This window comes from Eschscholzia californica, unplaced genomic scaffold, assembly GCF_041429995.1.
Source record: "Eschscholzia californica isolate CP2 unplaced genomic scaffold, dmEscCali1.0.p SCAF_2, whole genome shotgun sequence".
Lineage (NCBI taxonomy): Eukaryota > Viridiplantae > Streptophyta > Magnoliopsida > Ranunculales > Papaveraceae > Eschscholzia > Eschscholzia californica.
Genome location: NW_028238309.1, coordinates 66076114 through 66638050, shown reverse-complemented (window position 1 = coordinate 66638050; position 561937 = coordinate 66076114). Strand labels below are relative to the sequence as shown.

The following is a 561937-nucleotide window of genomic DNA, read 5'->3' as shown; positions in this document are numbered from 1 at the left end:
TGCATGAACTAAGAACAAAATTTAACATTTCAAATTTGAATTAGTACCCGTAATCAAGTAACATCATTTGACAATGAAATTTAGAAAGAACTATGAGAACCGAAGCTTAATTACCGTAGAGAAGCTTCACATTCCGCTCATAGAATATGAAAATGGAAGAGAAAGGAAACATTCACCAAATCTTGATAATGTCGAGTCTATCAAACTTTTTCTCTTCATTTTTGAGTGTTTCGTCTCAGCGATCTTGATATACAAGTAATATATATGGATATTCCCTAATCCAACAGAGATCGTAATTCAAGCAAACGACCTAAACAAAAATATCTATAAAAAAAAGTGATAATCGAAGTCTAGATTCTATTAGAGTTCAGAGAATTCAAAATTTCCTTCTCACCTCCATGAGAATTGGACTCAAATAGACATTTGACTTCTAGAAATTCATTGTCGGCAGAGAGAGAGATATAGACAAAAGAGAGAGTTTTACAATCCATTCACGAAACATTATGATAATTGAATCCTAAACATTTACATTTTATCATGTGTCCTGACGATATATGACACAAATTTGGGAAATCCTATTGATTATTTACTTTCTATGAGTGGATCATATCGACATAAAATAAAAAGTATGCCTAAATAATGATATATGACACAAACATTATGATAATTGAATCCTAAACATTTACATTCTCTTTCCTCAATGTCAATATAGAGACACTCTAATTGTTGTTGGTCTCTAATGGAGATCTCTAAAGTGTCTATACTTAATACACATGTCCTTCTTCAATTCAATAGATAAAAACTAGTTGAAAAGCAAGATTTTCTATTGGTTGAAATTTAAAAGTAACACTTAGAGAGTCTCAAGTAGACACTCTCATTTTAGAGTTTCTCTCTCTAGACACTCTATAATAAATGTGTCCGCCTCATATTAGAGTGTCTAATAAAGCGTTCCATTGGAGATGATTTTTTAACAAAAACTCCAAAAAGTCTATGTGGCACTCTAAGTGTTCGAGATTGAGTGTCCCATTGGAGATGCTAAATGTCAATATAGAGACACTCTAATTTTTGTTGGTTTCCAATAGAAATCTCTAAAGTGCCAATACTTAATACACATGTCCTTCTCCAATTCAATAGATAAAAAATAGTTGAAAAGCAAGATTTTCTATTGGTTGAAATTTAAATGTAACACTTAGAGAGTCTCAAGTAGACACTCTCATTTTAGAGTTTCTCTCTCTAGACACTCTATATTAAATGTGTCCACCTCATATTAGAGTGTCTAATAAAGTGTTCCATTGGAGATGATTTTTTAACAAAAACTCCAAAAAGTCTATGTGGCACTCTAAGTGTTAGAGATTGAGTGTCCCATTGGAGATGCTCTTAGAGATTGAGCGTCCCATTGGAGATGCTCTAAGGGTTCACATTCAGTGGAGACTTAAAAGGTTTTGAGATGTAAATAGAGTGCATTTATTTTGTCAGTCACCTTCAATTTATTTTGTCCTAGTCAGTTTTGACCAGTTCTGTTTTGTTATATAGACTAGGTATAACCTGTGCCTCCGGCACGGGAGCTTCCGCTAAGTATTTTATACATTATAAAGTCGTCGATCACCAATTATCAAAACGAATGACCTTTTGTCTGCAAAAATAGATCTTTCATTATCACAAATATTTCATCTCCACTTAACAGGAACGAATCAAATCATATGTTTTAGAATGTAAATCTCTAAAAGCAAACTATAGAAAAAAAAAACAAATTAAAATTTACTGAAAACTTATAATTGGTTGCAACCGTTATACATTTTGCAAAAAGTAATTTGTAATAAAGTCCTTACCAAACCAACTCTTTTAACTTCTTTCTTTAACATTTTTTTGACGTTGACAATGATTTTCACATTTTTAATAAGACGTAGATGATACGCCTTCATTTTTTTATTTGATCTCCTGTTGTCTAAAACATTTTTGACAATGACATGATTTTCATCTTTTCAAACATAAAGCAAATAACAAATTTGAGTACTTTGGTAAGTCCGTATGGATTAATTGAGGATCTTTTTTCGAAGAATTAGAGTTCACACAACAAAAAATTTCTGAAATGCATAACAAAATCAACGACATTATAATCAATTTAGGTTAAACTAACTTCGACAGAAATATGAAAGGATCAAGTAAACTTGGAACGAAAGAAAATTAACTTGAACATACGCATGACCTTTGTAATTGATGAAACAGTAATAACAAAGAGAATTTCCATACAGTGTCAGCAAAAGTAATTGAATTGGGTTTTGCTAGAATCACCATGGATCTCCGAAAATTGAAATAACTGGACTAACCTGAAAATCAAGCAAAAATAAAAACATTTTTGACAATGACATGATTTTCATCTTTTCAAACATAAAGCAAATAACAAATTTGAGTACTTTGGTAAGTCCGTATGGATTAATTGAGGATCTTTTTTCGAAGAATTAGAGTTCACACAACAAAAAATTTCTGAAATGCATAACAAAATCAACGACATTATAATCAATTTAGGTAAACTAACTTCGACAGAAATATGAAAGGATCAAGTAAACTTGGAACCAAAGAAAATTAACGCGAACATACGCATGACCTTTGTAATGGATGAAACAGTAATAACAAAGAGAATTTCCATACAGTGTCAGCAAAAGTAATTGAATTGGGTTTTGCTAGAATCACCATGGATCTCCGAAAATTGAAATAACTGGACTAACCTGAAAATCAAGCAAAAATAAAAACAATTAGAACAGAATTAATTAAGAAATTAAACAAAAGTTAAGAAAACCCAGACTTTCTTACCAAAACCCCAATCTTTTATTGTTGAGAACCAAGCACAAACCCTAGATTAAATGAAAAAGAAGAGATACTAAAAAAAGTCTTTGATTCTTTATAACCAAAAAGCAATACAAAAAGAAAAAGATGAATGAAACAATTAGAGAACTAAGTCATGAAATTTTTTAGAAAGAGACAAAGGAGTAGAAACATCGAGAGAATAGCAGAAATTACCAACAATGAACAATTTGTATCCACGAAATCAAAAATTTGCAACCAAAGATTAACTTGAGCATACGGATGACCTTTGTGATGGATGAAACAATAATAGTAAAGAGAATTTTCATACAATACCAGCAAAAGTAATTGAATTCGGTTTTGTTGGAATCACCATGGAATCTCTGAAAATTGAAATAATTGGGTCAACCTAAAAATCAAGCAAACATGAAAAATTCAAACACATTCAATTATGTAATTAAAGAAAATCAAGAAAACCCAGACTTTCTTATCAAAATCTCAATCTTTTGTTGATGATAACCAATCACAAACCCTAGATTAAGTTGAAAAGAATAGATAACCGAAAAGTTTTTTATTCTTTATCACAAAAAAACAATACAAAAAAGAAAAAATGAATAAACCAATTAGAGGAATAAGTCAGGAAAATTTTTAGAAACAGAGAAAGGAGTAGAAACGGCAAGAGAATAACAGACAATGAACAATCTGTATCCACGAAATGAAACTGGTTGGAACCAAGGAGAATTATCTTGAACATTGGGATGACCTTTGTGATGGATGAAACAATAATAACAAAGAAAATTTCCATACAATACCAGCAAAAGTAATTGAATTCGGTTTTGCTAGATTCACCATGAAATAATTGGACCAACCTGAAAGTCTAGCAAAAATGAAAAATTAGAACACACTCAATTAAAGAATTAGGGTTATTTCCCTAATAGCCCCCAACTTTGTGACAAGCTTCCCGCTTGGCCCCCTAAATTAGCAAAAATACCCATATGGCCCCCTATTTCCGTTAACTTTAACTTTCCGTTACTCTCTCTCCTCCGTCTCTTTTTCCTCTGTGCCAAGTCACGCCACATCATCTGTTACGCCACCTCATCATCTTCTCCGGCGAAGGTCGCCGACGGACCAATTTTCCGGCCGGCGACCTCCAAATTTTTTTTTTTTTTATCTCTCCTCCTCTCTCTCAAAAAAATCTCCTTTAAGGTCTGCTCGGGCAGACCTTCCTCCGACGAAGGGAAAGCCCCTTCGCCGGAGTTTAGAGAGAGAGAGAGGAGAATTTTTTTTTTTTTAGAGAGAGAGGGGGAGAGATGAAATAAAAAAAATTAAATTTGGAGGTCGCCGGCAAAATTGGTCGGCCGGCGACCTTCGCCGGAGAAGATGATGAGGTGGCGTAACAGATGATGTGGCGTGACTTGGCAGAGAGAGAAAAAGAGATGGAGGAGAGAGAGTAACAGAAAGTTAAAGTTAACGAAAATAGGGGGTCATATGGGTATTTTTGCTAATTTAGGGGGCCAAGCGGGAAGCGGGTCACAAAGTTGGGGGCTATTAGGGAAATAACCCAAAAAATTAAAGAAAACCCAAACTTTCTTAAAAACCCCAATCTTTTGTTGATGAGAACCAATCACAAACTCTAGAGTAAGTGAATAAGAAGAGATACCCGAAAAGTTTTTTATTCTTTATAATAAAAAAACAATATAAAAAAAACATGAAAAAGTTTTAGAAAGAGAATAAATCATGAAAGTTTTATTCTTTAGAGAATAAGTCATGAAAAGTTTTAGAAAGAGAGAAAGGATTAGAAACGACAATAGATTTTAATGGAAGAAAAGAAAAGTTCCAGACATTAAAAAAACAATGAACATAAACGTTATGTGAGTTATAAAGAGAGGGTATTAATTCTTTAATTGGTGTGAAATTAACTTGGGGGCTTTCTTTTAATCATAAATGTTGGATTAACGTTTTAGTGAAGGGGAGATAGATCCATGATGGATCATGAAAATGTCTCATCTGAGTCGTTTGATTTAGCCGAGTTAGTTCTTTTCGAGTCTTTATTATAATAAAATGGTTGGTTTTCTTGATTAGGTGTCTTTTCCAGAGTTAGGTGTGAAAACGGATAAAAATGAGAAAAAGATACATGAAGGGTATTTTGGTCATTTGGAGTCGAGGATAGTCTGGTAATTTTGCCAAGATCTGTGCATGAGTGAAAAGTAGAGTCCGAGACGAGGCCGTAGGAGAAAACGGAAGTCAATTCGGGGTCCGGACGAGGGAATTATGTAAAGTCAAAGTTGAGTCAACAAGTGGGACACTTTCGGGTAAATTTCTGGCTGGTGGGATTAAACTCAATGACGTGGCAATATCTGGAGGTTGTTGCATCAAAATTCAGTAGACCCGCTGAGCATTAAAATGGTTTCCAATAGCAGATGATTCAGTATAGCCCGTCACACCATTACTTTCATAGTCCCACGCAACGTTTAAATCTTGGGCATCCACATCCGCGCATCATTCATCCAACGGTGCATGATTCTACCGCAAGCTAGCTTCCGTACTCCCGTCACACCCTAGCAGCTGAGTTAAGACCCTAACGGTTACTAGTCACGTGGTGTCCCTTTTCTACATATAAGTCCCTAATTTATCCTTTAGACCCTCCTTTGTGCCACTCAAATTTCAGCCTATAACTAATTGACAAGTGGCCATCTTTTCACCACAACTCCCACTAAAAATTCCAAATTTGCCCCCAATTGTACTAGTTGATTCCCTAGCCAATGTTTATCCATTTCTTGAGTGGAAAGCAACCCTAACTGTTGGGTTTTACACCCTTCTACTAGTGTTTATAGCGGAATTAAGACATCTAATGTCTACACTAGTATTCCCAGGATCACATGCATAAACCTATGATAATCATTAATTAAAACTAGAAAGATAAATACCTTGTTCGCTAGTTTTCCCTCGAACCTTTTCAATTGCTTATGAGAAGACCAAGAGCTTCAAGTGTAGCTCCTCTACTTGGGACACGACCAAACAATTTGATCTCCCACCTTGTTGTATATCTAGCACACCAAAGGTGGTTGGAAGAAGAACTCCTTTCTTCTTGACTAGATAGATAGTTAATGGGAATTAGCTCACTTTCTCCTCTCTACTTGATGTGGTAGAGTAAGAAAGCTTAGAGAGAAATTCCACACCTTATTCTCTGCCCTAAGAGTGTTTATATAGAACCCTAATAAGAATCCACCTCCTTTTAGGTTTCCTAAAACACCCTTTAGAATAAGATTTAGGGAAATAGTCGAAAATAGCAACTATTGATATTTTCTCAATTACCTAAGGAGGAGGTTCCCAAACACCACGAAAATTGGCAGATATAATGTTTATTATATCAGCAACTAACCCTCCAAAATTCAGCCCAATCCGAGTCCTAGAAGTACCCGAATCGGTCTAGGCCCAAAAACCCTGTTTTTGGCCTTTTTGTACTATCTTTACCTAATTCCTTTTTAGGCCTATGAGATATGTTTATGGGACACTCCCATGATTATATCTCACTCCCACTAGTCATATCCTAGATCAATTTGTCACTCTTATGTGTAACCCGTTGTAGGATCCGATCGAAGTTAGCCGCGAATTACTTCGTAATTCGACGATCGTAGTTGGTCTCTAGCTACAACTCTACGATCCCTAAATCAATCGGACTTGATGATATTCCACATCAATTGTCCTATCCGACAAATTGTTCGCATTGTCACCTTGGTCGAAGGACATCTCCTTCAACTCCTTCACTAACTTCCTATTTTAACCATCTTTCTCCCATTTTCTTCCAATTAACTCCTAAAACCCTAGCCATTAACCCATCTATAAATAAATCTCTACCTCTTTCATTTCTCTCGAGACTTAAAATCCCTCTCAAAGGCTTCCTTCTCTAATTTCTAAGCCACTTCTCCTTCTATCTTCTAACCCTAAAAACCCATCTTCTTCTACTTTCTCTACCACCTTCATCTCTTCTTTCTAATTTCTTTCTACTTCTAATTTCTTCTTCTAAACTTCTAATTTCTTCTTCTAACCTTCTAATTTCTCCATAACTTCTTCTCTAAAATCTCTTCTTCTTCTATCTCTTTTCTAAATTTCTCCTCTTTCATCTTCTAAAAAGTTATGATTTGGAGTTTTGGGTAATATTCTTGGAATATTTGGAGCTAATATTGGACATAAAAATGGAGGCAAATGGAGCAATGGATCTAGATCTCATTTGGTGATTTCTTTTCATTTATCTTTTGTAATTCCATTTACTTTATAAATTCAATGAATATTACTTTAGATTCCATGAGTAGCTAATCTTGTATCTAGGGTGTAGAGGAAACTCATACTTGGGTTTATTTTGAGATATGTTATTAATTAATGAATCCTTATATTGAGCTTCAATGCCTATTGATTGTCATTTCATGTTGATTCTATGATCTTTTTATCATTCATGTATTATAATTAGATATTTCATGTTTTTATTGAGTTATTAGATGAGATATGCCTTTTAGATAATGAATGATAATCTAGAAATTTGGTTTTATATGATAGTCAATCAAACATTATTGATTTTGAATCGTGTTATTAAAGAATATCATCCGAAACTTAATTAGTTCATTAATCTAGGTTTTGAGTTATACAGAAAAAGAGTGATTTTTTGATTGGATGCTTGTCTTAAGTAGTCCATTTATGTGGTGAAATCGAAAACCGTAGATTCTTCTTCTTCCTTGATTTCATCCTTATTAGTCTATTAGTATTGTTTTCTTTCTTTAAGTAGTTTCCAAATCAAACCGAAAATTTGAAAGGGGGTTTTAATTCAAGATTTAGGTAAAATAGCTTGTCCTTTGGAACGATACTCGATCTTACTTTAAATACTATAGCTTGACCCCTACACTTGTGGAAAGACCTATTTTTGGGCCTATCAATCCACAGGTTAATATTAGATCTGAATCTAGATGTGAACCCATCTATTATATAAAAAGATTAGAGTTATGCACGTAGTATTTGCTTTGTTAATCTTAAAAATAGACGGTCAAGATTTATCATGGGATAACGGACGGCTAAATTTATCTTTGGTTTGTCCTGGTCAGCCCTCGCCATCCTATTTTATATAATAGAACCCGTGCCTCCTGCACGAAAAAATCAAATGTAAGTATGGATAGAGTATTTAACCCAATGTTTTTAAGATGATATTGATCATTATTGTTTTTGGTACATCCTCCTTTTTCTCCTTACAACTTCTTATTCTTTTTTATTTTTAATTATTTTTTTCATATATCACATACACTTATTTTGACAGAAGAACAGAAAGTTTAGAGTCATTTCATATTTTCAAGGATGCAAAGGATTTACGTGATGTGATTGTTCCTTGTTGCCTCTGACTTGTGGCCAAACAATAATCATCTTAAAGACTCATATGTGCTCAATCAACTTTGGAGGTCGTAAAATGAAAATATGTGCTTTTTGTCTAATGATGTATAAGCCTATAACATTAACAATACATAATGTTACAACGCTAGTAGAGGCAAATAAATGTGTTCCTATAAACGATCTAGTGGTTTACATTGTCCACTGGTTGAAAAAATTTTCATGTTACCTGAATTTGTGGAGTTTTAATTTCATTTCATGATCTATCCAAACTACATGAGAACCTATGAAATATATTCGAGTAACAAATGTTGGCTACCTGACACGTACTTAACCGATATATATATATATATATATATATATATGAAATTTCTCTTGTTCCACTCTGCAGCTTCGTCGACCTTACGGTCTGCACTAAATGAGTTCTTTGCCTTCAAGAATGGTTTGCATTCTCCATTATGGATTTGAAAATATACAAGATAAAAAAATTCCCATGAACATAATTCTGAAGACAAAACAACTACTTAATTTACAACAATAGGAAACAATATTGATTTGAAACAAAATTTCTGGTACTTCATGCACAAACCAAATGAATAAATAAAAGAACCAAGTTTTAAAGACTTAAGTAGCAGTACTGTTCTTTCTTATTCAAACAAATTGAGAAACTTAATGTATTTAACAGGTAAATTGCATTCCATTGATGAGGACAATAATGTTCTTCCTTTGGCCCTTTTGATTCTTAGTGACAATGACCGTATTCTAGTCAATATTTCTATACATGGTTCTTGTAAACATAAGTTCCCTATACCGATTAAATGAAGGACATGATTGAGAATAACTTAAAGTCAAGGTTGATGGGAGGCTCAAGTTATCAACTATTTCAAAAAGTTGTTTAACACTATACATCATTCCAGTATTTACAATTTCTCAATTCCCAATTACTCAAGTGAAAATAATTGAATGGAGGGTTGCCATTTAAAGTTCACGAGAAGTTCCCAAAGTGAAAGTTGGGCCTGAGTAAAAAAGTGAAGGGCGGGCCTTTAGAGGCGCCCTTAGAAATATAATGTTAAATTGTAACCGGGGTACTTGTTCCTATTGTCTTATGAAGATTTTGGATAAGACAATTAGCATGCCTCAGTATATGTTGATTTTGGATGGGTCTATATGCGATCCTCCCTTTTGCGTTAGATGTCCCACCATGTGGTCCATTGAGTTTAGTCGATGATGTTTGACCATTCTCTAGGCACCCACACTATGGACAGTATCTGATTAGGCAAGCAGAGTCTCAAAATGACCCAGTCTTAGAGTTGTCATCGTCCAGTCCGGTTGAGTTTCAAACCAAAACAGTTCGAGAGTATTTTGGATTTTTTTTCATTCTCGAAAACGACCTTACTAAACAAGTTACTTTTAAACCACTCGAAATCAACTAAAAATAGATGATACATATATATATTTCAAAGGTTGTAACACTTCGAAATCATCCAAACACTATAGTAAAGGACTTAAATCACCAAAAAAAAATGGATTTATCGAACTGATCTTCGAAAAAAATTGTAAATTTTGAAGCCTCTTTTAGCCGTCCTCAAATAACGTACTACAAATAATATCTTTCAAAAAAATAAACAAATAATCACAATAAAAATATTAGATGAATAAATCAAAATTGCTACAAATAAAATGGGAGAAAAGGGAAGTGAGGAGAGAATGGGCTACTCGGAACAAAAAAGAATAGGGAGCGCCTATAGTCACTTGATACCAAAAATTACGATTTCTATTTCACACCCCCAAGGACTAGGCAATATGTGGGTACTCGAAGTAGACCTAGTCTTTGTTGGATTTAAACAGCACGGGCCCAAACAAATCCAAGATTCACAAAAAGTGTCAACAATGAAAGCAAACCTATAAATTACGAGGCGCCTATGGAGGCCTCAAAAAATGAGCAGCACCCCCTAAATGATATGCTAGTCGAGTGTTTACTTTTTAGGTCGGTTTTTTTTTTGTTGAACACCTTTTGGGTCGTAGTACAACCTAAATACTAAAATGGTCCAACCAAGCAATCTAAAGATTAAATCATTGTATATAGGGTCGGCCCAAGTCTATGAGAGACTTGAAGCCGAAACTAACAATGTGGCCCTTAATGTACTAACACAAAATTACTTTTTCTTACTTATCGAAACGACGTTCTTCGGATTCTTTTAATTTCTCTTATTATTGTTATTCTTTTATTTGTTTTACCACGCAATGATCATTGCAAATGCATTTTTGGAATGCTACATTTTAATTAACAATGCTAAAATTTTGATCGAAAACAGAAAAATTAAATCTAAAATATATAGTTATCAAGTAATGTTCTTAATTAAAGACAAGACTATACCAATATAATAAACAAACAATGTGTGATACTAAAAAAACTAGTGTAACACTAACACCGTAATAGTTATCAACTTTTTTTCCCCTATAAGAGAGGTTTTTAAAGAAACAACATATATTATAAGAAAGTGATAAGATACTAATGAGCTATTCAACAAAATTCCTAATGCTAAAACTCAACTCAAAGAGTGAATGACAAAAAGAAAATCCAAAGGAAGAAAACAAAAAAGAGAAAGAAGGTAGAGCAGAGTGAGGGGCGGATCCACGGGGGTGCGCGGTGATCCGCCGGAAAAAAAATATCAGTAGTAGTAATTCTTTTTTCTATATATATATGTATACATATATGAATATATATTGTCTGATACAGTATAATGACACCAAGAAGCCATTGGAACAATAGGTATGTTGGAGGTTCTTACCTGTAGCGCACGAGTTCGAATCCCTCTACGAACAGTTTAAGTACTCTTTTTGATATATATGTGTTTGTTCCTATATATATATACAACTAGCTTAGTGGTTGTGGAATTGAGTTGTGGACGAGTGGGAGCTCAGGGTTTTGAGTTCGAGTCCCACTATATAACATATAACCAATTTGAAGTATTTTAACTTTTTAACTCGAAAATATTCAATTCAACTCTTAAATTACTTAAAATTCAATTCAACTACTCTAAACCCTATAAAATTCAACTTATCTACCATAAATTCTACAAGCTTTAATTCATCTTTCATAAATCCTACAAGCTTCAATTCGTCTACCATAAATCTTATAAAATTCAATTTATATACCTTCTATTTTCGACATGTTTGAGTTCATCTAGAGGTTTTATCCTTTTCGACAAAAGTAAGTTGATGCGCCTTGCTGAATTTTATCTCTCAGATTCCAATAGTCTTGACACTATTTTACTTAGTTCTCAGCTTGATGATTACATTTACGCAATGAGGCAGAATGATGATTTCTCAAATTTAGGTGGGATTGAATCTCTTGCTAGAACATTGGTGGAAACTAAGAGAGATAAAGTATATCATTTAGTTTATTTGTTCATCACTTTAGCACTAACTTTGCCGGTTGCATATGTCTTCGTCGAGAGAGTTTTTTATGCTAATTAAAACACGTTTAAGAAACAAGACGAGTGATCCGTTGCTGAGTGTTAATTTAGTAGTCTTTATTGAAAGCGAGTTTCTAGTGAAATTGACAATGAGTCGATGATACGAACATTTCAAAATATATACTCTCATATTGGCCAATTGTGTTTGTAATCGTTGATGTATTAATATAATTAATAAATATAAATATTTTGTTAATTATCGTGTTTGAAAATAAAAATTTTGTTTAAATATATAAATTCGCACCCCCTAAATAAAAATCTTTGATCCGTCCCTGGGCAGAGTGAGAGACAAGTTTACAAGAAAAAATAGATATGAGAGAGGAGAGAGAAGTCAGAACTCATGAAGATAGGAAATAGAAAAGTGAGAGAAATGGAATCGCGGGAGGAAAGATAGGGAGTGAGGGGAAGACTCATAATAAGGAGTGAGAAGTCAGAACTCATGAAAATAGGATATAGAAAAGAGAGAGAAAAATGGAATCGTGGGAGGATAGATAGGGAAAGAGGGGAAGACTCATATATTATAAAAAGGCTAAAAAAGTTTATTTCCCAAATGGCCCCTAACTTTGTGATCAGCTTCCTGTCTAGCTCCCCTACTTTGGCAATAATTCTCGTATGGCCTCTTTTTTCCGTTATCTTTAACTTTCCGTTACTCTCTCTCATCCATCTCATTTTATCTCTCTGCCACATCATTACAGGACGCCACATCATCGTCTTCACCGGCAGGGGTCGCGCCCTATCAAATTTCCGGTCGGCGACCTTTAAATTTTTTTCTCTCTCTGTCTAAAAAAAAAATTCTTAAAATTCTCTCCTCTCTCTCTCTCTAAACTCCAGCGAAGGGGGTGTCCCTTCGCAGGAGGTCTGTTCATCACGAACAAACCCTGGTCTGATCTGTTCGTGATTAACAGACCTCCGACGAATTTCCCTTCACCGAAGTTTAGAGAGATGAGAGAATACAAAAAAAAAATTAGAGAGAAGAGAGAGGAAAAAAAAAATTTGAAGCTCGCCGGTCGAAAATTTGGCCAGCCAGCGACCCCTGCCGGTGAAGACGATGATGTGGTATGCTGAAATGATGTGGCAGAGAGAGAAAGTGGGATGGAGGAGAGAGAGTAACGAAAAGTTAAAGATAACGGAAAAAGTGAGTCATACGAGAATTATTGCTAAAGTAGGGGGTCAGGCAGGAAGCTGGTCAAAATTAGGGACCATTTGAGAAATAACTTTTATAAAAAAAAAACAAGAATTAAATGTAGAAATTACATATTGGAGTCCAAACCACTTCTAATGTATAATAAGGAGTGTTATCTGCAGCAAAATAAAATTAAAAAAAAAAAATCATTTAACTTTTTGGGTGAAAAAATATTTTAATAGTAAATTAAATGGACAGAAAATAAAAGAAGAGTTTAAACAGTAACGATCTATCAAATAATCTTGTCTGATTCCTCATCAAAAAAAATAATCTTATCTGTATTTTGATAGACTTCTCTGTATTAGCTAGTGAGCAATGAGAAGATAAATTACAACTTTTGAAAAGTACCTAAACCAAGTGGTATGAGGCTGTATATATAGTGTAGTGGGAAGTGAGGTTGCAAAAGGGCATTGAGGTGCCTACAGACGGCACCTTTGTAGCTAGCCGAACAACCTTCTTTTACTTCATCCTTTAAGTATTACTTCCTTGCCAAAGTCAAATAGTGATTGACCATAGTTCGACAAAAAAAAAATAGTGATTGACCATAATTATCCTCGTGTACCCACTTGTAAGTGACTGTAGAGAATATTATCTTCTTTGGAAATAATTATTGGTGGGAGAGGATAATATCAAAATGATCCAAGACACTTAATATATGGGCATGCATACTTATCAATATTTTTATGGGCAGCCACATATTATATACCATTTAGTTTGTCTTATAAATGAAAAACCCAAACTCTTTTCTCTGCTCAACCACAACAAAGAAAATGTTCAACAAAAAAAAAAAAAAAACCACAACAAAGAAAATTAGTTTCAACAAAAAAAAAAACACAACAAAGAAAACAACTGTTTTTCTCTTAAGGACCTCCCATTACTACCTCTCTTGTTTGTCTTTTCCATAATAAGACAGACTAATGGATCCTTCCCTTATTTGCTTTCTTTAAAATGCCAACACAAAAAAATACCAACCAACAACAAAAAATGCCAAGAACTATTTATAAGGGAGTGCTTCTAGATTCATAAGGGTCCGTTTGATACGTGTGCAAATGTAGTAAGAAAATCGTTTTCTTAAGAAAATTAGTTTTTCGCCGTTTGATTGGCCACTATAAGAAAGAAAATCGATTTTTTAAGAAAAAAAGTGGCAAATAGTCTAATATTTTTCTCACCCTCTCCTCCATAAAATTCTAAAGGCACCTCCATTTTTAGGAAAGATGATGACCGAAATTCTAAAAGCACCTCCAAAAAGTAACAATGGACTAAATTGTAGAGGCACCACCATAAAATTCTAAAGGCACTTCCATTTTATGGGAAGATGATGGCCGAAATTCTAAAGGCACTTCCAAAAAGTAACATTGCACTAAATTCTAGAGTCACCTCCAAAATTCTGAACGCACTCCCATTTTTAGGGTAGATGATGACCAAAATTCTAAAGGCACTTCCACTTGACCCTTAAATTTATGAAACTCGCTCTCAAAATCCTAATTTTAAAGGCACTCCCCTCGTTTTCCTACAGTCCTATCAAACATCAAAAAACTCAATTCACATGTGAAAGCAAATGACTTTCTTACTCATGATTTCTTACTAATCATTTCTCACGTATAAAACGGACCATAAGTGAAAGAAGGCTAAGAAAAAGGGTGAAATGTTTTATTGATGGACTACAACTTCTAATTGGTTTTTCATTATATTTTTGTTATATTTCTTTGAGTTAATTCCTATATGGCCCCCTACTTTGTGACCAGCTTCCTTTATGGCCCCATTTTTTTCGTAAATTCAAATATGGCCCCCTATTTTCAGGTAAATGTCATTACTACCCTTCTTAATAATAAATTTAAAACATTAAAAAAAATATATTTCCACCTCACCCCTCTCTCTCTCCACCTCATCTCTCCCTACACCTCACCCCTCTTTCTCTCTCTCTCTCCAATTCACCTCTCTCTCTCTCCAACTCACCTCTCTCTCTCCAACTCACCTCTCTCTCCAACTCACCCCTTTCTTCTCCGGCAAGGTGGCTGGCCGGAAAATTTTCCGGCCGGCCACCTTCAAACCTAAAAAAAAGAAAAAAAATCTCTCTCCTCTCTTTCTCTAAATTTTTTTTTTTTAAAAAAAAAATCTCTCAACTCTCTCTCTCTAAAACTCCGGCGAAGGGGGTTTCCCTTCGCCGGAGCACGGCAGACCTTTAAAGGTCTGTTCACGGCTCCGGCAAAGGGGGTTTCCCTTCGCCGGAGTTTTTAGAGAGAGAGAGAGATGAGAGGAAAAATTTCTTTTTTTTTTTTTTGGAGGTCGCCGGCCGGAAAATTTTCCGGCCGGCGACTATATTCGGAGAAGATGAAGGTGAGTTGGAGAGAGAGAGAGGAGTGAGTTGTGAAGAGAGAGAGGTGAATTGGAGAGAGAGAGAGGGGTGAGTTGTAGAGAGAGATGAGGTGGAGAGAGAGAGGGGTGAGGTGGAAATAAGTTTTTTTAAATGTTTTAAATTTAGAATTAAGAAGGGTAGTATTGACATTTACTTGAAAATAGGGGGTCATATTTGAATTTACGAAAAAAAAAGGGGGTCATAAAGGAAGCTGGTCACAAAGTAGGGGGCCATATAGGAATTAACTCTATTTCTTTCTACTTCTAATTGATTTTTTGTATTTACGACCTACTTGGAATAAGATTCTAAGGGCAAAATTTTTTATGGAGGGAGAATTTTGGGGGGGTATTTCATCTCAAATTTCATGACCAATGTGTCGGGCTATCTTAAAGATCCACTCTATAGTTACTTTTGACAAAATCTTGATTGGCATATTAGATATGAAAATAGTGACAACCTATTTAATGATTTGTGGTTTTAGAGTATAGCTGAAGGTATTGCCTACGCAGACATTGGTTGGGGAATTTCAAAACAATTGGAGATGTGATAGATTCGATAACCAGAAGTTGGAATGACATTTTAGTTCATTTAGAATTTGACTCTTAATGTAACAAGAGCTATTGTTTTGTTGTTCCGAGTTTCGAGATGTATTTTCTTCGTCATCAGAATTAATCTCGTTCTTCTTCATCAGAATTTTTTACTAAACTAATAACTCAATTATTATAATATAATTAGGAGTCTGGCACTATTTTGAATAAATGGCGAATTGAGGTTTAAAGATTATGGAAGTCTAAACTGTATTATATGTACATAGTATTCTATTAAAAAAAAAAAGTTAACCTAAAATAGATTGACTGGAGTGAGTTAACTAATATGGCTCCATTATTTCCTTTCGCTCACGTGCCAACTTAATGGGATATTCTTTGTTCCTTCACGATTTGAGGGCACGGACCCCAAAAAAGATGCTTATCTTTTTCAAAAATTAATTTATAGTATCCCCAAGGTCTAACTTTGGTCTTTCAACAACAAAAAACAAAAAGAAAAAAAAAAAGTCTAGTGTATTTTAATAAACTAGTAGTATTTGCCAAACTAAAAGCTACTCATATACAAAGTGGGTCCTGTGAAAACATTCTTAAACTAAAAAGGGTCTTTTGAGCACCACAAAACTGAGGTAACAAATAGAGAAACTAATAAACCACGGACTCAGTGTATCACATGCAGATAGAGACATTCCAAGACATTTCAGAATTATAAAATGTTTAAGGCATTCAAATTCCAGACATTTGAAAATACTAAAAAGTTCGAAGCAATCAAATCTACACATTTACAAATTCTCGAATGTCTGTGGCATTCCATTATTGACAAAATGTTCGCCGGCTTTTCTAGACTTCATAGTTTGATAGATTTTGTGAATGCTTTGGGACAAATTTGGAATCCAAAATGTCTTTACAAAAACAAGAGACAATTTGGAGTTTCCTTAACAAAAAAGAAAAACGACAATTTGGAGTTCATAATGTGATTAAACAACAATAATGATACTATTAAAATAACAAATAACTACCAAATGTCCATCAATACCCGCAAATATTTACAGATATCTACGAAAGTCGAAAAATATATATTTGAAATGTTCAAACAAATATATTATTTAATGTGATTAAACAATAATAATGTTAAACTAATAAATGTCTACCAAATGTCCATCAATGTCCACAAATATTCACATATGGTCTATAAAGTCGAAAATATATTTTCCAAATGTTAGTATAAATATATTATTTTACGTGATTAAACAATAATAATAATATTAAAATAATCCACCAAATATCCATCAATGTTTGCAAATATTCATAGATGTCTACGAAAGTCGAAAAATATATTTTTGATTGGTACAGATATAATATGCATTACACATTTTGTCAATGGATTCAAGATCTTGAAATTTCCCCTAGACATCTTGTCTATGGATCAAATGTCTTGAAATGTCTATAAAGACATTTTGTCTACAAACTCAATGCCTTGAATATCTATGAAGACATGTTGTCAATAATAAATCACCCGAAATGTCTTGGAATGTCTATGAGACATTTTGTCTATAAAACTCTGTGAAAGTCCCAAACCACTACCCCTTTAGTCTTTTTTAAGAATATGGATATGCGTCTACTCTCAGTGTTCGTTACAAAGAACATTTGTTGATGATTAATTTAATTTGATTACGTATTTTTCTACCATACATCAAATACCTGTTTTTGTTACGGGTGTCAATAAGTTGATTTTATGGCAAAGAAATCTATCATATCATCAAAGTCCCAATAAAAATTGGCCAATTGTTCAGCTAATTCTAGGTTTTATTTTCTCCAATCGGAGTTGGGCAGACATCTCTATGATTATTTTTCGTAACAATATTAAAATGCTCTACGCTATTTGTAAGCCTGCTTCAATTTTTTAGTATTGTGGCGCAGTAGTGTTGTTGCCCCAGACTCGTCACCACTCACCAGAATTTATCCCATCTTTTTTCATCAAAAATTTGGATTTGAAACTGAAATTCAATTACTCCTAAACAACTAGGAGGTGAAAATCTAAAATAAAAAGAAAAGCGATGGAGAAGTTTAGAGAATGTGGAACCCTAAGCTCTTCTGTATTGTAAAAGATATTGGTTTTATTTAGATATAGACAAAAAACCTACTAATATAGATTGACTAGGTCCACTAGGGAGACTTAATTTCTTAATCTTTTCTAAATTATGGCCAGAAAAATGTTACCACAATAAGTCTAGGGAGTAGGGAGCCCGTCATTTTGGGACTCCCTAGGACCCGTCCCACACGAATGAACTGAAAGACAAAAATCAAATCACTTTGTAGAATCTTCTTAAATGATGTGTACAGTATTTTGAAACATACATTTTTTTGTAGTATTATTTTATTACCATAGTGTTGTTTAATTATCTTTTATTATATAATTATGTCTATTTCATATTTTAGTTCAACAAAGGTAATAAGAAAACGTATAATTCTTTTTCTCCAAAGACAATTTTTTTACTAAAAATTGAAATTTCATGCAAATTAAATTTTTCATGATTTTTTTTGTTCGAACCCATTATTCCTTCAAAAAGGGTTTCGGAAAACTGAGAAAACTGTCTACACGAAACAAAAGATCTTTAGAAAATTTTGGTTATCGAAAAACAAAAACAATGTTTTGGGAAACACAATTTTCATGAAGTCTCGGTTAAAGGAAAATGAAGGAGTTTCTCGGAGAAAAGGTTTGCGAGAAGAAGTTGTTTTTGGAGGAAAAACGATTTATAAGGAGAACGGTTTTCGAAAAATAAATAGTCTTCGGAAAAATACTTTCGGAGATATAAATCGATTTGAAAGAACTAATCGTAAAAATTGTTTTCCAGAAAAAAATGTTTCTCAAGGGAAAAAAAATTAATTTCAGAGATAAATTTTTTTGGAGAATAACATGATTTCTCTAAAAAAAACAACTGTCACGAAAAACAATTTTAAAGGAAATCCGATTTTCTGGAAGAAATGAATTTATGTGAAAAATATTGATCTTCAAGAACAAAATTGTTTTTGGAAAAGAAAATATCTATAGAAAAAACTTATTTATACAAAATTAGGGTTCAAAGGGAAATAAATATTAGAGAAAATGTTGTTTTGGAGAAAACAATTTCGAAAAAAGAAAAAAGAAAGAAAGTAAAAAATTATGGGAGCATAAACTACCTTATACTGCATAATAGAGGTATTGTTACGCAAATTTAAAAAAGAAATTATTGGTCTTTTTTCTTCTTGATTAAAAAAAGGGTATGTGGGGGTATATAGCCCGAAATAATGTTCAAAAAGGGCTTAGGGGTCAATCTTCTAAAAAAATGGATTTTTAGTCCCTTTGTTCTTGGGATTAAAAACCCTTAATATATATTACATAATTCCTTCCATGTCCCAGTCGTCTTTCGCGGGATTTTAATATGTGGGGCCGGACAAAAATTTCAAAAGGTTTAATGTACCTTGATTTTAGGATAAATTTAGGAAAAATGGATAGATTCTCACGAAATTTTCTCTCTCATCTATAATCTGTTTAGAAACAAAATCCAAACTTTTCCAAACCAATTTTTTCTCTCTTCATTACAAGTTTAATATGGACATTTATTAGCCAAAAATATGGAGATTTATTAGTTAAAAATGGATAGAAATAAATCATAATTTCTCTCTCCTCTAAACAGATTTGGAAATCAAATTTTCTCTTTCCTATTATTCGAATCAATCAGAAACTACATGTATCATGTTCTCATTTTGACAAACAACGTACGGGAGATGTTTGCATAATTTACTATAAATTATGGTAATTTATGATAAAGTACATGTACTGTTAATTCTGTTATGAGGAACCGTACGAAAAAAAACCACGTTTCATAAATCCGTATGGATTGAAAACCATATCTGAAGAAAAAGTGCGAATATCATTAAGCTTAAACTACATATCTAAAGATATCTGATATGATGATTGATTGCAACAATAAGTATACTCGATTTATAGGAATCAGTAATGAAGGATTATCTCATCAATATCGAAATCATTAAATAAATTTTTAGAGAGAGAAATACAATAATAACATACTCGATTTGAAACAGAATCATTAAAGCAAAATTTTGTTTACCTGGTTAACAATTAAGAAACTGATTTTGAAAAGCTCTAATGAATATGAAACAATTTCTTTGTTTTAATGGAAGATTTTCAGTAGATTAAGATGTAGGGAGAGAGAATCAACTACCATAAACTGAAACAGAATCACAAAAACTTATAAATTGATTTATGTTTTACCTGATTAACAATGATGAAGATGATTTCAGCAACTCAAATGAATATGAAACAAGATCTCTGATTTAATGGAGGATTTTCATTCGAATAAGATGTAGAGAGTGAGAAAACAAGAAGGTTTCGGTTACAAAAGTTTTTTATTTTCAGAAGATCACGGTTTCTTAATATAAAAACGTGATTGGAGAGAGAAACAGAGAGATAAAAATCAAAAATATATTTGGTGAATTTGAGCTTAAATCTGTTTTTATATTTAAGGAAGGTTAGTTTAGGTATTAATATTTTATAGTTATTCTAAAGATTTGTGTTTTCTCTCTAGATGACCCAAATGGACTAGATATCTATTTGTATTAATATTTCGGTTTTTATACCCTTTATGGGTTTAGAGATGATTAAAAGTGTTATTAGGGGTTGTTTTTTGACCATATACCTAAAAATTCTTAAAAAAAATCGTTGGACCTTTTGTTTTTTTGGTAAGAGAAAATCATTAGACTTGTATTTAATCTAAAAATAATAATTGGTGGGTATTTAACATAAAAAAAAGGAAAAAGAAGATTGACCATGGTTATTTGACTATGTTTTTGTTTTTTTCTTTTCCAGAGGTCAGCAGGGGTTAAAAGGAGTATATTTCTTGGTCTTTTCTATAACTTGGTAAGACCCTACTACTACCTCCTGACTTTTCAAATACTAAAATATTCTGATGGATCAGTGGGCCCATAGAAGAATATTATACCGTTGGTTAATTCATTTTTCTATAAAATCCCAACAAACGGATAATTACAACTATCCAGCTCACAGCTAGTCACATGCTCCACTGTTGACTGTCCTTTCCTGCTCATTTCTCTCTCTTATTCATATTAAGTGAAAAAGTAGGATTGTTTGTTTTCAATTACCGTTTTTTAGTTAATGATTTATTTTCACTAGAAGACAAAAGTTAATATCAAAATTTTTCAAAGTTTGACTTTGATCGAGACCGTTCATTTAGCATTTTGACCAGATTCTTTGTACATTTAACATTTCCTTTTTTTTTATGAAGAAATTTTTTTTTGTTGAAAGCAAGGATGAGGATATTTCATTAAAAAAAGTTGGTAAGGTTTACCCATCATTTAATATAAATTTCTTTTTGAGTTGACTTCGCAGTTCAACAAAAAAAAAAAAGTTGACTTCGCGCCTAGGAAATTCCTTCAAAAGTTGTCCAAGCACCCTCTCTCTAATTGTTCTCTCTTGATTATCTTATTCTTCAAATTCGTTTTTAATTTTGAAATCTGTTTCTGAGATCTACCTCGTTTAAAGATCACTCGATCAAGATTATACAGAAAATGATTGTTCTCTTCAAACATCAATCTTGCGTGCAAAGTGTTAGATCGGGATTACCCACCCTTCAAGGACCTCAAGAAACCTAAAAGATCTCAAGATAGATCTATCTTCCTCTCAACTTTCAGTCTCTTTGGATCAAGATTATACCTTATAGCAAATATCCAACACATTTCATAAAAGGGAATGCTGAAATCACAAAAAAAAAAATTGACAAAACAAGGTATCCAGGCTCCAGCTGATGTGGTTTGAAAATTTCAATAAATTTAGACCGTTGATAGATGAATATCACAACCACCACATCAACTGGGTAATTTTTTTTGAGATTCTAGCACTTACGTTCATCAAATTATATCAAAAGATAAAGAACAAAAGTTTCTAAGACATATGAAGACAAGTGCCAGATGGGTGTCATACGAGATCATTCAGATTGACCAATCTGAGACCTCTCTTCGTCTCTCAAGCTGACCTGTCTGTGACCTACCTTACTGGATTTCGTCGAAAATGTACTATTTCTCTTTTAAGGGAAGCATTTGGTTTGAATAATGATTACTCTTCGATATGTTTCTCGTATTTTCTCTTGATCGTGTTTTCGCATCGTCCAGACAGACTCGTAACCTCTTATAATACTGCTACATACAAATAGTGGCATAAGGATTCTAGCCATCCTCCAAAATATTACTGTATGTGATTAATTAACATCCACAATTGATAATACATAGTAGTCAACTCTCATTACACTTAATTAACTAACTAAACATGTGTATTTTCCGAAAAGTAATTTTGTTGAGTAGCAATAGAAGCTGAATTTTTATCTTTAAAAGTTAGATTATGTAGTTTTTTTTTTTTGTTGAAATGTTAGATTATGTAGTTGAATTACCTTACGAGTCACATAAAAAAAATCAATGTTACGATCCACAACAAAAAAAAGAAGTTGCAATAGGGTTAATGGTCGGTCCTATGTAATTGAATATTCAGGAATAAAGAATACAAAAAGTTTTTCTTTTTGATAATAAAAAAGAATAAAAAAAGTTACGAGTCACTTCTAAAAAACGGATCTTATTTCGCTTTATTTTTTTCTTTCATTCTTTCTCGTGGGACTTTCTCTCTCTCTCTATATTTTTTCTTTCTCTCTCTCCCCCTCCTTCTTTCTCCTCCCACTACCTCTGTTCGGTTGAATGATAGAATATTTCTGTTAGCAAGAACCAGAGAGGTTGTTACTAATCTGTTGCAACGATTTTTTAGGGTTTCTACTATCTCTTTTTGTATATATATACATGGGTCGTAGTCTGATTATTTCACTCTCATCTTCTACACCTCTCTCTCTCTCTCTCTCTCTCTCTCTAGCAAGATGGTTAGTTTTTTTTTGCTGAAAACTTGTGTATTGATTTTCTGCTTCTCACTTTTCAACAATTTTTCCTTTTCAGAATAAATGTAAAGAACTTAAGATTTTGTTCAACAAAGTTTTATCACTATCATTGTTTGTTTTATATCAGTCATTTTTCTAGCAAGAAGATTTCTGAGGGGATCTAACACTCGGGTAAATCGCCGTTGGGTTTGATTCCAGAATTTTTTTTTGGGGGGTTTTCTGATTTCTCACTGGTTTTCATGGTTTCTGACCTTTCATTATTGTTTTATTTTTAAAATGAAGTTTTGGCCATTTGAGATGAAGTTGGTGTTTTAGATCTATTTTAAAATGTCTGCTGTAGTTTTTAAATTAATATTTCTAACTTTTTTTTTTCTTTGAAATGTAGGCGAGGCGTGTCACTGTGGTTGCAATGTTTGAAGTTCTCTTCGTCTTCTTTCTACCTGTCTGTGTCTACTCATTCTTGCACCTCATCCCTTGGAACAAGATATTTACAGATGCCAAGGAAGGTAACCCTTCTAGATATACGTTTCCTTTTATTGATAGCGTTCTTGCTTGGGTCATAGGGATAGTTAACCTTTGCTTTGTGGGTTGGACTCATGGTCAGCCTGGTGGAGTCAGAAAAGGATTGTCTCGAATTGGATCTTTTGGTGTGTTTGTGATTTGGTTCTTTAACTACATGATTACTTGTTTGATGTCGAGACATGCCATCTTAATAATGGCGGCCACAACACTAAATGGTGCCTTAGTATGCTTCATAGGGATTTTTTTTGATAGGGATGGATCGGGAATTATTAGTAGTAGTATTATGAGTTCGGCAGTGACCTTTACGTTGGCCACATTCCCAAAATTTTCATTGGGGCAATTCATTTTGGGCGTTTTTGTTTTCGTTCTCACTTTGGTCTACCAAATCACGTCGCTGGATGATAATAGTAGGATCAGAAGTGCTTTTTTCACAATGCTTGGGGCCATAAAATCATTTTTTAGTGTGGTAAATGAGAGAGAAGACAATGAACCGCCTCAGGTCAGGGAGGACGCTCGTGTTGTGGGGCAACCAAGTGGGTTCCAAAGTGGGGTAACGAGTAGGACTTCTAGCACTACTCACCTAGGAAGTGGGACATCTAGTCGGTCATCATCCCACACTAATTTTGTCTCTGTCACCGATTCTCCAGTGGAACCACCTGCCTAACAAGTAAGATTGAAGATGGATTGGGGGTCAGTTGTATTTCTGTTGTTTTGTTGGTGATGGTAGGTTAAGGGTTTGTTTTTTTTAATTGAAGGTTCTCTGTAATGAAGTATCATCTATAGACTGTCCACGTTTAATGTGTAATGAAGTAAGATCTGGACGCGTGTCCCAGTTTAATAAAGATTTAGTTTTGTTAAGAGTTATTTCTTTTGTAGCCCTTTAATTTGGACCAACTTCCTTTTTGACCTCCCGTTTTTCTTAAATTCAAAAGTAGCCCCTTTTTTCCAACTTTATTAAATTTCTGTTATGGGTACTAATTCTTTTTTTTTTTCCCCAAAAATTACATCCCATACATGTTATTAACAAAATAAATAAAAACTGATGACCACATTAACACATCCTTCAGTAAAAAAAAAAAAAAATAGTCATAAACAGATGCACATTAACACATTTCACTTTCTCTCTCTATTTGAATTTCAGACCCTTCTCTCTTCCTCTCTATTGAATTTCAGATTTCTCTCTCTTCCAGTGTCTCCACCTTATTTGAATCATAATCATCATAATCCACATAAAATATGATTAACCAGTTTTCCTTATTGTAGATTTCCTAGTAAGTTATTGCATATCCAAGACAATTAAACAATCGCATCAAAATTTTATCCCCCAATTATATTAGTTTAGGTTTAATCTATGCATGCAAAACATCTTTGGGTATTGGGGATTTTCCCCAAAGATTAATAATGCAAAACATCAATGTTTCTTCTTCCAAAAATAGAATTTGTTCAAGTCTCAAGACATATCACAGCCTTCATTTGGACCCAGGAAACAAATTTGTTCAAGATCTTAAAATTCCTATTTCTTCTTTGTTGAATTTCTTACTTTAATAAATATAAGATACTTTTAAGTTGAAGAGTTCAGAAGTAATTAGAGAAAAACATTACATACATAATATTTCAAGCTAGTTTTGGTAATTTTAAACTAAAATCTCTTTTTTTCCCCAATTATTTTGATATTGTTTTATGATTGAAAGTTTTGATGACTGAATTTTTTTTGGGGATTTGAGGGGAATTGAAGAAAATATTACGGGCAACGGCAAGATTACACAATTAGGAGTGAAGTAGCTAAGAACTTCTTCATACGTCAATCAATAGAATAGCGTGATATTTCAAACAACTATTTACCGAAAACTAAAACCTGTGATGTTATCAATACAACAACTCATTCAACTTATTGTACCAAAATTAAATACTCTGTGTTTATGAGAAATCTTTCTCCACATACTAAATATCATTGCAAAATAGCCACGTTACTAAAGCCTAACCAGCCGTCACTTATGACAGAATCCGTGACGTTGGTGTCAAAGTTATAAATTGAAATTTTGTCTCATGAATAATTTAACTGTTTTTTTTTGGTTTTGTATCAACCCTTTTTTCCCTTCATTTTGGCAACTATTGATTCAACAATGCAAGAAAATAGAGAGAAACACTTTTATTGTCTAAGGGGAATCTGAGCTTCCGTTTTGAGTTTTCAAAATTTAAAATCCAGTTAGGACAAAAACTTACTACAGTTTCTCCTGATTTTTTGTTCTCTTTGATGTGGGTGATTTTTTCATCATGTTTATAGAGAAGAAGATTGTGATTTTCTCGCTAATTATCATTTCTTTATCGTTAGGGTTTCGCTACACCATTAGTTAAAGCAACCAATATGTGGATAACCGAATTTTTTATGTAGACAAAAATATTGGGTGAAAAATAATCATTTATTTTTAATGGAGTGACAACTAAATCCCTCTTCCTTATTGAAGAATGCTTCTAACCCTAACAAATTCTAGACAGAAAACTCAAAGACACCAATTCATTCTCTTAATTTATTACAGAAAACAAAATGTATATCATCATCATCATCATCATCATCATCATCATCATCAATTACATGAATACACCTCATCAATTGTCTGATTTTGAGTAATCGATATATCTCCTAACATATCTGATCCAAGTAGTAACTTGACCAGCAATAAATTTGTGACGAAGAAATAGTGTAAGTTTCAAGTAAACCAAATCTAGGCAGAAGAACGATAAACTACATATGCGCGGCACCAAATTTACAGACGAGTGCTACAAGAATAATGGTAAAAGAACACGTCAAATGAGTTAGGTTATTGGGTGTTTAGTGTGAATAAAATAGTAACTTTTGAATTTAATGTTTTGGTCTATGAAGTAGGGTTTTAAAATTGATGTCTAGGTTTTGAAGATCCACCAATCAGTTATCCAAATCAAACAAGGTAGCGCGCAACTTTTTGGTCCGTCAAGTAGCTAATCAAATTAAAAATGGTACGTGTTATATTTTTTTGACCCTATGGTATTTCAGTTAGTTCTAGGTATCTTAGAAATATTGTCTGGTTAATCTTCAACACTTCCAAACTTAACTAAGTTCACCACATGAACCCAACAATGTTTTGAATTTAATGTTTTGGCCGTCGACTTTCGTCGGAGAAGATGATTAGGTGGCGAGAAGATGAGGTGGCAGAGAGAAGAAATGAGGTGGAGGAGAGAGAGTAACAGACAGTCAACGGTGACTGAAAATTGGGGACCATATGAATATTTTTGCTAAAGTAGGGGGCTAGGCAGGAAGCTGTTCACAAAGTTGGGGGCCATTTGAGAAATAACTCATTAATTTAATACATTAAATTCAAGATATTCTCTTCTTGTAAAAGTCTTAACGGACTTGTAATGCTAATAATGTACACAAATAGTACATGGTCCATGGTTACTACGATATAACAAAAATAACAATTTTATTTTGATTAGGACCTAACAACAAGAACAGTCATGACCAAAGCGAGGACTACAGAAAAATAAATAAATTAGTACAAATTTGCCTTTTAAATCTTTATATTGTATGATATATTAGGGTAATGCACCGTTGGTTCCCGATCAAATATAACATGACTATTACAATTGACACCAACACCTTCATCACCACCATATTGTGGTCATCATCACAGCGGCCGCCACTAAAGCCATCACCATTGCCATTATTGGTAAAAAAACATTCACCAAAACTAGTGTTGCTTCCACAATGTGGACGTTCTTTCAACAGATAAACCATCGGTTTCAGGCAAAAACAAGACAACAAACATAATCAACCCGGAAAATGAAAAAATTGCACAATAAATTCTGAATTTGAGATAGTCGATCAGGAAAGGGAAGATGAAAGTTATGATTGTGCTTGCTATCAAATTAGCTGACGCATTTTGACTTCATTGGATTGCCACAGGTATTTCCAGGGTTCGAAGTATCTCATTAGGTACTAATCAAACTGAACCCCACGACCACACGTGGCATGAAATGTAGATGCACGTAGCTAGTATCATAGAGTTGGCGTACTCTTTGGCTGAGATTAGAGTTGAAGAGTTTGAGATTAAGCTTGGATTTCCATAATTATGAATTTGAAACCTTAGAACTACATAGAAATTGGGCAAACTTATCTGTCTTTCTCTCTCTATAACCACATTCATCTTCTTCACTACACTAGGGTTGTAAATACAAAACCCTTAAATCTAAACCATCTTCTTCTTCCTTAAATCATGGCCGCTTGTGTTTTACTCATATTCATACTCTAGTCCTAACTGAAGTCCCATGTAACCAGATGCAATATACAAACTACCAGATGTATAAAATCTTTTGTCTGAGGGTATTTTAGACATTTTGGACAAAGAACTAAAAATCTATAGATCTTTATGGTGGACCATAGACCGCCCTAACTTTTGGACTTCCAAGCCATGACCACTTTTATAATAACATATATAATATAGTGCTAATATGTGACTATAGGAGTAGTCCTTCAAGACTCACCTCCCTTCTTGCACCTATAGTTTTGTTATTTTAACAACCCTAGCTTGTGTTTATGCACATTTCTACCTCCAAAATCATTTAATTTGTAAAGTTCCCCTTAAATGTTTAATGTCTTGTTCGTGGTTTTTATGTTATAATATGAACAATGTGTGATAGTACAAGAAGTTCTTACACTATTTCGACACTAGCTCTGTACTAATATATAAATGGATTAAGCTCTGTAAAACTAGGGTTTCAGAGAGAAAAGGAAATAGGGTTTCGAAGAGATGAAGAGGAAGTGAAGAATCAGGCTTAGGGCAAAATAATCTCCTTTATATACTTGGGTCAATCTTGACCAAAGTCTTCGGTCAAGTCTATGAAGTTGTCTTGACCAGGTCCATCTTGACTTCAGGTCCATCTCTGGTCAGTCAATTCATATTGACTATTAATCTGAAATCAAGAAACATATATAACAAATAAAGTTAGTTACAACTAATCATGAATTAGTTGTCTAACTAACTACTTTTCTGTTTTCTGTTTTTAATTCTCTTCTTCTCTTGTATCCACAACTTGTATAAATACTAGCTTGTAAGAAGAAGATGATTGATTGAATAAAAGATAAACATTAGAGTTCTTAGAGTTTTCTTACAAGCTCAAAAGTGGTTAGTGCAAAGAAACATGAATGAATAATAAAGCATCCACAACCTTAAAGTTCAACCTTCTTAGCCAAATAGAATGAATGATAATATGGAAAACATCGTATCTTTTAGGAGGTCCATTTATAACAATATGTCTTTGAACTTGTTTCACCCTTCTCTGCAATTTTAGATACCTAGTTTGAGAGATTCCGATTAGAATTGTCTTTATGTTTGGTACATCGCTGATAGAAATCTGAACCGAAAATGAGTTCCAGTCAAGAACATAGCTAAACGGTGGAACGTAATTATCGGAAATTAGAACAGGAACGCATTCTGCATAAATTGTTCAACAATTCTTGGACTAGCAACTTCATATCCACTGGGACAAAGACAATACTTGCTATTCTTCATCATTTTATCGTAAGACACTCCGTCTGGGAGATTTTCGTAGACTTGAACATCTTGATCTTTGTTCTTCCATTGTTCAAGAAGTAGAAATCTTATATAACCATGTAAACCACCCGCAAAAAATGCAAGAACATAACGACGAGATGGGGAAGGACCGCCTAAAAGACCTGTAATTTCTCCTGTTCTTAGATGAATTTCAGGAAAAGATACATCTTTTGAAGGTTTGAACCCTTCGGAAGTGTTTGCATTGCATAAAACCCGAATAGATTTATCAAATAGTTTTGGAACATAAGCCGATGTTCGAGGTCCCTGTGAATTATTGCAAAAAAAAAAAACATGAGTCGTGATGTAAAAGACAGATGACAAAAAATGAGTTTTTGAAGTTCAATTTAGTTACCCAATCATAGCAAGAAAGCATGAAATGATCAGCACCAAGGCTTCGATTCCAATACGGGTATTTAGCCGCGAGGATATCTACGTAGTCAAGAATAGTCCGACCGATGGCATCGATTTTATGGGAATTAGGCTCGTACAGATATTGAACTAGTTTAACAACACTAAATGGAAGAAAAAAAGACATGAGCTTGGTTAGGATCTCTAGTTCTAAATTTAGTTTCCAAATTTAGTTTCCATCTCCATTTGATGAATAAACATTCCTTCTATTGAATATATACTTTTACATGGACCCTCGTGGAATATCGGTGGCTCTCCTTCTTCGTAAACGAATATCTTAAACCTCTTCTCCATCTCAAGATAACTCCTACATTTTTAACAAACATTTCGAATTTAAATTTCCCTATAGCAAAATCATTATTAAGAACATTTAACATGAATCTAGTCTTATTCGAGATGAACAAGAACGAATTTTACCAATGAAACGAGTTTGCATTTCTATAAATGGGTCCTTGAGGAACATAATCTTGATCATCAACTAGGGTGAGTGTTTTATTTTCATTCCTCTTAGTAGCTTCTTTTATTAAAGCTCTAGCTCTAGCAAGACCAACTTCAATCCTCTGTTTTTTCACCTCCGTTGTTGAGTTCCTCCTAGTACTGTGATCTTCATCAACACTTGAAACCTATATGAAAAGAATCAAGTAAAATTTAGTTGGAAATTTCATATTCTTTCTAAAAATGGTGATAACCCAAATTTGCATTCATAAAGATTTGATGAAAAACAATGCTTACTGTTGGATTGGTTACTTTTTTTGCATTCAACTCTGAAATTTTCAGAACCCCATTTGAGCTAGTAGTGTTAGTGTTGGTGTGAGTGTGAGAAGAGAGAGAAAACCAGCTAGTGGATGAATTAGTATTAGTATTCTGAGATGATCTTAGAGAGAAAATTACAATTGAAACTACTAAGAATGGGATTAAGAGTAAGAAAAACAGAACAGAATGTGAAGATGGAGAAGAGTCAGAGGAAGTAGAGGTGGGCATGCAATATATTTTCATCTCTCTCTCTCTCTCTCTCTCTCTCTCTAGATGTTGGGTAGTGATATGTGATAGGAGAAAGTTAAGTAGAAACAATCCCAATAAAAAGAGAAAGAAAGAGAGAAGAAAGGGTGATTATAGAAATGAAAAGATGCATTGCTTCAAGGGAAGTTATTCTTTGCTGCAGAAGAAGGGGTTTCTTCAATATCTGTCAGCACCAAAAGTGTTCATCCCTTTCTACAATATCAAAGAAAATTAATTGCTTTAGTTCTTCCTAGTACAACTGAATACACTCTCTTTCTCTCACTCACATGCAGTTAGAGCTGGTATGGGTTAAGAGGACATGTCAAATTTTGTCATTCTTATGATTTCACGGTACAACTTTATTTGATAAGAGGCATGTAGTTTTAGTTAAGGTGCACAAAATTGATCCTCAGACATTTCTCAACTGAATTTACTACGATTTTTCATTACTCCTGGTAGATCTTAATAAATCTTACAAATGTAAATATTTATGAGTACTCTAGTCGTTATATTAGCTTAAAATAAAAGAGAAAAAACCTTCATGTGTGTGGGATAAATGTCTAACCACTAAGCTATCTCGTACTTGTTGTCTTAACAGAAAATCGATTTGTGTTGGTAACAGAAAATCGAACATGAAATCGATATGCATGTTTCCCTCTCTCTCGATTGGTCATAGTTACCATAAAATCACGAATGAAGCTTTCAATAGTAGTTGGTTTGAAGTTTTCAATAAAAAATTCGTTTCTGAAATTTTCATCTCATAGTTTCGTAGACAAAGATTCGTTGAAGAAGAAGAAGATTTGCGGAAGAAGAAGTATTAGAAGAAGAAATCTTAAGAAGAAGAAGACAAAACTCCAAGGAGGAGAAGAACAAATCGTAAAACAAAAAGTTATTTATTTTTTAAAGAGGGAGAGAGTGAGATTTAGTGGGTAAGATTATTTTGGGAATGAAAAAAAAAGACAATGACCTGAATAACAATTATCAACATTAATTTAATTTTATCTACTATTACACGTAATATTTCGGTAACTTCTGCCAAATATTTTCAACAAAAATAAATAAATGTCTAGACTTTTTCTAGTTATTATGATAATTTTTTTGCCAAACAATCATTTTTGTAGTTAGATGGGGCTATACGATAAGACGTGAAAGAAGAAAGCCTAGAGCAAATGTGTTTGACGACATCTGAACCAATAACCAAAGGTAAAAAGAAATACATATACCGGTTAAGTTAATGGACGATTTTAAAGTGCTCATAAAGGCGGTGCCTGTAGATGGATGCTGAAATCGGGTCATTGGGTTGGGTGGCGCGGTGGTCAGTGAAACCGGGTCGATTGACCCAAAATACATACCGAGAAATTGCCAACATCAGGGGCATTAAATTGGATGAAAACCTTTCGAAATTTTCACTTCAAATACATCTTATAAATTCAGGATATTCTCTTCAATTCTCTCCAAACCAGTTTTCTAGATCTTCAATTATTCCGGAGGAGGGGTTCTTTTTCCGGAATTTCCTCTTGTTATTTATATATTTTTCTTTTAATCTATAGTAATTTGTTTGGAAGTAGATATTCGATTTTCTTTTTTAGATTTAAGAGATTTTAAAGAAAAGAAGAGATTTAAAAGAGTTTAAAGAAAACAAGAAAGAAGGGGAGGGAACTAGAAGGTATTTTCCACATCCAAATTTCATTTTTTTCCTCATGGATATGGGTTTCTGTATCTCGATGATAAGAAGAAAATATCAATGGAGGAAGAAAGATTATACCTAAACTACAAGAAAATAAAGTTATGAAATCACTCAACCTTCATCTTTGAAATCAAGTATAATAATTGTCTCAGAGAAACTTGGTGGTGCTCTTGATGAAACCGTATCTCTATTTAGCCCATCCTGATTACATATAATTAAGTATTATAATACACGATCTTTAGGGTTTTCCTCGTGATCTTTAAGATCTTTTATTTGTGACCTTTAGGGTCTCCATCGTGATCTTTAAGTTTCTTTTATTTGTGACCTTTAGAGTCTTTTTATTTTATTTTGTAATTTTGTGTTTCATTTCCCTTCATGTTGTCTTTACTTTTATAGGTTTTATTTTGTTATTTACTTGAGTATATCCATGTTGTAGTACTCAAAGGAGTCAAGATCATCAAAACCATGGAATTTGTTAGAATGTATTCCTTCTATGAATGAAATTCTTGTTTATTTAAAAAAAATAAATAAATCAAGATATTCTACTTATAACACTAATAATGTACACAAATAAAAGATGGTCCATGATTATAAATATCATAACAAAAAATCGCTTTTTCTTTAAATTAAGAGCGAGTAACATGAACAACCATAAGCAACACATATCTAAACTATTAAAAAAAAAAACTAAGTACGATTTCACCCCTTCCTTTTAAAACCTTATATTACGGTAATACAATGTTGGTTCCTGCTCCAAATATAACATCATAATCACCGTTGCCACCAACACCTCCTTCACGACCATCGTGGTCATGTTTACCGCTGCCGCAACCAACACCACAACCACCCCCATTACTTGTAAAAAATATTCTCCAAAACCAATGTTGCTTCCACACTTTGGACGTTTCTTCAGCAGATAAACCATCATTTTCAGGCAAGAAGAAAACAACAAACAAAATCAACACGACAAATGAAAAAATTACACAATAAATGCTGAATTTGAGACTGTTGCTCATGGATAGGAAGACGAAAGACATGATCGTGTTTGCTAGCAAATTAGCTGACGCATTTTGACTCCATTGGATTGCCAAAGGTATTTTAAGGGTTCGGAATATCTCATTAGGTACTAACCAAACTGAACCCCACGACCATACGTAGCATGCAATATATATGCACGTAGCTAGTATTATAGAGTTGCCATGCTCTTTGATTGAGATTAGAGCTAAGATTCCAATGATTATCTGAAAAATGATATTTTATCATTTGTTAGTTAACTAAAGTAATCATAAAATTTAAAATGCAGGGAAGTTATAGACCTGGCAGAAAAACATACCTGGCAGACAAACATCAAAATTGCTCCAATTCTGAGCTTGAACGTAGTCGGCCGTCTGTCCCCAAAGAGAACAAAAACGAAAGTAGCAATAACATTGACTCCTCCTACAAGAACACCAACCATTAGAGAGGCATTGGAATCAAAACCAATTGCCTCGAAGGCTGAAGGACTATAAAACAATATCACATTGACTCCAGTTAGTTGTTGGAGAAGTGCAACCAGTAAAGCCATCATAAGAGGTCGTGGGTGCATCGTTGATTCTTTCTCATTAGCATGAGACTGTACCAAATTAAAGAATTTATTGTCAACTTCGTAAATATTCTTGATCCCATGAATTAACGAGAGTATGTCTCTAGCTTTTCCTGATTCACCCATCTCTATCATGTAAATGGGGGTACACGGGAGTCGATAATATCCGATTGACATAATAGAAGCAGGGATGACGACTAAAAAGAAACTCCAATGCGACCCAATATTGTAGTTAACAAGATGTCCAAGAAAGATTCCCATTGCTATCATCAATTCGAAGCTGAGTATGAGAAAATGATGACAACTACTAGGAGCCATCTCACACATATACCTTGGCAATTCAAATGCAAAAAGAAAAGCTAGATAAATCAGACATCGTCCCATATGTAAAGGAAAATCATAGATGTGCCTACTCATATAAAACTTGGTGGAGTCCCAATCGCAGAAGATACCAAATAGAATTAACGTAACACATAACGCTTTATGATCTTTTTTCATTTTTTTGATGGTTGAACAGTGGACTAGACCTATGTAGGTGATCATAATACTTATGGGTAACCACACATTGACGAAGTGCTTCATTTCTTTCATTTGTTCGACATTTTTCAGAAAGACGTTAGGAACTGAAGAAAGACCACCATCTATAACAGCCACATACCCGATGACCAGAGCACCACAAATACCCATCACCCAAGTTATAATCACATACCGGGTTAAGTACCGCCACAACGGTATGAAAATAGTCATTTCACCATCATCCCTCATTTTCATTGAGAAAAATGTCCTTTCATCGCGATATCTCATTCTTATTGTTCTTTTCTCACTACAAAACATCAACAACAACAAACAACACTAAACCCCATTTTAATCAACAAAACACAAAACAGTAGACTAATGAAAATTAAAATTAAAAAGGAAAGGAGGTAAATGAGGTCTGCTTCTTACCTCGAATAGATTATAGTACTCAAAGGAGAGAGAGAGAGAGAGAGAGAGAGAGAGAGAGAGAGAGAGAGAGAGATGTGAACAAACCTAATACTTTGTGTAATCAAGGTTTAATTTGATCAAGGGAAAAACTCCAAATTTCTATAGATGAAAAATTAGTTTGTTCCTAAATACAGGGAAACCAACCCACTAACTCCAAATTAATAGGAAATTGGTGTATGTTATTGGAGACTTAGTCACTTGCTAAGACTTATTTAACCCTTCCCAACTAGACAGTGTCTCATCCTAGGTTAATTTGTTGCATTAGCCGGTTGCACTAAAATTCAATGTTGAATGATACATTGTGTATACCTCACCCAAACTAAATGACCTCATAAAAGGGGGCGACCATACGAGTAGTCCTATGGTTTGAAAAGGATGTCACAGTGTATAAATTTTATAATAACCTATAGTGCTAATACACAACTATACCAGTAGTCCTTCAACACAACTCCCTTCTTGCACCTATAGTTTTGTTATTTTAACAACCATAGCTTCTGCTTATGCACATTTCTACCTCCAAAATCATTTAATTTATAAAGTTTCCCTTACATGTTTAATGCCTTGTTCGATTTTTATGTTATAATATGAACAATGTATGATAGTACAAGAAGTTCTTACACTATTTCGACACTAGCTCTGTACTAATATATAAATGGATTAAGCTCAAAAGTGGTTAGTGCAAAGAAACATGAATGAATAATCAAGCATCTACAACCTTGAAGTTCAACCTTCTTAGCCAAATAGAATGAATGATCATATGGAAAACGTCGTATCTTTTAGGAGGTCCATTTATAACAAAATGTCTTTGAACTTGTTTCACCCTTCTCTGCAATTTTAGATACCTAGTTTGAGAGATTCCCATTAGAATTCTCTTTATGTTTGGTATATCACTGATAGAAATCTGAACCGAAAATGAATTCCAGTCAAGAACATCGCTAAACGGTGGGACGTAATTATCGGAAATTAGAACGGGAACGCATTCTGCATAAATTGCTTCAACAATTCTTGGACTAGCAACTTCATATCCACTAGGACAAAGACAATACTTGGTATTCTTCATCATTTTATCGTAAGACACTCCGTCTGGGAGATTTTCGTACACTTGAACATCTTGATCTTTGTTCTTCCATTGCCGAAGAAGTAGAAATCTTATATAACCATGTAAACCACCCGCAAAGAATGCAAGAACATAACGACGAGATGGGGAAGGACCACCTAAAAGACCTGTAATTTCTCCTGTTCTTAGATGAATTTCAGGAAAAGATACATCTTTTGAAGGTTTGAACCCTTCGGAAGTGTTTGCATTGCATAAAACCCGAATAGATTTGTCAAATAGTTTTGGAACATAAGCCGATGTTCGTGGTCCCTGTGAATTATTGCAAAAAACATTAGTCTTGAGGTAAAAGACAGGTGACAAAAAATGGGTTTTTGAGGTTCAATTTAGTTACCCAATCATGGCAAGAAAGCATGAAATGATCAGCACCAAGGCTTCGATTCCAATACGGGTATTTAGCCGCGAGGATATCTACGTAGTCAAGAATAGTCCGACCGATGGCATCGATTTCATGTGAATTAGGCTCATAAAGATATTGAACTAGTTTAACAACACTAAATGGAAGAAAGAAGACATGAGCTTGGTTAGGATCTCTAGTTCTAAATTTAGTTTCCATCTCCATTTGATGAATAAGCATTCCTTCTGTTGAATATATACTTTTACATGGACCATCGTGGAATATCGGTGGCTCTCCTTCTTCGTAAACGAATATCTTAAACCTCTTCTCCATCTCAAGATAACTCCTGCATTTTTAACAAAACATTTCGAATTTAAATTTCCCTATAGCAAGATCATTGTTAAGAACATATAACATGAATCTAGTCTTATTTGAGATTAACAAGAACGAATTTTACCGATGAAACGAGTTTGCATTTCTATAAATGGGTCCTTGAGGAACATAATCTTGATCATCAACTTGGGTGAGTGTTTTATTTTCATTCCTCTTAGTAGCTTCTTTTATTAAAGCTCTAGCTCTAGCAAGACCAACTTCAATCCTCTGTTTTTTCACCTCCATTGTTGAGTTCCCACTAGTACTGTAATCTCCATCAACACTTGAAACCTATCATTAAAAGAATTAAGTAAAATTAGTTGGGAGTTTCATATTCTTTCTTAAAATGGTGATGACCCAAATTTATATTCATAAAGATTTGATGAAAAACAATGCTTACTGTTGGATTGGTTACTTTTTTTGCATTTAAATCTGAAATTTTCAAAACCCCATTTGAGCTAGTAGTGTTAGTGTGAGTGAAAATTACTATTGAAACTACTAAGAATGGGATTAAAAGTAAGAAAAACAGAACAGAATGTGAAGATGAAGAAGAGGCGGAGGAATTAGAGGTGGGCATGCAGTATCTTTTCATCTCTCTCTCTCTCCCTCTAGATTTTGGGTAGTGATATGTGATAGGAGAAAGTTAACTAGAAACAATCCCAATAAAAAGAGAAAGAAAGAAAGAAGAAAGGGTGATTATAGAAATGAAAAGATGCATTGCTTCAAGGGAGGTTATTCTTTGCTGAAGAAGAAGGGGTTTCTTCAATATCTGTCAGCACCAAAAGTGTTCATCCCTTTCTACAATATCAAAGAAAATTAATTGCTTTAGTTCTTCCTAGTAGTCATCACACTTCAAATTTTAAATGAATTCATTAATGATTACTTAATAAGTACAACTGAATACACTCTCTTTCTCTCACTCACATTTTGAGCTGGTATGGGTTAAGAGGACATGCCAAATTTTTAGGCTTAGGTTGGGACGACCCCAAGTCTTAACCGTTATCGATATTGTTCTCGTTTCAGACACTTAAGACCCAAGTCCACAGGTGCGTGGTTTTGTTCTTGGCGATCGCTTCACAAGCCCACCCGAAAGACTTCGACACTTACTATGCTTGAGCGTTCATCTATAGCCTAGGCTCCAGACATTCTCGCGTGCGATGTGCGACTATCACAATATCCTACCTTCAGATAAGAGTTGCTCTGGTCGTTGACACCACTTGTGACGTCCCTAAGCCTTAGCAGTTTGATATTGTAACACCTCAGGCTCAGACCTGCATGTACAGAGTTTTGTTTACGGAGAAGTCCCCACAAAACCACCCAAAAAACTTTGACCTTGATTAAGTTTGAATGTTCACCTATAGTCTAGACTTCAGACAATCTCGAGAGCAGTTTTCGCTCTCTTTTCGTTGGGGTGAAATTGGGTTGTATCAATTTATTATTATCTCATGTGATAGTAGAGATGTTCATTTAATTTCATCAATTAAAGAAGCCGACCTATTTAAGTTTCTTTTAGTAGACTGGCACACTTGAATTTGGACAAGTTTAGTCCATGATAGTTACCCTCCCTTGGTTTACTGCCTAGCTAGATCTAGTACCATAAGTTTTTGTTCCCCTTGTTTTTCTATGCCATTCTATTTTTTGCTACATTACTATTAGGTATGGTTCTCAAAATAAATATTTGGTTACCATCATTAACCAGACACAAAATTAAATAAAAAGATTAGATGATCATTTTTTTAACTCTCTTCTTTTTAACATTAATCTTCTTATTAATCGTATTTTTCATCGTAATTCCAGCAAAAGAACAATTATAGCCATCATAGTTTTTCAAACATAAATAACAAACAATTTAGTAGACTTTGCAACCCAAAAAAAAACGATTTAGTAGTACTATCTATTTGTCCTTGATTAATTATGAAAGCATTGAAGGTTAGTGAGAGAAATTAATTTGGTAATTCTGATTTGGTGCATGCCGTGACGGAGCCGGAAAGTGTACTTTACCTCTTTTTCATAACTTAAAGGGCACTGATTCTGATTTTAACGGTTGAATATCTCTCTATGTTTCTTCAATCAACCATTTCCACCACTCATTTTTTTCCCTGGTCATTTTGTCTACTCACCACCCTATGTATGTGATGGTAAGAAAGTACAACAATGATAGAATGCCTGGCCATTCTCCAACGAGAGTCCCGGCGGAGTGACGTGGCCGATATTTAGAAAGAGAACGGCCAGCCACGTCATCCTATCGGGATTCACTCGGGAGAGTGGCCAGGCACAATGTCATCTTCCAAAGAGTGCGTATGTAGGTGCACCCCGAAATTTCTCTAGGGGTCCAGCAAAAGTGTTTAACCATGTTAATTCTCGACACTTTTAAGTGCGGCCCCTCAGACCAATTAGATTATGAAGTATTAGGGTTCTCGAGAATCTTGAACAGTTTCAAGATTTTGGATGGACTACTAGGTGAAGTTAAATATAGCTCAGAAATCTATCGTCGAAATATTTTGGTTGGATTACTAGGTGAAGTTAGATATAGCTCAGAAATCTGTCGTCGAAGAGTGTTGTTTGGGGTTAGATCTGTTTCTAATAGGAGTTGTTTCATAACTAGACAGGAAATGTTATGAGCATCAAAGAACCATTTTCAATGTAGAAAGAGAAAGAAGAACAAACGAAGAAGAAAAGAAGAAGAGGGGGTGCTCGGGGGCGCCTCTTGGGTCGTACGAAGTGCACCTATAGATGGAGGCCCCAAGAGAATTTTGGGGTGCGCCAATATGCGCACCCAAGAAGTAAATGATGATGATGACTACGCGATGATGTCGAGTGATGGTAATTAAGCATAACCGATGGTGATACCTCCAAGTACATATGGCTCGCGATGGAACCATTCTGAGGCAAGGTAATGCACAAATAAGGCTTCAGGTACCCGTGGTCCACGATTACGCATACTAGGGCAGGAATGTTAAGATCAAGTTTCAGGAACTTGTGTCGTGCCAGTTGCTACGTATCTGGACAAACGGGTAGAGTAGCGGGCTTTAACACTAAAATTTCAACCAATGGGAAAGAGGCAAATCCACATGGTTACATCAGTAAAAATAACTATGTATGAGGTAGAACAAGCACTTGAACATGAGAAAGCTTGAGAGAGTTAAAGCCCCAAGCAAGCTCTAAGTACTTGTTCCTTGCGATGGAACCGTTCTAAGGCAAGGTAATGTCGAGATCGGGCTGCAGGTACCCGTGGTCCACGGTGGATACGTACTGGGGCAGGAATTTTGAGTTTGGAAAACTTGTTCGTGCAGCAACTCGTGCTAAGGGTCTTGACCCACAGATGGAGTAATGGGCTTTACGGTCCCTGGGCAAGCGGCAAGCCCACACAATTACGCCATACAAAAATGTACTGAGGCAGAACAAGTATGAGGGTTTTGGTAGTGCCTAAACAAAAACATTGAATGTAGTTTTACATCTAAGGGGTATGAGAAAACTTTAGGGCACCCACCAGCTATTTGTCTATGGTACTTAATAACTAAGCACTTGAATACAACTTTCTTGTTTCTTGAACAATTCTCAAGTCTCAAAAGCAAAGCAATTCCACCACCACTTTAAACCCTACTCCTTTTGTCAATCTCAAAACAACATTTTGGGTCCCATAACTCTCTACCAAAGCTTCTTTTATTTGGTTTCTAGTCCTGTCTTTCTTCCTTTTTCTTCAATTTATCTACAAAAAAAGAACTTAAACCCATTTAAACTCCATTAGTCATTCCTTGCTTCATTCATTTTTCTTCCCAATAACTTCTCCTAAGATGCTTTCCCTTCCTCCCCCACCCCAAAAAGAAACTGAATCAAATCCATTAAATCAAATTAACAAATCCAGACAAATTATGAATCATCATCTTCAACCTCCACATTCAGACCCCACTGTCAGAAAATCAAGAAAGCAAGCCCTCCTTCGGGCTCGTCGAACGAACCCTGCCGTCTGGTGTTGCGGTTTTATCTCTATAATTTTCAGCATTCTACTAATCATCACCGGAGTTGCTATCTTGATTGTCTTCCTTGTCATTAAACCAAAACAACCTTTATTCGACGCGACTGCTGCAAGTCTTAACACTGTGTACCTTGATTCACCGGAGTATTTTAATGGTGATTTTACCTTTCTTGCAAATTTCTCAAACCCAAACCAGAAAATTGATATAAGATTTGAGTATCTAGATATAGAGCTTTACTTTCGTGACAGGCTTATAGCAACTCAAGCTCTTCAACCTTTTACTCAGAGAAGAGGAGAAACAAGACTGGAATCTGTTCACATGATATCAAGTTTGGTTTACCTACCACTGAATCTATCGGCGGAGCTGCAAAAACAAGTTCTAACTGATAGAGTAAGGTATAATATCAGAGGAACCTTTCGAGTGAGAGCTAGTCTTGGGCTAGCCCATTTCTCGTACTGGCTTTACGGTCGGTGTCAGGTAGACATGACTAGTCCACCAAGTGGTGTTCTTGTTGCTCGGAGTTGCAGAATAAAGAGGTGAGACTAGCGACTATCCGGTTCCTGTGACCTTTCACAAAATGCATGAATATTGTAGTAGGGTTTTTAAATCCTAGTAATTACCAAAAGTTGGATCACAAAGACACACAGGATTCCTAAATCCTAACTTACTTCTACTGTCTTGATTCTAGATGTCCTCTACTTCATTAAGATTGTTGTAATGATACAACAACCTTTCATATGCAAATCCTCATGAAATTATATACAAGAAAATTTCAGAGGATGCTGTGTTCTCCAATCTCCACTTATTCTTCCGCACTTTCAAGATGATAGTTTGAGTAGTTGCGTTAGGACCTCGGAAACTCGAGCCACACCTGAGACCAGAGCCAGCATAATGACTCAGGAGTCCCTCACCCTCGGGCAAAAAATCAGCTAATTACTTCTTTTTTTAATGTAGTTACTCATAAACCCCAGTACGTAGATGATACACTTAATCTCGTTACACTAGGTTGATTCCATTTCAACTCTCGAATTTATATTTGTTTCTCTTCAGAAGTCACAAAATCTACCTCTATGTTGCCATTCAAGTTTTTAATGGACTTAACAGCACCAGATTCTCCTAGGTTGAAGCTCCCTTGCCATTGTTTACATGGTCTATGTTGACGAGTGTCTTTAATATGTGTCAATCTCAAACACAAACTACGACCCGAAAAACCATTTGTGGGCAATGGGTGGAATTTATCCTAGTCTAATATGGGCAGCATACAAATACCCCAAAGAGTCTTGAATGTGATCGTTATATCAGTTTACTTTGACAAGACTTACAACTATAGTTCCATTACAAAGACGACATAATTACTAATATATTCTTCAATAAAGATCATACGTCAAACCCAGTATAGGAAAATAAAGCAAGAACACAACAAAACATATATCAAATCGAGTTCGATAAATTCATACGATTTATTAACATATAACTCATTTACGAATTCAGATATCAAATGTTCATTATGCGTCATATTTTTAAGCCGCTTAAAGCAATAATTTAGATATGATCACATTAAAGATTCAACCATAAGTAAAGAAAAACAAGAACACAAACAAAAAGAGTTACCTCTCATAATCTTATCCTTAAATCCTATCATCTTTCTCATTTGTCATTAACTTCAGCTGGCGTCTTCGCTACGATTGATAATGCGTGTAATCCATTCTGTAGTTCCTCTTGTAAAAGCTCATAAACAAGTCTATGTCGTTTCACCAAACTCTTCCCATCAAACTCATCTGACACAACCTTAACATTAAAATGAGTTTCACCATTGGCATTTCCTCGAACACCTGCATGACCAGCATGTTGATATGAAATATCTTCAATTTCTAGGTCAATAGGATTCAACTTCTTCTCTAATATCTCTTTAATTCTCTCTCCTCTGCTACCCAACAAATTCAACCCACTTTCAACATCTTCCATTTTCTCCAACTTCAAACTCTCATCATTAAAATTTGAATACCCAGATTGAGTTTCACCCTCAATTTGATTTTGAACATCTAAAGATTCAACCTTTAAGGGTTTACCACCATTTTCGACTTCCATTGATAACTGTAAAGCTTTCCTCTGCATCAATTTCAACATATTTAAAAACCCATTGTTCCTTGAAGGAGTAAGACTTTGCTGAATACCAAGTAAAGTAACAAAATCAGGTGAAACCTTCAAAATTTCAGATACAGGTTGACCAGAAAGACCTTGAACAAGTAAAGCAGCAAGTCCTCTAGTAAGAGATGAATCAGAATCAGCTTCAAAAAAAACATTTTTTTTATTTGAATCATCAAGATAAGCTCTTACCCAAACTCGAGAAACACAACCCTCAACTTTGTTTTCATTTGTTTTGAATTGCTCATCAAGAGGAGTAAGTTTTCGACCATAGAATAAGAGTTGTTCGTACTTAGCTTTTGAATCTTGTACTGATTGGAAAAGGGTTATGATTTCTTGGAGATTTTTTGGGAGATCTTCAATGGGTTGAAGTGAAGATGAAGGAACAGAGGAGGAAGGTGGAGAAGAAGAATGGGTTTTGGTGGGAAATCTTTGAATGGAAATTGAGAAATTAGAAGAGGGTTTTGGTGGAAATTGAGGGGAGTGGAATATAATTTTGAAGATTGGAGATTTGGGTTGGAGAAGAAATGGGATTTTGGGGGAAAGTAATCGAAATGAAGGAGATATAGACATGACTGAAATTAGGTACTACTTGGATGATAGACAGAGAAAGTGTGGGAGAGATATAGAGCTTGCCCTTATGAGTCGGGAACTTGGGGAGAACGAAAGACCTTTGGCCCTTTGCCATGTGGATCGAGCCTTTTTTTTCCATGGACTCTAGAAAAGGCCAGCGTTTTGGGGAAAGCTAAATAGTTTCCGGAGTGTGAAATTTTAAATGGAATATGAAGAATTTTAGAGATTTTCCGGGGAAATAAATTTTAAGGGGAAATAAAAAAAAAACACTCCACCTCACCTCAATCTATCTCCACCTCACCTCACTCTCTCTCCACCTCACCTCACTCTCTCTCCACCTCACCATACCCTATCTCCACCTCACCTCACTCTCTCTCCACCTCACCATGAAGAGGAAAAAAAAAATTCACTCTCTTTCTCTCTAGAAACTCCGGCGAAGGGGTTTCCATTCGCCGGAGTCCCGGTCTGTTGAAGATATTTTCAAAATACAAAATATTTTTGAAAATATTTTTCAAAATACAAAATTTTGATTAGAATTCATTAGATATTTTCTTTTCGTTTTTTTTTTGTTTTTTCGAATTCTACTATATCATTTCTTATCAATAACGACTAAAAGTCGTAAACAATCTGACCTTCACGTCGACTTTTACTTTTTTTTAACAAATCTTTCGTTATGATATCTCTTCTTTCGATCACCAACTCCAACCACCACCATCATTTGTCTTTCTCCCTCTCACTCTCCCTCACAGTCTCTCTCTCTCTCTCTCTTCGTCGCGCTCTCACACACAGTCTCACTGTGTTTCTCTCTCATTCTAGCTCTAACTCTTTCTCTCGTTGTGTGTGTCTCTCTCCCTCACAATGTCTCTCTTTCTCACTGAACCCTAAACCTCGAGGAAGCGGTTGTCGGAGCTAGTGGTTGGAGATAAGGGAGAAAAAAGAAGTCATGTTACTCAGGAAACTTGACAGAATTTACAATTTTCATGTTGTACTCCTGAAAATTGTTCTTCTTCAAAATGACAGTTTTTTTTATGTTACACGACGGCACCTGAGTTATTTTGGGAGAGAGCTTTGCCTTTGGTAAAAGTTCCATTTTCCTGAAAGCCTGTGGCGTGGTTAAAATACGGAATATTAAAATCTTAAACTTGATTTGAACATAACATTTAGAACAAACAAAAAGATTGTAGTCTAAAATAAGACATGAAATGAAAAGTTAAACCAAGATTATTATATAATCAAGATAAAAGAAATATCAATAATAATAGGACGGAATTCAGAATTCCTGTTTGAAGTTTTTCTCGCTACATGTATTGTCATAATGTGTAAACTCACCTCGAAAAGAAAAGAAAAACAAATAAAGATAACATCAGATGATAATAGTTCTAATAGTTCATACTTCGATATTGAAACATTAAAAACTTCAGTCGAAGTTATAACTAATTTAGAACGGATGATCAACAATATAGGAACTGATAGTACGTTTACCCGTTTCTTCCCTTCTTTCGGAGAATCATCCAACTCTTAAATAAGAATGAATAATTTCGGCCCTTAAAACCTGATAAAGATGAGGTAGGAGTACAAAAGTTAGTGGAGTTCTTCAAATTTAATCGCCCATAAAAATATGGTTGTAATGGAAGAGGAACTGTAAACTTACAGAATAAAGAATCACCACGTTTATATCTAGGCTATGACTAGTTGATCATCGTCGTCTGTGCCAAAATAACGATCACCGAACTCACCCATACCCGGGATGACACGATAATCTTCATTCAAACCGATATCAATCTCAGATGTTACTATTTTGATTCTTGGAAAGCTTTTGCAAACTACATGAACTCCTTGAGGTGCCTAGAATAGACAAGAACTAGTTTCAAATTATAGATCTAAACAACTAGAACAAAAATGCATAATCTCGTGGAAGTTGGTTTGATTATTCGAATAAAATCATATGGAGGAGTAGATTTTACTTACAGATATAAGATTAAGAAATATGATGTTGGCTTCTGGTACACCCTTTTGTATAAGTAATGAAATAGCTTGAACAGCAGAATTCCCTGTCGAAAAGAATAACATAAACAACATTAACAGTGATTCAATTATTTTAACCAAACAACGACAACGGTTTCAAACGAATCTTGACGTTGCTAACAGATCGTCTAAACCGTTAGGTCCATGATGAGATAAAACATTACCAGTGCCTAGAATAGGATCCAAAAGCAGTACATGCCTATCCGAGATGTCGTTAGGTAATTTCTCGTAGATAAGCTGCAAATAGTATCAAAATCAATTAGAAAAGTAATATGAAAACCGAGGTAAAGAAGAAAATGAAATTTCAGTAGGTTCAAACCTGCTGACCGTTATCACCCTCTCTGTGGATAAGAATTTTTCCTATTTTGATTCCTTTACAACATGCTCGTAGTGCATTTTCCATACTTTCTCCACTGGTGTCAGTAAGAAAAACATATTTAATGAAATTTTCTTTAAGAAAATGAACCAGTATCAAGATAGCCAAGCGTGGTGCCCTTGATTCAAATAATAGTGATAGAATGAAACAGACATTGAAATTACCTTCTAATTACAGAGACACCGCATAATCTTTTGCAGAAATCCACTCCAGTATAAACAGAACCTGCATTTCCCAAAAGAGTAAAAGTCGATTAGATTCTCAGAGATGCTTTATGTTTTTGATTACCACAACTGAACAGACTAATATTACTAACTATTTAATTCTTTCACTATTTGAAAACAATCCCATGATTCATACACAACAGACTGAAAAGTGAAAACTAGTCAAGTCCTCTAGACAAGGGTAACTTTTACTCGATTCATGTTCTATAAGTAGTTAGCCTCACAAAGAGCATAATTTTCAAAATATTAACAACCAATGTCCACCGAGTATCAGCTGTTCAGAGACTATCATAGATAGTAATTTATATAAATTGAAAAAAGTAACATAATTACGATTGGTACTCAAGGACAAATGAAGATTTTTCAGTCTTACCGGTTGGAGTCTTTACTTGCTTCTCTGTAAATGGAAGATGACCAAGTCCATGTTCAACAACCTATTGATAAGAAGAATTCTTGATCAGTAAAACATAAGAAAGAATTTGAATCCTATAACATAATATTGTTAAATTAAACAAACAATTAGTACAAAGACAAAAGATACCAGACGAATCAAACGATCGGCATAGAAAACAAAGTCATGCTTTGTTGTCTGAGCATCACGTATGAGAGTATGCATTCCTCGTATCTGAAAATAGGAGAGCAGGAAAGTTATATATGGAAATTGAAGTTGCAAGTAAGCCAAATAATATTTGAAGCCTAACAAGTAAGCAATACTAGTAGATTAATTTGATTAGATCGATAGATATAGGTGAAACCTGAAAAGTTGATTGGATGACGTAAAGGTTTGGATATATTTTACACAGATCGTGTTGACCAAGTTTTGTACGAATATGTTGAACAATTAAATCAATTGCTACATGATTATCTCCTCCTCGGGGAATGATAATATCTGCATATTTCTTTGTAGGAAGTATGAAATCATCAAAAGCTGGCTTCACGAATTTTGAGTACTGCATCACAGAATATAACAAAATGAGCATTGCCTTTGTCGAATGAGAATAGCAAACTCCAAAGTTTCGTGATTTAATCAAGAAAAATATAATAGGAATAATAATGCAATAATAATTTTAAAGCAATTCAATGATTCGCTTTCAATCATATACTTATGGCACATCTCAATTTCATGTATTTATATACCAGTTACCGACACATGTTTCAAAAATCTAACTTTTACGACTTCGTGAAGCTACAAGTTCATTGAAAATGCATTAGAAATTTCCTGCTTCTATAAATGAAGTATAGAAAGAACTTGCTATTAAAGTATGATAACCTGGTCAAGAACGTGTCCGATATCTCTACCCTTCTCCGATGTATCACGTCTTATCCTCCTAGCCAAACGTACATCAGCATCTGCACTGATAGTTTCCGCCATGAAAGCCATAAGAGTAATAATACTATCATAAAATACGGTGAAGTTTCCAAGTGTAAAGACCCATGTGAAAAAGAACATATGGCTGGTTCATGGGGAAGAATAACAAGTACCTGTATCGACAAAAATCTTCATGTTCATCAAGTTTCGTACACGAGAATCATGGAAAAGTAATATTCCTTCCAAAATTATCACATCAGAAGGATTTACCTGACAAGCATTAAGATAACGAAGGTGTCAAGACTTCAAAGACATTAACAAACATATGAAAGAAAACTGAGATATCGGGTCTAGTTTGTTGGAAATCGCCGGCTAAAAGTACGGCTGTGATATTTTGTATATAAGATGCTCTACTATAAAGCATACTCTTAGTAAGTAAGCAAGACATACCCTTCTGGATGGCAATATATTGTTTTTATAACTCTTGAAATCATACTTCGGAATATCAACTGCCTTTCCATTCATCAAACTCTCCATTGACCGCAGTAGCTTTTCGGTATCAAATGCATCTATTAATCACAAATAGAAACCAGTTTAAAAGTAGCCCAACCAAAATGAATTTAAAAAGAATGGAAATAATAGTGAATAATAATAAAACAAACAGAAAAGACTAAAGAATCTGATGACAACACCATGTGAGCTAGACATAGGAGCACATAAAGCATGAATCCGTTACAAGTTTTTGCACTAAAAGACTCGAAAGCAAGCTTACTGCATACTAAAAAAATAAGTTGAGCGGATAAGATCAGCGAATTTATGTTTTATTTCCAACTTCTCATTCTCTGATGGTTGATCCTAGCGGTTAGTTTTAATTCTTACAATCTATTGTAGATGCTCGTTCCTTTACATATGTGTATATGTGTATATATAAGTCTGTTGTGTTTCACTTGCAGCTCAGGGTGGTTTACCACATGAGATAAAAGACATCATAAAATGAGCTAATACTGCTCTCTTCTAATTGTTGATGAGTGAAACTACAATGACTATACCTTGTAATTAAAGCTAATGTTGGATAATTTTTTGATAAAATAGGATTCTTTACATATAAAATAGATATCATACACGGGCTACTCCTATCTTGTGGTTAACAGGAAATAGTTTCTGCAATGTACACCAACACTAAAGAAGACACTATCAACAACGTCCCTCGTATTTAACAAAAGAGAGGTCAATACCGGGATGGTCAAAGTTGTACTCATGAACTAGCTTTATTTCCTCTTCACTCAGAATGTGATAAAAGGAATCCTGCAATTTTCATGGGGATTAGATACTGTTCTAACATAGAGAATACATTTCAAAAAATTGTACAACATATACGATAGAGCCACGAAGTATGCTTCCTTTTGGCTAATGCAGCAGATCGACGAGTCTTTGAGACTGAAAATGTTTAGATAATGGACACAAATAAAGGTAAGTGGTAGACATTCGAGTATGGATTATGGACGACATTGTTAACCTTCTTTCAAGATTGGAAGAGGAATGGAGAGGTACCTTCTACAAAAACATTAACCCGAGAGAGTGAAGCACTTGATGTGTTTATAAGATAGTATTTTACCTTCTCCCATATAGGACAACTTTTACCACTATAAATGTGAAGATTTAATGCAAAGACGGAGCAGATCTTACCTGGTTTACAAGCACAACACGTTGGTCGCTAAGCTGGTCAATAATCATATCACAAACGGTAGTCTTCCCAGATGCTGCACCACCAGCAACTCCTGCACAAAAAGCACCTAGAAGCATCAATTTCTGGAAAGAATGGAATAGGAACATAGGTGGCAATATACCCATAGTCAAGTGATATGCCAGTCTCATGACCAGAGAGGAAAAGACCCACTAGTCCCTATGGACATTCACTCCCACCAGGGACCATCAAGCCATCTCATCACACAAATGTTTCGCATGATTAGAGCCGGTTCTGTCACACACTGAACCTTGGTTATCAAGATAGTGGAACGTTCTTTGTTCTGATTTAATTGATTAATTCATGGTTTGCAATGTATACCGGATACCCGTATGTTCTTTGATACCAAAGTAACCAAACATACATAACCATATATTTATCTACTGGAGGTGCCCCACCCACCTAGGTCTTCTAGTTTTAGAATCATTTGCCTCACCTGCTTTTGGCTCAAAAGGAAAGACCTTACTAGAACCCATTACCCACTTATCTGTGAGACCAATCTTCATGTCCTCACCTAACATCATTCTTTCTAGTTATAGCATCACAATTCGTCTCCTAAATCAATTCAAATCCCACCCAAACAAACCTACTACACTTCATGTTACCAATATACAACCAACCACTCTACTTTTATGAGCATTTCCATCCACATAAATAAACGGATCCATGTACTATTTCGACCCATTTTAAGCCAATGTAAAACTACTTTACTAATCTTGCATATCCTTGACAATTTCAATAAATCTAGAGCTCTAATTTTTATTAACAAGTAACAACCACATTAAAGGTATATATCAAGTATTGCTTGAATTATGAAAAAGCAGAATCTGGTACTTACCTATTACAAAAGGTTGCTTCTGCACATATCCAGCTTCTGATGTTGTAGGCTGCTCACCCTGTGAATTTCTTGGATCCACCCCATTCGAGTGAAATCCCGAAAAATGTACCCCGGATGAAGCCTCTAACATACTAACAACATCTTGCGAGGCCATGTATGTTTAGACCTACGTCATGAATAAATATTTCAAACCGCGTTAAAATGGATGAATCTATTGTACCTTATTTTTTTTAGAAAGAGTAAGATTCGAACACTGATCTCCCAAGTGTAGAGACATTAATGTTAGTTACCCACCCAAGCAAAGTGGGCATTACTGAATCGGATGATAGTGATTAGTTAATACACAATTTTCAAATGAAAAATTCTAGGGAACAAGAAAAATCAGGCAAACTCTAGGCAGAACCCCTATTTGGATTGTCGTGATTCGTGCTTTCATTTCCATTGAAAATCGAATCAGGACAGGCCACACAGGATTTCTGCCGAGTTTTTTCTTGTTCTTTAACACTACTCTTTCCAAGCTCCTAACAATTTCAACACTATAACTAGAAAATAAATACTTCACTAGTGTGATTTTCAGATTGAATTACAAACTTATAATAATAACAACAACATTTCGACTTGAGAAATAATCAAAACATAAAAGTATAAATCAGTTGTTAGTATTTTGTCTGAAACTCACTCAAATCAAGCACAACAAATCATCAACAAAAACTGAATCGCATGAAAAATCCAAACTTTAGTTCCAAAATGACAAAATCAAACAAAGACATTGATTTTAAATCACACGACAACAACAAGATCAACAATAAACAATAAACGTAAAACGAGATTCATATATAATTGAAAAATCGAAAATCAAATCGAGATGAAAATCAAATGCTATTCACAATATCATGAATGCTTGAAGATTAATACTACTACACATAAAGATCGTGAATGAAAACAACAACAACAACAATGTTAATTTGTGAATACTGTAAATTTACCTGATTGCAATTGAAAATATCTCTCAATAATTGGAAAGATTCAGATGTAAAGAGAGAAAGCGGAAGATTTAGATCTTTTTTTTCACTTTTTTGTGTTCTGCTGCTGCTGCTCCGATTATTATTATAAGAAATTTCGAGATTTGGGAGAGAGAGAGAGAGACGGTTCTCTGAAAGAGTGTTAATTACGAACATACCTGCTGATTTTATACACAGATTTTACTGAAGGAGAAGCAAAAAAAAAAAAAAAAAGCAGTCATTTTCGTTTTACTATAGCACCCCCTAAATTTATTTACTGCCTGCTTCTGTTAAAAAGGTTTAATTCTCATTTACACCTCTAATGTGACCAACTTGTCATTTTGGTTCTATAGATTGTCCGACATAGCGGCTAGTCAAAGTGGATTAGGGGCTCACAGTTGAATCTTCTGACTAAAAGTTATGTTAGGAGATAGTTAACTCTGTCTCTCTCGTTATTCCCTTCATCTTTCTTCATTTTCGCTCCCTCTTCTATATTCTCTTGGTACACACAAACTCCGATCACTCCCTCTTCTATCTTCTCTTGGGACACACAAACTCCGATTATTTATAGGCTAAATTACATTAGATAAATATTGGTGGCAAACTGCTTCCACCGAGACTCAATCTTAAATTATTACATTATTTATAGCCTGAGTTTAGGAGATATAGTTAACTATATCTATTTATCAAACTTTACCCTTTTCTATTATTTCTCTCTCCTCTTTGCTCTCTCGTTATTCCTTTCATCTTTCTTTGTATACGCTCCCTCTTCTATCTTTCTCTTTGTACACACAAACTCCGACAAAGGATGAGACCTTCAAGTTGGACCTAATCTCATGGAAGCGCAACCCCCTCTCGTCTAAGGAACCAACTGGAGAAGAGAAAGGAGAGAACAATCAATGATAAACCAAATTGACATTTTTCTACATATTGGTTAGTTAGGAGGGTTAAAAAGGTGAAATGAAAATTTTATGTGGCTCGAAACAATGAGGGTGAGGAGCAAAAAGGGAATTAGCCTCTATCCTAATTCCCATCTTTACTTCTACGTAAGTGTTGAGAGTTGAGATCATGGATCCACCTCAGCACCATATCAGCAATGGTCCCACCAAATGTACTGATGACTATGCACGAATTGAATTGGGGTGTACCTTTTGCGGTCCTCTCGAAACTGTAGTTGGTGACTTGGTTTTCGACTGCTGTGCGGTGGCAAAGTGACGTTACTATCTGACACTATTCACCGACAAAAAATAGATATTAATGAAAAACATTTCCATAATACCCAAATTAGACAAATTTCTTTTAGTATTCACTATAGGGTATACCATCATTTTCTTACTTATTTCCCTATTCGAACCAAGGTTCTTGAAAAGGGTAGAGGGGAGCCATCAAATTAAAGTGTCTTTTAACTCTACTTATTGTGGGATCTCCCCACATAACTCAAGAAGCACCAGAGCTGAGGAACAAGGTTGCAGGGTTCGGGAATTTGTTCTTACTAAGTTTGAGTGTACATTTGTAATTCAATATTCTCGCGAACGATGTGGGACTATTATAATTTTTCATTTTCAACGAAAAGTTGTCATCAGTTCAGATACCACTCTAGATATTCGAAGCGTTAATAATAAACGATAGTCTCTGTTTATTTTTTTACAACCGAGGCCACCCACCAATAAATAGTTATGTTCGTGGTGGAAGCTCTACAAACCCACCGAAAATGTTTTACCACTCGTCCACTGCTAGTCCAAATCCTAGACATATTTGGGGCGAGCCGTGGGACTATAGTAAATGGTCTTTGGCTGATTTGAAATCTTACTGTTTTCTATTCAAAAGCTAATTGAAGTTGGCAAGTGGTATTGGGAGGGAGAGAACAACAAGAAATACTACAGAAGGAATGATGGGTTGCAAATGTTCTCCACTCAACAAATCCATGAATTCCTTTTTTTTTTTTTTTTTTTTTTTTTTTTGTTGAAAAATCCATGAATTCCTTTAACTAATGGAATTTCTAAATTTGTCAAAATTTGGATGTCTAGGTAATGATAGTTAATAGAAATGAATTAATCTAGAGACTTTTTTTTTGTTGAAAGAAATTAATCTACCTATTTTTTCTTTTCACAAAGCAACTTATCTGTAAAATACGTCAATTATTTGGTCTGGACTCTGGAGTACATTTTTGATATTTTTTTCATTTTTAGGTACTACCTATTAGACAATGACAAGTGGGAAGCCTATTGGTACCGTACCAATAAACCCTAAATCCTTGGATAAAAATTTGCTTTTCCATTTTCTCCCAGAAGATTGTTTTTTTTTGTGGCCCAACATATTTAAGAAAATCCTTCTCTTGTAAATTGTTCAACCAGCGTTACTTTTTTTTTTTCCGTTCTTTCAACAATTTTTTTTATTTCTCTTTGAGTATCAAAACACCCATTCTTTTGTTTTCTAACTACTCAAGACCTATCCTATTACCCCCAAATGTAACCGATCAACCCACATACAATTGTATGTGGTGATTATTAATAAATAATTATTTCTCCGTGGATGTAGGTCTTGAGTATTCGACCGAACCACGTTATGTAACGTATTCTATTACCCCCCCCCCGCAAGTTGGAGCACGTAAATTTTGAAGTGTCCGACTTGGAGAGAGAAAAAGAAAATACTTCTTGATTCGTCGTATCCGTCTTCTTGCAACTCTTGGATTATGGATTCATTGGAAGATGATTGAACGATGATTAAGTCACAACCAAAAGGTTGGTAGTTGCGGTCAAAAAGTTGAACGAAAATCAATGACAACGAAACTACATGTATTTTTCTCATGTATGTAAAGTTGGTCATTGTATGAAGAAAATGTCAACAACTAAAAGGTTGTGATGATCAATATCTTGTCGTATAAAAACGTCAAGTACGAACTTTAGGAGTGACAACAAAATTATGTTGTTTTGTTTAAAATCGACAAGAAATCATTGTCGGAATACCAAAAAATATTGGATAAGGAACAACCAAAACGATGGTCGACATGAAATTCATTGCCAAAAAAGGAGCAAGATCGCGGATATAATTCCGGAAAAAATAGAGATATTCTATTCGTGAAAGAGATACTCTATTCGTTGAAGATATACTCTATTAGGTGAAAGGAATTTCCAAAAATTTAACTTGGAAATAAATAAAGATTATCATAGACAAAGTATGATATTGAAAATATTACGGGTGAATCCGTGATTAAAAATCAAAATAGAAATATTCTATTTGTCGTAGGAATAGTCCAACATATAATTGGTAAGAAAGAGAATAATCATTAGAAATATATGATTATGAAAATTTTCGCGGGTTGAATTCCGGAAGTAAAATCCAAAATAGAAATTCTTTCTCCGTTGAAGAGAAAACCCAATATTTTGGTAGAGAAATAAAATCGTCATAAACAAAGTATGACTTTGGAAATGTCACGGGTTTACCCGGAAAGAAAAGTCAAAATAGAGTAAATTAATCTATTTTAGTGTCACAAATAGAAGAGAAAGTGACAAAAAAAATTGTGTCACAACTAGAAAAAGTTGGATATAGGTGACATTAGAAGTCTGTCACAAAATAATTTTCCAACAGTGAAACTGTGGCAAAAGTTTGTCACACAAAACTGTGGCAAAAAACAGTATATGGTTGCGACAAATTGTGGAAATAACTAATTCGTCGCAAAATTGTAACATTAGTGACAGCAGAAAATAGTGTCACTTTGGATGACAAACAGTGACAACAAACAAACTGTCACTTGGTCTGATAATGTCGCCGTCACAAAATAATGTGGGGAAAAAAACTGTTGCAAATACTTAATTTGGGTTTAGGAACTTCTGAATTAGGTTTTATCAAAATTGAGAAATTTCTCAAAATTTGGATTTACCAAATCAGAAGTTGATAATAAAAATCATCTGTGATTTGTAAGAGACTGCAAATCCAGAGTTGGTAGAATCCATATCAAACCAAACTCGGCCAAGAAGCGGTGATGAATTTGGTTTGTAGAGAAAGTTCGACTAAGCTAGGGTTCCGGCGAACAAGATATTCCGGTCATCTATGGTTAGCAAAACGGTTTGAAGTTGTTGTCGGACGAAGGATTGAGACCGACTAGGTAAGAGTGTTCACAAAAATCGTTTTCGGAATGGCAGAAATGGCCGATTAAGGCTCATGCTTCGCAGCCGACAGAGAACTCTAGAGAAAGAGAGTGACCGGCGGTAGTGGTTTAAACCGAGAATAATTCAAACCGAGTCTTCACCAAATACATAGGAAAATCGTTGGTGGTTAGTAGAGTAATGTCCAAATCGAAGAAAGCAATCGATTGGTGACTAAAATCTCGCCGAAAAATACTAAGGTTAGCAAGAGTAATAGGGCGGTGGCTTGGTTGGTACCTTCCATTGCAAACCCTAATTTGGTTAAAGGTTAGAATCTCCCATGAAAATAAAGGAAGAAAATGTTTGTTAGGGTTTGTCTTTTTAATTTGGGTGGGCTAAAACAACCAGTGAAAATGGGCCCTCAATTAATTTCTAATAGGTACCCGGTATGCAAAGTATGAAAGGGATATTTAGAGTCAAATGATGTTGACTCTGGTCACGAGGTCCATTGACTTCGGGTTATTTGGTTCCAGATTGAAAAAGAACGGAATAAAGTAGATATCAGTGGTCGGTTAGAACGGAAATAGACCCAGATCTGGTCTGTTTTGGTTCCAGGGTATTTTTTTCAATTTCATACCTATTTTAGGTTAAAAAAACGAAAAAAAACAAAGAAATAACCGAAAAAATCGAGAATAAAAGTGAAACATACCTTTGTTGAAGAAGAAATCGTTGATGCTACTTTGATGAACTTTAATAAACTCCAATAAATCAAATAAAAAATATCTTCTTTCCTATTCTCGTATGAAAAATATCTTTTTCATTCACTTGATTTTTTTTTTTCGTCTTAAAGGTGAAGCATAATCACAAGAATAATCTTGGAAAAGTTTAACAAATCGACAAAGCGATCGAATAATAATTTAATCACAACTAAAAAAAGTTGGAATTTTGACACAACAATATATAAATTGTTGGGAAAAGCGGAAGCTTAAACACGAACAAATAACCTGCTCATGATACCATGTTAAATTTACGATTATATAAATAATCGGAGATATGAACATGAAGTAAAAGACACGATAATTTAACGTGGTTCGGTCGAATACTCAAGACCTACATCCACGGAGAAATAATTATTTATTAATAATCACCACATACAATTGTATGTGGGTTGATCGGTTACATTGGTCAGACATAACTCGATGAGTTTGAATCCTAGAACCCTCTCCTATTTATAGATGACTTAGGGTTTAGGGTTTCCTAGTTTCTGATTACTAAACTAGGAAAGAATACAAAATCTATCTAATATTACCATTAGATAGTTACAAGAGATATTCTGAATATATTATACTAATATTACATATCTTCACATATCTTCTAATATCTTCACGTATCTTCAAATATATTTTGAATTCTTCTTGATCGTCGGATCTCGTCTTCTCGATCCGTCACGTACATACACGTGTTACACACGTATATTATTTCTGCAACTTATCTTGACCGCCGGATCTCCTATTTTCAATCCTCCTTATGTAACGTATCCTATTACTTTGAGTATCAAAACACCCATTCTTTTGTTTTCTAACTACTTTTAAAGTAACGATCGAAATGACTGTTAGGTAATTGTTTTTTAGCTCTTTATTTTTTATATACAAATATTGCATGATTCACATTCCTTTGAAATGAAACTATGCATTTAATCTTATCAATCAAGTTACACAGACTATCATTGATATCGACTTAGCCTTGGTCGAACTTGACCAGTTCAACATTTTCAAAAAATTAGCTGATACCGGTCCGACACCAAACCTCGAGTCCACCTTGGCTCATCCACCAACAACTTGGGTTGTGTTTGATAGAAAAGTAGGGAAAGAAAAAAAATAATCTTTCTTCAGAAAAATGATTCTTTCTAATCCCTTTCCATTGTTTCTACGGTTTGGTTGGTTACATGAAATTTTCCTTTCCGTCAAAATCCCATCTTGGTTACTTGGTTTGAATCAGTTGACTTGGAGAAGTTCATGACTCCTCTTCATACACCATCAAAACTACTGTAGGTAACATAAAACCCCACATGAAATTGGAATAAAACTATGATTATAATGGAGACAACATGAAGGGAATAATGGGTTTGCAACATTTCAATTTTGATGTCTAGCTCCTCTTCTTTGAGAAGTTGTAGAAGTGATAATTTCTATTTCCTTTATGTAGTGATAGTTTCTTCAAATTAGCTTATTTATAATAACAATCATAATAATCTCGTCATGTTCTCAAAATCCACAACTAAATTTATTTTGTTCATGTTACCTGCAAGTTTATTAGACTAATTTTAGAATTCAAATAATGAAAGACAAGTACATGTAGATAAGGAGGAGATCACCAACTCCGAAATAAGATACATGTCTGAGAAGAGAAGAAAGAAAGAGAGAGAAAGAGAATGGTATAGCGAGTTTAAGATTAAGGATAGTCGAGATGGTTCCATTAAAGAGGAATGTTAGTTCAACAAACCAGATCGCAGTTTGAAACCTTGTGTCCTCATGAAGATGAACAGTTATGAAAGAGATCTACCATGATTTTCATCTTCTGATTTTTCCTGTTCTTTATAAACTAATATTGAGCTTCATTTTAAAAGAATTTCAGAGAGAGAAAGTAACTTCACAATTTGATTTCATCCCTAGAATTTAGAGAACAAGTGAAGCATGAAATCACTGTTTTAGGAGTCACGAGAATGGCTTCAATTTCTTGGATTATAGCTAATAGCAAGAGAGGAAGAGATAGTTGTTTTAAAGTGAGAGAAGTTGATATATGATATATCTGAACAAAATGGAAGAACGAGGCTTTTGTGGAGAGATTCTCTCTCAGACAAACATATTCTCATGGGGGAGGTGGGTAACAGTTTCTCTTAAATTTAGGGAAAATAGAGAAAAAAAAGTCACGTGAGTCAAATTTTTCCTTTCTCAAAAATGTCTCTCAAACGCATAGAAAATTTTAAAATTGTAGAAACTGTTTCTATTTTCCCAAAAAAATGGTCAATCAAACACACCCTTTATCGCGCCTAGCCCATGTAATGTTCCTATCGGGCCCATCACATGTTGACACCACTAGTGCTGCCCTAGCATTGTCTCTTAAACTACAAGAGCATGTCAACTCATCACATGTGAAAGAAGAGGCTCAGGCTAGGGCATCTCTCTCTATAACCTGGCAGGCTCCTTGCTCAGAGTGGACGCGTCCTTATTGTGCAAGTACCGTGCAGAACTGCAGATAGACCATTATAGAGACAACAAGCACAGAGATAATGAACCTCCAGCCTGGTTGATAATGAGTAAAGGTAGTTGTTGATGTGTTTGCTTCAACTTTTTCTATTCATTCCAATGTTCTAATCTACCTTCATGCTTTGTTAGTGTTAATGCCTAATTTATCTATAAAAAGAGGGGCACCATGGTTCGGGCGGGCCCATAAAGAGTCGTAATCTTATAGAAATGTGCAATAATTATTTAATCAATAGCAAATATAGATTAGAATACTTTAATTGTAAAAGTTAAAAATTTATGCGTAAAGCATAGAAACAAATATCTGCAGCACCTACAAAGAGAATGTTGATCTGGTGGTCGAATCTTGTACAAAGGCGGCTTGATACAAATTATACATTTTTCATTGTGAAAATTGAAAATTTTGTAGACATGTGTCTTTATTAATCGATAGCAAACACAAAAACTATACATTTTCATTGTGAAAATAAAAAATTTCTGCATTAAATAGAAAGCAGATATATCCAACACCTACTAAGAGAATGCCCATCTAGTGGTCCAGACTTGTACTAAAGTGGTTGGGTAAAGAGTTGAATGTTTGGCACATTGTTTTGAGATTCTTTAGCTAGCTAGTTCGTTGTCTGAAAATATCGACATCTAACTATTTAAGGATTTTGTGAAGTTCCTCTTAGTTGAATGATAACAAATGTGTCTTTCATTTTCCGGAGAAACACCAACCTTCAAACTCTTACAGTTTCACAAAAATATATTTATTAATCCTATCATACAAACTGCGGCGAATAACTCAAATTGTTTTACATAGTTAAGTTGTTTCGAAATTTAAATTCTTTCAACGGACCATAGTTTGGCCTGCCCATCCCGACTCCACCGGCCTACAATAGCTCTTGTTTTATTATTCGCTTCCTTGTTTACCGATACTGTGGAATAATTTGTGTGGTGTGAGTTGTTTTTGGTGCATAATTCACAGAGAATGGAGTCCACTAAAGAAGGAATCGAGGACTTGGGTCTTGGAGGTATTAGACAAGTTCACGTGCATCTGATATCCCTCAAATAGTTTAAGATATAGTATAGTACTACCCCCCTTTTATATTCTAATTTATATCATGAAACTTTCAAAGCTTTTGATAGATGTGATGATACACCCAACCAAATGTCTGCCACCAAACCCAAATCTAAACAAAAATATTTCATTTGTTTAACATATGAATATGATTGCCCTTTCATTCTACTCAACTAAGAAAGAGTTCCTTTAGGCCCTCCTACACTTTGTTTCCAACTTTTTTTTTTTATATCATAACCAAGTCGTAGTAGCACGATCTGGATGTACTTTTGTAGCTTTATATATTTCATGATTTAACTAGCACGATCTCGATCATAACCAATTAGTAATTTCTAATGTGATGTGGCTACACGCAACCTTCTAGGCATAGTCAGTAACAACTTTTGTCGTGTCTTGGTAAGATGAGTAATATTTGGCTACGACACTGAACTGCGTTATTGTTGTTTTGTTGTTGTGTCGGTGCGTCATTTTTTTTTCGGTATTTAAAGGGCTCTAGTCACAACATTAGTGGTTCATTGCGGACAATTTTCAGGTCATTGTGGGTTATTTCAAGTCATCATTATCAGTCGTGAATCAGACTCCGACTCTATAATAACTTGTCCGAGTGCACCAAGAGTCCAAGACAAACGGAAAGTAGAAAGAAAATAGAAAAAGAAAGTGCCTGCCTACAAACGGATTGGGTTCACTAAATTTGACAAGGGAAGTTCTAAAGAGTTTCACATGTTTGCTATGGGCGCCTCCCCACATCCAAACCTCGGGGGGGTGGGGGAGTGTGGGAAAAACGCCACAAAAATAACCGGGTTGTTTAGGGCGGACGACGACATTGTGAGTTCCTAATAGTGGTTTAAAGACTTCCACTCAACAATCAATCCTTTTCACGTGGAAGATGGGAAGTTGTTTTCCCATAAGCAAAGAGTAAACTAGTTTGCTTCAAATTCAATAATTCATTCCTATGAAGTTTCTTCTTTTTGTTTCTATCACTTAACTAGGTATTGTTGTTTACTTTGTAAGCCAAGAAAGCCACTTCCACACACATTCTTTAATATGACTTTAAAAACTATAATTAATGGTACAATTTACTTCGAAGAGTTAGGCTCAATTGGCTTTAACATGATAGCATACCAAGCATAGTGTTTTAGAGATAGGTCAGGACATTATTACCTTAAGTACGTGTGGAAAGGGCGGACCGAGCTACAGATTCAATCTTCGCTACTGAGACGAGGCATTAATATTATCTCACGTTGTGTGCTCACTCGGCAAGCATATATACAATTAGTGCAAACTTTTATAAACTCGTGCTAAAACATAAAAAAATAAAATCGATCGATTCTATTTTAGGAAAAAAATATCCTAGGGTTTCCCATAACATGATCTAATGGTTGTTGTAACAAAACAAACAAAATAGACATGAAAGGAGCTGGAGCCGTTTTGTTAGTTTAGACACCCTCCTCCTTCTGTTTCGGATGAGAAAGGAGACATAGTCTCTCTCTCTCTTTCTCTTTCTTCTTCAACCAAATTCCACATATTTTCTCCAAACTCTCCTCATCCACCAATTCCAACTTTCTTTCTCCCACTTGATTTTTTTCCCCAATCCTCTTCTGATTTTCACAGGAAAATCATTGTAGAAGTTTTGTTTCTTTGGCATTTCTCAACCATTTCGTGAATCCTCTGCCATCTACTTTGATTATATTTACAAAATCTTCTCATAAGGTACTTAATTAACCTCAATTCTATCATTTTAGCTTGTCTTTATACATAAATCTGTTGGTCTTCTAGATTTGAACAATGGGTCGAGAACGAATTCGATTTTAAGATGAGTTCTTGCTTGTTCTTCATGAAAACAAACACATTGGTTGTCAAGTTCCATTAATGGTGATCACATAAAAGCTAGCTTTTGAACATATTACAAATCACAAAATGTGGTGGGGGCACATTCACAAAGACTAGTGAGCTCCCCATAATTTGGATTGTTGGTTTAATTCTTTTTATCAACTCTGAGGTCGTCATAGTTTAAGAATCTCAATTTGATCCAATTCGAAAACAAAAATGAATACAAATTACATGTATCGAAATCAATCGATGGCGGATACACATCCGAATGGTGAGAAACAAAACGACGACATGGCAAATAAAACAGCTCAATCGACCGTTACGTGTGTCTACGAGACCAATCTTGTGGGAATGTGTAGGAGAGTAACTATAATTTGGTCCAAGAATTTGATCAATCTTTCTCTAAGTATCAATGTAAGTAGCCATGGTAATGAGAATCCCCACACTTGGAAAATTGATTTTAAGCCTTGGCATTTTTGGACAACAAAAGGGCTAAAGTCATTTGAATTGGAAGGACAAAGGGTAGATGTTTATTGGGATCTTCGGTCGGCGAAATTCCCTAGTGGGCCCGAACCTTCTTCCGACTATTATGTCGCTATGGTTTCCGACGAAGAAGTAGTACTACTATTAGGAGATTTGAAGAAAAAAGCATATAAAAGAACCAAGTCTAGACCTTCATTAATAGATGCTACTTTGATATACAAGAAAGAAAACATATTTGGGAAAAGATGTTTCACAACAAGAGCTAAGTTTGATCAAAACAACAAGAGAGAACATGACATAGTGGTCGAAAATTCGATATCGGGTCCTCGAGATCCTGAAATGTGGATAAGTGTAGATGGGATAGTAGTAATTCATGTTACAAATTTACAATGGAAATTTAGAGGAAATGAAACAGTGGTAGTAAATAAGACACCAGTACAAGTGTTTTGGGATGTTCATGATTGGTTATTTGGTAGCACTACTGGTTCAACTCATGGGATGTTTATATTTAGACCAGGTGCACCACAATATAAACCTATTAGTGGTGATAGTGAAACTGGTGAAAGTAGTAATGATATTAATGAATATCAAACTGTAGAAAGTTGGGCACTAACTCAAGATTTCAGTCTCTTTTTATATGCATGGAAGATCGAATGACATCAAACGCGTTTTGGCAATCAGTGAAACTCAACTTCTGTTGGGTCGTAATATGTATGTCTCTTTACTGTAGAAATCAAAATCTAATCCTTTGTTTAACCCATATTGCCGCTTCAAAAAAGAAGACGAGTTTCTGAATAATGAAGCTCGTATCTGTTGGGTGGTAATATGTCTGTTTCTTTAGTATAAAAATCAGGATCTGATTGTTGGCTGTGGAGATTTTCTTAGACCATATTGCCGGTTAAAAAAAAAAAGACAAATTTTATCGAGATACGTGTGTAATACATCTATGTACGTGGTGGATCGAGATGACGAGATCTGACCAAGAAGAATTCAAGATATTTGAAGATCCAAGATATTGTGCCTGTGTATCTAACTGCATATATTAGAATCTCAATTGTTGGCTGTGAAAATTTGTGATTCTTTATTGAACACTTCAAAAAAGGAGAAAGTTTATAAAATTTCAATTTTAGGTCATTCCATTTCATTGTAATGCAAAATGTTGATTTGGTGCAATATATGTTTATTCTTCATGAATTTGTAGCATTTGATTCACTACTTAGCACTTCACTTATTGGACGATTTGGGTCAAACCCGCCACCTCCAAAGGATGCAACTGCAATGTAACTGAAAAACGCTTAAGCGACCTGACTTTTGAGGCCGACAACGGCAGGAAAGGTGACGTGCGGGCACCAATCAAGTGAGAAACAGCCGGACCAATGGAGGCCAGACACATCACCTTTCGACCCGTTATCGGCCTTGAAAGTCGGGCCATTTCGCACAGTGAATGCTATTTTGGTGAGCCAGTTTAACCGCGGTGCCCTTAGGCTTTCCTTATCTCATTTTCATCTTTAACCCGCATTGTCCAAGGTCCAAATTAGGAACCGGAGACCCGTCTCCAATTTCCCGCTCAATTTGGTTCTCAACGGGCGATTCGGCTCTCTCAAAGAAATTCCAATTTTCGCGGGAAAATCTCATCTTCCAAATCTCAATCCAACTTCGATCATACGCTCTTCTCTCATCTTCCTGGTATGATTTTCTAATCTACTTTTTTAATTTTCCTGCCAATTTTATGTTCTTTTTCATAATTTACTAAACCCTAAATCTTTAACAAAATGAACAAAGAAAAGAATCCAACTTTCTAGCTTTCATTGATGTTTGTATTTTAGGGTTACAAAATAGGGTTTCATTAGATGTTGTGGTGATTATCCACCGTTTGGGGCCTATTTTTACATCCCTAAGATAAATTCCAAAATGGAGGACCAAACGGATTCAAGTAAAAATCATTCAGATTCAATTTTATTAGAATTTTCCCGAAAGAGATCTCGATATGGGGTCTCTTCGAATTCCAATATTGTATTCCTTATTTTGCTATTAGTCCGTCACTAAACCCTAAATATATTTCGAAAAGAACAAACTTTTCAGACTTCGAAAAATCGAGATTGAAAATTTGAATCCTGTTCAATGTGTTTTCCACTTTGCCCCTTTTATAATGTTGAGAAAATTTTTAACCTATTTATATTTCCTAACTAAAATTTTTCCATTTTTGTTTACCATAAGGGTTTGTTTGCTTGATGATTACTTATATGTTGAAGCATTTTCTTTGTCTAAATGATTGTTTTTGGGGACTTAAAGACCTACTCGGATCGATCAAGTTAGGACCTTGTCTAAGTTTCTGTTGCTTTTACTCGATTTCAGAGAAGCTCATGATCTGTCTACAAACGCGCTTTGCCAACCCAACACGGTCAAACAGGTCGTGGCATGGCTAGGCACTGGCAATACCAACCTGCCAAGTCACAACCCATTTGGCCACGGCGCGTGGTTCTTTAGGCACAGTGACCATGGCACAAACCAGCTGACCATGGCACGTGGTCTGTTGTACACAGACCTCATGGGGATAAACCGCCATAACCACAGCCTGTTGTGAACTACCAAGTCCATATAACAATGCTAAAAGCTACAGCTTTTGAGGGTTATCGTTCAACTGCAAGAGGCGTTTGCGCAAATGGTTCTCCCTCGTGGCTATACCCGAAGCAAGCCTTCAAGCAGTAGCTTCAAAATGCCTTTAGTTTCCGAATATGCCAAATGGTGTTTTCTGTTGGTTTGACTCTCAACGAAGTAGTCATCAGATGCCTTATCCCTAATAGATTTCGTCGTCGATAAGGAGAACAAATCTCAAAGCAACAGATTCCATTACTGACATTCCGGTTATTCCTTGGTAATTCTGAGCTATCAACTTCATAGTATTATGTGTAGTACTCATGGACCACATTCGTGGACCACTTTTACATTGCATTTGATGTGTACATACTGTTATTAAGGAGAACGTTAAAAATAGAAAAGCATTAACTGAGATAAACAATTCCACAGGAACACAAAAGATTCTTATGGTTCGGTCATAAAACCTACTCCAAGCCAACACCGCCGTGATGATTTTCACTGTGTGTGAAGAACAAGATTACAAAAATTTCTCAAGAGTTTCTGAATATAACACTAACACTCTGCACCTTCACAAAGTTTCAAAACCGAAAAAACATATTTTTTTGTTTTCCTGTGTGATTGCTTATTTCGGTTATTGATTTTCTGCTTTTATTGTTCTTTGTAATAACAAATACCATGTCATTGTTAAGTTTGTGGTCATCCAACTCAAAACCAATTGGCGATGAGTGGCGATGAATCCATGTTTTGGCACGTGTCCCGTAGGCCCGTAAAACGACCCTTTTCATGTCAATGGTCCGCACGGCCCGTTTGTAAACAGGCCATACCGTGTCTCTAATATCCTTATAAAAATGACATGAATGTGTGAACAATATTGAGCTATTGCATTTAGTTAGAGTACTAGAAACATATGTAGGTAGTATGGGTTTCTTTTCACTTTCATGGGGACTCCATATTTCTTTTTTGGGAAAAAACTTATTATGATTTGGTTGATTCTTATTTGGCCCAATTTTAGTATTTGTTGGAACTTGGAATGAAGGCTGTTTGAGTTTCTCTTTTGTAGCTGGAAAGTCACTTTCTCCTTCTCTCTCTCTCTATGTATCTTTCTAGGGCAGTAGTCAGAGACAGCACATGACATGTGCTTGGTGTATGGATGGGGACCATGTGAACTCTGATAACAAAACTAGAATAGATAGTGAGACCTATGAAGGTAGAATCTCATTCATTAAGACCCAAAAAGATCTACCCATTTCTTATCAATCTCAATCTTGGGTGTTTTAACATACATTGTTCTATGAGATTTTGTATGATTCAGAAAGGACGACGATACAGGGACTCTCTCGCGTACTCCCTCAGTCCCTTGTATACCGTCCCTAATAAGACAAGAAGTATTTTAGTCTTTTTGCGGGAGTGTACAAAGAGGGTCATATATCATTTTCCATTCAGAAATATATTTAGCGAAAAATATTACGTTCGACATAGAAGAGTTGTCTTAAGACCTGACTCTAGTAGAGAGTCAAAAGAGCCAACGTAAATGAAACAAGTACCTAACAACTTACTCAGATCTAGATTTGAGATTTATAAGTATATAATTAAAAACAACTTACTGGCTTAATATCTTATATCCACCTTCTCTTTAATTTGACATTATGGTTTTTATAATTGTTTGTTTGTAGATTTCGAGGCAGAATAACCTAGCACAAGGGGGTGGCATGATTAGAATGGAGATAGATATGGGTCTTATAATTGCACCAATTACCAACCTTCTCAATTATAGTACATACATTCACTCTCACTGCTTTGAACACTTGCCCTTATAGATCCCAAGACATCCTCTATTGGTTGTTTTCAGTTGTCTGAGTCTAACTCGTTTTTATGTCTGACTTGAATGAACTCAAAATCAGTCTGAGTCACTCATTCAAACGAGTCGGATGAACGATTAAGGTGATGTTTCTTTAACTCAGATATGACTTGTTTGAATGGTCTGCCTCTGACTGATTTAAGAATGTTTATTATTTTGTCTGATTCGTCTAAATGACTAACTTGGTCCGACTGTGAGTCAGTTTCAGTCAGACAAAAGAAGTCAGAATTGAGACACCGTGTACAGAACTATTGCACCGTTGACGCGACATAAGACAGAAAAACAAACACCACCTAAGACAAAAAAAAACATTGTGAAATCAATATGAGTCAGTCAGTCAGTCAAACTATTCAGACGAGTCAGATCTGGATTAAGCTAGTTTCAGAGTGAATAACTGCAGGAGAAGAATTAAAAATATTAACTTGAGGATTAGTACCTTAACAATTAGTTATTACAATTTAGAGGAACCATTTATAAGGGGAAAATAAAGCTTCCCAGATTTTGAATGGACCTTTCTTTATAGCAATACACACTATTTGATTACATCTAATATGTAAATTACATTGAATCGTCAGAAAACGAAAAGGAACAGTTTGAAGATCCTTGTAGGGCCAAACCTCGAGCTTTCGATGTTGTTATTGACGAATTATTTGTTGTAGAACTTGACTTGGAACAGTCATTGTTATCTAATCTTGTAACTTCAACATGTCTGATTTCTTTAAGCATGGCAACTACATCTTTCATCATAGGACGATCGTCCGCTTTATTGTTTATACATAATATAGAGACGGCTAGCGTTTGAAGCATTTCGTGTATCTGTGAATCTGGTCGTCCTTGAAGTTTCGAATCTAGTATGTCGACTGGGTCTTTCTTGTTGTGTAAGTGATCTCGAACCCATTGAACCATGTGTGCACCTCCCGGCAATGTTGGGTCTAATGGGTGTCTTCCTGTCAAGACCTCAAGTAATACTACTCCGAAACTGTAAACATCACTCTTCTCCGTAATGCGATGCATTGACGCGTGCTCTGCAAAATTATCACCATAACCATTAATAACTTGACCTATATATATCTATGTATATGTATAGGACAAAAAGTAGAAAAGATGATTAACTGTCAATTGTGATGGGATCCTGTGCATTAGTGCTGGTGCGGGCGCACCTTAGTTGACTGATTTGACTTTACGGAAGAAGTCAACTACTTAATAGAATCCCTTGAAATTCAAATTGTAGTAAAAAGAATACGATGGTAAAAACATTTACCTGGTGCCATGTAGCCATAAGATCCAGCAAGCTGAGGTTTAGGGCTCAAATTGGAAGAAGAATCATCACTGGAAGCATCAGAATTAACTGGCCTAGCTAAGCCAAAATCAGCTAAATAAGGTTCAAAAGTAGGACCCATTAAAACATTCATGGCTTTGACATCTCCATGTAAAAGTGCAGGTATACAGTCATGGTGCAAGTAAGCTAGAGCATGAGCAACCCCCAAGACCGCGTCGTATCGACCTTCCCAATCCACCGTGCTCTTCCCACCTCCATGAAGAAGTGCACTTAAACTTCCATTAGGGAGATAATCATACAACAACAACTTCATATTCTTGTTTGAACACCAACCTAATAATCGAACAATATTTCGATGTCTAATTGTTCCTAATGTTTGAATTTCAGATCTGAATGCTCCTGACTCATCAGATGACCACATCTTTTTCACAGCAAGTGTCTCTCCGTTCGGAATCGGCACTCTATAAACTACTCCGGAGCTTCCAGTTCCTATCACATTCGAAGATGTTAGATTCCGTACGACATCATCTACTGAGAATTCAAGTTTTTGGTACAATGTCATATCCCACGTGCCATCATCGTTCGCCATATTGCGTCGGGCTATTCTTGCACTGATTAACATGTAAACTGCAAATAGTACTAGAACTATACTTCCACTGATAAGTACAGCCATGGCGAATTTCAATGCTGATCTGGAACGTCGAGTAGGACCTACATTGACAGCTGGACCGTTAACTCCACCGGAGATGTATAGTGCTTGGTTTCCGGTTAGATCACTCAACGGGAGCTTCTTGAAGAATGGGGTGTTTGGTAATTGACCAGAGAAGCCATTAAAGGAGATGTTCAGAGTTACAAGATATTGAAGATTGGCTAGAACGTTTATATTCCCATTAAGCTGATTATGAGAGATATCAAGGATGCCCAGTTTCTCAAGATTGGTGAATTGAGATGGAATTGAACCAGAAAGTTGATTACAACTGAGATTGAGAGAAATGGCTAGTGATGGCATCGAACCTAATTCAATTGGTATCTCACCTGAGAAACTATTATCTCCAAGATCTAGTAACTGTAATTTACTACAAGAAACGAATTCAGCTGGAATTTTACCCGAAAACCTGTTCTTCCCCAGATTAAGCTTAGTTAAGCCAACCAAAGATCCAATACTTGAAGTCAATGAACCAGTAAATCTGTTATCTGAAATGTCAACAAGTTGTAAACTTTTCGGTAATGTTTCAGGAACAGAACCAGTTAAACCATTCGAATGAAGATCAAGAAACTGAAGATTGTCACATCCTGAGATTGATGGTGGAATTTCTCCAACAAACTTGTTTTCACTCAAGTCTAAGAAATCCAAATGCTTCAAGTTCCCAATCTCAGCTGGAATAGTACCAGCTAGTCTGTTCTTGTTCAACCGAAACCGATACAAGTTTGTGCAGTTTCCGACCTCTGAAGGTACAAAACCCGATAAATCATTCGATAAAAGAAGCAACTTGGTGAGATTTTTCAACTCGAAGATTTGTTTTGGGATTGAACCAATCAAGTTATTGTAAGATAGATCAAGAGCTTGAAGATTCTCACAGTTTGCTAGTCCATCGGGTATATTCCCCGATAGTCTATTCTGCCAAGCAAAGAACAGAGTCAAGCTCTTTAACCTTCCAATGTCAATTGGAATCTCCCCGGATATATCGTTGTTATCGACTTCAAGATGAGTAAGACCAGTACAATTAGTAAGTTCTGTGGGTATAGTACCAGATAATTGATTGATACTCAACTGAAGTTCTTCAAGTTTAAGAAGATTTCCAAAACTTCTTGGTATACTTCCTGTTAAAACATTCTCTGATAAATCGATAACTGTTAACTCAGTACAGGTTCCGAGTTCGAATGGTATAATACCCACCAAGCTATTCTGCCATAACAACAAACTCTGAAGTTTCTTCAACTCTCCAATACTTTTCGGAATCGACCCAGATATCGAATTCTGATATAAATACAAGTTCTGTAATTCAGTACAGTTTCCAATCTCCTCTGGTATAGGACCTGATAACAGAGATGTATAAATTGCTATTGTTTGAATATTCTTCAATGAACCTATTGAAGAAGGTAAACTTCCACTGATTCCAGTTTCTGCAAGTCCTAATATTTTCAGACTGCTGCAATTACCAATCTCCCAAGGTAACTCACCTTTTAAATTTTGATTCCCACCCGCTCGAAAGATTTCGAGTTTACTTAACTTTCCGATACTCTTTGGGATTTCGCCACTTAGTTGATTATCAAAGAGTGTTAGATAGACAAGACTAGAAAGATTTCCAATCTCTAAAGGAATATCGCCTTCGAGGAAATTCGAATTGAGTGAGAGACTTTGAAGCTTTGTTAACTTGCAAATCTCATTTGGTATCTCACCAGATATAGAATTGCTACTAAGATCTAAGTAACTCAGTTCTTGATAATCTCCAAATTCCTTAGGAATTGGTCCTGTTATATTGGAAGATGAGAGGATAAAAGTCTTTAAAGACTTCAAAGATTGTAAATTTGAAGGCAATGGGCCTTGCAAATCCAATGATTTCAAAGTTACTTGAGTTACTTCTCCATTTGAATTGCAAGTGATACCAAACCAAGAACAAGAATTTGAGTCTAATGAATTCCATGTTTTTAATGCATCTGTGGAACTATTTAGATTGTTTTTCCATGATAGAAGAGCTTGGCCTTGCTCATCAATACATAAACAAGAGTTGAAGAAGAAGAGAGAAGTTAGAGAGAGGAACAAAGAGATAGAGATGATATTAGGAGGAGGAGGGAGAACAGGTTTTTTTGGGTTTGCAAGCATTGTTGAAGTGAGAGAGGGAGAGAAGAGATGGGTTGTGTTGGGATTGTAGAGGGAAGAACCCCATGTTTTGTTTATAGAAGAAAAGCAGAAGATCTGGATCCAATACCATCTTCTTTTCCAAAATTATTAAATTTTATTTTTTCCATTGTTTAATTATAGAGATGGGTTTTTCCTATAGTATATTGAAATGGGTTTTTGTTGGCTTCTTTGTTTGTTTATGTTAATGGATGAGGCATATGTGAGTGAGTGCTTCATTTTAGTGTGCATTTTTTGAGGTTAATTTTCTTATAATATATTGAAAAATATCAAAGAACAAGAAAAACTAAGCAGATTCTAAGTAGAAATTTTATGTGTATTGTCGTAATTCGTGCTTTTAATGATTCTAGTTCACTAAACAATGAATCACGACAAATTATATATGATTTCTGTTTAGAGTCTGTCGAGTTTTTTTTTTCCTCTGACATTACTTTTTTTTGTGTTTACTATTGAGTAGAATGTCTTATCTCTCTCTCCTCCTAGTTTTTGGTTCTTTTTTTTTTTTGTTTTATGTTTTAATTTTTCTATTGGGATTTGAGACAAAATTTCATTTAGTTATACTCATGAAATTGGAACCAAAAAACAAAGGGAAATACCATGCTATACTTTTTAGGATTCAAATAAGAAAAAGAAATGAATGATACATCCTTCACCTCACAAAATACAAATACTCTTTTGTCTATTCGACTATGACTCTTCTATCAAATAAGAAACACCCTCATAATCAAAGATGAAAATAACTAGCAATTCAATTTGGAGGGGACCTTTTGGCTTGTCTTAAACTTCTCCTTTAGCCTGCCCATCTTAATCCAAGTTCTTCTTTTAAGTCTAGTGTGTAAGAATTTTTGTAAATGCCAGGGCAAGCTAAAGTCAAAGCCCACTAGGGAGTGTATCTGAAATCAATGGCTTTGATTTGAGGGTAAACTCTCTCTAGATTTGCGTATAAGATCCCGAGAATATCTTAACCTTAGTTTCATTTTCTCTCCCAAGTCTGTCTACATTTTGGTGATTATGTCATTGTTGAAGATATTGTATGCCAATTCAGACCCAAATACTATGTAACATTCTAAGGGGCCGCAACTCCATACAAGAGGTACCATACTACCGTATTGCTTCAACTCTTTGGCTCTCTAATGATATAAAACTCGAGCACAATAAACTTTTCCGTATCATTTAATATCATTGTAATCTTCCTCATGAAGCAAAAGACATGGAAATACTTTCTTGCCCAACCCTAAACTACAAATGGGTTTTTGTTAAAAGAATAAAAAAGTAATAAGTGAAAAGTAAATAGGTTTTGGTTAAATAAGAAAAAGAAAGAAAAAGGTGTGAAGTACACAAAGAGTTTATTATCTATTAAGTGAAAGTTAAGGTCTGAATTTTAGAGAAAAATAAAGTGAGAGTGAAGCTGGAAGTCAGGAATCTGATTTTGGGTAAGTAGGAGGAAAATGGGTCTTTAAAGAGGATTATTTTTTCTTGAGTCATTTTTTATAGAGATCTAATTTAGTGTTACTATATTGTTGAAGGAGAAATTTGGATGGGAAACTTAAGTGTGTGGGGAGTAGAATACAAATGCAAATGAAATCTTTGAAGATAAAATATGTTCATTGTTTCCTACTCAGCCTCTTCGTCAAGGGGTGAGAAAAAAACCTGCGAATCTGATGATCTATTTGTTCACTCAGACTGATAAACTGTGTAGGTCGAGCTACGGTGTCACTTGGATACAAATACAACTTATTCAAAGAGTTTCTTTTCAACATTTATACAGAAATTCTATATAGTAAGTTTTTTCGCCGTCGAATCATGTTATGAGCTTGGGCCAAGTTAAGACATGCTTCCGGCCAAATAAAATTTTTGCTTCAAGATTTAGAAATGTAAAATAAAATTAGAGGGGAATTGCAGATCTGGTCCTCTTGTCCGACAGATCTTTACTATCAATGAGAAGATAGTGTGAGTGGAAGAGACATTTTTGCAGTAATTTAAAATATTAAGTACTTCTAATCAACTTGATAAAATTAATTAATTAATTAATTAAATCGAAATCGAGATCGACCCACCCTCGTGCTGTCACGATTAAGACGTACTAACGTCACATGATTAATTTTTTAATTTATAATTAGGAGAGATGAAGAAGAGATAGAAAAAGTACAAATACACATCTTATTTTCACTTAATTATAGTTACCTATTAGTTATTTAAATTGATTTGGATCATGGAAAGAACTTGAATTCTTCCCATGTGTAAACCTGCACTTTTGTTTATTTATTAATTAATTAACATGTTATTTTCTAGATCTTAAGAAGTAATATTCAATAATTTACCAAGAATGCTTAAAAGGGATTAAAGGAATGTCGAAAATGTGAAGTTGTTTCGAGGTGAAATTATTTTTTACTACTTTCGAAAAGATTGAAATACTAAAAAAGTTATCATGTTTTTCACTCTGAAAAATAACAAAAATGTATATGTAAATAGTTGCTTAATCTTTTTTTTTTTTTTTTTGTGAAAATAGACAAAATCAAAGGTTTAAAAATTCTTTCAACAAAAAAAAAAAAGGTTTAAAAGTTTGTTTTCTAGTTGGTACCTATATTTCAGTGTAACCATTTCCACCACACAAATACTACAAAATATACACCACTATTACTAAAGGATTAGCCTTTTCTCTACTGTTTCTTATGTGTTTTCTTTTCTTTTTATTTTTGTTTTTTCCCTCTTGGGGGTTTGTTCAAGTTGGTTGATTCCTCTAATTTGATTTAGGTTATTTTTCTCTAAGTTTATGATCTTGGGTTAATTGAGAAAAATATAAATGAGGAGAACCAAAACACATTTTTCTTTTCTCTTTCAATCCACTTTTCCAACTTCAAAATATAAGACTTAAACTTATTTCTTTTAAAAGTCAATTTCTACCACCACTTTAAATTAACCGACTACATTTCTCTCCTCAATTTTTTTTATAACAAGAATTTGTAGGAGTAATGATTTACAGTTCAGTTCGAGTGCAGCGAGAAATGAGATAAGAAAATATTAGCTAATGAGCCTGATTTCTGACAGTTATCTAGTTAGAGATAGCAGGTCTAAAGTGTTGGAATCGGAGCCGATTTTGGATCGGTTAAAGTCGTCAAACTCAGAAACGAAGCACTCCATTGCGTTCGTCTCGTCGAGCTCTTAAGTTTAGACTCAAGAATCACTCAAATCCGATTCCGGATGAATGAGATATTCAAGTTTGAAGTTTGATCGATTTTTTGGTTAATTTAGGGACTAAATCGCAATAAGGAAAAGTTGGTTTGGGGGCCATTTACGCAAAGAGAACACGTCCAGAGCGAACGGCACGCGTTCACTCCGCGCAAATGCACCAGATCCAACGGATCACATTAAGCCCGTGTCGGGCACGAGGTGGGATCATCCCGAAACCCCATCCAACGGTGGATCTCCTTCAATTTCGGTATAGTTTCGGTACAAGTCCATTAGATCTAACGGAGGGCGTTTTCTCCGTGCTTTTGAGCGAGATCTGATGGTCCAAATCTCAACCGACACGAACTGTAGGGAATGAAGTGATGCGTCACTTTATTTCTCAACAGATGCGTCCCTAAAACCCAACAGAAGTGTCCCTTATGAATGCATCTATTCGAAACCTATTTATAGGACCCAAATCAACTCCAAATTTCAATCCGTTTTTTCCAGAGTGTCAAGCATTGTTAGAAGATCATATTAGAGTATCTAAGAGAAATATTTAGCAGAGTTTTCAAGGAGTTTCATAAGCAAGAAGTTTGGTCCATTTGCATAAGTCAGAGGTTAGTATACTTTCAAGTTCGACTGCTTTCGGATTCGAAGTACCATTGAATCGAAAGGATCGAAAGGTTAATCGTTGTATCCTGGGAGACAAACGCCGGTAACTGTTTGGTACTATACAGGGCGTCAATTGTCTTAAGGAAAGAGGAATACCTCGCCTCGATTAAAAAATTATTCTTCTTCTTATCCTCCGAGTTTTCTTTTTCTTTTTAGCCTATCTGATTTCTTAATCAAAGACATTCTGATTTTCCGAATCAGAAGTTTGTTGATTTTTTAAAGTAATAAATCAGTAAACACAGAAGGATACAATTCCTCTTTCCGATCTTAAAGCGATAGTGAGATTCGACTACGAATCATCTGTTCTGGATAACAGACATTATCGGTTAGAAATACGAAAGATATTGAGTTGTTTTATTCCTTAGTTTTTCTCCATTAATCTGGAAAGAAAGTGTTTTTGATTAATTTACAAATAAAATCAAAGTAGTAACCAGTTTCACTAGTGATTCGGTTATAGACTCGCTGAGTCAATTCGTTGAATCGGTACACCGAAACCAACATAAAGACTATTGTTAAATTTTTAACTGAGTTCAAAATTACTCTTCCTATGACACTAATTACTCTATATTAATTTCTATTAAATATGGATTAACTTTTGGAGTGTTATTTTGTTTATGAAAAGATAATCTTTTAGAAACAATTATTATGATCATGGAAGAAAAAATAGTGTAAATGAAAAGGAAGAGCATATGGGGCCAAATATGTTAGCAGCAAAGAGACAACAATAACATAAAAAGGAAGAGGCTAAGAGAAAGACTCAATCCAAATTTCTAAAATACAAACATAATTGATGAACCTTCCTAATGGTCCCTATAAACCCACATCTCCCCTTTGGCTCCCAGAAAAGGCACCTCTAAATTATTATCTTGTAAATCTTATCTAATGGGTCTCTCTTCGGAACAACCGAATCTGATTCGTAGAGAAGAAAAATAAACACCACGTAAATATGAACAGTAATAGAAAATAATAATTGTTACAACTGTTTCTTTTTAACTAAATAACAACTATAGAAAAAATGCCAGAAGAAACGAAAAAGAAAAATAAAATAAGTTGATTATGACGTTAAATTTGTAAACAACGAAAAATTTCAAACATAAGATTACAATAACCATATTGAGTTAAGCTTTCATTTTACCTATAAAGATAGGTTTTCTCCATTTTTGTTTACTTAGGAACTGTGTATAAAACAAGTCAAATAACTTATTAACCATTTGGTCCTACTCTCAATGACCTAATCAAATAATTGGATTAGACAGATGAGATTCAGACCCTATTCAACAAATTGATGTTTTGTGAATGGTAATAGTTTGATTAGATGTAACGCCAAATACATTTTTAAGAACAATGTCGATTACTTCTAACAATAGTTAATAGGCGTTTTAGTCTTTTGACAACCCAAAGAAATTCACAATCTCAAATTTTCTTTAGTTATTTTTTTAACTCATCCAAGTAAGGTCTTTGCTTCACTTAAGTTCTTTAACTCAAATTTCCTTTGGTTCTTGAGGTTAATGGGATATTATTAAAATTTTAATTACTCGGCTTTTATGGTCGTACTTAGTGGGTGATAAACGTCACTAATTAAGATGTTAATTGCATCAAGGAAGGAACATGGTGTTGGATTATCTTAATCTTTTTCCTTAATTTCAGGATTAGAGTTCCAAAAAGCTTTGGTCTTTTTATTATCAAAACCATTATAAAATTTGATAATGGAGGTGAAATGAGAAAGGTACTCTTGACAAATCCAATTATATTATTAAGTTCTTTACCAACTCCATGCAACATGTCTTGTTATAATTTTCATGCTTAACAATGACATGGTATACTTTTAACGTGAAGACCCAGACATTATATTCTCGGTTGCTGATTGCCCTTCTCTTATGAGATTATTCTCACATGTCTCCTCACGTGTCATGTTTTTTTTTTAACTTAACACGTGTTTTTTTCTTTCTGAGTGACGTAGACACGAGTTTTTTTTTTATTATTTTTGAGTGACATAGAGCACGTGTGGCCTAGCTCTAACACCGGGTTAAGTTTGTAATCATCCACCTCAAAATCAATTGGTAATGATAGAGAAGACCTAGACACTATATTCTTGGTTGATAGATCGCCCTTCTCCTGTATGAGAGTATTCTCGCATGATATGCTTTGAGTTGAACTTTACATTAGATGTATAGATACATCAGTACATCAACTTTATTCTATACATTTATAATACATGGTATAAACTATGATCATCATTGCTTAAGATTGAAGTTATTCATAGTCAAAATAGTATGGAAGGCGAGGAAGATTTAAATTTGGATTCCAAGTCCTAAAGCCATGATATTTGGTGGGAAAATTTCACCTTTCTTTTGTTTTAAAAGTGGCATCTAGAGTAGAGCTAAAAGCATAGTCAATCTTGATTATCGGCCTGCTTTCCCTTATTCACATGGGAATACCTAAACTAAACCACAGGGCTAAGCTTTCTTAAAAGCCCTAATATTTCTACTTTCTTATTGTTTTAAGCATTTTTTGTTTCCAACTTCTTGGTGTATGATTCCTAACCCTAATAGTTTAATGGATGGTACCGAAAAATCTCAATTTCGGGTTGGTCTCAGTTAAGAAGACTTTTTGTCTTTGGTTATCTACGTAAACTTGTGCAAACATGTACAAACAATGTGCAAATTTGTCTAAACATTAGCGGTGCAAATTCGGGCTAACCTCAACGTTTGAAGCTGAAACCTAACAAAAACTTAATACTCTACTTCTTTCCGGAAAAAGAAAGTATTGCTTATGGAAATTTGCCCGATTTTAAGTACGAAATTCTAAAAGCTGGTCAAGAAGAAAGATGATACTAAAGCACAACTTGTTCAAAAAGAACTAAAACAGAAAATTAGATACTGCAAATCCATCTTTTTAATTTATAAATCTAGTACTAATCAAGATGAACTTTTTCTAAGAATCATTAGCCTCTCATGTAAAGATGTCATCTTTTAATGAAGAATATCGACTACTTCTCTAAATGGAAACTTATACAAATTGAGAAGTAGACAAATAAGTTGCTCACCTCATGGTCGGGCCGGCACCACGTAAAGGATGAATCGAAGCCCAGCCCATTAATTTGTTCAGGCCAGATCACTTAAGCTAGTTTTGGGCTTTGGTAGAGTAAAGGGTGAGTGGAAGCCCAACCAATTAATTTGTTCGGGACGGATCACTTAAGCCCATTTCGGGCTTTGGGTGTGTAAAGGATGGGTGGGAAGCCCAGTCCATTAATTTGTTCGGGTAACATTACTTAAGCCCATTTGGGCTTTACTAAAGGATGAGTATAACCGAGCCCATTAATTTGTTCCGGCCGGATTGCTTAAGCCCATTTCGGGCTTTGGGTGTGTAAAGGATGGGTGGGAAGCCCAGTCCATTAATTTGTTCGGGTAACATTACTTAAGCCCATTTGGGCTTTACTAAAGGATGAGTATAACCCAGCCCATTAATTTGTTCCGGCCGGATTGCTTAAGCCCACTTCGGGCTTTGGGCGCAGAGGGGCTGTGTCGGACTCTGGAGCATGGGCCAGGTAGTGGATCATTCTCCAACCCCTAATGAAACTTAACCATCACCGGATTATACAATGTGGGCTCTGATTTAAAACCCAAAGAAAACTAAAAGACTTGTTCATTTTACAAAATAATCGAAACAAGCAAAAGAATAATCAGTTTTTGCCCGAAAAACGGTCAAAAGCTGCCACTTCATTAAGGTACAAATTCTAAGAAAAATATCACTATAGCTAAGCTGAGAGCATCTCAAAACTTAACGATGCTCTTAGATTTGTCCGAGCAACAGTTGAACTAAAGAGTAAGAAATTGAAATTAACAATGTCACCTGCCAAAACATTTCAGTATTGAAGAGGTAAGAGTAGAAGTAAGGAACTTGAGTCCAGCTGATCCTCCAGGGAAGTAGGATATTGCGTAGTATGAAAGTGCAAGTACCTAGAAGAAAGTCCGGTTACCATTAATTCACTGTTAGGAATGCTTAAATAATGTGGACGGAAAGGATTAATATATACCTGTAATACGGAAAATAATACGGAGAGAATGTAGCTATGGAGCACCATTGACACATAGATCGTACCAACCATACTGCCAATGAACCCGAGAGTAAAAGGAAGTCTCTGCAAAAGAATGAAAGTGCAATCATTTTCGTCTCGACGTTTCAGAACAAAACAGCTAAGAAGAAAATAAGTTTATAAGGTTGCGTACTTCTCTAGTTGACATGTGCATGAGTTGATTCTTTGGTCCTTTAAGAGCGAAGAAAGATCCGATAATGAAGCCACAACCAAGTGTGAAACAGATAGCGAACTTTTGAGGCATCAACACCATAACAGGAAGGAACATAGTGAAAGCAAGAAAAATAAAGAACATTCCACTAGCCAGGAGCAACCCAAAGTACATGATAGATTTTCCTGACGGTACATTACTAGTAGCATAGTTAAAACTCCCAGGCAAACCCCTAACTCCTTTGGAGACCCTAAAGACATCAAAAGATAACATTCATAAAAAGGAAGCTACCGAAAAATATAGAAGTTTATACACCAGCCCCATAAAAAAAATCAAGTTAAGTATCTTTTCTACTAATATGAAGCAAATCCTGAAGTGGGTAAGTTTTGCTCAAGCTCTATCAGTAGAATAATTAAGAATCTTCATAGACGAAAAGCGGTTTATCTAACTCTGGTGAAACTTTTGTGTTTCTTTATTACTACAAGCACGTTATTTCGATTTTGGACTGTTAAAACGTGCTCAGTCCTTCGACTCGATTCGCAACAGAGAACCTGTGCTTATCGAAGAACAAACAACCGTGGAGATTGTGGTCATCTTCTCATCCCTGCTCTTGGTCTATTTCACATACAAATAAACGACATTACATTCATAACCAACAACTAGTCTTATGACATAGAACTCACATTACAATAAGAACATACATTAAATTGGAGGTAAACTCAAAAAGGCATTAGTCACGCACTCACATTATGCACGACATTGAAATTTATATGAACTTTGTCCTACCAGCCACATTGGACAATCACTCTGAATCGTCGAGGAAGTGTGTGCGGAGTTAAAAAATGGGCAACCATCCCTTTAATTTCTAGCGAGACATCAATGTGATGCAATTATCGTCTCCAATCTAGGGTTTAAGAACTAAGTGAACTTTAAGCACTACATCTACCAATATTGATTCTTTTTCTCCTCCCACTACAACTTACAAATACGTATAATAACTCCCCCATACAAAAACCTCTTCTACACACTCTAAACCCTAACTTTTCGAAGAACCTACACCAACAAGACATTATAGTTCTAATGTGTAAACAAACACACAGAAAAACGTTACAATCACTCAAAAGCATTCATAAACCCTAATTTCACGTACCCAAATCCAAAATTTCAAACACACCTAAATTGTAAATCAGAACAGAGAAGTATCAAGCACAAAATCCAGCAATAAGTTCATAAATTGTATAATCTAGAAACCCCAAAATTCGGATAAATTCAGAAACTTCAGCCTCTAAAACTAGTTCAAATTAGCCCTAGAATTCATCATAAAATGAACAAGAGAGAGAGAGGGGGGGGGGGGGGGGAGAAATCTTACACGCCGAAGGTGCCAGTAACCTTATTGTTGGCAGTTTTAACAGCAGCTTCGAGATCGAAACCCAGACCAGAGTTTTCTTCGGATTCTTTAGAAGCTGCGTAAGAATTCCAATCGGCAAGTAAAGATGGCGAAGAAGAAGAAGTACCTTCATCTTCTCTAACCGAACCACCCATGAACCACGCCTGTGCTGCGTTCTTCATGATTTACAATTCCGATAACGATTAGGGTTTCAACAAATTACAGACGAAAGTAAACCGGCGAAATTTAACCACCGGAGAAGACGATCATTTGGCTTCTGATGAAATCTGATGATCAGAGTGTCCAAGAGATCTGATCAAATCTCCAATATTTCATAGGCGTTAAAACGGCTTCCGGTCGTACTGTTACATAACTATTACTATAAAACGGCCAATCTGAACTCTGGAAAAAAACGGTCAAATGGTATTGAACTTATTCCATCCTGTAACCCCTAGAAGGGTTGTACATTTAGTATCTCAACCGATCAACCGAATCCAGTAAAGGAGTTTAGGCGATTTGGTTTTCGACACGAAAATTATCCGGATTAGTTCGGATACTAAAAGGTCATGACCGAAAGATTCCGTTCGGTGTATGGATGTATTTGATTAAAAATGTGAACCAAACCTTTCAGATGTAGTTTGATTCATTAAGCGAACCGAACCAAACACACCACGAAAGGATTGACTGGAATTGAAATATCCATCAACTGAATGTTTTAGATTTGTTGGTGGATAGGATTCAAAAGTGGATTAGTGAACCTTTGTGTAAAATGATTAATTTCCATATCTTTTTGGTTTTTCATCGATAATTAAAGAAATGAAGTCCAAGTCCCATTTGAATCAACTAGCCTTAATTATAACTACGACAGGAAATACTTGTGACATTAATGAACAAGTTTTGTGCTAGCTCGAGAAATTTGAAGAACTCGCTGCATTATCGTACACAGTTCATATCATAACTTAAGATGACTTTCGTGGTACAAAATAAGGGTAGATAGCAAAGAATGATTGGGTTGCTGTCAAAATTAACAAAACAATAGCTGCAAGAAGAGACATAAATGTCCAAGGACTACTAAAATAATCGCGTATCAAATTCGACCACCAAAGATGCCATTTAGTAGTATAATAGTCCTTGTAAAAGTCGTTTACGCCTTTCATTTGTTTTAACAAATGACAATCTTCTATATCATAAACGATCTCCCGACATAGCTTATTAATGAGATTAGCAACATCTTCATTGCTACCCAAAGCATGATTTATAATCCCATTGTTGTGTAAAATCTTAACATCTTTGGCCGAGTTTACTAAGCTGTCGAAGAACATGAAGTGATTTGTGAAATAAGGCTCTGCTTCTAAATCCGATTGTTCATAAGCCATGAAGTTTAAATACACTGGGACAGAATTGTCGTCGAAGTATATAGGAGGAATCTCTAAGACTCCTATAGAATAGTCTATATCAAGTAAGCCATTGTTTTCTTTCTTCAAGAACTTAATTCCAACTTCTTTTAGATCACTAGCAGAATGAATCAATTGTCTTTCTTGAACCGAACGGATACTTGGAGTTCCTTGACGAGGTTTCTTCCAACGTGATATCGGGTTCTTGTTCTTGATTGGGGTAATGAAGCTTGTCCAAACTACATCAAGCAAGTGTTCGTATTCAGTTTGTGGGTTCACTAAATCTAACATACTTTTCTCATTTCTTGGTATAAGTGGATCGAAAAATTTGAGAGTTAACTCAATTAGAGAGCGTTCATCTTTTGAGCAAATAGTAAGGTTGAATAGTTCTTGGAGAACAAAAAGTGGAAGTTGGTTCTGTAACATTAACAAATCGCGTTGAAATGTTCGAAGCATCCATCGGGTTGTGAATATCGGCTCATCTACATTTTCCTGTCGAATTAACTAGTCAAGTATTACCTAAATTTTGCAACAAAAATTCAAACAAGAGAAATGATTCGAGAGTCTCAAATTCGTACCTCATCTTCGTAAAAATACCTATGGTAGAGGCGAAGGATCTCTACAACAAAGCAACCGTCGATAACCATCATTCTTACAAAATCATCGCTACTCATATCGAACGTTTGTGAATATGACTCTCTTGTTTTCCTCTCTAAAGCTTTCATGGCACTTTCCAGGTTTTCCAACTTAACATCTCTACATACATCTTTTTGTTTTAGATTCAAATTCGACGATTCAACAACCACTTCGACCTCGCTCGCATCTTCAACATGGCCGGTAGTAGAACTAGTGGTACTAGTACTAGGGCCATTAATTGCTACTTGGCCCGGCGTATAGCCCAAGACGCGATAGAGAAAACGAAGCTTGTGCACTTCCATGGCTTGTAAACTAGGATCACCATAATGAAAAGGACCAATTGATATGGTTTTAGGAATGTAAGCAGATCTATAAACATGAAGCATGTTTTTTGGGACTCTATAAATACTCCATGACTTCCCTGAATCCAAGTCTGGTCCTTCTTTGAGACAATCTTTGATGTTTATTACCCATTCTGCAGGGGTTTTATCACCTTGTATTTCCGAATCTATTTTCGTTCTTACTCGCCCATAATTCAATTTTTTCCCTCTTCCTTTTCGCCCCATTTTTGTTCCCTCTATTGGGTTCTGCAGAATTTGTGAAATTGCTTTGTTTGATTCTATAGAATGTCTATAATTATAATATACTTATAAGGGATGCAGGTTCATGGAGGTCATGTTATGAAAATTTTAATGAAGACTACCCAAGATGTCATAGAGGTCACGTCCTAATAATGTGGAGTGGAATTCTATGGTAGGTGGGGAGGTTTTATTGTGCCCCTCCTTGTTATAAGTCAAACTCTTGATTCGAATATGAAGTTTTATTAAATCATATAACAACGATCACAATATGCAAGTTTTTCGATTTTCAAATATGAAGTGAACTAAATCTAAAAAAACGTTGAAATACTATCATTTACGTTTGAAGTTTGTGGTCTGAAAATTTATCTTAGATGATGCTTGTGTTTTTCTCCTTGTTTGAATACATTTTTCTGATTCGTTTGGATTTGAATCATCTAACTCAAACAAACCTAAAATCAACCACTTAGACGAAATCATGTATGACGAGGTAGAAAATTCAGAGTGAAATCTAGTTTAAGGTCTGCAAGACTTGGAAAAAACACAAATACTACCTTCGATAAGTTTACTACTTAAATAGTTCATGAAGATTTCAGAATGACCAATTGAACTATCTTCTTTAATACGATTAAATTCTTAAAAGACAAACACCATCCGAATATAAAAATAAATGAAATAGAATGAATCACCATCAAAATATTTGATTTCCCTTTGAATATTATCATCAAATTGACAGCTAATAAGAAAGGAATTTAATGAATGAATGGTCATTGGTCTGACAAGAAACCTTCTTCCCATCATCTCTATTTCATAAGTGTTAGATAATCAATACTTCTTGTTTTTTTCTTTTGGAGTTATTTCCTATTTGGCCCCCTACTTTGTGACCAGCTTCCTTTTTGGCCCCCTACTTCATAAATCAAATTTAACCCCCTATTTTCATGTAAATGCCGTAACCACCCTTCCTAATTTCAAAATAAAATATTAAAAAAAAATTGTTTCCACCTCACCTCACCTCTCTTTCTCCACCTCTCTCTCTCTCTCTGTCTTCTCCGACGAAGGTCGCCGGCCGGAAAATTTTCCGGCCGGCGACCTTCAAAAAAAAAACTCTCATCTCTCTTTAAATCCGGCGAAGGAAAACCCCTTCGCCGGAGATCTGTTAAACCAAACCTTCAGATCTGTTGAACCAGACCTTCAAATCTGGTTCAACAGATCTTCGACGCAGGGAAACTCCTTCGACGGAATATTTAGAGAGAGAGAAAGATGAGAATTTTTTTCAAGGTCGTCGCCCGGAAAATTTTCCGACTGGCGACCTTCGTCGGAGAAGGCAAAGTGAGGTGGAGAGAGAGCCAGAGAGGTTAGGTGGAGAGAGAGAGGTGTGAGGTGGAAATAATTTTTTAAAAATATTTTATTTTTAGATTAGGAAGGGTAGTTAGACCATTTACATGAAAATAAGGGACAAAATTTGAATTTATGAAAAATAGGAGGTCAAAAAAGAAATTAGTCACAAAGTAGCGGGCCAAATAAAAAATAACTCTTTTTTTTGTTGCAAGAATCAATACTTCTTGTTACTTCTTTATGATTTGTTAATCTCATTTATAGTTTGCATATTTATAGTACATGAATTGTTTTATGTAGTTTGAAAACATATTATGGGTTTTTTAAAGAAATAAATTTTATTTGAACAAATTAAACTTTATACATTAGGCCAGCGCTTTGGGGAAAGCTAAAAAGTTTCTGGGGTATGAAATTTTAAAGGGAATATGTAGAAATTTAGAAATTTTCCGGGGAAATAAAAAAAAACACTCCACCTCACCTCACTCTCTCTCCACCTCACCTCACTCTCTCTCTCTCCACCTCACCTCACTCTCTCTCCACCTCGCCTCTTCCGGTCTGTTGAAGAACAGGCCATTTCCGGTCTGTTCTTCAACAGACCGGAACTCCGGCGAAGGGAAACCCCTTCGCCAGAGTTTCTAGAGAGAGAGAGAGAGTGAAATTTTTTTTTTTTATGGTCGCCGGCCGGAAAATTTTTCCGGCCGGCAGCCTAATCGGAGAAGATAGAGGTGAGGTGGAGAGAGAGTGAGGTGAGGTGGAGAGAGAGTGAGGTGAGGTGGAGAGAGAGAGGTGAGGTGGAGAAGTATTTTGCTTGCCCTCTAAATAAAATTGTCAAACAAAATTGACCAATTTTTTATCAAATCTTCACACCCCGGAAACTATTTAGCTTTCCCCAAAGCGTTGGCCTATACATTACTACTTTCATGGATTATGTGGTTCCCCTTGTATTGCTAAAGGCGCACCGTTTGACTTGGAAGAGGCGCCTCTAAAATGATTGGGTACCTATGGAAGTACCTGGGCTTTGGGTCAATGTTGGTCGGTCTGTGTATAGAAATCAACAATGATACAAGTAATTTTTGGTGACTCAATCCTAATAAGACAAGAGATATTTTAGTCTTTTCTCTCAAGAGATTGACCAAAATGCCCCTTGATTTATTCACTACGTGGGCAAAGACGTCACTCAGGAAATCATCAAGGAGATACTTTTATCATTTTTGTACAGAATTCCCATGTAGCATCGAAAGCCATTGAGTTTCAAGAACCAACCCTTACTTGTGCTAACTTGTTGAAACCGCATGAAGAAAAGAAGACAAAGGAACTCAAAGAGATATATAAATTCAACCGAGAACAAGTAAATTTTACTCATCGAGACAGTTGTTTTTTTTTATTTCAAAGATGTAATTAATGTGAGATAACGGATAGTTCTAAAATAGTTTATTAGAAAATCCCCAACTACAATTCTTTAGAAAGTTCGAATTTCAAATCTGTCAGATCTGTAGCTTCATATTCAAATGTATGTTAAGAGTAAAATACAAGATTTAGTTACACCCCCAAAATAAAAATAACCTATACACCCATGCAATCTTTTTAATAATGCAAGAAACAAATGTTAGTTTTTATATTTTTGATTCATATCCAATGGGGTAAAAGTTAAAATATACTATTCTCCTTAGTTTTTTTTTTTATGAGAATACTATTCTCCTTAGTTGAGTATTTTCTAGTAAAACAATTTAATTTGTTGAAATTTCTAGTAGAACAACTTGATGGAGTGGTGGAACTTACTCCGAGCAATCCGTTTAAATCTCTTTGTTCCAAGAAAAAAATTGTAAATGGAATTTCAAGTAAATTTAAATTTGTTGTATGACGAACATAATTACATCTATCATCTATGATTCGATGAATTTACATATTGATGTTTCTGTACAAAAAACTTTCTCTAAAATCTTGAAGTCTATAATCTTCCAAATTCCTCCCTGCTGATGTACAAACATATATCTTTTTCGAATGAGAGATGTCACAAGGACTTCCTTCGAAAATTTCTACGCCCATCATACGATGTGGTAACACGAAAGTTTCTATAACAAACTCGAAACAAAATCTTAAAGTACAATAATCTTTCAATTTCCTTCCCGCCTATGTCCAACTTGCGAACGAGATTTACCTCTTAGGACTTTTGAGAACTTATGAGGTCTATTTTGGTTCGATAACGGAATGTACAAGTCTGTGACTAGAAAAAAGCAAATTTCGAAATTCATTATTTCCAAAGAAAAACAATTTAGAAAATTCATAGTGTAATTTTTCTCATAATATAAACAGAAGAAGCCATATGTAAGAATTGACCCCAATATGAGAAGGAATCCTTTCCTTTAGCAACATTAACTGCATGTTCAAACAATTGAAGTCAAATCAAAACACAGCTGTACTCTAAATTTAAAAAGGGTCCTCTTTTTTTACCCCCCATCTCCCACTTACTTTTCCGTTGAGGGACAAAAAGTTTTAAAAAAACTGAATTCCTCTGTTTTCAATGCCCTAATTTAACAAACTAGACCCTATAAATACATCAATCCATCATCCTTTTATGTACTTCCTAACTTCACTGATTACTTAGAATTAGGTTTCTTCTTATAGTTAGTAATATTCCATTTTAGTTTCAGATTACTCTGATCCCAATTACTCCATTAAAGAGATCATTTAACAGGGGATCAGAGGAGAAGACAGTTTTTGTTTCATCTTCTCCATTAAAACCCACAAACTGATTTTTAGTTTTTTTTTTCTCTCAAGAAATGAAGATTTGGAGTTTACCCTTTTCTTTAGTTTTGATCTTAATCTTCTCTCTGTGTCAAAAATCCACTTATGCTGAGACAAAGGTAAGCATTTCTTAAGCTTTCTTGATTGAAACTTTTGTAGTACTTCAATGGTGTTGATTTTCTTTTAATTTTAGGGTTTTGAAGAAAAGTCTAGTATGAATATGATATGGGTTTTCATTTTTGTTAAATGGGTAGATCTCAATTTTTGGTTTTTGGCAGTCTTATGTTGTGTATATGGGTGGATTATCACATGGGCCAGATGTTACTTCGGTCGATCTTGAAAGAGTAACAGAGTCTCAATATCAATTCTTAGGTTCATTCTTAGGAAGGTGAGGAATTTGTTCTTCTTTCTACATTAATGATATTAAAACTCAATCCCTTTGCTTCTTTTACTTAATTTTGCCATATCCAAACTACAGCAATGAGAAGGCCAAAGAAGCAATGTTTTACTCGTATTCGAGATCGATTAATGGGTTTGCTGCAAACCTTGATGAGGAAGAAGCAAAACAAATTTCAAGTAAGATATCATTCCAATTAACTCAATTTTCCTCTGTCCTCCCCTGTTTTCCTCTGTTTTCCTCTGATTTCCCCTGTTTTCCTCTGTTTTCCTCTGTTTTATGCTTTGATAGTAAGCTGTAGTAATAATTATCTTGTTTTGCTTCAAATGCAGAGGATCCAAAGGTGTTGTCTGTGTTCTTAAACCAAGGAAGGCAATTACATACAACTCGTTCATGGAATTTTCTAGGACTAGAATCCGAAACTGGCTCAGTTATACCTAAATCAATATGGGAGAAGGCAAGGTTCGGTGAAGATACAATCATTGGAAACCTTGACACTGGTTAGTTCATCTATTTTACTCTTTTTTTCGCTTTTATTTTTATTTTTATTTTCGGTAGAAAGTGTGTGTGCTTCTTTATTACCAGATCTTAGATTTTCAATATCAAATACTATATTGAATGAGGCTTCAATCCTAACCGGAACCCATGACATAATACAAAAGGACCTTCGTGTAAATCTAATACTATAATAACCCGAATTAAATTACACCATAAGCTAGCATTTAAGTATTTTATCAGGCGTGCGATCTTAAGACGATAATAGAGATTATTAATTTTTTATAATTTGTCTACCTATATCTCCACCATGTTACTATTTTAACTAAAAGTTGACTTTCTTTTCCTCCCACTTTATGTAACAATTAAGTTGTCTACAATATTGAATTTAGATAATGCTCATCCTTTTCATTTGCACTTAAACTTTGGGTACTTTGATTTTGACTAACCCCATTTCCTATAAATCAAATTCTTTTTATGAGATCTATAAATCCAATTAAAAAACCAAAAAGATGAATCTATTTTTCTATGACAAAGTAAACATTATTGTATTATATTACACCATATTGAATGAATTTATAGGTTTCGATGTTGTTTTTTATTTGTTGAAAGCGGTTTCATTGTTGTTGATAAGCAAAGATTGCATTTACTCCATGAACTTGAATTTCTTTACTAGTTCGACAATTTTCTATTAAACTATATCACCATCTTTCATGTTAACATCAGACTCATTTTTTGAATAATACAAATATATATATGTTAATGGTGGATGAGCTTGATTCTCGTCTACTTTGAAAAAAGAAACTCACACATATCTAATTTGACCTGCCATATGTTTTCTGCAATCAAGCATGCTTTCTTTTGTTGTAGAATAGATTTTTTGGTTCATTTTCGACTTTATAATCAAAAAAGTGTCACCAACAAAAGCACTTGCAAAGGATACTTAAAATGTTGTTGCAAACCTTTTGGTACCATACAAAAGTGGCACTCTTTATTTTTTTTTCTTCTATTGTCATGATTGACATAATTTTTTAATTGAGTTTTCGTAATTTAATAAACAGGGGTTTGGCCTGAATCAGAAAGCTTCAATGATGAAGGAATGGGTCCAATCCCATCAAGATGGAAAGGAATTTGTCAAAATGACACTAAACTTGGAGTTCCATGCAACAGGTTAATACATATTTTACTGGTCTACTCTTATATATGTTGTGAACACAAATTTCAAATCATCGTGTTGAGAAACATGATTTAGCAAGTAAAATACAGGGCCGTGTTTGGCCCACAAAAAATTAAACTTACTTTGTTTATCCTGGTAATATCTCTTGCTGTAACTCTTAGAGAGATTTATCCTTTACCTAGTGAGTCTATTTCCCACAAACAACTTAAACTTACTTAAAATTTACTATTATTCACTTACTTAAAGGAATTTGATTCCCTTATATACTCAAACTTACTAAAAATCTTTAGTTTTCACAAATCATCACAACTAATTAAGCTCTTTAGATTCCAAAAAAAAAAAGGAACCAATTAAGCTCCTTCCTTTTATTTCTTCTCCATTTTCTCTAAACTTAATTTGTTTCTAAATTATAAATATTCTTACCTAATAAACTTAACTCCCTAAATTACTCTTTTAAATAAAAAAAAAAGATTGAAGTTTGTACTATATATATATTTTTTTAGTTTTCTGATTCAATAGTCTCTCAAACGAATATTGTCATTTCAAATGCGGTTAAAGATACAATGTTACTTGATAAATATATAACTTATTTTCTTTTTATAGTCAAATTATTTTGAATTTGATTTGTTATTTTGATTTTAAAATACAATTTGTACGTTTGATTATATAAGAGAATCAAATTATTTTAAATTTGATTTATTATTTTGATTTTACAATACAATTTTTTACATTTGATTATATAAGGGGTCCGAACTAAAATTTGGCACTGGGCCCCTGAATCTTCAGCCACGGCCCTAGTAAAATAATGTAGTATTTACGGGAACTGCAAATGATTTTTCTGATACTTAAGAATTCGAGGATTTCCATTAATCAAATGTCAAATATTTTATTAATTTAACCTTACCTAGTCATAAGCAATAAATCCTAGAAATTAATGTGAAAATTCATCTAAGATGTAAGCTACCTTTGTATAATATATTTTCAAAACATTGCATTAATTATATTGATTTAATCGAAAATTAAGTTTATGACACTACATCTTGAAGTTTGAGATGGCCAGAATTTCGGGATCCCTAATCAAACTGCAAAATCTTTCACATGTCTCATAATATATATTTGACTATAGTTTTATTTTGGTTGAAAGTATTGACTATTGTTAATGAAATGTCAATCTTGATATTATTACTGGAATAATTGTTAATGGATATTGTATAGAGTAACAATCACATTGTAGTCCCTTCAAGAGAAAGAAAGTAGTAATACTTTTAAATCACCTCCCATTAGACAAATCATGCCAACTACTACTAATTGTCTTAAATACATAAGTGTAGTGTTACCATATCGAGCAACTTTTACACATTCATGTTGAAATAACAAGTTCAACACAGAATTAGTCTGAATATACAGTTTTATGTTGGTATTGGTCTAAAAGTACAGATCATTTGAGAAAAACATAATACATAGTAGACGCACTTTATTTCAACTGTTGTGCTTGACTCAAAAAGTTTGCCCATCCTAGCCTGACGACTAACATAGTCGCCCAGTATGGGTCAAGCCTTTAAGAGAGTGAAGATTTTTGGCCCATCTTGAACGACCACGGTAGTCATCACGCTTAAGGGGCACAACTAAATTTTTTGGATTAAATATCAATTTTGTTTGTTTGTTAGGACCACCCACCAAATAAATATACACCATCATGAAAGCACCACAAATTGCAACTTGGCCCACAAATAGTATAATATTTACATAATGGTCCAATTTTCAGAAAACTTATTGGAGCAAGATACTTCGTTAACGGCTACGCGGCTGTTGCTGGTTCATCGAACACGTCAGCTTATTCAGCACGTGACGAAGATGGGCACGGGACCCACACACTGTCAACCGCGGCTGGTAATTTTGTACCCGGTGCTAGTGTATTCGGGTTTGGTAAAGGAACCGCTAAAGGCGGGTCACCTAAAGCCCGAGTGGCTGCCTATAAAGTTTGTTGGAAACCCATTAATGAGAATTCTTGTTTTGATGCTGATATTATCGCTGCCTTTGATGCTGCCATACATGATGGTGTTGATGTTCTTTCTGTCTCTCTTGGTGGACAACCGTCCGATTTTTTCACGGATGGAATCTCGATTGGCGCATTTCATGCCGTTAGGAACGGTATTGTTGTCGTTAATTCTGCTGGTAATTCTGGACCTTTCGATGGTACAGTTTCTAATCTTTCTCCGTGGATGTTTACTGTTGGTGCTAATACGATGGATCGGGAGTTCCCTATTTATGTTGCACTTGGCAACAGGAAACATCTTAAGGTTTGTTTTTTTATTTGGATTGTAGAACTGGGCCTATCTTGTGCACACCAAAGTATATCATCTGAAATAACCTCACTGTTGTTGAGTCTCCGACTAAAACAAGTCAGATTCAGACGATTCAGATTAGAGAAAAAAAAATTAGATTCTTCGAATAATCAATTATTAATTTTAACTTTTTCATACAGGGTCAAAGTCTGTCAGCAAAAATCCTGCCATCCCAGAAATTCTACCCTCTCATTAGTGGGGAAGGTGCTAAAGCTCAAAATTCAACCACCAAGGATGCTATGTTGTGTATAGATGGATCACTTGATCCAGAGAAGGTGAAGGGGAAGATATTGGCTTGTGTTAGAGGAATTTCAGGCAGAATTGAGAAAGGAGGGGTTGCTCTCCGGGCAGGTGCAGTTGCCATGATTCTAACAAATGATATTGACACTGGAAATGAACTTCTTGCTGATCCACACCTTCTTCCTGCTGCCCATGTCAATTACTCTGATGGCCTTTCCCTCTACTCTTATCTCAACTCAACCAAGTAAGTAGTAATTAGTCTCTCTCTCTCTCCCTCTCTCTCTCTCTCTCTCTCTCTCTCTCTCTCTCTCTCTCTCTCTCTCTCTCTCTCTCTCTCTCTCTCTCTCTCTCTCTCTCTCTCTCTCTCTCTCTCTCTCTCTCTCTCTCTCTCTCTCTCTCTCTCTCTCTCTCTCTCTCTCTCTCTCTCTCTCTCTCTCTCTCTCTCTCTCTCTCTCTCTCTCTCTCTCTCTCTCTCTCTCTCTCTCTCTCTCTCTCTCTCTCTCTCTCTCTCTCTCTCTCTCTCTCTCTCTCTCTCTCTCTCTCTCTCTCTCTCGTTTGTAGACATCTAACTCAAAACCAATGAACAACGAGTATAAGATGGTCCAGAAATTATATTATTGGTTACGATAGTATCTTTTGTCACTATTATCACGTATAGTATTCTTTCAACCTAATCTTGTGTACAAGTAGCAACGAGTATAAGATGGTCCAGAAATTATATTATTGGTTACGATAGTATCTTTTGTCACTATTATCACGTATAGTATTCTTTCAACCTAATCTTGTGTACAAGTATCTTGTGTACAAGTAGTAATTAGTCTCCCTCTCTCTCTCTCTCTCTCTCTCTCTCTCTCTCTCTCTCTCTCTCTCTCTCTCTCTCTCTCTCTCTCTCTCTCTCTCTCTCTCTCTCTCTCTCTCTCTCTCTCTCTCTCTCTCTCTCTCTCTCTCTCTCTCTCTCTCTCTCTCTCTCTCTCTCTCTCTCTCTCTCTCTCTCTCTCTCTCTCTCTCTCTCTCTCTCTCTCTCTCTCTCTCTCTCTCTCTCTCTCTCTCTCTCTCTCGTTTGTAGACATCTAACTCAAAACCAATGAACAACGAGTATAAGATGGTCCAGAAATTATATTATTGGTTACGATAGTATCTTTTGTCACTATTATCACGTATAGTATTCTTTCAACCTAATCTTGTGTACAAGTATCATGTGTATTCGTTGGCCTATTACATGTTGGTTTAGCTCTGATACCATGCTAGTGTGTAGACGTTCAAATCAAAGTCAATTGGCAATGTTGGCCAGGCTCTGATATCATGTGTATTCGTTGGCCTATCACATGTTGGTCTAGCTCTGATATCGTATTCTTGATTATGGAAGTACCTTTGTCCATACTCACACACATACACACACACACACACAGTCTTCTCTATCTCATGTATGATATGTAATTACAGGACACCAATGGCTTACATGACACATGCAAGAACTGTATTGAATGTTAAGCCATCACCATTTGTGGCTGCTTTCTCATCTAGAGGACCTAACATCATCACTCCTGAGATCCTTAAGCCTGATGTTAGTGCACCAGGAGTAAGCATAATTGCTGCATTCACTCAAGCAATTGGCCCAGCTGGTGAAACCGACAAACGTCGTTCTCTCTTTAACACGGAGTCCGGAACTTCCATGTCATGTCCTCACATTGCAGGTGTAGCTGGGCTTCTAAAAACTCTCTACCCACACTGGAGCCCGTCCGCTATTAAATCTGCTATTATGACTACCGGTAAGATACCTACTAATATTTGAGCTTTTCGTATTATTGTTTCCTTGATATTGGTTGGTTATATGAAGGCATACCCTTGTTTTGCTCGGACTGCAGCGAGGACTCAAGATAACATGGACGTGGCTATGCGAAACTCGTCGTTGGGCCAAGCCACCCCATTCGGGTATGGTGCAGGACAAGTAAGGCCCAATGCAGCAATGGACCCGGGCTTGGTCTACGACTTAACAACTAATGACTACTTGGACTTCCTTTGTGGACTTGATTATGACGATACCCAACTCAAAATGTTTTCAGGAACTTCATATCAATGCCCACTTTCATATAGTCTAACTGATTTTAACTACCCTTCCATCACAATCCCGAACCTCACCGGCTCGGCTACTATCAGTCGAACTGTCAAGAATGTCGGTTCTCCCGGTACTTACATTGCTAAGATACATGCCCCACTAGGAATTACAATATCCGTAGAGCCGAAGACGTTAACATTCGAGAAGATAGGAGAAGAGAAGACTTTCAAGTTGACTCTAAAAGCTAAATGGGCAGATGCAGCAAGTGATTATGTATTTGGGAAGCTAACGTGGAGCGATGGGGAGCATTTTGTGAGAAGTCCTATTGTGGTAAAGGCAGCTAGAAGGTTTAGTTAAGCTCTGGACGATCTTCATTAACACATATTATTCTCAATTCATGAATACTAGCAAATTATTGAAGGAAATGCAAACTCAAGGCTTTCTAACTTAGATTATTGTTAGTTTTTTTTTTCTTCTCGTCGATAATTTGCATCTTGGCAAAGAATCGTGAAGTCTTAGTCTGATTATGTTGTTAGACATTGTTGTTGCAGCTTTTGTTATTGAGTTTATAAAACATGATATTGCTCTACGGTACCTCTTTTAGTATCTCATATATCGCTTGGAGAAATTTCCAGAATCTTGGTTGTAAGTGCAAGTTCAAGCTTAGGAAGTATAGAGGCTTTGTAGTATCATATAACCCTGTTAGGTGATGAACACATATTACATCATGAATTGGATAAGCTCGATGACTACCATCTCAAAAGCATCTTGAGACCTAAGGGTCATCTATAGGCCCATTTATTCCTACTAATATTCTATTTACTCGTGTTGAATGTATAGGAAGGAATGGATTAAATGTCTAGATGGATTTGACGTTTAGTGGCAAAAAAAAAAATTTGGGGAGTCTGTCAGACAACCGACCGACCATCTCAGGCATCCGAGGAAGAGCTGAGAAGGATCATCTACTGTTGAGAATTGAATAGCTCAACTCTCAACTATTAATCACGCTCTGATCGGACGGTCATGATTCATCGACAAGACTTAGGTTTCTGTCTCCTTAGAAATCAAGGATGCAGATGTACGATCCTATAGAACAGATCCTGTTCAAGTAAGGTCGTGACATTAGTTGCTATCCGTTCGGTTATAATGCAGAGAGATGGAGTCTAGCTCGGCAATGTGGTGCTAAAGGTTTAGATATGAAAGTCTGACGGTGCAAAAAAAAGAGAGAAAAAATATATCAGAGCCAGGTTTCGATCCTGGGACCTGTGGGTTATGGGCCCACCACGCTTCCGCTGCGCCACTCTGATTGTTGTTGCAATTATTGAAAAGGTCTTACTTACAGCCTTAATTGTTGGTACTGGTCTTACTTACTGCCTTGATTGTTGGTACTGCAATAAACTCCAACAAGATTCTACCCCCCAACCCCAAGCATAAGTCTCTCGGTCTAAGTGGGACTAATCTCATCCGATATATCGTGTGTGACCTTGTTTGAGGCCCAGGTACGTTTATTTTTGTTAGTTCGAGTGGTTACTGAGTTGGTTTCCACCCTCTAAGTATTGGGTTCGACTTGCAACAAAAAAAAAGTATTGGGTTCTAGTCACAAATACTATATTAACTCTCTAAAGAAAAGTATAATATAACCATGAGAACAAAATTTCGTAAAAAAAGTAAAATATAACCATGAGAACAAAATTTCATGCAAGGCTTGCGCGTGGGTGGGAAAAAACTAGGTAGAATGTCAATAGTTGCTAGGGGTTGAATCGTTAGGCTATGGGAATGGCAAAAATCGTTTTGGTACTACTTTTTTTTTCGGTTGAATAGTTTGTTTTTAGAGATGCACTTCAATTACTGTCTACATGAGATTTGTTTGCCTTGGTTCTCCCTGGTCCTTTGATGCCTTAGTACAAAATTTCCAACTTTGATTGGTCACACCGAGCTTTTCAACTCCTTGAGAAGAGAAACAAAAACAAACACTCTGAAATCTAAGTCAGTCACCGAGTCATCTTTTCGATTGACTTCGAAAATATCGAAAAACAACTTAATTCATGTCAATCATATCTAGAACTGAGTTAGAGATGAATACAATGTCTTTCATTGAATTATAAACGTATTGATTTGAATAAGCATTGAGATTATTAATGGAAAGACATTAGTTTGAGAATAAGTTAAAATGCCATTTTTCTAGACTTCAGTGCTCAACCCCCAAACAGATATCCAGCAGCTTGATCTTCGTTGCCTTCTGCAATTCGAAGAGCTTGTATTACAGCTTCCCTTCCAAACCCTAGTTCAACAAGTTTTGCAACTTTGGCTTCAAACCCTGGTGCCTGCAAAATAATTATCCATTCTTTAGCAAATCTAATCTCACAAGTCAACATTGCCCGACAAATGAACTGGTCAACAAGATTAAGCCGACCAATTAGCGTAAAAAATTTACCTGGGTAATGTCGCCTTGTGAAGTTCCTGTTTTCAAAAAAGAGAAAATAAGTTTATCGTGTTTAATGAGAATATATGGGAATTGGCAGATGTAAGTTTAAAAGTTGCAACCACTATATCAAAAATTAAGACTCGGAAGCTAACCAGAAGTTTGTCCACGAGCGGGCAAGTTATCTTTGGTCTCTTTGGCTCCTGACGTACCCTGTAAACAAAATAGATTGATGTCAAAATTACAAAAGATGGCATAAAAATGCTAAAACTTGGGGTGATAACAAATTTGGATAAAATAGTAAGGGGTTAAATCTAGAATGCCAGCATAAGAGCAATTTTATATCGAAAGCTTATAGATCTAAAGACTCCAGACCCTCCATTTTAATAGTTCACATAAGATTCGTATAACCACTGTCTAACATTTAACGAACCCCTCTAATTCCATTGCCCTAAGGTTTAAGTTCACATGGTTATTGGAGTTTGTTTCTTCTCATTGTATGAATCTGAGTTGTCCCGACTCAGATGGACTCGAAAGCAGTCCAAATCAGCCATTTTGATGAGTAAGATATCACGAGTCAAACAAAAAAAAACATTCTGCAATCTGACTCGAGCCAATTAAGACCTCGAGTCACTTAATTGTATTGTGTTAGAGATCTGACTAGAAAAAAAATTACCATATTTATAGTAATAGTAATTATAGTATATGCCTTGGAGAGTATACAGTTGAGTTGTGTACTTACTGGAACCACTCCTGAATCTGAAGCTTGCTTGGAGAACCTCTGATCATCAAGATAATGTGATGGGATGTCCTTCTCTGCAAAAGCACATGAAGGATAAAAAGACGAATAAGAAACGGTACAAACTCAAAGACACCATTGGAAGTATCGGATGAGTTTGTTTAGCGAATAAAACAATGATTTGCAGTAAGACTGAATGAAACCTTGCAGAAATGGAACTGAAACTTCTCCACCACCGACTCTCAATACATTATCCTTCAAATCTATCGAACACTGTAAAAATTGGTTTATTAAAAATTAGAATAATTGTTTAGCAAAAAGTAAAGGATTCAAGGACAAGAAGACCAATTTGTTTACCTGATGCTTCCTCAGCATATCAAGCCCAAAGAGGAATTCCATATTGGAAGCATCGAGTACCATGAATGAGCAGGGGTAAAATACATCCCCAATCTACCACAAGCAAGAAATGTTTTAATATGAAATTCAATCTTAGCAAATATTTGTTTTGGAAAACCAAGATTCTAAAAATGTTATGCCACTAGGCGAGCCATAAAAGATTACCTTTATCGGTGCTACATGTATCCGACCTAGTATTTCTGTCTGACCAACTCCATGAGCAATACCCTTATACCTTTGGTCTAAGAGTCTCAACAACCTAAAAGCAAAGCCAAGTCAATCTCAGTGAAACTTCCCAAGGCAAGTTTAAGTCAAATTAATATCAAGGGAACCTTGTGAGATTCAAGTGAAAGCAGTTCAATAGGATGATTCTTGATGCTGTTCAAGTAAAACCGTCAGCTAGAAGTTTTTTGGGCCAATAGTTGTATTGTCAATGTCTGTTCATGTTGTTTTACGAAGAAAGCTACTGCAAGAAAACGTCTTTTAAATATATGAAAGAACCATACCCACAACGCTCAGCACAACTTTTAGATATTATTGTTGATTGTGCTCCACTGTCGACAAATGCCTAGAACAGAAGAAGACAAAAAAAAATGCTTAGCAATGAAAAACATTCACATTTGAAGCAATTTGTATTAGATTGACGGTTTTCATAAAAAGTTTACAAACATATAATTCTCATCCAGCTGGAATAACAAACATATAAATGTCACACTATGCAAATGTAAGAGCACTGTACTACTATAGAACTAAGTTCTCGTCATCCATTTAATACCAACATACATGCTCTTACAGGAATTGACTTCCTCGACAAAAGCAGGTCAGGTTTCATCTCTAAGTGGCTATGACTGTACACCCATTTAACTTTGCAAGTGTCAAAGCTTTATGCCTACTTGTGCTGCCTAATAACTGTGAATTATATTCATACCCACGAGACTAATGGAGTTTCAACAAATTAAACTATTGCAGTAACTTGTACCTTTAAAGGCACGCCATTGACTTCCATGTCCACGTACAACATAATCTGAAAGGTAAAAATAGAAAACAAAGTTAAGAAGGAAAAGATTATGAAAGTAAAAAATAAGACAAAAAAGATAAGAATAACAACAGAACGAATATAAGGAAAGAAAAGAAACAAATAAAAAGTATACAAAAGGTGAAGGCACGTACCACCCTTGCAAAAGCTTCAGGGTTATGCTCTAGCGCAGCTTCCCAGTTCTCATCAATTCCTTTCTGCATTTCAAAAATATATGCATTAGGTATCGTTGAACAGAGAATAGTAAGATTTGTTCTATATTGAAACTTGACATATGAAGGTCAAGTTTAGCACCAAGAAGGTGAAAGGATTACTAGGAAAGTCAAAAATAGAAGATTTCATTTCCTTTAAGTCAGTTCTATTCTGATTCAAAAAGCACTAAAATGCAAAAATTAAAGCATTTTGGACCAAGTTTATAGGACCCGCGGTCCAAGTTCAGAACTTGTTTTATTGACCAACTGGGTTCAATCAACACAGACTGTCGGTCGTTAATCGAGAATGTCCGGATACCACCAGCCACCGTATCGACCACAAAGGAAAGCAGTTTGTTTATCAAAATTCATGTCAATCAGATCAATAACAAAAAACATCACTGACCTGACGTATGGCCGCTTCAATTTTCTTCTGTGCTTCCACATCAAAAGGATCGGCTTGCAGCAGTGCCTACAGTTGAGTGTTGATTAATTAACTATCTGGTGTGATGGCATATAACTATGATACAATTTACAACTAATCAAAATCCGATTAAACAAGAGTATTTGGTAAGCTTGACTGCAACAAGGACAAGGCAGCATCAACAACAAATCAGAAGTCATTTTGGGGTATGGCATAAGTTTCCTACCAACTCCTCTGCTTGTTGACGTTGCAATTCCGATCTTTGTCGATGGCGAACACGCATGACGTCCTGCAGTTTATTGAGATCATTCCCAAGAATAACTTGCGCAAATTCAGGATCCCTCTGTACGCCAAACAAATAACATTGTGTCAGAGAACTCAACTAAAGACAAGTCCTTGAAACTAAAAAGAAATAAACAAACCAATGCTCAAATATTAAGATAAACTTTCTCATACGGGGCAGTGGGACACAAATCCTATAGAATCTTGCTTTAAATTAATGTTCCAAATAGGCATAAGGATTTTGTTGCCAGATGTTTTTGTTAGACCTAGGTTTTCTAGTACGTCGTGACACATTAAAAATTGTCACACATATCGTGTGGCAATGGCAAAACTTGAGCTAATAACAAGTTGTAGCAATCAAAATGTTACAACTGATTTTCGTTACATTTAGCTCTCTTTGGCCTAGTAGTAGATAAACCATATGCTACAAAAACCAACTAATCTTAACATAAAACTAATTTCATGATTATCTCTATCCACACCCGGGCATGGGTTCCAAGACATAATGATATTCAGATAGCAGCACTTTCTCGAGTCATATAACATAACATGATTCCCAATTAACAAATGTTTCAAACTTTCTTCTAAGTTACCAGCGAGGCCACACATACTAGTTAAAGCCAAGCATGGGCATCGAACACATAAACCTTCCAAAAATCAAATAGCTTGTGAAAATACCTGAAGCAATTGTCCCATCAAATTCGAATCACCTCGAACATGCTGTTGGAATGCTGCAGGATTCACACAGGAACCATCCGGATTGAATCCCAAATCAGTGTTAGATGCTCCACTAGAATCAAACAACCGGAAAATCATGAGACAAAACCCAATCAATTTCAGATAGATAAGCACAGTTCAGAGTCCTGGATCTAATGAAGACTTGCACAATCAAAGTAAAGTAGTGGAACTGTTAGTACTTACCTAGAGGCTGAATTAGTTGCCATCATCATTAAATCTCCATCTCTAACACCCAAAGCACTCAATTTGCTAGAATTCCTCACCTCATTCCCATTAAAAAGCAACTGTTGCTGTTGAAGTGAAACCCTAGTCTACATAGATAAAATTCAAACATTGGTTCAAAGTCGTAACAAGTTCCCAATTGAAATTGAACATACAAATAACAAAAAACCCTAATTCTGTAATTCATCTCACCTCAACTTCAAGCAGTGCTTTTACGTTTTCCACCTAATTATCAAACAAACATGTTAGTATCAGCTAAAGGAACCCTAGAAACTAAACCAATTACAAACCCTAGACCAAGAGATAAATCAGAAAAGAATACGAGTTAAAAGAGAATTGGGGTTTGAGAAATTTACAGATTCTTCTGGATCGACTTCTAAAGTGATGAACTGTTCATCAGCTGTCATTACAGTAATCTTCATCTTTTTCAACCCTTGAAACAAATTCTTCCAAGTAACTAACTCAGAATCAGAAAAGAAAAAAAACCCAGATCTTTAAAATTCCCTCTGAGAAATCTTGGATCTTCTCAACTTCCAAATTTTACTTCTCATCCAGGTCTCTTCAATTTATAAACTACTGACTTTTTAGATCAACTTTATGGTCAAAATTGGTCAACTTAACCTCTCCCATAACGTTGATGTTTTTCCATTCAAACTGGAAAGGTATATTTCCATTTGGATGGGTATATAGGGGCACCATTTTTTCTTTTTGCTGTTGGGGCTCCATTTGAGTCATTGACTCTGGATTGACTGACCCCGTCTCTAGGCGCTTCATCGTCGGACTGGGTTGTCCGAGACGGCAAGCAAACTCTCACCACTCGAAATCAACCTAAACTAGTTGATAAACATTTTTTAAAGGGTTTGAACCCTTTGAAAATCTTTCGACCACTAGATTAAAGGATAAAATCATCAATGGTAGTTTTAGAACCGTTCTTTAAAAAGAATGGAGGTTTTTGAAGTCTTTGTTCAACCACTTTCCTCAAAGAACAGACTACAAATAACATCGTTCAAAAAACACGAAAATATATAGGGGTTTGATGAAGATTTTTTTCGAACATTCAAAATGAAAAAGAGAAAGTCAAGAAGCCGACTACAGGAAAAACTGGTGAAAAAGCAGGCCCCCTTTAGAATCATTGATTCAATTTTGACCTCCAATTTCACCAAATGAAACTTTAGACCTATGTGTCTCCTAAGGTTGAATTTAACCCCACTTGATTTTCGGTCACTCTCTGTGGGATACTGATGGGAGGTAAATAAAACAGGGTCGGTGTTACGGGGAAATAAAGAAATTTTTCGGGGTTTGAAGTTTTGGGTGGAAACAAAAAAAATTAGAACTTATTGTTTCTCCCAAACAACCAAATCCTTATACTTTTCAGCTTCTTCTTCCTTTCACCTACCAGTCTACCACCACCATCTCCGCGCGACATCTTTTTTTTTCTCCTCTCCATATCTGTCGAAGGGGATGACCCCCTTAGCCGGAGCTCTGGTTTTGTCTGGAAACCAAACCAAACGAGATCTCGTTTGTTCTTCAAACCAGATTCCGTCTGGTTCGCAAACCATACGAGTCTGGTTTGTTTGAAGAAATCAGATCCCTTCTCTGGTTTGAACGAGACAGTTTTCTTCAAAACAGACGAGACTGGTTTCTTCAGACCAGACGAGACTGGTTTCTTCAGACCAGACGAGACTGGTTTCTTCAGACCAGACGAGACTGGTTTGCAACCAGACGAGCTCCGGCGAGGGGCTCCTCCCCCTTCGCCGGAGACAGAGAGAAGAAAGAGAGAAAAAGAGAAGAAAGAGAAACAGAAGAAAGAGAAACAGAAGAGAGAGATGAAGAAGAGAAAGAGAGGAGAGAGGGAGAGACAAAAGAGAGAGAGAAAGAAAGGGGAGAGATAGAAGATGATGAAGTCGTCGGTCGTCGCCGACAACATCCGACCGGCGACTTATAAGGTGCGTTTGGTTTGAGTTTTTTTGGTTTTCCACCGTCTTCCCCGGAAACTTTTCTACTTTCCCAAAACGGTGACCATAAAACAGTGGAGATACGAAGGAATAGGAAATTTAGAAGCGTAAAACTGGAAAATGAAAAATAAATTGGGGGCCAAAATTTATACTCAGACACATACGGGAATCAATTTGATTGTTCTTCACAAATCGGGGCCTATTGAATTAGCGGGAATCAATTTGATTGTTCTTCACAAATTGGGGCCTAAAATTGAATTAGCCGGAATCAATTTGATTGTTCTTCACAAATTGGGGCCTCAAAATTGAATTAGCTCAGAGAGAAAAAGGATACAGTCAGACATTAACAGAATTCTTGAAGGGTAAAGTTGTAGTTGTCAAAAATAAAAACAGTGGAAGAGAAGTCGCTTATCTATTGGAAGAGAACCCAACAACCATCACAAAAAATTCCACCAAGGTTTTTATTTTCCCGGGAAAAGTAATTCCTACTGATTTTAACGGCCACAATTTCCTATGAAACTGTTTCATAGGAAACCATGATGATATCTCCAATTTCTTCTCCATCAATTATGAAGACATTACAACTAAGTTCAACTTCTTCTTTGTTGTTTCTTTATCCTAATCAAAGGGTTTTCTCAAATGGGTATTTGAACTTCTCCAAGAAATGGAAGAATTCCATGTGTTTAAGTGTAAAAGAAACTAGAATTAAAGATGGGAATTTGAGAGTTAATGGGAAAGATGTGATAACAAATGTGCCTGATAATGTACTTGTAACTCCATGGATGGATGGTTCAGTTTTTGTAGGTGCAAGTTCTAAAGAAAAGAACAGTCGACATGTTTTCAAGCTTGGAGTTCTTCAGTAAGTTGCTTCTTTTAATCTAAACTTTTAAGGATCAAATTGTTTAGGTTTTTATTGATGAAATATATAGTTCTTCGTCGTCCTACCTTTAAGATAATCATGACTAATTGTAATATCCGACATCGCTTGGGTAGCGTTTTGAGACTGGGCTATAGGTGCGAGTCCAAATTTAGTAATTGTTGAGTCCTTATGGATGAGGTCGTCGAGTATCACGAAAGAACAAAAGCCTCTACCCATTGGGTTTGACCTAAGTGGCAAAAGCAAAGACAATACTCCACCGGGTCAGAGCCGTTGATGGCTTGACTCGGCTCATCTGAGAGTGGTGAATGCAATATATCCAATATCATGCAGGGAGCGTCCGGAGATTGGCCATAGGTGTAAGCTCAAACATGGTAAGTATCGAGGCCTTTTAGCCAGAGTCGTGGAGTTATTAGTCAAGAACAATACCCCGTACGTACCTATTGAGTTTGGGTCTGGTTGACAAAAGCGATTAATATTGGAGCTTGGGTCGTTACAACTACAAAGCTGCTTGATGAAGTATGAAAATTATTCGTTTCGAATTTGTAACGTGGGAATTATTCGGTGCAGGGATATTAGATTACTTTGTTTGTTTAGATTTAAGCTATGGTGGATGATACCAAGAGTAGGGAATTCAGGGAGTGATGTTCCTGTTGAAACACAAATGTTGTTACTGGAAGGTGGGATAGAAGATGAAGCTGCTTCCAATGGAAGTACAACCTATGTTCTCTTTTTGCCTGTTTTAGACGGTGATTTCCGTAGCAGTTTACAGGGTAACTCGGCAAAAGAACTAGAGTTTTGTGTTGAAAGTGGTAAGCTATATATTCTGAACTACTAATCCAAGAATTTATACTTAATCTGTTTATCGCCTTGTGTTGATGACTTTAATGTCCGGATAACTAGCAGATACTATCATACTACGTCGGTCTCACGATCTAATATGAAACAGAAGTTTCATGTGCAAGGCACTTAGTCAGAGGAAGACCTTTAAAACCTAGGTTATAGCATAACACCTTGTTTTAATATCGACTGTGCCTTGTAGGTAGGTTTGGCGCCTATCTAAGGCAAGTCCGTGCCAAGAAGAACATTGTACCATGTCGAACTAGGTAGTGGGTCTGAAAGAGGCCAAAATCAAGGACTATACGGCTGGTATTTAGATGGGTGTTATATTAGGGTCATTTTCTTTTTCAAGCTTTCGTGGATAGCACTTCTTCAATGTCTAATAATCTAATTGCATGAGTTTTATATTCTGGTAGGTGATCCAGCTATAGTTACATCCCAGTCTGAAAAGGCAGTTTTCGTCAATTATGGGAATAACCCGTTTGAGCTAATGAAGGAATCAATGAAGTAGGTCCGCTCCTAGAACGAATTTTAAGTTTTTCAAATATAATTGAAAATGTTATAGGTACTCTAAATACTAAACTGTGGCTTTACGTTTTAATTAGTTGAGTGGATATCTGACGATATACAGGATATTGGAGAAGCACCTAGGAACCTTTGCCCTTCGTGAAAGTAAAACGGCAAGTCGATTTTCTCTTCATATCATGTATATCTTTACTTAGCAATGTTTTCTAAAACATTATGCTTCATTTTTCTCTTAAACCAGTTGCCTGGAATGTTAGATTGGTTTGGTTGGTGCACTTGGGATGCTTTTTATACTGAGGTTAACCCTCAAGGAATCAAAGATGGTTTGAAAAGGTAATGTACAAAGCCACAGCTTAAGTGCTTAAACCGATATTATTCGAGCTGGTTTTCATTCGGTCACTAATTTGCAGCTTATCTGAGGGAGGAACTCCAGCGAGATTCTTAATAATCGACGATGGATGGCAAGATATTGATAATGAGTTTCAGAAAGAAGGGGAACCGATAGTTGAAGGTTCTCAGTAAGTTTTTCCACCACCTATCTTTTTCATTAAAGGGTATGTGTTCTTAATCAATATTAATACGATGCAAATTACAGATTTGGAGGCAGATTAGTGAGTATTAAAGAAAATAGTAAATTTCGTACGGAAGCGAATGAAGCTCTGAGGAAGACAGCTAGGGATCTAAAGGATTTCATTTCGGATATTAAAACGACATTTGGCTTGAAGTATGGTTTCTCAACTCGGGCTCTAACTATAGTTTTATGTTAGAAGACTGAGCAGAGTGACCAAGGTAACCTCAAATTTGGCGCTCACATTTTTTCGACTAAAATTTCAGATATGTTTATGTATGGCATGCACTAATGGGATACTGGGGAGGAGTTCATCCAAACAAGCCAGAAACGAAGAAATACAATTCAAAGCTTATTTACCCGGTACAGTCCCCCGGAAATTTGGCAAATATGAGAGACATATCGATGGATTGCATGGAAACCTACGGAGTTGGTGTAATTGATCCAGCTAAAGTCGTTCAATTTTTTAACGACCAGCACAGCTATCTTGTGTCTCAAGATGTTGACGGAGTAAAGGTCGATGTACAAAATATACTTGAAACTGTTGCTAGTGGTTATGGAGGTAGAGTTTCGCTTACTCGAAGATTTCAACAAGCTCTTGAGAAGTCCATAGCTTCTAACTTTGAAGATAACAGCATAATCTGCTGTATGGGCCAAAGCACTGACTCTGTTTATCAGTAAGGAAACTTATTCAACTTTGATGATGCTGTTCATTTTTTTCTATTTCAGATCTGAATTCTGACTTGCGATTTAAATTGACTCCGAGTCAGATTTCAGAATATTTGTTTTTTTCCGTCTGACTAGTTTGCCTGACTCGTCTGAATGACTAAGCAAACTGATTTTTGGTTCATTTGAGTCCATTAAAAAGACTGAATTGAGAGCCCATTGCCTTAAATAACTTAAAATTACAACTGTGCTCCTTACCAGAATAAGTCAGACTCGAACAAATTAGATTCAGACACTCGAAAGCAGAAGCCGCCTCAGGCTCTCAGTCTCTCTGTAATTTCATAATGTGCTACTCGCGTCACTCGTCTAAATTTGTTTTTTTTTTTTTTTGGATTGTTCGGCGTGCCTCAAACCCTTGACCCCTAAGGTGGAAGATTATACCCCTAAATTTGTTAAGAAAAACTGATTAAATTTTTACATTTCAGTTCGAAACAGAGCGCAATCACAAGAGCCTCTGATGATTACTGGCCAAAAGATCCAAAAACACAAACATTACACATAGCTGCTGTGGCTTTTAACAGTATCTTTCTTGGTGAAGTAGTGATTCCAGATTGGGATATGTTCTATGTGAGTTCAAGATTTGACTACCCATTTTGTGCTTTTAGTTCCATAGCTCTTGACCTTCATATATCATCTGAAGAGTTTGCCAAAAAAAAATTTCAGAGCAAACACTATGCAGCTGAGTTTCATGCGGTTGCTCGAGCTGTGGGAGGTTGTGGAGTTTATATAAGGTAAGATTCGAGTATCTTGGACAACAGTGAAGTAGTAAACCAAAAGCACTTGCGCCAAAGATACGTAAATTGGACGAGGTGATAATAGAGAACATAACCTCAAACAAGGAACTATATAGCTCCCGGCCGGTTAGAGATATAGTTGAAGATTGAGAATCCTCAACGTCCCATGGACTTTTAGACCATCAAAATGTGTCTAGAAATGTGTTTTTTTCTCTGTCCGTCTGCCAGTTTGTTTCTTCGTGTAAGCGTTTGTAAATGTATATGCATTTACTCTATGTAATATATAGTATCTTCATTTTGAATACAGTGACAAACCTGGCCGCCATGACTTTACGATACTTAAGAAGCTTGTACTTCCCGATGGTTCAGTTCTCAGAGCTAAATACCCCGGGAGGCCAACGCGAGACTGTCTATTCACCGACCCAGTTATGGATGGAAAGAGGTATTTTCCTCGCACTTTAGAGGTTATAGTTGATCATTATAATTCCATTTCTAATTTCTTTCACTTCCAAAACGTCGAAAAATTTGTTTGAAGTTCAAAGATTACTACTTGGTTAATCTGCTTAGTGGTTTGTTTGCTGCAGTCTTTTGAAGATTTGGAACCATAATAATTGTTCTGGAGTTTTGGCTGTTTTCAATTGCCAAGGAGCTGGAAGCTGGCCTTGTATCGATAGTAGTACTGTTCAGAGACGTGATTCGAGTATTGAGCTATCAGGGCAAATCAGTCCTAATGAGATCGAGTTTTTCGAAGAGATTTCTGGGGATTCATGGACAGGAGATTGTGCAGTCTATTCCTTCCAAACAGGTATAGTTCCCTCCAGCCTAGCCGACTGGGTGCACCTCCCATATGAGAGGTATGAGTGATGGGTTGTGGCGAGACGCCTCTGGCCTAGCCCACTGCACCCACCTCCCATATGAGAGGTGTATCCGCACAGATAGCCAGCTCTCTGTATTTGGTGGTCTTTGGCCTCTCAAAACTCCAAACAAACTCCTCGAGGTGAGACTTTCACTCACATTTATAAATTGACCAGAAGCCCCTAACTGCGATCAATGTCGGATTATCCTCATAATCTCCCTCTCGCACATCAGTTCTTACCATCGAGGACTATTGGGTTGAGAATTCCTTTATCCTAGCTCTGATACTGTTGTTGGACAGACGTGGGCCTCTCTCACCCAAATAGCTAACTTAACCTCCATTATAGCAGCTCCACCGCCATCACCGCACGACCACCATACCGTCTAGACTGTCTATTCTTAAGTCTTAACCTTTCCTATTATCTCATTACAACTTACAGGAACTCTGACAAGAGTGCCAAAGCAAGCAACTTTGAGTGTGTCAATGAAGGTCTTGGAATGCAATGTTTTCACCATATCTCCCATCAAGGTAACTTATCTGAATCGTTTTATCACTCCCAACAACTGAATTCTCATGCATAAATCCTTGAAACCTATAAGAAAATACCATCTTTGGGTTTACAGGTTTTTCATGACAAGTTCAAATTTGCTCCAATCGGGTTAATAAACATGTACAATTCCGGAGGAGCCGTAAAGGAAATAAAATCCTTGGATAGAAAAATAACCATCGAAGGAAATGGTTCGGGTCGTTTCGGAGCATATTCATACCAAAAACCAAGACTCTGTACCATTAATACAAAAGAAGTAGATTTCGAGTTCAACGACGAAGATCATTTCCTGACATTCACAATTCCCATGGAAATCAATTCATGGGAAATTGCTATTCATTTCTGAGACAACTTTTTTTTGGTTTCCTCATAAGACTCGCTTGTATACTTGACAACTGATCAATCATTTATCATTAGGTCCCTAATCACTTGGAAAAAAACTGAATTATATCAAAAGGTAAAAGAATAAGTTAGAGTCTGCCCACAAAACTTCTAATTCAAAATCCTTCGGGCAATAGGCCCACTGGGCTATCAGTCCTGATTCTTTTCCAAACTAGCCCATTACACATACAAGTTCACAAATCCCTTATAACCACCAGAAATTGTTAACCTCAACCCCTTCCATGTGTTTATGAGTAAATATGAAGCTAGAGGAGGTTGGGGCCAGTAACTCATTTTGCTATATCTCCCTTCACTTACAAGTTTGAAACAAAAGCACAACAAAAAACAACGATGATAGTCTATTCTCAAAGGCCAAAAGAATACTGAACACCAAGTTCAAATCTGAAGTGGACACCAGATTTCACCCAACAATCACGATAGTGAAAAAAAGGGTGAAGTGCAACTGTTCACCTCAGATTTTGGCCGATTCCCACTTTTCCGAGTAGACTATCATTTCGCAATAAAAAAAGATGTACGATAACAAGAAAAATAAGATATCATATATATACGAAGATTACAATTCTATTTGACATAAGTACCCTCTTTTTTGAAGACAATATTACAATGGGGCCACAACAGGAAAGCATATCATCTTTTTTACTCTTTTAAGGTACCATTGAAACAAAGGTAAAATGGCAAAAAAGTGATCAAAATGAAGAAGTGGTGTTTGATAAAATATGATCAACTTTTAATGGTAAACCATTTTGAAATTCAACGTACGGATATGCCATTGATTGGTCAACGCCTTCAGGTTTCCATCTACATCAAAAGATGTTCCATGTGTTAGTAAAAAGTCCTTTATTTCACATCAATTTACAGAAAGGTACACATTTCATAATCACAAATAATGTTTCACGTTTTTTGATTTCCTTTACTTTACTTGGGTAAGATTCCATCATATAGGTAAGTTTTGCTAAAGAAAAAATATGACAAACAAACAAACAAACTCATTAACTTTGTTAGACAATGTCGGAGTGGGATTATAAGTCTGGTTTAATAACTTCATCAACCGACAAATAAAAATATCTAAGAAAGTGTTACGCTGAAAGTTATCATTATGTCGAGCAGTATAGATTCAACCTTTGACAAATGAATCTTCTATTTTGTAAATTGGATAGTATGAAACCAAGATTTCAAGACTCAACACTCTAGCCTAGATTTCAAATTTAGAGCATACTTCAAGGTTTATTTAAGATGGTATCACATTGTTTAGGAGATAGTTTGAAGCCTAGCTAGGCTACATAAGTGTGTGCAAGCTTCAACTTAGCAACTCTAGATGTCATTTGGGTGTACTCGTTGAGTTTTATACAGAAACAAAATTGTGTACTCCTTGAGTTTAGGTCGAGTTTGAGTCTAGCGAGTAGCCAAAAGCGATGGAATATCGATAACTGTTGAGACTTGGGTTTTCGCCGTATAAATAAAGCAGGGCCCTGTATATCATATTTCTCAAAAAAAAAAATTGTATAAGTGATTAAATTACCTGAAATTCAGTACTAGATGATGGAGAAAAAATGAAGTTTCTACTTTGGCAAGTTCAGATCCAGGGCAAAATCTAGGTCCTCCGCCAAATGGGGTAAATTTCTTACATGTTTGGCTCTGATTCTGAAATCAATAATAAAAAGATTATAAAAACACTTCAATAAATTAATATAGTACAATTATTTAATAAACATTTAAATGTTATGGGCCATAATAAATTTAATCTTTTGGGTCCAACAAAATGAGATTAGTTCTTATTAATCAAACTAATAAACACATTCTAAATTTCATTAAAAGGGTCATTAGAAGTAATTAAATAGGGTTAATAGAATAATTTACCTCCCATCTCCAAGGATGAAATTGAAGACAGTTTGTTTCATGGAGAGACGAGTCTAAATGAACTGCACTAAATACTGGTAGGACTTTCCAACCGGCTGGAATTACATAATCTGTGATCAAATAAGATTAATTAGTGTGTAATTAGTAAATTAATTAGCTCATGCATGCATGATCCTATGAAGATTATTGTATTATAAAATGAGAAAAGAAAGAGAAAAAACCTTTAAATTTGATATCTTTGAGAGCCTTTCGGTGGACAAATTTGACAATGTTCCCACATCTTAGAGTTTCATTAATAACCTAAAATAATTTCATGAAGAATCATAATAAAAGTAAAGCACAACCCCATTATTCATGACAGCCTTGAAAGTTACTTAAAAGATAACCCCATGAGAAAAAAGTTAGAGATGTGAGAGAAAGATACCAAGATAGAGTGAGAGAGAGAGAGACTAACATACATTTTGAGTAAATTCCATTTTCTTATAGTCTTCCCAATTCAAGTACTCATCTTTCTCCTTGAGTAACCTTATGCTTTCATGCTCCAACTGTTAAAAGAAAGGTGACACATGAGCTTAGAGTTAGAAAGTATGTGTGGGTCAAAGAAATAAGTAATGCTGTAAAAACTAGGTCAGACTCTGGATAGAAATCTTATGCAGCTTGTGTGATTCGTGCACGATTATTCTGACACTGCAAGCCGCGTATAATTCTTGCTGCCAGAGTCTACCTAGTTTTTCTTGTTTGATATATAGCATTTTTGAGATAGAGATGTAGAAAGATGACCTTTAACTGTTCTAAAGCAGTAGGTGACTGGCCAAGAAAGTGAACAGCCATAGCCATCAAAAGAGAAGTAGTTTCATACCCACCCAATAAAGAATCAAGAACAAAACTAACTTTCTCATCTTCACTCAAACTATTCACAGATAAAAGCATCTCCAAAAAATCACCCATCTTTTTGTTATTTTCACCTCCATTACTACTATTATTACTTTTCTTTCTCTCTTCTACCATTGCTTTCACAGTTGATGATATCCTTATCCTTGCCTAAAAAACATAACACCCATTCAAATTTGGTCATAACAAAAACAGTAAACAAAGGACAGAGAGAGAAAAGAAAAATGTTAGCGGAAAAAAAAAACTAGACGGACTCTAGGCAGATATTTTATGCGACATGCTTCCGATGATTCTGATCCACCGAACCCCGAATCACCGTAACCACAGCATAAGATTTTTGTATAGAGTCTACTACTTTTTCTTGTTCCCTAGCATGAGAGAGAGAGAGAGAGAAAGAGAGAGAGAGAGAATTACTTGAACAGCTTTTGCATATGGAGTGCCAGGAATATACATAGGAAAAGATATAAGTCCCTTCATGAAAGTCAAGAAATGTTCAAGAATATATGTAGTTTGAGGATCTTCTGGTGTTAACCCTAGGATTTGCTTTACTATCACATTGAATGTGAACTACGAACAAAACAAACAAACACAACAAACAAAAACCCATCATCAAAAAACTAGTCAAAATCTTGAAGAATTCAAAAACCCATTTTTCTCTCTTTCTACCTTTCTAGCTTCTTCACAAAAGAAGACTTGTTGCTTTCCTTTCCAAGAACCCAAGATTTGAATTGCAGTTCTTTCAATATCATTTAAGTACCCGGGCTTAGATTTTGTGTTGCCAACTAATGTCAGAGCCATGTTCCTTAACCTTTTGTGTGTGTTCCCAACTACAACAAGCATTGAGGATTTCCCAAGAATTCCATGAATGGGTTTTGGGTAACTACATTGGAACAATTTGTCTTCATTTTGAAGTATGAAGTAGTTTAGATCTTCATCACAAGATACAATTGTTGGTGAGCAAAATAAATGAGATTTAAACACTTTCCCATACCTATATATAAAACCAAGATCAAGTCAATGAATGTTAACAAACAACATTATGATTCAAAATCTATGTTTTAAGTAGTAATTCATACCTAGAAATGTGGGTTTGGAGGAAGTAGCCAATGGAGTTAGAAGGATGAGGTTTCAAGAATGTTAGGGTTTCACCAAGTAAAGGCCAACCAAAGGTACCATTTGGAGTGAGACCAAGATTCAAGAACAAGGGTAAGTAATGGTTTATGATAGTAAAGATTATGATGATGGTGATGAGAAGTGGAAGAAGAAAGAAACAAAGACCTCCAACCATGGGGATGTATTATGGAGTAGTTCTTTTACTTGAATGTGATGAGTTCAAAGGTGAGACACAAAGCCTTTGGGGTTGACAGATTTTGCTTGCTTGAAATGAAAATTATGATGAGAAGCAAAGGCTAGACTCAAATTCCCATATAGAGAGAGTGAGAGGGTTGTCTAGCTTCTATTTATTAACACAAACAATTGAGAAGAGAGGAGATAGGAAGGCAGGCTTTTGACAGATTATTTACTGTTGGTGAAAGTAACTTTTTCAGAAGCTTAGGAAATGAAATCAACCTATTAGTCTAGGGATCTAGATCCCTACTAGAGTGGAGATAATATATATTCATATATGTTGGACAATTATATTATATACTAATAAAATCATGAAATCCGGATCAGGTGTCATTTTCTAGGGTTTTAATTAGTTTCTTTTTTTTTTTGATGAAATGTTTCTTTCTTTTGTTAGGATTGATATATAGATGTCCAACTAAAAGCACCAGTTAGAAATGCGTCAGGAGATTGACCAAGGTCAATCTCTTTTGACCACAAACATTTGTTGCCACCCGCTGAAATTGTTGTATCCGAATGGACTCATCAGAAAACTTAAGTAAAGGTTTGGACTCGGGTTAGTCCGAGCCCTTGCTTTGGGATTTGAATTCGGGCAAGTCCGAACCCTTGCTTTGGGGGGTTCGGATTGGTCAATTTAAGCCCATGCTTAAGTTCTCGGACTAACCAATCTGAAGCCTGTGAACTGGTCTAAGACCAGTCTGTGATTAGGATTCTCGAGAGTATTTTTAATAGTGGTTTGGATCAATTTTCTTTATCTCTCCTTAACGTTTCACCATAGATCAAGGTTGGTTTGAAATCTAAGTTCTTCCCATAACAATTTTACTTTCTTTCTCTCTCTAAGATAAAGTTGTTTGTCTCTCTAACTCTTCATTGTTGATTGGTGATGATGGGTTTAAAAACAAGGTTATTCCATGACTCGAACAAGGAAAAGAGATGAAAAGAAGAAAAAGAATAACAAGAACGAGTAAAAAAAAACAGTTGGGTGGGTGCCTCCCTAATAGGCACCCAGTCTGTACCGGGTGCCTACAACGGTCGGGGGCCAATGCCACTTTTAGCGGGTGTTATTAGCCCCTCTGATGTCCAATCACACCATTCAGGTAATGTATTTGTGTTATGCATACAGACTCAGGTAAGACTATTGTAAATAAAAAAAAATTATAGTTTTATCTGTGTATATATGTTTTTCTATAGCAAGAGTTATCTTTGTTCGATAAGGAATATATCTAAAAAATTCAGGCGAATACATATTGAAAAATTAGTAGTGCAGTAGTGCTAGGGACACAAAAAGTTCCGGACAGATTTTAGATAGAAATCTGATGTGACTTCCCATGATTAGTGCTTCAAATAATTCATACTCGCTTCTGCTCTAGTCATGGGAATCCACATAGGATACTGCCTAGAGTCTACTCAAACTTTCTTGTTGCAAACTTTTCTTGAAGAATCATTTATGTATACAAATACAAAATTTCACAATTAGAATAGATCATGAGAGTTTCTTGACATTTTTTTTAACTTGTGACCTCATTCTTTTAATATTGGGAGAGAAAGCACTATATATATATATATATATATATATAGTTTTTTTTTTTTTTTTTTGTTAAGAGGGAGAGAAAGCACTAAGATAGTGTGTGTGGTTACTACATATTACAAACTAAAAGAAGAGGAGGTTTTGGATAAAAACTTAAAATCTCAAGTCTAGCATCTCTTCTAATATAAAAACAAGTAAAATACTTTGAACTTTGAAGTCTGTTCCACGAACCTTCCTATTCCAATCCAAAGAAATGTGGCTCGGGACCCATACGACTCTTTTGAATGTAAACAAACGAAGTCAATCACTGTATCTTAAGATCTCTACATACTGACATTTTGATCCTTCTTAAATCCTTCACCTCAGCAAAAGTCAAATTTCATTTAGTGGTATGACAATTTGCCTTCCTGCATTTAGCAATGTTTTTTTTTTTTATTTGTTGAACTATGCATTTAGCAATGTTTCAACCCTAATATGAATGGAAGAACCTAACATTATTTAAGCACAAAATTATGCGATTCCTCTGATAAGAAAAGCCCACCAAACAAAATATTTTCAAGCTCTATTTATTAACCTTCTTGTAATTCTTAAGTTCCATCCCCATCAACTATTTGATTACTGAAACTAAGTGAAATGTGGGATTTTGAATCATGGTCAATCTATTCATTCGGCTATTTAGAGCAACTCCAGCCCCAGTCGGGAGGAGGCCATAAATTCAAATTTATGACCTCCGCCCGGTGCTCCAGGCCCAGTCGTCTGGGGCGGAGGCTGGAGCCGCTCCTTCAGTCGACCCTAACATTAGGAGCGACTGAAGGAGTCCCCATGTGACCGTTGGCGTCACCAATGGTTACATTGGGGACAGTCCCCAGCCGTTGGATTTGCTCCAACGGCTGAAAATGGGTCCAACCCCTAACCATTATTCATCTCCCACTCTTCATCTCTATTTCTTTCTCTCATTCTTGCAAATTTCCTTCTCTCCATTTCATTTCTATCTCTCTTTCTTTCAATTTTTTGGTCTTTTCATTTGTTCACCCATGGATCCATTAGACATCAACGAATTCGACAACTAAAGTTATATGGAAATGTTGTCGTCCCCTAATTCTACTTACCCGTCGGCTCAATTAGGAGTTTATGATTATGAAGTATGTGAGGATTCTTGCGTGCAAGAAAGGGCGACTTCAACAAAGATAACTAAACGGGAACCGTATAAGCTGGATGAAGATATTTTACTTGCTAATTGTTATTTGAAAATCACATTTGATGCGGTTGTCGGAAATAGTCAAAAATATAAAGTATTTTGGCAAAAAATATCGGATGAATATAATGCGAGTGCAAAGTTTCAACGCACACTTAGAAGTTGTAAATCTCGTTTCAGTGAGATAAGCTCGGAATATCAAAGTTTTATATCAACTTTGAGGATAATAAATAAAGTTCCAAAAAGCGGAGAAAACGATTATGACCAGGTAATTATTTCAGACTTTTTAATTTCTTTTTTTTTATCTTTTCACTTCATAATATATACTTAATATATATTTTGTTTATTTCAGTTACAAAGAGCACTTGAAATGTATAAAAAAAAGAATCACAAGGAAAAGGGTTTAGGTTCCAACAAGTAGATGGCAGACATGCCAGGAGAGTCGACATCCGGCAAAAGATATTCTAATACCAATCCATCGGAGGAAAGACCAATTGGCCGTAAATAAGCCAAAGCAAATGCAAGAGTTGGCGAACCATCCACACATTCTACTGCTTCAAAAACTCCCAATGAGGGATATTAGGAAAAAAGAGATAAAGAATCCCAACGAAGATCGATAACTTTGACGGAAGCTGTACGGGTTCAACAAGAGACCATACGGGTGCAACAAGATTTTCTACAAGCAGATAAGGAACACAAGAACCGACAATATGGGATCGACTTAATGAAGATTGATGTTAGGTCTCTTGACGAACATGCTCAACGAATGCTTTTAGCGGCGCGAGACGCTTGGTTCAACGATCTACCACGAGACCCAAGAAACCCCTTCTAGTTATTTTTAATTAATTTTTCTAGTGTTGTTTAGTCGTATTTAAGTAGTTTTAAATTTTTAATCAATTATTAGTTGTAATCGATGTTTTTTTAATTGAACTTTATTAAGTAAATTGGGAAATTTCTAATTCAAATTTTCGGCCTCAAGAGAGGCTGGGGTTGGAGCTGAATTTTAGAGCCTGAGCTGAGGCCAAAAATTTTGAGTGAAAAAGTAGTTTTTTCGGCCTAAGACAGGCTGGGGTTGGAGATGCTCTTACCTAATATAAGTATCACACGAGATACTCTGTCCGGCCCGTCTCCAAGATTAATTCCGGTCAAGAGACATGACCAGGCGAGATTTAGTGCGAACATTCTCTCTCTAAATCTGGTCTGACCACTTCACCCGTTTGGGATTTACCCAGGAGCCTCCTGGCCTCCTATATAAAGTTACTTATGAGATTGTTTTTGCAGGTACCACTCACTAGGTCAAAAGGGTAATAGTGATTTTGACTTAAGGTGGGCAATTGGATATCCAAGAATAGACTAAAGGGGCTGGCATTTGATACACAAGTTCTTGATTAAAGTTAGGGCTTCTTTCTTTAAGGTTGGCTTTTGTTATAGTTGATTATTCTCTGCGTATGTTTGCTGTCTTTTTCATTTTTATTATTTAAAAAGAGACAGAAATAAAAGGGATACTCATTTGTGAGCCGCACGAGTTCTTCTGCTTTTTTTGAATTAATTATTATCTTATTTTAATGATTAACCCTTCATTAAATCAAATATTATTATACTAATCAACGTTAGATTCTTTTTAGAAGTTTCTTCGTCTATACGTTCTCATCAGAATTCTGACACCCTTACTCACTAATCCATCTCTGATTAAATGAATAATTTAGTGTTCAACAAAAAAAATGAATTATTTAAAAAGAAATCCCATAGTATTATGTTTCACAATAACGATCACGTCACGTGCCATATATATTTACAAAATTCAATCCCCGTATTTACGTAAAGATTATGAGATAATTTTATACCAGTTGTGGAAAAGATTCCGAATTCAATATATTTGTGGGGTAGGGTGGGGGAAGTACTCGGTACATTTTAGAACGATAATTGTTCAATATTGCCTTGTACCCAACGTCACAATCACAAACCAAAAATACAAACTATCAAAGTTAAAAACTTTTGGGTAAGAGAAAATTCCACATCAAACAAATACTATCAAATTATAAATGTTGTAACAAATCTCATCTCTGGATGAAGAATCCATTTCTTTATTTTCTAGTCATACAACTCAACATAATAATCTTTATACCATTTTAGTATTATTATTTTTCTGTGATAATTAAATAGGGTCAAAACTCCACTACCTTTAAGATTCATCATAGTTTTGGAGGCTTATTTTATACATACATATATGTCATTCAATTGCAACAACCCACTAATTGTATAAAGTATTATACAATTGTAAAGGCATTAAACAATTTTGTTATATTTATTATATGAATAATCCTCTTAGACAAAGGAGATATTAGAGTGCAAAAAATGCTATAAGTAAATAAAACATTTATTTAATCCTTGAAATTTTTATTTATCTGGGTAAAAGAACAGTCCAGATTGCAGTCAAATCTTCAAAAAAATGTTATCTAATGAAAGTGAGTCAGAATGACAAAAATTAAGTAAAAGTTTTATTTACTTGTATCATTCCCCGATTAATAATTGTTTTGATATTGTACTACAAAATTCCATTCACCTCATCGTCAAATTATTCAAGGGTAACTATACAATTACAAAAAAAAAAACAAATCTCCGTTGAAGTGGTAAGAGACTAAGTCTTCCACCTTAGAGGTTATGAGTTTGAGGCATACTGACGATTTCAAAAAAAAACAACTACAAAAGAGGAAGTTTTAGTGACAGGATTTATAGAATTCTGTATTTATTTATAGAATTTTGTAATCTTCATTTTATCACTAAGTAAAGGAATTTTGAATCTAGTTTAAACTTTAAAGAGAGAAAAGGTTAATTGTTTAATATAGCTCTTTTTAGATTATTTTTTTTTCTTATAGAGCATATTAATGGTCATGGAAAATGATAGATGTTTCATAGTGGAAAGACATAAAATTTATTGTCTGGTAGAAAAACCCCTACCTTTTTCATAGTGGGTTGTTCTTATGGCTTATCACATCAACATTCCAAAGATATAGACTTTGGAGAAACAGTGAGTTCAAAAGTTGCTCATTTTCTTTTTGCACCATAGGTGATAGGGTACAGAAATCTCTTACCTACCAAACACAAAAACAAGATGGAGAATCAATATGTTTAGCTTTTGTAGAGAGGTAAAATTCAATCAAGAGAGAGTTGATCTGAAAATTTCCCCCATCACTATTTGTGTTCATTAGTTTAGTGACATATTCTGTCCTATGTTGGATTGGATTATCGGAACCTTTTGGATTTTGTTGGCATTGTGGATTATATTGTATCTTAGTTTGTATAACTCTAACAATATACAAATGTATAAAGTAAGAAGTCAATAAGAACTATTGCAGCATCACAAGAGTATGAACGGATTAAATTGCTAGAAAAAACTTATATTTGTTGTCGATAGAGCATAGACGATAAACCCAATTTAAAATAGAGACAAAAATCTTATTCCTAGCAAGAAGTCAATAAGAGCAACCGCGCCCAACATCATAAGAGTATTAAGGGATTAAATTGTTAGAAAAATCATATATTTGTTGTGAAAAGGTTATAAAGCCATGTTCTTATAAAGACAAATATCTCGTCTCTAACAATATACAAAGTAAGAAGTCCATAGGAGCGATCGCAACATCGATCGGTAGAGTATCAAACCAAAAGCATGGAGTTTCAACAAAAAAAAAACATGGAATTTTTGTAGCGGCTTAAATTTCGTTACAAATAAAAGAGGGCGTCACAAACTGTTTGGTTGGAAGCCGTCACAATAGTCATCGTCGCTAATATTATTTGTGACGACTTAGCCCATTATAATTTCTAAGGATACATTTTGGCAGCTCCCCGCCGTCATAATAAGATTTGTTGCCGCAAGATTTTTCTTGCGCCAAATTAGAAGATCATTTGTGACATCTTGTACTGTCTCAGGTTGTCGCCAATAATAATTTTTGTTTTTCTTAATATTAAGAAAGAGAGAAAATCATTTACTACTGCTACATGTTGCAGTTGTTGTTGCTACAAATGCCACAGATATTGTGGAAGGAGCAAAGAGCCAATTTAAAATAGAGATAAAAATCTCACACGTCACTTGGTAGAATATCTCTAAAAAATGAAGAAAATGAACAAACGTAGTGTGATCCGACCTACATAACGAATTGATTCAAATAACACCGATTGAATGAAAATACTTTTGCACTTAAAATTTTTCTTAACATAGCAAATCGACATCTATACGAGAGCAGGTATAACTTGGATTTCTCTTGTGAAGAAGAAAATCCTAAGGCTATAATGATATATGTGACCATAAGTTGGCTATTGACAAAATATTTCACATTTAGGGTTAAAATGATTTTCTTTTCTTTTACATGTGTTATTTTTCTATCCTTTTGGAATATTTGTTTTTTGCTTAATTTGAAAATCAAACGGCTCTAACACAGGTACAAAGTGAAAGTAGAGAGGGGAGATAGAGTGAAAGCACAAAATACTTTGATCTCCATATTTGTTTAGCATTTCGTGAATCTGCGACTAGTTTCCATCGAGGAAGGGAAAAGAAAATGACAAAGAGTAAAATGTAAGAAATTTTACTATTAAAACTGATGTGGCGGTTGTGATTTTCATCTCTCAACGGCCTAGATTTGGTTAAAGTTTGAAACCACACCCGCCACATCAACTGGGAACCTTTTTTTGTCAAAATCTTTTGTAACTTTATCATTTCCCTAAAATACTAAAGTGTGATACAGAGGGGCTATTCTTGAATTTGTCAGAAATTGAGGGGTTAAATTGAAATTATCAAGTACTTGGAAATTGAGACGTGACTGTAAATATGAGAGATGTTGTAAGTGATAGGTCTGATAGGGTACGTAGAAACCATATACTAATAAATATCTTTATTTAATTATGAGTACGTACACACACTCATAAGTCTAGGAGTACATGTTTCTCTCTCTCTCTCTAGTCTCTCTCTAGATTAATGAGCTTCTCGTCCATCGAGATGGCACGAGGAGATGTCAGTTGGACCCTCACTCACCTCTTGCTTGTTTTGACTCCTCTTCCATCTCTTTCTTTATGGAGTATCATCTACCATCTTCTCCCTTTGTCATATTCTCATTTTTCTCTCTCTCTCTCTCTATAGATTTATTCTGTCTTTTACTTACTCAATGACTAACTAGTAAGTACTACTACATTTAGATCTACTCATTAATTACATCGCATATCTTCATGTTAGGAAAAGTAACCTAATTAACTTGTTCAGGAATATGAAGATAAACGATGCGAAAGTAAAAGTAGAGACACCAAGATTATTTAACGTGGCAAAAAACCCCTTCAAACTAGAAGGTAAAAAACCACGGGACCTAGTCCAGAAATCTTCCACTATAATTAATAATGGGTTACACAACTCTTCACCAAACCTATGGTGGATAAACTGAACAAAAACAAAGAAATAAAATCTCTTACTCCTTAGGATTTGAACAAATCCTAGATTACTAAAGGTTGAAGAAGATAACCACAAACTAAATTGCTTCACAAGATTAATAATCTTCTTTTCTTCAAACCAATATTCTGCTCTTTCAATCTCTCTTGAAAGAACCACTTCAGAAATCTCTCTTTCTCTGACTTCTCTTTGTTCTGGAAGTTGTTGTGTATAATCTCTTCCCTTTCATTCCCTATTTATAATAATAAATAAGGAGGTTTACCAATAGAAATAGGAATTCCTTTTTAGGCTTGAAAAAATAGAAACTTCTATTTTTTCCCCAAACAAGGAATAAGGGAAATCCTATTCCAACTAGGAGTCCTTTAATTATAAGGAGGGACCCCAACAAACTCCCCCTCCCGACTTATGAAGAGGGACCTACCATCCCCAAACCTGCAACACTGCTACATAGCTCATGTTTGCCTTTGGGTAATGGTTTTGTCATCATATCTGAACCATTGTCGTCAGTATGGATTTTCTCGATCTTCAACACCTTTTCTTCAAGAACATCTTGGATCCACTGGTATCTCACATTTATATGCTTGGACTTGGAATGGAAACTAGAATTCTTACTGAGGTGGATGGCACTTTGACTGTCGCAATGAATAATATAATTATCTTGTTTCATACCAAGTTCTTCTAACAGTCTCTTCATCCATAACATCTCCTTGCAACATTCTGTAATGGCAATATATTCTGCCTCTGTAGTAGATAAAGCTACACACTTTTGTAATTTAGATTGCCATGACACTGCTCCCCCTGAAAGTGTAAATAAGTAGCCTGATGTGGACCTTTTAGAGTCTACATCTCCTGCCATGTCTGCATCTGTGTAACCGACTAATACTGGCTTATCATTACCAAAACATATACGAGCTTTAGACGTACCTCTAAGATACTTCAGAATCCACTTCACTGCTAACCAATGCTCTTTGCCTGGATTAGCAAGAAATCTGCTTACTACTCCAACTGCAAATGCAATGTCCGGTCTTGTACACACCATTGCATACATCAAGCTTCCTACAGCTGAAGCATAAGGAATTTTCTCCATTTCTTCTTTCTCACTTCTAGTTGATGGACACTGATCGCGAGTCAACTTGAAGTGACTGGCTAATGGACAACTCACTGGTTTTGTCTTGTCCATATTGAACCTTTCTAGAACCTTCTCAATGTATCTTTCTTGTGATAGCCAAAGTTTTCCAGCTTTCCTATCACGAGAGATATGCATGCCAAGAATTTGTTTTGCTGGACCCAAGTCTTTCATATCGAAATACTTGTTTAGTTCCTTCTTTAACCTGCTAATTTTATTAGCATCCTGACCAACAATCAACATATCATCAACATAAAGTAGAAGTATAATCAAATCTCCATCAGGAAATTTATGAACGAAAACACAATGATCTGAAGTCGTCTTGTGATACCCTTGATCCTTCATGAATGATTCAAACTTTTTGTACCACTGTCTTGGTGCTTGTTTCAGCCCATATAAACTCTTCTCTAACTTACAAACCAAGTGTTCCTTACCTTTAACTTCAAACCCTGTTGGTTGTTCCATATACACATCTTCCTCCAAGTCACCATGAAGGAAAGCGGTCTTGACATCTAGTTGTTCAATTTCTAGGTTCATACTTGCAGCCAATCCCAATACTAACCGTATCGAGGACATCTTCACCACCGGAGAGAAAATCTCATCAAAATCAATACCCTTCTTCTGCCCAAATCCTTTCACCACTAGGCGTGCCTTATACCGTGGTTGTGAATTTCTTTCTTCGGTTTTGATTTTGAAAACCCACTTATTTTTAAGAATTTTCTTATTCTTAGGTTTTTCAACCAACTTAAAAGTGTTGTTCTTATGCAATGATTCAATCTCATCTTGCATAGCTTTCAACCACTCCTTTTTGTGTTCATCATCTAGGGCTTCTTCATAACACTGTGGTTCTCCACTATCTGTAACCATCACATACTCGTGTGGAGGATACTTGGTAGATGGTACTCTATCTCTAGTCGATCTTCTCAATTCAGCTGGTGGTTCATGTTGAACTTCCATTCCTTGCTCAACATCATCACCCATAGGAACATCTTCATGAGCTTCATCTTCATGATTTTGTTCTTCACCTGCATTATCATGCATAACCTTAGAAGAGATATGTGGATCTAGATCAATGAGATCATTACTATGATTCTCATGCTTCTCAACTTTCCCGAAGTCCTCAATAGTTTGATTTTCAAGAAAGACCACATCTCTACTTCTAATAATCTTCTTATCGACTGGATCCCATAACCTGTATCCGAATTTCTCATCTGCATACCCTAAAAAGATGCATTGCTTGGCTTTATCATCAAGCTTTGCTCTTTGATCTTTAGGTATATGCACAAAAGCCCTGCAACCAAACACCCTTAAGTGTTCATAACTGACTTCTTTCCCAGCCCACACTCTCTCAGCTACATCTCCATCTAATGGTGCTGAAGGTGATAAATTAATCAGATAACATGCAGTACGCATTGCTTCACCCCAGAAGCTTTTAGGCAGCTTTGCTTCTGAGAGCATACATCTGATCCTCTCCACAATCGTGCGGTTCATGCGTTCTGCTACACCATTTTGTTGTGGAGTTTTGGGAACTGTCTGTTCATGTCGAATACCATGGGTTTTGCAATACTCTTCAAACGACCCGATGTATTCTCCTCCATTGTCAGTGCGAATGCACTTCAATGATTTTCCTGTCTCCCGTTCTACCATGTTGTGGAAATTCTTGAAAACTGCAAGTACTTGATCTTTGGTCTTTATGGCATATGCCCAAACTTTCCTGGAAGCATCATCTATAAAAGTAACAAAATACAAAGCACCACCAAGTGTTTTGACCTTTAAAGGTCCACAAACGTCAGAATAAACAAGCTCCAAAACACTGGATTTTCTTTCAGATGCATTCCTTTGAAAGGAAACTCTATGTTGCTTTCCTATCAAACAATGAGAACAAGTGTTTAAATTTATACCTTTTACGTTCGGTAAGTCTTGTCGTTTAGCAAGGATTTGAAGTCCTTTCTCGCTCATGTGCCCGAGTCTTCTATGCCAAAGATCGGTGGAAGAATCTTTTTCAACTGCATTCAATTCTCCTTTACACAGTTTTACTTGAGTCCTGTATAAAGTACAACACTTCTTCCCTCTTGCTATCACCATTGACCCTTTTGTGAGCTTCCACTTTCCATCACCAAAGTGACTGTGGTACCCTTCATCATCTAATACTCCGGTAGAGATTAGGTTATATCGAAGATCTGGTATATGCCTCACATTCTTAAGAATCAATGTACTCCCTGTGCTCGTCTCAATTTTCACTTCTCCAATTCCTACGATTTTTGAGAAACCTAAGTTTCCCATCCTGACTTTGCCAAGGTCACCAGTTCTGTAAGATCTAAAGAAATCCTTACATGGAGTAGCATGATACGAAGCACCTGAGTCAACCAACCATGTTGTTTCTGGTTCTGACTCAGTCATACTTAAGCAAGTGTCTCCACAACCTGAGAGTAAGATAATGTCATCACTTGAGGCAACTGCCGCAACATTATCTTGTTTTTCATCATCCTTTTTATTTTCCTTCTTTGGTTTCCTGCAATCACTCTTGTAATGACCCATTTTTCCACAACCAAAACATCTAACTTCTTTCTTTGATTTTGATCTCCCCCTTGACTTATCACGGTTATGAGGTTTTCTACTTTTACCTCTCCCCCGTCTTTCTGTAACAAGTGCCTCTGAATGAGACTCGTCTGACGATGATTTCCTTCTTGTTTCTTCATTCAACAAACTACCTGTTACGTGATTCATACGCATTATGCCATCAGGAGCAGAATTGCTAAGAGACACCACCAATGTCTCCCAACTATCTGGTAAAGAATTTAGAAGAAGTAAGGCCTGCAACTCATCATCCAAAACTAACTTCATTGTAGAAAGCTGGTTTACTAGACTTTTCATCTCATTCAAGTGTTGAGCAATTGAGGTTCCTTCTTTATATTGTAATTTTCCTAGCTTTCTGAACAAGTAAGCCTTTTTGGCAGCTGTCTTCTGATCATACAATTCTTCTAATTTCCTCCATAGACTATAAGCGGAAGTCTCGGTCGATACATGATGAAAAACACTGGGTTCTACCCATTGTCGAATAAATCCAACAACCTTACGATCTAATACCTTCCAGTCTTCTTCATCTATCTTCATCGGTTTTGTACCGTGATTTTCAATGGGTGCAGCTAGGTCTTTGCAGTATAACAAATCTTCCATTTTTGCTTTCCACATCAAGTAGTTTTCTCCATCTAAACTAATCATGCGATTAGTATTCACTTCCATATTTCTGAACAATAAATCCAACCTTAGCTCTGGTACCACTTGTTAGGAAAAGTAACCTAATTAACTTGTTCAGGAATATGAAGATAAACGATGCGAAAGTAAAAGTAGAGACACCAAGATTATTTAACGTGGCAAAAAACCCCTCCAAACTAGAAGGTAAAAAACCACGGGACCTAGTCCAGAAATCTTCCACTATAATTAATAATGGGTTACACAACTCTTCACCAAACCTATGGTGGATAAACTGAACAAAAAACAAAGAAATAAAATCTCTTACTCCTTAGGATTTGAACAAATCCTAGATTACTAAAGGTTGAAGAAGATAACCACAAACTAAATTGCTTCACAAGATTAATAATCTTCTTTTCTTCAAACCAATATTCTGCTCTTTCAATCTCTCTTGAAAGAACCACTTCAGAAATCTCTCTTTCTCTGACTTCTCTTTGTTCTGGAAGTTGTTGTGTATAATCTCTTCCCTTTCATTCCCTATTTATAATAATAAATAAGGAGGTTTACCAATAGAAATAGGAATTCCTTTTTAGGCTTGAAAAAATAGAAACTTCTATTTTTTCCCCAAACAAGGAATAAGGGAAATCCTATTCCAACTAGGAGTCCTTTAATTATAAGGAGGGACCCCAACACTTCATACCCATTCATGCATTCCCTAATAATATATCCTTTAAAGTGTGTAGTAGTAATTAAAATATGAGGATTAATTGGTTTGAATTCAAAGTTAAAGTCATGATCTGTGCTTTGTCCTTTTCCTTAATAAAAATATTTGTTTGGGTTGATCACAGAAAGGCTACAAGAAGAAGTTGATCTCACAAAAAGAAGTGATGTCTTTAATTAGTTGGATACATGTGGTTTGAGTATAAAGTCACAATTTTATATTGGGACATTTCAGTGCCAAACCACCATTATATTATAAGAGCTTAATACATATATCATGTACAGGGGCGGAGCTACATGGAGATTAACACTGGCTGCAGTCAGGGTTCGTTTTCGAATATCTATATTAGAACGTATTGTTTGTCAAAAAAACAGTCAGGGTTAGTTGTCGAATATGTCGATTCCATGGCACTAGTTGTCAAAGAAAGTGGGTTGGCTAAGTTGGTCATTGCTTTGGTTGTGTGCGTCCTACGTCCCAAGTTCGAATCCCCATAGTCCCATTATTTTTTCTCTATTTTTCTTTTCTTTTTACCTTGGCTAGCCAGGCCTAGGTTAGGATCCTGGCTCCGCCCTTGGTCATGTAGCGATGGAATTGGGTATTACTTGAATCCTTCAAAATTTCCTTGTCAAATGTTGATAATTTAAAGTTAACTTGGGAAGTCTTTGTGTAACAATTATTTCTTAAAATGTTTGTTTGTCCTAACTTTTTAACTATATATGAAGTATATTAATTTAGTCTCTCGTTATCTATCATACTGGCTTCCGTCTCGAAATTAGGCAAAACAATTTGACTTAATGAAACCACTTTGTACGAAAAGTGTTTTTTTTTGTTGAACTTACTATGAAAGGAAAAAAGAAAACTAAAAAGAAACTAAACAACATCCTTAATAAAGGTCGAGGTTTCAAATATTCTTGCGTTGATGCTTCCTTCCCCATTTAGCTAACGCATCCGTTTTTACGTTGATCTCGAAATGTAGGAGAATTTGATGTTAGTAAATTCGCTTTTCAAGTGGAGGATTTCGACTAAGTGCTTCCTCGATTGCCATTGAGTGGAGTAGCTTGATCTTCCAAATAAGAAATAACGTTGAGGTTGTCACTCTCTATATGGACGTGATGAAGCTGAAGATTTATGGTCCATAGGAGAGCCGATTTAATTGCTAAACATTCGCATTTGTCCGCATTTTGACTTCTAACTGCAACTGCGAGCGATGATATAAAATATGAAGAGTTAGTAACTTATAAATCCAAAAGAAGTTATTAGGAAAGATATTTTTAGTTGAATAATAGATAAACTTCTAATGCAAATCTTTCCTTCATCTTTCCTTCATCTAGGACTCTCTCTCTCACCCACATCCCTCATCTCCAAAAATTGAATGAAATTAGTTTGGTAGTTTTGACATAATGATCAAAGATACTAGTTTGGTAGATAAAAATACATGCATCGACATTTGAAAAACCTATAAATCTAGTAATATACTACAGTATATATCAACTTTCCAGAGCTATATATTGCATAGGGGGTTCTGCGTTGTTTCAGACTTTCAGTCCCTCCAACGTGGGTGCAAATTACCATATACTATCATTTAGGAGGTACGCAGTTTTAGGAACATAACTCATCACCATTTTACTCCTCTGTCTTCTTACTAGATTTTAAGTATACTAGATAGTCACTCCTACAACCATCATCACCATTTTTACCTACCTACCTACTAGGTCTACTCACGTGTCTCTCTTCTCCTTCTTAAAACTACAGTATTCTTCCTCGTGTCCAAAAGAGCCCGGGCTAAAAGCACCTATTAAAACACTGTTAGCACCCAACCTCTACTCACTCACACCCTGTATGGAACAAACCACGCACCCAAGTGCTCTTGTGTGTTTTTTCTTCTTTTTTGTGTCTTCTTCTCCTTCTTCCTTGTATCATAATCATCATGCCAAGGAATTACCATGGAACATTGATGAAAATCTAAAATAAAAAAAAATCTATTTAAACACTATTTAATTAGATCTAATATTAAACAATGTATCTTAATAAGTTATAACTTGTCATACTTGTATTAGCAACAAATTGAGAGTAATTGTCTTGAGACAAAGTTAGAGTAAGATCTCTTGAAAACACCCTCGACCAGACCAGTCTTGAGACCTAAAGCACTGGCTCGGACTGGACCTTTTGAGACCTCGGATTAGTCACGCCCGAGCCTTTGGTTTGGCTCTCGCACAGTTCGATCTATGTTTGGGACCGATAGGTATTGGGTGATTGGGTCATAGTCAATCTCCTCTACCGGCTGCTAACAACCATTTTATTGTGTGCTTTTAGCCAGATATTGTCTAAAAACATTTGTTCATACTCGACTATTATGTTTGCCCAATTTTAAAATTATCATAAGAACTAGTAGAGTTTGTAAATTCAAGTCTAATGGCCAGCTTAAAATTTTCAAATATGCTAGAGACTTAGAAGTATAAGAGATGTTCACAACATAAAGATTTACTACTCGCTGGCTCAAAGTCGACCTGAACGTTTTAGTAGTACTCCTCACTGATGAGTATGTCTTTTCAGTAATTAAGGATTGGGTATACAATAGGATGGAAGGGTTTCTTCGAAAAATTGATCCATATATTATTCTAGCAACAACGATTGGCATAATACTATATATCAAGGACAATAGGTTGACGAGATGCAACCATATATGAGATAAATTTTATATATTTTTGCCTCGATTCAATTAGATTACTCTACAAACACTATCTTATTTATATACTGGTTTCTAATACAATTTAATTGCAGTTTCATCTTCCTACAGAAAATTACAAAGATACTTAGACAACAAGATTTAGAGTATGACCACATATTGTGTCACAAGCAAAGGTACGATTGTGGTACAGTACAGTACTAATGTATACAAGAAGGGACTACTATATGGTCACCAATATTCATTTCCAAACACGAGTGCATGTGACCTTCTACACCATTGAAAGTGCATGGAGTTCCAAACTCTAAATAGAAATAAGAAATTGATGGAACGGACTTGATAGTCATATCCAAAAGTATTGATGGACCATAGCCTATAGTCCCCACAATCCCAGCCTAGTCTACAAATTGTCTAAATTTTTAACCCTTTATTTGTTATGTGGTTTATCAGTAAATGTTAAAATCAATAGGAAGATCGATTTGAATTGGCAAATTGGTTATCTATATATCGGAATTGTGGCACTTTTGTGTAGTTTTTCATACATGATATTTTGGTATTGGCCTCTGCATTTACAGTGATATTCTAATCAGTGGCGGATCTAGAAAATTTTCTTTTTTGGGGTACTTTTAGTTAGAACGAAAATCGTCCAAATTTTTTAATGTAATGTGAAAGCGAGTAATTTCTGTACATTATCGTTACATTCGAATCCAATTCAGCCACTATCGTCTTGTGAGTTATTTTGATTTGAAATCAATATAAATAAGTAATCTGTAGAGGAGTGTGAGTCCGCCCCTAATTCCAACTAATAGATTTTCTTTGTGACTCTTGTTTGAATATAAATAAATACAGAAAACTATGGTGAGATATATGTGTAGAGTCCAAGTATTTGACCAAGTGCGTTACCTGTACTGATATAAATCCCCCCGTTAGTATTATTGGCGCCTCATTTCGACATAAGTCTCACAGAGCAATGATGTGCGGGCGAGGATAGAATTGCCCTAGGGAATCCGAAGCGCACGTGCAAACATGTGGTCCTCGAGAGAAGAAATGATGACGTGAGAAAGGTGGGGACAAATTAGTGTAAAAAAACTGTACACCCGCGCGTGTGATAAGAAAAGTCAGTTCGGCGTAAAGCTATTTTTGGTCTTCGTATCTTTTTTTTTTTTAGGTCTAAAGATTCTCGCTCTATATCCTCTCCTGTGGCTTCTACAGGGAACCCTAGTTGGTGTACAGGGAACCCTAGTTGGTGTACAGGGAACCCTAGTTGGTATACAGGGACACCAACTTGGTTGGTATACAGCGACGCCTACTTTAATCCAACCGTTACGTCACTCCTTTTGTAACCATAACACTTCATATAGTATTATTGTTTCAAGAATCTAGCTACTACTTTAAAAATGATAGTACATTTAACTTGGGACTCTTAAGAATCTCTTTTTATCTAGGATATAAGTTTTGTTCTCTTGATTTAGATAAAAATGTTGTTGATATCATTCATGTATACGAGATAGGTGGTGTTGGAGACTTGCCTCTACCTATTGATCATATAGGGAATCAAAATGGAAAGGCTGAATTTCCAAGTGCCCCTTTAGACAAAGTAGGCGTTCATATAAACTCCACCTACTCTCCTATCTTCTTCTTCTCTTTGTGTCTCTTGTGACATTGTAAGTCTTTAGGTTTTGCATGTGAAGGACAGAAGGGGAGAAATGTGCTCATCTTTTGAAGTTAACCCCCCTATCAATTGATGATGACGTTTGAGTTTGATTCTTCCACTATTTTATAGTATACTTTAAAAAGTCATTTGACCTCTATCTACTATAATACTTTTATATTTTCTAGTTGTTTTCTCTTACTGGGTTTGAAAGGTCGTCCATTACAAGATTAATTACTTAATTGTGATCATTAGAGATACCATGTTTTGCAATTTATTCGTTTTTTTCTCTTATTTTCTTTCGGTTCGTTCGTGGGTCTTAGAGGGATAATGAGGGTTTTCAAAGCAGATCAGAACGCAGAGACTTCCTTACTCTTATAATATACATTTGATCATTTACGATTCCAAACATGGTGTGTTAAAAGCTAGAAAAGTCAAACACCAAAGCAATTGTATTACTTAATTCAATATTTTTAACTATTTTTTAGGGTTATGAAATGTTATCTTCTTAATGTACTTTTACTCTGAAATTGTCCATGGTGATCACCTCTCACTAGCGACTATTTATTTTATGAAATGTTATATAATGACATAAAACCAACTAGGTATTTGTTGCACACCTGTTTGTTTTTATAAACATCACATAAAGATGGTTCAACTTATATTTCGATATTACATTTTGTACTATCTGACCGTGAATTTGATTTGTGTCTATGGCCCAGAGGAGCCAGTTTTGATAGATTAAAACTTCAGATATGCATGATAAATAACTATATATAGTGCTCCTAATTCAATTTGAAAAGAACTTAAATTTAGACCAATTAGATTAATAAAAAAAAAGGAGACTTTGATGACTTAAACAATAATATGAAACTACCCCATGCAGATGAATAATAATAGAATTGTCCCAGTACTACTCCTAAAGATTAAGGTGATGTTTTGAACAATTCATGACTACCCTGTCAAGTCACATTATCATCATCAACATAGGGATTTTGTGTGGTTTGAATTGATAGAGAAAACAACAAATAAATAAATAAATGATGGGGTGGGGAGGGAAAAACAAGTATGACTGATTTGAAAGGGATGGGTGTGGGAAAATGTGGTTTAGAAATAGTTGAAAGAGGAAGTCTCAGATTCAGCCTTTAATTAGTGAAAATCTTGTTTCCTACCAGTTTAACATCAGTAGGGTAATTTTGTTGGTCAACTAGATGATGCTATCACATGGTTTTCTTAGTACTCTTCTTTCTCTCTCTTTCCTCCTTTCATGTACTACATGGAAACTCCAAACAAACAAACAAACATGAAAATATAGTAAGCATTTATGGTTATGATTTCTTCCAAAGTTGATGCCTCCACCCACTCTTATGCTTTCTCTCTTCTTTTCTCTATTATTTTAAGATTGTAGTTGGGGATTGTCTTTCTGCGGGCGAAGAGATGTACATGTTACTACTGAACTAAAATGAGTTTTACCATCTCTTCTCTATATTTTGTTAGTTGATTTTCTTTGTTTCAACTTTTGACAAGAGAAATTTGTCGGCACTCCCTCTCTGAGTACCAATCACGTATCGAAAGATGCACGTCATTGGTCTGCGACTAATAAACACAGGAAAAGGATCGTCTCCCCTATCTCTAATTATTCTCTCGTACTCTGCCTAGCTTTCGTCGTCTATCACATTAGTGGAAAAGGACGAGTTATATATGAAATAAATAAAGATATGAATTAAAAAAAACGACCAATATAACATGAGCTGGAAAGTAGAATGCAGAACGAACCACCAACAACATCGTCTGTTTTAGGGGCCAAAAGGTCAATTGGATAAGATCAGGAGCCAAATGGTCAGCTTGGTTAGAAGTGGGAGGCATTTTAGAATCAACCTAAACATTAAATCTCAAATGTGGAAACCCAAATGAGCTTGCATATTGCGAGGTGGAGGTGCCTGTATAAGATAGCCTGATATTATGGATTTCACAGGCAAACAGAAACCGTAGGCCTTGCACTTACAAAAAGGCTTATACGCGCTCCAATTCTGAAACATTGTGGTGTTATCTTTGATTGGGTCCCTTTAAAATTCACTCCTTTCCTACTAAGTCTTGCACATATTCTAAAACTACCTTTGGAGTTGGCAGGTCCCTAAAGGGGAGATTTATATAGGGGCCCCCATCCCACAAGCCCTCATTATCATGACTAAGGACATCCCGACATTGATAAAAGTACCTCTTTCGGCATGGACTCTTACAGAACCTTTGCCCTAAGGGCGGATTAACTCGTTGCCCTCAAAATTTTATAACACGTGAGGCATCTATATCCACCACCAAATCCCAATCTCTAAGGAAACGTAAACTGAAAGGAGATTCTATAGGCGCCCAAAAACTAGCCACCCCTTTCAACGGAAACCACCTATTTTTAGCTTGGGCCTCTTTTAGCAATATTCGGGTGACCTATAGGTACATAGGAACTTCCCTCGACTGAATCATCTTGAATTTAGGCTTAGACACTTTCTTGGTGTCTAGAGAACATCGAAGGACGATTTATAGGAAGATTTTATAGGCACCTCTAAAATTGTCAATCCTATACTTTATTCTTTCATACTCCGCCTAGCTATCGTCGTCTATGACATTAGTGGAAAAGGAGAGTTATATATGAAATAAATAAAAGTATGTATAAAAAAGACCAATATAACATGAGCTGGAAAGTAGAATGCGAGAATGCGGAAAGAACCACTAACAACATCGTTTATTTTATGGGCAAAAAGGTCAATTGGATAAGATCAGGAGCCAAATGGTAAGCTTGGTTAGAAGTGGGAGGCATTATATAATCAACCTAAACATTAAATCTCAAATGTGGAAAATCAAACGAGCTTGCATATTGCGAGGTAGAGGTGTCTGTATAATACAGCCTGATATTGTAGATCTTCCGGGCCTCCAGAAATCGTAGGCCTTCCACTCACAGAAAAGCTTATACTATTATGAAACTTTGTGGTGTCATCTTTGACTGTGTGCCTTTAAAATCCGCTCCTTTCCTACTAAGTACTAAGTCTTGCACATTTTAAAACACCTTTGGAGTTGGCAGGTCCCAAAGGGGAGAGATATATAGGCGCCCCTATAACAGAAGCCTTTATAATCATGACTAAGGACATCCCAACATTGATAAAAGTATCTCTTTCGGCATGGACTCTTACCAAACCTTCGCGTTAAGGGCAGATTTACTCGTTACCCTCAAAATTTTATTACAGGCGAGGCATCTATATCCACCACCAAATCTCAATCTCTAAGGTAACGTAATATGAAGGGAGTTTGTATAGGCGCCCTAAATTAGCCGCCCCTTTCAACGTGAACCGCCTATAGATCCATAGGAACTTCCCTTAACTAAATCAATCTTGGAGGGATGATTTATAGGAAGGTTTTATAGGCACCTCTAAAACGGTCAAGCCTAAACTTCCCATGTTTTGACAAGTTTTTAGGCAGCTATAAGAGAGGTCCTGGGAGTTTTGTTTTTTGTTTTTTTTCCTTTGGCAGTCCAATATTTGAACTTTGAAACCCTAGCTATAGATTAGTCAAAGTGCTCCATCATTTAAATTTTTTTGATTTTTTGTGACTAGGTTTTGTGTAAGAGAGACAGGAAATTGTTGTTTTTGGAGTGAGTGGTGCTTGTTTTTCAAAACTCTCTATCATTCTTCTTCAAGAATTGACATGAAAAGGTTTAATATTTTCTTGTAAGGAGATGATTTAAAATACATCGTCCACTTGTGTATTTAATTGACAAAGGTGAGTGAGTGAGTGAGTGAAGAATCATGATGATGAATTCAATTGATGAGTTAGTAGTGTGTGTCTCTGACCTTTTCTCCATGTTCATTTATAAACTCTCTTTTAATTACTATATGGTTAACCTTAAACCCATCTTTTCTTGTCCTTTCATTAACATGCTTATTTAATTTTGTAGTAACCTTTTTGCACGTTATGTTCTTTAATCCTCAATTTTCCATCATAGGAAAGGCTCAAACAATTCATTAATCCTAACTAATTTAAGTGTGGGGTCGATGAACTGAAATTACAAATGCAAAACGGGAGAGATCACGGGCGTCTGATATTTATGTAATAGTCTTGCATCGTTTGGGGAAATGTTAAGGGGTCTAATTTAGGGGTATTTACTCAAGCTTAGTTAAGTGCTAGAGTTTTTTAGACGGACACATAGAATTTCATCATAAAAGTTTGTGCCTACAGTATTGTGGATGATCAGAAAGTTAGATCGACATCTGATAAGTCGTATATTATCATAATTCAAATACCTACAAAATAGGTAATTAAAAGAAAATTTGTGTTTAGAAACCAATTAATGTTCAAATCTTGCAGATTAAAAAAAAAAAGATGGAAAGAATAGCATTCATTACCATCATAGGATTCTATTTGGTTTGGACTCATCACTTAGAATTATTGAGAAAATTGAAAACTAACATTTGAAATAAAAATACAAGGGCTATAAGAAAAGGTATGCTTAAATGTTACCAAGTTAAGTTACCAATATCTGTTTTTTTTGTTTTAAGTAAAGACAGTAAATCTTGATAGTACAAAACTGAGAAGACAACCATTTACTAGTCAACACTTTTATTCATATGTCCATCTCCACGGGCCCAAACACACAGACAAATGCAGAATTGATTTGTAGAGACCTTGAAAAATTTATTGTTAGGTGATATAGTAAATGTTTTCTACTGCTATTTGAAGTAACAAATACGGGTGCCTCTAAAGTTAACCCTCTTTTTTTTACTCAAGTCTGACTACACTCTTTGCACTTCTCGTGGGCTTCAGACCGAGTAGTATAAGGCCCCCACACCAGGCAGTCTGGTGATGCTCGGATTGGCGTTAGCCCATGTTGCTCGAGTTCAAGACAGATCAGGTCTAGTCCGAGTGCCCTTGGATTTGTTTTACTCTATACGGCGCAAAGAGAGAAAGCGGATTTGAGTAAGCTCCCAAAGTCTCCCAATCTTCCAAAAAAAAAATATATAGAAGCTCCCAATAACTTATGAAGTTTATATACTCATATGCATTTGGTATAGTTTTTTGTTCGACGGTAAAATATCTAGTGCCCCCAATCCCAAGTCATATATTGGAGGAAAAAAATACTTTAGAGCAAAGGTTAGTGGAATATCTTTGTAGAATCCAGATGTCATTGTCTTGTCTAATAGGCTCCACATCTCCACATTAATTGGTTGTTAATGACAATTTCACTACAATTACAGAAAGATGACAAGTTTTCGTCATTTGGTGGTGCGCTTTCTATTTGAGAAACAAATTTATCTACTATTTTTGCAATTCGAAATATCATTCAGTTGTATACTTTTGTTATAAAAATAGGTAAGATCTTTTGCTTACTCTTCCCTAAATATATAATTACTATTATGGAAAGTAGATCTTAAACTTGTTTTGGACTAATATCTTTTGATGGAAAAATAGAAGTTGATGTAGATTGCTACTTCTACTTTATTACACTTCCTTTCTCCCACGTAAAAAAAAAAGAAAACAGTTACATTATCTTTATTTTGTGGATAACACAAATTTTAACATTTATTTTTTACTTACATATATGAATACGATTTTCTTTTCCACTCACTTAGCACTCTTATGATTTACATTATTTAAAGTGATATCCAAGTGAATCACATAAAAACTAAAAGCAAATGCGAAATTATTCATTTCATTTATATGATACATTTTTTAATTTTACGGTAGACTAAAACCTTACCAGACATGTTTACATCAAATTTCATTTTCTAGTACGATATGTGCAGGACAACTCATGGGAACAAGTTTCTCTAAATTTTCAAATATTTGTTCTTAATCGATATTAAATGTGGTTCTTGTGAATCTCTCATTTTAGATATTTGATGCCATTTATACACAAAAGAAATTTTCTTTTTTACTCTATTTATATTTTGTAAAATGACTAAATTATGCTATATCGATTAAGAGAGAAAATTCGATCGTCTACGTCACATTTCTACAAATTATTTACTTCCATTTTCTATTGACCCACTCCCATATTAGTTCCTTAGGGAAATAATAAACCAATTGAAGAAGATGAAGAGAAAATAAAAAATAAAAAATAAAAAAATAGTTTGTCACTCACTCTCTCTTCCTCTTGGATCTCGACAACAAAAACAAATAAACCCAAATTGCAGCAAACTCATTATTTCTTCTCCCACCCCCTTCCTTCTTCACTTTCAGTAATTAGGGTTTTGGGAGAGACTTTCTTTCTCTGTTGATTCTTCCTCTGATTTCATCCGATCCGATCTATACCCTTCTTCTTCTTCACTTTCCCACCCACCATAATTCAACACCCCTAATCTTCTTCTCTCACTCACTACTTTTTAGTAGGGATCTTCTTGGTTTTCAATGGCTTCCGCTGGAAATCCAAATCAAGGTCAATTCGACATGCAAAAGCTCTTCAAACCCTCTAATAATCCTCCATCATCTTCTTCACCAAACCCTAACAATCCCATTCCATACAACCCTCCTCAATCTTCTTACCCACCACCGCCTTCTTCTTATCCTTCTCCTACTTTCTCCTACCCTCCCCAAACTTCTCCTTATCATCCCCACTATCTTCCTTACCCTCCTCAAGATCAACAACAACAAATCCCTAACTTGCAGCATCAACAGCTGCAACAGCAGCAGCAGAGACCCATTTCATATCCTACTCCACCACCCACTTTACATTCTCCTTCTCAACTCTCATCTCCAAACCCTAACCCTAGTGCTAAATTGATGGCTTTGTTAACAAATCCTCCATCTAATGTTGAATTGCCATCATCTACTATGCCTCCTACTTCTTTACCATCTTCTTCATCTTCTGGGGTGTCTGATTATATGATCTCAATGAACCCTCCAATTATCCCATCAGCACCACCAGTGAATATGGTTATGTCACCTTCAACTCCGGCGAGGTTGCCCAGTACTAAACCACCAAAGGGGCGTCATTTGACTGGAAATCATGTTGTTTATGATGTTGATGTTAGGTTTCCAGGTGAATTTCAACCTCAACTTGAAGTCACTCCCATCACCAAATATATTTCAGATCCTGGGCTTGTTGTTGGTCGGCAGATTGCAGTTAACAGAGCATATATCTGTTATGGGTTGAAGCTTGGTGCAATTAGGGTTCTTAACATTAACACTGCTTCAAGAGCTTTGCTTCGAGGGCATACCCAGGTTTGCTATCCAGCTCGATTTCATTACTATTTGTGTTGTTTTAATCTAAACTGTCATTGCACAGCAAATAATATGGTTGTTTGATTTGTTTTCTAATTGTGAATCTGAAGAACTGAAATTCGGTTTTCGAGCCTCAGTTATATGTTTAGTTTAGCTCATGAACTCATATAACGAATGATGTGATCTATGCTTAAGCTAGATTGTTATAAGTTACAATCGATAGGTTTAAGTCTAATCCAAGCATTACTGTGTTATTAGCGAAAATTTAGTTATATTCTAGTGGTCTCCTTTCGAACTTGGGGAAGTTCTCTCATTAGATACTCTACCCCAGAAGCATATTTGCTCTCAATTAGGAAAGCAAATGAAAGCCTGTATCTTAGTATGCAGCAACGAGCAAATGATCAAGAGTCATACTGAAGAAGATATCTTTTCAAATGCATTTACTGAAGTTTTCTCTCTCTCACTTGGTTTTATCCCCTGATATTCCCTTTCAACCAATAGAAACTGTCTTGAATACCATGTTGCGGAGTTTTATTTCTTACCCCGCTTTGCTGATCAACTTTACTGTATCTTTGTAGCGGGTGACGGACATGGCTTTCTTTGCTGAGGATGTGCATCTTTTGGCAAGGTGCTGCCTCAATTATTATTTTCCCTTTTTGTTGTAGCTTTTCTGTTTACGGTTCTTCAAAAGATATTTCTGTTTCTGTGCAGTGCGAGCATAGATGGAAGGATTTTTGTATGGAAAATCAATGAAGGTCTAGATGAGGAAGATAAGCCACAGATTACGGGGAAAATTATTATTGCCATTCAGATAAATGGAGGGGGGGAATCAGTACATCCAAGAGTTTGCTGGCACCCCCATAAACAAGTACTATTATTCTTTTAATATAACAATTGATGTGTCACTAGGATAGGCATTTCCGGACATTCATTAATCATTACTTATTTGTATTAATTTTTCGTAGTAGCCGCATAAAGATTTAGGCAGATCTCTTGAGTTGTATTCTTAATTTGTTTGACAGGAAGTTTTGGCTGTTGGAATTGGCAAATATGTTCTGAAAATAGATACAACCAGAGTTGGAAGAGGTGAAAAGTTTACAGCAGAGGAACCTCTTAAATGTCCCGTGGAAAAGCTGCTCGATGGTATTCAACTGGTCGGAAAGCATGATGCAGAAGTCACCGACTTGTCGATGTGTCAGTGGATGACCACTCGCTTAGCTTCAGCATCAGCAGATGGCACGGTTTGTATTTCATTACTTTTCTATCGCTCTTGTTACCTTTTCTGTTCTGGGTGATTCTTTCATATGTACAAAGGACTTATGTTTGTTCGATAATACTTTTGATGCCCTGTATTTGTTATTTCCGTATGTGAAACAGGTAAAGATATGGGAAGATCGTAAGGCTCAACCACTTGCTGTATTGAGGCCTCATGGTGGTGAATCTGTGAACTCGGTTACATTCTTGACCTCACCTCATCGACCTGATCACATTATTCTTATAACAGCTGTATGTTGAAATCACCCTTCTGTCTCGTTGATATATTTTATGATTATTCTCTTTGAGGTCATTAGACAACTTTCTGTATGTGTTGCCTAAATAAGTAAAATTTTAAATCATTAATCTACAAAGCAGAATTGAATTTCTCTTGATTGTGGGTTTCAGGGGCCACTGAGCCGGGAAGTGAAGATATGGTCTTCAGCTAGTGAAGAAGGATGGCTTCTCCTTGGTGATGCTGAATCGTGGCAATGTACTCAGACCCTAGACTTGAAGAGTTCCGCTGAAGCCCGGGTGGAAGATGCTTTCTTTATTCAAGTTATTGCATTGCCCCGTGCAGGGCTTCTTTTACTTGCCAATGCCAAGAAAAATGCAATATATGCGGTCCACATTGAATATGGGCCGTATCCGGCAGCAACCCGTATGGATTACATTGCGGAATTTACTGTCACGATTCCAATTCTTAGTCTTACCGGAACGAGTGACACCTTACCTGATGGGAATCATGTTGTTCAGGTTTATTGTGTCCAGACACAGGCTATCCAACAATATGCGTTGGACTTATCCCAGTGTCTACCACCACCGCTAGAGAATATGGGATTAGAGAAGACAGATTCCAGTGTTTCTCGTACATTTGAAACTTCTAATTTAGATGGGGGTGCTGCTATTGACCCATCTCAAGGAAGTCCTCACCCTGAGATGCCTGTAGGAAATGCAGCCACAAAACTAGCTACCTCTGGAATTTCTGACGTTTCTAGGGTGCATGAGTTGACTACTTCAGGAATGGAGTCCAAGCAGTTCGGTTTTTCACCAGCAACTTCTGTTGCTGAAAGTGTTGTATCGGAATCTCCCCCTCCTCTTCCTTTGAGCCCAAAGTTGTCTGGAAAACTATCTGGTTTCAGAAGCCCGTCAAATAGCTTTGAGCCCGCTTCTCCACGTACTGATCGTGGTGTTAACCCAATAGGTGATTACTCTGTTGATAGGAGAACGGACACTGTTGCTCTGAACAAGGCAGACGTTCCTTCCTTAGAGAACATTTCTAGCATGGGAGGAAATAAAGCTGCACAAGCTGAAAACTCTGCTCCAAGTCCTCCTATTCATCTGGTAACTCCATCTGATTTTCGAGCTAGGAATGTTTCATCCTCGGAGACTCCTCAGTTTACTCAGGGTCTGAAAGCAGGAGAGACAAAGATGGAAGAGTTGGTTGTCAGGAACGGCGTAGAGAATGTGCAGGGGGAGGTTAAAGTTGTGGGTGAGACTGCATCAAATCAACACAAGGAAGTTGATCGTGAGAATGAATTGTACACACGTAGTGGAGAGAGAAAGGAGAAATCCTTCTACTCCCAAGCTTCAGATCTTAATGTTGAGATGGCCAGAGAGTGTTGTGCACTGACCCCTGAAACTCTTAATGTGGAGTCTCGGCAAGCTAATGCCGCTGGTATTGACGATCTTCCAACTGTTGAGGAAAATGCCCGAGATTCATCCAGAGATTTGCCTGGAAATGTTTCGGAATCAGGTGCACTTACATCAGCTTCACAGTCTTCTGCTTTGCCAACTAAAGGGAAGAAATCGAAGGTGAAAACCTCTGAAGTCTCTGGTACATCATCTCCTCCTAGTCCTTTCAACTCCACTGATTCTTCAAATGAACCTGGAAGCAGTTCCAATATTCCCTCTACTGTTATTGCTTCCTCTGATATTCTGGCTATGCAAAATACTCTCAATCAGGTAAGGTTAACTGTTAATGTGTGTTTTGGTGTTACTGACTTGTATGTGTATATTTGCGCCTTTATGACACTTTCCCGGGACACAATCTTATATCCTTCTTATGCAGCTAATGGGCATGCATAAAGAAATGCAGAAACAGATGGCAGTCATCGTGGCTGCACCTATTAACAAAGAATGCAAAAGAATAGAGTCGTCTCTAGGAAAGATCATAGAGAGAAGCAATAAGGCCAATGCTGATGCTTTGTGGGCACGGATCCAAGAAGAGAATGCAAAACATGAGAAGTTAGAACGAGATAATATGCAGCAAATAACAAACGTGATCACCAACTGTTTGAACAAGGACTTGCCCGCCATCCTAGAGCGAACATTAAAGAAGGAACTACCTTCAGTAGGACAATCCTTGTCTCGTCTAATTACTCCGGCAGTGGAAAAATCAGTTTCTTCAGCTATTGCTGAATCGTTCCAGGTATGGGTTCTGGAGATTTATCTGTTTCTAGGTTTTTCATCTAAGTTCGTTTCTGACTCCATATCATGCTCATATACTGCAGAGAGCAGTTGGAGACAAGGCGGTGAATCAACTAGAGAAGTCAGTTACTTCTAAACTTGATGCTACTGTTGCTCGACAAATTCAAGCACAGTTCCAAACTTCTGGCAGACAAGCTATCCAGGTACGTAACGCAAGTTCTTGCCAAGGTTCTTGTCGACCTTTAAGTCGAACTTCTATTTTTTACTACGTGTTCATTTTCTGTTCAATATTTGCTGATATAGCTGTGATCCATTTAGAAGATCAAGTAGTTACCCCATTCTAATATCAATCAAACAAAGATAATATAACGAGCATTTTCTGGTTCCATCTGTTCCCCTTGAAATCTGTACTCTTACATGATCTGTCTAACAAAATGAAAGTGCTTTGTGACTGTTTCTTTTGGTTGGTTCAGTCATTAATTAGACAATGTTGTATGGATCTCTTTGCAGGATTCACTAAGATCAAGTTTGGAAGCTTCAGTTGTTCCTGCATTTGAGATGTCATGTAAAGCCATGTTTGAGCAAGTTGATGCTGCATTTCAGAAAGGGATGGTCGAACATTTATCTGCTGCTCAGAAACAGTACGAGTCCACACATTCTCCTTTGGCACTTGCTTTAAGGGTATGTGCCTACTATATTAAAAGCTGGCTTTCTTTTGATGTCTATCATTTCTCCCGGTTTTTGTTATTTCTACATATTAACTTCGATTGTTATGTTTGAAGTACTTTTGTTTAACTTAATGTGTCAATACATAATATTGAGACAAGTTTTGATTTTCGTTTCTGACTCTATTCTAATTTTGCAGGATGCAATTAATTCAGCATCTTCAATGACTCAAACTCTTAATGGAGAATTAGCGGATGGACAACGCAAGCTACTGGCTCTTGCTGCTGCAGGAGCGACCTCAAAAGCAGCAAATCCCTTGGTTTCACAATCAAGCAATGGCCCTTTGGGCATCCTTCAAGAGATGGTTCTTTTTCTCTCTCTACTCTCGGTTGCCAACTTCTCTCTTTCGAGAGATACCCGGATTCTGAATATGATTAGAATTTTGTTCTACAGTTTTGATTACTGATTCTTGTATATTTAACAGGTTGAGGCGCCACTAGATCCAACCAAAGAACTAACGAGATTGATTTCGGAACGCAAATTCGAAGAAGCATTTCACTTGGCTCTTCAAAGAAGTGACGTCTCAATCGTGTCGTGGTTGTGCTCTCAGGTCTTTATTTCCCTCTCTCTCTAACTCCTGACGATAAATAAATAACAGACTCTCCGATCCTCCCACAAATTATTTTTCTTATCTAAAATCGAATTGTATAGTTGGGGTTCCTAGGATTGATTCATTCATTTGTTTTTCCAACTTCCCTAACTTTTCTTCTCTGGGTATTTTAGGTTGATTTACAGGGAATATTGGGGATGGTTCCTCTCCCATTGAGTCAAGGTGTCTTGTTGGCTCTTCTACAACAATTGGCCTGTGATATAAGCAAGGAGACTAGTCGAAAATTGAAATGGATGACAGACGTGGCTAATGCAATTAACCCAGGAGACCCGATGATCGCTATGCATGTAAGACCCATCTTCGAACAGGTTTATCAGATACTGGGCCACCATCGGGCTTTACCGACTACCTCTGCATCTGAAGCATCGAGCATCCGTCTCATCACGCATGTCATCAACTCAATGTTAATGAGCTGTAAATGATTCTTCTCTCCTATATAGAATTTGTGCAGGATTATGCTAGAAACTTTTGGTTTGTTATCTTTCATAGTGAAAAACTAGTCCCCCCCCCCCAAAAAAAAATCTAAGGTTCAACTGTTGTGTGGTGAATATTTGGTCTTGTGAATTAGGTTTAGTCCCAGTTGAGTTCTTGCTTTTAAGGTTGTTTGGTTTGTGTTTTTTGTTCTTGAATTTTTACTTTGTACGATTTTATTTCGGGTTTCTTCCTTTGAACTTGGGGTTTTAGAGTATTTCTTTCATTTTTTAATGTTTGAGTTGTAGTTTGTAGTGTTTGTGGAGAACCTGAAAATGTAGAAAGTCTTTCAAATAGAATTCATGTTTGGTATCAATCTTTTTGTACTACTACTTCTTCGGTTTAGGTGATGGAACCTATAATTCTCTCTTTGAGAAGGTGAGATGCTCGGACGAGATAGTGAGAAAAATTCCTAATAGCTTTTAGGTTAAAAGATATAGTAATATGTAAAGTTTTGCTTCTGTTAGAGTAGTAAAATATGTCTATTGAGACTAGGATTCCTATTGAACTATACTAGTCCTGGTTATGAATCTTGGGGCAGTCCGAAGACACTCGGATTTGGCTGAATCCCTGTTCAAGCTCATCACGGATTAACCCCAGTCTGAGTGCCCTCCTACTGCCCTAATATGTTGGCCCTAAGAGGGAGGGAGGTCTGAAAGTAAAAAAAAGGGGGGCTATGTCTAATAGAGAAGAAAAGGAACTTTGAGTACTAAAATGTATGTCTATTGACTATGGTCTCTACATATGAGGAATGGACCTCCACATATCAATTATCATAAAGAAGAAAGGTAACCTTGACAATGTGCTACCCATAATTTATTCCAATTGGACTATTTTAATGAAAAAATGAATTAAAATGAACACTTCATGATATGGGAAAGGTGAGCCATCTAATTGTGGGACCATAAAAGTCTATTGGCTCCTTCCTTACTTTTTTTTTTTGATGAGATATCTCATTTCTTACTTGACTTGAGAAGGACTACTTTGCAAGTGCATTCCCTACCACCACAAAAAGAAGATGTGCTATCCATCTATTATTATTTTTAATACATATAGATATATTCAGACTTAAATTTCTTCTTATTGATTAAGAACTACGAGATATTTTTGAAGCATCGTAATAGTACTAGATGAGTAACCAACTTTATAATTTGTATCAGAGACATATCATAAGAATTAACCTAACACTGAAGTTACAAGGTGAGACATATTCACAATTACTTTTTCTCAATGATATTCACAACTACTTGAAGGAGGCTATATCTTAATTTTGTCTATTTATGTTAAATGAAGATGGTGAATTCTAACCCTATGGATGAAACTTCATAATTGTGACTAAATGAGAGGAATGATTTTTTGAATCAAGAATAAGAAATTAAATAATTGTCAACAAAAAAAAAAAATGTCATTTCATATCAATAAAAAAAAGAAGATGTCATTTCATAGTAGGATAAATCTTTGATATATACAAAACTCTAGTCAGGATTAATCAGATTAAGAATCTTAAATTTCATTACGTCCTAACATAATTCTTAGGGTTAATTCCCATTTGGTCCCATATTTTGACCTACATGTTCATTTGACCTCCATATTTTAACACTAGACTGTTTGACCTCTCTAACATATGGTTTTGTTAAGAGTATGATGAAATTACTTTTTCACTTCCTATTTTACCATTACCGAGATTAATGGTTATTTTCCCTTGTTAAGAGTAATTATTATCTATAATGAAAAAGGAGAGAGAAAGCAAAAAAGACAGAGAAAGAGAAAGAGGAAGGAAATGAGAGAAAAATAGTTCAATCATATGTAGATGAGAAAGACAGTGGAGATGATGAAAGCAATTGACAATCTATAGATAAGATAAAAATGTAGAAACAAATTTTTGGGAAATTAGGTTTTTGTGAAGTGGTTGATGAAATAGTAAAACATTTATGTTAGCCGAACAATTTTAGAGGAGGTTGAAATAGGAAGAAATGGGATGAAGAAACTAACCACACAGGAGAAATGTATTAAGGAATGTCGGACTTCTAGACGTACCATTTACTGCAATGAAATAGTGAGTAGAGAAAAGGCGAAGAAAAAGAAATTGTACAATTGGAAAAGGGAATGGTAGTTTGAGTTGAAACAAGCCAATGACAAGAGAAAATGAAATTAGAAATGGAATGACAATGTTGGGTGGACAAGAAAGAGTTAGTTTTCAGAGTAGAAGGTAAAAACACGATGAAAGTAAAGGGGCCGTGTGACCCCTTTCTTGTTGAGGTGGCAACTAGCCCCCTATGTGCAGAGGGAAGGGGTCCGTCGACCCCCTCCACGAAGAAGAACGAGAGGTGGTAGACCGACTTCTCTTGACTTGCAGTCCAAAGAAATGGGTAACCAATCCTCTCCCATCTCTCTTCTATTATCAAAATAAATAATAATTACTCTCAACTAATGAGAGAAAACAAGCATTTGATAACAGTAAAAGTAAAATAGGAAGTGAAAAATTAATTTTACCATATCCCTACCAGAACCTTTTGTTAGGGGCCAACTAGTCTACTGTTCAAAATATGAGAGGCCAAATGAACAAGTTGGTCAAAATACGAGGACCAAATGAGAATGATGACGGTGAATGGGTGTCAATTCACATTCTATAATTTACAATAGAGCCAATTTAAAAAGAGGAAAAGAAAGAGGACCTAAACTAAAAACTCCGGAAGCTTTAAACAAACAGAAAAGAAATGATTTCTTCTACAAATTCCGAGCTTGAAGGAGACGGTTCAAACCAAACACTCCCTTCCTTCATTCCCATCCTTTGACCTTCATTTTTTTCTTTCATCTCGGAGCTGATCAATGATGAAGACACTCACAGTTGTATTTCATAATGTTTATTTTTATCTAACGCATTATATTTAATTCGTCTGAATCGATAAGTTGATATTTTATCTGAATAAAACGAACTCAGACGAGTCGAATTCAGACGGATCAAATCAAACAAGTCGAACTCAAACGAATCAGAGGAGTTGAATTCAAACGCGTAGAACTCAAACTACTCGAGAACTCAAACGACTTAAATAAAGACGGGTCAGATCAGACAAATGGACTCAAATGAGTCAAACCCAACCGAGTCATACTCAGACAATCGGACGAGTCAAATTCAAACCAATTAGGGAAAAAAAACAAACACCACCATCTTTGTATGACCTACCTAACCTAACCTAAAAGGAGACTCAATTAAATTTCTACCAGCATTGATCAGTCTCCCACCTCCTTGTTCCTTTCCCCCTAAATATAGAATCCCCAAAACCAATTTTATTGATTCCAACAAGATTTAAAGTCAAATCATAACGAGCTCTAGCCGTTGGATCAGACAAAGTTTCATAAGCGTTGTGCATCTCGATAAATTCACGACTGTTGGATCTAGATACATCAGGATGAATCCTCTTGGCTAAACTCCTGTAAGCGGATTTAATCTCAGCAGGGGAAGCTGTTTCTTTAATTTGAAGAATCTCATACAAATTTGTTGTTGATTTTTTGATATTGATTCTGGGAAGGGTTTCTGTAAAAGCAGATTGGATTTTGAATTTGGTTGGATTTCGACTTGGGTAAGATGCTGATCTTTGGAAATTGATTGATTTTGGGGAAGAAGATAAGAATTGGTGGTCTGGGGAGAGTTGAAATGTTCTGGTGGGGAGGATTTGGGTTCCTGACATCGGAGAACTGGTGAATTTTAGAGAGCGATAGAGAGAATTTTGGATTAGAGAGAGAGAAACAGAGGAGGTTTTTTTCAGTGTGGTTGAGAAGACAAGAAAAACAGAGGAAAAAGAATGAAGATTTATAAAGAGAGGAAGTGTCAGGATATTTAGGAGAGAGAAAGTGAGGCAATTGGTGGGATTTCTTTTGTGATAATTTTAGTTGGCTCCAATTTTTAATTATATGATTTCTAGAAAAGGCACCCCAAGCGCCCTTACCCCACTTGCTGTCCTAATTTCTTCTTCTTCTTCGTGTCGTCTATCCTCCCTCTGATTTCTTCGTCTTCGCATAAGAGAACATATGGGTTGAGTTGTCGACGTACCTTCTTCTACTTTTATAGTTTTATTACTTCGACACTTTTTTCTTCTCTCTTTAACACCTTTTCTTCGAACATTATTTTTCAAATTTTCAGTTTACCTTCTTTGAATGAAATTGTGAATTTGAATCTTTAATGTCTTAGAAATGAAGAAAAAATTCTAGACAGTAAGCTCAAATCAAGAGATTATGGGTTCATTCAATTGAAGCTCCTTCACAAATCTGTGAATAGTTAGGAGAATTTGATTGTTTCTTGGCGTTGAAGTGGACAAAGAACTGTAGATGTTGTCTCACCTCATTGGTCGCGAAGCAAGAATAAATCAAAGCAGTCTGCGACCCTCAGACTGGTTCGAGGCCAAGGCCTTGCTTTTAGCTTTGGGATTAGGCAGTCCAAAAATAGATACCTATAGTCTATAGATGTTGCCTGTTGGAGGTCAAACGAGAGATTGACTAGAGTCAATTCTTTTTTATGGGCCACGACTAGCAGTTCAAGGGGGCGCCTTTAGCCACTCCCTTTTACTGTTAGTAGGTATCCCAAACTCCAACCAAACACCAACCATGTACTATGCCGTAAACAAATATCCCAATTTTGGCACGTGCAAATATTTCTAGAAGGAAAAAATTAGCATCAGGGCAGATATGTTGGCACGTGCGAGAACTTCTAGAAGCCTAGAGTTTGGACCCATGAAAGAGCTTTTTCATAAAGCGGGTAATCGGGTGTTAATTATGTCGGGCAGGGTCCACATTTTGTTGTCTGAGAAGTTGGGAAATGGGTAAGCACACACTAGTAGCCGTAGGGAAGGAAGACCTCAAAAGTCTTTCTAGAAACCATTTTCTCTCTCTCTCTACCTTTCTCTTTCTTTCACTTTCTCTCACTAATGTAATGGTATCCCACTAACCTCTCCTTAATTAACAATCAATTACTACAAGTTTAGTCATCCAAACAGAAACTCTAGTACTAATATTTTATTAGATGTGGCGTTTTCAAGTTTAACCCCTACATATAAAATGGTATTAGTTGAGCCACATCACGTGATATCTCACATAGATTATTTTGTTCAATAGATGATGGTGTCTTCACCTATGTATTTAGACGGATAAACCACTAAAAACATTTCCTTAGGATTAACAAAAAAGTCGTCGTTCTAAATTTTGTTTCTAATAATAATAATAATAGTAATAAATTTTGTCAGTAAGATGAGCCGTGAGTGAGTGTAATTATCTTTTCTATTTGTCTTGCACTTTCTGAATTCTCTCTTTCTAATAAGTTAAGGTGTTAAAACTATTTCTCTTTATCCAATTCAGAATTGTTTTATTAACTGAAAAAATTATACATTGGATACAAATACTTATTTCAAGATCTTAAGATAAAAACATGCAAAACAACTAAAATTACACATAGAATTAATTCAGATTTCAAATTCAGTGCTGGAGAAAAAAAAACACCTAAATATTTTTTTGGTTACATTAGTGAACTACCATAGGTTGTGAATCTACATGCTCCACCAATACCAACCAAGTTAAATTATCTAAAATTAACATGACAAACAAAAAAGAAAATTTAGTAAAAACACTTCAATTACTCATTTGAATTGGTTTTAGATGAATTTGAATTATAGGGGCAACCCGGCAACCAAGTGAGGCCTATATCTTAAGGGTTTAAAGATTTGGTTCTCTATTAAAATTGAAATGTGACCAATAATGTTGAAGTCTATAAATTTAAAAAAAATAGTATATAATACTTCAATGAAATTCTTATTTTATTTTTCATAACTATGCATAATACATCATTTAGGGGAGTAGACACCTCAACCAAATTACTCAAGCTTGAAGTATAAATAGTGGGATACATCGAAAAGAATCAAACTAATAATCTATGGGAAAGTAAACTCATGACTAAGCGTATATCATTTTTCCATATTTAATGGAAGTTATTTGGTCATTCCAGCCCTAATTACAACATTTCACTAATTTTAGGATAATCTCTTATTTTCTTATTCTAATGTCAACTTCATGGAGTCATTGCAAACAAAATTTAACAAAACCCTAAAATTAATGTCACTAGTTTAGTGGAGATCAACTTCTAATAGTTTTAATAATAATAATAATAGTAATAATAAAGATGTTTATTATTATTAAGGAAACAAATTCCTCGTCAAAAAATGTCATTTTGTGTTGTTGTTACTCATACATCTATTTCAAAACGATTGAGAGGAATAAAAGAAAAAAGAAAGAGGCAGAAAAGAAGGGTTAGTTTGTTTTTATACTGCATTTGCCTAACCCGAAAATGTAAGGTGGTGTATGGAGAGTGGATGAGTGTCATTTGCCTAACCCAAAGGGTCGGTTTGTTTCTTTCTCTCTATAAGGAGTCATACTCCACTTTTTCTTTACTCTCACACGTACGAACCCTTTTTATGTATAGATGGATAACCACTTATTATTCTATATGTCAATTCTATCTTGCTATGTACTTATTGTCAATTGTAATCTATATCCAATTCACCAAACCTTAACAAAAGGTAAAGGCGATAAACGATGGACTAATTGTTGACTAAAGGAGATAATACGAGACCAAAATTTGACTCTTATTTATTCAAAAAGAAATTCTATTCATCCCTTTATTTTGGTCTCTTACTCGGCCCTCCGCTGATGTGGTCACATATCACTTGAGCGTAAAGCAATTGGAGAGAGAATAGTGAGAAAATATACTGCAGTGATATGTCACCACATGAGCGGAGGGCTGGGAGAGGGACTAAAATGGAAGGATGAATATAATTTTGTTATTTAAAAAAACTTTGCCTTATTTGAATAATGACTTGGAGCTGGGTGAGATAATTCTTCTCCAGGCGCTTCCATTTCAATTTCATGCTACTCCAGAGGCCTCTATAGGAATTTGGGTGAAGCCTTTAGGTTTTTTGCGTGCCTTTTACTAGCTAAGTTAGCTGCTTCTTGCATTTATATCGGCACCCCATTTGGCTGTGGGGAGACCACTCTAGTTTTTTTTTTTTTGTTGAACGAGACCACTCTAGTTAGTAGGCTATGAATGACGGATGGAAATGTCTTAAACGCTGTATTCTTTGTAACTAGATCATTTTCTCCCATTTGAAACTAGGCCAGTGATTTAGGGAAATAAGCGAAATTTCCGGGGCAATAAATTTTGGGTGGAAGCAAAAACTTTTTGTTTCCTTCAAACACTTATTTTTTTCAGCTTCTTCCCTCTTTTTCCTCTTCCACTTTCACCACCATCTCCAGCGACCATCCGGCGAACCACCATTTCCGGCAACATTTTTTTTATCTCCTCTCCATCTCCGACGAAGGGGAGGAGCCACTTCGCCGGAGCTCTGGTTTCCAGACGAGTCTGATTTGCTCCGGCGAAGGGGTTGCTCCCCTTCGCCGGAGACGGAAGAAAGAGAGAAAAAGAGAAGAGAGAAGAAAGAGAGAAGAAAGGGTGAAGAGAGAGAGGCAGAAGAGAGAGAAGAAAGAGAGAAGAGAGGGTGAAGAGAGAGAGAGGCAGAAGAGAGGGATGAAGATGATGAAGTCGCCGGCGACCTTTTGCCGGCGACTTATGAGGTGTGTTTGGTTTTAGTTTTTTGAGTTTTCCACCGTCTTTCTCGAAAATTTTCCCGCTTTCCTCAAAACATTGGCCTTGAAACTATTCTCACATAACAATCTAGCTTTTTGAATGGGAGACTTGGAACAACTACATTTTGGTCATTCATAGATAAATAGAAAGATGTTGTTCTCTCTATTATAATCATGTGGCTATGTTCTAAGTATGTGGATAAACTGTTTTCAAGACTAGACTAGGAGAACATGCATTGGGATCTATGCAGAAAGATTTAGGTCTAGATATGTTTGTTTATACAAATTTTAGGGAGATGTTTGTACATACAATAGTGTAATACACGTAGGTGTGGAGTCATGCTTGGAGCTGGTGATCAATAAATTTATGAGATGTGGATACTGGAGTTACCTATCTGCTTGCATTGGGTGAGTTAACTAGTGTTCTTATCGGAGAACTCGGCCCGAGTTTGAGCTCCATAAGCTTGGTAATAAGTCAATTTTCTCTATCTTCGATTAATATATCTCTTGAAGTTTGTTTCTCTTACGAACCTAATTTTTCTCTTTCTCTCTCTCTCTCTATCTTGCGCATTTTTAACTCCTTTGTTTATGTCTGTCAATCTTATTTTTTTTAAAATCGACTACGGTCTACGTTAGTCGTTACAAGAAAATTGATATAAGCACGATAACAGCTTAAGCTAAACTAATAATTAAAGACGCTTAAAATCTAACAACATGGAGCCTAAAGTTCGACAAACTTATTACAATACTATTTTTTACCCTTGCATGTTAGAGATAAAATTTCAAATTATTCTAACATCTAATTGAAAGAATGAAATTCCTAAAAGAGAGAAGTGAAGGAAAATTCCACCAAGGATCAATTTTTCTATTTACGAAAGAAAAACAAAACAAAATAACCAACACTTTTTTTTTGGTTAAAGAATAACCAACACTTTCTTGAAAATGAAAAGAAGCAAAATTACCACGTAGACTCTGAGTTGGATTTGATGCTAACTCCCACCTACACATATCCACCAAAGGACCAGGTCGTATTCGTCAACGTAGATTCCACGTCATTCCAACGTGGAAATAATCTCGCCACATCAGATTTGGAATCTTACGTCATTCCGCCTCGATTTCATTAAACATAGTACTCCGAGTGAGTAACTAATACTCCGTTCATCTAGCCGTTGGATTTCAAAAAGTCAATGAGTTTAGTTTGACTCACGGCAAATGATTTGGGGGTGAGTTTACCCATTTCTCATTTAAAGTGAACTATTGTTACCTCGTAAAACGCGTATCGGATCTACCATACCCCTCGTGCTTCAACCAGTTTAGCTGTCAAAAGATATTTTCCCCAAAATACTTGTAAGATACTCATTTGGATCATCAACTTTGATGATTCAAAACTTCATACAAGCTTCTTCTATACATGAGCAAATGATAGTCATTTCAGACTAATATCAGATAAATAATTCTGACCGGACGTATTGCTTAAATGAATTGAAAATCAATCGAAATCAGGCTCTCTTGGACACGAGCGTATGATTGTCATCTCAGATACCAGATAAATGTTCATGGCTCGGTGTATTACTCGAGTAAATTGAAAATCAACTGGAGTGAGACTCCCTTAGATACAAGAACATATGATAGTCGTCTCAGATCATATGAGATGAATGCTCATGACTCGATGTATTACTCACATTGATTGAAAATCAATCAGAATCAGACTCCCTTGCATACAGGAGCATGTGAAATTCATTTCAGAGTATATCAGATAAATCATAAATAATTTTGACTCAATATATTGCTCTAATGGATTGGAAATCAACCAGAGTACCCAGACTCTCTCAGATAGAGAAGCTTACGATAGTCATCTCGGATTACATCAGATAAATGCTCATGACTCGATGTATTACTCAAATAAATTGAAAATCAATCAGAGTTAGACTCCCTTAGAAATAAGAGCATATGTTAGTCATCTCACATTAAATCAGATCAATGTTCTTAACTCTATGTATGACTCAAATGCTTTTAAAAATCAATCAGAGTCAACTATCTAGACGAATCGGGACAGCCATTATATTTAGGTTTTAAGATGAATTCGACTCGAATCTGATTTGAGTCGGAGTAATAAAGCGAACAAACTTTATCGATTGTATTTTAGATTATCAAGACGAGGAATAATTAAAAGCAATGCCTCACAGCAAATTAACCAAACACATGGATGGTCAATCACACCCCATAACCCCATATCATCATTAAAGACAAAAGAAGGAGTAGTTTATTTCATGGTTATCATAAAATCTAGTACACCGAATCATATTCTTCCCGCCATAATTGATTGATTCCCAATTTCAATGGCTTTCCCCTGTTTTTCAGGACAAGTTGATCATCAAATACTCTCTCCCTATATAAACACCTCTTCACTCTTTCACCAATTCAATCTAATTCTAGGGGTTTCCTATTCTTGATTGATTGAATTTCTCATTCTAATTATTCCTATTGAGTTATAGAAATTAGGGTTTTTTTTTAGGGAAAAATGACAGTTGGAGCAGGAATTTCAATCTCTGATGGGAAATTAATGGTGTTGGGTAATTCCATATTGTCTGAAGTTCATGACAATATTGATATAACTCCAGCTAGTGGTGATGGTTTGATTAATGGTGCTTTTATTGGTGTTAGATCTAATCAACGCAGATCTCGATGTATTTTCCCTATTGGAAAGCTTGAGTAAGTAAATTTAGATATCTTGTTTTTGACTTGTTCTTTAGTATAATCTTTCAATTTTGAGATTTGGGTAAGTTTTTTTTGGGGTTGATTTGATGATTATAGAGTTGAAATTACAGGGAATTGCGTTTCATGTGTGTTTTTCGGTTTAAGTTATGGTGGATGACACAAAGAATGGGTTCTTGGGGAAAAGATATTCCATTCGAAACCCAATTTTTGATTGTCGAAGGACGAGATGGGTCTCATTTCGATGATAATGGTGAAGAAAAACCAGTAGTTTATACTGTTTTTTTGCCTATACTCGAAGGAGCATTTCGAGCTGTTCTTCAAGGAAACTCGAATAATGAACTTGAGATTTGTTTGGAAAGTGGTAACGAATAGAAACCCTTAAACTGTTTGATATAAGTTATTTTCTTATCGAACTTTTTTTGTTGAGGATTGAGTTTGTGTTGATTTAATGGTGGAAAATATTTTTATATTTTAGGTGATCCCGATGTCGATGAATTTGAAGGTAGTCATTTGGTTTTTGTTGCTGCTGGATCAGACCCATTCGATGTCATTACTAATGCAGTGAAGTGAGTAGTTTAATCTATTTCTATTTCGGCCAAAATTGTACGTACGTTTTTCGTGTCTGAGAATAGTCTGACATGGAAAAAGAGAAGGCTCTTGCTTGCCTACCTAGATAATATCTAGGGCAGCTCCATTTACTGACAAATGGCTATGCATTAGATGCTACAAACCTGAGAATATTATGCTAGAGCTAGGCACACACGTGATGTGGGTCGGACGTACTTCACACAACAAAAAGATCTGTGATACGCTCAAAAGAGATCCACTGGCGAGGTGCGTGTAAGATTAGTTCTACATGGGCAAATGGAAAACTCTTGAGGCTTCTTTACTCATTCATTGCCAATTGGTTTTCAGTTTGATATCTGCAAACGTAAAACTGCGTCCTTCAGAAGAAAAACAAAATAGTTTTACCGTCACTTAGTAGCTTAAAACAATTACCATAACCAAATCTCATTTTTATGTTATTTTTTCAGAGCAGTAGAGAGGCACTTGCAGACGTTCTCACACCGCGAAAAGAAGAAGGTAACGTTGTTCTTCGAAGAGTATTTCTGTATGAGATTTTACTTGTTATATCGATTATTCATGTGTCTATGCTTTAAATGATCCTAGATGCCCGATATGTTGAACTGGTTTGGTTGGTGTACTTGGGATGCTTTTTACACCGACGTTACTTCAGAGGGAGTCAAACAAGGACTAGAAAGGTAAATTTGTTCAGCTGGAGTACGCCTTAGACATCCCCGAATCGAATTTAACAGACTTATTGAAATCTTTGTTTTCTGCAGCTTTGAGAAAGGAGGAATTTCTCCTAAGTTTGTTATAATCGACGATGGATGGCAATCGGTTAGTATGGATAATTCAGGAGTTGCATATGAAGCTCAAAATGCAGCCAAGTGAGCACTGAACTTAGATATCATCTTACTTTCGCTTTCTACCTTTCTTTTATTCGGCTAACGTTGTCTTCTTCGGTTTTCAGTTTTGCTAATAGATTAACAGATATAAAGGAAAACCAGAAGTTTCAGAAAAATGGGAAAGAAGAACACAGGGAAGAAGAACCAGCCATGGGTATCTCCCACATTGTTACCGAAATCAAAGACAAGCATTCATTAAAGTAACACCACATTATCCTTAATCTTGATTTTCTTAATCCTCGTTCATAATAGATTCTTCGATCTTACACTTAAGATTCTTGAAAACTTGACAGATATGTTTATGTATGGCACGCAATAACTGGGTATTGGGGCGGAGTTAGGCCCGATACAACTGAAACAAAACAATATGATTCTAAGATTGCATACCCAATTTCATCACCCGGGGTTCAATCCAACGAATCTTGTGACGCTTTAAACAGCATTGCTAAAAACGGGCTTGGACTCGTTAACCCAGAGAAAGTTTTCAACTTTTACGATAATCTCCATTCTTATCTTGCATCTGCTGGCATTGATGGAGTCAAAGTAGATGTTCAAAACATCCTCGAGACTTTAGGAGCCGGCCATGGTGGAAGAGTTAAACTAGCTAGGAGATATCATCAAGCATTAGAAGCTTCCATAGCTAGAAATTTCCCGGATAACGGAATCATATCTTGTATGAGTCACAACACAGACGGTTTATACAGGTAACTAAGCTCTCTTAACTTCGATATCGTAAATTATATCCATAAAAAATGTTGAATAAATCTCGAGAACTCGTATTATGTTTGCTTTGTGTTATATAGTGCCAAGAAAACAGCCGTTATAAGAGCTTCGGATGATTTTTGGCCGAGAGATCCTGCCTCCCATACAATTCATATTGCATCTGTTGCATATAACACAATTTTCCTCGGGGAGTTTATGCAACCAGATTGGGATATGTTTCATGTGAGTCCCAAGTTGAAGTTTTTATGCTTTTCTTCAATAACCTACGAAAACGTTCTTAGAATTTGTTCCATGCTTATAAAAATATGATGTTCTCAGAGCCTTCATCCCATGGCTGAATACCATGGAGCAGCTCGTGCAGTTGGAGGATGCGCTATTTATGTAAGGTATAATTCTCATTCCTTTCTAATAGTTGTGAAGAAAACGAAAGTTGTAAGAAACTTAATTTCTTATGTCTGAACTCATCTTATTGAAGTGATAAGCCCGGACAACATGATTTTAATTTATTGAAGAAGCTCGTTCTTCCCGACGGATCCATATTGAGAGCCAAGCTTCCAGGAAGACCAACCCGAGATTGCCTATTTTCAGACCCGACCCGGGATGGGAAAAGGTAAAGTCCAGCCCTTTCTGAAAGGTTTTTTTGAGAAAGTAAGATTTGAACCCTGGTCTCCTCAATAGAGAGAGTAGAGACGACATGTTACCACCCAACCAAAGTGTGTTGACTCTCTAATGTTGGTTCTAGAGTCAGCTTTTATTTCCTCAGTATTGGTATAGGGTTAAAAACGAAAGACGATGTATACTAATGGTTGATGAATCCTTCAAACAATGCAGTCTTTTGAAGATATGGAATTTGAATGATTTCTCTGGAGTATTGGGGGTATTCAATTGTCAAGGAGCTGGATGGTGCAAAGTTGAAAAGAAGAATATGATCCATGACAAACTACCTGGTACAATAACTGGCATTATCCGATCCAAGGATGTCGATTATCTTCCCAAAATTGCTGACGAAAAGTGGAACGGCGATTCCGTTATATATTCTCATCTTGGTGGTATGTTTTGCTAATATGTCCACTGTTCTTTCGATAAACTAACATTTCCCGCTTCTTCTATACGCGTTAACTTTTTTTGTTGTTGCAGGTGAACTGGTCTATCTTTCGAAAAATGCATCTATACCTATCACACTAAAGCCACGCGAATATGAAGTATTTATAGTTAGTCCTGTTACAGTACTACCTAACCAAACCTCGTTTGCTCCAATTGGACTTATAGAAATGTTCAACTCCGGAGGAGCCGTCAAAGATGTGAAGTATGAGCTGGATCAAAGTGGCATTGTTAGTATGAAAGTTCGAGGTAGTGGAGTGTTCGGAGCTTATTCTTCGGCTAAGCCCAAGAAGATAATGGTTGATACAGAGGAAGTAGAAGTCAATTATAAAGAGGGGTCTGGTTTAATAACTATCATTTTGCAAGTTCCTAAAGAAGAGTTGTATTTGTGGAACATAACCATAGAACTATAAATTAGGTTAACGAAATTTAGTCGGCGAAGAGCTCCCATGGATTCGTCGATAATCTTGGAGGTAGAAATTTATGTCTCACTTGTTATAAGGTCACCTAAAGTAATGTAATGAGATATTTTCACGTACTGAGCGAAACCCTTGTTATTGAATAAAACTTCTTAAACTCAAATGATCAATATTCAAAATGATTTGATGATATTTTTTTACTTGTACTACAAAGATGATTTATGTGGCTAGATTCCTTCTGGGTTCACATGCCTAAAACACCCCTTGATTGATGTGGTTTGAAATCATTATTTCCACTTGGGTAATCAGAAAACACAATGGGTATTCATCCAAAACTTTTTTAAAGATACTTTTGATTTGTCTTGTATTGAATTCATCTTTATTTCTTTTGAAAAGATTGGGGGTGTTCTTGATGACCCCTTCTATTACACAGAAGTTTAGAAAGAGAAAGAACAATGAAATAAGTAAAAAAGCAGAACTCCTCTGTTTTTTTTTACAGCTATTATTACTCCATTGACAGACTTGATCATGAAGTGATTTTACCTCCACAAAAAGTATAGATTTGATGGATCTTTGTACCTTGACAGATAATTGTAGAGAGAAGAATGGAAAAAATTTAAAGCTTTCTTATCCCATTCTGATCAACAATTCTTACTTGGGTAATTCAATTTTTCAACTTTCTTTCACCCATTTAACTCTTTGTATGAGATTACCTTGTGGGTTTTTCCTATAAACTCTAACCTTGGTGAGACTATCTTTTCAACATTTTGAGTGTGGGTTTTAGAGTGAGTGAGAATGGCTTTGAAGTTCTTAAGAGTTGACAAACTTTTTAAGGGTTTTAACAATGGTGGTTGGGAATGGAAAAAGAAACTTATTTTCTTGTTAATTTTGAGTGAGTTTTTCATTGTGTTAGAGTGGATCAGTATGTACTGTCATTTTTACAATACCCAAGCTCATGAGAGGATCATACCAAATCAGGTCTTATTATAAACCCTAGTTTCTTTGATGTTTACTAGTACTTTTTTTAAATGTTTTTTCATCATTTGGGTATATTTTTGTTCAAATGGGGTTTGTTCATTTAATCAAGAAAAACTCACTTAATCATGAAATACCAATTTGCCATTATGAATGCTTCATTTGTCACAATCTTTATTGTTTGATTGTTGTTTTAAACTTAACATTGTGTGAGAATAGTCCCACATTAAAGAAATATTGTTTTTTTGCACTTAATGTTTCATTGTTAATTAGTTTTGAGTTCCATGACGACAAAAGTAACAAATATTAATGCTAAAGATGTTGTAAAGACTCTTTAGAGTAATGGGTTTAGTACTTAATCTTTAAGTTAAGTTGCTAAACTAACGTTAATCTCCATTAACAAGTAGGTTAGAAAACTTCATTAATATATTTCTTTCTTTCATGGCAGAAGGAAGAAGCTATCTTACAATGTGGGAAACTAGAAGCAAAATTTTTAACACAAAATGGGTTTAAATGTACTCTGAAAAAAGTTTGTTCAGTGGAAGAGAATACTGAAACTCTTCGTGGGCATGGTGATAAATATATGGAAGCCAAGTCCCAATGCTTTATAAAGGTAAACAAAATCGTTTCATATTACTTTCGGCTTTTACGAGTTTTTGCTTTTGCTTATTTATTTACTATCTCTAAGTAACTTTCATGTAACATGATCTTGTTTAAGTGAACAAAGTAGACTAGCCCAACTCTCAATATGAGCCGAAACAAATGATAAATTTTTATGTTGATTCGTTATTTCCGATTATGAAGATACTGAAATTTGTTTTTCTATTTGACTCTAACTAGGATATATCTATGAGCCCACTTCGAACTAGCAAAGAGCCAGGTAGTAAATGCTTCATGTGTTGTGTGAAGAAGTTTAGTCCCATTCTTGTTGGTTTTATGATGACCTCCATTCTAAGTTACCTTTTGCAAAGATTGTGGGCAAAACCAAACCAAAAGCTAGCTCAACAAGGAAACTTGGGTCGACGTCGTCCACTGCAAAATGGGAACCAAACTTCTTCAATTTCGGAAAGGCCTAGTGGAAGATGGAAAAGAATACTACTTTATATATTGATTATAGTAAGAGTGTATGTGTCGATAATGGTGTTTCGTCGGCTAAGAGCAAGATATGGTTGATACAGAAGGAGTGGAACTCAATTACAAGGAAGGGTCTGGTTTAACGACTATCACTTTGCTAATTCCCGAAGAAGAGAGTTTGTGTTTGTAGAAATTTATGTCTCACTTGTTGTAAGGTCATCTAAATTAATGTAATGAGATATGTTTTAAGCTGGCAGACCCTTGTGATTGAATACTTCTTAAATCTAAATGATCCACAATCCATCTTAGAAATGATGTGATGATATTTTTTTTCCTTTCTTGCACTACAAAGATGGTTTATGTGGCTGATTTCTTCTAGGTTTACTTGCCTAAAACACCCTTGATTGATGTGGCTTGGAACCACTTTTGTGAAACAAAAAACAGCAAGTTTTATTCATCACTGGAAGTCTATTAACCAAATATTTCTGATTGGTTCGGGATTTCTACTAGGGTTTTGTCTTCAAACTAAATAGGTGAAACTAGGCCGTGACTTTTGGGTATAAAGAATAATCTCCGGCAAATTCTCTATAGAATCCATGTTTTTTTTATACATTTTCGGGCATATTGTTTTTAGTCCAATAATTAACCAAACATTACCCTTTAATCTTCATCTTCTCTGTTACCTGCACCACCACCATTCTGACCATCATTGCCACCTCTTCTCTCTAGGTTGGTTTCTCTCTCACACTCGATCTCACGATTTCCCCTTTCTCACACAACTCTGATGACGGGTAGTGTTCCCTTCGTCAGGATCCCCTTCTTCTGAGACGAAGGTGACTATGAGGAAAAGAAACCCTCCTCGAGGGTTTCGTGGTTTGTTAGCCACAAAACAAATTTGTGGCCAGAAAGCCATGAAGTGTTTCATATAGACTAGCCACGAGATTTTGTTGTGACTGACCCGACCACGAAACCCTCGAGGAGAGTTTCGCCAGATGCCCTTCTCGATGTCTGATTCCGACAAAGAGAATACTTTCCTTCGTCGGAACTGTGAGAGAAAGAGAGGGAGGGAGAGAGAATGTTTGATCAAGTCGATTTTTGGGCTAAAAAGAGTAAGTCAAAATTTGTTGACTAAGTTCTTTACGTCCCAAAGAGATTTTTCTTTTGTCTGTAAAGGGGCGGCCTGAAACTATTGTCTATGAAATCAAATGGGGAACAATGAGATTCTCGATTTGGTATCTCTTTTTCGGTTTTTCCACATCCTCACTTGTAAATTTCTCTCTCATCTCATTGTGAATCTCTCTCTCTCTCTCTCTCTCTCTCATCTCATTGTGAATATCATCTCCCTCCCACTCGTCTCATTGTGAATATATCCCTCCCTTCCTTTCAGACCCCTTGATCTCCTCAGCTCCCCGGCCACATAAATCTCATTTTCTCTATATCTTGCTGCAATGTGTTCTCCTGATCTTTCACTTTCTCGTGATTCTTGTAATAGACTTCTTGTATGTTCCAAGTAATAAATACCGATGATGAATCTAACCAAAATACTTGAGATAAACATTCAATTTAACATGTTCTAGATGTCACGGTCACTACTAACATCTAGGAAAACATATTTCTTTAGAAACAAAAAGATTCGAAGCCTGATCTCTTCAATAGAGTCATACCTGTTACCACTCAACCAACTCAACCAAAGTGAGCTTCACAGAATTCAAACATTTAAGCTACACTGAAAGATGTTACCTCCCACATATTAATAAGATTCAATTTAGCTATTTGTACACAAACCAACCCTGAAGTAACTTGACAAGATCACAAGATAATTAGCGTCCTGCTCGACCACGTCCTCGCCCACGCCCACGACCTCGCCCACGCCCAACCGCTTTCCCTAAAAAAATAGCCCATTCATTCTTAGTGAAGCAGAAAAGGGAAAATGAACTGAAAGGGTTTAACCGACTTTATAAACTAAGGCAGTGTCAGTTTTTTCTCTAAATGAAATTTGGCTCGAGGGTCAAGTTGGCTCGAGTCATATTTTAGAGTGTTTGTTTTTGTTTGAATGGCCTTAATGGCTGACCTGAGCTACTTTGGGGCATTTGTGTAAGACGGTTCAGATTCATAGGAAAAACAAACACCAACAAAGTACAAGAAATGGACAATTACCAGCAGCGGCTTTTTTGGGCTTGATCCTTGGGGTCTCCTCAACCAGCAACGTCTCGAGGTTTAAGCTGTCGGGAAGAATGTAATAGCGAATATTGTTGCCTCTTACACTCAAGTGATCGAGGGTTACAGGGTTTTTACCCTTCACTGTCAGTTTCACTGTTTTCAAATGTGTGTTCATACTTATATCAACACCTGCCATGAAAGAATCAACCAAATCATCAGCGATTATGTATCATTAAAAGAGAAACACATGAAGAGATGGAAAAGAAGAAAGCAGTTAAGATGGTGGGTAACTGGGTATAAGTTAGGATTGAACTCTTCTGTCAAATGTCTGAGTAACACGGGTGGGAATGGAAATTTATCGTTACCCGGGGTTCAATTACAGTATCAGAACCCTGAATTATTTTTTTGAAACTTTGAATGAATATCAGAACCCCGGAGTACAAACTTATGGACATACTTCAACACAATTATATGCCCTTATCAAAATTTTGTCTCCAGAACAATCTTTAACTTATTTACTAAAATCTTTTTGCTACAAACCTTCGTCATTATTCTTCTAGTTCCACTATGTTGAAATAGTTTAGGAGAAATTGGTCTAATCAGTTCATTAAACAGCTACACAATTTCAAAACAATCTGAAAAATCTGAAAGAGTAGGTTCTTTCAAGTGATCCTACAATCACCCAATGCCCAAAAAATGTGTTCGGATGAATATGCTTTAGGCCAAGTTAAGACACTGACAGAGTTTCAATGTTGTGAAGAAGTTACCTTCTCATACTATTTTAGATATATGATATATCGCTCTTATATTCACTTCTAACTATTAAATTTTAGGTTCTGGCAGTGATATCCAATACAAATTAGTTAAGATCTAAAACTTATCAACGGTGTGAACCAGTTATAAGTTCAAAACCCATTACTTCGACATTCAAGCAGAAACATACTTAGTTAACTCTCTAACATAACTAAGGGTGAGCAAAAGTAAGTCGAACCAAACCAACCAACCAAAGACCGAAAGCTTTTCCAGCCAAACCAAACTAAGTCACATTGATTCGGTTTGACTTTGTCTTGAGCATTTGGGAATCCCCTCCCCATTTTAAGACAATACAATCAAGTAAAGTAAGGTGGGTTTCATATGCAACTGTAGTAAACCAGAAACTACAGTAAGTAGGCCTTCAATTTGCGGGTGGGTAGATTAACAGTCAGCATCAAACATTAGAAGATAAAAACAACAAAGGAAGTTCTCATGCATCTCAACTAGACAAGACAGGCGAGTGTAACTTGAGCTTCCACTTTAGAAACCCTAATTTTGGATCAAACCTAAGTATGTGCAGAAACCCAGAATTAGGGTTTTATTTTCAAGCTAGGACGTAATCAAGCATCATTTCATGAAAATAGATAGCCAAAAATCATGAGAAAGGAATATGACCAAACAAACGTAAAAATGACTAACTAAAACCCTAAATACTGAAACACATATAGACCTAGAAATTGTAATAAACTAAGAAAACTATTTACTATTCAGTAGACAGAGAGAAAGAGAGAGGAACCTATGATTGTGCCATGAACGACAGTTCCATTTTTAAGCTCAATCGACACAGTCTCGTTGTTCAACTTCATCAAAAACCTAACACAGATCCGAAGAAACAAATTAGGGTTTCGCATTTTGAGTTACAAAAGAAGAAGAAACAGAGAGATCGAAAGAGAGAGAGATGTACCTGACGAGCTTCATCTTGGAAGGAGGAGGAGGTAGAGAGAGAAACTACTACTAGCTAGGGCTTCAAGCAAAGCCAGTCGAAGAGCGGGAGGCGTCACTTTTTATTTTGAACCCCTAATATACCTATACTTAACACAGTCTATAACTGAGACTGCTCCATTTTTTGGGCCTTCACAAAGGCCCAATTAGATAATCCAGAGCCCAGTAAAGAACAACATATGGGCCTAGACATGGTTAGGGCCGATCCCGTCACTTGATGGGGCTTGCCCTAGATAGTGTCGGGAAGCCCGATCAGATTTAAGCAGCAATTTTTTTTTTGAGAAAATGACTATGATCTACGTTAATCGTTACAAGGCATTGATACATCATGAAGATGTGATAAGCACGATAACTGTCTAATTTAAACCATAATAACTGAGGCCTAAAGCCCGAGTGTAAATTCAATCGTATCAGATTTTCATACTGTTTGTGTTTTACGGGCTTATGATGGTTATGATGGTTGATACAAGTTGGTTCCAGCCTATTTTGATCCAGACGAATTAGATTTAGACAACGAGAAAAAAAAAGACTTGCACCCACCTTAAACTTCTATTTTGTTCGTTTAAACTCAATTGATCTCTCTGGTTATGGGTGTTTTTTAGGGGATATAAACTTTTCGAGCTTGTCTAACTGAAGTTTATGAACCGATTGATCCTATGTAGTGTAACAAGCTAAAAGACCTGATTCCTAAGTGGCTTATCCTCTTTACGAATCTAAGTTTGAAACAAGCTATCATTAACATTAAGGAATGAAAATAACACACCAAGTCTAGTACGTGTTCTCTACTTTCTTATTATAGTTTGTTTTTGAATCTCAAAGGTTAGGACTCGGTCCTGGTATTTCATATTTTTCTTTCTGTTGAACATCTTAGTTGGTCTCTCTTCAAAGTAAACACTAGAGAGATAAAATCTCCACCATGCCACACTCCATCTTGAAAAAGACCCAACATTGGGTAAATGTCCTAGTGTCACGGCCTTTTTGTCCCGTTATGCTCAAGAATATGGACGTGACACTAGGCAGGATGGCAAACTATTATAAAGAAAAAACAATTGGAATTGAATTTTATTCACATAAAATAGACATATCTCTTTTTAGGGTCTCAATGAAATATGTTTGAAACATTCTACTATAGAAAAATGTTAAATAGGTTGAAAAAAGAGGGTCGACCACAACCCAAAGCTAATATGGGCAACACTCATTGGGAGGGTCATTTATCTCTTTAAGTGATCCAACCAATGAGGTCAGCCACCCACATCAGCATTGGGTGCGGTTGCCCCCTTTTATTTTAAAGGGAAGTTTTATAAAGCCTCCTCAATTTTGTTAAAAGGCCTCCCCATGAACCATTTTACTTGCTAAATTATAACTGAGGGGAGGCCTTTTAACAAAAATGAGGGGGCCCTATAAAATCTCCCTATTTTAAATTGGGTCGAGCGCCTAAACCACCATGGGCTAGTAAGAACTCTGACCAGACTTTCGATCTCATTTTCTTTTTTACACGTATCTAGTTTAGTAGATCCTCACGGTTTAGCCTGTTCCGAAATTCGAGTAGTCCATTCTCTTTGCCACTTAATCATTTTGGACCATTCGGGTCATGTATCGGACTCTCGGGCTAGCTTCTCACACATGAAAAAAGAGATAGGAGAAATGGGTTTGTCACGCCCATCTCACACCCTATAAATAAGAGAAGATGAGATGAGAGAAGAAAATGATGGTGACTTAAAAAACGCAAAAAGGGAAACAAATTCTGTTCACAGTGAGATTGCGCTTTACGTTCCTTGTGAAAACAAGAGAAGAAGAAGAAAAGGAACAACAACAACATCATTCACAACAATAACACCTCATAACCCCCCCAAACAAATCACAATCAGGTCAGTCAATTCTTCCCATTTTTATAATTATCACAATCTTTGATCTGTTTTCTGTTAATTTTATATTTTAACAAATTGAATTTGAATTGATGTTTATTCGTTTGATTTCTCTCTGTTTTTAAAGAGATTTTAGGTTTTCTGATCACTGATCTGATTCTAACTTCTCTCGCCACCTCTTGCTGTTTCATTTGTATGTGAATTTCTTACTTACTTTTGAAAGTTCATGATTTTTCAAATTGAGCATGCATGAAGCTATTTTTCGAATCTGGAGGAATTTCATGAAGAATTTTATGCGTTTTTTCAAAATGTTCTCTACTTTTAAACGATTCCGTGAATCAGATTCGATTCAACATTTCATCTTATCAATTTGATCTTATCTTAATTTTTTACTGTTTTGATAGAAATTGATGGAGCGAGAGAATAGGAAGAAAAGAGGAAGAGAAGAAAATCATCAAAAGAAGAAAGATTCAGGAAAACCTAATAACATCGCAAAAAAACAAGAACTTATCTACCTTGATCAAAATCATGAACCTGATTTCTCCACAACAACGAAGAAGAAGACGACGACGTCAGATTCATCATCGTCCTCGTCATCATCAATTCGGCCATTAGGAGTCTTCGATTTTCCATGGAATCCGATCAGTGAACCAGACGAACTAAAATTCGACGATGAATTTTCTTACTTGTTCGCCGATACAAGTTCGCCGCCGGTTAACTGTGGTTTAAGTTTTCCGGTTGAGGTATTGACTGAGAATAATAATAGTACTACTCCGGAAGTAGAAGATCAGTTTCCTCGAGATTACAAAGATGAGAAGTTATCTGAAGATGATGAAATCGACGGTGTAGATTGTATTTGGAGTTCTGTGCTGAATCAGCCTCTCTTTCCTGGACCTACACATCAGAAACACTATCCAGTTGGGTAACTGAAATTTTCTATTCTAGAAATTCTATTTGGCACCCAAATAATAACCAAGTCCCGCCATAACCCCACTATGGTGAATCGGTGATTGGGCTTGGCAACTTTTGTAGTGCCTATATAACATTTGTCTTTTCATGTTCTCATAGTTTTATATTCTATACTTCTTTTATTTTTATCGGTTGCATTCTATATTCGTTATACCCACCCATATCGTGTATATGGTTTACTTAACGATAATGAATGCCTATACGAAGTTCGTAAAACTTAGGTATGTGCTCATGCAAACATAAGTCTAGCTCATGATGTAAATAAATGGGCCCCTTACTTCTATCTATGTAAGGCTTCATGTGAGGCCCTTTCGCCCTGGGGGCCCGAAGCGAGGCTTTGCCCGCTTGCACCCCAGGGCCGGCCCTGAGCATGTCCAACCTCAGCCCGGAGGTCCAACCTAAGGGCCGGCTGAACGCCCTAATAGTCATGTATATAGATTAATTGTGAGAGTTCAAAGTTTAGAACTTTTCTACTCTGAATATAAAACTATGACTACGAATGTACAAGATATCCAGGATGATGACTAGCTTCTTTGAAGAAGTCATTACATTGACTAGCATGGACACATCGACAGATAAATTAAATACATAAGAGACTGACATGAAGTAGATAACTACCTGCCTAGAGGCTAGAGGTTAAAGAAAGAACCTTCATTCCTTCAACATACCATGATCATATAGCTCAAGATCTACCTTCATCGTTTAACATGTATATGTACAACATAAGGTTAATGTCACTATATACACATAAAACCGCTCCCTGTTATAAAGAGATACACAATCCTTGAGCTACAAGCCTACAAGTCCATGCACGAGAATGCTGTCTGTCTGCTGGAACATGATTTTTTTTTTTTGTTGAAATTGCTGGAACTTGATTTGAAATATGGATCCATTTACATCAATATCCATGAATTATGCAACCAAAAAAAATAGTAGTACATGCCTATTACTACCCTACTAGTTTATTTTGGAGTCACGTTAAAGCCATCATGTACTTTTTCCTTTAAATTTTTTCTTTTACCAATGAATCATGGGCATCCTTCAACAAAAAAAAAAAAAAAATGAATCATGGGCATCAACTGTAAAGCTTACTAACTTTTCTATGTATAAAAGGACTATTTGTTTTAGATCAAATTACATTAATTACCAAAATACTGAATAACCAACTTTAGTAAGTTATATTATGAAAATCAAAATCACTTTTCTTTCCTCTTCTTTTATTAGGCTTCTATATTTTCTGTACTATTACTCTGAATAACTGTGATAGAGAAACCGACATTTCTGGTGTGAGTTTGTCGTGAATCCCCATCCAACAGTTTGGATTCACCCCGCTTCTATCAACGGAAAGAAAGTGGCCTCAATGGCCAACAGTTGGATGTAGATTCACGCAAGTTCACACCAAAAAAATCGGTACACCCGTCTTTTTCCTACTCTGTGAATAACTTCTACTCTTATTGTCCATGATATGTTTCTAAACACTGCTAGTGATAAAACCAACAAAATTTGGAAACTAATTTGAAATTAATGGATGCAAACTTTTCATTTGCGAGAAATTAATCAGTGACATCGATTTTTGCTTCCCTCCTAAATGTCCCTGGTCTTTCCATGGATATATCAATTTTCATTTCTAGAGTAATAGTATTTTATATTTTTTGGTTGAAATCATTTCTAGAGTAGTTAGGTATTTGTCCTTGTTGTACAGAGAGAATAGTTGCATTAATATATCTTTATATTAAATAATCCCAAATTATTTTTATTAACGAACCACTCCATAACTACTGGAGTATATTTTTTTATCGAGCCGTTAAGGTTGTACACAATGTGATTATCATTTCCAAGTCGACATAGTTTGAGTTCTAAATAAAGGTTTGAAAGAAGTCTGTTTGAGGCCCTTAGACACGCTCTACCCCTTCCAAAAGCGTTTGATTGTACATTCAGACAATCAAATAGACTTTATATACATATATGTGTAGTTGTTTATTTGATGTATGGATATATATGTGTCATGTGTGTGTATTTGATGTATTATTCACATATATGTGTACTTTTTTTTTTTGGTGAAATACATATATATGTACTTGATATATTAATCAACATTATCTTTAATTAAGCGAAAAAAGCAAAAATTTGCTTGCATTATGAGTTAAGAGGAGGCAACAACAATCCTAAATGATCTGTCATTATTGCATTTATAACGTTTGCCAAAAGGGCATGACCCACCACCATGTGGCCATGCCAATATTCTACTCCTTTTCTTGCTAGCCAATAAATGTTGTTTATTCTAAGTCCATTCATATTTTTATTGTCTTATCTCAACTCACTTTCTTTTTTAAGTTGAAATGGTATCTCACTTTATGATCATCAACAAAACTTTAATTAGGATGCATCATTATCTCATCAAAAAAAAAAAAAAAAGGGATGCATCACCAAATTTATTTCGAAAATTATATTTGATCTCAAAATCTTCTTTAATGATGACCAGGTATTGGAACGATAAGTTTGGAATAGAAAATGAACACACCAGATCTATTTTTAAATCGTATTTAGACATAATTTTCAAGACATACAACATCAACAATATTTTTCTTTCCGTACTCTGTCCATGTGTAGCTATAGGTGTAATAGACTAGTTAGTAGTTAGATTTATACATATATACCACTGTCATTAGACTTGTCATTATAATCATAAACACAATAAAAATTGATGTTTTATTTTCTATTAGCTTAACCTTACAATCGGGATTACTGATTTGCATCAACTATTTTGGTAATTTAAGTATCCATTGAATCTCTTAGTGTCAAACCCACTTGTTTGGGTTAGTGGACACAACCGACCGGAAGCTCTTGTTGGATGAAACATCAAGCTTGCTTATTTGGTTATTTTCAAGACCAAATACAACATTATGGAAATATAATCATCTGTTGGTCGGTCTTACCGTTGAATCTCAACCGAGTGACATAACTAGATAAATTCAGATAAAGAATGTGTTTTTACTTTCTTTCTCGACGTGACCTTGGGAGAACTTGGCCGACGATTTTTTTTTTTTTTTTTTTTTTTTATAGACAATCATCGGTCTAGTTCAACAAAAAAAAAAAAAAAGACAATCATGGGTCTGGCATGGTTCTTTATTTCCAATAGGTGAAAGCTGGCAGCATCCAATTGGCTAATGCGCTCTTCAAAGTTCCCGTGAATAGATGCCGAGGAATCGGGCTATGGTCCCGATTCATGCAAATGATTACATGGCAAACCAGCTGTCCATAAGCAATAATATTACGCCACATCGGCAACATAAAAACGTGGAATTCTATATATTTTTTAAAATAATAATGAACTCTATATTATGATTATATTTTTTGTCTTCCTCACCGACTACTTTCTCTCTCTCTAAAATAAATTCGAACCAACGAGACGAAGAAAAAGAAAAAAAACTGGTTTTCTCTCTCAAAACCAGACTACGATAAGCGGTTTTTCATCCACGAATTCCTCTCTTCTTCTTGTTCCTCAAGAAGACATTATTAATCGATTTTTGTGAAAATAAGTGGTTTTTTTATGTAAAGGCGGTATTTTTTTTTTAGGTTTTCGATATCTTGAATCTGAAGAAGTTGCAGATTTGAACGCACGCGTGGCTTTTATAGGGAAATGTGCTTTAATTGATATCTAACCGTTTGAAAGAAAAGCGGTTTTTGATTGAAGAAGAAGAATGAAGCTTAGATGGAGAAATCCGGTTTTGTTCTTGTTGTTTTTAACTGTTCTTGCTCCGATTGTTCTTTATACTGATAAACTTGGAAGTTTCTCGAGTTCTTCCTGTAAGTTTCTGATAATGACCTAAGAAATTTTAGGTTTTGTATATTTTTTCAGTAATTTGATCTTTTTTTTTTGGTGATTTTTCAGATAAGAACGAGTTTATTGATGATATTTCCACACGAGTAAGTAAATTTTGAAAAAAAATAGTTCGTATTTTGATCAGTGATTTTGGATATTAATCTTGTTGTGATGATTATTTTCAGAGCTTTGGAGTTGAGATTAGGAAATTAAATTTACTACCAGAGGTAATCTCTTTAATCAATTGAAGTTTCTAATTTAGGTTAAGGAATTAGGTTTAGATCTGATTTTGTTCTTTTATTTGGTTTAGGAATTACCAAAGACATTGAAAGAACCAATTGGAATCATTTCTACAGACAGTTCAAGCAATCTTGGTTTGAATTCTGGCGAAATTAGGGAATCTGTTGATAGTAAGTGACATTTCTTGAATTGAAAGAAACCCTATTTCTAGAAGATTAAATTTGGAAAAGTGGTGGTTGAGTATGGAAATGATAAAATTGTTTCTTTTGTTTTCAGAATTTGAATCTGTGAAGTCAACAGAGCTTAAAACAAGAGCACTATCTGCCACAGATAATGAAAATGAATCAGAAAAGGAAAATCCCATTAAGCAAGTGACTGAGGAGTTAGGCGAAAAGGAAATCGGGGATGAAAATCAAGATGCTGATAAGCAAGAGAAAGGGCAGATTATCTCTGGGAAGATGGTAATCTTTTGTTATTTTCATTTTGATTTGCACAATTAGTTGACCTTGAAATTTTCTGTCATGTATGGTTATTTTAGGTAGTAGGTATGGAATTCTATTATTGGGTTACTCTCAAATGGATTGCTAAGAATCATAAGTAATTGAAAGTTTAAATATGGAAAGCGAAATTTTAAAGAATTTTGTTTGTATTTCTTATGATAGGAAACCAGAACTGATCAACAATCAGCACAATCTGGTAAAATGGGTTCAGAAGAACTTCCCAAGAATAAGATTGAGAATCCAAGAGAAAGAACAGTCATCGCTGATTCTCGAGTTCGACATCTTAAAGATCAGCTGATTAGAGCAAAAGTCTATCTTGGTCTAGGAGCTACTCGAAATAATCCTCATTATATCAAGGAGCTCCGGTTGAGGACAAGAGAGGTTCAGAAAGTACTCGGAGATGCAACTAAGGATTCTGATTTGCCAAGAAGGTAAGTCATGTTAGGGTTTATGCTTATATTCAGATATCCCATTTCGATTTCTCAAAGTTGGCGAGGCTATGTTCTATTGTTTTATCCTGAAATCTTCGAAATTGTCGTCAAGGGTATTCGCCACCTTACTGGTTCTTATCTTCTCATAATGCAGTGCCAATGACAAATTAAAGGCAATGGAGCAAACTTTGGCGAAGGGGAAGCAAATTCAAGATGATTGTGCCGCCGTTATAAAGAAGCTTCGAGCTATGCTCCATTCCACAGAGGAACAGCTCAGAGTGCACAAGAAGCAGACTATGTACTTGACACAACTCGCAGCGAAAACCCTTCCGAAAGGTCTTCACTGCCTTCCGCTACGTCTCTCAACAGAATACTACTCGTTGAATTCTAGTCAGCAACAGTTCCCGAATCAAGAAAACCTAGAGGACCCTGGATTATACCATTATGCATTGTTCTCAGATAATATATTGGCTGCTGCAGTTGTCGTAAACTCGACTATTTCTCAGGCCAAGGTATAGCTTGTCGTTTACCCAAAAAAACAAACTCCATGTTGAGTTGTATTATCTTCAATATGTGAGGCTCTATTTTGACATCTTATGTTTTTTTTCTGCAGGAACCAAGAAAGCATGTATTCCATATTGTTACTGATAGGCTTAACTATGCCTCGATGAGAATGTGGTTTCTTGCTAATCCGCCAGGGAAAGCTACCATCCAAGTTCAGAACATCGAAGATTTCACCTGGCTGAATTCAAGTTACAGTCCTGTACTCAAACAGCTTGGTTCTCCTTCCATGATCGATTATTATTTCAAGGCTCATCGTGCAAACTCTGACTCAAACCTTAAATTCCGAAACCCAAAGTATCTCTCCATATTAAACCATCTTCGATTTTATCTACCAGAGATCTTCCCAAAGCTCAATAAAGTGCTTTTCGTAGACGATGATATTGTAGTGCAGAAGGATCTAACTGGTCTTTGGGCAATCGATCTAAAGGGTAACGTTAATGGTGCAGTTGAGACTTGTGGAGAAAGCTTCCATCGTTTCGATCGGTATCTTAACTTTTCTAATCCTCTTATTTCGAAAAACTTTGATCCTCGTGCTTGTGGGTGGGCGTATGGAATGAACATTTTCGATTTAGACGAATGGAAGAAGCAACACATAACAGAAGTGTACCACAAATGGCAGGAGCTGGTAAGTAATATGTTTGTTATCAAATCATGTGTTTCTTATCGACAATGTTTTTATGGGGAGTACTTGTGTCAATTAGTGTGTCAACACTCTACCCAAAATACTAATAATTTTTTGTTTTTGATGAACAGAATCACGATCGACAACTATGGAAATTGGGAACTTTGCCGCCTGGCCTGATAACATTTTGGAAAAGCACATTTCCGCTCAATCGATCATGGCATGTACTAGGACTTGGCTATAGCCCAAATGTCAACCAGAAGGAAATCGAACGGGCAGCTGTTATTCACTATAACGGAAATATGAAACCGTGGCTTGAGATAGGAATGCCCAAATATCGAAATTACTGGGCTCGATTCATCAATTATAATCAAGTTTACCTTCAAGACTGCAACATCAATCCATGATAAAGTGTATTACTCGTCGAAAGCTCTTTAGGTTTCTTCCTCGACATAAAAGTTCTCAATGTAGCATATATTTTTGCAGGTCTATATACACCACTTGCTTCTCAGGTTATTTCTAAATCGAAAGCTTATGTTATTAGATTCTTTCTTTTCCCGAATATTAGTAGCTAGTAAATTCCATTGTTATTTTCTTCGTTGAAATGACACGCCATTTTTTAGATAAATTTGTACATGTTTTCAGGGACTCTGAATTCAGTATTCGGAATGTACACGTCTAAGTAGTTCTTCTCCTAGTCTCTGTCATATTCATGTAATGTGTAATTAGTTTTGGCTGCAAATTTTTAAGCAGTTCCGCCTTTTCCGTTTCAGTGTTTTCCATCCATCTTAACATGAGTTTAATGATATCATGGTTGCAATTACGCTCTTGTTTCTTCTGTTATTGTCTTTGTTCTTTTATTTTTATAGTTAGTCGACTTAACCTCTGGGTGTTCGGTTTCTCCTTTCAACCTGTAGTTGTGTTTTTGGAATTATAATGTTGTATACAAAGCAATTGAGGAAAAAAAAGTGTAGTTGTTGTTTTTTTTACCTTCTCAATGTGACTCAAATGGACTCAAAATCAGTGGTTAGATAAATTAAGAATTCTGATAAAAACGAATATTTTGAAATCTGACTTGGGGCAATTCAGTTTCAAGTCGGTCTCCATATCAAATTTAACTTTTATTTTATTTTTCTTTGTTTGAATACTAGTCGTCTCAATCTGAATTGTCTGCGTCAAATGTGCTAAAATTTACCCAAATGACCAATTGAGAGATGCAACAAATTAGAGAAATAGTTTGACTCAATTTAGATCTGATATGGGGAAAAAGGAAGCAAACACTATAGTACAGATGAACGTCTGAGTTATGGGGGCTCACATGACATGATGTTATCTACTTTCTTGAAACAAGGGGCTATGCCACAATTATGTCTAACACCATATCTCCTGGGACCATTGTACCACCACCATCCACATTTCTTTATTGGGATATGAATTAGTTTGTGCATATAAATCGTTTTAGAAGTCTTCTTTTCTTTTAGTTGAAAAAAAAACACAAACACACACATGTTACAGTATTGATGTACACGTTTTCTAAACATGTCGAATTTAATACCGAGATGTTATCATTATTATTATTTCTTAAGCCTTTTGTAATCCAGAACGAAAGACGGTTGGAGTCGCGGGCCAAGAACGATACTTTTACCTACTAAATATTCGCTTAAAGTAGATAGGGTTTGACCTGTTGGATTGAGATAGTAAGTTTGTGAGAATGTTGAGGTAGGAACTTTGCTAGAGAAGTGATTCTCTTGGACCCAAACACAAGATAAAAGAAGTTTCAAATCACCTGCAACTTTTTGGTATAGTGGTTGGAAACCACTAAAATTTGGAGGTGTAGATTCAATTCTCAGCGAAAACAGAAGTTCATTATTTATTCAACTTGGATTAAATAAAATAAAGATAAAAGATAAAAAAAATAAACAGGGTTTAGGTCAGCATAGAATGGCCTCAAGGGTCAGGTGCCTATGGGCTCGTCGAAATGGGGTGAATACGTCACATATCGAGCTTTTCTATCACTTTTGGGTCTGATGGACAGAAACCACTTCCAATGCTCATTGAATTAGTGTTTACGGATCGAAAGTTCAAAAAAATAGTTTCGGGGCATCCAAAGTTATAAGAAATTAGTGTTCGGGACATCACACAATTTTGGGGAAAGAAAGAGTTAACTAACGTTAACATTTGCAAGACGCCGTTAATTTTTGAATCCTAAAGTTAGCCCACTCGTCAAACTCAATAAAAAACATTTTCGTACTCCAAAATAAATAAATAGGCCTTATGTCCAAAAGTTGGGTGTCAACTGTCAAGGGCTTCATTGCACTGGGCCACTGGGGTGGATATGTGGCATACTGGGCTTTCCTCTCGTTTCTGGGCCGGATGGACAAAAACCATTTCACATTTCCATTTAATTTTCCTTTTCCGAACGGGTTAAATAAATGAATATTCAGTCACAACTTCTTCCCTCCATCAATCGAAAGCCCTAAAAAGTTCGATCCGATGCTGACAGAGATGAAGAAGAAAAATCACCCGGGAAAAGCAAAGTTTTCGAAATTTTCTCAAACACCCACTTCACTGGCGATCCATCGTCTCATTATGGTATATAATATTATAATCCTTCACATTTTACTTCATACTTCACGAAAAATCCAATCTTTTTTTAAAAGATTGGTCTTTTCCATTTCCTTCACTGTTAATGAAATTTACTAGGGTTTTTGGCATGTTTAATCTCTATCTTTAATGGTGATAATAGTGTTTCTTTAACCTAGATAAACCCTTTTTTTCATTTTTGAACTGCATGAAACACATTAGTAATTTCCATCAGTTTCTTATGTTCATTTTTACAGCATTATTATGAAGACCCATAAATTTCTAGCTTAATAAGTTTGAATCATTAATGGGTGATTCTTTGATCTTAATTTGCATGATTTTTGTTCTAATGACAAATCTCAGTTATACCCACAGTGTTAAAAGTCATCTTTGTGTCAAATCGATTAACACTTTCTGATACGTTTCAGGGGAGCAAACGCTATGTTGAAGAAGAATCCCAAGGTAAAGAACCTCGTATTGAAGAATGGGAAAATTATAGTATACCTAGTGTTGTTCCTGATACTCCTCATAGTTGTGTTAATAATAAATTGGATTCCGTTCCTAAGGAAAAAAATGGATTCTTGAATTCGCCGAGTACATCGAATTGGGATTCCTTGGCCGATTGGACAGAGGAAGGGGTTTGTATTATATGTACCAAAGGGGGTGAAGTTATTACTTGTAGTTTTGATGGATGTGTAGTTAGAGTTCATGCCTCTTGCTTGTCTGGTCCAGCTGATTTCGATGATAATGGGAACTTCTACTGTCCTATTTGTTCGTATAAACGAGCAATGTCTGAGTTAGATATAGTGGAGAATGAAAAAGTTTTGGCGAAAGAGAAGGTTCGATCGGCTAGGGAATGTTTTTCTCGTTTTATTGGTGGTCATAACAAGAAAGAGTCATCAGAGAGGAACCGTGAAAAAGAAGCGAATCAATCACAACAAAATGTAAGTAGAAGCGGTTCTTTTGGTTTTAGTCAGGAGAGTCGGAAAGAGCAAGGAAGGGATAAGGACTGTTCAACTGAGTTAGCGAAAGATCAACAAGAAGCAACCGAGAAAAGAAATTCAGCGAACGGTACGTCTCCAGTGGATGAAAGAAGTGATGATTCTTTGACCCTAATTGAAGAGATTGAGACAGATACGAGTGAGAGGAATCAAAACCGAAGAAAGGGTAAACGAAAAATGCAAACAGAAGAGACTGAGGTTCAAGAAAGAATATCATCAAGTGGGAAAAGCAAGACTGTGGCTGTAGATACTGAAAATACGACTCAAAGTAAAGACTTACAGCTAAAGTCTATCTATCCGTGTTGTAAAATATGTTCAAAGGAGATGGAAGCTGCTCCTAGCAAGTCAATGAAGTCTGGTAAGAATGCACCGGTGAGTGAGAGAAGTGATGATCTTTTGACCCAAGTGGAAGAAATCGAGACAGATACGAGTGAAGAGACTCAAAACCGAAGAAAGGGTAAAAAAAAACAGCAAGAAGATGTTATGGAGGTTCAAGAAGGAACATTATCAAGTAGAAAAAGCAACATTGTGGCAGTAGAGGAGATGAAAGCTGCTCCTAGCAAGTCAACGAAGCCCGATAAGAATACTCATCGCTCGTAAGTACATATTACTTTAGGAAACTCTGAACTACTTTTTTATTGACATGGTTTATCTTGGTGGAAATGATCAATCAAAACGATACCTTTAGGATATTTAGTTTTTTGATTACTTGTTTTCTGATTTGTGTTTCTTGAAATCCGATAGAACTTGAAACGATTATATTCTTGTTTTCTCGATGGGCGTTATTATCTTGTCGTGCTGTTGAATGACATCTTTGGTCAGATAACAGTTTGGATGCGACATTATGTGTCAGATGATATGTGTCAAAATTTCTTATGCTTGAACAGTGTCCAACATCTCTCCAATGGGATGGCTAATGACGATTTCCTTCTCATATCGTTACCTTTTGTCCTGATGAGAGAATGTGGTGCTATTAGTCCTGATGGTAATTGTAGTCAGATTTTGACATTGTTCAGTGTTTTCTCTACTTCTTTCGCTAAATAGCTAAACAACTACCTAACATGGAGTCATGGACCCATTCTTCTGTTTCTGGATGGGTATCGACTGTGGATCAGTGATCCTGACCAACACATTACCTAATAAATCATTTTAAGGAAAGGTTGTAGGTACAAACCTTCTTCCTTGTTACTAGTATAGGTGGTACTAGTAAATGGGGTTACCACAGAAATGTCAATTTATGTATCATAATGTAATGTTTCTTCTCTTTTCTTTCAGAAACTAATTATCCTTAAGTTATGGTTCTGATTGTACTTCATTACTTATTTTCTGATTTGCAGATCGAATCCTGCACTTCCTAATGCAAGGCGTAAGAAGCTTCCATGGACTGTTAAAGAGGAGAAAATGCTAAAGGTACCGACGCCTTTTTTGAATATTTCCTTCACATTATTCGACGTATATGCTGAAATTTTGAGAAGTAAATAACATAGTTTAAATAGACTATATAAGTTGTTTTGTGTTGTATGCTTTAGCCTCAATTCACATTCTTCAAGATTAGAACTTCTTTGAGTGCTAGTGGGATATGTGTTCTATACTCTTGCGTATTAGTTGTTTGCTTTACGATTTTATATCCTTGATGTTATAGTATACTAATTATTTGTTTCCTTGAAAAACGGTTTAGGAAGGAGTAAAGCAATTTTCAAGAAAAATCAATAAGAATATGCCATGGAAGAGTATATTGGAATATGGTTCTGATGTTTTTAGTGGTAGTCGAACTCCTGCTGATCTTAAGGATAAGTGGAGGAACATGACTAAAGAAGGATCAAGAGCAAGATGATTTGTCGGTCCGACTGAAGTTTGAACTTTTTGTGCATCGCCATCTAAACAATGATCACAATGGCAAAGGGAAACGGTGAGGATGGCAATGGAATCCAAGCAAAGCTATGATTGTTTTGTCGAAAGAAGCTCTTTTTGAAGATGGTTGTGTTATGTTTAGAACAGTAAATAGGCTAGAGCCTTAACATCACGTTATGGGCTAGTGCTGTGTACATTTTTTGTTGTAAATATTATATACCCGCGTAATGGATCTCGATGAAAGTGGAAATTTCAATGCAAGTATCCTGCTGATTTTGGATATATGGAAGTTGCTTTCCTATTCTCTGTTATTTCTAGGTATAGTTTTCATCTATTTTCTATGTTATCTGACTGAAATAAACTCTAAATCAGCCCCAATCAATCATTCAGACGAGTCAAACCTCTTGACTCAGGCAACATATCTGTCTGATTTCAATTCAGACATTGAGTCAGATTCTGTATCTGGCTCAGGGAAAGGCAAAGACTACCATAGATTAGCTTTATTTAGAAATATAAGGATCCAAGTACACAAAATGATATGTAATGTTTCAAATAGCAAGTTCTATTGTCTTCCCTTGTGTAACTTAACCAGTTCATGTCAACAATGAAAGAAATGGACTCATATGATGTAACATCCTTGTTGGTTCAGTTCGACATGAAACCTTCTACTATAGATCACTCTCTCCAGACAGGAAGGATTCCTTGAGCGGCTAAACGCTTCTCAACCCAAAAAACCACATGTTTCGCTGTGATTTTCTTCTCGTCGATAAGAAACGGCTCAACAGTGCTTACACCTGATCCATAGGAAGACAGAGCAAATCCCTTTGGCCCTGTACATGAAACAAAACTAAGTCAACATATAAAAATTCTTCGTATTATAGAACGAGGGTAGCGTTGTTTTTTCATCCTTTTCTGAATGTCAGTCTTCTGAATCAGTCATTCAGATGCATCGGACATCACAAGTCAGAAAGAACAATCTGATTCTGACTTGGGAAAAAACACATACACTACCCAGATTTTTTTCTTTTTACCCATATGGCATGTATACCTGTAAGAACTCCATCGGGGAAGAAAGCCCAAAATGAATGAGAGATACCGTTACTCAGAAACGAACCTTCCAACTGTTATATGTTCCAAAACCAAAGACAAAAACCAAAAAGAGAAGATCTGATTCAGTGAAAATCAATTACAAGAAAAAGCTATTAATGGAGGATACTTGGGTTTATGGCATTATAATTAACTTACCCTATTATCATTGAAGGAAAGCTCAATATCTGAGATACCATCTTGAGCTTCAAGAATAGATTTGAGTGAAGGAATCACATCTTCTTCCATAAGTTCAGGCAAAGCTTTCGCTGGAGCTTTCCCTGCAGCTTTCGGTTTTGCTGGTGTTTCTACTCCTTTTGAATCCTTTGTTTTAGCAGTAACTAGAATCATGACAGACAAAACCAGATTAATCTCTACGAAAAGATACAAACATGAAACAGAGAAATGGGGATTATTAGATGGTAAATTACCCGTCGAAGTAGACGATTCTTGTGTAGCAGAACACACGGTGGTATATCCTCGTAAAGTTATGAACCTGTTTAGTTTTCGTTCATCATCTCTTGTTGATAGAATTGATGTAAAAACAGGAAAACTTGAAACTTTGGTGGAAGAACAAGTCATGTTAATAGAAGGAGTAGCCATTTTTATGCAGCAAGTATCGTCGAACTATAGAAGAGAATTTCGATAGAAATGTTAGATATGAGAAGAAAATGAGGAGGATTAGTTAGATGAGTTAAGAGTTGGAGTGGCTGAAAATATATTCTTCTTTTGAAGTTTAGGAGAAGAAGAAGATTTATGAAAGAGTGGTGGAAAACAAAATGGCTTTACTCATAGACTTTTGTCATCCTCTAGTTATTTTTGTTTCTACTAGTTTCTCTTTTGGATCACCCTCTCCTTGTTTTGAATTTTTTTCACTGTTTCCTAAATTTGATTTTCTTTTGGAAAAATCTTTTCCACTCCTTTGAATCGGGAGATCATGAAAGCCCAAATTGGACAATGAGATCGAGGTCCAAATTGCGCTTCCCCGTCTCTCTTTATACATTTTGTTGGATGAGAACTATCAGACTATGTTTGGCGTGCGATAATAAAATGAAATTATCTCAAAATGGTGATTAAAACACGAGAATACATCAAAAGCAACATTGTTAGTAGAATCATATATTCTTCCATGCTATAACATTTACTTACTTGTTTGGAAAGGCGTTCGTCTTAAAAATCCATCTATTTATAGACTGTCTTAATTACATGAGATAAATTTTGATGAGAAATTGCTTACACCAAAACCACTTACTAAAAGGAGGTGAACGGTTTTTTTTACCAGATATGTGTGAATAAGAGATACCGTTACTCAGAAACGAACCTTCCAACTTGTTTAGAAAGGGCTTTCGACGTCCTAAAAGTCCATATATCTATTTCTAGATTGCCTTAATTACATGAGATAAATCTTGACGATAAACTGCTTACACCAAAACATCTGTACTAAGAGGAGGTGGACGCCTTTTTTCTTTTTATCATTGTGAGCACCCCCATTGTAATTTGTAAGGTGTACACAGTGGGGACTTGGGTCGCAGTTGGGCCAAAGCCCATAAAGGTGATAGGAGTAGAGAAATTCAGATGATCCTATGAAACACCAAATCATAGTTGGTTTCTTTCTATAGTTAGGTTGAAAATTCTGTTCCGAGAAGAAAGGACTGGCGGGAACTTAACAAAGACGGTTTCTTCTCTCTCTCTCTCCTCTCTTCCGAAGAATTTTCTCTCCCCCCCAAATTTCACTTTCTCTCTCTCTATCCCTCTGAACACCCAAATCGAAAATGAATTCTCTACTTCTCATTTTCTGTTCCATTATGGAAACCTAATCACTCATTATAATCATCCCTCTCTCAATCTCATTCCCTTTTTTACTCTCTTCTGCTATCCTCAACCCTCTTTACCCCTCCCTCAGATCTCTCAAATCCACGAGCTTATTCACATTTCATTCAAAAAAAGGTTCGTTCATGATTTCTCTCCTTCTCAATCCTCAGTTTTTTTTTGTTTTTCCGTCGTTAGGTTGAAGTTTGGATCTGGTATAGAATTTTTATTCCTCTTTTTCGAAACCCTAGTCGAGATTGTTTGGTTTCAACATTTTAAATGTAATTAATGTTTGAATTACTATACGTTTCCACAATTATACTTTTCCTAATGACTTTTCTCCTTTCTTTTCAACCAAGAGAATTAAAAGTTTTGTACTTTTATTGTGACAAGTTGTTCTATGGGAAATTCCTTGGAAACTTCATTTTCTGTCTTTTACCTCCAATTTTCCGATTTATGGTCTTCCTTATTGCAATCAAATAGTTACTTGATAGGTAGTCAGTCATTATCAGATTTTTTTTTCGGGTATGGGTCAGTGGCGAAAAACCATATATCGATTATATATATCGAATGTTTATGCATATTGTTTTGGAGGCGATACACGATATATAGAGGAAGTGTATCTCGATACCAGCTTTATACCTAGTGTTGTTAAAAGCTTTTTTTGGCTTATATTTTTGAATCTGGATATTTTGATGAACTGCTGGGTGATGCAAAAGTGGATGCCGATTCTTTTCGTACGAAATTAAGATGCTTCGCTTTCTATTGTAGGACCCTTTTTTTTACGGACACTTGGGAATGATCTTGCAGTGATGCAATGCTTGATAAATGGTAATGGGTTACTTTTTGCAATTGTATTATAGATGGAGCACAAATCTGAGATGGTTAGAACCCACTCTCACATAGAAGTAAGTAATTTATCATTTCTATATGTTGAGTTCTGGTATTGCATTTTTTTGATCATTCATTTACTGCTCCTGCGGAAGTAGCAAACCCGAGTTGCTGAATCATGTAGGACCAGGAAATTTATTCTTACTAGGTCCGTAATGCTCTAGGAATTTGAATGTGAACCTCTCTCATATTGGTTTATAATTGTGAGTTTTGCTTGCGCAGATGGTAGCACTTGAAGAAAGATCAGTACTTCAGTTTGATGACGACAACCTCTCTAGTCCCGTGTCAGTAGATAGAACGACAGATTCGTTAGATGTCTTGCACCCTAAATCTGTTGCAAGTTCTAAACAAGGTGGCAGTGTTAAGTGCATGGGTACTACAGTTTTTAGGAGTCTAAAGGTTGTACTTTTCTCCACCAAACTAAATCTACTCATGCCCTTTGGTCCTCTAGCAATCTTGATACACTATTTGACAGGCAGTCATGTGAGTTGCTCTAACCTCTAAAGTGATATGTTATGTCTTTGTTATTAGCTACTGATTTTCTCAAGCGGATTACAGGGATGGGTATTTTTTCTTTGCTTGTTGGGTATAACACCTTTGGCTGAGCGCCTGGGTTTTGCTACAGAGTAAGTGTCATTTAATCTTCCTGGTCTCTTTTAGTAACGGCTTAATCTTAGGGAATAGTTGTTAAAGTAATCTCCTTTATAAGAGGACCTGATAAACCATGGGTTTCTTTTTCATGTAGGCAGCTAGCGTTCTTCACCGGGGCTACGAGTAAATCTTGACACCCAACTCTTTGTTTTTTTCTTTTCCATGCTTCCTTCGTCATATTCTTGTGATTTTTTTTGCTGGTTTCCAACTCAAGATGATTTGTACCATTTCATGTTCAAATTGCAGTATAATTCTTTTTCTCTTCCCCATGTGATTAATGTGAAAGTAAGGTTGTTTAATGATCAGTACGAGCAAATCGTGTTCTTTAGGTTAGTCTGTCAGGCACTCATTTCATGGTCAATAGACCAGTCTGATACAGGATAATATACCAAGGGATACAGGATATCATCATTCTCCTTGATCAACATTTTTGTTACCAGTAGTAGAAGCTTTTCAAAACGTTTTTAACAACATATAGTAATCTTTCGTTTTTGTTTTATGATTTAAAATTGCTCGAAAATGAATGTCCTTACAGTTGAGAAATTCTTATGTTTATCCCCTACATTAATTTATAGACTTTATATTATCAACTTACTTATGTGCATCTGCAACATTTATTATATATTATAGAATATGTTGATTAGTCTACTTTCCATCACTTTGTAATGGGCTGAACTGGAACCTGCAGTTGGGGGTCTTCTTAATGCTACTTTTGGTAACGCAACCGAGTTGATAATATCAATATATGCACTTAAAAATGGAATGGTGCGCATTGTTCAGCAATCACTTCTAGGCTCAATTTTGTCAAACATGCTACTGGTGCTTGGTTGTGCATTCTTTAGTGGTGGCATCGTTTTCTTTAAGAAGGAACAGGTTTTTAACAAGGTAGGAGCAACCTTACTTTGAATAAACATTTCTTCTCTTTAATCATGTATCCTTGGTTATACTGTTAATCAATTTTGGAATTGGTGTACCTTCATGGCAGACAGCTGCTACAGTGAACTCAGGTCTGCTCCTTATGGCGACTATGGGTATACTGTTTCCCGCTGTTCTTCACTCTACACACACTGAGCTCCACGATGGCAAGTCAGAGTTAGCCCTTTCAAGGTTTAGCAGCTGCGTTATGCTTGTGGCATACGGAGCCTATCTTGTTTTTCAGCTCAAAAGTCACGCGAGGTTATACGAGGTCGGTCTCCTTAGTATTTCTTAATTTTTTATGTTTCCTCTGGATGAAAATGATAGACTTTTACTGTTTTACACTTAACTTCGTAGTACTGCACTGTTTTTCAGCCTTTTATGAGTTTTCTATTGCGACTGTTAGTTCATTGTCTTATTAGTTCGGTCTCTCTCTCTCTCTCTCTCTCTTAGGCAGAGGATCCTACTGAAGTGGGCTCAGATGACGATGAATCTCCTGAGATTTCTAAGTGGGAATCAGTTATATGGCTTGCTATTTTTACTGCCTGGATCGCAGTCCTGTCAGAATACTTAGTTGATGCCTTACAGGTATATAGCGTCTTTTCTTGTTTTCCAGATACCAGGGCATGTAAGTTTGTAGCTGTTACACGTTATCCTGATACCGTCAACTACTTTTTTTTTACTTCGATTTACACGTTTATCCTTAAACAGTGGGAATGAAAAGTTGATGGTTTTGGGTTTTATGTGGTCGTCTAAATTGGACCTAGACATAGTTGTCCTTAATACCGAGTGATCTGGTTTACTTTTCTTACTCCTGAATAAGGGCTTCAAGCTTTTTGCTCTTTATTTACTCTTTGTCGCTAAAATTGTTGTCTTTTAACTTGGCCTCCACCTTGTATTAACTTTTACGAGTAATGATTTTTACTGTGTTTTATTGTGGATACTTTTCTAGGGAGCATCAGTAGCATGGAAAATGCCAATTGCATTTATTAGTGTCATATTGCTTCCAATCGTGGGAAATGCAGCAGAGCATGCAAGTGCTATTATCTTTGCAATGAAAGACAAGCTTGTAAGTTCTTGAAATAAAAGAATTTCTAGACCTTTATTTGTCTTCCCATTACCCATCATTAGTGATACTTTATTCCCTAAGTATATCTTTTCACGATCTAAACATTTGTTAACTTGTTTAAAAAACTCATATGTAGGATATTTCTCTGGGAGTTGCTATAGGGTCTTCAACGCAGATATCTATGTTTGCGGTACGTAAGAGGTTTAGCGGGTTTGACATTGTTGAACAACTTTTTTTTCAAGCAATTGAAGCTATTGTGTTCTCTCATTCGCATTTATGCCTTCCGAGATACTTGTTTCCTACTTGCCTGTTTTATTATGCGAGTCTCAACTCTTATTTGCCATTTCCTGAAGTAGCTCTTCTTTTACAGACCAAGAACCGCTGACTAACTTGCAGTTAACTCTATTATGATTCTTGGTCGATGTCAATCAAGGCATAATGCTTACTTCCTTCCTTGATGAATTTTTTTTTTACTTTCTTCATGCCTTCGCGGAATCTACCATTTGACTTTCTGATCTTCATTTACACAGAGATATGAAGAGTTCTTCGATTTTTTTTTGTTACTCTTCTACAGTCCACGTTTTTCATGATTAAGTGGTACTACTTATTATATTCATATTTTGACCTTCTGTGACTGCAGATTCCCTTTTGTGTGATCGTTGGTTGGATCATGGGCCGCCCAATGGATTTGAATTTTCAGCTTTTTGAGACAACCGTACTTTTTATAACGGTTTTAGTCGTAGCTTTCTTGCTGCAGGTTTGTCCTTCCCTAAACTATCTTGAGTCTTTTACATGAATTTCCATGGTTCATACTACATAAATCGAAAGGCAACTCTTCCAAGAACAGTTTTCTCCTTCAACCTCTCTATATCATTCTTATTCGGTTTTTGGGTATTTCTTCTCACGTTCTTCACTGTTCATATGCAGGATGGAACATCAAACTACTTTAAAGGACTAATGCTCATTCTTTGTTATCTCATAGTTGCTGCGAGTTTCTATGTACATGTAGATCCTACAACTATCGGTAAGTTCTTTATCAAAATTAAATCCAAACCTCATAAAACACTTGCATTTTGAGAGTTCCTTTCATTCTATCGTCTTATTTTATGTTTTCGGTAATCGTGTTTGCAGCGGATAAGCCTATGAAAACGTAAGCTTCAAGGAAGAGCAAGATAGATATAGATGAGATATTGCTTTCCAAATATTTCTACCACATTTTCCCCGCTGTATAGGATTTCAGACAAAATTTCCTCGTTCGTTGCTCCCCGCTTTAAGCATATAAGTTGGGTTTTGCCATGACGCCATACTACGAAAATCTACTCATTGTTTGACACGAAAAAGGTTCACTTTTGCCCTTATTATGTAAATTCTCAGAGGTACGAAAACCAAAAGAAATTCATCCATAAACAAGAATATGAGAAGATCAAGTTTTCTTGTTCATTTTTTTCCATATGTAAAACTATCGCCATTGGCGTAAGCTTTAGGACTATACATGATTACGGAAAAGTATGACTTCTTTTTTCCCATTTTGTGTAAAAGCTAGGTCAACTCTTTAGTTGGTCACTTACTCGACTTGCTACTCTATTTTTGATATTTTCGACATGACAAACTACGAAGATGAATATTAGGAGTCTCAAATGGTCAAGTAGACGGGTCATATGGGTAGTCGATGTAGCACCATTATAAAGCTAAATCATGACAAAAGTATTGAGTTGATAAAGAAGAGTGAGTTGAGGATGATTCAACTATCCATTACTATTACAACAAAATATAGATATTGGTCATGGATAAAATGTATATATCAATTGACCCTCATAACTTGTGGCTTTTTGAGAACTTCAATAGCCAATTTTACTAAGTCTTCCTTCTTATAACTTCAACCCCATTTTAGTCAAAGTAAACAATCCATATATGTAGAGAGAGAGAGAGAGAGAGAGAGAGAGAGAGAGAGAGAGAGAGATGTTGAATAGAAGAGAGAAAAAATGGGTAGGATTTTGGAGTCTATGGGTGGTGGTGATGGACATGTTGGGATGAAGAGCAACTCAGGAAGCATATATTTGTTGTTCATGATGATTTTAGCATCACTGTCAATGTTATCACTGATCATTTTTGTATGTGGAAATGATCCTGGTCAGTCCACTAAAAATGGTCGTCGAACAGATGGTGGTGGTGGTTGTGGTTCTGCTGCAGCATGTGGTGGTGGCGGGTGTGGAGGCTGTGGTGGTGATTAAGCAGTTGTGTGGGTTGGGGTTGGAGGGTTCTTGAAGAAGAACGGTTCATATCTATCAATACTTGCTCATTATAGCTTTTTATTTATAGGTATAATTTCACACATTCTTGTTCTATTTTTTAATCTTTGTCTAATTTATTGGGCTAATTAGAAGTTAATTTCATGTAATATCATATCATATATAAAAATAGCATGACAGTATATTATAATATAAAATTTTTTGCAACTAGAACATACAAAAGAAAAATCATAATCTTGAAGTAAACTATGTGAAAGCTTAAGATTCTGCGTAGTTTTCTATAATGAAGCAGTACCAATAGAACTCACACACACACTATATTCCACCTCGAGCCTATTTTGATTGAATTCTGCAGAACATCGAAAGTGCTATTTCGATTGAATTATGATTGTGACTCGAGCCTAGTATCTAGCAATCAAACATTCTACTAATTTTTCACTTGCTTTGTGCATATCTCGAGAAAATAGTAACTGGGTCGGCATAAAACCTCCATGGGGCCAATAGAATTTAGGCACAATAAATATCACCTCAAACAATAGTCCAAGTAAATATGGGCTTATACAGTTCAACAAGAAAAAGTAGATATGGGCTTATAGGCCTAAGGGTCTTGGGGCTTGTGGGCCTATGGGTCTTGGGGCTTGTGGGCCTATGGGCTTATCCATCTCTCTCTCTATATATATACATGATTTAGTGAGAGCTAGAAACAAAATGAAGTACATCAATAATTGTTGGTTTCTTTTCTTCCTCTTCACCATTATCTTCATCTCCCCATCTTCTTCTTCATCACCATCTACTAATCCTTCTCTTGTTAGTAAACCCAAAAACAAAATCAAACCCACAAAATTAATAGATTCAATCTGCAAAAAAACCAAGAACTACAACTTCTGCATAGATGCTTTATATACAGATAATAGAGCTTCAAATGCAGATCAACTTGTTCTTACTTATATCTCTTTTGGTTTAGCTTATCTAAATGCCACAAATACCCAATCTTATATCAAACACTTAATTTCAAACAACAAGAACAAGTTAACTAATAGCACTAGTGAAGATCTAAAAAGATGTAATCTTGATTATGGGAAGGCGAAATCGGTACTTATAGAAGCATATAACAACTTGAATTCGGAAACATATTTCGGGCTTGGGAGGTTGGCTGGTGTTGCTGCTAATGCTGCTAAAGATTGTCAAGATAAGTTGGATCAAAGTACAATTACTAGTTCTCCATTGACAAGAAGGAATGAAGATTTGAGTAGGCTTTGTGAGATTTCAGCTATTGCTTCTAGTTCTTTTAGTAGTAGTTAACTAGTTCCTTATAACTTTCTAGTGATCTTGTTTTTTTATTTACGTATGTTTTATTGTGTTCACTTCTCAATTTCTTTCAAACTACTGAAATTTGTATCCTACTGTTTAGAGTATTGTGTATCTATAGACACTTAAAAGGATTTCTCTAGTAACGACGAGTGAACCAACATGACTAGTCCATCAAAAAAAAAAGAAAGAAAAATAAGAAGACATGACTAGTCCATGTTGAGAACTAGACGGGCCTCGCCACTGAAATTTTGTTAAGTACTCCTCTAGAAGGAGGAAAGTGGGGAAGAGGAGGGGGAAAGGTACAGATATGTCCTGTGAACTGTGATTCTAAATAAAGAAGATGAGGCCCAGAATACCCTAGCTGTGAAGAGGATTGATTGTTTTCACAAGGGGACAAGTGAGGTAGGACATAAACTTAGGAACATGTCCAAAATCCGTGACTATATGGATGTAATACTCAATTATAAACTTAAAGTTTATGTCTCTTTTTCGATCTGGTGATAGTCCCACATTGAACAATGTATACACCTGCATTGTAGGTGTAAATTCACGCTTAGTAAGTGTTAAGGCCTTTCGACCGATATCTGCTCCTACAAATTAAATCTTGTTGTCATTAGGCTTTTGTGTAACTAGCAAAATGGAGTCTATATTGTTAATGTTGTAGGAGAGATCACAAATGTGTTGTTTATTCTAATTCCTCTTTGTCAAGTCTAATAACTATGAAAATGATGTTCTGCAGCTAACATATATCATCAGGACATTACCATCACGAAACAACAATTTCACTCAGGTTTATGCGTCACCCGCCGTAGTGTAGGTTTAAGGACGTCATGCATAATCAGCTTTCCTTTTACACGTGAGACTTTTGCCCAATAATGAGCCTTCCTTAAAAAATTCCAATAGGTCACCCGTCTAAATTTAGAGAAATGCTAAGCGTTTAAAGATTTTGACAAAATCCTTGATTTGCTGAGTTACTCAGGTAAAAGAATAGTCCAAATCGTAGCTAAACTTTGAAAATTTTTGTCTTGTAGAGAAAGTAAGTCAGCAAGTCAAAGATTTTATCAAAATCCTTTGTGCAGATAAAACTCCCGCTAAATTTAGAGGCAAATCAAGTAAGTATATAATAAGTGAATTGCTTTGACATGTTATAATGAGTCTTTGAACTCTAAATATTTTGGGTTGAAAATAAAATATGGTCAGGGGTAATCGTGGTAAGAAAATGTCAGCTCACTTACGTCTGACGGAATAAAAGACGCAAAAATGAAAAATTTGACCGAATTGGAAGCTGGTCATCTTTAGGGGGCCATTTTGGCGAATTCGTCATCTCTGGGTGTCCAAAATGGAATTAACCCATACATGAATTGTGTTTAGTTTCCCTTATTTTTAGGGGAGTTAAAAGTTATACTGGAATAAGGTTGAGGAAAATGCAATCTAAATGTTTGTAGCTCGATCTACTTCTGAAATCTAATTTTGGTGAAGCTGGATCTCATTAAGATTTAGGGGCTAAGGCATAGGGATCTAGATTGTGGGTTCATCAGGAAAGTCTTGTAAATAATGTGAAGATTCAATGAAACTGTTTAATGTGAACCATTGAAATTGAGATCTGACCCCATTGATATGGGTCATTTGACCAACTTATGGCTTGTGAAGAGGAAAACTAGTAATGGAGTACCCTTTTGAGTTTTTCTTTTTATCCTCTCTTACAACATGTAGAAAAACAATGTGCAGAAATTTTTGAGGAATTCAAGTGTCTCTGTTTCCCCAATCTCTGAAGTTGTCTCCTCTGAGTCGGATTGTTCTAAGTATAAAATAGCTCAATGCAATTAGGTATTTACAGTTCAATTTGGGCTCACAGTCTCAAATATGCAAATGTTTTAAAATACTTTCAATGCTTATTACGCATTGAGGCAGGCGCTTCAAGGCGAAGAGGTCACCTAATGCCTCAAGGTGTACTATTTGAACTTAAAACTAAGCGGCAGTGCATTTGAAGTCTCATGTTATTTTTGAGTTGTTGGTCAACTCAAACATTTCAACTCCAAAGTTGTTAACATAAGTTTGATAGGTATAAGTTCCGAGCTCAAACTCAAGACGGTTTTAAACTGTAACACATTTGAGTTCACACTTTACCCTAACCAACCACATTTAATTGAAGACAGGGGGGAAGAGCTACTACCTCAACATAGTGACTATATATGGAGGTGGTGGTGGTGGTGGTGGTGGTGGGTGAGAGAGAAGATGAAGACATGGGTGATTGTGAAAGGTTAAGGAGAAGATTAAGATGATGATGGTGATGTATTTACTACCCTGCACGAATACTGAAAATCCCAAACAACATCTGAGGTAGTAAGGTAATTTGTTTTTTCGTTGTCCAAGTCTGACTCATCCATCTAAATAATCCGAGACCCAAAATCGATCCAAATTAGCCATTCAAGAGATTCAGACTCCACGAATGACCGGACAATTACAAATGTTTAGAGAAATCTGACTCTAGTCAATTAGGACATTGGGTCAGATTTCATATCTGACTTAAAACAAACAAACAAACACCATCTACTAAAAGCTTAAATATCTCATAATTGGAACACCATCATTAAAACTTAACTCTAACTGTGTTTTTTTCTTGATAATATTTAACATTTCACCAAAATATATCCATTTCCAACAGTGTCAGAACATATACTGAAATCAAAATTGAATACTGGACTGAAACTTACAGCCTAGTAAGGACATGATCTGCAACTTTGGGCATAAGAAGCCCCAACGAAAACCAAGAATAAAAAACCAATAGTCAGGCTGGCAGGCACGCATAGAGGTCTTTGTAGATTTTATGTCGGTAAGTTTCTTCTTCTTCTTCTTCTAATTCTTAGCTTCGTTTGGATCACGTTGTCTACTTGTTGCTTCAAGTAAATTCCAGAATTTAGTGGAACTAAACTACTAACACAAGTCACTGCTTCAAAACGGTCTGAGATTACCGTTAGCTTATGAACCGGATCTTTTTTCTGTTTAGGATCATATAAAATTATGTCCTCATAATCTTTCTCCAATAATACATTGCCGTTTTTGAAACACTTTATCGGGTTCAGTGATGAACTTGATGGAATAACATTATGTTCAGTAATAATGAAGAATCTAGTCCAACAAGACTCCTCCTCGGTCACACCCCCGTGCTTCTTCTTCTTCATAACCCATACTTCAGTTTGAAGCTTGGAAGTAGTATCAAATATACAAAGACAATCATCACCTAAAACACCAATTTGTACGCGTCTGTCGGAGAATTTCTCACTAAAATGTTTTGGTATGGGCACTTCCGTGAATGTCTCGCCTACTATATTAAAACAAAGTATAGCATTATAGGTGGTGGTGGTGGTGGATGTCGACCGTCTCCCTACAAATGGAGCTGTTGTTTTCCAATAAAGAGCTCCATTAATAAGGACACCAGGTTCTAAACCAATGATTTTGTAAGGAATATTGTCCATGGATTTCCACGAATTAGAGCGTAAAGAGTAAAGCATGACATAACTAAAATCATTGGCCTCCCGTCTTAGAATACCCAAAATCTTGTAATCATGTAGCTTGGAATCATAACCGAAACCGAACCAACCCTTTGTAGTTTTCATATCTTTCAGTTTCTCATCCTTATTTTCATTCAAATATGGGGTCTTGGGTAGTGATTTCAATTCATCAGTAGATGGGTTCCAAAGGTAAATTTTATTACCTAAGAATGAAACTAAACCATAACACGACCCTAAAAACATAAATTTTGGTAGTAGAGGGATGAAAGAAGAGTAATCATCTATTGGAATAGATAAATTAGATGCTAATGAATTATAATCTATGGTGTATAATCTATTAGAGTGTGTGATAATTAGCATAAATTTGTCTTGTTCAATAGCATGATCACAATGAAGTTTAACAAAATAAGGGTTTGAGAAGAGAGAGCACCACATCTTGGAAACTGACCTAAATCGGTAGATGGATTTTACTGGCAACATAGATAAGATGGTAATTACAATTTCTTCCGGGAGGCCCAGAAGCGGCCGCGGCGGCGTTGAACATAGTTGTAGTTTCATCATCATCATCATCTCCATACTCTCTCTCTCTCTCTCTCTCTCTAGATACTACGATCAGATCGAAAGATTTTGATTAAATTATGAGTGAAGGATACCTCCTATGTTGTCAATATATAGATAATAGTAGTGTGTGTGCCTTCTATTTTTGTTTTTGGGTAAGGCCAAAAGGGTGTAGGATTACCAATTGGTTTCTATTTTTATTCTTATTTTTTTTGAAACTAATAGGTTTCTATTTTTTTTTTTTTGGAATCAAACTTCATTCTTATTCGGTTCTTGGGTATTTCTTCTCGTGTTCTTCATTGTTCATATGCAGGATGGAACATCAAACTTCTTTAAAGGACTAATGCTCATTCTTTGTTATCTCATAGTTGCTGCAAGTTTCTATGTACATGTAGATCCTACAACTATCGGTAAGTTCTTTATCAAAATTAAATCCAAACCTCATTAAACACTTGCATTTCGAGAGTTCCTTTCATTCTATCGTCTTATTTTATGTTTTCGGAAATCGTGTTTGCAGCGGATAAGCCTATGAAAACGTAAGCTTCAAGGAAGAGCACGATAGATATAGATGAGATATTGCTTTCCAAATATTTCTACCACATTTTCCCCGCTGTATAGGATTTCAGCGGAAATGTAATCATGTATAAAAAAAAAAAAATTGTTTTTAGAGAGAGAGAGAGAATAAAAAAAAAAAAAAAAAAATTTGAAGGTCGCCGGCCGGAAGTTTGGCCGGCCGACGACCCTGCCGGAGAAGATGATGATGTGGCGTGGTCAAATGATGTGGGTGAAATACACCTTTTAAGGGAGTTTTTTTCACCCATTCAAAGAGGGGGCCCTTTAACCAAGCTAAGTCAAAGGTTTTTTACTAAGTCAACGAAACCATGGGGAGGCCTTTTAACAAAAACGGGGAGGCCTTTTAAAATCTCCCTGTATAGATATAGGACTGTACATGATTACGAAAAAGTATGACTTTTCTTCCCCCATCCGTTTTGTGTACGGAAATGCTACTATTACGAACAGATATTATGGAACTTTTCTACGGAATGACGTGGCACTTTACGTTTGAAATTTTGACTCAATCTGGGCCGTTAACAGATGAACGGCCCAGATTCAGTTTTTTCTCTCTCCCTCTAGTATTCCTTTTCTCTCTCTAAAACTCCATTAAAACACCTCACCTTGAAGTTTGGATTGGCTTCCTAAAACTCATTAAACAAATCAAAATTATACAATTCCTTCTCTTCCAATCTTAAATACATTCCTACTACTAATTTTTATCTCTACTAACTTAGATGAGTGAATTATGAGATCTACTAAAACAACTTGAAACAATCTTGATTTGAACCTAAACAGACCAATTCTAAAGATGTGTTATGGGTTTCAATAGGAAAACCTTTAAATCAGTAACAAAAAAACTCTAGAACTTAAAATCAATAGAAAAGAAATCCTAAAATCATTAGCACAAAACCCTAATTTGTTTAAGTATAAATAGCATAAAGCCTAAAATCAGTCGACAAGATCATAATTTCACTACAAAATCTCTTTAAGTAGAGAGAGTTTTAGGGAAAAATCACTAGAAAACTTGAATCTCCCATTTTTTCCTCTCTCCCGTACTCTCAAAAGTGGCTGAAACTTGAAAGAATAGATGGGTGACGTGGGAGCATCAAAATTGAAAATGGACAATTACTAAATGAACGGCGGGGATCTAGTCAAATTTTCCAACTTGAGTTGACACGTCATTCCGTCATTTTCTTTCCTAACTGTAGCACGCCCTTTTTGTGTAAAAGCTAAGTCAACTCTTTAGTTGGTCACTTTCGCGACTTGCTACTTTTTTTTTGTTTTTTGATATTTTCAATATGACAAACTACGAAGATGAATATTAGGAGTCTTAGATGGTAAAGTAGACGGGTCATATGGGTATTCGATGCAGCACCATTATAAAGCGAAATCATGACAAAAGTATTGAGTTGAGGATGATTCAACTATCCATTTCTAATACAACAAAATAGAGATATTGGTCATGGACAAAATGTATATATCAATTGACCCTCATAACTTGTGGCTTTTTGAGAACTTCAATAGCCAATTTTACTAAGTCTTCCTTCTTATAACTTCAACCCCATTTTAGTCAAAGTAAATCATTCTTATATATATATATATATATATATATATATATATATATATATATATAGAGAGAGAGAGAGAGAGAGAGAGAGATGTAGAATAGAAGAGAGAAAAGATGGGTAGGATTTTGGAGTCTATGGGTGGTGGTGGTGGATATGCTAGGATGAAGAGCAACTCAGGAAGCGTGTTTTTGTTGTTCATGATGATTTTAGCATCACTATCAATGGTATCACTTATCATTTTTGTATGTGGAAATGCTCCTGATCAGTCCACTAAGAATGGTCATCGAACTGATGGTGGTGGTGGTTGTGGTTCTGCTGCAGCATGTGGCGGCGGCGGTTGTGGAGGCTGTGGTGGGTGATTAAGCAGTTGTGGTGGAGGTTGAACTATTCAAATCTATCAATACTTCATTTTTTTACTCAAAAATTTATAGCTTCCTTGTTTTTTTTTTTTTGCATAAATCAGCAGGCTAAGAGAGCCTTTTTTTTTTGCATAAATCAGCAGGCTAAGAGAGCCTGACCCTCTAGTTATAAAATTTAACTTATTCTTGATCTATTTAGTCAAATTCTTTTGGGTTAATTTGAAGTTATCTCATTTAATATCAGATACATAAATAACTGCCCCTTTAAGTAAGATATGAGAGGCCCCCATCTTACTTAAAGTGAATGGGCTCCACCTATTATATTACTGAAGTCTTCAGTCTTTTCCCTTCATCTTATCTTACTTAAGCTTATCCAATACGGGAAACTCAACCACAAATCTGTTATATGGATGAAGTTCGCTTTCTTACTCTCAACCACTAGTTAGAAGGAATTCCCTCGACTTCGTTTATGCTCGGTCAAGTCAGGCGGGCTAAGATTCCATTCGAAGTAACGTAACATGATAGTGAAATATATAATTATAAAATTTGCAACGAGATACATACGACAAAAAACCATAATCTCGAAATAGACGATGCAAAAGCAAAGAATTCTGCATACTTATAATAGAGTAGTATCAGTAGCACCATGCAAAACATCAAAAGTATTATATTTGTGTCTGACTTAGGCCCAAACACTGTGTCTAGCAATCAAACGTTCTTTCGTGCATATCTCAAGCAAATAGTAACTCGATTGGTCGGGCATAAAAGCCTCTGATCTATACTGCGGGGTCCATGTGGAACTTAGTATTCTGGTACAATATACTTTTTTTTGTAGGAAGTTTCATAACATTAAATCACAAGAGTATCATTACAATACATATTAGACAGAAAATGAGGTACATATTTACACAATTTTGACCTATTTTTCCTCCTTGTCCATTTCGTTCTAGCACAATATACTTCACCTCAAAATTCAAACAATAGTCCATGTAAGCATGGGCTTATGGGCCTATGGGCTTATCTGTATATATAGAGAGAGTGAGAGCTTGTATGATGAGTTAGAAACAAAATGAAGTCCATCAATAATTGTTCGTTTCTTTTCTTTCTCTTCACCATTATCTTCATCTCCCCATCTTCATCACTATCTACTAATCCTTCTCCTGTTACTAAATCCAAAAACAAAATCAAACCCACAAAATTAATAGATTCAATCTGCCAAAAGACCAAGAACTACAACTTTTGTATAGATGCCCTATACACAGATAACAGAGCTCCAGATGCAGACCAACTTGTTCTTACTTATATCTCTTTTGGTTTAGCTTATCTCAATGCCACAAACACCAAATCCTATATCAAACACATACTTACAAACAAAAACAACTTCAACAATGGTGGAAATAGTACTAATGAAGATCTAAAAAGATGTAATCTTGATCAGGGCCGGCCCTGACTATTTGGTGGCCCGAAGCGGACACAACAAATGTGGCCCTCTAACTTACACATGCATATAAATCGAGTGGAGGCGCAACTGGGTTAACCCGGACTGCAACCTGCTTCTGCCGACCTATGTTTTCTTGAAATGTATTCCATTTATACAAAAATTTGGTAGGTAATATTCAGCCTATGACAAGGGTTCGAGTCCCTTTGGACACTTTTAAATTTTATCTTCAACTGCTTCTCTTTTAAATGATTTTTTTTTGTTGAAAGTACTTCTCTTTCAAATGATGGTTTTAGTTTTTGTTTGAACCGCAACTAACATTGAATTATTTCAACAACAAAAAACTAACATTGAATTTGTAAGAAAAGTTTTTCGAATTCAAATTTAAGTACCAAAATAGATATAGGGTTGATTTTACAAAAAAAAAAAACAGTACCTCTATATTCCGTTAAGTAGGATCTGGCAATAGGTTTTGAGTGTGTGATTCGAAGACTTCTTTCCAAGATTTTGAGTTGCATAGACATTCAAGAATTATGATACTAGTTGAATAGGAGAAACCAAAACTCTCAAGAGTATCACATTAATATGTAACTTAGGTACTATGAGCAGCAAAAGCCTTGTATTGATTCTTCGGTTTCTCGATAAAATTAAATATGATAATAGTGGTTGGAATGTGGGATGAGAAAATTAAGATTTAAATGATCCAATTGTAATTTCATCACAAAAATAGATAGATTCGTTATATAAGTCCATTTTTTAGTTGATAAATACCATTTAAGGATTTAAAATTAATCACAATGAATTAAAGTAAGTTAAGAAATCAACTATTAGATTGAAATTTATTCTCTTCCCCTCTAAACAAAAAGAAATATTTTTCTTTTGCCTAAATTAGGTATGGAAATATCTTTTCTTTATATTCATCCAAACTATGATAACAAACACATAATTGTATGTACTTAAATAGATTTAAAGAAAATTGGGGACTTGGAGAAGGAATGAAGACAGAGAGATGGGAAATGGAGTTGTGGAGAAGGAATGAAGAGAGAGAGAGAGAGGTGTGGCCCACATGTTGACAAAAAAAATAGGGAGCAAGTCCTCGTAAATGGTAATGTAATAAGGGTGGGCCAACATGTTGAGAAAATAAATGAGGGAGCAAAAGGGCCCAGTTGCACACGGTAGCTATTGTTAGAAACTGGGTCAGAAATAAAAATTAAGAAAATTTTATAGACGCCCCCCAATAAATTGTGGCCCCCAAAATTTGGTGGCCCAAAGCGAGGCTTTGCTCGCTTTGGGCCAGGGCCGGCTCTGATCTTGATTATGGGAAGGCGAAATCGGCACTTATAGAAGCATATAACAACTTGAATTCGGAGACGTATTTCGGGCTTGGGACGTTGTCTGGAGTTGCTGCTAATGCTGCTAAAGATTGTCAAGATAAGTTGGATCAAAGTACAATTAGTAATTCTCCATTGACAAGAAGGAATGAGGATTTGAGTAGGCTTTGTGAGATTTCAGCTATTGCTTCTAGTTCTTTTAGTAGTAGTTAATTTGTTTATTGGTTATTAAATATAAATCTTCTAATCTATGCATATTTTTTCTAACTTGTTGGCAATCTTGTTTTAGATTTTATTTATTGTTTTCGTATGATTTTTGGTGTTATCTTCTCAATTTCTTTCAAAACTACTGAAATTTGTATCTGACTGCTTACAGTAAGAAATATACTAGGGAACTGAAAAACTAGGCAGAAATCTTACGTGGCTTGTTGATATTTGAGCTTTTGATGATTCTGATACACTGAACTATGAATCACGACAAGCCACAAATGATTTCTGCCAAGTTTTCTTGTTCCCTAGCATTACTCCTTGAGAACTAGACGGGCCTCGCCCGAATTGTATTGTATAAAAGCATCTTTACCGGCGTGCCGAGGCAATCCCGTGTAAGGAAGAAAGTGGAGAAGAGTAGGAGAGGGAAAGGTACAGAGTTGTCCTCTGAACTGTGATTCTAAATAAAGAAGATGAGGCCAAGAATCCCCTAGCTGTAAGGTTGATTTATTGTTTTCAGAAGGAGACAAGTGAGGTAGGTCATTAACTTAGAACAATGTCCAAAATCCGTGACCATATATGGATGTAACAGTCGATTATTAAACTTAAAGTTTATGTCTCTTTTTCGTGTTGGTGCCTGTTGATAGTCCCACATTGGACAATGTGATACACCTGTATTGCAGATGTAAATTCACGCTTAACAAGTGTTAAGGCCTTTCGACCGACTCTCAATACCTACAAATTAAATCTTGTACTCATTAAGCTTTTGTATAACATAGCAAAAATGGAGTCTATATTAAATGTTGAAGCAGATATCAAAAATGTGTTGTGTATTCTAAATCCTCTTTGTCAAGTCTGATAACCATGAAAATGATGTTCTGTAGCCAGTGGCGGATGCATACGGGGACTAGAGGGGTCTATAGACCCCCCTCAACTTATATAAATAAAAATATCATATTTAATTTAAAAAAGAAAATTAAAAAAGAAGAATGAAATAGAATAAGTATTTATACGTTGCTCCCATTACTAAATGTTGTTGTTGGCTCAACGGTAAGGTGCGAGCCTCATTGACGTTAGGTCATGATTTCGAGTCTACTTATATACTTCTTCCGTCTCAAAATGAAAGTTCATTATCGAAACTCACCCGATTTATTTTCGTTTTGTGTGTTCCCATATTATCCCTATTAAATAAGAATGCTAGCATTCATTGTAATTCAATCTAGTGAATTTTATTGGACAAAAATAGTGCATGCATTATCTTTCCTAATAAATGCACTTGATATTGATAGAATTAAGGAGGGACATGTTTGTCAAAATATTGGATATTATAAGATATATATGGTATGAGACTTTCATTTTGAGACAACCCAAAAAAGAATAATGGACTTTCATTTTGAGACGGAGGGATTACATTTTTTTTTAACTTCAATTGTGTTTGAAACCACTTAAATAGAAATTCCATGCAACTTGGTCCTTGGTTCGTTGGTTAGGATCGGATCTCCTTTTTCGTGTTATTGAGGGGAGGAGGTCGTGGGATCAATTCCCCTCAATCATTCTTTTTTGTGTTATTTTAGGCTTTTTTTTTTAGATATTTTGCTATAATTTTCCTAACAAATTTCTAACTTCAAAAAGTATTATTCATGAAGTCAACAATTGGATGATAGTATGCTTGTATACATAGATGATGTATCTATAGAGATTGGTAAAGAGATAGTTACGAAAACTTCAAGCAATTAAAACTTGTAAAAATCAATTATGAATATATGAATTATAAAAGTAGGAAATCTTTGTAAAATATTAAGTTTTTGAATATCTTAGTATCTATTATTGTTGGCTATTAACTTTATCATTAAATTTTTTATTATGTACTTAAGTTTGTATGGTTGTAATTTTTAGATTGGACATAGTAAATTTTTTGACCCCCTCAAAATAAATTTTGCATATACCACTGTCTGTAGTTAACCTACATCATCGGGACATTACCATCATGAAACAACAATTTAACTCAAGTTTATGCGTCATCCGCCGTAGTGTAGGTTTAAGGAGGTCATGCATAATCAACTTTCCTTTTACACGTGGTACTTTTTCTTAATATTAAGCATTGCTTAAAAAATTCCAATAGGTCACCCGTCTAAATTTAGAGAAATGCTGAGCGTATTAAAGAATTTGACAAAATCCTTGATTTGTTGAGTCACATAGGTAAAAGAATAGTTCAAGTCGTAATTAAATTTTAAATTTTTTTGTCTTGTAGTGAAAGTGAGTTAGCAAGTCAAAGATTTTATCAAAATCCTTTGTGCACATAACACTCCCGCTCAATTTATAGACAAATCAATTATATAGAGTTTGAAAGCAATTGTATGACCATTCCTATGATATATCAGCATCATATGAATACAACATACTAATATTTGTATCTCTACAGAAAGGGAGTGTTTCGATGACAACATCCTTGACTTAATGACTCATTTTCACTAAAAGACAAAGTTTTTTCAAAGTTTGACTTTGATTTGGGCTGTTCTTTTACCCGTGTGACTCATCGAGTGAAGGATTTTGTCAAAAATTCTTTGTGCACTTAGCATTTCTCCTACAGAAAATAGTCTTGTTCTGTCTTTCTAGTGGATCTGATATAGCCCCATAGGGCTTGGCCCGCCTCTAATACGAAAAAGTGTAGCCTTAAATGGTGAGAAAACACTGACATTCCAATTGCTACCAAATCGTGTGCTCCAAACCATTCTGAATTTTTTTCACCCAAATAAACAGTTTTCATCTGTCTGATCTGAATTGGATGCACTTAGGTGCTGTTTTTTTAATGTCTGAAACTGAATTGGCTGAATCTGAATTGGCTGAAATATTTTGTAAGTTAGACTAGGTTTTTGCCGCGTCCTACGGACGTGACAGATCCTTCTTGGCTATCGCCGTAACATTCTCAAATTCTTCCTACAAATTAAAAACTTCGATAATTTTGGAGAAGAGAGAATTGCAAAGAATAGAGAGAGAAATAATCCTATGGATATTGTAACTTATTTAGTGAAAAGATTCCAGCAACAAACTTTTTTAATGACACTATTACCCTTCTCTTTTGAGTTTATTTACATAAAGAGAGATTTATACCAGTCGTCGGATGTAATCTCTATCAAGCTCCCAACAGAGATGGACGTCCAGACTTATCTAAAATAACTGAGCTTTTTTATATTAGATGTTTGTTTTTTAGATCTGAAATGTTAGGTCTGAATTAGAATTTGGACAATTATACCCAATATAATATTTTAGACAAACAAAACCTAAACCCTAATATCTCCCTCCTTATAGAAATAAAAAGAAAACCAAAACCTAAACCTAATCTCCATATCTCTACCGTCTCTATGTCTCCCTCTCTATAGCAGAAGAAAATCTGGTGATGGAGGTCCGGTGGCAGGTCGCTCTCTCTCAGGCCCCCTCTCTCTTTCTCTCAGTGTCTCGCTCTCTCTCTGTCCGAGTTCCCTTTTCTCTATCTCTTGGTCCGAATTCCTCTCTCTCCCTCTTAATCCTTTTCTTCCAAGAGAACGGTGAAGTGAAACCCTCGCCAGATCCGGCGAGGGTTGTCTCTCTTTCCTAGTCCTTCTATCCCTAGTAGATCGACGAAGATGGGTTCCTACTCTCTCTCAGTCCCTCGCTCTTTAGCAGATCGATGATCTCTTTTAACCAATCTTCTTTAAAGCATCCGGTGAGGGTTGAAACACGATGACCCTCGCCAGATTTGGTGGTTAGTTATGGTATTTTGTGGTTCTGGTTTTTTTGGTGGTGTTTGAGGTGGTGATTTTCTGATGGTGGTGGTGCTCTTTGTGTTGAGGCAGTGGTGAAATTTTAAATGTAAAAAGATTATTTTAATTTAAAGGGGCTATAACTGTCATTTTACACTTTTCAGCAGTTGGATCCTTATTTCAGACTTGTTTTGAAGTCTGAAATATTTGGTCTCTATTTCAGTCAATTCAGACAAAGTTCCAATTCAGACCAGATTTTCAGTTTTTTTTTTTTAAATTAAAAAACAAACATGAAAAAAATAGCACCTTACTGTACCATCCCATTCTTCAAGGTGATAAGGGTCAAGTGGTTCCATTAGAATGATAGGAATAAACTTTTATAACCTTTCTTTTCATGTTATTTCGCCTTGTTTATTAGGTGAATCCTAGATAGAACTCTATTACTGATGATTTTTATTCTTTGCTGTTGTTAAAAGGATTCATAAATATTATGAGATTCTCTCACATTACCTCATCTTAATGAGGTTCTCTCAACTTATTTTAAAGGATGAGAGTTGTCAAAGTGTATTGTTATCGTACTCAGTCATCTTATCTTTTTTTTTTTTTGTGTTCTCTTTACATCTACCTTAAAGCTTGTATCAATGTTTATGTAAAGATTATCCAATCTAGGAAATAAGCATATTTTGGTTCACCATAAGTGCATCTAAGTAAGGCGAGTACCAATTTCCATGATGGCTGAGTACGATAATAATACACCATAAGTGCATCTTTTCTTTTTTGTGTTCTCTTTACATCTAAGTAGGGTGAGTACCAATCTAGGAAAGAAGCATATATCAGTGTACCGTACAGAAAGGGAGCGGCCAAAAGGCACCCGACGGGATTGTTATTTGTGCAGGTGCCTGTTAGCACCATTAAAAATACTCTTAGGAACTCTACTCTCAGGAACTCTACTCACAGACTTGTTTCAGACCAGTCCAAGAGGTTTTGGACAGGACAGTTCGAAACCCAAAGCAAGGGCTCGAACTGGACCAGTTCGAAAGCTCTCAGACTGATCCGCTTGGGGTCAAAGGAGATTGACCTTAGTCAATCTCATCTCCTTGTGCTAATTACAAATTTTCAGGTGCTTTTAATCGTTCCCGTTCAAAAATTAGTGAATTGGGGGCAACTGGTAATCCTCTTTAAGGACACCCTTCTAAGTGTTAAAAGACACTCCTTTGAAAGAGTTTTTATTAACAAAGATTTTATTGGTTTCTTCTATATTCTTTATTTTACGAAATCCTTATTCATAATTTTTTGGAAAATGGTAGATAACTCAGCAATTTCAACAATTTCAATCCACTTGGTTGACAAGTACCATTGGACAACAAAATGAACAACCTAAATTTTATCTAAGTTTTCATTTTATTTTTTGAATTGTGGCTCAGCTGTACTTGTTAACCAAGTGGGTTGAAATTATTGGGCTATCTACCATTCCATAAGATTTTACACCATATATTTTAAAAAATTTGTAACACTTTTTTAGTTAATAATTTTAAAAATAATAAGTTTACAAAATCTTTATTTTATGAAGCCTTTTTTTAAAAAAATTTATTTATAAAGTCATTATTGACAAATATTTTTTATTTAAAAAAATTATATATGTTTTTAGATTTTATAAAATCTTTATTAGAAAAGATAATTTAAAACATCTATATATATTATTAGATTTTATATTAGATATTTTTAAATATTAAGTTAATTTTATAATTTTGTATTGTTAAATAATTAAAAAAATATTTATTTTAACAAAAAATAAAAGTTTAATTAAATTTTTAATAATAATAACCATCATCATTAACAACATCGACGTCACGTGGGACAACCGTCACCGTCATCTCTCCTGCTTCTCTATCACCCATATGTGGCCCGGAGCATTCGCAATCCGTCAGCTAGTTCTTCATCTAACTTGAAAAACTTGCAGCCCGTCAAGTTCTTCATCCGACATGTAGTTAATTCGGATCCATTGTAATCCATCTACAAACATTTATTCTCTTGCTCATTCTAGTTTTACCATTGTTCTGATGAGTTGCAACCCGTCAAGTTCTTCATCGGACCCGTCAAGTTCTCCAAATCAATTTTACATTGTTCTGATGAGTTGCAACCCGTCAAGTTCTTCATTGGACCCGTCAAGTTCTCAAAACCAATTTTTTTTTATTTTATAAAGCCTTTTCTTTTTTTTAAGAATTTTATTTTACAAATCTTTATTTTATAAAATTTTATTTATAAAGTCACTATTGACAAATATTTTTTATATAAAAAAATTATAGTTGTTATTAGATTTTATAAAATCTTTATTAACAAAGATAATTTAAAACATCTATATATATCATTAGATTTTATATTAGATATTTTAAATTTGTAACTTAATTTTATAATTTTGTATTGTTAAATAATAAAAAAATATTTATTTTAACTAAAAACAAAAGTTTAATTAAATTTGTAATACTAGTAATTAGAAAATTTAAGTTATGTATAGCCTAGTTTATGTACAAAGATAAAATAATAGTCTTTTCACTTTACCATAATAATACAAGGTCTTAACAAATAAGAAATTTGTAAGTTAATTTTATAATAATTTGTTTATAAAGCAAATAATTTGTTGAATCCTTAATTGCAAAATACATATGTTTTAATTCTACAAAATTATTTAATAGACATAATCTTTTCTTTTGTTAAATTATTAGACAAAAAAAAAAATTCTTTTATTGGTGTTAACTAGCAAATATTATATTGAGAATCTCAAAAAAAAAACATTACTCCAAATTGAGCCAGAGAAATAATAAATATAAAATAGATAGAATTTTTAAAAAAAGATCACTAATTTGACTCTAATACAATCTATTTTATAATTTCTTTTTAAAAAAAGATTACTAATTTAACTCTAATACAACCTATTTTATAATTTCTTTTTAAAAATGATTACTAATTTGACTCTGACACACTCTATTTTAGATTTTTTTTTAAAAGAATTACTAATTTAACTCTAACGCATTTTTTTCTATATAACCTTAACATTGCACAAAAACTATTATGGGAAAATCATTGAAGAAATTAGTTGGATTAGACAAAACTATGTGGAAGGGGAGTATCTCTCGTTTACTTTTAAGAAAACATACATTCTTTATATGTGAAGAAAAAAAAAAACACATAATTAGACTCAAAGAAATAAGCTATTAATTATGGAATTAGACTTAGAAATATGTTATGGAATTTTAGTCACATGTATGAGAGAAGGAGAGAGAGAGTATTAAGGACAATATTTATTTATGAACAATTAGTTATGGTAATAGAAATTTGATCTCCAAGATTTTTAGAAAAAAAAATCTGATATATTTGATTTTTGCTTGTGGTGTTGGTTTAGCAATTTAGGACAATATTTAATTAGTTTTATTTAGTTACTTTTGTCTAATAGTTTTTTTGAATAAAATAGAGTTGTGTATAGCATGGAGGAGAAATACCATTATACTTGATTTTTTTTTTGTTGTTGGTTAGTAATTTAGGACAATATTTTAATTAGTTTTATTAGTTATTTTTGTCTAATAGTTGTCTTTAGTAAAATCAGAGTTGCCTATAATAACATTCAAAATAAAGATAAAAAATTTTACCATTAAAAAAGCAGTTCTGAAACGATTAAAATGTCTCAAACATTAAGAATTTACCAGATGATTTGTTGACCGAAACTTGAATGATGTTGTCAGCCTCTTCTTCTTCTTCGTTAAATTCATTTTTGTGAAGAATGATTTCAATTTAGGTTCGCCCTTTTCCATGGGTTATAAACACATGTCCCTGTTTCAATTTTATGAAGAATGATTTAAAGTGTGTCACTGCGGCATGCATTATACAAGACTGTGATTGGCGAGTTTGTGGTTGGGCAACATTGAAATGTAAATCCATAGTTGGGCACCACTGAAATGCAAAAAAAAAACTTATTATTGCTATTGTGATGCAGGCGCATAACATGTGGGCCCACGTCCACGCGTGCCCACATCCTATTCGGCCATAATAGTAGTCCTAGTTAGTATAGGATTAGGAAGTTACTTTAAATTGGTATTTCTTTATTTTAAAGTTTCTATGTTTTAAGTATTTTATTATTTAGGAATCCTAGTTTGAGTCTATCAAGGAAAGTCTTATATCCTATAAAAGGAGGTCTAGTCTATTTTATTATTCATATTGAAGATAGAACCAAATCAAAGTTTATAGTTTATTAAGTTTATTCAGTTATTTTACCGTTCTTCGTTTACTTTATTTATCGTTTTTATATTTCCGCTGCGTCTACATCATATTGTATTCCAATTTATTCTCATAATTGTGTATGTTATATATGACTTTCAACTTAAATTAAGTTTGGCAGATGAACATACTCATTTTGCTGCCAACAAAATGAGTAGTTTTCAACTTAAATTAAGTTTAGAGTTAATTCCTATATGGCCCCCTACTTTGTGACCAGCTTCCTTTATGACCCCAAAATTTCTGTAAATTCAAATATGACCCCCTATTTTCATGGAAATGCCATAACTACCCCTCCCATTAATATATTTTCAAAATAAAATTAAAACAAAAACCTAAAATCCACCTCACTTCCCTCTCCACCACTCATCCCTCTCCACGTCACCTCTCTCTCCAACTCATCACTCTCTCTGTCCAACTCACCACTCTCTTCTCTGATAAAGGTCGCGAGCTTCAAACTTAAAACAATTTTTTTTTCTCTCACCTCTCTCTCTCTAAAAACTCCGGCGAAGGGGGTTTCCCTTCGCCAGAATTCTGGTATGTTGAAGAACATCATATAACAGATCCTAAACATGCAAAGGCCTATAAATACTTCACCTTATCGGTTAGGGTTTCGGTTGGCTTTCCAATTCAAATCTACAATTTCTTTTTTTTTGGTACAACGATTGAATGAAAAAATAAATGGATGGAGATGAAACTATGGAAGATCACACCGTTGTACATATCTGATGTCACAGTTAGTTCTTTAATATAATAGTGGAAAAAATTTATGCAATTAACTATGTTTTTCTAAGAAGTTGTGATGTATGACAAGAAAGAAGAAAGACAACTAATGAAGAAAATATATAATAGTAGTGTAGTAAAGTAGATAACCATAGGCATCACACCTTTGGGTGTATTTGTATCACACAAATACAAATAGCTTCGATAGCGGCTGGGAAACTCTTTGTGTGTCCTCAAACATCAAGATTATATAGACATAAAACCAACCTTGACATATCATACAACTTTTACTTCTACAATTTTAAGCTTCTAAGCTAATAGGCCACTAAAAAGGCATGATAAAAGGCATTAGAGACAGTTGCACCGTCCTAATTAATACTTAAAAACTAGTGGAATTTATATAAGGGGAATTTAGTGATGCCCACTCACCACTAATATCAATTATCGATACTCCTTTTTTTAATTGGATATTAGTGAAAGTCTATCTTTTGTACTTAAAAGTACAAAAATACCCTTATTTGTATTATTTTTTTCATCTTTTTTTTCAATCTCTCAAACTTCTTTGATGTTATTCTTTGCCGAGGAATATTCATTTTTCATACCTATTTTTTTTTCTCTTATCCATCTTTTTGTACTCAACCAACAATACTTATCAAAAAATTAAAATTAATAGATCATAAAGAATGCAAATTGAAATTGTGAAATTGAACGAAAACTTAAAAAGTTAAAAGAGAATGTATTAATAATTTAACTTACAAATTAGATAGAAAAATGTATGAAAGACCAAAAAGTTATAAGAAGACCGAAACTAGAGTGTTATGTTGGTCGTAGCAAAATGAGAGAGAGAAAAAAAAAATATAATAAATTTAGGGTTACTTTCGTACTTTCAAGTGTAAAAAAAGGTGTTTTCCTAATATCCAATTAAAATAAAAGAGTATCACTAATTGGACAGTAAGGGGGTATCCCTAAATTCCCTTTACATAAAGATAGTGTGCAATGCTTAAAAAATTCCAATAGGTCATCTTGTGTAATTTTAGGCTCTAGTACATAGTAGTAGTTTGAAGAACCAACAATTAGTAGCGTAGTTGATAGTGCCATTTATTCCGTAGCCCTACAGAAAAAGTCGTCGTCTGCCTTTGTAGCAGGTCTGATATAGGCCCATAGGGCTTGACCCTGTTCTAGCCTTCTAGCCTCTAGGTGTGAGTGTACTAAAAGTGTAGCCTTAAATGGGGAGGAAGTAGTCTAATTCCAACTGCCACCAACCAACACCATAATCCTGAGCTTCAAACCTTTCTGAACCCAAATAAATAGATTTCATCAGTCTGACCTGAACTGGATGCAGCTACTCTCAGTTTCAGTACTACCCCATTCTTCATGGAACAACCCATCCCACAAAAGTAACTCTCTCTCTAACTTTCTTTCCCTTCTAGACTTCAATTTTGTTTTTCTAACATAATAAAGTTTTCTCCTTTACCAGATGTTTGCTTTGGTTCGATTGATTTTAAGAACCCTCAACTAGCAGCTTTTGGGTATGACCCCATTAAATTGAAGGTTTTCTCCTTCATCCCCTTCTTCTCAAACTTTTTTCATTCTTCTGAATTTTACTATATATTGAGTTGAACTATTCATGGTACTTATTGTTTTAAACTATAGAATCAATCTGTTATTATTGATTCATCATGGGTTGTTTTTTATATTGAAGTATTAGTGAACACCCACAAGCTGTTTGATTTATTTACCGACTGAAAAAGTGAAAATTTGAACATTCTCTAGTCATGGGTTAATCAATAATACTGCTGTTTATGCATTTTATGAGAGAATCGATGAGTTGCTTCTGCGACATTGATGATGGGTTATATGTCGTCTCTGGTCCCAAAGATGTTTAAATCTGTAACTCAAATGATCTCATGAATGTGTTATGTGAGAAGATGTATATAGAGGAGTCCAACTTAGTTCCTTTTGAGTTGGGTCTTAGCCTTCTCTCGGAATATCGATTAAAAAGAAAAGTTCTTAATGTCGGTGTTGTGTCTTGGGCTTTCCTTACCCTTTAGTGGTCTTGGCCTCTTTTACCCGTAAAACTAGCTCATGAAGTGAGGCTTTATGTCACACTTATAAAGTGACCACCACCTTCTCCCAAAACCAATGTGGGACTAACTCTAACAATCTTTCATTTCACACATTGACCCGGTAGAAGACTGTCTTCCTTCTCCATGATGGACCTAAAGACTTCAGTGAACGTGGGCTCTGATATCTTTTGTGGGCTGAGTCTTGGGCATTCCTTGCCCCAAGTGGTCTCGACCTCTCTCACCCAAAGACCAGCTCAACAGGTGAGGCTTTCCCTCACAACCAATGTCTGGTGCACAGTGGAGCTAACTCTAACACTTAACTGGCTCAGTGTATGTCTGATGCCACAGTTAGTTCCTTATCTATAATGGGTGGCAAAAAATTATGCAGTTAACTATGTTTTTCTGAAAAGCTGGTTAGGTGAAGATTTATCTGTATGATTCTGACTGAAGATTAAGGTTAATACATCTTAATTTCATCACTACACTTAGAATCGTGAGTACAAATTATATATCTTCTTAAATCATACCATGTCTGGAAATCAAAAGGTTTCTACAACAAGCAAGAATTTACAGAAAAGACTCAAAATTTATGATGCATGGAAGATTTGTTTGAAATGGTGATAAATCGTGCATTGCTTCTTTGACCCATGGAGGCCCTGCTTTAAGTGTCGTCCTAAATCTTTGGTAAATTATGTGACTGTTTTTCAAGCCTTCTGGATTGAAGTCTCTAACGAGGAGTTTGACTTAAATGCAGTTTTGGCATGAACATCCTCAACCTAAAAGACCCACAAAATCAAGAATCTTGCTTTGTGCTGCTGGAGTTGATAAGCCAAATCCAACAGTTCAGAAACAAGGAACGTATCCCCAAAATGTGGATCTCCCACCTATATTGCCAAAGAAAAAGAAGAAACCATACCCGATCCCCCTAAAGAAGATCCAACAAGCTGCAAGGGCTGACAAGAAACTTGCTCAAGCGGGAATAGAAAAACCTCTTGAGCCACCAAAGAACGGATTACTTGTCCCTGAGTTAGTTCCTATTGCTTATAAGGTACTGGGAGCATGGAGGGTCCTCATAGAAGGCCTTGCTCAGCTTATACATGTTGTTCCTATCTATGGTTGCAGGTGACTAATAATAGCACTTTTAACTAATTCAATGTTACAAATTGAATCTTTACTTAATCAGTTTATCGTAGTTATTAGCAAGTTAATTGCACAAAGTTAAAACTTAGATACTTTATTTGCAGCATTTGCTCAGAAGTTCATGTTGGCAAGGTCGGTCATAAGATCCAGGATTGTCGAGGAGCAGGCAATGTGCACCGCAAAAGCTATCACTTGTGGGTCAAGGGTACAATCAACGATATCCTTCTTCCTGTGGAATCATACCACCAATATGACCCATTTGGCAGGCGCATTAAGCACGAGACTCGATTCAACTACGATAGAATTCCAGCAGTTGTGGAGTTATGCATTCAAGCAGGTGTAGATATACCTGAATACCCTTCAAGAAGAAGAACAAAACCCATCCGGATCATTGGGAAGAAAGTGATCGATCTGGGTGGATTTGTGGAGGAGCCAAAACCGTATCGGTCAGGAGATTCATCTTATCCACTCCTACAACTCGATACTTACATGGCTCACATTGGAAAATTTTCAGCTCCAAAAGCACATGACGTTCCAAGGATCGCCCAAAAGACTCTTAAAGCATACGAGCTTGTGAGGACTGGTGTGAGGACCTTGATGAGAAAGTACACGGTAAAAGCATGTGGTTATTGCTCTGAGGTTCATGTAGGTCCTTGGGGGCATAACGCGAAGTTGTGTGGTGAATTCAAGCATCAGTGGAGAGACGGAAAGCACGGGTGGCAGGATGCAGTAATCGATGAAGTGGTCCCCCCAAACTACGTATGGCATGTCCGAGACCCAACAGGACCTCCTCTGAGAGGTGCACTGAAGAGGTTTTATGGAAAGGCACCAGCAGTGGTCGAGGTATGTATGCAGGCTGGTGCTGTAGTGCCGGATGTATATAAGCCCATGATGCGGCTCGACATTGTAATCCCAGACAGTGACGAAGCATCATTAGTTGCATAGAAGCAAATCGAACTTGGCTATGGTTGTAATCGAGTTTCTCCCATATACAAGATATATATGTCCTATGTAGCTTATGAACTTACTTTATGTACATATTCTCCCTCTCTCTCTCTCTCTCTCTCTCTCTCTTATATATATATATATATATATATATATATATATGAATCGTATTTGGTCATTGATAGTTCGAACTTAGATTGAGACTCAAATAGCTTTCTGACATGCAATTTCCCCAAAAAGGTAGATCTGACTTGAACATTTACGTATTAGAAATCGAAAAAAGTTAATGAGTAAGACAAAACTATATAAATATATGTTTCTTGCTATAGAAAGTAATAGTTTAATGTTGAGAACATATTCACAGATAATGGTTGAAATAAGTAGTCGTTGTCGCCAGTTAAAAAGTTATTTCTTCAGATAATGGAAATAAATGGCGAAAACTTCACTTTCTTTAATTCTTTTAATTCTCACATTATAGATATCATTCATCATATCTCAAATTACCATTTTAATTTACATACTATATATCAAATTATTGATTTTTATTTGTAATATTCCTAAGTTATCCTTTCATCTAAAATCTCCCCTTTCCAACTTACCTAATTTTCCTTATACTCTCCTTGTTTTAAATATTCTAACGATAGTAAATATTCAAACTACTAGTAAGCAAAATTACCTACCATATAGTAATGTATAGTACACTATATATATATATGGTGTGAAGTATGTCAATAGTTTAACCTTGTTTGACCAAGACTTGCATATACTACCATCACTTTTGTCACCATCGTTAGGTATGTTTCCTCTACCAATAACTACATACCTACACATCAAAATCTTCATCCATGTGATTGACCTAACATAACATGTCTAAGAAATTTTAATTGTATAGATAATTGAATATCTCCATCATCTTTACATACATTTAATCATACAATAATATTATTAGAACAGGTTGAAATTTAGTTGAAGAATTTTGTTCGTCTATTGAATTTCGGTCGGAACATATGGTTATGTCGAAGATGTTATTTTGTTCGACTATTATTCCAATTGAGTCTCAATCAGAGTATGTGGTCGGGTCACAATCCCAACTAAGGCAGGATATAAAGAGATGTATGTCTAAATCCTTTCTGGCACCTACCTATCTGACTTAGATTGAGGCCATCATTTTCTAATTATAATTCACTTTTTTGACCTAATTGATTGATGGGTAATGAGATGTATTAATTGAGTCAACAATACTCTACCAACTCTCTTTCCCTCTATTTATGTGTGCATGAGAGGAGTGTATGAACAAGAAAGATATTTGTTGCTAGGAGTCCCTTTCAACTTTTCCTGGATTGCTTATTAAACTTTAAAAGTTCTCTAGGTAAGTAAGTGTTTATAATTTTACTTTTTAATCACTTTATGTTTTAGTTTTACTATATATGTCTTCAGATACACCTTCTTTAGTTTTCTCCCTAAATAATCTGGTCGTTTAAAATCAGAAAGTATTGGAGGAAGGTTCAAAATATGAACCCTAATAGCACAGTAAGTCCAGTGTTAAAACAAACTTTTTGAGACGAACAAAATAACAAATACTTAGAGCCAACTGATTAAAGATTAGAATATAGTTTCGAAAACAGATAACTCTATTATAATATAATAGCATAATAGCTTCTTATTATGAAAAATACTACTATATTATAGTTTCTTTGAAAAACAAAAACTGACCATGTGAACATGCCTATGATTCTACGAAACTAGTATTGTATTATATACAAGAAACCATATTAAAAGTCATATTCCTTACATCATATTCCTCCAACAACTCTGCTAAATGACCCGACTTTCAGCCGACTATGGCTCGAAAAAGTTACGTGGTCGGCTTAGAGCGGTCAGGTTGTTTCTCACTCTTCACGGCTTGACCAATCGGGATCGCCCACGTCTCTTTTTGGGTCGCGGTTGGCCTCGAGTGTTGGGTCATCTAGCCCTTTTCTTCCTCCAATGATCTTGTTTCTTATTGCAACAGCCAATCCTTTAATTGAGGAAATTGTAGCAAACTTGGAAACTGATTCCTCCCCATGTGTTTCCATTGAAATAATATTTTAGAATAAGATCAAGGAAAGACAAAGGTCAATTAAGGAATCTTAACTTTTTGTAGGAAAAGAAATATCACATAGTGTGGGGTCAATAGGTTCAAAATTCATACAAAATGACAACTTTTTCTTGTTTTTAAGCTTTCTACAACTTGATAGGATGAGATGTCTACTCTCATCTACCCACTGCCTTTCTTGACTAGAAAGAACCACTACCCATGCTTCCTTACCAACCTAGTTCAACCATATCCACATCTCATTACTCTAAAAGTTATATCTATCTTAAATATCAATATAAATCGCCTTTTTCGATTATCTCATCTCAGTTTGTCGTAAGAGAATGTACAAGTACGAGAGAAAGCCTCATTTCTTGAGCTAGTATTTAGAACGAGATAGGACCGTGACCACCCAACATTACTGGTATAGTCGATGTGAGAGCAACAGATAGTCAATTTATACGCGTGAGAGAAAACTTCATTTACTGAGCTAGCTTAGAGAGAAAGAGGCCCAAGACTACCCAACATCATAATATCGCTCTTCCTTGTATGTAAAACTATGTAATATCGGGTCATGGATTATTTTAGCTATAAAGACAGGGCACTTCCAAAAAACCTTTCAAAACCAAACTTTATTTGACTCATGAACACACAATACCTATCTAGTGAAAGTATATATATCTATATAAACATTAACTTGAAACATTAGACTATGACATAAAACTGTAATTTCCTTCTCTTTCATGACACTGATATCACATTTCCTTTCATAACTTAGCATCAACACCAAATACATCTTAGTAAGTGAATTATTGCTCTTTAGTCCTTACTAGTATTAATAAGATGAAGATGGTATGATATAAACTAAGTGGTAGAACTTCTCATCCTCTCATCTTCATTCTGAAGTTCTCATAGTTCTAAAACTCTTTATCTTGATCTAAGAAGACATAGAAATTAATGGAAGTACTCAAATCCCAAGAGCTTGCTGTTTCATGTGACGATGATGGGAGACCCAAAAGAACAGGTAAATCAATACCGACTATACCCCCAATGAAACAGTACTACTTGTTCATAGATTGAGTTTTTTTTTTGTGTGTGTTGTTTTTGTAAGTAATTTGAATTCTGAGTTTGTAATCAGGAACCTTGTGGACATGTGCGGCTCATATAATAACCGCGGTTATTGGATCCGGTGTTCTTTCGCTTGCTTGGAGTACTGCACAATTGGGATGGATTGCAGGGCCCATTTCGATGATTTGTTTTGCCATTGTTACCTTAGTTTCTGCTTCACTTTTATCAGACTGTTACAGGTCTCCTCATCCTGTTACCGGAACACGAAATTATACCTATATGGATGCTGTTAAAGTTAATCTAGGTACTTTTAGAAACAACTGTTCTTATTATGTCATATTAGTAACCATTAGTCTTCATCATTTGTTAATGGGGTCGACGGGTAGTGATATTTCAGGTGAAAAACAGACATGGGCATGTGGGTTTCTTCAGTACTTGAGTATGTATGGAACTGGTGTGGCTTATGTAATTGCAACTTCCACTAGTATGAGGTACTTTTCTTTCAATGGAAACCTTATTTTGATTGATGGACAAATGCTCTATCAATCCCAACTTGATTAAGTTCATTGTTTTTGATTATTCGCTGTTTTTGGTATACAGTGCGATTCATAGGTCAAATTGTTTTCACAAGAAAGGCCATGAAGCTCCATGTGAATATGGAGATACAGTATATATGCTTGTATTTGGAGCTATTCAAATTGTCTTATCTCAAATACCAAATCTCCATGACATAGAATGGCTCTCCATTCTTGCAGCTCTCATGTCCTTCGCTTATTCTTCTATCGGCTTTGGACTTGGCATGACTACAGTAATTAGTATGTACAAATCATTGCTATATCCATTTGGAATCTACATAGTTATGGGTATTTATATTCGAAAGCTTCCAGATGAGAAGATCTTGGATCAAGATTTTAACTTTTGGGCCTTTCTGAAATTGCAGAAAACGGAACGATTAAGGGGAGTCTTGGGGGAGTTCCCGAATCTACGCCAGCTCAAAAAACATGGACAGTTTTTCAAGCACTTGGAGATATTGCTTTCGCTTACCCATACTCCTTAATTCTTCTCGAAATACAAGTAAGGACTAAAAAGAATGTCGGTTTTTTATGAATAAATGAGCTAACTTGAATTAAACGAACAATTTATGATAATGAAGGATACACTAAAGTCACAACCGGCGGAGAACAAAACCATGAAGAAAGCATCACTGGCGTCGATAATTATTACAACCTTCTTCTACCTTTGTTGTGGATGCTTTGGGTATGCTGCTTTCGGTAACCACACACCAGGAAATCTTTTGACAGGATTTGGATTCTATGAGCCATATTGGCTTATCGACTTCGCTAATGCTTGCATCATTGTTCATCTAGTAGGAGGGTATCAGGTACTAGTTATATTTCATACACTTACGAGTACTGACTGAGTGACTGTTGGGTTTGTTTACCTTTCTCGAAGTCTTTCCCTTGTATCATGGAGTATTCATAGTCTGAGGGGACGAAGGGACTAATGGGCTAGTAAAAAACAGAGCTGAAAAGGGCTACTGTGCCGTGCAGGCCCTATCGGCTGCCCCAGCCCGACCCTTGGAACTTAGTAGACTCGGTGCTAACAGAGGGTAGGGAGAACTACGCAGTCCTCATATTGGAACGGGCCTAGTGTAGTAGTTTACTCGTAGTTCAAGGCCCGTTTCATTACATTAATGGAGCGGACGAGGAGTGGGAGGTGGGCCCACTCATATTGGGCTTTTCAGAAGGAAAAAAGGAAAAAGGGGAGGGGATACTACTGTGTGCTCGAACGGGCCTTTTGTAGTGTAGTAGTTTAGTCATAGTTCAGGCCTGTTTCATTATATTAATGGAGCGGACGAGGAGTGGGAGGTGTGCCCACTCATATCAGGCTTTCCAGAAGAAAAAAGGAAAAAATCGTTATACAAAATAGAACGATGGCTTCGGATTGCCAATAAGGAGTTCTAATGTTTGTATTTTTTTTCTTCTTGGTTTTCAAATAGGTATACAGTCAACCGATCTTTGCATTTATCGAACAATGGCTAGAGAGGAAATTCCCCAACAGCGGTTTCATAAACAAATTCTACACCGTCCGAGTTCCTCTGCTGCCATCTCTAAACTTGAATCTTCTTCGACTAAGCTCTAGAACTATATTTGTCATATCAACAACATTAATCGCGTACTTACTCCCCTATTTCAATGCTGTCTTGGGCGTAATAGGTGCATTGAACTTTTGGCCATTGGCGATATATTATCCCGTCGAGATGTATTTTGTGCAGAGCAAGATAAAAACTTGGAGTAAGAAGTGGATTATTCTTCAAACTTTCAGTCTTGTCTGTTTGATTGTTAGCATACTCGCCTTAGCTGGATCAATCCAGGGTCTTATTCGTGGCAATACAGAATAAATCACTCAGATTCTTTGAATTTCGGGTGAAAGATGAGTTTACATGCTTATGGTGTAGTTATAATCAATTTTCATGGATGAAATTGTATGTAAGTTGGTGTATAAGTAAATTTGGTTTTGAGTAATTTTCACTATGGAATCAGGGCACGAATGGAACTTCCCGGAATGCTTGGTGCCATTAGGACACTGGGTTATAGGCCTTTTGGGTGGGCTCGTAGAGCATTTGCCCGACATAAAATTCGCCACACAATGGGGTTGGGCCTAGGTCACAAAAGTAGGGAAAATATCAATAACTGTAAATGGTTGGGTCTTTTCAATAAATAAATAGATAGGGAAATATCTGGCACATTGTATTTCATTTCTTGGCAATAAAGTAGGAATTACATGTAAATGAATCAACTAAACAAATATACAAAAAGAATATGAAATAACAAGAATCATTTATCGATTTTTCAGCATTTTCCCACTATTTATCATACATAGAAGTAAGTTGAAGGATCAGATGTGTTTTGTGTATCTCTAGAAAGAATCGACCGAGCTTCAACAACCGAACGAGGAGGTTCAATATCTTTATCTTGCAGTGCATTTCCTTGCAATCTCTGCATTTGGGAAGCAAAAGTATCATCCAGTATCTGCAAAACCACACATAAATTTATTCTTTCAGAAATGGTTTTTGGGTAATTTTCTTTCGATAAGAATCTAATAGCACAAGTACTTACTCCAAGAGCATAATATGAGCCGTTGTACCAAGTCCGGTTTTCTTTTCTGCTTTCAAGAAATTTCAACACAATCTATAACAAAACAAAACCACATTATGTTTGGAACTAGGATTTGATCGAAGAACTTCAGAGGGGGATATTCAAGATCTGAATTATGTCTTACCTGACCCATCCTATCCCAAAATCCACGACATATTGCTACAAAAATTCGACTAGAAAAGACATCATGTAAGTTCGATATAGAGTCTATGAGCTGTGAACATAGAATTTGCATCCTCTCACGGATCTCAGCTTCTCCATCTACTTCCTTTGTTTCTTCTAAGATTTTCTTAAGACGGGTGTTTCGGTTTCCCTGCATCTGAAAGAGAATCCATATTTTAGCTTCATTTTTAGATATTTCTTTTTGAGGGAAGAATTGGGTTCTACAAGTTTGTTTCTACTTCTTCTTTTTGCATTTTACACGTTTTCGTGAAGACTATTGCAAGAAAAGAAGACGAAAAGGAATTAAAGGGAAACAGGACTACGAGCTTGGCGGTTTGGTGCTTACATTTGTTAGAAGCTTCTCGACAGTCGCTTGCATGTAAGTTTTGTACTTTGTTCTCAATAAAACTGTAATGCCATTCATCTGCTCCCCAAATACTAACTTCTTGTCTTCAATGACAGGCAAGTAGGATGCCCAAGGTTTCAGTATATCTTCAACTCGACAGTGTAAAACATCAAGAATCCTTTTGATGGTATTGAGGAACGTCCCAAGCTGCATTATATTGGTAATTCCATCAGGCATTGAACATAAATAGAATGACGGGTCAAGCAAAAGTCTGCGGGCCGGTCATCACTCTGAAAAGGCACAAAATTCTTACTTGATTTGGAACAGAATAGAGAGTTGTGGACTGCCTTCTTGTAAGTTTTTGGACATGCATGCCGAGCTTCTTGTGGATACTGTCACTCAATGGAGTTAATATATCACTATACTGCTTTTCTAATGCTTTCATGACTGCTCGTTCTACGTTAGCAACAGCCTATAAAAGCAGCGATATTCAAGCATTAGACAAAAATAGGACAGCATTGACCAGACACAATGACGGTGTAGTTAAAAATGAAAGTTTTGAAGGTCTTACACTTTCCAAAATCAAAGAGTACTGAGGCCATCTGTTGATCACTACTTCATATTCATTTAGAAAGTCCTTAATTTTCTCATACATGTCCTCGACAAAAGGTGAAGTGGAGTTGTTCATAGTTATTCCACAACGTGAGATCTGCAGAAGGAATACTGATCAGGACAAGAGAATTGTTGGTGTATGTGTGTGTGTGTGAAGGATAGAAAGAGAGAACACCTTCTCTTGTTTACAGAGATCGAGCAAGTCAAGTTGTTTATCTTCTATCCAAACCATTATATAATTGTGGAATAGATCCCTTGAATTTACACCACTAATCACCTGCCTGAAATATCAAGATTTTTCAGTTTTTTAGTGAAATCCACAGCAACTTCAACGTGAAAAATTCAGCAGCAAACTCTAACAATCGAAGTTAAGTTTTCTAAATGAACCTGATATTCCATGACTCAAGATCTCTCTCAAAATCTGCTGTTGCTATCAGAAGTTCTGTTACATGTTGTAAGGGGCTAGATGGAGGCCAAGCAGCAAGAAAACCTTTGAGCCTTTTACACAACTCAGTGCTGTAAACTGAGGCAGCTATATTCGAAAGGTCTATTGAACTGCAAGAATCACATTAATGTCAGAGTCCACAATTTTATCTATTATAAAAGAAGTTCACTTATCAGCTCAAGAATCACATTCATGTAGAGTTTTTTTCTTTCAATGCCAGATCTAAAATCTGACTTTGAGATCTTAATTGGCTCGAGTAAGACTTTAGAATGTTTGTTTCTATATGACTCTAGATGTCTGACTCGTCCAAATGACTGATTCGGGATCATTTTGGGTCTACTTGAGTTAGAGGATTAAGATTCAAACGAGTGAGGTGAGTCAGATTGTAACTATGAGAAGACAAAAAACACCACCTTAATCTTAACCACCATTAAAGAAAAGAGAGAGGGTAAGATAGTGTGTCTGAATTTGACTTAACAAAATCTAACTCATATGTATATAATTCGTCTGAATCTGAATCGTCTGACTCAAATGGACCAAAATCAACCCAGACAACCATTCAGACAAGTCAAACATCAAGAGTTAGACAAAAACAAACATTCTAAAATTGAAATCAAGTCAATTCAAAATTCAAGTCAAATTTCATATCCATTGTTTTTAGATATAAACACTAACTAAGCTGATCGAACAATTTTATCTATTATCCAAAAGTTCACTTATCAGCTTAAGAACTTCGAGTTGGGGGGTCCTGAGCAATCATGTCAGTAGTGAGACTTAGATGGAATACCTTGGAAGTATGTGCAGGTTGTGAATTTTGATGTCTGCTCGGATCTCACTGCTAATATTAATGCACAAGTTTTTCATCTTGAGGTAAGCGGTCGATATGGCCATGGAGTCCATAAGCAAACCATCAGTGTTGCTTGACATAAACTCATCAGTCTCTACCATGTGCCTTCGACATCTCTTTGTTGCTGCTGTCTGCAAACAAATGGCAAGTAATTAGTTCCTTCATGTTAAAAATACTGCCACAAGAACGGAAACTAAGACTCCTAATACCTTATCTACAGGAAACAGAAAGAAGGACAATATACCTTCTCCAATACCAATTATGTACCCTAACCTCATACCATTTTCGGCGGTTCATATGCTCTGTGGTCAAGAACCAGATACTTATCACAACTTGATGACCCATTTGTATCTTATGACGAGGGACTAATTAAAGACTAAATGTCGATTTCGAGTTAATTTATAAAATCTCTTTTATGTGCAATAACTATATTCATAAAACTTGCCTGCAGATAGTTCCTCAATATTGTTTGTGCTTCTTGAGCAAGTATGTCATGAATAAGTGTATATACTTGCACGGCTGGAACTAAGGCTGGGGCTGCAGAATCTGGAATAGGACCAAACAAGTCCGATAAGCCTGTTGGAGAGAGCTCATCAAGTGATTTGTAGTTCTCAAAAACCTTCGCCAATAGATTCTCAACTCGAGTTTCACAGTCCACTAAAATGCTTTTCTGCCAAAGAACAAGGCTTAATCAGAGTCATATATTACATGCCTTTATACTTGGTTACCAGAGAGAATTAATTACGGAGCAATAATTTGTCGAATTCTGCACTTTTTAACACCATATTTTTCTTCTGATTATATTTCTTAGGGTCCTTAACTGAATATTGATACAAGGGACTAACTAATCTTACCTCTTGTCTGGTTAGATTTTTCTCACTCCTCGCCTTTAATACTGGTAAGAGTAACTCGTAGATAACCTCTAAGCAATGCTTTGTTGGTGTAGCGACATCCATGACATATGAGAGGTACCTAGAATACAGCTCCAAACAAAATGAGACATTAAGACAAGACTTATATCCACAGAAGAGTATCAACCAGCATATGCATCAGAGAATATTTTAAGCATGCTAATGATTGATATAGGGTTTGTTTCATCAAGAATTACCTCAGCTTAGTATATGAATCTGAAACTCCATAGTAGTCCGAAAATTCAGTCAATAACCATTTCCAGGGTCCATCTAGTCGCAAGTTCCTACTATGGAAATGCTGAGCACGCATAGCCGATTCTAAAACCAAATCGTACGCAAGAGTTTCCACGACTGATCCACTCTATAATTCAAAAAACATGTTACAACTTAAATACCCAATCAATAACCTAGAAGTGTGAAGTAAAAGATAATAAGGGGAAAAACCTTTATAGGATTGGCCTCATCAGAAGATATCGAACTACTGATGGAAAGTTGAACCTTCCCTACACATTCATGACCGTCATGGAAGATTGGCCACCACCGAACTCTATCGTTCTGCTTAAATCATCACAAATGAAACAAGAATCATAAAAGAACTAAATAGTAATGACGGAACAGATGTCATAAGGGCAGGGAAGAATACTTACAGGATTATCAGTTAAAGCTGAAACTTGAATTGTAGCTCGCCCGTGGGTGGCTTTGTTAAAATCTTGAACCTCCAGCAAAAGAGCATCCCCTTGGTTCTCTGGGTAACTGAAAGACATGGTAAAGTAAGATATGTTTCGTCTAGTAAAGCATGTAAAGGTGGCATCTCCAAGACTTGAGTCATTTACGTTTCTAAGTTGCACCTTTATTATTTGTACACTGGTGAGTTCCCATAATAATGAACACTCTAAGTGTCAACCGGATTTTAGATGATCTTTTGGATATATTTCTCCTTCGTTCCTCAATTGCTAGAAATTACTGTATAGGGCATATAATTATTCTTTGCGATTCATGTTGAGGTTTACCATTTTACGATATTTTAACACTATTATAATGTACATTTCAAAAAAAAAAGCACTATTATAATGTAGCCCTATTTTTCTTATGAAGAAAGGGTATCACATGTATTATCTATTGTCATCAAAGCAATATAAGTGAAACATTGATATCAAAGAACAACGCCGAAGATGCTAGAAGTGTGACTACTTACAAGACATGATAATCACCAGTTCCAGGCTGCAAGCAAACGGAAGAAACTGGCTCCACCTCAGTTTCTTCTGTTGCACTTCTCAGTTGAAATAAGCATGACAGTGTTTCTGCAAAAGTATACTGAGATATGAAATCCATATATCTGATCTCTATACAATGAATAACACAATAAGTGAGGAAAACCCGACTCTCAAGTAGGATGATGCACATAAAGAGCTCTAAACCCCAATACTCAATGTAAAATGAGCTACCGCCTCACTTATGACAGTTCTAGCCACTAAAAGTTCAACATGACCCAAATATTCTGAGGAAGTCATTTCAGCTTGTTTCAAGCAGTTTCTAGACCTATCCTCCTGAGCTTTGGACTCACTTGTGAACTGCAACTACAATCTATAATATAATATTAGAGTGGAGACCTTCGCATTTCGCAGAAAATGGGGCCAGCTTTATTGAATTCATGCCAGTTTTGACCAGTGCTGACATGTGGCGGACATACTCGGCCCCAACTTGCATATAGACAGAACCACGTTGTGAGTATGTGAACTTTAGTCTTCTCCTTGGTATTAGGCGAACTTTTTTCACTGCAATATTCACAAATTACAACCATCAGAGAAAACAATGTCAGTTATGGTTTACGACCCAAATAACCCACGGAGTTCCTTTTTATATGTATTTACATTCATAATTACCTTCCACTCTAATTTTACCAACAACTCTCTTTGGCTTTGAAGTGCACTTTGCTTCTCCAGCGTCAGCAGAAGTTCCTTCTTTTGGGTATACATCTCGTGGTTGCAGTAAGAATTTGTGTAACCTATTACCATAGGATAAAAGATATATGTAAAATATACGTAGGGTGAAATAATAAATGATAACACTAAAATGATTTTTTTTTTGAAATAGTAAGATTCGAGCACTGGTCTTTCTGATGGAGAAACACATATTACCACCCAATCGGACACAGAGAGATATATAACATACCCAAAAGAACTTCGAAGAACCAGACACTCATCACGCAGAAATTCAGGTGCTTCTGTGCAACCTCTTGCCCATGCACGTAAGCATAATCGAATGCATGCATCATAAGCTACCATAGTTTGCCAAGCATTTTGACCACTGCTAGAAAAAAAATTGACAAGCATCCATGGGTTTTTAGGTAGAAAAGAAGCCACCCGAAAAGAAATAGCATAGGCAGAAAAGCAATTCAAAATGTATTTCCTCAACTAATAATATAGTACCTAGTATTGTAGTAAGGTGGTTGACAAAGTGAGCTGGTTTGCCAATAAGGGATGTATTGATCTGCTTCACCACAGATGGTACTGCAATTCCCACATAAAGGAAAACAGAAGTCCATTAAAATCCTATGTGCAAGCAAAAATGAAATAGTAGTTTCAAAAAACATGATAAATATACCGAAGTGTAAAAGTATCATAGGTCACGTACGATTCATTTGGTTGCTCGGTCTCTATTGTGTGATCCGTAAAGACTTCCTTGTATCCAATACTACTCCTTGGTTCACTTGAAACATGGATCTCCTTGCTTGTTTGCTCCATACCTATTCCACCATTGGGATTGGAATCGGTATCTGTCCATTGCTCATTCTCTCCATCGAAATTATCTTCTTCCCCTTCTCCAACAAATATAGGAGGTGCGCTTGGAGTTCCCAAGTCTGCTAAACCTTTCGGCGTAAGACCCTGCACTCAAACAACAAACAATTACATCTTTGCTTATGAATTCATTTGATACTAAACAAGACGGGTGTCTTAGTCATAATACTTGAGGTGTAAGAATCTTGACTTGTTTTTGAGATTGATCTTTGCAAGTTGGAGTTGATTTGAGCTTGTTATGTGAATCCATACCAAAATACCCATTCTTCGTGTAACTTCTTATAGTCTCAGGAACTTCGATGCGAAGATTGTCCTTTAACCCTCTATTGACAGAAGATCCTTTTCGACTGTCTGAAGTATTACTCGACTCTTCTTCAATGTTTCTTTTAGGCTTTACATCAAATAGTTCTCGCTCAAATCGTCTTACTATACTTGGTCTTTCGGAGAAATCGGTATCACTAGATCCCAAACCTTCCTCCTCAAATACATCAGAGAAATTGTCATCCATGTCGTATGAAACTGAAGCTGTGCTCTCTTCATCATCATCCTCATCTAGACCTAGATTTACTGTACTATGAGTTCCTAGCAAGCCAGAATGGAACTTCAATGGTGGTAAAACTTGTGGAGAAAGTAGATTTCTGCTACTATAACAGGAAGGGGATCTTGGAACATGATCAAGACTCAATTTTTCTGTCAATGGAGATCTAATTTGTCTATCTGAATCTGATCCCTGAAGAATTCATACAAAAAAGGTAACTATTAAATACCCATTACACGAATTAGGTAAGGGTATGATTTGATTACTAATTTAACATCAAATAGGATTCTTCTTTAGGAGAAATGGCAAAAACCCAAACAGATCAAAGACTCAAATCTGTAATCTCGGAATAGAAAAACGTAAATGGGAATTTGAAAAATCTAGGTAGACCCATAAAAGAAAATCAAGTTTGAAGATCATAAACAGTTTGTATTAGATCAAAGTTTAGAAAAATGCAGATTTGAGTAAGTAGCAATTAAGGAAAGAAAAGAAGAAAGGAATGAAGAAAAATGGGGAAGAGTTAAGAGTACCTGTTTGATCCATTTGATAGCTGTTTCATCCAAACCATCAGTGAACATTTTGATTTGTGTGCTAGAGAGAGAAAGAGAGAGAAAATAGAGAGAGTGAAGATCAAGTGGAAGAAGGTATTTCTCTCTCTATGTTGTTGCAGAGTGGTTTTTGAGCTGAGACAGAGAAAGAGGGGACTGCCTGGAGCGGAAGTGTTGTCCAGATAGAGGTATACACACAACGGCTAGTTTTTGAATTTCTCATTTCTTTATAGATTTGAATGGTTGGGTGAAACGCTCATAATAAATAATTAAAGGAAACTTTTCTTTGCCACCTTCTTTTCCCTGTGGCACATGTGAATTGAAGAATGTCACGGGAGAGTACCTAAATGGCCTATTTTTCGTCGTTTTCGTCACAAGATCGTTAACTTCAGATTTTCTATTTCAAAGTTATCGTTTTTCTATTTTCCCAAAGCGCGACTTTCTAATGTGCTTCCCAAAACTCATTTAATGATGCAACGTGCTTTGACAACGCGTGTCTCCCCTTTCGTGTGAAATGACAACTTCAGAAGTCGTGTGCTGACGCTGACAACACAAAAGGGTAATTTTAGAATTGAAAATATGAAGTTAATGGATTTATGGTGGAAAAGAAAAATATTGAGCTATCTGGGTATTTTCAATAAACTAATGAGATAAGCAGGAAGCTAATCAGGAACGATTTGAAAAAGAACCCTATTTGATAATACCAACCGAGAAAATTATGTCACCTGTCTAATACCAATTACATATTTACATTGTCTTTCATCTTGGCACTACGCGTACCTCCTAGCCTACCCTAGTTCTATATGGCAGAAGGTTTTTTTTTCTTGTAAAGTTTTTCTTTTATCTCAGTTAAAAGGATTCGTTATACCATCTGATTCGACATTTAGTCGCTCAATATCTACTTACCTAAAAAATATTATACTACCATAGCTAGACAATTCTTGTGGTCGACCAAAGTAGGCCAAGTATCTACTCTATAAGATACTAGGAGGGTGTTTGATTTTTTAACACTTACAAGTGCTACCACTTACTAAGTGATAATCACTTAGTAAGTGATATCAAATGTAAGTGCTATGACGTTTGTTTTCCATCGGTTCTAAGTGCTTGATTTTAATTTTTATATTAATTCTAAATATTATAAAAATGAAAAATTGTCTGTTTTAACCTTAGTATATTTACACATTAGCATTTTATACTAATTCATAATAAGTTCGTTAGTTTAGAGAAAAGAAAATTACAGTTTACGAATGTTATGTCAAAAATATTAATCGTAAATAATTAAGAATTATGAAGGTGAAAGAACTTAGTTGTATCATGGAGTTTGGGTGTTCCATGATTAGTGAAGGAAGAGATGTTAAAAAAAAATTAGGAAGAAAACTTAGGTGAATGATGAGTGAAGATAGAGAAGAGTCATAGCGAAAGTCATAAAAAGATTTTGTATTTATCAATTGTTTAAGATTTTCTTTTTAATTAAAATTATATTGATAATTACAATATTAGGAGAAGGATAGAATTGTCCTTTTTAGCACTTACAAAGTAAGTGCAGAATAATAAGCTCCAACTTGGAGCTTACTATTTTGCACTTACTTCGCCACCACTTAGAAGTGATTTTCACTTATTAAGTGAAAAAACAAACGACCTAAAATTGCCGGCCCGCACTTAATAAGTGAAAATCACTTAGTAAGTGCAAAAATCAAACACCCTCTAGGTCCCTCGTCAACAAGTCAACCATATGCGACTAGGGTCAACTAGCTTTTTCGTGTTTGATAACAAATTATGTTTAAGTTTACCTTCTTTATGAAATTAGGTGGCTTTAAAAGAAAACTTGTTAGTTTTTTGCGGGAGCTCACTGGTTGTGAAGCCCAAAGCCCCAAAGGATATGTGGTTTTGTTATTGGTGAAAGCTCGACGAGGTCACTTAAAATACATCGTCACTTATTAAATTTGAGCGTACACTTATAGTTTAGGCTCTAGACTCTCTGATGAACGATGTGGGACTATCACAATCCTTCATTCTCCGCGTAGAACTGTTTTCAGATCCGATATCATTTGTATCGCCCCAAGTCACGAGATCTTTTGGGGACTTGTGGAGCCTTTGCCACCAACAAAACCCTATTTTAAATATGAATGGATCATGTACTTGACAAAATGCAAGTGCTTCATCAAAAAGACAAAAACAAAATCTATTTTGCCCCACGATCACTATGCTTTCAAGAGAATGAGTAAATGAACCTCATGTTGTCATCCACTTCCCGCTCTTCTTCTCGTTTCTTCAGCTTCATCTGTTCCTTTCGCCGTTTCAATAACCATACTTATATTCCTTCCTCATTTCACTCACAACCCAAACAAGATTTCATCGGGTTGGAAGAATTGGAAAGAACCCTCAATTCAAATGGCGCAGATTTTAACCCATACTTCATTTCTATCAATACATTCATTTACAACTCTAATTCAAAGATATCAAGTCTGGGTCGAGATCGAAAAGTTAATGAAGCAAGGAATGTGTTCGATGCAATGCCTCAAAGAGACAATGTGTCATACGCTTCTATGATTACTGTTTATTTAAAGAATGGAGATTTGGTCAATGCTGAAAAACTCTTTCGTATAGTACCAACTAGTAATGTTGTGATTAATTCTGCCATGATTGATGCTTATGCTAAAGCTAGTCGAATTGATGAAGCTAGACGTATTTTTGATGAAATGCCAGAGAGAAATGTGATATCTTGGACAAGTTTGATGTCTGGTTATTTGAGAATTGGACAAATCGATGAAGCTCGTAAGCTTTTTGATCGAATGCCCGAGAGAAATATTGTTTCTTGGACAACAATGGTGCTAGGATATGCTAGAAATGGTTTGATTTCAGAATCGAGGGAACTATTCGATCAAATGCCATTTAAAAACATTGTTGCTTGGACTTCTATGATTAAGTCCTATGTTGAAAACGAACAGATTGATGAAGCTCGAAAACTATTCCATGAGATGCCATTTAGGAACTTGTATTCTTGGAATATAATGCTTTCTGGTTATTTAGACAACAAGAGAGTCAATGAAGCTATTGAACTTTTTGGATTAATGTCTGAGAAAAATGAAGTAACCTGGACTGCTATGGTTAGTGGTCTAGCACGAAACGGGATGACCCATATTGCTCGAGCTTATTTCGATGAGATGCCAAAAAAAGATGTAGCTGCTTGGAACGCGATGATCACGGCATATGCTGATGATGGTCTCATGAATGAGGCAGGTGAGCTTTTCGATTCAATGCCGAAGAAAAACACGGTAACTTGGAATACAATTATTGATGGTTACTCTAGAAATGGCCCTGAATATGAAGCCTTGAAACACCTCGCTCTCATGCTTCGTTCTGGGTATAGGCCGAATTCGAGTACTATTACTAGTGTAGTGACTGCTTGTGACAATGTACTAGAAGTTATCCAAATTCATGCTCTTATAATATTTTTTGGGTTTGAATCTGAAACTTTGATATCAAATGCGATTATAACTATGTATTCTAGAATTGGGGATATTGATTCTGCACGGGGTGTTTTTGAGGGTTTAGAGACTAAGGATGTTGTGTCATGGACATCAATGATATTGGCTTACTCAATCCATGGCCACGGGGAAAAAGTGTTGCAAGTATTTGCTCGTATGCTTAGGTCTGGAACGAACCCTGACCACATTACTTTTGTGGGTATCTTGTCAGCGTGTAGTCATACAGGTCTTCTTCAAAAAGGTAGAAGACTATTTGATTCAATGAGCAGAGCTTATGGCCTAGAACCCAAACCCGAGCATTATTCTTGCCTCATTGACCTTTTGGGCAGAGCGGGTCATGTCGACGAGGCAGTGAAGGTAATGAATCAAATCCCACCAAGCGAGCGTGATGGGACTGTGCTCGGAACATTGCTTGGTGCATGCAAATTACACGGAAATGTTGATGTTGCTTATGAAATATGGGAAGAACTAATAAAGCTAGAACCAACTAGTTCTGGTGGGTATGTGCTTTTGGCTAATTTATATGCAGCAAGAGGCAAATGGGACGATTTTGCACGAATAAGGAAGAAAATGAAGGAGATGAAGGTAAAGAAAGTAGCTGGTTTTAGTCAAATAGAAGTCAGGAAGAAAAGTCATGTCTTCTATGTGGGAGATAGATCACATCCAGAGGTAAACGAAATATATTCTATGTTAAAAGAGAAGCTTTTACCACAGATGAAAGATGTAGGTTATTTTTATGGATACCCTCCTATCCTTGTATAATTTCGACTTGGTATATACAGTTATTTGTGATTACAGAGAAGGGAAAGCAAATGAATAACTACAGTTTCTTCACGGATTATATATCGTGGTTCATGAAAGCAAACAAATGTATATTTTGGGGGGATGACAACAAATGACTAAAGGATCATCCATCTGCAATACCACAAACAACCATCTTGTTCGTTTGTAATTTTGTGATGCTTTTGTTCCAGTTTTCATATCGATTTTGTCTATAAAGGGAAATTTGATTAGCAGAAAGCGTAGGAAACTGGGTAAGCTGGATACTGGGAAAAAGTGCAGGAAAAGGGTTTGATGGGAGATGAAGAAGATAAGTGGATAGGGAGGTCAAGCAGATAAGCTTGTTTCTTGATAATGGATGAAAAAGTGTCTTGAATATGAGTAGATATGAAAACCAAAGGGAAGTATGACCAAAGAAACGGTTTATGCTCCGGGGATCAAAATATTGTCCCAGACCAAACACGTTATGTTTGCCTTAGTCTTTATTCTCAAGTACAGGAGAATTTTTAGTCTTTCGCTTTTGAGGGAGGGTTCGAGGAGACGGAGTGCTAGAGTTAATGGATATTATGTTGAAGCTCTTGAGAAATTTCTGTAATTTTTGTTCTTAATCCATAGTGAAACTGTGTTACTACTCGTTTTACGACAAAATTACGTGTTCCTTTGTGGTTCTCAATTGTTGTTTTTCTGCTTTTATTGTGATTCGACAAAACATTAATATTGTGATTAAGATTAACCAACTTAATATGTGCCTAGCATTGATTGATTCACCTAACTGAACTTGGATTACATGTGAAGCTAATGTTTTAGCTACCTCAATAGGTCCAAAGGAGAAACAAGTAGGGTTTTATTGTTGGATTAGAGGATGCTATATCTCAATCACTACCAAACTATGCAGACATTCTCTCTCTCTATGAATGTGTGCTTTATCCAATTTCCCTAGTTTGACAGAGTCTTAATAGCATTTTCCTCTTTTGTTGGGTAGTCAAAAGGATAAGCACACAATAAGATTTTTCCTCTTTTTGTCAAAAGATGAATGAATACAATTGGATCGAGAAAAGATGTAAGAATTTTCCCACATTGAGAATGACACTCCTACGACTAAGAATATAATCTGTCGGTCATCTCCACTCACTACCGATTAATTTTGAAGGTTCATCGGATACTAACAAGAACAAGCAAAACTTCATACACAAATTATTTTTTGGAAAATGCATGAATAAAGAAAATAGAATAAAAATAATACAAAGAGCAATGGTATTTGATGGAATGTAATGAGGTTGGGAGAAATAGGTGTTGATAATTTCTAATTATGTCTTTAAGTAAATGAATTTATCTTCCTTGAGAATATGTGTTTATTATTTTTGTTAGGTTTGATGGTTGATGTTTTAATCATTGAATTCTATTTTTATTCTTGTTAGGTAATTAGTGAGACACTTAGAAAAATTCACAAATTTTAATTATTTCCGCTAATGATAGGGTCGAATTTAAAGCGGACAATACCGTGCTTATAAAGATTGAGTAACAAATTTATTAAACAAAAAAAAAATTAAAACTCAAAGAAGGGAAGACTAGAATATTTAAATGGAAATGCTCAATTCCAAAATCCAAACTATCATTTTCCTTTCTTTAAATATTTTAATGTGGAAAACGACCACTTAGACTAGTAGTATGTAGATAGGTTAACTACCGCGAACATATACAAATAATAAAACTAAGCTGATAATTACAGTGGATAGCTTCAAATACTCCCCAATCTGAATCTTGTATCATTTAAATAGAAAAAAAAAAGAATTCAAGAGCAGACGACGAATAAATATTAAGTTCACGTTTTTCTTTTCATCACCGTTTTAAATAAACAGATTTAAGCTTTTACGAAACTTAATAGAAGTCCACGGACTAAAACTTACTTTTTTTAGCTCGTCTATTTCGATAAAATGATAAAGCTTAAATACAAATATACATTTTTCATTGCTACAAGTACAAATTGAGTCTTTTCCTATGGATCCAAATTATTTAGTCCAAGAGAGTGAAGTCTCCTAGTAGATGGGACCAACTCCCCAAAATGTAGTCATGATAAAAAGAACTAGGAAAATTCAAAATAACGGTCCTATTTTCACTTTTACTTTTTCTTTCTTTTCCTTCTTCATCACTCCTTTTTCTTTTTCTTCTTGTTTATAGTGATGGTGGGCCTACTGGCGTTGTGGTCCCGGCCCAGTAGTTTGTGTGTGGATTGTGTATTCCTCGGGCAAATACTCGGCCTCTTGACCAAGTCTTTGTTTCCCCCACAACAGGTTTACTTACATATATGAAAGTTAGTATGGTAATTACATTAGGGTTATTTTCCAAATGGCCCCCAACTTTGTGACCAGCTTCCTCCCTGGCCCCCTACTTTAGCAATAACTCTCGTATGGTCCCCTTTCTCCGTTATCTTTAACATTCTGTTATTCTCTCTCTTCCATCTCATTTTCTCTCTCTGCCACATCATTTGAGCACGCCACATCATCGTCTTCACCGGCAGGTCGCCCGGCCGGGCAAATTTCCAGTCGGCGACCTTCAAACTTTTTTTTTTCTCTTTCTTCTCTCTCTCTAAAAAAAAATTTAAAATTCTCTCCTCTCTCTCTCTCTAAACACTCCGGCGAAGGGAAACCCTTCGCCGGAGTTCGATCTGTTCAAGAACAGACGAAGAACAGATCCGAGAGAGAGAGAGAAGAGAGAATTTTAAAAGAAAATTTTTTTTTAGAGAGACAAAGAAGAGAGAGAGAAAAAAGTTTGAAGGTCGCCGACCGGAAATTTGGCCGGCCGGCGACCTGCCGGTGAAAACGTTTTCGGCCGACGACCTGCCGGTGAAGACGATGATGTGGCGTGCTCAAATGATGCGGCAGAGACAGAAAATGAGATGGAGTAGAGAGAGTAACGGAATGTTAAAGATAACGGGAAAAAGGAAGCCATACGGAATTTATTGTTAAAGTAGGGGGCCATACGAGAATTTTTGTTGAGAGATTACATTATTACTTAGGCGGCATAAAGCCTACCATGAAAGTGGTACAGAACCGTCATTTATCAGTATATAGATTCTTCTCACGTGCGAAAATTATGGTCGAATATCAAATATTCAGAAGGTATGGACATCTGTCGAAGATAGATTTGTAGAGACTTACTAATATAGTTAAAGTGTTTGCAATTCTCCCGTCAAATAAACAAATAACTAAATTCTACGGGTAGTAATAGTGTTGTTTGTATAAGTGTCAACATAATGTATAAAGATGTTACAAGAACCACAATTTTAATAAAATAACGGGTCATTTTCCACATAACTTTGAAGGTTGTAATCATACGATTTCATTATTTATTTATTTACTTTTGTTTTTCAACCCGTCACCTATCACAATAATGATTATGTACTAGTCGCTAATGTGTGAGTTTTTACTTACTAACAACCGTAGTTTCTTATAGCAATTCTACTGTGTTTGGATTCTATAATCAAGTCATAATCAATCACAGTTCTTTGTAGTGACAACAATTATGTTTTTCATACTTGTTTTAATGGATATTCGACCTCAAATGGAGCATAGATTCCAAATACCTTCTTTTTTTTTTTAAGTGAAATCGACTTAATCCTTTATCTCATCCTCATCCTACCAATTAGTCTCCCATTTTCTTCCTCATTTATTTATTTATTTTTGCTAAATTTCTTCCTCGTTTATGGATAACTTCTTATTATAATACTTTAAATAATCTTATTAATTGGATTAGTGAGTCTTTATTCATCAATTTAAGGAACAAAATTAGGGTTAGAAGAATATAATGATGTCACATTAGTACTTGGTAGACTGACACCAAAGTCCAAACAAACCAACACTAATTCATGAAAAGGGTCAGGTCTCCCTTCTGCCATCATCATCTGCTCTCACTTACCAGAGCCGGCCCTGGCCCAAAGCGAGCAAAGCCTCGCTTTGGGCCACCAATTTTGGAGGCCTCCTCACCCTACATGCTGTTTTCAGAAAATCATTTATAGGCACCTCTGTTTTAAGTAAATGGGCCACCAAGGCACCAACCCAATAGAAAAGAAACGGACAATAGCAACGCGGACACGGTAACATCATTTTCAACTTTTGACTCTTCTCTCTAATTGATTTTAAAGGAAGTGTTAAATGCACTCACCATTTTTATTATATGAACTCACATCTCCATTGGTTTGAAGAGGAAATACCTATGATGTGAGTGTATATTACAAAAATGGTGAATGCATTTAAAACTTCCCTAATTTTAAACCTTTCTTTACCATAACTTTAAGAATGGAAAAGTGATTATTATTTTCACAACTTGAAATTCTAAGATAATCTTCGATCTTTTTCAAACTTTAGATTTTTTTAATATCTAAATCACTATAACCAAAACTCTAGTTAAACCGAAATCGAAGATATAATGGAACCCTCCTCCAAGAGATCCACTGAAACCCAAGTTTGAGGTTTCACTAATAGAACCTTCAAACTAGGTTTATGTAAACATCAAGCTCGAAGATTTCCTCTCTCACTAATTCGAAGAGAGAGAGAGAACACAGTAAGGATCGAGTAAAACTCTCTTCGAACCCGAGCCAATTTTCAATTAATTCAATTAGATTGCTCGAATCATACTATTTAGTTATTAGCACAAGTTTAATGTTTGAAACCGACATTAAGTGTAAGGAAAATGTAGATGTTTCAATATACGAATTTTTTTTTTATAGAGAAGCACATGTGGGCCACATTCTTTAAACTCGCTTCGGGCCTCCGAAATCTCAGGGCCGGCCCTGTCACTTACCACCTTGATTTGAATTGAAACCCTTCTTTTAGGACACCCACCACCCCAAAATAAAGGACATGATTCCTAGTCCATCTCACACTAGACATTATGTTCTTCCCTTCTTTTGGTGGTTTAATCCTCTCATGGGAGTGGACTAATTATGATGTTTACACTTCCCACACACCATACACTAATTAGCAATTTATGGGGAATCCACTTTACAAATTACAACATAAGATGGTGAAAATGGCATGGGTCTACAACCAGCCTATGGAAGTAGGGTCGGGTTGTAGTCGAATTGCCCTTTTGCCCACTACTATCTCTGTCCAATTCAACTATATGGTCCTGCTCCCGCCCAACTATGCCCGATCTTGTGGCGTGGACCACTCCAAGACGGGGGAATGAACATTGGCCCTATAATTTTAGACGAACGTGTCTGACTTGAGAATTCATAATGTTAGTTTTTATGTCTGATTCGTCTGAATGACCAAATCAAGTTTCTTTCGAGTATATTTGAGACAGAACGCAAAATAAGTCTTAGCCAACTGCATTACGAGAAATAATCTAAAGAGAAATGTTTTCTTGTCCGAAAAAAAGAGTCGACCATAACTTGATAGCTGATGTGATCGGCTCCCATTGACCCAGACGTTTTTCTCTCCACTTGGTCAGGACTTAAAATGGGAGTTACTCACAAGTTTTCAAACTGTTGTCGGACCCATCTTCGGGCCAAACAACATTTTTGTAATCTAAAACCACTATTGTACTCTAAATTTTGAATTAAAAACACTCCATACTATTATACAAACGATACTTTGGGTGGCTTAGTCTCCAACCACAAGTCCCCATATTAAACCCCAAGAAAAGAATAGTATTATTCGATTGAAAATTTATTGATCATATGTATAGGAGACAAACAAGAAAAAGCATAGAGATGTGGAATCATTTCTCTTGTTTAAAACCCACATTTTTCTTCATTCAACCTAACCAAAAAAGAAAAAGAGAGAGAGAGAGACAAAGGAGGAAAGGAACAAAATGATGAAAAAAGTAAAAGAAGAGTAAATAGTAAAAAGAAAGAAAGAAAAGAGGCAGGCAGTGAAAACTGCAAGGGAAGAAGATCATAAATACTAGTTGAAGAAGAATAAAGCAAACCCTCTGTTGTAACTTAGTGAGAGAAACAAACCAACCAACCCCACAGTTTTTTGTCTCTCTTTCTCTCTCTCTTTGATTTCTTTGCCTAAACCTAAATCAGAGCCAGAGAAAGAGTTGAATACAGATATCTTACTACTACCCATTACTCAGAAGATAAAAAGAAGAAACATTTGATGAAAATTACATCTAGAGAGAGAAAAACAGAGTTTAAATAGAGAAACAGAGATTAGAGATTAGAGAGAGAGAAACAGAGTTTAGAGATTAGAGAGAGAGAAACAGAGTTTAGAGAGCCATGGGAGTAGGGTGCAAGTTGAGAAAAGCAGTAAAGAAGATCAGATTACCTTGTAGTTCTTTCTATGGCTGCCATGCTCATGATGATGATCAAACCCTAGATGACAAGAATGTATGTCCCCATTAACTTCTTCTTCTCTTTATCTTTGAATCAATTCCCCCAATTTGGGTTTTTTTTACTTGTTCTTCATACTGTTTGAAGAAATTCTTTCTTGGGTTTGTGATTTTCAGGTTTTCTTTCTTCCCCACTTACTAAAAACATAAATTTTGCAAAAAAATTCTTTCATCTGGACCTAATTCTTCTTCCAGATTCTCAGAGCTTTTCAATGGCTTCAGTTTCAGGGAGAAAAAAAATTCTCTGATTTCTATGGATAAGAATTACCTAAAAAACTGAACCTTTTTTGTTTTAATGGACTTAATGTTGTGTTCAAAGTAGAAACCCTAGTTTTGATTCTTGACTTAAAAAAGAAAGGACACTCCTTTTCTTTCAATTTCTATTTTTGAAGAACTCTGTTTTTTGGGGAAGCTTTCAAACAAAAATTTACTTCAATTGTTTAAACACTCATAACAGGATAATATTTCAGAATCAAAAATCAAAGTCAATTTGTTTTTGGGTATTTTTTTTTCAGATCTTGAGTTCTGGTTCAACTGGAAATCAAAGGAATATATCATCATCATCATCAGTAGCAGAAACAGCAGCAGAAGAGATACAATCAAGTGGAGGAGGCATGAAGGTCAAAAACCCTATTTTTTTTTTTATTATTTGTTCTTCCCCAATTTTCCTCTTTAAATTATTACTTTTTGTTAATAATCTAAACTACCCTTCAAATTAAAGAACTGAAACAAAACAAAGAAAACCCTACTGATTAAATTTGGAATTTTCTGTTTTTTTTTCATAGTGGAAACAGAGTACTAAAAACTGCTACAATCTTTATTGTACAAAAAGTTAGACCTTACCCCACCTTACTAGTGATTGATATAAATACATGTGAGATCCACCACTGTGATGGTTCGGTAATGCCTGTCCCACCACCACCACCATCACTATCCCCACCACCACCACCACCACCACCACTGCCACCATTGCTTTTGGTTGCTAATTGGGTGACTTTATTGGTACAACACTATCATTTCTAGCCAAATGGGGGCCGGGCCGAAACAGGTCGACGAAAACGCCCTGTTGGTGCCATTAGACCCGATAGGGCGCGTTTAGGCACTCTGACCCGACAGGGCACTTTGGGGCCCTCAGACCCGACTAGGCTCGTTAGAGCCCTCGGACTAACCTCAACCCATTGGAGTCATCCTACGCGAATTAAGAAGAATTTTGCTATGTAGGAGAGCAATATCAAAGGAGTGAACTTTATTCTTATAATAATGTGACTATCTCTCTCCTAGGACAATATCCCCATAATAGATTCAAAGATCACTCCTATACAGGCTGGATACTCATGCCTATTCTCAAATCTCCAAAACCATCCAAGGGTTTGAGTTTGAACATGAATGATACTAAAGTATCTTTCTTGGAAAAATCCTGTCTTTTAGTACTCATCCAATTTTCTCCCTAGATTACTTTCTTGAAGATCTCAAAACCCTAAAAAGAAGAAAATAAACTAATGAAAACACAACGTCCAAGAATCTAGGTTAAACTAATATTGCAGTTTGAAATATGCTACTAATATGAAGTTTGTTTATTGCAGAGCTTGTGTCCTATATGTTTGGAGCAGTTGAGTTACAGTAATGGAAGCAGTCCAGGCCAAGCCATATTTACAGCTCAGTGTTCTCATTCCTTCCATTTCACTTGCATTTCTTCTAATGTCAGACATGGAAGTGTTACCTGTCCGATTTGTCGAGCTCACTGGTCTCAGCTTCCTCGAAATCTTTATACCCTTTCTTCATGTCAACAACTACTTCCTGATACTTGCACCAGTAATCAGATTCAGACTGATGATCCTATTCTTCGTATTCTTGACGAGTCAATTGCTACTTTTAGGGTTCATAGACGGTCTTCCCTTAGGTCCGCTCGTTACGACGATGACGACCCTGTGGAGCCGGAGCAGAATATGACACCGCCTGATCATCCTAGGCTCCATCTTACTATTGTTCCTTCTGTTCCAGTCGGCCATGCTCTTCCTCACTCCAACTTCTCTCCATGTACACACCCATCTCTGCAGACCACGGCAGTAGCACCAACCACATCATACCATTCTTGTGAGCTTTCAGTTCCACCACAACATCACTTCGGCAATTCTTATTCATCACTATCACCAGAAAATGTTACACCCACAAGCAGAAGCACAAGTAGCAGTCCGTATCATCTTCATCATCAACAACATATCTGCTACTCTAGTACTAGAGCTTATCTATCAGTAAAACTAGCTCACCAACAAGCAACAGATATTGTTTTAGTTGCTAGCCCTAATGGACCTCATCTAAGGCTACTCAAGCAATCTATGGCACTCGTCGTTTTCTCACTTCGTTCAGTTGATCGCCTGGCCATTGTTACTTATTCATCTGCTGCTACAAGGGCTTTTCCGCTTAGGCGTATGACAGCTCACGGGAAGCGTAATGCCTTACAGGTTATCGATCGTCTCTTCTACATGGGAGAAGCAGACCCAGAAGCCGGACTTAAGAAAGGGATAAAGATTCTGGAAGATCGTATTCATAGCAATCCTCAATCATGTATACTTCATCTCTCAGATGCACCAACAAGATCCTACATCGACCATGATATGGACGTTCCGGTCCCGATTCATCGGTTTCATGTTGGGTTTGGTTTCGGCACATCTTACGGATTTGTTATGCATGAATTCGAAGAGTTCTTAACAAGATTGCTTGGAGGAGTAATCAGAGAGACTCAGTTGAGAATTGGGGAAGATGGAGGGGTAGCAAGGTTGGGAGAACTAAGGGGAGGAGAAGAAAGGAGAATTCCATTAGAGTTGGGTGACAGTGAATTGGTTCATGTTGGTTATAGCTATATCGAAGGCGGTGTCGAAGAATATATAAAAACAGGAGAAATCGTGGTCAGTATGGGGGATAAGAGAGAAGTAGACGATGGTGGAGATATTGGAAGAAGAGATATCATACCTGCAAGGACAAGCGATGCCGAGATTTGGAATTACCATGATCCTTACATGACTAGAAGATGGGCTAAGCACTTACATGGACACAGGCTATGACTTGCCCTAAAAATCAAGATATAGTCCTGCTATTCAATATGCATTCATTGTTTGAGCTTCTGAGAAGACAGGTATATCAAAAGTTTATCGGCACATGCCAGCTATGCTGAAGAGTACTACTCGAATACTCCCAACTTTAGTTGCGAGGTTCTCGTTATTGATTGTTATTCGTGTGTAAAGTAGTTCCAATAGTGTTATGTTTTGTCTTGTAATTTTACAGGTTTCACATACTGTTTGGTTTATCAGAGAGAATATGGAGTTAGCTGCATAGATCAAAGTTCCTAATTTTGTTCATCTTAAAGGATTCTATTTAGCCCTTTGATCTATCTGTTTTGTTTCTCTTTGTCTCTTCCTTCACTTTGTCTCCTCCTTCACTTTGTCTCCAATGGGCCCAAATTCGTCATTCAAACGTGTCAGACATCAAAAGTCAAAAGAAGACAAGCGCTCTGAAATTTGACTCAAGTCATTTAAGAGCTTGAGTCAAATTTCGGATTTGACTTGGAAAGAAACAAAAACTACCCAAGTTTCAGAAACTTTTTAATGAACCATTAAAGAACACAGAAATATGGAATGATATAATATCATAAACAAAGTATAGTAATTTCTACATACATTTGAGCATCAAGTTCCTAGTATACAGTTCTCCTCGATACTAAACGACCCAATAGGATAAAGTTAAGTGATGCGAAACACAGATTATAAATCAAAATTCAATTAAATTGAACCAAGAAACACTAGCCTTGACACATCGCTAGGCAGCTGGACATTAGGTGCTATCGAACCCGAATACTCTGAAAACACCTGCAACAAGAAATACAAAAGAAATTACAGTAAAATCTTAAAGAATAAGTTGATGTTCATACAAATTGTAGGTTTTCTAGGATTTTTGGTGCAGTCTTGAATTTTATTACAGCAAAAAGGGTCCCTACCTTCATCACTCTGGTACTTGTTCTTGTCATCTCCAGCATAAGCAAGTAAGTTATATTTGGGATTCCACTCAACACTATTCATTGCAGCTCGACAAGGAATCTGATGCACTGTTCTGCCGGTCTGGACATTGGACTGTATAAAACAGCATCAAGAGTGTCAAATGTGCTATAAATCTTTAAAATTAAAGTACATAAAGATCATGGTTCAAGCCAGAATACAACAGCAGGTTCAGTTGAAGCCAGAATGCAAGGCAGGCTCCGTGGCAGGTCACTCGTACCAAAGTACCCGCTTCACATCCTGCTTCTGCAGGGCTGGCTTGACCACTCGACTTCCCAGAATAATGTAAGAAGACACTCAACAAAAGAATTGAAAACTTACAATATCAATAAATAAGTCTTCACTGGCTGAAGCAATATACTCTCCAGTGTGGTTGAAGCTTATAGTTCTAACAGGCCATCTGAAAAGAAATAGAAAAGATCACTCCATGGTTCGTCCGCAGAAGTCCCTAGTTTGACAGAAACTAGGGTGGAGCAGCCCTAGAGGATATAATTAAAGCATACAAAAATGCATAGAACTTACTCAAGCTTTGTGAAAGTTCGCACACATAGCATCTCAGAGAGATCCCAGAGGCTGACTAAAGAATCAGCACTTCCGACAGCAAAATATCTGTCATGATTGGAATTAAGTAGCAAACATAAATTACAATAATTTTCAGCTAGGGACTCCATCTGATGATGGGCAAAGGGACACATGAATGATAATATTATATATATATATATATATATATATGGAAAAGTGAACGGGGAACACAAGAAAATGGCTTTTGAATACCTTCCTAGAGGATCAATCGCAATGCAATAACAACCTGCTGTATGAGCCATAAGGGTGTGGAGTGCTTTTAGAGATGGGTAAGCTAGTACTTCGACAGTACCTAGGCAAGATCACCAGATACTAGTTAGTTCCCAAGAAATAAGCCCTAGACAAGAACAATTTTTTAACTATTAATACAATTTTGTTATAGCGTGGGCCTCAGTGAAATGGAACTTCATGGAGAAAGGAAATCAAATAAGAACGTGATTGCGTAATAACAGAAGCATGTTTTCCACATTCCATCCTCACCGAGTCCTGTTGTAAGAAAGAATATCTCTCCTGTTGTACTCCAAGCAATTTCATTTACCTGATAACAAAAGACAGGATAGGAATGGAGCTGTTACGAAACTAAAATGAATTACGGACTTGATAAAATAACTAGCATAGTAATTGAATGTGAGAAACCCAATGAAATTAAGTTTGAATGAGATACTAAAGATGCGTGTAAGAAACTAGCACATATTTCAGGAAGACAAGAGACAGCAACAACGGACTACTAAACTAGGAGAGAGAAGGAAACATTTAGCTGATAAAAGCCTAAAAACTGCTCAGAACCTTCAGGTTATTGCAATATTTCAGAGCAGTAGTACCTCGTAACCAAACTTGCGCTTGTGGATTGGTTTAAACTTGCGAACATCCAATATTGTCAGCTCATCATCCTGAAACAAATCAAGCAAATAAATAGTTTAAAACCCTCAGATGCTTTCAAATATGCGACAATGAAACTTGACTTAATCTAGTCGAAAGGAAAAAAACATACTCTATTTCCAACAGCTATGTGTGTCCCATCGGGTTTGTACGTGATATTTATGTTTTCCCCGCTGAGCTCAACCTGCTGAGAGCATTTACCACCTGCAAGAATCAAATGTTAACAAACATCATATATGTTTTACAATAAACTATGAAGTGAGGAATCTCGTAATGGTTTGTAACGATTTTTTTTTCCTCTGTCATTTTTATTAAATGGTTTACCTTTTCCTTCAACCCTTGTCCCATACAATTATAGAATTAAGATCAAAGAATGAACTATGTTCTATCTTTGAAGCCTAAGAGATTACTAAAGAATGTCAAAACTATAAAATTTACTTACTTCGAGCATCCCAAAGACGAACAGTCTTATCACCCGATGCAGTCGCAATTAAATCAGCGTGTTTAGGATCCCAGCACAGCTGATCCACACTATCAGTGTGCCCTTTCAACTCAATATCTTTAACCTTACTCTGCAAAAAAAAATCCCCAAATGATAAAAATGGTTTCTTTTTGAAATGACAAAATAGTTTATCATGACATGAATTTCTCTCCAAATTATATACAACCCAGATATCAAGTAACAAAAATACTTAAATTACTATGTTCAATCCCAAAGTAGAATGTTATAAACCCTAAACCCTAAAGAATGAAAGGAGGAGGCTGAGAAAGTTACATGATGTCCGTGAGGCTCAATTTGCCAGATTCGAGCAGTTTGATCGACAGAACCAGATGCAAGCTTCGTTCCCGTACAATTCCAAGCTACTGAATGTACCTTTTTTTTGTAAATGAAAAAAGAGGGGTTTTGATTATATCAGTAGGGGGATTTGGGAATCTATAATTAGGGGTTTTTGAGTATGAAGAGAAGAAATTACCTTCTTCTTGTGACCAGGGTATTCTCTGCTATGAAGGTTTTTGAATGGTGCTACTATCGTCGTCGTCGTCGTCTCTTCCATCTCTCTCTCTACGAATCAGAGTGAGCTGAGAGCACTACTTTGTAACCAGTTAGCTGCTGAAAAGCATATACCACCACGTTACGGGCTTGGGTTGCGAAGTGTCACGGACCGTTTGGTCGATCAGACATAATACGCTCCAAAGACACGAATCCGCGGGCGGATCTCAACGTCCATGCGACACTATGCACTCTCTCCTAGTATATAACTAGCCTTCTCGTACATCTTAGAACATTTGTGACCTTCTAGTCATCTTGATCTTGTTAATCTCGCGGCATGGCACCTTAGTGTCCCAACATACGAGTTACGCTTATGCTGTTTTGCACGATGCTCCTCTGAATCATATACTCTCGCCCACCGTAAAGGATACCGACAATAATGCCAAACACACCAAGCCACATACATGAAGCTTAACATCCCGTCCTAAACTTCAACACCATATACATATCTAGGGTTAACATCCTGGCATTGGGCATATGAGCATCCTTCTTATCATAAGCTATATTAGCTCTCATATGCCTCACATAACACATCAAGGTTTGCGCCTCTTGAATAGTTCAATCTTCTCAATGGTAGAAGCTAGCATGCAAAAAAACCTGACTCGACACTAGTACATGTAGCCTTTATTTCGAAGCGAGACAACAACACACTATCTCCAGGTGTTGTCCTAAGTCGTGTCCTATAATAAAGGAACTTGTGTAATATGTCTCTTTTGCATATGCTAGTTCAGCTCTGGTAGTTGCGCTTCAAAATATTGCTCACTTTTGTTCGCACTTGCTAAGATGGACGAACACCCCATCTACGAGGTCAGGATATATGTTGGTATATGAGGAAGGAAGACCGCCCCCTCCTATATATGCGAAGTTCTTGTTTAACATATTTCTACAAGGAAACATCAATCTTTAAACTAGGCGATACTTGTACGTGTGTAAATGACACTTCTCTGTTCCACCTTGAATGCAACAAACGCCTTCCGTCGCGTGGCAAACAAGAGCTTCTGGACCCTTATGCCCCTGTCTTGGTCCTCCGATCTATATGCTCATACTTGTCATCCTATCACACATCACGCCATATATTTCTCCAAAAACATGGTTCATAAAATTCGTTTTTCAACCCTACCTATTTAAAAGGGATGTATAACACTTTTCTAGCTTAAGTTTATTTCTTTATGCAAAATATCTTGGAAGATTCGTTTAAATAATTTTTGAAACCTTTCTTCTAAGTGGGAAGTTAATCTCAATTATAATGAACTTTAATGTGTCGACACTTGTTTGCTGAAGCGGTTAAAAGTGTTGACTTTGAGTTATCAAAGGTATGAATAATAATAAAAGTTTGTCGGTTTTAAGCCTTTTTGGTATGTTGTTGGGCTCTAGACCTCTTTCATTCCTAGTTTAACTTAGACAGTTATCGTGCTTATCACATCTTGATGATGTATCAATGTCATGTAATGACTAACCTAAATCGTAGTTCATATAAAAAAATGCACTTTAATGTATTTTTGTATCTGGTTGATTCTAAGAACGTGTTTGTAAAATGATCGATTGAAATAATAAGATCAGACCATTTCTCGGGTAACAAAATTGATCGCTTCAAACCGAGTTTGGTCAAGCAATAGAATTAAACCACAGGCAAAAAGAATTTAACTTACAGAACTGCTAAAAAAATATAGTCCTCACTATTGATAATCATATACAGTGAAGTCTTCATACAACAGTGATCCATCTTCCTTGTAGTGAAGAAGGTGATAACAATTATCGCAGAAATAACATGGATTTTCCTGTGCCCATTTATCATCGGCCGTCACTTTTGTAGCTCGGTAAATCTTGCAGACTGAGCACTTCTGGTGTATTCTTTTCAGTTGGAATTTGAGAATAGGATAAGCTGCCCGGTTTTGAACATCGTCTGGATGAATCAGTCTCATATCTCTAAACACTATTATGTGCTTGCAGTCTCCCTGATAAAGAAAACATTTCATAAGTTTAGCAGAAACAACATAACCTGCAATTCAAATCAAGTTTGAAAATGAAGAATTAACATGATTCAACAAGATTATGAATCGGTTAGGTATTTGCATTCGGAAAGTATATTGCGCCCAAACTAGATCCGCGACATTGGGCCCGAAGAATAAACACTGATCCAATGTATCCTCTCATGAGAAAAACAAACTGTTTGATTGCTAGATACACATATAGTGTTCTTGCCCAAGTTGGGCATCTGGTTCAAGCACAATACAATAGTTGTTTGCATTTACAACGAAAGCACATAATTTAGTTCATGGTCTAAGCCAATCTCTAAATAACAGTAAACTAGTTGTGTAACGGCACATGGTTGTTACATAATCAATGGTAAAAATGGACGTTATAACTGTTCCGGAGAAGAACGAAAGAGTCCAAAAGAGAGGTAAAAGCATGCATTGGAAATAGTTGTAACTGTCGATCACTCCTTTTTTATTACTCAAAATAGGAAAATAGCCGTGAAAGAAAGTCCTTCAAAATGAAGTACTAAGATCATCAGATGCTTTCGCACTAAAAGTTTAAGAAATGAAGCAAGGTCAAACAGCGCCATAATATAACATTTGGATCCCTCGGGACGAGATTTGCGTATAGGAAAATGTTTTCATTGAAACAGTGAAACTGGCAGAATGTTTACGTACCTGATGACAATAGAGATACCCAGAACCAAGTCGAAATTTCAAGTCACAAAATCGAATCTTGTGCATGTCAACTGCTTTGAATTGAGGCAACCGAGTAACTTTGATGTCCCCAAATAATGCCTTTTGTTTCTGTTGTAGTTCACCAGAAAGAATATATTCCCATTTTTCAAGTGCTTCTTTCTCTGAGTTCTTAAGCCAGTCGAAAATAGGTTCGCTGTAATTTATGGAAGAAGGGTCTCTCAAATCATTGCAGAACATATTCTAGACAAAGGAAATCGGCATCAAATTAGATGTTAGAACATTCATTAAATCAAAAGAACAGAATAAATGGATAATGAAGAGGCAACATTACTTCAATGAGAAAATATCCAGAAGGATCAGATTGCTCTGCTTTTTGCATTAGATTGTCTGTCAAACAATATATTTGATCCCTCAATTCAGTAAGAGTTTGCCTTCCTAAAACCAATAATTCCTGTGTCTGAAAACAGTTTGAAGAAATATAAAACCATAAATAAGCATGAGGCAAAGGTCCATACAGAAGATCGATCAAGTTCAATGGAATAGTAAATGAATAAAAGATAAACGAGTACCTTCACCGAATGTTGTGTATTGTGGTAAATCTCAACACAAAGAACAGCTTCGGATTGAGATACTGGTACATGTTCACGAATACTAGATGGTTTTACCTACAAAGTTATGTTGAAAAAAGAAAATCAATGTTAAGGTGGTGTTCTATTTTCTCATTATCTGAATCCGACTCGTCAGAATTTGAATTCTTTGAATCAAATGAACCCAAAAACAATCCAATCCGAATAAGCCATTTAGACGGGTACAACAAACACAAACATTTTGAAATCTGACATGAGTCAATTCACACCTCGAGTCAGATTTTAGACCTAACTTAGAGCAAAAAAATGCTACAGAAGAAATAATCAACAAAATACTAAAGAAAAAATCTAGGCAATACTTGCTAAGTACTGATGTATACCTTTGTCGAAGAAGTTGTAAACCTAAGCGTTTTCATCCTCTCGGTATTCTCAGACGATGGAATTATTGTTCCTTCACTAACGTTGCAACTCCCACTGAATAGAATAAAATATTTCATACTTAAATATAGGAAATAATATTTCATAATTAGACTGGGTAATTACATGGAAAAATTACATACTTGAATGAATGTAATTTAGCTGATAACTTGTCCTCATCCTGCTTTTGCTTGATTTTTGCAAGTTCCTCCACATGTGCAGTATAACTTCTCTGATAATAGAAACATGCAACAGAAAACTCAGAAAGGGGGTGAAAGGAAGGAAGAAAGAAAGAGATAAAAACATTTTCTTATCTCACTATCAACCATTTAAAGGAAGGTAAAAGTAGAGTGAGGGTAAAGAAAAGAATATGTACTTCGAGTTCCACAGCACGTGTATTCCTGTCAAAGGTTCTCCCCCTCTTCTTCCTCTTCTTTACGTTTGTTATACCCGGTTTGACAGAAGAATCATGGTCTACTTCAGTAAGACAACCATTTTGTGATTCACAAGACTCTAACATGTTAGTTTCCTTTTGAGAGCTTTCTAAGTGACCAGATCCATTGCTTGAAATTCCATGATCACCTACTTCAACTACAGAATCATTTGATGGAAGCTTATTGGACCCCAATTTGCTTATATGTTTTCTTGAGCTTTCTAAACGTGCCGTTTTATTACTTGGAAATCCATGGCCTCCCTCATCTTCACTCCTGGTAAATAATTTAGTCGGTCAAAACAATAAGAAAAAAACTAGATTTCAATTTTCATGCTCATGCTGTAACAGGAGCCCTCATGCTAAAAGAAGATATTCATATCGAAAGGTAAGGAATTAAAGGAAAATAAAGGTAAAGGTGATGCTTTTGCCTGAGTTGAAGAAAAGAAGGAAAGATACAACAATTTTGGATGGGAAATTCTTAAAATAAAGTCAGACTTTAATTTAATATCGAAAGGTAAAGGAATTAAAGGAAAATTTTCACTCACACTCTTTTAGAGAGTTCTTCAGAAACTTGTAAGGCATTTTCAGGGTTCCCGTTGTCCTGCAAGTAAATGATAGATATTTTCAGGAAACAAGTTAATAAAGTAGTAAGTTTACTTCTCACGAGGGATTCAAGACACACCTGAAATGCTTCATTTAAAGCTTTTTCTACCAGCTCTTCCTCAGATAGAATTTTTAGCTCGTCAACACTGAAAAGTAAATGAAGTAATAATGCGATTAAATTTTGGAAAACAAAACAAAGTGTTAACCTAAGTTGCCCCATGCATACCCAGTTACGGGCCAAGGGAGATGTTTGTTGTTTGTACTGGATATAGTTTGATGCTTCACTTGGTAAGCCATGAAAATGGAAAAATTCACTGTTTGTGCATTAGCAAAAGTATATAGAAAAATTGTATTGCACACTTTTTATACATAAATCACATACAAGAACACGAACCAAATCTTTTAGCATTTGTTGAATTTTAAGGCACTCGACTGAATCACTGGTGGTGCTGAAGGAAAAGGTTGGCCTCTTTCTTTTAGTAAGAATATTTACATCCCTATGGTGATGGGTAACCATAGGATTTTAAGCAGATGCTACTCTGCTAAAGTAGCATTATTTCTCACAGAGAAGATTGAACCCCTTCAACAATTTCTTCCACTACGATTAGTTTGCCCTTGAAAATGGTATTGTTTCTCTCATTCCAAAATCCAAACTCCCTATACGAGTGCATGAGGAATTAGAATCCGCATATGCTTACCAATTATGGGCTTGTGACTAGCACGAACATGCTGACCTTTAGTTTTGTAACAAACAGGATCAGGGTTAATTCTGCACTTCGACTGACCTTCTTGATAAACTAAGCAGTTGAGGCAGAATAAGACAGGTTGAACGCCACCAATCCTAGCAGAGTAACCCGGCTGAGTTTTCACTAAACCTTATATATAATAATCTTTGTATACGACTATACGTAGGCTACAAACTCTTAAGTCTTAAACTCCGATAACTTCCTAGATACATTCATAAAAACTAGAACAGGATCGGCTCGGGTATATCTGATTCCAACCCACGAGTTACTCGAATGAATTGGACACAAGAATTCCTAGTTTCATACATAATAACTAACATGAGGGGTTCGGCATGGGACATGATTCTTCTCCAATCCACGAGTTACCCGGTGGATCGGCCGATCCCAACTACTTAGATGATAGATGAAATTATTAAACAAAAACATATACAAAAATTTCAGAAAAAATAACTCAAAAGTTGTCTTACAAGAGATCGTCTTCGCATATTTGAGATGAATCTGCACACGCCTCTACTCTCAAACTCTGTATTGACACCGACACCAGATAGTTAAGTATAAAATTTAGCAAGAATAGAGATAGATTCATGTAGAGCTTTTTTCTTTCTATTGCTCTATGCAAGATCTAAAATTTGAATTTGAGATCTTAATTGGCTCGAGTAAGATTTCAGAATGTTTGTTTGTATCTGACTCTTGATGTCTGACTCGTCCAAATAACTGATTTTTGATCAATTTGAGTTAGAGTATTAAGATTCAAATGAGTGAGGCGAGTCAGATTCTAACTATAAGAAGAAAAGAAACACCACCTGAACCATAACCACCATTAAAGAGGGAGAGAGACGGTAAAATAGGTGTGTTTGAATCTGACTTAACTAAATCTAACTCATCTGTGTCTGAATCTAAATTGTCTGACTAAAATGGACCAAAATCAACCCATACAAGCGTTCAAACAAGTCAGACATCAAGAGTCAGACAAAAACAAACATTCAAAAATTTGAATCAAGTCAATTCAGAATACAAATCAGATTTTAGAATGTTTTTTTCTATCTGACTCTTGATGTTTGACTCATCCAAATGACTGATTTGGGACGAATTTGGGTCTATTTGAGTTAGAGGATTAAGATTCTAACGAGTGAGGCGAGTCAGATTCTAGCTATAAGAAGACAAGAAACACCACCTCAACCATAACCACCATTAAAGAGAGAGACGGTAAGATAGTGTATCTGAATCTGAATTAACTAAATCTAACTCGTATGTAACTGATTCGTCTGAATCTGAAATGTCTTACTTAAGCGGAACAAATCAACCCAGACAGCCATTCAAACAAGTCAGACATCAAAAGTCGGACAAAAACAAACATTATAAACTTTGAATCAAGTCAATTCAGAATTTGAGTCAGATTTCCTACCCAATGTTTCTTTTATTTATACATATAACGACTAACTAAGTTGATCAAACCTGTAGTTGTTTAAGTACAGCATCTTCAAATTTACCAACTTCAGTAATAGGACTAATGAGATCAAGAACGAAGATAGGCCCACCACGAGCAACAGTGTTACAAACAACTTCTTCTTCGTCATCAATTGAAGAATCTACCAACTCCATTATCAAATTGCTTACTTGAAAGTAACCTAAATGTATGAAATTTATATCAAATCAGATAAATAAGACTAACAGATCTCGAATTCTTTTCTCTATCAGAACCTAAGGGGCAACAAAATATAAAGGGCTGTATAAGAAGAACTACTAACCTATCTAGTATGAGTTTTATCAGCTCGGGATCAATTTTTTCTTAATAAAATCCTAAGAGACGATAGAAGTACCAAAATTTGAACTTATAGAAGCAGAAAAAACCCTAGTCTTCAAGCTTTCAACTTCAGAAACCTAATTAGAAGCTTCAAAGATGAGTTTTATCAACTATTATATCAACTGATAAAACTAACTAAAATATCATCATTAATCATCAACCTGAGTGACATAAAAAAACAGATTGAAACTAAATGTAGTAGAAAAAAACAGATGAAACAACTAAATATCAACTCAAAGATGACCTAGAAATCGATCTTTTTGGAAGCCCTAAATCAAAACCCTAAATTGAGCAGCAGAGAGAAACAAAAACCTGGGGTGGTTAAAGGAAGCCCTAAATTGAGGAGAGAGAGGGAGGGAGAGAGTTACCTGGTGGTGGTGTAAAGAGAAAGAAATAAGATGAGAGGGTTGAGACATGGGTGGCGCCGAGAAATGGGCGGGAAGAAGAGGGAAGGAGCTATTTGGGTGAAGGTGTATTTTTAACAGAAAAAAGGTAACACCTTTTTTTTATATGTAATTTAAACCGTTCGATCATTTTCAATGTGAATCAGAACCATCAAATTTTGAACAATTAATTTTCCTCTTTTTTAAATAACCTAGTCCCTCTTGGCTTCGCCGGTAAATCTCATTTTACGTGAAAGAAGAACACATAAAATTTCTTTTGTTGAGAGAGACAAAGCATGATGTAGAGAAAGAATTTGGAGAGAAAATGAGAGAATTTCAGTTTTAAGTCTTGGGGGTAGAGAGAGAAATTAAGAAGATATGGGAGAATGGTTATCTTTGAGAGAATTTCAATTTCATCCGTCAGATGTGTTCCCAACCAAACTTAGTTGTTTTAATATAGTAATAGATTGGAAATTCAAAGTCTAAGTTATTGGGAGGTGCAAAAAAAATACATTCTTGATAATAAGATGAGAGAGAGAGACAAACGTTTCAAAATTCCTTCTGTTTAAGCTTATTAGGATGGAAAATTGTACGTTTTCACTTATATCTAACTTTTCTTCTGGGATTCAATTTTAAATCACTTCTTTTTTTCAAATTTGTCCTTCTAAATTTTAAAAAATTAACGTTTTTATTCCTCACATTGTTAACTCGTTGCTTGCAGCTTTGCTAATAGCTACAACTCAGATAGAACGATAAACCAGGGAAAATGTCTATACACTAAAAATTAAACTTGTTTCTAATTGGAACACGATTTGCTACTTATAAGCGAGTAGTTTAGTCTATTCCAAAAAGTTGACTTTTTCATTATAAACATTTTCTTTTCCACACAACACTAGTTTTTATGAGAATCAAACTCAAATCGTATACAAAAACTTGTATACATAGTACAAACAAAACATCTTTTTCTAGTCGCAAAATTACAATACACAATATGAGGTAATGGTATTCATTTTTTGCCAGTTTGACGATAAGCATCTATGAAATAATTTACAACTTTAGCAATATTTTATAAGAGTTTGTTTTTTGGACACTTGTTGCAGACAAAAAAAAAGTTGTCGAAGAGATGAAAAGAAGATTAGCTAATCTATATACTGAATTCCCATTAACCTAATGAATATATTTTTTGAATTTACAGAAGAATTGACCGACCATAAAGCTAGTTTTATTAAATAATTTAATAATCAAAATTTTTGGCAAGCAGATCCACTCATATTTAATTGCCCTTAATTAATGTAGAAATCACTAGTCACATATCATAGAGCACGTCACAAAATAATAAAGTCAAAGGAATGAGATCTTTACCAAATTTGCCACATAACTTAATATACAAATCAAATTATATTTATTTGAAACAAGACAAGTGCAACTTCTTAGGCCCAGGTGTTGCATTTGTAGAGCTCTCTCCTTGTAACAAAACAAAACAAATTCTTCAAAAAAATACAAAATAAAATAAAATAAGCTAAATATAAATGAAGTTTAAAATAAATAGACAAATAAAAAGACTATTCAAAATGGAAAAAAATAATAATACAAAAAGAGTTGGAATTGGACATGGTTTGAAAATTACGTGGTGAATGCAGCGGCGACCATGGAAGTGTGTTTGAGAGAGAAAATCCCCATTCAACCCATAAATTACAACTTATAGAGGAACCCAACCATCCACCCTCAACCATCAACCCATTTCTCTCTCTACTTTTCTTCCCCTTAAATCACAAATAGTTTTAGTTAGTCACCTTTCTTTCTTTCTTTCTTTCTCATACTTGCATGGAGATCCAATAAAGTTGTGAAAAATACAGGTGACCCTCTCTCTAATTTTTCATATACCCTTTAATCTTCAAGTTTGGCTTTTTTTATTTTAATTTGATTTTTCTCTTACCCTTTGATGTGTTTTTTAATGGGGAGCTTAAAGATTTACCTTTTATGGGTATTAAATTGTTGTATTAGATTGATTTAGTGCCTGTTTATAGCACTTGGATTCCATTAGGAATCATTGATACACCAACCCTTTTAGTTTGATATGTATTAACAAACTCATATATCATGAAGATTTTGAGGGGTTTGCTCTTTAAAATTCATTCAGATCTCTCTTGAATTGGGTGCTTGAAATCCAATGTTGTTAGATTATTGTCTGGCTCTCATTACATGATCTATATGCATCCTTTAACATGAAGCTATTAGTTACGATTTTCGAAGTTTAAGAATTTCGGTTTATTATAGATATTTTGGAACTTCATATACCTTGAGATTTAAACCGTGATCAATGGGGGGGTAGAGTATTAAATTTCATAAATCCAAATCTTTAAATATATAACAGCCAGGAATCCAGGGTGTTCATCTGTTTCATATCAAACTACGATTTGGTTATCGGTTTTGATTTGCCGGAATAGAGATATCAAATGCCGAAAATAGTTACTTTAAGTAGGTTATTGCTGGTTTCATAGGTCAAATGTTATACCTGAGTAGCCCATGGTATCTTATTCCCATGCTTTTCTTCTACAAAAACAATGATCCGAAGATTTCTTAGCATAGGAATTTCAATGGATTTTGGAATGGAGTATATATTGATAATCTGATCTACGCCATTATTATTTTTTGCCAAACTTTGGTTATATCTTCATCGTCCTATCTAATTTTCACTGCAGGTCCACACTTTGTCGTTTTTCTTGATTTGTTCTTACACTATTGAGCTGAAATGGGAGGCGTAATAGGAAAGGCCGAATCACCTAGAAGCGGTTGGGTACCCGAAACAAAACTTGAGGCTAAGATGGTTGAAGCAATGCAAAGGAGAGCAGCTGAAGGAACTTCTATGAGATCATTTAACAGTGTAATTTTGAAATTTCCTAAAATCGACGAGAGCTTGCGAAATTGCAAGGCAATATTTGAACAATTTGGTATGTCATTTTCTCTTCTTTATTTAGATTTAATCTGTTAAGTGACATGCTTAAAAAACATAGCTTCGATCATCAACTAATTTGAACTTAGATTTATAGTAAATGTTGAATGTTGTTAGTACGAATTCTCCCCGTTCTGCCGGTTGGGGGTTCTTTTTGTTTTTCTTTGCAGATGAGGATGCAAATGGTGCAATAGATCCACAAGAACTAAAGCATTGTTTCGACAAACTTGAGGTCACTCTCTCGGAGGAAGAAATTAGCGATCTATTCGAGGCTTGTGATATTAATGAGAATATGGGAATGAAGTTCAATGAGTTCATTGTTCTCCTCTGCCTCGTCTATCTTCTCAAGGATGATCCAACTGCCATTCATGCTGTATCCTTTTTATAATACCTTCTTCGTTTTTATTATTTTTAGGTCTTTACCTTCATGATGATAGTCTTGTCATTTCCCGTAAAACCTATGACAAATAAGAATCTTGGAGTCTAATGAGTTTCCATGACCATGATACTAGAAATCACGGATGGGGTTACCGGATCTTGAGGCAACATTTGAAACGTTGGTGAATGCATTTGTGTTTCTGGACGAGAACAAGGATGGGTGTGTCAGTAAGAGTGAGATGGTCCACGCCATAAATGAAACAACTTCGGGTGAACGTTCTTCAGGACGAATAGCCCTGAAAAGATTTGGTTAGTTCTCTCTCTCTCTCTCTCTCTCTCTCTGTCTTAGTTCATCATCACATGTGCTGATCAGCATAAGGCCCCTTAGACATCTTCACCACGAATTGTTGTTTATGACTATTGTAAATTAGCTACTGGACTACCACCCTGATCTTGGAAGTAAAGGCTCTGAGTATTGAGTAATTGAGTTGCAACTCCCGGTATCTTCACAACAATCCAGCCTGAGATACATCGTCAGTTCCTTGAGAATAATTCATTATAATATAAACTTCGCATCAGCCGTCCTGTCTAACTCGATCTATTAAACTGCTATGTGTGGATATCCGCCTTATTTAGCGAGTGATCTGAATAAACTAACCCAGGTTTTTGTTTTTTTCGGTTGATTTTCCACTTTTACCATAACTTTGGTATCTTATTCTTGCAGAAGAGATGGACTGGGACAGAAACGGGACAGTTACCTTCAAAGAGTTTCTTTTTGCCTTTACTCGTTGGGTTGGAATTGATGAGATGGAAGATGAAGAAGATGCAGAAGAAAAGGTCTGAAGTTACAAACTTGATTGTTTCAATTTTCAAATACCATCTTTAGGAAACTCAGTCCTACTACTACAGAAATCCGAGAAGAGACAAATTCACAGTTTAGGTTTCCATCTAAGGTTGTTTTTGGCTATTATAATAATAATAATTAAGTAGAGACATGATTTTCGAATTTTTATCCGTTAAGTATCCCTCTTGGATTTGAATGTTTACATTGTATATACCCATGTGAGCTTTGAGTTTGATGCCGTTCTAATAATATATATATGTAGCTTCTTCATGTTATGTCAGTGAGATTTGTCGTTCCCGACGAATATTGTGATAGTTCCAAATCGCCAAGAGAGGATTCAGAGCTTAAGTTATAGGTGCAAGTATCAAAGCCTTCTGGTTGGGCCCATAGAGTCTTCTTCAAGAACAAGTGTATACGTGTACCACTTGGAGTTCAAGTCGTATTTATAGAGTTGTTGTTAGATTCAAAGTGATTGATCAGAATGGGTCAAAAGTCAGGAGTTCGCCTGAGATTAGCTTGTAGTGTATAGAAGATCCAAAATCCAATACCAGAACCAATATTTTCCAATTACTATTTCCGAAAGGTTTCTTCAGGACAATTAAAATTCAATATACGAGTTACAAGAATATGTAGAGAGAGAGAGAGAGAGAGAGAGAGTTGGAACTGACATTATAAACACTTTATAGTACAGAGACAAGCTTTCATGAAGAATGTTGTCTCCGATGGTTCACCCGCTTTAGAATGCTGAGTTTGATACGCTGACTTAACGCTTCCAACTTCTCGAACTTTTCAGTTTTGGGCTTCTTCTGCTCTATTGGTGCCTTCTTCTTTTTCTTCTCCTTTGGCGGGTGATCTAGTTTTCGTTGTATCTTTCTGAGGGGGGTTGCAAGTACCTTTAGGGCCATCTGCGATTGGAGGAAGAATAGATACCCATAAGAAAGGAAAACAAAGAAAAAAGAGTTCTCGAATACGTATTGGACAATGCTAGGTTGACACAAGTTCTCCAGACATATTATTCAACACGGGGGTCATCTGACCACGTGTGTATCTTCAGATCTTGAAAACAATTAAAACAGTAGTTGGATGATCCGTGCCAACCCAGTTTTATTGTTTGAATCTTAAATCTGCATATGATGACATCCATTATCGGTAGAAATCAAAGAAGTGAAAGGCAAAAAGGAATTCACCTGACGCTTGCTATGCACAGTCTTGCAATCAGTAGAAGGTGTTTCGTCGTCGCTATCGCCTAAAGTGGAGCATCTTCCCCAGCTCTCCCGATTTGAGCTAGAAAATGAGCAGCATTCCTCATTGTGACCAACATTTCCGTTTTCCTGCAAAATCAACAACCAAGAGAACACACTAAAAACTATTTTAAAGAACGAAACTATTTCTTTCAGCAAGAATGGACTGTCCAGGGAGGAACCTAAGAATAAATACAGATTAATTAGGTTACCTGTAAACGTGGTGGATCACCATTAACATTCTTCTCCGAATTAGTGGTACTATCTTGCCCAAGCAAGGAATCCTGTAAGAGAAAAAGAAAAGATTTTGATAAATAAACAGGTAGGCATTTTAGAAAAGCAAGCGACGCTAAGGAACTTACAAAGAAATTTTTGTAAGTGGTACAATTTCAGAGAAAGAAACTCCTACAGATTTTATAAGGGGAATGCTGGGTGGAGCCGAGGAAGAGCTTGCAACATCAGTATGGACAGAACGAATGCCAGAGATAATCTCGTAGAGGATGCTCTAAAGAAAAAGAGGTGCATTTTTATTAGTTGATAAACACCATTACTACTCTACCGTTAGTAAGGACTAGTGATACATAATCAACAGTCTCAGATCCATTTTTAGGTGTTTTGAGCATGTTTTCAGGGTAGATAACCAAAACCACAAAACAAACTCCATTGCTGAAGCAGGCAATGGAAAGACCCGATATTAGATTTTTAAAATTTCTAAAATGAGATGACATAAAATGAATTACCTCATCTATGCCACTACCAACCTTCAGGTCCCCCAAATCGTAATATTTCTCAAGTTTGGTCGAGATTGCAGACGGAACTTGAGGGGGGTGAAGAACATTGTAGAAAAATATTGAGACCGAATCATAATAAAATTGTGGGCGGGAAGAGTTGTGATCACCTTCGAATTTAACAATATTTTTGTCTCCCTGCGAAAGATAAAAATCAGAAATGAAGTTCATGCTGTAAATAACCAAACGAGATGTAATTTTTTTTTTATATACAAAATGCGGATAATTCAGAAGGATCCAATTCATTGGTATAAGTGGGTCACAGTAGAAAACACTCTTTTCGGGAATGAACAGGTACCGCATAGGACTTGAAGATGAGGTCAGAGTGGTGGGATGGAACGAATCTATCTTCAGTCGCATGCCCAAATAAAGATGGAATAAACGTTTTAGGGGCAACCTGTAGGTGCAACAGAACATTGATATATTAATAAAATTATATAGGATAACTGAAATATGCAAACTTTTTATGTAGAAAACTTGAACTTCAGTCAGCAGATTAGGGCAACGGAACCAGATAAGAAACAAAGTGTAACCTCCTTACCAAAAAAGTAGGTTGATATAACACAGTAAACAAAACTAAGCTGTTGGTGCAGAAAGCGAAGACATAAAACTGAACAACGTCATATTAACAAACCTGCATGCAATTTAGATTCATGATGTCAAACTTAGCCCTCTTCTGGATAACTCGACGCATGTATTGAACAGCCATTTTTACCTGAAACACAAAATGTCGTGTGAATGAGTGATGAAGAGATTGGGACATCTTGCTTAGGTGAAAAACAACAGCGTGAAATACATAATCTCGAGAAAATGAAAAAGACTGCCATGGCCAAGCATAGACTGCTCTTGGATATAAAAGAATGTGCTACCTATTTACAAACATAATGAAACATACAAATCAAACAAAAATAAGTAATAAGTTTGAGAGAGAGAGAGAGAGATCATACTGTGAATTTAGGAAGACGGATTTTGTACACGTCCACAAGTTCCATCATAAGATCAAATAAGTTAGAGAAGGCACTATCCAACACCATTCCAGCTATGGAGGGGTCTTCTGCTCCATAAAGAAGACTACATTACATATATAGGCAGAAGTAAGCAAAAAAACATCATACACCATTTTACTAACAACAATATTGTATCTTCTCAATGTAAGATCTGGTTAGTTTCTTAACATTCTAAAACTCTCCAAAAGCTTTAGATTATGAGCCAGTTTGGGCCTTTTATACACTTGAAATACTATAATACCGAGTGACAAAACTCTATCAAGTCTCAAGTACATCAAGAAATCTTAAAAGCAATATTAAGAGAATTAACGAAATTAATAAACTATTCTAGGATTTCAGGAAGTCTAAATTATTCTAGGATTGCGAAGATTAAATACCTTGTGACAGCACCCATTGATCGTCCCCAAAGACCTATGCATGAAACTTGTTTGTTGCCTCTTAGATGAGACACCACAACTTTCAGGTCGTCTTTCTGTGAGATAGATGAGCAGTAACACTTAACCCTTTCAGATTTTAAATGTCCATAATAAGGTTTAATAAAAAGAAAAACATCAATATACCTCATGCCAACCGAGGCTGACATATTCCCCATCAGATAGTCCTGATCCTGAAAAGTCGAGAGTGAACAAAGTAATATTTGAAGGGAGAAGGATTACGGCGGGCTCATTTGCATCTGCCCTACATCCACTGCATCAATCAACAAAAAAATGAACTGTAGTTGAAGCTTTCGTGAGAAAAATGAATTTTATTTAGCAGAATGAAATTAACACCATTTGGGTTCACCACCGTTGTGCCATTTAAAAGAGGGCAATAGGGGTCAGGTACAGGAAACCAAACCGTTACAGTAACTATCTCTTTTACTGACTATTTTGCTCCTCCTCTTACACTTCTTATGTTTAGATTTCTACAACTAAGTAGTAGAAAAAGTTTAGCTTGAGACCTTGAGGGGGTTCCGGAACATGTTTTGGAGGGGGTTAACGAAAGTCTGTAGGATTTTTGATGTTCCAACACCCAAGTTATCAATAGTAACTTTTAGACGTTTCTTTGATTTTTATTTGCTTTTGTTTGGCTAAACTATTTTAAAACGAGAGATCTCCTTACAGCTACTAAATAAATGTGGCTCAATAAGGTACATACTGTATTACATGCATAAACCCATTAAGTACCTGTTTCCATGGCAATAAATAACACAAGGAAGAGGCTCTTCAGGGAGAGGTGAAGGAACATAATGACTGCACCGTAGTGTATGACCCCTACTATTTGTCAGCTGTTAGTATTGAATGACAGAAAAGATTGAAGTTAGGACCCATTTAAAGGGAGTACCAAAACTAGAAATAATAAAACAAACAGAGAAGCCATGTGAACTGATCTTCGTACTTGCCTCCACGTCTTGTCTTTTGTACTTCCTGCCTGCAAGAGTAAAATCTGCTTCCCAAAGGTACTGGTCCGGATTGTAATCCGCCCTGCATATCCAGAACATTAAGTGGCAATGCAAACCAAATTAGGATAGATTAACATGTCGTTAAAATCTCACTCAAAGTGGTAGGTTTGCTACAGCATGCTAAGTTGCTAAAGTTACGAGGTAAGATCCATGTACTGAGTACCCCAAGGATTGCATGTATGTGTATCTCAAGTGTTTGTTTCCTATTTAATAGAATTTTCAATTTAAGAAGGATAACCGGTAAGATTTCGTGGAAGTTTTCTCGCGACCAAATGCGGGATAGTTTGAGGGCTCAGGAATTTGCGCAAGTAAAATAGCTTTTAGTATAATAATTAAAGTTTGAATTTTCCATGGTTTACCACAAACGGAACAAATAAGATTTTATTTTTTCTTTTCTGCGTTTCCTACTCTTCTATGTTATTCTCCTCTTAGAGATGAGATGAAAACCCAGAAATACTTTCAGATTATAGAAATTCGATCATTCCTCCCAATTGAAGGGTTGGCAGTCCTTGTCTACGTAGCCCAAAACTTAAAACTAGATGATCACTAAGGAGCATATATGAACACAATAGTTGGATTCCTTGACACAAATGGGAAAGTTTCAAGCTGCACAAGCTTAGCAAAAATAAAGAAAATGGGTATCCAACATCGTCTCTAATTCACTAACATACCCAATAAATTTTGATCATTTGCAGCGGAACCCAATAACGAGCATTCCATTTAGAACTAAACTATAATCAAAACACTTTCAAGAACTACAAGAACATAACGTTTCTGATGGAAAACACATTTCAATAAATAGACATACTAGTGGATTAAGTAATTGAACAAATACAAACTAGTAAAGTAATAAAAAGCTCGAAGATTACCTTGGAGGGCGAATGACAAAATTGATGAATTGCTCAATCATCTTCCTCGAAAATTCACTGCCTTACCATTTCAAGTTACTAATACCTCTCCAAACTCAACTAATAACAACTTTACGAACACAAGCTCAACTGAAAGTTTTTCGAGAACTCAGAAACTAACGCTTCTAGTCTTCTACTATAGCAACAAAGGAGAGAAGTCTCCAAGAAACTTGAAAGTGGAAACTTGCTTATCCACTATTTTCGGTTCCCACTTTCTCCGAATTCCAACAGTATAGCAACCCAATAACAATTCTATTCACCATTCCCAGATCTGAAAGACTAAAACTTCATACCAACTAACGAAAAATCAGAAATCAACAGAGAAAACTTATATTTTGAGCCTACTAATCTCAAAATATCCTTCTAAATCCTATGAGATAATATTTCCAGATTAGGTTTTTCAGCTAACCCTAAAACCTGATACTATTTCTAAAACTTGAACTTTGATCAAGAAGCACTTCAAGCCAGATCCAAAACACACAAATTTACTAACTAAACAACTAAAACCCTCAAATTCCAGCTGAAAATTTATAATCTTCACATCAATTTGCTTGTTAGATCTCAAAAACTAACATGAAAGTTCCATGAAACCTCAGAAACTCAATCAGAAACCCCTGAAAAATGATGAATACTAACAATTTCAGAGAAAAATAAAAAAAACTGAGATAAATTAACAACAAAGAAATGAATGATGAACTAACAATTCAATAATAAGCTGAGTTAGAAGTTAGAAGCTAGAAAAAGAAAGACAATAAAAAAAACTGCATGAGAGAATTGGAGAGGGATAAAGTAAGTAACTGATTGAACAAAATTAGGGTTTCTACATTCTTACTAACTGGTAGAGAGAGAGAGAGAGAGAGGGAGAGCTCAACTGAAGAAGAGAGAGAGAAAACTCCACTGAAGAAGAAAGAGAGAGAGAGAGAGAGAGAGAAAGACTGAATGGATCTTAGCATTTACATTAGCAGCCGGGGAAAGTAACGATAAGAGTGTAAGTAGAGTGTAAATATTAACTTAACCAGTTAGTTAGGCGATTAGACCCATTTTCCAAAAATATTGAGAAAATTACCTTTAAATTAACAGAGTAAAAGTGATGGAGCGGAAAACTTCGAAAAAAATTAGATATTCGTCTAAAACTTTTAAAACTAAAAGATCTTCAGATCGTATCTTAAGATTTGTTGAACGAAAACTAACAAAGATGAAACTAAGTACGAGTACTTTATTTTATTGATCAAACTTCATATATTTAAACAACTACTACATCCCTTGATATAGTATTAGGGGTTTCTTAAACTTAATCATACTGTAATCAGTAACTTCTAAATAAATAAAATATACTTTAGTAAGTTTCCTAAAGATATAAAACTGTTAAAAAAAGTAATTCTCGACTAACAAAATTTTTATACTATTAAAATGACTACATATTAAGATATTTCAAGATTCTGAAAATCTTTGATTATTTGAGATATTGCTTGGGCAAATGGTATTTGTCTTTTGGAACTTGTAACACAAATGATAATAATGTTAGGACAAGGGAGGGTGCGTAAGAGGAACAATTTTTGACCAAGTTAATCTCATAAATTGTGATTAAGTAAGAAGTGGATTTCCATAGCTTAAACAAGTGGTCCACACCACATCTAACAAATGACCACTTTTATGTTTTTTATTTATTTTTCGAAACTTTATGATTTAATGAGACCGAGTTTGAACTAATCCTGGATAGAATATCATATTTGATTATACAATTATTCTTCGTCTAATAATCCAACTGTATTATAAGCTCGATTCAGGTGTTGCCATTAGAATTCGAGTTCACAATTTTAATGTGTTTTTTGGAATATTTCTAGTTTCACAATTTTGAAGCCATTATAATAGTAACAAGAAGACTCACTATACTTCATCATATTTTAAGACATTGATTTCTATATGTACTAAAGGCAATTATGGTGGTTCATAAAGTAACTCCACACATTAGTTCTCTCACTGTGAATATGCAGTACTTCTCCACTTTCAAACTTATCCTAATAAAGAAAACACATTTATTTGATTCCTTTACTATGAAAGATAATAAAATCATGTACTAGTGGTCCCTAAATTAAAAGGGCATTGAGTAAACGTCCTAATCTCTTCAATAAGTGTACTTGGACTATTATTTGAAACCTCAACTTATTTTATTTTTGTCACCCTAGAGTTGCTCATTGAGTGTGAGTTAGTGACCATTAACAAATAAAAAAGAATCAATAACGACATTCTGCCCAACTCAAAAGCCTAGCGTTGGCCAAAGTCTGATATGAAAGCCGAAATTAGATGATTTTCGTTTCCTAGTAGGTGAAATGAGAGCCCAACCATACTATATATATATATATATATATATTTCGACTTAGAAATTCAAAGAACATCAATTTTTTTTTTTTTTTTGTTGCAAAGAAGAGCATCAACTTAATAACCAATAGTAATAGTCCTTTAATAATAGTGACAATGATGGTCACTAATGAAAACACTTAAAAGAGGACCAAAACCACATGGGAACATGACTCTTAACTTCATTCCTTTCTCCACTAAAAAAAAAAAAAAAAAAAAAAAAAAAAGAGGTCTATATGTGCCCTATTCCCCAATATAATAAGCACAATTTTTGTTGTGTGATGATTATCTTAATAATTTGGACTAAGAATAACTATTTGAAAACCTTAAAACTATAATACAATAGTCTATGGTCATTACTGTACAAGTAGACACATTTTCTAGTATATTATTTTTTTTCTATTTTATTTAAAGTAACCGTTAAGCGATTAAATTAATCTTATACCCGTCTACGGTCACAACTAAAAATAATAATTTCGTTTCTACCCCCAATTTGTTGTCAACAATTGACACCCCGGATCTGTCATATGTAACATTTGAAGTCCGATTTTGGTAGAACCCAGCCTGTTCGGTAGATAGCACCAATGGGGCACCCACAAGAGCATTTGGTGACCTTTTTTTTTTCGTTACTCCAACTATGTCATTGAGGTGTTTTTTTTATTATCTGAACTTAAATCGAATGAGACGAAAGGAAACATTCTGAGACCTGACTCGAGTCAATAAAGACGCGGAGTGAGAGTTCAAAAAATAAGTATTTGAGTCTAAGATGCTAGTCATTCTCTATTTCTCTCCTCACCCCCAATTCTTTGGAATCTTACCCAACAAAACCAGCAAGAATACTAAACTTTATCTGATTTGGGTTCTGTGGACAAGAATGAACTCACAACTTCAAATACCTAATCTCCTAACAATACTATAAATTTCACCCATCCATCCTGAAATATATCTAATGGCTTTACCTTCACCACCACCTCCACCCACTACTTCTTTATCTACTTCCAGACTATATCTTGAATCATCTTCCATCCTGAAACCCACTGTTATCAGTAGTAATTCAACTAAAATTCCTCAATCAATCTCCTTACTACGCCACCAAAGGCTCCAATCTTATAGTGAAGTTGCCCAATTACATGCCCAACTAGTGGTTTCTGGTCTTTTCGATGCCATTCCGACAACCTCAGGGAAGCTCGTTTACTCTTATCTGTCTCTATCCTGCTTTAATCAAGCTTCCACTGTTTTCAGAAAAATAGCTTCCCCGGACGCATTCGCCTATAACACCATGATCAGAGGGCTAACTGAAGATAACTCACCTCATCAATCGATCTTACTTTACAAGAGAATGTTGTTAGAAGGCTTAATCCCTGATAATTATACGTATACTTATGTCCTAAAAGCATGTTCGAAGATTGAAAACGCAGTCTTTGAAGGTAAACAAGTTCATTGTCAAGTGATTAAAACGAAGAGAAAAAGAAGAATACCGGCTGATGAAACTCATATAAACAGTTCTCTGATACATATGTATTCGTTGGATCAGAGTCAGCTCCAATCTGCAGAACTTGTTCTCAGAGAATTTGAAGAAGATAACAATAATATTATTAACAATTCTATGATTTCCGGGTATTTTAGACATGGGTTTGTCGAAGATGCTAAAAGACTTTTCGATAAGATGGTAACCAAAGATGAAGTAACTTGGAGTTCAATGGTATCAGGCTACACAAAAAGTAATATGTATGTTGAAGCTTTGAGTGCTTTTCGAGAGATGATAATGAGTTCTGATATAACACCAAATGAATCGACTGTGGTTAGTGCGGTTACCGCTTGTGCTCGGTTAGGAGCATTAGATAAAGGTAGAAAGATACATGTATATGTCGATAAGAGTAGACTTAAGTCGAGTCTTACTATTAAGACTGCTCTCATAGACATGTATGCAAAATGTGGCAGTATAGATGATAGTTATGAAATCTTTAAGAAAATGCAGAGAAAAGATGTAGTTACTTGGGGAGCTATGATTTCTGGTTTTGCTATTCATGGGCAAGTTCAAAAGTGTTTCGAACTGTTCGATGAGATGGTGAACCATGGAATTCGACCAAACTCTATTGTCTTCGTTGGTATATTATCTGCTTGTTCTCATGTTGGATATGTCGAAGAAGGATACTACTATTTCAATCAAATGGTGAGAAGATTTAAGATCAGACCTTCGATTGAGCACTATGGATGTATGGTAGACCTTCTAGGTAGAGCTGGTCGATTAGCAGAAGCCGAAGAACTAATTATATCAATGCCGAATGAACCAAATGCAATTACTTGGGGTTCGTTACTGGCTTCTTGTAGAACTCACAGAGACTTAGAGAGAGGAAAGCGTGCATTTAAACGTTTGGTTCAGCTCGAACCTAAGTCTGGGGATCGATATAAGCTTGGAGGACAAATGTTTGCTGCATCAGGAGAAATGCAGAAAGCAATTGAAGTAAGGAAGATGATAAAGGAGAGAGAAATGAATACTACCTGTGGGTCTAGCTTCATTGAAGTAGACGGATTTGTTCATGAATTCATAGTGGGGGATACTAATCATACAGAAGCTAAAGAGATCTATATGGTGTTGGAAGATATCCACAGGAAACTAGAGAAATAGTAACTTGCTCCATATATGGCGGAGAGGCAACATCTCGGTATTGGTGGAAGGGTTATGTTGCAGAGGCAGGGCCCTCCCAGGCCTAATGTAGCCAAAGTGTATGTGACAGGCCCCAATGATCATACTGGCTGACCTAGAGACCAGCCAGGGATGGAACTTCTAATACTAACAACAAAGTACAGATCAAAGTCAAGTTGAAGGTCAGAGCTATGCTGCACTCTATTACTCCTCCATGGGGCCTTCAGCTCTATTGTCATGACCCATTTCTCCTAAATATTGGCACTAGATTTGGAGTGAAGCTCGACTTGAACCCACTAAAGGGGATTGACTAGGAACTAATGAGGGTGGTTCAACTGAGAGCATTGGACTTGGTTGGAAGGGCTTAAACCAAGACGCCCCATTTACTCACCAAAGCTTGGGTTAAAGCCATTCCTCCTAATATTCATTGCTTAAATCTGGGGATCAAATTATAAATCTGGGTTCGCAACTGAGAGTAAGCTGATCAATAAATGATCCCGTCCAAGAACAGAAGAAAAAGGAGGTTAGCGAATGAGAAATGATGTACACTTGTAGGCAGAACCAAACTATGGAAGTTTACGACCTTTGAGATAAACTAATTAAATAATTATAACTCAAATGAACAAAAGGAGAAAGTAAAATATCTAAAAGGGATTTTTTTCACAACAAACTGCAATCTTCTTAATATAAGAACCATATCTGCTTATTACGGAACATGGGGACTAAGAGCTACAATGAAATGTTTTTATTCAACGATACTTACAATATGGTATTAAAGAATATAAATATATAATGCAATAAACTATAGTATGTTTAAGATCGGGTACCACTTAAAAGACTACCCTTCTCCTCCTAAAGTACCGACCTCAGGATGTTTTTGTGTTCTGTCACCACGAGCTGATGAAGTTGCGTCTGGACTTCTGACTTATCTGCTTCTTTGTTAAGCACCATGTCTCGGAGAAAGTACTCATCTGTATTGAAAGAAACATATGAATGAATGGAGTAAAAGAATGTGGGCTTTAATTTAGCTTAGTTGATGAGGAAGTTCTCGTGACAGAACTCGGAAGTCGGCGCGTTAATCACATAAGTAGATCAGATGGGGAAGTGAAACAGCTTACATTGCTTAGAATCTTAGCACCAAACCACGCGGATTCGCTACCGTATGGAGGAGGCAAAACTCTTACTCCTTTAGACACGGATGGTGGAAGAAGTGCTTGAAGCTCCTTCTCTAGTCTCTCTGAGAAGATGCAGGTTAAAGACCAAAGTTAGGATATCCTATTCAATCATTCGATACATCTTGTTGTCCCTCCCTCTCTCTCTTTAAACACGGCATACCTGGCAATCCTGGCAGACATGCAGTTCCACCTGACAAGATGACAGTCTTGAACCATCCATCATCTGCTGTTAGTCCTGCAGCTTGACAATTATTCATACAGAGTGCTACTGCATGATGCAATTCTGTTGTTTGCCTGTAAAATTGATAGAGAACATTATATATTTGGATTACCCATTAAGAAGATTGGAGGGTTGAAACTACTCAACCATGCCGTCTGTAGTTCAAAACTCTTTAACAATATAAATCAGCTTGAAATTTCATATATCTGGGCTAATGCATGACCATCATTGGGTTCCGCATGGAAATCTAATGCCACGTTGGCAGCAACCTGGCCGAGTAGCAGTAAGGCATAACAGGGACATTGCAGTTAGGGATTACGTCTTTAAGAGATCAACAAGTAATTTGAATTCTAGTCCGATTAAGAATCTCTAACGGGAATTTTTAGCTGCCTCTTGATTGCCAATATATAGGCTTATTATCATGTATTTTAATAAATTTGAGCCAATGAAAACCGAAGTTGCTGAATTTTTTATGCTTACTTATCATGATTGCTTAGTTATTAAATCTACCAACTTTACTATTTGACTTGCAGGTTATCAACGATTTTGGAGCACAATAGAAATCAAGAATGAGAACTCACACTCCTGCTATATGGGGCTGGAATAGGACTTCTCCTGTCTGAAAACGTTCTTTCGAGAAAGTGAACCAACCCTCTCCTCTGACTTCAAATGATGCTTGTGTACCTTTTTTCAATTCGGCTTCATAATCAGCAGCAACATAACATAGGTTCTGTAAGACAATCCAGGCACCACAATATTACTAAATCACATTTACTTCTACTTAAAAAGTAGACGAAAAAATTGTGGGGAAACAAAAGCTCTCCCGAAGAAAAAGTTTGACCCGACATTTTACTAAATGTTAATTCTGCATAGACCCTTTCGACTATTACATATATTAAATATTTGTTGGTATCATCTTTGTTTCCCAAGCAATTTCCTTTGCCTAACCAAATAAATTTCAAGTAATTTATGGATAATGCAAACATGCAGGTCTGACTTGGAAGAGTTATGAGAATTACCATAATTTTGTTTCAACTTTCAAGTATGAGTAACAAATTTATGAGCCTGTATGAAATAACTTGGGAGTAAACCAACCTCTTTCAATGTTCGGACAGTATATAGTGACCTAAATCCCATATTTCGGAGTTGCATCTGCTCCTTCAGGAATTCTGTAAGTTTTACAGCTCCAAGTCCGATTACTTCTACTCCCGCCTCTCGCATCACTTTACCTCGCAAAACTATTTAAAATCGTAGTGAATATCTTTAAATTGAAGGGTTATTTGAAATAATAATGAACATAAAAAAGGAACCACTATTGTAGGTTTAGGTGATCTTTGTCTATTTCAAAATTCAGAGCTGAAATCTGACTCGGGAATGTTAGTCGTTTGCCTGACTCGTCTGAATGGCTGTTTCCGGGTGATTTTGAATCGTCGTGCATAAAATATGTCCGGCTTACGAGCCCATTGTCTAAAATGATTTGAAATGACTATTGTACCCTTGACTATTGCACTCTATTGTCTAAAATGATGTAAAAATGACTATTGTAACCAAATCTCTTAATGAAGCTTAAGGCCTATTGCTGAAACCTAGTATTCCAAATCCTTCCCACAAATATCCTAGAACTGAAAATAAGGAGAAAATTACTGAATAACTCACTTGGAACAACAGATGTGACATTGAAACCGATATTTACAACAATTCCCGAGGTCCTCCTCGAAGCATATAAAGCTAAAATTGCCTATTCATACAGAAATTAAGAAAAAAAAGTTATTCAGTCCGTTTACATAACACCATTGGCAGGAAAGCAGATAAGGTTAATAGAACCTACTTGATTAATGGCACAAACAGCAGGAACATTCATGTCAAATAATACCGAGTAGATGGTTTCTTTAAGTTGTTTTCTAGCTGCTTTAGCAGATTCAGTATCTAGAGAAGAGCAAAATACGAAAGATTAGTTTGGCACTTCGGCTTAAAACTCAACCTTGATACATGTTTCATTACTGATCCTTGAAAGTAAAAAATGATCAAATGTGTAACTGAACCAGAACCCATTTGCTTATTTAACAACAATTTGTATTATCTCCCATATATCTCGTGATGAATATTACCCTCACGAAATTCATGGATTATCTGGAGTCCAAAAATCAAGTATAAAGTGGTATTCTTTTAAGGTAGAAACGTCGAACAACTGAGTTTCGTTTACATCATGATTACCAATAGGAAGATATATTTGATTATTATTTTCCAGTGCAGTGGTTATAGGATCTAAATTTCAAAACTCTACTTCATTTTGATACAGGTAGACACGTATAAGAGAAAATCGGCTAACCTTGAGAATGACAGAGAGGAAGGGACACTATAATTGGCTGTCTTGATGGTTTCACCTGCATCCTGTGGAAGGGACAGTTCGAAGCTAAATTTGGATGATAAAGTAAACAAGCCTCAAACACAAAAACTGCACTTTACAGACAGCATATGTGACATCGTGACTAAATATAAAATAAAAAGTTCAGAACAGAAAGTAAGAGTTTTAGGGGTCAAATATCCACACCTGCTATAAATTGTTGCAAAAAAATGTCGAAGCCTAGAATACATAGGAGACTCAATGTTACCAAATTCCTGTGTGTCGAAAAGATTTTAAAACAGTTGCAATGTCAAATTGAAACAAAAAACAAAGTAAAACACAAAATGATGAATTATCTGCAGTGGAATGTTCACTTATTTTGTAAAGATTCGAGTCAAGACACAACTGTCGAAGAAAGCTTACCAAAAATGTCGCCGAAAGCCCCGAGGGAGAAGCATATTTGCTCCACCCGAACTTACAATAGCCAGAACCACCTTTACATTACACAAAAGATTGAGATAAAAATTGGTTATGGGATTTATAAGAAACTTCAGAGGGGCAAAGATCAACTGGCATTAACATAACATCGCAATGCTATATCAGAAAATTAATGAAATTAGGTCAGGATAAAATAATTGTGGAGCGGGAAATTCTTCACTCAGATAATGTTAAAAAGAAGCAAAGTTGCGTAAACTTACCGTCAATAATAACAGAACCTGTTTGTTGTGCACGTTGGCTATAAATATGCATGAAAGATAATTGGGGAGACTGGTTATAGAATGTCCTGAATCATAATAAACGTAAACATTTAGAATCTTAGATGATATGCAGCAAAATGAAAAAAAAAAACAAAAGTATAAAGAAAAATTAAACAAAATAAGCAAGTACGACAATCATCAAGTGTTATGATTTCATTTTAGTTGTGTCTAATTCTTCCAAGTCTTAAGTGGAGTAAACACTTCCTCACAAGCTTAACGAAAACTATTATATCGACGTTATTTCATCAGAAAAACTACAATAGACCCCAGCCAACCCCTGCTGTAAGTTGATTAAGTGATAAAATAGAAAATAAAGTAAGCAAAGTACACAAGCTTTAGTGAGTACTCATACCACAGATATGAAACTAAATTCAAGATAACTCGTTCCCGTCCTTCAAAAACATACAAATGACTCCAAACTGTAAAATTTATTACTCTTCTATGGGTAACTAGTAGAACTCTCAAAATCAGTCATTCGAAGATGTCAAAGAAGCAAACATTCAAAAAGTCTGGCTCCAGTAAATTCAGACCTCGAGTCAGATTTCATTGCTGACTTAGAAAAAATCAACCTCAATCAGTCATTCAGAGATGTCAAACAAACAAAATTCAAAAAGTCTGACTCCAATAAATTCAGACCTAGAGTTAGATTGCATAGCTGACTTATAAAAAAGAATACCTTAGTTGTGCAATTTTTTGTGGGAACCCATAAGTATTTTCCTCAATAATGAAGAAACTTAAGTTCAAGATAAACTCAATTAAATTCTCAATTAGTTTAATTACCAGAATGAACAGTAATAGTAGTAAAATGATTGAAATTTAGGGTGAGAAGAAGAAGAACTTAACTGAAGAGGGTAACCAGATCTCAAGTGTTTCTCAGCAAAAACAATAGTATCCCATAAAGAAGAATCAACAGGATTATATTGAAGAAAGAAAACCCATAAACGATTATCAGAAACAAGATATCTCCATGATTTACAAACTAAACTTAGCTTAGCAGCTTCTTTAGGTCCCATAAATTTAAGAATTTGAATGAATATATCAAAGGGTATCTCATCAAATACTCCCATTGATGATGATGATGATGACCAAGATGAAGATTCACCATTAACAGACTCCAAATTCCTGTTTCTCTCATACCCATAAACAGAATTAGGTTGAATTGATCTACTCAACACTGATTCCCACACCTTTCTCAGTAACATAGCCATTTCCAAATGATCTCAAATTCTTTATAGTACTATTTTTGAAATTGGGGACTTGGCTTATACTAATTTAGGGTTTTGATTGAAAATTGAAGAGTGTTGGAATTGGATTTTTGATTGATTGAGTTTACCTGAGAATTTGGGGGGGTTGAATTTGAGCCAATGGGTAGATAAAAGTTGCACGTTTTGTTGGTGGGAACACGTTGACACTCTCGTAGCCTCAAGATCTTTCCCTCCCATTTATTAATCATTGGTTATCTTCACGTGGGAAATACTTGTGTGTATATATGGGTGAAGAGAAACACTTTAGTGACACTCTCACTTATAAATGCTAGAAAAACAAGAAAAATCTCCAAGATTGTGGGTAGGAATCTAGGTGGCTTCTCGTGATTGGCACTTCACTGGATTAGAATGATCGAAAACGCGAACTACGAATAGGCACATCGGATTTTTAATCAGAACTTACTTCGTTTTTTTTGTTCTCTAGCAATCGCATTACTTCTAAATTCAATGTTGACGTAACATGCGTGCTTGAGGTAGTGCATGTTTTAAATGACTAGACTCGAACTGTAGAATGGTTTTATTTGACCCTTTGAATGAGTGATGAATGTGGGCCTATTTGCATCGAATAATTTAGATTCAGATGAGTCAAATTCAAGTAATGAAGAAAAAATAGTGTTAGTGTTAGATGTTCCTTCGAAATAGTGTGCACATTATATTTATGTACGTCAAAGTTTCACACCAGATAATTCATATGTGTTCGAAGTAGTGGTTGTTTTTATTGACTAGATTCAAATAGTAGAATGTTTTTGTTTGACCTTTTGAACGACATATGAATGTGGGTCAGTTTGAATCAGATAAATTAGATTTAGGCGAGTCAGACAAGTCAAATTCAACTAATGAGGAAAAAAATATCACTAATGTTAGGAACTTAGGTGTTAAATCCATATAGTGTTCACATTAAATTTATGTGCAGGAGAGTTTGTCTGGAGTGTCATAGGAAGTGTTATTGTAGTGTTAATATATATAGAGAATATTTATCATTTCTGTTTGATTCCTGTTCTAAAAGAAAGAAAAATAATTGGATCACTTTTTCGCATTCGTCTATTCAAATGGTGTTAGTTCAAGGACTACTTTCCGTGTTTGTGTTGAGAGATGTCGTATGAGTTTCACCAAGCTTGGAAAACAAATTTTGAATTGAATATTGTTTGGTGGGTTTTGAAAAAATTCCTAACTCTTTTATTTATATTTAGTATGATGATAATGAATTGAAAAAAAGATGCAGCAAAGCAATTCATGTGGTTAGCTTGTCAGTATGATATCCTTCACTTCATTTATAAACAACACGATAAATTGAACAATCCCATGCTATATGGCAAAAAAGACTCTAGAGGCATCAAAATAGATTATTGTACATCCCTTCTTGTCAAATAACTTTAGAGTAGAAATATCTATAAAGTTTAACAAGAAATTTACGAAAAATGAAACAATCTTCACAATATATATGAGAACAAGTAGAACGAAAGAGACATACTAAAGTATGAATTAGGACAAAGGAAATATGACTTTTTTCTGTTCTTCTTGCATAACTTTGAAGTAAACTTAATGATGCAAGCTACCAAAGAATCCCTACTTGTTTGGCAATGGTCGTCGACACTTTCTTCTTCTTCCTTGAATCTCTATGATTATCAGAAGCTCTATAATCTTATATATGAAGCATCTCCATCTCATTACCTTCGGAGTTCGGATGGCCTTATTATTTCGAACTTGGAAAGATATGATATGAATTGAACTTGATCTATATAGAAATTTTATACCCATCAACAATATATAAGGTACCCTTTTTTCGCTTTTAAGTGAGTAGAGAGACTGATAGTTGATATCTTCCTTCATTCCTTCTTATTATCTTGAGGATGAGGTATCTATGAATCCTCCTCAATTTGTCGGAGTACAGATTCTTCATCTACTTGAAGTTGTTGCATCGCCTTTTCAAAATCCGCCACCATTTCCGATTCAAATACAGAGTGATCACCACTACTACTAGTACCATATCTCTTTCTCTCCCTCGGAACTATTGGCACTGAAAAACTCCCAAATTTCGGAGTTACGTAAGCTTCTGAAGAGTAATAGGAGTTGTTTACTTGTTCTTCCCCCACTTTATCATCAACCCATTGCTTAAGACTTCCAATCTTTGGGAACTCAATCGTGGGCGACGAAGATGATGATACACTAAGTGATGCTAGTTCTTTTCCCTTTGTTTTCCTTTTTGATCCCTTTTCGTTCATATACTCTTTACTACTTTGAACTCTAAATTCGTCGTCTATCGTTTCAATTTCTGCATTAATGGACCGATTGACTGATTCAAGAGTAGTATATCTCGGGTTTTCTTCATTATCCTTACTGATTTCAACTTCTGCTAGTAAGCGATACTTGTCATCCTTCTCCTCAATTATTCCAACGTTATCGACTTTCTGAACACTATCTATTGTCATATCAGAAGTAGTGTCACAGCTTGTAATGCTCATGGATATGACTGAAATATCGGAATTTATATCTACCTCGCGTGCTTGAATCCGCCTCTTTCTTTCAACCATTTCCTCATACTCCTGTAATGTGTGGAAATGATAACTTCTTGATCTTGAAACACCCATGTTGCTATTGTTCTTGTCAGTCGTATTCGACCGGTGGTCTTTTTGTTCGAAGAAGCTATCTTCTGTTGACGAAGACAAGTCATGCTCAACAACCCAATGAAAGCTTTTAGATTTTCTTCTAGTCAATTGATAATCAAGTTCTTGATTTTCTCTTGGTGATGAGACTAGTTGAATGTCTTGTTCATCTAAGCCATCCATTAACTCCCATGAGTTAATAATCTCGGCCGAACTTGACGACACAAGAGATGGTCTAACGACATCTTCAAAGGAGGACTCTGAATTAGGATGAAACCCACTTTGGTGTTTCTTTTCAGCCGTGTTTTTCTTACTAGAACTAGTACAGCGAATAAGAGTAAGAAATTGGCGATGATCGTTACCATTTTTAGGCACGAACAATTCCTCTAGTACTGGTAAACCGTTATCCTTTTGTCGAAAACTCTGATTCAACTCTTCTTGGTAACTCCTAGATCTTGTTATGATTTTCGACGAGATACACCCCATTCCTATCTTCTAGCTGCACAATATGAATTGAACTAGAGAATTTTCGATATATAAGAGAGACCCAAGTGTTATAAATGAGCAAGTTTGATGAGGGAAAACATAATATTCAAATCGTTTGAAATTTCGATTCGGGTGGAGAGATTGATTATCTTGTTATGGTTCATGAAAGAACTTTGTACAGAGTGATGAACTCCAAACCAAATCAAATAAGTAAACAAGGAAGATTAGTTTTGATAACCCTTTACTAATATAATCAAAACTTTAGTACCAAGAACTTAAAATTCATTGAAAGTGATTCAATTAAACAAGGGTTTACCTATATGATTGAAAATGGTGATCTCCAACTCCCATCTAACTTCTTGAATTCCTCTTTGACTTAAAAACATTAAGAGAGAGATTGATGGAGTGGGTGTGAATGGGATAGGCGATTTAGGTCTTTTGGAATTGATTTAGAATACTATTATTATGGAGTACTATAGAGTTGGTAAGAAGATCAAATCATATTAAAAATCTTGTTTGTTTCTTAATTGGGTTGTTGAATTTTACTTAAAATAATTCTATGAAATTATGAGGGTAGTGGTGGAATTAGCAGTTAGCCCCGACAATTAGGACTCTATGTTTGAGGCGGGGCCACCACCAACGGCGGGAAAGGCAAAATGGCGCCACCCCTATCCGTCGGTCCCCAATCCCCATTTATAGAGTTATTTATAATATATTGTTAGTTCCTCATTTGAGAAAGAATCTACTATCAATTTCAAAATTTACAATGGATAATAATTGTAAAGTTGAACTCGTATCCTTACGGATATATAGCATGTTAAAAATAATAGAAACTAAAGCAAAGATAGAATTCTCATTTGATTTCAATCGAATTACAAGATAGCTCTTGAGCTATTTATAGAGTTCCTCAAATGTTAGTGATAGAGAGATATAGAAAAATAACAGAATTAGTTATTCTCAACTACCTAAACAGATAATTCTGTTTGTATTACAAAGGCACCAACCAGGGACTTTTATAGGCACCACACACATTACATCTTTATCTTTACCTTCTTATACCTCGATGACACTATCTTCTCTACTCTTGCACCAACCAGGGACTTCTATGAACTCCATTTACTATGGAGAGAAACCCTAGACTGGTTATGTTAATATACACTGTCCCATATTGGAATTACAACTAGACATATTGGTGCAGATGGATGGTGCTAAGTGCTAACAGACTTGCCTTCTTTGCTTCTTTCCATCAAATATTATGGAGATATATGAATATTTCCTTACCCATGAATCTCAAGGGATTAAGGAAACTTGGTAGAAATTTCCTTCTAATTATGATGGTCATTATATTATAATAATCCTATCTCCAAACAACCCATTGACAAAAACTAATGGAGCACAGAGAAAACCCAGGTTTCTCTCTTTCTCTCTGTTTCTCTCTCTTTCTTATTCTTCTTTATTCATCTAACAATTGATAATGTTGATTTGCAGATGATGTAGATGAAGAAATAAATGACAACCCAATAGAGGCAGTGAGGCAGACAGTACCCATCACAGATGATCCTACATTGCCTGTCTTAACATTTCGAACTTGGATAATAGGTCCTATTACGTGCTCTTTATTGGCATTTATAACACAATTCTTGAGTTTCCGCCAGAATCCCATCGGCCTAGACCCTTCATGTGTCACGATTTTCACCCTCGTAATTGGAAAGCTACTAGCAGCAATACTTCCTGCAAAAACCATAAGAATACCAATCATAAATTGGTCCTTTTCGACAAACCCGGGTCCTTTCAATATTAAAGAACATGTTGTCTTGAATATACTTGCAAGTTCGGGACTGTCTAACCCATTTGCGCTAAGTATCATTACGATAGCCAAGGCCTTCTATCACAAAGACATTAGCTTTTGGGCATCATTTTTGTTAATTCAAACCACTCTGGTAAGTGCTTTGACTTTTATTCGTAACACTATTTTCTAATAACTTTTTTTTTCGTAGGTATGGGATTCAATTGTTATGAATTGTTTTCTTTTGTTGATCTACATTGTTTTAATAAATCAAAGTTTTGTTTTAGTTTTGAATCACTAAACTTCTGTACCTCAATGTGAGGTAACACTCATTTATTTATTAGGAGAACTTGACTCTAACAGAACTTATACTACTGAAAATATGAATATGTTCTACCAGATGGTTGGTTATGGATTTGCTGGAATATTCACCAAGTTCCTCGTCTATTCCCCTTATATGTGGTGGCCTTTAACTCTTCTTGATGTCTCTCTTTACAGGTCCCTCTCTCTATCTCACACTAACTTTTATTCTCTCTTTCATTCTCTCCTATCTAATGTAAAGGACATTTTCTTAATGTAGGTTGTTGCACGAAGCGGATACTCCGAGGGTTAAAAGACAACTAAAAGGAAGACAATTTTTCATGATAGTAGCAGTCTCAAGCTTTGCCTACCATATCATCCCAAACTATTTCTTCCCTTCTATTGGGACCATTTCACTTGTCTGTTTGATTTGGAAAAATTCGGTTTTCGCCCAACAAATTGGTTCCGGTCTTCATGGTCTTGGCATTGGATCCTTCTCACTAGATTGGAATGTCATAACTGGTTTCTTAACAAATCCCTTAGTTATTCCAATGTTTTCGGTTGTAAATACAATGGTTGGTTTCATATTAATAGCATATATAATCGTCCCTATCTCATATTTGTCTAATGTCTACAACGCCAAGAGGTATCCATTCTTCTCCAGTGGTCTTTATGATGCAAAGGGTCAAGAATACAATGTCTCCCGTGTTGTTAATGACAATTTAACCCTTGATAAAGAAGCTTATGATAATTACTCAATCATTTATATGAGTATCTACCTCGTATATTCTTTTGGGTTTAGTTTCGCAGCTGAAACAGCTTCTTTGACTTATTTCATTCTGTATCATGGTAAAGAGAGTTGGGTCATATTCAAGAAGGCATTAAAAGGCAAAGACCAATTCAATGATGTCCACAATAGGCTAATGAACAAGTCATACAAACCCATTCCACAATGGTGGTTTTACATGATTCTAATTCCCATGATTTCTCTTGCTATATTTAACTCAATGTACTTGGGTACCGATTTTCAAATCCCGTACTGGGGAGTTCTATTGGGGTACTTTATGCCTTTTGCTCTAACCCTACCTACCAGTGTTATCGAAGCTACTACTGGCCAAGTACGTATTTCATCTAGTTATTTACAGTACTTCTTAATATCTTGTTTGTAGTTATTGATAAAGAAAGCTACTTGGTTATAATATTTGCAGGGAGGCTTGGATATTTATAGTGTTTCCGAGTTAGTAATGGGTTCACTATATCCTGGTTACCCTATTGCGAACTTGGCTTTTAGAAGTTATAGCTGGTGCACCTCAACTACAATTTCGACCATAATTTCTGAACTTAAGATTGGCCATTACATGAAGATTCCTCCGAGGTCATTATTCTTCGCTCAACTTGTAGGCTCTTTCATCTCATATTCGATGAGCCTCTGTTGTTTATGGTGGCTATTGGGAAATGTCAAGAACGTTTGTGACGTAGACAAGCTTCCAATGGGAAGTCCATGGACATGTCCAAGTGAGCACAGAATGTTTAGTAAAACCATGATATGGGGAGGAGTTGGCCCTGCCAATGTTTTTGCACCTTACGGCCAATACAAGAATATTTATTACTTCTTTTTAATCGGAGTTTTCGCAACTCTTTTAGCATGGATACTCGGGCAGAAGTTTCCTAACAAGAAGTGGATTAGGCTTATTAATGTACCTGTAATTTTCTCAGCTGTATCAGGCTCACCTCCAACGGCTGCAATACATTTTTGGTCTTGGTTTTCGATGGCTGTCCTTTTCAAGTGCATTTTGTATAGGAAAAACAAAGGTTGGGTTAAGTATAACTATGATTTATGTAATGGAATTTCACTAGGGGCTGCAATTGTGGCTCTTCTAACATCTATTACACTTGGTGCGGAAGGTATTTATGGATTGAATTGGTGGGGATTAGATATGGATGATCATTGTCCTCTTGCTACTTGCCCTACTGCCCCCGGCGTTACTGTCGATGGTTGCCCCGTTCTTCATTAGTTGTACTGTTTATTAAATAAATTTCATACAGATGTCCCATTTGATATTAATGTCCCCTCTCAATTTTGTGATGACAGTTAGTAACGGGTTACTTACAATGGCCAATGTGAGCGTTATAAAGTACCTATTTGTAGCGATTGAGCACGAAAAGCCCATTACAAACAGGTTATACTTGTGATGGCTAGTCCCTCAAAGCCTTTATGAAAGAGATTTATTTCCAGCTTTGATTTGTAACAGCTTTGATTAAAACACCTACTTAGTACAACATGCATTAGCATTAAAACACCTACGTAGCACAGAAGACGATACTACTTCGGGAAGGAGGTGTTTGAAACCCGATCCACATGCACATCAAGGAAAATGATATTCCGGTCGAGCATCACAACAGTCTTTCCTGAATCGGTTGCAGCACCTTGGGTTACACGAACTAAACTCAGTCTGAGTGCCCTCAGACTATCCAGTCTGTGGGGCACAAAGAGGGAAGCGTTTCAACAGTAATTCAGGGGTGCCTATACGCACTCTCTAGAAAAACCCCCAACCAAATTGGGTCCAAGATGGTTGTCTACATTGGTGTCAACTAGGTTGGGTGCCCCAAAACAGTTAAGATGAGCTTTGGGGGTTGTGGAAGGTTAGGAAGAAAGTTTCATTGAACATTATTTTCTTTATCAAAAATGTTAGGGAACAAAAAAGAATAAGCCGACCTCTAAGCAGAAATCTTACGTGGAATATCGTGATTCGTGTTTTAGATGATTCTGATCCACTAAACAACGAATCGCTACAAACCACGTAGAATTTTCCCTTAGATTTTGTCTGGTTTTTCTTGTTCTTTAGCATCACTCGTTATTTATCTTTTATATTGTTTTCTTATTGGCGAAGAGGTAGAATTGACATCTCTCCTGTTCTCTTAGAGATCTCACCTCTAATTTAGGGTAGAATTGGTATCTATCCTAAATTAATGTTTTTTTTAATTGTCAGTGTCCCTCGAATCCTTAACCTCTAATGTGGAAGACCAAACCTCTTACCACTACAATCAAGGGTTGTTGGCTAAATTAATATTTTGTCGCCCTGTGTAATCCTATATTCTTCGAACAAATTATTGAGAAGTTTGAAAAGTGCTCCCAAAAAGCTTTATTGACGCCCCTAGGCAAAAGAGTGTGTTACCCTAGAACATTTTATTTTGTTCACGAAAAGAAAGAAGAAGCTCTCCGTAGGGGAAACCATAAGATGGGTTACCCATCCAAATGGTTGAGGCTTGTCTCGGACTCGCCCGTGCCATTAAACAGAAGTAGGGTGGGTTGATATCGCTCGTGTAAGGACAGGGCAGGAAAGCTAACAAGCCGGCCCAGCCGCCCAATCCGTCTATATAGTAAAAATCTTTTAGAAGTTGTCATGCCGATAGCCATAGGCCAAGCTGGCCCAACGTGGCCATTACTCTATTGGCCAGGTCAGGCCGCGCCACGCGCAGAGCTCAAGTGATATCGCCCTGCCGTGGGGTGGCTCAGTCGGGGGCTCAGGACGGTCCAACCCAAGTGACACCACTGCTTGTGTCCATATAAACAGTTTGCAACCCACAAGAACATAAACAGTTTGGAAGTTGGAGAGAGAGAGAGAGAGAGGTGGTTGGTGTGGAAGGATGATGAGAATGTTGCAACAGTTGCTAAAAAAGAAGAAACTTGGAACTCATATCTCAATATTCAACATAACTTCTCCTGTTTACCAATCGCCATGGACATTGCCCAGAAACACTGAAGCTCAACTTGGGTGGGAATCTCTTTCAAGGTAGGTGCTTTATACTTCAATCTCCCAAATCACTCCATTCCAATGAAACCCATAACCCCATTGAATGTGGGTTATCTCCATTTTTTTTTGCTTAATCCCATCACACCCAAACCATATAATCTCTGCAAAATTTCATTTTCTCTGTTATGAGATTAGAAATTGAGGCGCTTGATAGATATTTAGACACCCATTAGGCTAGAGTATCTTTAATGATCATGACACTTATGTTGATTCCTCCTAAAAACTAGTATCAGAGGAGAAATTAACAAAATATGCTTTGAGGCACATAAGAGAATTCCGATTATGCTCGCAAACTGTTCGAAGAAATGCCATATTGTAATGAAAGAAGCAATACTGCAATACCAACATGAATCTTCCGCCAACAACTGGTTGACCAGTTGGTAGTGCATCTACTCCGCAATTCGGAGGTTCCAGGTTGGATCCAGTGGAAGTGCAAATCCAGGATTTATTGAACTTGGGTATAAATAAAGTAGTTAGATGGGCTGTAGGTTAGTAATTTAGTTAGGCTTTAGGCGCGCGGGTTTAATTTCGGCATTTATCGAGCTTACCATATCGTATTTGATGTATCAATGTTGATTCTTATTTAGGTCTATTTTTGTAGCATCTTTACCATTTCTCATCAAATAATGAGAACATTTAATTCATTCACTCTTTAGCATGAATAGAAATTTTTGAATTTTGTGTTTTTCTTAGTTGAAACTCGGGATCCACCTCAGAGGAAGTCGCATTTGAATTTGCACGAATTTATTTTCACTAGTTTATATGTGAAATTATCATTTAGGCAGTATTTTTTTGTCTAAGTCATTTTGTTCGAGGTACAATAAACGTTTTAGGTTATTTCAGATAATATATTCTTGATTCATACTTAAGTTATGTCCGACTCAAATGGACCAGAAAATCAACCCGAGTCAGCCATCAAGATGACTTAGATGCACGAGCCAGACAAAAATAAACAAACCCGAGTCAGAAGATTCAGACCATTCAGATCTGAGCTTAGAAACACAAACACCACATTAGTCAAATAACCACATATATTTTCTTTTGTGTTACTTTTAGATAAATAATTTCTACAGATTATATAATAAGTAATTTGGATGTAACTTCCATATGCAGGTGCAGAAATTGTCTGTCACAGTCTTCATTTGGAATTGAAACTGCGCCAAGCTCATTTTCACGAAATATCATTTCCGCTTCACAATTTTCTACACACATTGTACGTTCAGACTCTAGAAGTTGTGAGGCTGTGGGAGCGAGGTCTTCTGGGGAATCACCATTTTCTGTAATTGCTTCCTTTCATTCTTGGCTTAGTCCAAGATCAAGTTTCTATCAGTACCATGAAGTTAGATTGAAGCATCAGTACACGAGATCTATGAGCGATGCATCAGTTTCACTGGATACTAACAGTGATGTGGTTAGATTTTGTTTTGATAAGTCACAGCCCGACACAAATGGTGCACGAGCTAGTGGGAAGAAAATGCCCAAACGACTGAAGATGTCGAAAAAGGCAAAAGTTAACGAGCTCAGGTTGTATCGCCTCAAGGCCAAAAAGAAGATAACATCCCCAAATCCAGAAGTTAGGATTAGGTATAAACTTGAAAAGGTCTGTAACTTTACTATTGTTTTCCCTTTTCCTGTTTAGTCCTTTCATTCGTTGCTCCTACTAGATTTACTAACTATCATCACGGCCATGAAAGAATATGACTTTGGTCCCCCAAATTAGTAAATTATGACCTTTCACTATTTCTTATCGAAACTCACGCTTATTCGATACTTGGGCTCTAAATCTACGATGAAATTTAACATGATGGGTTAACATTACCTCTCCATCTCAGGCAAAAAGAAAGGAAGAATGGCTTATTGAAAAGCTGAGGAAATTTGAGGTTCCTAAGCTTCCGGCTGAAACATATGACCCTGAAATTCTGACTGATGAGGAAAAATTCTACCTAAAGCGAACTGGTGAGAAAAAGAAGAATTACGTCCCTGTTGGGAGGCGTGGAGTCTTTGGAGGTGTAGTTCTCAATATGCATCTACACTGGAAGAAGCACGAGACTGTAAAAGTTATCTGCAAGCCTTGCAAACCTGGACAGGTTCACGAATATGCAGATGAGCTTTCACGGCTGAGTAGAGGCATTGTTATTGACATAAAATCTAACAACACTATAATATTTTATCGTGGAAAAAATTATGTGCAACCAGCGGTTATGTCACCGCCAGATACTCTGTCCAAGAACAAGGTAAATATTATGTGGTCTGATCTTGTCTTGTGTGTGGCTTTCGTTGGTATTATACGGGTCGATGTTGATCTCAAGCCCCTTAGAGTTTCTTTGATCACTTTCTCAAACTGCTGTTTCAGGCTTTGGAGAAATATAGATTTGAGCAATCACTCGAACACACGAGTGTGTTCATTGAGAAATTGGAGAAAGAGTTAGATGAGTACCATAAGCATGTCGCTCGATACAAAAAGAACAAAGAGGCTATCCAAGAAGATTCCAGCAAAACATATCATGGTACTTCTCTCCTAGAAAATTGGTCGATTTTATATTTCTTATAACTTGTTTTTAAAACCTGAGCCAAATTTCTCAACATAAAATGGAGTTTTTAGTCGGAAATGTTCACTATGAAATCAAAATTTCTCTTCATTTTTCCCTGATAGGTGGAGATCGAATGGAATCAACGGATTGAAAAGCTATCCTTCACGAGGGAAACAAACGGGCAGACGTCGAGTTCTGGCTGAGGGCCACATTGTTGTTGCTTTTTTAGATGTCTCCAGTGGATGCCATCTTCATGACTCATGAGGGTATCAGAGGTAACAAAAGAAGTTGAGGAAAAAGCATCATTCTCTTATTAACTGAATCTATATATGGGGCAAAAGCTCAAAATCACTACATCATCAGGATCGTCAATATACAGCTCAAAATCACTGCATCATCAAGAAGAAGCATCTTTTTCTTATGAAGCCTCGAAGATAAACTCACTAATTGACAACATTTATATGGGCACAAAGGCAGTTAATAATGTTGGTCTTCAATATCCAGCGAAATCTGTACCTTCCGAGTTCAAATTGAAGGAAGTAGAACCACCCAAGAAGAACACCTGGATTACTTAAAAGTTTTCAGGACTGTCATCTAATTGTTTCTCATCTTCAATATCCACCTCCAAGATTTCCTGAGTATATAAAATACAACCCATTTATCATTCTATTTGATTTCTTGACAAAGAACAGTGAATAGAAGAAGATTGTTGAAGAAAAGACAGATACTTACAGGAATTCTCTGCTTGAGATAATTACCAAGTCTGGCTAAAACCATCGAACGCTCATGCCAGAATCGTCCTCGAAGACTTATCTTCACAAATGGTCCGTCTACTTCAGATAGCTCTACTTCTCCTGAAGAAACATACATACTTGAATTATACTTACAAGTCTATACGATAAGAACACATGAAGAAGTCGAGTGGATGATATTATTTACCTGTCATGCCAATTGATCTGTCAAAGATATGTCCGAACTGTAAAAAAAATGGAGGAAATAAGTTAAACATTCATCAACCATTGGTCCAAGTACTCTATATATTCATCACTTATTCGTTTGTCAATGTGGGTTGGTAAGAAATCATAAAAGAAGATGGTAAAGGACTAACTTGCCTCGTCTAGAGCATCAACTAGGACTTGCTTTACATTATCCTCTGTTAAATCGAGAGGTTGTCGAAGAGACGCAGAGATTTTCATACCAGAAACAGCATTACTTTTAATTCTTATTGCTTTGAACTTGTTATTAGTACTGAAAAAGAAGATACTAGAGGGTAGATGAGGAGATGGAGTTCTTGATGGAATTATTGTTGCAGAGAAGAAGGAAGTAGTCCTCAGTGCCATAACCCTTCTCTCTCCAAAACTTGCTAACTTGTTTTATGGCTTGGATTCATTTTTCAGTTGGATAGTCTTATCTTTTTGATAAAAGTAGAGTTGGCAAGAGAGGAAGGCAACCCAGTCTTGTGGGTTGATCAAGGTCAAGGACAGTTTTATAGGCGCCCCTTTCCATACGCAATCTCAAAGTTGGGCTCTATAGCACACCTACAACAATAAAAATGGGGTTGCCCTCCAAGATCAAGTTGAAGTATCCAGCTCAATACAAAAAATGTTATTTGCCCCCAAAATGAGCCGATCAAAGCGTGAAACTGATGTGGCCGGCTCCAACTCGTTTGGACGACTCTCATTTGTCCGGATGTCCCGACCAGTGGAAGTCAACCACATCAGCTCTCGAGCTGTGGTTGGCCCCTTTGGCCAAATAGGTCTAAACTCAACCACCTCGCCTAAAACTGGACGCTTTTCTGGTCGAACTAAGCTGAGACACATCGGTTTGGATGGGGGCTATAGAACTTCCCTCCCCGTTCATAGACTACCCGTCTTCACACCACAAAGATGTATTATATCAATTTTTAGAAACAATTGTTAATTTGTTTTATTAACTTTTTTAATTATTAGAAGATGTTAAATAACAATTTTTTTCGTCTAAAATTGGTGAGAATCCACATTTGTATGTGATGGGTGGTCCTAGTCAATTACGAACGACAATCAAATATCTACACTTTGTACGTTGATAAACGATTACGTACTAAACTTAAAGTACTAAGTAACTTTTTAATATTCGGATTAATCAATTACCACTAATCTTTTCAAAATCAAACACCAGAACCATTTTTAAAAATCTCTCTCTCTCTCTCTCTCTCTCTCTCTCTCTCTCTCTATGTGTATCTATAAATCTTTTGACTGATAAAAGTTGTTGAATGGGGCCAGGGAAGAAGAAAAAAAAAGACAAACACTTTCAAACGTCTCTCTAAAGATCTCTTTTTTCTTTCTCATAACTTTCTTTATTTATTATAGCATAGAAAAATAAGTCATCATCCCTTTCATCATTTCTTTTTTTCTATTCTTTCTTTTGTCTCTTGTTTAACAACCCTAAATTTTTCCATGAGTAGAATCGAATCGATGATTAATGAGGACTTTTTGGGCATTGGATTGATTAACGGAAAAAGAGATACCGTGCAATAATAATTAGGAGCTTGGTATCCTATGTTCTTTTTTTTTTTGTGGATGGAGTTGTGTGTACTCAGAATAGTCGGACGAATAACTAACTGAATGAATAATTAACTTTTCAGAGATTAATATCAAAAGAATTTTAGTCGAACGTTGAGAAAGTATAGTTGTAGAAAAGATTAACTCCTATAGGATGAGCCTAGTCCGAGCCTCTTTTGGGTCTTGCATATAGCCAACTTACTTACCCCAACTCTGGATTAAGTCTTGCACCATAAGTAGTGTTCGCAGCTATAGGTCCATCATGACCGTTTAAATGGTGCAGCCCGCCATGGCGGGTCTGGGACCGGGACCCCCATGGCCGACCCTCGGACTCAATCCATTTCCTGAGGCTACAGATCCATTTTGCCGATTTTTGTTGCCGACATTGGTCCATTGACCTGAGGTTGTTCACCCTGGAAACTTCACACGGTTATAAGTCCGACAGGGCATGGGAGGCACTCGGTCCTCCAATTTTCACGGGCTGCTGGGGGTGCATCAGACGCCACACCACATGCGGTGCTCTTCCGACCATTGGACACGCCTCTCACCCGTGGCGTGCCACCTCGGGTCCTCCGGCACAATCCTAAGTCATGAACCTCAAACTTTATATGCATAAACTTAAAAGGAAGTAGAAGAATTGCATAATTTCAAATTTATATTTGTTTCTTTCTCTGTGCTATATTTACAGTAACTGAAAATACATGTGGGAACATTTTCAACAACATCCTCTAACTAATTATATTTTGAGCTCTCACTCAAACATATGACTGATAAAAGTTTACAAAGTACCAAAAGAGAAATCCTTAGTCCACTCGATGACGATCGAATCTTCATTATCTTAAGTTCTTGGATTAGTTCTTTTCAGATTCTTCAATGAGTACAGTTTCTTTCAAAGAAAACCCATCAAGGATATCACTTTCTGAATCCATTTGAAGCTCTTTAAACATGGCCATTACTTGAATCATTGTGGGTCTTCTGAAAGCTCTATCATCTAGACATTCAAAAGCTATCTTTAGATATTGATGCAGTTCACTTTCTCTTTCTTCTTTTGCTTCTATTGGAGATTGATGATCCTCGTGACTAGAACTAGTACTGCTCATTGACAACAACTCTTGTTCAATAATCTCACTACTTCTCTTCTCTCTTTGGAGTTGCTTTGCCCATCCCACAAGATTATTATCATCACCAAACACCGAAGGATCAATCGGTTTCTTACCCGATAGAAGCTCAAGCAATATGACTCCGTAACTGTATACATCTCCTTTTGTCGTGCACCTAAAGCTCTGATAATATTCGGGTGGGACGTAACCCGGAGTTCCGGCAAGTGTGCTTACGCTAAGGTGAGTATCGAGAGCGTTCATTAGTCTTGCCATACCGAAATCAGAAACCCTAGCTTCTAAGTTCTCGTCGAGAAGAACATTGCTAGATTTCATGTCCCTGTGGATAATGTGAGGAATGCAGCTATGGTGAAGGAATGCTAGTCCTCTTGCTGCTCCAATTGCTATTTTCTTTCTTGCTACCCAATCTAGTTTGCTTTTCCATTCTTTTTCTCCTTTGTCCTTATTCCTCTCATGAAGAACAGATTCTAAGCTTCCCCATTTCATATACTCATAAACAAGGAGTCTTTCTTCACCAATTCTGCAATAACCGAGCAATGGGACGAGGTTTCGATGCTTGATTTTTCCAATGGTTTCCATTTCTGCAGTGAATTCTCTCTCTCCTTGGCCTGTAACATGAATTAGTTTCTTAATTGCAACCGTCGAACCATCTCTCAATTGAGCTTTATAAACATCTCCAAACCCACCAGACCCAATCAAGCTATCGGGACTAAAACCATTAGTAGCTTCGAGGAGATGACCGAACGTTAGTTTCCTCAAAGGCTTCTCAAATGTAGCAATGTTGATGCTTAAAGGTTCGAGAACCCCGGAAAGTTTCCAACTACTACTACCCGAAGTTGGAAGACTTTCAATGTATTTATCTCTCTTCTCTTCCTTACTCTGAGAGATTTTCATCCTATACAAAACCAACATTAACGAAAGGATAATAAAGAGAGAAATTATAATTCCGATAATCACCCCCTCACCGGAGGAGGCCAACGACGATCGTTTCTTACCCGAACCCGAATTATAACGCCCCGATCCACCGGAGGAGTTAGAACCACATGATGGAAGGGGAACTCCACAAAGGCCTGAATTGTTCTCATATCTAGATGAAGGGAAGGTTGTCAATTGGCCAGCAGAAGGAATCGGACCGGTGAGATTGTTGTTCGACACATCAAGATCAGTGAGAAAAGATAGAGACCCTAAAGACCCAGGCAAAAACCCTTGAAGTGTATTATGAGAAAGATCAAGAACACCAACTTGTTTCAACCCACCAAATGTCTCAGGGATGAGACCTGACAGAGAATTGTGCCCTAAATTCAAGACTTGAAGATATGTCATGGACCCCAAATCACTAGGAATTGTCCCTGCTAAGCTATTATAAGACAAATCTAAGTAAATCATACTTCCATTATTTGTAAATGAGTAAACTGTCAAACCTGCATAGATTCTGATAGAGGGACATGAGGAATGAAGAAGTATGGGTAGTTTTTCGAATCTATCTTTTCTTATACCTTCAAATTCAATCAATCCTCCTGCTCCTCTACAAGAACTTCCACCTTCATTTCTCACAAATGCAAATTGCTTCCCTGAAACTAAACCAGGAGTTACTAGTCCAGCTTGATCAGCTAGCTCTAATGGAATTGTCCCTGTCAGCGAGTTACTATTCAAATCCAACCATATCAAACTCTGACATTTACCTAACTCAGATGGTATCTTCCCTGTCAAAAGATTATTCCCTAATTGAAGAATTGCTAATTTCTTCAAGTTCCCAACTCCTTTTGGGATTTCTCCACTGATCTTGTTCCCTGAGAGTGACACCCATATCAAGTTTGTACAAGTTGATAAAGACTCTGGAATCATTCCAGTTATGAGATTGTTGTTGAGAATCAAAGTTTCCAAGTTCCCACCTTTTTCACAGATTGAACTTGGGATTTCACCAGAGATACTATTAGCCCAAATAACCAAATCAGAAAGATTGGGTAGTTCCCAAACTTGGGTAGGAATTGAACCTCTTAGGTTATTGAAGCTAAGATCAAGTGTTCTTAGATTCTTGCAGTTACCCAACTCAGATGGTACTTCCCCAGACAACAAGTTATTAGGTAAGAGAATTCTCTCCAAAGAAGAAGAAGAAGAACAGAAGATTGAAGGAACAAGTCCATTGAAATTATTAGAGCTAAGATCAAGAACTTGAAGTTGATTTAAGTTGATTAATAAGGATTTAGGGATTAAACCAGTTATGTTGTTAAAAGGAACAAGAAGATACCTTAGAGAAGAAATGGTACTAACTACTGAATCAAGGAAATCACCAGAGAGTTGATTGTTTCCAAGGTTGAGACTTTGAAGAGAAGAACAAGAAGTAAAAGTAGAAGGTAGACCTCCAGTGAGTGTATTACTAGAAAGATCAAGATCTTTCAGAGACCCACAAGTAAACCCTAGATCAGAAGGGATAAACCCAGAGAAATTATTATGAGATAAAGATAAATATTGAAGATTTTTTAGATTACCCAATACCCAAGTTGGGATTTTGAAGTTAATGGAGTTATGAGAGAGGTCTAATCTCTTGAGTTGAGTCAAGTTTGAAAAACCCATTGGGAATCCATTACTAAAGAAGAAGGAGTTATGAGAGAGATCAAGGTGGGTTAGGTTTTTAGGGTATTCAAATTGAGATAAATCCCATGACAGATTGTTATGAGATAGGTCAAGAACAGAGAGACTCATCTTGCAAGAAGAAGATATAGATGGAAGAAACTTGCCTGAAAGTTTATTATCTGATAAATTCAAAAGATTCAGATTTTGACAGTTTGTGAGAGTATAGTTGAAGATGAAGTTATCAGAAATTCGATTTCGAGAAAGATCAAGCTCTCTCAGAGAAGATGATGAAGATGAACCCAAACCCAAACCCAAACCCAAACCCAAACCCAAACCCAGTTTTGGGATTGAATTGTGAGAGAGATTGAGGGAAGTTAAGTGATGACAAGAAGTTAAGATTGAATCAGAGATGGGGGTAGAGAAATTATTAGAAGATAAATCAATGGTTTCTAATGAACAGGGGAAAGTAGAAGAATGGAGGGAAAGATTACCAGAGAAGATATTCCCGCGTAAATGGAGTTGAGTTAGGTTAGATAAAGATGGGATTAAAAGAAGATCAAGTCGGAAATCATGGCTGATTAGACCTGCATCAGTAAGATTCAACCCAATGACGACATACCCATTTCCTGATTCCTCTGTTTTATCTGAAGAAGAAGAAGAAGAAGAACAGAGTACTCCCCTCCATGAACAAGGACTAGAAGAAGAAGAAGAAGAAGACCAAGTGGTTAAGAATCCTTTAGGGTCGTCTGTGATTGAAGAACGCTTGAAATCGATTAAACCCACTGCAACTTCATCAAGATCAGCTGAATCTCCAACACTAACTAAATACAGAATCATCAATAATAAGAAGATTAACAAGTTCATATTTTTTATCTTCAAGCTTTTGAATTTAAAGCATTTTAGTACTTCCCCTGCGATGAGTAGTTATCTTCTTCTCCTCCTCCTTCTCTGTTTGATCATATGTACAAATTAGTAATCTATATGAACACAGAGAGAGAGAGGAGATTTGGGTGGCGAATGTTTTTATCGGAATGAAGAATACTCCGACAATTTTCGCAGCTCCGGACGATTGTAGAGACTCGAGATAGTAGAGAGAGAAAGAAAGGAAGTGTTTTAGAGAGAGAGAGGAGATTTGGGTGTTGGAGAGATTAGTGGAAAGTAAATGAAATTAGGGTGGAGGGTGGTTTCCACCAAGAAAATATAAAATTTGAAAGAAGAGAAACAATCTAGAGAAAGTTTTGATATGGTGGTATACTATATGATTATGAAACTATAGTCTATAAATAAATTTAGTATTTTATATAAATAGTATAAGGCATTGTCTTCTTGTCTTTTGTCGAAAAATAAAAGGAACACAAGTTCTAGTGTCTTATGTCTTGTGAAGTTATTTTGATAGAATCGTATTATTAGTCGAACTGATTTTTAATTTATTACTATTTGAACTATGGTTACTGAGAGGAGTGGTTGACTTGTTAAAAATAAAATTGAAATGCATTTGTTTCATAGGATTACAACTTGGTTTAATTGTGGTATATTATTTTTAGTGTAATGCCGACGTTTATAAACATAACAAACTAAATTCTACTAAAATTGTATGGAAAATCATATCATTGTTCAATTCTCCTTTTTTGAATAAAAGATACTGTTTATAATTATAGTTTCTCTACCTGTAATTTTAGCTTCATTCAAGGTTCATTATTACACGGCCCACCTTAACCCTACCGAAAATCTACATTACGTCTACATAAGCAAAACAAAAAAGCTCCACCTGTTAAGACCGACTTGTTTAGTCCACATAAGCAAACGAAAGAGTCCCACCAGCAAAGACTGACTTGTTTAAATAGACGAGTTAGTTGACAAATCAATCCATCTAAAGCAAACTATTATCGAACTAATCCAAATTAGAGAAAAAAAAAATTAACTCAAGTTGAAGTAGTATGGTGGAAGTGCATCCATTTCATCACCTCTTCAATAAAATCAAAAAAAGTCATTGAAGAGTGAAATAGGGGATTAATGTTAGGTGAAAGTTGATCAAAAAAATCAATCCCATTAACGTAAAGCATCCGCACATTTTCTCTCTCTATATTCTAGAGAGAGAGAGAGAGAGAGGGGAGACCAATTTCTCAATTTAAGAGTCGAGTCAAACAAGGACTTTGAGGCAGGCAGGCCTTTGTTTATTCCCTATCAAATTTCCCTTTTCCTTTTTCTCTTTATTCTTTCTCTTTTCTTTTTTCCACCCTTTACTCATTTTCTCTCTGTGATCCCCGTGCCCTAATATATATATTTCCTCGTTCCTATTCATCAAATTCCAAAGTGAACAAAGATCAAGAAAAGCCCATAAAAAACTGTGGGACTCATTGCCCTAAAACTACCACTCGAAATTGATGATTTATTTTAATTCCATGTTACTTTTGTCTATTTTCTTTTCCTATATGAGAGTGAAGAGTATTTTGATAGGTAATTCCATTTCAGCCTTCAATTCAAGTTGTGACCAAGGGATCATTTTAGACCTCTAGATTGTCTTTTTTTTTTTTTTGTAAACGTTCTTGGTGGGGAAAGTTAACTTTGTATAGGAGGGTTTAAGGAAGAAAATGATTCGTTTCCGACCTCTTCCCGTATCTTGAAAGAGAAATAAATTGAAAAATTGGAAAAACGAAACACATCAAGTTAACTTTCTTCATACAGAACGGTTAACTAACTGACTAAGGAGGCCAACGAAGTTTGTTGGTCGTGTTTTGAAGGGACAAAATAATCGACTCCTCACATTTAGGACAAATAATCGACTCCTCAAGAGTCCCATTTGACCATTCTCTCTTGGGGATGGAAATGCAAATCTAAATACTAAAAAAAATATTAGTTTTCATAGTACAATACCAAGTGCTATACAATGTTAATTTTTTTCAACATAACTTCCGTTCACAAAGAATTTGTTTGAACTAATACACTGTTTTTTTTTATATTTAGAGTGGTAGCGGTACCATATCTGCACACGTCCGTGGTATCTCGGACTTACTTATAGATCTATTAACTAATTAGACTTTTTATATTTAACACAAGAAAATTAATTTTAAAAACAATGTAACAACGTATAAACAAAAAAAATATACTCCATTGCACGGTTGGATGCATTAATAATCTAATAAATCTCTCAGGAAACATAATCTCACTAGTTATGGTGGAGTTGTTCTCTCCACAGTAGACAATTTATGTTGTGATTTGAAATTTCACATAAATTAATTATGAAGTCAGTCACTTTCTATCTTTTTTTTTTTGAGTAATTATAGTAATTTATGATAAATTGTAAATTTACAAAAATAAGAAATACAAATATCAAAATAACCATGATTATGTAACTAGAAATTTCTAACATAACTCTAATTAGTTGAAGAAGGTATTCACTCGCTATTCAAAAAAGAATTCGAGCAAGGCGGTTAAAATATTAGGATACGACAATTATACTACGCCGAAATTTCGTGATATTTAATTTATGGGAACTAGAATTTTGACAGTTTTGTCAAAACTGATGTAAAAAGAAATATACTAGTAGGATTTTTGTGACACAAAGTTGAGGCTAAGGGGGGGGTATTGGATTGGGACTTTCGCGGACATTTGAGAGTCCGCGAAAGTCCGAGGCATTCAAATCCAGACATTTAAGAGTCCACGAAAGTCTGAGGCATTCAAATCCAGACATTTGAGAGTCCACGAAAGTCTGAGGCATTCAAATCCAGACATTTGAGAGTCTATGAAAGTCCGAGGCATTCGATTTGTCTTCCAAAATGTCTCAGACTTTGGTGGACTCCATAGTTTGATGGATTTGTGAAGGATTTGGGACAAATTTGGAAGCCAAAATGTCTTTCAAAAAACAAGAGACATTTGAAGTCCATCATGTGATCAAATAACAATAATAATATTAAAATAATAAATGTCTACCAAATGTCCATCAATGTCCACAAATATTCACAGATGTCTATGAAAGTCGAAAAATATATTTTTGAAATGTTAGTATAAATATATTATTTCATGTAATTAAAAAATAATAATAATATTAAAATAATAAATATCTATCAAATGTCCATCAATGTCCACAAAATTCACAGATGTCTACGAAAGTCGAAAAATATATGTTTGAAATGTTAGTATAAATATATTATTTCATGTGATTAAACAATAATAATAATATTAAAATAATAAATGTCTACGAAATGTCCATCAATGTCCACAAATATTCACAGATGTCTACGAAAGTCGAAAAATAAATTTTTGAAATGTTAATATAAATATATTATTTCATGTAATTAAAAAATAATAATAATATTAAAATAATAAATATCTATCAAATGTCCACAAATATTCACAGATGTCTACGAAAGTTGAAAAATATATTTTTGAAATGTTAGTATAAATATATTATTTCATGTGATTAAACAATAATAACAATATTAAAATAATAAATGTCTATCAAATGTCCATCAATGTCCACAAATATTCACAGATGTCTACAAAAGTCGAAAAATATATTTTTGATTAGCACAAATATAATATGCATTACACATTTTGTCAATGGACTCAAGATCTTAAAATGTCCCCCAGGACATTTTGTTTATGGATCAAATGTCTTGAAATGTCTATAAAGACATTTTGTCTACAAACTCTCAATGTCTTGAAAATGTCTATGGACACATGTTGTCTATAATAAGTCATCCGAAATGTCTTGAAATGTCTACGGGACAATTTGTCTATGAAAGTCTGTGAAAGTCTCGATCCACTACCCCCCCCTAAATTTGTTATCAAGAGTTTGTAACAAATCAATAAGATAATTAATAATTCAAATCAATGAAGTAGGAAACAAGTAAAATGGGCCCTCGAAAATTATAACGTAGGGAGAACCATGTGTTTGTTTGACGTCGACATTATACACGTACACACACATTCAATATTGTGATTGCGGAATTGTTGACCAATTCGTTTGGTTGAAAACAAATTTGAAAAAAAGAATTGATCTGATGACGACCCTATGTATTAAGTTTGAATTTATTATATTTTCTCATTTTCGTGTAAAATTGGGTCAGAGTTGGCTTCCCCATTCTATTATCTTATGTAATCACAATTAGTATGACTAACCAGTATAAAAGATTGACATGAAAAGACTTAATATAATGATTCTTTTAATTGTGTAAGATATATAGTGTGCTTTATAAACGAAAAAAGAACTTGGTGAAAGGAGAGAAACCCACCAAGACCTAACTAAAGGGCTGAAAGGGTCTGGCTTGGGTGGGCTTTGGATTATTTTTTTTTTGTTGCAATGGGTGGGCTTTGGATGGATAATAGAAAAACTTATGATATTCGTCTTCAAAACCAAAATCAAATTCAAATTAACGATAAAAAATGTAAAAAATTCCAGACCGTCACATGGAAATCCTAGATCCAACTACCCATATATCTTCAACTAACATTTTAGTGAGATAATTGTACTTTCGGACCAAGTGCACATGGTAGATATTTTTTAGAAGCGCCCATGGACGAGTCTAGATTATCATGTGTGGGTGGGGCGGTGGGCATGGAAATTTTGGAGGAACCACTTTCCAAGATAAAAATGTTATATGATCCGGTTTTTGAAGCTGACCACGGACTGAAAGATGATATGTCCGACCGCAATTGATCAAACCGCGAGGAAAGTGATACGGCATGACCAATTGGGACCGACCACGTTACCTTTCAGTCCGTTGTCGACCCAAATAATCAGGCCATTTAGCACTGCTCTTTCCGAAGACTAGATATGGAACTGTCCGGCCTTATTCCCAAACTCAATGAGGGCCCAAGGCCTCAAAAAAAAAAACCTTGAGCCTTGAGGTACTAGAAATAGAGACAAGAAAAGAGGTTAACTAACTCATAGAGTTGAGGTCCTTGAAGAGATTGAATGAAATGAGGTGATGATTTTGTCTTGTTATTAACTGATTGGGTAGTAGTATACCTCATCCACTCGAGTTGAGGTTCATTTATTAAGAGAGAAGAAAGTACTGGTTGCCCACTAACCCTATCAAAAGGCACATAATTCAATGAATCCTCCTGCCCTGTTAGGACTAAAATAAAGAAGAAGAAGAAGAAACCCTTCCCCTCCCCTCCCCAAGTATCATTTCACAGTTTTGGTTTACTTGGTAAGCTTCTACTCTTCTCATAATTGCTATTTCTCTCATTTTTAATTCAAATTCCTCTGTTTTTATGTCTATAATCTTATTCCTGGATTTAATTTTCTTAATTTGGAACTTAATTGGGTTCTTTTTCATCTTATAATTGGACGAGGAATTCATGATTTTGATGAACTACTATTACCTATGTATTTCTTACTTTTTATGCAGTAGATCATGTTTTATCACCATTAAGGAGGTGTTTGTTTATCATGGTTTGATTCTGACTCGTCTAAATTTGAATAGACAAACCCAAAATAGTCATTTAGACGAATAAGACATCGATTTAGACTTTAGATATAACTTAGGAAAGTAACATTAGCTAAGTGAGATCATTTCTTTAATCAAACTATCCTTTTAAGAGATCCCAACATTCGTCAACCTTCGTGTTCTTCTTGGGTTAAATTCCAATGAAATAACTTCACTTAGAACAACGACCAAAGACCCAAATTCGACCATACTTCATGGCAATTAGGAGGAGGTCTATCGAAAAATGTGATCTTATTTTGATCTCATATTCACTAGACTTCATGACACGCGCACACACACACTCATGCCTTTTACAGTATATATTTTACATTCACTTTCTTGTAACTTAGAACACATAAATGGAAGTTCCATTAAACCTCTATATTTGCCTGCAGGAAGTGTGTATATATTCTTATGGGTACCTTAGCGACTGCTGAAATTTGTGACACAAATGGAACACTTGTAATGAGTGGTGAGCTGCGTGTTCTACTACCCGTTTTCCAAATTTATGGACAACGTCGAGCATTCTCTGGCCCAATAGTCACGGTTAAAGTATTTGAAGACAATGTATTGGTTAGAGAACTACTAGAGACAAGAGGAGAAGGAAGAGTTTTGGTCATTGATGGTGGAGGAAGCATGAGATGTGCCATGGTAGGAGGAAACTTGGCTCAATTGGGCCAAAACATGGGTTGGGCCGGAATTGTTGTCAATGGTTGCATTAGAGATGTTGATGAGATTAATGGATGTGATATTGGTGTTAGAGCATTAGGTTCTAATCCTTTGAAATCAAACAAAAAGGGTGTTGGTGAAAGACATGGGCCGATATTCATTGGAGGAGCTCTCATTCGAGAAGGTGAGTGGCTCTATGCAGATAGTGATGGAATTCTCGTTTCAAAAACAGAATTGTCAATTTGATCTAAATTCGAATTGATTTTACTCATAAGAAATTTCATCTAGATTGAAGCCTTAATCTATTGTAATTGGAAGGTTTTATCCGTATCTACGAATAAAAGAGAAGTAGAAAAGGGGATAAAGAGATTCTCTACTCTCTCATTTCTCTTGCCTCTTCATTTTTCTAGGTTCCCTGCCTTTTTGTCTTATGAGGTGGTTGAGTTGATGATGAATGAAGGAAATTCATGACTACTTGGCAAACATTTTAAATGAATAGGAAGTTTTTTTAATGCAAGTACTCGTGACAAGGATCCAAGTATCCGACTCGTTATTAACGGGTGAATAACACGACATCGACATTTGTCTACTATGATGCAGGTTGTGTTACAAAGCGAACCGTGACGTAATATAAACCCGTAAAACAACATAGGCACACACATAAAAAATAGTAATACAATTTTATTTTTCTGAAAATGAATAAGGTGTGCTCAATGCCTCCACACGACACAAGACATGGGTTCTCAGTTCAACCATTATGATAAAGGTCATCAAAACATGGGTTCTCACTTCCAAAAAAAAAAAAAAAAAAACATTGGTTCTCTCCTGAGGACGGGGTTAAACCACTTTTAGAGCCTCTTTATTCTTTAATGGGACTGACATTAATAACAGTGTGATGTGAGAACCGGGTTGGGATGTCGAGTAGCCCTCAAACTTGTTTATTTCATCAGTAGGTCGGTTGGGTTGACTTGCTTTCAGTTTTTGAATGTCTGTGCTCTAGCAGACTCGAGCGCCCATGACAAGTTTTGGATTCTCATAGTTTTTTTTCCCGCACTAACCAACTACTAGCCAATCGTTTTGCGTCAACCAATTAAAGAAAGAGTAATGCTAGAAGAGGATACATGTCAAAGTCTACTTCACACGTACACTTCTATTTTTTTAGTCAACTTTCTCTCTTTTGATGACCTTTATAACTCTCGCTAGACGGTTGATTCTTATTTAGTTCAATTCTTAACCAACTACTAATTTTAGCCAATCGTTTTGCGTCAACCAATTAAACAAAGAGTAATGCTAGAAGAGGATACATGTCAGAGTCTAATTCATACGTGCACTTCTATTTTTTTTAGTTTTGGTGTAAGTCTATTCTTAACCAAATAAGTCTTCCTCGGCTAAAAGGGTTCTTGTTGGTTTTTTTTAATCTGTGGAAGGTAACTTAAAATTGACTATAAAACAATTTTTTTTTCCCATAATAGCAAGGATATTGTTATTCAAATGTTGTATATTCCTTAGACATTCAAAAGAATTAGACATACAAGCATTTAGATAGAGGTAGATAGCAGGCTGGTCCCTGTACTATCAGGCTTTAATGCCATCGGTCAGACGACTCAACACCTGTAGTCTTTTTTTTTTGACAGTCAGGTTTTGAAATTTGACTAGATATCAACTTTTAAAGTTGTTGTTTCTGTTCGACTTACCTAATTAGTTAAGATTTTTTTTTTGTTGAAAAAATCAAATAGTTAAGATTGACTGCTAAGATTTCGACAATTGGATTTTAGTACACGTAATAAAAACTGCGAAATTAACAGATTCAAATAAAACCACATAATTTTAAAAAAATACTTAATAATTAGTGTGATAGATCTCAACCCTAAAAGATCACCATAAACACAGAGCCTATAAAAGACCCCCAAATCGTCCTTAAAAGAACACAAGCTAAATACAAAGGGAAAGATTTCGGGATAGATGAAAGTTCCTAAGTTCAAGGATCTTCCATCAATATCCTGCCGTTGTGATAGATCTTCTGGGAAAAGTTTCCTCCCTTAGACGCGTGGAGTCTAGGCTTACTTAAACACTTCAAGATCTGTAGCCGACTGAGATCTTTAGGGTATCTCAGGATTAAGTCGGTAGGTTGCGATCGAGTGCGCTTCTGCCTTCCAGTTCTGGGTGTAAGGCATCGACCAAACCTACGTGGACCTCCCTCATTCCTTTGGACACCTCAGGGTTGATCTATTCATGCCGAGTGCATAACAGTGCTGGTTTCCTCTAGCCGACCACCCAGTTAGGGGAGTGTGTAGCAGATCGTCAAGAATTCAGCGGTCCTGCTGCCTTAAGCCGGGTCGACCCGTTGGACTTCAGGTCTGATTAGGGGTGAGCAAAAACCGAACCAATTGGCCGAACCAAACCAAGTCGAACCGCACCGACCGATTTTTGGGCCGAACCGATCACCGTTCGACTCGGTTCGGCCGAAAAACCGAACAATCCAAATTCGGCTTGGTTTGGCCTCGACTTGAGTTTCTAGAACCCGCCCAAACCGAACCGACCGAACCCTAAGGAAAAATGAAATAATAATTTTGTAAAGTTAGAAAGTGCTAAACTAAAAAGTAAAAAAATTAGAAAACCCCTAATCGAATCTTCCATACTACTATCCGTCCTCCTCCCTAGTTGTTGTTGTCGGCTTCATCAACCACCTATTCAACTTGATCGAAAGGTTTTAAAGGTAAGTCTTCACTGATTTTCTATTTACCACAACCTATTCTTAGTTAATAACTTAAAATTATAGATTTGTATTCGTACTTCTATTTATTTATTTATTTATTTTTGTAATCGTGGAAAAGTACGATGAATTTTTAATTTTTATTTTTAGCATATGTAATGGTGGAAAAGTATGATGAGTTCTTAAATTTTATTTTCGATGTATGCAATGAAATGAATGACATTAGTTTACAATTTTCTCTAAATTGTGATCGGTTAAACCGATCAATCGAACTCAACCGAGCCGAACCAAACCGAGTCGAACCATGTCGGCCGGCCGAATGATCGGCTCGACTTCGGCCGACGATTTAGTCAAACCGTGACTTATTGGTTCGGCTTCGGCTCGAGCCAAAACCGAAAAAAACCGACCGTTGCTCACCCCTAGGTCTGATCTTGACTCTTAGACGTTAGTCAACGTCTGGACATTTTATGCATCATCAACTTTAACTTTGAGTTGCACTAGAATACTTTTTAACTCCGGATCCGTGGGGGAACGTTCCCCCACAGACCCTTATCTAGGACCGCCTTGGCTGCCCTCCCACGTAATTGCACGAGATCAAGAAGAAGTCTCTACGGGACCCGTTGGATCTCTATCAGATAGGGAATCTAGTAAAATCCTATAATTCTCCTCCAATATATACCTGCGTGTTAATAAAGATTAATAAATGATAATTAACAAATAATTAAAGTTAAATAAATACAAAAGTTAATTAGCAATAAGTATAAAACAATCTTTATCGGTTTATTTTGAGCATTTTTTCAATCATATTTCATTAAATTTGAAAAGCTTAATACTCGAGTGCCCGTGTCCAACCAGTCCGAGTCCGACTCATCTGGTGAGCATGAGTGGGTTTTGAATACAAGGGATTTGCAGAAAGCATGTTCTGAGTAACCCACCAAAAACCTAGGGGAGATTTTATAGGACCCCCTCCTTTTTGTTAAAAGACCTCCCCTCAGTGATAATTTAGCAAGTAAAATGGTTTGTGGGGAGGCCTTTTAACAAAATTGAGAGGCCTTATAAAACTTCCCTAAACCTAGCTAGGATCTGGTAGTTTCTATTTTACCAGTCCAGGTACAAGTATGTTTCCTAGACCTAATCAGATATAGTTAGGTTTAATAGAGAGTATATAAATAGGAGGGAGAGATACTAATTGAATCATAAGAAATACTACTACAAAATATTGTCTCTCTCGACTAAAACACAAAAACAAGAAAAACTAGCTAGTTACTATCTATGTCCAACCAAAACCCAATGGACAGAATTGATGAAGATGGTGGTTCAACCATGTCCTCTACTGGATCCTGTTGCATTGATCGTGATGAAGTTAACAGCCATCCTTTTCCTTCTCCTCCTCGACCCGAAGTCTTTCCGACTGGGAGAGGGTTTGAACCGAAGATGTTGCTTTCGTTTCCAAGGGATGATGATAAAGCCAACAAGTACCTCAAAGAAGCTATTCGGAATAATACAGTCTATCACCACGTCCATGACGATTCGCACTACATATTTCCTCTTCCATTAACTGTTCTGGTGAGTCTTTCTTCCCTTTCTTATTCTAATTCTTCAATATATATGTACCCTATACTATATACTACAGATATATATAGATATTTAAAACAATTTACCAACCCTATTTTCCCCTTTATATGTTATTTGATACTAATAGTATTATGACATTTTTGTACGACTAAATTGCAGAGTTATTCTTGGCGATGTGCTCGTTGCCAAAAGCCATACATAATTAGCGAGGATGTAGAATCTCCGGACCAAGTGATTATGGGAACTTATGCTTTAATGGAAGACATAATATTTAGTTGCACCATATGTGATCTAAAACACTATCTTCGTCCTTACATAAATTGCACTCCCCTGTAGAAGATACGCGACAACAAACGTCATGAGCCTTCATTGGGCCTATTATTTGTTTTCTTACCTCAACAAAAAAAAAAAAGAACGTTTATTATTTTTTGTTTTCTTTAGGTTATCTTATTGTTGGTCAAATGGCCATAGTCGTTCTTTTCGTGGATTTTGGTTGATTTTGGATGAGCCACATATAGAGATTGGTACATCTTCACTAAATATTAAAGTATTTGTGGAATTTATTTGAATTTGTTTTAGAATTTTTTTTAATACGTTAACTGAATATCTGAAATCTAATTGTCTAAATCATCCAACTTAACTATTAGGCCGAAGTCAAGCAGAACACCAATCTATTTTTTTTTTTTTTTGTTGAAGAAGCAGAAACAACAATCTAGAATTTGATTTTGAGTCAAATTCCGAACGTGGCTGAAAAAAAAACACCAAGTAAAGGTGTTTGAGTCGTCCCACCGATGACATTAAAGCCCGATAGTACCCAAACGAGCCCGCTTCCCATCCTTGCCTGTATTTCCAATTTATTTGAATGTATAATGAATAGTATAATATATGAATGGACAAACCTTGCTACAAAAAAAAAAAATTGTTCTGTAGCCACTTCTAACATGATATTTTCTATCAAAAGTAGACCTACCCCAAATCTAAATAGAAGTCAACAGTCTATGAAGAATTTAAAAGTCAAAGAAGAAAGAAAAACGGACTAGAAAATGGAGATAGTTTTGATTTCGTATGGTCTGAAATAGGTTTTGACACGTAGCCTCTTCTAACTCGATCCAATAGATGGAACTATATAATAGTTTTTATATATCAATTTCTTTACCCATAATTCAGACGAACTTTGTGATAATTTCGTCTCAGACAAAAAAATAACTGAAGGTTTTATTGTCAGGAGGAATGTGTTGACACTTTTTTTTTTTAATTTGTTGGCCGTCCGTCAAGTTTCCCTTTTTTTCTCTCTCTCTCTCTCTCTCTCTCTCTCTCTCTCTCTCCCCTCTCTCTCTCTCTCATTCAATGTCTTGTTTCTATCTTCTTTATCTCTCACAATCGCCTTCTTCTTGTTATGATGTACATTGATAGTTACTTTTAGATCGATTCTTCATTTTTCATGCTTCAAAATTTGATATATCATGCTTAGATTAAATTCTTTGATTACCTATTCTTATTAGTCGAATTGTTTTCCTCTTAGGTTCCAAACACAATGATTTTAATAATTTCTTTGTCTTCGTGATGTTATAACGTTAAGTCCCTCCTTGAAACTCTTATATTGTCATATTAGGGCCTCGACTAAAACTACGCACCGGCCCTCAAAATATCAGTCACGCCATTGGCTTGTCTTAGATATTTGTTGGCTTTGTCGTTAGGAAAGCAACATCTTCAGTTAAAACCCTTTCCCGGTGGGAAAGAATGAATCTGTTGCATCAAAATACTGGTGGGCCGAGTAACATTGGGTAGTGTGAACAAAATTGACGAAGATAGTGATTGGGCCATGTCAGATTGGAGATATAACAAGACGTTTAGGGCTTTAGGTGGGTTTTATTAAGATCTGGACCGTTGGTAAAACCAGCGGCCCAGATCCTTCCTAATGACCAAGAAGGGCGTAAAGATAATCAAGAACTAGATTATAATAAAACTTCCTATTACAAATGTCAGTTATAACCGTTAATTTAAGTAGTAACTATCAGCTCCAGTACCCAGCCATCCTTCTATATAACCTAACCTCTCTCATTAACCTGATTACCCCATTAATCACACAATAACCCATTTCATAATCTTTAGACAGAGAGAGAAACAAGAAAGAGACAGAAACAAAATATGGAGACTGATCCCTCCTCCCCCCTAACAACCAATGAGCCCCCACTCAGGAGCTCCACCACCACCACCACCACCACTGTTTCTCCTCCTCCTACAACCATTCCTATTTCCACTGCAACTCCAACAACTCTTACAACTCCCATTTCCATTATCAAGATTGACTCCTCCATCACCATTGCCAACACCAACACCACCACCCAAGAAAATAAACCCACCACCACTGTTTCTCCTCCTCCTCCTACAACCATTCCTATTTCTTCCACTGCAACTCCAACAACTCTTACAACTCCCATTTCCATTATCAAGATTGACTCCACCACCATTGCCAACACCACCACCCAAGAAAATAACCCCGACACCACCACCACCATTGCCAACACCACCACCCAAGAAAATAACCCCAACACCACCACCACCATTGCCAACACCACCACCCAAGAAAATAACCCCAACACCACCACCACCATTGCCAACACCACCACCCAAGAAAATAACCCCAACACCACCACCACCATTGCCAACACCACCACCCAAGAAAATAACCCCAACACCACCACCACCATTGCCAACACCACCACCCAAGAAAATAACCCCAACACCACCACCACCACCATTCAACCTCCAATATTTACAACTTGCACCACCACAATTACCATTCCACCTCCAATATTCACACCTTCCACCACCACCACCACCACCATTCAACCTCCAATATTTACAACTTGCACCACCACAATTACCATTCCACCTCCAATATTCACACCTTCCACCACCACCACCACCACCAAAATAATGCCTCAAGATCGAAGGTTTGGTTTAGTGTATTGCAGGCGCCCTCGCAACCCGCACCCCATCCCAAACACCACCACCACATACACCCCACCACCACCATCCACCAACCCACCACCACCACCACCACCCACCACCAACACCTGCAACAAGAAAAGAGGTATAGATACCTCTCATTGGTCCTTCCAGACCACCAAGAGGTTATGCACCTACAACAAGAAAATTCAGAAATCGAACCACAAGACAAGTGTAGAGAATCCTGATCCGGCAAATCCTCGTCCCGCCTCAACCAGTGAGGAAATTACAAGGGTCACCATCCATGGTCCCCCAAAATTGGTGTCGTTTACTTTCTTCTGTCCTGGATGTTCAAGGAGACAGCAGCTCGAAAAGAACGTGGGTAACCCGCAGACCCACGCCACTTTGATATGCTCCTGCAAGGCCTACGAATTTAAAATGGGAGAAGAGGTGATCTGAATCTTTGGTCAGAAATTATATCATCTTCCAGTTGGGCGGTCGGTCAGATTCCTTCATGGTGGAATACCTCCTGTTTCATGAGATGGTCTACTTTTTTTTTTTCTTATGCTTTCAGTTCATGGAGTTTGGGTTTAATTCACTTTTGCTACAGAAACAATGTATTACATTCAAATTTCAATGAAAGAGTTTGTTTTCTGCGTTATTTTTCTCTCAAGTTGTCCTGTATTCAAAGCATTTTTAATGACTCCAAGACCAGATATCTGATATTTTAAGTGCAGTATTGTTGCTCACAAGAACACTAACAAAAAAAAAAAAAAAAAAAAAACCTAGGTCGTAAGAATCATATAGGGAGCTGCCTAATGCAACATAAATATCTAATTACCTGTTGATAAGCCATTACTGCATCTCCACTCTGAACACCGTTAGCTTGAGTAGCACCAAGTTTGTTCCACAGAGAATAATCACGTGGTTTGAGACTCAAAGCAGTCTGAAAGGATGATATAGCTTTGTGAAAAATCCCTGGTCAAGTTGTATAGGACACCAACAACTACAGAGGAATTTCTCTAGGCTGAAGATAAGGAGGAATTTGAGAGAGACTGACATCGTTCCCAACCCCGTCAAAACCTCCCTGATCTCTGCTGAAAGCATCGAGAAATTGCCGACCCTATCGCACAAAAACGAAAAATTCATCAAGAAAGTAAGTCGAAACAAGTAAGCTTCGAAACTGCAATAGATAGTAAGGGATGGTAAACCTGAGCATCAGAATGATGATGAGGTTGGGGTTGGGGTTGTTGATCACACTCTGAAACTGGGAGCATTGTTGCTTCATTCCCAGGGTAGAAAGAAGGATCAGCTGGATTTTTACGCATTACTGGTAGTTCCCTCGCACCTGACTGTTCATTTATTAAAAAAAAAAACTACACGCTAAGGTGGTGTCTTTTGTTGCTTCATACAATATAAATAATGGTAGTGAATCAGTGGAAGGGCTTTCGCTAATAATAAGCTAAAACGGGTGCTGCAACTCAGATGCCCATGTATCTGCCCCACGAGAGTGCTGAGGCTTAGATGCCCACGTATCAGGCCAGCTAGCGCGCTGAAAGACCACAAGAATTAGAAAGAGGAATGAGCGACTGAAAGACCTAACTGGAATTTCATGGAGATACAGACTAGATAGTGTAAATGTACCTCATTAGCGAACTGATCACCTCAAGAGTTGGACCAAGCGATGTATTTCTGTTCGTTTGCCCAAGCACGGCCTCACTATGGTTACTTTACTCAATAATCGATAGTATGCACTCTGTTCTAGTACAATATTGCCTGGAACGTAGTTTGCTCTGTAAGTGGTACGGGTACCGATACGCGACACCCTACCCATGTGACTATGTGGTACGTTAGGGATAGACCAGGGTCTGGTATGTTTTGGACTCTTTATACTACACAATAAATACTCCATGTGATGCATTTAGAACTGATGGTTTATGATTATTAGATCATTTGAAGCCCCTATATTACAAACCTAAGGATAAAGCAGATGAAATCATTGAAAGATGTTATTTAAGGTTTACCATCCAAAGTGGGTTGAAGCGGAGATCGAGCGCCGGACTGGTAAATCTGCTCAAAATCGGAAAGATTTGATGGCATCTTTTTGGGCTGAAGATAAGGAGGAGGAACATGAGAGCAACTAACATCGTTCCAAGAAGCGTCAAAACCTGAAAAGTAAAATAAGTTACTTTTTTTGCATATTTAAATAGAAAGGTAAAAAAGTTAGTTTGGTAACATGAAACTTTCCGACTTCATTTAAGTTAAAATTTGACTTTCTTTTAAAGTTCAGATTTCTAGCTTTTGACTTTAAAGTTAAGTAACTTTTGTTCAATATATGCATGAATGTTACTTTATCAAATGTTTTTTGTTTATCTCCGCTCACCACCACAACTAAACTTTCACCACACCAATGTACCTTCACCATCACCACCACCACAACAACCACTGCACCTCCAATACCACCATATCTCAACCACCACCACCACACCTTAACCACCACCTTCGTACCTCCACCACCACTACCACCATACCTCCATCACTACCACCACCACCACCACCACTGTATCTCAACCACCACCATAATTGTACCTCCTCCAACACCGTACCTGACAAAAAGAGGGGAAGTCTCTCAGGGATTACGCCTTCACCAAGTACTCCATTTAATTTTACATGTGAGGAGTAGAACTTCGTAATAGCAAGCAGGAGCGGCCACTCATCACTCAATTTCACTCGAGTGACTACGCCTATACAGTGGCATAGCGAGGAGGCACCCACTCTTACAGACAAGATTAGGAGAGAGGGGGGTTTACCTATTCATGTAGTTCTTCTTGAGTCATTCCCCAACCTTTTCTCATCTTAGCGTAAGCAACCGTCCGTTGAATATTCATATCTCAACCACCACCACCAGCACCACCATACCTCCACCACCACTATTTGATACCTCCATTGTACGTCCACCACCACCCCCACCACCCCCATACATCCACTACAACCACCGCACCATCATACCTCTACCACCACCACATATCCACCACCACCATCCTCCACCAACATACCTCAATTACCACCACACCTCAATCTCATCACAACCACCACCCGCTTCCATCACCATACCTACAAAGCTCCACCACCACAACCAACACCACCACACCTCTTCCACAATAGCAATTGTGAAAATCATATATAAAATCAAGTATCTTTATGAGAAAGATAAAAATAAAATAGAAAAGTAAATTACATTACCAAACTAACTTTTTGCATTTTTTTACTTACAGAGTTATAGGTAACATTTTTGCCAAATATACTTATGATAATTGTTGACTTTTTCGAAGCAAAAGTACTTCTATTACAAGCAAAATTACTTACACTTTTGGTTGCCAAACGACACCTAAATCTTGCTATAAAATAGGTAACAAAGGTTAACTTGCTTTTCCTGCTTCATTGAATGTACATAGGTCTATTTTATCTTTCGGCGCTTTCAAAATTTAAATAAAAGAAGACATAAATTACGGGACAATATCTCAATGTGCATAAAGTGTCAATGAATTCCATAGCATGAATGAGAAGAAAAAATGTTACGAAACGACCTAGTGATTTAGGTTTTCCCCATTGATTTAGCATATTATATAATTTAATATTAATCCTCCATCCTGAAGTTTAAGCAAAGATATCCACAATTTTTGTTAATGTATGTAATTTCTAATCTATGTTCTTTTAAGTATTACTAGACTTGATCACTTGAATTTGATTTTGTCGCTATACTAGCAAGTAACAACTGTGTCATTAGATAAGCTCCCAAAGCACTCTACTCTACAAGTGATAGTTTAAACCTAGTCCCTTCCTAGGTCTAAACCCGCTAGCATTTAGACGGTAGACCCCGTACTCCAAGTTGTTCTAGACTCTTAAGTATTTTTCATACCTCGAAGACCAGAAATCTGATATTTCAAGTGTCGTATTATTGCTAACAAGAACACTAACTGAAAAAGAGCCTAAGTCGTAAGAATCATATATGGATGCTGTCAAATGCACTTATCGGCTTCTAGTAGGCGTTACCCTTCAACATACTACTACAATTGAGACCCTTAAACTTACCACAGGTCCCAAGTTGTCATCGCAACATAAATATCTAACTACCTGTTGATAAGCAATCATTGTATCTGCACTTTGAACACTGTTAGTTTGAGTAGCACCACGTTTGAGACTCAACGCAGTCTGGGACAATGACATAGCTTTGTCCAAATTTCTTGTCAAGTGGTATAGGACACCGAGAACTATGTGAAGATGGGCATTTTCAGGAGACACAGTAGCAGCTTCACTGAATGATGAAACAACCCGCAAACATAAAGACAGTAACTTTTCTATTCTTAATACATCAAAAAAGCACCGGACTTGATACTGACTGAAAGGTGATCGGAATCTGCTCTTTGGCCCTAGAGAGACGAAGTCGTCTGAATCTGACTCATCAAAATTTGAATCGTCTGACTCCAATGGACCCAGAAATCAACAAAACTAGCAGTTCAGACGACTCACACATCAGTGAGTGATACAAAAAGAAACATACTGACACGAATCAATCCAGACCTGCAAGCAGTCAGATTTCATATCTGACTTAGAGATAAGACTACCTAACCAGGAGATAGTAGCCCTAAAAACAAAATTACACAGTATTTGTCTAACAATCTGAGAAAGAAGAATAAGCTTGATTGACACAACTAATGGATGTGAAATTGAAGTATTAGAGACAGTTGAACTATCAAAATCACAACATATATATATATATATATATAGAGAGAGAGAGAGAGAGAGAGAGAGAGAGAGAGTGGTTACCAGGGTTTTGGAAGAAGAAGTACCAAAGAGGGTATTTGAAAGTTGAAGAAGAAGAAGAAGCCCCTGGTACTGGACAAGCAGCCCAAATATCTCATCGCCATCGCTCTTCTTCTTCTTCTTCGAGTCAATCGAATCAGGACTTTTTTTTTTAGTCTGAAGCAATTTACTAATAAAACTGAAAGCTTACAAATAGTACCTTAACGTTACATAACTAGGAGGGAATCTGTAAATAAATTTAACCACAAAGGACTATATGGTAATTTCTCCCTAAGAAGGGACCAATACTTGAGCTGCTAGGTTCGGGGGGTTAAGATGGGGAATCGGGCCGAACGACCAGCCTGCGAGCAGAAAAAGACTCGGGTCGGGCGGTACGGGCAAGTGGCAGTAATGACCATTATGGAAGTCGCATCGGCCCGGCGGGTATAATGTTTATCTTCGTCCGCCAAAACCCGTGTTTACTCGTCATAAACGAGTGAATAACACGACATTTGTCTACTATGATGCAGGTTGTGTTACAAAGCGAACCCTGACATAATACAAACCCGTAAACCTACATAGGCACACACATAAAAAATAGTAATACAATTTAATTTCTCTGAAAATGAATAAGGTGGGCCCAATGCCTCCACACGACACAAGGCACAATCGTATTATGGCAAGGCGTGCATATCCCAAACGATATAAAATTTGAAAGCTCAACCATTATAAATAAAAGGTCATCAAAACATGCGTTCTCTCGTGAGGATGGGAGTTAAACCACTTTTAGGGTCTCTTTATTGTTTAATGGACTGACATTAATAACAGTGTGATGTGAGAAAATATACCGGGTTGGGATGTCGAGTAGCACCTCAGACTTGTTTATTTCATCAGTAGGTCGGTTGGGTTGACTTTCTTTCAGGTTTCGAATATCTGTGCTCTAGCGGACTCGAGCGCCCATGACAGGTTTCAGTTTCTCATAGTTTTTTCCCGCACTAACCAACTACTAATTTTAGCCAATCGTTTTGCGTCAACCAATTAAACAAAGAGTAATGCTAGAAGAGGATACATGTCAAAGTCTACTTCACACGTACACTTCTATTTTTTTAGTCAACTTTCTCTCTTTTGATGAACTTTATAACTCTCGTTAGACAGTTGATTCTTATTTAGTTCTATTCTTAACCAAATAAGTATTCCTCGGTTAAAAGGGTTCGTGCTGTTTTTTTTTTTAATCTGTGGAAGATAACTTAAAATTGACTATAAAACAAATTTTTTTCCGATAATAGCAAGGATACTGCTATTCAAATATTGTATATTCCTTAAACATTCAAAAGAATTAGACACACAAGCATTTAGATAGAGGTAGATAGCGGGCTTGTCCCTTTACGCCTGTACTATCAGGCTCTAATGCCATCGGTCAGACGACTCAACACCCTTAGTCTGTTTCTTTTTACAGTCAGGTTTTGAGATTTGACTAGATATCAACTTTTAAAGTTGTTGTTTCTGTTCGACTTACCTAAATAGTTAAGATTTTTTTGTTGAAAAAACCAAATTGTTAAGTGAGACGACTAAGATTTCGACAATTGGATTTTAGTAGACGTAATAAAAACTGCTAAATTAACAGATTCAAATAAATCCACATAATTTAAAAAGATACTCCACTTAATAATTAGCCTAATTGTGCTCATCTTCATATTTAGTTCCTCCAAAATCAAGAAAACAAAAATACCACTATGACTTCTTAACAAAAAAAAAGTACGCCTACAGTCATGTGGCCAACAATAAAAACCTAAAACATGAGTTCCCATTATATTTAGTAAAAGTATATATATATATATATATATTTCCATTGCCCATGTAGCTTATCTTCTATAATGGAGTACAACTTATGTGGACTTCAAAATGTTGTTTTAGATGGCATATGGTGCAACTAGATGTTATGTCTTCCATTAAATCACATGTTCTCATAATTACTTGCTCTCCAGATTTTACTTCCTTGCTAACTATGTATGGCTTCTTGCAACGAGCACACTGCATAGAGTATCTCTGCAAAAGAAAAATGTTATATCAATATCAAAGTTGCAACATAAAAGGTTAATTAATTAGGTTGTAATTTTTTTAAACTATAGTGTCGGAGGAGCTCCTGTGTTTTTCCTGCAAGCTCGTTTTCTCGTCCTCCAAACTCATGTTTTCGTCCTCCAAGCTCCTGTTCATCGATTCCCAAGGGTAAAAACCTGCAAAGGGTTCGAAAACCGCTCCGACGCTCAAGATAGTCAGGGTGCTCTTTGCAGTAAAAGATGAATATTGATAGATCCTTTTGGGGGCGAGTTATGAGAACTCTGTGTTTCTGGTGATCTTTTAGGGTTGAGAGATCGCGTCAGATCGTGTCCTTTGAAAAACGATATGGGAGCCTTTTATAGGCTTCAGTGATTGCCATGGAGAGAAACTTTCCCTTTGTATTTATCTCGGATTCGGGATAGATGAAAATTCCTAAGTTCAAGGATCTTCCATCAATATCCTGTCATTGTGATAGATCTTCTGGGAGAAGTTTCCTCCCTTAGACGCGTGGAGTCCAAGCTTACTTAAACACTTTAAGATTTGTAGCCGACTAGGATTTTTAGGGTATTTCGGGATTAAGTCGGTAGGTTGCGATCGAGTGCGCTTCTGCCTTCCCAATTCTGGGTGTAAGGCATCGACTGAACCTACGTGGACCCCCCTCATTCCTTTGGAGACCCCAGGGTTGATCTATTCATGCCAAGGGCATAACAGTGTTGTTTTTCTCTAGCCAACCTCCCAGTTAGGGGAGTGTGTAGCGATCGTCAAGAATTCAGCGATCCTGCTGCCTTAAGCCGGGTTGACCCGTTGGACTTCAGATGTGATCTTGACTCTTAGACGTTAGTCAACGTCTGGACATTTTATGCATCATCAATTTTAACTTAGAGCACACTAGAATACTTTTGAACTCCAGATCCGTGGGGGAGCGTGCCCCCCAGACCCCTATTTAGACTACCCAGGCTGCCCTCCCACGTAGTTGCGCGAGATCAAGAAGAAGTCTCCACGGGACCTTTGGATCTATCAGATAGGGAATCTAGTAAGATCCTATAATTCCCCTCCAATATATACCTGTCTGTTAATAAAGATTTATAAATAATAATTAACAAATACTTAAAGTTAAATAAATACAAAAGTTAATTAGCAATAAGTGTAAAACAATCTTTATGGGTTTATTTTGAGCACTTTTTCAATCATATTTCATTAAATTTGAAAAGCTTAATACTCGAGCGCCCGTGTCCAACGAGTCCGACTCATCTGGTGAGCATGAGTGTGTTTTGAATATAAGGGATTTGCAAAAAACATGTTCGAGTCTGCCCTAGGGTCGTGCAGTGGGCAGTGCGGGCAGGGCGCCCGCACTGGGCCCCTCACTGCACGAGGCCCACACGCGTTAGAATTTTAATAAGTGGGAGCTATTAATTCGGTAAAAGTTTGTTTTGCACTCCAGTTTCTCTGCTACCTTTCCGAATTTTGGGGTGAATTTGTTTCTCTCACTACTTTTTTTAGCATCTAACGTCACAAATCTCTCTCTTCCATGCTTATTACGTACTTTACACGTTAGGTAATAAATGTTAACACTTATTTCTCTCTAAATCTTACTTTCCATTAACTTTCCATTAACTTTCATTTCTTTCTTTCTTTTGACTTGCTCTCTTTCTAAATATTGAATTTTTTCGGTCTATAAAAATCTCTAATTATTTTCTCTAAAGCGGAAAAAAGTTTAGAATTTATATTACTATATAAAAATAGTTTTTGTTTGATTTTCACATTCAATTGTCTGTTCCAACATATAGGCTCTTGCATAACTGTTATTTCATGTATTCGTCTTTTGAAATTTCAGTGTGACATTTCGATTCTTTCTCTCTTTTTACTACAATTTTTTTCACTTCGATCTTGCAGGTACATTTAATCAGTTAGTCTATTTATAATACATCAATCAATTATTTATAATACTCGAGCGCCCGTGTCCAACAAGTCCGACTCATCTGGTGAGCATGAGTGGTTTTGAATATAAGGGATTTGCAAAAAGCATGTTCGAGTCTGCCCCGAATAACCTAATAGTCAGTATTGATTAGTTGCCAATTATTTGATGAGAGATGCTAGAATCACAAAAGATTTTGACAAAAAAAACTTCCCAACTGACGTGTCGGTTGTGATTTTCATCTCTCAACGGCATAGATTTGGTCAAAGTTTGACCAACTGAAGCTGAAATGATACAGAAGCGATTAACTTTAATCTGACTTGATTTTGTACATTTTTGTTTGTATGAAGATCAGATTGGTTAAGTTGATTGACTCTATTGAAAAGTACTTAAGGGGGCCAAGTGTGAAATTGGTCATAAATTAGAGTGTTAGGTAATAGCCTTTGGAAAAAAGAAAAAAGTAACCGACCGAAAACCTAGCTAGGATCTGGTAGTTTCTATTTTACCAGTCCAGGTACAAGTATGTTTCCTAAACCTAATCATATATAGTTAGGTTTAATAGAGAGTATATAAATAGGAGGGAGAGATACTAATTGAATCATAAGAAATACTACTACAAAATATTGTCTCTCTCGACTAAAACACAAAAAGAAGAAAAACTAGCTAGTTACCATCTATGTCCAACCCAAACCCAATGGACAGAATTGATGAAGATGGTGGTTCAACCATGTCCTCTACTGGATCCTGTTGCATTGATCATGATGAAGTTAACAGCCATCCTTTTCCTTCTCCTCCTCCTCGACCCGAAGTCTTTCCGACTGGGAGAGGGTTTGAACCGAAGATGTTGCTTTCGTTTCCAAGGGATGATGATAAAGCCAACAAGTACCTCAAAGAAGCTATTCGGAATAATACAGTCTATCACCACGTCCATGACGATTCGCACTACATATTTCCTCTTCCATTAACTGTTCTGGTGAGTCTTTCTTCCCTTTCTTATTCTAATTCTTCAATATATATGTACCCTATACTATATACTACAGATATATATAGATATTTAAAACAATTTACCAACCCTATTTTCCCCTTTATATGTTATTTGATACTAATAGTATTATGACATTTTTGTACGACTAAATTGCAGAGTTATTCTTGGCGATGTGCTCGTTGCCAAAAGCCATACATAATTAGCGAGGATGTAGAATCTCCGGACCAAGTGATTATGGGAACTTATGCTTTAATGGAAGACATAATATTTAGTTGCACCATATGTGATCTAAAACACTATCTTCGTCCTTACATAAATTGCACTCCCCTGTAGAAGATACGCGACAACAAACGTCATGAGCCTTCATTGGGCCTATTATTTGTTTTCTTACCTCAACAAAAAAAAAAAAGAACGTTTATTATTTTTTGTTTTCTTTAGGTTATCTTATTGTTGGTCAAATGGCCATAGTCGTTCTTTTCGTGGATTTTGGTTGATTTTGGATGAGCCACATATAGAGATTGGTACATCTTCACTAAATATTAAAGTATTTGTGGAATTTATTTGAATCTGTTTTAGAATTTTTTTTAATACGTTAACTGAATATCTGAAATCTAATTGTCTAAATCATCCAACTTAACTATTAGGCCTAAGTCAAGCAGAACACCAATCTATTTTTTTTTTTTTTTGTTGAAGAAGCAGAAACAACAATCTAGAATTTGATTTTGAGTCAAATTCCGAACGTGGCTGAAAAAAAAACACCAAGTAAAGGTGTTTGAGTCGTCCCACCGATGACATTAAAGCCCGATAGTACCCAAACGAGCCCGCTTCCCATCCTTGCCTGTATTTCCAATTTATTTGAATGTATAATGAATAGTATAATATATGAATGGACAAACCTTGCTACAAAAAAAAAAAATTGTTCTGTAGCCACTTCTAACATGATATTTTCTATCAAAAGTAGACCTACCCCAAATCTAAATAGAAGTCAACAGTCTATGAAGAATTTAAAAGTCAAAGAAGAAAGAAAAACGGACTAGAAAATGGAGATAGTTTTGATTTCGTATGGTCTGAAATAGGTTTTGACACGTAGCCTCTTCTAACTCGATCCAATAGATGGAACTATATAATAGTTTTTATATATCAATTTCTTTACCCATAATTCAGACGAACTTTGTGATAATTTCGTCTCAGACAAAAAAATAACTGAAGGTTTTATTGTCAGGAGGAATGTGTTGACACTTTTTTTTTTTAATTTGTTGGCCGTCCGTCAAGTTTCCCTTTTTTTCTCTCTCTCTCTCTCTCTCTCTCTCTCTCTCTCCCCTCTCTCTCTCTCTCATTCAATGTCTTGTTTCTATCTTCTTTATCTCTCACAATCGCCTTCTTCTTGTTATGATGTACATTGATAGTTACTTTTAGATCGATTCTTCATTTTTCATGCTTCAAAATTTGATATATCATGCTTAGATTAAATTCTTTGATTACCTATTCTTATTAGTCGAATTGTTTTCCTCTTAGGTTCCAAACACAATGATTTTAATAATTTCTTTGTCTTCGTGATGTTATAACGTTAAGTCCCTCCTTGAAACTCTTATATTGTCATATTAGGGCCTCGACTAAAACTACGCACCGGCCCTCAAAATATCAGTCACGCCATTGGCTTGTCTTAGATATTTGTTGGCTTTGTCGTTAGGAAAGCAACATCTTCAGTTAAAACCCTTTCCCGGTGGGAAAGAATGAATCTGTTGCATCAAAATACTGGTGGGCCGAGTAACATTGGGTAGTGTGAACAAAATTGACGAAGATAGTGATTGGGCCATGTCAGATTGGAGATATAACAAGACGTTTAGGGCTTTAGGTGGGTTTTATTAAGATCTGGACCGTTGGTAAAACCAGCGGCCCAGATCCTTCCTAATGACCAAGAAGGGCGTAAAGATAATCAAGAACTAGATTATAATAAAACTTCCTATTACAAATGTCAGTTATAACCGTTAATTTAAGTAGTAACTATCAGCTCCAGTACCCAGCCATCCTTCTATATAACCTAACCTCTCTCATTAACCTGATTACCCCATTAATCACACAATAACCCATTTCATAATCTTTAGACAGAGAGAGAAACAAGAAAGAGACAGAAACAAAATATGGAGACTGATCCCTCCTCCCCCCTAACAACCAATGAGCCCCCACTCAGGAGCTCCACCACCACCACCACCACCACTGTTTCTCCTCCTCCTACAACCATTCCTATTTCCACTGCAACTCCAACAACTCTTACAACTCCCATTTCCATTATCAAGATTGACTCCTCCATCACCATTGCCAACACCAACACCACCACCCAAGAAAATAAACCCACCACCACTGTTTCTCCTCCTCCTCCTACAACCATTCCTATTTCTTCCACTGCAACTCCAACAACTCTTACAACTCCCATTTCCATTATCAAGATTGACTCCACCACCATTGCCAACACCACCACCCAAGAAAATAACCCCGACACCACCACCACCATTGCCAACACCACCACCCAAGAAAATAACCCCAACACCACCACCACCATTGCCAACACCACCACCCAAGAAAATAACCCCAACACCACCACCACCATTGCCAACACCACCACCCAAGAAAATAACCCCAACACCACCACCACCATTGCCAACACCACCACCCAAGAAAATAACCCCAACACCACCACCACCATTGCCAACACCACCACCCAAGAAAATAACCCCAACACCACCACCACCACCATTCAACCTCCAATATTTACAACTTGCACCACCACAATTACCATTCCACCTCCAATATTCACACCTTCCACCACCACCACCACCACCAAAATAATGCCTCAAGATCGAAGGTTTGGTTTAGTGTATTGCAGGCGCCCTCGCAACCCGCACCCCATCCCAAACACCACCACCACATACACCCCACCACCACCATCCACCAACCCACCACCACCACCACCACCCACCACCAACACCTGCAACAAGAAAAGAGGTATAGATACCTCTCATTGGTCCTTCCAGACCACCAAGAGGTTATGCACCTACAACAAGAAAATTCAGAAATCGAACCACAAGACAAGTGTAGAGAATCCTGATCCGGCAAATCCTCGTCCCGCCTCAACCAGTGAGGAAATTACAAGGGTCACCATCCATGGTCCCCCAAAATTGGTGTCGTTTACTTTCTTCTGTCCTGGATGTTCAAGGAGACAGCAGCTCGAAAAGAACGTGGGTAACCCGCAGACCCACGCCACTTTGATATGCTCCTGCAAGGCCTACGAATTTAAAATGGGAGAAGAGGTGATCTGAATCTTTGGTCAGAAATTATATCATCTTCCAGTTGGGCGGTCGGTCAGATTCCTTCATGGTGGAATACCTCCTGTTTCATGAGATGGTCTACTTTTTTTTTTTCTTATGCTTTCAGTTCATGGAGTTTGGGTTTAATTCACTTTTGCTACAGAAACAATGTATTACATTCAAATTTCAATGAAAGAGTTTGTTTTCTGCGTTATTTTTCTCTCAAGTTGTCCTGTATTCAAAGCATTTTTAATGACTCCAAGACCAGATATCTGATATTTTAAGTGCAGTATTGTTGCTCACAAGAACACTAACAAAAAAAAAAAAAAAAAAAAGCCTAGGTCGTAAGAATCATATAGGGAGCTGCCTAATGCAACATAAATATCTAATTACCTGTTGATAAGCCATTACTGCATCTCCACTCTGAACACCGTTAGCTTGAGTAGCACCAAGTTTGTTCCACAGAGAATAATCACGTGGTTTGAGACTCAAAGCAGTCTGAAAGGATGATATAGCTTTGTGAAAAATCCCTGGTCAAGTTGTATAGGACACCAACAACTACAGAGGAATTTCTCTAGGCTGAAGATAAGGAGGAATTTGAGAGAGACTGACATCGTTCCCAACCCCGTCAAAACCTCCCTGATCTCTGCTGAAAGCATCGAGAAATTGCCGACCCTATCGCACAAAAACGAAAAATTCATCAAGAAAGTAAGTCGAAACAAGTAAGCTTCGAAACTGCAATAGATAGTAAGGGATGGTAAACCTGAGCATCAGAATGATGATGAGGTTGGGGTTGGGGTTGTTGATCACACTCTGAAACTGGGAGCATTGTTGCTTCATTCCCAGGGTAGAAAGAAGGATCAGCTGGATTTTTACGCATTACTGGTAGTTCCCTCGCACCTGACTGTTCATTTATTAAAAAAAAAACTACACGCTAAGGTGGTGTCGTTTGTTGCTTCATACAATATAAATAATGGTAGTGAATCAGTGGAAGGGCTTTCGCTAATAATAACAGTATTTTACCAGATATCCTCATATTGTAATCGTGCCCATAACTACAAAAAGTTTTAAACCAATTGATGATTTATGATTATTAGATACTTTGAAGCCCCTATATTACAAAGCTAAGGATAAAGCAGTTGAAAGCATTGAAAGATGTTATTTAAAGTTTACCATCCAAAGTGGATTGAAGCGGAGATCGAGCGTTGGACTGGTAAATTTGCTCAACATCGGAAAGATATGATGGCATTTCTTTGGGCTGAAGACAAGGAGGAGGAACTTGAGAGCGACTAACATCGTTCCAAGACGCGTCAAAACCTCCCTGGTCTCCACTGAAAGGCATTGAGATTGCCGACCCTGAGGCACGAAAACAAACAATTGATCAAGAAAGTCAAAAAATCAAGTAAAACTGCAAGAAATAGTAAGGGGTAGTAAACCTGAGCATAATAATGAGGATGAGATTGGGTTATTGATCAAACTCTGAACCTGGGAGTGTTGTTGCTTTATTCCCGGGGTAGAAAGAAGGATCAGCTGGATTTGTACATGTTACTGGTAGTTCCCTCGCACGTGACTGTTCACTTATAGAAAACTACACGCTAAGGTGGTCTTGTTTCTTTCCTATTGTCTCTGAATCTGACTCATTTATAAAAAATACAATATACGAATATGAAGAGCTTAAAGTAAATAATTAAATTTTACTAACAAATGGTTGCAATTTATAAGCTAAAACGGGTCACTTAGCTACAATATTGAGGAAATGACAGGTTTAATTACAGTGTTTCCATGAATTGACCTAGTGATTTCGGTTTTTCCCATTGATTTAGAATATTATATAATATAATAATAATCCTCCATCCTAAAGTTTAAGCAAAAAGCTACCCAAAAGTTCTGTTTATGCAAGTAATTTCTAATCTATGTTCCTTTAAGTATTACTGGACTTGACTTTGTTTCTGTCGCTATACTAGCAAGTAGCAACTATTGCATTAGATAAGCTCCCAAAGCACTCTCTACTCTACAAGCGATAGTTTACATGTTAATATTGTGGGTACCAACAATATAACTAAAAGACTGACGAGGGAACAAACCTGGTTGGCGAAACTGATGCCCGTTTTTGCCCATTGACGAAAGTAGTTGGGCTTTAAATCTAGAGCCTGTGGACAGAGAGAAACATATTTTAATACATAGACCTCTGCTAAAAAACTAGGATAATAAACTGGAAAGTTGTAGGAAGCAGAAACGCAAAAAGCCGATCTAGTTAGATGGCTCCATGCTTTATCGCTGCATTATCAGTCTAGCCCCCCCATTCCCCAGATAATTTTGGATAAAAAAAAAATTGAAGCATAAATCTTTCAACAGGCTGATTTCTCATTAACTTGTTGCAACTTGGCCCAAAACCTAGTCCCTTCCTAGGTCTAAACCCACCAGCATTTTGACGGTAGACCCTGTACCCCAAGTTGTCCTAGACTCTTAAGTAATTTTCATACCTCCAAGACCAGAAATCTGATATTTCAAGTGTCTTATTATTGCTGAAACTCAGATGCCCACGAAGCAGCCCCGCGAGAGTGCTGAAACTCAGATGTCCACGTATCATCTCCACGAGGGTGCTGCAACTCAGATGCCCACGTATCAGCCCCACGAGAGTGCTGAAACTTAGATGCCCACGAATCAGCTCCACGAGAGTGCTGAACCTCAGATGCCCACGAATCAGCCCCACGATGCGTCTAGCTTAGTCACCTGATTGATAATAATCCACAATTCCCACGAATCAGCCCTACGAGATTGCTGAAACTCGGATACCCAAGAGTCAGCCCTACAGGAGTGCTGAAACTCAGATGCCCACGAATCAGCCCCGCGAGAGTGCTGAAACTCAGATGCCCACGTATCATCCCCACGAGGGTGCTGCAACTCAGATGCCCATGTATCAGCCCCACGAGAGTGCTGAGGCTTAGATGCCCACGTATCAGGCCAGCTAGCGCGCTGAAAGACCACAAAAATTAAAAAGAGGAATGAGCGACTGAAAGACCTAACTGGAATTTCATGGAGATACAGACTAGATAGTATAAATGTACCTCATTAGCGAACTGATCACCTCAAGAGTTGGACCAAGCGATGTATTTCTGTTCGTTTGCCCAAGCACGGCCTCACTATGGTTACTTTACTCAATAATCGATAGTATGCACTCTGTTCTAGTACAATATTGCCTGGAACGTAGTTTGCTCTGTAAGTGGTACGGGTACCGATACGCGACACCCTACCATGTGACTATGTGGTACGTTAGGGATAGACCAGGGTCTGGTATGTTTTGGACTCTTTATACTACACAATAAATACTCCATGTGATGCATTTAGAACTGATGGTTTATGATTATTAGATCATTTGAAGCCCCTATATTACAAACCTAAGGATAAAGCAGATGAAATCATTGAAAGATGTTATTTAAGGTTTACCATCCAAAGTGGGTTGAAGCGGAGATCGAGCGCCGGACTGGTAAATCTGCTCAAAATCGGAAAGATTTGATGGCATCTTTTTGGGCTGAAGATAAGGAGAAGGAACATGAGAGCAACTAACATCGTTCCAAGAAGCGTCAAAACCTGAAAAGTAAAATAAGTTACTTTTTTTGCATATTTAAATAGAAAGGTAAAAAAGTTAGTTTGGTAACATGAAACTTTCCGACTTCATTTAAGTTAAAATTTGACTTTCTTTTAAAGTTCAGATTTCTAGCTTTTGACTTTAAAGTTAAGTAACTTTTGTTCAATATATGCATGAATGTTACTTTATCAAATGTTTTTTGTTTATCTCCGCTCACCACCACAACTAAACTTTCACCACACCAATGTACCTTCACCATCACCACCACCACAACAACCACTGCACCTCCACTACCACCATATCTCAACCACCACCACCACACCTTAACCACCACCTTCGTACCTCCACCACCACTACCACCATACCTCCATCACTACCACCACCACCACCACCACTGTATCTCAACCACCACCATAATTGTACCTCCTCCAACACCGTACCTGACAAAAAGAGGGGAAGTCTCTCAGGGATTACGCCTTCACCAAGTACTCCATTTAATTTTACATGTGAGGAGTAGAACTTCGTAATAGCAAGCAGGAGCGGCCACTCATCACTCAATTTCACTCGAGTGACTACGCTTATACAGTGGCATAGCGAGGAGGCACCCACTCTTACAGACAAGATTAGGAGAGAGGGGGGTTTACCTATTCATGTAGTTCTTCTTGAGTCATTCCCCAACCTTTTCTCATCTTAGCGTAAGCAACCGTCCGTTGAATATTCATATCTCAACCACCACCACCAGCACCACCATACCTCCACCACCACTATTTGATACCTCCATTGTACGTCCACCACCACCCCCACCACCCCCATACATCCACTACAACCACCGCACCATCATACCTCTACCACCACCACATATCCACCACCACCATCCTCCACCAACATACCTCAATTACCACCACACCTCAATCTCATCACAACCACCACCCGCTTCCATCACCATACCTTCAAAGCTCCACCACCACAACCAACATCACCACACCTCTTCCACAATAGCAATTGTGAAAATCATATATAAAATCAAGTATCTTTATGAGAAAGATAAAAATAAAATAGAAAAGTAAATTACATTACCAAACTAACTTTTTGCATTTTTTTACTTACAGAGTTATAGGTAACATTTTTGCCAAATATACTTATGATAATTGTTGACTTTTTCGAAGCAAAAGTACTTCTATTACAAGCAAAATTACTTACACTTTTGGTTGCCAAACGACACCTAAATCTTGCTATAAAATAGGTAACAAAGGTTAACTTGCTTTTCCTGCTTCATTGAATGTACATAGGTCTATTTTATCTTTCGGCGCTTTCAAAATTTAAATAAAAGAAGACATAAATTACGGGACAATATCTCAATGTGCATAAAGTGTCAATGAATTCCATAGCATGAATGAGAAGAAAAAATGTTACGAAACGACCTAGTGATTTAGGTTTTCCCCATTGATTTAGCATATTATATAATTTAATATTAATCCTCCATCCTGAAGTTTAAGCAAAGATATCCACAATTTTTGTTAATGTATGTAATTTCTAATCTATGTTCTTTTAAGTATTACTAGACTTGATCACTTGAATTTGATTTTGTCGCTATACTAGCAAGTAACAACTGTGTCATTAGATAAGCTCCCAAAGCACTCTACTCTACAAGTGATAGTTTAAACCTAGTCCCTTCCTAGGTCTAAACCCGCTAGCATTTAGACGGTAGACCCCGTACTCCAAGTTGTTCTAGACTCTTAAGTATTTTTCATACCTCGAAGACCAGAAATCTGATATTTCAAGTGTCGTATTATTGCTAACAAGAACACTAACTGAAAAAGAGCCTAAGTCGTAAGAATCATATATGGATGCTGTCAAATGCACTTATCGGCTTCTAGTAGGCGTTACCCTTCAACATACTACTACAATTGAGACCCTTAAACTTACCACAGGTCCCAAGTTGTCATCGCAACATAAATATCTAACTACCTGTTGATAAGCAATCATTGTATCTGCACTTTGAACACTGTTAGTTTGAGTAGCACCACGTTTGAGACTCAACGCAGTCTGGGACAATGACATAGCTTTGTCCAAATTTCTTGTCAAGTGGTATAGGACACCGAGAACTATGTGAAGATGGGCATTTTCAGGAGACACAGTAGCAGCTTCACTGAATGATGAAACAACCCGCAAACATAAAGACAGTAACTTTTCTATTCTTAATACATCAAAAAAGCACCGGACTTGATACTGACTGAAAGGTGATCGGAATCTGCTCTTTGGCCCTAGAGAGACGAAGTCGTCTGAATCTGACTCATCAAAATTTGAATCGTCTGACTCCAATGGACCCAGAAATCAACAAAACTAGCAGTTCAGACGACTCACACATCAGTGAGTGATACAAAAAGAAACATACTGACACGAATCAATCCAGACCTGCAAGCAGTCAGATTTCATATCTGACTTAGAGATAAGACTACCTAACCAGGAGATAGTAGCCCTAAAAACAAAATTACACAGTATTTGTCTAACAATCTGAGAAAGAAGAATAAGCTTGATTGACACAACTAATGGATGTGAAATTGAAGTATTAGAGACAGTTGAACTATCAAAATCACAACATATATATATATATATATATAGAGAGAGAGAGAGAGAGAGAGAGAGAGAGAGAGTGGTTACCAGGGTTTTGGAAGAAGAAGTACCAAAGAGGGTATTTGAAAGTTGAAGAAGAAGAAGAAGCCCCTGGTACTGGACAAGCAGCCCAAATATCTCATCGCCATCGCTCTTCTTCTTCTTCTTCGAGTCAATCGAATCAGGACTTTTTTTTTTAGTCTGAAGCAATTTACTAATAAAACTGAAAGCTTACAAATAGTACCTTAACGTTACATAACTAGGAGGGAATCTGTAAATAAATTTAACCACAAAGGACTATATGGTAATTTCTCCCTAAGAAGGGACCAATACTTGAGCTGCTAGGTTCGGGGGGTTAAGATGGGGAATCGGGCCGAACGACCAGCCTGCGAGCAGAAAAAGACTCGGGTCGGGCGGTACGGGCAAGTGGCAGTAATGACCATTATGGAAGTCGCATCGGCCCGGCGGGTATAATGTTTATCTTCGTCCGCCAAAACCCGTGTTTACTCGTCATAAACGAGTGAATAACACGACATTTGTCTACTATGATGCAGGTTGTGTTACAAAGCGAACCCTGACATAATACAAACCCGTAAACCTACATAGGCACACACATAAAAAATAGTAATACAATTTAATTTCTCTGAAAATGAATAAGGTGGGCCCAATGCCTCCACACGACACAAGGCACAATCGTATTATGGCAAGGCGTGCATATCCCAAACGATATAAAATTTGAAAGCTCAACCATTATAAATAAAAGGTCATCAAAACATGCGTTCTCTCCTGAGCATGGGGGTTAAACCACTTTTAGGGTCTCTTTATTGTTTAATGGACTGACATTAATAATAGTGTGACGTGAGAAAATATACCGGGTTGGGATGTCGAGTAGCACCTCAGACTTGTTTATTTCATCAGTAGGTCGGTTGGGTTGACTTGCTTTCAGGTTTCGAATGTCTGTGCTCTAGCGGACTCGAGCGCCCATGACAGGTTTCAGATTCTCATAGTTTTTTTTCCCGCACTAACCAACTACTAATTTTAGCCAATCGTTTTGCGTCAACCAATTAAACAAAGAGTAATGCTAGAAGAGGATACATGTCAAAGTCTACTTCACACGTACGCTTTTATTTTTTCTTTCGTCTTCTCGATGTCAGTTGTAACGTCAAATCTTTATATTGAAGCAACATTGTGTGCAAGTCAAAACATCTACCGATCATGATTTCTCATTATTAAGGTGGTCTTTGTTTATCTATTGATTCTAGCTCGTCACATTTAAAAAGTCTTGAAGTCAACTAGTCACGCAACACGATTCCAACCATAACAAACATTTTGAAATTTAGCTTTAGTCAATTCAGACTTCAGATATAAATTACGAAAAAAAAACATGAACTAAGTTAGATTGTTTTTTTTTTTAATCAAACAGTCCTTTTAAGAAATCTCAACATTCATCAACCTTCATGTTCTTAATCCACATTAGTATAATTTATTAACCTAAAATGAATAATGATTCAGAATGATAGTATGAAGTTAGGGCAGATAACCTAGTAGACCCTTAGAGCTCTAATATTATTGGGCTCAGGAGAATCAAGAAAGCTGTTACAGATTTCAGAAATATATGTATAAGATCATAACTTTACGATCAAGTTGGGATTTTGCCTTTCAACCAAAAAAAGAATTTTTGCTACCACCATTCCCCACTGGTCGGTCTAAATGGCAAAGAAAAGCATGCATTCTAATCGACAATCAACCCACAGAAAAAGCAAAGAAATGGTGACAATTTACGGACATGCCTTAAAGAATAAGAATCGGAAAACAATATGCGGTCCGGCGAAATTGGCTTCTTTTAAATTTTATTGTCCCTGCTGTTGGAGGACACACTACCTCCAAAAGGAAAACCAAGAAGAAAAAAACGATACGTTAATATGTCAAAGGAAGATTCTGATACCAAATGTAAATTAAATTATAACTAGATGAGGAATTATATACCTTCAACCATCGTTAATTAAGTCAGTACACTATAACAAAATGAAACAGATACTGGATAATTATATGATTCTAATTATTATTCTTTAAATATCCTTTAGAGAAAGAAATAAAATACCTTAAATTGTACACAATAAATTAGTATAAAAAATACTCAACAAAATCAAAGGAAGTTTCTGATACCAAATGTAGGAAAAATAAAATCCTAGCAAGATGGGGGATTACATACCTTCAACCATTGTTGATTAAGTCAGTAAACTATAACAAAAGAAAATACATATTGGATAACAGTAATTTTTAATAATAATTTTAAATAAAGAAATAAAAGACATTAAATTAATAAATTAGTATCACAAATATCCATTCTAAATTCTCCTCGTTATCTAAGAAAATCATGATTTAAATAAATCTATATCTAATTGATAACTATTGATTAAGACTAATCAAATAATATCGGAAATTTTTGATACTATTGTAAATTTAATTGATAACTCCCTTCTCACATCTTCATCTACTTCTTCATACAATGGTTCCAAACTATTGATTAAGACCAATCAACTAGACCAGTTGTTTAAGTTCCAAACTCGAAGATCTCAAGATAAGTTGACAATAGTTTTCCTGTAGAGTGGAGTTACCATTTTCTGTTTAATGTTTGATCACATTCTTTTATTGAGTTCTACTTTTTTCTTAGTGATTGATGGCACGTTAAAATGCATGCTTTTCTTGGTTGTTTTCACTAATCAGTGCCCAAGATTGATTCTTTTTCGGTGATTCTTAAAAAGAATCAAAGCATGGGTAGGGGCTTGGCGCGTAATAAATACTCAATAGATTAAAAAAATTTAGGGATTTTGACATGTTTATTAAAAAGGATAAAATAAAAAGGGGATTTTAATTTTAGAATTCATTTTTGAAAAAAAAAAAATTATATCCTCAACAAACCTTGAAATGTTTATTATGGTCTAATAGGTTTCACGTGTCAGTCATAGTAATTGATACTTATGCTCTTGGTGGCTCTAAAGACACCGGGCCTAAAGGCTGTTAGCGGGCGGCAATTTCGTTGACTTGGATCAATGACTATTGACTCGAGTTCTCTATAAACACCCGATCAACTAACTTGGGTGAAGTTCGTCACTGTTTTCTTCTTTTATCTTTTTTGTTTATAACAAAATTCATTTTTCTTCCAAAACAAAATCCTAGATTGTGAACTACTACCGACATTCTCCGGTAACCACATCGACACCTACTGACGGACACTCAAATAAACGGAAGTTACGGGATCATCAATTCGGGTGAGATATTCATCATTCAATTGTGTTATATCATCTTTGTAAAAGAAGTGAATGTCCACTATCATCGATATTCTTAGGTCCCGGATCAGCTGATCCATTTGGTCAATTGTCTCAAAAATTTTGAATTTCCCCAAATGTTTTTTTTCCTTTTTCGTTTTGTTATTCAGTGTTAACCCCCGTTTATAAGGAAATTTCCAGGTTTTCCTATAGGAGAAACTGAGCCTCAATTCCTCGTTCTTGCGAAAATCACCGTCTCTCTGTCCCAATTTATCCAACCAACGATCACACAAGGTTGTTATATTCTTCCCACATGAGCTACCTAAGATTTGTCTCACACGGATTTGAGAAGGCCAAATCTTTTTTTTTAGAGTTTTAACTGTACCAGAACCTAGGGTTTGATTTCGACCAAAATGTAGGGTTTTCAATTTATCGAAATTGGGGTTTTGTAACAACTATTTGCACCAATATTTTTGATTGTGTGTTTGATCTTGAAATAAACGTGAGATTTAACGTAATTACCTTGGATTTCAATGATCTTAATTGAATTTATTTGGTGCATAGTCGAAATCGGTGGATCCAGGTCGAACTCACAAAGACAAACGACATAAATCCATCGTACCCAACACAGGGAAGCTATTGGAGTGTTTGTGTCGATTCCCTTAAAAGGAATTCGACATGAAGTCACCGATTTGTTCCTCTCAATCTCTGATTTTATCATCCCAGTTTTTTTAAGTAATTCTCAGTTTTTTGTCCTTTTTCGTCATTTTAGAGTATTCCCGAATACGCATTAGCTGTGGGTAGATAAGATAAATACCCATTTTTCCTGTGGAAAAGAAGACCCTTATGAACATATAATCCCTTAATGGAGAGCAACATATTTGGTCTTCCAACAAAATTTAAGCTTACATTAAGAAAGCAAGTTATCTTTTAGATTGTAATTTAGAAAACTAAGCAAAATTTAGTCCTGTGATAACAGAAATACAACGAATTTATTTTCTGAATCTCGCGTCTAAGAAATTCAGAGATCTAACAAGGACTTCCTATCACTACAGAGGACAACACACGAAACCTTTATTGACCATCTTCTCTAGTGGTTCTTCGTGCTTCTTGATCTGACCAACTTTCCTCGACTGCACCAAAACCCAACTCATAAATTGGAGAACTGGGTTTCAAGCATTTACCCTCAATCATCTCTGTCAAAACTTTATAAGCTTGATCCCGATGTCCAATTCCACAAAACATTGATATCAAAATATTTTAGGTGTTCACATTTGTCTCAACTTCATTCTCTTTCATTTATTTCTTCAACTTAAAGAACTATATCAGTTGATTTTGAATTTGCAAACATTCTCATTTGTACATTATAAGCCACTGTATTTAGCTTATAATTCATCTCCTTCATTTTACCAACCATTCTATGAGCCCCATTAACATTTTTCAACTTCAAAATAGATCAAAATACTGGATTGAGAGACGATGCATTTGGATTACACTCTTCCTTCACCATTTGATTTAAAACTTTAGTTGCTTCAACAAGATTACCATTTCTACAATGAGATTCTTATTAAGAAATTGTATCAGGTAGACGTGATAATCTCTTCATATAATTACCAGAGAAGAGAAAAAGTACAGAGAAGTACATGAAAAGAAGAAACCAAGAAACTAAATACCAAAGAAAAAAAATCTATACAAGAAAAAGAAAAATGACACAAAATCCATAACAAATGGATGATTATTAGCAGACCTGTAACAAATTCTAACTGAAATTATCGCGAAGGGATTATACAAAAGGAAGGGGGAGTTAAAATCGAGTGAAGAAAAAGAAGAGGGAAGGCGCTCGGTTAAATTTAAGGCAAAATTTGAGAAATAAAACATTCTAGATATTCCTAAATAGGAGGGTAAAACTGGAACAAGAAAAATAAAAAATAGAAAAAGGGTCAGTTTCGCGATTTGAAAAATATCTGGAGCATTTGTACAATTTACTAGTTTTTTTTTGAATCCAAGGGATACATATCCATTAATAGTGATAAGATCACAATGATACAAGGATGATAATAGTTATTTATCTCTTTCGGATACGTCATGCTATTTACATACCTGTAAATGCAAATGCCTCCTTAAGGGGGAGAAATTGGACTAGACACAGACACTATTGGGATCCTAAAGATCCGAGAAAAGAGACCCTAAAGATCTGACAAAAGGATCCTAAAGATCCGACAAAAATAACTGAAAAAAACTAAAATAACCATCGCCGGTAAACCTTCAATGCCGCCGGAAAACCGCCTTTTTTCACCGACAAGACCGCCACCATCACCGGAACACCGCCGCCACCAAAGAAAACCAGTCGCCTCTTCATCAACATCGACGCCTCCACTTCTCCAACAACACATTCATATTGTCTTCAAATATGGACCAAAATATTCACAAACGAACCACCATAAACACACTAAACCCACCACCACCATTGTTGTTAAACACCACAAACCCCCCATTAACAGACTTTGTAAAAACCTAATTTCTTCCATGATAAAGATCAAAATTGAATGAAATTACCTGACCAGGATGAAAGAAAACAATGTTTCTTTACCCAATAACAGATCCAGATTATCGGAACCGCTCTCTCTCTCTTAGAGAGAGAAAGTGGAATTGGGAAGGAATGGGATTTTGATGATCTTTTTTGCTTTGGTGTGTCTCTTCTCCATAAATTATTTCAAATTGCTTGAGTTTATGATTGCCTTCTGTTTCTTCTTAGCCATCAATATTTCAAATGGTGTCTTGATTTCCAATCTTCATCATTAAACTTTCCATCCTCTCTTGATTTCCAAACTTCACATCACTTCCCATTCTCTCTTGATTTTCCATTCTCTCTTGATTTTCCACCATGTATGTATATATAGAGAGAGTGTATAGATTGGGGGGGATTGATATTCAAAACCGCCATCCTATTTTATTGGAGTTCGGATTTGTTTGGGGTAGAGAGAAAGTAGTTAACCTTATGAGGTTCTCTAATGGCCAGGAACAGAGGAAAATAGAAAGAAGAAAGTTATCCTTTAACTTCAATTTCATCATCATCAGATCTGGGTTGAAAGAACAAGGGATCGCTAACAAAGAAGAAGGAATTGATTCGTTGAGACTTGCTGAATTAATTATGTCTTCCGATGATGACGACGGTTTTTTTTCTATGAAGGTGGCGGTTTTCCGGCGATGACGACGGTTTTCCGGCGACAATGACGGTTTTCCGGCGAAAGCGAAGGGGGTTTAAATTAGTATTTTCTTTAATTTAGTATTGTTAATATTTTGTCGGATCTTTAGGATTCTTTTGTCAGATCTTTAGGGTCTCTTTTCTCGGATCTTTAGGATCCCAATAGTGTCAGTGTCTAGTCCAATTTCTCCCCCTTTATGAGGCATTTGCATTTACAGGTTTGTAAATAGCATGACGCATCCGACAGAGAGAAATAATTTTATTATCCTTGTATCATTGTGATTTTATCACTATTAATGGATATGTTTCCCTTGGATTCAAAAAAGAAAAAAACAGATCCAGATTATCCAAAGTTTTCACAAAATTGAATTAAAGTTCGTTCATGAAGAAATCTCCTGAAATTTTTTCTTGCCGTAATCTTAAACAGAGGCAACTCAAGAATGAAAGTTATTTTGTTAGAACCAGAAGGTAGATCTGATTGAGGAGAAGAGAATGAAGTGTGTTTGAAATTTAGGTTTAGGGTTGAAGAGGAAGAGAAATATAATTAAGGGAGATAGAGGGAGATATAGAGGAAACCCTCGCCAGATCCGGCGAGGGTTATACTTCACATAGACGGAGGAGAGAATGAGAATCAAAATCAAGCGACGCAACCACCAAAACGGAAATCGCTCCGCCACAGAGAATGGGATTTTTACAATTTACTCGTTGAATCCCTAGCATTTGGACAAATTTCCGGACAATAACCGAACCCATCAACGGAAACGTTGGAAGAGTGGGTACGGAGGGTATTGTCCACCCACTACTCATAAGGACGAAGTAGGTGAGTCTTATAATTGGGCACGCGAAACAAAACCATGGCCGCTTCTAGTTAGAGAGAGAGATAAAGATAACGGAGAAGAGAGAGAGAGAGAGAGTTATTAACAAAAAAAAAGAGAGAGAGAGAGAGTTTTGTCTTAAATCCCAAATTGGTTTCATTTCCTTCATCACTTCCTCAAAAACCGATTCGATTGAATCGAACAAGAAGAAGAAGAAAGAGAGAGAGAGATGGCGATGAGAGATTTGGTTTCAGGAGGAGCTGCTTGTGCAGTACCAGGATCTTCTTCTTCTACTTCTAATCCAATTGGTCAGCTTGCTAATACTCTCTTTGGTGGTTCTTCTTCTTCTAAAACTCCGGTAAAAAACCTCTCTCTCTCTCTTTCTCTCTCTTTATTTTGATAGTTCTTCAATTTCATATCGATTAGTTATGTCAATCGCTCTTGCTTCGTAGTAGACAGTTCTATAATTCTTCACTGTTAGACAATTGCTTCGTAATTCTGTTCTTCAGTTTTTAGGGCTACTATCTATCTCCTGTTAGGTAGAGTTTTTTTTTTTGTAAGAATCTGACTTACATGTCTGAATTGACTCGAGTAAGATTTCATAAAGTTTGTTATTGTCTCACTCAGTGATGTCTGACAGTCTGAGTTGTCTGAACGGCTCGTTTTGGTTGATTTTTGTGTTTATATGAGTTAGACAGTTCGAATTTAGATGAGGCAGATTCAGACAATAAGAAAAAAAATGAGGTTTTTCATTTGATTCAGTTGTAACAAATTTGGACCTGTATTATTAACGGAATTCAATTGTTTATTGATTTCATAAATGAACAGCCAGGTGCGAGGGAATTACCAGTAACGCGTACAAATCCAGCTGATCCTTCTTTCTACCCTGGAAATGAAGCAACAACCCTCCCAGGTTCAGAGTTTGATCAACAACCCCAATTTCATCCTCATTCTGATGCTCAGGTTTACTATTCAATATCCCTTACTATCTCTCTCGCCGTTTTGAAGCTTACTTGTTTTTACTTACTTGATCAAATTTTCGTTATCGTGCCTCAGGGTCGCCAATTTCTCGATGCCTTCAGCAGAGATCAGGGAGGTTTTGACGCGGCTTGGAACGACTCCAGTCGCTCTCAAGTTCCCCCTCCTCCTTATCTTCAGCCTAGAGAAATGCCATCAAATGTTCCCAATTTTGAGCAGATTTACGAGTCCGGCGCTCGCTCTCAGATTCAACCCACTTTGGATGGTAAACCTCAAATAACATGTTTTGATGTTTTGCCTTCAAATGCTTTGTACTTGCATCCAACTTTTTGTGAAAAGTTTGTTAATGGGTTGACTTGCATCCAGCTTTTTGTGATTTGTTTTTGTGCTTGAGTGGGCATGAATTCCTCTACTTGTACTCCAAAAATGTTGTATATGGTGTAACAACCTGTGGCGCGTGTTGCATAATTTGCATATGATGTTCTTAGTGAAGGGCTTCATGTACTGATTTTAGTTTTCAGTTATTATATTTATATATTTTTTTTTCTTTATGTCTCCATTCTCATTGTAGGACCACCACAGAGAGTATTGTCAAATTTCTTGCACTCTTTTGTTGGAAGTAGCCATGCCGGTGTTCCTTTTCGTCCTGTCCAGCTTCCAGTTTTGGGATTGTCTGAAGGTGATAAACAATGTATACGTGATCGTAGTAGCATTATGGCCCGCCACTTCTTTGCAGATAAAGGCGAAGAGTTTATCAATGCACAGGTTTGACATAGATAATAGAACTAGCAGAAGTAAAAGAGTAGTTGTCAAAACACCATATTTTTTCTACGTCAGGGTAGTAGTTTTTCTTTTTTGTCGTTCTTTCCTTATATGCTGGAGTTAAATAAACATCTCTATACGTCGCGCAAGCAGAACTTGATTAGTCATAACTAAGAATATTCTAGCTATCTAATCAATCTTGAACAGACCAACTTGGACCTCCTTACCTATACTGTCAAAAGTGTGGGCGAGAACCTACAAAGCTCTATCTTATGTTTTGGCGCAGCTCCTATCTGATTTCTCACCTTTTTAAGTGACCTAGTAAAAGATTCCGCCTCGTCTTCTCTCCTAACAAACTTATTTTGCAGTTTTCAACCGTCTTTCTTGGTTTTGAAATTGGCTGATTTTGACCTGATCAATAATGATACACACGTTTTTTTTCTTATCGAACTCGTTTGCTAAGTATTGACTTAGTTCCTTTAATACCACTTCAAGGCTGAGAGAGTTTACATCATAAATTGATATAAGTTGAGTTTGCTCAAATTTCTAGGTGGGTGAGTCTTTATTATAGTTTTGTCCTTACCTACTAGTATTTTTTCAACTCTATTTTGAGTTTTGGGCTAGACTAGACTTTCAACTCAGACCGAGTCAGTAGAGAAAGTTAAGTTTGATATGTTCGTTGAGTTATATTCATTGAATTTTGGTTGCTATAGGTGTCATGGGGGCCTGTTTCCAACTTGCAACTCCATGCTATTCCCTTCAGATACTAGCAGTTTACTATACAAAGTCATACTCTTGCTTATACTAGGAAATAGTTAACAATTGCTATTTTCTCAGGTAAATGCACTATTGCATTCTTTAGAAATAGATAATGATCTGCGTGCAAAAGGGTATATGCCAGCTGGAATGCATGAAATGGAAAAATATTGGAATGATAGTCAAGGTAATCTGGGAGCTGGAGTTCCTCAAGCTGGAGATGGGTGGGCAGGTGAATTTAACCAACAGATGGTGTTACGTGGTAATCCGGAATCTTGGGCCCATTCATTTGCACAAGAGCATGGGCCTAATGGTTGGGCCTCTGAATTTGCACAGGTTAGGAAGCATAGTAGCAATTAGCACCTATTTCGTATATTATTTTTTCTGTTAGATCTTATGATCCTATTAACTTCGCCCACTCATATTGAATAAACCCTATTAGGTTGTTAAATGTGAACTTATTTTTCACCTATTTTGACATAGACTTAAAGCATAAAGCGGTTTCAATTTATGGAAACACTGAATTGAACCTGTCATTTCTTAAATATATTAGTTACAAGAGCCGTTGTAGATTATGAATCATTGCAACTATTTGTAAGTTAAATTTAATTATCTATTTTAAGCTCTACATCTTCGTATATAATTTTGTATACATTACAATTTCATAAATTTGCAGCAGCAATCTCAGATGATCCCCATGGGTCAAATGCAAGGTGCTAATAATTTCGCGGCGATGGAGCAGACCCGTATGCTTGCACATACACTAGCTCAAAATAATGACCCAAAGTTTCAGGTTTGTTTTTGGTGTCATTACTCTGAATTTCAATATAAAGATTTACTTAACAAATTGTTATGACTATACGCACTATGGGGTAGAGGTACTACCAAAGGAAGTATACTAGAACAGAGTTACCAAATACTCTATCTCCCCCTTGTGTACCATGTATAGGATTCCCTGTACCCTTTGTGGGTAGGTTATCAATCAGGTACTCCAAATTCAGCGTACCGGTATCTCTAGCCTTATCAACCTAATTCTTTGTGAAAACTGTAAGTTAAACTATTTGAGTTGTTAACTACAGGATTTTTTGGTTGACTAGTTTTGATTTTAAGTTTAATAGATATAAAATGGCTGGAGTAGGTGTATCTATTCTAAATGCATCATAAAGAGTATTTATTCCATTGTAAAAAAGCACGAAACACTCTGAAATAGGGTACATACGAGGTATACCCCTAAGATACCGCATACTCATAGTCTCACATGGTAGGGTATTGCGTATCTGTAATATTGTACTAGAACTAAGGGCATACTATTGGTTATCGAGTAAAGTACGCATAGTGAGGATACTTCTTTCCATTTGATTTATCTGCAAGGATGTAGCCAGCATGTATTATGATTGAAGTGCTCACTCACTGATATTTTGTTTTCTTGTTTTTGTTAGAACTCAAAGTTCTTTCAATTTGTGTCAAAAATGAGTCGCGGTGAGCTTATTATCGATGATAATCAAGTCAAGCCAGTGGGAGCATCTACATCAGGTGATTGGGCAAACGAATTTCAACAGAAATACAATGCTGGCTCCAACTCCTGGGCTGATCAGTTCGCTAGTGAGGTACATTTATTTATACTATCTAGTCAGTATTTACATGAAATTCCAGTTAGGTCTCAAACAAGTTTGAGACTGTCATGGTCTTATACTTCATTTAATTATTAGACATTCTTTTAATCTGCGTCATGCAAAAATAATGTCGTGCTTTTTGTTGTTCAATTAGTTTTTTTGCTAATTTTTCCCCTTAGCCGCTCATTTATCTTTCTAATTCTTGTGGTCTTTCAGCACGCCCATGGGCCTGAGACGTGGGCATCTGAGTTTCAGCACTCTCGTGGGGCTGATTCGTGGGCATCTGAGTTTCAGCACTCTCGTGGAGCTGATTCATGGGCGACTCAGTTTGCCAATGAACAAGGGCAACGTGGCGCTGATGACGAGTGGGTCAATGAGTTCTCCAAGCTGCATGTTCAGGACTGGGCAGATGAATTTGGGAAGCAAGTTGCTGAAGGAGCACTGGAGACGGATTCATCGGAGTGGGCAACTGCGTATGATGAGTAAGGCTTTTGATATTCATGAGAAAGTTTCTTGACATATATGTAGAGTGGACCACCACAAGTTCTTATTTCTACCTCAGGCTATTACTACTACTATCAGGTGCTTCTTTTTTGTTTTACGGGGAAGACTATGAGAAAACAAACTTTTGGTTACCAAATACATACCATATTTCATATCAGTTGATTCTATTCTTATAATCAGGCGAAAGCTTTATAATTCAATTACAGGGTGACATTACGCTGCAGTATATTCGTGTATAGTTTTCAAATATTCATGCCTATTTATGTATCAATATGGAAGTAAGCGCTGAAGCTCCATGTTGTTGTTATTTTTGTCTACACAATAAACCCTACATTACTTGAAACTTCAAATGCAACCACAACTAATAGGACAGCTCTAAGATGATAGATTGGTGGTTGTTTTCTTTCATGAGGAAGGAATCCTTAAGGAAGCCACCTAAATCCCTTCAATTCTCGAATCATATTATATCAATTGTCATCTCCCAATTTGAATAAAAGTTCTCATTGACCAACTACCTAACATGGAAGTGATGCAGTAATGTTACGGAAAAAGCTGAGACAAATTCTGCTCTCACCTTTCTTTTATGCCGCTATTAAGTTTTACTTCAGGTTCCTACTTTACTTCATTTAGATTGCTTCAATGATAAGCATGATACAACGTCAATATTAAGAAACTTATGTTTTAAACAGTTCTATCTTTTACATGATTACGTTGTGACCCTGAAGCTCTACCTCTTGCTAAGAGAATCCGAAGCTGGTGTATGACTCCCCTCTTTGTCCAGGGGCAGAGTTTCATATTTACTTGTTTCTTGGTTGGATATAGGTACTTAAAGGAGCAAACAACCAAGTCAAATGCTTCGAGAGGAGTTTATGCCTTTTCTGACACGAACCCTTATGTTGGTCATCCTAATCCTATGGAAGCAGGGCAAGAACTTTTCCGCAAAGGGAACCTAAGCGAAGCTGTGCTTGCTTTAGAGGCTGAAGTTTTAAAGAACCCTGAGAACGCTGAAGGTTGGAGGCTGCTTGGAATAACACATGCAGAAAATGACGACGATCAGCAGGTTGTACTATTTTTTGGATTTTAAATTTCGAACACTATTTAGCCTCAGTCCATTCTATCCTTTTTTTGGGGGTGCTTCCTTGTTGCATAATCAGGTTCTCCTTCAATCTGTAGGCTCTACAGAATGAAATTGTTTGGTTAAGAGACATAGAAACTTTGCACTTTGCAGATAATTAGGACATTGGCCTGTTAGGTGCATCACATGAAATTTTCTTTTCCTTATATACTGTCGATATAATATATTTGTAGCGTTAGTCTATTTATAAATAAAAAAAAATTCCTGATTACTTGTCAAGCATTCTCAAATGCAGCATGTTGCTTGATGGTCTATGTAAATGTAATCGGATTTCAATTCCTCCATTGGATTTCTGAAATGCTTGGTTCTTAATCTAATAAGCACCAGAGCCAGAACCCCCTTCGGTTCAGTTAGTGCAGAGAGACAAGTCTTTCTCATCTTCAAAAGATCAGATATAGACAGACATAGACCATTTAGTAAGTAACTTCGTTTAGGTTTCCCTCTTCTATACCCATCTAAGTTAAACATAAGTATTTTTGCAGGCTATTGCATCGATGATGCGTGCACACGAGGCTGATCCAACAAATCTGGAAGTGCTTCTTGCTCTTGGTGTGAGTCACACAAACGGTTAGTAGCGTTACACCTATAAGATTTACAGCATAAGTGTACAAACAGTCCTAAGTATTTCTAAAATTGTTTCGCCAAATCGGAAGCATACCAAGTTGACTGGCATATTTTTCCTTCAGAAACATCTCTCTGATTTTCTCTTTGGAGGAGTTGCATGCTACAATTCGTCTCTATGGTTCTCTATGTTGTATACATTGAATAGTATGATTAATAATTGGAAAGTCTTTGCAGAGCTGGAGCAAGCTGCAGCTTTGAAATATTTATACAGTTGGCTTCAGCATCACCCTAAGTATGGAGGTCTTGCCCCTCCACTGCAGTCCGATTCTCCATATATTGCAGATGTAAGATTCGATTTTCGGAAAATGTCTGAAATACGGCTCTTAGTTATTATTCTTCAGAGTAGAAATTCATTTTTAGGGTCTTTACTCTCAGGATTTTCCTATGATCTATAGGGCCACAGAGAAGATTCCGATCACTTCAGTCAGTATCAGGTCGAATGCTCTGATTTATTAAGGAATTGAAGAAGTTACTGTCTTTATGTTTGCAGGTTGTTTCATCATTCAATGAAGCTGCTACTATGTCTCCTGAAGATGCCGATGTTCACATAGTTCTTGGTGTCCTATACAACTTGACCAGAGATTTTGACAAAGCTATATCAGCGTTCCAGATTGCTTTAGGTCTCAAACCACGTGATTATTCTCTCTGGAACAAACTGGGTGCTACTCAAGCTAACAGTGTTCAGAGTGCAGATGCAATAATGGCTTATCAACAGGTAGTTTGATATTTATATTGCGGTGACACCCCGTGAGGTGTGGTTTAAGGGTCTCAGTTGTAGTATATTGAAGGATAAAGTGTAAAGCCTACTAGAAGCCGAAAGTGCATTAGACATCATCGCCGTATGATTCTTACGACTTGGACTCTTTTTGTTAGTGTTCTTGTGAGCAATAATACTACACTTGAAATATCTGATTTCTGGTGTTGGAGGTATGATAAATACTTAGACTCTAGGACAACTTGGATACGGGGTCTACCATCTAAATGCTGGCGGGTTTAGACCTAGGAATGGACTAGGTTTTGGGTCAAGTTGCAACAAGTTAATGAGAAATCAGCGTGTGGAAAGATTTCTGCTTCAGTTTGTTATTTATCTAAGATTATCTAGGGATTGGGGGGGGTTTGATGCCGAGGCGTACGTATTTGAACCCGAGGGTAAAACATGTGCAACTGAAGTCACTTATTGTTTTTGAGTTGTTGGACAACATAAAAACATTAACATTTTTGTTTATTAAACACTTCGACTTCATATTATATGATAGAAAAGTAGAAAAACTATTAAATTTTTGTACATAGTTAATTTAATTCCGTGCGAACAAATAGTTCACGCCTTATACGCCTCGAGGTGCTGCCTCGCCTTGTGAGAGCAAACCGCCTTGAGGCATAAAAACGTGTTTTACAACATTGAATGCAGCAAAAACGCATGGAGCCATCTAACGAGATAGGCTTTACGAGTTTCTGCTTCCTACAGCATTCCAGTTTATTATGTTAGTTTTTAGCAAAGATCTATTTATTAAAATATGTTTCTTTCTGTCCGCAGGCTCTAGATTTGAAGCCCAACTATGTTCGTGCATGGGCAAATATGGGCATCAGTTTCGCCAACCAGGTTTGTTCCCTCGTCAGTCTTTCAGTTATATTGTTGGTACCCGCTACGTTAACATGTAAACTATCGCTCCTAGAGTAGAGTGATTTTGGGATCTTATCTAATTAAGTAGTTGCTACTATATCGATACAAACAAAGTCAAGTTCAGTAATACTTAAAAGGAACAGATATCAGAAACTAGACACGTGAACACAACTTTTGGGTATCTTTTTGCTTAAACTTTAGGTTGGAGGATTAATATTACATTATATAATATTCTAAATCAACAGGCAAAACCTAAATCACTAGGTCATTTCTTAGCAATTCTTCTTCTAATTCATGCCGTATAGAATTTACTGACAATTTATGCACAGTGAGATGTCCTACAATTTATGTACATTTTTCATGAAACCCCAAAAGCAAGTTAACCTTTGTTACCTATTCGGGGAAATACTTTTCTAGCTACTGTATCTGATATACCCAGAAGGCCAGAATTAGTTTGAGGTTTTTAACTGATTGACATGCAAACATTTTCAGGGTAGGTACGAGGAATCCATTCGATACTATGTTCGAGCACTGGCAATGAACCCCAAAGCAGATAACGCTTGGGAATATTTGAGAATTTCACTTAGGTAAGTTTCTGATACATTTCTATATGTACTTCTTATAATAGTACTTTTCATGTAAATAATGTAATTAGGGAGTTTCATGTGACATAAGTATCACAAAGTAATCTTTATTTATCAGCAGCTGTTCTCGGAAAGATATGCTTGGAGCTTGTGACTCGAGGAATCTCGAAATTCTCCAGAAAGAATTTCCGCTTTGAAATTATATTTCCTAACGAGAAGCATCGGTTGTTGACTACAATGGGGACATCGAGAACGGTGGATATATACGGGCTTCTGTGAGACTCGGACCTCTCTCTTCGTACGCGTGTGGCAGCAGGGCCATAATAAATGAGCATTTGGGACCATCACAGACGTCGAGAATTTCACAGCTCAGGTGTAATTGAAGAATGACAATATCATAGTATACAAAAAAAAAATAACAATAAAAATGATAGTATTTTTTACATTTTTGTTGGGAAAATGACTGTTACCAAACCAAACCAATAAACGGCAATTTGATCTGGTTGATTGCTCTTAATTTTTTGAACATGGATGTCGCAGTAGTTTCTTTTGGGACCGAATTAATCAGGCGAAATCGAGTACTATAGTATATCATAGCTCCACGGACACAGCTGTGCCCGTGCGACGTGCCTGGCTGAGTTAAATTAAACTTAGATGGACCACCTTTTCTTTTTTATTGTTCAAAAATGGACCACCTTATTGGACCCTACCAAATTTTATGAGTGATCTTTTAGGTTATGTAATAGGGAGTGTTATAATTACAAATGCTTTTTTGGTCCGTGAAAGAGACAAATTTTGTTGCAGAATAATTGTAAAGTTGAATATTCTTATTAGATCATATTTGATTCCACCCTGAGAGAAAAATGTATCAGGATCTTCTTGTCTTATAGAGATTCTTTTTCTTCATCTAAAGATTGTTATTTTTGTTAATAAAGAATACCCTTTCCTGGGTTTCTTTTTCTGCCAAAAAAGAAAAAGAGATTCTTCATATGAAGAATAAGTAGTTGTGGATCCCTGAATCCATATCGAATGGAATATGTTATGCAGGCATGCTTACGAGTAACTCGTAGAGTTGTTAAGTAGGTTTTCACTCCCTTCTAAGAAAAGTAGCCGATCCACGTGGTGGTGTTGGTGCCTGATGGGATCGATGTTGGTGGTTATGTTGTTACAGATGGTATCCGAGTCGAAAACTGTAATAACCTTGAGAGGTGTTTGCATTCTTATTGGTTGAAATGTTGTAACTAGAAAACCGTGTGATTTTGTAACATCTGGGACTATAACAACCCATCGTATATAGATAAAAGGTTCCACTTGAAATGCGGAGACTTAAGAGCATGAGTTGTGTATAGACAAAAGATTCCACTTGAACTGTGAAGTGTCAGTCGATCCAACCTATCCAGTTCTATTTGTTGTTTCGACATAGAACAACCCGTCGTATATTATTCCTTTGGAATATCTATATATTTAATATATATGAGAATTAATATACAAGGAGGGATAATAAGTTGACTTGGTATATGTTTTTTTTTGTTGCAATTGACTTGGTATATGTTGAAAATAATAACATAACCATTAAGGGCAAAGTTATGTACTCATGTGAAAAGGTAAAGGAGAGAAAAAGTATGAACACTTTCACTATTTTGGGTTTTCTCTCTCTAAATCATTTGGTGTAGATTCTCTCTGTAGTTAGAATAGATCAGATCATTTAGAGGGGAATGGGTGATTGGGGAGGAGGAGAGTGATTGTGGGAATCGAGGAGGGGAGGTGGTACTATCCACCACCACCTTACCATGTGACCAAAAATGAATAATGAAGGCATATGATATATACTCCTCCTTTCTACTACTACTATTACTATTACTTGTGTTGGTGCTGCTGCTGTTTTCCCCTTTACTTCTTCCACACGGCCCCCCTACTAACTCCAATACCTTTTTTTTCTCATCTATCAAGGTTTTTACTTCTCCCCACCACCACCCCTCTCCTTCTCCATCCCTTTCACTCCCCATCATCTCTCTCTTTCATTGTCTCTGATACTCTTCTGATATGCCCATGCACTCCTCCTAATCTAGTTTACCTCTTCTCTCACATATAACAATCACAAGGCAAGGGAGTCTCTCTTTCTCTCTCTCTCTCTCTCTCTCTCTCTCTCTTCAGCAGATGAAGTATAGTGTGGGGGTGGTGGGAATGGGCCCCAGGGGACGTGTGAGGGAAGCAATACTAATCTATGGGATTCCTTGCATTCCACAACGTGCACATTTCATTCCATCCCATCCGCTCTTTACCTTCCTTTCTCCAGCGCTTTGGGAAAAGCAAAATAGTTTTCGGAGTGTGAAGACTTGGTCAAAAATTTGCCAATTTTGTTTGACAATTTTATTTAGGGGAAAGCAAAATAACTTCTCCACCTCAGCTCTCTCTCTCTCCACCTCACTTCTCTCTCTCTGCCACCTCATCGTCTTCACCGGTGAAGGTCGCCGGCCGGCCAATTTCCGGCCGGCGACCTTCGACCCTAAAACAAAAAAAAAATTCCTTCTCCTCTCTCTAGATCAGATCTAGAGAGAGAGGAGAAGGAAAAAAAAAAAATTTATGGTTGAAGGTCGCCGGTCGGAAATTGGCCGGCCGGCGACCTTCACCGGTGAAGACGATGAGGTGGCGAATACATGAGGTGTTAAAAAATATTCCCCATAAAATATGTTTTCCCAGAAAATTTTCAAAATTCTACATATTCCCTTTAAAATTTCACACCCCGGAAACTATTTAGCTTTCCCCAAAGCGCTGGCCTATTATATACAACCCTGATTCTATCTCCCACAAGAGTCCCGACGGGTTGACGTGTCGGGACAGGACTTAGAGAGAGAAAAAAAATCACTTTTTTCTTTAGATCTTGGCCCGACATGTCAGCCTGTCGGGACTCAGTCAGGATTCGTGTCGGGTATAATGTCATTATTCTTATATATATAAAAACCTGACGGTATAATCTATTTTTTAGGCATATGCAATTCTATAACTTCAACCGACGCACAATCAGTCCTATTCATAATCTGAAGGTAGAATCTTAACCATTGAAGATAAAGTTGGAAAGTATAATCTCAACTCTTGGAGATAAGTTGATGATCATGATGTCTACTTTTTTTAATCATTTTTTTGAGTCAAACTCGCTTTAAACTATAACATTTTGAGTTTAAAATCAACCCAAATCAATTTTCAGACACATCAGATATTATGAATAAGACAAGAACAGATAATTGGAAATCTTGCTTTAAGTATATCCAAGTCCCAAAAAAAAAGACCTAAAATTGATATCTCCAAAATTCTACAACAGTTCTATAGAATATCTGTAAGATACTGGAAAATAGTGAAATATTTGCCCTATAGAGATGGGGATAAGTTTGAGATGTGTAATCTTAGCCATTGAAGACGAGAGTATATTGTAAACTTTTTTTTTTTTTTTGTTGAACTAGTATATTGTAAACTTGATACTTTTCTCCTTACTAAAATAGTAAACATACCCTTTTGATGACTCCCTGTGTGACTTCCTTGCCTACATGGTCAATAAGACAAAGGGTATTTTAGTCTCTCTTTTTTTCTGGGTTGAAAGACTAAAATGGCAGTGAGTCACCAAAGAAGTACTCATATCATTCTTGATACAATATATGATAGAAAAGTCGAAAATCAACTTAAATCATTTTAGACGCTCACTATGGGAAAGTCAACTTTTCTCTTTCTGAAATGAATAGTTACTCTAAGATGGTCGAAAATACTGGCTGTCTATGTTGGTCCTAGATTTTCTGCTCTTATATAATTTTCGTACACACTATGTGGACATTTGTGTTGGACAATTTTTTTTAGAGAAGGTAAAATAGATTCATTAAAGAGAAGAACCAAGTCACAACTATGGTGGAAACCAAGATGGTTAACCAACCGAGACACCAACACAACAACAAACTACGGGAAATTACATTAGGCCTAGAACATGTGCAAGACATCCCAAATCCTAATGTATAGGCTAAAAGGAGTTGTACTACTCCAATCTTGATTACAAGCCCGAAAATGAATCAAACTTTTCACTTGTGTGGTTATATTTTCCATGGAAGCCTCTTTGTCGTAATCTTTCTCCATTAATCGGTTGTTTCGCTCTACCCAAGTGGCCCATACAATGGCAGGAGGTATGCACATACGGATGAAAGATTTCCTATCTATTACCTTCTTCGGATTCCACTCTGTCAAAACCTGAGAGATAGATTGATTGCTATTAGAGGGATTAATCGACTCCCAAATTTTAGAAGTGATGGACAATAAAGACCTCTTTATGGATACTAGTACTGGATGGGTTGGACAGATACCTCCTTGTAGATACCACTACTATATGCCATAGAGGAAGCTATAATCCCCTATCATAAGCTATTGGATATATAGTATGGTACCTAGCTCCATCCATAAACAAAAGGATAAAATACTTTGCTATCTATCTATTAGTCAGGGTAAATTTGTACAGTTTGTACACTGCTACTTAAAATTTGAAGGTCACTTATATTCATTGAAGTATGCACACAACGCTCGTTCAGATTATTATACATGTATCTTCTTTTACTACAATTTTTCATTACACATCATCAACTTAATGAAAATTGGTTTGGTCGTATTAGTTAATGTTAGAGAATTCCTAAACAAGTCGAAAATGTTGTTGTGCCCCGCTTACTAACTACATGATTACTTACATTTAGGTGTACCCATAGATTTTCTTATGGCCTAAAACAATTTCCATCCCCCACTGTATGTCCAGGTCTAAAAAGTCACCTGGTCAATTATAAAGAAAATGTATAAATTCTTTAGAGTGGAGTTAGTTTTTCCAATACCAAGTCTAAAATTTGATTAGTTCAAAAAAAAAAAAAAGTCTAAAATTTGATTTGTATCTAAATGGTGCTTGTAACCCATATCAAGTTAACGTTCGGGTTTATTTGAGTCATACGTAAAGAAGTCCAAAGAATAACACAGATACGAAAAAGTCAGACTCAAGCGAGTTATATTCAGATGGTAAAAAAAATAAACACCATTATATTATCGTGGTCCATAATATCCAAGCTAGACATTTTTTTTGTTGGGATATCTCATTCCTATGGTTCATGTACAAGTATTTACCACCTCAGTAATGATAGATGGATAGAAAAGTCAAAGACGAAAACACCTTAAAATGCATGAAGTGGCTCAGATGATCATCAGGTCAACGTCTCACTATTGAAAAATATTAAGGAACAAGAAAAACTAGGTAGACTTTAGGTAGAATTACTTGGCCTCCTGTAAGCTCTCATATTCCAGTGTATATTGGCAAAAATCTTATGTGGCTCTGCCTAGAGTGTACTTAGTTTTTCTTGTTCTCTAGCATCACTCCTCGGTATTAGGCAACGAAGCTCGTGGCCTGTCGACTGCCTAGTGTGGGTTTGAGTTCGGCTTCTTTTTTGGTCTCTCTATCATTTTTGGACCACCTATCTCTGTTTGAAAGGAAAGGTATATACTGGAATGTAAGAGTAGCACATATGTACTGTACATTATACCTAGCTAGAGCTACCTAGAAGCTAGAGAGACTTGTAGAACTTGTGGTGGGGGTTTGATGAACATGCAGCTGCAGGAGCTGGTAATTGGGGGGAATGGGGGGGGGGGGGGGGGGGGGGGGGGGGGGGGGGGGGGATTAATGAAATGATCTGATATATACCCACTCTTAACTAAACACTGTTTGTACACCAGTACTGAGTTAAAGTGATTGATTATCAGTTTAAATCACTGAATATCATAGACAATTCATCAACATATATATATATATATATAAAGAGAGAGAGAGAGAGATGCTTGTTCCATCTCTTTATTCTATCTTTCTGTAAATGGATGGGTAGAAATATCATCACAAACACACACAGAGAGTACTATATGTATAATTTGGTAGGTGATGATGGGATTTGATCATTATATATATATAGAGATGTCATCATCAATTTCAGAATTCTTGAAACTTTGCACGCAACCTTCAATTTACAGAAATTTATTTTTCAGATTCCTCATCCGGCCCTTTTCACAAACTTATTCATATATGATAGATATACATATTTCTTGTTGAGAGAATCCCACCGCCGAAACCCTATGACATATGCAACCATTATATATGATTGCTCATGCACAACTATGTTGTTTTTATTCCATGCATGATATAAATCAAAGACCTCGTCATTTTGTCACGGCCCAAACCTTATCAATTATCGATATTATATATACGTCTCTATTTTTTATCACTCGTATGCTAAAGTTTATAGGGCATAAATTAATTTTGGTTCATGAGAATATTCCATGAACCTACTTAAAGGAATTTCGTGGCGTGTATAGCTTAGTTTCCTAATGCCAGAGGGCTATTTTTAGTTATTGCATGTTTGTAGATTGGACAAGTAAAATGATGAACTAAAATAAGGTAGAACACCATAAGCGATGTATACCCCAAACGAAGTATTATTATATAGCAACGAAAGAATCTTAATATGATGGAGAGGTAATTGGTTTCATTAATCTTCCTCGAACGGTTTGAAGGAAATAGAAGCTATGTATTTGTAGATGATTAATTAAGAACAATTTATAAGTAATTTGTTATTTTCATGATTAATAAAAATGCTAATGTACTTACATCTCAATTATTGTACACAATCTACGGTACGAAAATGTCACAACGACCGAAAAATGACTTGAATTTTAGTCGAACAGTTGCATTGACGCCATTTTCTCTGTGTTTGATGTAAGGGATGATTGTGAGTCGTTAGATCATGATTCACACCGACTTCATGCCAACTTTTTCGACTGTCCTATCATCATTGTTTTGGAGTATCACGGGAGGGATAAAGTTGATAGTTGATGGAAGTATTATAACTCTGAGTTAATTCCTATATGGCCCCCTACTTTGTGACCAGCTTCCTTTATGGCCCCCTTTTTTTCGTAAATTCAAATATGGCCCCCTATTTTCAAGTAAATGTTCTAATTGTCCTTCCTATTTATAATTTTTCAAAATAAAATTAAATACATTCCACCTCATTTCCACCTCACCTCTATCTCCACCTCACATGTCTCTCCACCTCACCTCTCTCTCTCCACCTTTCTTTCTCTCTCTCTCCACCTTTCTTTCTCTCTCTCCACCTTTCTTTCTCTCTCTCTCCACTTCTCTTTCTCTCTGTCTCCACCTTTCTTTCTCTGTCTCTCTCTTTCAACCAATCCCACTTCGTCTTCCCCGGCAAGGTCGCCAGCCGGAAAATTTTCCGGCCGGCGACCTTAAAAAAAAAAAAAAAAAACTCTCATCTCTCTCTCTCTCTCAAAAGATTCCGGCGAAGGGATTACCCTTCGCCGGAATCTGTTGAACCAGACCGGTCTGGTTTAACAACAGACCTTCAAGGGTCTGTTCGAAGGGTTATCCTTCGCCGGAATCTTTTGAGAGAGAGAGAGAGATGAGAGTTTTTTTTTTTTAAGGTCGCCGGCCGGAAAATTTTCCGGCCGGCGACCTTGCCGGAGAAGACGAAGTGGGAGAGGTTGAAAGAGAGAGACAGAGAAAGAAAGGTGGAGACAGAGAGAAAGAGAAGTGGAGAGAGAGAGAAAGAAAGGTGGAGAGAGAGAGAAAGAGAAGTGGAGAGAGAGAGAGCAAGAAAGGTGGAGAGAGAGAGAAAGAAAGGTGGAGAGAGAGAAAGAAAGGTGGAGAGAGAGAGGTGAGGTGGAGAGACATGTGAGGTGGAGATAGAGGTGAGGTGGAATGTATTTAATTTTATTTTGAAAAATTATAAATAGGAAGGACAATTAGGACATTTACTTGAAAATAGGGGGCCATATTTGAATTTACGAAAAAAAGGGGGCCATAAAGGAAGCTGGTCACAAAGTAGGGGGCCATATAGGAATTAACTCTATAACTTTTATGGCATGTAAATATGTAGCATATATTGTATATACTGGATTGACATATGTATATATATATATATATATATATATATAATGACCCATTTAAGTATGGTGTAAGTGTTGGAAATTAGTAATTTGTAATTTCCTATGTAACTCTTTGTATTGGGAGAAATATTTAGGTGGAGTCTTCTCTAAAGTAGAAATATCTAGAGAAGAATAATCTAGAGAAGTTTGACTAAAAAGATTAGTCTAAAAATTATATTAACTCTCTGTAAGTCCCAATGTGGAAATTTCTAGTCTTTACTAGTATGATCTATCTTTAGTATAAATAGAGGTAAGATGTGGGTATGAACACATGAAGCATAGGAAGCACAAGAGAAGTAAATTAGAGATTGAATTGAAGAACTTATAAAGTAAGTTGTAAGAGTTGAAGGAGCTCTGTACGGGCTTCTAGCCCGTACATCTCCAAATTTTAATATAGTTAAATATATTACTATATGTCTAAATTTATTATAAATCTTATCTAGATATTTCCTCCCAAATATCGTCCCCTACAAGTGGTATTAGAGCCGATGGTTCAATTTTGAGTCCTACACAAATATTCATCCAAGGTTAATTGGAAATTGAAAAATGGGTGTTGGTGTATCTCCATATTAGAAAGGAAGAAAGAAGAAGAAAAATACAACGGAAAAAAGGCGATGAATTCCTCACTACTGGCAAACAAAAAAAACTTAATGTACGGTATTCCCACAAAGAAGAAAAAAGAAACAAAGAGAGAGCAAGAAAAAAAGTGACTACCCAAAGAAAGGGTTTGTCCACCTGGTGGTGTGAATGAGAGAATCTCTTAAGAAAGAGAGACAGAAAAATTAACAAAAAATATCAACCAAAAGAAGACCCAAAAAGCAGGGTTGAGTTATAGCAATTAAATTCAGAACCTCTGAATCCAAGTGATCAAGTTCAATAGGTTGTGAAGAGCCTCTGAATCTAAAATTGATCAAGCTCGTATCAACAAAAAAAAAAGTTAAGCATCTGCACGAAAATACGACCAAAGTTGTCGTTTGAGCACACCAGGTAAGGAAACGAAAAGTGGGATATTAATTCTTTTTATGAAGATTATGGAGAAAAAAATAGTGATTCTTATTTCCTTCAAGGATGTCCTAAGTAAGATATTACAAAAGTCTCATTGCTCATTTAAAAATATGCTTCCAGCTACAGCGAGCAAATGCAAACATATTGCGAAGTTGTTGAGTTAATAGTTTTGGCCTGAATTGAAATCAGAAGGAGAAAACCATCATCCAAAGAAGATTAATGCAGGAAATGGTGCTACAAGAATTTTCAAAAATTCAAGGACTCGATAAAAATTACAAATTAAGAAGGGGTGTTGGAAATTAGTAATTTGTAATTTCCTATGTAACTCTTTGTATTGGGAGAAATATTTAGATGGAGTCTTCTCTAAAGTAGAAATATCTAGAGAAGAATAATCTAGAGAAGTTTGACTAAAAAGATTAGTCTAAAAATTATATTAACTCTTTGTAAGTCCCGATGTGGAAATTTCTAGTCTTTACTAGTATGCTCTATCTTTAGTATAATTAGAGGTAAGATGTGGGTATGAACACATGAAGCATAGGAAGCACAAGAGAAGCAAATTAGAGATTGAATTGAAGAACTTATAAAGTAAGTTGTAAGAGTTGAAGGAGCTCTGTACGGGCTTCTAGCCCGTACATCTCCAAATTTTAATATAGTTAAATATATTACTATATGTCTAAATTTATTATAAATCTTATCTAGATATTTCCTCCCAAATATCGTCCCCTAAGAGGGTAGTAAACCAATGATTAGGTATAAAAGGAAAAGCATCACTATGGTAGATCCAAGATTAATACCCAAATCACATCATGTATGATTATAGATATTCCAATCATGCATTCATGCATCATCAATTCATATCCATCATGATTCTTCATGAATAGCCCAAAAGAGTATTGAACTTAGCATTTCGGCTAATCAATAGAGTATATACTTGAAGAAAGGAAGCTTTTATACCCTTTTTTGTTTGCAACTTACTTGTTCATGCATTAACTAGGGTAGCTAGGTATGGTGTGTGTGGGTCATTGAGTAAACCCTAGAGGATGGTAATTTCAACACTTCAAATGCAGATTCCTTTTTGTTCTATCTTTATGGGTATGCCCTAGATAGAGATGTTAAAATAAAAAAGCAAAAAACTAGTAGAGTACCCACCATCAAGTAAGCTAGGTAGGTTTCGTGTTTCAATTATACATCAACCATCTTGTCCATGTCAGCCGCCGGTGAAAGCATGTACCACCTTCTTACCTACTTCATTACACCATTAGATATCATATCCATCCATGATCTCATTTGTCTTTCCTTTACTTTTTGTCCAATTTTTTTTTTCATGTAAATAATAGAAGTTACTTTTTTTTTTTTTTTTTTTTGTTGAAATTATAATAGAAGTTACTTGGTAATGGGATGGAACATAGTCTCCAAAGGGATGCGGTTGGCTCCTATTAGTCCGGACATGTGAAGAGAAGAAACATACTGACCAAGGAGAGTTAACCTCGTTAGCCAACCTATTAGTCCGGACATGTGAAGAGAAGAAACATACTGACCAAGGAGAGTTAACCTCGTTAGCCAACCTATTAGTCCGGACATGTGAAGAGAAGAAACATACTGACCAAGGAGAGTTAACCTCGTTAGCTTATCAGATGTAGTTGACCTCTATTTTAGGCCCAAATAAAAGTTGATAACTTTTTCTTATAACTTTTAACAAAATATACAAGTAAAAGGTTCGTGGTAGACCTTAAAGAGTATTTCTAATAATGGTTGTTTGTTCTCACATGTGCGCGTCATGAAAAGAATTCGGAACAAAACTAATTCGAAGACTCAGATGTTAGTACCCCCGTCTTTTAGGGTTAGTAGATAGTTATTAGATCCAAAAATAGTTAATTGTGATGATAATTTTCTACATGTAGGTCATTGTACGTTAAAGTAAAATTATCTCATAGTAATTTCTGAAACCTGTAATGTTGAAAAAACCTAACTATTTACAGAAGAATGTTGGGATTTGATCAAATTAAATTATTTCAGTAGATTCTTTCGTGTAGTGTACAAAGTAAACTTATATGTATCGTCTTTTTCAAAAGTCAACTTTGTGATTTGTTATACAAATGAAAGAACCCGATACAATTTACATATAAAGGTTAGCCAACATTATGCTACATTAGAAAATACTAGTAGGGTTTGGAAGGACTACTAGTATTTTAAATGTGTCTTTCTATTGGCCAAATATTGGAATCTTGTCAAAAAAAAATATATAGGGCATAAAATACAAGTAGCTAGGTTTGCATGTACCCACTAAATGTGTAGTTATGTATGGTAATTTACTTGAAACTCCAAATCAGAAAAAGGAATCAAGGGAAGTCATTAAGATTCCAGACAAATATTGAACTTCCAAAAAATGAATGATTTCTTCATGAGGTCAAGCTCGATCTGGTTGGGAGATTTCATGGTTTTGTTTAGGTGAGGTGAGGGGACAACTAGCCACAAATTAGGGCAGTAAATGGTCTACTGTCAAAAAGACAACAATAAGCATATAAAGGTTTAGTGGTACAGAAAACAAGAAGGAATAGCTTAGCATCTCTCTCTTTCTCTTTCTACCCATCCATCTATATCTTCTTCTTGGAAGCACAAAGAGATATAACAGGAGACAAAAGGGAATTTTACCACCCTGATCATAAAAAACCAGGAGACAAGGGATTGTTAATACTAATTTTTTACTACAAATTAACATATATGCTTTTCTGCAATTTGCAGGAGGAAACAAATTAAGGGTTTTGTGTTTATACTTTTGATTTATTATTATATTAATTTGGATTGGATTAGGGGACCAATATTAATATCCACTAATATAGATTATAGATGAATATACCCACTCGAAAGAGATCTCAAGCTAGTAAAGCAAAACCAACAAGGAAAAGAATAGAAAAGAAAATTATTGGAAAGTGAAAGCATCCATTATACCATTTGCTAATAAATAAAAAGAATATTTGTGCGACTCTTTTTGTATATCCAGTCTTCTTACATGATAGGACTATGGAGCGGATTGAATCTGTAGGTGACTTGTTTGTAATTCTTATGTAAGAAGTTACAGAAAAGTTATCGATATGTACCATGACACCCATGTAAAGGGATCAACTCATCAACAATAGAAAGAAAAAGTCACTAAAGAATGCAAACTAAGAAGTTGTTTTTTCTAACTAATAGTATACCTACCTATAAATGTTTTTTTACTTAGGTTGTGGAAATGGTTAAGCTAGTCACAACCCTCTCCTTTTGGAGGAAGTACTAGTAGCATCATGGTTTTTAGGGCAGTTGTGCCTCCACTATGATTAGTTTGACGATTAGTCTGTGTTTATCACATCTACTGATGTATTTGTCATTGATGTATTACTTTCAATATATTTTTCGTAGATGTTGATAGAATGATATTTATGTACCATTAATCTAGTACACTAGTATTTTACAATTACTACTTTAGATGAAGTCATTATATTTATAAACAGGAATGGAAAGATTCGGATCAATTAAGCACTAAATAATAGAGAAATACTCAAACTAATAACCAACAAAAAGAGAGAAATACTCAAACTAATAACCAACAAAAAGGAAGAGATGATTTGTTTTTTTCAATTACAAATTGTGGGGATTACATTTCACAATATTATATATGTAAAGATAGAAAGAGTGAACTAGGGAGAATAATGTAGGTGAAGCATCTAAGCTTAGAAACAATAAAAGATTGTTAATTGGGGATTTAAATTTAGAAATTTGGTAATATGGGTGATGATGCATGGACTCATAGTCAGCAGTAGCAAGCACAAAAGTGACCCTTTATGGAGAATATGGGAATGAAGAAGAGAATTGTGAAGATGATGCTCATTATACCATTACCACAATAAAGATAAAGACATGGGTGATGAAGACCGACTAGAGTTCGAATCTTATATAAAAAGACACTAGTGATGAAGACACTGGTGAAGAAGACCGACACCGGTGATGAAGACACTGGTGAAGAAAACCGACCAGAGTTCGAATCTTACTGTTTCGAAGCAGAAACACAAATACTAGAGGCCTAATGGATATACCAACAATAGTACATGCAAGAAAATGATGTATATATTTGGTATAGTATGAGTAACTAGGCATTAGCCATAGATGAAGATCAATGAACACTTTCAAATGATATAATTAATTAATATAAGTAATGTTTATATGATTCCCACTCCTCCATGGGCCATGACCATTAAGTGTACCTAACTAATTATAATTAATTAAACACTTAATCTTACTTACCCCATACTTGCTAATCCTCTCATGAAGATGATGATGATGATGACAATAATCCTTTGGTAGCTAGCTAGCTAGGGTTAGCATGAAATGATCATGCATGCATGCATTGATCATACTTAATTAGCACCAAGAAGAAAGGGTAAAGAGAGATTTTCTTTGCCAACCTAAAAAGAAAGAATCATTGATAATTTGAAGTTGATATCCTTCAGATGGATAATGGAGTCTGAGAAGAAGTTTAGCTTGAGACAAAGCAAATGAACTCAGTGGTATATTTGTAAATCCTGAGCTTGTTAACTTCTCAACCCAACTTGAAAAATTCTCATGTCTTTCTCTTCTATCATCTCCTTCCCCTGAAACAATGTCTATGATTTCTCTCCCAAACCAAACTTGCTCCACCAACAACCTCTCTCGGCTCGTCGGAGGGAGTGTCGCTTCCAAAGAATCAAACAGAGCATTATAATGATCTAGGGCTTCAACAAATCTGTTCAAAAAAATTGGGTGGTTGTTGTTTGATTCTCTCTCTGCCACTGTTACTACCTTAGGGTTCATACCTTTGATGGTTCTAAGAAAGAGTCTGACTAGTCTTGATCCACCACCATGAGAAATAGAAGAATTTTCCGAGTAATCGTCGTCTTTTAAGAGTTTATGTAGATAAAGCACACAATTAACAGCTAGGGTTTCATCAGGAAGGATTGAAACAGTTGAAGGTAGGTTTTGAAGAGATAAGTAATTAGAAGAAGGATCATCATTAAGATGAAAGAGAATAGGGTTAAATTGGAATCTAAGGCCAAGAGTTTGAGCAAATTTCTCAAGACGGTTACCTGTTCTTTGAAGGGTTTCTAGGTTATGACCAGTACCTGTGATTCTTATCATGGGTGGGTTTAATGGGTCTGAACGTTCAGCTATAGCTTGCATTAATGGTGGCCATTGAACACCTTGCATGGTATCAAAGTCTAGTATGTGAATTGATTGGTGACCTTGAATTGCTTCTAAGATTGCTTGGTTTGCTGTGAGATGGCTAAACCTAATAAAAGGGGTGATTTGGTTGAGAGAAAGGTAAGATGATTGAAGACTTTCCTCTGTCAACTCAAGATATCGATCAACGGCCGAAAGCGAAGAAACACCACCACCACCACCTCCACCACTAGTAGAAGCAAGGGTAGGAGGAGAAATATTAATATTCCACCGGGTGGCGCGTCGAGGCGATAAATCCACAGAAGCTAAAGTACTAGTTGTAGTAGTAGTAGTAGAGAGGAAGTTTGGGTAGTGACTATTGATCCTCAAGGAAAGAGCTTTGGAGAATTGATGAACTAACCTATCAATGGAGTCACCATAAGGGGAAGAAGTGGTAGAGAGGAAAGATACAAGGCGGTGAGCACCGGAGAAGTCGGCTTGAGCTACAAGCTCAGCACAGTTGATCACTAATTGACGCATCTGGCCGGAAGGGTGGGGGAGGAGTGATGGTGGCGGTGGTGGTGCTGGAGGTCGGCTGGTTAGCTGATATAGTTGTTGTTGTTGGTGGTGGTGGTGGAGGTGGTGTCTGTGGTGATCTAATGGTGTGTAACCTTGTGTATGACCTAATTGATCTTCTTCTTCCTCTTCTTCTTCATCATCTTCTTCATGATGAGAACCACTAAAGGATCCAAGCATCTCTCCTTATTCTAATTAAGTAGTACTTTCACGCTAGCTAGCTAGCTAGAAATGGTTACACTAGTATAGTAGAAGAAAAAAAATAGGTTATTGAGATAATTATTGATGAGAAAGGGTAAGTAGTAATGAAGAGAAAGTGGTAATGTGATAAAGAAGAAGAAGAAGATGTGCTCTGAAAATGATCAAAAACCATGAAGAGAGAGAGAAAGATAGATTGAGAGGAGAAGGAAGATTGCATTAATTTCTTTACTAGTTTAATACTACAACATTTCAGAATGCAATTTACTTGACAGGACATCATCTGCCAAAAACAGGATATGAGTGATACTTCAAGTAGTAGTAGTAGTAAGGGGATAATTTCACCATTCATTTCATACCCCCTCCTCCCCACATCTCTCTCTCTCTCTCTCTCTTTCTAGATCTTTCTATCTCTCAAGTTGGGCAAGCTATTAAAGGATTTTATACTTACCTTTTGTGTCTTGGTTACTTAGGTTTTATTTTTGTCTGTCATCCCACATTTTCTTGGTTAAGGTTTAATCCTATATAGCATTTACTTTATCTTGTCAAAGGCTCCACCATAACTTCACCAAAATATCTAAAAGATTATGTATTATATTTTGGATCTAAAAGGTTATCAATTATAAGTTGTCTAAATGAGTTGAATGACTTGGGTGTTTGGTCGATCAGATAACTATATATATTCATGTATTGATATATTCTAATGTTTATTTGCATTCTGTAATTAACAACTTTGTTATTGCTTTTCAACAAAAAAAATAAGCGTTTTGACACTTTATATTCCAATTTCATTTAGCTTGGAATCAGAGTGTTAGCTTAATTCTTGTGAGGATGATGCGCGCCCTTGCCGTGCGTATCATCTTCATCACAAAACATTGACCATTTGTTATTCATTTCAATTCAAGTCGCTTTTTATTTATAATATAAAGTCAACGGTAAGAAGACCATCATTATAAACGAAATATTGGACGTTGTTTTTCCCTAATGCTACTTGGTTATTGTTGTAGAATATTGTTTTTCACCGAGAAAGAATTGGTATATATAAACCTCTAAATTCCAACGAGTACTCCTCTAACTAGTGTAAGTGAAGTGTAAACACCAAATGAGTTTGTAAAAGAGAATATATGAAGTGGGAGTTGAACTTCTTCCTATGGATTTGGAACTTTGTTTTCCCCATTCTTATTCCATTTACATGGAAATGAAGAAAAAGAAAAAGCATCTCAAAGGCCAAAGCTCCATGAGATATTGCCATTGGAGGTGGGATAAATTTATAATTCCTTAATATAATATCAAGACTAGTGGTGTCCATGGTGGTCAAGCGCACGCATGGAGTATAGAATAGAAAGATACCTTGGTTTTATAGCCCCACATTTACCTTTGTTAATAAGAAAACTATATATTTCCTAAACATTAATAAATCTATTGAAATCTAATGAATTTCGACCGATATTGATGAGGGTTGACGTTTTTGTACTTGTTTGCAAGGTGGCTTTAAGATACACAAAAGGCCAACTACAACTGCGGCTAATTTGATTTGAAAAACGACTAGAGACTATTAGCGCGAAGTAGGCCTTGTGCAAAAGTTTGAGATTTGGGTGCGGTTACTGAGTCTTTTTTACCCACAAGTGGTCTTGAATCTCTCCAACAAGAGACTATTAGCGAAACACATTTGAAGGTTTACGGGTAACTTAGAGGTGGGTAAGCCTACCTAAAAGCCTGTCAAAGGTTAAAAAAAATATGTCTAGAAATTGTTGAAGAAAAACATGGTGAAACTTTTGAGCCTCTAGGTGGTTTATGAGTGGGGTCATCTGTATTAATAGAAATGATGGAGTTAATGAAAAATATTTCGAGTACCATTTGTTTTTAAAACATAGATTGCTCTATGAGTTTGATTTAATGAAGGATTTCTATGTTCATCTCACATTGGTCGATTGATTCTGCACATGTTGGAAGTTGGCTCAATTATGTATATTTTGGTGGATTTTGGGGGTGATCTTAAAAGCTTTGTTCAGTCCTAAAAATAGATATTCCATCTTGTCTTGCAACCACTTTCTTCGTTATTTTAAGTGAAGTTAACTTGTGACAATAGTCCCGCGTCGAAAGGAAGCTAGAGAATGTAACAACTACAATCTGTAATAAAGGAAGATATATTTTTGGAGAAGCCATGAACCTCCAGATCGAATGCTTCAAGGTGAACATCTCTGATTCTCTGGTGTAGATGGGGGCTGATCTTTACTACTGTTTACGCCATTGTACATCTTTTGGGCCCTTTAAGCAACGCCTTTTAGGCAACACTTTTTGCTACACTTTTGGATTCTCTTTTAGCAACACTTTTGAGGTCACTTCTGCGACCACTTTTGGTTTCGCTTTAGATCACTTTCGACAATGCTTCACTATCCAGAAAGCGTGGCAAAAGCGATCCTAGAAGTGTCAGCAAAACATTGACAGAGGTGATCTCAAAAGCGTCACCAAAATTGACCCAAAAGCCTCCTCAAATATGCCTTAAGAAACATAGCAAGAAAGAGCTACAAAAGACGTCGCTAAAAGTAGGATGGTAGAGATATGCTCATGTGGCTCGTGTTGCTGTTTGTGCCCTAACCCGTGACTTCAAGTTGGGTGCGTCTATAAGCGCACTCCAAAATTGTTATAGGGTCCTCCGTCTGTAGGGCGCACCTCGTACAACCCAAAAAGCCCCCCCTTGGGCACCCGCTTTTCTTTTCTTCTTTTATTTCTCTCTACTTGCTCTCTAATTTTCAAACATCAATCTGAAAATCAACAAATATTATCATTAAACAATATTTAGAGCTCAAGATCAAATTCAAGCTTGAAGATCCGAGTTTGAAGATCCATAATGGCATAATCTAGGGCATCAAAAAAAGAAGAGAGAGCTTGGAGATCAATAATCCGAGCTTGAAGTTCCTATTTGTTGTCCTAGATTTCGAGCTTGAAGGGTCTAAAACTCTCAGACTAATGCACTTGGAGACCTTCTGAGGTCTCGAATTGACCAGTCTGAGGCCCAAAGCATTACCTCGGACTGCGCCAGTCTGAAACCTATTGGGCTGGACAGTCTGACTCCTCTTGGATTAGTCCAATCCAAGGCAGTGTTTTAGGGCTCGGACTTATTAGTCCGAGTTGGAGGCACCTGTAAGTATCGAGAATCGGCAACGGTCAAATACTCTTGGGGGGCCTATATAGCAATTTTGGGATACGCCTGTAGAGTCACCGCCCCTAGAAGTTCCTTCACTGATTTATCAGTTAGGAATTTCACCTCCAATATTAACATGTGTAAGCCTAAGACATGGAATGTTATGGGCGCTACATAAGAATGTTAACAGCAGCCTCCAAGTAGTTTGACTTGGTCATTATCATTGACCAAATTCCAGCAAGAAAATCTCACCAATCATGATCAATGATAGTCCCCATCCCTCCCTCTAGAATCCAGAGTTACTCCACTCTGATCCACATAACCCTCCAATAAGTTCCAAAAACAATACTTATGAATTATCCATACAAAACCCGCCAATTGCCTTTCATTCCTTAATCTTATTCATTTCCTCCTTCTTCTTCTTCTTCTTCTTCTTCTTCTTCCAAAGTTCAAACCTTTCACTTCCATAGCTCCTAGATCCCTAAAACTCAAAATATACCATGATAATCAACCTCTCTTCAACAACTACCCCTACTTCCTCAACCTTAATATCATCTTCTTCTCTCATCAAACTATTAAACCCCAAATCACCAAAAACCCACTTCCCAAAATCTTCTTCTTCATCTTTCTCTACCTCAAATCTCAATACCCATTACACAAATCAATTTCTGAACTCAAAAACAAAATACCCATGTTTTAGAAAAAGAGATTCTTTTAAGTCATGGGCAATCCCTGGACTTGAATTTGGGCAATTAGAAAGTGCTCAATCTGTTTTAGAAGCAATTGGAGTTCTTACTACCATTATTATTGTTCATGAAAGTGGTCATTTTTTAGCTGCTTATCTTCAAGGAATTCGTGTAAGTAAATTTTCAGTTGGTTTTGGTCCAATTTTAGCTAAATTTAATGCAAATGAAGTTGAATATTCAGTTAGAGCTTTTCCTCTTGGTGGGTTTGTTGGATTTCCTGATAATGATCCTGCTAGTGAAATTCCTGTTGATGATAAGAACTTACTTAAGAATAGACCTATTTTCGATAGGGTATTAGTTATTTCAGCTGGTGTGATTGCTAATATAATATTTGCTTATACTATTATCTTTGTTCAAGTCTTATCTGTTGGTTTACCTGTTCAAGAATCCTTTCCTGGGGTTCTTGTACCTGAAGTTCGACCATTATCGGCCGCTTCACGAGATGGGTTGCTTCCTGGTGATGTAATTCGTTTCGTTAATGGTTTCGAATTACCTTCAAAAGGGTCTACCTCGGTTTCGAGTCTCGTCGATGTTATTAAGAACAATCCTCGAAAAAATGTGTCTCTTAAGGTTGATAGAGGAGAAAAGAAAGATATCGAAATTTCGATTACACCAGATGAGAGTTTAGATGGAACAGGAAGAATTGGAGTTCAATTATCACCAAATGTTAAGATCGCAAAGGTTAAACCGAAAAGTCTTAATGAAGCATTTAAGTACTCTGGAAGTGAATTTTGGGGTCTTTCATCTAATGTTATAGAAGGGTTGAAACAAACTTTCCTCAACTTTTCGCAAACGGCGGGTAAAGTTTCAGGTCCCGTTGCTATTATAGCGGTTGGAGCGGAAGTTGCAAGATCAAATACCGACGGGCTTTATCAATTTGCAGCTATTCTTAATATTAACCTAGCTATTTTGAATCTTCTTCCTTTGCCTGCTTTAGATGGTGGCTCATTGGCTTTACTGCTAGTAGAGGCAGCTAGAGGTGGAAGAAAGCTACCTCAAGAGGTAGAACAAGGGATAATGTCATCAGGAATCATGGTCGTTATCGTTCTTGGTCTAGTCCTTCTAGTCAGGGACACCCTTAACCTCGACTTCGTCAAAGAACTATTTTTATGATTTAATGAGCTTACTAAAGATGGGTTGGAGCTGGTTTTGTCTCGGACTAGGTTTGCTGCCATGATTAGTAACTCTGAAACAGACTACCGGAATAGCTTACTTGATATCTACTACATCTCCAGGCGATTAAGTATGGAGTCTCCGTTTTCATTTTACCCATTTAGATACACGGTGTGATTCTTTCGAACTTAAATCACATTAAACAATATATGTAATCTATGGTTATGAATCGAGCTTGGAAACTATGAGTTCGAAGAGTAGTTTATTGAAAAAAAAATGTTGTTCCAGTATTAGAATCTTGTGTCGATTCAATCTTTTGATCCGTGATATGAATAGTTTGAAAGAAGGTATATTTTTACAAAATTCAGCTTGGTTATCGTCTCTGTTATGCTGGTAACTTGATCGATTTCATCTTTCTTGTGGTAACGTTTACTTCTTCCAAATAGTAATTGTAATAACATTTTCTTCGATTAAATGAACATATTACGACATTTAATTGTCTAAATTACTGTTCTTGTGTAAATTGTGATTGAGTTTGATTCACAGATTCATCTGAGTCTGATCAATGAAATTTATCATGTAATTTAGTGATAGAATCAAGTCTAAATCATCATGTTCTATCCCAGGTATGAGCAAAGTTTTGGTTACTAAGTTTGCTAGAAGATCCAAATTAAATTATCTTCCTCTCTTATGGGAGGGAAATAAATCTGAATCAAGTGGACCCAAATTCAACCTGAATTTGCAGTTTAGATGAGTTTAGTAAAAAAACAAACAATCTAAAATCTAACTCGAGTCAATCGAGATTTCATATATGACTTCTAGAAGAACAAATGAAACAAACACTACCTAAATCATCTTCTTAAGAATTTGAGAACTTACTTTCTTTGTTATGGTTTTTATACTAGAATCTTTAAAGGGTGAATGAACTCAATTGGAGAATAACTCATTTCAAAAATCAAACTCAACATTTTCGGCCAGACCTTCCATACAAAGAACTTTTGAAGCTTAGTTTCAATTTATTTCATGACAAAGTGGGGATCCTTTCATCTTATAAGTTCTATTTATTCTTATTTGGTCCTAATGGGGAAGCTAAAACAATTTCTTTTCTTTTTTTTTGTTAAGGAAGCTAAAACAATTTCAATAACAAAAAAGAAAGAAAAAAAAAAAGGGGTTAAAAAAGGAAATTTCCATTGCCGGGATTTGAACCCGGGTCGCCTGGGTGAAAGCCAGGTATCCTAACCGGGCTGGACTACAATGGATTTGTGAATTATTCGAGTCTCAAATCATAATCTGTATATAAAAACCCATTTTCTTCTACCTTACTATTGTGTTCTCAACAAAAAAGTCCAAGCGCCAACAACTGAGAGCACAGTCGTTAAGTGTCGTTAAGTGCATCTACTCCGCAATGCGAAAGTCCCAAGTTCGATTCAATGGAAGTGCAGATCCAAGAATAAAGTTGTTTTTGTGCGTCGTATCGATGTAGCAGTGTCTTTGTAATGACTATTGTAGTCAATATTCAAAAAAAAAAACTAAGCAAATGTAGCTATGTAAGTTTTTGAAGGAGTTTCGTATGAGAATAAGCAACCCTCTCCCTCGAGAGTATTGTTTTGTGGATGAGTTGCGATTAAACTTACTTGGACAGACGGAATAAACAGGTAACGAATCTTCCACAATTTTTCAATGTGGAAGGTTTCTAAATGTATCATATCTGGTTTCATAAATACACCAATCTTGTTTTAGCATTGTGATACATTATATTACAACCTTGGGGGATAGTAGAAGTCCCATGATGGAAAATTATATAGATGGAATACGGTGGAATTTGGATTTTTGGAGGTGCCTTGGGGTTGTATTAGGTAGTGGTTGTTGATCTACCAATGATTATGCACCTATCAAAGCACTTAGTATGATATAATAAACACTCCTTCACAATGTTCAACTAACAGTCACTCATTTTAGAGTTGACCTAATAGTGATGATTTGAAAGGGGAAAAAAATAGTTGGTGGGAGTTTTCTAGTCACCTTCACTATGAGTTTTTGTGCAGTTCCGTCTCACTAAATTTCTAAACTGTAGCGGATTCAATGTAAAACTCTAAACTTCATAAATTTCAAAATTATTTTAATTCAACATCAGAAGAAAGTAAAATAAGGACGGAACTAGTTAAGATGCATCTAAAGACACACCCGTATATATTTTAAGATATAATATCTCCTCATTTCAAACTTAGAGATAAGTAATGGGACCACCACACTTTGACTTTTTTCGGGATTTTGTTTTTAATGTTTATTGTTTTGAAGTATCTTTGGACCATTTCAACAAAATAATATAGCTTTGGACTAAACAATAACGTATCAAATTTCTCTATTTCTTAATGAGACCATGAAAGATATACTATCATACTATGTTTTTTTTATGAACAAAGATATACTATGTTTTTTTATTTGCTTATGAAAGATATACTATGTTGAATGGTAGTTTGGCAACTGATACGTACATTTATATTAACTTTATGTGAAAAAATAAGAATAACTTTATGTGAAAAAAATAAGAATAAAAAAATAAATAGATTATAGTTAGTTAGATTAAATACTAGTCAACAAAATCTCATCACAGGATTGGCCTCTCAACAAAAACTTAGAGAAACTTTTAGTGATTACTTTTCTCATTTATATATCAACTTAACTAATATAAAAACAACTTCAATCATCATCTGTATTAGAAGAATAATCTAACTTAGTGTTTTGTGTCATATCAAATTTCCCCTATCAAATTTCAATTCTAATAGGGCTAGATGAGAGGTTCCTAACCAAAATTTAATTTGTACCTGTATCGGGGATCCCAATGTCTAGTTGGGAGGGACTCTCGGCCCATATCGGAGTCCAACCAAAAGGACTCCCCTATCGAATTGTAGGAGCTATGAAGGAAAACTTCAAATTTTGAAATATCTTTTGGAGTTAGAGAGTGTCACAACGGGTAGGAAATGGACCGGACAGGTAGGTAGTCCACAATCACTTACTCTTTTGGTCCGGGCAGAACGAACAAATGGTCAATTTGTCCATCCAGACATCCAGACAAATCGAGCAGGCACTTGACAAAATTTGGTTATCCGTTGCTTGTCCATACCCGCCTAAATTGTCGGGCAATCCGGGTACCAGATCGGTCGGACTCGGACACAATGTTTATTTTTTATTTTGTTTGTGTGCCCATAAAAGATACTCATTAAAATTCACCTAAGCAAAACCCATAAAACATAATCCCACATCATAAATTCTTTGAGATGAAAGATATACAAATCTTTATAAATAAGAAACATAGTCTTTCCATTCATATACGTGTAAGTGTAGTCTAAATGCTAACTATATATATACTAGGTATAACCCGTGCCCACGGGCACGGACAAATGAAAATTATAAACACTATACCCATGATATGATAATAGATCTAAAGGCCCATATCATAGAAAATTCAAAACATTGTAGCAAAATGAGAAAATCCAATATAAGCATTCACAAAAAGATTCATGACCACGTGGTTAATCTAATACAAATAAAACACAAAGAAAACTAACATTACAAAAGAAAAATTATACATGATTAACTGTAATTACTAATCCTTTTGTAGCAAGTCCTAATATAATAAATACCAATTGTCCCATGCCAAGAACAACTCTAAGCCCATGAACAATCTAGCCAACTCAATCTGAACAATCTAGACAATTCCTCTGTAAATGCACATCTGCCCGTAATGGTAATCATCATTGACATTAGGAAACCAAATTCTTCAGACGTTTTGTTCTAAACAACTTCCATTATTAACTAAGTATCTCTTTATCTTTCGGAGATGCCGATTCATTATATTCAAAGGTTTGGTTGGTGTAATCAAGGTGCTAGAAACCTCGACAGATCTTTGTCCCATGATCTCCATATTTGCAGCTCTTCGCCTAAAATCAAATTATTGTTACAACCTATTCAAGTGTTCTTTGGAATCCCTGTTGTACAATAACATACAATGTTAAGAGAGAGGGAGAGAGAGAGAGAGAGAGAGAGAGAAAGAGAAAACGAATTTGACAAACATTAAAATGTGTCAACAAGTCTGGTTCGAATTTGGTATCTCACTGCCTATAATTGAAAACTATTCAATTCAAAGTCACATTTCAGGTAATTGGGTTCCTACCAACTGAAGTTTATTTAAAAACACTGTAGTACACATGGGTATTGGGTACTGATTGTCATTGGTTATCTTTGAAGGCTCGTTATGTAATAATTGTTACTACTAACCAGGAAAGTTGTACTTAATACAGAACTTCTAATCACTCTATTTTGGAGCTTAATATGAGGTCATGTTCACCTAATGGAATCAAGTATCAGATACTTTTTTTATATCACCAAATGGGTATTGTGGTCTTACCCGTCCCAATTGTATAATAGATGTTAGTCACTAAATTCTTAAAGGTATGAAATGCTTGTGGCTTGTTCAGTTTCGGACAATTGAGTACCCGTTATACATTTCTCTAAGAATTAAACATAATCGTCCATGGTTGTTAGTGGTATCACCAAAGAGTGTAACGGTGTAAAACTGGCTATAAAGGAAATATGACATTATGACGGTTAATTATGAACTTACAGAATGAATTTGAGTACTCTTTGCAAGCCCGAACATGAATTTAGTGATACCCTCCAAAAGCACGAGTTTTGCATTGTATACCGGGCAAAATAAACCCTTCGCTTTTGCGGCATTTCGGGTACTAACACTGCACTTATCGACATTGAGGAGCACGTACCAGAAGGTCGAGTATACTCCCATACTGAAAAACCAGATTATTATGTCATGAGAGAAATTATAGAAAAATCTTGAAAAGTTCTTTGGTAGTTAAAACAAAAAGTATTCAAATGAGATAGAAAGTAGACATTTTCTGAATGTTGCAATCGAAAAAGGTCCGACCATCTTCAGGTTTTTCTCCAGTGAATATCAACCTCTTTAATCTTGAGGAATACCTTCTTTGTCCTTTAAAAGTTGCCTGGACATTGTCATTTGTATCAGAATTTTCCACTTTTAAAGTAATCCCAGTTAAGGTATTGATGAAGACTTGCATCCCACATCTAAGTTGAAAACCATGTAAACCCTTTTTGGATGTTCTAATCAGCAAGGTGTGACCATCTTCATGTTGTTTGCCTGCAAATATCAATCTTTGCGAGTCTGGAGGGATTCCCTTGTCTTGAGTTTTCGTTTTGACATCATCAATTGTGTCCAGAACTCTCAACCTCAAGAGCAATGGTCTTTCCACTTAGGGTATCATGAAGATCTGTGTAGCGCCCCGACCTTCAAGTCGGAGAAACAGACGAGTTAGAACGCCGAGCGGATCCAGTGGCTTCATTTGGGATTTGGTTTCGAATACTTATTTTGATTGATTCAGATAGCTCATTGGATAGTTCTCGAAAAGTTATGAATTTTGATTGGTTACACGTGAAGATCGGACATTGTTTGTCTATCATTCCGTGTTCGACATTTTGTCCGTAATCGAATTTATAAGAGTTGTAGATTTTCTTCATGGTTAGTTGTGCGAGGAGGAAGAAAAGAAAAAGGTTAAAGTGGGGGTTATATGGTAATTGATGGGGTTGAATTAGTTGGACTTATATGTGGGACTTGTTTATCAAGCATTTACAAACTTATGGACCTAAACCTAATTGTCACATGGGCACCTTATAAGATGACACTTGGCACCCTAAACCTTGGTCTTAAAAACAAAACCAAACCCAACCATCCCACTTCCAGATGACATGAGAGAATCCACCCCCACCTGCTTTAATTCCTTCTCCAAGACCCGCAGCAATAGGAAATATAAGGGGGCGCCTATAGCACTACCCTTTGTACCACCTAATCACCTAGTACATCACTTTCCCTCTTTAGTGCACACGTTTCACCTGCTTAGTAGCCACGACAACTCCCTCAACTTCATTAAACAGTAAGGATCACTTACCCCTTCCATTTCAGAAAACATATGGAACCGAGAGAAGAGAGAAGGGTGGTGTTTTAATGGTTCAATTGGTATGGTCGATTTCTCTGTCGTTCATGGTCCGAATTCTATGAAACTTGTTTCAGGTAATTCCACTCGACTTGTTTTACATATCTATCCGTTTAGAATTTTCTATTTCGTCCGTTTTTGGTGGGTTTACGATAGTTATTTCGATAACTGTATAGTTGGGTCTAATATCTCTTGGGTTCGAATTTTAGAGCTATTTGAGATAGTTATAGTTATATTTCTTCGAATGGTTTGTGTTCAGAAACATGTTTAGAAGATTGTAGACTATTTTGGGGTGTTCATATATAGATGGGTTGCTGCCGAATTATTTTACGGCTCAAATTTGATATTTGGATCAGTTTTTATAATGAATTGGAATAGAGATGGTTACCCGAACCTTGCCGTTAACATAAATGGATAGGTTGAGTTATGGATTCATAACATTAGGTTCATTTTATGATTTGATAGTTCAAGATTCATAGTATTTGGTTCGTTATAAAATTTGGCAGCTTATGGGATATCGGAAATGTAAAATAGAGTTTGTGGGAAGTTGGTTGGTTGATTTGTTTGTATTTCAGTTATTCGATGGGACGTCTCGGTGATCTCTTTAGTGCCAATAGGACATTCCTAGCATAGTTTCATTCATTTTATGCATTCTTGCTCTGCAAGAGGACTCTTGACAGTTATGTAACTGTCAAATGACCGTTTTGCCCTTTCATATTTCAGTTGTACTAATGAACTGCAATAAGGAGCTCGAGCAGAAGTGGAGCTTAGTAAGGAGCACCATTGGAAGCGCAAGAAGAGGTAGGATCCTATGAATCTTACTTGGAGCACGGGTATTCCCCGTTTCACCATTATATATATATATAGTTAGTCATTTTCTTCTTTTTATAGTTCTCTGGTTCAATTTATGATATGATATGGTATGATATGTATGTATGTGGTGTACTCTATGTTATGGATGTTTCTCTTTTCAAAACAAATTGGTTTTTCTGAAAAATAATCACATGGAGGCGGAATCGCTTGATCTGTGTGATCGTTTTGTGTGAATTGTAAACACGTGGTGGCGGAATCGCTTGAGCTGCGTGTATAACATGGAGGCGGAATCGCTTGATCTGTGTTATGTGTAATGGTTGTTTTCCGACGGGCATTGGTTGGTCCCCTTGTTTATTTTATGTTATGGATTAGCCATGAATTATGTCAAGGGTTACACTCGGTGCGTGGCCAGCCGTTTGGTAACGACCATTCTAGTTTACCCGGAATGGGGTCCGGAGAGGATGGGAGTTGGGGTATTCCGACCCTTGGAGTGATTAGGGGACTGACCCAATGCCATGCTTGTTTATTTATTCTGCTAAACCACTGGTGTGTGTGGTTTGAATTCTGTTGTGAATGATACTTACAATGTTTTCACCGAAATGAAAGAGGGTGTTTACCCGAGTTTTCTTAATAAGAAAATACTAATTCCCTGAAAGTGGACACTTGTAAAAGCTTGGCTTTAAACAGGGTTTACCCTACCTTGAGACATGAGAACGCTCTTCTCCTTTTGGTTGATGGGACCTTTAGGAGGGCTCTGTTCTTGTAGCTTTGGGAGTCTATTAGATCATTTAATACTATTATAGGTTCATGCATATGTTTGGGTATTCTTCGAATGGTCAATGAGTTACCTTGCGAGGAAGCGTCAGATCTGGCCGGAGATAGGACGCGCCTCAAGATGAGATAATTGTATCGCCGTGGGTATATGGCTCTGCTACACGACGATGCTCTTATAGTCGTCTGGGTAAGTCATGACATATTCTAAGCGTATCATTGTTTGGGTGAGATTTACTATTCGATGCGTATTGAGATCACAAGCCAGCCCGATGGGCGATGATGACGAAGGGAGAGTTACGGAAGCTCTTACCGGGGTATTACGTGGATCCATGTGTACACTGCAGTAGTCAAACGTTCGATAAGGCGCCGCCTGCCTACGCACTAACAAAGGCCGAACGGTTCTTCCTAGCCGAATAGTAGGTGACCCCGACTGAGGGCGTATTCAGTCGTGATCTTGGTAAGCTAGAAGAATTATCTTGCTATATTGCCTTGCTTCGTGTGCATATTGATATCTCTGTATATATATCTGTATATATGTAACACTTATAACTATTAATGTATTAACATGTTGATGTGTGTGGTGCGGGTAGGATGTCTAGGTATCCTACTGAGCTGACCTTCGGGTTATCTCATTCCTATTTGTTGTTGTTCAGTTGCAGGTATTGGTGACCCGGAGTGACATAGTTTACTTCGACGGTTCACATTATGTAAGATTGTAATTTCTATTATATTTTCAACATAATCACAACGTTAATATTATATATGTATCATCTAGAATAGTTAGGATCGTTCTCTCACTTGTTTGCGATTGTACACATGTAAATAGTATGCACATTATCACTTTTTATTTGATGCTATTGTTATTTAGAAGTTTGTGAGATATGTATGAATGTTTGACAGGTTTTTCAGGTTTGATATGTTCAATTTATAGAGGAGACTCTGTCCAAATTCAGTCTCTTCTGTGAACTATTCATAAACATGAATTCAAGTTGTTTTTCTCTTTATGAAAACTATTTTGGGTTACATATTTTCCGAGCATATTTTCAAAAGGTTTAAACTATATTTGATTTTCCGCTGTGTTTGTTCTTGATTTGTAACTCGTGATGAGAGTTTTGGCTTGGGTTTATATTTGAAACTGGTTTGAGTTAGTATTAGACCGAGTTTCTTTTATAAACTGCCGGGCAAACCGTGATTCGGAACACGGGGCGTCACAGTTGGTATCAGAGCATGAGTATGTGCATTGGGCCGGCTGGCATCAGAACATAGTTTCTGTGCAGTAATGGGTGAGGTAACTAAAAGTTCCAAGGCTTGTTAAATTCGTAAAAGCTTCAAGATAAAATATGAAAAGATAATAATATTGTTGATTTTATTTTGTTTTATTTGAGATTTTAAGATTTTGATTTTATATTTGCTGACTTTTATGTGCTCAGCACATCTGAGTCAGGCCTGCGTGAAGGACCACTCAGATATCATAATGTGGGTAAGGTTCCTTTAACGGTAGGTCACTTACATTGTGATTTTGTTTGCGAGCACATTGCCTGCAGAAGATAGTGGTGGCGATCAACCAAGCATTATTGAGGTACGAATTGCATTCATATTAGGCTTAGGTGCATATCATTGGTTGGTTGTGGATGGACTTTGTGACTTCGAGTTACTCAGAAAAGGGAACACTTTGTGATTGGTTGACGTTGGTTGATCTTTCCTTGATTATTGTGCAAGGTGGTATACGAGGACAATCAAGGGTTGATAAGAGGTGTTAGTTAAAAGTTTTGGGCAGGACGACATATTGATATTGTGAAAGTATCAAAGACAAAAGTGCCTAAGGAAGTTAAGTGTAGTTGACTTTTGGCAGTATACAAGTTCACAAAGATCGACAATCAAAAAAATGTTAAGAAATTTACAAGATATATATGGATGTATCGATTCATTAGGACAATGACATGGAAATTAGTAACCTAATCTCCATAGAAGGGAAATTCGAAAATCTGCGACGATTCGAGGAAACTAAAGCAACAAATGGTGCTAACGATAAGGTGTACGGCGACAATAACTTTAGGCGGCAAAGTCAAGGAATAATATGCGTGGACAACTTATCTGATATGGATGGACTTGTGGTAAAATTTTGTGAGCCTAAATCACTCGAGCAGGTGATTCTCATATGAAGACATTGCCAGGAGTAATAAACCTAGGTGAATCGGTAATATGAGAAATGCCATCGAGCAATGAAGAAGCTACAGACTGAACCACTTAAGAATATTGTGACCGTAATGGTGTGACCACATTCTTAGAAGTATTCATTAGATGAGAAAATGAGTCGGACCTTATTTTTGTGGACCTCAAGGTAGTTATACACATTCCTTCATTTATGAGCTTCGATCAGATCATTCAGAGAAAGTTGAGGTTGACTTTGATTGGTTTGTTTTGGGCATGTATTATTTCAGTTTGATCACAGATAATGTATGTTTTAGTTGAGAAAGGCATCTGATAGAAATCTATATTTTTTTATTGACTATAGTTGTTGGTGGTGAGATTCAGGGGCATCAGACACATAACCTAATCGATAAAGACTACTTCACCGAATGGTAGTTAGTCACTTGGAAATAATAGATGTGTTGGTCTTCAGATTTATAGATGTAGCACAAATGTCAGTTATGTCGGGGTTTTTAGACAGTTGTCTGGGTATTATAAGTGAGAAGAATAGTTGTCTAGGTTCAGTTGTTATCTGGTACATCTTTTCATTTAGCTGTACTATAGGAGATGGTATTCTCAAGTTATGTGTTGACTGCACGATATGGAGTTCGATTTTTCTGAAGGATATATATTTTTCATATGGTCTAGCAGGTTAATGTATGGGATTATATTAGTTCAACGAGATATTTCGATATTAGAGGTTATATGGATTGAGATAGTGTTGGGTGTCAGGAGTATCGGGAGTTCTAAGTTATTGCAGAATTTTTCAGGGTTGGTTTATTTATGACTTGTATAGATATTATAGTGGTCTTCTATTTTCATTTTATCATCTTATCGACAACAACTATATTTTTCTTGAGATTATAGTGTCAACGCCAATGTTGACTTGAATTTATTATAGATATCTTCATTCTTTATTTTCTTATTTTATCGAATCAACGTTATTTTCTTATATTATCGAGAATGGTATTTTCTGAGGATGTGGGATCAACGGCAACTTATACTTATAGATAAATTATGGAGGTCTTCATTCTTTATTTTATTATATTATGGACAACGGTATTTTGTTATATTATCGAGAATGGTATTTTCTTTGAGGATATGGGATCAACGAGAACTTATTTTTATATATAGATTATAGAGGTCTTCATTTTTCTTTATCTCTTCATATGAAGGATAATTATTGTTATTGAATATCCTTAAGTTCTGTGGTTATGTAGAAGAATTTGGGATATGAAGGATTGGATCTAGTTTGTTTATAGAGTTTAGCCAGATTGGTCTTTGTTAGATAAAATGAGTTTGTGATTTCAGAAATGGTACAGTTTCTCTCAAATTTAGAGTTGGTCGAAAGAACTGGGCAAAAGAATAGAAGAGGTTGGTTAGCTATCTTCCTAGCATGTGGTCAGATTTGTGAGCATCGTTGTGGCTGATTCAAACGAGATTGCGAGATCACTTATCGAGGGTTCATTTCATTGTCTAGTACATTGTCAGATTGCTCGGATTGTAGCGTAGACTTTATTCTCATCATAATGAAATGGCTTGTATTTTTCTTTGGAAGTTTGTGTTCGTCATCATTTACGGATTTGATTTATAAATCTTCTTAGATCAGATTGGCAGAGAAGGTAGGGAAGTTTTGTTGTTCATCGACAAAGACTCTCTAGTTCTAGGGAGAACTTTCTTCATATGCAGAGTGTCATGATGCAATAGTTCAGGAGATTCTGATTTCGATGAGGTATCATTACGGATAAGGGAATCCTAAGAAATTTACAGGTTACAGAAGTTTGGGTTGGAGTCAAAACTGGTCGTTGTCTTGGTTCGAGATTTGTGACAGGTTCTATTGAGATTGGCAACTGTTGTTTCATTATCTACTTTCTACGAATTTCGAGGACGAAATCCCAATTAAGGGGGGTAGTATTGTAGCGCCCCGACCTTCAAGTCGGAGAAACAGACGAGTTAGAACGCCGAGCGGATCCAGTGGCTTCATTTGGGATTTGGTTTCGAATACTTATTTTGATTGATTCAGATAGCTCATTGGATAGTTCTCGAAAAGTTATGAATTTTGATTGGTTACACGTGAAGATCGGACATTGTTTGTCTATCATTCCGTGTTCGACATTTTGTCCGTAATCGAATTTATAAGAGTTGTAGATTTTCTTCATGGTTAGTTGTGCGAGGAGGAAGAAAAGAAAAAGGTTAAAGTGGGGGTTATATGGTAATTGATGGGGTTGAATTAGTTGGACTTATATGTGGGACTTGTTTATCAAGCATTTACAAACTTATGGACCTAAACCTAATTGTCACATGGGCACCTTATAAGATGACACTTGGCACCCTAAACCTTGGTCTTAAAAACAAAACCAAACCCAACCATCCCACTTCCAGATGACATGAGAGAATCCACCCCCACCTGCTTTAATTCCTTCTCCAAGACCCGCAGCAATAGGAAATATAAGGGGGCGCCTATAGCACTACCCTTTGTACCACCTAATCACCTAGTACATCACTTTCCCTCTTTAGTGCACACGTTTCACCTGCTTAGTAGCCACGACAACTCCCTCAACTTCATTAAACAGTAAGGATCACTTACCCCTTCCATTTCAGAAAACATATGGAACCGAGAGAAGAGAGAAGGGTGGTGTTTTAATGGTTCAATTGGTATGGACGATTTCTCTGTCGTTCATGGTCCGAATTCTATGAAACTTGTTTCAGGTAATTCCACTCGACTTGTTTTACATATCTATCCGTTTAGAATTTTCTATTTCGTCCGTTTTTGGTGGGTTTACGATAGTTATTTCGATAACTGTATAGTTGGGTCTAATATCTCTTGGGTTCGAATTTTAGAGCTATTTGAGATAGTTATAGTTATATTTCTTCGAATGGTTTGTGTTCAGAAACATGTTTAGAAGATTGTAGACTATTTTGGGGTGTTCATATATAGATGGGTTGCTGCCGAATTATTTTACGGCTCAAATTTGATATTTGGATCAGTTTTTATAATGAATTGGAATAGAGATGGTTACCCGAACCTTGCCGTTAACATAAATGGATAGGTTGAGTTATGGATTCATAACATTAGGTTCATTTTATGATTTGATAGTTCAAGATTCATAGTATTTGGTTCGTTATAAAATTTGGCAGCTTATGGGATATCGGAAATGTAAAATAGAGTTTGTGGGAAGTTGGTTGGTTGATTTGTTTGTATTTCAGTTATTCGATGGGACGTCTCGGTGATCTCTTTAGTGCCAATAGGACATTCCTAGCATAGTTTCATTCATTTTATGCATTCTTGCTCTGCAAGAGGACTCTTGACAGTTATGTAACTGTCAAATGACCGTTTTGCCCTTTCATATTTCAGTTGTACTAATGAACTGCAATAAGGAGCTCGAGCAGAAGTGGAGCTTAGTAAGGAGCACCATTGGAAGCGCAAGAAGAGGTAGGATCCTATGAATCTTACTTGGAGCACGGGTATTCCCCGTTTCACCATTATATATATATATAGTTAGTCATTTTCTTCTTTTTATAGTTCTCTGGTTCAATTTATGATATGATATGGTATGATATGTATGTATGTGGTGTACTCTATGTTATGGATGTTTCTCTTTTCAAAACAAATTGGTTTTTCTGAAAAATAATCACATGGAGGCGGAATCGCTTGATCTGTGTGATCGTTTTGTGTGAATTGTAAACACGTGGTGGCGGAATCGCTTGAGCTGCGTGTATAACATGGAGGCGGAATCGCTTGATCTGTGTTATGTGTAATGGTTGTTTTCCGACGGGCATTGGTTGGTCCCCTTGTTTATTTTATGTTATGGATTAGCCATGAATTATGTCAAGGGTTACACTCGGTGCGTGGCCAGCCGTTTGGTAACGACCATTCTAGTTTACCCGGAATGGGGTCCGGAGAGGATGGGAGTTGGGGTATTCCGACCCTTGGAGTGATTAGGGGACTGACCCAATGCCATGCTTGTTTATTTATTCTGCTAAACCACTGGTGTGTGTGGTTTGAATTCTGTTGTGAATGATACTTACAATGTTTTCACCGAAATGAAAGAGGGTGTTTACCCGAGTTTTCTTAATAAGAAAATACTAATTCCCTGAAAGTGGACACTTGTAAAAGCTTGGCTTTAAACAGGGTTTACCCTACCTTGAGACATGAGAACGCTCTTCTCCTTTTGGTTGATGGGACCTTTAGGAGGGCTCTGTTCTTGTAGCTTTGGGAGTCTATTAGATCATTTAATACTATTATAGGTTCATGCATATGTTTGGGTATTCTTCGAATGGTCAATGAGTTACCTTGCGAGGAAGCGTCAGATCTGGCCGGAGATAGGACGCGCCTCAAGATGAGATAATTGTATCGCCGTGGGTATATGGCTCTGCTACACGACGATGCTCTTATAGTCGTCTGGGTAAGTCATGACATATTCTAAGCGTATCATTGTTTGGGTGAGATTTACTATTCGATGCGTATTGAGATCACAAGCCAGCCCGATGGGCGATGATGACGAAGGGAGAGTTACGGAAGCTCTTACCGGGGTATTACGTGGATCCATGTGTACACTGCAGTAGTCAAACGTTCGATAAGGCGCCGCCTGCCTACGCACTAACAAAGGCCGAACGGTTCTTCCTAGCCGAATAGTAGGTGACCCCGACTGAGGGCGTATTCAGTCGTGATCTTGGTAAGCTAGAAGAATTATCTTGCTATATTGCCTTGCTTCGTGTGCATATTGATATCTCTGTATATATATCTGTATATATGTAACACTTATAACTATTAATGTATTAACATGTTGATGTGTGTGGTGCGGGTAGGATGTCTAGGTATCCTACTGAGCTGACCTTCGGGTTATCTCATTCCTATTTGTTGTTGTTCAGTTGCAGGTATTGGTGACCCGGAGTGACATAGTTTACTTCGACGGTTCACATTATGTAAGATTGTAATTTCTATTATATTTTCAACATAATCACAACGTTAATATTATATATGTATCATCTAGAATAGTTAGGATCGTTCTCTCACTTGTTTGCGATTGTACACATGTAAATAGTATGCACATTATCACTTTTTATTTGATGCTATTGTTATTTAGAAGTTTGTGAGATATGTATGAATGTTTGACAGGTTTTTCAGGTTTGATATGTTCAATTTATAGAGGAGACTCTGTCCAAATTCAGTCTCTTCTGTGAACTATTCATAAACATGAATTCAAGTTGTTTTTCTCTTTATGAAAACTATTTTGGGTTACATATTTTCCGAGCATATTTTCAAAAGGTTTAAACTATATTTGATTTTCCGCTGTGTTTGTTCTTGATTTGTAACTCGTGATGAGAGTTTTGGCTTGGGTTTATATTTGAAACTGGTTTGAGTTAGTATTAGACCGAGTTTCTTTTATAAACTGCCGGGCAAACCGTGATTCGGAACACGGGGCGTCACAATCTGCATTTATAACATAAATTTCACAATTTAAGTGATGAACTCGGGGTTTTAGGAGAATGATTAAACATTGAAAAAAGTGGATTTCTGATATAAAACAAACAAAAACCATTTAAACTGTAAAGTCGAGAATGGTATATAAGTACCACTCTTGGAACCAGAAATCTAATGAAACTTAATCACAACATAAAACGAAATCTAATATAATCACACCAAATAACTCGTAGAGGTAAGAAGTTAAGAAAAAACGAAACAAAATACCCAGATTCAAAATAACGAAATTGACGAAAAAACCAACATTGGTTCAAGAAAAATAGAGTTGTGATTGAAAATAAATGAACATTGATTGAAGAAATTAACGGACCCTAACTGCTGAAATAAGAACCAAGCTTGAAAAAAAGAAGAGAGCTCCAAATCTCCAATTGAATAAATAAACAGACCCTAAAACAAAGAAATCCTTGAGCGCATTCTTTCAAACTTTCAAGAAGAAAAAGTGATGGGAGAGTTCAACAACAAAACCCTAAAACGAAGTAACACCCTAAAATCCACTATTCAAATACTAAATTAATAAAACCTAACCTAATCCTTCTTGAGACTCAAGAGGGACGGGAACCAGTCAACTAATCAAGTACTTCTTCAATCTCGATTACCACTAACAAATACGTAGAGTATTATATCTCGGTAAAGCACTTAAAAAGTAAGAAAGATGCAGAACCATATACCCCGATTAGGCGTATGATGAATCACAACTAATTAACAAAGTTGAAGAAAAGAAATGATATAAGCTTATACCCAGACATTGTAAACTTGCATATGATCTCCCTATTCCACAGCCTGTAACAACAAAAATTATGTCATTAACTTTAAAAAACATTTAAAACCACAATCACACTGAACAAGTAAACGATTTGCAAAAGATAACAGATTTAGATTTTTAGATTATTAGGGAAAATCTGAAGATATAACTGTGAATAGGAAGATGAACAACATTTTACGCTTGAGAGATTGTATGTGAAGATGATGAAATTGAAAAGGTTGGATTTTTTATAATGAAACTTGTAGTATAGTTGAATTATTTGTACCCATTTCTCACTATTTTTTACCATACCAAGTATTTATAATGAAACTTGTAGATGAACAAACATACCCATTTTCATATAAGTTTGGATTTAATCGAGATCTGGTAGAACTTACAGGTGAGTAGGGTTTAAAAAGATGATCAACCCTCTTAAGTGTAAATCCTTTTCTCTTCTTGGTCATATTCAATGGCCTCCTTCCCTCCGATTAAGACCCAAATGAAGATGATCAACAAAAAGACTATTTTGTTTACAAATAAGAAGGTATCTAAACTATCAATTAAGAAGAGACAATCATGATAAGGAGTACCAATAGATCAATACATTATTCGTAAACCCTAACAAATATTGAATCAGGTAAACCTTCTTCTAAAATCTTCCACTCTTTCATTATTTTCTTACACGTTTCTTTACTGTAAGAGACTTTCTTCTTAGGTTTTGAGTTTGATGAACCACCATAATGATGATCAGTGATGGAGTTTTCAGTCGATGGAATAATATCGAATTGCTTGAATTCTTCTCAACGTTTTTGGATCAGAAAATGGTTAGAAAATGGGTCGATTTGGTAACGGAAAGGAAGTAAACAAATTTGAAGTTAGAGGGGAGAGAGAATGAGAATTAAATCTCATTAAGGGGTTTGGGCGTTTCAGAGAGAGTTAATTGGACAAATTTTTTACTTTAATGAAGATGAAATCTCGAAGTAATGCCGGTAGTTCATGGAGAGGGAGAGAGTTATTTAATCCAAACGTTGAACCAGCTCATGCCGGGAATTTAGACGGTCTAGATTCACAGTTTTATTTACTTTCTTGCGTTTAGTAGGTGACTAAATTTGTATCTTTTAGGGTGGGTAATAGATCAAACCGTGCGAATCTTATCAAAATCACAATCAACGACCGGATTTGTCTTTTGGTTTGTCCCAGTCAGTAAAAAAGTTTGTGTTTTATTATATAGATATATATACACACACACACACGAATGTTTAAGTAAGTCGAAAATATCAATCGGTCGGGCATATCGGTCGGACTCAGGTGGGATGCCAGTTAGAGCCTTTTGTTCGTGCATGTTCGACTAAATTTAGCGGTCCGAACAGATAGTGTTCGTCTCGGATACCGGATGCCCACGATCACATCGAGCTCGGGCGGTTAACGGACGGATCCGGACTTGCTGGGCCTTTTTCCCACCCCTACTCACAACCATAGCAAGTGACAAAGTTTACCTTAACTCTTACCAACCAAAGAATCAGTGGGAAAGAACAAGTTCCACCATAGTCCATAGATACCCACATTACTTTTTTTTTTTTTTTTTATGAGAACCCACATTACTTATCTCACAAGACAAACCCAAATCAACTCAAATATTTACCCTTAACCCTTTCTTCCTTATAGAAAAAGTAAAAGAAAAAGATGTTTCCCAATACAAAACGCATCCTCCCCTGACCAGTCCCCACCACTCTCTCAGTCTCTTTCTCTCTCTAGAAGGAAGTTATGGGGCTTTTGAAAAACAAACAACATAAAAAGTTCCAAGAAATTTTCCCCTGTAATAATAAAACAAACACAATACCCCCCGCACCTAACTCAGGTTCGGACACATATTAAGACGTTACTAACGCCGTTAGTTTTTTCTCTCTTTCTCTTCCTTAGTACTCCATACCTCAGGTTCGGTATTGGGTTCGGAATTTCAGAACCAGAAATTCACTCCAGAAAATGAGTGAGAAATTGCAGAGATGAGAGAGATTAGTAGGTTTCAGGAAGAAGGAGAAGGGTAAAATGGGAAAGATTACGAAGAAGAAGAAAGGTCGACCGCCGAAGGCGGCGAAAGTAGAGGTGGCGGATCTATTCACTCCACCTGGAATCTGTCGGAACAAGGTATCGGATCCATCACCGGAATCTAGTTTACGTCGAAGCATACGACGCCGGAGTATTAAATACAGTGATGAGTTTTACGATGATGATGAAGAAGAAGAAGAACAAGAACAAGAGAAGAGGAAAGAGAAGAAAATGAAGGTAGTATTAAGACTCGCTGCTGAAAGTGGGTTTGACTCAGTTTCAACTCGGAACGCGATTCCTTCTGCTGCCACTGTTTCTCCTCCGTCATCTCCGGATTATGGTGATGATAGTAAGCCATTTAAGAAGAGGAGAATCAACGGCGCCGATGATGGTTGTAACGGTGAGGAAGACGGAGGTAATGACACCGGCGATGATGTTGATGATGATGGTGAAAGGATTGTCGGATCTGGTGAACCCATTAAGGTATATTGAATCTGATTAGGGTTTTTCTTCTATGAATTTTTAGTAAAGGAATGAACTTTAGGGTTTTTCTTGTATAAATTTGAAGTAAAGGAATGAACTTTATTTGAATGATTATGCTTTGAGATGTTTATGATATATATCTTTCACAAAGTCCACCTCAGCTTCTTCTCTCTTCTCTCAATCTGAAAGATTTTTCTATTTTAGGTCCACTCTCTCTCTCTCCTCTCTCTTCTTTCTCTCTCTTGAGTTCAACTGTCTGGTCAACTGTCACAACCAACCCCACACCTTGTGTGTGTGTGTCTCTCTCTCTCTCTCTCTCTCTCTCTCTCTCTCTCTCTCTCTCTCTCTCTCTCTCTCTCTCTCTCTCTCTCTCTCTCTCTCTCTCTATCTATGCCTGTCACTGAGTTATGGGGTTTTGCAGGAAGAGGAACAAAACAAGAATTCAAAAGAAACACAAACAATTCCAGGTTTGTTTATAAATTCTGGGTTGTGTTTGATTTTGTGTTTGCTATATGGGTTTTAACATTTATATCTTTTTGTTTTCTGAATTTGATTCTATTAGGGCTATTAGCAACAGATATTCGATCGGGGATTCCATTGCCGGATAAGAAACAATTGGAGTTAATCCTCAATAAGCTTCAGAAGTATCACTCATTAACTCTTTCTTTCGTTCTTTCTTATAAATGTACTATATGGGATTTATGAGTTAGAGGTTTTGTGATTATTTGGGGGTTTTAATTTGGCAGGAAAGACACATATGGTGTTTATGCTGACCCAGTTGATCCTGAAGAGGTATTTAACATGGGGTTTCAATCTCATTTAGTGTAATATTAATCAAAGAAAACTTTTTTTTTACTAGTCACTGAATTGGGATTTCCAATTTGAAATTTGGGTTGTTCTTGGCAGCTTCCAGATTATCACGACATAATCGATAACCCGATAGACTTCAGCACAATAAGGAGCAAATTGGAAAAAGGGACATACACTATTTTGGAGCAATTGGAGGTATAAAGTAATGATTTTTCAATAACAATTCGAGCCTTTCGTTCATTTAACATATGTCTATCTCTTTATATTAATTTAAAATTTCAAAAAGAAAAGACAATGACATTGAAACTATATTACATTGTTAGAATGTAATTATGTCATATAGGAGCGAGGATGTACTCGTCTATTATATATACAAATAGGGTTTAGGGTTTATTTTTTATACATAATAATGCTTATGGAGTAGCATAATTGCCACTTACTCGCTTTTGAAACTGGACTGACTTGTTAAGTGAATGTGTTCATTTCAGGCCGATATTTATCTTTTATGCTCAAATGCAATGCAATATAATTCACCAGATACTGTGTACTTTAGACAGGTAAAAATAAAATGTTTTCTTGGTTTTTCGCCTTTTCAATTTTTTCAGTTACTCTTTTACTTTCTTTTAAATGTATCCTTTGGTTATTTGTGAAAGGCTCGCACTATAGAAGAGTTGGCGAGAAGGAAATTTGAGAGGTTAAGGGTCTATATTAAACGCATTGATGTAGAAGCTAAGTCGGAGCAAAAAGCAAAACCCGAAATTGTAGTGAAAAAACCAATAAAGAAGTCTGCATCCAGGATATTACAGGAACCGCTTGGTTCAGACTTCTCCTCAGGTGCTACACTTGCCACAAATGCAGAAACAGGGAACTGGTCAAATACAAAACAAGCTGGTTTTCATGAGAGGCTTCCGAATTTTGATGGGTTTGTAGATGGAAAGTTTTCTCTCTTCGATTATAGATCAGAAAAGGCAGAGGATCAAATTTCAGGTTCAATGATGTTTATAGATCTCCTTTTTTAATCCGTTCTTACATTTTATCATTTCATTTAATGAACTTGATATTCGTATAATGCTTTAGCCCCTCAATATGGACTTGTTATTGTTGTCGAAGATGAACGAGATACACTTCTTTTTGAAATTCAAATGTACTTCCTATTTACTTGTTATGTTGCTTATTTTTTTTCTGGGCACAGGGAAGGAGTTGCCTTCAAAGTACGGAAAGAAACCAGTTTTGCTAGATGAGAATCATCGAGCAATGTATAACGGTATCTATCAACATTCGGTAACAAATGAGTCGATGCTTACACTTTTCGAGGGTGAAGATAGGAAGCTGATTGCAGTATGTAACAGAAACTTTGACTTCTATCATTACATCTTTTGCTTCTATACTCATCCATTTTTGAACTTTTAATCAGGTGGGGTTTCAAGCTGGTCATTCTTATGCAAGAAGCCTGGCTCGTTTTTCTGCAACTCTTGGACCTGTTGCTTGGAAAGTCGCATCTCGAAGGATTGAGCAAGCATTGCCTATGGGATTCAAATTTGGTCGTGGCTGGGTAGGCGAATACGAACCCCTGCCTACTTCTGTACTAATTCCTGAAAACCACGGTCAGAAAGACAAATCAAGGAGCAATAACAGAACAGTGGAAGGATCTAAAACTAATAATCATGAACAACTAGGAACTCAAACCGTAAATTCGTCAGGGGAGATAAGTTCCAGTAAGTTACATGACTGTAGGAACGAGACAAACTTTAGTATGCCAGTTTCTAGAGAGAATACAGGTTTCATTGGTGTTGATCGTCCGGGACAACAAAGTCAACAGGCAACAAATACTTTTAGATCGGACAACAACGCCTCGAAGCAAGTCGAGTTAAATTGTTCTTCAGTATGCAATGACCCTATGAACATTGCTTCAAGAGGACAGATGATGAACAACTCTCAACAATTGACAACTTCGAGGATGGCAGAGATGGTCTCAAGGAGTAAGAATCTTGCAGAATCTGCATCCTTTAAGCAGGCAGAAATTAATGGTCGGTTCCCTAATGGTAAATCTGTGAGCAACTTCACAAATAATCATAATGGTTTTCGCTCGGATTTCATTGCTAATAAACAGATCAATGCAGCCAATGGCTTTCCATCTGGAAATAATGAGCAGCAAGGTCTCAGCGACCCAGTTCAAATGTTGAGAATGATAGCAGAAAAGACACAAAACCAACAGCAATCCATGAATCGTCCAATAATTGAAGCTCCTGAATCAAGTGGTTTAAGCACGGGTACTCGAGCTCCTCCTGGTCAGCCATGGATGACATTAGGAGTTTCCCAAGTTAAAACTGCACATAGTTCTGGCCCGCCAGTTCAGAATAGGTTCCCTCCACAAGTATTCCTTCATCAAGGGGTCCGTATTGGTGAGGATCCACGGGTCCAGAACAACAGGCCTGTGTCTTTCCCACAGTTAGCAAGTACCGACTTGTCACCGTTTCAGGTATCATCTCCCTGGCAGGGTCTTGTCCCACATAACCAGCCAAGTAAGAAACAAGATACTCTTCCACCTGACTTGAACATTGGGTTTCAGTCATCTGGGTCTCCCATAACGCAGTCATCAAGTATTCGAGTTGACTCTCCACAACCAGATCTTGCGTTGCAACTCTAGATCGAGATGTTATCATGGCTAAGAAAGGAGTAAAAATTACTGGTCCTAAGAAACTCCAGTTGTTACTAGTAGTGCTGGATTCTAAAATATCGATTTCACAAACTGCCTTGATTCAACATCTCTGATCTTGGATTCGAAATGTAAGTGACATTTTTACGTGTTTCAGTTTCAAACTTGAGATTGCGTAACACATGATGGGTATTGGGGAGCAGTGAAAATGCCAGTTTGAGTTGGGAAAAGGAGATCGAAGTGAACTATTAAGCAAAATTTGAAGATTCCACGAACTAAAAAGAGGTTATGCAAAGGTATAAACGTCTTCAGGTATTGCATTTCCACTTAGGTTGTTAGATTAGATGTAAAATATAGATATAAATTTGAACGATGCAAGAAAACAACTATCTATTAGTTTCTAGTATTACCCAATTCAGATCAGAAGATGTCTAGAAAAGACAGTGATTTGTTGTTCTTGCATAAATTATCGGCTAGGGGCCATTCAATTAGGTTTAGGTTATTTACATCATCTATGTACTGAGTTGGAACCTGCTACTTATGCGAGTAATCTATCATGACTAACTTTCAACTGCATTCTGTTGTGGTACTACAATGATCAACTGGTACTGTGATTCATGTTTGTTGCCTTTGAGTCTGAGTGATCTTTTTTTTTCTTGACTAATACTTCTTCGCCAGCCAAAATGAGGAACGCCCTCCTTTCCACTGTTTCTACAACGGTCTTGACAGCCATTTTCAACAACAGCTGAGTAATACTTGCAATAATGGTTTCGATGTCTGGCTCATGCAGTCACTGTTTCAATATCGCATCGTCAATGACTTCGGTGAAACTTAACAATGCTTTTGGGCACCGACTTGCGGGCAACATTTTGGTGTGCCTATTGACAACAGTCATGGGGTTTTGGCGACTATCTTTTGGCCCTTTCCGGCAGTGGTTTTGGGGATCGATTTTAGCAATGATCTTTTAAGGTCTTTGTTTACAATGCTTTTGGGCTCATATTTAGTTACCGTTCTTTGGCGACCCACAAGTATCACCAAAAGTCATCCCAATATTAAGTTGGGTACTCCAAAAGGACGTCAAAATGGCTTTGAAAGCGTAGCGAAAGGTGACATGAAAAGATGCAAAAAAGTGACTACAGAATGTTGCTAAAAGTGGGGAAAAAACATTGCCAAAGTGACACCTAATCGATAAAAGTGACACCTAATCGATAAAAGTGACACCTAAGTGATCTGAAAAGTAGTCATGAAGGCGTTACCAGAAGTGACCCGATAAAAGTGTTGCGAAAGTGACCTTAAAAGCGTCGCGAAAACAATATATAGAATACATACACCAAACATGTCGTAAGGAATGAAGGAAGAAAACGCGTCCGGCATTGGGAGTAGTATCCGGAGTTGGGACCGAAATGCAAGCTCTCACCTCTAAAAACACAACACTTTGGTTTCTTTCTTTCTTTCTCCTCTTCAAAGAAAATCATTTCTTTCTTCTTCTTCCACCCTTTGGCTTTTGCCCTTTTGGTGGGTCTCACACCCCCCACCACCACCACCTCCTCAAAAAATCAGTGGGTCCCTCTCCAAGTCCTCCACCGACCCCTCCTCCATCGTCACTCCTTGGCCCCACCCTTCTCTCTCTCTCTCTCTTCACAACCCAAACTCTTTCTCTCTCTCTCTCAACACACTCCCATTCCATTTCATTTTTAAGGAAACTATTGAATTCAATAAACACAATTTCACTATCATCTTCTCTTCTCTCTCTCTCTCTCTCTCTCTCTCTCTCTCTCTCTCTTTCTCTCATTACATCTCTTCTTCTTCTTCTCTAAATACAACAAAGAGGAAAAGAAAAAACAGAGAAACCCACATACCCTTGTTTCTCTTTGTTTTCTTGTATATGTAAAGAGAGATAATTTTTTTTCCTAATTCCTCGAACTACATGTGAGGAAACAAAAAACTTATAAAGCTATACAAGTTGTTACCAAAGCTACAAACAATTAGTCAAAAAAACAATAGATGACGAGCAACAAAAACAATGTTACACAGGAAACATTGAATGGTTCTGAAACTTCGACATTGAAGAAAGGACCATGGACATCGGCAGAAGATGCAATTTTAGTAGAGTATGTTAAAAAACACGGAGAAGGTAATTGGAATACCGTTCAGAAGAACTCTGGTTTATCTAGATGCGGTAAAAGTTGTCGTTTACGTTGGGCTAATCATTTACGACCTAATCTTAAGAAAGGATCATTTACTCTTGAAGAAGAACACCTCATTCTTGAACTCCATGGAAAACTTGGCAATAAATGGGCTAGAATGGCAGCTCAGGTTTGAATTTAATTTTGACCCAAATCTTCATTTTGTATGATTTTATTGTCTTCTTGCATTTTTTTTGAATACCCTTTGACTCTCTGAATTTTCTAATCTTTCTTAAATTTCATTATTCTATTATTTTCCATTTTTTAGACTTTTTTTTGGTTCTCTGTTTCTCATTTCAAATATGGCAATACTTGAGTTGTTATATCTCTTCATGTCTCTATCATTCTTTATATATATTTTTGTAACTTTATGACCCATTTCGATAAATTTTTCGTGTTTTATGTAGTTACCAGGAAGAACAGATAACGAGATCAAGAACTACTGGAACACTAGAGTTAAGCGACGACAACGAGCCGGTTTATCTCTCTACCCAAGTAACCCAAATGATATACAAAAACAACCATCTTCATTCCATTATCATCAACACCATCCTTATCTCACTCAAGCATCTCAAATACCATCAAATTTCACTTCTTTTTCTTCAATACAAAATCACAAACCCAACTTTGGGTCACAAATACCAAATTTTAGTCCCATAAATACCTCAATAGGAACACCTTTTCAAACCCATCAATATAATACCCACTTCTTCTCATCACCCATTAATGGATTAAAGAGGTTTAGAGATGACAATTATAGCTTCCCTCAACCTCTTTCATCTCCTCAAACTTTACAACCTTCATCTTCTTTCTTCAATCAAAAGTTCTTACCACCACAACAACAAAAGGTTGAGTTCAATCCAAGCAACTTTGACCTTAATACACCACAAACTATACAACAAAACCAGTTTGAACATAAACCAATGTTTCCAATTAGTTCTGGTATTTCCATGAAATTGGAGCTCCCTTCAGACCAATCACCTCACCCGGCAGGAACCGACCTTATCGATTTTAAGAACAATGGGTCATTGACAAGGAGTGATAGTGGATTATTAGATGCTATGATACAAGAAGTTCAAGCTATGGGAGATAGTGAAGGTATGAAGAGAAAAGGGTTGTTAATGGACCAAGAAGGAAAATGTAAGATAAGTGGACTAGTCGAAAATGGCCCGAGCCCAAACACCGAGAGTTTATACGGCGAGAATGATCCTAAAACTCCACCATTAGGATCCACTGGTAGGTGGAATTATTCTAGCCCTGCCCATTCAGCCATTGGTGAGTTCTTCCACTCTCTTGTTAATTTTTACCACATTATTCACTTGCTCTGAAATTTCAAGAATTCGAACTCTTAGGACATAAATATGTAAGTCATTTATCGATAATTTCGCCCTTTTTACTACACTAAATATGAGTTCATAGTTTGGGATTCCATGCTTTTGTCAGGGGGAAGTAGGAAAGATTACACTGATGACCAGATGAATTCAGTAGAGGACGGCGAGTTATCGAGCTTGTTAGATATAATTCCATCTTCGATTTTCGATTCTGAGTTTTACAGTGGGGGTGGGGGTGAGATTTCAAATGGACAATCTTCTGGAGTTACTGATGAATCAGCCACCAACCTCACCACCACCACTTCAACCACCGCCGGAGAAGCGGCAGCTATTCCTGAACATGACTGGATTACGGCGTCTGGTTGGGACAACTTGCCTGAGATGTGCTAAAGAAATCTGTACTTTAACATGGGACATGTATATCTCTTCACTGGGGAGAACAGAAATCTTGTTGTTTCTGGTAAAAACTAGGGAGTGTGACCACCAAGCACTAGCTGTAATTGCAGATTTTAATCAGTCATCTCTTTCTTAGTTCATTTTTTAGTTTTTGCTTTGTTTTTACTTAAGATCTTTTTTATTTTACATATTTTAAGTCGTATATAGATATATAGGAGGATCAAGCAAGTAGAGATTTAGAACACATTGAGCTAGTAAAGTACTAAATCCAATTGTTTTGTGTTTTGAGATAGAGTAATATGCTAGAGAACAAGAAAAACCAGACGGACTCTGGGCAGAAATCTTATATGGCTTGCCATGATTCGTTGTTTAATGGCTTGCCTAGAGTCTGTCTGACTTGCTGTAAGATGGGTTTTTACTAAATTTAGTAAATTGATCTAGTAAGACTAAATTTAGTCATTAAGATATGCCAAAATCTAAAATTGGGTAGACAATAATGGTAGTCCATTCAAGAAAATCCTAAAAACATGATAAATCCATCCATCTAGGTCATCCATTGTGTTTTCCTCCGGAATCTCTCAATAAAGCTTGCCTCAATTTCATCCTTAAAAGACTTCCTTTGCTATATTTGGAAATAGGGTTATTAAGATTGATGGCTTCCTTCATTTTTGTGAAGAATACAAAAATTAAAAGATACTTTTAAATGTTACTATGAGGATATGTCCCCTTATTTGGCTTTACTTTATTCACATACTTTACTAATTTTAGTTTGACAAGCTTAGAAAGAAAAATGGTACACTTCATGCACAATAGTTTTGTGCCAATCATCCCCTGTTTCTTCTCTGTAAAGGCTAAGAGCCCACAATATGCATGTATAATTGATGATTTGAGACGAAATATTTGGATTTTTGTAGAAGATCTATATGGATGCTTCGGCATTACGCGACCTAATTCTGCTTATCTCATTATACGGTTTGAGATTTTGAACAATCAAATATCAATCACGTGGCGATACTGGATACATGGATGAGAAGAGATGCGATTATCAATAAGGGAAGTGCTATGTGTACAAAGGATTTTGACTTAATCGTGACTTGACAACTCATCTTCAAAAGAAAGAGTTCAAAGCTTCACTGCGATATTGACCCTGTTTTTGCCTGAATGAGTTAGCATGTCACAAATTAAGTTAAGATCTTTGTACGTTTAACATTTCCTTATTGATAATCTTATCTCTTCTCACCCATGTATTCATACTAACCCTTTCAACTTATTTTATCTCTAATTATCATATAATTAGGATTTTAAGTCGAAAGAGCTAAGAACAGTGTTGGAAAGTCATTATTACTGAAATCTCTTTTCACATTAAATTATAAACGAGGCTTTGAACTGCAACTCGGAATTCAGAGTAACGATGTGATAAATTTAACCTTTAGTGACTTTAGGTTAGGGACACATTTCTTTGATGTATGTCATCAATCAAATCTTGTAATATAATTATTAATTTTCTTTCATTTTGAGTGTATATGGAAATATATGCTACATGAACAATGCATGATTAAAGTGGGAAGAAGGTATGATTTGCATGCATACACAATAAGTGCAATAGATATGTACAATTGTACTTGCTACTTATCTTATTTTAAGCCATGGATTCCTCCACACTTAACAACTGGTTAAGTGTACCCTAATTACACCTTCACATAATCCTTGTGTTCCTTTTCCTTCTGCAACATCTCTCTCCCTTTCTCGCTCTCCCAAATCAAGGACATTAATTGGTGGATTAATTCAGGACATGGACAAAACCTAGATAAGTAAGGTTAGGGAACAAGAAAAGCTAGACAGACTCTGGACAAAAATAGTATGTGGCTCGTCTTGATTAGTGGTTGATGGGACGTTTGCTCCAAATCAACCTCTTCTTCTCTAACGGGAGATTTCATTTAGTTCTGTTTTAGGTAAATGATGTTATTTATGGTACGCTTGCGTTCTTATAAATTTGATTACTTTTTTTTTCATTGCGATTAATTTACTCTAATCTGTATGACACTTGAAAGTATTGCGTGTGCACCACCGAGTTAAGGCACAAGTTATGCAGTCATAGGCAGGGGATATGTCTTACTTAACTAGGGTTCATGAGAACCTGTTTCTTTTTGTTGTAAGCTCTTAAAAAGCATATCAATCTGTCAGTTGCCTCCAAACTATCGTTTTGGAAGCATTTTCTTCACAGTTAAGTTGCAGTTTTTTTCGCTTAAAAACCGGGAAAATTAATGAAGACAAACAAGTTGAAAATAGCTAATCTACAAAATATGTACACCAAACATTTTGGAAGTATGTTATTTTGGTTTTTTTCACTTCATATATGTTAACTCACTACAAAACAAGCAACCATTGGTCATCCATGCCCTTTCTGCAACTCTTAGATAGTTCCATGGCGTATGAAGAGACAAATATCACACCTCGAGTTTTAGGGTTTCTTAGGTCTTAAGGGAGGGCAATGAAGTTGTTGATATTTGGGGTATTTAGCGTTTGGGTCAAGGATAAGTACCGGCATTAGCGTTTAGGTCACAAGTTTGTCCGTTATAGCCTTTGGGTCACGGACTAACAGTTGACCGCGTTGACCGTCTACGAAAACTAACTACCGTTTCAATTCACCCGAAATTACTGTTTTACCCTAACTATTAAATATAAATTACCGAAAAACCTAACCTAATTCCGTTAGCTTGACGGAATGAATCCGACGGCCTGGATTCGTTATGAATGGACGGTGAGATTGAAAACAAAAAAGGGTGGGTTTTCTTAATCTATTTCCCGCGACAGAATTGGGGATTTTGGTTGGATCCTAGGGTTTGTGCGATTTCACTCGATTTGGGGGTTTAGGGTTCTTGCGATTTCACTCGATTTCACTCAATTTTCGGCTGGTTACATGTTCGTGCGAGGTTCTCTGTTTACTTCGAAGACAAAACTCTAGGGTTTACAAGGCAGTAAGGTAAGTGTTCATCGATTTTCATGTGAATTTTTGACCTAATCTTTCTATTTAGAACTGTTCCAAAATTTCGAACTTTACCATGTTTACCATGTTTGTAACCTAATTTCCATATGAATGATTAACCTAATTTCTACTTAGATTAACCTAATGATTACCATGTTTGTTACCTAATAATTTCCAAGATTTCGAACTTTCTCTCTCTGGATGTAGGTTTAGGGTTTAGATTGCTGAAGAGCTTAATGATTAACCTACTGTCTTACCATGTTTGTATCCTAATTTCAAAATTGCTTCTATGTTTGTAACACTTACTGCCTTGTAAACCATGTTTGTAACACTTACCATATGGAAAAGGTTTAGTAACTTAGTAATTTTGAAACACTTTCACTGTTTTCCATGTTTGTAACTTTGAAATTCTGTCACTGTGCTTTTGTATTGTTTATTATGTGTGGTTGTGAATGTGGTTGTAAGTTTCAATGCTTTTGTATTGTTATATCATGAATAACTTTGCAGAAAAATGGTGGGGTCTACCTCAAAAGAAACAGTAAACAATAAGGGTTTGGGTAAACAAAGCAAAAGAAAGGGCAAGAGCATTGACTATGTGTCTGAGGAAGAGTTAGATTGGCTTCCTATCATAGATTTTGCTAAAAGGTGTGAAGATCAAGTTGCTAGAAGAGGTTCACATACAAATGTGTTAGATAGTGGTGTTGAAGATGATGAAGATGATGGTATTGAACCTGAGGAGGAATACCATTCTGGAAGAAGTAGTGATGGTGAAGAATCTGTTCCCACAGATGCAGATGATGAAGATGAGTACATAGGAGGAGATTCTGATAGAGAAGATTTGTTTAATGAAGACTTTGTGAGTAGATCACAAGATGTGTATGATGAGGGAACACATGACACAGACACAGACACAGATACAGATGAGTTATTCATTGGTATGGAATGGCAGAGTGTGACCCACTGTAGAAATTTTATAAGAGCTTACTCCATCTCAAAGAAGTTTGTGACAGCTCAAGTAAGGAATCACAGAACTCAACAAGAGTATAAGTGTAAAGATAAAGACTGTGAGTGGAGAGTGTATTGCTCTGTACTGCCAGACCAACAAACCTTTAGGCTTAGGACTGGTGTTTTAAGACACACTTGTAAAGGGCTTAGGGATTTAAAAAACCCCATGGCAAACAGCAAGTGGGTGGCAGATAAGATACTTGAAGATCTGAGGGAAAACATTGAGCATAAACCCAAAGACATCAGAAAGATCATGTTGAGAAGGCATCATGTAAGGATCTCATATTGGACAGCTTGGTTGGCTAGGCACAAATGCATGGAGAAGATCTTGGGTAGTTTTGAGGAGTCTTACAGGATGGCACCATAATGTTGTATGCAGGTACTTCTGTCAAACCCTGGTTCAATAGCCTCCTGTAGCAGAGATGATAGAACTGAGCAGTTCAAAGCTATGTGTATTGCCTATAAAGCAAGTTTAGATGGATTTGTTAGGGGTTGTAGGCCTATTTTAGGTTTAGATGGTTGTTTTTTGAAGGGGAAGTATCAGGGTATGTGTCTTAGCATAATGTCACTTGATGCTAACAATGGTATGTTTCCTATTGCTATTTATATATGCAAGAATGAATGCAGAGAGACATGGACTACATTTCTTATGACTGTAGCTGGTTATCTGAAGCTACATCCAAAACCCCTAACAATCATTTCTGACAGACAAAAGGGTTTGATTGAGTCAGTAAATGATGTGTTTGGTGATGTGAATCATTTCCACAGATTCTGCTTCAGACATATGTATAAGAACTTTAAGAGATATCACCCTGGTTCAAACCTTGAGTCTCTTACTTGGTTGGCTGCAAAGACTTATAGCAAAAGTGAGTTCAAGAAACATATGGAAGAGCTAGAGAAGGCAAAGAAAGAAGCAAGGCAATGGATGGACAGAGAACACCCATCTCAATGGGCAAGATCACATTTTGATACAACATCAAAATGTGATCACATTACTAACAACTTCTCAGAGTCTTTCAACTCTTGGATTCTTGAGTCAAGAGCTAAACCAATATGTAAGTTTGTGGATGCATTTCAGTGTATGGTTATGAGATTGTTTTATGAGAGGAAAATGAAGGGGAGACAGTGGGATGTGAATGATATGGTTCCTAGAGTGAAGAAGGTTATAAATGCTCACAAGAAGAATTACCACTTGTATCAGACTGAGCCATCCACAGAGACAAAATGGAAAGTTGATGATTACAAGGAGATGTCATGGAAGGTTGACCTGCAAGAAATGACATGTACTTGTTGTGCTTGGCAAGTGTCTGGAATCCCATGTGTTCATGCTATTGCAGTGATTCTTCCAAATTATGGTCTTTCTAATGTTATGAAGTAAGTTTGAATTTATAATATCATTGTTACATATGTTATATGGACTTAGTGGTTGTTCTTAATATGTTGTTTCTTGTTTTGACAGGTATGTGGATCAATCACACACAGTGAGTGCATACAGGAGAACCTACCAGGATCACATTGAACCATTAAACCATACATCAGAATGGGGAGAGGTAATCATTTGCATCTTATCTTATGTTATAACTCTTACTCTATTGTGTACTCACTTTAAGGTTACTTGTGTAGCCAACATACAATGTGAAGCCACCACCCCTTGTAAGACCAGCAGGAAGACCAAGAACTCAGAGAAGAAGAGAGAGAGATGAGCAAAATGGAGTTGTAAGAGATAGGAAAATGTGTGGAAAGTGTAAAGAATATGGTCACAACAGGAGTACTTGCAAAGGTGCACCAGCTAATACAGTTTCAGCTGCTGGAACTGGTCCATATGAAGGCCCACATATAAGGAATCAGACTAGACAAGTTAATGGTGAATCTAGTGGTAGAGGAAGGGGCAGTGGTATAGGTTTGAGTAGGGGCAGTGGCAGAGGTTTGACTAGAGGAGTTGGTTCAGATGGGATTGGTAGGGGCAGTGGCAGAGGTTTGAGTAGAGGAGTTGGTTCAGTTGGGATTGGTAGGGGCAGTGGTCCAGTTGAGATGGGTAGGGGCAGTGGTTCAGTTGGATTGAGTAGAGGAAGGGGAGTGGTTCAAGGGAGGGGAGTGGTTCAAGAAAGGGGAGTTGGTTCAGTTGGTTTGAGTAGGGGAAGGGGAGTTGGTTCAGTTGGTTTGAGTAGAGGAAGGGGAGTTGGTTCAGTTGGTTTGAGTAGGGGCAGTGGATCAGTTGGTAGAGGTAATACTATTGAGTCAGTTGAACCATCTCAAACCTTCACCCAGACAACTCAAGACTCTCAGATCACACAACAGTCACAGATATCACAAGGGAATCAAAACAAAAAGCAAAAGTTGGCTCCTGTGCGCAGAAGTGGAAGAATTGGTTTCAGAAGCAATCCTGCTCTGAATGGGAAGACATTTGTCATTGATGACTAAATGGGTATGTACTCCAAAACTTGACTAAGTATTTTGTGTAGTTAATGGTTTCTTAATGGTTTCTTGATGGTTGTTTTTTGAAATGGGATGTTATGTTACTATGGTCACAATGGTTTCTTTCATGTTAGTATTTTCAATGGATGTTGATGTTATAACTTTTGAATGCATTTTGATACTAATGTTATAACTTTTGAAGTAATATTGATGTTAGAACTTTTGAATGCATTTTCATATTGTAGTTCATAACATATTCATTTGTTTTGATTTTTCAATACATCTTCAAGCCACATAAATCCAAAGCATGATGGTTTAGTGCATGAAAAAAACTTCTTTCCATAGCTATGAGCTCTGCCACTAGTTCCTAGTTTCATTTCTGCATTACATGAATTTCTAACACATCTAGTAAGCAAAATATGACAATTACTTCCATGATGTTCAAATGAGTTACAGTAGCAGCACTTGGGCATCTTTGACTTGTTCATAAATTCCTCACATAATTCATCCATATGTAGACTTGGTGTTTGCATGCCTTTCCCTCTCAACAAGGATTGTTGCTTGGTGGTTGCCTCATGTTTGGCAATTGCATCTGCCAACCACTCAAACTTTTCACACTTTTCACATCTCACAAACTTTTTCCCTTCATTTTCATGTGAATGTGATATCCCTATATGCATCATACCCTTGCATCCTTGTTTAGGACATGGGCATCCATCCCATGGGCAGTCTCTTGCTTTATGATCATCATCACCACAATAGTAGCATTTTGAGAATGAAGATGACCCATTTGCATTTGCAAGAGCTTCATCTAACCATTGGAATCCATCACATGAAGGAAATTGACATTTTAGGTATTTTTTTCCCTTAACAAGTGTTCCTTCAAATTGCAATAGCATTCTAATACTAGGGCATCCTCTCTTGGAGCACTTAGAGTACATCCAACAACAGGAAATTGCAGAATGTGAAGCTTGATCACACAATTGACATATCTGAAAATTAAGTATAAATTAGGCATTGGTACATCTGTTTGTGCATAATGTTAGTATTTGGGTCAAAAATGGCAGAAAAAATAAAACTTACCAATTGCTTCTTTGATTCCATATTTGTTATTTCTCTCTTAACTCCAATTGATGTTGATGTTGATGTTAGCAGACTCCTAACTTGAAGAAAAAAAAACACAATTTACTTGTTGAAATTAGATGATGAGATTGAGGTATGAATAAGAGGGAAGAAGAGTATTTAAAAGATTTGGGAAAAAACGGTATGATTTGTGAGTAATCTGGATCGTTCATTTGGACGATCCAGATCAATTTCAAAAAACGGTCACATGACGTCAGCAGACGACCGTTAACTCGTCAGCGTGACGCCGTTAGCGTTTTTGAATTGAAACGGTAGTTAGTTTTCGTAGACGGTCAACGCGGTCAACTGTTAGTCCGTGACCCAAAGGCTATAACGGACAAACTTGTGACCTAAACGCTAATGCCGGTACTTATCCTTGACCCAAACGCTAAATACCCCTTGATATTTTACGTCTCTCAGTCAAATTGTTTTTCTCTTAACTTCTTTCGGTATTTTTACTGATGCGAGTGAGATAAGTAGTGCAATATAGTATGATCAGTCTGCCCTAGCTACATGGATATATAGCGCATAAAACTAAAAAAATAAAGTATCTACCCGTTTCTTATATTTATTTGTATGGTTCCGGACTTGTTGGAATTAGCATAATTATATGTTCACGAAATGTGGCAATGTCGATAAAGCCTAATGGTCTTTGGTCCGTCATTACTACGACAATATGGTATATTGGAGGTGTGTGTTTGTTAGATATAGTGGGATTGTGTTAATTAATAGCGCTTATCTCGTTTAGTTAAGCAACTTTGTCGTATTAGGTCGTTAATTATTGTCGTATTATGGTATATGATTATTTGTCTTATTCGTTGGTAAACGTTCGTTTGGTGTTATTCACTAACGACATCCTTTTGTCGGAGTTAAATCTAAGCCATATGTTTAATTTTATCGTTTACTTCCGCCCACGTGCTAATGGAAGTCTAATCATAAATTACGTCATTCACGTGAGTAGCGAGCTCGTGCTAATGATGGGTTAAGACAATTACCATACGTACGACTTACATGAGTTAATTACAATATACGGAGAAACACACGTGTTACTACCCAACTGGAATAGATTTCAATTTTTCTTTTCCTTCCCTTAGCAAATTGTGGATTTGTTGATTATGAAAATGAATAAATTGATGGTGGACAACTTGGTCAATGTAAATTGATTCAAGTCAAGCTATATGAAGGTCAGGGTTTTTATTGTTGCGGTGCTTATATATAAATCCTTCAACCTAACAGAAACAAGTTATTTAAAGCCCAGTTTCCTCTTTAGACCCCATTCATATAGAATTCAACCAAGCTTAACCATTGGGTTACACATGTTACTGGGCTGGAAGTTATGAATGTCAACAGAATATTTTTATAGATACCCCAGTTGAAATTTCAGTTATCTAGTTTGGTTACCAAAAATGGCCTAAGGGTCCGTTTGATACGTGGGAAAATAGACTGGGAAAGTCGATTTTCGCGAGAAAGCCGACTTTTCACTGTTTGATTCAACCATAAAAGTGTGAAAATGGAATTCTCATGGAAAAAAAAGTGTGAAAATAAGAGGATTTTTTTTTACCACCAAAAAGGTGGTAAAACCCTTTTCTTTCCCATCCTCTCCCGTGAACGCGCTCTCTCTCCTCTCGCTTACTTTTCTGCTGGAGTGTTGGACCCCGACCAATTCTTTCTCAATCTTCTTTCCTCTTTCTCCTAGAACTCCTCTCTCACTTTACCAAAAAAAAAGAACTCCTCTCTCACAGCTTAATCCATCGATGAAGAAAAAGATGATACCATACCAAGTTTTGCATCCCATCAAACTAATGAATAACTTTGATAACTTCTTATAACTTTAATAGTTTGATTTTAAAAGTAAAATAGTTTGATCTGAACCAACTTGCAAATATTTTGCATCAAACAAGAAATTTGTTGGAGATAGAAAGTCACCCATGATTCATCAAACTAATGGATAATCTGGCGACTCCATAATACAATCTATTAGTTTCATGATCACCTTCCAAATAGTTTGAATGTATTTTGCATCAAAATAGTTTGAATGTATTTTGCATCAAAATAGTTTGAATGTATTTTGCATCAAAATAATTTGAATGTATTTTGCATCAAAATAGGTTGATGATAATAATCCAGTCCAAAAGTTGTTCATAATCACCATAAATCAATCTAATAGTCAGATGATCACCAAAATAACTTGATGATCAAACTAATGGATCTTTGGATTTGCTTTACCTTCATGCGTTTTCTTCGACTTGGGCAGAAATCCATCTGATGGATACCAACAACTCACACCTTCGATACCCAACGACCTTCTTTAAATTATCATTCAACACCATCTTCTTATCTCTAGCAACGCCAATAACACACTTATTTCTCTTTCTCTCATCTCTGATAATCAAACCCATGAATCAATTTTTTGCCAAATTAGCTTGCTGAGAATTGAAGAAGTGAGAATGGAATGATAGAGGATAATTTGGGCAGTGCCATTAGGGTTAAGAAATTTTAGAAGTTCTAGGGGCACCCTATGTAGCTACTCTTGACGCCCATTTTTACATGTAAATAGGGCGCTAGCAGTAGTTAGGAAGGGCCCTTTTAAAATTCCCACTCAGATTTTCCAACCCTCTATCAAACACTAAAAAGATGAATTTTATAAGAAAAACTACGTTTTCTTTCCCATCAGAAAAAAATTGATTTTCTTACTCAGGCTTTCTAACGTATCAAACGGACCCTAAAGGTAAAAAGGTCTTGAACCTTTCATCCCAGAGAAGTCGCCAAGTTGTTCTTGGGAAAATGTTATCCGGCGCGACAACACATGGACCAAATACACCCCCCCCCCCCCCCCCCCCCCCCCAATAAGGCAGAAGTCATATGAAAATTTCGCCTTCTCAGGCTATGTGTTATTGGGTCAAGTAACATTGTTGTTCTTTTTCTTTTCTGCAAAGAAAGTAGCATTGTTGTTGTTCTTAACTGAACTTCGATATCAATTAATTGTCACTGAGAGTTGTAATTTGGTCATTCCTAACCTGTCCAAAGATAACTATACAAAGAGAAAATACTACTTTCGAAACTACAAGCTGAACTGGCTGATGAAAAATGATAAAAAGACTATAAAAGTAAACCTGCTCCAGACTTAAACAGAAATCAATCGTCTATCGAAAGTGAAAAAATTCATCAAGAGAGAGATAGAAAGTAGACTCGAAAAGTAAGACGGTTGATTTCGAATAGGTCTGAAGTTAAGCTTTTAATTGTAGCATCTTCTAGCATTAATACTCATGTCGAGTCCATTGTTGTTGTCTATCACTAGGACCTAGACCCACAAAAGCAATAATTTTTTAGAAAAGACAAAATTTGAAAAGCAAAAAGATTAGGAACCATTAACTAGGTTAAATGGTGTCATTCCTTGGTTATCCTAACAGTCAAATTAGTGCAAGTTCAAAATAGTTTATGATATATTTTCAACATTTAATAAAGAAGATATTGGATGATTGACTAGTGAGTTGATTCATGACATCTTTGGTATAATAAGATGGGTCATGGGTGTGGTGACAACACAAAGAAAAACAACACTGGTAGAATTGATGAAATGGATAAGTTAGGTCACCTACTCCATCCATTTCTCTCTCTATCTCTATTTCATCTTGGCTTGGAGAAAAAAAAAGTATTATTCAACAACCCTTGTCACTTTGTTTTGCATCTCGTTTTTTTCTTTTTTGAAAGTTGTTTTGTATCTCGTGTGAACTACAAAGAGTTAATTTAGAAAAAAAATATTATGAAGAAAATTTATCGTAAAGTTAAAAAGTGGTTATTGGCATATTGTGGTAAAATAATAAGAAGTATTTACGTGCTTGGGGTAAAAAGATAAAACAAGACAGACCATAGGACATAGGTCACTTTTTTTTTTCGTTGAGACCATAGGGCACTTAGTTTCCTCGTAATAGAAAATATGTGGTAGAAATTTATGTGTGAACTAAAATGTTAGTCAAGATCGACTTAGCTAGATAGTATATATTAAACTAGCTAAAAGATACTCTTTATTATGGGAATACACATGTAGTTGAGGTTATAATGGTTATAAGTGTGAAGCAATTCATGCATTTAGAAATGGTTCACGCCACAAAAGCCACAACAATAAACTACTTTTATGCTGAAAATTTCTAGGCTAAAAAGTACAAAATCAGTCAAAATTTGATTAATTTATGACTTAAAAGAAGAAAAAGAAGTCTACCCATAAATATAAATTAGTGCATAATAATTTTTGACTAAATAGAATGTGAGTGTCGGGCGAGTAGGTGAAAATAGTAGGTGTCTCTCACTTGACATTTCCATACTTCCTAGCTTTTACAAAGTTTGTATTTTCTAGATAACTAAACAAAACTAGTATGAAGCATTAAGATGGGGTAGTGAAATGGGATTAAATTCTTAATATCATAAAGGATTGGCGAGGACTATATAGAGATTACTTCTAACTCATCTAGGGTTTATCTCGGAAAAACTTAAAATAGACTATAACCAATTCTGTTTAAATGTAAATAAATAGTTTTTTTTTTTCGAAATACAACATTAAAAACAAATGTTACCCATCAAATATGAAGCCCTAGACAAGTTGGTCTAATGTGTAAAAGTAATGTAGGTGACACAACCACAAAGCGGTATTCAACTTTGAAAGTGCATTTGTCCCTCAAGATTTTGTATAAAAAACAAAATGGAATTAGTATGAACATACACGTACTTCACCAACCAAATGTGTGTGAAATTGACTTAAATTCAACCTAAAAGATTTGGTTTGTGAAGTGGTGGTTCCAATTATGTATTGTAAAGAAAAATTGCACCCCAAGTCTATTTTTTCTTTCTCTTGTGATTTGTTCAATGAAAAGGATGTTTAACTACATCAAAAAATGATCAAGGTTACATTTTCCCTAGACGATTAGAATTGATCTATGCCAAGATTCTTATTATCGAAAAAAAAAACGTGGTAGGACTTGTCTATTTGTTCGGGTTTTACCATTGATACTTTTTTTTAGGGAGATGGGTAATATAATTTCAAGGAAAGAAGAGAAAGTTGGATTTTATCTGGTGTCATATCATACATTTCATAATCAAATTAAAAACAGTTGATTTTAACTTTTAGCTTTGCAAAATATTCAAATTGAATCCACCAACCCCAATTAAAGGATTGTGTGCTCATCTTTTGTGGTCATCTGTTTCATAGAATTTTTTTGACAAAATAAACATCATCATCATATTCAAAGGATTTCTCAGACAACTTCTTACCTAAGAATCAGTAAAAACTGTAAAACGTTTTTTATATTGAAAAGGAATGGAACACCAAAGCGTGACCTTTCGCGAAGGTGAAGTACCGTTTTTTAGAAGGGGTCAAGCAAATTTTTATGTTGAAAGTGTTTTGAATGTAGGTTGATATCTAACTCGGTTTAGCAAGGCTGACCTTGTCAGCAGAGCTGATCTATGTTGATACTCTGTGAAACAGGGTTTCTCTTAGGACAGTTATCAATGAAAAGGGTATTCAAGTATATTTCTTCTTGGAAAGAGAGGCGGTTAGACGGTGGGATTAAAATATTCAGTAACCTATATAAACTGCAACTCCAAATATATCTTTGTAAATAAACTGCAACTCCAGATATATCTTTGTAACCTTCATCAATAGGAGAAATCATTGCACCATTGTTCGTCGTGGAATAGGTCTTACCAACCGAACTACGTAAATCTCTTTTACTCTCTGTTATTGTTTATTTCCATTACTACTTAACTTGATTGATTGTTCTTCATCACAACACTTTCTCTGTAACTCGTTTTAAAGATACCTCAGTTGGTTGTCAAGAAGTACCGAAGTGGATGGTGGTTGTGGCTAACATTGTAGAAGGTTGGGTTTGCGTAACTCTGAATGTATTGTCAGTAGAGGATTGCTACATGTACAAAAATTTATGACTTAATTTATGACTTGTGGACTCACTTTAAAAAAAATACTGCACGGATCGTAATCAAATTTTGAATCTCTTTGTCTTTTTGTAAAAGTGAGTCGGCAAGTTAAAAACTAAACGCAAAATCTAGAACCTTTTAGAAGGGATTTAACACTCTTTTTTAGCACTCTTTCATGTGATGGGTTTCAAAGTTGGGGCCCAAAAATGCCCAAAATGCACTAAATTAAAAACATTATTTTATTTTGCCATGAACTAGTAATTACTTTGCTGGGGAACCAATTTAACCTGCCTAGTTGGCTCATTGTTTCTTGTTTCTCCACTCTATATAAACCCCTCTTTGGCAAGTCAATTTGTCACAACTCACAACCACTCCACTACTTCTCTTTATCCCCAAGCTTGCTACAAGACTCACAAGAAAACCATTCCACTCTTCCTCTCTAGTTTTTCTTGTTTTAACCATTAATTAAAACAATGGCTATTGGTTTAATCAACAATACAATCTTAAAACCTTCATCATGTGTATCAGCATCAACTTCATCATCTGATGAACAATCAATCATAACTGATACACTAGTTCCTTTAACTATCTTTGACAAAGCTGCTTTTGATCTTCATGTTGCAGTTTTATATGCATTCAAATCACCTATGCCATCTAATGAAGTTATGAAAGAATCACTCTCTAAAGTTCTTGTTCATTACCCACACTTAGCTGGTCGTTTCGCTGTCGATAATCAAGGTAGAACTTGTATTCATCTTAATAATGCAGGTGTTCGAATTACCGAAACCTATGTTCCTACTTCACTTGCAGAACAACTTCCTTTTGATCCATCTAAAGATGTTAGTCATCTTTTACCACCTGTTGAAGGTGTTGAAGAATTGCTTCAAATTCAACTCAATCGTTACGTTTGTGGCGGACTTGTTATCGGTCAAACGGCTCATCACCGTGTAGCCGACGGACAGTCTATGAGCTCTTTCTTTGTTGCATGGGCTAGAATGGTTCGTGGACTTAACATAGACCCACTTCCATATCATGATAGAATTGCTATTTCTACACCAAGAAACCCACCTAAAGTCGAATTCGATCATCGTTCAATTGAGTTCAAAAAGACTACTTTAGATCCAAATATCACTCCAATCTTTTCATCTTCCATTGAAACTTTGATTACCCATTACTCTACTGACTTTGTCAACAAGCTTAAAGCTAAAATTAGTAAAGAAAATTGTAATCCATCACAACAAAGGTATAGTACTTTTGAGTGTCTTCTCTCTCATGTATGGAAGAAGGTAACTCAAGCTAGGGCACTTGACCTAGAAGAGACTACCCAAGTTAGGGTTGCAGTTAATGGAAGAGCAAGAATCAAACCAGCTATACCAATGGAGTATTTTGGTAACTTGGTACTTTGGGCTTACCCTAAGTTAAAAGTGAAGGAAGTCTTAAATGAGAGCCATGCATATATTGCTAAGGCAGTCCACGACGAGGTAACTCGAGTCGATAATAGGTATTTCAAGTCGTTTATAGATTTCGGAGCGGTAACGAAAGAAGAATCAGGTCAAGAAGAGCTTGAAGCGACAGCACCGGAGTTCGGAAACTCGTTGTGCCCTAATTTGGAAGTGGATAGTTGGTTAAGGTTTCAATTTCATGATCTTGATTTTGGTGGTGGAGGTCCTTGTGCATTTTTTCCACCAAATATTCCAGTTGAAGGTTTGTTGATCTTCTTGCCATCTTGTAAAGAAGGTGGTGGTGTTGATTTAGTTTTATCTCTTTTGCCTGATCATGTTCATCTATTCAAACAAATTTCCCACTCCATTGACTAAAACTATATATTATGAAGTTGATATTTCTCTTCTTTTCTTACCCACTTTTTACACCTACTAAACAAGTAAAGTGATGCAGTTTGATATGTATTTTCTTTTGTGTTCTTAGGGTTCTTGGTATTTTATGTGGAATTATACTATATCAATGTAACTTGTAGTTTTTTTTTTGTTGAAATATGTAACTTGTAGTTATTACTATTATAATGAAAAGAAATGGTTATATTATAAATGAAATCTTTCTACTACTTGCATGATTCTACAATACCATTACCATCTATGTGCCGGCGCGGCTAAAAGCACCCACATTCTAATAGACACGCCCGCTTATAGATGTTTCGGCGAGTGTTTCTAGCACCGCCTTAGTATTGGTTTAGATGCATCTTTTTTTGTTGCAAAGATGCATCTTTTAAGAGGAAAACCAAAATGGAAGAACTCTTCTAAAGGCCCTTTAATTGTTATCACTTTGTTGAAAGACATCATTTATCCTTTAAGTTTACTTATTAATATTATCTTTTGTCGCCTTTATTTCTACTTCCCGTTCCATTTTTTTCTCTTCCCTTCTTCTTTTGATGCTAAATTATGATGCGAAAAACTTTTTTTACTACAACTTCCAAATTTTATTTACGCCGAAGACGGAGCTAAGTGGCCCTCAAGTACTTGGGATGGGGCACTTTGATCCCTAAATGTCTCTTGTATTTACTTATTTAGATTATGTAAATGATCACCTTCCTTGCCAACATTGTTGTGATTTATCCCTAATATAAAAGGCAAAGGGTACTGAGTATTAGGTTTGATCTTTATGTGGATGTAATAAAAGTAAAACACTTTGAAACTATTGGTTCACAAGAAAGCAAATTCTCTCTATCCACATCTACCCACTTATATTAATAAAATGTATTACAAGATTTAGGGCCACTTTAAACTTAAAACAAAACTTAATACTTATCTTCTATTAGTAAAAGATAGATTAAAGATCCAAATCACTTGGACATAAAACAAAAGTTAATAGTTAGCTCCAACTAAAGCTTCATCTATTTATCTTAATGATTGACCTCCTTCCTCAAGCAGCAAGGATAGTTTTTTTTTTTTTTGTTGTTGAAAGAGCACCAAGGATAATTTGGTCCCACTTGGGTAATTCTATTTAGAAAAAATCAAACTGAAAATTTCTGTCATAAAACACACAAAGATGAATAATTGGGGCATACAGATCACAAAAGCTTAGTCAGTCAAAATTAACTTAGGGAGACAGAAAGACTCGCTGAGTTGAAGAAGATTGACTCCAACAGGTCCGATCTCTGTTGGAGTTTTTATAGAGAAATAGAGATCAGACAGTTGGAGAGGGAGAGAGACGGGGATAGAGTGTGAGGAGAGAATAAAATGGTAGTAGTTGCCAGAATTTGTGTGTTGGATGTGAAGATGAAGACTGAAGGCTAAAAAAAACAAAGATTTATTTTTGGACTAAAAAATAAATACACCCCAAGTCAATCGTGATTGAAAGTCTTAGTGAAGACTTCTCTTTATGTCCCAAAGTCGCGGCCAACAGAAACTTCACAATCAAGCAAGACGCAAAAGCTCGAAGTAGCAAGCCCTAAAGCAATGAGATACTCAACTAGGTCCAACCGTCCAAGTACTACTAGACATTCAAATAATCAACAAAGTAATTGAGTAGACAATAGCATTCAAACTTCTTTTCCTTGAAGAGGGAAATATTCATAACTAATAAGCAAGTAGATGCAGGAACTGATTCTCATGTCTGAACAGAATTAGGGTTTTTCAAGTAGAGAGATGTCTAAGGATTTACACCATTTTTTTTCAGGTTTATTTACATGATCATTGTTCTTGATTCTTGAATGCATTTTTACTGCCCAAATGTGTTCTCACCACTATAGGTCATGTAAAGGAACCCATCTTCATCCTTGTTTTCCTCATAGATTGCAGACATCATCGCAGCTGCATCCATAACATGATTTCAACCAAATTATTCACCGATACACACACACACCTTAACATGATATATATATATATATATATATATATATATATATATATATATAGAGAGAGAGAGAGAGAGAGAGAGAGAGAGGCTCACCAGTGGGTGGTAGGATGTTCTTCACAAAGATGAAAATGGCTTTCTCAGCGCTTAGTTTTATCCTCTTCCGTACGACATAAACAAATTGCCCGACAGTCAAGTCAGCAGGAACAAGATATCTGCAATTTCATTTAGTAAAAGAAAAGAATAAGCACTTAAGAAATTTCTTCGACAGGCCAACTAGTCAGGAGATAACATCTTAAAGCAAGCGAAAGGAGTACTTCTGTAATATTTAGCTTTCCTGTCAAATATTAAGAATGTTGAATGAAAAGTGAAAGAAGGTAAGCTTCTCTACGTTTACAAAACAGGAAACCAGGTATCTTGGTTAAAAAGACATGTCAATACTTTCTTAGGCTTGGGCTCCCACTGCAAACTGTGTAAACTGTGCAATATATGGAAAATGTGCAACCTATGCGAACCCATGTAAACTATGTGCAAATTCTTACATGAAACACGCAAACCTTCCAAGGTCGTGCAAACCTTACATATGGAACAGAAGCTTAAAAAAATTATCATCCTTCGTGACAAAAATTTTTGGGCAGGGGAGTTTTGGCCAGTGAATACTGCCCCAACTATCCTGTATGTGAGGAAGTCTTTCCCATGGAGCTAGCTTTTGTATGTTACTAAGACGAATCACCCATACAAGGTTTTTTTTCCACACTGAGACAAGCCAATGACGATGGGACTAGTATACCAAGCAGACTGAACTTTCCCTTAATAGAAAGGTAAGTGTAGATATATGAATACAAAACCTAAAATGCTAAGGAAATCAAATTATGAGCAAATAAACTCAGTCTCTGTCAAAGTTATGATAATAGACTTAATGTATCAGCTCTGACTAACTTCTTCTTATCGATGTCAGGGATATCACTCCTCTCAGCCTTCTCCACAATCACCTACGCAAGAAAATGAGTTAAAGTAAGACATAGGACAAATAACCAGATTTTATATAAGAAAAATAACACCAAGAAACAGGTCAAAAGACAAAGGAAGAAAACTACAGGAATTCTATCGGGATACTTCTCCCTGATACGAGCAGCTTCTGCCTGCCTCCTTTCTGAAAAGTTAGCAAATTAAAATTAGGTATGAGAAAATCATCCCTGTATATGTGAAGCTATATAAGAAAATGTTTAAATGATAATCACGAGAGAGAAGAAGCAAACAAGCAAGAATCTTAATAATGTGCTATTGTCAAGTAATTACACTCTAGACTCTGATACTCAATCATGTAATCTGCAGACTGCAGCTATAACATAACATAGAAGATCGACTCGGATGTATGCGTGTGTGTATATATATATATATATATATATATATATATATATATATATATATATATATATATATATATATACCACAATGCTACATAACATATTATGCTATTTGCTTATAAACATGCCAAAGAAACACTAATCTAATCCTTCTAATTAAATTATAACAATTCAAAGTCTCCAGCACAAAGGACTGGGATGGGCTCGGTATACCCCTGGTTACGGTATATTCAGATCCCCGGGACACTCGGGTGGACCGGCTAAGCCTAACTACTTAGACCCGAACCCGATGATTCACATCTATCATACCCTATGAAGAAAAAGCCGGGATTAATCCCCGATTACACCCCGACTACTCCTCAGTCCCCATCTTGCCGACTCGACTAGGAGCCAAAACCCTAGTCCCGTGGAATTCCGAGTAAATCCCCGACTCGGTCCGACTAGGACCGAGTCGACTAGTCGGGCCAGTCGGGATTATTTAGCTGACCCTTTTTTTCTTTTGCTCAAATCGACAAAGGTGGTTTAGGATTTGCTCAATCAGCTTCTTCACCCTTTCTCTCCCCTCTAAACATCATTATAACTAGATTGAAGTAATTTTGAAAGTTTTTTTTCCTCTCCAAACAAAATTCCAAGTTTCTCTATCTTCTCAATCTTTTTTTACTATTTCTTTCTAGAACCCAGATTCTACTATTTTTCTCTATAAACTCACATAAATGTTAATTTTTAGTGTTTTTCATTAATGTTATTGAACTTGTTGATAATTAGATGTGTGCTTCTTAGGGATGAATTTGTAGTGTTTATACTTCATTAATCCCAAATACTTATATTCATACCTATATATAATTATATATACAAAATTGACTATGTATTTATATTCTCCTACTAGTCCCGTGTAAATACGACTAGTAGCGACTATGCCTAGTCCCCAGTCCGCCGACTAGTCCCCCTTGCCGACTTTTCCAACATAGATCATACCCATTATAAACCAACAAACATCAACCATATACTTCATAAAACTTAAACTATACATACATTACATCACAATAAGCACAACATGACAGTTAGGGTGAATGGAGGCATATGAAAATAGGAACATAGAGCTAATGCAAAGTCCAATATGCAACTTGAATTTTTCATCCAATCCTAAAGCAATAACTTCTAGGGTAAGCACATTGCAATACAAATACTTAAAATACTCTGGGTTTCTACTACTATTCAAGACCTTGAAACTAAAACAGTCCACCATGGCAACCCATAAGAACAAACACCCATCACTCAAATCCCTAAGCATAAAAGAATCAGGAAATCAGTAAGTACAATCTTCTTCTTTTTTTCTTGAAACCCACACATCTTTTGTTGACCCACATAACAAAACGATATCAATATATTCACACAAAGATTCAACAATATAAATTTATAGCACCAACTTCTACAAAACCCATTAAATTCAACATGCAGATTGCCAAAAAGATAACAAATTTCAATCAAGAAACAATGTTAATCATACAAAAGACATAAGTTTTGGGGGGAAAGGAATAACAAACCGAGAGGGTGTTCCAGCTTGAAAGAGCTCTTATCCATGAAGAAGAACCTTTGGGTTACGATTTCTCTGCAAATTTTCAAGCATCAAAAGAAAACCCAAATCTAAAATACGAAAAAGAAACCCAATAGAACGAATTGGAGAGACTTACCGATCGAGAAATTGGAATTGGAATTTGGGGATCTGAAGACTTATAAAACCCTAGCTGTCAAAAACAAAAAGAGAAAAGATTAGAAAATGGACGAGTTAAGGAGGATAGAAATTGAGTAAGGAATTAGGGTTTTGTAAACCTAAAGCGAAATCTGAAGGAAGAAATTGAAGCGAATTAGGGTTCCTGACTTTCTCTCTCTCTCTAGAAACTCTTGATTTTAGTTGATAGCCGAGGAATAGAGTAGTACACTTGTATGTCACCGACGTACCCCGCGGGATTCTTGGTGGTTTGTTATTTTCCTGAGAAATATCGGGAAAGAGTCTTTCGCGGGAAAAATAGGGAGTAGGAAAATTCTAATTCCACCCACCACTTTTTCCTCTACCCCAAATATTTTTACACTTGGCTTACACTTATTTGTATCTTTGTATGTTGGGTTTACCTACTAAACCAACCTAAAAATACCGTTTTTGTTACTCGAAAGAACAATAGAATTGGGTTGGTGCTTTCAAAGTTTGAAAAATTATCTTAGTGCAAAGTTTGGGTGAATTTTTTTTGTTTCTCCTTAACCTTTACCACCATTTCTCTTTATGACAATAAAGGTCTCCGGTAGGGGTGGGAAAAAGATCCGGAAGACCGCTATCCGACCCGTTCGACCGAGATAAAAAGTGTCTATGGACACCCGATGGTCATAACGGTCAGTGTCCGACCGGCCCGAAAGAATTGGCAGACGGTCACGGTCAAAATTATGTGTCGAAGGACCGACCGCTGACCGACCGGTACGAGTGACCGAATAGGTTGACCGACTAAACTGTCCTCATTTTTAGAAGTTGACCGTTGAATTTTATAGACATATGAATATATGATGATCGTTGGCTATAGTCATATAGTCCTCTGGAAGACCAAACATTAGTGCATGGCTTAATTATATCTTGTCAAATGATGATCCACTGTGTTTTTTCTTTTTTATATTTACTTTTGATTTCTTGGCTAAATATCTTCATTTGTAAGTAATTTTGTTTTTGGTAATAAAAATAAAGTTCTGAATTAAGTAAATTTATTGGAAAGTCCGGACCGAGACCGTCCGGTGTCCGACTGGACCGGTAAAATAAACGGTCTTGGACGGTCAATGGACAAAGAATTCTTGAGAGTGACCGTCCGAGTCCGCCCGAGTAAATAGGTGGTCACCAACAGTTTATGTCCGAGTCGACCGGTTCGATGAAGTTAGAGTTCGATACCGACCGGTCCGGACCGATTCCCACCCCTAGTCTCCGGTAGACTTCAACTGACGATGACCACTTGAAAAGAGGCACATTTTGGCCTAAGAAGAATTTCTCCTTCCCTAGAAGAGAGAGATGGCTATAGAGAGAGAAGAAGAGAGGATTGGAGGTGGTGGAGCAAAGGAGAAGAAGAAGATCATAACTTTTTAATCAGCGAGGTCGTCAACAATGGCAGTCCGGCGGGCGGCAATCCTTGTCAACGTGAAGAAAAAAATAGTGAGATTTTGAAAGAAAAAAATTATCCCATTTCCACCAAAAATTTTGTATTTGGGAATTTTCTTATTTGTTTTCTCAAACGACAACATAAAATTAAAGAGTGGAATAACACGGCCATGTGGTTTCATGCATGTATGGCGTGCGACATATTCTTCAGAAAACATAAGAACAACAATTATCATTAAAAAAAATTTATAGTGATGTCCCAAAGATATTAAAGGAAAATTAAAGAAAAATAATGTGTTCATCTACATAGTTGTTATAGAAAGCGATTTTTTCCTTCAAAAGTCATTTTTTAATGGTAAACCAATTCTATTACTTCGATCACAATCACGCGCTTTTAAATGAATATAGTCTTTCTTTTTTATATTCAAACATTAAATATAGTGAACATATAAAGAATTTAAGGGATAAAAGTGTTGGTTGGCGTCGTGCCTTTCTCACTCCAAAAGCTAGTGACCGAAATAAGGTTTGATTTACCTCTGCTATTAAGTATCAATTGATAATGTGATTCTTGGATTAATATTCTCCCAGCAGATCTCCTCATGCATTGGTTTAAATTCTATAATTAATATTGTTTGATGACTTGTTACTTGGTACGCTCAAGTACAGTATTCAGTGGCACGTGCCTCTTTCACCCCCCAACTACTAGCTCTAGAGGTGTGGCACAACCACTTCCACTTGTGAGTTGATATATGTCATTTCACCGACTAATATGAAAAACCCTCAAAAATGAGAAGTCAAGAAAGACATAAATTTGCCACATTTCTTGTGAGTTGGAAGATTTTATTTTTATTTGAAAGGGCATACACATATACATATAAACATGTTTTTTTGGGGGATCTTATTTTTCTTTATTTCGTGGACCTTGTTTTGTTTTTTTTGTTTTTTTTATGTATAAAGGGCTAATGAACTTAGACGTAAAGTTGGAGGAACAAATGAGCATCGTTCAATTGTAAGCTTCCACTCTACTTAAAATTAGGGGTTGGAATCGGTTCGGGTCGGACCGGTCAGGTTCATGTCATTCATCGGATCGGGCCGGTCGGGCTTTGAAACTCTCTGTCCATTCGGACTTTCGGGTTTAATCGGACGGATTACTTAAAAAAATCTTAGTGTCCAAAACCAGTCCAAATCCTTCAAACTTTTTGGGTTTCTCGGTTATCAGGCGGTTGAGTATAGGGTTTTCACCAAAGTTCCAGAAAATCTCGGTCGAAACGACCAAAATATTTCTATTTCGATGATACCGAAATTTCTATGGAAAAAAAATTTAATGAAGTTTCTCTTAACAATGTTGTGTCAAAGAAACTCCGCACTTGGACAACAATATATATATATATATATATATATTACACACTCCAATACTTTAAAATATATCTATACATATGTTATACATGCATACCTAAATACATACAAGCAAGCATGCATGTAATGTGCATAGGTATTATCTTATAAATGGATGACATTATTAAACGGGTTATGTCGGATAAAGATTATCGGGCGGGATGCCTGGTAGCACTTCAAAACTCGAATCCGACCTGTTGATTTCATCGGGTCGGTCAGACTAAACTCGCCTTCGAGTTTCGAGTGCCTGTGGACTCTAACGGACTCGGATATCCGTGACGGGTTTCGAGTTTGCAGACCTTTTTTTTTCTCAGCCCTACTTAAAATAGTATTTGACATCAAGACAACTAGCGAGAGATCGATCAAATTTAATAGAAAAATATCAGAAAATGTAGTTATCTCCAACTATAATGTAAAATAACTCATAGTTTATACACGTAGAATTTTCATGTATGTAAAAAATTAATTGTAGAAAACAAAGGTGATATTCTAATATGACAAGTCCCTTTCCAAATTCAACTTTTGACCTAGAGTTGGACAAGAAGCTATAAATAAACACTATTTATTTCACACTTTCCTTTTTAATCTAATTTAAAACTCAACTTTTCAGATGTTTCTTGTTTTCCGTCTTTTTCTAATGAAACATTGCCCGTTTTTTAAGCACTGAAAATAACAGTTGTGATATATCAAATCAAAGTACATTTATTTATCAGTCACAGTCACTGAAAATGTACTCACTTCTTTGGATGAATATGTAGTAGTAACGTGGTCCAACCATTAATCGTCCTGTTACACCTGAATAATGGGCATATGTAACTCTTTCTTTTTTCTTTACTGTTTTTAAGTACTAGGGTTTATTACTTTTATTCTGTTTGTTATCTTAAAAAACTCACACATCATAAGAAAATTCAAACACAAATTTCAGATTTTGTAGATCTCATACTCATAGTCTGGTTGGATTGGTACCTAAATCTTTATTTTATTTTACAATGGTGCTACTGCTAGCCTGAAAACCTTGTCAAAGTATGGCTCTATTGCTAATGTAGTTTGTTCGTATTCTGCTACCGGACATGTAACGTCATCAATTAGTCGAGACTTTTGGGTCATTTATCATTTGCCTTTATTTCAAAACCTTTTCATCTTTGAATTTTTATGAACATACAAGTACAACTGCATAATTAAGATACTTTACATATGACAATTTTTTGTGTCCAAGGTGCATTCTTGTGAGACCCCTTCTTGTGAAGTGATTTTTATTATTTTTGACACAGGACTTTAAGAAACGTTACATTATATAACAGAGATGTATAGTGAATATATAACATGAAGTTATATCATGAATTGAATAAGAACTATAATCTCATCGTTAAGATATCTTAGACTCTAATTTGTTATTGTTACTATATTATGTCTTGATTCTAAAGAGTGAATCATGGGACAAACTTGATCCACCGCCACTGAAACAAAAGACTTCATGGACTTCTTTTTTTTATGTTACAAAAGACTTCATGGATTTCATGAGACTTCCATCTTGACTTATAAGAATCAAGAAGGCTACACAACCCGCCTCTTGGGACTCCCAGTTGAACAGCATGTGAGAGAAACAAAGATTTCTTTCTCCACGTGACTGAACATGTGTTTCTCTCACATGCAGTTCAAGTGAGAGTCCCGGGAAGCGGTTTGAGTATACTTTTTGTATAAGAATATTTTAGAATTTTAAACGACATCTACAATTTCAAGAATGTCAAAATTAAATTGCAAAAGTAATACTTTATATGTGTTTGTTTTTGTTGCAAGAGTTATGTATGAATTTGATAACCCTAATTTATTGCATCACCGGGCACCTCATTGTCACTTTTTTTTACCCCATTGTCACATTGATAAGATTAACTGCAACCAAAGAAATGGAATAATATTTTGTTGACCCTCAATTTTAACTTTTTTTTGTTGTAAAACCCTAAATTTAACATTGGGTTAGAAATTCCATCAATAAAGAGACTGAAATGACATAAAGTGTCAGTTTGACCAATAGTTGACCGTTTTTTTATTGTACAAAGATTCTGTTGACCCTTGTCAACAAGTAGGTGAAAAAATGTCATCTTCTCATTTGATGAATGGGACCTAGTAAACTGTGGCTATCCTCATGGTTGCTGTTGCCAACAAACCCATCTCCTCTATCTGAAATGTACTTGTTGCCAGTTTGGCTTCACCTATTATAAGCTTCTTAAACAACACCACCAACACAAACTAGGGTTCAACTCACTTCTCTCATTCTCTCTCTCTTCTTCTTCTTGTTCTTCTTCTACATTGATGAACTTTCATAGTATATGGTTAATGTGTGAAATGTAAGATATAAAGAAGCAGATTTGTCAACATGGGTCAGTGTTATTCTGCATCAACAACACAAGAACACCACTCAAATGATGATCATGGAGGAGATCAAGGTTCTAGAAGGGGTATAAAGTATTTGGTCATGGCAGCAAAGGAGCAAAGATCTAGATTCTACATACTAAGGAAATGTGTGATTATGTTACTTTGTTGGGACAAGTATGACAAGTATTAATTAGCTACTAATTTTAATTAATTAGTTATTCTATTAATCCTTATTTTAGGTTTTTTATCTTAATGATGGTTATGACTTATGATGATATATATCTACTACTAATAGGAGGTTCTTGATGGACTAAGATTTACTATATCTTGTATCATGAAGAATTTATATGCAATGTAGGTACTTATATTAGTGCATATTTTCAAAATATTTGTGCGCAAATCACGATCACTTTCGATGTTTTAGTCATTTCATAGCTCTTTTATTAACACTCCTAACTTCCCTACTAGTTTAGCTACAAAAATTACCACTATCTAAGCTCATGCATATGTCTTGATTAGAAGTGGGTTTAGTTGGTGCACCTAACACAATTTAAGGAAAAAAATTGAGATCAAATCATTGCTAATTTGTACTAAGAAAACTAAAAGCAACTTTTTAGTTTTTGAAATGTCAACATACTTTAAGGGATATGATTCGGTCTCTCAAACTCTTGACCTATAGGGTAAAAACCAGCTTAATTGGTAAACACTCCTTTACGAAACATAAACTCAGACAATTGGATCTAATAATTGTAAGAGAGTTTTTTATGCCACTACATGTCCAACTACTGGAACCAATCTCACTCATCAAAATGGACCAAGTTGGACTGTCTGAGTCGAACAACTTCTAGATGATAAAAGAAAAAAAATGAACTCAGCTATCGGCAAACTCTCCATTTAGGTACTGTGTTCTTTTTTTTCTCTTTATGTATCGACCTATCTAGCAATGAGGGCATGCTTCCGCGTCAAAAATGAGTGCTCCATTATAAAAACTAAGAGAGAAGAGAACACTACAAAAAGAAGGGTTATTGCCAACGCTCTATCTCGACAGCCTAATGAGAAAATGTCGGCAATAATATATATGCAGACGGTTTCACAATTAATCGTCAACCGAGTTGACTAATACCGACAGTTTTTACACAAAACCGTCGGCGTAGGTCATCCCGTGAAAGTCTGTGTTTTTCGGGTGCCGACAATGTGAGTTCCGTCCGTCAGCAGTGTTTCGTTGCCGATGGATTTCTCCACTTATCAACCACCTACGTATTTGTCTTCCTATCTAAATCTTGTTTAGGGAGAGCTCCACCTTCCTTGGAATTTAACTCGGAGTTTCAGTCAAAGCGTTACTTTTTTTTGTTGAAAGGGTCTTAGTCAGAGCGATGATGGCAGAATCTTTTATTTTAGTTTTATATTATTGAGACTCTCAACAAAAAGAAGATAGTTGATGAAATTATAAGTTACGAATTTTCTTAGGAACCTAGAATAAGTCATTTCTCACCAATGCAAAATTAAGAAAAATAAGGATCTAATAACATTATTCTTACACCTCTTTTACATGACAAGATTGGAAAGCATATATATAGTAGTCGTCAACATTCTTTCTCTAATTTACCACTCCCTCCTCCATTTCCTTAGAAGGAATAATAGGAGGTTCAAACTTACTAAAAACCCTAAAAGCTGATATGATAGACAAGATGAAGAAGCACAAAAAAGCAAAAACATGAAGAATTAAAGCCACCTTCACTCTATAACAAAACCCTTCATATGAACTACAAGCTTCACTCCATGATACATCTCTATCACCATTATAAGCCAAGTACAATATTTCCATAATTGCAGCACCTGATGTCACCATTAAATAACCTAAAATCTGACAAACAAATACAAAAGTACCCATCATTAAGAAAAACATAAATTGTGAGATTTAGTTAATTGGTATTCTTTAATTTTACTTTTCATTGTCTGAATTTGACTCGTCTGATTCAAATTAACTATACTCAGCCCAAATAAGTCATCCTAACTATAGTCGGCCGAAATAAGTCATCCGTACGAGTCAGACATCATAAGCCAGACAAAAGTCAAAACCAGAAGATCCTAATGTCAATCCAAACATTAACTTAGATTTGAGATCTGACTTAGACCAAAAATACCCATCATCAAAAAAACATAAATTGTGAGCTTTAGGTGGTATTTGTTTAATGTCATATGACTTATCGTACTGAAATAGACTACAATCAACTTAAATTAGTCATTCAGACGAGTCAAAAAAAAAAGCTCTGAAATCTGAATTAAGTAATTTCAAACACGAAGTTAAATGTCATATCTGACTTAGAACAAAACAATCACTACTATATTAAGGGTAGAAGTTAGAACCTGGTCAGAGACAAAGAATACCCAAGCTTTGGTTAATAAGAATTTGAGCCATGAAGAAACAATAGCAAAGAGAGAATAACTAGCAGAGATGGCATTGATGCAAATCAAGTACCTGTATGACAAATTAGTGTATGAGTTATATATCTGAATCTGAATTGATGACAGGGAAAGTTAAGACAAAAATCAACAGAGAGTTAGAGAGAGAGAGAGAAATAGAAGTTTTATTTACTTGAGTCCTATCAAGTTGTTGAACTCCAACTTCCCATAAGTAATACTGTCCTGTCTGTTAGTTAAAGTCACCCATATTGATGCTATACTTAGTGGTATTATTGATAGCCTGAGGAAAAAATCTAGATTTTTAAGGAAGTTTTTTTGGTGATCTCTAGAGGATTTGTTTTCTGAACTCATCTTTCAAATGTGAAGGGTGACAACTCACACACTCAATGCTAATCTTTAAAATACTACTACAAGTTAGAGATAGAGAGAGAGAGTACTGTTTGTAAGTGGGTATTGGACTGTTGGTTGTTGGTGAAAAGTGGTGTTTGGGGGAAGGAGTAGGTGTGAGTAGTGGAAGTGCTTTTACATTATGACAATTGATGACAATGTACATTCTTTTCAAAAGGCTAATTATTTCAATAAGTTTTTCTTTTTTGTGTTGCAATGACCATAACATTAAAAACTAGCTTTACTATTAGGGTTATTTCGCAAATAGCCCCCGACTTCATGACCGGTTTCCTGCCTAGTCTCTTACTTTGTCAAAAAATATTCAGATGGCCTCCTTTTTGAGTTACCGTTATAACACCGTTAACTAGTCATCAATTCTCTCTCCTCCATCTCATCATCTCTCTCTGCCACCTCATCATCTTCACCGGCGAAGGTCGCCAGCCGGCCAATTTTTTGACTGACGACCTTCAAATAATTTTTTTTCTCTCCTCTCTCTCTCTCTTAAAATTTTTTTTTTGAAATTTTTGTCTCCTCTCTCTCTCTCTAAATGCTTTGGCGAAGGGGTTCCTTCGCCGGAGCATTTAGAGAGAGAGAGAGGAGACAAAAATTATTATTTTTTAGAGAGAGAGAGGAGAGAGAAAAAAATAAATAAATAAAAAATTATTTGAAGGTCGCCAGTCGGAAAACTGATCGGCCGGTGAAGACGATGAAGTGCCGAGATTATGAGGTGGCAGAGAGAGATGATGAGATGGAGGAGGGAGAATTGATGTCTGGTTAACAGCGTTATATCGATAACTCAAAAAGGGGGTCATCTGGGTATTTTTGACAAAGTAGGGGGCTAGGCAGGAAACGGGTTACAAAGTTGGGGGCGATTTGAGAAATAACCCTTACTATTACAATGAAATTGAGAAAATAAATCGGGAACCAAATGGAAAATTCTAGCACGATCGTTTCTTCTCGCCCATTTTGCAAGAGTATCAGCCGGAGAGTTGTCAATTCTAGGACTATGTGAGAATCGGATGCTGCGGAATTGCTTTCCTGATTTTCCTGATGTATCCTGTTATTGCTATTGGATACACTTTTTAGCTTCAATAATATGGTTGATAAGTTGCTGACACATAGAACCCCCAGTAAATTTGCCAGATGGAGTGAGTTCCCATCTCAAGTTATCGTGACCTTCATGCTGAACATCTATAGCTTTTATACAGGTTAATATCTTAGGGCAAAATAAGCTCTGCATAAGAGAATCATTACATTGGTTATTAGTGATAAGTTGGTGAACCTAGGTGTGTTCTGAATTGTTTTGGTTGCATAAAGGTGGAGGATGGTATGGGATCCAGAAGTCAGTCTAAATTTTAATATTAATACCTGAGCTAACTTCCCACATATCGAAGTTTTGAATTTTATCCAGTTGCGGGTGGATGGACTGAGCTAACTTCCCATATATCGAAGTTTTGAATTTTATCCAGTTGCGGGTGGATGGACTTCCATTGTCATGAGTGGGTTGGTTTTGGAGGTCAGAAAATACTTGAGGTAGTGAATGTTTGTCCACCACCTGTTTTGGTGTAGTGGTTGGACACCGGCTCGCAATACGGAAGTCTGGGTCTCATGTCCGATTACATTGAAGTACAAATTTAGGATTTATTGAACTTGGATATATAAATAAAATAGATGTAGATTATATGGCTTTAAGCCTCTTAGTACGGCCTTTAAGGGAATATATATATATATATATATATATATATATATATATATATATATATATATATATATATATATATACATATATGACCTTAAGGCTCAAATTAGACCGTTATGGTACTTATTATTCATCAATCTTGATGTCTCTTTATATTATCTCTTCATGATATATCAATGTCATGTAAAGATGACTCTTGCAGACCTTATCCAAGAAAAGGTAGTGAATGTTTTCTTTATAAGTAAGATTTACCATCAATCTGATTCGAGATATGAATCAACTTTAGGCAATGTTAAGTTTTGTTTGATTTGTAAGGTATGACTCGTACAAATGGTTACTTCAAGCGAATTTCAAGTCTATTTACACTAAAAGATTTAGATGAGTCAAATTCAGACCGGTAACAAAAAAAGAATAATCATTCGGAATCTGGTATCCCCAGTGAAAGAGAGACACATGTGACCACCAGAGCAAAGTGGCCTTCACAATGGGTGAGTGTTAAATCACATCCAAGCCAATACCAACCTCTGATAGAAGCTTCCACTTGAAGCAAATAGACAATCAAAAAGAGCAATTCACAATAATGAGAGAGAGAGAGAGGGAGCAAATACACTAACTTTTCTTTTTTATGTAAACAAATAGCAGCAAAAAGCTACTAAAAAGATATGTCCATTATTATAAAGCTTAGGAGCCATGACTTGGTAACTTACAAAATGGCCTTCTAAGATTTTCAAAAGAATTGAGTGCTCAAAGTTTTCTTTTATCTTCTCTGTTTTCTTCTCTTCTTCTTCTTCCTCAAGGGATATCAATCTCCTCTGCTAAAATAGAAACAATCCCCAAGTAGTACTTTCTAGCAAGTCCACTCTCTCTTCTCTCTCTCTCTCTCTAACATTTTAATGGTAAGTACAAATCTCTATTCTAACACCATGAACAAGAAAACTTCCTGAGTCTGGAAGTTCGGGTATTCTTCTTCTGTCAACTATGATACTCCAATACCTCTCAGAAAACTGCATTCCAAAGAGCATTATCGCCTTCTCCACATCGTTGATGGACCTCTTTGATCCTCTCTGCCGACTTGCAAATCCCACTACAGCTCCAATCAAATGAAGCTACACAGACATTACCTGCCTGAGCCTTCCATTCACAGTCTGTCATAACAAATTATACATCTTGGTAAGTAGAAGGAAATTTAAGAGGTAAAGTAAACTAGAATTTCGATTCCATTTTCTCTGACTACATTCAATTCTTGACTGTAAAAATTCGTCTAGCTACGTATATCTGAGTGCCGTAAATTAAATATTTTGTTTTTATTCTTGGGCCTTCCATGCCTCCAATTGGTCTTGGGCCTCTCTCACGCCAAAAGCTAGCTCAAGAGGGAAAATCCCACCTCTTGAGCTAGCTTTTGGCGTGAGAGAGGCCCAAGACCACTTGGAGGCATGGAAGGCCCAAACCACTTGGAGGTGTGGAAAGCCCAAGACCACTTGAAGGCGTGGAAGGCCCAAAACCACTTGGAGACGTGGAAGGCCCAATACCATTTGGAGGCGTGGAAGGCCCAAGACCACTTGGAGGCGTGGAAGGCCCAAGAACTCACCCACAAATGATAACAGAGCCCAGGTTTGTTAAAGGCTTTCAGATCCCATTGTGGAGGGTGGAAGAAAAGTGTCACCTCTTTTGGGGTGAGAAAGGGCCAAGACCACTGGGGCACAAGGAAGGCCCAAGACTCCACCCACACAACCTGCCACAGCCTCTTGCATGGGTCGTTCCTGTTGTGCTCACCACGGTCCGTGTAGGGTAATGGTCTGTTCCTTAATGGCGTGTACCAGGTGTCGCCACTTTAATAGTCATTGGTGCCCTTGGAGAACACAACTCGTTGTGAAGAGCAAAATCACTTAACTATTTTAAAAACCACGAAATTTGCAAATTTTCAGAAACACTCATTTCTTTTTGTTGCATATGAGTATGTGAAGGTTAATGAATATTAGGACTCACCAGGCGGAGTACCACAACAAAGTCTTCGGTCATCAATGTGCTCTACATCTAACCCGATAAACCAAGCGCCCAACGATACATCTTCATTTGCATATTTATGTAGTACATGCCTGAAATTAAGAGATGTTTAATAACAAACACGGAAGAGATCGAAGGAAAAAAAAATGGGTAGAAATGAAGGTGAGCTCTTACTGGTTGATTGATATATAAGTAGCCAAATCTTTCGAAACAGCATACAGCTGACCAGTAGCATGGCGGAAATATTTGTTTCCTGATTCACCAAATTTCCAGTACTCGGGTTCATGGTATCTTACACCCCTGACATAAAAAAGAAAACTTATGATTTGAGGTTACCACTTACTAAACAACCAACCGGCTAGACAAATTTATGTTCGAATCTTACTTTTGAGCAAGGACAGGTCCCGATTTCATACACCCTATATACACCCGTGGTTTTGATCTGTGTCTAGCTAAAGTTGTTCCTAGTGTTGCTGCATTTTTTGAAAGCAAATAAGGTCGATTAGACGATGTTAAGATAACTTTGTGCAGCAATTTAGATTCATTAACAAAATGATGGTTCAGAATGTTCGAAATTTGATAGTTGTGTACCTATATTTACATGGACGTCATCGTCGACCTTAATATAGAAATCTGCATCCCAGAGAGCAACAGCAGTAGCAAAATATATCTTTGTCTTGGCTGAGAGTTCAAGATATCCTTCAACATGGTCCTGAATGACAAATTATAAACACGAAAAGGTAATGGTTAATGTTTTGTTACAAAATGCTGCCTAAATGTGGCCAAGGGTAAGCAAAATTCGGGTAGGAAAACTTACCAGCCTCAAGAAGTCTCCATGCTTTCTATCTTCTGCCTCGATAGCTCTATCCAGAATACCACCTGATGTAGCACTGAGAACAAGCATTTCGAGTAATTAAGTTTTTCGTCTCGAGAAATTTATAGTATCTACAAAAGTTTGAGTTTATGTGATAAGAAACAAGTTCGAGATTTTATTTTCGACAAACATAGGATGGTATCTAGGAAGTCATATCTCCTCGAGCTTGAGGTTTTCTACCCTTTACAAAGACCTAACCAACTCAACATCTAGTCATCAAATTTAGGAGTATCATAAATTTCTGAAGCCTCCATAAATGTAAACTGAAGGCTCTTTATGGCTTAATCCATGCAATTTCCTTTGGACCCATCTAAGAAGGGGTGAATGGGGTTGACAAGGCATGATAAATGGGCAGATTTATCGTACCAAATACACGGTTCTTATCAGGGGCAAACATGAACTTCTGTACATCGGACCTTTATAAGTGATTTGGGAATTAGATAATCAAATGAAATAGCTAACAGTTATGTTGGGGATGTCAATCCTCATGCACCAATATAAACATTTTAGGTAGCCTTCCAAGACTCTCGAATTTCTCAATTATCGAGCAGTTTACAAGACTCAATATATAGATATCAAGGTTTCGTCTTTGTCTTTCAGAACTCTACATAATTCTTGTATTTTGGTTTCTCTTTCGGATTAAGTTATTTCATATACTATTTATAGCTGATAAAGTCGTTGGTGTTTCTCCGTCTCTCTGAAAACATTTCAACTGCTCACCTGTGACCGATAACAAAACGAGTAATGATGCCCTTTTCTTCCTCCATCTTCTTTCGTTTTTCGCCTTTAAAAAAGAGAGGAAAAAATAACACCCAGTTTCAGTAAATCAGATTAAACAAGTATTTGAAACCTTAATTAGCAGAAAAATGAGTAAAATCGAACAAAGCAAGCTGCCAAGCGCTAAATTCACCGACCTTGAGGCATCCAAGTTGCACGAACTGAATCTCTTCTTTTACGACTACTAAAAGCAGTATTAACACCGACAACCATTAAATACTTTCTTCTCTTAGTTGGTTCGGAAACTTTGACGTCGTCTGACATAGGAGACCCATTGAGTATAGACTCTTGAGCAGCCCTTGCGGCAGCTAATTCCATCTCCAAATTTGATATCGTTTTATCCAGTGTTCTACATTCAATATTTCATTATAAGGTTCCGATTTACATAAACGATTAACGTGTTATGTTATATGTACCAAAATCAAGTTAAAACAAGGGCAATTGTTTGTGTTTCTTACTGTATAGCATGATGAGTCTTTGAAACTTCCCCCATTATGTCTTTCGGTTCACGCCTTATGTTCTTCTGAAAGAAAATCAAAGATTTGACAAATTTTTCTCATACATTAGTACGTTTTAACTTCTATCAACAACAATTAAGCGAATCATTAGCTCAAGTTTGATTAATTGGTTAAGATACTCACAATTGTTGAATCACAACCGTCGGAAATTAGATTAAGCTTTTCATTTTCTGTCACCGTTGTCCTCGTAAGATCTTTCGCCTCAGGAACCGTCCACATTCTACTAAAAAACGAATAAATTCATTCATTAACGTAACATATTTTACAAGTCGAGCGACAAAATTCGGAAATTGTAACGAGGCGGATCTATGAGTAGGCTAATCCTTTCATCATCACATTGGTCATCGCGGGCAATTTATTCGCTACAGTGACCTATTTCTGCTCTAAAAATAGATCCTACACAATTGCCCCAACAAAATGATGAGCACAAACAATATTTAGAAAGAAGGATACATATAACAGTAAGAAAGAGACTTAAGAGACATTCTAATTTCATTGAAGGAAAAAGAAAACAAATTTTTTATTTGGATCTGAACATTAAAATCATCTTAGAGAATCAGAGATCTAAACCTAGCTTATAAATCAACACAAAATACTTTGATCATAGGAAGAATAAAAACCCTAACTAGATTTATGAAATCAATCACAAATAATCTTAAGAAAAAATATAAAATTGAAATAGAGGAGTACACAAATTCTTAGTAGCTCTCCCTCTTAATCAAACCCATTAAAAGACAGCTAGAACAAAGTTATAACCTAATTGACTTAACTAGTAACCCTAACAAATAACATGTAAATTATATGAATATTGGAATCAAAAACTCAAAATTTCTTAGGGGAACACCCAATTTGAACAAAATCACTCATACCCATTTCTCAAATATTAAGAAAACCAGCAAATTAATGAAATCCCATACTCAAAAACCAGTAAACAAAAAAAGGGGAAAACCCCAAAATTAATTGAGGAAGAAGATGATGAAAAGGGTACCTATTAGTGAAGAGTAAACCAGCACAAAAGCTTCCAAGACAAAGCAAAATAGCCCAGTTTCTTGTTACAACACTCCTAGAAGAAGAAGAAGGTGGGTCTATTCCTCTGCTCTTGAATGACATTTTGATCTCTCTTTCTCTCTCTCTAACTCTCTCACTAATGTTATATTCTCTCACTTACCCACACCACAATTTCTCACAGAGAAGAAATTCATTTAGAGAGGAAGAGAAAATTCAATTAGAAAACTCCAGAAGCAGAGAATCATATAAAGATCAGCTTTTTTTTTTGCAGAGAACCCAGACAGAGAAAACTAAATATTTACTCAACCAGAAATAGAAATAGGTAGATGATATAAGAAAAAAGAAGCAAAGTCAGAAAAAGAAGAAGACTTGTGAACTTTCTTTCTTTCTCTCACTAGAGACTAGAGAAGAAGAACTAATAACTACTTTCTCTCTCTCTCTCTCTAGTGGGTAATGGTGGAGATGGGTAGATATATATATAAAAACAGTGGAAGGAAATTGTTGAGAGGAGACTCACCTCACCAACTGTTTGTTGTATGAGAGTGTGGGGTTCAAATATCAAAATGACAAACAAACCCCACCATTAACAAACCAACATTTCATTAATTAAATCACTCTTACCATTCAATTCCTTCCTGCCTTAGCCCAACATTTTATTTGACAAATTTACCCTCTTGCAAGTCCTACTAATAGTTTTTTTTTGATGAAATGATTCTACTAATGGTTAGTGTAATGGTGCAGAACGACGTTTCTTTTTTTTTTGTTGAAAAGTGCAGAACGACGTTAAAAGCAAGAAAAATCAGATAGATTCTCGATAGAAATCATATATAATTTGTCGCAATTTTAAAATTTGTCGATCAAAATAGTCAAAGGTATGCATTATAACGACTCGTATATAATTTCTCCATATACTATGTGACTATGTCTTACTTTTCTTGTTTTCTACCATTTTTCAAAGATATAAGTTTAACCGACTCTGAGACCGACTAGTCTAAATCTAATAGATACACCAATATGAAATTAATTATCCAAATTGCAAAGGGAATAGGAAGTTTCATCTGGGGCCTATGTCATGATTTATTCTATGGATTGGCCTTCCCATTTTGCTCACTTGAATATCTTGATCTCTCTTTCTAGACTTGTCCTCTACCTTAGCTTTATGAGACCGACTAGACTAATCAATATCCTAATATGAAATTAATTATCCAAAATTGCAAAGGAAATGGGAAAGTTTCATTTGGGTCCTATAAATTTATTACTATTTTGTTTAGTCTTCTTATTTTGCTCAGTAGAAAATTTGCTCACTAGCTAATAGTTTTTTCATCTTACTTCGTTTCGAATTTGTCATTTTTGTTCATTTTTTTTATTTCTCGTATCTTCGTAGTTAGTTTTTTTAGGAGAGGTAAGTGAAATGAAAAGAAGTGCAGGCCCTCTCTATGCAAATAGAGAGAGGCGGTTTTGCCTCAATACGTGTCTCTGAAGGATTGTGGTGGGAGAGAACAAATAGAAAAAGATAAATATTATGGTCAAATAAAAAATTGTTGGTCATACGAGGAAGGTCAATTGGAGAACAAACCAAAAAGAACTATAATAGCGCGGTCATCCAACTCAAATCCAATTGGCAATGAGTAGAGAGGACCTATACTTTATATTCTTGGTTGATAGTTATCCTTTCTACCATATGAGACTACTCTCGCACGCCCTTCACGTGTGGGGTTCTTTGAGCCTAACACGTGTTTTTTTTTCTTTACGGGTGACGTAGAGCACGTGTGGCTTTTAAGCCTATCACGTGTGGGCCTAACTCTGATACCATGTTAAGTTTGTGGTCATCCAACTCAAAATCAATTGACAATGAGTGGAGACGACCTATACTTTATATTCTTGATTGCTAGTTACCATTTCTCCCATGTGGGACTATTCTCACATTTCCTTGGGTAGTGGTACATACAAATGAGAGGATCGTTATTTTATTTTTTTTGTTGAAAGAGAGGATCCTTATTTATAGTCTTTCAAAACGAAATTGTTACTTACAGTATTTGAATTTTAAAAATGCAAACATAAATGCCTTATATAGACCATAGGAGTAGTTTATATGTCACTTTTAATAGCTTTATCCCTAGATTTAGGAAGAAACCCTAGCTTCTACCAATTTGCTTCCTTATATCCATCAAATTAAAACTTTATCCTTAGTAGAGTTTTCCCTTTTTGCAATGACAGTCTTCATTATTAACCTAATTTGTGCATATGACACAAAAATAGCTAGGGTTCACAAAAACTCAAAAAGGACTCATTAATTTCTTTATTGAATCAAATTCAACCCATATTTGGGTGGCTTTAAGAGATAGTCATGGTCTGCATTAATATCTATCTAGTTTAAGATTTCTTCATTGACCTCCCATACTTCATTAACGGTTAGGATCACCTTACCCATACATCCTCTGTGTGAAGCTAATTTATTCAACCAAACTCTTAACTTAGTTAGCAATATTATTAGTACCTCAGGATGAGGACATTTAAACTAGATCATGCCTCAAACTAAAATATTAATCAACTATTTGGGTATTGGTTAATTTATCTTTCAAGCTATCCACTAAAATTACAAAGTTAAAACCGAGAATAAGATACTTCTAAAAGGAGTTTTTCCAGTGAATGGAGACAAATAGATTGTCACGGACCATGACTCATGGTTGATAATAAAAGAGCTAGAAGTTTTACTCTCTAATTACGGATGGTTTTACTTTTCGGTCGATCAAATACTTGCACTGTATATATTTGTTGTTGATGAATACTTGAGCCTAGATTCTTACCCCCGGTCTTGTACTCTTGTGTTTGATTCTGGTTGAGCACAAACACTAATGTGACAACAGACCTAATAGATACCCTTTTGATTTAATTTTGATTAACTTTCGTTGAACTAAATTTGTTTCAAACGCCAACCAAACACTCGGACTAAATATCTTTTTAGTAGTTTAATCCTGGTTGTTGGTTGAATCAACCAAATCCAAATACAAAAGGTTACATAATGCAACCCTAATTTACAAATGTATATCACATGGACTTGTAGTAAAGCTATACCTCCATTATTACAAAGTGGGGATGTTTGATTATCACAGAGAATATACACATGGTGCACATGAAGATAACAATTCAACCAGACAAATCCAACGGCTATGATCACTTCAATCATAAAATAAAACTACTTATTGACCCCTCACAAGGGTCTAATCACCCTTCATTATGCCATGTGGACAAATGTTGTTTAATAAAGTACACGTGATAGACAGCAAATCAGAGAAAAATGTCTCAAAAGTGTTCTTCTCACCTCTATTAGATTTTTGGTTTGATGTTTTAAAGTATAGGTTGGATTTTACATTTTAATAATCACAAGGCACGTGTAAAGATCTGTCATTAAATTATTATGTGTCTTCCTCTGATTGGGTGAGAAATCTGAGATGACTTCTGACGTATGTTCGATTCTCTTGCTCACATGGATTCTGGTTTGTTTTTGTTCGACTTCGGGACCCACCTCAGTTGGATAACTGACACGTTTCACTATCATGAGAAATATGCATCTACCATACTTTCCCTCTCACAAGTGCCTACCCATCCCCAACGCTTGGGACCTAGTTGGTAAGTGCATCATCTCCGGACCGTCGAAGTCCCAAGTTCGGTGATATGAAAGTTCAAATCCAAAAATATTGTATATAAGTATAAATAAAGTAATTTCTGTTAAGTTTTTAGTCATCTTGACTACTCGAAATCAAAACAGACGTGTTAGGCTAACAACGCCACACGTGAGGGGATGTGTGTCGAATACACCCACATGGGAAAGAGGAAACTAACAACCAAAAAAATAATGTATAAGTCCTCTCCACTCATATCCAATTGATTTTGAGTTGGACGACCACAAACTTAACATGGTATCAGAGTTATGCCCACACGTGTTAGGTTTAAAAGCCACACGTGCTCTGCGTCACCCGAAAAAAAAATATGTGTTAAGCTAACCAAGCCACATGTGAGGGGGAGTGTGAGAATAGTCCCACATGTGAGAATAGATAACTAGCAACCAAAAATATAATGTATAGGCCATCTCCACTCATTGCCAATTAGTTTTGAGTTGCGTCATCACAAACTTAATTAACAGTTTGTGTGACTAATATTTGACTAGTAGTTCAGGCCCACATGAATAATATGGATAAACTTTTCATAGCCATTTTTTGTATGGATTCAAGAGTCATTACATCATTACGTGACATTGATACGTTATGAATATATTACATCATGAATTAAATAACCGCACTAACTACCATCTCGACAATATCTTGGATCTTAAGGGACATATAGAGACTCATAAAGGCATTCGCTACGGCACGAGAGTCCATTTATTCATACTTATACCTTCCATATAGCTAAGTTCAATGAATCATTGGGTTCCACTTCCATGTGAATCAAACTTGGGACCCTCCCATATAGACTGGGTGCCCAACTACTACATCAACTGGTGGCAGATTTCTGAAGGTCAATTATATTCAGAGCTTTCTCTTTAATTGAGTTTTTTGGTGATCTTTGTACACATCTGAACCGCGATCAGAACAAATTTACTACAAATTAGAGAAATTTTTTTTGTCAAATAATCCTACTTATACCATTAGGATATAGGAGTTACTCCTGCATCATAGAAGTGAACATACTACTACCTCCCCATATAAGAAGCTTTTTTAAGGTGCCCTTGTGCTCACCAATCAGAACAAAACTCTTCTTGACATGATTAGGCAATTTGGGACAATCTCACCAAGTACATTAGTTAGGTCATAACCAAGTTAGTTAATGTCAGGCATACTTAGTGATAGATATATATCCTACTAATCAAAATAAGTAAATTAAGTTCCAAAAAATGAATAAATAAATAAATAATTTGGTATTGGTAAGGGTGATTTGGTCATTTAGTCATGTAGTTTTCTATTCAACATAGGGATGGAAGTTTTATTTTATTTTTTTGAAGGAAAAGAGACTAACTGTACAAGGGTTAAAAAAGTGAGTTATGGATTAAGAAAAATTTTAAAAGTAAATAGAAAGATTTGGATGGGCTCATAGACCCAAAAATTCATCTAATTGGTCGGTTTGGACGTAATGGATGGATCAGATTTATGTAAACAAGAAACTTAATCTTATATTTTAAGTACTGAGGTTACATCAGAAACACTAACCACTAGGTAAGTCTCATCTAGTAAATCTACTAAACAAAATTTTAAACATAAAATATTTGTTAATTAATTCCAAAAGCTTTGGCTGCACTCACTTTCTTAAGATACTTTTTGTTTTGTTTAACATTAAAGATTTTAACTGCGGCTTCTTCAATTCAAATACACAGTTTTACTAAACAGCTGAAGTCGACTTCAACTTTGAAACACCTCTCTGAATGATGGTTGTAAATCTCTTTAGAAATAATACTAGTACTAAACATTGATGAACATACAAACTTGACGTAGACTGATATGTCAGATCATCTGTAATAAGACTTTGAGATTTTAACAACGAGATTGTGGAGTGTGGGAGCGTTACATAAATGATTCGATTCTATACTTTTTCTTGTCACACCCACGCAAGTACAAAAGATAAAACCTAGTGATCAGTATATCAAGAGAAAGAGGATAAAAATCAAAATTCGAACTTTAGCCCATATTATAGAACTCAGGTTGGTTTAGATCTAGTTGTAATTTACTCCCGGTAGGTGATTAAATCAAAATTGCTAAGGTCGTTGAAATTTCTGCTCAGAAATGTTTTTGTTAACTTATATGTTATACGATTATATAAATAAAGTTGAGATACGTCCAATTGAATCCTATTTTTAAGTTATTCAAATATCTTGATTTTTTATTTCAAAATTGAATGCTGAGGACAGAGTTATCCATAAATACAAAAACACCCCCACATATATGTTGACAAAAAAGTGCTTCAATTGGTGAGCTAGCCCTAAGGCTAGTATTAGCAAACAAAGAGAATGGTTTCAAATAATTAACACAATAAACGCACTCCAAAATGTTCCCTAACTCCTTCTAAGTTGGGGTCTCTTTAAAAAAATAGCTGCAATAATATTTTATTACCACAATTAAATAAATAATTATCTCACTAAACACAAAAATATAAATAAATGGTTGATACTATATACTGTACTTAAGAGGGTAGACTATAATGCGCATGTCAAACTCCATTAATTGTTGGAATAAATTTGTTATTAGAACATGCTGACACAAAATTTGAACATGGTTTCTATTTTCATTAATTGATCTATTAACGGTAACATAAACCGTAACTAATCAGAATATTTGTAAGATGCACTGTGGACTTTTAAATAACTGAAACCTCTGTTATTGCAATAACGATTAATCAATCGACAAATGACTTATTTCCCGACCATTAAAGTGTTACCTCAATAATATAATAAGTACAATTAATGTACTAAAACTATACCTAGATTATCGGAATTATAAGATAATCAAAGTTCATGTACTTGGTTAAATTTATAATTATAAGACTATTCTATCACACTTTAAGTTCAAAATCTCATTAACAAATCAAAGCTTACTTTAGAGGCAAATATGTGAATACACTTTCTATACTTAAAATTACTGGGTTGCTTAGGACCTAGCTAAGGACAAATGAAAGAAGTGACTATATAAGTAAACCTACCACTTCATCAGAAAAAAGAAAAAAAAAAAAAAGTAAACCTACCCTAAACCTAAACAAGAATCAACAGTTCATCTAGGAGAGAGAAAGAGAGTTGACTCGAAAATGAAAACGATTGATTTCGTCTAAGTCTAGAGTAAACTTTGACTTTTAACCTCTTCTAACGTTACTTCTTTCAGGCGACTCACTACGAAAGCTATGTTTTGAGTCAGATAAGTTATGTTTTGGATCAGATAAATTGCAGTGGGTAAAATCTACAAAAACTCATCTCGTAAATAAATAGAATAGTCCAGACATCTAAACTGCACGAGATATGGTTTGATATCTTAATAATGAATACGTTTTTCGCAAGTTCTTAGTATCGTAGTAAATAGCGTTATGCTAAATTTATTTCCTAGACTCGTGCACACACAAAAAAACGTTTTTGATCATTTACAAAACTTATCGATCGAGATTAGTGTCATTTGCTAATGGGGAGTTATATTAGAGGTTTTTTTTTTCCTTGAGAGAATTAGAGCTTTGTTGACTACTTAAAAAGAAAGTTTTTTTTGGTGAAAGAATTATAATCAAAGATTGGATGGCAATATCTAATAGGGTTATTTCCCAAATGACCCCCAACTTTGTGACCAGCTTCCTGCCTGACCCCCTACTTTAGCAATAATTCCCGTATGATCCCCTTTTTCCGTTATCTTTAACGTTCCGATCTCTCTCCTCCATCTCATTTTCTCTCTCCGCCACATCATCTTAGCACGACACATCATCATCTTCTCCGTCAGAATCGCCGGCCGGCCAAATTTCCTGTCGGCGACCTTCAAATTTTTTTTTCTCTCTTTAAAAAAAAAAAAAAAATTTGGTCTATTCATCACGAACAGACCATGATCAGACCCTCCGGCGAAGGGAAACCCCCTTCGCCGGAGTTTAGAGAGAGAGAGGAGAGAATTTTATTTATTTTATTTTTTTAGAGAGAGAGAAGAGAGAGAAAAAAATTGAAGGTCGCCGGCCGGAAATTTGGCCGGCCGGCGATCTTGACGGAAAAGATGATGATGTGTCGTGCTAAGATGATGTGGCAGAGAGAGAAAATGAGATGGAAGAGAGAGAGTAACGGAATGTTAAAAATAACTGAAAAAGGGGGTCATACGAGAATTATTGCTAAAATAGGAGGCCATACAGGAAGCAGGTCACAAAGTTGGAGGCATTTGGGAAATAACCCTATCTAATATGGGCAGGAGAGGGTATCTCTTTTTTTATTGATGCGTTGCTTGAGCTTAGAAGGTGGGTAGATGTCCCTTTCCCTCACCTCAACAGATACTTTCTCTTTCTCTCTCTCTAAAGCAACCCCCAAAGCTGCAAATTTCACGAGACAATTGTAGCTTTTTCAGTTGGAGTTGTGTGGTGGTGATATATGTACTTAATTGCTTTCTAAACTAATACTCCACATTTTCACTTTTTGAGTCAACAAAATTTGCCCTATAAGTTAGATCTATCATATGCCCATTATTACTTTCTCCTCCACATTTTTCATTCTTTATTTTTTTATGTTTTCTATTTTCTCAAGTCGTAACTTTTATGAAGGAAGATTTGATATAGAAGACATAGGAAATAACAAACATAGCGTAAACTTACTGATATAGTACAAGTGTCTAATTAACATGTTATAAAATTTCAACAGAAGTATTGGAACACAGTATTAAAACAAAATGGACATTGGCTTAAGGAAGTGTATCGCATCCCAATGCTCTTACGTACACTTAATCAATTAACGGATGAGATATTTCTTCAAAATTCCTCCTTAATCTCAAGAGTCAACTAGCTTATTAGGTTGTTGATATCAAAGACTCCATAGGATCTATCACAAATCTTTTGTATGGTTAGAAATGAAATTGTAATTAAAAAAAAGTTAGGAATATAATGGGCCTCGATTAAATGATTTGTTGCTTGATCTGTGGTCGAAAATGAATTAAAAAGATCACCTTGGCAGAGCAAATATTATGTTAGGTCAGTCAAAGCTATTTGAGCTATAGGTTTCTATTCATTTAATACCAGTGGGGAAAGAGAAAATAAATAGTACTAAAGTTTATTAGAAACATATTTTTTGGATCAATCATTTTCATAATTTATAAGATCTCTTAATCTATCCCCCCTAAAAGTTGACATCTCTCCAAGAAAATATTTTGTTGCTTAAGCTTTCTTGAAGTAATAATACAAATAAAATACCTATAGTTTCCATTAGAGATTTTATAGTTGATTCATAAGAAACTCATATCTAGATATATGTATAGTCACAAATTTTATTTTCAAATAATCAGCATTCTGATTTTAGCTAGTATTTTATCACAATGTTCATTTAATTTACAAAATGTATATGTCATTGATGAAGGCAAACAATGACGTGAGTTTCTAAAGACTATCGCTTTATGACTGCACAACAAAAGAAAACAATCAATTTTTCCATTTGAGATGTATTAGTGTATGAAACCACTCGCAAATTGTTGTCGCGTTGGCCAAGTTATTTAGACTTTTGTGGAAAATTCTGCGTAATTTTAGAGACCTTAAAGAACTAAAAATTCAATAGATACCAATTTTCTTAAAGATTGCATTTGGAGTGATATTCTGCCTTAGTGTTTTCCTAGAGATCTGTTGCAGACTTGCAGTTGGTAGTCTATATCTTTCTCTGGCTCATTTGGAATGACCTTTAAATAAGTTGACCAAGCCCATTGACAGGGAGGGTGAGAATAAAACACAATAGGTGAATGTCCAAGCCCAACCTCTTTGTAGCCCCCTATAACCACATTTTGGGGATTTCATGTAGAAAGGGCGTGTCTTTAGCAAACGGAGCGCCTGTAGAACCTCAAGATGGGAATTGGGAACTTAGTCAAGATTAAATCAAGATGCTGGTACGACGGGCCAGTCTCCCGACTGAACCCCGACCAAGTGACGTGTTTGGGCCAGATTTAGAAGGAGAAAGTGAAAAATCCTCTCTCTAAATCTGGACTGACCACGTCACCCGGGATTCAGCGCGGACATTGGCCACGCATACCATGACCGTTGTTGCATTGCTCATGAAAAAAAGATGGCACTATCTCAACCAACCCAATTCATTAGTGATATCTCATAATATTAAAAGAGCTCTTAATATAATTAAATTCTAATTGCAATCAAATGGTTGAGATACATGTGATGGATCTCGATGAAGGGCAAATTGATCCTATTGTTACATTCGATCGATCTTATACTAGGCAGTCATCCTCGAGTTGTCGTTGATGCTAATGGTATTGTTGGTTCATTGATCTATTATGCAGTCATCCTCTGTTTTTAAAAGTGGTTCCGTTCTACCTTCCCACTTATCCAATCTCTTTGAAGCTTCAACTACCTGTTCAAATATCAAACCACAAAATGTAGTCTTAAAAGATAAGCCCTTAAAACTATAAAGTGATTTTTATAGCCACACACACACATATATATATGTATATAGCTTGTCTAGAGAAACTATAACAAAATGTGACGATGGACCATACGAAAATAGTGTCCCATATAGCATGGTCCATACAAACTAGTAGTTAGTTAAGGGATAAATTGGATTACCTCTTTCTTCCAGTCAGTTCGATATGTAATCCATAATAGAATTAGGGTTTGGATTGCTGTTCCACATATCATCCCTGACCATATTCCCTGACAATATATATATAAAACAATTACATCAGTCCATCAAAATCGTCTTCATCCTAAAATGAAGGTAAAATATTGTACCACTTGTTAGAGATAAGATGGAATCATGTCAATTTCTAAAGTGAGTGAGATTCGATTGTCCCCTACTTCGACAGTGTCGAACATTGGAATCATGTGCTCATTCTTTTCAATTGTCGAACAATTAAAATAATTTAACGTAAAGTTCTGTTAGAAATTTTTTATATCTCATATACTAGTAAAATTTAGGAAAATATTACCTTGGCTCCGAGGTTGAACTTAAAACCAAGTAGAACGCCAAAGGGTATTCCGATCACGTAATAACACCCAACGTTTATGTAAGCAACAAGCGCTTGCCATCCACATCCAACAGCCACACCTTCAATTGTTTTTTTTAAAACAACGATAAAGAAATAAATAAATTTAAAGCTACTAATAAATAATGTGAAAAATAGTTGATTGATTTTATCCATGGGCAAATGTAGGAGCTGATTTTTTCAAGAAATATGATTACCCGATAGGACAGGTTGAACCCCATTAAGGACAAGAGTTGCGGCGAGGAAAGGGCAGAGTTCAGAGACTGCATTTGCAACTACTTCACCTTCAGTGAAAGGGTAACTGATGACATTACGCAATAACATCACTATAATCGCAGCAATGACCGCTATGATAAAGGATATTGTAGTGACTACAACAACTGAAAATCCTGCTGATTTTGGATTCCGAGAGCCAAGTTCATTGCTCACCCTCACACTGTCATATCAGATTCGAAGGTGGTCAGTAAATAATATCGACCTACGGTTTCTAGAGTAAGGAAATGAGGATTATACCTTGCTGCCGCATTGAATCCAACTGAAATCATGAAAACCCAACCTGATATTGACGTGCTGCAAAATACCCAGCCATTCGTTACTCAAAATATAAATAATCATTAGGAAAATTTGGTCAGAGCTTCCTGCATTTTTTGTTTATGATAAATGATAAATTCAATTATTCTAATCTTCAGTTTACTGACTATTTTCGTAATTTGCAACCGTCTGCAACTGCTTGCAAACGAAAGGATTGCAATTGCTTCCAAAAGGACTACAAAAGTTATAAAAATATTGCGTTTTTAACCAAACAAAATATACATGTCTTTTTAGCTTAAAAAACCTTAAAATTGAGCCTTGGACCTAATTCCTCATTGGATAATTACATAAATTTTATTTGTTTAAATTCAAAAACTATTTTTTCTAATTTAAATTAACAAGTATAAGCTTAATTTACTTACCAAATAGATAAAGAATCTAGGGCAAGTTCAGGATTGGGGAGTAAACCAGCAATCAAAACCAATATTTGAAAATACCAAGTCTCTAAACACAACATGACAGCTGATGCACTAGATAACTTCAAAAACTCTGGCAGTCCAGAGAAAGCTTGTATTGAAAACCCAGACCAAGTTTTCTTACACTTTTCACTCTTCACTATATATATAAATTGTGCACCCACCACTATCCACCATGACAAACTCAACATCAATGATGCACCCAACAACCCTAAACCGACCCGATAAACCAAAACCCAACTCAATAAGAGATGAACAACTAATGTACCAGCTGCTATATATGCACTTGGAGTTACTATACTTTGAGCTTGGAGATATTTTTGTATAGGGAAGTTTGCTGCATATGCGAATATCTGGGGGATCAGTCCGTATACGAATACTGCTGCTGCAGAAGCAATTTCAGGTGATTCTCCTAGGAATATCAAGATGGGTTTGGAGAATATGTAGATTATTGATAGTGGGATTCCTGTTGCCATTAGAAGAATTGTTGATCTTTGTAGATAAACTCCTAACATATCGTATTTTCGAGCTCCGTATGCTTGCCCACAAAGTGTCTCAACTGCACTTCCCATGCCAAGCTAAAAGATATATTAGAGCGTTAGTAATGTATTTCATATGTCAACAACCTTTGATTGGAACGGTTACCAAGTTGGTTTCCACTATTTAGGTCTCGAATTCGAGAAACTGATGCATATATTACGTTTCAAAAAAAGAGGGTATTATGTTTCATATTAGAAGACTCAAAAGTGTCCCAAAAGAGAATAAAATCCCTGCAAGATTGTCTTTGTAAATTGGATAAGTTGCAGCTAGAGCTTACATTTTGTACGTGAGTAGTCATATATTGAATCATCGATAGAACAAGTGAACAAAAGTGACGTATGGCCCTCAAATTTGGGCGACTATAGCCCAACAACTGATGTGGTCGGCCCAAAATTTTCAAGCATATTCCGCTTAGAAAATCTGGTCGACTGAATCAGCGATGCGGCTATGGTTGGCCCAAATTTTCGAATCATGCATACATCATTTTGTTGATAGAATAGCGTTTGGGCTGACAGACGAAACTCAAATCTTGCAGAATATCCCATATAAATCGGTGGTATCGAGTGAATATATTTTGGGACAGAGTGTTACAGAGACAGAGAGAGAGAGAGATGCATACCATGAGGCCATAGGCAAAGATTTGAATACCAGTATTACCAAGGGAAGCAGCAGCAAGTTCAAGATTACCAAGACGACCCGAAAAGATTTGAGTAGACATAGACATGACATAATTAATCATGTAAACTACTACTGTTGGTGCAGCAAGGAAGAACAAAAGCTTCAATTCTATTAAGGTTGCTGCTAAATAACGTTCGAAATTCCCAATTTGATTGTTTGATAGTATTTTCTCTAGTTCATCACTCACTGTGTGCTCCCCTGTGAGAGGTTGCTGGAGGGATTCATCAGCTTTTGATGAACTCATCTTGTTAGGGATGAAAAGAGAGAGAAAGAGTATGTGAGGGAAAAATGAATTAAAATTCTAAAATGTAGATTGGGTTATATAAATAAGATGGGTGGTGATATTTGCAACTTCGTATTTTTGTGGAACGATTTTATTGAAATCTTTTGTAATTGTAGCACTAAATGCTAAGTGTACAAAAGATTTTGACAAAATCCTTGACTTGATGAGTAACTCAGAGAAAAGAACGGTTTGTATAGCATTTGAACTTTGAAAACTTAGTCTTTTAGTGAAAATGACTCGTCAAGGTAAGAATTTTGTCAAAATCTTTTGTCGTTGTAGTACTCTCGGTTCTAATAAGTACTCATATAAATATATATAGTAAGTAAGTTGGCACATGAGGTTAGGCGCATCAATAGTACTAATGGTCAGAAAATTGTGATCTGTGTCAAATGATATAAAACAAACTATATATGTCATGATATTCTGATTTGGTACTAAAAAAAATCTCCATCTTTTCAAATAGGAATTTCATTTGCTCTCACTATGGAAAAGCCATAACCTTTCAACAAAAAAAAAAATGGAAAAGCCATAACTGAGGCATGACACATTATCTCAACAAAAAAAAAAGGCATGACACATTTAGGCTAAAATTTTAATGTTAATTTTTTTTTATGGTGCTATACATATAAAGAATTCTATACAAGAAAAGACACTTATAAAAATGGTTTAACACTTGCCAAAGAAAAAGTTCAGAATAGAAAATTTAAGGTTGAACCATTTTGGGAAAATAAGAATATTTTTCGGAGTAGAAAATTTTAAAGTAAGATGCAAATTTTGACAATTTTAAAAAGAAACAAGTCATCTTCTTCTTCATTTCTTATCACCAACAATCAATCCAGTCATCACCTTCCCCTCTTTTTTTCTTCTTCTATTCGCCTACCATCACCTTCTTCTCTCTCTCTCTCTCCTCAATTATCTCTCTTTATTCAAATCCGAAGAAGGAGATTCTCTCCCTCTCCTCAATCTTCTTTCTTTATTTCAATCAACGAAGGGGATCCTCCCTTTTACCGAAAAACCGATCTGATTGGGGAAAACCCTAAACCATCACTGGTTTGGGGAAATGGTTTGGGTTTTCCCCAAACTCGTAAGTTGGTTGGGGGAATCCCCAACTGGTGACTGGTTTGAGGTTTTTCTTCCCAAACCAGTGCCGTTTTCTGGCGATTCTTTGACCGAAAAATGGCTACAGAATGAATGAAAGGGATTGAGAGAGGGAAGAGAAGAGAGAGAGAATGAGGGGAGCAAAGAGAGAAAAACAATGAGATTGATAGTGGTCGAAGGTGGTGGAAGGAGCAGAAAAAAATTCTAAAAAGTTTTTGAAGGTTAGCCCGTAATGATCGTTTGCCGGCGACCATTGTCGGAGAGGATAAAAAATGGTGGTGGAGTTGTGGAGAACAAAGAACGAAGTGAAAATATTTCACTCAAAATGGTTTCCCTCTAACGATTAGAAAAAAATTAGTCAATTAACGTTGACCATTTTTTAACAAAGTCTTTGCACCTCGACATTTTTTCTTATTTCCCAAAACGTCGACCAATTTTAATATTTAAGACTTCTCTAATCGTTAATCGTCATTGTTAACAATCAATAGGCATGAATAATGTTAAACGGGTATCTTATATTTAAAGTAGTCACAATGATTATTAAAGTAGTGACAATGATTATTTCTTTGGAATACATCAAAAGGGAACTCCTAGTCCTAGAAGAAGTGATGATTTATGTTACCTGTTTTTTGTGTTGCAAATGATATATGTTATTTGAAACATCTTAAATTAGACTGATTAATTATGAGTGGCAAACAATATATATTTGGATTGATTCTAAAATGTCTTTATTATTGTTAATGATATTGGTCTGGCTTTTCTTATATTCTTTCCAAGCAAAAGCATGACCTATTTGCTCAAGTCATCTAAAATGAACTCATGCTCTCACTTAGTGGTAGGTGTCATTTATCTTCGTGTGGTCCAAGTGTGATGGAAGGCCCAATTAAGAGATTTGGACCGTGGTTTAGATTCCACCTTGATCAAATTCATTAATGTTAAGGTTGTATTTATCTAACTCAAAACTAATTGGAGAGGACCTAGATATTATATTATTGATTGCTAGATAGTCATTAATACACGTGGGACTATTCTCACGCGCTCCTTCACATGTGACGTGTTTAGCTAACACATGGTTTTTTTTTTGTAACGTGGAACACATGTGATCCTAGCTCTGTTATCATGTTAAGTTTGTTGACATCCAACTAAAAATCAATTGACAACGAGTAAGATGACCTATATATTATATTTTTTATTGCTAGATAGTCATTCTTCCCTTGAAACTATTCTCACAACAAATAATACCAATTTTAAAGTCTCAAAAATTAAATCACCATAAATCGTAGAATTTGAATATGTTTGCAGCGGACCGTTTTCAACCACACATAAGTCACCCCTCATGAAAAAAATACTTGTAAATTGAAGATATAAGAGATCTTTTCAATGAAAATTATGAAATAAAAAAAACACAAACTTAAGTGCCTGTTTTCTTGTATGAAAAAGATTGAATAAAAGTGAAGTTAAATTTATATGAGGTAATTTCTAAAAAGGTCAAAATAATATTGAAAATGAGTAGAAAAACACAAAACATTTGAAAATTATTATTCAGGTCAAAAAGTGTGCAAATACTAAAATACCTTTTTTTGTCATTTTGTGTAACTAAATTCTTTTATTTTTCTTTAAATTTTAAATCGATATAACTTTTGTTTGAGATGTCGGATTTCTATAAAAATTATATATTTAGAAATGATTTTTCATTAGCTTTCTAACAAGATCCACTTTCAATATTTTTTTTCAAAAAAAAAAACTCAGAAAAAAAACGGCGCTTTTTTCCTTTACGTTTTTTCTGCAAACGTATTTGCAACAATCTGTTATGCAAACGTGTTTGCAAAAATCTGTTATGCAAACGTGTTTGCAATAATCTGTTATGCAAACGTGTTTGCAAAAATCTGTTATGCAAACGTGTTTGCAACAATCTGTTATGCAAACGTGTTTGCAGCAATCTAATCTGCAAACGTGTGTTTGCAACAATTTAGCCATAAACAATGTTACCCCCAAATGAAGTTGATTTTTAAACTCAAAGAAATTACTTGGATAAAATTTAATCAACCAAAATGTTTAGAGATGTAAAAATAGTTTATTGGGTGCCCAAAAGCCTTGGACAAAGGATTGGTGAAATGTTGCCACTACATGTTTATGTTTGTCACGGTTGAATAAAAGAAATTGGAGAAAGAAAAGGAAGAAACTAGAGAGAGAAGACCAATTAGACATTGGGAAGAGAGAGAGAGAGTGAATAGCTCAATTTCTGAATTTGGAGTTGTCTTTAGGGTTTTGGGGCTTGTGGTTCTTGCTTCCATGTCTTTACAGGTTATTTATACTCAAGTAATTTGCAGGTAGTCATCAACAACCAACAACAACCATGATTGAATTACTCATCTTTTTTATCTTGTGATATTTCCTTTTACTTTTTGTTTAGGATTCATTCACCTTTGTCTTCAAACCTCTGGAAGCAAATTTAGATAAATTGGAGACGGCAAGAACCTAAGGAAACCGATGCTTGTTCTCGTGATGATCCACATCCGAAATTGTCTCTGACAATTATAATGTAAAATTTGGATTTGAATTCAATAGATTTGACGAATTTGGTTCTGTAAATTTGAGAAGGAAGACCGATTAAAGCGTTAGAACAACCAACTTCGTCGCCAATAATTCTCTTAACCTGAACTTCATCTCTAACTTCCCTACCAGTTTATCTTAACGCCATGTCTAACTTTCTCTCTCTAGCGTATGATCTCTGGTTTCCCTCTCTCACTCCCGAAAACCTAATTTCTGATTTCATAGAGATAGAAATTGAACTTTAAAAGATAAGGGCATTCTCGGAATAAAAGTAATATAAATTGACCTGATTCCTAATTATCTAAATTGTTTTAAACTTCATATATCATAAGCTAAAATATTTTGGTAATTTCTAGTTAATAGAATAAAATACCTGTCTTTTTAGTTATTATAATATTTTTCTCACCCCCAAACAGTAATTATATAAATTTATATTACATTAAAAACAAATCCCTAATTTGGTTTATTAAGCTTCCACATGCATTGGCCCTTGTGCGTCACTGCAAATTCATAAACGTCTCCTGCTCGGATCTCAATACCCATTATAGGAATATATATATTATATATATATATATTGAAGATGCAGATCATTGTCCCTCTACTTCTTATTTGATTTTTTTAAGATTTTTTTTTTAATTGGTGAACAATGTGAGAATAGTCTCACATGAGAGAATGACTATCTAGCAATCAAGAATATAATGTTTAGGTCATCTCCTCTTATAGCAAATTGGTTTTAAGTTGGACGACCACAAACTTAACATGGTATCAGAGATATGGCGACACATGATAGGCTTAAAAGTCACACGTACTCCACGTCACAAAAAAAAATACGTGTTAGACCAACCATGTCACACGTGAGGGGGCGTGTGAGAGTAGTCCCACATGAGAGAAGGGCTATCTAGCAGCAATCAATAATATAATGTCTACATCATCTCCACTCATTATCAAATGATTTTGATTTGGATGGTCACAAACTTAACAAACAATACATTACTACTCAAAAAGAAAAAGTTGACAAGTCCAGACGTAAAGATAGTGAGGGGATACTATTCTTCAAGTTTAGTGTCTCTTGTAGTTGGCTAGTATTTGATTCCAAAATCCAAATGACTATATTGATGTTGATTTGGGTTCTGCTTTTTTTTTTTTCCTTTCAAGACAAAAGAATGACAAGTTGCTTAAGATATAAAGTGATTAACCAGAGCTATTGATTAACAACTCTTAAGTATTTGATTAATTAATAAACTTCAGATCCCCTAGCAGAGCTCTTCCTAAAATGTGTTTTGAGGGCACATATAAGGTTACAATGTTACTAATATGCTACTTTTCCCTAGTTGTGATGAGCGTATTAGTTAGATGTAAAACTATGCAAAAAAAAGAAGTTAATCTCAGTTAGAATACTTTAATCGTTTAAGAATAGAACTCTAAAATATAAATGTCAAAAATTACAATTTTACTATCAGATTAAATTGATTTGGAGAAACCCTTAAAATAAATTGAAAATTTATCATCTTTCGATCACACTAGATGGGTGTTACACATTAATTTAGTTATATTTAAGGAATTAAGCTGCACTTCATTTGATCCTTTCCATATATCGAGTATACGTGTGCAGACAATTTTGACAAAAAGAAATTTTTTTGAGAGATTCAAAAGCGGATAAAAGATTAGGACAAAGGTGGTGAAAAAGATTAAAAGTAGCTACTTTATTGATTAACAAAACCTTGTTCCAACTAAACTAGTTCTTTTTTTTTCAAAATAATGGTACGTGTCTGGATTCAGATCGACCAGTCTATGAAATCCATAACTTCAAGATCGCATAAATATCTTTTTAGACTCGAGAGGATTGGAACTATCAATTTTAAAGCTACACAAGTTAGAACCCGCCCACGACTATTTTGTTTAGCCCATTAGTTTGAGTTTATGTCCGAGGGGTCATTCGATATTAATTGTTGTATATCTCTGTTTTTCCCTCTGCTTTCGAATTAGGTCCCACCTTATCGGCCCACTTATCCAATCTTTTGCTAGCCTCCACTACCTGAATGAAATATGATTAGTACAAGAATTAGTCCAAATTCAAGTTATCCGAAAAAATTTCAATCTCCATTTATAATCATTCAATCTATTCCACACAATTTATTCACCTATAACTATAGATTAAAAGTGATTAGAGAATAATTAGCACCATAAACATGGAATTAAACTTTTACTTGTAGACGGTTAAATAAGAGATAAATTTATTACCTCTTTTTTCCAATCGGTTCGATATGTAATCCACATAAGAATTAGGGTTTGCATAACTGTCCCAAATATCATCCCTGTCCATATTCCCTGACCATTTATACGATTCAGTAAGCAACACGACAAAAACGTGGTTAATAAGAAGATTTAGCAACAGATATACCAAAACAATTAACTATACTAGAGAAAATGCACTGTCGTTTTTCTTCTGGGATCATATTAGCTACATATATAGTATAATATCAAACTATGCAACCAAGACTTACTCATGTCCAGCCAAATCAAATCGTGCTCAAGACTAACATCACGAATAAAATTCACACAGTGGCAAAAACTCACCCTATTATGGCCAATACTTAAACCGTGTCCAAAACTGACATATAGGGGCTAAAACTCTCACATATCGTGGCTAAAACTTAAATAATGCGCAAAAATCACATTGATTTGAAGACTCACATATAAACTCATACATATCGTCCCCAAAACTTACACACATTGAGGCTACAACTCACTAGCGTTGAGCAAATACCCACAAATGTCGTGCTCAGAATTAACGCACACACACCAACACACAAATATATAACAAAATAAATAGCATACCTTAGCGCCCAAGTTGAACTTAAAACCAAGTAAAACACCTAGTGGTACTCCAACCACATAATAACATCCCACGTTTATGTACGCTACTAACGCTTGCCAACCACACCCAACAGCAACCCCTAAACAAACAAATTAACATAAGATAAGAGGTTAATATACATTACCACATAAATAGAATTTTTTTTTTTTTGAACGGAATTGCTTAACAGAATACTACCGATATAAATATTTAAAGAGCAAGAAAATATGGAGAATATAAGAAAAATAAAAAAAAATTATTTTATGTGTTTACCGGAGAGCACGGGTTGAATGCCGTTCAGGATGAGACTAACGGCAAGGAGTGGACAAAGTTCAGAGACGGCATTAGCGACAGTTTCACCATCAGTGAAAGCGTAGCTGATTACATTGCGCAACAACATTACCACAATAGCAGCTATCACTGCTATTATGAAGGATATTGTTGTGACCACAACAACTGAAAATCCTGCTGCTTTAGGGTTCCCTGATCCAAGTTCATTCCCCACTCTTACACTGTAATTTAACCAAAAAACGATTGTTATGATTGTTCCTTTCTTATTGAAAACACTTTTAAACTTCATCTTAAGTGACGGTTTGTTTAAATCAGCTACATTTGTTACACTCTTAGAAAACTGTCTCTTTAATGGTCCGTCTAAATTACTTGCCAATGAAAACTATTGTCATTGGAGAGTACTACTAAAGTTCGTCATTGTCCCCATCATGTGGGAGGTAAAACAACTACGACAATAAGCAAATGACGATAGCAATAATAAAGATGAATACTGACCTTGCTGCTGCATTAAATCCGACTGAAACCATAAAAACCCAACCTGATATTGTCATGCTGAATGAACCATCAAGTCAGTATATAAGCAACATATAAAAGTTATAATCGAAATGTTAATTTGTTCTTTATATTCTGCCTCAATTTCTTTTGATGGAGTTTGAAAATTTAAGGGGACCGAGTTCTATGTCTATAGACCGGTTAATCTAGCCGTGTTACATGAGAAGACTGTAAGCGGATGCCCATAGGTTCAACCCACAACCGATCAACGTGCAGTCTTCTCATGTGAAAGGGTTGTATGTACGTCTGGGTATCTTGAAAATACATTTTTTTCCCCCTAAATTATGATGAACTTCCCTTGCTTACCAAATTGAAAGAGAATTCAAAGAAACTTCAGGACTGGGGAGTAAACCAGCAATCAAAACCAGTACTTGTAAATACCAAGTCTCTAAACACAACATGACAGCTGAAGCACCAGACAACTTTAAGAACTCTGGCAGTCCAGAGAAAGCTTGCATTGTAAACCCAGACCAAGTTTTCTTACACTTCTCACTCTTTACTATATATACAAATTGTGCAACCACCACAGTCCACCATGACAAACTCAACATCAATGATGCACCCAATAACCCTAACCCGACACGGAAAACCAAAACCCAACTCAAAACAAGATGAACCACTAATGTAGCAGCTGATATATATGCACTAGGAGCTACTATACTTTGAGCTTGAAGAAATTTTTGTATAGGGAAGTTTGCCGCGTAAGCGAATATCTGGGGGATCAATCCGTATACGAATACTGCAGCTGCAGAAGCAATTTCAGGTGATTGGCCAATTAAGATTAAAAGAGGTTTGCAGAATATGTAGACTATAGTGAGTGGAATTGCTGTTCCCATAAGGAGGATAGTTGATCTTTGAAGATAAACCCCTAGCATTTCATACTTCCCTGCTCCATAAGCTTGTCCACATAGTGTCTCTACTGCACTTCCCATGCCAAGCTGAAAAACATATTGGTATCTTAATACATGATATCATATATAAAGTTTGGTTTACCGAGAAAGTGATAGTAATGCCCCGTGCCACAATTCTAGGAGCCGACTCATAGACGAGACTCAAATTATGTTGAAGTTATCCCACATTAATTGTGAGGAGGGGTGGTGGTTGCTTTATAATGGGAAGCAAATTAAGTCTCACTTCTTGATTTAATTTTTGGGGTGAGAGACCTACAGCCACACGGGGGCAGAGAAGACCCAAGCGGCACCCGTACCGCCGTACCCAATGGTATCAATAGCGTGGATTCAACAAAGTCTAACTAGGCAGTTCTATTGTGGATGGGAAAGATTGTCTTGCAAGTCCTAGTGTATGTGGGCAAAGCTTGTTGGAGTTATCCCACAGTAATTGTGGAATGGGTTGTGGTTAGTTCATCCGTGAGGAAAAACCTCACCTCTTGAACTAGCTTTTGGAGTAAGAGAGGCCAAAGACCATCTGAAGGAGACAAGGCCCACTAAGTCTAGCAGGTTTTTTTTCCTGTGAATTGGACCGGTCGAAGCTGATGACCATATTTTGGGCTCAAAAAGTTACATATTGATTAAGTAATCCCTTGTGTCCAAAGTGTAGGCACAAGTTGCGGGTGACTTAAACACGAAACTCAAATCTGGCAAAGTCTTCTCTGTAAATTAGACTAGTTCTAGCAATCACAAACTAAACTAAAATTCGGCAGAGTCTCCTCTGTTAATCAAACTGGTTACAGATATATAGAGAGATACGTACCATGAGGCCATAGGCGAAGACTTGAATACCAGTATTACCAAGGGAAGCAGCAGCAAGTTCAAGATTACCAAGATGACCAGAGAAGATTTGGGTAGACATAGACATGACATAATTAATCATGTAAACTACAACTGTTGGTGCAGCAAGGAAGAACAAAAGCTTCAATTCTACCATGGTTGCAGCTGAGTAACGATCGAATCTTCCCATTTGAGTGTTTGATAATATATCTTCAAGTTCACCACTAACTTTATGAACTCCATTAGTAGTAGAATTAGAATGTAATCCAGATTGTTCTGTTTTGAGGAGAGGTTGATGAAGATGTTGTGATGAACTCATGTTGGTGGCAATTGTGTCGAAAGAGGAGATGGGGGTAGGCAATGGAATTGAATCTTGCTTATAAAGAGTAGTACTGACATGTTATAGACAGATAAGAGCTGAGAAATGAAATGTGTTGAGTAGTTGAAGAGCTCTCTTGTCTAACATTTAATGTCAATTAGTCATATTCAATTTAATGAAATTTACATCTTAAAAGCCAAATGGTGCCGGATAAATCAAATTTTTGTAACTAACTTTTGAAGGGATTCACTCATTTGTGTCCTAAGGCATAAATCCCTTTTATCTTATTAACCATCGGTTCTTCCAAATTCGAACCATCCAGAAGAAGAGTTGGAGAAGTTACTGTTGAAAGTAGAAAGAATTCACATGAGTACTTAATATTACAATTAATGATGATTAAGAAAATACTAAGACTTGTTAATTAGTTGTTACAATTTCCCCTAACCAAAAGTTTAAGATATAGTGTTAGTTACCGAAAATTATATGCTAATCACAAGTTAACAAAGAAAATGTTATTCTAATTATTCATCTAAACTAGCATTATGATACTAATATATTTTGGCAAACATGGGGATAAAACTTTATAAGCATAATAGTTACTAAAATTTGGTTAAAATTAAGTGTCACTTTTGTACAGTGTCAACATTGAATTTATGTGCATGAAAATGTCACTGAAAGCGTCATCTTAATATATATTAGACGAAAATGATTAGGTTAGGCCCTTTAGGGTCAGTGTCAATAGCATAGCAGATGACGGAAGGCTTGAGCATACAATTTTATGTATATTCCTGGGGTGAAATCCGTGAGTTGGAAGGAGGTTTTGGTAGTTGAAAAGCACAAAATGAAGCATTTAAAGAGTGTTATTTTGAACCACACTCACTGATTCTTCTCCTAACAATATCAGTTCAGTAGGGACAGAGTACACTTATTATCATTTATTACTACATATTGATTTTTCATGAATGAACTCACTAGATTACTTTGGGGTGTTTACCTTCAAAATGATCCACACATTGATATTTTTTTCCTCTACATATGACAATTTCGACTCTTCATAATTTGAATCATTTAACTCAAATAGAAAAAAAAAAGAATCGATCTGAACAGCTGTTTAGACGCGTAAAAACTCACAAATCGTCTAACGAAGACATTCTAAAACCTGTGACCCAAGGAAAAACCACAATCTAAGGGGAGTCCAACGGGCACCTTCAGTTCGTTGTAGGCACCCTCAAGTACCTTAGGCTTTAACCTGGGGCCTGGGTGCTTAATTGGGCAGGTGACCGCTCCATTGAACCGAATGTGCTATGAGGTGCCTATAGCTCAAATAGGGATGTTCATTTTTTCTGAAAGACAATAGGGATGCTCATAAAAGTCTTTTTTTCACTTATTTTCTTCCAGAGGAGGGGGATATAAGCTAGTGTCGATGTCCACCACTTCTAAGTGTAGTGATTGGACACTCACTCCACAACATGGAGGTATTAGGTTCGATTGTATAGAAGTGCGAATTCAAGATTTATTGAGCTTAAGTATGAATAAAGTAGAACTAGACTAGTATATTTTAGGCTCCTTAGGTTGGTCTTTAAAGACAAATGTTTATGGTTTTTAGGATCCAAATCAAGCAGTTTATTCTGTTTATGAATCTTGATGTTATATACTGTATGTTGCAGAAAAATATTAGTTATTTACGTAAAAGTAGCTTAATTCAAATAGTAAACTTAATGCAATTAAAAGATGAGTCCGTGGGTATATAGACCAAAATAATATTCAAAAAAGGTTTATAATCCAATCTTCTCAAAACATGGATATTTAGTCCTTTTACATTATGGACATAATAATCCATTCTTTATGAGAGAACTACCGTCCATATCCCTCCTACAAAAATCACGGGATTTTTAATTTTCCAGGGTGAATTTGGAATGTTTCTAATGTGGGCGTGATTTAGGAGATTTAAAGCAACTAACGTATAAATCCGAAATTGATTTTTCTCTATCTTCTAACCGTTTTGGAAAGCAAATCTATTTCCAAATCAATTCAAAACAAAAATCGTAACCAAATCAATTTTCTCTCTTTACAGATTTGGAAACCAAATCAATTTTCTCTCTCTTACTATGTAATTTTTTTTCGATTCAAATGAATTTTCTCTCACTTAACTTTCAGATTTGGAAATAGTATATTTTCAAGGATCAATTTAGCGTGATTTGGGGGTTAATATACAAAACATATATATCACTTTCTCTCACTTAACTTTCAGTTTTGGAAATAGTATATTCTTTTAGGAACATTAAAGCAACATGTGTTTTCGTTTTTACTCATACATAAATACACATAGAATACAAATTAGGAAACAAATACGTAAATTATGTATTATTTATGACGAGGAAACCATCGTTTGTCAAGTATACAACATAATTTATCAAATGTATGTGGGTCTTGTTCAATAAATTACACATAATTTCTTTTACATTACACATCCTTTACATTCTGTTACAAAAAAAAAGTACAAAATCTTCTTTGGTTCAAAAATGGTGCCCATCCATGTACTCTCCATTAGTTTCGTTGACTCACTTTGATTTGACGATTCTCTTTGAAATTTCATCTGGTATATCAAATCTACACACATAAATACACATACATTAAAGAAAAAAAAATCATATATTGTATTATAAACTACATGTACAGTTTCATAAATTATATATAATGTTTGTCAAATTTTGACAACATTTGAAGGTTTTGAGTAGTTTGGTAAACTTATCAAGGCTACTGTTTTGGGTGAAAAGTACACGTAATGGTAAATAAATAATACACAATTATGTGCACTTATACGTAAATTATATACATAATGGTAAGAACATGAAGATATACATAATTATATATACTCTATTGCAAAGTACACGAGATTTGATAGTAAAGCGAAGCATTTCTACTAATGAAATGAGTACTGTTTTGGTGTTAAAGCACGGGTAATGTTCTATAAATTACCCATAATTTACTATAAATTGTGGTAATTTACGATAAAGTACATGTACTGTAAATTCTGTTATGAGTAACCGTACGAAAGAACAAATGTTTCATAAATCCGTACGGATTGAAAACCAGATCTGAAGAAAAAAATGAGAATATTATTATGCTTAAACTACAAATCTAAAGATATCTGCTATGATGATTGATTGCAATAATGTCAAACTCAAGTTGAAGGATTAAACATCAAGATTAAAAACATAAATGAAATTTTAAGAGAGAGAAAGAAAATAAACATCAAACATTTGATAGATGATTGATAATCTGATCTCACGAAATATAAGAAACAACAGAAGATTAAACATAGATCTAAAAAATATGATATTATCACTGGATGCAAACATAACATACTAACTTTGAAGGAATCATTGAATAAGGAATAAACATAAAGATCTTAAACAGTTATGAAAATTTTAGAGAGAGAAAATAAACATTATACATTCGAAGTTAATGAATTAGTAAACAGATCTTATAGATATGTATCATAAATCTGATACGTTTTATAATAGAGCGAAATAATTAGGGTTTTAGTTATAAGAAGAAATATTAGATATTAACAATGGTGTTTATAAAGATTTCGAAAGTAAGATAAATGATGAATTTGGACAACAATATAATGTAGAAGAAGAAGATTTTCTGAGTTTAATGGAGGTTTGTCAACTAAATCGGTTTTAGAGAGATCAAATAAAGAGTTTCCGTTACTGAAAATAATGAAGATATCCTTACTTTGAATAGAAACATGATTGGAGAGAAATATGGAAGATAATAATGAAAATATCCTTACTTTGAATAGAAACATGATTGGAAAGAAATATGAGAGATAAATATGGAAAAAGATATGCATAGATTTCGAAGATAAGTCAGTTATAAAATATGGAAAGGTTAGATTAGGGATTATGAAATAATATTTATTCTAGAGATTTGTGTTTTCTCTCTAGATGAGACCAAATGGACTAGATATCCATTTATATTATTTTTTTGGTTTTAAATCCCTTTATAGAATTAGAGAGGATTATATCTACTATTAGGACCCGTTTTTTGGACTATAAGCCCAAAAATTCTTAAAAGATTCCTATAAATGTTTTTGGAAAAAGTTCCCAATAAGTAAGAATTGTCACTCTCATCAAAAAAAAAAAAAAAGTAAGAATTGTCACTAAAATGAAGTGGAAATTTGACTATATGAAAAAACCTCTTACCCAATGAAAATTAAAAGTTAATTGCACTTTTCTTTGTTAGGATAGAACCGACCACCACCATGACCAAAAAAGAAAACACTAACACCACCTTTTATTGTTACCACCACAATCTAGTTGGTATTACTATGTCCCATTTAATGTCTACATATACCACCACCAATCTTGTCACCATCATCATTCGAGTAGCTACCACTATCACCATGGCCACCAGCCACCACTATCATAGTTAATTACCAATATGACGGTGTATGTGTCCCTTTCTACCCTGGTTCAAAACCAGTTGTTCTAAACGAAAGACTTACAGAAATGATTTATTCAGTTAGAAGTTGTACAAACGAAATATTTTTTTAAATTTTTTTCTGCAAACCACAAGATTGGAACTCTGGTTGTGGGATGTAATTGAATAAATCCTAACCTACATTTGCTCCGCGCACTTCGATAACAATCACAAACTAAAAAGGTCAAACAGAACAAGGTCGGAAAAGTACTGCTCTTTTTGGTCTCTTATTTTTTGATAATAAATACTAAATCGCACTAGGAGAGTATATAGACCACTAGACATAAACAAGTAAGACTCAACTACTTAATAATAATAATGAATGCCTCATTTATATGCAACCACCACCAATATATGTATGGTCACACTAACTACTCTAAGGAGACTGAGTAAGACCTAATTATTAAAACATTTTGGTGGGTGAAGATGATGATACTTTCCCTATGCCCTAATTAGTGAACAAGATCAAATCTTACTATCTTAATAAGCTATAAGTTTTGCAACAAAAATGGTAATAAGCTATACGTTCCTTTGCTCATAATTTTCAAACATAAAAATCTCTATAGATTGATAATCATAAACAAAATAACATTTGGTTATTTAAAGATAATACTTGGATTTTTCCTTTGAATCGTCTCTCCCCGTCTCTCTTATTTGTACTTCTTTGACAAGTTTTTTTTTATTTTTTCTAAACGTTAGATGTCTCTTTCTCAGTATTTTGTCTCTCTTACATGACTCGCTCTAGTATACCCTTTTTATAATTGAATTATAATTTCTTACCTAATCGAATCATCATAATCCTTTATTTGTTTGATTTTTTCTTCTTATAGCAATTTACACTCTTTAGTTAACCATTACAACACCACAAAAATATTAGTAATTTAGTTTAGGCTAATAATGTCTACTAGCTTAGATTTTTAAAACCATTGTTATTCTTGTTCCATTCCATTTCTCTAGCTCTAAGTCATTGCTTAACTTTAGACAAACATGGTGGAATTGGAGTAAAATTTTTACTTGAAATTGATTGAATTGTACTCAAGCAACAAAAAGAAAAAAGAAAAAGAAAATCAAGAACATTAAAATCATGAACATAGTGGAATATTGATCATCACAAAAAAAAAAAGTAACTTGATTTTATCTGTACAATAGAACCTAGAAATACTCTTTCTCTCACTTTATATACTTATAGACATATATTGATATAGACATATATTGATATGTATATATATATATATATATATATATATATATATATATGTTTGTAACAATCGATTCAATTCACCTCTGGGATACTTTGTAAAGCGGGTCTCCACGATCGTTGATGTTGTATTTGATACTGATCTTCGTTACGGTTCATTAATTGAGAAATAATTTGTTCAAGAGATAGCCCTTGTACATTTATTTTCCCTATTAACTCTTCCAATTGTTTTTTTGTTATCCTAATTTTAACTTGATCCATTGAAGAAATTACATTTTTATTCTCCTTATCATCCAATAGTTTACTACTCTCTTCTTCTTCTTCATAATCATTCTCTTTCATTTCCTTCCTCAATTTTCGACAGCATCGATGTTTTTCCCTACTTAACTTATCAGATTCGGATTCAGATACGCCCCAATCGTCTCCTGCCCATGTCATGGATGATTCATGTCTGCAACAATTTCCCATTTTTTTTCCTCTAATATTTGATTGAAAGAACAAGGCTTTAGAAATGGAGAGGTTATGGGTATATATAGAGGATGAGGAGTCTAGGAGGTGATGCCTAAAGTTTAAAGACAGAAAACAAGAAGTTGCTTGCCAAGTCAGATTGGATATCTGATCTGGCAAGATATGGTCTTATTTGTTTGGTATTTTGAGTGGCTTGGCGGCTAAGTATTTATTTAGTCACCGGCTGCTTATACCACCTTTAATTGGCTTAAGTAGTTAGATGAGTTCGTCCGTCATTTGTTGGGCTTAAAGTTGGTTATGTAGTTGAGTTTTTGGTCTTAAATTCGACAACAACTGTATTTATCATGTGATACAAAAATTACTGATTCAATCTCATGAAAGTGAAAACGAAAAACTAGTTGATTTGGGTATAAATAAGTAGTTAGATGAATTTTCAGTCCGTAATTTTGTTGGGCTTGAAGTCGGTTATTTAGTTGAGTTTTTAGTCTATTTATGTACGAATTCAAATTCGACAGTAACCGTACCTATTACGTCATATCGATGTATCACATTATCCATGTTTTTGTAATGACTATTGTATTCAATATAAAAATAATAAATTTTATAACTTCAAAGAATTTTATATGATATATATAGATGCACACATGTGTGGATTAATAATACTATTTGTGAATATCCAAATTGCTTATATTGACTATAGACTATTCTAGCTTAGATTATATGAAGCCGACCTTGACTTGATTTATTCTCTAACATACAAATATTAGCAATTACATGAGTTGTCGTCTCGATCTGCATTAGCAGTATGTTATTTTGAATCTAACTTTGATCGGACTAGTTTGTTAGATCTTATGGTTCCCAATATTGACTCTAAAACTGTGGAGCCATGTAGTAGTGGTTGGCTCACCAAAAAAGGAAGGTAGGAAGAAATGGAAGTGTGAAAGGGGTTAGAGATGGGAATCTTGTGAAGTTGGTGGGGTTTTATAATAGAAAGCAAGTGTGAAAGGGTTTAACCAAAGGAATCTTTTCACTTGTACGTTTGAGCTTTTGCATGTTGGTCCTTTAGTTCCATCATGGGGATAAGATTAACTTAAACTACTAAACTTATCCTAATTAATTACTAGTATAATTTTATTTCACACACTATATGGTGTAATCATGTTTTGTTCGGGGGCGTAAGAACGGTTAGGGTTGCAAAACGAGGTTTGCAGAACAAAACCATTAATTTATTTCAGGACCTACATCTGTTTGATTGATTGTACATATCTTTGACAAACGATCACTGAGACGGTGAGACCGTGAAAGAATTCTATAGCACGAATAACATGGTTATAGTTAAGGGCGTCCTTATCGGAAAGACAAGAGCAGAGTTGAGGGGGGTCATCATGGCCTTCAGTTCATCCCAAAGTGTTTTCAACTGTGAAGTAGGCAGATCAGTCGAACTTTTCAGATAAAAATTACTGATAGATATTCTTAATTCAAACATATGGGGATAATTGGATTAGTGGTATTGTTCCTTCAAACTCTGACATGTCACTAAGGCTGAAGGTGAATGTCATATACTAGTACGAATATATGTACAAACGAATGAAGGACCCAGGTACGTGACGTCACAACGGGTCAACGCATGAAGTTTGACCTGGTCCGTTGGCGACAAAGAACCATCAATGAATCCTTGTATGTTTGTTTTTTGGCAATAAGGTTCATCTTAATGCCACGAGCCCATGCGGTATAGTCATCGCAAGAAAAAATCGGAAGTAAAAAATGCGATGTCGGATTGTCAGATGGATGGACAGTGTAAAAATCATCAATCAATGAGAAGTCACACCCCAAAAAAAACCCAAAAAAAAATGCGATGTCAAATTGTCAGATGGATGGACAGTGTAAAAATCATCAATCAATGCGATTGTCGAATTGTCGTGGTCTGGAAGTGTGAGTAGGGGTGTACTCGAGTCGAGCCGAGCCGAGTAGTAAGATGTTCAAGCTCGATTCGTGTATTTGACTGTCGAGCTCGAGCTCGAGCTCGAGCTCGTTCTAGTAATTGTCCACTTGTTCAAGCTCGGTTCGTATAAGTTTGAAAGAGCTCGAGCTCGAACTCGAGCTCGCATTGTTTTAAGCTCGTTTATCAAAATACTTCAAATTGATACTTTCTAAATCATCAAAATACTTCAATGATTTTTTAATGGTTGATATTTCATGTACAAGTTTCAATACTAATACGTAATTATGTACTACACTATTATAAGAGTATGTTAAACGAGTTGTTCACGAGTAGCTCGTGATACACTAAAGAATGTTCAAGCTCGGCTCGATTATGTAAACGAGCTTGATTTTGAGCTCGTGTTAAGCTCGGACTCGTTAATATTCGAGTCGAGCACGAGCAATAGTCGAGCCGAGCTCGAGCAGCTCGTTAAGAGCTCGGCTCGTGTACACCCCTATGTGTGAGTGATGGAAGTCACACCCCCAAAAACCTTAAAGTGGTTCGCTGGAAGATGAAGTCTCCGGAAGGAGTGGGAGAAAACAAAGAGGGCCGGGTTGGTAGCCGTGTCTAAAAGGCCAAGTTTGTACTTTTTGCTAGAGGCACCAGTTTTAGTGAATTGAAGGAACCGGGTTTAATGGGAAACATACGTTTTCTAATCTAAAATTTTAGCAATTTCCTAATCCAAGTTAATTTCCAGATTAAATACTCCTAATCCTACTTAATCTCAGATTTCTAATCTAAAAGTTCCTCTCATTATATATTATAGTCAGGCACTAAAACTCAAGACCCACAAACAAATATCCAATTAATCTGTTCCTGGGTTTTAGCTTTCTTTCTTCTCCAATGAGCTTCGCCTCCCAATCTTGTGGTGGTGGTGGAAAGGTTTCGGAAAACCCAACTAACCCTATTGATATAAGAATGAAATATGAATTTGGTCAAGAACTAGGAAGAGGTCAATATGGGGTCATATATGCGTGCAAAAATAAATTGACGGGGAAATCTTATGCTTGTAAATTGATTCGCAAGTATGATACATCACAAGTCGAAAAAGCTCGAGTGGAAGTAAATATTATGAAAAATCACTTACCTCAACATCCCAACATTATAGGGTTCGAAGAAACATACGAAGACGAAAATAATGTATATATCCTAATGGAACTCTGTAAAGGAGGTGATTTATATGATAGAGTTATCGAGGTAGGACATTACAAGGAACGAGAAGCAGCGATCATAATTCGAACCATTGTCGAAGTTATTCAAGTATGTCATAACAATGGAATTATTCATAGAGATATTAAACTCGAGAATTTTTTATTTGCTGACGAAAAGAAAATAGAGCCGATGAAAGTTATTGATTTTGGATTATCACTTATTTTTAAACCAGACGAACGGTTTTCTGAAATGGCAGGAAGTTTAAGGTACTTTGCACCAGAAATATTTAAAAAGAATTACGGGCCTGAAATTGATATTTGGAGCGCAGGTGTGACATTATATTGTTTACTCGGTGGATCTTTTCCGTTCGATGGTAGAACTAATCAAGAAGTTCAACGTTCAATTCAAGAAAGGGAGGTTGATTTTAACAGAGATCCTTGGCCTCAAGTTTCTCTTTACGCTAAGAGTCTAGTTTGTTGGATGCTTGAACCTGACCCAGAAATGCGAATAACAGCGGCACAGATACTAGAGCATCCTTGGATAAAACAATACTCCCATACAAATCACTCCCATATTGAGCATCCACCACCAGTTGAAGAAGCCCAATAGTACTGTTGGAAATCTCTCCCATAAAATCATACTTGGGGAGTTGTAAAATGGGTATTTTGGTTGGTTTGCTTTAAATGTCTCACTATAAGTCATACAACTTTCTTTTACTTTGATCAAAATCTTAAAGGCACTACCTAAACAACAAAACCTAACCCTAGCTTTAGAAATTTTATACACTCGGCTGCATGACATTGTGTTTTTCTCTATAGACAAACCCTTACTTATATATAGTGCCACTTTTCCCTCAAAACCCTAAAAAACAAGCACAGAGGGGGCGGAAGTAGGGAGAGATGGGTATCAGTGACGAAATCAAAGAACTACGTGACGATATCAAGCAGCTACGTAAGTGGCGGATGCATGTGAGGAAAGCCACCGCCTTGTCCCCCACAGAAAAGGTTGTCTCTAAAGAAGGTCGTACTCCTACAGATGAAAATAAGGTTGTCGATGAGAAGGAAAAAATATTCAATGAAATGGTGGAGGAGATGACACATGCTGTAGAACGCAAGAAGAAACGTAAAAATAGACTTCTTGCCAAGAGAAACGCCGCGATGAGGAAACGTGGTTGTCGATGACATATGCTTTACGACTAGTTTAGTTTTAAGAGACCACTGAAGTTATTGAAACTTTGAATTTTGACATTCTATTCTTTCGCGTTTATAGTTTAATGATGTTTACTTTATCAATAAGATTTGATCCAAATATTTCGTTACTTTGTTACCCAATCCTAAGTTTATAGTTCAATGATGTTTATTTTATCGACAAATAATTCTAACTTTAGCTTCATGTTTTGCATAGGAAGAAGAATAGTCTGAAACTCCCAATATCAAACAAGTATGACTAATAATAAATTAAAGTGACAACCACCTAATGAAAAGCCCATGAAGATGGGCTGCTTACTTATGGACTAGTTGTAATAGGCTCCATTTCATAATGGGTTGAGCTTAGCATACCAAGCAGCAAATGGTCCACGGGTAAGTGGTTACCTTAAAGAAAAAAAACTAAAACTAATGAACAAATATCGGAATAAACGAAATTGCACCCGAGTAACATTCTTCTCCCCCCCGAATTACATTTTAAGGACTATGTACTTAGTTCATACTTCTTTTCTTTTCGTTTTAAAAATTAGACCAATGAAAAGACATATAATTCGGCTCAACCAAAGTGAGTTTCACGATACTTCCTTCTATATAAGTGAGTTTCGCGATATTTTCTTCAGTATAATACTAGTGGGTATTATACTTATACCTACTATTAGATCTTAATAAAACAGGAAAAGTGAGAATTGGGTAGGTGCAATCAAGTAGAATCAAGGTCACATGAAAGACATTAGTGTGTGTGTGTTTGGAGAGTTGAAGAGGTGTTTGTAAGAAGGGTGAGAGAGAGAGAGAGAGAGAGAGAGAGAGAGAGAGAGAGAGAGAGAGAGAGAGAGAGTACATGTAGGAGTAGGTGAGAGATTCCGGAATATGGACAACTAAACAAGATCTTGTCTACTTATAAAACCAATTGCCCATGGAAGAAGAAGGGAGAGAAAGATTGTAGGCTGCTAGGAGGCTCTTGGGTTCTCTAAGTGGGCAGCATAAAGACCCTATATCTAGCTTATATAGGAAACATATTAGTACTAAGTACACGAATGGTGGGCCAAGTAATTGGATGTGGTTAGCTAATTTACCAACTCCAATATGATAGGAAGATACAAAAATTCTACATGTACATATAATGGCAACCATCCCTTTGCTTAAACGTCTCAAAACATAGTCACATCAAATGGATTGGCTACACCCCAACTCGTCGTTCCTTGGTTATCTTGCGATATGCTTACAATTTTGTTAGAAATTAATAATCTAAACCATTGCTAAAGTTTTTAGGAAAAAGTTGTTTCATCTCTAAATAAGTCGATCACAAGGAATTAATAGTTTTGTTTTCTTTTTGTTACTTTCTTAAAAAGTACTTTAAGATGCTCTAGTGTGAGAACTAAATACAATTGACAAAGGTAATATTTTCAACAAATGTGAATGTAAACCTAGCTATAAGCTATATAATGATGGTACACTAAAATAACCAAAACCTAACTTTTCTTAAACATATATAATACTAATGCAATTGTGGGTACCTACTAATATGGTAGTAATCACTTATAAAACGCCAAGAGATGCCTAAATAAACTAAGAGTTCATGCATGAGCTGTAAACTATTTTCTCTTTATAACTTAATCTAAGATAACACCCATATTAAGCATTACAATTTGTAAGAATATGTAAGAGAGGATGGGCTAATTCTGTTTTAACCCAATTTGTGACCAACGAATCGTTTTCGTCTCATATGTGTCTAACAGTTTGTTTTGGTTTCGAAAGACCAAAAGAATATCAATTCTTTTACAGAAATATCCTTTGGGGCCAAAAATAATTCACCAAAACCTTAACAAAAACCAAAACCTTAACAAAAAATAAATTCACCTCATCTCTCCCTCTCTCTTATATTTCATCGCCTTTCTCCTCCACTTCATCTCTCCCTCTCGCCACCTCATCATCTTACAGTAGGAAGCTTATGGAGCCAAAACGGTAAGATAGTCAGTAATTGGGGGCTAAAACAGAAACCAAAAGAAGATTGATTGATAGATTCCTCGTAGAGTTGGCAAGATATTAGGGCTAGGGTCAGTAGGGTTCCAAATAAGCTAATTTAAAACATCATATCATATGGGGTATTAGCCAATGAATCACATTATGTCATCCAAGGACCATGCTCACTGATGGGTCAGGGCAAGTTGCAAATCAATATACACTGAATTGATGAAGTTGATTGGATTTTCTCATCAATAATGATTTGACACTCTAATAGTAGTAACAATAATAGTGGTGCTGTGGTGGTGTGGTGCTGTGGTGCCATGATCAAACAAAGTTTGATTGGGCCTAGACCCTGTCAATCAAAGTAGCCAACAGTTTAAATTTGGCCCCAATAGGTCCAAGTATAGCAGAAGGATGGCCACTATTTCATGTTACCACATTGGCCGTGAGAGTGTTGACAACTTGGAACAAGACCCCGTATTTGTTGATTTGGGTTTGGAGGGCTAAAAACTAGAATGATATTGTTAATGTTTGGGGCGTCACACAAATAGGTGAAACTATAAAGATATGTGTTTTTAAACTTCAACATCTTAGTTGATTTCAAAATACTGCAATCTTTAAAATCTAAAGTAAAATAAATGTGTACAATACATGTTTGTTTGTACACATATATAATACTACTTTCACCCTTACATTCTTTTTTTTTTTTGATGAAGAGATCACCCTTACATTCTTGATAGGTCATTTTTATTTCTCACACCTCAATAATTCAATTCCCACTTTCAAACTTACTCCTATATAATATTATAAAGAAGCTATGATATCAAGCCTAGCAACTTAAATATGAATCACTTATTTGGCAAAAAGGAATCAAATATCTTTTATCTTTTTCCTTTCCCTACCAATATATAGTTTGATAAATAGACAAAAGTCTTATCATAAAATGATGTAATGTTGAGTCCTTTTGTTTACTTCAAAAACGACAATACTTCTTTTGTGGGTCTAATTTGGCCCACCACCATTTCTCCTTAGCCTTCCATCGTGCATTTCATAATTTTCATATATTTTAACATCTTCTATTTCTATATAAAAAAGATCAAATCAATCTTTTAATTTGTTACTTTTTACATATAACTTGTAAATGTGGTTCAATGTTTAAAATAGGAAATTCTTACCGAAATAATGTATCATTCTTTCATTACGTTTATTATTGTTAGGAAAGTCATACTGGAATTGTGAAAGAAAAAACTTTTACATTGAATAGATGGATTGGTGTTTATACCTCATGAATTAAGGGTGCGAGTGTCATTTTTGCTTTTCATCTTCGATAAAACGTATAATGTACCGAGTGTGCAGTTGGAGATCTTGTGAAACCTTTAATTTTCATTGAATTTTGAGATAAAAATTTGTTTATCTTTTTTGAACCTTACGAAACTGTTTTAGTTCAAAATAAACTGTATGGCCTTACATAATTGTTTGTTTGAACAACCACATAAGTCTTTTATTTAGATATAAACCTTTTTATATAGTGTTCCATGAATTTAGACATTGTACGTTTCGTTTGATCTTCAAATGTTAGTAACTGTATCTCGTACAATTTTAATCAACACTTATGTTTATTTAATGACGACTTTGTATCTAGACTATTTCTAACTATTGCATGCATCTAACAAGTTCTCATATACACAAATTTAATTCATTTGTTTGAGCTCCAAAATTTCAAGGGAGTGCTACAATCACTATTTTGAATTGTTAAATTTGCAAAAGAAGTTCATGAAAATTAATAATGAAAGAGATCATATCATTTTTTGAACCAAACTAAAAGAAAAAGAAAATAAAAATTTGTAATTGGTTATGAAATTGTAGTACCCACTACTTACCTTGGAAAAGTGGTCCGACATATCACAGACTTATATTTTATCAAAATCAGATCAAATTGGTGGTAGTACATAGTACTCTTAAATCATTCAATCAAATCAATGGCTAAGACTAATGTCAAGAATTACACTATTTCCACCCCATTTGCCCAACTTGTTGCCTGCTCATCAAGAGCTATATTTGGTGGGAGTGACTTAAAACACAATCATGGACCATGTGTTATTCAATTTTCTATTGACTAGCTAGACTATTGTTCATTCTTACTTGACATTTTATGTTAGTTATTATTTCCTATATGATTATCAATTCATTTTAAGATAATGTATAATTGAAAAAAAAATATTCACCACGTCTTGGAAAGGTGGGCCGACGACACCCACGCCGCAACTCCAAAGTTTCAGGTTCGACGATATCATTGATATTTTCAAGATTTATTCAACTTACAAATAAAATAAAAACAAAACAATAGATTTCAAGCCTCTTAGGATGACATTGAGATTTATATGTATGGCTTCTAACGTCTCCGGATGTCTTAGAAATCTGCAATTTATTTAAAAAATAGACGGACGAAATGGTTTAAGCTCTAGTTATAAAAAATATTAGTTTACATTTAAGAATAAATAAAATTCTGTGAAATCAATCAACATGTCTCTTCACTCACCTTTTCATGTGTAGTTATTGTGTCAAAATTTTCTTACTCCCTCTTGATTGGAATTTGACTAAATTCATACTAAATGAAATGTAAATGAAAAGACCTCATGTAAACAATATAAATACACCCACAAAGGTGAGCAAGCAATGACCACATTCCTTCCTTTACAGAGTGAGAGAGAGAGAAATTTAATAAACACTTACTAGTAGTATATAATATATCCTTTATATTATTATAACATCAAAATCCCCACTTGGGTCGTCGGAATTTTTCAATTCCGGTCGCCGGTTAGCATAGAACCCAAAACGGTTTTAATGGCGAAAAACCGGAAAATTGGTTCCAATCGCCATGAAAGATTACTAGGAAATTTTGGTTTCAATCAGAACCAATCAAATGGAACCGGTTCGGATAGATTAGAGTTTCGTGAAGATGATGTGTGGTCGATGGTTGATGATGATCAGGTACAGCACGACGTATCCAATGGTTGGAATTTTAATGAAACTAGGAGTAATGGTGACCGTATGATTAGAAATGGACGATGGTTTGCTAATCAAAACCGTCCAGTAGGTGGACTTTCTTTAGCCTTTGATGATTCAGCAGGTAAGACTTCTTCCCCAAGAATTGTGCACCAATTTCATGGGAGCCAACAAGGTAATATGGTTACTGGGTTGACCAATGGGCACCATACAGCTTCGTCGGCTCCTGTGAATGTACCGGACTGGTCGAAGATATTACGAGTTAACTCGGTCGAGTCATTTCATGACTCTGATGATGGATTGGACGACCATGATGAATCTGAACGTGTTCCACCACACGAGTATTTAGCACGTGGGGGTCGTAACCATACAACTACGTCGGTTTTTGAAGGTGTGGGTCGAACTCTTAAAGGTAGGGACTTGAGACGGGTTCGAGATGCCGTTTGGAGTCAGACTGGATTTGATGGTTGAATTAATGTGTTCCATTTTCGACTATATTGAATGAAATTTCATTGTTGTATGTCGGTTTCTAATCATTATTTCCTTAGTGTTTTGCATTCTATAGTGAAGTTAAGAATTGAGAAAACGAAATATTGAAGCTTACTACTTAACAACCGTTGATTTAAATAGCTAAGTAGGACCCTCAAAGGAGGTTAATATTTGCGAAAGCGAGACAATTTTGTCTAGGTAAAGAGATAGGGTACTGACGAATGAACAAACGACACTGTTATACAGAACCAATCTCATCTTGCATAAATCTAACTAGGGTTTATGTATCGTTACGTTTGTTAATTATGGGTGTTAGTGATGTAAACAACAATACAAGATAATTGAAGAGATCATAATACATTATGTGACATCACCATATTGTTTTGTTCAAGTACAGATGATTTGTAGTATGTGCAGTACATTTCATAAAATTCCAAAATATCTTTATCTTAAACAATGAGATGTCATCCAAGAACTAAACTATGTTTTTTTGTTGAAACAATGTCCTAAACCATAATTTAGTGATAAAGAAATTGCAACCTTTTAAAGGATGGTGCACAACTTGGCATTGCCCCAACCCTAGCATAAGAGGAAGAAAGTAATGAATAGGGAACGAGTGAGAGGGTGAAGTACTCCATATATTAGATGCCTTTTCATTTACCTTTTCAAGAAGTAGACTTGGTCTTTGGCTTCAAGAATTTTAGAGCCATTACTTTGCTACACCATAAATCTAACAAGATAAAACTAAAAGGTAATAAATAGAAGGGAGAAAATGAAGGGTTTGCTATTTCCCAAGGCAGCCTTACAAGGTGTCATCATTTTTGTTGTACAATTTTTGTTGTACATCCATGCTGACCTGATCTTATTTCGTTATTTTACGATACACAGAATGTAGATCAAATTCGTTATTATCATGATGGTTAACGTAATTCATTTCAATCTAAAAAAAAATTAAAAAAAACGGCTTTAAAAAACACAATTCAAAACAACTGCAACCTTCATATTATATTCCACTTCAATATTTTAACCGCGTCAAATTTAGTTTCCTTAATTAACATAATTTTTGCTATAAGCAATTCTAATTACAGACCATAACTAATATAAACAAATAAAAAAAAATCTTAAAAAATGTCATAGTGGTGGCTGATTATTTAAATTTTCTTAAATGTCTTGTGGCCTGTGGGAACAATTAATTTAATATAAAGCAATAGTTTTATTTTAATTTGAATATTTGATTTTCCATTCTAGTATCTATTTGTCCACTACAAACAAAGTGAGAGAAGTATGTACTGGTAGATTAGACTTGATCATGACTAAGTACTATACATATTTTTAATATACATTGAGAGGAATAGTAAATTGGTAAAAGAATCATGTTAAAATATGTGTTAGATCTAAATCGAGAATTTGTGATAATCTTTTACAATAGAAGACTAAATTATTAATGTTATAAGCACGTGGACCATGTGGTTCTTAATCGGAAGCTCCTTCTACTTGGGAATAAATTACGTCTAAGGTAAAATTAGCCGCCAGTCTACTTATTTCTTCTGCTTATTCTTCATTAAAATAGAAAGCGTCCAATAACCCATCAATTCATTTCATTAGTTAGAGGAACAACTATTTTTTCTTGAATATAACTTGTCTGAACTAAATGGACCAAAAAATCACCACAAATATACAACTCAGACGAAACAGACAAAAGCAAACGTTTTGAAATTTAACTCAAATAATTCAGACCCCAAGTCAGGTTTTATATTTCGGATGAAAAATTATCCAAGCGATTCACAAACCACATGAAACTGATTTTACAAGAAATCATTCACAAGCACTACTAAAAATTTCATCAAAATGAAAAACTATCAGAAAAGGAGAATGTTCGTCCCAAGTTTTAAAGACGCCGCGAGTGTTGAGTTACATCTCCAAAGAGGCTGTCTTTAGAATTAGTTTTGAGAAACAAGAGAAACGTTTATGGGCTTAATCAAGCTCAAATTACTTGACCCTCATTTTCAACTTTTTTTTGGAAAGGTAATATATGTATCCATGTCTCGACCCAAGACCTCCTACAGGCTACAGGTACAAATTAACTTTGTAACCACTTCAGCTAAGGAATACTGACATGATCTATCGACACGGAGGCAAGACCATATAGTGGTATTCACCTCTTTCACTGAATGAAGGTTTTAACGAGATGTTATGCGGTTCTTAGTTCGTAAAAGTGGTCAGGGCGGAGTTATGAGTCTGAATTAGCGGGTCGAAGTGGTTCCAGTTTTATGGCTTTAAAAGGTCTGAGTACCCCAGTAAGCTTGTTCGCTTGCGCCCATAAGGAACCCGAGGTAGGTGATCACTTCACCAATGGAGCTTGGGCTTCTTCCAAGTTAACAGTTTATGGAGTCTAGATTTTGAAGTTGATGGCACTTCTGAGTGGATGTAGCAAAATTGGGGTGTCTATAGAACTTTCCTATAAAGCTCCAGTTTCATCGGCCTAGTGATGCTCTCATTATCTGGGCTACATAACTAGGCCCAATGTCCACGTTGAGGTGGTTGTATTCGGATGTAAAGTTCTAAAGGCGCCCTGTTTAAACATGACCTCTTTGAGCTTATGGGGGCGCCTTAGTAGTAACAGGTACGCCTATAAAATCTCCCCTCTTCTCATTATGAGTACCAGATTTTCACCAACTCCGTTCGGCGCAGTAGACCCTTCTTGGCTAGCGCCTTCACAGAACAAACAAATAAGTTTGAACTACAACTTGAGTCGAAGAACTTAGCTTTAACATTCTGTACGGGGAATGTTGGATTTGGTAGTTTTGATTATCTTTTATTTTATCAAATGGAAAGCTTATAATAGTTGGAAATTGGTAGTTTTTGCAACTACTCCATTTTTTCCTCGTAATATTAAATGATTTAAACAACCTCCTTTGTTCTCGTAGTTTTTCCCTTGTTTCCCCAAAATTACTTAAAGAAATAAAAATTGTATCTTAAAAATTAGATTTGATCTTTTATCAAACTCTTAACAATAAGGGATGGTCTAAGTTATCTCTGGCATAAGCTTACGACGGGCCTATTTTATTATATAAGATGTGACATGTCTAGTGTTTGGTCTCGAAATGAAACTATAAAGAGAAAGAGAAATATGCTTTCCGAGTGCTTGTGCAATCACAAAACAATGAGATATTCCTTCACGCACCAACTTTATCTCTTATGTTTCTTAGGAGACTAATCTAAATTTGAGCTTAGATTCCCCAGTTAGCTATAATCCTAGCTTTCTAGGATTCCCAATTCTCTACGATTGTAAGAAACTTTTAAGAACCCAACGGTTCTCAATAACTAAGAGATGCATTCGTATGCATTAGAATTGGATTCCACTCAGGTACCACGAGTACATGATTAGACCTTGGCCCAAGAGTTCAAGGTTCTAATATGTAAACATCGCTAGGGTTATCACACACGACCTCCCATTGATAAAAATCAAAATATTATGCACAAAGTACACCATCTCGTTTGCAAAAAAGTTGTGATATTCTTACTCCGTTAGACTCCAAGCAAAATCCTTATCTTCCCATCTAAATTTTTGGATCTAAATTTTAATGTTGAGTTCCTATCGAACATTGGGGCCCTATAGCGGACAACTGGACAAGGGCACCTTTGTATAGAAAATGAGATTTGATCGGTAAGGATAGGTGTCATTGTTTTATAAAGTGAAATATTTGCCCTACAAACACAGATGAAATCATAGCACTTTCTTAAGAGTGAACGAATGAGTTTGATGTGACTAGTGAAATGGAACCCCACTCATAGCTGTATTGTGGGCACCAGCATTATTGGTAAGGCAACTAAGGCCAACATAAGATATAAGTCATCATCCAACAAAATCTCAATCAAACACAAAATTACATGCTCATCTAGCCTACTTTATATGATAACTAAGCCAAAGATTCACTAGTTCTTTCAAAAAGATTTGTCGGATACAAAAAAAGTAATCCAAGAAAATAATTTAAATAATATGTGTTATTGAGTATATTTTCATTTCAGATTAATCTCATTTATTTTCATTCAAAACGATTCGAGTATTATGGAGAATGAATCACAACAAGTGTGAGTTTTGAGTTGGGCCATAACGGAATAATTGACAGCGAATGAAAAATAGAAATGAAAAGGAGAAGATCACAATCGTAGTGTATCATTCAATTGATGTAATCAATCTTACTAGTGATAAGATCTCTCTATATACAAAGAAAGACAATTATACCAGAAACACTTAACGTGTAATAGAAAGGAATGTTAGCTACCGTCTAATAGACTTGACGATAATAACGATCACACTTCTTCATACGCCCAATGTACTGAAGCAGTCGAGCTTCATCTTTCTCTCCTATAAGTAGATTTCATTGTAGCGCGCCAAAATGACCTTAGCATAGAGTCTTACTCCACACATTGATAGTACTGAGTTATATCACTTACAAAGGGAGAGAACATGATGAAATGTAGTCAACAACATGAACCATCTTTCTTAATGAAACTTCCAAAAGGAACAAGGGAAAACCATTATTTTTCACATGAAAATAGACCTTCATCAAACATTGGGTTGTCCTTACCTAAACATTAATTGTCTATATCCCCAAACCCCATAAATAATTGAATGAAAACAAAAGAACCAATACACGTGTACCCATAAAATAAGTTTCAAAAAGATAATAAATATCCAAGATTTTATCTCTCTCAAGGAAAGTATTAAAGTAATGAAAGAATGAATGCGAACCATTCGATTAGTGTACTGGAAAGGCCAGATGTGGGGTCAAAAAGTGGAAGGTAGTCGAAATCATTTGAGTTAATTCCTATATGGCCCCCTACTTTGTGACCAGCTTCCTTTATGGCCCCCAAATTTTTGTAAATTCAAATATGGCCCCCTATTTTCATGGAAATGTCATAACTACCCTTCCCATTAATATATTTTCAAAATAAAATTAAAAACAAAAACTTAAATTCCACCTCACTTCCCTCTCCACCACTCATCTCTCTCCACGTCACCTATCTCTCCAACTCACCTCTCTCTCTCTCTCCAAGTCAGCACTCTCATGACTTCAAACTTAAAAAAAAAAAAAAAAAAAAAAAAATTTTTTTTCACTCACCTATCTCTCTCTCTCCAAGTCAGCACTTCATGAAGGTCGCAGGCCGGAAAATTTTCCGGCCGGCGACCTTCAAACTAAAAAAAAAAAAATATATATTTTTTTTTCACTCATCTCTCTCTCTCTCTCTAAAGATTCCGGCGAAGGGGGTTTCCCTTCGCCGGAATCTTTAGAGAGAGAGAGAGATGAGTGAAAAAATAAAGGTGCCTCTATTGACTAACCATATGCAACTAAAGAAATATTTTCGAAACTGAAACTTGAAGCTACTCCAAGTCCAACAAAACTTTTTGTAATGTCCAAATCACACCATCCTCTACCAAGAAGTTTAGCTGATAATCAAAACAAACTAGGGCAAGTTACATAATAGCTTCCAACTTATGACCGATTTGGTTGTTTCACTATGGGTCATGTCGGCCTAATGATATATAAACTGTTTCGTATGTGTAGATTCGGATATACACGGCTGAATGTGTCTTAGCTGAACTGGAGAAATCAAAGTTAGAGTACTTACAAGCTTCAATAGCAGTAATTAGCACAAAGAAATTAGTGATCCCTGAACTTCTGCTACAAAATTTGCTTGATTTTGCAATAGATGTCGATTCTTTGATCGAATGGATTTGGCACCAGCTACCCACTTCTTGTTCTTTAAGGAAATTAATGGTGGATTTTCTTAGAGGTCATAGCAGTGGCACAATATCTCACATTGTCGAAAAAATGCCATACGATTTCGAATTCCAGTACCTGTTATCTGTTTAATGTTTCTGTAAAAGTAGCAAAGAAATCTAATGTAATGGGTTGAATGAATTGGTTTGCGTTCAAGCATTTGCTTGTTGTTTGTTTCCATTTCAAAACTTTTATTAAAATAGTTACTAAAGATTTGATAATTCATATGAACTCATACTTAAAGATGAAAGATTAAACAACCCACTTCTTCAACAGAACAGACCAGATCTGTTGAAGAACAGGCCGATCTGGTCTGTTCTTCAACAGACCAGATTCCGGCGAAGGGAAACCCCCTTCGCCGGAATCTTTAGAGAGAGAGAGAGATGAGTGAAAAAAAAAAAATTTTTTTTTTTTTTTTTAGTTTGAAGGTCGCCGGCCGGAAAATTTTCCGGCCGGCGACCTTCATGAAGTGCTGACTTGGAGAGAGAGAGAGAGGTGAGTGAAAAAAATAATTTTTTTTTTTTTTTTTTAAAGTTTGAAGTCATGAGAGTGCTGACTTGGAGAGAGAGAGAGGTGAGTTGGAGAGATAGGTGACGTGGAGAGAGATGAGTGGTGGAGAGGGAAGTGAGGTGGAATTTAGGTTTTTGTTTTTAATTTTATTTTGAAAATATATTAATGGGAAGGGTAGTTATGACATTTCAATGAAAATAGGGGGCCATATTTGAATTTACAAAAATTTGGGGGCCATAAAGGAAGCTGGTCACAAAGTAGGGGGCTATATAGGAATTAACTCAAATCATTTTGTTGTATTGATATGACTTAATATACCATACCAATATAATATATCATATAGTATATAATATGTAAACTAGTCCCCCTTCTAACTTCTATACATTTGACATGTGTCATGTACTAAATTTTTTTTTATTGAAGGGACCCTACCCTAAACAAAAAACTGAATCAAAAAATAAGCAAATCTTCTAAACAAAAATCGAACTATGATTGTCTAACTCTAATTACACCCCTTTTATCATCGTTCACGATCTTCTTAAGTTCCTCCGGTAATTTAGTTTGTAACATTTCCAAATACCCTCCAGTTGGTCGCTTCTTTGATGGGAAGTCTGCATGCTGATTAATCTCTCTAAACACATGTTTGATCGAGCATTCTTCAAACTGTCCCCATAAAGTCCGAATCTCTTTAACTAACCGTGCAGTCTGCCAAGGAGGTGATTTCACAATATTGGCCAGGATGGAAACAGTCAGCGCCGAGTCAGTTGCCAATTGGACTCGTTTCCTGCCAAATTTATGGGCTAGCTGGAGACCTGATCGGATTCCTTGAAGTTCATGAGTTAGCACTGATAGCCTGTTCAACGTAAAGGCAGCAAAAACAACTATTACGTCGCCTTGGGCATCTCTGATGATAGCTCCAAACCCAGCAAAGGAGGAATCATAAGCTCCATCGGTTGGCTTCTGGTCCCTGCCATTTACATGCTTTGGAACTCTTTTGAGCCAATGAAATTATTAGGTTAAACCGATCTAATATTTGGGTAGCATCACTCGTTGCGACTGATTTGCGTTTCCAGACCATGGCCTTCATTTGCACATTTCTGATCACGTCTCTCAATACCACTGTTGTTGGTCTGTTCTCGCTTCTGAAAACTCGATTATTTTGTTCCTGCCAAATATGATAGACATAAGTTGTGAAGGTTAGACTCCCCAACCGACCAAGGATCGAGTTTTCTCGAAATTCATTCACACACCATTCAATTTCTTCAGCCCAAACTCCTGAGTGATTTCGGTTAATGCCCAACAATGATAACAATTCAGTCAAGATTGTTATCGAATAAGTACACTGGAACAGTATGTGTTCATCGGTTTCTATACCCGACTGGCAAAGTGGACAGACCTCATCCACTTCGAGGTTCCATGTGCGTAGTTTGGCCTTCGTTTTTACTCCCCGTTTGAGTGCAATCCATGTTACAAAAGAGTATTTAGGGACTCCCTCTGTACACCATAACAATCTGGACCATGATGTTTGAACCCCTTTCCGTCTTATTGAGTTATAAGTATCTTTAACTGTGTAGTCTCCCGATGGTAAAACTTTCCAGACTACCTTGTCCTTGTCTAAACCCCCCATTTCTACCTCTTGCAGCCCATGAAGAATTTCATTTAGGTTATGTCTTAAGTAGTCAGGGAACTCACATTGCCCATTAATAAGGAAATTTGAAACTGTAGCGTTCTCGTTCAATTGCATCAAAAATCTTCCGTTAAATCGAAAATACTCAGCTAAGGACCCCTCAAGTTTTAGTAGTTGTCAATATTATTTTTGTTTTTGTCACTTGATAGTAGTATGGATGTTTGTTCTTGGCAAAGGCTCCACTAACTTCTGAAAAGCTCTCGGTACTTTACTAGGGTTGAGGATCCCCGCTTTCGCCGCCTCGCACAGATATATAGTGGGATCTCTCAAAAGATCTCGATATTTGCAAAACTTGAACGTACACCTGTAGTCCGGACTCCGGACGTTCTTGGGAGCGGTCCGGGAATCCTTTTCTTTATAATATGGTATATAATCTAGGCCCTCCTCTAAGTTCTATTCATTTGACACGTGTCCTATACTATTCTATATTGGTTGGAGGCAGTAATTTCCGTCTCATATCAAAAGTAGCTTTTTCTCTTACCCTTTCTATACCTTCACTCTGTTTAAATGTTGATCATTCATTTCTACCTTCAACTCAATTCCATTCACTTGTAAAGAGTTTTTAGAGTGAGAAACAAGTTTTAGAGAGAGAGAGAGAGAAAGAGTGAATAATATGACAATGGAAGCTTCAACTACAATCACTACTAATGTTGAAGAAAATAAGACCATTTCTTCTCCCTATCTCTTGTTGACATCTGAAACTAGAGATTTCTTGATTTCTCCTTCTGGGGATCAGGTATTTTCTGGTTTTTATAATTATTTGATTGATGGGTTTTGCTTATAATGTTCAAATTTTTCATCAATCTTTTTGAAAAAAAAAATGCTTAGTGGGGTTTTAAATTCTTAACTTTGTTGTTTATTGGTGGTAAGTAATTATTGCTTAATTGGGAAATATTCGAAGTAATGTTTCTTTAAAAAATAATCTTTCTTCATTCCAAATTTAGACTATTTGATCTAATTCTAATACTATGAGTTTATGCCCAAACTTTCACAAATTAGTGAAAGAGATGAAATGTATAGGGATCTAACAGAAGAATTGTTAACTCTCTGTCTCACTTGTGAAGTTGTGGACAAATGGAAGTTGTAGGTGGTGATCGTTTTCCGAATCAGACTTGTTTGAATACTCTGACTCATTAGACACAAAATCAGCTCAAATCAGTCTTTCTGACATCTTTCTGACCAGTCAGACATCAATAGACGGACCCAAACAGGCCATCTTAATTTTGAATCTGACTCTTACGAATTTGAATCGTCTGACTGATTAGACACAAAATCAGCTCAAATCAACTCTTGGGGCCAATCAGACATAAATAATTAGACAGACATAAAGAACCATTCTTAAATCGTGTACAAAACATTTCAGACCTCGAATCAGATTTCATATTTGACTAAGAGAAAAAAAAAAGCACTACCACATTAATATTGTATTATTATTATTTTTTATTTTTTATTTTTTTTGTTGAAATTGTATTATTATTTTGATAGAGAACTTTTACTGTTTTTCAGGAGTTATCTTATTTATTTTTGAAAAATGGTTGTGAAAATTAAAATTTTGCAGGTGAAAGTTGATGATTTAGAAGGAAAAACAGTAGGTTTATATTTCTCAGCAAACTGGTATCCTCAATGCCAGGATTTTACTCCAATATTATCAGGCATTTATAAGAAACTTAATGAACAAGGATCTAATTTTGAAGTAATATATATATCTTCAGATGAAGATATAACTTCATTTAAGAAGTTCTATGAAACTATGCCATGGCTTGCTATACCTTACCATGATGTTAAAACAAAGATGAGATTGAATGCAAAATTTCAAGTTGAGGGTATTCCTTCACTTATAATTTTGGATCAATTTGGTGAATCAATTCAAAGTGAGGGTGTTGAGTTAATTTATAGATATGGAGATAGGGCATTTCCATTTACTCTTGAGAGAGTTGTAGAGTTGGAAGATGAAGAGAGAGAAAAGCATGCATCTCAAACTATTGAAAAGCTTCTTTCAACTCAGACTAGAGATTTTGTTCTTAAACAAAATGAACAGGTATATATGGATTTTTTGTTTGTATGTTTTATATAGCATTTACAATTTATTCAAGATAGTGATCTTTTTGTTGGGGTTGTTTCTTTGCCCAATGTGGGATTATCTTATTAAGTTTGTAGACGTCCAACTCACAACCAATTAGGAACGAGTTGAGAGACCCTAGATATTATATTCTTTTTAATTTATAGGCCGAATCTTTTTGTTCATGTGGGACTATTCACTGCATGTGCTTTTTTACCGCGTGTCCTTTTGCTGAGTAACATGGGGTGTGTGCTCCCATTTTGGCCTAAGTCCGGTACCCTAATAAGTTTGTCAACATCTAACTTTGGCAATGAGTGGAGAGACCCTTAATAATATGTTCTTGGTCATGAGAGTACCCTCTGTCCACGTGTGACTATTATCATACGCCCAATCACAGTTAAGACCATTCTTTGAGTCTATCACCTTTTCTTTTGTCGAGTGAAGTGACTAGGTCTGGTCGTTCGGCCTATCACGAGTAGGCCCAGCATGATACCATATTAAGTTTGCTGACATCCAACTCAAAACCAATTTGGCAATGATTTGAGAGACGGTAGGTTTGGTATTCTTGGTCATGAGAGTACCCTTTGTTCATATGAGACTATTGTCGCAGTTTATACTAGTTGATCTCGCAGTTTCTAATAGTTGTTCTAAATGATAGTTGCAGGTACCAATTTCTGAATTGGTTGGGAAAACAGTTGGTTTATACTTCTCAGCCTTGTGGTGTCCACCGTGTGAAAAATTCACACCGAGATTAGTCGACGTCTATAACAAACTAAAAAGTAATGAAAAGGATTTTGAGATTGTCTTCATCTCGATCGATAGAGACGAAGATGGATTTGCTAATTGTTACGGGACTATGCCATGGCTCGCTTTACCTTACGATGACGAAACGACTAAAGCACTAATAAGGTATTTCAATGTTCAAGGAATTCCTAGTTTGATCATTATTGGGCCTGATGGAAAGACAGTAACAAAAGAAGGAAGGAACCTGATTAACTTGCATTTAGACATGGCTTATCCTTTCACAAGAGATCAACTTCGAAGGATACAAAAAAAATTAGATGAAGAAGCCAATAACTACCCGGGAACTTTCAAACATATCAAGCACCCACATGAACTGAATTTGGTCTCAGCAAGTTCTGGAGGAGGCCCCTTTATCTGTTGTGAGTGTGATGAACAAGGTTCCGGTTGGGCCTACCAGTGCATGAATTGTGGGTATGAGATCCATCTAAAATGTATTCAAGAAGTTAGCGAAGATGAACGAAAGAAGGAAGAAGCTAGTAATGTTAACTAGGTTCCTGCTTGTAGCAATGGAAAATGAAGAAAGAATGGAGTTTTGTACAGTAAGTAAATCGGCCACTAAGTGACCAGCATAAATCATCTCAATCAATCTAGAGAGAACTAAGTAATGAGATTCTCTCTCAAGATGAGGACTTGAAGTCTAATAACCATGAAATTAGGTACCCTTATGTGTGCTTTTGTGTGTAACTCTAAGTGTATACTTAGAGCTTATTAGAATAACTTGTTTAAGAACTTAAGTTTCTATTCTACGGGCCTAGGGCGATGAAGCCACTTGCGTACGTGCCCACGCATGTGTCTTATGTTATATTTAGGTAATCTGATATGTGAAAGTAATGTTGATGATTATTAATAACATTTGTTGAGTTCTTTTGATCGGTGTTTGTTGGATCTTGATGTGATACATTCATCCATGACTATTTTCCATGTCTTAAATGTGTTCGATAGATTCCCATATGTTAGGTCGTCTTTGTTGTGTGGACGCCTTAATATTAAGAAAAACTGAGGCGCCACCACCAGTCCACCACCCCCACTCCCACAACCAATCTATTATCGGAGTTAGTCCGTTGTGATAGGGGATGAGAGAAAGTCTCACCTCTTGAGTATTGAACGAGTTCTTGGGTTGAAAGAGGCCCAAGACCTTTCGGGCCGAGGAAGGCCTAAGACTACAGCACAAATGGTATCAGAATCCAGGTTTACCGAGTGGCGGAGTCCTTCCGAACCCACTGGGGAGGGTGGAGATAAGTCTTTCAGATGGAGCTTGGTTTGAGAAGAATCGTTAATGGAGCTTCCATTATGTCTTTGTGTCGAAAGTTGTTATAGAGATCAAAAGTTATAAACAACACATTCTGTAAATTCATATTGATACAAATTGATGTTCACATATTACATGTTTCAAGATTACATTAAAATGAAAGAAATTTCTCTGTTGGAGATGGCCTTCTATGTTTTCAGTTCTAATTCGATTCTTTTTCGTACGAATTCTGTGTTTCCTTAGGGTTTAGTGGATCATAGGGAAACACAATCTTAATGTGAGTATTGAACATCCTGTCTACAAACAGGGCAAGATTGTTGTATGACTAGCCATCCTTCTATACAGAGAAAATGAAAGAAATGTTTACATTTTGGAAGTTCTCTTGCACTTTCACCCTCTTTGAAGTCCTAATTCAATCAAAACCAAGCAATAGTCATATATATACTCAACACTATAAATCTAGAGAGAGATGTGAGAATAGTTTCACATGAGAGCAATGCGATCTAGCAACCAATAATATAAGGTCTAGGTCCTCCCCACTCATTGTCATTTGGTTTTGAGTTAGATGACCACAAACTTAACATGGTATCAGAGCTAAGTCCACACGTGATAGACTTAAAAGCCATACGTGCTCCACATCACCCGAAAGAGAAAAAAATACATGCTAGGCTCAAACAACGCCATACGTGAGAGGATGTGTGAGAATAGTTCCACATGGGAGAAGGGTGATTTAGCAACCAATAATATAAGGTCTAGGTCCTTTGAGTTGGATCACCGCAAACTTAACGAGAGAGAGAGAGAGGGAGAGAGAGTTGCCTGCAAGCAAATTGAGCAAGAGACACTATAACCACATGCATCCATTGTGTTGCTAAGAGTGATTGTGAACTTGGGTAGTCTGTCAACAAAATTAGGAGGCATTCCTCTGCTCACATTAATGTCGAAAATATCTGATTTATCGAAATTGTACTAGTTCATCATTAATGGTGGTGTTAATGTAAGTTTAATTACTTCAATCTAATGTTTTTTTTCTAAAATGAAGACTAACTTGCCATTGATATGCCTTGAGCATTGCTGGACAAACCCACTCCCTGAATATTTTCCCATTTATTAGGCTACCAAACATCCCTATCTGCACATATACACAAACTTTAGGGCTTAGGGCAAAATAGTCATTTAAGATTATTTCGGAAAGTTGTTTACTTGTTTATTGGATGTCATCTAAATAACTAACCTTTGATGATGATGATTTCCCATTAAGGAAAGATTCAAACAACTCAACAGCAACAACAGCACCAGCAACACCACCAATTCCTGCTCCCCTCACAAACCCTGTTTCTGTTGTTTGTCCTATTAATGCTCCTGTAATTACTCCCACTATTGCCCCCCTTCACCCAAATTATTCAATCTTTAGTCCAACAATTTTAATATAATTACTCTTTCAGTTGATATATATGTCTTAGTATTACCCGAAAAAGTCGGCCGAATTCCTTTTTAAACCAAGGCGGACTACTAGATTTCGCCTAAGAGTAACGTTAGAAAACGAAAACAAAGAAAAAAAAAAGATTCTGGGCAGAAATCCTATGTGGGCATGTGGCTTGCCGTAATTTACACTTCACTTGATGAAATAATCAGAAGAGCACAAATTACAGCAAATCACAAAAGATTTCTGTCGAAAGTATGGATTTTTCTTGATCTCTAGAATCTGTCTCAGATTTCTGCCTACATTTTTGGGGGCAATCATTAGAGAGAGAGAGAGGGGGGGGGGGGGGGGGGGGGGGGGGGGGAGCTTTAGCAAAGAAACCTACCCAGAGCAAAAATGCAGGTGAATCCAGCAATTACAGATTTTCTCAACATTCTCAACAAAACCTCAGCTCCAAACCCACCCATCTCTCACTCTCTACTAAACCAATAACCTTCCACAAACCCACTTTTTTGAGAGAGAAAGATGTCTAGAGAGAGAGAGGGAGAGAATGTGTCTTTAGGCAATTTGTGAATATGAAACAAGTAGAGAAGCATTTTAAATAGGTAAACTGTGAAGCTATAAGAGCATTTAAGTGAGTTTTATTAGAGCATCTCCAATGGGACACTCAATCTCTAACACTTAGGTGTCGTTTGGCAACACTAAAATAAGTTACTTTTTTACTTATTTAAGTAGAAAAGTCAAAAAGTTAGTTTGGTACGCAAAAATTACTGACTTCATTTAAGTTAAAATTTGACTTTTTCTTGAAGTTAAAATTTTTAGCTTTTGACTTCAAAGTAAAGTAACTTTTCTTTGAGACATGCATGAATTTTACTTGACGATTTTTTTTGTCTATCTCGCTCCATTACCACAACTAAACTTCTACCATACCATTCTACCCTCACCACCACCACAACAAGCATTGCACCTCCCCCACCACCCTACCTCAACTACCACCACCACACCTTAACCACCACCACCTTCGTACCACCACCATACACCACCACACCTCGACAATAACTACTTCATAGCTCCACCACCACCACCATCACCGTACCTTCACCACCACCGCCTTACTTTCACCGCCACCACCACCACCGTACCTTCACCGCCACCACCACCACCACCGTCCTTCACCGCCACCACCACCAACATACCTTCACCACCACAGGGCCTTCACCACCACCATCATACCTGCATCGTTACCACCTACATATCCTATCCACCACCTTTACCACCATCACCGTACCACCTCCACCATAACTCCGTCACTATCACTCACATACCTTATCCACCACCACCACCACCGTATCCCAACCATCACCGTATTTCCACCATCAAACTTCCACCACCGCCATACTTTCACTATCATCGCCACCATCATACCTCCACCACCACCTCTGCCACCATCATACCTCTCTACCACCACCACCACCATCAAATCTCAACCACCAGCACACCCCATAACTATACCTTCATGGCACCACCACTACCACCAATATCACCACTACTTTGCATACATGAGTAATCGTGGAAATCATAAATAAATTCAATTAAAATCAAGTATCTCTATGAAAAAGAAAAATAAAGTTATCAAAAGTAAATTGAGTTACCAAACTAACTTTTTGACTTTTTTACTTATAAGTAACATTTTTGCCAAATATATTTTTGAAACATTTTTACTTTTTTAAAGCAAAAGAACTTCTACTACAAGTAAAAGTACTTCTACTTTTGGTTGCCAAACGACACCTTAGAGTGCCACATATGACTTTTTGGAATTTTTGTTTAAAAACCATCTCCAATGGAACACTTTGTTAGACACTATAATATGAGATGGACACATTTATTAGAGAGTGTCTAGAGAGAGAAACTCTAAAATGAGAGTGTCTACTTGAGACTCTCTAAGTGTTACTTTATCATTCCAACCAATAGAAAACCTTGTTTTTCAACTACAATTTATCTCTCTGTCCGCCTCTCTCTGCCTCTCTCTCTCTCTCTCTAACTAAAACATAAACCACAATGAACCCTAAATACTTAACCATTGAAACTAAACACTCATCTCATTATTTAATTTATCATCCTACAATTTACTTCTTCATGTGGGTTAAGAGTGATGACGAATATGGTTGGTAAAATTGTTTCTCTAATCTGCTTCTACTGTTCTTCTTCTTCATGTGGGGTATGAGTAAAGACAATAAAAGATTGTGTAGTTTGTTTTTCTTTTTTCTTATATGAGATTCAAATGGGTGTATTTTGTTAAATGATGATGATGATGATATGAATTTTTTTATTTTTAAGGTTGTAATTTTGTTTATTATTTTGACAGTAATGTTAATCTAGGGTTTAATCTCCTTTTGAAGATTTGTTATTATGGAAATTTAGGGTTTGTTCTAGGGTTTAATAAATCAGATCTGTTCGTATGAAGATGTAGGGTTTAAGATCTTTTTGTAGTCTAAGTTTTCCTAAATTTCTAGTTTAGGGTTTCACCCTATGATAATCTCTCTCCTTCCCTCTCTGGTAATCCCATATAGTTGAGTTTCAGTAAAAATTTGATCCTGGGTTTTAATTTTTAGGATTTCAATAACTCAATCTAAAGATTATTAGTAGTTTCTTGTTGTATGTTTTGTTTATTTTTTCATTTCATGGCTTCTTCAACCATACTTCTTAATGGACCTGGAAATCTCACACTCATCACTCCAAATTGATTAGGTTTTCTTAGATCAAATTTTAATGGAAAATCAATACCCAAACTGGGTTTTATTTCTTATAATAGAAAGAGTTCAAAATCAAGAATTACTAGTACCAACAAAATTTCTTTTTATTAAAGAATTGTTTTTTTTTAATATTTTTTAAGTCTCAAAAACCCGAGCCCGTTGGAACCCGCTCGGGCAGCCGGGCTCGGACGGGCTACGGGCACCAATATGGCGTGTTTTGTCCGGCCCGATCCGCCCGACTCCCTACTGCGGGCTCGACTTATCCAAGCCCGATCCGCCCGAGCCCGGCTCATTCTTGCCCGAACCCGTCCGAGCAACAGAATTTCTAATTAGTGAGTTTTTTTTGGTTGAAATTAATAAGAGTTGATGAGAAAAAGTGACATCAAATTCAGCCTAAAATTTGTTAGAAGAAGGAGAGAGACAGACAGAGTGACATCCAATTGTCCAAAACAAGGTGCTATGATTGTTATTTGGTTTATTAGTTCTGTGGGCTAAGGAATTCTTAAGAAGGAAATATTTGTATGGGTCTCTTGTTAAAGAAAAGCAACTTGCTCTTTCCAACTACAATTTTGCACTTTCAACAAAAAAAAAAAACTACAATTTTGCATTTTTTTCATCAAAAAAAAAACTACAATTTTGCATTTAAACCTCTTGTTTATTTTTATTTTTCCTATGAATTGGACTCTTTTAAATATAAATAAGCGACTCAGATGGAACCCAATCAATTTAAATTAATTATTCAGATAAGTCATACATAAACAACCAGTCTATAATCTAACAATCCATTCAGACTAAGGTGCTGTTTGTTTTTTAAATTTTTCAGATCTGAAATCTGAATTGGAATTCAATTCAGATTTCAGATGTTTGATTTTGTATTTAGGTAAATCTGAATTTTTTTCATGTCTGAATTGGTTGAAAAGAAGTCCATACATTTCAGACTTCAAAACAAGTCTGAAATGTGAGTCCAAGATCTGAAAATTCGGAAAAGACACATATACCCCTGCTGAACTTTAAAATACATAGTTATATCCATCTTTTTGCCACCACCACCACCACCACCGTTAAGATCAGAACACCACCACCACCGTTAAGATCGGAACACCACCACCACCACCGTTAAGATCGGAACACCACCACCACCGTTAAGATCGGAACACCACCACCACCACCGTTAAGATCGGAACACCACCATTAAGACCGAAACACCACCACCACTAAGATCGGAACACCACCATCGCTACCTCCACCACTAAGATCGGAACACCACCACCGCTACCACCACCAGGACTATAACACCACCACTAAGCCCAGAACACCACCACCATTAAAGATGATCGTCTTGTGCTTCATCATGCACTCAAGTAACCAAAATAACCCACCCCTAAAGTGGAGAAAGTTGATCATGATAACAATGAAACCCGAAAATATTAATCATGTTAACTATGAAACCATGAAAACCCCCGAATTATATTTAGAACCCAGAAACCCTAAGACCAAACAAAATAATAAAAAGAGGGAGAAAGAGATGGGAATTTAAATGGCTTGGGAATAGGACTTGTGGCTGAATCAAGAGAATCAAAATCCTTAAGATACAAATCTTTAATTTATGATCAGCATCAAACTCATCAAGAAAGACTCTTCCTTTGGGTTTTAATGGAACTGATAAAGAGAAAGAGGGACAGAGAAAAAGACACCGAACCCTCGCCGGATCTGGCGAGGGTTTCACTTCGTTGATATCTTAAGAAAGAGAGATGGACTGACTGCTGAGTGAGAAGAGATTGAACCCTCGCCGGTTCTGGCGAGGTTCACTTTTGCGATCTGTATAGAGAGAGAGATAGAGGGACTAAGGGAGAGGAACTGAGAGAGAGAGAGAGGGAATGAACACTCACCGGATCTTCACCGGTTCTTCGCCGGATATTCGTTAGGAGAGAGAGATGGAGAGAGAGAAATGAAGAGTTATGAACCTGATTAGGGTTTGGTTTTCTTTTCTAGTCAGAGGTATAGATATTAGGTTAGAGGGAGATACAAATTAGATTTAAATATATCATAGAGGTACAAAAGTCAAAAACCTATTCAGACCTAACAATTCAGATTTGAAAAACAAACATCTAACTCGTATTCAGATTCATGCATATTCAGATTCAGTCATTTCAGTTCAGCAAATTCAGATTCAGAAATTTCAGATTCAGACACAAATGAAAAAACAAACAGCACCTAAATGTAAACATTACATTTGATTTAAAAAAAACGGACACTGCTTCCACGATTGTTTAATCTTAGATCCTATTATTTCAGCACATATCCATCAAAGAACATAAAAACCATAATGAAGATACACTATTAGTGGTCTATGCATAATGCCAAGTAGGAATATACAGGCAATTAGAGAATAGAATTGATGGGTCACTACTGAAATTCTTCATTACTTACTTTCTAATGTGGTGATTTTCAAGAGAATAGCCCCCAAATTTTTTTCATAGCTTTCTCCAAGTAGCTAATATCTTTGCAGTGGTAATGTCAGACTAAATTAATTTTTTCAGATATCATTTGATAATGGATTGAAATTTTGAGATACTAAAGTTACTTCTTAATTAGTAATCTATTGATCTTAGTGTAGTATTAATTACTTAGTCACATGTTTCAAATACTTGGTTCAACCTTTGACTTATGTTATTATGTAGATTTTGAGTTAAAATAACATTTTCCTTGTTAATCAAGAACAATGTTTAATGTCCATAAGTTAATATGTTTACATGTTAAAATAGGATAGCTTAAAAAATTAACTATTGAAATATACATAATCTAGTTATGCAGTTAATGTTGAAAGTATTGTGAATGTGGGTAGATTTCCAATCCGGTTTTTGACTCCTGGAGTCGTTTTCAGGCCCGTCACGAAATATTTGGACCGACCCATTTAGTTTATGTTCGTCCAATAGATCGGGTCTGCCGAAGTAGTGCTAATCTTTGTTGTCTGCAAGACTTCTGTTTTTAATGGATGTAATTGTTAGAATTAAAAATAGATGCGATGAGGCGATAAAACTAGAGCTTTCATTGAACTATACTAACTAAAACTCTAAAGATATATGTCACTTTCTTCTTTTTAGACTGAAAATCATCGCACCATTGTTTGTTGCGAGATAAATCTAATAATTGGAACTACATAAATGTCTTGCAGTCCATCTTATTTTGTTAGTAGGTCACATTCCTAAAAACCCAAATTGTATTTTGTAAACCCATGTTATTAATCAGTTTCCTCAACTTGGGGAATATGCTCCTCCAATTTTATATCAACAAGTCAGACTTAGATTCTATCAAATTTCATGTTATGTCATCATCAGACCCTATTAAATAAAGTTTATTTTAACATTCTTTTTAAACAAATCTTGTATAACTATCTAATTATCTATCTACTCTAATGTAAAGTCCACGTGTCATGATATTAGGATGTAATATTCTTGTTTGGAGTCTTTGTCATGGAACCAAAACCAATGGGCTTTGGTCACAAGGGGTTGTCCCCCCTTGTCCAGCTTTTCTCGTGGTCCCTTGCTCCTCTTGGTTGCTATTTGAAAGTTTCAACGTGCATCCCAGACTTTTCTTTTTCTCGGAAATCAAATAAAAAGAAAGTCTTCTCTTTTCAATTTAGATTTTTTTGTGCGAATAATATCTCAGAGGTATGTGCTTGGACAGGATTTAGAGAGAGTATATTCTGACCAGAATTCGACTTGAAAATCTATCTCACATACAGTTATTTCCCTCGCCTATCCTTCCTATGTATCTGAACTGCCACCACTTCTCTCTCATATCAAATTGGCTAGTGTGACCTTTTCAAGTTAAACCCCCAAAAAGAATGACCGAGTAATTGGTGATTGTGACATACATACAACATATCTAATGGAAATGAAGTCCTTTAATGTTTTACAATTCTCCCTGATCCATGGTATGTCTTGTAAGGCTATGATAATCTTTTATGCTCATAGATTGGCAAATCCAAATCGAATGTTATGGAGTAACTTCATCAATATAAAGAAGTCATGGATGGATTCTTGTATGTCTGTTGTTGTTTACTCTCTTTAATTTTTCCACGTTACATAGTCAAAATCGCTACTTCAAAATTTTTTATGAGAACTTCTGAAATGTTATTAGGGGGACAACTACAAATGTTTGATAATATTACTTTTTTTTTTTACCGATTATGTATACTATATTATGGATCTCTGGAACATGTAGACACAAGTCACAAGCTATTTTCACTTTCAACAAATAAAGGCACAATCTATTCACTAATTGTCTCGAATTCTCTACACTATAAAAATAAAATAATTCATGTATTACATGGTTCCTGTACATGTCATTATATATATATATATATATATATATATATATATATATATATATATATTTATTTATTTATTTATTTTTTGTTGAAAATGTCATCATATATAATACTTATGTTAAAATGATCTTTTTTTTTTTGAAACATGTTAAAATGATCTTCACAATGTCAAAAGAGAATAACTTAATTTTTGACATTAAGCTCTTTTTATTTACTATAAAGTACGCACGATGTTATAGGATGATGCAGACTTGGACCTAACGAATTTAAAAAGTCTCGATAGGGAATGGTGTTTATCTTCTTAAGAGGAACACCACACTACGTCTCTCCACTGGTGCTGAATTTCTTTACAACACACAATACATTGTAGATAATGTAGCCATAAATAGTCATTTGTCTATTCATAGATAATTGTGATTTCTTATAAAGAAAATTGATAGATAATGAATAAAAACAGAAATTTGTTTAAAACTTTCTTCTAAACTTGCTTTATTTTGAATTAAATTCTTCTTCTACCCTCAACCTAAAAAACTCCAACAATTTTCTTATTTAGACTCCTTCAAAATCTCTCTGTCTTGTTCTGTTTTTCTGTTCATCTTTTCTCTCTTCTCTAAAAAAACAAACCTAGTTTTCCCCTAAAATATCTCAAATACTACATACCCAAGTTTGAATTTTTCCAAAGATTACTTCTTTTTCAATATTCTGAGCTTCAACATTGAAAATCAAATCTTGGTTTTGTTTCTAACATCCTCAAAATCACTCATTTCAGAATTATTGATTGACCCTTTATCTTTCTCTAGAATGGGTTCTTGTTTAAGTAAGAACAAGGTTAAGACTACAAAAAGGATAAAAAAGACAAAGGAACAAGATTGTAAAGGGGGTTATAACAAAAATCATCAACATCAGAATCAACATTATCATCAAAATCAAGCAAGACCCAGAACTCAAGAACCAGTTATTCTCATCTCCAAATCTCCTGTACCAGAGATTCTTCCAGTTCCTCTTCAAACAAGACCAACCCAACAACAACAACAACAACAACAAGCTCCACCACCATTAAAACCCACCCCATTACCTAAACCTATTCAAGGACCAAACACCATTCTAGGGAAACCCTTTGAAGATATTAGGAAGTTCTATACTCTTGGAAGAGAATTGGGTAGAGGTCAATTTGGTATAACTTATCTTTGTAATGAAATTTCAACAGGTCAATTCTATGCTTCTAAATCAATTTTGAAAAGAAAGCTTATAAAACCAAATGATAAAGCTGATATAAAGAGGGAAATTCAAATTATGCAACATTTAACTGGTCAAGCTAATATTGTTGAATTTAAAGGTGCTTATGAAGATCAACATTCTGTTCATCTTGTTATGGAACTTTGTGAAGGTGGTGAACTTTTTGATAGGATTATAGCTAAGGGTCAATACTCTGAAAGGGCAGCTTCATCAATTTGTAGGTGTATTGTGAATTTTGTTCATCTTTGTCATTTCATGGGTGTGATGCATAGAGATTTAAAGCCTGAAAATTTCTTGCTTTCTAGTATGGATGAAACTGCTATATTGAAAGCAACAGATTTTGGTCTATCTGTTTTCATTGAAGAAGGTATCATTTCTATCCCTTCTTTTTATGTTTTTCGTGTTTTCGTGTTTTTGTGTTTGTATGTGAGTACATGTTTCTAGTTAATGAATGCATTATTATAGTAATCTATTGAACCCTTTGTTTGTTCATGCCTAGTTATGGAATGACAAATCTTACCATTTAAGAAACTTGTCTATGATTTTGGGTATGTTCTTGTGTTGTTTGTGTGAGAAAAGTCCCATGCGGGAGAAGGGCGATCCAGCAACCAAGAATATAATGTCTAAGTCCTCTCCACTCAAAACCAGCAATGAGTGGAGAGGACCTAGACATTATATTCTTGGTTGCCAGATCACCCTTCTCCCACATGGGACTATTCTCACAGTCTGAGTTTCGGTGAACGGTCTGTCGTAGATAATATCATTATACTTCTTGATACATTTTGTTGTGCAATATAGGGTGATTTATTAGTTGTTTTAACTCAAAAGTGTTAATTGAACTTCATTTTCAACATTATAAGATTCTGTCTAGTTTTTATGTTGCATTTTGAATCTTTCATGTGTTTTTGTTTCTTTTCTGTTTCAGTACTATAATTGCATTCTACATTGAAATTCATTTAATATTGTCATATCGAGTGAGTCATTATCGCGTCCTTATTCAATTTGAAATAATGGTTGGCAACTAAGTTTCGGTTGAGCCTTTTGCTTTCTTGTATTTTGAGCAACATATTTCTTGTTACGTCTGTGGACATCAACTCACTTGGCAATGAGTATAGAGGTCCTCGATATTATGATCTAGGTCTTCAGACTTCCTCTCGTGCACAAGGGACTATCCTGACACACTCTAATATTTTGAGCTTATGTTTCCCGTTAATATCTCCCCGATGGTAGTGGTTATTTCTTATTAGCATTCTTTTAACACGAAAAAGTTTCGTTATAAAGCGTTATATTACTTACACTGATCTGGTGTGAAACTTATTCTAGGTAAGGTGTACCGAGATATAGTTGGGAGTGCATATTATGTTGCTCCTGAAGTATTACGCCGTTCTTATGGTAAAGAAATAGATATATGGAGTGCGGGAGTTATCTTATACATTCTTCTCAGTGGAGTTCCTCCTTTTTGGGCCGGTAAGAAAAAAAACTTACTTGAACCAAGTTTATAGCAATTCATATTTTTGTGGTTCAACCACTTTCCGCCAAAAAACAGGTGATATTTATGTCTTCTGAGTACTAATGACTGGTTTTACAGAAAATGAGAAGGGGATATTTGATGCTATATTGGAAGGAGAGATCGACTTCGAGAGTGCTCCTTGGCCAACAATATCTAGCAGTGCCAAAGATCTGGTTGCAAAGATGCTGACTCAAGATCCAAAAAAGCGTATTACTTCTGCTGAGGTTCTTGGTGAGTTTTCTTCTCCGCTCTGGATACGACTTTCAGCGTTTAGCATGATATAACATGTATACGAATTAGAGGAAAAGGTCTATTCAGATAACATGCTTAATGCTTGAAATCTAGTATAAACACTTGAGTTTTCTTTTATATTCATTCGCCTATTATGGGTGATACTTTCAGTTAATTGAGATGTCTAGATAGAGAATTTCAACGTTTCGATTAAGCTTTAAATTTCACTTTCGGTAATGGATTGACTTGATGATTCAGAACACCCGTGGATTAGAGAAGGTGGAGATGCATCAGACAAACCAATAGACAGTGCAGTCCTTACAAGAATGGAGCAATTCAGAGCAATGAACAAGCTCAAGAAGCTCGCAATGACGGTAGAATACTAAATCATATGAATGGTATACTTGTGTACTTTTAAGTTTTTCTCGTACTAATGTCTGGACTTTTGTAACTTATAAAGGTAATTGCACAAAACCTTTCCGAAGAAGACATTAAAGGGTTGAAAACAATGTTCAAGAACTTAGATACTGATCAGAGTGGCACAATCACCTACGAAGAACTCAAAACGGGTTTAGCTCGTCTTGGGTCAAAGCTATCAGAAGTTAAAGTCAAGCAGCTAATGGATGCAGTAAGATGCTAATCAACCCACTCGTATTTGCCTTCCTTCTTTTCAGATTTAGATGAAGCTTTGGTTTTTTATTATGTGTTTTCTATTTCAGGCTGATGTAGATGGAAACGGAACAATTGATTACATCGAGTTTGTAAGTGCTACAATGCATAGACATCGACTCGAACGAGAGGAAAATCTATGTAAAGCCTTCCAATATTTCGATAAAGATAACAGCGGGTTAGTTTTGTATTTTATCTAGATCGATTAACTGGAAAGGCGTCCAACTATCTAGTATGCTAAGATATAATATTCATCTATCTTGGACAGGTTTATTACGAGAGACGAGTTGGAAGTTGCCATGAAAGATTACGGAATGAGCGATGAAGCCAGTATTAGGGAGATAATCTCAGAAGTGGATACCGATAATGTAAGTTCATACACAACTCAAAACTCCCCCCGATTTTCTTTAATTCGATCAAGTCATTCGACTTAACTCATTCCATCAAACCTTAGGACGGGAGAATCAACTACGATGAGTTTTGTGCAATGATGAGGAACGGAATGCAAACGCCGAAGCTCTTATAGGTGCAGTAATATGCCATTTTCTGTTTTACCACATTGAGATCAGAGGTACATATTCCATTCAAATGTCTTCTTGAGATCTTGCAGTTTACTCTATCAGAATGAAATGGAAGTTCGAGCCGAAAAAAAAAAGGATAAGGGTTTGTTAGTTTTTAGAGTTATAAGTATAGTATGTTCATATCTAGTATCTGTTTTTTCTTTTCATTTTCTCATTCTTTCAAGAGGGATTTGTACCCTTGCTTTCTTGTTTCGATCCAAATATCTGGAAAGACAATAATCAAAAACAAAAGATCGGCCTACGTTTATATGCTTTCACGTAAAAATTCTTCACAGATCAAGTCGAAGGCGACCGAATTTCGTAGGTAAATCTTCCTACATATATGTATATTCTCTCATAAAAAAATGTCAAGATTATTATTGAATACTAATATTTCATTTTCAAACACCACCCATACAAATTTACATCAAACATTCATAGCATGAATAACAACATCTCATGCAAAGCACAAAAACTCTCTCTCTCTCTCTCTCTCTAGAGCAATACCCATACCAAAAGAAGAATACCCTAATTTGAAATTTCCATTGTTTTTTTCTTCAACTTGATGATGAAGAAGAATACCTTGAAGTCCAATATTTCTCAATCTCTTCTGCTGTCCTTCCAGGAATTCTCCCAGCTATCAAAGACCATCTGAATTCATAGATGCTAAATTAGTCCTTAAAAGGAGTAATGCTAGAGAACAATAAAAACTAGTCAGCCTTTTGGTTAAAATCTTATGTGGTTTACCATGATTCAAGGTTCAGTGGATCAGAATCATCGGAAGCACGAATCAAAACAAACCACATAAGATTTAATTTCTTTCCAGAGTCTGTCTAGTTTTTCTTGTTCTCTACCATTTTTCTAAACGAAGTAGATAATCGGGAAGATGCAATATCAGCTTGTGAGCCAAAGTATCAGAAAGATTCTAGAGAAGCAATTCTGTAATACCTCTCTCCAACCAGAGTAAACATCTTTGCAATCAGCATCTCTTCATCCTCTGAGAAATCATTGCTTGAATTTTGACTATCCACATCTTAAAACCGAAAATAAAAATAACCATTAAATCATTTCACAATCAACATCCAAGAACAAAAAAAAATGTACAAATCTCAAAATGGGTACCTTTGGAATTTTCACAAGTGTCATTAGTAGAATGATTAGTATCACTCATTTTTATGTTTCTCCACTAAGAACTCTCCACTACTCTATTGATAAAAAGGAACACAGAGAAGTGAGAAAATGAGAAGATCATAGTGGGATATTTATAGAACAAAGAAGAGAGAGAGAGAGAGAGAGGAAATAGTTTCATAACTGAATTTCTTGGATGGTGAGAATGAAGAATCTAAGACTAGTAGGTAGATGAAGATTTGTGTTGTGGGTTGGCCAGCCAGCCTTAGGTGTTGGCAGCTTTTAATGAATGTTGTTGAAAATAATTGCAGGCCAAACACAATGTTTTAATGATAAGGATGAAAGTTATAGTATCTCATGTACTACGTTTTCTCGCACGAAAATCTCGCTTGTTGGTGGGCACTTTCCTATTACAAAGACAAGGAATCTAATCCCTAAATCAAATTTGTCTGAATCTGAATGGTCTGAGTTATTTCGTCAGAAATACAATAATTATAGTTATTTGAGACACGGTTTTTTTTATTGTAGACTTATTTCACGTATGGTTCAATATTCAAATGGACCTAAAGTTGTGTGAAGATAACAATGTATACGAGTCAGTTATCAAAAAACACATACATATACGGAGCAGATGCTCACCAACTAAGAATACCAGTGTGGTTGAGGAAACCAGTACGGTTGCCCCAGACGTAACTTCCTCAAAAATGCCCACGACTTTTAACAGTCGACCACGTCTCGATGGGCAGAGGACATTAGATGTCTTTGGGGTAGACATGGGCATGGACCTGGTCCATATCATAAAAACTAGTTTTGTGTCTTGGTGAGCATTTGTTCGCTTACCACTGCAGATAACAGGAGTAAAAAAGTTCTAACTGAACTAACAAGATCCACCAACCATGAAGGCAGAAATCTATCTAAACTTGGTCTCGGACTTGATTTCTAGCTCCCAAAAACCAATTCAAGAAACAGAAATGGAACAGAACAAACATATTAAGACAAAACTAAATTCATTCATATCAATAATAAGTTTCATTGATTCCATATTTCCTATCTTTCTTCACCTTCATAACCCAAACTAAACAGCCCTATAATTGAAGTAAGGCTATGTCCAATAGAGCTACTAAATTTAGATAGTCTAAAGTTCAGAAACCATTTAAGTTCAGAAACCATGTAACGATTGATATGATCCTTCTTCAAAATGCCAGTTTTTACCAAGAAGTTTGAAACATTTTTTCTCTGATCACCTCGGAGTTGAATGACTTTGCCGAGTTCGGTATCATCTACCACAGTACCATTGCAGCCGAATTCTTTCTTCAAGTCTTTGAGAATCCTTTCGTAGCTGAATTCTTTTTTCAGTCCTTGAACCGTTGTTAGGCTCTTCTTACCATTCCTTTGTTGAATACGAATATGAACATACTCCTTCCCCCCTGGAGCAGTCCAGTCCTTATCCTCAGGAAATGGATCTCTTGCCACCCATCCATTAAAAAAAAAACTCAGATCACCTAAAACAATCTAGAATGGCAGGAAAAGTAATAGATTACCAAACAATAACACCTCGAATCTTATTGACGAAACATAAACCAAAACGACAGATGCAGTGTCAGATGAGTCAGACTCGTGGAATACCAAACGAATCTGAAATCTGACTCTAGCTCCCAATTGAGTCTAGTCTTATTTCAAAACCCAGCTCGTTTAAAAGGCTAATTTGAGCTGATTTTGGGTCCATTTGAGTCGAACAAATCAAATTTAGGCAAGTCAGACTCCGACAATGATTAAAAAAGACACCACCATCAATAAATATGGCTTGTGGATGTACAACTCTAATCATAAATAACTAACGTGAGGTCAGGCCATTACGGGCTAAACTACTAATAATGATTCCCTTTAGAGAGGATAGTATCAAAAATTTGTTGAGTTTCTACTAAACAATCCCAAGTATGTGTTGAGATGGAAGGGTGCTCCTCTTAACAGGTTAAGCATATTTCCTGTCGTTTAAAAATGCGAGGTTCGGGAGTGTCAAAGCGGGCAGTATTACTAGCAGTCTGGAAGGTTGGCCTGCATCATCCTATAACATGTTATCAGTACAATTCGCTCTATTGTGATGTGATCTTGGGAGGGTGTTTAGTAAACAGTCACCCATCGGTGGTGAAATGGAGTGTGATGCTCCTCTTGAGAAGTCAAACACCCTTTCCTGGTGAGCCCTTTAAACCCGTGAGGTTCAGAAGTACTAAAGCTGGTCTACATTAGCCTAACAATAATAAAAATGTTGTGTTATTGAAAACTGACTCTAATCGATTCATCACTTTGAATCTTATCGACACCTTTAGTAGAATAATAAACGAAGGAGTTGTGTAAATAGTCAAAAATGACTCCTCGCAACTTATATATGGATGAATTCGGAGATATTGATAAAGAAAAAAAAAATAGCCATTTCTATTTAATTTAACCTTTAAATTTTAATTCTACTTTGGGTTGTTCTTAAGCAGAAGTACCATATGCAAATGATAGATATCACTGCAATAAACGATGGAGTGATTATAACAACGAAAAGGCTATCTAGATGATTTTATTCCCTTCCATGCAGCAAATAATAACTATTTAGTAGGTTAACGAGTTTCATCCATGTATACATGACTTACTGCTGGGTGGTGCAGTGCTGGTCGTCGGTGGTGCAATCATTTTATCATGAAAGAAAGGAAATATCTCATATCTAGAGTAACAACTCGGATGAATAACTCTGTCATCCCGTAACAACATTTTGGAAAAATAGCTATTACCCCGCGCAGACATCTATTGCAGTCACTCCAATGATATATCAAATGTGCACTGCGCTAGAACATATACCTTCTGGATGTTTGTAAAATCAGCTTCCTTTGTTTGGTTTGAGAATCGTATCATACAATCATTATACCACATGCATGCCTGAGTAGAGGTTGGACACCTTTGTGTTATATCTTGAACGGCGGCTGTCTCAACACAATCCCTGCATATTTTGTTTGTTATATTGCCTCTACACTGTACGGATCCGTAAACGGTATCCAGGCTCTGGCCTATGGTTGATGCTAGGGTTTTAAATTGAGCTATCAATTTCAAACACTCTGGTTCATATTCTGATTAAGTGATGATATCTCTAACATAAGCTTCCTCGAGCTTTTTGGGTTGCTTTAATGATGGCGTAAAGATCAGCAAAGTTCTCATACATTTATCTTTCACGCTTGTCATTCCAAAGCTTAACCTCCATTGTTATCAATTTTAGGGTTTAAGGAGCCTATTGTCTATACAAATGATTGGGCATTGTTGTGCTAGTAGTTGGCGGTGCAGTGCTAGGCATTAGTGGTGCAGTGCTAGACGTTAGGGGTGCAGTGCTAGCCATTGGTAGTGCAATCACGTTATTATATATTATAGAAAGGATATAAGTCATACCTAAGAAAATAACTAGGTCGAATCATTCGGCCATCGCCCCGGTAAGACACATAGGGCAGTCAGTGGACGATATATCTGGTTTGCACAGTATTAGACCATATACCTTATCAAAGTTTGTAAAATCAGTTTCTTTAATAGCAAATTTAGACCATAGAGTAGTAGCTATATGCTCTTATAAGATCATTCACTAACCCACCTAAACTTTGCTTAAACTGAATTGGATTGCTAATGATTGTCAGATTCAACATATACACTTTTTTTCGTTGTCTTGAACTCCTATAAGAACACAATTCCTGCACATTTCGACTGTTATGTTGCCTCTATATTACCGTAAACGACATTTGGGGTCTGACGAACACGGTTGATGGGTAGAAAAGCCACGAAAGGGTCGACGAAGCTCTGGTATAGGCCATTAATTATCTCCTAATCGGTGGTAGAGAAGCTACATTATTGATCTAAGAAAACCCACATTACATAATAAAGTTCGAAAACGGGTATTAGTGAAAACTAGTTATAATTTTGACAGTTCAATCAAGATGATGATGAATTGAGTAACTTGTAAATCCAATTTCATTATTTCATTAGCTACCCTTACATTTTAAGATTGGGAATGCCCTAGAACAAGAAACTTCATGACTGAAAGAAGAAGAAAAAGAATGAAAAAACAATCAAAGACAAAGAGACTGACAGAACTCAATTAGGGCATCCTTCTTCTTCTTCCATCATTTCTGCTAAGAACTCAATCTTGCCCAAAATCAGTCTTACTCTTATGCTCATCATCAGTCTCCATGATCTTCTGCAATTGACCCAACAACAGAATTAAACATTGCAATTTTGAATGCAAGAATATGTTAATTAAAGATAACAAAGATTTAATCTTTCCTTTTTCTTACCTTATCAATTTGATCATTTGTGGTTGGTGAATCTTGCCCAGAATCAGTCTTACTTTTTATGCTCATCATCTGGCTTCAACTTCTGCAAATGGTCCAAGAACAAAATTAAAGATTCCCATTAGACTATGTTAATTAACAAATAATAAAGATTTAATCTTTCCTTTTTCTTTTGTTACCTTATCAGTAAGATCATTTGGGGTTTCAGAATCAGGATTTGTTTGAATTGTTCCACCAGAGTTAGATAATGATGATGTGGGTATTGCCTGATTAGCAGAATCAAGATTGTTTTCGTCGTTGACATTAGAATTGGGCAAGATCGTAGGTGGAGTAGTAGTAGTATCTGGTGAAAATGGTGGTGTTGAAGGTAGTGCAAATGGTGATTTTGGTGGTGATGGTAGTAGTGGTGAAAATGGCGGTGTTAAAGGTAGTGCAAATGGTGATTTTGGTGGTGATGGTAGTAGTGGTAGTACTGGTGAAAATGGTGGTGTTGAAGGTAGTGCAAATGGTGATTTTGGTGGTGGTGGTAGTGGTGATTTTGGTGGTGGTGGTAGTGGTGAAAATGGTGGTGTTAAAGGTAGTGCAAATGGTGATTTTGGTGGTGATGGTAGTAGTGGTGGTAGTGGTGAAAATGGTGGTGTTGAAGATAGTGCAAATGGTGATTTTGGTGGTGGTGGTAGTGGTGATTTTGGTGCTGGTGGTAGTGGTGATTTTGGTGGTGGTGGTAGTGGTGTTAAAGGTAGTGCAAATGGTGATTTTGGTGGTGATGGTAGTAGTGGTGATGGTGGTGGTAGAAGAGAACCGGAGCCGGAAATCATTTCATGGAAGTAAGCCGGTGATGGGTTCCTCTGTTGACCACCAATTCCGAAGGAGGATAGCTTCTTCCCTAATTTGTTACGACAAATTTGTACCGCTTCTTGAGGAATTGGGAGTTCAGAATCAACTCCACTGGTGGTGGCAGCGATGGTGGCAGTTGGGGCAGCGGTGGTGGCAGTTGGGGCAGTGGTGGCGGCAGTTGGGGTGGTTTCCTGTGTTGCAGTTACAGTGAAAGTTGTGGTCGGTCCATTGGTGGTGACCGAGACTACAATCTCGAGGTTGTTAACAGTAGTGGTGGTGGTGGTGGTGGCAGAGCTTCTGAGGGGAAGGCTGCCATTGTTAGTGGTGATGGAGGCGGTGGTGGACCTTGGGGTGGTGGTGGTGGGATTTGGAACCTGGTTGTTGTTCTCCATTTCTTTCTCTCTATCTTCTTGATTCTTTCTTTCTCTCTCTTCTTGATTCTTTCTTTCTCTCTCACTTCTTGATTTTGTATTGAGCAAAAGAAAATGGAGGATTGAAGTAGAAAATGGTTGTTATCTTTTATAGAAGGAAGGAAGGGAAGGGGAATTTTGGTTAGTTATTTGAATTAGTTTTCAAGAATCTCAACTGCCTCTAACTAACTAACTGTCATTATAACAACTAGATATACTTTTCTTTAGAGCAGGGCTAGATGGCCCAAAATAGGGGTCGGGCCACTTCCAGAAGCAGATGTGGGTGGCCCTTATTGGTTGAGCCACTTCTCACTAAATCGGGTTGTTAGTCAGGGTCGGACACGTTAGTCTGACGTGTTGGTCAACCATTCTTTTCGTGTCAGTTAGCATTTGTTTCATGTTTACCCATGATTTGTAAGCAACTCAATAACTCACCAACTAGAAGAGAAGGGAACACGATGATGTTTTCCATAAACGCAATTTAAATATTAACTTGAATTCATTACAAACTTTTAAATTTTAAACCATTGTTACTAAGAACTAAATAAAAAATTCGCAGATGCAGATGAGCTAAACGATAATGCCAGACTTCAGAGGAGACTTGGGAACCAGAGGACAAGGAAGGACCAAAAAGGGAGATTGGTGCGTGAGGTCTTTATGTAGATATGAGAACGGACTAGATTTTGAATAAACTTTTTTTTACGGCAGCTAGATTTAGACTGGGTTAGGTTCCTCACAAGGGTATAATGGACGGTCACGATTTTTATCTCACCTACAGCCAAAATACATCAAATGTGTCTTACACCATAATCATATAAATGTTGTAAACAATCCCAAGTATGTGTTGAGATGGAGCGGGTGCTCCGGTTAAGAGGTTAAGCATCTTTTCCTAGGCCGTTTAAAAATGTGAGGTTCACAGGTGTCAAAGCAAACAGTAAGTACCACTAGCAGTCTAGAAGGTTGGCATGCATCATCCTATAACATGTTATCAGTACAATTCGTTCTACTGTGATGTGATTTTGGGAAAGTGTGACATAGGTGGTGACATTATGTGTGATGCTCCTCTTGAGAAGTTGGTCTACATTAGCCTAGCAACAAAAAAAATGTTGTGTTATAGAGATCTGACTATAATCGATTCAAAACTAACACAGATTTCATATTATAAAAAGATCAAGAAACAACCCTTTAAAATAGTTGTTCTCAAATCAGGTTAACCAAAATCCTATGGTTCGATTCAAATTTGGGATGGATTTTTGCAGAGTCTTGGCTCTTCTATAAGTTGATTCGATAAAGCAAAATATATGCATTTCAAGGATAAAATATAAAAAGACAGATCAATTTATTATGCGCCTCCGGTGCTTCGCTTTAGGTCCATTTCGACTTGGTGAATCGTCCACTGCATACCTTCTAATTTCTGGTAAAGAATTCGAAGATACATTAGCCATTGTTAGACACTAAGAATGAGGATTAACAGACGATTTTTGTAATTAACGGAAATACCTTTACAATTTCATGGTATTGTCTTGCAATGGTATCAAAATGAGCATCAACACCTTGGTATTCACGAAGACGGGTTACCTGTTGCAAGAGTTTAAAAGCCGAAAATTAGTCTAATGTTGTGTTTGAATGAAAAAAACATGAAATCCTAGGATTTTCTTCGGTCCATATGAGAACCAAACACAAGAAACTCTTGTTTTTGGATTTCATTTTCTTCAAATCAGTATAGAGTAATTCTCAAGAAAGAAAAAAAACTTATAGATCACTTGCAGAAACTGAGTTAAAAATGCAAATGCCATGATGATCTTATCACAAACTTAGCGAATAACTATGAAGAAGTTAAGGATGGATCTTACAGCCTTATTGTAAGCAATTGAAGCTTCTTCCGTGGCCTCTACAAGATACTTCCTGCGAAAATTGAATATTACACGAATGGGTCAGAAACCGCATTACCTGGGAGAGAATAATATAACGAGGTTTTTTTTTCAGCTTAAACTACCTTATCTTATGGAGAGCGGGTATTGAATCTGGAGTGTAAGTGTCACGAAGAAGAAGATGTTCCAGAACCCTAAGAATAAGAGTGGCAGAAATATAAGCGTTGAAAGAGAATTAAACAAAAAACACACTAAAATTAAGACGAAAAATGCAATAAAATAAGTAGAGTAAATATTAATATGTTTGCCAAACGGAAAAAGGAACAGGCCATATCATATGGCTCGAGCACATGAATGAATATAATAAAGATGAAAGGACATTGAAAGCTAATAGCATCAATAAGACAAAAACTAAGCGAAGAGTTTGACATGGGATATTAAGAGCATGAAGACCATTAGAAACTTTAAGTACAGACAAATCTTATGTTGTGGTCTAAGTTTTAAGTCTAACTAATTTGTGGTAGTTGAAGGCATCCATCAGTTGGACTTGCAGACCAGAAATTTACGAGGGAGAAACTCTTGCAAGATCACCAAAGGATCGAGGACAAACGATTCTGAAATGTAACACCATAAGAATGGATAGAAGAACCAAAATCGAAGAACTAGCATATTGAACTGAAGACTTGGACTACATTTCTATTGAATGAATATAAGCTAATACAAAAGTGCAGTCGTAGATGGGCTTGTAGCTGCATGGAATATAGAAGCATTTAGTTTGCGAAGTTCAAGTCTCATGACTTCCCTAGTTTTATGTTGATATTCACCAAGAAGCGAGTTAATCACTTTTTCTTTTCTCCTTTTGTGCTCAATATTCAATTTTAGGATGAATTTACGAGACCTGCAACCCTAAAAACTCCCACAGGAGAAAGCAGAACAATGGACTAATGGAGTATAGAAATAGTTATGCTTAACAAAAATACTACAGCTTCTCTCGTTGACATCTGTAGCTACTGGAGTAATATAAAGCAAAATGGATTCCTCAGTTTCAGAAATAGAGGCAACCGAAAGAAGATAAACCCTTACAAACTAAATGTAGCCGTTCAGGCATCAATTTTCATCATATTGGAAATGTGTGTCACTTAAATTTCTAAACTTAAAAAGGATACATGCAATGTGAAAAAAGAAAATACGAAAGCAACTGAAATCATCATTCAAAAGATATCAACAACGTACCTCAACTTGGCATTCATTGTCTCACATCTTTTGCACAACCATGTTTTTCTTAATTCATCCTATTAGATGAGAAGAGGGATAAAAAAACAAAGTCATTAGACAATCATAAGGCAAGGACTAACATTTTAGCTCCGTAAAACCTTATTCAATCCACATATTGTTAGCTAAAACTAAAACTCGAGACATCTCGCACCATACAGAGAAGTGAGATAAGTAGCAAAATTACATATTGATGTTGGTGTTGCAGCTTCAAATCCTTTACAAGCTTAATGAGCACACCGAGTATCTGCTCCAGGACCTTATATGGACAGAATCATTTATGGGTCAATCGCCATTCAAAAAGATGAAATACGAGCTAGAGGACAAACAAATTCATAAGATGAGCATGTTATCCAATTTCATGGTTAAAAGAGAAAAAGTAATCACATACATTATAGTATTCCGCAAATTTCCTATCTGCTGAATATAGATCCTCTCTCAGAGCTGCCTCATCCCTTTCAATCTCCTCAATGATTAACTTTACCCTGATAACAGGGACACAAAAATAAGAACACTTACATAAGCTATATACCAGAAATGGTACCCATTTGATACATCAAAGATAAATTCATGAAATTTAAGAAACTCCTTTAACCCAACAACGCTAAAAGTACAACTCGTGAGGAACAGACAGTACAATAGCACAATTAGTGGCAGAAAAAAAAAACTAAAAACAAAGTGAAGATAAATTATGGCAAGCAATGATGTTCACACGACAATGACAAGATAAGGTTATTGTATCAGCGCAATATCCATTTAAACATAGAAAATAAAACTTGGGTTCTGTGAAGGACCCAAACAGATGGATTATGTATACAAGGAGCAGACAAATACACAAGAATGAAGAATTAAACCTTTCTGGAAGCCGGGCACTTGACATTTGACCACTGCGCGAAGAATCTGCAGTACGACATTAGCAATATTAATTGAACAAAACCATTACTGTGTTACAAACAATTAAACTTGATTCAAAACCTTCTAGCTTTAAGACCTACCAATGTCATCCATTGCAAAAGCATCAGCTAACTTATCGCATTTAGCTTTCAGCCGAGCTTCGATCACACGACCAAGTGGAATTTGATATTCTGTCATCTCCTACAACGATTAGGCATTGTATGAAAAATATCTTGAAATGATCAAAGTTAAACTTAATTCATTATTTCATTATCCAGAATAACATACCATACTGTTGGGATTTTGCTGAAGCTGGGTCTGCCTTAAATAACTAGGCGTAATTCCAAGAAAACAATTTGGGACCCCTCCTAGTCCAGGTTCGCCTGATTCGCTAGTATTGGGAGGAAGCGTGTTAGCTAAACTGTTTGTATAATTCGTCGAATTAGAGCTGGAATTGATAGTAATACTGGTACTAGTACTATCAAGAGAACTCCTTGACATTATAGTCAATTTCTCTATTTCGTCCTCATGAATTTCCCCATCTTTCGAAATAAGTGGAAGTCTCAATCTTTGAGCTGCCTCTGCAACTACTAATCGATGTTCTAGAGATTCATAAACCTATAATTATGCAACAATTCACGTTAACATTCATTAGTCGTTATTTTTTCGCGAAGCAGTAATTTCCTGTATAGATTTGGAGTGCCGACTAGGTAATACCTGGGGGGAGCATTTCAAGACTGTTTGTGGATAGAGACCCTGACTTGGAGTGCCAAAATTCGCTCCTTGTTGGTATTCTTCAATCATCGCAATTGCTTCAGAGTAAATTGCCTACAGATAGAAAAAAAAAACACATTTGCGCAGTGTTAGTTTTTTTCTTAAATCAAATCTGAAATCTGACTCGAGTCAGGTTTACAAAAGGTTTGTTTTTTTTTCAGACTAGTACTGACTGACGCGTCTGAATTGCTATGTTTTGGGTTACATTTTGAAATTTCGGTCGAAATGATCGAAACTGAAATTTAGCTAAGCTTCTCTTAACAATGCCTTGTCAAGGAAATAAATTTCGAAACATTTCGGTCATTTCGACCGAAATATTTCCATTTTCATGTCTGCCGCGAATTCCCCCGAAACCGAAATTTCATTCCTTGCTTTTGAGTCAGCAATACAGATTAACACGAGTCGGATAAGTTAGATACATACAGTGAGAAGAAAGGAAAAAAACAACAAATTCGGCATTTGAAAACCCTAAACCTAGATTAGTTTGCAGAATTTTGAACAAAAAAACTAATTTCTCACCATTGCTTCCAAATAACGTAATCTCTCTCTCGACATTTCCTCTCTAGCCTGCAAATATGTGAAATCAAATTGAAATTAAGAAACAAATTGACAGCATAGAAAGAGGACATGAACATTACCAATTGAAGATCGTAATAGGCGGATTTAGAAACCATAGATCCATCAGGAGCTAAACAATGTCGATCTAACTGTTCAATCAGTTGAGTTACATCAGGTGGAAGGTTCTGTGCTCCTCCTCCTCCTCCTTGTAATCCAAATTTCGACATCTGAAGTCTACAAGAGAAAGAGATTGATCAGGGAATGAAAGAATTTAACCTAGAAATGTATAAATATGAGATTTTTTTCTCCATTGACTAATAGAAAAGTACATTCAAAATGGGGCAATTTGATTTATCAAACCCTAGACTAGAGTAAGAGCTTGAAAATCTGTGTTGGATATAACAATTTACTAAATATCACCATTTAAAAAACCCTAGCTTTTGAGAGATCGTTCGTTGTATACACACTACTTACTGATTTTTGTTCTTCTTTTTCTGGTCGTTGGTTGGAATCAAGGTTGGGTCGAACAAGAGTGTAATGTCTTCCGAGTGAGGTAGGCAGTGTTCGTTTTTTTTTTAAGTCAGATTTCAAATCTGACTCGTGGTATAGATTTAGTTCACTGGGATATTTGTAGTCGTATGCTGGTATGAACATATTTCACAATATTGGTTTGAAATTTGAATGGATAGTTTGGGCCTTTCACCTTTGGGGTTATTGGGGATGCATTTGAGTCCGATGATTCCGATTAGTCAATTCTCGATGATGATGATGATGATGATATAAGAAAACACTGTTGTTGTTTTTTTTCTCTAACCGGAAAAAATGCAAATCTTTCAAGGCTTGGTTGCACTAATTTTTTGTCCATTTGAGTCTAACCGATATTTGCAACAAAAAAAAATCGGTCCGATTCAAATAGGTTGAATTCATATTGTGAGACAAACACTTTCGTTAGTGTCCACGTATGTGTTTCAAGAGTGTGGGAGAGGAGATGCGGTCTTACCAGGCCTCATCGTGGCAACGAAGTGCGAAGATCAGTCCAAATTATAGTTGGGATCTTCACATAAACCCTTAACCAATTAAAAAACTCTGTTGAGTGCATAGTGAAAGCTGGTTTAATATACCACATACATTCGCTAGTATACGTCTTCTTGTTTCAATAATTGTTCAGTGCGATGGAAGTTGGAGGACCGACTCCACCAAAAAACTCAGTTTTTTGCGTCAATTTTTTTTTTCTCTAGTTGGGTCTTAAGCACCGCAGTTTTATTAATTTCTTTGACCATTGATGTTCAAGTTCAATTCTTATTAGAAAAATTTATCTGGTTTTTCCTTGATCGAATGAAACTACATAAAGACTTAACCACCTGATTTGCCTATAACAATCATCTTATTGCAGAATGTTTCACTTTGTATAAGCGAGTTGAAAGTACCGTATTTTTTGCATAAATTTTCGTTTGATGACACTGTTCAATATTCTTTTACATTTAATTTATCTCGTACCCAACTAAAACTTTGCACCGTACCGTTCTTCACCTCTGCTATTTGTGCAAGTTTTCTTCATCTTCTTCTCCTCTGATGCTTGTGTAAGTCAATGGCTTCTCTCATGTCTCTATAGGTCTTGGTAGTACTCTTTGATGCAGGTGTAAGAGGCGGAATTTCACTTTTGATGTTTGTGTAAACCGCGCATGTGAACACTAGGGAAATATACCCTTCCTCCTGTGTTAAGTATATTGTCGTGTAAAAGTAGGTTTACTCGTACACTATAAGTTCATTTTCAGTATTTATCGACATTTTAGATGTTCTGGAGAGGTTGAGAATTATAAGCCATCGTTGATACATTAGAACCCCTACTAGTTAAAAATTACCAAAATCAAATCTCGTCGCCAAAGGAAAATCAAATAAGAAAACACACGAGTGCTCGTAGATTACAAAAGAACTCCAATACCGAGAACGAACTCGCACAATATTTCTACATAATAATCAACCATACAACAAGTGCTTAATCAAACAATGGTCTTTTAATAGTATAATCAAACAATGGTCTTTTAATAGTATGACCATATACAGATATATCGGTGACTCGAGGAGCTTTAGAAGTTATAGGATATTGTGTTTTGACCGATGATTCGCAAGTCTATCTAAAAGTCTTTGATACTTATTGAGTTTGCCCGTTTGAATGTACATATACAGACCAAGTTTCGAGTTCTCTCACGAACGATGTGAGGATATCACAATCGTACACCTTCAGTGACGAGCTGTATTCGGGTGTGATACCATCAATGATGTCCCAAGCCTCACCATTTATTTGTTTCCACATTAAATTATTAAACACCCAACCTAAAGCTTAAGAAAACTAAGGCTTTGCTTACGACAAAAACTTTGCGAGTCTACCCAAAAGATCTCTGAAACTTATCAAAATTGAATTTACACGTATAGTCGAGACCCTGAATTCTCTCCCAACATCACATTATACTATAATACAAATTTTAGTTAGAGAACTAGCTGAAAATCAAAACATCAATGGGCCTAATCATCCCACTAATAAAACATAATTCGCTTATTGATTCTAATTTTAAAGATGTTCCAAAATCACTCACGATTGTGATCCCACACATATTTCCTCCAAATAGATTTTCAGCCGTATGTCATGCCTTACCTACTACTTTACCTCACATCACATTGTCGAAACCCTAGGCATTCTGACAAGATTACCAAAATACCCTTAATTCGCTACAACATTTTATATGAAAAAACGCTATCCTCACTTAAAAGCAAGGAATCTAAAACGTCAATAGTTAAAGGTCAATTAATCCAACGGTTTCAAAAGCATGCAGAAGATCACGTGATTAGTCACGTGTTCGAAACGAAACTAATACCGCCATCTTTTGGATTTTAAAATCCAAACGAAAATATTTTCTCTCTCTCTCTAAAAGTATTTTCCTTTCCCTCCATTAGTTTCCCGCCTCTTCTTCCCTCCTTAAAACCCCAATCTCAGTCTCTCTCTCAATCCCATTCCATCCCCACAATCTCTTTCTCTCTCTAAAACCATCTCCCCTTTCTCTCTCTCTATTCCCTCTTTCTCTCTCTACTCCCTCTTTCTCTCTCAAACTTTCATTCAGCCATGAATCAGAAGATTAGAAGCATTTACAGATCATCACCCAAAAGAGAAGATGGAGGTTACTACAAGTATCTCAAGCCAGGAGCACTCGCTCAATTAAGGAACTCAAGAATCATCGCTAAATCACACAGACTCGATTTACAGGCTCGGATCTCCGTTTGCCGAGTTGACTCATCTGAATCGCCGTCGTCAACGGTTGCTACTGCCGGAATCAACACTACGAACCAGATCTCTGGATTTGAAAGGATACCCATTTTTACTGGAAGGGTATTTAGCCCTAGATGTCCACAAAGGAAGAAACTTGTTGCATCTAGGTCATTTTTCTTTGTAACTTCACCCCCTTCTAGTCCTGTTCAAGATTCTCCTGAATCTATTAGGGATTTATTGAATCCAGATCTTCTTGTTTCTCACTGAATGTTGAAATCGAGTAAGTAAAATGAAAAGTTGATACTTATGTAAGATCCTTTGTAGATTGATTAGGGCATACAAAGTTAGATCTGGTATGGGTTTATCTGGAAACATCAATTTACAGTTTAAGCAATGTTTCCCCCTTTATATTATCAAATAAATGATTCAGTTTACCCATCTTAAGTTCTTCCATTGATTATGATCAATTTTTGGATCATTTTGTTTACAAATCTGTGTTGCTCATCTTGTTAGAATTAGGGTTTTTTGATGTTTCAAGGACATGTTAATGTAGATCATATTGGTACTGTTTGTTTTTTGTTCTTCCTGATTGTATGAATCTTGCTCGTTTGACTTGTCTGAATCTAAACAATTGGACTCAAATAGACCAAAATCAATTCATATAAGCCCTAATCTCTTCAGACGAAAACAAAATTCTGAAATTTGACCAAGGCAATTCAGATCTTAGTATTTGTTGCCTGCGAAGATTAAGCTCTATATTGTTTTCAATCACCCTAGTGTTGTGTTAGCCAACTAGGGCATTGGACACTTAATGTGTTACATGATAAATCCTTAGTTTGATTGTGATGTTCGCTTCGATTCTAATATTGAAATTCTACTAGAAATGAATCTACCCAATTGAAGAGTTGAAAGTGTCTAATTTTGGGTATTCTAGATGCTAGTATTACTTCGTTAATGTTGTTAACTTAGCCAAGTCTACAATAACTTCACTACTAATGCTAAATCCAACTACATATTAGGGTTTCACATATTCCATCTTTGTGTGATTTATGAACCATCACTAGTGTTTTTTGATTATAGAGTGAGATCAAACGTTTGTTGAAGTACAACTCTGGTGTTTCTTTATTGGTTTGACATGTAATTGAATTGTTTTAGCAAGTTAGATTCTTGATTTCGATGCTAAATTATCGAACATTTTATAATTCTTATATGGTAAGACGTGGGCATTGCTAGTTTTATGAAGTCTCTTGATGAATTTGATTATACTGAACTGTTGTTAACTGTCTAATTTTGGATGCAAGTTTTGCATCAGAATGAATCATTATCTTTCTCTTACAGTTGACCGATATAAACATGAAAACCTCGTTCAACGATGACCCTTCCACGCGGCAGCGCCGGATCACTGAAGCCGACTGGTGGTGTCTTTGCTCGAAGGGTGGTTTTCGCAGTGAAGTTTTTTTTTTGCCTTTGCACTCAAGGGCCAGTTTCTGCCTGACCCAAGGAAACCATTGCACGCCTCGTTACCTATTGGGAGGCCTATGCAGCTACTCTCCATAGAAACTGTCTACTTGAGACTGCCTGGGAGGCTTACACGATATGGAAACTGACTTCTTGAGACTGTCCCTTCCCCATCTGAATCGGACAATACCATGCTATTGTTGCTGCTTATAGTTGATCTATTCAACATATCTTTTTTTAGTCTCAAGCAGAAGAGTTTGTTCACTTCAGCAGTTAAGTTATCAGGAAGCTTTGCAATGATGTTGTAGAACCCCTAGACACCATGAACTCGAGGACCCTTTCTTGGTCGATTCCTCTGTTTCCTGTAGTAGAAATCATAGTTCATGTGTACCAATTCTAGGAGATGTTGAGTTCATGCTCTAGACGGCTTGTGGGTTCTTCACCTATTCGCATAATTCTATTGATGAAACCAAACATGAATGATGTCAAAACTCTTAAAACCAGTTGTCTAGACTTATATTATGGTTTGTAAAAACAGATTATTTTTTTTTCCATATGAAACTATTCTCACGATGACAAACAATACCGTGTGGTGGGGTGTGGGTTGTTTGTTCACACATGACAAGTTGGCCCCCACTATATCACCCTTCCTTCTACCCATAGTTTCAACATTTACTACGAATTCTTTTTGAGGGTTTAAGCAAATTCTCTGATGTCTTAGTTTTATGTATCGATGTATTCTTCTCATCGAGCTTTTGAGCTTAGAGTTAGAGATTGTTTAACTCCCGACTCAAAGAGTCCTAGTATATAAATGTCTGAAATATCGAACATTTTTTTTTGTTGAAAGGAAACATCGAACTTAATAAATAAATGGTTAAGTTGAGGGAGAGTTCAAATTTAAGTCCAACATTGATAAATGAAAGAAACTTCCCAAGTATATAAATATGTAGTCTCTTAATTGCATGTCTTTGGACCACTTGCAGGAAAATACTAACATTCGAGTCTGCATATTGTAGGGGACAAGCCTTTATAGTTCATTAGTGCGGCAATAATTAATTTAATCCCGCAGTTCCCGATTAACCTTTTTTCCTTTTAGCTTTCATATTAATGGCGAAATTTGCCCGAATGCCTCGCCCATGACAAGCTAAAGTAGTTCTAAAATTGAAGGCGGTGAATGGGAAGCTGTGTTTCTTTTGAATAGTAATGTATGTCTCTCCAGTGAAGAGACTAGAATTTGAATCTTATCGTTTTTGCAACAAAACAAAACATGGTGGTGTTTGTTTTCTCATAATCAGAAGCAAATGTGACCAAAACCAACTACTATTTGAGACGAGTCAGACAAGATGCCTGAAATAACTCAAAACTCTTTTTTTTTTTGGAAAACACCGCTATGTACCATTATTCATCTTTTCTACTTTACCACCTCCGACCCTCAATAACCCTTTTTCCTTCTCTCCCTTCCTCTCGGGTTTCAGGTGAAATTCTCAGAGTTTCGTTTAACGATAGCTGATCGAGAGTCATGAACTCTCACCGGTCAAAATTATTCGAACTCTCAAAGAAGCTCCCGTGTGAGACTCTCCCTACAATTCTCGTGATATCCTAAGGAAAGAGAAAGGAAAGCCAAAGATGGAGAAGGTGATGGTGATGGTAAAATAAAGAAGATGAAGATGGAAAAAAAGTTCATAAAAATTTCTTTAAATAAAGACTCAGTTATCGACAAATTCTGCGTGAATCTCCTTCCACCGGCTGGTTTCGCACCAGTTTCTCTTTAAACTTGATAAAAATAGAGTGAATCCAAGCGGTTGGAAAAAGATTCACGACAAATTACCACCGTTGATATTCTTTTGTTTTTAAATCATTAGGGCTGCCGGCTGCACACTTCTCACTAAATAAAATCAAACCATATTGACTAAATTTTGAAAAAAATTCTTGTGTCACCTAAACCTTTTTTGTAAATGTACCCAAATCACCCCCCAATTAAACTATGCACCACAAAGAGGAGGTAATCTCACCCAATTAGGAAAAGAGATAAGGCGAGTAATCTCACCTCCACCAAAAAATCACCTTTTTTTTAACCAAATTCGTCATTTCCAAAGTTCACATCGCCTCTCTAATAAACGAAAAGAGGGGAAAAAAAAAATATTCCAATGCGATAAAAATTTTCATGTTTATTTTCCCACCCTAAAATTTCTCTCTCTCTCTCTCTAATCTCTCTATACAGTGTGATTCAGTAAAGAAGATCCGGTGATTTAGGGCTTCTAAAATGGGTTTTGATACCTTACTTACCTGCTTTAATTGAAGAAGAAGATAATTACTATTTTCCACAACATAGAAAAAAGGTGAACTTTTTTTAAAACCCTAGTTTTTGATCTTCACTTATTTTTTACTTGCATGTTTCTCTGCTACTTTAAATATCACTAGTTCTTGTGATTTTAGGGTTTCTCATGATGGGGTTCAGTATAAAGTCATGATTTTTATGTTTATTTGAAGTTATTTGACTAGTAACATAATGATTAGAAACCATTTTTTGGGTATAGGGTTTAGGGTTTATGTTCTTACAAACATAAGGTTGTTTTCTTGAATGATTCTGGTAGGAAAAAAAAATCCTATTTTTCTTTCTCTGGGTTGTACTAAAAACCTTAGATCTTAACTTGTCAAAATCTATAATATTTTAATAGAGCTCAGACTATACTATTTGAGCTCACAAATTAGTATCATGGGTTATTTAATTTGTGTTTGATGATATTGGAAATAGGTGATAAAGATAGTGTTATCTAGCTTCTATTGATGCCAATAAACCTAATTTGTTCAAAATGAGTAAAAATAGGATCTTAATATGATAGTGTTAAAGAATATTTTGCTATATTTGTCGTGACTTAATTTCGTTTATATACTTTCTTAGGTTAATTTCGTAACATATTTTGTAATCACGTTAGTAAGAGATCATGTACAGACTCTATGAGCGAAAATGGTAAAAGCGCAGTTTGTAGGGAAGCAGATAGTTATAATTGCGTGGGGAAATAAAGTTTGAAGAATGGGTTTTTGGTGATCATTTGGTTTCCTTGTATTTGTTAATGTTATTGTTAGCCATGTTGTCGTTCTCTGTTGTGTATATATGCGCTGGTTTGACTCTTTAATTGTAGTTTAGTGTTCTAATGGTTTCTCACCCTCGTACTGTAGTACCGATTACTTTGTGGCTGAATCGATCAACTGAAGGACGTGTCAGTATCCACTCAAGGCTTAAAATATAGAAGTGCTTTTAATAAATGAGATACTTAGCGCCTAAAAAGGCCAAGGGGTAGCATTAGTTATATAAATGATACCGTATTAGCTGCTAGAATGCTAGAGTTTCATGAGTACGTCCAAAGTAAATTTGTACAGCCTTGCCCGTCATAATGTTTTCCATGCCCCATTAATGAAAAATCTTGTAGAAAACCACGGTCGAGACCTACGTTAATAATAAGATATCTAAAGAAGAGAGTCTATGCAAGATTCACGTTACTAGAAATTATTGTGTATATTTAAATATGTTGACTTCGTCTCTGTAGGGATTTACTTCCATCAAGTCAACAAAGATCACTTGTTTTTGCTAAAAGGAGATTGACCACAGCTTTCCTGAAAATGAGCCAAGAGGATCAAACCATGAACACTGTTGCTGTTGAAAACCTTCCAGTGAAGCGAAAACGCGGGCGCCCTAGGAAGGCCGAGAATCTAAGTCGTCGAGACAGGGCTTCTGCATTAGCTGTTCCTGATGTAGTGAAGAGAAACCGACACAGGAGAGCAAATCTAAGAGCTGGTTCGGATGATCCGATGGTTGGTCAGGTAGTTACTGGTGTTCTTGATGGATCCTTCGATGCTGGATATCTACTGACTGTACGGATCGGTGACAGCAGTAAAGTTTTAAAGGGTATTGTCTTTGAACCAAGGTTATCTGTTCCAGTTTCTGGGACAAACGACGTTGCTCCACAAGTTCAGATGCTGAAAAGAAATGATATTTCGCTAAGGAGAACAGCTCCAGTTTATTACCAGTCTAACCAAGGAGAAGAAAAAAGTAAATCACCTGCTGAGATTCTTCCGATGAATGGCGTGTCTGTCCCGACAAAGTCACCTTCACAAACCGAGCACGCATCTCAGGTTGCAACCCAGGAAATACCTTCTCAGATGCATACATCTATCTATCACTCCTCGAAAGAAGCGGAAAATGGCGTCAATCATGCCTCTCAAGGTGTCTCTGCGGCTTTGCCTCAAGTAGAGACTAGAATTGAAAATGAAACCCAAGCAACCGAGACTCGCCTACCTCCTGTGATTGGTACGTCTCAACCTCTGACTACTCAACTGATGCCTGAAGGTCCTAATCTATCTCAGATTTGGAAAGAAAACCCGACAGCTCTGAACTCTAACACACAATTAGGTATTGGAACCAAGTTCCCGACTGAGACTCCTATAGTAAATGAGACTTCACGTTTGAATGAAACACCAAATAATGTAATGAGGGTAACAGATAAAGATGTAGAGTCTCAGCCAAAGATGAAAGAATCGGTACATATATTAGATATAGGCAGGTCTGTTTCTGAGCAATCTGGGTTTCCTAAAGCGACATCGGATCTACACTTATCGTATTCGAATGCATTATCCGAGAATGAAGATCTTGTTTCTGGTGATGGTGTTTATCCAATGCAGTTTCAAAGCGATCTGTTTGGTGATACAGGTGCTATGGAATGAACACGTTGCAGACAAGCAGCACGAGCTTATTCAGCCCGAGTTTAACAAATTAAGTTAGTAGATTTAACAAACTCACTTTCTTCTGATCTTTTGACTGTTGTTGTATGATTTCCATTTCAGAACTTCATATCTCTCTGTCTCTCTCTCTCTGTCTCTGTCTCTCTCTCTCTCTCTGTCTCTCTCTCTCTCTCTCTCTGTCTATTTAATAGTTAGGTACGTGTTCTTGTACTATGTGAATCTGGTTTCAGTTTATCTTACTGTAGGTGAAAAAGTTACTTTTGTGTTGTTTCAATATCTGTGTTTGTGCTTGTGATTCTTAGAAAGGTAGTGTTTGTGTTTTTTTCTCCTAGTTAGATCTGGAACTTAGGTCTTACTTGTCCTGAATCAGACTTCTGACAGTTTGTCTGTCTTATTTGTGATGTGACTTGTCTGAGTAGATAGATAGTCACAAGTTCACAACTGATTTTGGGTCTATTTTGATTCAGACGGTTCTGACTTGGTCGATTCAGATTTCCACAATTAGAAGAAGCACAGGCTTCCCTATTGCAGAATAAAGTACTGCAACAAATATATTGTAAGGATAAACTACTACTATAGATTTGAATGTAAGACTGGCCATTTGTACAAGCTGATTTGATAGGACAGGTCTTGCTGTTTAGAAACTATAAATGGTCTAATGCCGGATACAATTGAGTTGATATCAAAACTTGGATTCAGGCCAACCACTTGGCCTTCCAAGCGAAGTTGCAAGGGCGAAGTAGTTCAGCGTTATGGACTTGTTTTAAATTCCATTAGGTTTGAAGCTCCAAGTGCTCTCACTATCTCATATGAGACAGTTATGGACATCTACAGATGGCACTTTCCCGTTCAACTCCCTCTCTACATATAGCACTTTCCGGTTGGGGTTGGGTGGGGATTTTAAACTCGAACTCCAGTCATGTCAAAGGTACGAATTTTATAGGTAGTAAGAGTTTGAAAATGACACCCAACTCCTAACGTGTCGAAGGTAGGAGAGAGGCAATGAACAACAAATACCAATAGAGCAGTTTGAACAATGTGTTGTAAAAAAAAGCCTAAAGATATACAAATGGATATGCCTTTTTTTGCTTGTATGTTTTTTCAAGGGATTCATGCCATCCCTAGTTATAATAAACTTTTTACACAAATGAAAGAGCGACAGTAGTAGTATAAATAAAAGTTTGTCTTAATATATTAAGGAAAATTCATACTTAAATCCTCAAACCATAAGAAAAGGATGAAAAGGCAATCCCAAAAGGAGGTTAGGGTGTTCATAACATAGAAAATAAAGCATCAAATACACACACAAGGAAAGGGAAAAATAAAGCAATCTCATGCATAGCTCCTTTCCTTTCAATTCTATATCTCCTCTCAAAGCAATCCACCACCAAGACAAACTAACAGAAGGGACACATCTTCAACCCTCACTCGTCTCCCCCACTTCAGAGCTCCTCAACATCACTGCACGTAGCAGAAACCAATCAACAACACAAACAATGAAAAAAAAGTTACTAGCAATAACCACAAACAATTGAAATGATATGAGAGAAGTTAACAAATGGAGTAACCAATTGAGGTACTGTGGCCCATTAATTGGCCACGGTAGCTCGCCACGGCGCGTTTGGACCTGCCACGGTAGCCGGACACTGAAATGTGTTGGGACCAGAAGCCCATGCCACCGCGTACACCAGGACCTGCCTTGGTAGTACGACACTAGTATGTGCCTAAAAACAAGTCCGCACCACCATACATTAGCACCTGCCATGGTAGCCTGGCACTAAAATGTGCTCTGGGACCACATGCCCACGCGGAAACAACCATTCAAAAATAAGTTAAGCATTTAGGTCTTATATATAGAGACCCCAAATCCTTCAAACATGTTAGGCATATTGGTGGCTCGGCCCACCAAGGCAGCCTTGGCCAGGTGAGAACGGCTGTTGTGAAAAATTAGTAGTTTCAAACAACAATACAGATTATCTAATGAGACGATGGAAGCGGTACAAGAAAAAAAAGAAACTTTTAACAATGTACAAGTTTGTGATTCATATATCGAAGGACAGCGACAGTCTGAAAGAAGTGGCATAAAGTACCATAGAGATTTTACCTGTTGTTGTTGCTGAAAATTACCATATCCAGGACCACCAGTGTAGCCTGCATATGAATACATGTTGGGATCCTGAGTAGCTGGGGCATACCCATATGTTTCATAACCTGGGTTGTACCCATAGTAAGGAGCTGGAGCATTCCATTGGCTTGGATCTGGCTGTTGTGGAGCTAATCCAGCAGATAGGTCCTGTAATTTGTCGGGCCAATGCCAGTATTGAATGAATGAATTCCTCTACATTTAAAGGCTAAACTCAAATAATATCTAACCATAGGAAGCATAAAAGTTACCTGTTGTTTATTTGAAGGACTTCGCCCCCAAGAAAGTCGAATGCTTTGTCCACCCAATTGAGTTCCATTTAACATCAACAATGCTTCCTCAGCACAAGCTCTGGAACATAAAATGTATCAATTGTGACATGAACTAGAGAACTTGGATAACCTAAAATTTCTAAATGATAGTTGTGTGAAGAAACAAAATAACTCTTTCACAGTACCTGTTAGCAAATTGCACAAACCCACAACGTTTTCCAACTGGTATTTTTACATGGCTTAGTTCCCCAAATTGGCTAAAAACTTGTCTCAAATGATCGTCAGTAACATTTGAATCCAAACCACCGACAAATATCTGAAGTAAAAGATTATGGTTTAGGACTCATTATTGTGCTGCATAAGATGTTCTGTCTACAAATCCAGAACAAAATAAAGATACTCACAGTGGTGTTACTTGGATCACTCTCAGTCTGAGTTCCCGGAGTAACCTGGTAAGGTGCTGCAAAATAACAAAAAATAGGTAAAAAGAACGCAGAGAGAGACCAACAACAAATAATATAATAAGTAACACAGTTGACCACTACCACAAGCTACCCAAACAAAGTCACGGTTATATCACCACAAGGCTCAGTCTCCTGACTACGTGAGAATAAGGAAACAATCACATAGGTTTAGGTAAAATCAAATTTTTTTGGTCAAAAGACCTTCCCCTAGTCGATTGGGTCGACAAATAAACGACAAAAAAAACACTAAATCATTAAAATGGGCCATATCAGGAAAAACAACATATTTCCACATCCACTGTTCTACATCTATACACGTCACTTTGTATCGAGGTCCTAGATGATCCAGTGACTACAAGAGATCCTACTAAGCACAGAAGACAGTACAGGGCCATTGATTCATCGTCCATCTCTCACTTTCATGTCAACAACATACGTTCATTACAACTACATAAAACTTTAAGAGTTTGAAATAAGTAACAATAAGATTAAAGGACTCCTACAAGCATCATTAGATAAACCTCAAGACAAGTAAAAAGCACGAAATAACTTGACGAATCTAGAGTTCATAAAGAAGTATCACCAAAAGAGTGGAGTAAGTGTCCCAGGCAGAAAAATCAAAACAAAAGCAGATACAGATGCTTTAACAACTTAACCCAAGAAACAGAAAAAGAGAACTACTATTTATTTTGTGTAGAATTAAAAGGAGCTGCTATTCGAACCAAACAAACAAGCAAAAAGGAATGTCTTCCAACAATATAATACACACACACATACAATTATCAATTAAGAAGCAAATATATACCTCTTGGAACTTGTTGCTGACCTTCAAGAGCTTTCTTGTTACTAGCAGGACCAATTCGCATTGGTCTTGTCGAACAAAACATACCATTCATTTCAGTCATTGCCCGCACTTGTTCACTTTCATCACCAAACCTAACGAACCCATATCCCTTCGATCGTCCAGTTGTCCTATCAGTAACAACTTTGGCACCCTTAACAGAAGTATAATGACTCTTAAAAGTCTCTTGTAAAGTATAATCAGTAACATCAGAAGCCAAATCCCCTACAAAAATTGTGAAATCAGCACCACTATCTTGACGCTTCTCTCCCGAACCAAAAGAAGCCCAATTCAATCTAAAATTCTGCTCAACATTAGGCATCAATGCCCCATTATAAGTTTGTAAAATCCTTTCTGCTGCAGCATGACTTACAAACTCAACAAAACCATAACATTCAGACTGTCCCGTTTGCTTATTACGAATTACTTTCACATTAACAACCTACATAACCAAAAACACGTATTTAAAGCTTACCCACAATCCAAAATTGCAATATATTATAAGGATTAAACATTAGCAAAAGGTATATAAAATTAATCCAAAAGTTACGAACTACCCACACACACACACACACACTAGTGAGGGAGTTAGAGAGAGAAAGATGACATTTTTATACCTCCCCAGTATGAGCAAAACATCCATGAATATAACTCTCTTCCATCCAAGGTTGTAAATCTCCGATCCAAAGAGTTCGAACCTCATCGGCGCTAGTTGGCTGAGCGGCTTGATACGATTGTTGCTGTTGTTGTTGAGGCATCATGTAAGGTTGAGCTTGTTGTGGTGGTTGTTGCTGGTTCCAAGCAGGAGGTGGAGCTTGATTTTGGTAAGGTTGCATCATAGCCCATTGTTGTTGTTGTTGTGGGTTTGGTGGTTGTTGATCCATCGGCGGTGGTGCCATTGAAGGATGAGCGACGCCGGTTGCTGGTTGCATCTTCTTCTTCTTCTTCTTCTAGTTGAAAGAGTCTGAGGGAGGATTCAAGAAGAAGGGTTTATAAATTAGTGGTTGAAACGGCGAAGAACCCTAATATAGAGAGTGTAAGAAGGAAGAAATTTTGTGCTGGAGATGGGATCGGGATAAAACCCTAACCCTCGGCTGAGAACAAATATAGAAAGAGGGGAAATTTTGAGTCTCATGTCGGCTTTTTAAACCCAACACTTTTATCCACGTATTTTTTTTTTTTTATTATTCTAATCAATATTTATTTTATTTGTTGTAAATTCAGATATGTCTGACTTAAATATTTGAGGTAGTGGTGCTTGTCGGGATCGATCGGGTCAGGTCGAGATGGGCGCTAACCCGGGCTATCACGCTCGGGTTGGGCCCTTAAATTCGATTTCACCCTTGGACTGGGACGAACCTGATAAACCCCGCTTTTGGGTCGATCTAGGTTAAGTCAGGGTATTGGGTTGGCTCGTCAATTTTTTTTTTTACCTTTAATTTAGAAACTTTCACACTATTTCATTTAAATGTGTGACGGTGATGGACAGATCCATTTTTTGGCATTTCTCGATGCAACATGTTGGATACCTTGAACTATGTCAAATATCTGAAGTCATCTCCACGAGTGTCTCGCAACATTTTTGAGAATGTTGGGTTGCAATATCTGCAGAGAGAGAGAGAGAGAGAGAGAGAGAGAGAGAGAGAGAGAGAGAGAGAGAGAGAGAGAGAGAGAGAGAGAGAGAGAGAGAGAGAGAGAGAGAGAGAGTGCCAATATGTATAGCTGTGTCAAAGAATTCTTCTCTCGATGGAATAGTAGCATGCTAAAACTGAAGCCTAAGGTAGTATTTGTTTCTAAGTTCGGTTTCAAATCTGATACAAGGTCGGATTAACTTGAGTTTGATTTTGAAATGATTGCTTTAACCTGACTCGTTTGAATGGCTTATTCAGGCTTATTTTGGGTGCATGTGAGTCGGAAAATTCAGGCTCAAACGAGTTTGATTTTGACAATGAGAAAAATAATCGAAGACCACCTTAACTGGGTAACTAGATTGCTACTATTAAAAAAGGAAGCATACTTGTAGTCCTGCCGATATGAAGAACATTGCTGACACTTGTAAGGATCAGAACTTTCTTCCACCATCTCTGGAGCTTGAGAACTGAACAAAATATAATTTTCAATTCAAGGCTACAAACACAGCTTGGATTTGCAAAAACAAATGAAAAGAGATAATTCAACAAACCCAATAGTCTTTTTCGAGAAAGTTGGTCCTCTGAGACACCGTTGAATGTTGATAGCTGCAAATCTATAACGTGAAAACTCCTTCCGACATTTTACCCCTCGAAAACTACTCTGAATCTTTGTATCAGCTTCCTTGATTTGCAGAAATCCTCTTCTCATCAACCAACATGGTCAATGACTCTGGAATATTAAACAAAGTTTGACAAGTATATCTTACAATGATAGATTTTCCTTACAAAATTATTAAAACATAGATGGCAGAACATAAAAATGATGATAAATAATTCCGTTAAGATAGTAGTACCGGGATATAGTTTTGTCTACTCATTTTTATGTATTTTTCTTTAAATAACTATGGCCACTAAATTGGAGTAACTTTCAACAACAAAAAAAGAAAAAAAAATTGGAGTATGTTGTATGAATAAAACCACACTCTTATGATTAATTAGTACTCATAGTTTTTTAATTGGATGATTTTATTTTTGCCCTCCAAAGATGATTAACCCACCAAAATGATTCTTAAAGATGATCAGCTTTTATTTTGTCCATCTTTTACACATTTCCGTCAGCTAACCGTTAATCAACATTTCTCTTTTCCTCCTAACCTTTATATCCAAATGAATTCTCGTCCCATTATATTCTCTTATTTGTGTCGATCAGCCACTGTCTGGGATACGTTAACATAATAAAAGGTAACTAGACTCATCTATTCTTCTCCTTCCTCCACCAACACCACTACCACATCCCCAATGAATGAAATCACCATCATCTCTATCTTTTCTTCTCTCTTTATTTTCTTCTTCTTCATCTTTCTTTTTCTCAACCTTCCTTTTTTCTTTCTCTCTATTCCTTCACATATCTTTGAGGATTCTTCATATATAGTAGATCGATCGAAAATGTGCTACCCTTTCTAGATTTGTCCATGGAGACAAAGAGGTTGCTTCTCCTTCGTATCTCTCAACAGATTCGAATACCAAATACAATGTGAGAGAGATAGAGACAAAAGAAGAAGAAGAAGAGTACTTGGAGGGGAATTAATTTTGAACAGAGGGATAAAAAGGGGAAAGAAAAATGTATTGGTATCATTAATTAACAATTGACATTCGAATATGTAAAAGGGGGCTAAAGTAGAACTTGGTCATTTTTAGTGGGCTTTTTTATGAGGTGGTCATCTTTAAGGGGGCAAAATACTAATGGTAGATCAATGACTAAAGGGTAAAATTTCATATACTAGTCCAAGTCTTGCCAGAGTCTGAACCTCAATCATGAAGTTCGAATTTACAAAAATGGTGGTTTTGATGATGATGATGATGATGATGATGATGATGGTGGTGTTTGGGTCTGATATTTCAAGCTCTGTTTATGTCCGACCACCTCCTCGTAAAAACTTACACTTCCAATGGAACCCTAGATCTTCATCTCATCCTCAACAGGTTATTTCTCAAATTCCATATGTAGTTGTAACTACAAAATATGAAATTTCCCTTTACCTTTCTATGATATAATAATCTGTGGGTAAGATTTTATTTTCAGTTTTAGTAATCATTTTGTTGCCCTAAAAAAGATTGAATTTTTATACAAAGTTGATGAAGAAAAGGGGAATTTTTCTATTAATGTGAAAAACTTGATGATAATAGATTCCTAGGTTGTTTTCAATTTACATTTTTTGAAGCTTTAGTTGGTTAGTAGGGATTTTTTGCTTATAAACTTGAATTTTAGCATATAAAATGTTTTGAGAAGACTACTTGATTTAAAATTTTGGCTAAACTAGTAGTATGATATTTGATGAGCTCCCTTTAAAGGAACAATCATACTCTGATGAAATTGATAGATATTGGTTACCAATTTAGGGAATCAAAATTGATGGTAGGATGGGTGTTTGAACAATTTGAAGTAGATAGTCAAAATTCAGCAAACTTTTCAAATCCGGAACTAAGTGAAGAAGATATATGTTAATTATGTCAAAACTTGAAGTAAAGTTTGAAACATCCAGTAGATTATAGGTATCTTCAACGAACAAGTACCGACCACCAAGGAGACAAGAATCAAGGTGGGGGGAGATAGAGGGTTATCAGGAATTAAGGGTCCCAAGAGAAAAGGGCGAAACACGTACTTGAAAAGAAATGGTAATGAGTAGATAAGAGAGGAGGAGATATAAAAGAATACATCCTAATCTAAGGATAATGAAGAGGAGAAGAAGAAAGATAAGGAAAGAGACGAGGGGTCGGAGAAAGAAAAGACAGGAGTAAGGAAGAAGAAAGCAAGAGGGAGGGAGGAGATCAGCCCAAACCCAAATCTCAGAGGACTCTTCTTTCGGTATACTTAGACAACCCATTAGACAACCCATGAGGATGTGAAAAACCCCATGTAAGTCCTTACTCTATAACGAAACAACACATTATAGTTTACTTAGACAACCCATTAGTTCCTTAAAATACCATGCAAGTCCCAAAATAAAATAAGACAAGACATAGACGCAACGGGAGGCTACATAGTAGTCTTTACCCTATAACGAAACAAAGAAAATTGGAAAACTTATCCTTATGTACTTGCAAGGTTTATACAATTGTGGAATTGTGGTTTTCTTCTTTATTTGGTTCATCACTTTCATTTACTAGTTGACGTTCATGTATACAATTGTCGCATCGTGCCATTGTCACAACGTTTTACATAGTTTGATCCTTATAATGGTCATGCAGGTTCACATTTCTTTAGCCGGCGATAATCACATGCGGGTCTCATGGATTACAGAAGACTACTCTTCTCCTTCAATTGTAGAATATGGGACATCACCAAACAATTACTCGTCATCATCTCAAGGAGAAAACACAAACTATAGCTACTTATTCTATACCTCTGGCAAGATACATCACACTGTAATTGGGCCTCTTGAAGACGAAAAAGTTTACTACTATCGTTGTGGAGGAGAAGGCCCCGAGTTTAAACTTAAGACTCCTCCCTCTAAATTCCCAATCACTTTTGCCGTGGCTGGTGATATGGGTCAAACAGGTTGGACTACTTCAACTCTTGAGCACATTGGCCAATGCAAGTACGACATGCATTTGCTCCCTGGGGACCTCTCATATGCTGATTATCGACAACATCAATGGGATACCTTCGGTGAGTTGGTGCAGCCACAAGCGAGTAAGAGGCCGTGGATGGTAACAGAAGGAAATCATGAAATTGAAAGTATACCATTATTCAAAGATGGATTTGTAGCTTATAATGCTAGGTGGAAAATGCCTTTTGAGGAAAGTGGGTCGAGCTCGAATCTTTACTACTCTTTTGAAGTTGCAGGTGTTCATGTACTCATGCTTGGCTCTTATGCTGATCATGATGCAAACTCAGAACAATATAGTTGGTTGAAGGTAAGTTCTGTTTTAGTTCCCTGTAAAGCTTTTCCCATAATCCCTTAGAGTAATACTAGATTAGGTCATGAGATTATGCATAGTCATACGCCACTTCCATTTTCCAAGCATTGGTAGGGTTAACTACTGGTGGTTCATATAGGCTATTCTAGTGAATAGATTGATCCGCTAATCACTATAAGACTCGATTGTTCTTTGTTCCTACTATGCCTTCTGAAGGGAACGATTAGTAGGCTACATACTAGTTCCACCTCTCACTATTGGGGCTCGGAATCATGTTTTGCGACACCATTTTAACATAATTTGATGTTGAGACAAGGGAAAAAAGGTGAAAATAAAACTTCGAGCTCTTGTTCCTATGAAATGAGTTTTTCTTTTCTTTTTTGAATTTACAGAATGATCTTTCGAAAGTGGATCGACAACGAACCCCATGGTTGCTAGCTCTATTCCATGTTCCGTGGTATAACAGTAATAAGGCACATCAATGTGAAGGTGACAGCATGATGTCTTCCCTGGAGCCATTGCTTTATGATGCTGGAGTTGATATAATGCTTTCTGGCCACGTGCATGCTTATGAACGAACTGTAAGCTAATGATAGCAAATTTCTTATTTTCCTTGCACATGCCTACAATCTGTTAAGGCTTAATAAAGTCTGGCTGTTGAAATGACAGAAACGTGTCAACAGCGGGACCTTGAATCCTTGTGGAGCTGTCCATATTACTATTGGCGATGGAGGTAACAGAGAAGGCTTAGCCCACAGGTAATAAGTCAATTCTAGATACAAGTCGTTGTTTTAAATGTGGAAACAATACTAAAGGAAATACGAACACATACGATATATTGGGGTCCCTTTGATTCTATACCATGGAGTTTTTCGAAAAGCAGCTCATGGAAGTATGTGGTTGGGAAGCTTCTTAGTCAAACCCCAAGTAAAATTTATTATGAACAGAAGCAACTTTATTTTCCTCTTGAGAGATGCGGGCTTTTCTTTAAGAACTTGGTAAATCGTATGAAAATGCTTACTTACTTTAAGTCAGTGTTATTGAGGGTTGTTTCCTTTTCGTCTTTATTATGTCAAAAGCTTTTGTTCTCAAAATTCGTATATTGTAACAGATACATACACCCACAGCCGGAATGGTCAGTTTTCAGAGAAGCAAGCTTTGGTCATGGTGAGCTCAATATTGTGAATTCAACTCATGCATTTTGGACATGGCATAGAAATGAAGATGATGAGCCAGTAAGGTCAGATCAGGTGTGGATCACCTCATTGGCCAGTTCTGGATGTCTAGCCGACAAGAGCCACGAACTAAGGAAGATTTTGTTGGCAACTTAAAGTCTAGAGTGATTGCAAGTTAATGTTGATTTGCACTAAGATTATCGAGCGTCTAACAATATAGGTTGGGTCTTTGACCATGTAATATAGCTCTTGTGTGAACATGTAATTTCTCTGGTTGATTAGAACTCACCCATATGTATATACCACTTTGTGCCGTCTAGTTCAACTTCTAGTATTCCTTGTACTAAAAGCATCTTTCTCATTGGCTAAAAGCATCCTTCTCGTTGTGAGTCTAATGATCGCCTAACTAGCGATCTTAGTTAGCATTTGTTTTTCTTTTTATTATGCCAAACATGAGGTCTACATTGATTCGAGTCGATCATCGTTTTTTCCCTCGTGATGCCTTACTCGTCTGAAATCAGATTTGGGCTAAGGTCAGGTCCATTTGATTAAAAAAAAAAAAACAAATCCGAACTTAGAATTGATGATTAGGCTGGTGTAACATTTCTACCTTCCCGATCTTCCCAAAACCAAAAATTTTGTTTGTTTAAGATAAATACTTCAAAATCTGTGTTCTTAACAGAAGTGATTTCATTATAAGAGAACTGTAAAGGAAACATAAAATTTTGAGCCAAATGAAGTAAAAGTTGCTTAAATCTGATCAAAGTTTCTACATAAACCATGTTAGGAGGGACGCCTTTACGATATCTAAACGATGAGCTTTTTACTGTTAAAAGTGTAATTATAAGTGGATGAAGAAGATCTTCAAGACTTCAAACAAGGGTTTTACGCTAAAATTTTGTTAATCAACTTCAAGAGGTCGACCGCTTCTTTCAACCTCTTCTCGTTCTGATCTTTTCCCGTCAAATAACGTGGATTCCTACATAAAAAGCACAAGGCAGATCCAATCACTCCTTATATGATACAAAGGAAGATGATACAAAAGATAGATATGTAAAACCTGCCAAAGGCCTAACCTTTTCTCCATGTTTACTTTTCGCTTTAGTTCCTCAACAAGGCCACGAAGTCTCTTCAAGTATGCGGGTTGTTTTCGTACAATTATAATACCCGTTGCTGTCGTGCATAATTTCTTCAAAATCTCGGAAGCAATGAAAAAGGCTTCTTCTTTGTTCCTGCAGAAGTTAAACAAGGATATTCAGATCGTAGAGAAGTTCGGGTTTAGGTTTGTTGTGAGTTGGAATTTGACTATGAACTAACCTTAGAAACTCCGCAAAGATTAGTTCTAATGATCTTTCAGTATCAACCAGTACTTGAGCCAAATCTGGGTAACGAATGAGGTTTCTGAGTGTAGACAGCGCGTGTTTCAGAACCTCTTGGTCTGGGATGCTACGGGTAACAGAACTCATCAGTTTAAGTAATGTTTTGGTTGCTCCAGCAGCCACGAGTGTCTCGCAACATTTTTGAGAATGTTGGGTTGCAATATCTGGAAGGAGAGAGAGAGAGAGTGCCAATATATAGCTGTGTCAAAGAATTCTTCTCTTGATGGAATAGTAGCATGCTAAAACTGAAGCCTAAGGTAGTATTTGTTTCAGAGTTCGGTTTCAAATCTGAATCAAGGTCGGGATTAACGTGAGTCAAATTAGGAAATGTCTGCTTTAGTCTGACTTGTCTGAATGGCTTATTTAGGCTTATTTTGGGTGCATGTGAGTCCGACAATTCAGATTCAAACGAGTTTGATTTTGACAATGAGAAAAAAAAAAACGAAGACCACCTTAACTGGCTACTTAGATTGCTATTAGAAAAGGAAGCATACCCAAAGTCCTGCAGATATGAAGAACATTGCTGACACTTCTATTGCTCAGAAGTTCTGAAAGTGCAACCACGAGTCGATTGATAAGACGCATACTATCATCCACAGTTAAAGCGGATTTCTTTACCCTGAGCCTTAAATCAAGCAGCTGTCCTCTTGACTCTTTTCGAGCAAGATAACCTCTCCAATATGACTGTTAATGAACATCAACTCAAACATAAGTATGATTCACTCATCACCTGTGTTCTTGCTTTAACCCAATAACACAACTAAGCAAAAAACGATTGCAACTTGTGGACCACAATTACACAGGTAGGAAAAACCAGAGAAGGAATCCTGAATAAAAATGATATAAGAAATGACAAAAACGTATTAACGGTTCAACTTACTTGAACCACAACTATTCGATTTTTCGCTTTCTTTGCTTTTCGCCTAGCTAACCATCCACGAATATGACTCTGAAGTATGATTGCTGACCTTGTACTAGATTTAAGGATTAGAACTCTCTTCCACCATCTTTGGAGCCTAAGAACTGAACAAAATAGAATTTTCAATTCAAGGCTCTGAACACAGCTTGGATTATGATATGCGGAAATGAAACTTGCACGAGTGTCTGAACCAAGCGAATAAGCACCTGCATCGATCAAAAAATGAACGACTAATCATGTCATGACTTGTTCTAGCAGAGGAACCACTTTTAAAACAAGGAAAATATTTTTCAGATTTATCCCACAACTGTGACTGGAAATGATGATCAAAGAATCAATTATGGAGAAATTTGGCTACTAGATTGCCAAAAACAAATGAAAAGACATAATCCAACATACCCAATAGTCTTTTTCGAGAAAGTTGTCCTCTGAGACACCGTTGAATGTCGATAGCTGCAAATCTATAACGTGAAAACTCCTTCCGACATTTTACCCCTCGAAAACTACTCTGGATCTTTATAGCAGCTTCCTTGATTTGCAGAAACTCTCTTCTCATCAACCAATATCGCCAGTGACTCTGGATTATCAAACAAAGTTTGACTTAATAAAAGGTCACAAGTATATCTACCAACGACAGATTCTCCTTACAAAAATATTAAAAATTGGATAACAGAACATAAAAATGATGATAAGTAATCCTGTAAGACATGCCAACCAGAAGAAGTTCACAATCACGATCTAAAGAAAATTCTAGAACTTAGCTTACTTGGATCATAATAATTGAATGCATCTCTCTGTCAACTCTTCTCCGGGAAATCAGTCCACGGAAATGGGACTGAATCTTTATGATTGCTCTCTTCTGCTGCAGAAACTTTCTTCTCATCAGCCAACCACGCCACTGACTTTGAACTTTTATTGCGCAAATGCTTTGATTGGATATAAGCCTTCTTAAAGTATATGTTTTCCAAGCAAGCTGAATTTGAGTTGTTGCTACTATTTGGAGGTTTTCATCTGTATCTCTACAAACACTCTCTTGCAAGATGCTGACCCTAGAACCATCTATAACAAATCTGTGATGTCTTCGGGTGATCCAAGCCCTTGCAGAATTCTGAATAAGCAAAACCGACTTTTTTAACATGATAAAGCTGTGCCTTTCAATCATGAGTCTGAGATATCTCCATAGATTGATTGGATGTTTATGACTTTCTGCCAGGGGAATAAATAAACATGTAAGAGCATATTTTGGTATAGCAAGCAAATTACTGTGTTAGATGAGCAAACAAGGAATTAAACCGGCTTATATACCAAAAGAAAGCTGATTTAGTATTTGCAGGTTAAATTTGTTTGAAGCTTTTGCGCTTTTAACCATTAGCCAAGCCCGGAAAACAGTTTGCAGAAAGGAGGTTGTTGCCTTTATCTTCAGAAAAGTTTGACGAACAATGAATCCTCTGAAACGAGACTGGATAGCTTTTGCTGCTTTCTCTACAATAAACATAGAAGTCAGTGCTGTACGATAAGATACCATCAGATAATAGTTAATTCCCCAGAATTACCTCTTTGAGCATCAATGCTCTTTCTAGTGGGTACTACACTAGGATTCACATCTTTTGTTTCACACCTATGGTTTTGTTTTATCATATCTCGCCACCAGGCCTGAACAATTTTGAATTTTTCCACAGAATCTGAAGCAACAAGACAAATGAAAGTGAAGGTTCAAGCTTGAGTTCCAGAGCTCCGAAGTTTAATTTACTATAATAAGGCAGTAAGATACCCTCATTGCCAGAATCATCCAATCCAACATAGTGATCCGGTGATTCTACGCTCAGAAAACACTTGATCGAACTTGAACCTTTTCTATCTGGACTCCGGCAACTGCATCCCAAGAGTTTATGAATATTTTGCAGATCCTAGACAGTAGAATCAACATTGTTAGTAACCATGTCTTTACATATCAAAGTAAAGAGTCAACAATAAGCAACACCAGAATTACCATATTTTTCCTGCCAATCAGTTGGGACGAGAGGAATACCAACAAAATTATTACACTTCGTTCATTACAAGCACCTTTGTGCTCAAGTATGTCACTAATTTGCAAGACCTGGAAAATTTATTGCACATTGAGAAGCCAGTAATTGATACTTTATACTTCATAGTTCATATGCATTACAAATTTTTACCTCTGGAAAGTTTCCTAAGATTGTCGTGAGCTTCTGGGATATAATGAAATTATGTACAGCATCTGTACTAACATCTGTCCACGGAATAGTAACTTCATCTCTGATGTTTTGAACTTTCTAACAATTAAAAGAGAGAATTGGAATCAAGAAAGATTAAAGTTCATTTGTGCTAACATATTCAGATGAAAGTTTTTAGAACTAAACCTTATAAGAACAGGCAGAATGAAGTTCTTTCCGAAAGTAATAGTCAATCAAGCACCACATAACTTTACCATCAACTAAAGATGTGAAACTCTCAACCTTGAGATCGTATTTCTGACAAATTGCCTGCAGAAGGATAAAGAATGTGAGTGTCATTCAAGCATAACAAACAATTTTTACTAATAAAATTAGGCTTATCTATGCTAATTGAAATTAGGATGATGTAACTAAGGTGACAGTCTAGAACTCTAGATTGCAAAACAGGACCTGCCGACACACAAGTTTAAGTTGTTTGTTCATGGGTCTGTTCGGACCCTTCCATGGATGAGGCTAGATATTGACTTCAATAATATCGTTAACATGATTTGGTAGATAATACAGACACACCCGTGCTTATTTCCATAATAGCTTCAAGAACACTGATACCTGGATCCATTCCAAAAGCAATTCTAAGGAACTTGAAGTGATAGACATTGAGCAGTCCTACAAAAGAGAATAATTGGAGGTCAAATGCAATTGGAAGAAAAATTAACCATATTGTGGTTGACCAAATCTGGAAACAAAAAAAAATCTTGAAGAAGAAGAAGAACAAACCATTTCAGCTCCTCTGACTTTCAATATTTCTTCAGATAATAGTGTTTTGTCAATTAGTAGCGGTAACTGCAGAATCATAAGACATTCAGGATGTATAACTACTAGTAAGTTAAAAGAACAATTTCGTGTACCATGTGACATAGTAAAGGGCTAAAGGCAGTATCAAAGCTCATGTAGATACATAATCATGGGTATATCACTGATTGATCAGATAGCCTTTGTGGCACCTTACACACGCTCTCGAGTCTCTGACTGGTCTCATAAATTTGATTTTGAACAGTGATGGTGACGATGAATACCACGACCAAAGAAAATTACTATGTATATAAACTAACAAATGTAGATACAACGGGTCGGGCTACAAAGGGTATATAAAATTACAAGTTATCCAAATCATCTACTATGATACATGAATACATGAAAAATACACATGACTGGAACATGTTAAATAAAAAAAGAAATGTAGTAAAAATGGTCATCTAAGTCAAGTGTTGTTGTTAACAAGATAAAAACCAAAAGACGTACCTGTAAGTGAATAAACATGTTCCAGAGAATAGAAAGTGTGAGTTCCTTATCTCCCGTAGCGACATCATCGGCCACTACTGTGACTCCATCTTCATCAGATAATGGCACCCCAACATTCTTAAGATATTGCATGGCAAGACCACAATTTACCAAATTTTTCTTACGGTTATCTGAAGGAACCACCATTTTCTAGACAGACAGCAACAAAAAATATTAGTAATAATTGAATTCCTCTCGGAGATTATAAACGTCTCGATGAAGTAGCTCACCATGAGAACTGAGGGATCGCATTGCAAGAGCTGAACTGCTCTGCAGAGCCGCACTCCATCTTGTAGATCCTTAAATAGATCTGTGATTCTGAAGTCATATTCGAGGAGCTGATTCTGGTAAAAGAACGTTATGTTTGTAAACAATGTAGAGTAAGAATCACAAAAAAAAAAGTTGTATGTTTCCAATAATTAAGTGGGCCAAGAGTAAATCAGAGTGCTTACTTGCTGATAGGATAGTTTATATCCAACAGCCATAAGATGTGAAAGAAGGTTACCTTCACCATGCATTACCTCCGAAGACAAAAAGTCTACACTATCAAACAAAAGTGAATTAAAAGAACATGCCTAATTGAAAATCCAAAAGTAGTTAATCAACTCATAGTGGAATGTCTAACACCAAAGAAGCATCACCGCATATAACTTGCCGACTTGATTTAATATTAGACTGGCGACCGAACAATAGCGGAGAACCCCCATCGGTTCCATCAATCCCATACGTAATTGGAAGACTGCTGAGAGATTTAGCTCTATCAAGCACAAGAACAAGTAGTAAGATCCGCTTTAATATAACATTTCCTAAAGCTTCAAAGTAACCAGGTCTGTATAAGCCATCAACCAATCTGTTGTAAGCATAAGTTTTGGCAAGACCAGCATGAGAAAAGAACTGTTTCTCGACCACCATTTTTAGAAACACGCAATCTTGGTCAGAGTCAACACCATTCGGCATCAAGGAATCGCCCCCAAACACAATGTACAATCCAATTTGAAGCCACGTCGGGTTATAAGACATAAGTATACTTATCGCTTTTGCCTTCATTCCAACATCTGTTACTATGGGACAATGAGCCTTCATTTTCAATCTTCCCTCGTCTATGTTCTGAAACATAACAACAAAGTGATAATTCAAAATACTAGAATTTAATGAAACAATTAGCCTAACACAGTAACCAAATAAAAAAAGAAAAAAAATCAAATAATAGTTAAGATCATGAATCACCAATTTTGTTGGCTATTGGCTATGGCTCTACGCAATAACGATTGTAGATATGCTTTTACTTGGAATCTGAAAATCGGTTTCTAAGATCATTTCGTGGTTCTACCGATTTCAAGCTAGTGGAGTTCATAGTTTACTAATCCCACATTAAGTCATGATAAGCTAAACCCATTCAAAGCAGATAAATAATTTCGATAAAAAGCTAACCTTGGCTACTTTGCTCATCACAGAGAGAATCCCTTTACAGCTGTCCAAGCTCAAATAAGCCCTCATTCTCTGCATCAAATCATCAAGGCTGCAAACTTCCTCCATTGACACCTTCAGAGATGAAAACATGGAAGAAGAGAAAACCACCGACTCCCCATCATTACTTCCTCCACTATCTTTCTGCCGCTTCGGAGTTCGCAATGGTCCATCAGTTGAAACCCTAATTCCAACCCCACTATCACGCTTTTTAGTACTAAAATTCCTCCCTGATTCTTCCACTCCATCTGCTCCAGCCAACACAGATAAATCACACCCACATAATTTAGGGTTTTCAAAGAGGAAATTAAGCCAAACAGTGAGTGAATTAGACAAAGATTTGAGTGATTTTGTTTTGCGATTTTGTTCTTTACGAGATGATTGTGATTGTTCAAGCTCAAAAGTTTTGAGTTTTCGAGCAGCTTTAGATCGAGAAGTTGGGTAAACAGAAGAAGGGCGACGACGAAATGAAGATGAATAAGAAGAAGATGGGGTTTGTTTTGAAGCAGAGAAGAAATGAGGGTATGGAGAAGATTGATTGTTAGGAATTTGAAAGGTAGGGCGTTTTGGGGTTTTGAAGTTTGAGATGTCTTTAAAGACTGAACAAGGGTTTGATAATGGTGAATGAGATGATCGTTCATCGTCTTCCATCGCCTTCCTCTCTCTCTTTCTCTCTCTCTCTTCTTTTACTCGCAGAGATCCGACTTGCCAAACTGAGGGATTGAATTTGAATTTGAAAGAAAGCGCCAAGATAAAGATAATGGCATATTAGTAATTTTTCTAACTCCTTGTGATACTACATATTCTTACTACAAGGAACATGATGAATGGATACAGAAAGAGTAACTCAGATTGATTATAATTTATTCTCATTCACATAGTTTGCTCGATCTATAATGTGTTCGAAAGAATCTTTCGTGTCTAAACACAGACACAGATTGCACCCTTGTTATTATTAAGATACGAGCGTCAATCTCGAAATTTTCAATATTAACCTATACAGAGCGTAAGAGGAGGATGTGTAAGGTGAAGTACATTTTGATTTAATCTCGTTTTATTACACTGTTGGAGAAAAAAGACTGTGACTGACTAACTCATTTGTAAGAAAAAATTCATCTTCCAGCTCAAAGCTCACATGAAGCCATGAAGGAGTGAGTAAGTTGGTAAGGGTGGCAATCAGACCAGACATACTTAATCTGTATGACTCTAGGGACAGGTCAGGCTGTGAACAGTCAAGTAGGGAAACACAACCACACGGCTAAGGGCGCTAATCATGTAAGACTAGACTGAACCTACGTGAATACTTAATCTGCACGGACATGGGACATAGGCACTCAGAGTGGGTACCCGTCTCTCTATACTTAATCGGGTTGAGGTATAGTGTTATTGTGATAGTACCAAAACCAAATGTCCCTTCTACTACGAATTCAACCTATAGACTTGAGAGGTGGTTCTAGTGTAATCCAATTATTTAGATAAATAACCCGGTTGAATGAGTTTAGGCACCACGAAGGCATTTTTGTTAGTTCTATCACTTTCGACGTTCTTTCAGTGATCTGGTTTATGGTTAAGAGATCAGGACCGAGTTGTTTGTCTCAAAAAAGTTGGTACCGTGGTTATTACTAGTGTAATTTGTACTTGCAGTTGAATTGAGCCAACTCAAACATGATTTTACACTCGGAATGTGAAATTCACTAGCCAGTTTCTCCGGCAAGGAAAACCATAACTAAAAGATCCGAGATAGCGCCACTAAAACATCAAGTTCTAACAAAAGCTATATCTGTAAAATCGAATCATACATAGTGATTAAACATAAAAGCTATTCTTGTTGGAGTAAAAAGTTTAAATGCCAAGTATATTTAAGACAATTGGAATTGGTGGAGATCACATACGAACACAAAAGATTTACGTGATGCACAATCGTAACACCAATCTAGTGTAAACAATGACTCAATGAATTGCACTATGCATGCAGAAGATAGTCACATAGATTAGTCAAGAGTTTCTAGATATTTAACCCATTGATCCTAACATTCCAGCAGCTCTTCGAACTCTTCCCCAAAACTTAAAAACTTCATCTTAGATTGATAACTTCCTTCGTAAGACTGGGGCAAACATAACTTAACCGGAGCAAAAAGATTGGCTCAACGTGAAAAATGGTTCCTCCGATAGCACTTTAGGCTTGATATTGACCCATATTTGAACACTTTTTCAACAAAAACAACACTATTAGCTCACTTCATTTTAATGAGTTACAACAACGTTGAGTGTTGGGTACCTCAAGAAGAAGAAAGTTTCCTTTGATTTTCATCTTTGCAACGTCTTTGATCACCAACCATAGATTCAAAAACATCTAAAAGATTATCTAACCCTTCTTGATCATGCCCTAATCCTTTCATAGCAAACAAAATACTTTCAATTGTTGATAAACACCCTTCACTTGGTTGTTGTCTTACTTCACTATACAAACTCAATTTCTCTGATTCTAACTTCAAATGTGGTAAAAATTTCAACCATGGATTCTCATAATACATTCTCTTTGCTTTTCTCCAAGTTCCATCTAATACAATCAAATTCTTCACTTCAAAATCAACACATTCTAAACTTATTGAATTCTTACTTGGGAATAGTAATGCTGATCCTTTCGGAACCACAATTTCGAACTCTTCTTCTTCTTCTTCTTCTTCTTCGTCTTTTTCGAGTTCATTGCTTTCTTTTTTTTGTTTCTTCATCAATCTTTTCACTATAAACCCATTCGAGATTGCATCTTTGGTTACTTGACAAGTCAAAAGTTGATCAAAGTTGGGATTTTTGAAGTGAGTTTGATGAGTTAGGAGTTTGGTAACAGAGCAAGTGAAACCACATTTAGCAACAACAGCAGAAATCACTGGTTCTTCTTCATCATTCATTCTTGGACTTGCTTCAGTTTGATCAAAATCTAATTTTTGGAGGTGGGTTTCATCAAATTCTGGTTTTCGAAAGTGGGTTTGACTCAAAATTGAGTTTTGAGTATTCAAATCAGAATCACATTTGCCATTGAGATCTGATTTGAGTAAGCGGATTTGAAATTGGGATTCAACATGGACATCAGAAACTGAAGCTATTGTAAGGTTTTTAAACCCTAAAGTAGCAATTCTAGTTGAATTGAGTGGATGATTTTTCTCTTGATTATGTTGAAGAATAGTAACAGAAATTGAATTATCTAGTAAATGTGTTTTGAATCTAGAACAGAGACAAACACTTGTAGGTTTCTTACATGAATTACAAAAGGGTCTCTTAACTGGAATTTCAGTTCCCATTTCTAGGGTTAGGGTTTTAAAAAAATTGAATCTTTGTTGAAGATAAAAGGATTGAAACTTGTGAGCTAAGAACAGGGTTTTAGGTGGACTGAAATTAGTTCCTACCCAAAAACCAACAAGCATTTATAAGTATGAGACAATACTAAGAAAAAGATCATCAATTAAAGAGTACCTTTCACTGTATAGAGAACCCTACTGAAATGGAAGAAGATGAACCCTAGTTTTTGTGCACCATGAACTTGAGGTATATAAACTTGGGGGCCTCTATAGGCGCACCCAAGGGTCCCAAGAGTGTTTTACCATAGTCAATTCCCGACACCTATAGGTAGGGGTGGGAATTTTGCCCATAAGCCCGAACCCGTCCACGGGCACCCGGGCCCAATGAGGACCATGGACGCCCGCGCCCGTCTCGGGCACAACCTGCCCAGCCCGTCAAGTTTTGGTGGGTGGGCATGGGTTAAAACCTCTACTCGCACCCACCCATGCCCCCACCCATGCCCGCACCCATGCCCGCACCCCACTTAACCTCATCTAATGATAACCAACTAAATTACATCAACTTTATGGGTTAATGAAGCCCAACCGTCCATGTTGTTAGGCTTAGTTGAGATGGTAAACAACATGCTTAAGGGAAATCACACGAACCCAATGCATTGCTTTGCAATGGCCCAAGAGAATTCCTAGTTGAACACTAATGCAGTCTTTGGCTTTGAGGGAACAAAAAGTGGGATAAGTTTTATTATATATCATGAGAATTCTTGATTAGTTTTCAGTGTGAGATTAAATTCCTAAAAGGAACAATACAAATAACGTCTAGTTTTAATCCACATTGTCCCTTTAGAATCAGGAAAGGTGTTTGGAGATTTTATAAAAGGAGAGGAAAAGGTAATTTTTTTCAAGTCATGAGATTACCCGCTACCCGTCCGCCCATACCCGAATTATCCGAGCTTTTTAATGGGCTTGGGTGGATAATGGACAAGGCGAACAAAATTGCCCGCCCGATTAACCCGCTTACCCTAATAGCCATTGAAGTTTTGTACCCGACCCGCCCGGGCCGATGCTTCAAGTGCCCATGGGCGCCCATACCCGCTCAATTCCCACCCCTACTTATAGGTGCCCGCCACTCGGACTATCCAGATCGAGGCCTAAAGCATTGTCTCGGGCAGGGCCATTCAGAGAGGAATCGGATGTTCGGTTCGAAAGGTCTCGAACTAGCCCAATTCGAGCATTCAATCTGACTCCTCAAGGAATGGCCCAGACCGAGTCAATGCTCTTGGGCCTCAGACTGGTCAGTCCGAGGGCACTTGACTTTTCATGCTCTCTAGGTTAAATCCTTTTTCAAACTTGGATCAAGCTCTCCAGCTAAAATCTCTTTTCAAACTCTAATAAAGGGCCTCCGACTGAAGATAAGCTCTCTAGGCTAAATCTGTAGATTAAACCCATATTTTCTTCTTCTTTTCAAGCTCTCCAGGTCAGCGAACGAAGAAGAAGACACGAAATAATGGCTCTAGGGGGTGCATTTGGGTTAAATCCTTCTTCTTCTTCATCGGATGAAATGCTTTAGGTTAAATCTCTAAGTTTTTTTCGCATGATTTTTGAAGAAAATGAAAGAACAAACGAAGAAGAGAGGAACCGCGTGGGCGTCTCTTGGACCGTACGAGGTGCGCCTACCGAAGGAGGCCCCAAGAGAAACTTTAAGGTGCGCTTATAGACGCACCGTGTAAATTTTGACTTCATAGTTAATCGGGCTGGTGCTAAGGTACCCATGGACCCGAACATTTTTTGTAAAAAGAAAGGCTAATTTGTGCCACGACAGAGTCAAAGTGGAAAAGAAACAGAGCAGGTGAGGGAGTAGGAACTCTCAATTTTGACCAATTAGAACAGTTGTATATGTGCATTATTCTATTGTTCTTGCGACTTTTCATTACATAAAAGCTAAATTTCTCTTCAAGATCTCTGATTACCCAAGTTCAAATTCTGAAAAATTTAGGGTTTTTAAGATACCCATTTGATCAAGATGCATGATTTCTGCTTTACAATCCCATATGGGTTGATTTTAGTTGCAGGTGGGTTAATTGGGTATGCTAAGAAAGGAAGTATAGCTTCTTTAGCTGGAGGATTAGGAACTGGAATTTTGCTTCTAATTGCTGGTTATATAAGTCTTAAAGCTTTTGAGAAACGAAAGAATTCTTATTTAGCTTTGATTATTGAGACAGGTATGAACATTTCATCTTGAATTTTCTATCAATTGGGTAGTTATTGTAGCTAAATTAGGATCTGGGTAGTGATAATTTTGGTTCATTTATGGTTTGTGATGAAACCTATAAGATCTGAATTAGTGAGAGATTGTCCATGCTTGAAATCTATAAAATCTAAACTTGCTTAAACCTCTATAAGCTGTAATTTGAGACTAGGTGGTGTTCTTGTTTGTTTTTCAAATTCATATATGAAATCTGACTCAAGATCTGAATTGATTTGTGTCAGATTTCAAATCTGTATCGATTACATGACTCTGCAATTGGCGCGTATAAGAAATAAAGTATGTCTGAAGTCTGAATTGAGAATCGATTATCTAAAATAACTTGAAATGACTTTTGTGCACTGACAAAAAGCAAGTCAGACTCGGCCAACTCAGACTAGTCGAGTCAGATTCAGACAACCAGAAAAAACAAACACCACCGAAGCCCATTTCGACAGCTTTCTACATTTCTAGTTTGAGTGCCTCTTCATCTAAAGAATAGTGTTTTCAGTGTTTGATTTAGAATTTGTTAATCTCAACTCGAAGTCTTTACTCGCTTAATAATCTAAATACTTAAACGATAAAGTTTCTATTATTCTTTGATTCAACAGTTTGTGCTTGTGCACTTACATGGGTCTTGGGAAAGAGGTACATGGAATCTTCCAAAATAATGCCTGCTGGTATTGTTGCTGTAATCAGGTAAATTTTGAGTTTAAAGCTTAAAGTCTGTTCTATATATGCCTAAGTTTTGCTATTTTTGGGATGCTCTCGTTAGCTGCCATTAACGTCGAAGTATCATAAGCGATCAATTTCTTTAAGTCTAGGCAGAAAATGCCAAATTTTGATATGCCCGATCATTTGGCGAGTTCTTGGTTTCTCTCATCCTTGTTCTTCTCTATTCAAGTGGTCATTAACGTTGTGATTTCGTTAGTTCTTATTTTGTAAAAATTGACGAGGAATTACTTGAGGGTTGATCTTAAGTTGCATCAATAATCTGACATTGTAGCTTTACTTTTGGGTTTTATTCGTCCGAGAGGTTTTTGTTTGTAAGTTCTAATGGCATCATGTTTTCTCATTGCAGTGCTCTTATGACCGCGTTTTATCTGTACAAGATTGCTACTGGTGGCAACCATATCCCTGCTAAAACGGAATGATATCTCGACTATTGAATCGAAATTAGTATGAGTTTCCCTGTATCATCTTAATCAGATTTTCTTTTTTAGATGATTCATGGTTGTATTCTTGTTTACAATGTGTTATTGGTATCAACAAAGACATCGTTTCTGCCATAAAAAATTTCTCATTACGTATCACTTTAAAGCTACGCCTACGTTTTTTATCAAACAACTGGTGAATGATAAGTTTACGGTCTTAAAACAACAAAAGTTTAACCAACTACTGAATTGATACAATTGAGATGGAGAAGTGCTTTAATTTACTCGTATTTACCTCCATTTTCAAGTCTCCCACAATATACATAGCTAACCCTTTCTCTCTAAACCATTAAACTGCTTATTTGTAGCTTTCAACATCATTTTTCAATCAATATACACTAAAAACAATGTTGAAGGAAACTGAAAAACGAACTCAACAGTTCTTCGATCTGTAGTATTCAGGTGGTAGAGTTGCGCATTTCTCATTCATATGTGGATATGGATCCATTGTGTTATATCCAGGTAATTCCATTCGATACTTACCTCGAATTTGACAGAACGGAAGCTTCACATCATCCCCATCGTTGCACCACGATGGCAACCGACTAGAGTCGTTTTCGAAAAACTTCAGGGTGTAGGCATCTTTTATCTGCAATTTGTTTGTTACTACTCATAAGATGAATAATTCATGGATAATACTAACTGTGATAATTTGATAGAGAAGAGATTAATGAAGTTACAAGTTTTCTTGGAAACTTACCGTAAACTCTGTTACTTGTATAGAACTTGAAATTGGATCGAACAATCCTGCTTCTTTGTACATTTCAAGAATAAAAGCAACACAAGAGGTTGATTTTCCATCAGAGTAAACCCAATCGTCTTGCTCAGGGATAGTGAGCAATTTATCAAAAGGTAATCCGCGCTTTTCAGTTTCTACTAGAATTTGAGGAAGAGTAAGATTCTGCAGGAAACACATAATTACATTGTTTCAGATGGAAAAGGTAGAATCAACACATCATGATATATACAATTTTCTTCATAGATCTTGCAGACAGATCTTTCATAAATATTGTAGAAGGTATTTTTATACTGTTCAAGTTGGGGGTGAAAATCCGGCTGCACCGGATTACGTACAATAGGTGATTTTTCAACACAACCATGTCACATAAAGGTCTGACAGGTTTGTACAAGATGACATTTTTGCGCTCGGCAAAATGCTTACCCATTATGCTTATAGTATATTCTGACCTCCAAAAGGATTTTTTTTTCAGATATGGAATCCATCACTCTGGTGTATAATCATACATTACAGTTTAATTTGGAATACCAAATTAATCGAAAAAGTTTATGTGAATAATTTACCTGGGTTCCAAGTCGCTTGTTTAACGCTTCATTCCACATGTTAGCAGCATATGCTGGTTGCATTTGACTCCACATCGTCATGACAGAAGCAACCTGAGCATCAGAAACAATCAAACTCAATCAGTATATAAACGTCTTCACATTTATAACATCATTAAACTAGGGTTCCAAAATTGATCGTCAGAGTATATGCTCAAGTAATCGAATTTGGGAAGAACAAAAAATCCACCAAGTGGGTGCATGAGGCTCTGAAAAGTTGTGGAGAAGGCAGACAAGGAAAGATTCTATAGAACAAGTAGGTTAAAATCAGCGCAGACCAAAACTTGACTCGGTTCCACTAGTTTAAGAACTATAAACTCGCTATTTACAAAACATAAAGACCCCAATCGAACAAACCTAAGTAATCCAAATTCACAATTCTACCGATTCCATAGCTAATAGCCTAAGATGAAGTATCTTTTTACTATAATAGGGACCTTCTGAAAAAAGTAAAGATATCAGAACCATTACCAAATGTGCATCCAATGGTGGTGGATAATTCCCATCCAGAGTATCGATCCAGCTAAATATCATATTGTGATAACCATATGGTTTTCCATCCATGCTTCTCGCGTATTCCCAAGCTGCAGACTCGTTAAATTTGGCACGAATCTCAGGGTGCAAAGGTAGCAGAGCAATCTGAGGATTAGAGTCATCTTTAGTAAGCTCAAACTCCCACCATTCATCCCATGGCAACACAGCAATAATATCTTCCCCCTGGAATAGAATCACAAGATCAACAGACACATTAACATGATTGACGATATAAACTAAACGACGAAAACTAACCACTCCATAATATTGTGATAATGGCATAGATCTCGTAACGGTGAATTTGACTTACCTTCTCATTTTCATGGCCAGATTCTCCAACCCAAAGTTTTCCTTCAGAATCCTTCAAGCAAACTGCCGTATGACCCACATAAGCTCCAGTAACCCACTTTTCCAAAGTCTCAAAACCACCCCATCGCCCACGGATTTTTGAGATAGCTAGGAAATCCCCCGATCGAATGCTATCAATAGTAACATTTGTAACCCATGGTTGAGGGCGTTCTTCAAACGATGCTCCCATATGTTTCTTAAGAAACGCGAGATTTGAGTTTTCTCCCCATATAGTATTAGTGAATAAAGGGAAGACATCCCAAAGAGCTGTAAGTGTTCCAACCATTCCTGATTGCATGAGGAAGATAGAAACCCCATTATTCTTAACCTGGTTTCAGTCAGAGTAAGTTATCAGAAACGCATATGCTTGTTGAAGAATAAAATATACGGCAAATACTCGAAAAATAGGTCAGTAACTTTGAACTTACATAGTCATATTCAGCTTTCCCTTCCCATTCTTTGATTTCAAGTGTATGCTCTCGGGCAATGAAGTAATAGTCCCATGTTACACGATATGGAGTTGCAAAGATGTAGAGATCCATACATGTCCAACTGTGAGCCTTGTTAGTCTGCAAAGTTGTAAAGAATAGAATAACACAAACCGCTAGAACTAAAGTACTAGCTCAAACTCACACACCACAAACATAGATCACCTGATATTCGTATCTACTACCCATATACTTCTGCATATTGGTGACTTGATAACAATAGGAAACTCTCAAACAGCCTAAAAAGGTAGAACCAAAACCACGACTCATACTATGAAGAGACAACCACTTCCTCCATACATATTTGAAGTATCAAACATCTAACTAAATCACGAAGAGTGGCCATCTAAAGGTTTCCATTAAGAATCCAATATCATGCTCAAATAACATGACTCCATAACTCCAAATCATAGAACCCCACAGCAGAACTGTCTGAGTTTATTAAGCCAAAACTACACCACATTCATAAATCTGTGGACTTTAAACTAATGATGTGGTTTGAACTATCAAAGTATTGCTTGTATCCAATAGAGCTCGATATCAATTATAGCACAGGAAATACCCAAAAAACAATGAAATTGGAGAGAAGATGAAAAGCATAGCTCTTGTCTAAAAGATAGCCATAAATGTTAAACCTATCCACATACCCAGAACCCCTATTTCCCTATATAAACATGGCAATTCATTTTCACTTGACGTGTTGAACATAACCCACAGACTAAATCAGTCCTTCAACTCCAACACAAAGTCAATTAGAAGAATTAGGGTTTTGTCTATGATACCCTCTCACAAAAAATTGAAACATTTTGATCCAACATCAATTCAAAGGTTCTCAAATTCAAGTACCCAGTACTCCAATTCTCTTAACCTAGAAACTAGGATACCCAAATTCCTTATAAAACAGGAAACCCCCTTTAACCAATCAAAATTATGAATAAACAAGGAAAGTACAATAGGGTATAAGATATGACAAAAATCAATCTGTTCATGAACTAAAAATTACACAATAAAAAACAAAATTTTGTTAAATTTGATTCTAACCTTAATATGAACAGTACCACCACCAAATTGACTACCACTGTTATTATGAAATTCAATCCAAGCTGTGGTTTCATAAAAGCAAGCTCCTTTCCATTCAAGGGTTTCATTAGAAAAAGAGGGTGAACCAACAAAAGTAGGAAGAAGATCAACTGCACCATGAAGAGAATTGAGTATAGGCCATGAAATCCTTCTGGGTAATAAGGGAAGTAAATCTGCTGGGTGAAATGGTGTTTTCCAAGCATACCCACATGAGAAAATCAAAGAAGAAGATAATATAAATGTTATAAAGAGATTTGGTAACAGAAATTGGAGAGAACCCATGGCTGGCTTTTCTAGAGAGAGAGAGAGAGAGAAAGAGGAGAGAGAAGGGTGTAGGTAGTAGGGGAGAAATGTTGAACTGGTTGTTACTCTCTGTTTTATATTGAGTGATTAAAAAGGCATTTTTGCCCTCACTTGATACCTTCTTTTCCTTTCATTTCTTGTTCATTTTATTTCATATGATTCCAAATTCCCAACTATATGCCAAAATTTATCTTTGGGAATATCCCTATATTGAGACTTGCGTGCACATAATTTCTTCTCAAACTAGTCCAAAATACTTTAAACAAAACAAAAAACTAGTCCAAAATATATACTATTTGCATAAAGAAGTTCCTAGGTCTAAATATTAAGTATAAGTGTATATAAGCTTTCAAAAAAAAAAAAAAAAAAAGGGTTATTTCTCAAATGGCCCCCAACTTTGTGACCAGCTTCCTGTCTGGCCTCCTACTTTAGCAAATATTCTCGTATGATCCTCTTTTTCCGTTATCTTTAACTGCCGTTACTCTCTCTCCTCCATCTCATTTTCTCTCTGCCAAGTCACCTATCACGCCACATCATCATCTTCTCCGGCAGGGGTCGCCGGCCGACCAAATTTCCAGCCGGCGACCTTCAAATATTAATTTTTTTTTGTTTTCTCTCTCCCCTCTCTCTCTCTAGAAATTTTTTTTCCTCACCTTCTCTCTCTCTAAAACTCCGGCGAAGGAGTTTCCCTTCGCAGGAGCTAGGTCTGTTCGTGAGCAGAACAGACCTTGCTGTTCTGTTCACGAACAAACCTTGCAAGGTCTCTTCACGAACTGACCTAGCTCCGACGAAGGGGTTTCCCTTCGCCGGAGTTTTAGAGGGAGAGGGTGAGGAAATATTTTTTTTTCTAGAGAGAGAGAGAGGAGAGAGAAAATAAAATTACTAAATTTAATATTTGAAGGTCGTCGGTCAGAAATTTGGCCTGCCGGCGACCCCTGCCGGAGAAGATGATGATGTGGCGTGATAGGTGACTTGGCAAAGAGAGAAAATGAGATAAACCCCTTCGCCGGAGTTTTAGAGAGAGAGGGTGAGGAAATATTTTTTTTCTAGAGAGAGAGAGAGGAGAGAGAAAATAAAATTTAAAAATTTAATATTTGAAGGTCGCCGGTCGGAAATTTGGCCGGCGACCCCTGCCGGAGAAGATGATGATGTGGCGTGATAAGTGACTTGGCAGAGAGAGAAAATGAGATGGAGGAGAGAGAGTAACGGACAGTTAAAGATAACGGAAAAATGAGGCCATACGGAAATATTTGCTAAAGTAGGGGGCCAGACAGGAAGCTGGTCACAAAACTGGGGACTATTTGAGAAATAACCCAAAAAAAAGTATAAGTGTATAAAATAAGGTATAGACTACCAAATTTATTAGTGAAGTTATCCACTGTAATAAGATGGATTTCAACCATGGTGAATGAAATTTTACTACTAGCGAAAAAAAGAAATAGTGTAACATCAAATATTATGTAAAGTGTTTGTAGTTTATTTCTCGGTTAGTCCTACTCAATTTTGAAGTGGTAGATGTTTCATTGAAAAAGAAGTTTATAAAGTTTATTGCCCGAATAGTTAAAACGCTTGGTATTGTTTGTGAGGTTATTATTACATCTTATTGATGTCGTTGTATATATAGTATGTACTTTTGACTACATATGTGATGCAATTATGATGTAGTGATTTTTACAAAAATATTTTACAATCATATCAGAGAAACAAACCTTTGGATTTGAGTATGTTCAAATTCTTCCTTTCTTTGAGCTACTACATATCCATCATAGGTTTCTTATCCAAATAAAATAGAAAAAACAGGTGATATTGCATAATACCCAACTCCCTTGAATAAATATGTGGACTCAAGCTTCATTTTTTCTATTGCCCCACGCAACCACATTCAAAACCACACCCTCTCTTCATTTCTTTTTATCACCACAAACCCTTCCAAGTACCTCCACACCCACTACTTCTACTACTAGTACTTATTTATCTTCTCCCCTTCAATTTTCCTTCTATCATTTCTCTTACTTCTTCATCACCAAATATGTCCATCTCAACTCAGTATAGAATACCCTTCTTTAGGAACCCTAACCAACCTCGCCTGGCCGTCCAGCGATTTAGTTTCTTAAGAGCTAGTGCTACCTCCACGAAAACACAGCCTCAGAATCTCAATAATCGTGTAGTTATCGTCGATGAATTACAATTAGTACAATCGTTGTCGTCCTTACCAACATTACCTCCTACAGTATTAAGAGAAGATAAGCCCAAAGTTAATGACCCTAGCTTGCAATCAACATGGACTCACCGGGCTTGGATCGCAAGTGGGTCTATCTCTATACTTATTTCTTTGTTGAAATCCATTTCAGTAGCAACCGAAACGAATTTGTTACTAGAACCTGTTCTTGCTGGTCTTCTTGGTTATATTCTAGCTGATCTTGGCTCAGGTGTATATCATTGGGGGATCGACAACTATGGTGACGCTTCAACTCCTTTATTTGGTTCCCAAATCGAAGCTTTCCAAGGACACCATAAATGGCCATGGACGATTACTAGACGTGAATTTGCTAATAATCTTCATGGCCTAGCACGCGCACTTACATTCTTCGTTTTGCCAATTGACCTCATCTGTCATGAACCTGTTGCTAATGCTTTTATCGGTGTGTTCTGTGGGTGCATAATGTTTAGCCAACAATTTCATTCATGGGCTCATGGGACCAAAAGCAAACTCCCTCCTTTAGTTTTGGCTTTGCAAGACGCACGAATACTGGTGTCACGATCTGAACACGGGGCACATCATCGACCGCCTTATAATAACAATTATTGTATAGTTAGTGGCGCTTGGAATAAAATTCTAGACGAGAATAAAGTTTTCGAAGCACTAGAAATGGTCATATATTTCAAGTTTGGAATTCGACCACGATCTTGGAGCGAACCTAATTCCGATTGGACCGAAGAAATGAATTCTCCTCCTAATGGGGATCAATTACATATAGCTGACAATTGAAAGCAAAATAGGTCTAATTTGCTCCAGCATGTGATTATTTTGTTTAATAATTCATTTTTTGCTTTGTTGTGTAATATATTTTTATTATAATTTGTTTGGTGAATATAAAACCGTGGTGAATACTAAAATTGAGACATCACAGACAAAACTAAAGTAATATATTTGTCACGGTTTATCATATTTTAGTATTGGTTGCTAAAAAGTGATAAGTATTCTTATTGGCAACATTTTGTAGCATTGGCGACGCTTTTATCACAACTAATTTTTGAAACAAAATTATCAGAAGAAAGAATCAAAACAACTTGGACAACACAAACATGATGAAATTCACTACTGAAACCCTAATTCATCAAATGGGTAGTTTGTAATCTAGTTTATTTAGTACCGAACAATCAGTTTTTCCATTAATTTGGGGATTAATCACAATCTTCATGACTGAAAAAAAAGAACAGACTAACAAGAAAATAAACCTAACTACTTCATGACTGAAAAAAAAAACAGAGTAACAAGAAAAACAGAGTTATATTTCTTTAATGGAGGTTTCCTCTGTTTCTTCATCTTCTTATTCACCATCTTCATCTTTTTTGATCTCAAATTAATCAACCCAGAAATCAATTGAATATTGCTTAGTACCCACCAAGTCATCTTCTAATCGTTCTTCTGAAATTGATCGAAATACATGATTAAACAATAAGAAATCTTGTTCAATTAAGCAAAATGACAATTGAAATTTGAATTGAATATAATACAAGAAGAAAGAATTTGAATTGAAATTTGACAATTGAAATACATGATTCTTACCTGAATCGGTAGATGAATTTTGGGTGTTGACTGAGAATCAAGAATTAAACAGTTGAACTAAAGGACTTTCAGAACCGTCGGCTGAGGGAGAAATAAAGGCATTGATAGTGGTGCTGCCGGTTGCTGATTCTAAAATACTTGTTACAATTATGGCATTTCCGGTGACTATTACAGAGTCAGTGTGAGTCACAATCTCATCACCCATATTTGTGGTGGTGGTTATGGTGGAGATGTTGCCGGTGACTGTGACGCCATCATCAGTATTGGTGAAGACTGCAGGTTGAGTATTTGTGGTGGTGATTCTGTTATTGGTGGTGGTGGTGGTGGGAGCACTGTTAATCACTGTGGAGGAACCGTTATTTGTGGTGGGGTTACCGTTATTGGTGGTGGTGGGAGCACCGTTAATCGCGATGGAGAAACCGTTATTTGTGGTGGAGGAACCATTATTTGTGGCGGGGTTACCGTTATTGGTGGTGGTGGTGGGAGCACAGTTAATCGCGGTGGAGGAACCGTTATTTGTGGGGGAGGAACCGTTATTTGTGGTGGGGTTACCGTTATTTGTGGTGGTGGGTCTGTCAATTCCATTGCGGTTGGAATCATTTCTTTGGTTTTCCATCTTTTCTTTTCCTTCTTCTTCTTCTTCTTCTTCTTCTTCTTCTTCTTGATTAATATGAACTCTTTTCACTTTCTCTCTATAGGATTGATTTTTGATTTTGCTAATTGACAAGTGAAATGGAAGATCAAAGTTGAGCTTATATAAAGAACTAGAAGGGAAGTGAGGAAGAAAACAGAATTTAGGGTTAGTTATTGGAAGTTGGAAAATTTGTAACAAACTTTCTCAAATCAAGAATGTCACTAAAACTGTTTATAACTAACCCCATTGTTCTTGTTTTAACGATTTAGGATCAAGAAGCAAATCAAGACTTATCACAAAGTCAAAATTAGTCATTCAAGTCAGATGATGGTTGTCAAATGTTTACACCTCATTGACACCCATCATCTTTAAGGACAGTATATAAAATGGTAAATGCTTAATCTCAAATCAAATTTTTCGGAGTTTGACTTGCAAAAATTTATTGCAATCAATTTATTTGCGGTTTATAGTGATAATAACTAGAAGTTCAAATCATTGTTTAATTTTTTTCCGCTCGTCAAATGAAATATATTAATTACGAAGTGAAGTCCTAGGTTGGTTGCGTCTCAAACGTAAGCCGTCCATGGGGGCACTCAGACACTTGTAACTTGGTCGTTTATTTGACGGACTTAATGCTGCACCTTATACTTTTTATTTACAACGGGGCAGAGCCGTGGCTGAGAATTTGAGGGCCCTGGGCAAAACTTAATTGCGGGCCTTTCGTACAAAAATAAATTACGAGCAAAAAGTTGAACACAATGTAAGATGATGAAAAGTAGAACTCTGGACTTGAACCCGTGTCTACTGCATGGACATCAATCACCCTTTCCAACAAAGCTAGCAGTAATTAGATGATTGATTAGGTATTGCATAAAATATAACCTTTAAACTACGGCCCTTTTATAGGAAGTAGGCCCTTTTGAGGCAGGGGCCCAGGGCGGACGCCCTTCCCGCCCCCCCTCAAACACGGCTCTGCAACGGGGACAATGAAACACAAGTTTATACCAAGAAAACATTACATAGATAAGACTAATAGACGAAAAAGAAAGTAGATTGTTGTCTTTGATCTGTCATAGACATCCACCGGTATCACGTGAAGAACGACGAGTATCAGCTAGAGCTTAGTAAACCGTTTTTTTTTCTTCTTTCTCTTCTATTTTCTACTAAAGATTTCTTGTTCGGCCGAGGACGTAGGTTTTAGGCCGAACCTCGTTAGATTTCTGTTTACATATTTAGTTCTGGCATAGCTTCTCGATTAATTTTCGTAGTCGGATCAATTTCTAGAATAGGTTCGAGCTTCCGCGACTTTTAGTTCTAACAAATACGATTTATAAAAAGAAAAAGAAAAAGAAAAAGAAAAAGAAAAAGAAAAAGAAAAAGAAAAAGAAAAGCGATTTACGATTCAACAACTCTAGTTACCTGTATAACCGATTGGCCCATCCAGTGTTAGCCCCTCAATGAAACTGGGTTTTCTTCCAAGAGTCATCATCTCCCCTAGATTTTGAAACCTAATACCAAAACATTCAAATTAGTCAGGTTTACAAATCAAGTCATGGTATAATAATTTGGCGAATTATTTCTTTACGAAAGATGAAGGGTTTACCTATTTGATTATCCAAATATGAGTCATTAAGAATACAGATTACCTATTTGGTTAACCAATATGAGTATTGAAATTGGAATTGAATGTAATAAAAGAATAAAGATGAAGGATTTACCTATTTGATTAACCAAATACGAGTCATTAAGAATACAGATTACCTATTTGGTTAACCAATATGAGTATTGAAATTGGTATATGAATACAAGAACATAAATCTTCGATCCCTAGAACCAATATACATTAAGGGCGCATGAAGCAGTGGGCAACTGATGCCAAAGTACTAGTTAGAATTATGGTTAGAAGTATGGTTGTTCCAATGACTTCTATTAGAAACAACCATAATTGTAACTAGTTCTTCGGTATCAGTAACCAACAACTTCACTTTCGACATTGACGCCATCACCGGTGAAAATTGCATGATCCATATTCATGGTTGTGGTATTGTTTTTGGCGGCGGGATGGGAATCATTACTGGTGGCGGGAGCACCATTAGCTGTTCCATATTTATACTAGTTGGAATTATGATGGTGTTGTTATTGGCGGTGGTATGGGATGGTGTTTTTATTGGCGGTGGTGTGGGATGGTATTGTTATTGGCGGTGGTGTGGGATGGTTATTGGCTGTGGTGTGGGATGGTATTGTTATTGGAAAATTTGTAACAAACTTTCTCAAATAAAAAATACCCTTAAAACTGTTTTTATAACAAAACCATTGTTCTTTTTTTTTTGATGAAAGGAACACCATTGTTCTTGTTTTAACAAATTATCATGAAGAAGCAAATCAAGACTTCTCTCACACAGTCAAAAGTAGTCTTCCAAAGTCTGATGATGGATGCTTGGTCGGGGTGAGCATCGGTTGGATAACCGACTTTTTGAACCTATCCATAGTCCCATGCAAAGGGTTTTGTTATTGTAAATCTCAATGCGAACCAATCCGTTCATTGTTTGGTTCGAGTTTTCGAGTTTAAAACCGGCTAAAATTATACTTAGAACGTGGTAAAAATCACCGTAGAGACTAAAAACCCATTGTGGTTTAAGATTGGAAAACTCTATTATGGTTTTATTTTGAGTCCCTAAATAAAACTCTATATGCTAAATCCAAAATCATTTTTTTTCGAGTTTGACTTGCAAGAATATTTATGGCAATCAATTTATTTCCGATTTGTACAGATAAAGAGTAGTTTGAATCACTGTTTAATTTTTTTCACTCGTCAAATGAAATATATAGTGTTTACGAATTGAAGTTATAATACAGGTCAAGTCATGGGGAATTAGTATTCAAGATAAGCTCTTTGACCAAAATAGAGTTGCTTGAAGATTTCGAGATTGGCGATAACAGTGCTATTAAAGATAAGGAGAAAGCTTCTCTCGAATGTATGAAGGAGAAGAGATAGCCGAAGGCATCTTTTCAGATGCATTTCCTACCTTGAAAACTCATATGTAATCAGCGAATCATCGTCCATAATCTAATTTTAGCCCGAAAATTCTCATCTTATTCTTAGCACAATCGTCGCCCCTTACCTTGAGAGTATGAAAGCAAATTTTCAGAAAGAGAGTTCATTTTCTAGCCTCTGCAACATCAAATATAATAATTGAAGATTTCAAACTTCTTTCACCAAATATGAGTTCAGTGCTTACTTGTACAGTAGAGAAAGGATTATTCACAGGGGGGCTCGGGTTCGTCGTAGGAATCTTTCTGGTTCCCGCTCCCTCCTTCTCGGGCCTTGCTTACTATGAGCTCGCTTCCTACGAGCCCTTGCGCAATCGTGTTAATATTTAGGGTTCGATATAACAAATCCAAATATCACGTATGCGATTAGACATCTGACGATACAAAATCTCCTTCCCGATGGGACAAGCGATTGTATGATTGAAAGGAATTGGACACTCCCAAAACGCATATACCGAAAACTAGAGTCACAAGGGAACCCAACCATTGTAGAGGCTCCCCTTTCCCTTCTTTAGTAGCCACAACCATTGAAGATTAACCAACCTTTCATTTCCAAACTGTCAAGACCTTAGAGCAACTTCAATCCGGGGCGACTAAAACCCAAAATTCAAATTTTAGGCCTAGGTCGGCCACTCTAACCACGGCCGGAGGGGGCTGAGTTCAGGCTCAGCCCCAACTCACCCCTTCAGCCGACCCAACAGATTGGGTCGGCTGAAAGGCCAAGATGACCCCAACGACCATCTTGGAAGGCCATCCGAGCCGTTGGATTTGCTCCAACGACTAGGAACGGGTTCAACCCAATTATTTCCTTTACCTCACTCATTCTCTTTTTGTCTCTTTCAATTTCTTTCTCTCTCAATTTCTTTTTATCTCTCTCATTCAATCTCAATTTGTGTTTCGTTATCTCTAATATCTTTGTTCCTATAATGGATCCCTTAGAGGTTCACGAAGTGTTCGACCAAAGTTATATATAAATATTGTCTCCTACTTTCCCGTTGGTTGAATTAGGGGATGATGACGAAGAAACATCTCCACACATTTCCTGGATTTTTGATGAAACTTTGGATGATTTTTGTGGGCAAGAAGATACGACTTCCACCAAGAAAGTTGCACGGATACCGTATAAACAAGATAAAAGTATTTTACTTGTTAATTCTTTTTTGAAAATTAAATATGATGCGGTGACCGGAAATAATCAGAAATATAAAGTATTTTGACAAAAAATATTCGATGAATATAATGCAAATGCGGTCTGAAAGCGTTCATATAGTGGTAAATCTCGTTTTAGTGAGATAAACTCTAAATGTGAAAGCTGTATTTCTATTTGGAGGCTAGTAAATAAAGTTCAAACAAGCGGGGAAAACATTATGACCAGGTAATTATTTAAACTTTTAATCCCTTTATTTCTATCTTTTGACTTCATAATATAAACTTAAAATAAATTTTGTTTCTTTTAGTTACAAAGAGCACTTGATATTTATAAAAAAAATTACAAAGGAAAAGGCTTTAGATTCCAACATGTTTACAAAATTTTAATGACAAACAACAAGTGGATGTCAGATATGTAGGAGAGATAACATCCGGTAAAAGAGATTCTAGTTCCAATCTATCGGAAGAAAGACCAACTGGTCGTAAACAAGCAAAGCATATGCGAGAGTCGGAGAAAATTCTACTGCTAAAAAACAAAGAAGTTAGTGGTTCTTCAAAAGCTCTGATGAAGAGATATTGGGAAAAGAGAGACGAAAAAGCACGTGACAGAGAAACAACATTGAATGAAACTTTACGGGTTCAACAAGAAGCTTTATGGGTTCAACAAGAAAACCTGCGATTACAACAAGAATACAAGAACTAAAAATGCAACATGCTAGAGATCAATATGGGGTGAACTCAATAATGATTGATGCTAGGACTCTCGACGAAGATGCAGCCCGGATGCCTAAGGTAGCGCGAGAAGCTTATATGGCCGGTCTTCCACGAGACCCGAGAAACCCCTTCTAGTTATCTTTAATAATCGTTATTGTTTAGTCGTATTTATGTAGATTTAAATTTTTAAACAATCATTAGTTGTAATCAATGTTGTTTAATCGAACTCATTACACAAATTGAGAAATTAAAAATTCAAATTTTAGGCCTAAAGAGAGGTTGGGATTGGAGCAGATTTTTTAGGCTGAGCTGAGGCTGAAAACTTTAGATTAAAAAAGTGGTTTTTTGGATCTGAGTCAGGCTGGGGTTGGAGTTGGTCTTACATCACAGACAAAACTAAGTAATAATTTTGTCACGCTTTTACCAAATTTCAATATTCAATGCTAAAATTGCGAAAAGGTGACATAAATGTGTAGTGAATCAAAACTAAGTATTATTATTGGCAACAGTTTGTAGCATTGGCGAAGCTTTTAGTACATCTAAAATAGTGTGCCTTTATATTGTGAATCAATTTACTTACACTTAACGTACACCAAGAAACTCTTGGAACAAAATTATAAGGAAGAAAGAATGGAAACAACTTGGACAATTAAACATGTTGAATTTCATGATTGAAACACAAATTCATCAAATGGGTAATTTGTAATCTAGTACCTTAATATCAAATTTTCTAATGGGGATTAATCACAATCTTCATGACTGAAAAAAACAGAGTAAGAAGAAAATAAACCCAACCACCATTTCTACAATTCAAAGAGATCTAGAAAGACAAAGAGACCAGGTAGAAAATTCAGATATATATTTCATTAATGGAGGTCATCCTCTGATTCTTATTCTTCTTTTCTGATTTGAAATCAATCAACCCAATCAATTCAATATTGCTTAATACCTAGTCATCTTCTTATCTTTCTCCTTCAATTGATCATTCTTTAGTGTATCCCGAGTCACTCGTGAACAACTCGTTTAACTAACTACTATAATATTGTAGTACATAATTATGTATTTGAATTGAAACTTGTACATCAAATATCAACCATTAAAAGATTATTGAAAAATGAATCATTAATCATTATTGTTGTATGTGACAAATGATCATTGAAGTATTTTGATAATTTAGGAAGTTGTTTTAATTTGAAGTGTTTTGATAAATGAGCTTGAAAGAAAGCGAGCTCGAGCTCTTTCAAACATATACGAGTCGGGCTCGAAAAAGTGGAAAATTACTCGACCGAGCTCGAGGTCGAGCTCGAACAAAACATTCGAAGACACTAGCCGAGCTTGAACATCTACTCGCATCGGCTCGACTCAAGTACACCACTATTTCCGGTTCCCGCTCCCTCCTTCCCGACCCTCTTGCTTACTATGAGCTCCCTCTCTACTAGCCCATGCGCGATCGTGGTAATATTTAGGGTTCGGTATAACAAATCCAGATACTCCGTATTATGTATGGGATTGGACATCAAAACCTCCTCCCCGGTGGGGCAACGGGTAGTACAATATATGGGAATTGGACACTCCCGGGACGCATATACCACAAACTAGAGTCGTCAGGGAACCTAACCGCGGTAGAGGCTTCCCTCTCCCTTCATTAGTAGAAATGTTCATGCACTAATAGCCGCCACAACCATTGAAGATGAACATTTCCTAACAGTCAAGACCTTACATCACATACAAAACTAAGTAATAATTTTGTCAGACTTTTACCAAATTTCAATATTCCATGCCAAAATTGCAAAAAGTTGACATAAATGTGTAGTGATAAGTATTCTTATTGGCAACCGTTTGTATCATTGGTGACACTTTTAGTACATCTAAAATAGTTTGCCTTTATATTGTGAATCAATTTACTTACACTTAACATACACCAAGAAATTCTTGAAACAAAATTATTAGGAAATCCAAATTAATGTTACATTAATCTAGTTTATTGTGATCTGTGGTGGTGTTCATGTTACATTAATTCTTCGGGTTAGCTCTCTAGGTTCTCTACTTCCAATTAATGAAAGTTAGCTTTAAACTACAATTTTTGTTTACTCTCTTAATTAACATATTTTCTATAACCCGAAAACCCTAATACCCTATGAGACATGATACATTACATATGTAAGAGTAACAAAATTGATCATATGAATTTTACGATGATAAGGAGGTGAACATAGTCTCTTATATGTTGGACTATCTAAATCAATTGCACATAAAAATAAACTTATGTTTGTATTAGGAAAAAAACTTACGACTTGAACCTACTATACGAATACGATTTATAAAAAGAAAAAGAGAAAGCGATTTACGATTCAACAACTCTACTTACCTAATACCAAGAGTCATCATCTCCCCTAGATTTTGAAACCTAACACCAAAACAATCAAATTAGTCAGGTTTACAGATCAAGTCATAATATAATATATTTCTTTGATGGAGATCTCCTGGGGTTCAATGAACCAATATGAAGTTAATCTTCATAGCATCAAGAAGACAAAAATTAAGCAAAGACTTTGACATGGGATATGAAGAGCATGAAGACCATAAAAAAATTTAAGTACAGACGATTTCTTATATTGTGGTCTAAGTTTTAAGTCTAACTAATTTGTGGTAGTAGAAGGCATCCATCAATTGGACTCATAGACCAGAAATGTAACACCATAAGAATGGATAGAAGAACCAAAATCGAAGAACTAGCATATTGAACTGAAGACTTCCCAAACCGCCTGCTTACTTGTCAGACTATGTCTGCAACGCGTTGTCTCGATCTGATATCCCTTATCCTCTTAGGGATTATATCTCGTTTGATAAATTCAGTCCGTCTCACAAGACGTTTATTTGTTCGGTACTTTCCGCTTCTTTACCCATCCCTTTTTTTCAACTTGTTCAAAGCTCTCAATGGGGTGACGCCATGGTCGCGAAAATTAAAGCTCTAGAAGCCAACAATACATGGTCTTTAGTACTAATACCTCCCGGAAAACATCCCATTGGATGTAAGTGGGTTTATAAGATCAAATTCCGCTCTGACCGGGTCCATCGAACGATATAAAGCTTGGTTGGTCGCCAAAGGGTACACTCAGATCGATGGTCTTGATTATCAATACACCTTCGTTCCCGTGGCTAAGCTGGTCACTGTTCGAGCCCTCCTCTCCATTGCAGCCGTTAAGGGTTAGCCCCTCCATCAAGTTGATGTGAATAATGCCTTTCTTGAAGGCGACCTCCATGAGGAGGTTTTCATGAAACCACCCCCAAGTTTTTCCAGTAAGGGGGAGCCTCTCGTCTGTCGCCTCAACTAGTCATTGTATGGCTTAAAACAGGCTTCCAGACAATGGTTTTCTAAATTTCGTCCACCCTCATCTCCTGCGGGTTCACTCAATCTAAAGCTGACTATTCTTTGTTCACATACACCAAGAACGGTGGCTCTCTCTGTGTTCTAGTCTATATCGATGACATCATCATCACCGGCAGTGATCACACGACCATTTCACGACTTGCGTCGTTTCTTCACAAGACTTTCTCACTTAAGGACCTTGGTTGATTGCAGTATTTCTTGGGAATCGAGGTTTCCAGGTCCTCTCACGGTATTTTCTTAAGTCAACAAAAGTACACCCTAGATATTCTCAATGATTCTGGCTTGATCTTCGCCAAACCATCTATCTTTCCTATGGAACAGAAATTGCGATCGTATGATTCGGTCGGTACTCCTTTACCTGATCCTTCGGTTTACTGACGTCTGATTGATCGTCTTCTCTATTTGACGGTCAACTGTCCTGACATCACCTTGCGGTGAATAATCTTAGTCAATTTCTTCAACATCCGACCTCGATTCATCTCGAGGCCGCTCACAGAGTCCCCCGTTATCCTAAGGGACCCTCGACAATGGAGTCTTCCTATCTGCGACCAGCCCCCTACAGGTCTCTGGTTACAGTGACTCGAATTGGGCTGGTTGCCCGTCTTCTCGTCGCTCTACGACAGGTTATATCACCTTTTTGGGGCCAGTCCTTTTTCTTGGAAATCCAAGAAACAATCTACGGTAGCTCGCTCCTCTATTGAAGCTAAATATATGGCCTTGCCCTCTCTGACTTGTGAGCTCCAATGGCTCAAGTTCCTTCTCGTCGATCTCGACGTTCCTCACACTTCTCCCATGACTGTCCACTGCAACAATCGTGTCGCTCTGCACATCGCCGACAATCCTGTTTTTCACGAACGTACTAAGCACATTGAGATCGACTGCCACTTGGTTCTTGAGAAGATTGGTTCGAAATTGATCAAGACTTGTTTCACCCCTGCTACGGCTCAAATTGTTCATATCTTCACCAAACCACTTGGTGCTGACGCTTTCCAGAAGATTGTTTGCAAGCTGGGTGTTGTTACTCTCCCACTTCCAACTTGAGGGGGAGTATTAAGGATATGGACCCAACCCAATAGGATCGGGTCTTTCCATGCAAAGCATGCACGTCAACGGGCATGCACACGTCCTCAACCGACGTCCGACCGACCTCCTCCATGAAGATCCAATGCAAACCGTGTGAAGCTTGAGGAGGTTAAAGGATATTAATTGATATTGTAGTTGTAGTTATCTCCTATTAGTATTAGGTTTTCTCTAAACTCTGAACTCTTGTATCTATAAATACTCATACTTTGTACATGAATAAAACACAATAGTATTTACCAATCTCTAGCTCTCCCTCTCCCTCTCTCTCGGTTATCTCTTGTTTATCTTTCTCATTCGATCACTCACAAGTCTCTCCATTCAATCCTCGAACTATTCAGGTTCTAGGACTTCACAAGAAGCATTGGTCGAAGAAGCCATAAAAAAAGATCAGTTTTGCTTTAATCAATGTGAAGACTCAAGTGATAGTAGGAGACGAGAGACCGAGAGGTCTCTCCTTCCTTCTTCGAAACAAAGCATTCATCGCCAAATTCATCTGATTCATTAAATTATTATTTTTTCCCTAAAAAAAATATGAGACAACTTTAAATCCTCCACAAAAAATAATTATTATTCAACTCTCTCTTGAAGCTAAAGATCACAGGGATAAACTATAAAATATAAAATTAGTTGGACGAAACATTACTATGGAGCACTGGAAGCAATTCGATTCTTATATCACCCGAAAATAAAAATTAAAAATCAATTGACCAACCTAAGAAGAAGATAAGAACTTTAAAAACTCAAACAACTAAGAAGAAAAAGAAAATCTTTGCCAGAATATGAAGAATAAATGAACGAAAAAGGAGAAAGATAAATAAAGAATATATAGTAACAGTCAAAAATTTAAGAAAAATTTTTGAGTAGTTATTTTGAGAAGTTACTTAATAAGGTCAATTTATCTCTCCTATTTTCTCTCTCTCACACAATTGAATTTCAGTGAGAAGAAAGTTGTGAAAATAACCGACTGAATTTCAATATGAATGAAAACGTGGAAAATATCAAGGAAGTTATGATTTAGTGGTTTTCAAATTTATTTATTTATTGACTCTAATATCCTTTTGTTTTGATTTAAATTACAGAGAAAGGATTTGATATCATCCGTCGGATGTGAACGACCAACAAAAAAAACGGCCAGACTTATCCCCTGGATAACTAACTGAGTTGTTTTAATATAATAGATGTATATTTCATGTATGGCCGCGGCTTTGGGGAATAAAGAAAGTTCTTCGGGGAATAAATTCTCGAGGGAATCCAGATTTTTTTGAAAGTTCCCTGAGAATAAATTTTTATAGGGGAACACAGAATACATTTTTTTAGAAGTTCTCCTCCATCTCATCTATTCTCTCTGCCACTTAATCTTCTCGCCACCTCATCATCTTCTCCGGCGAAGGGGCCGACGACCTTCAAACATAAAAAAATTATTTTCTCTCCCCTCTCTCCTCTCTCTAAATTTTTTTTTCTCTCTAGAATAGATCTAGAGACAGAGAGAAAACTAAAAAAAGTAAAAAATTAGAGAGAGAGAAAATATTTTTTTTTTTAATGTTTGTTGGTCGCCGGCCAAATTTTTTTCCGGCCGGCGACCTTTGTCGGAGAAGATGATGAGATGGCATGAAGATGAGGTGATGAGATGGAGGAGCCTTCTAAAATTTGTTTTATTTTGAACTCCCAAAATTAGAAGCACCTTAGCAATAAAAAGAAACATAAAAGTCAATCTTATTTGACTAATTTTAAGATAGACGTCTTTGATTGTAAAAGAAAATTTGTGGTTGTAAAGCTTGAGGTTGTAAAAGCACCTTTAGGTTTACTAATATATAAAATGATTTTTGTTTTTCTTTTCAACTTCATTATTTTTTTAATATATTTTTACGATAAAATACGTTACTAAATGTGTTTGGAGAAAATATTGAGAAGAGTAGTTACAAATTCTTTTGTGCATAAATGTTGATGAGTTTAATGTATTTGTTTTTTTATGGAAAAAAAGAAGTTTGTTTGTGTTATATGTTGAAGAGTTTAAGTCTTTAATCATATGAGGTCCGATGGTTTATAGTTTTTTTTTCATTCTCTCTTTAGTCTTTTATGCATAAATGTTTATAGTTTTTTCTTTCGCTCTTTTGTAGTTACTAATTCTTTTCGGTATACATGTTGATGAGTTTAATGTATTTGTTTGTGTTATACGTTGAAGAGTTTAATCATATGAGGTCTGATGGTTTATTGTACTTTTTCTTTCTGTTTAGTAGTTACTATTTCTTTTCTGCATAAATGTTGATGAGTTTAATGTATTTATTTTTTCTATGGCAATAATGTATTTGTGTGTGTTATTTGTTGAAGAGTTTAATCATATTAAGTTCCACGGTTCTTTCAAAAAAAAATTTCCATGATTTATAATTATTTTCTTTCTCTCTTTAGGTGTTTTTTTTCCAGTTACTCATCAAACTTTCAAATTTTAGACAAACCTAAAAAATTTTCCCTTGCATTTAGAATGTAAAAAAGTGAAATCCCATCGTATTGGTCAGATTAACACAAACCAAATCAAACTGGCGACACCAATGTATAGTTAACTAGGTTCCCACCATATGAGTATTATATAAGTGAAGAGTTAGCACTACTAAGAAAACTAGACTAATCATTAGTGGAGACTTAACCCAGTAAGGATTTCTGAGCCTTTCAATGTCCTTCGAGTGATCTCTTCTGCATAAACTCCGAGTAGAATGAAGAGCTACTCAACCTCGCAATTTTTAGAAAACCTCATTTGATCTCGTGAGTTTAAATTCTTCAACCACTAAGGGTGTCATCGGGAATGCGAATAAACCTCATTCTTGTAGTCTGAGAAACTAGATAAACAGTACCATAGTAGAGGATAACGGATCATACCACCACACCGCTTATTCAAATTCTGAGAGGAAGACAATCAATAAAGGAAAGGAAGAAGCAGTGAAGATCTTCGATGAAAAGATGGTAAAAAAAAAAAAAGACGAACAAAAGGAGAAAGAAAGAAAAAAAAATGGGGGGGGGGGGGGGGGGTTAAAACCACACGAAGATGAAAAAAGAAGAAATTTTCAAAGGAGTAAAAGTTCCGATGATATCGAAGAGTCTATATGCTCAGAAAACAATAAATTCCACTTCGACATCATATCTATTATCTCTAGGACGGTACTGTTAGATAGTTAATTAGGTGAGAAGATGAGTGAGCTTCCCCATCCTTAGTAAAGTGGTTGAATTCCTTCCATGAGATTGTTCATTCTGAAATTTTAGTCCTTCTTAAATTCATGTGTTGAGTCCATTTCCATACTCATACTCACACATGCGAGTGAACCATTCTGAGTGACTCTTATTTCTGAGTGTATGTCCGTGAGGCTGAAGTTGAGGTGAAATGTATTAGGAAAGGGATTGAAGTTTTGTTTTCTCAGAACTGAAATGGTGCTCATATTGGCTAGCAACAGATACTTTGAGTCTAGATTACTAGCGAGAAAATTTTAGTACTTGAATAGTGTCTCAAACTTTGATCTTTTTCTATTAGCTTTCTAAAGTCTGACGCTGGGTGAGCTAGTTCTATTTTGACTCCTCTTACAATCTAAATAGTTTGAACCCTATTTTATTCTTGAAATATGAATTTTGTGGGTACATTCACTGCAAACCCTCACGAGACACAACTCGTCCACTAGGGGAAACCTAGGGGTTTAACGGCTTGTTGCACGTGCTAAGTGCAATGGTGATTCCCTACGAAAGTGGTGAATTAGGTTTAGTTTTATTTTTCTGTTTTGCTCGAGGACTAGCAAAATCTAAGTTTGGGGATGTTTGATGAGACATGAAAATGTCCCATCTTAGTCTCTTAAATTGGATGAGTTAGTCTATTTAGGGAAAGTTACTCTCATGAATTACCTCTTTTTCTACCCAGGTACCTTTTTCAGAGTTATGTGTGCAAAACGGATAAAAGTCGGGAAGAATGCAGACTAGGGGTTTTTGGTCATTTTGTGATTCTGATTTCATGATCAGTATTAGTGTTCGGATGAAAAGTAGAGTCCAAGACGAACCCGTAGGCGAAAACGGAAGTCAAATCGGAGTCCGGATGAATAAAATAGAGCGAGTCAAAGTTTGGGTCAAATCTGGTGAACCAGGAGTCAAAGAGGACATGTGGCGCGCATCCAGGAAGAAATCGTACGAACCAGTGAATGCGCGGGCTACTTTCGGTTTCTCAAGAGGTACACCGAGCTATCTGCGCGACCCGGAGTAATCTAACGGAAGTGATTAAATCATGTTACGTGGACGCGGATTAAGCATGAGACGTACTCAGTTTCGTTGGGCCCCAATGCACAGGATCATAAACCTAACTAATAAACCGTCATTGTCTTCTTCCTTCTTCCTTAACTGTTACTAAAAAACAGAGAGTTTCTATAAAAACAGAGAGTTTCTATAAACCGGCAATAACACCATCCCACCAATAACAACAACATCATAATTCCAACTACTATAAATATGGAACCGCTAATGGTGCTCCCACCACCAGTAATGATTCCCACCCCACCGCCAAAAACAATACCACCACCATAAATATGGATCTTCACCGGTGATGGCGTCAATGTCGAAAGTGATGTTGTTGGTTACTGATACCAAATAACTAGTTACAATTATGGTTGTTTCTAATAGAAGTCATTGGAACAACCATACTTCTAACCATAATTCTAACTAGTACTTTGGCATCAGTTGCCCACTGCTTCATGCGCCCTTAATGGTTATTGGTTCTAGGGATCGAAGATTTCAATACCAATTTCAATACTCATATTGGTTAACCAAATAGGTAATCTGTATTCTTAATGACTCTTATTTGGTTAATCAAATAGGTAAATCTTTCATCTTTATTCTTTTATTACATTCAATTCCAATTTCAATACTAACTATGAAAGATTACTTCTTTATTCTTTTATTACATCCAATTCTTGATTTATTCTTTATTCTAATCATGTGTTTCGATCAATTGCAGGAGAAAAGACTACCCATTTGATGAATTAGGGTTTCAATTGTGAGATTCTGGGTTGATTGAAAAGATGAAGATGGTGAATTAGAAGATGAAGAAACAGAGGAAACCTCCATTAACGAAATATAACTCTGTTTTTTTTCAGTTACTCTGTTTTTTTCTCAGTCATGAAGTAGACTAGTAGTTGGGTTTATTTTCTTGTTACTCTGTTTTTTTTAGTTTCAATCATGAAGATTGTGATCTATTCCCAGAATAATGGAAAAATTGATATTCAAGTACTAAATAAACTACCCATTTGATGAATTAGGGTTTCAATCGTAATATTAAACATGTTTGTTAATCCAAGCTGTTTTGATTCTTTCTTCCAATAATTTTGTTTCAAGAATTTGTCGATCTACTAAAGGCAAACTAATTTAGATGTACTAAAAGCGTCACAAATGCTACAAACTGTTGCCAATAATACTTATCCCAATTCACAACACACCTATGTCACCTTGTTGCAATTTTATCTATGAAGTCCCGATTTTCGTATTTGCTACGGTTTTGTAGTAACTTGGCATCACATCATAGAATGTCCCGGTTTTAGTCGCAATTAAGGGTTTTGGTAAAGAACCCTTAATATGGGAAAGTTCTTTACCAAATCACTATACCACACAATGTAGAGGGACATGCTATCTACAATTTTGGAAGGAAAATCCAAGTCTCCCGTAGAGTTAAAATGTTCCTGTGGCATTTACTACAAAATGCCACGCCTATAAAGAAGAAAACATTAAAGTTTAATCCTTATGTATGATGAAAGTCAACATTTGGTGGTTATAATGTTAACGTAAACTCCAAAACCCAGAGGTCCCAGGGTCGTACGTGTGAAGTGGCGAAAGAGACATGGATCCTATCACTGAAAGAGGTGCGGTTCGAGGATGAGGAGTGGAGATGAAGAGGAGAGTATTATACCATTGCGGTTGGATGTCGTTCGGTTTATATGGAAGGTACAAAATAAAAATGTATTTGAGGTCACACCTCCAAACAACTGACTTATTATTCAGGAAGGGATGAACATGCTTTGTTATATCGAGAGTTATAATGGTACTGCAACCAATGAAGAGATTGTTGAGAAGATAACATTTCCTTTGACTATTGACTATTACTAGCTCTACAACAACCATGAGTACTACAAAAGCTGAAGCTAAAGCGGGGATTCCAGCCGTCTGACTAGCTAAAAAATCAAACCGATACCCGTGTGTTATTGAAGAGGATGCATGGGCGGTGGTGAATGCCCACATGCTAAAGCATGACAATGTAGAAGTTTGAAATAACTCCCAGACAATTGTTTTCTCATATTACATTCGTTAAGCTATAAAATGACACATTTGTTAGTTAAAAAACTCTTTTGATGTAAATTTAAATGTGTTGAAGGAGATGATCCAACCTCTTAGTTTCATTGTAAGTCAGTTAGCGATAGGTAAAGGCATAAAGCTAACATCTCTTTTGCTGATATTGAATAAAAACTCTGATATTGATTTAAACTTCTCTCTATCAATATAAACGGGAAATAAATTGATTGCAATAAATTTTTTGCAAGTGGAACTCGAGAAAAATTTGATTTGGGATTTAGCATTTACCGTTTTATTTATTGTCCTTAAAGATGATGGGTGTCAATGAGGTGTAAACATTTGTGCTTGCTTTTACAAACAATATGTCTTATAAACATTTGGTGGTCGATAATGTTGACATAAACTAGTCATCATTTCTCTCTCTTCCATCTCATTACCTCTTTCTGCCACCTCATCTTCTCGCCACCTTAACGGAAACACTTTAGGAGCGTTTGTTTGATAAAATCGCTCATGAAGATTGCGCCATACGTCGGCAACACTTTCATCATAGAGGATGGATTGAGGAATATCCAGATCAACCAAACTGAGAAGCCAACTTTTAACTAGATCGTTACAACGATCCCATATGTGAAGTTCATTGATATTAGTGGGTCGAGGAATCGAACCGTCAACAAAGGCAAATTTGTCTTTTCCTCGAAGAGCCATTTTCATGGCACGAGACCAAGACGGATAGTTATCACCCGATAAAAGGGGTTTGATCAAGATAGTCGTAGGAGTCGGAGTGGTGGACATCAAAAAGTGGAGAAGATTGAGAACCGTGAGAAGCATTGGTGCCAGAAGCCATTAAAAAAAACCAATTTTATTTTAATACCATGTAAAAACTCAAGTGATAGTAACAGATGAGAGACCGAGAGGTCTGTTAGGTGAGAAAGAAAGAGATGGTTGAGTAAATGAGATAATAGTTTCTCTGTATATATATATTTTGAATCTATGGTTACACGAGTATATATAGTATTCTACGAGATAAGCGATAAAGAATATACATGAAATATACATAGAATTAAAGGTAAGTTAATTAGTTGGTTGACTTGTTTTTCTTTGTCTATCGGGTATATGACGGGGTGCAACCGGCTATTGGATCCAATCATGTGGGTCGGATATGTGTGATCCGTAATAGAAATACCCTTTAATTGTAATAGCATCAGTGACCCCCAATAACAATACCATCCCACACCACACCACCGCCAATAACAACACCATCCCACACCACACCCCGTTAAGCAATTCTGCTTCTTCTCGTCCCTTTGAATTAATTCATGCGGATTTATGGGGACCTTTCTCCGTCACCTCAAACTCTGGTTGTCGTTATTTCTTAACTTTAGTGGATGATTTTACTCGTTGCACTTGGATTTTTTTAATGTCACATAAATCCGACACTACTCAATTTCTCAAGAATTTTTCTAATTATATATCAACTCAATTTGATTCTTCCATCTCCAATTTACAATCTGGACAAGGAACGATTCCTATTCCGAAAATTCAATCAATCTGATCTGATAATGGTATGGAATTTATGAATCATGAACTTCAATCATGGTTCCGTAAGAAGGGCATTATTCATCAAACTAGTTGCCCTCATACTCCTCAACAGAATGGCATCGTCGAAAGAAAACATCGACACATTCTGGAAGTAGCATGCTCCTTACGACTTCAAGCCCATCTCCCAATTTCCTTTTGGGGTAAATGTGTTCTAACGGCAGTATATCTCATCAACAAATTGCCAACACCAACATTACAAGGCATTTCTCCTCATGAAAAACTCTTGGGTTCTCCTCCCAAATTTGACCATCTTCGGGTCTTTGGATGTCTATGTTATACTAGACGTCCTTTGGTAAATACAAAGTTAGATTCCCGAGCATCTCCGGGTATTTTCGTCGGCTATCCCCACAATCAAAAAGGATATCGCGTTTTTGACTTGAATTCTCGTAAAATAATCACCTCTCGTGATGTTCTTTTTTACGAAAATAAATTTCCGATGTTGTCTAAACATCCGACCCCTCATCCTCCTCCTTACCGACCGATGGTCTCCATCCACGACGATGGTACTTTTAATTTTCCGAGGACATCACAATCGGCTCCTCGTCAAGTCTCTCATCAAGCGTCTGATGTGCCTATAGGCACTCCCTCACGGCTTTCCGGCTCTATCCCTTCTGCTTCGGGTCAGCCCGACAGCGACTCCTCTTCGGGCACCCCTGGGCACCTCACGGATCCATCCCAGAGCCCGGCCCCCTCCTCCATCGACCAGGCACCCACATCTCTAGGGGCGCCTCCTCCCGATGATCCGATTCATCCTCCACGGCCATCACGCAACCGCCAACCACCCACTCATCTCAATGATTACATCTGTCACTCTTACCCGGATTCTAATGTGGTATACCCTCTTACTCAATATCTAAATTTTGAACAATTCTCGGGTTCTCATCAAATCTTTCTCAATTCGGTAATCACAACCGTTGAACCCACTTCTTATTTTCAAGCCGTCAAATCACCTCATTGGCGTAAGGCAATGTCTAAAGAAATTGCCGCTTTAGAATCAAATAACACATGGACCATTACGGACCTCCCTTCTGGAAAAAGGGCAACTGGATGTAAATGGGTCTACAAAATCAAATTCAAAGCGGATGGTTCCATTGAACGCTGCAAAGACCGTCTCTTAGCGAAAGGATATACACAAATCTAGGGTCTCGATTTTCATGACACCTTTGCCCCCGCCGCAAAATTAGTTACTGTACGTGTTCTTCTATCAATCGCGTCTATTAAAGGTTGGTCTCTCCACCAACTAGATTTAAATAATGCCTTTCTCCAAGGCGACCTCGATGAAGAGGTCTTCATGAAATTACCTCCCGGTTTCTCCAAACAGGGGGAGTCCAAAGTCTGTCGCCTTCAGAAATCTCTCTATGGCCTTAAACAGGCATCTCGTCAATGGTTTTCAAAATTTTCATCCGTCCTTATCAAAAAGGGTTTTACACAATCCCTCTCTGATTATTCATTATTTTCTCTCTGCACATCTTCCGTACATCTGTACGTTCTAGTTTACGTAGATGACATTGTCATCACAGGCAATGATGAATCCGCCATATTCAAACTTAAATCCTTTCTCCACACCACTTTCTCTCTCAAGGATTTGGGTCGTCTTCAATATTTTTTAGGGATCGAGGTTTCCCGATCCTCCAAAGGAATCTTCCTTTGCCAACGCAAATATGCCCTTGACATCATTAAAGACTCTGGCCTTTCGGCATGTCGTCCTCCTCCTTTCCCAATGGAACAGAAGCTTCGTCTCAGTCCTTCCGATGGTGATCCTCTTCCGGATCCCACCGTTTACAGACGGCTGATTGGTCGTCTTCTCTATCTCACCGTAACACGTCCTGATATCTGTTACGCGGTCAATAATCTTAGTCAATTTTTACAAAAACCCAGCACTGCTCACCTTGATGCTGCTCATCGGGTCCTTCGTTATCTCAAAGGATCCATTGGCCATTGCCTTCTTCTCTCTTCTTCCAGTTCTCTTCACATCACTGGATACTGTGACTCTGACTGGGCTGGATGCCCCTCCACTCGTCGTTCTACCACGGGTTACTTCACTATGTTGGGTTCTAGCCCTCTCTCTCGGAAATCCAAGAAACAACCAACGATTGCTAAATCTTCTCCTGAAGCAGAATACCGTGCGCTAGCACATCTCACTAGTGAGCTTCAATGGCTGAAGTACCTTCTCAAAGATCTTGGCATAAAACATTCTTCACCCATGACGGTTCACTGTGATAATAAAGCTGCTCTCCACATCGCCAATAACCCAGTCTTCCATGAACGAACAAAGCATATTGAGATTGATTGTAACTTCGTTCGGGAAAAGATCAAAGCAAATGTCATCGCTCCTCATTTCACACCAACTTCTGAACTAGCGGATATTTTTACCAAGCCACTAGGAGCTGATGCATTCAAGACGATTATTGGCAAGTTGGGCCTCACGTCCCTTTCGGCTCCAACTTGAGGGGGAGTGTTAGAATATAGCACCGACCAAGAGACAATCTTCGGGAGCAAGACTTACCCTAGTCGGTTTTGCTATTATGTAAAGTTGTTAATTATTGTAATATTCATGAATAGGGAAGTTTTCCAATATTCCTAAATTACTTCTATATGTAAATCCCTTGTAAACCTATAAATACCTATGGAAATCAATGAATAAAATACACAGAGAAATCTTCTCACACATCTCTCTCTTCCTTGTCTTCTCTCTCTGTGTTCAAGCTATTATTATTATTCGAAGAGGTACTTCCCTCTTCACATGGTATAAGAGCCAATTCAATTTTTCTTTAATATCAATTTGTTTTATCATGACTACTACTGAAGTCGATTCTGGAGACTATACTCCTAATTCTCCACCTAATCCAAGTATTCGATCATCTATTCTGTATGATGACAATGCCGCCGATATTTGGCGCAATTTATATGATCGGTTTCATCAAACCAATGCTCCTAAAGTGTTTCAACTTAAGCGAGCCATATCTTCTCTCAAACAAGAATCGTTTGACGTCTCTACTTACTTCATTCACTTGAAATCTTTACAAGATGAGTTACAGTCTGTATTGGTTATCGAACCTTTCATATGCAATCATGGAAAGACATTCATTGATCGCTTTAATCAAGAGAGCCATGAAATTCCTCCAAGGTCTTCATGACCGATTCTCCGCCATCCGGAGTAAAATATTGATAATGTTCCCCTTCCCGTCCATTCTCAAAATTCATAGTCTCGTCAAGCAAGAAGAAATACAACAAAACATTGCTTGACACATCGACTAATCCGGAATCGGCTTCACTTGCCGTCGGCAATCAAGGTTATGTTCCTCAACCTCGATCGGATCGAACTTCACGATCAGACAAGAATGATATCGGTCCAAAATACCTCACCCTCTTTGTGATTATTATGGGCTTCATGGCCATGTTCGGGCCACCTGCTACCAGCTCCATGGCTACCCGGATGGTTCTCGACGCCCGAAGCCTAACACGGTTGCTGCTGTCTAAGACACAGAGGTGCCTTTAGCAAACTTTATGTCCCTCAATCAATACCGCCACCTGGTCTCGTTAATTCAGAACCGTGAAATGTATATGGCATCAGTTAGGTTAGTCGGTTGATCTGTTCTTCTTGGTCTACGTCGGATATGTGTGATCCGTTATAGGAACAGCCTTTATTGTAACAATAAGAATACCATCCCACACCACCGCCAATAACAACATCATCCAACACCACCGCCAAAAACAATACCACCACCATAAATATGTGTTTCAATCGTGAAATTCAACATGTTTGATTGTTCCAGTTTTTCTGATTCTTTCTTCCTGAGAATTTTGATTAAAGAATTTCTTGGTGTATGCCAAGTGTAAATAAATTCATAATATAAAGGCAATCTAGTTTAGATGTACTAATGCTACAAACTGTTGCCGATAAGAATAATTATCTCAACACATCTATGTCAACTATTTGTAATTCGCTACGGTTTTTTACTTAGCAAGGAATATCAAAATTTTGTAATTCGTGAAAAAATTATTACTTACAGTTTTGTCTGTGATATCTTCATTTTAGTATTTGCTACGGGTTTATATTCACGGACCATCATGGGGTGTTTGGTGAATATGTCATTAATCATCCAAAAAGAAATGTCCACAATGATTCAAAAACATATTGTAATAAACTAGAAACCAGATGAAAACCAAGGCATTTAGTAAAGTGTCATGTTAGATATTTCCATGTTTTACCTTTCTCGGTCATCGATGAATCAGACATTTGATGTCAATACAATCTTTGAATATTGCATGGACTGTAAATTAATAGAGGGAGAAACTCGAACCTATCATTACAATAGATTCATCGACAATCGGTTTCTCGACGGATGACTTTAACATTAAAGAAAATGAGAAAAAACATACAAATGATGAAGAAAAGAAAAAACATATGGATGATGAAGAAGAGAAGAAAGATAACATGTTCAGTTAAGTTGGGGGAGGAGATGAACGTACAATGAAAGAAAAGAAATAGTGTTTTATAGGAAAGAAGAATGAAAACGGGATTGAAAAACAAGATTCGGAAATATTAGCAATCAATAGAAGTGACAATTCCTAAGCAACTGACAATAAAGAGCTAATACAACGACTAACACAAGAAAGGCTAAATTTGGACAGAAAAACAAAGAGGGCGCCATCTCGCCATTGGCGTAACTTAAGGGGCTACATTAAAAATTGGTCATCATTTAGGGGGCCAATTAGGGAAATAATCCTAATCTTATTCAAAGAAAAATGTTGCTCTCATAGGAGAACAAGGGAAAAATACGAAGTAGACTACCAGATTTTGCCCAGAATAATGTAGCTCGGCAAAACCAACTTTCCACTTCATATTTCAACGTACTATTCATTATTTTACTGGTAGATAAAAAGTGTAAGGGCTAGAGTTATGTTTGTCAAATGATCAATCGGGTTAAACGTGCCTTAGTATGCGCATGGGCGGCATGACTTACGCTAGAATGACGGCTAACCTGAAACTTGACCTAGATTATGACATCATTTCTCCCAAGTGTCATCATCTCCCATAGATTTTGAAACCTAATACCAAAACAATCAAATTAGTTAGGTTTACAAATCAAGTCATAATATAATAAATTCGAGAATGATTTCTTTACAAGAGATGAAGGGTTTACCTATTTGATTAACCAAATAAGAGTCATTAAGAATACAGATTACCTATTTGGTTAACCAATATGAGTATTGAAATTGGAATTGAATGTAAGAAGTAAATATTTATAGAATTCGTACCTAAACTGGTATATGAATTTTGGGTGTTGATTGAGAGAATAAAGAATACAAGAACATAAATCTTCGATCCTTAGAACCAACAGCGCATTAAGGCATGAAGCAATGGGCAAATGATGCTAAAGTACTAGTTAGAATTATGGTTAGAATTATGGTTGTTCCGGAACAAACATAATTCTAAGTAGTACATTAGCATCAGTAACCCACAACTTCACTTTCGACGCCATCAACGGTGAAGACTGCAGGTTCCGTATTTATGGTGGTGGTATTGTTATTGGCGGTGGGTGGGGACTATTAGCGGTGGTGGGAGCACCATTAGCTAAGACCGCAGGTTCCATATTTATAGTGTGGGATGGTATTATTATTGGCGGTGGTGCGGGATGGTGTTATTATTGGCGGTGGTGTCGGATGGCGTTGTTATTGTCGGTGGTGTGGGATGGTATTGTTATTGGGGGGTCACTGATGGTATTGCAACAAAGGCTGTTCCTATTACGGATCAAACATATCCGACCCACATGGTATGCCAGTACCCGGTTGCACCCGGTCATATACCTGATCGACCAAGAAGAACAAGTCAACCAACTAACTTAGCTTTCGATCTCTCATCTCATACTACCACTTTCACGTGGTATTAGAGCCAAACTGATTCTTTTAATGGCTTCTTCGACCAATGCTTCTGGCACCAATGCTGCTCACGTTTCTCAATCTTCTCCACTTTTTGAGGTCCACTACTCCGACGACTATTTTTGAGGTCCAATACCTCGATACACTGATATCAATGAACTTCACTTATGGAATCGTTGTAATGATCTAGTTACAAGTTTGCCACTCAATTCGGCTGATCCAGATATTCGTTAATCCATCCTCTATGATGAAAGTGTTGTCGATATATGGCCCAATCTTCATGAGCAATTTCATTAAATAAACACTCCTGATGTGTTTCAGTTAAAACGTGCTATCTCTTCTTTGAAACACGAGGGTTTGGATGTTTCCGCTTATTTCACTCGTTTGAAATCTATTCAAGACGAACTCCATTCACTGATTGCTATCGAACCATGTATCTGTGGTCATGGTAAGTTTGTTTTAGATCGTTATAATCAAGACCATGCAATGGAGTTCCTCTAAGGTCTTCACAATCGCTTTTCCGCCACCCGGGGTCTAATATTGCTAATGGACCCTTTTCCCCCCATTTCACGCATTCACAGTTTGGCCAAATAGCAGAAAGTCCAACAAAATTTCACCATGATTCGTCGGTTACTTCTGAAGGAGTAGCTTTGACCGTCTCATATAATGATTCATCCAACTATTTTCGGTCTTACAAGTCTAACCGATCAGAGAAGAATCAACCCAAGCGCCCACACTCATTTTATAACCACTGTCAGATTCATGGGCATCTCGAGTCTACTTGTTAAAAGCTTCATGGATACCCGACCCGTCAGAGATCTAACCCAGTTGTTGCCAATGTCCAAACGGTGCATGCCTCTAACGCAATCCCACTTGCAACTTCTATGACTCCAGACTTGTGTGCCCAAATTTGCAATTTCCTGACCCAGCAGAAACCCGCTGCTGCTACTGCTGCTCCCTCTATAGGCAACTCCATCGATTGTTATAAGCTTCATGGATACCCAGCCCGCCAGAGATTTTAGGAGACATTATCTTTCCTAAAATCCAAACTTTTCGTTTGGATAATGACACCGAATTCATGAACTCGGATATCCAATCTTGGTTTGATGAGAATGGCATAATCCATCAACGTTCATGCACCTATAAACCCTAACAAAATGGGGTGGTCGAGCTAAAGTATCGACACATCTTTGAAGTTGCTCCTTCTATTCGTCTACAAGCCAACTTACCACTTAATTTTTTGGGCGAATATGTCTTAATCGCCGTTTACATCATCAACAAATTACCCACACCTTGATGGGTTAGATCCCCATGAAACCCTTATTGGTTCACCGCCCATCTTCTCACATTTCTGCATTTTCGGTTGTTTAGCAATGCTCGTAACCGACGTCCCCAAACAAAATTGGACTCTCACTCTTTTCCGGGCATCTTCATTGGTTATCCCCATGGTAAAAAATGGTACAAATTTTTTTGTTTTTCCACGAAGAAAATAATTGTTTCTCGTGACGTTATTTTTTTTTTACGAATCTATCTTTCAAATGTCTACCCCATCTCCTTCATCATCGGCTCCAATCTTTTCTCGACCTTTCGTCTCAATGCATGATGATGGTTCCTTCCATTTCTCTCGGTTCCCTACTATTTTACCCGACTAATAGACCACTTTTCCATATGCTGAGCCTCTTTCATCCACCGACAACCAACCGCTTACTGATCAGTCTGTGTTTGTAGACAATCCTTCTTCATCTGAAGGCACTCCCTATCTCACTGACCGACCTGCTTCCATAGGCACTCCTGTGACTTCTCCATCTATGGTCCTCGACCCCTCGCGTTCTGCCTCTTCTCCAGACGCCTCCATCAAACAGATGGACTTACCTCCTTCACTTGAGAATCAATCTGTAGCCACTCCATCTTCCACCTCTTCAGAAATTCAATTGGTTCCTACTATTTCTCTGCAACAACGAACCCGACGCCTCCCGGCTCACCTCCATGATTATGTCTGCACAATGTTACAATCGCCCCACTCTTCCTCGGGCATTGATGTTTTTATCCCCTCACTAATTATGTTAATTTTGATGCATTTTCCGTACCCCATTGATTTTTTTTAACTTCGGTCCTATCCAATATAGAACCTCGTTCGTTTTCTCATGCTCTGACATCACCTCATTGGAGAGATGCCATGGCTAAACAGATCTCGACATTAGAATCAAATTACACTTGGTCACTCGTCGATCTTCCTACTGGAAAACGTCGTGTCGGAAGCAAATGGGTCTATAAAATCAAACATAAATCTGACGGTTCTATCGCACGGTATAAGGCTCTCTTAGACGCGAAATGATATACTCAAATAGAGGGATTGGATAACATAGACACCTTTGCCCCAGTTGCCAATCTCGTCATCGTTCAGGCACTTCTGTCTATTGCCGCCATTAAAGGTTGGTATGTACATCAACTGGATGTTAACAATGCATTCTCACAAGGCGATTTAGGCGAATAGGTTTTCATGAAACTTCCACCTGCATTTCCCATTGAGGGGGGAATCGTGTTTGTAAACTCTACAAATCTCTCTATGGTCTCAAACAAGCTTCCCGCCAAGGGTTTTCTAAATTTTCTTCTGTCTTACTTCAATGGTTTTCATAATTCATAAGGATTGATTGCTTATAACATAAGAATACGTAAACAATAGAATGAAAGTGATGAAGGCTTTTTCGCAGGATTGTTTGCTTATAACCTAAGTGACCGGGTTCAATCCCGTTAGACACATAAATGTTAAATTGTAACCATAGTTTTTTTAGGAAAAATAACCTAAATAACTTGTACAAATATTAAGATAAACGATGTGAAAGTAAAAGCAGAGACACCAAGATAATTTAACGTGGCGAAAAATCCCTCCAAGATAGAAGATAAAATACCACGAAACCTAGTCAGAAAATCTTCCACTGACGAAAATAATGGGTTACTCAATTCTTCCCTAAAGCAATAGGGGCCGGATTGCTCAACTCTTAAAATGTGTAGAAACACTCTTGGGTAACAATTCTTCACCAAAACTATGATGGATAAAGTAAACAAGAAAAGGGAAATAGAAATCTCTTACTCCTTAAGATTTGAACAAATCCTAGATTACCAAAGGCTGAAGAAGTTAAACACAAACTAATTACTTCACAAGATCCATAATCTTCTTTTCTTCAAATCAATATTCTTCTCTTTTAATCTCTCTTGAAACTTGAAGAACCTCTTCCGAAATCTCTCTTTCTCTGACCTCTCTCTTTTTTGAAAGTATGAGTAATTTATTCCCTTTCATTCCCTTTTCATTGAAAGAGATGTCATTTGACCATAGATGCAATGCGAGTAATTTGTAGAATAGGAGAATTGATGAAGAAGATCATCAAGTCCGGATGATTTAGGGATCGTAGTGTTTAGCTAGAAACCAATTACGATCGCCCTATCACGAGGCGTTTCGCGGCTAACTTCGTCCGGATCCTACATTGAGTTACACCAAAGAGTGCCCACTTGATCGAAAGATATAACTAGAGGGCTGAGACATATACATATATATATATATATATACGGATTAGATCCAGAAATGTCCAAAAGGCCGAAAGAAATCTATGACAAATATAGTACGAAGGCCCGAATAAAGAAGTACTTGGGTCGGGGCTTAAAAGAGGATTTAAGGCCCATTAGAGGGGCCGGTCATGCTTGGCCGACCACCCGAATAGGGCCAGCCAGATCTGCCCTATTAGGGCTTAGTCTAGCCGACCAGATTAAGGGGATAAAGAAAAATAGAAACATGTTTCTCATTTTGATCAAATCCTTATTCTACTTCTACTTTGGCTTTTAGGAAACCTAATTAAGGTTGAACTCTAACTTAAGATTCTATATAAGGCCTTATTAGAGTTGAATAAGGTGTAGAAAATTCTCAAGAAGCTTTCTAACTCTACAACATCAATTAGAGAGAGAAAGAGTAAAAACTTTCCAACTATCTATCTAGTCTAGAGAAGAAAGTGTTCTTCGTCTAACCGCCATTGAAGTTCTAGCTAACAACAAATCGGGGGATCAAGTTGATTACTCTGGGTCTTAAGTAGAGGAGCTACAATTGGAACTATTGATCTTCTTATTCAACCGGAAATGTTCGAGGAAAATTTAACGATTAAGGTAATCTCTAAACTAACTTAGTTCATTATTTGCTTATGCATGAGATCCTAGGGATACTAGTTTTAGACATTAGATGTCTGAGATTCCGCTTGGAACACTAATAGACACCATAACCCTACATTTATAATGATAAATAAGAGGTGTCTCAATAGAAAAATGATAACTTTTTAGTCTTAAAATAGGAAACCTATTTCACCCAAAAAAAAAAATAGGAAACCTATTTACCCCAAAAAAAAAGGAATAAAGAAAATAATAGGGAGCCCTTTTATTATAAGGAGGGACCCCAACAAACTCCCCCTCTTGACTTATGAAGAGGGACCTACCACCCCCAAATCGAATACACTGCTAAATAACTCATGTTTGAATTTAGGTAATGGTTTTATATCATATTTGAACCGTTGTCGTCGGTATGGATTTTCTCGATCTTCAACACCTTTTCTTCAAGAACATCTTGGATCCACTGGTACCTCAAATTTATATGCTTGGACCTGGAATAGAAACTAGAATTCTTACTGAGGTGGATGACACTTTGACTATCACAATGCATACCATATTTATCCTGTTTCATACCAAGTTCTTTCTGACAGTCTCTTCATCCATAACATCTCCTTGCAACATTCTGTGATGACAATGTATTTTGCCTCTGTAGTAGATAAAGCTACACGCTTATGTAGTTTAGATTGTTATGACACTGTTCCTCACCTGTATTATCATGCATAACTTAGAAGAGACATGTGGATCTAGTTCAATACGATCATCATTATGATGCTCATGCTTCTAAACTTTTCCGAAGTCCTCAATAGTTTGATCTTCAAGAAATACCACATCTTTACTTCTAATAATCTTTTTATCTACTGGATCCCATAGCCTGCATTCGAATTTCTGATCTGCATATCCGAAAAAGATGCATTGTTTGGCTTTATCATCAAGTTATGTTTTTTGATCTTTAGGTATGTGCACAAAAGGCCTGCACCCAAACACCCTTAGGTGTTCATAACTGATTTCACTCCCAGTCCACACTCTCTCAGCTACATCTCCATCTAATGGCGTTGAAGGTGATAAATTGATCAGATAACATGCAGTACGCATTGCCTCACCCCAGAAGCTTTTAGGCAGCTTAGCTTCTAAGAATATACATCTGATTATTTCCACAATAGTGCGGTTTATGCGTTCTGCTACACCGCTTTGTTGTGGAGTTTTGGGAACTGTCTGTTCATGCCGAATACCATGGGTTTTGCAGTACTCTTTAAATGACCCGATGTATTATCCTTCATTGTCAGTGAGAATGCACTTCAATGATTTTCATGTCTCCAATTCAACCATGTTGTGAAAATCCTTGAAAACTGCAAGTACCAGATCTTTGATCTTTACTGCATATGCCCAAACTTTCCTACAAGCAT

General features: G+C 36.2%; 68 protein-coding genes, 7 long non-coding RNA genes, 3 other non-coding genes and 2 pseudogenes across 116 annotated transcripts; 37 read left to right on the top strand and 43 right to left on the bottom strand.

Moving 5' to 3' along the window:
- Positions 1–22402: 22402 nt before the first annotated feature.
- Positions 22403–24049, top strand: LOC147560536 (uncharacterized). The gene is made up of 2 exons (XR_015234819.1): positions 22403–22670; positions 23071–24049. It is a non-coding gene; the product is annotated as an uncharacterized LOC147560536 (long non-coding RNA).
- A 4318-nt stretch (positions 24050–28367) lies between these two features.
- On the bottom strand, positions 28368–30227 carry LOC147560535 (putative glycosyltransferase At5g03795; annotated as a pseudogene). Its single transcript, XR_015234158.1, has 4 exons — positions 29936–30227; positions 29621–29826; positions 29148–29510; positions 28368–29059 (listed from the first exon to the last, which is right to left on the bottom strand). The product of XR_015234158.1 is annotated as a putative glycosyltransferase At5g03795 (transcript).
- Positions 30228–32454: 2227 nt separating this feature from the next.
- On the bottom strand, positions 32455–34558 carry LOC147560534 (sugar transport protein 1-like). 2 transcript variants are annotated; one of them, XM_086662697.1, is made up of 3 exons: positions 34417–34558; positions 33223–34294; positions 32455–33130 (listed from the first exon to the last, which is right to left on the bottom strand). In XM_086662697.1, the coding sequence occupies exons 2-3, from the start codon at positions 34273–34275 to the stop codon at positions 32615–32617; spliced, it is 1569 nt and encodes a 522-aa protein (XP_086518823.1). In that variant the 5' UTR covers positions 34276–34294; positions 34417–34558; the 3' UTR covers positions 32455–32614. The 2 variants fall into 2 exon arrangements, with proteins under 2 accessions (XP_086518823.1, XP_086518822.1); XM_086662696.1 differs by lacking the exon at positions 34417–34558 and having other exon boundaries at positions 33223–34317.
- Positions 34559–34962: 404 nt separating this feature from the next.
- On the bottom strand, positions 34963–37127 carry LOC147560533 (putative glycosyltransferase At5g03795). Its single transcript, XM_086662695.1, has 4 exons — positions 36679–37127; positions 36364–36569; positions 35904–36252; positions 34963–35821 (listed from the first exon to the last, which is right to left on the bottom strand). Exons 1-4 carry the CDS (start codon positions 36868–36870, stop codon positions 35156–35158), a joined length of 1413 nt encoding a protein of 470 aa, XP_086518821.1. The 5' UTR covers positions 36871–37127; the 3' UTR covers positions 34963–35155.
- A 2914-nt stretch (positions 37128–40041) lies between these two features.
- LOC147560532 (uncharacterized protein At1g08160-like) lies at positions 40042–41037 on the top strand. Its single transcript, XM_086662694.1, has one exon. It carries the CDS (start codon positions 40073–40075, stop codon positions 40793–40795), a length of 723 nt encoding a protein of 240 aa, XP_086518820.1. The 5' UTR covers positions 40042–40072; the 3' UTR covers positions 40796–41037.
- A 659-nt stretch (positions 41038–41696) lies between these two features.
- Positions 41697–43090, bottom strand: LOC147560531 (sufE-like protein 1, chloroplastic/mitochondrial). The gene has a single exon (XM_086662693.1). The coding sequence runs from the start codon at positions 42971–42973 to the stop codon at positions 41903–41905; it is 1071 nt and encodes a 356-aa protein (XP_086518819.1). The 5' UTR covers positions 42974–43090; the 3' UTR covers positions 41697–41902.
- Positions 43091–44176: 1086 nt separating this feature from the next.
- Positions 44177–51029, bottom strand: LOC147560530 (uridine kinase-like protein 3). The gene is made up of 16 exons (XM_086662692.1): positions 50476–51029; positions 49490–49655; positions 48594–48685; positions 48143–48212; positions 47358–47476; positions 47081–47177; positions 46869–46948; positions 46354–46548; positions 46140–46223; positions 45972–46032; positions 45539–45599; positions 45318–45411; positions 45163–45235; positions 44942–45024; positions 44625–44818; positions 44177–44525 (listed from the first exon to the last, which is right to left on the bottom strand). Exons 2-15 carry the CDS (start codon positions 49641–49643, stop codon positions 44651–44653), a joined length of 1431 nt encoding a protein of 476 aa, XP_086518818.1. The 5' UTR covers positions 49644–49655; positions 50476–51029; the 3' UTR covers positions 44177–44525; positions 44625–44650.
- Positions 51030–60315: 9286 nt separating this feature from the next.
- Positions 60316–62401, top strand: LOC147560529 (uncharacterized). Its single transcript, XM_086662698.1, has one exon. It carries the CDS (start codon positions 60945–60947, stop codon positions 61866–61868), a length of 924 nt encoding a protein of 307 aa, XP_086518824.1. The 5' UTR covers positions 60316–60944; the 3' UTR covers positions 61869–62401.
- Positions 62402–66075: 3674 nt separating this feature from the next.
- On the bottom strand, positions 66076–70035 carry LOC147560528 (LRR receptor-like serine/threonine-protein kinase RGI3). The gene is made up of 2 exons (XM_086662691.1): positions 66929–70035; positions 66076–66692 (listed from the first exon to the last, which is right to left on the bottom strand). Exons 1-2 carry the CDS (start codon positions 69768–69770, stop codon positions 66226–66228), a joined length of 3309 nt encoding a protein of 1102 aa, XP_086518817.1. The 5' UTR covers positions 69771–70035; the 3' UTR covers positions 66076–66225.
- A 7228-nt stretch (positions 70036–77263) lies between these two features.
- LOC147560527 (protein transport protein sft2-like) lies at positions 77264–79811 on the bottom strand. The gene is made up of 4 exons (XM_086662690.1): positions 79266–79811; positions 77879–78146; positions 77686–77790; positions 77264–77608 (listed from the first exon to the last, which is right to left on the bottom strand). Exons 1-4 carry the CDS (start codon positions 79463–79465, stop codon positions 77498–77500), a joined length of 684 nt encoding a protein of 227 aa, XP_086518816.1. The 5' UTR covers positions 79466–79811; the 3' UTR covers positions 77264–77497.
- Positions 79812–80141: 330 nt separating this feature from the next.
- On the bottom strand, positions 80142–81922 carry LOC147560526 (UPF0481 protein At3g47200-like). The gene is made up of 2 exons (XM_086658043.1): positions 81256–81922; positions 80142–81169 (listed from the first exon to the last, which is right to left on the bottom strand). The coding sequence occupies exons 1-2, from the start codon at positions 81877–81879 to the stop codon at positions 80243–80245; spliced, it is 1551 nt and encodes a 516-aa protein (XP_086514169.1). The 5' UTR covers positions 81880–81922; the 3' UTR covers positions 80142–80242.
- A 3678-nt stretch (positions 81923–85600) lies between these two features.
- LOC147560525 (subtilisin-like protease SBT5.3) lies at positions 85601–93270 on the top strand. Its single transcript, XM_086662689.1, has 9 exons — positions 85601–86090; positions 86250–86359; positions 86450–86547; positions 86701–86868; positions 87925–88033; positions 89806–90340; positions 90526–90869; positions 92069–92394; positions 92491–93270. Exons 1-9 carry the CDS (start codon positions 86007–86009, stop codon positions 93036–93038), a joined length of 2322 nt encoding a protein of 773 aa, XP_086518815.1. The 5' UTR covers positions 85601–86006; the 3' UTR covers positions 93039–93270.
- Positions 93271–93583: 313 nt separating this feature from the next.
- Positions 93584–93799, bottom strand: LOC147560524 (small nucleolar RNA U3). Its single transcript, XR_015235468.1, has one exon. It is a non-coding gene; the product is annotated as a small nucleolar RNA U3 (small nucleolar RNA).
- Positions 93800–93916: 117 nt separating this feature from the next.
- Positions 93917–93988, bottom strand: TRNAM-CAU (transfer RNA methionine (anticodon CAU)). The gene has a single exon. It is a non-coding gene; the product is annotated as a tRNA-Met (tRNA).
- Positions 93989–94750: 762 nt separating this feature from the next.
- DDI1 (ubiquitin family protein) lies at positions 94751–99829 on the bottom strand. The gene is made up of 16 exons (XM_086662687.1): positions 99488–99829; positions 99324–99356; positions 99093–99220; positions 98850–98961; positions 98116–98232; positions 97872–97937; positions 97409–97471; positions 97218–97262; positions 96745–96806; positions 96404–96497; positions 96200–96292; positions 96046–96115; positions 95846–95919; positions 95259–95316; positions 95116–95141; positions 94751–95005 (listed from the first exon to the last, which is right to left on the bottom strand). The coding sequence occupies exons 1-16, from the start codon at positions 99551–99553 to the stop codon at positions 94877–94879; spliced, it is 1236 nt and encodes a 411-aa protein (XP_086518813.1). The 5' UTR covers positions 99554–99829; the 3' UTR covers positions 94751–94876.
- Positions 99830–101460: 1631 nt separating this feature from the next.
- On the top strand, positions 101461–107184 carry LOC147560521 (putative galactinol--sucrose galactosyltransferase 2). 2 transcript variants are annotated; one of them, XM_086662684.1, is made up of 14 exons: positions 101461–101945; positions 102534–102775; positions 103220–103310; positions 103435–103483; positions 103570–103661; positions 103739–103846; positions 103924–104052; positions 104163–104573; positions 105048–105189; positions 105286–105353; positions 105664–105798; positions 105941–106161; positions 106652–106740; positions 106836–107184. In XM_086662684.1, the coding sequence occupies exons 1-14, from the start codon at positions 101623–101625 to the stop codon at positions 107103–107105; spliced, it is 2370 nt and encodes a 789-aa protein (XP_086518810.1). In that variant the 5' UTR covers positions 101461–101622; the 3' UTR covers positions 107106–107184. The 2 variants fall into 2 exon arrangements, with proteins under 2 accessions (XP_086518810.1, XP_086518811.1); XM_086662685.1 differs by lacking the exons at positions 106652–106740; positions 106836–107184 and adding an exon at positions 106246–106523 and having other exon boundaries at positions 101473–101945; positions 105941–106178.
- A 494-nt stretch (positions 107185–107678) lies between these two features.
- LOC147560520 (cytochrome P450 724B1-like) lies at positions 107679–111503 on the bottom strand. The gene is made up of 9 exons (XM_086662686.1): positions 110986–111503; positions 110576–110900; positions 110324–110476; positions 109799–110059; positions 109477–109563; positions 109240–109318; positions 109019–109128; positions 108681–108802; positions 107679–107959 (listed from the first exon to the last, which is right to left on the bottom strand). Exons 1-9 carry the CDS (start codon positions 111195–111197, stop codon positions 107848–107850), a joined length of 1461 nt encoding a protein of 486 aa, XP_086518812.1. The 5' UTR covers positions 111198–111503; the 3' UTR covers positions 107679–107847.
- Positions 111504–133846: 22343 nt separating this feature from the next.
- Positions 133847–141796, top strand: LOC147560519 (enhancer of mRNA-decapping protein 4-like). Its single transcript, XM_086662688.1, has 12 exons — positions 133847–135989; positions 136568–136617; positions 136701–136857; positions 137012–137230; positions 137367–137495; positions 137652–139208; positions 139315–139674; positions 139757–139876; positions 140184–140354; positions 140539–140703; positions 140824–140949; positions 141123–141796. Exons 1-12 carry the CDS (start codon positions 135177–135179, stop codon positions 141429–141431), a joined length of 4176 nt encoding a protein of 1391 aa, XP_086518814.1. The 5' UTR covers positions 133847–135176; the 3' UTR covers positions 141432–141796.
- A 9336-nt stretch (positions 141797–151132) lies between these two features.
- Positions 151133–155706, top strand: SIP1 (seed imbibition 1). Its single transcript, XM_086662683.1, has 13 exons — positions 151133–151818; positions 151935–152185; positions 152300–152390; positions 152859–152907; positions 152995–153086; positions 153168–153275; positions 153359–153493; positions 153587–153997; positions 154097–154238; positions 154335–154402; positions 154492–154626; positions 154848–155065; positions 155154–155706. Exons 1-13 carry the CDS (start codon positions 151628–151630, stop codon positions 155528–155530), a joined length of 2268 nt encoding a protein of 755 aa, XP_086518809.1. The 5' UTR covers positions 151133–151627; the 3' UTR covers positions 155531–155706.
- A 269-nt stretch (positions 155707–155975) lies between these two features.
- LOC147560517 (uncharacterized) lies at positions 155976–157841 on the top strand. Its single transcript, XR_015234818.1, has 3 exons — positions 155976–156514; positions 156960–157124; positions 157352–157841. It is a non-coding gene; the product is annotated as an uncharacterized LOC147560517 (long non-coding RNA).
- A 1271-nt stretch (positions 157842–159112) lies between these two features.
- On the bottom strand, positions 159113–161592 carry LOC147560516 (small nuclear ribonucleoprotein SmD1a-like). Its single transcript, XM_086662682.1, has 4 exons — positions 161463–161592; positions 161295–161371; positions 159743–159934; positions 159113–159470 (listed from the first exon to the last, which is right to left on the bottom strand). The coding sequence occupies exons 1-4, from the start codon at positions 161474–161476 to the stop codon at positions 159406–159408; spliced, it is 348 nt and encodes a 115-aa protein (XP_086518808.1). The 5' UTR covers positions 161477–161592; the 3' UTR covers positions 159113–159405.
- Positions 161593–163152: 1560 nt separating this feature from the next.
- On the top strand, positions 163153–164460 carry LOC147560515 (uncharacterized). The gene is made up of 2 exons (XR_015234817.1): positions 163153–163368; positions 163770–164460. It is a non-coding gene; the product is annotated as an uncharacterized LOC147560515 (long non-coding RNA).
- Positions 164461–167505: 3045 nt separating this feature from the next.
- LOC147560514 (putative galacturonosyltransferase 4) lies at positions 167506–171337 on the top strand. Its single transcript, XM_086662681.1, has 9 exons — positions 167506–168141; positions 168227–168261; positions 168343–168384; positions 168468–168567; positions 168674–168858; positions 169060–169328; positions 169483–169840; positions 169942–170517; positions 170646–171337. Exons 1-9 carry the CDS (start codon positions 168036–168038, stop codon positions 170919–170921), a joined length of 1947 nt encoding a protein of 648 aa, XP_086518807.1. The 5' UTR covers positions 167506–168035; the 3' UTR covers positions 170922–171337.
- Positions 171338–172931: 1594 nt separating this feature from the next.
- On the top strand, positions 172932–176248 carry LOC147560513 (uncharacterized). Its single transcript, XM_086662677.1, has 4 exons — positions 172932–173106; positions 173526–174694; positions 175436–175508; positions 175777–176248. Exons 1-4 carry the CDS (start codon positions 173008–173010, stop codon positions 175930–175932), a joined length of 1497 nt encoding a protein of 498 aa, XP_086518803.1. The 5' UTR covers positions 172932–173007; the 3' UTR covers positions 175933–176248.
- A 183-nt stretch (positions 176249–176431) lies between these two features.
- On the bottom strand, positions 176432–178000 carry LOC147560512 (DUF2996 family protein). The gene is made up of 4 exons (XM_086662680.1): positions 177467–178000; positions 177195–177376; positions 176998–177070; positions 176432–176779 (listed from the first exon to the last, which is right to left on the bottom strand). The coding sequence occupies exons 1-4, from the start codon at positions 177636–177638 to the stop codon at positions 176625–176627; spliced, it is 582 nt and encodes a 193-aa protein (XP_086518806.1). The 5' UTR covers positions 177639–178000; the 3' UTR covers positions 176432–176624.
- A 534-nt stretch (positions 178001–178534) lies between these two features.
- On the top strand, positions 178535–183894 carry LOC147560511 (vacuolar cation/proton exchanger 3-like). Of its 2 annotated transcripts, none has more exons than XM_086662678.1 (13): positions 178535–178982; positions 179616–179752; positions 179958–180218; positions 180294–180361; positions 180481–180509; positions 181075–181271; positions 181372–181572; positions 181755–181889; positions 182254–182370; positions 182507–182560; positions 183011–183127; positions 183298–183394; positions 183502–183894. In XM_086662678.1, the coding sequence occupies exons 2-13, from the start codon at positions 179708–179710 to the stop codon at positions 183522–183524; spliced, it is 1344 nt and encodes a 447-aa protein (XP_086518804.1). In that variant the 5' UTR covers positions 178535–178982; positions 179616–179707; the 3' UTR covers positions 183525–183894. The 2 variants fall into 2 exon arrangements, with proteins under 2 accessions (XP_086518804.1, XP_086518805.1); XM_086662679.1 differs by having other exon boundaries at positions 178651–178982; positions 179655–179752.
- A 4672-nt stretch (positions 183895–188566) lies between these two features.
- Positions 188567–190029, bottom strand: LOC147560510 (F-box/kelch-repeat protein At3g06240-like). Its single transcript, XM_086662667.1, has one exon. The coding sequence runs from the start codon at positions 190016–190018 to the stop codon at positions 188756–188758; it is 1263 nt and encodes a 420-aa protein (XP_086518793.1). The 5' UTR covers positions 190019–190029; the 3' UTR covers positions 188567–188755.
- A 15233-nt stretch (positions 190030–205262) lies between these two features.
- On the top strand, positions 205263–208442 carry APO1 (APO RNA-binding protein (DUF794)). The gene is made up of 4 exons (XM_086662675.1): positions 205263–205584; positions 205665–205738; positions 207008–207375; positions 207498–208442. The coding sequence occupies exons 1-4, from the start codon at positions 205524–205526 to the stop codon at positions 208336–208338; spliced, it is 1344 nt and encodes a 447-aa protein (XP_086518801.1). The 5' UTR covers positions 205263–205523; the 3' UTR covers positions 208339–208442.
- A 1545-nt stretch (positions 208443–209987) lies between these two features.
- On the top strand, positions 209988–214005 carry LOC147560508 (amino acid permease 3-like). The gene is made up of 7 exons (XM_086662666.1): positions 209988–211436; positions 211551–211784; positions 211878–211971; positions 212081–212295; positions 212421–212554; positions 212634–212861; positions 213480–214005. Exons 1-7 carry the CDS (start codon positions 211370–211372, stop codon positions 213879–213881), a joined length of 1374 nt encoding a protein of 457 aa, XP_086518792.1. The 5' UTR covers positions 209988–211369; the 3' UTR covers positions 213882–214005.
- A 204-nt stretch (positions 214006–214209) lies between these two features.
- Positions 214210–222258, bottom strand: LOC147560507 (portal protein). Of its 4 annotated transcripts, none has more exons than XM_086662663.1 (22): positions 221828–222258; positions 220929–221489; positions 220596–220846; positions 220391–220471; positions 220134–220268; positions 219845–219966; positions 219572–219736; positions 219157–219262; positions 218609–218714; positions 218406–218516; positions 218159–218322; positions 217905–218022; positions 217496–217720; positions 216991–217181; positions 216146–216313; positions 215934–216039; positions 215718–215855; positions 215460–215618; positions 215147–215353; positions 214763–214957; positions 214600–214671; positions 214210–214512 (listed from the first exon to the last, which is right to left on the bottom strand). In XM_086662663.1, the coding sequence occupies exons 1-22, from the start codon at positions 221873–221875 to the stop codon at positions 214354–214356; spliced, it is 3588 nt and encodes a 1195-aa protein (XP_086518789.1). In that variant the 5' UTR covers positions 221876–222258; the 3' UTR covers positions 214210–214353. The 4 variants fall into 4 exon arrangements, with proteins under 4 accessions (XP_086518789.1, XP_086518788.1, XP_086518791.1 ...); XM_086662662.1 differs by having other exon boundaries at positions 220134–220271; positions 221828–222086; XM_086662665.1 differs by having other exon boundaries at positions 220950–221489; positions 221828–222086.
- Positions 222259–223772: 1514 nt separating this feature from the next.
- LOC147560506 (uncharacterized) lies at positions 223773–226786 on the top strand. Its single transcript, XM_086662661.1, has one exon. The coding sequence runs from the start codon at positions 224071–224073 to the stop codon at positions 226093–226095; it is 2025 nt and encodes a 674-aa protein (XP_086518787.1). The 5' UTR covers positions 223773–224070; the 3' UTR covers positions 226096–226786.
- Positions 226787–231701: 4915 nt separating this feature from the next.
- Positions 231702–235835, top strand: LOC147560505 (E3 ubiquitin-protein ligase WAV3-like). Its single transcript, XM_086662659.1, has 3 exons — positions 231702–232447; positions 232965–233069; positions 234033–235835. The coding sequence occupies exons 1-3, from the start codon at positions 232337–232339 to the stop codon at positions 235509–235511; spliced, it is 1695 nt and encodes a 564-aa protein (XP_086518785.1). The 5' UTR covers positions 231702–232336; the 3' UTR covers positions 235512–235835.
- A 240-nt stretch (positions 235836–236075) lies between these two features.
- On the bottom strand, positions 236076–239262 carry TEX1 (Transducin/WD40 repeat-like superfamily protein). The gene is made up of 11 exons (XM_086662660.1): positions 238934–239262; positions 238735–238833; positions 238402–238531; positions 238072–238163; positions 237902–237970; positions 237561–237618; positions 237273–237372; positions 237021–237107; positions 236820–236898; positions 236441–236573; positions 236076–236312 (listed from the first exon to the last, which is right to left on the bottom strand). Exons 1-11 carry the CDS (start codon positions 239012–239014, stop codon positions 236278–236280), a joined length of 963 nt encoding a protein of 320 aa, XP_086518786.1. The 5' UTR covers positions 239015–239262; the 3' UTR covers positions 236076–236277.
- A 1272-nt stretch (positions 239263–240534) lies between these two features.
- SRD2 (snRNA activating complex family protein) lies at positions 240535–247157 on the bottom strand. Of its 6 annotated transcripts, none has more exons than XM_086662655.1 (13): positions 246644–247157; positions 246220–246363; positions 245927–246099; positions 244939–244994; positions 243805–243871; positions 243668–243723; positions 243066–243396; positions 242833–242921; positions 242653–242746; positions 242255–242350; positions 242017–242142; positions 241665–241925; positions 240535–240965 (listed from the first exon to the last, which is right to left on the bottom strand). In XM_086662655.1, exons 3-13 carry the CDS (start codon positions 246071–246073, stop codon positions 240687–240689), a joined length of 1602 nt encoding a protein of 533 aa, XP_086518781.1. In that variant the 5' UTR covers positions 246074–246099; positions 246220–246363; positions 246644–247157; the 3' UTR covers positions 240535–240686. The 6 variants fall into 6 exon arrangements, with proteins under 6 accessions (XP_086518781.1, XP_086518780.1, XP_086518779.1 ...); XM_086662654.1 differs by having other exon boundaries at positions 246220–246352; positions 246644–246759; XM_086662653.1 differs by lacking the exon at positions 246220–246363 and having other exon boundaries at positions 246644–247096.
- Positions 247158–248229: 1072 nt separating this feature from the next.
- Positions 248230–251108, top strand: LOC147560502 (Calcium-binding EF-hand family protein). The gene is made up of 5 exons (XM_086662676.1): positions 248230–248514; positions 249361–249609; positions 249782–249984; positions 250124–250298; positions 250714–251108. Exons 2-5 carry the CDS (start codon positions 249411–249413, stop codon positions 250830–250832), a joined length of 696 nt encoding a protein of 231 aa, XP_086518802.1. The 5' UTR covers positions 248230–248514; positions 249361–249410; the 3' UTR covers positions 250833–251108.
- A 273-nt stretch (positions 251109–251381) lies between these two features.
- On the bottom strand, positions 251382–257673 carry LOC147560501 (alpha/beta-Hydrolases superfamily protein). Of its 10 annotated transcripts, none has more exons than XR_015234816.1 (14): positions 257091–257200; positions 256180–256832; positions 255251–255332; positions 255036–255136; positions 254430–254556; positions 254247–254341; positions 253810–253933; positions 253497–253577; positions 253161–253259; positions 252815–253000; positions 252437–252579; positions 252287–252358; positions 252021–252164; positions 251382–251738 (listed from the first exon to the last, which is right to left on the bottom strand). XR_015234816.1 is itself a non-coding variant. In XM_086662670.1 (14 exons), the coding sequence occupies exons 2-14, from the start codon at positions 256218–256220 to the stop codon at positions 251535–251537; spliced, it is 1452 nt and encodes a 483-aa protein (XP_086518796.1). In that variant the 5' UTR covers positions 256221–256832; positions 257091–257673; the 3' UTR covers positions 251382–251534. The 10 variants fall into 10 exon arrangements, 7 of the variants coding, with proteins under 7 accessions (XP_086518796.1, XP_086518794.1, XP_086518797.1 ...); XR_015234815.1 differs by having other exon boundaries at positions 257051–257194; XR_015234814.1 differs by having other exon boundaries at positions 257017–257178.
- A 1725-nt stretch (positions 257674–259398) lies between these two features.
- Positions 259399–261851, top strand: LOC147560500 (pentatricopeptide repeat-containing protein At5g48910-like). Its single transcript, XM_086662651.1, has one exon. It carries the CDS (start codon positions 259526–259528, stop codon positions 261203–261205), a length of 1680 nt encoding a protein of 559 aa, XP_086518777.1. The 5' UTR covers positions 259399–259525; the 3' UTR covers positions 261206–261851.
- Positions 260593–267251, bottom strand: LOC147560499 (actin-related protein 8-like). The gene is made up of 12 exons (XM_086662652.1): positions 266564–267251; positions 265661–265746; positions 265386–265456; positions 265170–265237; positions 264948–265009; positions 264447–264544; positions 264275–264356; positions 263714–263856; positions 263200–263348; positions 262559–262692; positions 262342–262460; positions 260593–262194 (listed from the first exon to the last, which is right to left on the bottom strand). Exons 1-12 carry the CDS (start codon positions 266926–266928, stop codon positions 262111–262113), a joined length of 1461 nt encoding a protein of 486 aa, XP_086518778.1. The 5' UTR covers positions 266929–267251; the 3' UTR covers positions 260593–262110.
- Positions 267252–268314: 1063 nt separating this feature from the next.
- On the bottom strand, positions 268315–270525 carry LOC147560498 (uncharacterized). Its single transcript, XM_086662650.1, has 2 exons — positions 270391–270525; positions 268315–270087 (listed from the first exon to the last, which is right to left on the bottom strand). The coding sequence occupies exon 2, from the start codon at positions 270072–270074 to the stop codon at positions 268845–268847; it is 1230 nt and encodes a 409-aa protein (XP_086518776.1). The 5' UTR covers positions 270075–270087; positions 270391–270525; the 3' UTR covers positions 268315–268844.
- A 611-nt stretch (positions 270526–271136) lies between these two features.
- Positions 271137–274395, top strand: LOC147560497 (oligopeptide transporter 5-like). The gene is made up of 5 exons (XM_086662647.1): positions 271137–271484; positions 271563–272014; positions 272261–272358; positions 272441–273278; positions 273369–274395. The coding sequence occupies exons 1-5, from the start codon at positions 271463–271465 to the stop codon at positions 274173–274175; spliced, it is 2217 nt and encodes a 738-aa protein (XP_086518773.1). The 5' UTR covers positions 271137–271462; the 3' UTR covers positions 274176–274395.
- Positions 274396–275176: 781 nt separating this feature from the next.
- Positions 275177–280488, top strand: LOC147560495 (RNA-binding CRS1 / YhbY (CRM) domain protein). The gene is made up of 5 exons (XM_086662648.1): positions 275177–275954; positions 277089–277575; positions 277808–278209; positions 278329–278482; positions 278629–280488. Exons 1-5 carry the CDS (start codon positions 275809–275811, stop codon positions 278655–278657), a joined length of 1218 nt encoding a protein of 405 aa, XP_086518774.1. The 5' UTR covers positions 275177–275808; the 3' UTR covers positions 278658–280488.
- On the bottom strand, positions 278795–279934 carry LOC147560496 (uncharacterized). The gene is made up of 4 exons (XM_086662649.1): positions 279619–279934; positions 279446–279482; positions 279239–279360; positions 278795–279140 (listed from the first exon to the last, which is right to left on the bottom strand). Exons 1-4 carry the CDS (start codon positions 279844–279846, stop codon positions 279078–279080), a joined length of 450 nt encoding a protein of 149 aa, XP_086518775.1. The 5' UTR covers positions 279847–279934; the 3' UTR covers positions 278795–279077.
- A 1195-nt stretch (positions 280489–281683) lies between the features above and the next one.
- LOC147560494 (brassinosteroid LRR receptor kinase BRL3-like) lies at positions 281684–286010 on the bottom strand. The gene has a single exon (XM_086662646.1). The coding sequence runs from the start codon at positions 285600–285602 to the stop codon at positions 281898–281900; it is 3705 nt and encodes a 1234-aa protein (XP_086518772.1). The 5' UTR covers positions 285603–286010; the 3' UTR covers positions 281684–281897.
- Positions 286011–290776: 4766 nt separating this feature from the next.
- Positions 290777–292315, top strand: LOC147560493 (putative 4-hydroxy-4-methyl-2-oxoglutarate aldolase 3). Its single transcript, XM_086662638.1, has 2 exons — positions 290777–290893; positions 291568–292315. Exon 2 carries the CDS (start codon positions 291587–291589, stop codon positions 292085–292087), a length of 501 nt encoding a protein of 166 aa, XP_086518764.1. The 5' UTR covers positions 290777–290893; positions 291568–291586; the 3' UTR covers positions 292088–292315.
- A 5750-nt stretch (positions 292316–298065) lies between these two features.
- On the bottom strand, positions 298066–300531 carry LOC147560492 (uncharacterized). The gene is made up of 3 exons (XR_015234812.1): positions 300293–300531; positions 299923–300204; positions 298066–299497 (listed from the first exon to the last, which is right to left on the bottom strand). It is a non-coding gene; the product is annotated as an uncharacterized LOC147560492 (long non-coding RNA).
- A 22-nt stretch (positions 300532–300553) lies between these two features.
- On the bottom strand, positions 300554–303408 carry LOC147560491 (uncharacterized). Its single transcript, XR_015234813.1, has 3 exons — positions 303216–303408; positions 301106–301249; positions 300554–300633 (listed from the first exon to the last, which is right to left on the bottom strand). It is a non-coding gene; the product is annotated as an uncharacterized LOC147560491 (long non-coding RNA).
- Positions 303409–310771: 7363 nt separating this feature from the next.
- LOC147560490 (uncharacterized) lies at positions 310772–318557 on the bottom strand. Of its 3 annotated transcripts, XM_086662643.1 has the most exons (12): positions 318398–318557; positions 317705–318151; positions 315595–315738; positions 314631–315123; positions 314232–314297; positions 313584–313779; positions 313321–313503; positions 313171–313202; positions 312911–313051; positions 312541–312822; positions 311346–312125; positions 310772–311147 (listed from the first exon to the last, which is right to left on the bottom strand). In XM_086662643.1, the coding sequence occupies exons 2-4, from the start codon at positions 317795–317797 to the stop codon at positions 314851–314853; spliced, it is 510 nt and encodes a 169-aa protein (XP_086518769.1). In that variant the 5' UTR covers positions 317798–318151; positions 318398–318557; the 3' UTR covers positions 310772–311147; positions 311346–312125; positions 312541–312822; positions 312911–313051; positions 313171–313202; positions 313321–313503; positions 313584–313779; positions 314232–314297; positions 314631–314850. The 3 variants fall into 3 exon arrangements, with proteins under 3 accessions (XP_086518769.1, XP_086518771.1, XP_086518770.1); XM_086662645.1 differs by lacking the exon at positions 313171–313202 and having other exon boundaries at positions 310772–312116; positions 315216–315738; XM_086662644.1 differs by lacking the exons at positions 313171–313202; positions 317705–318151; positions 318398–318557 and adding an exon at positions 316381–316486 and having other exon boundaries at positions 310772–312125; positions 315216–315738.
- A 6953-nt stretch (positions 318558–325510) lies between these two features.
- Positions 325511–334713, top strand: PEX5 (peroxin 5). Of its 4 annotated transcripts, none has more exons than XM_086662642.1 (15): positions 325511–325996; positions 326467–326601; positions 326695–326881; positions 327188–327381; positions 328216–328470; positions 328814–328927; positions 329574–329741; positions 329964–330229; positions 331074–331311; positions 331869–331953; positions 332185–332294; positions 332501–332725; positions 333545–333610; positions 334124–334218; positions 334337–334713. In XM_086662642.1, exons 1-15 carry the CDS (start codon positions 325868–325870, stop codon positions 334410–334412), a joined length of 2343 nt encoding a protein of 780 aa, XP_086518768.1. In that variant the 5' UTR covers positions 325511–325867; the 3' UTR covers positions 334413–334713. The 4 variants fall into 4 exon arrangements, with proteins under 4 accessions (XP_086518768.1, XP_086518765.1, XP_086518767.1 ...); XM_086662639.1 differs by having other exon boundaries at positions 325524–325996; positions 328811–328927; positions 334334–334713; XM_086662641.1 differs by having other exon boundaries at positions 325575–325996; positions 334334–334713.
- Positions 334714–346759: 12046 nt separating this feature from the next.
- On the bottom strand, positions 346760–349653 carry LAS (GRAS family transcription factor). The gene has a single exon (XM_086662637.1). It carries the CDS (start codon positions 349141–349143, stop codon positions 347614–347616), a length of 1530 nt encoding a protein of 509 aa, XP_086518763.1. The 5' UTR covers positions 349144–349653; the 3' UTR covers positions 346760–347613.
- Positions 349654–352612: 2959 nt separating this feature from the next.
- LOC147560487 (putative membrane metalloprotease ARASP2, chloroplastic) lies at positions 352613–354670 on the top strand. Its single transcript, XM_086662634.1, has one exon. The coding sequence runs from the start codon at positions 352807–352809 to the stop codon at positions 354163–354165; it is 1359 nt and encodes a 452-aa protein (XP_086518760.1). The 5' UTR covers positions 352613–352806; the 3' UTR covers positions 354166–354670.
- Positions 354671–355350: 680 nt separating this feature from the next.
- TRNAE-UUC (transfer RNA glutamic acid (anticodon UUC)) lies at positions 355351–355424 on the bottom strand. The gene has a single exon. It is a non-coding gene; the product is annotated as a tRNA-Glu (tRNA).
- A 1911-nt stretch (positions 355425–357335) lies between these two features.
- Positions 357336–372929, bottom strand: LOC147560484 (uncharacterized). Its single transcript, XR_015234811.1, has 2 exons — positions 371434–372929; positions 357336–357511 (listed from the first exon to the last, which is right to left on the bottom strand). It is a non-coding gene; the product is annotated as an uncharacterized LOC147560484 (long non-coding RNA).
- On the top strand, positions 367343–369083 carry LOC147560485 (uncharacterized). Its single transcript, XR_015233825.1, has 2 exons — positions 367343–367398; positions 368838–369083. It is a non-coding gene; the product is annotated as an uncharacterized LOC147560485 (long non-coding RNA).
- Positions 372190–376763, top strand: LOC147560483 (DNA-binding bromodomain-containing protein). Its single transcript, XM_086662635.1, has 9 exons — positions 372190–372721; positions 373143–373188; positions 373284–373365; positions 373468–373513; positions 373628–373726; positions 374020–374088; positions 374185–374518; positions 374724–374869; positions 374946–376763. Exons 1-9 carry the CDS (start codon positions 372239–372241, stop codon positions 376176–376178), a joined length of 2538 nt encoding a protein of 845 aa, XP_086518761.1. The 5' UTR covers positions 372190–372238; the 3' UTR covers positions 376179–376763.
- A 943-nt stretch (positions 376764–377706) lies between these two features.
- On the top strand, positions 377707–380240 carry LOC147560482 (transcription factor MYB97-like). The gene is made up of 3 exons (XM_086662636.1): positions 377707–378503; positions 378781–379648; positions 379817–380240. Exons 1-3 carry the CDS (start codon positions 378192–378194, stop codon positions 380092–380094), a joined length of 1458 nt encoding a protein of 485 aa, XP_086518762.1. The 5' UTR covers positions 377707–378191; the 3' UTR covers positions 380095–380240.
- Positions 380241–383878: 3638 nt separating this feature from the next.
- On the top strand, positions 383879–386708 carry LOC147560481 (uncharacterized). Its single transcript, XM_086662633.1, has 3 exons — positions 383879–385465; positions 385551–385641; positions 385715–386708. The coding sequence occupies exons 1-3, from the start codon at positions 384465–384467 to the stop codon at positions 386510–386512; spliced, it is 1890 nt and encodes a 629-aa protein (XP_086518759.1). The 5' UTR covers positions 383879–384464; the 3' UTR covers positions 386513–386708.
- A 7197-nt stretch (positions 386709–393905) lies between these two features.
- LOC147560480 (tryptamine hydroxycinnamoyltransferase 1-like) lies at positions 393906–395602 on the top strand. The gene has a single exon (XM_086662632.1). The coding sequence runs from the start codon at positions 394030–394032 to the stop codon at positions 395371–395373; it is 1344 nt and encodes a 447-aa protein (XP_086518758.1). The 5' UTR covers positions 393906–394029; the 3' UTR covers positions 395374–395602.
- Positions 395603–397034: 1432 nt separating this feature from the next.
- On the bottom strand, positions 397035–400809 carry LOC147560479 (autophagy-related protein 8C-like). 2 transcript variants are annotated; one of them, XM_086662629.1, is made up of 7 exons: positions 400564–400809; positions 400425–400478; positions 400278–400342; positions 398464–398519; positions 398306–398358; positions 397463–397581; positions 397035–397323 (listed from the first exon to the last, which is right to left on the bottom strand). In XM_086662629.1, exons 3-7 carry the CDS (start codon positions 400312–400314, stop codon positions 397232–397234), a joined length of 357 nt encoding a protein of 118 aa, XP_086518755.1. In that variant the 5' UTR covers positions 400315–400342; positions 400425–400478; positions 400564–400809; the 3' UTR covers positions 397035–397231. The 2 variants fall into 2 exon arrangements, with proteins under 2 accessions (XP_086518755.1, XP_086518756.1); XM_086662630.1 differs by having other exon boundaries at positions 400278–400324; positions 400564–400732.
- A 6324-nt stretch (positions 400810–407133) lies between these two features.
- On the bottom strand, positions 407134–408522 carry LOC147560478 (CASP-like protein 2D1). The gene is made up of 3 exons (XM_086662628.1): positions 408228–408522; positions 407999–408110; positions 407134–407495 (listed from the first exon to the last, which is right to left on the bottom strand). Exons 1-3 carry the CDS (start codon positions 408404–408406, stop codon positions 407229–407231), a joined length of 558 nt encoding a protein of 185 aa, XP_086518754.1. The 5' UTR covers positions 408407–408522; the 3' UTR covers positions 407134–407228.
- A 2224-nt stretch (positions 408523–410746) lies between these two features.
- LOC147560477 (putative beta-1,3-galactosyltransferase 2) lies at positions 410747–415901 on the bottom strand. 3 transcript variants are annotated; one of them, XR_015234810.1, is made up of 11 exons: positions 415303–415858; positions 414438–414534; positions 414255–414319; positions 413934–414145; positions 413740–413803; positions 412963–413035; positions 412737–412857; positions 412531–412618; positions 412320–412445; positions 411593–412237; positions 410747–411477 (listed from the first exon to the last, which is right to left on the bottom strand). XR_015234810.1 is itself a non-coding variant. In XM_086662627.1 (11 exons), exons 1-11 carry the CDS (start codon positions 415422–415424, stop codon positions 411138–411140), a joined length of 1227 nt encoding a protein of 408 aa, XP_086518753.1. In that variant the 5' UTR covers positions 415425–415901; the 3' UTR covers positions 410747–411137. The 3 variants fall into 3 exon arrangements, 2 of the variants coding, with proteins under 2 accessions (XP_086518753.1, XP_086518752.1); XM_086662627.1 differs by having other exon boundaries at positions 410747–411286; positions 412128–412237; positions 415303–415901; XM_086662626.1 differs by having other exon boundaries at positions 410747–411286; positions 412128–412237; positions 414438–414537; positions 415303–415860.
- A 9187-nt stretch (positions 415902–425088) lies between these two features.
- On the bottom strand, positions 425089–428666 carry LOC147560476 (protein DETOXIFICATION 40-like). 2 transcript variants are annotated; one of them, XM_086662624.1, is made up of 7 exons: positions 428177–428666; positions 426964–427595; positions 426524–426580; positions 426208–426446; positions 425954–426072; positions 425592–425678; positions 425089–425379 (listed from the first exon to the last, which is right to left on the bottom strand). In XM_086662624.1, exons 1-7 carry the CDS (start codon positions 428477–428479, stop codon positions 425290–425292), a joined length of 1527 nt encoding a protein of 508 aa, XP_086518750.1. In that variant the 5' UTR covers positions 428480–428666; the 3' UTR covers positions 425089–425289. The 2 variants fall into 2 exon arrangements, with proteins under 2 accessions (XP_086518750.1, XP_086518751.1); XM_086662625.1 differs by having other exon boundaries at positions 426964–427756; positions 427901–428529.
- A 5182-nt stretch (positions 428667–433848) lies between these two features.
- LOC147560475 (protein DETOXIFICATION 40-like) lies at positions 433849–438576 on the bottom strand. The gene is made up of 7 exons (XM_086662623.1): positions 437580–438576; positions 436176–436807; positions 435813–435869; positions 435300–435538; positions 435008–435126; positions 434411–434497; positions 433849–434204 (listed from the first exon to the last, which is right to left on the bottom strand). The coding sequence occupies exons 1-7, from the start codon at positions 437913–437915 to the stop codon at positions 434112–434114; spliced, it is 1563 nt and encodes a 520-aa protein (XP_086518749.1). The 5' UTR covers positions 437916–438576; the 3' UTR covers positions 433849–434111.
- Positions 438577–443633: 5057 nt separating this feature from the next.
- On the bottom strand, positions 443634–444128 carry LOC147560474 (uncharacterized). The gene has a single exon (XM_086658040.1). The coding sequence runs from the start codon at positions 444070–444072 to the stop codon at positions 443680–443682; it is 393 nt and encodes a 130-aa protein (XP_086514166.1). The 5' UTR covers positions 444073–444128; the 3' UTR covers positions 443634–443679.
- A 2843-nt stretch (positions 444129–446971) lies between these two features.
- LOC147560473 (calcium-dependent protein kinase 7 pseudogene) lies at positions 446972–447814 on the top strand (annotated as a pseudogene).
- Positions 447815–452913: 5099 nt separating this feature from the next.
- Positions 452914–453901, top strand: LOC147560472 (protein S40-6-like). Its single transcript, XM_086662622.1, has one exon. The coding sequence runs from the start codon at positions 453220–453222 to the stop codon at positions 453850–453852; it is 633 nt and encodes a 210-aa protein (XP_086518748.1). The 5' UTR covers positions 452914–453219; the 3' UTR covers positions 453853–453901.
- A 3300-nt stretch (positions 453902–457201) lies between these two features.
- On the top strand, positions 457202–459749 carry LOC147560471 (uncharacterized). The gene is made up of 2 exons (XM_086659292.1): positions 457202–457237; positions 459441–459749. The coding sequence occupies exons 1-2, from the start codon at positions 457202–457204 to the stop codon at positions 459747–459749; spliced, it is 345 nt and encodes a 114-aa protein (XP_086515418.1).
- A 2491-nt stretch (positions 459750–462240) lies between these two features.
- LOC147560470 (putative nucleoredoxin 2) lies at positions 462241–465584 on the top strand. Of its 2 annotated transcripts, none has more exons than XM_086662618.1 (3): positions 462241–462589; positions 463412–463891; positions 464577–465584. In XM_086662618.1, exons 1-3 carry the CDS (start codon positions 462467–462469, stop codon positions 465204–465206), a joined length of 1233 nt encoding a protein of 410 aa, XP_086518744.1. In that variant the 5' UTR covers positions 462241–462466; the 3' UTR covers positions 465207–465584. The 2 variants fall into 2 exon arrangements, with proteins under 2 accessions (XP_086518744.1, XP_086518743.1); XM_086662617.1 differs by having other exon boundaries at positions 462253–462589; positions 464571–465584.
- A 473-nt stretch (positions 465585–466057) lies between these two features.
- On the bottom strand, positions 466058–467954 carry LOC147560469 (NEP1-interacting protein 2-like). Of its 2 annotated transcripts, none has more exons than XM_086662619.1 (4): positions 467771–467954; positions 467197–467339; positions 467011–467094; positions 466058–466372 (listed from the first exon to the last, which is right to left on the bottom strand). In XM_086662619.1, exons 1-4 carry the CDS (start codon positions 467850–467852, stop codon positions 466238–466240), a joined length of 444 nt encoding a protein of 147 aa, XP_086518745.1. In that variant the 5' UTR covers positions 467853–467954; the 3' UTR covers positions 466058–466237. The 2 variants fall into 2 exon arrangements, with proteins under 2 accessions (XP_086518745.1, XP_086518747.1); XM_086662621.1 differs by having other exon boundaries at positions 467015–467094.
- Positions 467955–474926: 6972 nt separating this feature from the next.
- Positions 474927–479083, top strand: LOC147560468 (calcium-dependent protein kinase 2-like). Its single transcript, XM_086662615.1, has 9 exons — positions 474927–476074; positions 477031–477174; positions 477296–477448; positions 477707–477822; positions 477909–478076; positions 478168–478295; positions 478386–478485; positions 478572–478643; positions 478728–479083. The coding sequence occupies exons 1-8, from the start codon at positions 475273–475275 to the stop codon at positions 478641–478643; spliced, it is 1683 nt and encodes a 560-aa protein (XP_086518741.1). The 5' UTR covers positions 474927–475272; the 3' UTR covers positions 478728–479083.
- Positions 479036–480123, bottom strand: LOC147560467 (transcription factor CPC-like). Its single transcript, XM_086662616.1, has 3 exons — positions 479800–480123; positions 479626–479710; positions 479036–479328 (listed from the first exon to the last, which is right to left on the bottom strand). The coding sequence occupies exons 1-3, from the start codon at positions 479846–479848 to the stop codon at positions 479235–479237; spliced, it is 228 nt and encodes a 75-aa protein (XP_086518742.1). The 5' UTR covers positions 479849–480123; the 3' UTR covers positions 479036–479234.
- A 3652-nt stretch (positions 480124–483775) lies between these two features.
- Positions 483776–485542, bottom strand: LOC147560466 (uncharacterized). The gene is made up of 3 exons (XM_086658038.1): positions 484298–485542; positions 484122–484203; positions 483776–484024 (listed from the first exon to the last, which is right to left on the bottom strand). Exons 1-2 carry the CDS (start codon positions 485345–485347, stop codon positions 484171–484173), a joined length of 1083 nt encoding a protein of 360 aa, XP_086514164.1. The 5' UTR covers positions 485348–485542; the 3' UTR covers positions 483776–484024; positions 484122–484170.
- Positions 485543–486500: 958 nt separating this feature from the next.
- Positions 486501–491434, bottom strand: AUG4 (HAUS augmin-like complex subunit). 3 transcript variants are annotated; one of them, XM_086662612.1, is made up of 14 exons: positions 491209–491434; positions 490815–490968; positions 490696–490743; positions 490120–490230; positions 489691–490020; positions 489504–489603; positions 489363–489408; positions 488900–488993; positions 488696–488767; positions 488470–488528; positions 487362–487430; positions 487219–487270; positions 486866–486943; positions 486501–486779 (listed from the first exon to the last, which is right to left on the bottom strand). In XM_086662612.1, the coding sequence occupies exons 2-14, from the start codon at positions 490959–490961 to the stop codon at positions 486708–486710; spliced, it is 1278 nt and encodes a 425-aa protein (XP_086518738.1). In that variant the 5' UTR covers positions 490962–490968; positions 491209–491434; the 3' UTR covers positions 486501–486707. The 3 variants fall into 3 exon arrangements, with proteins under 3 accessions (XP_086518738.1, XP_086518740.1, XP_086518739.1); XM_086662614.1 differs by having other exon boundaries at positions 491200–491360; XM_086662613.1 differs by having other exon boundaries at positions 491064–491221.
- A 5156-nt stretch (positions 491435–496590) lies between these two features.
- LOC147560464 (uncharacterized) lies at positions 496591–500468 on the top strand. The gene is made up of 2 exons (XM_086662611.1): positions 496591–497793; positions 499003–500468. Exon 2 carries the CDS (start codon positions 499076–499078, stop codon positions 500174–500176), a length of 1101 nt encoding a protein of 366 aa, XP_086518737.1. The 5' UTR covers positions 496591–497793; positions 499003–499075; the 3' UTR covers positions 500177–500468.
- Positions 500469–501364: 896 nt separating this feature from the next.
- On the bottom strand, positions 501365–505125 carry LOC147560463 (polyadenylate-binding protein RBP45-like). 2 transcript variants are annotated; one of them, XR_015234808.1, is made up of 7 exons: positions 504532–505049; positions 503879–504356; positions 503014–503069; positions 502795–502925; positions 502589–502688; positions 501953–502487; positions 501365–501888 (listed from the first exon to the last, which is right to left on the bottom strand). XR_015234808.1 is itself a non-coding variant. In XM_086662610.1 (7 exons), exons 1-7 carry the CDS (start codon positions 504844–504846, stop codon positions 501653–501655), a joined length of 1272 nt encoding a protein of 423 aa, XP_086518736.1. In that variant the 5' UTR covers positions 504847–505125; the 3' UTR covers positions 501365–501652. The 2 variants fall into 2 exon arrangements, 1 of the variants encoding a protein (XP_086518736.1); XM_086662610.1 differs by having other exon boundaries at positions 501365–501655; positions 502299–502487; positions 504532–505125.
- A 2146-nt stretch (positions 505126–507271) lies between these two features.
- Positions 507272–510971, top strand: LOC147560462 (purple acid phosphatase 18-like). The gene is made up of 5 exons (XM_086662609.1): positions 507272–507528; positions 508795–509463; positions 509859–510047; positions 510136–510224; positions 510578–510971. The coding sequence occupies exons 1-5, from the start codon at positions 507361–507363 to the stop codon at positions 510795–510797; spliced, it is 1335 nt and encodes a 444-aa protein (XP_086518735.1). The 5' UTR covers positions 507272–507360; the 3' UTR covers positions 510798–510971.
- Positions 510972–511316: 345 nt separating this feature from the next.
- Positions 511317–518751, bottom strand: LOC147560461 (binding / calmodulin binding protein). Of its 4 annotated transcripts, XR_015234807.1 has the most exons (21): positions 517907–518676; positions 517117–517582; positions 516928–517013; positions 516706–516819; positions 516437–516625; positions 515912–515977; positions 515744–515800; positions 515321–515443; positions 515117–515233; positions 514930–515037; positions 514711–514846; positions 514493–514621; positions 514245–514421; positions 513706–514145; positions 513339–513516; positions 513083–513145; positions 512901–512994; positions 512515–512704; positions 511959–512184; positions 511718–511873; positions 511317–511620 (listed from the first exon to the last, which is right to left on the bottom strand). XR_015234807.1 is itself a non-coding variant. In XM_086662606.1 (20 exons), exons 1-20 carry the CDS (start codon positions 518591–518593, stop codon positions 511527–511529), a joined length of 3984 nt encoding a protein of 1327 aa, XP_086518732.1. In that variant the 5' UTR covers positions 518594–518751; the 3' UTR covers positions 511317–511526. The 4 variants fall into 4 exon arrangements, 2 of the variants coding, with proteins under 2 accessions (XP_086518732.1, XP_086518733.1); XR_015234806.1 differs by having other exon boundaries at positions 512989–513145; XM_086662606.1 differs by having other exon boundaries at positions 512901–513145; positions 517907–518751.
- A 997-nt stretch (positions 518752–519748) lies between these two features.
- On the bottom strand, positions 519749–521459 carry LOC147560460 (uncharacterized). The gene has a single exon (XM_086662605.1). It carries the CDS (start codon positions 521362–521364, stop codon positions 520222–520224), a length of 1143 nt encoding a protein of 380 aa, XP_086518731.1. The 5' UTR covers positions 521365–521459; the 3' UTR covers positions 519749–520221.
- A 1596-nt stretch (positions 521460–523055) lies between these two features.
- LOC147560459 (Transmembrane proteins 14C) lies at positions 523056–524875 on the top strand. Its single transcript, XM_086662604.1, has 3 exons — positions 523056–523457; positions 524092–524179; positions 524562–524875. The coding sequence occupies exons 1-3, from the start codon at positions 523259–523261 to the stop codon at positions 524632–524634; spliced, it is 360 nt and encodes a 119-aa protein (XP_086518730.1). The 5' UTR covers positions 523056–523258; the 3' UTR covers positions 524635–524875.
- A 23-nt stretch (positions 524876–524898) lies between these two features.
- On the bottom strand, positions 524899–528965 carry LOC147560458 (uncharacterized). The gene is made up of 7 exons (XM_086662603.1): positions 528447–528965; positions 527346–527486; positions 526880–527245; positions 526507–526752; positions 525997–526089; positions 525395–525595; positions 524899–525283 (listed from the first exon to the last, which is right to left on the bottom strand). The coding sequence occupies exons 1-7, from the start codon at positions 528765–528767 to the stop codon at positions 525068–525070; spliced, it is 1584 nt and encodes a 527-aa protein (XP_086518729.1). The 5' UTR covers positions 528768–528965; the 3' UTR covers positions 524899–525067.
- Positions 528966–530669: 1704 nt separating this feature from the next.
- On the top strand, positions 530670–531905 carry FADA (fatty acid desaturase A). The gene has a single exon (XM_086662602.1). The coding sequence runs from the start codon at positions 530818–530820 to the stop codon at positions 531775–531777; it is 960 nt and encodes a 319-aa protein (XP_086518728.1). The 5' UTR covers positions 530670–530817; the 3' UTR covers positions 531778–531905.
- The last annotated feature ends 30032 nt before the right edge of the window (positions 531906–561937 follow it).

Coding starts and splice junctions, on each gene's coding strand:
- LOC147560475 (XM_086662623.1), bottom strand. CDS start 437,915: ATGAGTTCATCACAACATCTTCATCAACCTCTCCTCAAAACAGAACAA. Junction 435,870..436,175: donor TTGAATTCTCTTTCAATTTG/GTAAGCAAGGGA, acceptor TGGTTCATTCAG/CATGACAATATCAGGTTGGG. Junction 434,498..435,007: donor AGTTCAACTTGGGCGCTAAG/GTATGCTATTTA, acceptor ATAAATGGTCAG/GGAATATGGACAGGGATGAT.
- LOC147560487 (XM_086662634.1), top strand. CDS start 352,807: ATGATAATCAACCTCTCTTCAACAACTACCCCTACTTCCTCAACCTTA.
- LOC147560479 (XM_086662629.1), bottom strand. CDS start 400,314: ATGGATAAGAGCTCTTTCAAGCTGGAACACCCTCTCG. Junction 398,520..400,277: donor CAAGCTGGAACACCCTCTCG/GTTTGTTATTCC, acceptor CTAACTTTTCAG/AAAGGAGGCAGGCAGAAGCT. Junction 397,324..397,462: donor GAACATCCTACCACCCACTG/GTGAGCCTCTCT, acceptor TTATGGATGCAG/CTGCGATGATGTCTGCAATC.
- LOC147560512 (XM_086662680.1), bottom strand. CDS start 177,638: ATGGCTACTCCTTCTATTAACATGACTTGTTCTTCCACCAAAGTTTCA. Junction 177,377..177,466: donor AGAATCGTCTACTTCGACGG/GTAATTTACCAT, acceptor TCATGATTCTAG/TTACTGCTAAAACAAAGGAT. Junction 176,780..176,997: donor CCCCGATGGAGTTCTTACAG/GTATACATGCCA, acceptor TTTCATGTACAG/GGCCAAAGGGATTTGCTCTG.
- LOC147560483 (XM_086662635.1), top strand. CDS start 372,239: ATGGGAAAGATTACGAAGAAGAAGAAAGGTCGACCGCCGAAGGCGGCG. Junction 374,089..374,184: donor ATACTGTGTACTTTAGACAG/GTAAAAATAAAA, acceptor TATTTGTGAAAG/GCTCGCACTATAGAAGAGTT. Junction 374,870..374,945: donor AAGATAGGAAGCTGATTGCA/GTATGTAACAGA, acceptor ACTTTTAATCAG/GTGGGGTTTCAAGCTGGTCA.
- SRD2 (XM_086662655.1), bottom strand. CDS start 246,073: ATGGAGTTGGTAGATTCTTCAATTGATGACGAAGAAGAAGTTGTTTGT. Junction 241,926..242,016: donor CTGGATATTTTCTCATTGAA/GTAATGTTGCCT, acceptor TCCTTTGTCTAG/AATATGTTCTGCAATGATTT. Junction 240,966..241,664: donor GGTATCTCTATTGTCATCAG/GTACGTAAACAT, acceptor TTTCTTTATCAG/GGAGACTGCAAGCACATAAT.
- LOC147560494 (XM_086662646.1), bottom strand. CDS start 285,602: ATGAACTTGTTAATCTTCTTATTATTGATGATTCTGTATTTAGTTAGT.
- LOC147560514 (XM_086662681.1), top strand. CDS start 168,036: ATGAAGCTTAGATGGAGAAATCCGGTTTTGTTCTTGTTGTTTTTAACT. Junction 168,859..169,059: donor AGATTATCTCTGGGAAGATG/GTAATCTTTTGT, acceptor TTCTTATGATAG/GAAACCAGAACTGATCAACA. Junction 169,329..169,482: donor GATTCTGATTTGCCAAGAAG/GTAAGTCATGTT, acceptor CTCATAATGCAG/TGCCAATGACAAATTAAAGG.
- LOC147560481 (XM_086662633.1), top strand. CDS start 384,465: ATGCAGGTACTTCTGTCAAACCCTGGTTCAATAGCCTCCTGTAGCAGA. Junction 385,466..385,550: donor GGTCTTTCTAATGTTATGAA/GTAAGTTTGAAT, acceptor TTGTTTTGACAG/GTATGTGGATCAATCACACA. Junction 385,642..385,714: donor ATACATCAGAATGGGGAGAG/GTAATCATTTGC, acceptor TTACTTGTGTAG/CCAACATACAATGTGAAGCC.
- LOC147560467 (XM_086662616.1), bottom strand. CDS start 479,848: ATGAGTGATACTAATCATTCTACTAATGACACTTGTGAAAATTCCAAA. Junction 479,711..479,799: donor CACTTGTGAAAATTCCAAAG/GTACCCATTTTG, acceptor TTCGGTTTTAAG/ATGTGGATAGTCAAAATTCA. Junction 479,329..479,625: donor TTTACTCTGGTTGGAGAGAG/GTATTACAGAAT, acceptor CTATGAATTCAG/ATGGTCTTTGATAGCTGGGA.
- LOC147560472 (XM_086662622.1), top strand. CDS start 453,220: ATGGCGAAAAACCGGAAAATTGGTTCCAATCGCCATGAAAGATTACTA.
- LOC147560506 (XM_086662661.1), top strand. CDS start 224,071: ATGAACCTCATGTTGTCATCCACTTCCCGCTCTTCTTCTCGTTTCTTC.
- LOC147560476 (XM_086662624.1), bottom strand. CDS start 428,479: ATGAGTTCATCAAAAGCTGATGAATCCCTCCAGCAACCTCTCACAGGG. Junction 426,447..426,523: donor GGATTCAATGCGGCAGCAAG/GTATAATCCTCA, acceptor CTGATATGACAG/TGTGAGGGTGAGCAATGAAC. Junction 425,380..425,591: donor GAACTGACTGGAAGAAAGAG/GTAATCCAATTT, acceptor ATATTTGAACAG/GTAGTTGAAGCTTCAAAGAG.
- LOC147560526 (XM_086658043.1), bottom strand. CDS start 81,879: ATGGGGCGAAAAGGAAGAGGGAAAAAATTGAATTATGGGCGAGTAAGA. Junction 81,170..81,255: donor GGTATTTTTACGAAGATGAG/GTACGAATTTGA, acceptor TTAATTCGACAG/GAAAATGTAGATGAGCCGAT.
- LOC147560521 (XM_086662684.1), top strand. CDS start 101,623: ATGATGATATCTCCAATTTCTTCTCCATCAATTATGAAGACATTACAA. Junction 103,484..103,569: donor CCCTTCGTGAAAGTAAAACG/GCAAGTCGATTT, acceptor CTCTTAAACCAG/TTGCCTGGAATGTTAGATTG. Junction 106,741..106,835: donor TCACCATATCTCCCATCAAG/GTAACTTATCTG, acceptor TTGGGTTTACAG/GTTTTTCATGACAAGTTCAA.
- LOC147560500 (XM_086662651.1), top strand. CDS start 259,526: ATGGCTTTACCTTCACCACCACCTCCACCCACTACTTCTTTATCTACT.
- LOC147560533 (XM_086662695.1), bottom strand. CDS start 36,870: ATGAAAAGATACTGCATGCCCACCTCTAATTCCTCCGCCTCTTCTTCA. Junction 36,570..36,678: donor AAAAAGTAACCAATCCAACA/GTAAGCATTGTT, acceptor TTTTAATGATAG/GTTTCAAGTGTTGATGGAGA. Junction 35,822..35,903: donor TGCTTTCTTGCCATGATTGG/GTAACTAAATTG, acceptor AATAATTCACAG/GGACCACGAACATCGGCTTA.
- LOC147560464 (XM_086662611.1), top strand. CDS start 499,076: ATGAGCCAAGAGGATCAAACCATGAACACTGTTGCTGTTGAAAACCTT.
- TEX1 (XM_086662660.1), bottom strand. CDS start 239,014: ATGGAAGAGACGACGACGACGACGATAGTAGCACCATTCAAAAACCTT. Junction 238,532..238,734: donor TTGAGCCTCACGGACATCAT/GTAACTTTCTCA, acceptor TTTTTTTTGCAG/AGTAAGGTTAAAGATATTGA. Junction 236,574..236,819: donor AAGACTTATTTATTGATATT/GTAAGTTTTCAA, acceptor TGTTTTATACAG/TCCAATGTCCAGACCGGCAG.
- LOC147560459 (XM_086662604.1), top strand. CDS start 523,259: ATGCATGATTTCTGCTTTACAATCCCATATGGGTTGATTTTAGTTGCA. Junction 523,458..524,091: donor AGCTTTGATTATTGAGACAG/GTATGAACATTT, acceptor TTGATTCAACAG/TTTGTGCTTGTGCACTTACA. Junction 524,180..524,561: donor GGTATTGTTGCTGTAATCAG/GTAAATTTTGAG, acceptor TTCTCATTGCAG/TGCTCTTATGACCGCGTTTT.
- LOC147560470 (XM_086662617.1), top strand. CDS start 462,467: ATGACAATGGAAGCTTCAACTACAATCACTACTAATGTTGAAGAAAAT. Junction 462,590..463,411: donor TTTCTCCTTCTGGGGATCAG/GTATTTTCTGGT, acceptor AAAATTTTGCAG/GTGAAAGTTGATGATTTAGA. Junction 463,892..464,570: donor TTCTTAAACAAAATGAACAG/GTATATATGGAT, acceptor TCTAAATGATAG/TTGCAGGTACCAATTTCTGA.
- LOC147560482 (XM_086662636.1), top strand. CDS start 378,192: ATGACGAGCAACAAAAACAATGTTACACAGGAAACATTGAATGGTTCT. Junction 378,504..378,780: donor GGGCTAGAATGGCAGCTCAG/GTTTGAATTTAA, acceptor TGTTTTATGTAG/TTACCAGGAAGAACAGATAA. Junction 379,649..379,816: donor CCCTGCCCATTCAGCCATTG/GTGAGTTCTTCC, acceptor TGCTTTTGTCAG/GGGGAAGTAGGAAAGATTAC.
- LOC147560525 (XM_086662689.1), top strand. CDS start 86,007: ATGAAGATTTGGAGTTTACCCTTTTCTTTAGTTTTGATCTTAATCTTC. Junction 86,091..86,249: donor CCACTTATGCTGAGACAAAG/GTAAGCATTTCT, acceptor GGTTTTTGGCAG/TCTTATGTTGTGTATATGGG. Junction 86,360..86,449: donor TTAGGTTCATTCTTAGGAAG/GTGAGGAATTTG, acceptor TCCAAACTACAG/CAATGAGAAGGCCAAAGAAG.
- APO1 (XM_086662675.1), top strand. CDS start 205,524: ATGCAGCTACTCTCAGTTTCAGTACTACCCCATTCTTCATGGAACAAC. Junction 205,585..205,664: donor GAACAACCCATCCCACAAAA/GTAACTCTCTCT, acceptor CTCCTTTACCAG/ATGTTTGCTTTGGTTCGATT. Junction 205,739..207,007: donor ATGACCCCATTAAATTGAAG/GTTTTCTCCTTC, acceptor ACTTAAATGCAG/TTTTGGCATGAACATCCTCA.
- SIP1 (XM_086662683.1), top strand. CDS start 151,628: ATGACAGTTGGAGCAGGAATTTCAATCTCTGATGGGAAATTAATGGTG. Junction 154,239..154,334: donor CAGATTGGGATATGTTTCAT/GTGAGTCCCAAG, acceptor TGATGTTCTCAG/AGCCTTCATCCCATGGCTGA. Junction 155,066..155,153: donor TATATATTCTCATCTTGGTG/GTATGTTTTGCT, acceptor TTGTTGTTGCAG/GTGAACTGGTCTATCTTTCG.
- LOC147560532 (XM_086662694.1), top strand. CDS start 40,073: ATGCTTTCCCTTCCTCCCCCACCCCAAAAAGAAACTGAATCAAATCCA.
- LOC147560499 (XM_086662652.1), bottom strand. CDS start 266,928: ATGGCTATGTTACTGAGAAAGGTGTGGGAATCAGTGTTGAGTAGATCA. Junction 265,238..265,385: donor GGCTTTCGGCGACATTTTTG/GTAAGCTTTCTT, acceptor TTCGACACACAG/GAATTTGGTAACATTGAGTC. Junction 262,693..263,199: donor CAGCCCCATATAGCAGGAGT/GTGAGTTCTCAT, acceptor TCAATTTTACAG/GCAAACAACAGAATTGCATC.
- LOC147560466 (XM_086658038.1), bottom strand. CDS start 485,347: ATGGAGAACAACAACCAGGTTCCAAATCCCACCACCACCACCCCAAGG. Junction 484,204..484,297: donor CAAATGATCTTACTGATAAG/GTAACAAAAGAA, acceptor GACCATTTGCAG/AAGTTGAAGCCAGATGATGA.
- LOC147560511 (XM_086662678.1), top strand. CDS start 179,708: ATGGAGCACAAATCTGAGATGGTTAGAACCCACTCTCACATAGAA. Junction 179,753..179,957: donor GAACCCACTCTCACATAGAA/GTAAGTAATTTA, acceptor TTGCTTGCGCAG/ATGGTAGCACTTGAAGAAAG. Junction 183,395..183,501: donor TGTAGATCCTACAACTATCG/GTAAGTTCTTTA, acceptor TCGTGTTTGCAG/CGGATAAGCCTATGAAAACG.
- LOC147560490 (XM_086662643.1), bottom strand. CDS start 317,797: ATGTCATTGTCCCAGACTGCGTTGAGTCTCAAACGTGGTGCTACTCAA. Junction 315,739..317,704: donor CAATGATTGCTTATCAACAG/GTAGTTAGATAT, acceptor TTTACTTTTCAG/GTTTTGACGCTTCTTGGAAC. Junction 315,124..315,594: donor GCTTCAACCCACTTTGGATG/GTAAACCTTAAA, acceptor GTGGTCTTTCAG/CGCGCTAGCTGGCCTGATAC.
- FADA (XM_086662602.1), top strand. CDS start 530,818: ATGTCCATCTCAACTCAGTATAGAATACCCTTCTTTAGGAACCCTAAC.
- LOC147560528 (XM_086662691.1), bottom strand. CDS start 69,770: ATGCTTGCAAACCCAAAAAAACCTGTTCTCCCTCCTCCTCCTAATATC. Junction 66,693..66,928: donor TTATGGCTACATGGCACCAG/GTAAATGTTTTT, acceptor ATAATTTTGCAG/AGCACGCGTCAATGCATCGC.
- LOC147560468 (XM_086662615.1), top strand. CDS start 475,273: ATGGGTTCTTGTTTAAGTAAGAACAAGGTTAAGACTACAAAAAGGATA. Junction 477,175..477,295: donor AGTTCCTCCTTTTTGGGCCG/GTAAGAAAAAAA, acceptor CTGGTTTTACAG/AAAATGAGAAGGGGATATTT. Junction 478,486..478,571: donor CAGAAGTGGATACCGATAAT/GTAAGTTCATAC, acceptor ATCAAACCTTAG/GACGGGAGAATCAACTACGA.
- LOC147560510 (XM_086662667.1), bottom strand. CDS start 190,018: ATGGAGATGATGATGATGATGAAACTACAACTATGTTCAACGCCGCCG.
- LOC147560534 (XM_086662696.1), bottom strand. CDS start 34,305: ATGTTTTGTAGTGAGAAAAGAACAATAAGAATGAGATATCGCGATGAA. Junction 33,131..33,222: donor TTTTGATGTTTGTCTGCCAG/GTATGTTTTTCT, acceptor ATCATTTTTCAG/ATAATCATTGGAATCTTAGC.
- LOC147560474 (XM_086658040.1), bottom strand. CDS start 444,072: ATGGGAAATTGTTGCAGACATGAATCATCCATGACATGGGCAGGAGAC.
- LOC147560520 (XM_086662686.1), bottom strand. CDS start 111,197: ATGGTTGGAGGTCTTTGTTTCTTTCTTCTTCCACTTCTCATCACCATC. Junction 110,901..110,985: donor CTCCAAACCCACATTTCTAG/GTATGAATTACT, acceptor TTTTATATATAG/GTATGGGAAAGTGTTTAAAT. Junction 108,803..109,018: donor TTCATCCTTGGAGATGGGAG/GTAAATTATTCT, acceptor TATTGATTTCAG/AATCAGAGCCAAACATGTAA.
- LOC147560460 (XM_086662605.1), bottom strand. CDS start 521,364: ATGCTTGTTGGTTTTTGGGTAGGAACTAATTTCAGTCCACCTAAAACC.
- LOC147560530 (XM_086662692.1), bottom strand. CDS start 49,643: ATGGCCTCGCAAGATGTTGTTAGTATGTTAGAGGCTTCATCCGGGGTA. Junction 46,224..46,353: donor TCATCCAATCAACTTTTCAG/GTTTCACCTATA, acceptor TCCTATTTTCAG/ATACGAGGAATGCATACTCT. Junction 45,236..45,317: donor AGGGTGATAACGGTCAGCAG/GTTTGAACCTAC, acceptor TACTATTTGCAG/CTTATCTACGAGAAATTACC.
- LOC147560462 (XM_086662609.1), top strand. CDS start 507,361: ATGAAGTTCGAATTTACAAAAATGGTGGTTTTGATGATGATGATGATG. Junction 510,048..510,135: donor TGCATGCTTATGAACGAACT/GTAAGCTAATGA, acceptor TTGAAATGACAG/AAACGTGTCAACAGCGGGAC. Junction 510,225..510,577: donor AGAGAAGGCTTAGCCCACAG/GTAATAAGTCAA, acceptor ATATTGTAACAG/ATACATACACCCACAGCCGG.
- LOC147560497 (XM_086662647.1), top strand. CDS start 271,463: ATGGAGCACAGAGAAAACCCAG. Junction 271,485..271,562: donor GGAGCACAGAGAAAACCCAG/GTTTCTCTCTTT, acceptor GTTGATTTGCAG/ATGATGTAGATGAAGAAATA. Junction 273,279..273,368: donor TCGAAGCTACTACTGGCCAA/GTACGTATTTCA, acceptor TAATATTTGCAG/GGAGGCTTGGATATTTATAG.
- LAS (XM_086662637.1), bottom strand. CDS start 349,143: ATGCTTGGATCCTTTAGTGGTTCTCATCATGAAGAAGATGATGAAGAA.
- LOC147560502 (XM_086662676.1), top strand. CDS start 249,411: ATGGGAGGCGTAATAGGAAAGGCCGAATCACCTAGAAGCGGTTGGGTA. Junction 249,610..249,781: donor GGCAATATTTGAACAATTTG/GTATGTCATTTT, acceptor TTTTCTTTGCAG/ATGAGGATGCAAATGGTGCA. Junction 250,299..250,713: donor AATAGCCCTGAAAAGATTTG/GTTAGTTCTCTC, acceptor TTATTCTTGCAG/AAGAGATGGACTGGGACAGA.
- AUG4 (XM_086662612.1), bottom strand. CDS start 490,961: ATGTCGAAATTTGGATTACAAGGAGGAGGAGGAGGAGCACAGAACCTT. Junction 489,604..489,690: donor AGCAAAATCCCAACAGTATG/GTATGTTATTCT, acceptor TAATCGTTGTAG/GAGATGACAGAATATCAAAT. Junction 486,780..486,865: donor AATACCATGAAATTGTAAAG/GTATTTCCGTTA, acceptor ATTCTTTACCAG/AAATTAGAAGGTATGCAGTG.
- LOC147560496 (XM_086662649.1), bottom strand. CDS start 279,846: ATGGCACTGAGGACTACTTCCTTCTTCTCTGCAACAATAATTCCATCA. Junction 279,483..279,618: donor TAGTTGATGCTCTAGACGAG/GCAAGTTAGTCC, acceptor TTTTTTTTACAG/TTCGGACATATCTTTGACAG. Junction 279,141..279,238: donor ATCTCAAGCAGAGAATTCCT/GTAAGTATCTGT, acceptor TTATATACTCAG/GAAATCTTGGAGGTGGATAT.
- PEX5 (XM_086662639.1), top strand. CDS start 325,868: ATGGCGATGAGAGATTTGGTTTCAGGAGGAGCTGCTTGTGCAGTACCA. Junction 327,382..328,215: donor AAGAGTTTATCAATGCACAG/GTTTGACATAGA, acceptor CTATTTTCTCAG/GTAAATGCACTATTGCATTC. Junction 330,230..331,073: donor TGGGCAACTGCGTATGATGA/GTAAGGCTTTTG, acceptor GGTTGGATATAG/GTACTTAAAGGAGCAAACAA.
- LOC147560477 (XM_086662626.1), bottom strand. CDS start 415,424: ATGTCATTCAAGAGCAGAGGAATAGACCCACCTTCTTCTTCTTCTAGG. Junction 414,538..415,302: donor GGTTTACTCTTCACTAATAG/GTACCCTTTTCA, acceptor TTCGTTTTTTAG/TAGAATGTGGACGGTTCCTG. Junction 412,858..412,962: donor ATGGAGACTTCTTGAGGCTG/GTAAGTTTTCCT, acceptor TTTGTCATTCAG/GACCATGTTGAAGGATATCT.
- LOC147560478 (XM_086662628.1), bottom strand. CDS start 408,406: ATGAGTTCAGAAAACAAATCCTCTAGAGATCACCAAAAAAACTTCCTT. Junction 408,111..408,227: donor AACAACTTGATAGGACTCAA/GTAAATAAAACT, acceptor TTTGTCATACAG/GTACTTGATTTGCATCAATG. Junction 407,496..407,998: donor TATTCTTTGTCTCTGACCAG/GTTCTAACTTCT, acceptor TTTGTTTGTCAG/ATTTTAGGTTATTTAATGGT.
- LOC147560513 (XM_086662677.1), top strand. CDS start 173,008: ATGCTGACAGAGATGAAGAAGAAAAATCACCCGGGAAAAGCAAAGTTT. Junction 174,695..175,435: donor GATAAGAATACTCATCGCTC/GTAAGTACATAT, acceptor TCTGATTTGCAG/ATCGAATCCTGCACTTCCTA. Junction 175,509..175,776: donor AAGAGGAGAAAATGCTAAAG/GTACCGACGCCT, acceptor AAAACGGTTTAG/GAAGGAGTAAAGCAATTTTC.
- LOC147560480 (XM_086662632.1), top strand. CDS start 394,030: ATGGCTATTGGTTTAATCAACAATACAATCTTAAAACCTTCATCATGT.
- DDI1 (XM_086662687.1), bottom strand. CDS start 99,553: ATGAAGATTACTGTAATGACAGCTGATGAACAGTTCATCACTTTAGAA. Junction 98,962..99,092: donor GCAACTAATTCAGCCTCTAG/GTAAGTACTAAC, acceptor GTTTGATTCTAG/TGGAGCATCTAACACTGATT. Junction 96,498..96,744: donor AGTTGTGCTGAGCGTTGTGG/GTATGGTTCTTT, acceptor CTTTGCTTTTAG/GTTGTTGAGACTCTTAGACC.
- LOC147560495 (XM_086662648.1), top strand. CDS start 275,809: ATGATGAGAATGTTGCAACAGTTGCTAAAAAAGAAGAAACTTGGAACT. Junction 278,210..278,328: donor ATACTCTGTCCAAGAACAAG/GTAAATATTATG, acceptor CTGCTGTTTCAG/GCTTTGGAGAAATATAGATT. Junction 278,483..278,628: donor TTCCAGCAAAACATATCATG/GTACTTCTCTCC, acceptor TTTCCCTGATAG/GTGGAGATCGAATGGAATCA.
- LOC147560501 (XM_086662670.1), bottom strand. CDS start 256,220: ATGATTGAGCAATTCATCAATTTTGTCATTCGCCCTCCAAG. Junction 254,342..254,429: donor TCAGCCTCGGTTGGCATGAG/GTATATTGATGT, acceptor TCTATCTCACAG/AAAGACGACCTGAAAGTTGT. Junction 253,001..253,160: donor TCATCTTCAAGTCCTATGCG/GTACCTGTTCAT, acceptor TATCTTTCGCAG/GGAGACAAAAATATTGTTAA.
- LOC147560461 (XM_086662606.1), bottom strand. CDS start 518,593: ATGGAAGACGATGAACGATCATCTCATTCACCATTATCAAACCCTTGT. Junction 515,444..515,743: donor TGCTTTTGGAATGGATCCAG/GTATCAGTGTTC, acceptor ATCCTTCTGCAG/GCAATTTGTCAGAAATACGA. Junction 514,146..514,244: donor ACTAAATCAGCTTTCTTTTG/GTATATAAGCCG, acceptor TTCCCCTGGCAG/AAAGTCATAAACATCCAATC.
- LOC147560493 (XM_086662638.1), top strand. CDS start 291,587: ATGGGTACCTTAGCGACTGCTGAAATTTGTGACACAAATGGAACACTT.
- LOC147560471 (XM_086659292.1), top strand. CDS start 457,202: ATGCATTCGTATGCATTAGAATTGGATTCCACTCAG. Junction 457,238..459,440: donor TAGAATTGGATTCCACTCAG/GTACCACGAGTA, acceptor TCGTATGTGTAG/ATTCGGATATACACGGCTGA.
- LOC147560458 (XM_086662603.1), bottom strand. CDS start 528,767: ATGGGTTCTCTCCAATTTCTGTTACCAAATCTCTTTATAACATTTATA. Junction 527,487..528,446: donor GTGGTACTGTTCATATTAAG/GTTAGAATCAAA, acceptor ACAACTTTGCAG/ACTAACAAGGCTCACAGTTG. Junction 525,284..525,394: donor TACAAGTAACAGAGTTTACG/GTAAGTTTCCAA, acceptor AACAAATTGCAG/ATAAAAGATGCCTACACCCT.
- LOC147560507 (XM_086662662.1), bottom strand. CDS start 221,875: ATGTTCACTGATGGTTTGGATGAAACAGCTATCAAATGGATCAAACAG. Junction 220,847..220,928: donor TCAAGATTCTTACACCTCAA/GTATTATGACTA, acceptor GTTTGAGTGCAG/GGTCTTACGCCGAAAGGTTT. Junction 216,314..216,990: donor AACCTGCACATACTTCCAAG/GTATTCCATCTA, acceptor TGATTCTTGCAG/TTCAATAGACCTTTCGAATA.
- LOC147560469 (XM_086662619.1), bottom strand. CDS start 467,852: ATGGGTGGGTTTGGAGCTGAGGTTTTGTTGAGAATGTTGAGAAAATCT. Junction 467,340..467,770: donor CACCTGCATTTTTGCTCTGG/GTAGGTTTCTTT, acceptor GGGGGGCAATAG/TGGGAGTAATTACAGGAGCA. Junction 467,095..467,196: donor GGAAATCATCATCATCAAAG/GTTAGTTATTTA, acceptor GTATATGTGCAG/ATAGGGATGTTTGGTAGCCT.
- LOC147560508 (XM_086662666.1), top strand. CDS start 211,370: ATGGAAGTACTCAAATCCCAAGAGCTTGCTGTTTCATGTGACGATGAT. Junction 211,437..211,550: donor TGGGAGACCCAAAAGAACAG/GTAAATCAATAC, acceptor GTTTGTAATCAG/GAACCTTGTGGACATGTGCG. Junction 212,862..213,479: donor ATCTAGTAGGAGGGTATCAG/GTACTAGTTATA, acceptor GTTTTCAAATAG/GTATACAGTCAACCGATCTT.
- LOC147560531 (XM_086662693.1), bottom strand. CDS start 42,973: ATGTCTATATCTCCTTCATTTCGATTACTTTCCCCCAAAATCCCATTT.
- LOC147560498 (XM_086662650.1), bottom strand. CDS start 270,074: ATGGGGTGTATCTCGTCGAAAATCATAACAAGATCTAGGAGTTACCAA.
- LOC147560519 (XM_086662688.1), top strand. CDS start 135,177: ATGGCTTCCGCTGGAAATCCAAATCAAGGTCAATTCGACATGCAAAAG. Junction 136,618..136,700: donor GATGTGCATCTTTTGGCAAG/GTGCTGCCTCAA, acceptor GTTTCTGTGCAG/TGCGAGCATAGATGGAAGGA. Junction 139,877..140,183: donor CTGGCAGACAAGCTATCCAG/GTACGTAACGCA, acceptor ATCTCTTTGCAG/GATTCACTAAGATCAAGTTT.
- LOC147560516 (XM_086662682.1), bottom strand. Junction 159,935..161,294: donor CGTTCATGGCACAATCATAG/GTTCCTCTCTCT, acceptor CTTTCATGGCAG/GTGTTGATATAAGTATGAAC. Junction 159,471..159,742: donor GCCCAAAAAAGCCGCTGCTG/GTAATTGTCCAT, acceptor CTATTTTTTTAG/GGAAAGCGGTTGGGCGTGGG.
- LOC147560463 (XM_086662610.1), bottom strand. CDS start 504,846: ATGCAACCAGCAACCGGCGTCGCTCATCCTTCAATGGCACCACCGCCG. Junction 504,357..504,531: donor GTTTTGCTCATACTGGGGAG/GTATAAAAATGT, acceptor TTGGTTATGTAG/GTTGTTAATGTGAAAGTAAT. Junction 503,070..503,878: donor TCAGCAACAAGTTCCAAGAG/GTATATATTTGC, acceptor GTTATTTTGCAG/CACCTTACCAGGTTACTCCG.
- LOC147560527 (XM_086662690.1), bottom strand. CDS start 79,465: ATGAAGAACGCAGCACAGGCGTGGTTCATGGGTGGTTCGGTTAGAGAA. Junction 77,791..77,878: donor TGCACATGTCAACTAGAGAA/GTACGCAACCTT, acceptor ATTCTTTTGCAG/AGACTTCCTTTTACTCTCGG. Junction 77,609..77,685: donor TATTATTTTCCGTATTACAG/GTATATATTAAT, acceptor ACTTTCTTCTAG/GTACTTGCACTTTCATACTA.
- LOC147560529 (XM_086662698.1), top strand. CDS start 60,945: ATGAATACAAATTACATGTATCGAAATCAATCGATGGCGGATACACAT.
- LOC147560505 (XM_086662659.1), top strand. CDS start 232,337: ATGGGAGTAGGGTGCAAGTTGAGAAAAGCAGTAAAGAAGATCAGATTA. Junction 232,448..232,964: donor AAACCCTAGATGACAAGAAT/GTATGTCCCCAT, acceptor TTTTTTTTTCAG/ATCTTGAGTTCTGGTTCAAC. Junction 233,070..234,032: donor CAAGTGGAGGAGGCATGAAG/GTCAAAAACCCT, acceptor TGTTTATTGCAG/AGCTTGTGTCCTATATGTTT.